General features: G+C 41.4%; 29 protein-coding genes and 1 long non-coding RNA gene across 76 annotated transcripts; 13 read left to right on the forward strand and 17 right to left on the reverse strand.

The window, feature by feature from the left end:
• Positions 1–64,992: 64,992 nt before the first annotated feature.
• Positions 64,993–139,369, reverse strand: ccser2b (coiled-coil serine-rich protein 2b). Of its 6 annotated transcripts, XM_034292200.1 has the most exons (12): positions 120,796–120,930; positions 119,115–120,586; positions 118,819–119,024; positions 91,681–91,783; positions 90,973–91,060; positions 90,620–90,773; positions 85,493–85,579; positions 83,865–83,951; positions 79,814–79,939; positions 75,678–75,765; positions 73,818–73,857; positions 70,497–70,660 (listed from the first exon to the last, which is right to left on the reverse strand). In XM_034292200.1, the coding sequence occupies exons 1-12, from the start codon at positions 120,846–120,848 to the stop codon at positions 70,597–70,599; spliced, it is 2,568 nt and encodes an 855-aa protein (XP_034148091.1). In that variant the 5' UTR covers positions 120,849–120,930; the 3' UTR covers positions 70,497–70,596. The 6 variants fall into 6 exon arrangements, with proteins under 6 accessions (XP_010893950.2, XP_010893952.2, XP_010893951.2 ...); XM_010895648.4 differs by lacking the exons at positions 73,818–73,857; positions 75,678–75,765; positions 120,796–120,930 and adding exons at positions 137,875–137,954; positions 138,623–139,369 and having other exon boundaries at positions 64,993–70,660; XM_034292201.1 differs by lacking the exon at positions 73,818–73,857 and having other exon boundaries at positions 70,474–70,660; positions 120,796–120,929.
• Positions 129,770–132,565, reverse strand: LOC105025149. The gene is made up of 3 exons (XR_829107.3): positions 132,426–132,565; positions 130,694–130,838; positions 129,770–130,549 (listed from the first exon to the last, which is right to left on the reverse strand). It is a non-coding gene; the product is annotated as an uncharacterized LOC105025149 (long non-coding RNA).
• A 3,014-nt stretch (positions 139,370–142,383) lies between the features above and the next one.
• si:ch211-207i20.2 (uncharacterized protein LOC568537 homolog) lies at positions 142,384–146,900 on the reverse strand. Of its 2 annotated transcripts, none has more exons than XM_010895647.3 (5): positions 146,508–146,900; positions 145,193–145,370; positions 145,032–145,087; positions 144,770–144,872; positions 142,384–144,642 (listed from the first exon to the last, which is right to left on the reverse strand). In XM_010895647.3, exons 1-5 carry the CDS (start codon positions 146,697–146,699, stop codon positions 143,597–143,599), a joined length of 1,575 nt encoding a protein of 524 aa, XP_010893949.2. In that variant the 5' UTR covers positions 146,700–146,900; the 3' UTR covers positions 142,384–143,596. The 2 variants fall into 2 exon arrangements, with proteins under 2 accessions (XP_010893949.2, XP_010893948.2); XM_010895646.3 differs by having other exon boundaries at positions 145,032–145,090.
• A 1,381-nt stretch (positions 146,901–148,281) lies between these two features.
• dnajc9 (DnaJ (Hsp40) homolog, subfamily C, member 9) lies at positions 148,282–151,770 on the forward strand. Of its 2 annotated transcripts, none has more exons than XM_010895637.3 (6): positions 148,282–148,485; positions 149,567–149,773; positions 149,870–150,010; positions 150,744–150,998; positions 151,127–151,210; positions 151,338–151,770. In XM_010895637.3, exons 2-6 carry the CDS (start codon positions 149,600–149,602, stop codon positions 151,440–151,442), a joined length of 759 nt encoding a protein of 252 aa, XP_010893939.1. In that variant the 5' UTR covers positions 148,282–148,485; positions 149,567–149,599; the 3' UTR covers positions 151,443–151,770. The 2 variants fall into 2 exon arrangements, with proteins under 2 accessions (XP_010893939.1, XP_010893940.1); XM_010895638.3 differs by having other exon boundaries at positions 149,570–149,773.
• A 53-nt stretch (positions 151,771–151,823) lies between these two features.
• On the reverse strand, positions 151,824–155,746 carry nudt13 (nudix (nucleoside diphosphate linked moiety X)-type motif 13). 6 transcript variants are annotated; one of them, XM_010895641.4, is made up of 9 exons: positions 155,283–155,746; positions 154,666–154,764; positions 154,427–154,569; positions 153,855–153,962; positions 153,640–153,750; positions 153,409–153,551; positions 153,162–153,273; positions 152,813–152,967; positions 151,824–152,508 (listed from the first exon to the last, which is right to left on the reverse strand). In XM_010895641.4, the coding sequence occupies exons 2-9, from the start codon at positions 154,743–154,745 to the stop codon at positions 152,317–152,319; spliced, it is 1,044 nt and encodes a 347-aa protein (XP_010893943.1). In that variant the 5' UTR covers positions 154,746–154,764; positions 155,283–155,746; the 3' UTR covers positions 151,824–152,316. The 6 variants fall into 6 exon arrangements, with proteins under 6 accessions (XP_010893943.1, XP_019902439.1, XP_010893942.1 ...); XM_020046880.2 differs by having other exon boundaries at positions 153,409–153,534; positions 153,644–153,750; positions 154,666–154,808; XM_010895640.4 differs by having other exon boundaries at positions 154,666–154,808.
• A 56-nt stretch (positions 155,747–155,802) lies between these two features.
• Positions 155,803–182,478, reverse strand: LOC105025145 (myoferlin). Of its 5 annotated transcripts, none has more exons than XM_010895635.4 (53): positions 182,278–182,478; positions 181,877–181,932; positions 179,993–180,084; positions 177,174–177,282; positions 176,460–176,553; positions 176,071–176,231; positions 173,735–173,863; positions 173,540–173,602; positions 173,389–173,439; positions 173,235–173,265; positions 173,012–173,127; positions 172,626–172,752; positions 172,391–172,494; positions 172,225–172,293; positions 172,058–172,101; positions 170,716–170,798; positions 170,153–170,191; positions 169,338–169,462; positions 169,120–169,233; positions 168,595–168,772; positions 168,387–168,511; positions 168,189–168,298; positions 167,887–168,079; positions 167,355–167,642; positions 166,755–166,918; positions 166,380–166,494; positions 165,828–165,930; positions 165,492–165,631; positions 164,902–165,069; positions 164,711–164,801; positions 164,518–164,595; positions 164,227–164,408; positions 163,612–163,770; positions 163,404–163,505; positions 163,134–163,295; positions 162,876–163,038; positions 162,679–162,752; positions 161,628–161,639; positions 161,427–161,525; positions 161,187–161,312; positions 160,677–160,832; positions 160,475–160,566; positions 160,219–160,389; positions 159,765–159,913; positions 159,471–159,610; positions 159,295–159,383; positions 159,118–159,213; positions 158,824–158,965; positions 158,395–158,494; positions 158,078–158,271; positions 157,862–157,971; positions 157,568–157,715; positions 155,803–157,446 (listed from the first exon to the last, which is right to left on the reverse strand). In XM_010895635.4, the coding sequence occupies exons 1-53, from the start codon at positions 182,366–182,368 to the stop codon at positions 157,408–157,410; spliced, it is 6,156 nt and encodes a 2,051-aa protein (XP_010893937.2). In that variant the 5' UTR covers positions 182,369–182,478; the 3' UTR covers positions 155,803–157,407. The 5 variants fall into 5 exon arrangements, with proteins under 5 accessions (XP_010893937.2, XP_010893935.2, XP_010893938.2 ...); XM_010895633.4 differs by having other exon boundaries at positions 176,071–176,234; XM_010895636.4 differs by lacking the exon at positions 170,153–170,191 and having other exon boundaries at positions 176,071–176,234.
• Positions 182,479–183,523: 1,045 nt separating this feature from the next.
• Positions 183,524–191,849, forward strand: cep55l (centrosomal protein 55 like). 3 transcript variants are annotated; one of them, XM_010895631.3, is made up of 9 exons: positions 183,524–183,709; positions 184,124–184,323; positions 184,680–184,952; positions 186,633–186,686; positions 186,820–186,961; positions 187,499–187,818; positions 189,251–189,322; positions 189,440–189,571; positions 191,463–191,849. In XM_010895631.3, exons 2-9 carry the CDS (start codon positions 184,138–184,140, stop codon positions 191,658–191,660), a joined length of 1,377 nt encoding a protein of 458 aa, XP_010893933.1. In that variant the 5' UTR covers positions 183,524–183,709; positions 184,124–184,137; the 3' UTR covers positions 191,661–191,849. The 3 variants fall into 3 exon arrangements, with proteins under 3 accessions (XP_010893933.1, XP_019901767.1, XP_010893934.1); XM_020046208.2 differs by having other exon boundaries at positions 183,524–183,653; positions 191,463–191,848; XM_010895632.3 differs by having other exon boundaries at positions 183,524–183,653; positions 184,128–184,323; positions 191,463–191,848.
• Positions 191,850–192,734: 885 nt separating this feature from the next.
• On the reverse strand, positions 192,735–194,348 carry rbp4 (retinol binding protein 4, plasma). Its single transcript, NM_001310950.1, is given in 6 exon segments — positions 192,735–192,974; positions 193,161–193,373; positions 193,534–193,640; positions 193,732–193,868; positions 193,997–194,116; positions 194,327–194,348. Coding segments are annotated over 5 exon segments (579 nt in total). The 5' UTR covers positions 194,099–194,116; positions 194,327–194,348; the 3' UTR covers positions 192,735–192,954.
• Positions 194,349–197,089: 2,741 nt separating this feature from the next.
• pde6c (phosphodiesterase 6C, cGMP-specific, cone, alpha prime) lies at positions 197,090–209,097 on the forward strand. Its single transcript, XM_010895629.3, has 22 exons — positions 197,090–197,729; positions 198,429–198,581; positions 199,036–199,125; positions 200,667–200,807; positions 200,939–201,013; positions 201,132–201,199; positions 201,306–201,372; positions 201,490–201,537; positions 201,786–201,935; positions 202,053–202,196; positions 202,280–202,345; positions 202,524–202,670; positions 203,833–203,940; positions 204,178–204,287; positions 204,887–204,974; positions 205,088–205,188; positions 205,285–205,392; positions 205,523–205,586; positions 205,690–205,764; positions 206,274–206,357; positions 206,597–206,741; positions 207,099–209,097. Exons 1-22 carry the CDS (start codon positions 197,262–197,264, stop codon positions 207,143–207,145), a joined length of 2,547 nt encoding a protein of 848 aa, XP_010893931.1. The 5' UTR covers positions 197,090–197,261; the 3' UTR covers positions 207,146–209,097.
• Positions 209,098–210,131: 1,034 nt separating this feature from the next.
• fra10ac1 (FRA10A associated CGG repeat 1) lies at positions 210,132–220,871 on the reverse strand. 3 transcript variants are annotated; one of them, XM_010895627.4, is made up of 14 exons: positions 220,774–220,871; positions 219,549–219,622; positions 219,325–219,417; positions 219,184–219,229; positions 218,650–218,726; positions 218,449–218,532; positions 218,281–218,365; positions 218,145–218,190; positions 213,674–213,787; positions 212,211–212,253; positions 211,938–212,071; positions 211,626–211,676; positions 210,401–210,485; positions 210,132–210,318 (listed from the first exon to the last, which is right to left on the reverse strand). In XM_010895627.4, the coding sequence occupies exons 1-14, from the start codon at positions 220,801–220,803 to the stop codon at positions 210,276–210,278; spliced, it is 1,005 nt and encodes a 334-aa protein (XP_010893929.1). In that variant the 5' UTR covers positions 220,804–220,871; the 3' UTR covers positions 210,132–210,275. The 3 variants fall into 3 exon arrangements, with proteins under 3 accessions (XP_010893929.1, XP_010893928.1, XP_019902403.1); XM_010895626.4 differs by having other exon boundaries at positions 210,401–210,488; XM_020046844.3 differs by lacking the exon at positions 220,774–220,871 and having other exon boundaries at positions 210,401–210,488; positions 219,515–219,612.
• On the forward strand, positions 219,848–228,072 carry lgi1b (leucine-rich, glioma inactivated 1b). Of its 2 annotated transcripts, XM_020046843.3 has the most exons (9): positions 219,848–219,958; positions 223,016–223,429; positions 223,620–223,691; positions 224,259–224,330; positions 224,427–224,498; positions 225,492–225,563; positions 225,755–225,924; positions 226,151–226,315; positions 226,950–228,072. In XM_020046843.3, exons 2-9 carry the CDS (start codon positions 223,239–223,241, stop codon positions 227,768–227,770), a joined length of 1,635 nt encoding a protein of 544 aa, XP_019902402.1. In that variant the 5' UTR covers positions 219,848–219,958; positions 223,016–223,238; the 3' UTR covers positions 227,771–228,072. The 2 variants fall into 2 exon arrangements, with proteins under 2 accessions (XP_019902402.1, XP_010893926.1); XM_010895624.4 differs by lacking the exon at positions 219,848–219,958 and having other exon boundaries at positions 222,691–223,429.
• A 1,813-nt stretch (positions 228,073–229,885) lies between these two features.
• On the forward strand, positions 229,886–234,436 carry slc35g1 (solute carrier family 35 member G1). 2 transcript variants are annotated; one of them, XM_010895623.4, is made up of 3 exons: positions 229,886–230,272; positions 232,275–232,446; positions 232,532–234,436. In XM_010895623.4, the coding sequence occupies exons 1-3, from the start codon at positions 229,975–229,977 to the stop codon at positions 233,280–233,282; spliced, it is 1,221 nt and encodes a 406-aa protein (XP_010893925.2). In that variant the 5' UTR covers positions 229,886–229,974; the 3' UTR covers positions 233,283–234,436. The 2 variants fall into 2 exon arrangements, with proteins under 2 accessions (XP_010893925.2, XP_019901873.2); XM_020046314.2 differs by having other exon boundaries at positions 232,344–232,446.
• Positions 234,437–235,725: 1,289 nt separating this feature from the next.
• Positions 235,726–302,179, forward strand: plce1 (phospholipase C, epsilon 1). Of its 9 annotated transcripts, none has more exons than XM_020046571.3 (34): positions 235,726–236,325; positions 246,361–247,816; positions 267,150–267,414; positions 277,849–278,165; positions 282,296–282,441; positions 282,621–282,882; positions 284,126–284,337; positions 285,005–285,040; positions 286,964–287,600; positions 287,818–287,967; positions 288,075–288,192; positions 288,569–288,737; positions 288,958–289,068; positions 290,219–290,355; positions 290,511–290,749; positions 290,949–291,010; positions 291,119–291,284; positions 291,493–291,600; positions 291,736–291,852; positions 292,375–292,560; positions 292,720–292,852; positions 294,145–294,269; positions 294,459–294,576; positions 295,471–295,608; positions 296,062–296,355; positions 297,019–297,182; positions 298,019–298,280; positions 298,507–298,625; positions 298,761–298,889; positions 298,981–299,175; positions 299,415–299,585; positions 299,698–299,910; positions 300,292–300,394; positions 301,126–302,179. In XM_020046571.3, the coding sequence occupies exons 2-34, from the start codon at positions 246,647–246,649 to the stop codon at positions 301,296–301,298; spliced, it is 6,945 nt and encodes a 2,314-aa protein (XP_019902130.3). In that variant the 5' UTR covers positions 235,726–236,325; positions 246,361–246,646; the 3' UTR covers positions 301,299–302,179. The 9 variants fall into 9 exon arrangements, with proteins under 9 accessions (XP_019902130.3, XP_019902132.3, XP_019902128.3 ...); XM_020046573.3 differs by having other exon boundaries at positions 288,946–289,068; positions 300,292–300,488; positions 301,126–301,214; XM_020046569.3 differs by having other exon boundaries at positions 235,727–236,325; positions 288,946–289,068.
• A 1,419-nt stretch (positions 302,180–303,598) lies between these two features.
• On the reverse strand, positions 303,599–312,722 carry noc3l (NOC3-like DNA replication regulator). The gene is made up of 20 exons (XM_010895620.4): positions 312,578–312,722; positions 311,794–311,998; positions 311,460–311,583; positions 311,148–311,311; positions 310,986–311,054; positions 310,726–310,856; positions 310,368–310,623; positions 310,007–310,182; positions 308,582–308,710; positions 308,365–308,496; positions 308,200–308,280; positions 307,980–308,080; positions 307,812–307,884; positions 307,665–307,728; positions 307,145–307,216; positions 306,873–307,054; positions 306,308–306,436; positions 306,119–306,216; positions 304,817–304,901; positions 303,599–303,878 (listed from the first exon to the last, which is right to left on the reverse strand). The coding sequence occupies exons 1-20, from the start codon at positions 312,584–312,586 to the stop codon at positions 303,747–303,749; spliced, it is 2,412 nt and encodes an 803-aa protein (XP_010893922.1). The 5' UTR covers positions 312,587–312,722; the 3' UTR covers positions 303,599–303,746.
• Positions 312,723–313,056: 334 nt separating this feature from the next.
• Positions 313,057–328,030, reverse strand: tbc1d12b (TBC1 domain family, member 12b). 3 transcript variants are annotated; one of them, XM_020046902.3, is made up of 15 exons: positions 327,752–328,030; positions 326,469–326,977; positions 325,554–325,677; positions 323,051–323,107; positions 321,713–321,855; positions 321,129–321,211; positions 319,270–319,387; positions 318,822–318,928; positions 318,310–318,390; positions 317,498–317,589; positions 317,181–317,252; positions 316,957–317,085; positions 316,739–316,848; positions 316,224–316,482; positions 313,057–314,970 (listed from the first exon to the last, which is right to left on the reverse strand). In XM_020046902.3, exons 1-15 carry the CDS (start codon positions 327,758–327,760, stop codon positions 314,902–314,904), a joined length of 1,962 nt encoding a protein of 653 aa, XP_019902461.3. In that variant the 5' UTR covers positions 327,761–328,030; the 3' UTR covers positions 313,057–314,901. The 3 variants fall into 3 exon arrangements, with proteins under 3 accessions (XP_019902461.3, XP_034148250.1, XP_034148251.1); XM_034292359.1 differs by having other exon boundaries at positions 326,469–328,030; XM_034292360.1 differs by lacking the exon at positions 323,051–323,107 and having other exon boundaries at positions 326,469–328,030.
• A 1,198-nt stretch (positions 328,031–329,228) lies between these two features.
• On the forward strand, positions 329,229–330,353 carry LOC105025155 (D(5)-like dopamine receptor). The gene has a single exon (XM_013133871.2). The coding sequence runs from the start codon at positions 329,244–329,246 to the stop codon at positions 330,351–330,353; it is 1,110 nt and encodes a 369-aa protein (XP_012989325.2). The 5' UTR covers positions 329,229–329,243.
• Positions 330,354–340,187: 9,834 nt separating this feature from the next.
• Positions 340,188–354,741, reverse strand: LOC105025135 (poly [ADP-ribose] polymerase tankyrase-2). 3 transcript variants are annotated; one of them, XM_020046947.2, is made up of 26 exons: positions 353,953–354,741; positions 353,334–353,558; positions 352,992–353,087; positions 352,782–352,818; positions 352,608–352,683; positions 352,297–352,391; positions 352,097–352,163; positions 351,744–351,930; positions 351,474–351,595; positions 351,236–351,327; positions 350,956–351,034; positions 350,415–350,565; positions 348,390–348,466; positions 348,066–348,211; positions 347,800–347,965; positions 347,228–347,447; positions 346,834–346,943; positions 345,566–345,754; positions 344,637–344,948; positions 344,407–344,527; positions 343,534–343,601; positions 343,354–343,428; positions 343,025–343,130; positions 342,657–342,843; positions 341,746–341,902; positions 340,188–341,549 (listed from the first exon to the last, which is right to left on the reverse strand). In XM_020046947.2, exons 1-26 carry the CDS (start codon positions 354,239–354,241, stop codon positions 341,487–341,489), a joined length of 3,513 nt encoding a protein of 1,170 aa, XP_019902506.2. In that variant the 5' UTR covers positions 354,242–354,741; the 3' UTR covers positions 340,188–341,486. The 3 variants fall into 3 exon arrangements, with proteins under 3 accessions (XP_019902506.2, XP_010893917.2, XP_010893913.2); XM_010895615.4 differs by having other exon boundaries at positions 343,534–343,631; positions 353,953–354,740; XM_010895611.4 differs by lacking the exon at positions 345,566–345,754 and having other exon boundaries at positions 343,534–343,631; positions 353,953–354,738.
• A 3,631-nt stretch (positions 354,742–358,372) lies between these two features.
• On the forward strand, positions 358,373–363,174 carry ppp1r3cb (protein phosphatase 1, regulatory subunit 3Cb). Of its 4 annotated transcripts, none has more exons than XM_020046265.3 (2): positions 358,373–358,531; positions 360,546–363,174. In XM_020046265.3, exon 2 carries the CDS (start codon positions 360,556–360,558, stop codon positions 361,492–361,494), a length of 939 nt encoding a protein of 312 aa, XP_019901824.1. In that variant the 5' UTR covers positions 358,373–358,531; positions 360,546–360,555; the 3' UTR covers positions 361,495–363,174. The 4 variants fall into 4 exon arrangements, with proteins under 4 accessions (XP_019901824.1, XP_010893912.1, XP_010893911.1 ...); XM_010895610.3 differs by lacking the exon at positions 358,373–358,531 and adding an exon at positions 358,552–358,714; XM_010895609.4 differs by lacking the exon at positions 358,373–358,531 and adding an exon at positions 359,479–359,962.
• Positions 363,175–389,270: 26,096 nt separating this feature from the next.
• On the reverse strand, positions 389,271–413,149 carry hectd2 (HECT domain containing 2). The gene is made up of 21 exons (XM_010895606.4): positions 410,749–413,149; positions 410,115–410,232; positions 409,096–409,240; positions 408,899–409,001; positions 407,699–407,788; positions 407,547–407,611; positions 407,123–407,168; positions 405,035–405,144; positions 404,580–404,728; positions 404,165–404,288; positions 403,741–403,837; positions 403,215–403,322; positions 402,735–402,867; positions 402,196–402,284; positions 398,689–398,847; positions 397,297–397,371; positions 397,098–397,185; positions 396,301–396,407; positions 391,398–391,513; positions 390,770–390,913; positions 389,271–390,620 (listed from the first exon to the last, which is right to left on the reverse strand). The coding sequence occupies exons 1-21, from the start codon at positions 410,839–410,841 to the stop codon at positions 390,500–390,502; spliced, it is 2,280 nt and encodes a 759-aa protein (XP_010893908.1). The 5' UTR covers positions 410,842–413,149; the 3' UTR covers positions 389,271–390,499.
• An 11,729-nt stretch (positions 413,150–424,878) lies between these two features.
• pcgf5b (polycomb group ring finger 5b) lies at positions 424,879–437,568 on the reverse strand. 4 transcript variants are annotated; one of them, XR_002196819.2, is made up of 10 exons: positions 437,466–437,568; positions 435,604–435,924; positions 433,972–434,068; positions 433,203–433,258; positions 433,005–433,064; positions 432,340–432,491; positions 431,712–431,810; positions 430,662–430,751; positions 427,098–427,480; positions 424,879–426,527 (listed from the first exon to the last, which is right to left on the reverse strand). XR_002196819.2 is itself a non-coding variant. In XM_010895604.3 (9 exons), exons 2-9 carry the CDS (start codon positions 435,713–435,715, stop codon positions 427,433–427,435), a joined length of 711 nt encoding a protein of 236 aa, XP_010893906.2. In that variant the 5' UTR covers positions 435,716–435,924; positions 437,466–437,568; the 3' UTR covers positions 424,879–427,432. The 4 variants fall into 4 exon arrangements, 3 of the variants coding, with proteins under 3 accessions (XP_010893906.2, XP_010893907.2, XP_010893905.2); XM_010895604.3 differs by having other exon boundaries at positions 424,879–427,480; positions 432,340–432,488; XM_010895605.3 differs by having other exon boundaries at positions 424,879–427,480; positions 432,361–432,491.
• A 104-nt stretch (positions 437,569–437,672) lies between these two features.
• Positions 437,673–446,054, forward strand: LOC105025154 (ankyrin repeat domain-containing protein 1). Of its 2 annotated transcripts, XM_010895657.3 has the most exons (10): positions 437,673–438,387; positions 439,636–439,711; positions 442,358–442,507; positions 443,021–443,149; positions 443,283–443,390; positions 443,482–443,580; positions 443,679–443,777; positions 445,325–445,423; positions 445,550–445,648; positions 445,915–446,054. In XM_010895657.3, exons 1-10 carry the CDS (start codon positions 438,374–438,376, stop codon positions 446,026–446,028), a joined length of 987 nt encoding a protein of 328 aa, XP_010893959.2. In that variant the 5' UTR covers positions 437,673–438,373; the 3' UTR covers positions 446,029–446,054. The 2 variants fall into 2 exon arrangements, with proteins under 2 accessions (XP_010893959.2, XP_019902287.2); XM_020046728.2 differs by lacking the exon at positions 443,021–443,149.
• rpp30 (ribonuclease P/MRP 30 subunit) lies at positions 446,016–449,349 on the reverse strand. Its single transcript, XM_010895602.4, has 11 exons — positions 449,180–449,349; positions 448,915–448,970; positions 448,754–448,810; positions 448,576–448,641; positions 448,417–448,485; positions 448,229–448,318; positions 447,478–447,594; positions 447,355–447,384; positions 447,226–447,263; positions 447,023–447,102; positions 446,016–446,419 (listed from the first exon to the last, which is right to left on the reverse strand). Exons 1-11 carry the CDS (start codon positions 449,298–449,300, stop codon positions 446,301–446,303), a joined length of 843 nt encoding a protein of 280 aa, XP_010893904.2. The 5' UTR covers positions 449,301–449,349; the 3' UTR covers positions 446,016–446,300.
• A 97-nt stretch (positions 449,350–449,446) lies between these two features.
• kif20bb (kinesin family member 20Bb) lies at positions 449,447–464,853 on the forward strand. Its single transcript, XM_034292391.1, is given in 26 exon segments — positions 449,447–449,609; positions 449,715–449,829; positions 449,935–450,021; positions 450,312–450,449; positions 450,539–450,677; positions 450,913–451,164; positions 451,383–451,592; positions 454,056–454,239; positions 454,323–454,376; positions 454,378–454,467; positions 455,288–455,450; positions 455,531–455,695; positions 455,698–455,814; positions 455,898–456,037; positions 456,118–456,247; positions 456,374–456,578; positions 456,660–456,721; positions 456,797–456,901; positions 457,924–458,073; positions 458,223–459,452; positions 459,795–459,959; positions 460,931–461,119; positions 461,506–461,571; positions 461,957–462,071; positions 462,154–462,287; positions 464,271–464,853. Coding segments are annotated over 25 exon segments (4,488 nt in total). The 5' UTR covers positions 449,447–449,609; position 449,715; the 3' UTR covers positions 464,355–464,853.
• Positions 464,854–484,769: 19,916 nt separating this feature from the next.
• On the reverse strand, positions 484,770–486,851 carry LOC105025152 (5-hydroxytryptamine receptor 7). Of its 2 annotated transcripts, XM_020046414.1 has the most exons (3): positions 486,481–486,851; positions 486,150–486,297; positions 484,770–485,764 (listed from the first exon to the last, which is right to left on the reverse strand). In XM_020046414.1, the coding sequence occupies exons 1-3, from the start codon at positions 486,629–486,631 to the stop codon at positions 485,008–485,010; spliced, it is 1,056 nt and encodes a 351-aa protein (XP_019901973.1). In that variant the 5' UTR covers positions 486,632–486,851; the 3' UTR covers positions 484,770–485,007. The 2 variants fall into 2 exon arrangements, with proteins under 2 accessions (XP_019901973.1, XP_010893957.2); XM_010895655.2 differs by having other exon boundaries at positions 486,150–486,851.
• Positions 486,852–487,605: 754 nt separating this feature from the next.
• pank1b (pantothenate kinase 1b) lies at positions 487,606–498,910 on the forward strand. Of its 3 annotated transcripts, XM_020046885.3 has the most exons (8): positions 488,199–489,149; positions 490,770–490,866; positions 491,224–491,576; positions 491,788–492,047; positions 492,575–492,751; positions 492,862–492,985; positions 495,599–495,724; positions 495,999–498,910. In XM_020046885.3, the coding sequence occupies exons 3-8, from the start codon at positions 491,241–491,243 to the stop codon at positions 496,056–496,058; spliced, it is 1,083 nt and encodes a 360-aa protein (XP_019902444.1). In that variant the 5' UTR covers positions 488,199–489,149; positions 490,770–490,866; positions 491,224–491,240; the 3' UTR covers positions 496,059–498,910. The 3 variants fall into 3 exon arrangements, with proteins under 3 accessions (XP_010893902.2, XP_010893903.1, XP_019902444.1); XM_010895600.5 differs by lacking the exons at positions 488,199–489,149; positions 490,770–490,866 and adding an exon at positions 487,606–488,165; XM_010895601.5 differs by lacking the exon at positions 490,770–490,866 and having other exon boundaries at positions 488,198–489,149.
• Positions 498,911–504,610: 5,700 nt separating this feature from the next.
• Positions 504,611–520,750, forward strand: slc16a12b (solute carrier family 16 member 12b). Of its 3 annotated transcripts, XM_020046938.2 has the most exons (8): positions 504,612–504,789; positions 507,218–507,458; positions 508,368–508,426; positions 515,483–515,586; positions 517,485–517,628; positions 517,823–518,408; positions 518,710–518,969; positions 519,288–520,750. In XM_020046938.2, the coding sequence occupies exons 4-8, from the start codon at positions 515,514–515,516 to the stop codon at positions 519,488–519,490; spliced, it is 1,266 nt and encodes a 421-aa protein (XP_019902497.1). In that variant the 5' UTR covers positions 504,612–504,789; positions 507,218–507,458; positions 508,368–508,426; positions 515,483–515,513; the 3' UTR covers positions 519,491–520,750. The 3 variants fall into 3 exon arrangements, with proteins under 3 accessions (XP_010893900.1, XP_019902497.1, XP_010893899.1); XM_010895598.3 differs by lacking the exon at positions 508,368–508,426 and having other exon boundaries at positions 504,611–504,789; XM_010895597.3 differs by lacking the exons at positions 504,612–504,789; positions 508,368–508,426 and adding an exon at positions 506,939–507,111.
• A 74-nt stretch (positions 520,751–520,824) lies between these two features.
• Positions 520,825–524,281, reverse strand: ifit10 (interferon-induced protein with tetratricopeptide repeats 10). Its single transcript, XM_010895593.3, has 2 exons — positions 524,017–524,281; positions 520,825–522,543 (listed from the first exon to the last, which is right to left on the reverse strand). The coding sequence occupies exons 1-2, from the start codon at positions 524,019–524,021 to the stop codon at positions 521,103–521,105; spliced, it is 1,446 nt and encodes a 481-aa protein (XP_010893895.2). The 5' UTR covers positions 524,022–524,281; the 3' UTR covers positions 520,825–521,102.
• A 3,458-nt stretch (positions 524,282–527,739) lies between these two features.
• Positions 527,740–531,291, reverse strand: LOC114839352 (interferon-induced protein with tetratricopeptide repeats 5). Its single transcript, XM_029120033.2, has 2 exons — positions 531,058–531,291; positions 527,740–529,886 (listed from the first exon to the last, which is right to left on the reverse strand). The coding sequence occupies exons 1-2, from the start codon at positions 531,060–531,062 to the stop codon at positions 528,452–528,454; spliced, it is 1,440 nt and encodes a 479-aa protein (XP_028975866.2). The 5' UTR covers positions 531,063–531,291; the 3' UTR covers positions 527,740–528,451.
• Positions 531,292–532,017: 726 nt separating this feature from the next.
• Positions 532,018–533,609, forward strand: LOC114839369 (cholesterol 25-hydroxylase-like protein). The gene has a single exon (XM_034292037.1). It carries the CDS (start codon positions 532,033–532,035, stop codon positions 532,789–532,791), a length of 759 nt encoding a protein of 252 aa, XP_034147928.1. The 5' UTR covers positions 532,018–532,032; the 3' UTR covers positions 532,792–533,609.
• Positions 533,610–537,874: 4,265 nt separating this feature from the next.
• LOC114839353 (interferon-induced protein with tetratricopeptide repeats 5-like) lies at positions 537,875–541,391 on the reverse strand. The gene is made up of 2 exons (XM_029120035.2): positions 541,380–541,391; positions 537,875–540,229 (listed from the first exon to the last, which is right to left on the reverse strand). Exons 1-2 carry the CDS (start codon positions 541,382–541,384, stop codon positions 538,795–538,797), a joined length of 1,440 nt encoding a protein of 479 aa, XP_028975868.2. The 5' UTR covers positions 541,385–541,391; the 3' UTR covers positions 537,875–538,794.
• Positions 541,392–542,724: the final 1,333 nt, after the last annotated feature.

Here is a 542,724-nt window from a genome sequence, read left to right on the forward strand (position 1 = left end):
GTTCATGGATGTAAATAACCTCCAACTAAAGCTGACAGTCTGCACTTTAACCTCTCAGTCATTATGTCCTTTAAAACGCAATGAACTGGAATGCAGAGCGTAAACTAAATATTAATGGACTGCACTGTGTGAGTATTGTTTTTAGTTAATTAGTAATGTATCTTTGCAGATTTGTGCTGATTTACCCATGTATTCATAATTTTTTAAAATATTTCTTTAAGAATATGTACTGGGTGTGAAATTTTTCAGCCATTCTATTGTACTTTCTAGATAGGCATTCAAACATAGTATTTATTTGCAAAGAATAGAGGATGGCACCATATTAGAAAATAACTATCTAGGCTAGGGGTGGGCAAGTTAAGGCCCGTGGGGAGTTAACAGCCTGTGTGGCAATTCCATCCAGCCTCCAATAGGTAATAAAATAAGGGGGGAGCAAAACATAACTCACCAGCCCATTCTTATACATCTGAATCTACATTTCTATTATTTAGACATTATAATGTGACCTACTGCATGAGTGTTTTAAGTATTGCCCTTTTCTGACCTGCAAGTCATTTATGATTAACAAATTCTAAAACAAATGTGGCTCTCCATTTAATTTAAAAATCCTGATCAGGTCCTTGCTCTAGACCTACCTTAGTTGGGTTTGAGATTTGGGGGCTTTGTAATAAAGTATGCCGAAATTTCAATATTTAATATTAAACAGTAGGCCTACTTCGTGATCATGGTGATTGTTTATATTTTTTGTGGGTTTTATTTGATGGCTTGATACAGTATATACATTACTAAATTATTTGAATGTTATTTTGAATGATTTTACCCAATTCCTTAAAATGGCTGCCCACGTTGACTGACAGGCTGGTTAAAATCTTTAACATGTTCCTTAGATATCTACTATTAGGGTACCTAATGGGATCCTATCATCAGTGTATGATTATTTTATTTATCCTCTGCACTGTTAATGAGTATTGCACAATCATGGCACCGCCACAATGGGTTTCATAGTCCTTCTTGCCTGCAGTGCAGTTAGAAAGATTGTCCCTTATGATGAGGTGATGTTATAGAGCAAGTTCAAAGGGACAAAGATTTTTATTTTTTTCTTCACAACAACACCTTGGATGACAACAGCCGTCTGTCTGTCTGTCTGAAACAGTGTGTTTAGTGTTTATTGGAACTGAACTTCAAAAGCCTTTAAAATGACCTTGGACCTCTGATACAGATCACAAAGCCTGGCAGATCAAACAGAAGGCTGTAGCTAAGATCTCGCAATCTCCCTGTTGCTAAGAGCACCAACCCAACCACGTCAGCAATGCTTATTCTAATCATAATTGATATTCCGGAATGGTGACGTGTTAAGAACTGGCTATATAGAGGGAGACATATTCACTGGTGGATCAGGGTCTCTGTCTAAACCTTGCTGGCAACACCAGGTACTTGCATGGCACCTCTGTCTCAAGAGATGTTTGTTGAATGCCTTTCCATTAGTCTTCCAACTCGCTATGCATAATCAAGTTGTCACTTTGACTGCTTTTCAGTGTGTCCTATAAACATGATTTGGCACCAAACGGAGGCAGGTATAAGGAGCTAGCCAAATAGGCTTCAGGAACGGGCATGCTGACAGGAAAAGTAGAAGTACTTCATCCTAGAAGGTGAACATTACCGGCTAATGCTGATGTTTTTTTACATCCCACATTCTGTCTAACATCTTGTTGAGACTGTTTTGCATTGACCTCTTAATGTGCACATTCGTATTGTATACAGTGTATATAGAATTATTTCCCATTCTTTGGGTCAAATGTTTTGCTGTGGATCATACAACTCACATTTGTTACATCTTTTCCTCCATTATGTTCTGGCGGATTGTGTCAGTCAATGCTTATACACTACCGTTCAAACGTTTGGGTTCACTTTGATATTTCTTTATTTTTGAAAGAAAAGCTAATATTTTGTCCATTTAAAATTACATCAAATTGATATATAGTGTAGACATTGTTAATGTTGTAAATGACTGTTGTAGCTGGAATTGGCGGATTTTCAATGGAATATCTACTTGTTATCTACAGGTTAAGGTTTTTATTTAAAATGTTTCCCCCTTGAAGATTTCAGTTGTTTTTCAATTGAATTGTTCACATTATAGGTCACATTAAAAGTGGAAAAAGTTCTGACTTGATTTATCTTTGTCTCATTTATTTTACTTCACAAAAACATGGCATTTTAACAGGGGTGTGTAGACTTTTTATATCCACTGAACATAGGTATACAGAGGCCCATTATCAGAAACCATCGCTTCTGTGTTAAAATGGCACATTGTGTTTGCTAATCCATGTTTATCATTTTAAAAGGGTAATTGATCATTTGAAAACCCTTTTGCAATTATGTTAGCACTGCTGAAAACTGTTGTGCTGCAATGAAACTGGCCTTCTTCTGACGAGTTCAGTATCTTCATAAGCGTTTGTGGGTTTCAATTATACGGACTCAAAATGGTCAGAAACTTTCTTCTGAAACTCGTCAGTCTATTATTGTTTTGAAAAAATGAAAGCTATTCCATGCAAGAAATTGCCAAGAAATTAAAGATCTCATACAAGGATGTGTACTACTCCCTTCACAGAACAGCACAAACTGGCTCTAGAATAGAAAGCAAAGTGGGAGGCCCCGGTGCACAATTGAGCAAGAGGGCAAAACACATTTTTCTTGTTTGAGAAACAGACGTCTCCCAGGTCCTCAACTGGCAGCTTCATTAAATAGTACACGCACAACACCAGTGTCAACTTCAAGAGTGAAAAGGCGACTCTGGGAAGCTGGCAGATTTGCAAAGAAAAAGCCATATCTCAGACTGGCCAATAAAAAGAAAAGTTTAAGATGGGCAAAAGAACACAGACACTGGATAGAGGAAGAACATATGGGTTAGGTTTCAGGTCAAGGTTAGGCATTAGGACTAAAGGCATAAAGGTGAGATTATTGAGGTTAAATTTAGGATAGGGAGTGGGGTTATGAGGCCTATAGGAGATTGCGATCATAGATTTCGAGGTTAAAGGTATCCATAAGATAGAAAACGTGTGTAATCCACATCTGTAGTTAAACCTAAAAATGATTTCGTCAGGTCCACAGTATGAAAGTTCTGGTTAAATTGTAACATAAAAGTTGAGGTGGGTGCACTCATGCCTACTGTACACATCCTCATCCCTGATTGGAGATTCTTAGCGTCTATGCTTTGCTTGTGCAAATGCGTTTATTCTGACCATCAAAACTCCACAGATCAATTCATATTTTTTGCCAAATATAGTGCCACTGTGTGGCTTGTGCACACAACTGGAATGTGAAATATATCTTAGAAATGTGTGTGGCTGATGCTTTAACACTAAAATCAAATGGAAAATGTGGTATAGCATGCTAAAACCTAAAATGTTCCTATACAACCCATAGAATACAAGTAATTAAGGGTTCTAGATACTTTCTGAAGGCACTGTACAGTTCTAAACACAAGTTCTTCTGAATAAGGAAAGAAAAGGCAAAAAGAAACAATAGGGCTTCACTGATGATATCATTTCACATCAAACTTATTTACATCTGTGACAATGCCTCAACACACTACAGCTGCTGCTGACTTTTGTGCACCGACCTGTGTGAAGCCAGCACCTGATTGAGAGGGAGTTTCATACAGATGCATGCCAGTATTCATAAAATTTAAACAGGTGCAATGACCTGTACTTTTTGTATTAGCTAGGAATAATCTTCATTAACAGTTTGGGCACTCTGCATTCAAGATACTTGCTTTCATGATTATGTTTACCAGCCATCTACATAGATTTACTGCACACAACTTATCTCATCAGAATGCGTCCACTAATAGCTTTAGGAATCGTTAGGGTCCAAGCCCTAACAATTCCTTGTTATCCACACTGTGAAAGAGCCTAATGACTTATTAGATTCTTGTGCCAACTACAAATCCCTAACCAAAACAAACTATTGACCTTTTAATGTTCATGTTAGCTAAACATTAATGGAACTTTCAAAATGTAGCTTTTAGGCCACCATCACCAGAGGTGGTCAAGTACCAGGTGATTTTAAAGCATTATCTGTATGCCCCTGCCAGGAGGTGAAAACTCAGTTGTCATTGAATCTTCCAGCAGGACAATGATCCAAAACATTCCTCCATATCAACACAAACATTTCTCATTGCCTACAAGTCAAGATTCTGCAATGGCCATCCCAGTCCCCTGAGATAAACCCCACTGAAAATGTGTGGGGTTACATGGAGAGAAGAGTCCACAAGCGTGTGACGTGACATTCCACTTGAATGAATCCCTTGCTAAGTGTTTTCCCACCGGAGCAAACATAAGTGCTACCTGAATGGCTCGACAAAATTTTACAATTAGCTTTGATATTAAATGCTGATTCCATTGAACTTCCTGCCTTTCAAGTTGTATTTTTAGAAGTGAATCTAAACTGTTTGCTGACAACCTTTCACTGTAGAAGTCACCATGGTTACAGTGACTGACCAGATTTGTTTATTACTACTAATTTATGGCATTTTCTTTTGTTTAATCTGAGAACCAGATATAGAGGGATAAACATTCATTTCAACACCCAAAAGCCACGAAAGGTAAGTAATCCGGGTGAAATCACACAATGCTTATACTAATTGTGATGTTTATACTGTTTGTCTGTGAATTCAGTGATCATGCTGTGCTGTACAGTAGGGTTAAAACTGTTAATTGTAATGTTTCTAAAAAGCCTGGTTTGAATGGAATCTCTCCTTCTCTGTTATTAAAACTAACCCAGGCTGTGATTCAAATTCCAGACAGGTATGCCACTTTAATTCCACCTTTTTTTCCCCCTACTGCTGTGTTTCTGCTAGATTCGTGATGATATGTGTGGAGGAATGAGCGAATGAAGCCAAACCCTGACCAGGCAGGTTGCCCTGTGTAATTGCCATCTATCTTCTCAATGCACAGTGTCATCTGAGAAGTGTAGTCTCCCCACATTAGGTGCGGGACCTTAATCGAGCCAGACAGACAGGGAGGAGCCACTAAAACACCCAGGGACTCTATGGGTCTCGCAGGGCTCTAGAGGGACAGCAGGTCAATAGGAAGGCTGAGGCTTGAGTCGACCTCCAGTCTCCAGTAAGCAGTATGGACAGGGTCCTTAATGAAGATGCTGTGGGGATTTGCGCCAATGTCATACTGCTCTTGTTACCTGGTAAACCTTGTGAGACAGCTAGGGTGAGCCACAGGTACTCCTGGCGGTGACAGTTTGTCCCCGAGACCTGGCTGGATCTCATCTGCCAAGCTCCTGATTGGACGTCTGAGTGCTGGAAATCAGCTTTGGCAGGTTTCAAACTTGCTATACACCCCCACAAAGGTTAAACCTACTGGTTTGCATTTTGTCTGTCCTGGTAGTGGTGGGAGAGGATTTTAGCGGGGAAGAAATCAACTGGATTAGCCAACATAATTAGAAAAAAAACAATTACACTGTGCCAGTGAAAATGATCAATCAATTAATGACTATATGCAAAGATAATTTCACATTAAGAAGGATAAATAATAACAAGAAATATTGACTAAAAAAAGGAGAAAAATCTACTTCACCATTCAACCTCAGGAAGATGGCTGCTTTAAGTGTGACTCTTAAGCCTATAATGCACGATCTGAGATGTTGTCTTTCACCGTTTTGATGAGGCTGTTTTTACCGCTTGTCTTTTAGCTTCTGATATATAAAACCACCTGGCACTCTAATACATAGACAAGAAATGCAGTGTTGTCATGCTAAATACTGAATTTAATGCATAGTGTGTATCATTAAAAGGCTTGGTTTTGTTAATACTGGGGCACATACAGAGTACAGTTCCGGAAAAAATTAAGAGACCACTGCACCTTTTTCTTTCCTTTCCAAAAAAGTTGAAAAGGAACATTTTGAGTGAGGAGCAGAAGCGTTCAATTTGCAGTGGTCCCTTAATTTTAACCCTTCTGTTACTCACTCAAAACCTTCCTTTTAGACTTTTTTTGGAAAGGAAAGAAAAAGGTCTCGTAATTCTTTGTGGAGCTTTATGTACATTTCTCTCACTACATGATGTGAAGTCATGCATCTTCCCCAAAGCAGTACTATATATCAGTGTCAATAGAGAAAAGCAAACACTTGGGGGGTAAATGGAAAACAAGATATTTTCGCTAACTGATTGCAGAAACTGAGGCGGAACTGCTGGTAACATCATAACAGACGGCTCCTTTTCCAGACATTGTTTTTGCTAGATTTCTCCCCGCACACTTTTATCATAGCTTTTCAGGCATACTCCAGCAGTATTACTATCCTGCAGCTCATCCTAGCCAGGCTCATCAAACCATCCTCCCATTCAGCTCTTCCTTTGATACTCTCTGTTGCTGAAATTTAAACACATTCCTACAGTCTCTGTTTCGCCATATCCAGCACCCATTCTGCTCATAATACTGTACACAGTACATTCTACGGAACTCAAATATTTCTTTAATGGATTTATTGCTTGAAATGAAGCTTTTATAATAGTATGTTACATATGATGAAGAGAGTGGCTGTATAAACAAGAATGTCCCCCTTTGTGAGGTGTTAATTTATTTGGCTTAAGCATAACTGGACTTTCATTGAGCAAAAATCTATCTGAAATGATGCCTTAGGCATTTCAGTGTTACACAACAATAAATATTAACAGAAAACAAGAAATAGCATACCAACTGCAGTTGGATTGAGTCCAGCTGTTAGCTAATTCATTTAAAGCCACTGGTACTTTTATCGTCAATCACATGACATAATGAGCTTTTCGCAATGCCTGCCACTAATAGAAAATGTGACAAAGACTAAATACGATCACTCTGTTCAATTAATTAGCTATGGTATTTGCAGTAGAGATGCATTGTCAAAGACAGAGTTCTATCCTATGTCTCATTTCTTGAGATGATGGTAGAAAAACATTAACTTGACAGAATTAACAGGTCTTGAAATTAAAATGTAAACTTAAAATATCTTTATATTTAATCGAGGAAAAGGTCAACTGTTTGCCAGCCCCACTGTATATTGCTTGAGAAATATACACAATACTGGCTACAAAAGCTTGCATACAATTTGACGCTACAAAGTCTTGTCAACTGCTGGCTTTGCTGTGTTAACCTCTTTTGAGCATTATTCATGAAGCTGTTTTTGAAGTCTATAACACCTGAAGAACGTGTATGCAAGTGTACTTCGTACTTGTTCAAATCACATACACATATTCCTGCTGTTTAAGTCAACTTCCCTGTTTCCCTGAAAAATCCTTTTTGAGGCTAAGTGTTTCTTCAGTCATTCTTTATGCATTGCTAAAGTGAAAACATATAGATTTTTCAACCTATGCAATATGTGCTTTTTATGTTAAGACAGAATACATGTTGAAAGGGAATGCTTCTATTTAAAATAAATCTCATGGGAAAGCCAAAAGTTCTTCTGGCATTTCCAAGCAAATAATGCATTGTATTTCCTCTTCTTCAACAGTATTTTGTCACTGTTGTGGCATACTGTGAATTGCATCCAACTTTCTAAGCCGAGCTGACCCTTTCAGCATCTGTACTTCATCTATTTCAGCACCACTGCCTGCTCTCATCATCCCTGTGATTTTTCTCCTGCAACATTGGCTGTCATCCACACTGTCTTCACTTAACTGGTATAGGTCAATGTTGTGGCCACCTGACCTAAAAGAAGATACCACAAAATCTCTGATTAGTGTGTTGCTCTTCCACTTTTATACTTCTCATCCACACTAATTAGCCTGGCCCAGGACTGGGGTTTAGGTGATAGGTTCATCAGTGGGTTCCTCAAGTGGTCTTAATCAGTATGTTCTGTGGAGCAGGGAGCAGGGTGTGCGATTTGCTGCTCAAACCATGGGCTAAACAGGGATAAAAGTATCCCCTTCTCATTGCATCTGAAGAACTTGCCTTTGAAGATGTGCAGCTTGAAAGACAGAGAAAGAATGTGAAAGATGCGCAGAAGGGGAGAGAGAGATCAGAAAGAGAATGCTGCTGGTGTGTCTTTCAATTAAACAAACCATCTGAAACAAAACTGATAATAGTTATGACTTCATCCAAATAATATAAAGTCCTAACTTAAAATAGCAGTCAAGTGGGAGTTTTTAAGGTTGTGTCAAGCTATCCTCATAGACATCCATGCCAAGATATTTTTGCTTTGTTCCACACTGGTTTTACAACCGGAGGTCATGTGGGTCTTATTAAGGTTTTCTGGTGCCCAATTAGCCTAAAGGAGTCACTGGAGCAGTTTCCACAAAGATTATGACATTCACCAATGTTTTTCATATTTGGGAAAGTACGGAATATAAACACACTCAAGAGCACACTTGCACACATTTGAGTGCTGACATGGTTGTGGTAAATAATTAGTTATTGAGTTTTCTTCAATTCTAGTTTGATACTACTTCGTCATAAAATTGCATCTGTACACTGTAAATCCTAATGTATTTCTTACTCAAATGTTTCTACTTAGGGTAACTCAAAGTCAGAGATATGTTCCCAATTACTCAAAATGTTTATGTTATACTGACTTTTACAACATTTTTATAAGTTTAAAATGAAAATGTTCCCAGAATGCTCTGATTCAGGTTAATAACTTGGAATTGTTTTATTATCCTTTTTTTGCAAGGACATTGAATGATTGATTCATCTTAGCTACACAAACATCAAACACACACATTTGTCTAAAGTAATCCAATCATTTAGTCAAACATATATTTTGCACCCACTACTGAAATGATTGTCACAATTATATAGAAAATATTCCTGTCAAAACATGTGCTGGAAAGGAATTTTGCATTCCTTCGCAAGCCAGTGCCTTGTGGGTAGCTTTGCAAAATTCTGGTTAAGTTCTCAGGTTCTCCAGAAATGTTTGAAAAAAACTGCACTGTATATTTTGAGGACATTTTAAATGAACAGTCCATCAACTAGGTGAGTTGCAATTCAAAATAAGGATTTATGGCATATGTTTCACAGTTGACTATTTCATAACAGTCAATATAAGTTATAACTTATATGTGTTCAATAACCATGTCTCTGTCATTAACTAATACAGTCATGGGTGGTAACTCTAGAGTTCACTTGAAAGGGCAATGCATTTTGGGAAATAATTGTCTTCTATATTTTTATGTACAGTAATTACTTCCTTAATGTACTCAGTTTCCACAAAAGTTGTGAGTATTCTGAACTTATTCGGTTTTACAGTGTACATTTGTACATTTTTGGGCATTAACATCACGCCAAGTTTGAATAATCTAGCTAGACACATTAAGCATTGTTAAAATTAGTAACGTTTCTTATGAAGTTTACTTCTACCACAAATAGCATCTATGAACTGTATGGCTTTGCCACTCGCTGTTTTAATAGCCTACTACTTGGAATAGTCATAAGAATTGAGCCCATGCTAGTGAGACTGAAGACAAACTGCCAAAGCTATTTCCTAACCCAACAATGTGAATGATTGATGCAATAACATAACCATAAATATAAGTGACAATAACTGACTTTCGTCAAGTGAAAAGACGAGAATCGTGGAAACCCCTCCTCTTTTATTGCACAAGGGGTTTTTGACTATATTACCCCAAAAAGCATGCACAGATGCATACATCGAAAATCCACCAGAAATAGAAGACCATCCGGGACCTATTGGCATACTATTTCCAGCGTACTCTTGTTTGGGACATACTAATCTTCTCGCATACTAATCTGGCATACTACAAAATAGTACAATAAACAATATACTACAATGAAAGTATGCGATTTGATGTGTGTGATTTCTGTGTGTGCACATGACCCTGCAGAATCATTCCCATTTTTGTGGATTGGCGGGGTGTTTACCTTTGATAATTAGGAACAACTGGCACGCACTTTCAATTTACAAGGACAATGGGATTCATCATCATAAGAACATAGGTGCGAACAATTCTGAGGTTTAAGAACATGTCATGAATCTGATGTAGACTTTTCTTTAGACCTTTCTCAAGAAACAATTTAAGAAAAAGCATACGCAGATATTGGTGAATGAGACCCATTGAGACCAGGAAATCGCTGCTGTTTCTCTGCTCCCCAGGCGATGCATGGGAAATTTTAATTCTCATGACCTTCCTGGACCACTAGTGATGTAGCGTCATAGTCAAAGCTCAGTTAAACTAAATTTTGAAGGTCTCAATTTTTATCTTTAGATGCCAATGCTGTCATCAAATTTTGAACAAATTATCTGCTGATAAGATTGCTATTGTTAAGGTTTGGATAAAGGTTAGGGTAAAGGTTAATATGTAGTTAAAATATTACTGATAGTTGGAAGCTAATATGTAGAACACTTACTGAAGCACTTTTGGGATTCTCCAAAATAAAGTGTTACCTAAGCCTCAAATATGTTTTTCCTTCTATCCTAAATACAACTGTATTACGAATCCCTGGTTCATTTCTTGTCGCTGTACTTCTCACTTTCTGTGAATTTGTGTTTAGTTCCCATATTTTCCCACTCTAAACAAGCAAATCCTTCTGGCATCATTACCCAGATCAAAAGGATAGTTAAAGCTGTGTGATATCAGACTGGCGTCGTTGGCACATCTTTAATGTTGGAAGCACAAGAGGACCCAGCGGGCGACACAGTTCTCATTCAAGCAGCGTGAGGTCCTCTTTACAAACACAAATTAACCTGTATAATTACCCACAAACAATACAAATTAAATAGGAATGAGTAAAGAAATCACACTGACAACACTTTGTTTATAGTGTACCTCAAGATAATGTCTGTACCCATTTCAATATTTTACTAAGTCCAGAATTATACAGCCACATCAAACATTATTTGGTACAAGTGATGCAAAAGTATATTATTTTATACTAATACAGTTAGTGTAATAACAAAATTACAAGTCTTTTTTTTTTCATTGTAATTTGACAAATGTTTCTGTAATCTACTACCAAGGGGAAAGGCAAACTCACACATTTAAGTAGATAAGCAGAAATTCATTCCTTTTGTCAAATATAGTGTTGGATTTTTGATCCCCTGCTCTTCCCCTGCTCTTGGGGCCCTTGTTAAGATCAGCGGCAGCATCAACTTTAATAAACACCGGGAGATTTTCGCCAAACCCATGGTTGCCCCTACCAGGAGGCTGGTTCCAACAAGACAACGACCAGAAGCACAAATCAAAATCCACATGGTTAATAGAGCTCCAGTCTCTGGACTCAAATCCCATTGAAAATGTGTGGTTGCAGGGGGACAGTCTGTAATCAAAGACCAAAAGATCTCAAGGATCTGAAAATATTGTGTATGAAGAAATTGTCTTTAACACCTTTCAGTGTTTGCTCCACTCTCATGAATATAGTTCAATTTCATTATCCTGAGAAAAGACTGAAAACATGGGTGACAATCAATTTGACACTACTGCATTTATCTGACAAATGTTTTTGTTTGAGAAATTGTATCTTTTCTCTTGGAATCGCGAATAAAATACAATATATTCCACATATTAGAAAATTACAATACAGCTAATTACCAATGTTTTTCATATTGCTGTATTGCTCATTTTTATCAAGAGTGCTAATAATTTGAGTTGTCTGGTATAAATGTGGAAGCTGACTAATTATTTTCTGTTCACATTCAGATAATTGTTGGATTTAGGAAACGAAATACCAACAGGGCCACATTAATTCTCTTCTCTGGCTACTTGAAAAAATTTGATAACACTTAAAAAACAAACAAATGGATCTTAAGCACACCAAATTTTTATCAAATATTGGATGTGTAACTTATCTTACAAAACTGATAAATAAATAAATAGAATACCCCTTTTAGACAGGGTGTGTTACCAAGGATCTGGAAGTCAACCATGCAGACATGAGAAACAGGGCCAGAGTTGGATTAAATATTTGTGACAGGGCGACTAATAACCTACCTCAACAATAGTCCCTTAACATTACAACCCTAGCACTTTGGCTTCCGAGAAAACCACTCCATATAAAGGGCCAACAGCTTTTTTTGTACAAAATGGTCAATTTATGTACCTTCAATATTAAATGTTATACGGTAATTTCAAAAGGGAATTCTGAAGTTTGAATTAAGTAGGTCTACTGGTAGTATGTATGCAGGGATGTTGACAGACCTAGGATTCAGGGCTTTAGCCAAGGACGATTTTTGCTCCGCTATCTCCCCCTATATTCAAGTGAGGCTTTTGATAATACATTTTTTCTGACTGTAACCAACCAATCACGATATACACAGAGTGAAATACACACTCCTGCAGTGGCAAGTCAAAACATAAGCAACCCTATATCAACTCTTAGCTATTTATGACACATCAACTTTCAGTAGATGATGGACAGGGAAAGCCCTGTCAGGTCCCACTCGTGACAGGTTTGCTGGTTTCGGTCCGCTAGGGAAGGGGGCTTTGAGAGGTCCAGTGGTTTGTGGTGGACAAGTATTGCTGCAATGTGAGTTTGAATCTGGCCCAATTCTATTCCTCAGAAACTGTTCCATACATTTTTTTCCCACTCTCTGTAGCTATTAAAAAGCCCCCAATAAAATTCAGAAAATGTATGTTTGGGGGAAAACAAAATGATAAAGGTTGCACTGAAAACGTACACTTTTTACATAGTGTTCTTAAACATGTTGCAGATCTTGGCAAGGTGACCCAAAAATGACCCGACAAACTTATATGCAGATTTTTTCCCCCAAAACCAAATGCTCAGTAATTAATTAATGAAGCCTATTGTCTTAATTAAATGTCCTCTCAAGCCATGTCCTGTCTGTTGCATCATTGCCATTAACAGATTGGCAGTTTATAAGTACTTAAATTAAGTGTGATGATAATTTAAATCATTACATTGGCTCAGTATCCATTCCATTCGAAGCATTTCCTCATGGGCTGTTGATTTGAGATGTGGAACGTCTTCTAAAAGCAGACATTTGGCAACCATCTCCTCTCTCATTCCCACAGATTGATTAGACTGCCTACTCAGTCACATTAGATCCTGATTAGCCCCAGCTTATTGTCCCTTTATGTCCAGCGAGTGGCATTGGCTGCCTATCTGTCAGCATAGATCGTTTTAATAGTTGTAGAGGAAAGACTTGCTGGACAAGAGTCTCATCATACCACTTCATTGATGGGTGAACAAGCAACATTTGGGCAATTGGAGCAAATAGAATAGCTCACACTGGTCAATAAGCCTGAATGACCGTAGTCTGATGACCGCAATCTAAACCTGGTTGACCGCCATCTGATTTATCAACAAATCTACAGAATATAAATTATACAATTATCCATCTCTTTCTAACGCTCTCTTTTAATTTCCCTTGTATTCCCAATCTCTCTCTCACACACACACACACACACACACACCCACACATCCTGTCACATGAACAACAAACAATTCTATGTTCTACAACTAATCGTCTTTACCACGATGACCTAATGTTTGTTGCGACAGTAAAACAAACCATTTCCACTGGGACACCGTGACTTTCCATTAGGCTTCCACACTGACTTGACTCTTCCTTCACGTCCTTTTGATCATAAGCTGTGAATCTAACCAGCGCTGGAACGTAATTAGAGGGAGATCAACAGCTGTGAATCACTTCTGCGGTGCACTAATCAACCGGTAGAGGATTAGTAGAGTAAGAGGAGAGCCCAGCTTTAGGGCTACAGCGAGGAGTCTACAGCTTACCACACAAATTATGCTTAACACTGACTGTGTCTGCTGTGTTTCTTTCTCAGAAAGATAGTACAGAGTCAATGGGTTTAATGCTGAAATCCCATTATAGGTTAACAGGGAGAGAAAATAGGAGATTAGCCTTTTCCATGACACAGAGCGTCACAAAGGAAACGATTGGTGCTGCTGATTAATGCTGAGGGTGTTTAGATCATTTGTGAGGTGACTACTGTCGTTCCCTTTGATATTACAGGATTGTCTGTGGAATTGTACAGTTGGATTCGGAAGGAAGGCAATTCCAGGAACAGCTGTTGTCATAGCTACTGTTTTACTCCATGAGGGGAGGAATAAATACAAAGCAGGCCAGTAACCCGGCACAGAGGATACATAAATGACTTTGGATATTCCAGGGAAACGTGTGAACAGAAAACAAATAGAATCTTCCTAATCAGAGAAGGCTCGAGTGAAGCCCCTCAGGCGTCATTGCGTTGGTGGGACCGACACAGCTGCCGCCTGGTATGCCTGCAAAAGGCCGTAAAATTGTCACTGCAAGCCTCTTAAAAGTGTCAGCTCCTTTTATTGCTGCCACGATTTTTATGATGACAGTGATGGCGGCACGGTGGATTGAGATTCCCCTCCCGTTCCACATTCCCACCCCCTACCGTAGAGGCCGAGCCCCCCCCCCATCCTCTGACAGCCCTCATCATGCCGTCCAACACCCTTGAGTGTCTCTCCATTTACTCTGTCTGCATTCTAAGACTCCCGCCTGCAGTGGCTTCTACTCCGCTCTGTGCTGCCATAGTCAACAGGAATTCAATAGATATAGCTAGCTGCCACAAGTCTTCAGAAAGCCAGTTGTGGCAGGAGAATCTGGCCTCGTTCATTTTTTATCAGTCAACCTTCTCACCCCTCTGTTTTGCCGTGCCTTCCTTTGTGTGAAACAGTGTTTTCTCTCTCTGTCTTCCTGCCCTGCCCCCAGGGTTTGTGGGAAGCCCTCTGTCTGCTTGGCTGGGTCTGAGCTCAAACAATATAGATGTCTTTAACCTTCAAAGTAGCAAAATATTTTACCACACAGTTTGCCAACTGGGCTGGTAGATATGATTAAAAAAGGAACAAGAATTCAAGCATATCACCTCAATTATTTTGAAAACATCATTATCTGAAATAAACAGTTATCAAAACAAACAAAATTTGTTACCTAAATACAAAAATATATATAACAAAAAAATATACATATTTTTTTTTGTCCATTAAAATAACATCAAATTGATCAGAAATACAGTGTAGACATTGTAAATGTTGTAAATGACTAATGTAGCTGGAAATGGCGTACGTAGGTGTACAGAGGCCATTATCAGCAACCGTCCCTCTTGTTTTCCAGTGGCAGGTTGTGTTTGCTAATCCAAGTTTATAATTTTAAAAGGCAAATTGATCATTAGAATACGTTTGTGATTTAGTACATTAAGCACCGCTGAAAACTGTTGTTCTGATTAAAGAAGCAATAAAACTGTCCTTTTGACTAGTTCAGTATCTTCATCAGCGTTTGTGGGTTTGTTAACAGGCAAAGAATTGCCAGAAACATAGAACTTTCTTCTGAAACTCGTCAATATATTCTTGTTCTGAGAAAAAATGAAGGCTATTGTGAGAAATGTGAGAAATTACCAAGAAACTGTATGATTAAAAAAGGAACAAGCTTTGAAGTATATCACTTTAATTTTTTTGAAAACATCATACACTCTTAAAAAGTTTATCTGAAATAAACATTATCCTTGCAAAATTAGTTGCCTACATAACAAAAAAGAGAAATGGCAATTTTATGTCCATAAAAAAATTAAATAAATTATGGACATCGAACAATCAATTTGAAAACTAGAATTGTACAACAATATATAGTACTCCATTCACAGAACAGCGGAAACTGGCTCTAACCAGAATAGAAAGAGGAGTGGGAGGCCCCGATGCACAAGAGGACAAATACATTAGTGTCCAGACAGAGAAAGGGGTCCTCTGGGATGCTGGCCTTCTAGGCAGAGTTCTTCTCCTGTCCAGTGTCTGTGTTCTTTTGCCCATCTTATTCTTTTCTTTTTATTGGCCATTCTGAGATATGGATTTTTCTTAGCAATTTTGTCTAGAATGGCTTCTTTTGCATTGCGTATTTTTTCTCTCTGTACAGTAATGGCACATCAGACGTCTTATGTTTACACGTTCATCAAAATTCACAACACCCTTCTGTTATTAGGATAAGCCCACACATTCCTACATAGAAAAAAATGCTTTTTAAAGTAAAGAAAATATTGAGAATGTTAATCCTTAATTGAAACAATTTCTCTCATAATATAAGTATTTGAAGTAATTTAAATTAGATAATTTTCAACACGAATATGGAGCTATTGGCCAGTTGTTAAGTAAAACAATATTTCCTAGAGAAGTATTTGAAAAAGGATTCTATAGGAGAGGATCCTTAGATCCACAGACTCCAATGGTTCAAAGGGAGCCCCACACAGTGCATTCATAAGCAGAGCCAAAGTCCCAGGTGGGCACTAGGTTTAGAAACCAGCCTAAGGCGGCATGTGCCCTTAACTAAATGCAGCTCCAGGGGATGTTCCCCTGTGGTTGCAGCATCAATTCCCACATGACATGCTCAAAGGACCAGAGGCAGCAGTTTAAACCACTAGACCAACATAAACTAGGGTGTCCCCTCATAATGACTTCTTCACTGACTGACAGAAGAAAACCATTGGCCCACGGAGTACCTCTCATCGGTCAAGCCCATTGGTTTCAACCTCCTAGCCCTGGATGCCAAACCTGCCATTGCACCTAAGTCAGTGAGAGGGGACTTCAAGTTACAACACCTCCATCCAACAATTCAGCATAGGGACCATTAACAATGAAGACCCTGTTGAGTGCAGCCAGTGACTGTGTTTTGACAGACATGCAGCCGACTGATAGCGTTGAGGGACAGTGTTGGCATGATACATTTCCTTCAGCTAGTCTGCTGACAACATACATTGGCAGCGAGAGAGGGACTAGGATTTACTCTCTTGTCCCAGGTGCCAGGTAGCTTGTTTACCATACACGTGAGAAATTTTGACCACATCCTCCATGCACTTCAGCTTTGTACAGGTTATACGTATTGAAGAATACAATATTTTGTAATGTAAACTTTTTAAGATCGTTCTCTCAAACTGCTGCCTTCCAAGGTAGAGTGCACTACATTTCAAAGGAGTGAATAAATTAATCAATCAATCAAATGTATTTATAAAGCCCTTTTTACATCAGCAGTTGTCACAAAGTGCTTTTACAAAACACCCGGCCTCAAACCCCAAGGAGCAAACAAAAGTATTGTTGAATTTCAGTGGCTAGGATAAACTCCCTAAGATGGCCGAAATGTAGGAAGAAACCTAGAGAGGACCCAGGCTCAGAGGGGTGACCAGTCCTCTTCTGGCTGTGTCGGGTGAACATGTTAAGAGTACAAATTGTAATAATTAATAAATGCATGTGGGCCAGAGTCTATTTAAACTTAGTCCAGGTCGGAAGCATGACCAGATGAACAAGGACAGGGACAACACAGTGGAGGTGTCAGCACAGTGGCAGCTGAAATCGTCAGGTATCGTCTTGATCTGCAACACCAACAGGAGGACTTTGGGCAGGAGACAGGGAACATTATTGAAAATGCATTTCTTAGATCTTAGATGAATGCTTAAAGTTACGTAAGGTGGAGGAAGAAAACAGTAAATACTGTTTGGAAATTATTCGGCCATTCCAGCTTACTGCACAAGCCTACAGTCAGAGCCATCTTGGGAGATGTTAGAAAAAGGTAAAACCCACAACTGAACTTAGACAAATTGTCAGTACTTGTCATTATTCCCCTTTAGGCCACTCGATTGTGGCTTTGGCTCTATGTTTGGTGTCATTGCACTGCTGGACGATGGACCTTCTCCCACGTCTGTTTCGGACTTAAGTGGATTTTCTTACAGGATTTTGCTACATCCATTTTGTCCTCGATCATCACAAGCTAACATGATGCTGTCATCACCATGCTTCATGGTAGGGATGGTGTTCTCAGGATGATGTGCAGTGGTAAGCTTGCGCCAACACAGTACTTATCAATGAGGTAAAAACATCAACTTTGGTCTGATCAGACCATAGAATCTTCTTCTGCCTCTCAGTCTCCCACATGCCGTCTGGCAAACTCTAGATTTGGTGAGGTTATTTTCTTTTCCAACAATGGGTTTCACTCTCTCCTTTCTTTTTGCCACTTTTGTGAACTGCCCGGCATATTGTTGCAGTATGCAGTGTTTTCCAGTTCAGCCGTGGCCTCTTTCTTGTTGGCCTCCCTGACTAGTGCCTTTCTTGTCCGGATACTACATTTTTGAGAACGGCTGTTAAAAAACAGATTCACAGTTGTAATATATTCTCTCCATTTCTTAGTAATTGACTTTACTGTGCTCCAGGGGATATTCACAGCCTTGGAAATTGTTTTTATATCCAACCCGATTGGTGCTTTTGAAGAACCTTATTCTGGATTTGCTTTGAATGTTTATTTGTCTTCATGATGTTGTTTTTGTTTAGGAATGGTACTAAAGAAATGTGGGGTCTCCCAGAGACAGGTGTATTTAATCTGAAATTGTGAAACACATTGCACATAGGTGGACTCCTTTTAACTAATTATGTGACTTCAGAGAAAACTGGTTGCACCACAACTCATTCAGGTTTGTCAAGGGGTTAAATACTTAATTATTTTCCACCCCGTAAACTAGATACATGTTTAAAACCGATCTACCAGGCCTGTAGAGCAAAAACACAACATTACAAAATTATTTCATTCTGTTCACTGGATGTAATAAGGCAGTAAGCCCCAATCTTGACAATACAAAAACCTAAAAATGCAGTAGTTTTACTTCCCATTGTAAGCACAACACAATTTACAATGCAACACTGTCTGTCTTGCATGGTCACACTATGATCATTGACCGCTAAAAGCAAGCCAGCTGCAAAAACATAACTGTGACACTTACCAGATAATAGTTTGAAATATTGTTGAAACATTTGTTGAAAGTGAATATTCTAAAAGGCAAATGTCAACAAATTTGCCAAAATTATTGTTCAAGACACCTGCTCGAGCCATTTCGAAAGTCAGTCCAGCCAAAGGCTCTTAGCTAGCGACTTGTTGCTTGGCCTTCTAGAACGTGTCATTTGTCCCAACCATTGCAAGTCAAATTGTGATTGGTTGATTCTACTGTCATTTCAGAATGCAGGTATTATCGAGTTGAATTGGAATACCTTCAAATGGCAGGTCTGTATTCTTAAATTCAACAAGTTGAATCAATGTTTCATAATCTATTAAATCAAAAATAAGAAATACAACACTAAGCATCAGTAGCCTAGAAATTTCAATTCAAATTTTAAATGTCAGTAATATCACAAAACAATAATTTATTTAACATTTTATAGGTATTTAATTATTATTCCATTAGCCAAAATGAATTTCATTCATTATACAAAGCCTATTAACGCATGACTAATTCTTTTTCAGACATTATGTTCATGTTATGGCCAAATCTAAACTGCTTCCACTAACCACTGAATTAGGCTATATATTGTGGCCAAACCGTGGTCAAATGGGAAACAGTTCTTGCAAAAAACCAAATGGCTATTATCAGGCATTATGGTGAGAAGACAGTTCAGCTTATTCATTCCTAAGCACAAATTATTTCATTATTCATTCATAAGTACAGATTCTTTCATTATTATTCCAAAATTCAAAAGCAGTCCTGGTTCTCCAATCTTTCCGTTTCTTGTCCCCTACCTACTAGCTCAAATGTTGAAATTATTTAAACGGTCTTCCAGCCCAGTCTGCCTGTATTCTATAGCTTTGGCTTACAACTCTGCTCTTAGTTAGCTTAACTTAGCAAAGTGTGTGGCCAGACAGCCATGTTTTCTTCCACTTCAGTAACCAGTATATAATTTCAGATTATGAGCATATTGCTCTCTGCCCTCTGTAATTTGATGCTGCAGCTTGTATGATGCAGATGTACTGTTGGTCTTGTCCCTGTGGTGTCACCATGATTACAGTGACTAAGTGACTATATTGTTTGCTCTCTCGGATCATCTAGACATAACCGGAGAACTAACTTCAAGAATACATAGTCAAGCACTGTTCATTTCAACGCCCCAAAGTGGTTCATTAACACTGGGTTGTACAGGTAATGTGATGACATCCCTAGTATCTCATTGTTGCATATCAGTTGCCTCCTACATAGGCAAGCAACCGATATGCATTTTTAACAATATATATATATATATATATTTATTTATTTTTATTTTTACATTTACCACACTTTTATTCAAATGTGTAACATTATCCATAACATAAGTAAATATATTTTGTTAAAAATAAATAAATATGACTATATGTATTCACTCACTGACACACTGATCATCAACAGTGGTGGATGATCGTAGGATCCTTTCCATGGTAAAGAAAAACCCCTTCACAACACCCAGCCAAGTGAAGAACACTCTCCAGGAGGTAGGCATATCAATCAATCAATCAAATGTATTTATAAAGCCCTATTTAAAACAGCAGTTGTCACAAAGTGCTTTTACAGAGACACTCGGCCTTAAACCCCAATGGGCAAACAACAGTAGTGTTGAATTTCAGTGGCTAGGAAAAACTCCCTAAGAAAGCTGAATTTTAGGAAGAAACCTAGAGAGGACCCAGTCTCAGAGGGGTGACCAGTCCTCTTCTGGCTGTGCCGGGTGAGATATTAAGAGTCCAATTGGAATAATTAATAAATTCATCTGGGCTAAATCCAGAGTCTATTTAAGTTTAGACTAGGTCAGAAGTATGACCAGATGGACAAGGAGAGGGACAGCAACGGGCCTCCCAAACCAGGTACTCCGCAGGTGTGGACCAGGACCTCATGTCCTCCTAAAGTTTAAAACGGGAGGAGACTGGGAAAATTCAGAAAATGCATTCCTCATATCAACAACGATTTATAGTGGAGAAGGAGAACTTAGTGGGGAAGGAGAAGTGACCCAATCCCCCAGCACAGTATTATAGCAGCGTAAGACCTTGGAACTGAGATGGGGGGGCATATCATTATCCAAGTCTACCATAAAGAGAAGACTTCACAAAAGCAAATGCAGAGGGTTCACCACCAGGTGTAAACCATTCATAAGCCTCAAGAATTGAAACACCGGATTAGACTTTGCCAAAAAACATCAAAAAAAACCTGCCCAATTTTGGAACAACATTTTCTGGACAGATGACACTAAGATCAACCTGTAACAGAAAATGATGGAGAAGGCTTGGAAGGGCTCATGATCTGAAGCATACCACACCTGTAAACCACGGTGGAGGCGGTGTGATGGCATTGGCATTCATAGCTTCCAGTGGCACTGGGTCACTAGTGTTTATTGATGATGTGACAGAAGACAGAAGCAGCCAGATGAATTCTGAAGTGTATCGAGATGGTCTGCTCAGATTAATCTATATTCAGTGAAATTGCTTGGACGGCGCTTCACTTTACTGATGGACAATGACCCAAAACATACTGTGAAAGCAACCCAGGAGTTTTTTATGGCAAAGAAGTGGAATATTCTGCAATGGCCGAGTCAGTCACCTGATCTCAACCAGATCCAGCATGCATTTCACTTGCTGAAGACAAAACTTAAGGCAGAAATACCCACAAACAAACAACTGATGACAGCTGCAGTAAAGGCCTGGCAAAGCATCACAAAGGAGGAAACATAGCTTGTGGTGATGTCCATTTGTTCCAGATTTCAAGCAGTCTTTGCCTGCAAAGTATTCTTTACAAAGTATTAAAAATGAACATTTTATTAATGATTGTGTTAATTTGTCCAATTATATTTGATCCCCTGAAATAAGGGGTCTGTATATGAAAATGGTTGCAATTCCTAAAGGATTCATACAATATTTTTGTTAAACTATAGCTCAATTATTATATATTCTTTCAACTATAGCTCAATTACAGCTGCAAGTCTGCACTTCTCAATTGCTTCTCGGGTTGTTTCATTTCAAATCCATTGTGGTGGCGTACAGAGACAAAATTATGAAAGTTGTGTCACTGTTGAAATATTTCCAGACCTCACTGTATATGTATGTATACATACATACATAAAAATATATATTAGAGGAGAAACCAGTAAGGTGTTGGGTTCTTTGAGCCACCAGAAAAGCTTAAATGCACCTTGGCATGGTGAACACTCTTATAAGTTTGTAATGATTTGCAATGACCCTTCCCTCTATGGTGACATGTAGACCCAAACCATGCCAGGAAAATACCCCCCACAGTATACAAAAATAACCCCACAGCACTTTCGACCACAATTTTCAACCCTTTATATGTATCCCATACTGTAGATCTAGAGCCATTGTGCCTACTGAAACACTAGCCAGTGGAGCAATCTTTGTGACTGAAGCTTCTGCCATCCATTCCCCAATTAATCCTCTTTCATAATCACTTAGATCCGTTCCTCTTGCCATCTTGATCCAAAATTGAGATCAACTGAGACTGCTAAGCATTTTTGTACATGCCACAGAGTAAGATGTTAATTGCCTTTTTGTATCATGCAGTACACCTCTATGGAACCATCTGCATTCTATTATGCTCTACTCATTTGTTCATGTTTTTCATTTAATTTGTGACCAGTCTGTGTATATACAGTTTGTTTTATATATACAGTGCCCTCCACAAAGGGTTGAAAAAAATAATCATCTTGTCACACTCAAAAGAATAAGTCAATTTATTCTGGGAAAAAAATCTGTCATTAATAAATAATTATTTCCAACAAAACCATGTGCGCCACAATTATTGGCACCCCTGAATGTAATACATTGTACAACCTCCCTTTGCCAATACAACAGCACTGAGTCTTCTTCTGTAACATCTAATTAGGTTGAAGAATACATAGCAAGATATCTGAGACCTTTCCTCTTTACAGAGTCTCTCCAGATCATCTAGGGTCCTTGGTCCTCTCTTATGCACTCTCCACTTCAGCTCAGCCCACAGGTTTTCAATGGGGTTTAGGTCAGGGGACTTAGATGGCCATGGCAGAAGCTTGATTTTGTGTTCAGTGAACCATTTTTGTGTTGATTTGGACGAGTTTAGGATCATTGTCCTGCTGGAAGAACCAATGACAACCCAGTTTTAGTTTCCTGGCCGAGGCAGCCAGATTCAGATAACATTTTTCCTGGTATGTCATGGAGTTCATGATGCCATGTACCCTTAAAAGGTTCCCAGGGCCTTTGGATAAAAATCAAACCCACAAAATCATGGCACCTCCCCCATACTTAACAGTGGGGATCACATTATTTTTGGTATAGCCAATGTTCTGTTTAAGCCAAATCTACCTTTTTGTTTCCAAAAAGCTACATTTTTGTTTCATCTGACCACAGCGCTCGGTTCCAGTCAAAATTCCAGTAGCATTTAGCATACTCCAGGTGCTTATGTTTGTGCCAAAATGAAAAGGCTTTTTTCTGTAATTATTTGCTGTGCGCCCTGCCACACTGCAAACATTGTTCGGGAATGGTTTGAGGAACATGATGAAGAGTTCCCTTGCCTTGAAATTCCCCAGATCCCAATCCGATTGAGCATCTGTGGGATGTGTTGGACCAACATGTCTGATTCACAGTGGCTCCACCTCACAACTTACAGAAAGGATCGGCTGCTAACGTCTTGGTGCCAGACACAACAGGACACCTTCAAGGATCCTCTAGGGCCCATGCCTCGGCGTGAAAGTGCTGTTTTGGCGGCACTTGGAGGACCAACATCATTTTAGGCAAGTGGTCATAATGTTTTTGCGCATCAGTGTGTGTATATATATATATATATATATATATATATATATATATATATATATATATATATATATACTTTGTTTTATTCTATAAACTACTGACAACTTTAATACCAAATTCCAAATAAAAATATTGTCATTTAGAGTATTTATTTCTAGAAAATAACAACTGGTCAAAATAACCAAAAAAATATGTTTTCAGACATCAAATGATGCTAATAAAACAAAATTCAATTTCAGAAATCAATATTTGGTGGAATAACCCTGATTTTTAATCGCTGCTTTCATGGGTCTTGGCATGCTCTCCACCAGTCTGTCACATTGCTGTTGGGTGACTTTATGCCACTCCTGGCACAATCATTCAATTAGCTCGGCTTTGAAGGGTTGTGCCCATCCATCTTCCTCTTGATCAAATTCCAGAGGTTTTCAATGGGGTTCAGGTCTGGAGATTGTGCTGGTCATGACAGGGTCTTGATCTGGTGGTCCTTCATCCACACCTTGATTGACCTGGCTGTATGGCATGGAGCATTGTCCTGCTGGAAAAAACTATTCTCAGAGTTGGGGAACATTGTCAGAGCAGAAGGAAGCAGGTGTTGTTCCAGGATAACCTTGTACTTTGCTTGATTCATGCGTCCTTCACAAAGACAAATATACCTGATTCCAGCCTTGCTGAAGCATCCCAAGATCATCACCAATCCTCCAAATTTCAGTGTGTGTGAGACACTGTGGCTTATAGGCCTCTCCGGGTCTCCATCTAACCATTAGACGACCAGGTGCTGGGTAAAGCTGAAAATGTGAATTGTCAGAGAAGATGACCTTACTCCATTCCTCTACGGTCCAATCCTTACGGTCTTTTACAAACTTCAGCCTGGCTCTTTTTTGCTTCTCAGAAAATGAAGGGCTTTATTCTAGCTTTGCACGACTTCAGCCCTGCCCCTAGGAACCGTCCTCGCCGTGCACTTCACCCCAGCTGCTGTTGGCCATTCTTTTTGCAGGTCACTTGATGTCACCCTACGGTTGTTGAGTGACATTCAAATGAGTTTACGGTCATCTCGGTCAGTGGACAGTCGTTTTCACCCTCTGCCAGTCTGTAGCTTTGTTGTCCCCAATGTATGTTGCTTGACCTTGTTGTTATGAACCGCCGTCTTTGGAAATTTCAGGATGGAAGCAACCTGACGCTCACTGTATTCCTCTGCCAGCAAAGCCAGAATTTAACTCTTCTTCTTTTCCTCACTCAAAGCATTTCTTTTCAACTAATTTGTCATGCAGATTTTTTTTTCAAAATATCTTTGAGGTACAGTGAGGACATTTTTTTTATCCCCTGCTTATTTGTATGTTTGTCCACTGACAAAGATATCAGTCTATAATTTTAATGGTAGGTTTATTTGAACAGTGAGAATAACAAAAAAATCTGAAAAACGGGTGTCATAAATGTTATAAATTGATTTGCATTTTAATTAGTGAAATAACTATTTGATCCCCTCTCAGTCATTTCTGTCTCCCAGGTGTCTTTTATACAGGTAACAAGCTGAGAATAGGAGCACACTCTTAAAGGGAGTGCTCCAAATCTCTGCTTGTTACCAGTATAAAAGACACCTGTCCACAGAAGCAATCAATCAATCAGATTCCAAACACTCCACCATGGCCAAGACCAAAGAGCTGTCCAAGGATGTCAGGGACAAGATTGTAGACCTACACAAGGCTGGAATTGTCACGGTCCCTCCCCCGTGATTGTGTGTGTGGATGTCAGTTTACTTCTGTTTCTGTGTCTCTGTCTTGGTCGTCCTGGCAACCTATTAGGGGGCGTGGTGTCAACTCCTGGGTGATGCCGGTGTCAGCTGTTTCCCCTTGGTAATCACACACCTGTTCCCGATTCCAACACTTACCGGCAGCACTTAAGCGGAGCCCTGACATCTCGTCCCTGCTGGATCGTTAAGTCGTACTTTGTATGTCTTGCTCATCCAGCTTAGCCTAAGGTTTCGCTTAGTCCCACTTACCTGCTTGTTTTGTGTTTTGTCTCACCCTGTTCTACGTTCCGTCAAAGGATTCCGCATTTCTCCGAACTCTTACCTGGAGTTTGCCTCCACAACCGGATCAGCTACCACGCCCTAACCTGCATTCACCTTCCTGTCTACCTGGACACCTGCAACCATCTGCACGCCATTCTCCCTGCCAGCACTCCGTCCATACTCACCTCATACGCTTTTCTGTTTGACCATTAAACCACCCTTCTCTGTCACTTCTTGTCCTTGTCTGCTTTTGGGTTCCGCTCAGGCTCTGACAGGAATGGGCTAGAAGACCATCGCCAAGCAGCTTGGTGAGAAGGTGACAACAGTTGGTGTGATTATTTGCAAATGGAAGGAACACAAAAGAACTGTCAATCACCCTCGGTCTGGGGCTCCATGCCTCGTGGAGTTGTAATGATCATGAGAACGGTGAGGAATCAGCCCAGAACTACATGGGAGGATCTTGTCAATGATTTCAAGGCAGCTGGGACCATAGTCACCAAGAAAACAGTTGGTAACACACTACGGCATGAAGGACTGAAATCCTGCAGCGCCCGCAAGGTCCCCCTGCTCAAGAAAGCACACGTACAGCCCATCTGAAGTTTGTTAATGAACATCTGAATGATTCAGGGGAGAACTGGGTGAAAGTGTTGTGGTCAGATGAGACCAAAATCAAGCTCTTTGGCACAAACTCAACTTGCTGTGTTTGGAGCAGGAGGAATGCTGCCTATGACCCCAAAAACCTCATCCCCACCATCAAACATGGAAGTGGGAACATTATGCTTTGGGGGTGTTTTTCTGCTAAGGGGACAGGACAACTTCACAGCATCAAAGGGACGATGGATGTACCGTCAAATCTTGGGTGAAAACCTCCTTCCCTCAGCCAGCGCATTGAAAATGGGTCATGGTGGGTATTCCAGCATGACAATTACCCAAAACGCACGGCCATGGCAACAAAGGAGTGGCTCAAGACGAAGCACATTATGGTCCTGGAGTGACCTAGCTAGTCTCTAGACCTTAATCCCGTAGAAAATCTGTGGAGGGAGCTGAAGGTTTGAGTGGCCAAACGTCAGCCTTGAAACCTTAATGACTTGGAGAAGATCTGCAAAGAGGAGTGGGACAAAATACCTCCTGAGATGTGTGCAAACCTGGTGGCCAACTACAAGAAGCATCTGACCTCTGTGATTGCCAACAAGGGTTTTGCCACCAAGTACTAAGTCATGTTTTGCAGAGGGGTCAAATACTTATTTCACTCTTTAAAATGCAAATACATTTATATAATTTTTGACATGCGTTTTTCTGGATTTTTTTTATTGTTATTCTGTCTCTCACTGTTCAAATAAACCTACCATTAAAATGATAGACTGATTATTTCTTTGTCAGTGGGCAAACATAAAAATCTGCACGGAATAAAAAAAGAAATCCCTCACGGTTTTTGCCATCCAGCTGGTACTATTGCAAGAGGATAGTGATGACCACAGCATACTTTTCCCACCAAACCATATTCTGGAAGTGGAATTAACATCGAACTTCCATGCTGTGCATATATTACAGATACCCCTGATCAATTGTTTGTGTATAAACATCTTTAGCCATCTTGCTTACCTTATTGTCAGGTCCTGAATATAGGGATGCCCCTAGCCATCACTATGTTGGTCTGGGGGTGATAGTCAGGGCCTGGCAGAAGGGATGTCTCTTCGTGGTCCCCAAGTAGAGGTAGCTGCCCTGCGTTGTCTCTATTTGGGAATCCTATTTGTTTAGTTTGTCCACACCACTGTGTGGAACTTTGTGCCATATGTTTGCTCTCCTTTGTTGTTTTGAAGTGAACCAAATAAAGGAATGATCTGTAGCTCTGCTCCTCGTAGTCCTGATTCTCCTCAACCGTGACACATATACATTTGGTAGCCAAAATGATTTAATAAAGACAACTATTTGATTGTAACGTGGATCAAAGCACACCCAGCAGCTCTCCAGGTATAGGGGTTGATAGGTGTTTCATACACTAGGCTTACATAGCAGTTATTGTAATAGGTGCCTTGATTAGGAGCAAATTTGTAGGACATGGTAGAACTATGGGATCAGAGACTAATAACTTTCTATTTAGAACAATCTGTTAATTCACACCTGATATTTACACTATAATTGCAACCAAATTAAACACACTCTTCCTCTGCTATTCACAGTAATATATATTTTTTAATTTTAATCATGTGTTGCGAAATATTTTCACTCTGTGAGTACCTGTTTGTAGTGTGCGCTGTCCACTCGAATGCTTTATCGTGCATACTGAATGGATATGTCGGTGCCTCGAGTTTTACTGCTGTGTAGCGAATTTGGATTCCATGGCGGCAGCTTAAAAATATTACAACTGATAGCTGATCGCTTAGAAGAGAATGAATTAAAAACATCTCCCATCGAAAACAACTGTTGATCTTATAAAATATATTAAGTTAATGTCAGCCTACATTACACTCTTTTAATTTGACAATGTCGCTAAGCTTTTTGTTCCCGGGGCCTGTTGCATCTATTGAACAAATATCACGTTTGAAATAGGTGAAATCATCTACCAAGCCACATTAGTGAATGTGTTAATAGAGGAAGGTTATCATTGTAATCAGTGGTTCACGAGTGGAGAATAATGTTCTTCTATTTGGCCGCATTGCTGAAAGGTTATTTTTTTTTATATGAATCATAGAGAATTGGTCTTGCTTTAGAAGAGACAAATTAAAAGAATGAGGCTTTTTGCACACGGCTGAATGTGACAAACTGTCTCATCCTTTCTGCTTTATTGTGCTACTCCTCTCGTCTAATCCTCTCTTGTGGATGCATGCCTCCAATTTGAAAATGAGCATTTTCACATGCCTCTGTTGAAGTCAATAAAATCAAGGTTTCATTGAAAACGTATAAATCTGTATAACCTGAATAGAATGCAGACCGGTACACATTTTGTAGTATAGCATGGTTGCTATGGTACCTTATGAAAATGTGGTCAGTGTCAGAAATACAACTCTCTGTTTCCACCTGGTGTTGGTTGGCCTAAACTGCAGGATCACTACTGACGTACGGCATTGTTTCCCAACCACAGTCCTTGGGTACCCTTGTGAGTACACATTTTATTTGCTTTACTAGTTTTCACATCTTTGAAGAGTTTAATCAGGTGTTTGATCAGGGCAACAAAAAGGGTAGTTGGCAAACACAGAGGCTATTTTTTCACAGGCAAGCTTCCCCCACTTGTAAAGTTAGTAAATGTCATTGGCTTTACAATTAGCTCAACAGGCCTGGGCGGTTTCAATGGCAACTCAGTTGTTGATTACAAGTTTTCTCCTCAAGGGAAGCAAAAGCAAAGCCGGAAACCCAGGGATTATTGACACAGTTAAAACAAAGTAGTTATGGCTAGGTTCAAACAGATTAACAAAAGCCTAGCCAAATATTAGGTAAAAGTAATTTTCTAGTATATCAATTTGAAATGCACAAACGTTGCATTGATGTTAGAGACTTGCATGAAATCAAAAGCTAATTTACAAGAAGTTAAACAGGCAGATCTCAAATTAATATTTGTCCCATAATGACCATTCCATTCTGTTATTGTTTGAACAATATTCATCTAATTAAAAGTCAAGTTAATGAATAACAGCAAATATGAATTATATACTAGAAGTTGATGGGTCCTTCTTTAACACTAAAAAGACAAAGTTTGCAATTTTGATGTAGAGACTAGAGAGTGTTGGTGTATTTGGTTATTATATTATACATAATTATACAATTTAGTAGTCATAACTGATAAACAATTTTAAGAAATGTAAGTTAAATAACCTAAACAAGAGTGTACATACTTGCATATTTTGAAGTGGGCTAACACCATCCTTAGTCTAGTCCTAGCTAGCCCTGCTCTGGAGCAGGGTTAGCACCGACTTTTCAGGGCTAAGTCCAGACACACGGTGACAAAACAACCAGTGTGAAACGGGGTCAAGAATAACACCATAGAACGTTTATTGTCCAAACACAAATCCTGCCCTTTCACTTAATCTACATATGCTCTAGATGCGCGCCGTTACCAACAGCTACATATTTATTTTTCAGTCCTTTCACTCTGCAAACTTTTGTCGTTTCATTAATACTTGCTAAATCTTAGCGGAGTAGTTATTTCAACTTCCTTTGGATGTAAATCTAGCAAATATGTCGAAAGAATGAAGGTTGATTAACGTTTTTCTCTTTCTTTGCGTTGTTTTAACAAGTTGTCAAAGCAAATACCAACAGGGTGGGCATCTTGACCAACCAATGTCATGAAGTCATTAACTGAATCATGGTAGCGTAACATTAATCGCGGGTCAGTGATCTAGGCTATGGTAACATTATTCGCATGCCAGAGAGACTTAACATTAGCCCGTTAGCCCAGGGCTTAAGAATACAAGTGTGAATCCTTAGCCTAGGTTAAAACCTTAGCCCAGGGTTAACAAACTCTTGTGTGAACACAGGCTAAGCTAACCCAGGGCGAATCTTAGCCTGGGGACAAGATAGCCAAAGGCTTAGAACAATGCAATGTGAAAAGGCCCTAAATTGATTTGGTCTCCATAGCTGGACCAGTTCAGTGGAAACTATTTAGGGTTCATTAATTCTTATTATGCACATTTATGCAAATGCCGATGAATATTTGGTCTATCTAGCTTAAAAGGTTCAAGAGATACTGTTTAAGGGTTATTTATCGCTAATTAAGTAAATATATGGTAATTTAAATGGTCATAGTCCATACATGTTTAAGCGTTTTAAGTTGGGACCTCATAAACATGTGAAACAAAATTCTAGCTTGAATGGTTCAAGAAATACTGTTGGTTCATTAACAGAAATTTTGCAAATGTAAATTGTCTTACTCAATACACTTTTAGGTATTTTAAATGGGCACTTCACCATGTAAAATGTACACCATGAAATGTATAATGTTTAAAACATTTCTAAGGCAGTGAGATTTGTTGTTTCACACAATTGGCAAGGATGATTTTTGGTTTCTAGGCACCATACCATGTAAGTCACAGTGTGTAGTGAAAAATAAATGTAGTGATTTGTTAAGTTAAGTTATTTTGTGTGTAGTCACGGTTATACTTGTTTGATAGAGACCTTGTATGTCTGTCAGTGATTTTCCTATCCACTGATGTATTGAAAATGTTTCAAAGTTACAGTATTTTTCCATAATCTAAAAGACTCTGCAGAGGGGTGGAGCTTCCTGCTCAGGCCTAGTCACACCCCTACCACTACCATCGCAAAAACAATTTTGCTTTTACCCTAGGTAGATAGCTAACTAACTATATTTTTACTCAGCACAATGGCTTCTCATCGAAACTGAAGTTGGAGGAATACTTAGTCAGGTGTGATGTTAAATGTTTTTATTGCACAATACATGTTTGACCCATAGTAGGCCTAACAAAGAGGATTTGAGAAAAAGTAGGAGCCTGACATTTTAAATGTATTGCCTAGCTTCTCCTGCCTATTCCCTGGTAAAATGTATTGAAATACGGATTGAATAATGTTTTTATTGATTGCATTTGCTTTATCAGGGCCAAGATGGCAAATAAGTTAATTCTATTTTATTGTGTGATTTGTTATGTAATATACCAATAACTATACATTATTTAGGTCCTCTTTTGTTAGATTTTGTTAACCAAAATTGTAAGTTTAAGGTACTACAACAAGTTATTTGTGCAGATAATCTTGTGTTAATGTTGATGTTTAAGTTAACGTAAAGGGAAATGTATATTGTATTATCTGATCACCATTATGTTAGGGAGGCAATATCTAAGTTCAAACAAACTTTTGAAGTCAATAATTTTCTTCTGGAAAATTGTATATTCAGTTGCAACTTACCAAAGGTGAGATAATTATCCCAATAAATGTTGATCACCTAACTAATCTCATTATTTCAAATTCAGTAGAAAAGTGCCAATCATTTTGTCCACGCTTATGCAAAAATCTGCTACTTCAATTTTGAACAAACTTTTTATGTTCAAACTTATCAAGTAAGCATCAAGAATCCAATAGCCTAAGCATCCTAAATATAGGATCGGTTTTAGGTTTTCTGCATTTTCCAAGTCCCCCCTGGAATATTCCCAGGTAGCACAGCAGTCCCAGTTGCTCTTTCATTTCAACATGCTGAATGTGGTTATGTTTTCATATAATTATGTTCCAATCAGGTAGCCAGACACATCCAACGGCAGGATTACTTGAGATGTTTTTCTTGCAAAGCATGTACATTCTTTAATAATCACAAAATCTGACAATCCACAATGATGGCATTGTTGTGTACGAGTAAACGTACCCACTGACACGCATGCTTCTCTTCAGACCAGCCCCTGTATGTTAGCCATAGGGGTTGCCTGGCAACAGCACACAGCACTTGGGGAAAACAGTTGGTTTGTGTGCTGCATGGCTCAGAGACCAAGTTAGAGATTTAAACTTGACTTACCCACAGTTGGCTCCACAGAGCTCCTGTCCAATCAGTGACCATGTTGGGGACTGAAGGATTGGACTGAGGACTGAACCCCGCTGACACCGTAACTAAACCTTGACTTCTGAGTGAATGAGACAGAAAAAAGCAATCTAAAACAACCTTGTACTAATGCGTAATGCATTGATGTTGCAGCAATGGGATGGATATCCTGGTGAAATGTAGTCCTTTGGACGTATTTTTCAGATATCCAAATGTTCTTCCCTTTTGGTTTTGAATTTTAATTAATTCCCTTTTGGTTTTGAATGACTCATTTTCTGCATGTTGAAAACACATCTTTGTTTGGTCATTGATTATATGGCCCATTTCAACTGCATGTCATTTTTAAATCCATTTAATACACTAATGAGTATTCTATTCTTTATTGAACACATCAAAAGATGTGGTTTGATTTCAGTTATTTCCCCCCCCCCAGAAATAAATAGGAAAAGGACGTACAAAGGTGGAAATTCATGAAAAAAAGGAGAATTGCTTGTCTGAATTCAGAGGCTCAAAATCCTATGGAACACGTAGTACTGAGAGACACTGCAATCCAAGACTTGTCTGTGTCCATCAGCTGTAGCTCTTTTTCATTGCTATGGACGACACTGACACACTGTTATTTTGCCAGACGGTCGACACACTGCATGTTATAATTATTTATTTCCATCTTGTTTTCCAACCCCACACACCAGGAGGAAGGTGATGCTGAACTGGTCTCCTGGCATGCAATTACTTTTTTTTGTCTTTAACCCACCAAGCAATGGCAATACCGGTCAGGAGTGTCTTTCCTGCTCCATGTCCATCTCACACGCCACCTGCGAAAATAAGGCATGTGCACTTCTTTATTACTGATTATTATAGGTTCACAGATGATGCCGGAGAAACGCATATGTCAAGGAGAGGTTTTGTGCAGGAGGTACCCTGGCGGTAGACCATCTGACCAGTAACTGAAAGGTTGCTTGATCAAACCCTGAGCCAAGGTGAAAAATATGTTCTGTCTTTGAGCACACAGCTAATCCACATTTCTCTCAGGTGGTTGCTGTATGTACACAGTCAAGTTACCCGGTAAACAAATGCACACTGTATAAATAAAAGATAACTAAAGCATCGATTTTTAACTATTTTCTAATTTGGATCACAGAAAGTAGAGGCCATGAGTCAGAGGCTTTTAGGTGATGCTGTTAAGAGCAGTGTAACTTAAATCCACCTCCTATTTTTACCTAAAGACTTCAAATTTGTATGTAAGCTTCTTTTTTCATTCTAAACAAATTTGCTTCAAGAACCCATGGAGGTTCATCTGGATAAAATTTCATACATCTTGGTCATTTTGGAAATTGTTCCACAAGTTCAAATAATACCAGATATAGGTCCAAAGTACATCCCTTAGCAAAATATAAAAGGAGTTCAGGAGATTTCTGAGATCAGTCTAGGAAAAGATTTCAATTCTAATCAATCCACTTCACTATAGCATTAAAACTTGTTAAGGAATGATCATGACAAAACATGTTTTCTTAAAAAAATACTTAATAATGTAATGCTTAAAAATAACATTCAAACATATTCCTATGGATTAAAAGTCAGATTCATTCCACATTTTTTGGACTACATGACTGCATCATTCAACCAGAAACAGGGTGTGCTGAAATATAACCACAGATTTATATAGGTTGGATGAGTTAGCTTTGTTTTCCAACTTTGATTTGCGGTCAGTTATGTTGAATGCAATGTTTGTTTTTCAGCAGGCGAAACAAGACATGTTGTCAGTAGGAGAAATGTACATGTAGGAGTCAATTTCAGTCTGTGGAAGAGCTCAGAGGCTGTGCAAAGTATAATACATTTTTCTACAATGAAAGTGCTAGGTGCATAATCTGTGGATGAATGCTAAAGGTTGTTGTTCGATGAGTGGGAAGATTGTCAAGGACGGCGTGGTGGGTTAAAGGTCACAGCACAGGAAGGAAACTGTTCAGGTGGCGGGAGGTTGTGATTCCTGATTGACATTAACTGTTTGCCTTGGGGGGGTCGTTGTACCCCCGGGTGAAAGGGTCAGCAGCCATCTTTCGTGCAGTGCACAGTTATGGGAGCTGTAACCACGGTGCCATGATAGAGACCCAGGCCCAAGCAGCTTTAAGCTGGAACATCTGGCTCTAATATGAACAGACACATTCTTATAGAAACAGACAGGGCCAGGGAGTCTGATAGGACACGAGTGCACATTAGTCGGGCGAAGGCTGACATTCTGGATAGAACCCTCCCTCGCCGTCATGTCCAGGATGTTCAGGCTTTAGAAGAGCAACATTCTAGGACTGACACAGACGACAGTCCTCCTCCCCCTGACCCAGCCAGACAGATGGCAGGGCCTCAATTGACAAATCTGATCGTGGACTCGGTGGGCTGAAGTCTGTTTATTTGAATTTTGTTGAGTGGGGCTCCGCTTACACTCACAGTTAATGAACATGGTGGACATTTACGTGATTACTGTTTGCACAGCTAGTAATGAAATGGTCATTTGCCTCTCATGTCACCTTTTACAGGGACAATGAAAAACTTAAGAACTTTAGGCAATCTACATTTCTTGATGTATTGCTTCAGCTGTAGATTGCAGGGTCGGGTGAAATCCAATTGCTGTGTATTCTGCAAATCAGCAAAAATAGGTTGTCCGATGTAACATTTTTGTTTCCGCTCCACAGATTAATTAATGCCAAAGGCCAATCAAAGGAAATTATATATTACTAAACACTTTTAAACATATGCAAGCAATTATTATAATTATGGGTTTCAGTTATAGGATTGGCAACTGGGAAGCAGTAGACCATACAAACTCACCAGGCATAGGAATGTGTTTGTACTGAGGTGTGACGTATTGTGCATTATGGTACAGTCAGGATGAGAGGGAGCAGCTCTGATATTACCAGGTTATATTACAAAGAATCCATCTCATTTACAGCAACAAACAAAGAGCAATTAAATCAAGACTCAGTCACTGAGCATATTTTAATTGGTTGGTCCCAGTGGAAATTACCAAATTCTATAGGAGTAATCTTACTGAGGTATTTGTCATCGTTTGATGTAAGCGAATCAAAATATATTGAGGCAAGGTTTCAAATGGAGCGGTATTTCAAAGTTTCTAGGTTTCTTCTGAAGTTCTGATGGACTCCAAATGACGAGTCTGTAGCATGTAAAATGACTGAACATTTCACAAAGAAATGACTATTTAGTTTAAACTGTACATATAATAAATACATTTTAGACCTGGGATGCCAGGTGGGTGCAATTAATGAAGGTGTAGAACAATTTGAATACACCTGGTGTGGGTATATTGTCTGGTCTACAGTGTGCAAATTATTTGACACTGAACGAAAGTGTAGACAAAACATGTAAACTGTTATTCCCATATTTCCTGAGCTGAAATGAAAGATCCCAGATATTTTCCACATGCACAAAAAATACAGCTCCGGAAAAGATTACAAGGCCACTGCAACTTTTTCTTTCCTTTCCAAAAAAGTCGAAAAAGGAAGGTTTTGAGTGAGGAACAGAAGGGTTAAAATTAAGAGACCACAGCAAATTGAACGCTTCTGTTCCTCACTCGAAACCTTCCTTTTCAACTTTTTTGGAAAGGAAAGAAAAAGGTGCAGTGGGCTCTTAATTTTTTCCGGAGCTGTATATTTTTCCGATATGTTTTGCGCAATTATGTTTACATCCTAGTTAATGAGCAATTCTCCTTTGCTGAGATTATCTACTGGTATAAAGAGGGTAGAGTAGATGATTGTCTACAGCAGGGTAGGAATTTCACGCCCCTCGCCCCTGTGAAGCCCTGAAAAGAAGAAGTCGGGTTGTTTGTTCTTCAGTTTGGGTGTAAAGTGTCCTAAACCAAACTTAAAAGTTACATCGTAGTTCACCAATGACGATTTCCCCATTTCACCAATCAATGTCAATATCTGATGATTTTGGAAGCAGCGTCATACATCGCATCATTTAAAGCCACTAGGAGGAGCGCAACTGAGAACAACCACAGGAACCGACTGCATGCAGGTTAGCAAGCTAGTTATCGATCGATAGATAGCTGACTTATTTAGTGCCTAACTGAATCAAAGCTCTCTGTTTTGGAAGGTGCGTTCATGAGCAACTTAGAGGTGAGAAAGTTCCGACCTCAGAGTGGGAGAATACCGGAGAATAGACCTGAACGCTTTTTGAGGGCTCCATAACATTTAGTTTGACATCACTCGACAATAGGGATGGGAATCAGAGGCTTTCTGAACCATTGAAGGTTTTTTCGAAAAAAACAGCTAATTTTTAATCATGTATCGTTGTAGTGTGCTCCTTGAAACAATCACACTGTCTTTTTCCAGAGCAGCCTGTATTTCTCTTGTGGGTTACCTGTGGGTCTTTCTTTGTGTCCCAAACTTCTTCTCTATTCTTCTGGCAGTTTTAGCTGAAATCTTTCTAGATCAACCTGACCTTGGCTTGGTATAAAGAGATCCCCTTATTTTCCACTTCTTAATAATTAATTGAACAGTAATGACTGGCAAGGCTTTGGATATCTTTATGAATTTCCATTACCTTGTTGTGCATGTGTTTTGACAGTTATTTTCTGCTCCCCATGGCTCAGTATCTAGCCTGTTCAGTGCATCCACATGAGCACTAATAATCTCATTGACTATTTATACACAGGCACTCATTGCAATTTAAAATGCCACATGTGTGGAAATTCACCTTTAATTGTCATTTTCACCTGTGTGTCACCTTGTGTGTAACAAGACCAAACATTGAAGGGTATGAAGGCCATTTGGGTGATTTCGGTTATCATTATGATTTAAAAAGGAGCCAAACAACTGTGATAATAAATGGCTTCACATGATCACTATCCTTAAATAAAATACTTTTTTTTTGCATGATCAGTCATATTTTCAAAGAAATTGCAGAAATTTCACAACTTCTGCCATGGTAGTCAAACTTATGAGCACAACAATATTACTGTTCTATGACTACTATTAAATAACTATCTCTATAACTCTCTTGACTAACTTGCTCTTTCACATTCTCTCTAATTTCCATTTGAATGCGTGTCTCAAACTCCTATTGCCAACCCTCGAAGTGATTGGATTTCATTAAACTTTTATGCACACAGTTTAAAAACAGCCATTCTGAAAACGACACTTGTTGGGCTCGGTTGGAACTCAAAGGTGATTTTGTGACGTCCGAAGCTTCGAACATCATTGGTCATGTGGTGTTGTACTTTGAAACCAGCGTTTGGTACACTGCATCGAAACAGTATAGCTCAGAAACCAACAGGTGCTTCGTGTTCATTCGTCCTATCCCAACTCGACATGGCAGCGTTTGTGGCGGAACAAAAATGACTTTCTCCACGTACAAATAAGTCACTATGCTTGTTTATTTAAGTGGTACTCATTAGCGTGATGTTAAAGGATTCTTCGCGGTTTACCTTTATGTGGCTGGGGAAATGTAAGCTCCAAATCCTCTTATTTCACTCAATGACCTTTGTGCCCTGGCATGTGGCCTTGGAGCCCTAAACATTTTTGGGACACTGAAGGCCAAATGGCCTGGCACATTCCAAGCCTGGTCTACAGGAACCTTTACTGTTGGAGATGCAACAAGCGATTATGCCCAGCTGGTAAAGAATGTACAGGACCAGTCAATAGTTTGGATACATACGTATTCAAGGGCATTTCTTTACTTTCCACACCTGTTTTCCACATTGTAGAATCAAAGTGAAGGCATTAAAACGATGAAATAAAACATGGAATCATGTAGTAACCAACAAAATTTACATTTTAGATTCTTCAAAGTGTAGCCAGCGTCACATCGAAAAATATCAACGACTGAGCTTCAAGGACTGCCCTCTTGAGTCAATCATTCAAATTTCTTTCTTCCAACACCTGAAGAAAACTGTGTCCTGTACACGAGAAAGTCCTTTTCATTAACATAAAACCTATTTAAGCTGCAAGACGGGTCCTTTAAAGTCTAGGGGTACCATAAGCCTTCCTGTCATACTTTCTCTGACTGGCGTGACCTGTGCCCTGATTGGTCACAAGTTGTCCGAGCACCATGTTACTCTTCAGCCCGTCACATACTCTTCCCCCTCATGCAGTAACAGAGAGAGCAGAAAGCATATCTCTCTCCGAATCTTAACTCTAACACTCTGGGAAGGTGTGCATGTTGTTATAGGTAATTCTACTGCCTTTGTTGTGTGGCCTCTGTAATTGCTCTGTTCTGTAATAAATTTATTTCATTGTTATCCACACTGTATAGTGAATTCATTTTTTATTTTTATTTTTTTTCACAGAACCACAACCATCTCCATTCCCAAGTACCTTATATTCGTGTGTGTGAATAAAGTTTCCCTTGTGATAACTTTCTGGCTAACCTTTTCTGTTCTAACTGGGGGGCCGCGTCAGCTGGTTAAAGACTAGCGAGAACACTAGAGTCTTTCTCTTTCAATAATGAAAGCCAAGTTTGACGGATTGTTGCAACACATTTGAGTGGAATTGTCTGGGAACAAGATTAGAAACCTTGTGACTCACTCCCATTATCATACACCATCTGTTGGTCTACATTACCCATGAGCACCCAATGTTGTCCCCTGTTAATTTAGAGACAACTCATTTAGAGTCCACACAGAAACTACAGGTCTTCCGTCTAGATTTTGGTTTTCTTCTAACACTCACAGTTTGCCTTATCGTGAAAGTTCATTCTCCAGAGTTTTTTGGGAAGTTTTAGGACAATAATAATCCAGAATTTACTGTTGTTAACCACAAAATGTTGTCCTGCCTTACAAACGTGACAGGGTCTGAACACTATTGCCGGTACCTAGCTGCCATTCACACACATTTGGATGCTTAATGCCAAAAGAGGCCCATTAACGCAGTGCTTCTGTGGTAGCAAATTACAACAGACAGGGAGGGCGGGTGTTAACTGAGAAGAGGAGGATGAAAGAATTTGGAAGCCGGCCGGTGATGATTATAGCCCTCTCTGAACCTAGACACCCAAGGTGGAGGAGCAGATGTCAATTTAAAAAGTAGTGAGAGAGCCAGTCTGGAGGTATTCAAGAGTAAGCAAGCCAACCTAGCTGGGGTAGGTACACACCTGGACTTCGGCACTGCAGTGGCAGGTGGAGGATGTTGAATGTTGGTTAGAGCAACAGTAACCTGTGGTCTCTGAAAACTGGGCCAGCTGCCGGCCAAACGATTACCTTTGGTGGGAAAACTAAGAGCCTGTGGAGGCTTGTGATTTGACAAGCTCCTTGCCCTGTGACCAGTGATACTTGGTTAATGGGGCGGCGCGGGGTGTTCTCCCTCTTGTTTGTCGCTTTTCGTAATTAGAAAACTGGAAAAGCTGTGAGGTTTTGTCACAGAATGTACATTTACATCCCAAAACATGTTATAGAAATAAATAATTATTAAAAACAAAAAGAAAATAATGAAATGTTCTGTAAGAGTTTGGACTTGATTTGTCACAGAGCAGGTGTGAAACGACCGAAACAGCTGGACTTAAAGCCTCACGAGGGAAGACAAACCGTCAATTTCACACCTTGGAAACAGGGTGTTCTTATCACCGCTCAGTGAGATAGAGGCTCTCATCTCATTTAAATTAAGAAACCTTGGTTATTGAAAGCATAATTAGTCAATCATAGCCTCCACACAGTGAAATAGCAATTTGCAACATTAAAAGATAATGGAGTATTTAATTACTCAGAATCAATAGCTTGCCAGTTTTTATGTACCAGCTTGCTGACGGAACAACAAAACGTTGTTGTGCAGATGTATGTACTTTAGGTTTACAAAGGTCACTGTAACAACATGTGATAACCTTGATTGAATATTTATACAGTGGATATAAAAATTCTACACACCCCTGTGAAAATGCCAGGTTTGTGTGATGTGAAAGGATGAGACAAAGATAAATCATGTCAGAACTTTTTTCCACTTTTAATGTGATTTATAATGTGAACAATTCAATTGAAAAACTAACTGAAATCTTCGAGGGGGAAAAATAAAAACCTTACTATAACCTGGTTGCATCTTATAACTGGGGATGTGGCTGTGTTCAGAATTAACCAATCACATTCAAACTCATGTTATATAGAAGTCATTACACACCTGTCATCATTTAAAGTGACTCTGATTAATCACAAATAAAGTTCAGCTGTTCTATTAGGATTTTCCTGACATTTTTTTAGTTGCATCTCAGAGCAAAAGCCATGGTCCGCAGAGAGGTTCCAAAGCATCACAGGGATCTCATTGTTGAAAGATATCAGTCAAATAGCAGTCAAAATAATTTCCAAAGCATTAGATATACCATGGAACACAGTGAAGACAGTCATCATCAAGTGGACAACATATGTCACAACAGAGACATTACCAAGAACTGGACGTCCCTCCAAAATTGATGAAAAGACGAGAAGAAAACTGGTCAGGGAGGCTTCCAAGAGGACTACATGTGACAACAATCTCCCGTATTCTTCATATGAATGGGCTATGGGGTAGGATGTCAAGACGGAAGCCTTTTCTTAAAAAAAGGAAAACATCCAAGACCAGCTGAAGTTTACAAAAACAAGTCCCCCAAAAGCATGTGGGAAAATGTGTTATGGTCTGATGAAACCAAGGTTGAACTTTTTGGCCATAATTTCAATAGGTATTTTTGGTGCAAAAACAACACTACTCATCACCCAAAGAACACCATACCCACAGTGAAGCATGGTGGTGGCAGCATCATGCTTTGGGGCTGTTTTTCTTCATCTGGAACCGGGGCCTTAGTCAGGGTGGAGGGAATTATGAACAGTTCCAAATACCAGGCAATTTTGGCACAAAACCATCAGGCATCCATTAGAAAGCATTTTTGTAAATATTTGATTATCTCTTATCATGTGACAACACTGAAAAAAAAAACACTTTGCTACAATGTAAAGTAGTGAGTATACAGCTTGTGTAACAGTGTACATTTGCTGTCCCCTCAAAATAACACTACATACAGCCATTAATGTCTAAACCGCTGGTATCAAAAGTGAGTACACATTTCACTAAGTGAAATCAAATATTTGTGAGGGGTGTACTTTTGTGAGGTACTGTAAGCAGTGAAAGTTGATGTTTAATCAAAGGACATATTTCCATCCTAAGACTCTCACCCTCTATATACACTATAGATTTTAATTGACCCATGTAATTAAGAAGTAAGTGACTAGACACTCATGGTTAGATTTGGTATCCCCTTCCTGTGCCGATTTAAAATCATCCTGGGACTTTCTGTGGCCCCGGTATTTGTTGTCTATGTGTTAGTGGAAATTGTTTAGCATTGTCCTGGCACAGGTTTATTTATAGCCCTCAATTCCTGGCTCCATCTGCCGGGAGGGGGGCAGCACAGAGGGTCAGGAAGAGTAGAGGATCCCTCTCTGCTCACACTTCCTCTTCCCAACGGAACTGTGAAGTAAACTCAGAAAGGTTGATTAAGAAAAAAAACATTCATTTTCTCATTGTATTTAAAGTAACTGCCCAGTGCTTCAAGATTTAAATGAAATATGACATTACTCTATGTAATTAAATATCGAACATAAGTAATTACATGTTAAAAGCAACTTTACTTCGTAGGAGTAGTGTGGTCATATCCAAAGAGCGGGATGTTGTGGGCGTATACCAGTCATAGAGAATATGGAGGTGAATATATTGCTGATTGGCCAATACAGAGCACCTCAGGGGGATGAAGTCATTCTTCTGTGTGTCTTTCAAATGCTCTTTTTGAGACTGAAGTTTGAGATGGTGGTGTAATTTTGTGGGTTTAATCTTTTCTCCAGTTTTAGTTGGAACAAGTATTGGACCAGTAAACTACATTTATTTATGACTTACTGGAATACTATCTTTAAAAAGCAAGATTTTACATGATAGTCATTTTAAATATTGTCTTCAAGAATGGATTACAGTCGTTTGCATCAAAATATATATTTAAATGGCTGCTACTGAGATTGTCAGGCATCCCTCCTCTCGAATGTTGCACCTTAAGATTGATTTCTACAGTGATGCATGTTGGTTCCATATGAATAGTTTGAATGCACTGTGTTGTGGCTCTACATTGCTTCATGGCTAAGACAAACTCTTAACTGTGCAATATTGGCCATATACCACTGCTTCTCTGGCTTTACTGCTTAATTAACAGTCCAATAAATCAAAGGGAACTGAAGACTTTTGGAAATAAAATGAAAGAGCACCCTAGAATATTCATTCAGCAATATCATTTATTATATTCATTTCTGTTATATTTTTTTAGAAGATAACAAAAGCCAACTACTAAATCAAACAAAAATCTAATAAACTTCATGACACTTTGATTACTAGTCCCTCTCCTAATTTGAAGCTGACAAAAATGGATTGACTAGTCCCCTCTGTGAATCTCTGGGCTCTTTTTACTAGAAGGTGCTCTCTGATTAGGTTTGTGCCTCTCTTTTATGGTTCTCAGAAATACTGAGTAGTTAAAGTATCGTTTTCAGTCTATCTTCTTTATGGGGTACAAGATAGGAAGATAAGAGAAAATAGCTGCATTCTTGTTTCATTCCTTAGAATCTGTTTTTAAACATTGGCTACAGCATTCCACTCCCTCCACTGGCTTGTTGTCTTCCCACAGTACATCCTGGTGCCATCACTTCCACAGGTAAACGGTTCACACATACACAGCTGTCCATGTGATGTAAACCAAAATGTAATTCATCAGACCAGGCAAACTTCTTCCATTGCTTCAAGGTCCAGTTACGATGCTTACGTGCCCAATTCCATATGTGTGTGTGTGTGTGTGTGTATGTGTACACCAATCAGCCATAACATTATGACAACCTGCCTAATATTGTGTAGGTCCCACTTTTGCCGCCAAAACAGCCCTGACCTGTCAAGGCATGACTCCACTAGACCTCTGAAGGTGTGCTCTGGTATCTGGCACCAAGACATTAGCAGGAGATCCTTTAATAAGTCATTAAGTTGCAAGGCCTCCATGGATCGGATTTGTTTGTCCAGCACATCCAACAGATGCTCAATTGGATTGAGACCTTGAACTCCTTGTTATGTTCCTCAAACCATTCCTGAACTGTTTTTGCTTTGTGGAAGGGCGCATAATTCTGCTGAAAAAGGCCAATGCCATCAGGGAATACCGTTACCATGAAAGGGTGCACATGGTCTGCAACAACACTCATGTAGTTGGTATGTGTCAAAGTAACATCCACATGAATGTCAGGACCCAAGGTTTCCCAGCAGAACATTGTTGGTACAGGGGTCAGCATGGGCACCCTGACTGGTCTGTGGCTACGCAGCCCCATACGCAACAAACTGTGATGCACTGTGTGTTCTGAAACCTTTTCTATCAGTACCAGCATTAACTTTTCAGCAATTTGAGCTACAGTAGCTCATCTGTTGGAAAGGGCCAGCCTTCACTACCCCCCGTGCATCAATGAGCCCTGGCTGCCCAGGACCCTGTTGGTTCACCGCTTTTCCTTCCTTGGATCACTTTTGATAGGTACTGTGGAATTTGAGCATTAACAGTTACAATGTGAATGTACGTTTCATTGTAGGTGAATGTGCCTAGATAATGAGAACAACAGAAACCTCTCTGTTTAGATTATCTCTGTAGGTTGCGCTCTACTAACCCCATGAATGTTACATTGACCATTTGGCATGTAACCCCTACTGTCTTGGAAACCTAATATTTGCTAGGTAGACACACCCTTCAATGTATATATCAGCTAACCAACATTACAGTGAGAAGAGATTGAGTGAGAAGAGATTGAGGTTGTGTAAGGAAGACAAGGTCCGTAACCTCATGAACAAGACTTTCTAATGCTGCAATAAATAATATAAATTCTCTCTCCCTTGACAAACGGATATGCGATAATTATTACAACCACTATACGAAACGGCTGATTTCTAACATGATGCTGCCGCGACCCGATGGATATGTTTTAATGATTCTGCTGAACTTCGACTGGATAGCTTAGGGGATCGATTTGCAATCGCAAGGAAGAAGTTGTTTTTCCCGGTTACTGGTTGCTGAAAACAACTGAACAGTGAGTCGTAAAACTACGCCATAGAATGAACTGTCAAGATTGCAAAAAGCGTTAGTTTGTCAAACAAGCCCTATGATGACCCGACTAGTCCGTGATTTTTATCGTGTGGAATGGTACTGACCACTGCAGACCGGGAACATTAAACAAGAGCTGCCGTTTTGGAGATGCTCTGACCCAATCGTCTAGCCATCACAATTTGGCCCTTGTCAAAGTTGCACAGATCCTTACACTTGCCCATTTGTCCTGCTTCTAACACACCAACTTTGAGGACAGTGTGTTCACTTGCTGCCTAATATATCCCACCCACTGATAGGTGCCATCATAACAAGGTTGTCATTGTTATTCCCTTCACCTGTCAGTGGTCATAATGTTATAGCTGATCAGTGTATATACAGCTCTAGAAGAAATTAAGAGACCACTAAAAAATAATCAGTTACTCTGGTTTTACTATTTATAGGTATGTGTTTGTGTAAAATGAACAGTTTTTTTAATTCTATAAACTACTGACAACATTACTCCCAAATTCCAAATAAAAATATTGTCATTTAGAGTATTAATTTGTAGAAAAGTACAAATGGTCAAAATAACCAAAGAAATATGCATTGTTTTCAGACCTCAAATCAAGCAAATAAAACTAATTCATATTAATTTTTCAACAACAAAATACTAATATTTTAACTTAGGAAGAGTTCATAAATCAATATTTAGTGGAATAACCCTGATTTTTAATCACAGCTTTCATGCTTCTTGGCATGCTCTTCACCAGTCTGTCACATTGCTGTTGTGTGACTTTATGCCACTCAAGGCACAAAAATTCAAGTAGCTCGGCTTTGTTTAATGGCTTGTGACCATCCATCTTCCTCTTGATCAAATTCCAGAGGTTTTCAGTGGGGTACAGATCTGGAGATGGGGCTGGCCATGACATGGTCTTGATCTGGTGGTCCTCCATCCAGACCTTGATTGACCTGGCTGTCTGGCATGGAGCATTGTCCTGCTGGAAAAACCAATACTCAGAGTTGGGGAACATTGTCAGAGCAGAAGGAAACAGGTATTGTTCCAGGAAAATATTGTACTTGGCTTGATTCATGCGTCCTTCACAAAGACAAATCTGCCCAATTCCAGCCTTCCCCAGATCATCAGGCCACTCCAGGTCTCCGTCTAACCATTAGATGACCAGGTGTTGGGCAAAGCAGAAAATTTGACTCGTCAGAGTTCGTCTACATTCCAGTCCTTATGGTCTTTTGCAAACTTCAGCCTGGCTCTTCTTTGCTTCTCATTGATGAAGGGCTTTTTTCTAGCTTTGAACGACTTCAGCCCTGCCCCTTTGGAGCCTGTTTCAAAGCGTCCTCACAGTGCACTTCATCCCAGCTGCTGTTTTTTGTAGGTCACTTGATGTCATCCTACGGTTGTTGAGTGACATTCAAATTAGTTGACGGTCATCTCGGTCAGTGGACAGTCGTTTTCGCTCTCTGCCAGTCTGTAGCTTTGTTGTCCCCAATGTCTGTTGCTTGACCTTGTTCTTTAGAAATTTTCAGGAAGGAAGCAACCTGACGCTCACTGTATCACTCTGCCAGTAAAGCCAGAATTGAACCCTTCTTTTCCCCACTCAAAGCTTTTCTTGTCATACTGAATAGTATTTTTTTTTAATTCAAAACGACCTTTGAGGTACTACTTGCACTGTTTTTGCCATTCAGCTGGTCCTATTGCAAGACGATAGTAAGGACAATAGCAGTGGTTTTTATTCTTTTCATTGTTAAATTTGATTTGGTTCAGGTAATCACCTAATCAGTACCTCATTAAGTAAAATGATGTGCGCCTGTGTTGGAATTTAACAGATACTGGAATGGAATGGCTGCCATACATGTAGAGATGTTGATTTAAAAAAAAAAAATTGTGTGGTCTTAAATTTTTTCCAGAGCTGTATTTGTGTGTGTGTGTGTGTGTGTGTGTGTGTGTGTGTATGTATATGCAAGTGTAATAAGAAATCATGTTCTAGAGTTTTAAGTATTATTTTAATCTAAATATAATGTCTTCCACAACTGGAAAATTAAGATTTTACAAAAAATTATTTTAAAATGGTTTCTCATCTCATTCACAGCTTTGATTTTCTACAGTGTAATTGTCTCTCATCTCGTGATCCTTTCATTAAGCTGAACTGAAGTGTGGCTTAACTTGATTAGAATTTCAGATAAATGTGCAGCAGGCAACAGTCACTTATTTGCAAAAGTGAAGGGCCCATTTCATGCTTAAGAAGTGAGCAGCTTGGTTTATGAAAACTGTGAAGGCTTTGCTATTTAATGCAACAGTAAACTTGAATTTTCTGTAGCCCTGATAAAAACACACTTGTAATAAAAAAAGTATAATCCAAAGACCTACCAATACATCTTAAAATCAGATACTGTACTCATCTTATTTCTACCGATAACCTTTGTAACTCTGTAATTAAAATACTAGCATTTTTCTTTTATTATTAACTTAGGTTAGTTTCCCATTTTTTATTGGTACAGTACTGAGTGATAAGAACCTTGCCGTAACCTTACCACGGTTTATCAGGGAGAGTTGGATCAGCAAAAACAAATTTCCAATACAGATTCATTTTATAAAAAGGTTCTGAGATATACCTGCAATCTTATTCACTTAAATTGAGTTCGAAGCCTTCCACAATTCCCAGTTATCTGCATTGTAGTTCAGTAACCATCACTCACTGAAGTAGTACCTGACATCAAACTATAAACACGCCAACCCCTAGCCTTGCTTCGTTCTGCAACTAAAAGTAGAGGTAGATATATGCTATCATTTAGTTGCGAAAGCTTTTGGTTCACAGAAAAATGTCTCATCTACAACGGCGTGCACGTGCACAGGCAGGGGCGAAGTGGGACGATGGCCCCTGCCCCTCTGCTCTGCCATTGACGAAGTGCCCTCCTGTTTTTTCTAAACACTGCCAAAGAGTACGCAGTAATTTCTTCTAAATGATTTTGCCTAACTTCATACTTCATAAGCCCCTTGTGTTTAATGCCCTGCCCATTGGCTGGTTAGCTCGTTATTCGAGCGCCTTGTCAAACTCTATTGCAGCTATGTGATATTATATTGGTTATCAGTATACAGTATGAGCAGCCAGCTAGCTGGTTTATTAGTGAGTGTGTGAATTCATTCTTGCTGCTGTTTTCACCTCACCTGTCTGACAAAGTCTAAGGTTCATCCTTTAACAACTGAAATAGATATTAATATTTCAAAAGATTGCTGGCTACCTACAGTACCTAGTTATCTTCTGCTTTAGTTGTGCTAGCTTGGAATGTATTGCTCAGAGGCAATTGTTCATTGCTACAGTAGCTATAATTAACACATCTGCAATGTTGCTAGGCTCAGCTCGATCATTTCCTCTTGGTTGGCAGACATGTTTGTATTTAGAAATGAATATACTATCAGTTAATTGATTTATCTGATCAGGAGGTCTGTTCATCCTTTTTACAGTCACATTAGAAGACAGAAAACAGGCTAATATACTGATTATGGCTGCTGATCATATTATGGCATATATATTTGCAAATGTAATTATAAATAAATAAAAATACTATATGGATGCAATTGGGTGTATGTTCAGTGTCTGAAATATTTGAAAGTTTGCCCAAGGTTAAGGTGCTGTGGATTTCCAGATTCACAGGCACATTGTGTATAAAAGGAATACTTATTATTCTTGTGCATTCAAAAGTTATATTTCTCCTGCGAGTGTAGGTATTTATTTTATATATTATTTAAAAATCAAATATGTGGGGAGTGGCCTTTTTAGGGTTTGGTCCCTGCCCCTCCTGAGGTCTTTGCACAGACTACTTATCATCCAGGGATTTGAATTTGTTCATTGCTGTCACCCATGTTTTCCCAAGCCTATTATAACTAGCAAACGTTAGTAGGCGCATGCACATTTCGGGAACAAATGAATAATGTAGCTACATGACCAGGTGATTAGATTAGCTAGGTATGACTACAGATGGGCTACCATCTTGTTATAGTTCATTCATACTTTCATCATTCACTTTTAACCACTGCCAACCACATTTAGAAGGTTTAACTCGAAACTAATAATAATTAGGTCAGGAAACGGGGGATGCAGCATAACAACCTCAATGCAATTGGTCAACTGCTTTAGATGGAAGCGTTCCTTCATTCATTGACCAAATATTTTCTTCAATCTTGCCTAGTTGTAGATGGTACATTTCAATTAAATTGAAACGGCAGTTTAAGACTTTCACATTCCGATATGAGCTTTGTTTTGTAATATGTTTTTGAACAACCTAGGTAGTCACTGGGTAAATTTTTTAACATTTTGCCAGCGCCTGACTAAAGAGAACATTGCAGTGTGGGTTTTGTAGTCCATATGAGCTAGATTTGTTCATTTCAATTCTTGGTTGCTACCATTTTCAAGTATTTGCATTATATAGTTTAACTATACATACCATAAAAATGTGTACATTTCTGTGGATAACTCTCTTAAGTAAAGAACGCACTTGACTAATATGCAATAGATCGGGTGCTGAACCCTCATATATAATCCAAATAACAAGGTAAGAGCACTCGGAATAAAGATACATGCTGTATATAAGTTGCAGATCTAAGCCTTTCTACAGTGGGCCGACAAGACAATGGCAGTGTCAAAGCAACAGGCCGCACACAGATGGGCATAATTATAAATGGTCAGGCAATCAGTATTTGCACTATCAAAAGATCACAATAGACGAGCTTTCAGGGGAACATAAAAAATATACAGATTATAATATCTTAATCTAAATATCAATGTGTCAAAAGGGTTTGTTTGTCTTAACTGCGATTAACACAGATATGATAGGGAACATTTCTATTAGAAAATGCAATACCTTTTTACTCCCTCTGCATCTTTCAAATCCACCTATGTTTCCACGTTTCAAAGTGGATCAAGTAAGAGGTTTATTGACACTGGCATATACTACATTTGCAAAAATTTTGCATTTTTGATTTAAGATATCTTCCAACTCTACAAGATTACTAAAAAAGGTATTGCATTTCTTGTCTAACATTCCTGACAGAAATGTTTCTTGTGTTCAATCCAGTGCCCTGACCAAAGGGAACTTTCTGATCCATCCCCATTCAGGTAAGAAGATAAAGATTTGACGTAGAATAACCTTAGGAGAGCCTATTTTGAGTCAATTTGGAGCATGTTGGGGGGCTGGTGACACCATACCCTAAAATTAAATGTATAATATGTAAAACACCGAAGCAGCACAAACGAAGTACAAACAAACAAGACTTTTATAGTTGAATTTGAGGGGCTGAGTGACCTCGGATATATCTATAAAATATTATTTAGGGCTAATATCTAAAGAATGACAGCAGCACAACTAAGACCCAACAATGCAGAAGAGCTGAAGCCCACTATCAGAGCAACCTGGGCTCTCATAACACCTGAGCAGTGCCACAGACTGATCAACTCCATGCCACGCCGCATTGCTGCAGTAATTCAGCCAGAAGGAGCCCCAACTAAGTATTGAGTGCTGTACAAGCTTGTACTTTTCATGTTCATACTTTTCAGTTGGCCAACATTTCTAAAAATCCTTTTTTGTATTGGTCTTAAGTAATATTCAAATTTTCAGAGTTACTGAATTTGGGATTTTCATTAGTTGTCAGTTATAATCATTCATTCATTCATTCATCATTCATACAGTCTGTGTGTAATGAATGAATGTAATAAACAAGTTTCACTTTTTGAATGGAATTACTGAAATAAAGAAACTTTTTGATGATATTCTAATTTTATGACCAGCACCTGTATACTGGAATGTAGGTTATGTACCAAAAACTGTAGCAGCACAAACAAACCTTTTACCGGCACAAACGGAGAACAAACGATTGAGTGATGTCATCGCCTATAATTAAATGTATAATATTAAAAACTCACCTCAGAGTGACCTAAACTATTTTATTTAATATCTAAAAAAAATACAGCAGCACAAAAGAACCCTTTAACAGCACAATCCAGCACAAACGAAGCACAAACGAATGAACCTATTTTGACTCAAGTTGGAGCATGTTGGGGGGCGAAGTGACATCATCACCAATAATTGTCTAATATATAAAATACCGAAGCAGCACAAACAAAAATGTTAACGGCACAAAGGAAGCACAAACAAATGAGACTATTTAGGTTGTTTTTGGAAGATGTTGGGGGCTGAGTGACCTCAGAATGAAGTTTTAATATCTATAAAATCATAGCAGCACAAACAACAGCTTTTTATGGCAAAACCAGCACAAACGGAGTACAAATGGAGCACAAACGATTGAACCTATTTTGCTGTAGTTTTGCGTTGGGTGGGGGTCCAACTTCACGCAGGTCCGGGACCATTCACATTGACTATTCATATTGGACCTTGTCTTTTTCTAATAACTTCTCTCGGTTATTGATGTTATTCATGTCACCTATAAACAGTCATGTCACCTATAGACAGTTCATGTCACCTATAGATTGGCAGTGTAATTTTCATTTTGTACATTTGTAGGGCCTAATAAACAAATGAAAATACTATAGCCTGTATCTTTGACATAATCGTTCTATGTATTCTTTTTTAGAATTTATTTCATGTGATAAGACCTTCAGTACAAACAGGTGCTTGTATTATTTCAAATTAATTAACCATTTAGAACAAACACATTCTGTAGTTCATAATTTTTTAGACTATTCTATATAGTTTGATGATGACCTAGTAGATGAACTGATGCTCTGGCTGGATGGTGATGCTGCGGAGGAGAAAGTGTATGCTAATTGGGCCGATTCATATGTTAATAACAACAAACGGCGTTCGGCTCATTCTGTTAATGTTCGTCTGAAAGGCTTGGCGGTTCTACTTTTAAAAACAGATATATAGTATTTGATAGAAGACCTTGTACTAGCAGGTCCCAATGAGGAAGGATAATTTTCTTGCTTTTTGTTATTCCACCCTGAAATAAAATATTGTGTATTTTGTCAGATGCTCAATTACTAAAACAGGAACAAAAAGCACCACTCCTCTCTTGAGATTGAGATTTTAGATTTGTCCAAGGCACCGGAACTAATGCCGCTTGTTAGCTCACTCAAACTGTAGTTTAATGACCGATCTACGGGGCTGTTTATGTAATCAGTCAACAAAAGATTACAGTCGCATTCACCGCTGTGCCGTGGTCAAAGGGAAGTTACTGATCCATTCCCATTTGGGTGTATGGAGAAAGGTTGAAGGTAGAATTACCTGTAGTCTCACAATTGCCCTGATTCATTCTAACTGTAAGGAAATCACTGGAATTCAGGAACCAGTTTAATACCATTCATTTATTTTCACAGTCATGCAAAAGAAAAGAGAAAAGCATGCAGGCCACTGAAGCAGTTGGCCCATTTTGGCCCTTTTCTCTACCCTTCCTTGATTTCGTCAACTTCAATATGATCTACGGATAGCACAGACAGATTTGGGAGAAGTGAAGATCACTGCCAGCTTTTCACGTAGGCATCTGTGCCTCACCATGTTGCTTTTCTCACACGTGTCCAAGCAAGAATGACATGGCTTGATGCGTGTGAGGGCCCACTTCCTCACCCGATAACCTGAGTTAGCTTTGGCCCCTCCTGCCTGATGGAGTGGTCGAAGCACAACAAGACCCAGAAATCTCTGCTGGTGTTACCTCCACCTTCCCAATTGATAGATTTCCACTGTCCATGGGGTCTCCCTGCCAAGTGTCAGCTATGGGCACAGTCAAGGAACAATCACATCTTGAACTTGGTCAGCTTGGTTATATAAACAAATGCCTTAGACCACTGCAAATACGTTTCTTAAAAGAAGCCTCGGAAATACATCCTAATAATGATTGGTTCTTTAACGTGTGAACAGTGCAGGCTGAATACGTTTGCCATATGGCTGTGCAGCATAGATGATGCGTTAAAACTCAAAAGGTATTCTGTCATAATATAGGTTATTCATCCACCCAAGGACATAATTTCAGCGCTGCTTTCCAAAGGGAACCGTGCCGAGTCTATCACCTGGCAATTGTTGGGTTCAGTTGAGTTTTAAATAAATCCCAGAGTTTCCATGCCGATCCAGAACTCCTGTCACACCATTCAGTGCATTGACAATGTTCCAATTTTACACTTTACAGGACCTTGTGAACAACTGATTGAAGTGTATTGAAGTGTTTGTAGCTGCAAGGAATAAGAAGCACCTGAGTTAACTTCATGGCCTGTGAGGCTTAAAGCACTGAATTTACAAGATACATTTTTTGTGATGCTGAATTAAGTCCTGTGTTTTAGCAAATGCAGATGGAAATACTTTTTTGGGGAATGAAGGTCTGAAGAGGGAGTTTTATATCTATATTTTCAAGTTGATCACCATCCAGTACACTGCCATCTGCATCATTAAGCTCTTATTAGTAAGAGGACCCAGTAAATAAGAGCTGTGGCATTTGTTGTAACCACAGTGAATGGCATATGTGTGGATTTTAATGAAAATCATCTATTCTTAGTGACAACAAAAATACCAAAAACAATTGGGTCCAATAACATACGGATAAGTTGTCCATGGTTCTGATTTCAGTGATTCTGGTATAATAAAAACATGGGGAAGAGAAGTCCCCACAAACAGAGGCATCCTGCTGCATCCCCGTAGACCCACCTACACCACCTCACGCTAAACTCCTTCTATTTGTCAATTTCCTTTTTATTTTTGGTTGTGCACATCTTTTAGTTGTGTAAACACTGAACAGGTTCTTTCCTTCCTGTATTTGAGCATGCAGACAGCCATCATTGCTGATAAGAGTTCCTTTGGTTGATGCCTGGCAATGTGGGTGGATTGATTTCCTGCCTGTTGGGCCCTGTCCGGGGCCTCCCCCGGGTAGGGCCACAGTGTCGCCCACAGTGGCCTGTTGCTGTCCCTGTCCTTGTCCATCTGGTCATATTTCTGACCTAGTCTAAATTTAAATAGACTCTGGATTTAGCCCACATGCATTTATTAATTATTCCAATTGGACTCTTAATATCTCAGCCAGAAGAGGACTGGTCACCCCTCTGAGCCTGGGTCCTCTCTAAGTTTCTTCCAAAGTCTCTGCCTTCTTAGGGAGTTTTTCCTAGCCACTGAAATTCAACACTACTGTTGTTTGCTCCTTGGGGTTTAAGGCCGGGTGTTTCTGTAAAAGCCCTTTGTGACGACTACTGTTGTAAAAAGGGCTTTATAAATACATTTGATTGATTGATTGAACACAATTAAATTTTTGCTGGATTTATTGATAATGTCAGCATTTACATGGCCAACACTTTCCAGATATCAGGATATCAGGCTATAGCTATCACTTGTAACATTGTTGGTTCTCAAGTTATCTGGTTATCTGTCTTCTCTAAAACAGGATCTATGATGTTAGCTAGCTAGATAGCAACGGGTTCATGTTTGGTTGGTGCAAAAGTATTGTCTTAGAACCTTTTAAATATCCGATATATAATATCAGATATTAACTTTTTGTATTTTTATTGTGAACCATTCATTCCATCTGCACTTAATTGAGGCCAAAACTTCTCTTATTAAGCTTATTGTAATGATTCCCCTTCTGGTCTTGATTTAGGTATGGTGAATGTGAAGATGATGTCCCAGGTTGTAATGGAGGAGACCTGTGTGCCATTGGAAATTTGATTTGCAGAAAGCGCAATGGCCGATAAAGTTGGTTTGGTCTAGCTAGAAAATAACATCAGGTGTGTTACAAAACATGAAACAACGTTTGTTTGTTATTTGAAGTCTGTTTCAACTGTTTTAGGCATGATTCATGCAAATCTATGCAAATATATATATATAGTAATTGTTCTAACACATAAACAATTGTGAATTGGGATGGCAAAACATGGAACAAAGTTAAATGAAGATGTGCTTTTACAGGGTTAATGAGTGCTAATTATGCAATTAGCATAATTAACAAAAATGTATGCATTTGGATTGTCATAGACAATACGTGTGTTGACATGTTTAAGCCTATTTCTGGGGATTGTGTGAACATGAGAAAGTTGTGTAGTTTTTTGTAGCTTGAACAGTTATAGGATTATGAGATATATACTGTTTTACCATTAGTTAATGCAAGTTATGTAGGAATATTTACATTATGAATAGTAACGTGTTTTAAGAATTGTAAATTGGGATGGAATTTATATGGAAAATTAATATGATCTTGTCTTTTATCAATTGGGATGGAATAAACATGAAAAACAACGTTTGTAGGTTAAATTACTTAGAGAAAATAGAGTTTTAGGGATAGATGGTCGGGAAGTGTCAAAGCAGACATTACGTAATTGGTTTAGTGATATGTGGTGTTTAGTGAGTGTTGGGTCTGTGGGTCTGCAGCTGGATACTATTGCACAAACTGGGCTGGAACTTAGCTGTCACTCCCAGTGGTAGTAGGTATAGCCAGGGCCTCTCTACCATGAGTAAAATCTTACCATCTGCTGCTCATCAACTTTAATAACTGACTCTATGCCCCTTTGGTCACAAAATTAATGTTGTATGTTGAGATGCTTATATCTCGTCACTATGAAGAAATAAGTAAAGCCAACCAGTCCAAATCCCCATCTCAATTCATAGCTAATTCAGAAATGTGCAAATTGACAATAATAGAATGAGATGCACATTGTTTCGGTCGACTACGTTTTACTTCTGATATGATTGCTGTGTTGACACACCCAAAAAGGCTGTTTTCTGATGGTTCTTCTACATCAGGAAAGCCCACAGGGGAGGCCATTTCAATGCTGATTGAATTATTTCGTTTTAATACTCACTGGCAAAGGCCAAATACTCACTTGCATCAACCAATCAAATGACAAAAGTTAAGAATGTGCTTTTTGGGCCACGGTTTCCCTTTTGTTGATACCATGAGAATCTTAGTGAAATGTTGAAAACAGAGAGAATTTTTCTAAATTTCTTTCTTTATTGGTAACATTGTTTTGGGAGCCTGGCTTCTTTTGGCATCCATATTGTACACACCACTGAACAAGAGAAGGACATTTTCTCTCCTTTCCCTCCTACTCAACAGCACAATGAAGTAATTAGTGCTACATGCATTGCCATGTGTTCCAGTTTACGAGCCTCTACTACATGTTCATTTGATTCCTTATGGCTTCATTCCCTATGGAATTCCTTATGGATCTCAATCTTGCTGTCATTAGCGCCGGTGCAGTTATACACTTCTTTGTCTGATCATACAGCACTGCAGGCTGTGTAATTACATTCCCTAATTACATTTCATAAGCGTCAATGGTATCCACCTGAACTATGAATACGTTCATGTGACCCCAGAGAAAAAACATTTCTCCCAATGTCATGATGCCTGTTAGTAGCTGCAACCTTGTGTTATCACAGTTAATGTATTGGGAGATCTGAAGATCAGAAGATGCATCCTCCCAAACATACCCCCTGAAGCCATCCTTCTTGATACCACATTGCTCACTCAACCAGGAAGTTAGGCAGGACCAACTCTTTTAGAGGATAAATTTGCTGTCTAGACCACAATTAGATTGAAGGCTCCTAAACTCTCTAAAGTTGTAGCTAAAGCGCAATGGTTCAATTAATAATTTCCTGGCCCTTGCCTCCAAGAGGTGCAGACAGGGTGCTATTCACCTCCCTTGTTAAGTTTGTTTTTCAAAAAAATTACATTGGTTCCACCTGAGTGAAGTAATTAAATGTATTGGATGGTTTTTGTTCTCATCTAATGAAAGTAAACAAATCCCCTTAATACGTTTGGGTCATCCAAAGGTTAGGCTTTTGTATATTATTTTGGACAGGTAACCATTAAGGGATTGTATTTCATAGGCATGTCCAGTATACACTGCGTAAAGAAATGAAGGGAACACTTAAATCACACATCGGGTCTCGAACTAAATACAGTTGTGCTCAAAAGTTTGCATACCCTTGGAGAATTGGTAATATTTGTACCATTTGTAAAGAAAACATGAGTGAGCAGGCAAAACACATCTTTTATTTCTCATGGGATTCACATTCAATTGTAGGTCATAACCGAATGGCACCATCATAAAACAAAACATGGCAACAAAGAAAAACATTTACTGACCCATGTTCAAAAGTCTGCATACCCCGTAGTTCTTATTGCCCCCTTTAGCATCAATGACTGCGTTCAGTCTTTTGTAATAGTTGTCTATGAGGCTTTGAATTATTTCAGGTGGTATAGCTGCCCATTCCTCTAGGCAAAATGCCTCCAGGTCATGCAAAGTCTTTGGTTGTCTTGCATGAACTGCACGTTTGAGATCTCCCCAAACTGGCTCGATGATATTAAGGTCAAGAGACTCTGATGGCCACTCCAGAACCTTCACCTTTTTCTGCTGTAACCACTGGAGGGTCAACTTGGGTCATTGTCGTGCTGTAAAGTCCAAGAGCGCCCCATGCGCAGCTTTCATGCAGAAAAATGCAAATTGTCTGCCAGTATTTTCTGATAACATGCTGCATTCATCTTGCCATAAATTTTCACAAGATTCCCCGTGACTTTAGACCTCACACTCCCCCAAACCATCAGTGAGCCACCACCATGCTTCACAGTGGTATTCTGTTCACTATAGGCCTTGTTGACCCCTCTCCAAACATAACACTTCTGGTTGTGACCATACAGCTTTATTTTGGTCTTGTCACTCCAAATTAAAGTGTGCCAGAAGCTGTGAGGCGTGTCAAGGTGTTGTCGGGCATATTGTAACTGGGCTTTTTTGTGGCATTGGTGCAGTAAAGGCTTCTTTCTGGCAACTCGACCATGCTGCTAATTTTTGTATAGTGCTCCTTGTAACAATCACACCGTCTTTTTCCAGAGCAGCCTGAATTTCTCCTGAGGTTACCTGTGGGTTTTTCTTTGTATCCCGAACAATTCTTCTGGCAGTTTTGGCTGAAATCTTTCTGGGTCTACCTGTCCAAGGTCTTTTGAAAGTTATTTTCTGTTCCCCATGGCTCAGTATCTAACCTGTTCAGTACATCCATGTGAGAGCTAACAAACTCATTGACTATTTATAAACAGACACTAAATGCCATTTAAAAAGCTACAGGTGTGGGAAATTCACCTTTAATTGCCATTTTCACCTGTGTGTGTCAACTGTGTGTGTCTGTAACAAGGCCAAACATTCAAGGGTATGTCAACTTTTGATCAGGCCCATTTGGGTGATATCTGTTATCATTATTATTTAAAAAGGAACCAAACAACTATGTGACAATGAATGACTTCATATGATCACTATCTTTTAATAAAAATAATGTAAAAGAAATTGTGATCAGTCATATTTTCAAACAATTCACAATTTCTGCCAGGGTATGAAAACTTATGAGCACAGCTGTATATTAATAAAGATCAAAATCTTTATTGTACATTGTGTAATTTGTTGAGAACAAAATTACATAACAACGGTCAATGGAAACCAAATTTACAAACCGAATGAGGGCTGTAGTGAAACAAAATCAAAGTAAACAATTGAAATCAAAGGCTGTTCTAACTTGCGTGAATATCATCGAGGCAACTCATAATGTGACCCAGTAGTGTGTATGGCCCCCACGTCCTTGTATGCACTCCCAAAAAAGTCTGGGCATGCTCCTGATGAGACGGCGTATGGTGTCCTGCAGGATTGCCTGGGGGATCTCCTTTTTAAATGTAATTTTCAAAAATGTTTGATGTAGTAGGTTATACTATATACTTTTACAGATATAAATATATTCATACTATATATGTTATATTTTTATATATACAGTGTTGAGATCTCAACAACAGTTTAGGTTCAACGATTAAAAACAAACAGAAAAAACACAGAACAGTCAAAACAAGATGCTCATAGATAGCATAAGACAAAGTACATAGCTTTCAACACCTGTGTCATTCCCTCAGTGACCTCAGGTTTTTAGTGGATATTGGGCCTGGCGAGGTCTACGATGTCCATTTAGGTGTAGTGAACTAAAAAAATGCAGCACACTTGTCTTCACACAGTGGAAAAACAGTATAGGAACTATACATGTACATATCTCTCACAAACTCATGACACCTCTGAAAATACAAATAAATACAGCTTTATAAACAAGCTAACTAACATGTGTTTATACCTTACATTGCGTTATTCCCGCCATTGTACCCATCCATACCTTCTACATGGTTACAAATAGCCTATTAACGCCATGTTTTTCATTCATTCATGTCATGTGGCTGCAGCAGGCAGTAATCCATCTACAATGAAGTGAAAGGCTGGCGCTGCAGATATGCAAGTTTTCTTAAAGGTGACATTGGAAAGTTCCTCCCTCTAGCATCTGCAAGAGGAATAGCTGAAACAATATATTTTCAACTCTAGATAGTTAACATCTATCTAGCTAACATCTATCTAGCTACAATGTTTGTTTTATAGCCTGTCCTGAAGGCGTAAAATGCCATGATGGTTCCACACTGAGTTTAGTTCCCCAAAATAAACAAGACTATTTCCTCTTCAAATGGCAGGAAACGAAGATCGATATAGCATTTAAAGTGTTAAGTGGAGCAGAAAAGATTTGGGTCCGAATTCACCAGTGGGTTCCCAAACTCTCTGGAACTGTGGGGCTCAATCAGAGAGAACAGAGATTACTTGTTCCCATGATTCCTTACGACATATGAAACATCAGGTGTGATTGCAAGCATTGGCTTGCAAGGGTCTCGTCTTCTCATTTCTCACTTTGATCTCGTCATAATTGTTCATGTAATGGGCTTGGCCGTGGGTGCTGGATCTCTATAGTACACAACAGCCACCACCCAACAGATACAGAGTCATGCGCTCATTACACAGTGTTTCTGAACTCCGGCAGCCACCAAACAGCAGCTCCACCGTGGCGCCTCTGACGCATTACTGCATGTAGGTGATCAATTATTCAATGCCGACAACCAATAATAACCTCTTTTAAACATTTAATGAAATTAATGACTATTCAGAGAGATAATCCGAGGGGGCGGGGGGTAAATTACTCATTAACTAAACAGACAGGCTTGATGCTTTTGTAATGCAGACCCGGTTAGAATAAGTGACCATTAACGACTTGGGAGAGAGTTCCCTATTTGGATTACTGCTCCGTCCTTTTCCCCACACTGTGCACGTGATATAGAACTCGGGAATATTTATACCTTACAATTTTTACTATCGGTCGTATTTTAGGTTTCGTTTATTGCTGGATCCAGGGTCTTAATGCTTTTCCTGCTGAGCTGAGGCCAATTATACCCAATCAAGCTTATGAGATGAGAATAGAAAGCATCATTAACAAGGTTCACCATTAGTGCAGGGTGCAGCGTGCCAGGCTGGCAGAGAGGTGCAGAGACACTAGGTATGAATCAGTATGGCGTTGAACAGTTGGGTGTCTGGGTCTCTGCAGAGGGTTTAGTGTGGACTGGTATAGTGTGCGGCAGAGACAGTAAAGTGTGTGTGTGTTTGTGTGTGTGGGTGTCCAGACCTTGAGATGAGTGATCAGCTCCACAGATCAGTGACCTGCAGGCTTTCAGTCCAGCATCAGAGCCAGGGGCAGGGTGAGGACCTGAGACTCAGCTGATGCATCTGAGAACACCATAGCTGTCACAGACTCAGTGTAGAGCAAAGTGGGAATGCCAAGAACAGCCTGCCGGCCACTTCACCAGGCATGGCCGGAATAACTCATCAGTAATTACAGACCTTCTTAAGGGGCACATTTTACACTATGCACGTAACACCCGTGCACATATGAAATGTTAAGGCCTATAACCACTAATCCTGGCTGCATGTGAGGGTGCACACATACTGTTCACGCTGTAAATACTGTTATACTGTTCACTCTGTAAGTACTGTTCACATTAAATATTATTCACTCTGTAAATACTGTTATACTGTTCACTCTGTAAGTACTGTTCACATTAAATATTATTCACTCTGTAAATACTGTTATACTGTTCACTCTGTAAGTACTGTTCACATTAAATATTATTCACTCTGTAAATACTGTTATACTGTTCACTCTGTAAGTACTGTTCACATTAAATATTATTCACTCTGTAAATACTGTTCACACTAAATATTATTCAAACTGTAAATACTGTTCACACTAAATATTATTCACACTGTAAATACAGTTCCCACTGATTCTGAATGAATGAGTGGGAGCAAAAGGGAAACGGGAACATCTCACAGTATGTTGCTGTGTCTATGGATAGACGACAACAAAAAAAGCTTGATGGCCTCCGAAGGTTTCACTGTGTTAACGAGCATTGTTCCCGCTAAGCTACGTGTTCCGACTAACGTGTATACCACCAATGTTAAGCTCGTTTGAAGGACGTTCCAATTCCGTCGGTTAGATGTTCAGCCGAGAGACATTTGACATAGCGCTTTAAGTTTGCATAATATGTTCTCTCTCTGTCTTTGTGGGTGACTGTTGGCCGTGAGGCAAGACAGGTGTAATTAAAACGATTGTTCATTGTACCATACTGTATCTAACACATTCACGCCTATTTCCCATGGTTGTGGGTGGATGAGGGGGCCAGTTGTACAATACTTCAGTGTACAGAAACAGCCAGATGCTTAATATTGCAATGTGATTCTCCATCTCCCAGTATGATTACGTGACAGAAAGTTTCCACCGCCAGCCTTCTCACACAACACTGCTCCCCTAAACAGCATCTCCCAACCAAGCACCCCTCCATCCTTAGGATAGTTAGATGGTAAAAACTGCAAAAGTTGCAGAAAAAGCAAACAAGGAAATGTTGAAATTACGAGAAGAGAGACGTAGAGAGGGGCGAGAGGAGGGGGTTGTCTGCCAGTTGTATCTTGGGAGACGATTGCAGACGTGTTGTTCTGCTCAGCGCTACTCAGGGCTTGCCTGCAGCCCCCTGAATATTTGAAAGTACAGCCGGAAGGTAGTTCTGTGGATCTGGGGGTCCATTCCAATGGTGTCGGGTTATCCTGTAGACACCGCCGGTAATGCAGATACTCACTGAAAAAAAAAGCCAAAATAGAGGTGGCTGCCAAGGTGGGTGTGGGTGTAAATGAGCAGCTGCCATGTTGTGGGAGTGGTTCGAAAACTTTTTGGAGATTTGTTTCCAGTGACACTGATGTTTTCACACCACATTGTCAGGGGCAACAGCCAGACAGGGCACCAAGGCACTAAACCATTGTTATTGAAATCCTAATCTGTCACAGCAAAACTTAGATGTCAGGTGAGGTATTAGCGACATCATGAGCTGTACCTTATTGTTTGTTGTCTAGACAGAGGTTTTCAGAGTATCTGAAAAGGCGTGGGTTGTTTTGTGTGAGCCCCTGACCTCTTTCTCTCTCATAGTTCCACACTGAAAGCATAACTGCCGTAACTGCTGTGTATTCAGTGTATTAGTAGAGATTGCCGGAGTGGCTTCCAAAACCAGAACACCCATTTTCTTGTTATATGTTGTGATTATCTTCTCTTACCTAACAAGGGAGACAAACTCTCCAACCTTTCGGTTTCTCCAGGGACGCCAACAATATTGAGAGTTTGATTATAGTTATATAGGACCAGCCCCCCCCACCCATGTATACATAGAGCAGTCCCTATGTATACATCTAAAGATCCACGGGAGGTACCAGTGCCCTCTGGGGCCCCCTAAAACCAGTGTGGAGGAGAGCAGCGGCAGGGGGAGACAGACAGAGAGGCCCACTCTCAGTACTGCTGTCAATCCCGTGCCCGTGCCGTCAGCATCAGCACCAGGACATCTCAATCTCCTCGTCGCCTCTCTCGGCTGGGCATAGCAGTCATTAGACTGGATGTCGGGCTGCGCAGTGGCAGCGATCAATAGCCATCCCCTAGGGGGAGGGGGACGGTGTGGAGGGATGAAGAACAAATAGGGGGCTTTGTAAGTGCTCATGTCAAAAGCTTTGAAACCAAAGGGAGACTAATCGACGGGTGGCTGAGGAATGCTTAATATGAAAGTGGGGTGGATGACTTATCATCGCTGGTGTCGTTCGGTGGTATGTGAAGAATGTGAGTGTGAGAGGGGATCATTTGGTTCCCCCGAAAACAGAGATGACCAGTAAACGGGCAGACCAATTACCATGTGTCGAAAAAAATCCATAACAAAAATCCATATTACAGTAAATTGCATGAATTTGAGCATAATGGCAATGTTTAAAACCATTTTAAAATATGTATTTTGGAGGATTTTTATGCTTTATTGACAGGGGAGTGAAAGTGTAGAAGCGTATGGAGGAGTGTGCTGAAGTCGAAGTCATGCTGCTGTGCTTTATGAGGCAGTGTCTTTGACTGCAGGACCATGTTAGGCCACAAAATTTACAATTTAAACTACAACTAGCGTGATTGAATTGGCATACATTTTTTTAATTTTATCACACAGATTAGCTAAATGATTTTTGGCCAAATGGCTAATTTCTCCAGTATAGTGCGCTTTTAAACATTTGATATATACTCACCTAAAGGATTATTAGGAACACCATACTAATACTGTGTTTGACCCCCTTTCGCCTTCAGAACTGCCTTAATTCTATGTGGCATTGATTCAACAAGGTGCTGAAAGCATTCTTTAGAAATGTTGGCCCATATTGATAGGATAGCGTCTTGCAGTTGATGGAGATTTGTGGGATGCACATCCAGGGCACAAAGCTCCCGTTCCACCACATCCCAAAGATGCTCTATTGGGTTGAGATCTGGTGACTGCGGGGGCCATTTCAGTACAGTGAACTCATTGTCATGTTCAAGAAACCAATTTGAAATGATTCGAGCTTTGTGACATGGTGCATTATCCTGCTGGAAGTAGCCATCAGAGGATGGGTACATGGTGGTCATAAAGGGATGGACATGGTCAGAAACAATGCTCAGGTAGGCCGTGGCATTTAAACGATGCCCAATTGGCACTAAGGGGCCTAAAGTGTGCCAAGAAAACATCCCCCACACCATTACACCACCACCACCAGCCTGCACAGTGGTAACAAGGCATGATGGATCCATGTTCTCATTCAGTTTACACCACATTCTGACTCTACCATCTGAATGTCTCAACAGAAATCGAGACTCATCAGACCAGGCAACATTCTTCCAGTCTTCAACTGTCCAATTTTGGTGAGCTCGTGCAAATTGTAGCCTCTTTTTCCTATTTGTAGTGGAGATGAGTGGTACCCGGTGGGGTCTTCTGCTGTTGTAGTCCATCCGCCTCAAGGTTGTGCATGTTGTGGCTTCACAAATGCTTTGCTGCATACCTCGGTTGTAACGAGTGGTTATTTTAGTCAAAGTTGCTCTTCTATCAGCTTGAATCAGTCTGCCCATTCTCCTCTGACCTCTAGCATCAACAAGGCATTTTCACCCACAGGACTGCCGCATACTGGGTGTTTTTCCCTTTTCACGCCTTTGTAAACCCTAGAAATGGTTGTGCGTGAAAATCCCAGTAACTGAGCAGATTGTGAAATACTCAGACCGGCCCATCTGGCACCAACAACCATGCCACACTCCAAATTGCTTAAATCACCTTTGTTTCCCATTCTGACATTCAGTTTGGGGTTCAGAAGATTGTCTTGACCAGGACCACACCCCTAAACGGATTGAAGCAACTGCCATGTGATTGGTTGATTAGATAATTGCATTAATGAGAAATTGAACAGGTGTTCCTAATAATCCTTTAGGTGAGTGTATAAGCATAATACCCGAGAGAAGTTGTCGATATGGTCAGCGTTGATCACTTACGGTTCTTCCTCCCTGCTCTACTGCAATGTGTGCTTTGTAAAATCAAAACTGTTAAATCATTTAAATCCATTTTTAGCTTATCTTGGAAATTGGCAGTGTGGTAAGGCCTAGAATTTTGATGTAAATGATCGGTGTTTGTCAAGTCCCTGTCAGGCTGCTGAAAGAGCAGGAGACTATACCCATTGGCCTCCCTGAAACATATGATTTTCTGCAATCATAGAAATGCTGTAGTTTAATGGCTCCACATAAATGCATTAATTCAGGTTCTGGGTTAGGATTGTCTTGTTCTGGGAATTCATATTTGATATTTCCAGAATGGACTTGAAGCATAACCCGAAAACAACCTGACTGTGCTCACATTACAGCAAAATGAAATGGAGGCGTCATGTAGCAGCACTCATTCGTGACACTTTTAATAGGGTGCCCACAGCTCTCGATCAAAACATTCTCCACCACTTCTCCCATTTACTGAGTCTTTAAAAACATGAAATCCAAGTAAAATTCTGAAATCTGTGCGAGGTTCAAGCAGGAAAAGCAAATGGTATCTTCGTGTGTCAATCTAATTAACAGTTCTGAGGAGAGTGGGAGACGGAGCAGTAGTGTTGGTTCTTAGGGCTTTAGTGCAAGCCCAGTACAGTCATTGGCGTTCCTGTTAAAAAGCTGATGGAGTGTTCAACAGCACTAAGGTGATTAGATTGTGACGCCAGTCAGTACCATCCTGGCAACATGACCAGACACTCTCCTAATTACTGTCCAAATACACATACTTGCTTTCTAAATTGTATGCAAAGGTTTCATAGATGTTGATATTGTGAAAATGTACAATCATTTTGGCTTATTACACTCATACCCAAACCCATCCATTACTGTTCCACCCAACAATGTCTCAGTGTCACTCTCCCCTTATATAGGAATTTTATACCATTAGTCTCCCATCTCCATCCCAATCACCACTGCATCCCCCTTAGGCTACTACCCTCCCATGCCAAACCCAGAGGCCTAACGCGCACGCGCAACTATTACTGTATGGACCCCCAAACAATATTCCCATTCCCAATATTCCCAATCGTGAATGTTACCCCAAATCAAACCCCTGAGACAAACGTTTTTTCCTATGGGGGTACTGTCCTCAAAACCATATTTTACAATCCTTGTAAGAACACACACACTCATTAATTAATGAATTGAGTGTTCAGACATACTGTAGCCAGAAAGATCAGAGCAAAAAATGGCAGAGACAGATTTAAAAAAAACACAGTAGTTCAACATGTTTTAAAGTTCATTAATTCATATTCAAAGTCTCTCAACACAGTCATTTAAAGTGCATTTCAGATTGAGATGTTTTCTTTTTTTGGACTAGCTAACAATAATTCAGTGACAGATACACACATATACAGATATTGTATATCATATACATATAAATAATTAGCATTGTATACAACAGTATGTCTCCAATCGTTATCGTATTGCACAAATTAAATAACAGTATGTTGCAAATGTGGAATTACAACAGAATTGGCAGGAAGATCTAACATGAACACATCAGGCAAATACAACCTGTCCTCCCAGCACACTCCTTCCTGTCATAATGCAAGGAACATGTGTTACACGGTACAAAGTACAGTCAATGACATGATGAACAGACAAGTGGAAGATGTGGACAGCACAGTACAGTAACTCTGCCATACGGCAATACAGTGTGTAGTTCAGGCTAACTAATCCTCATGGGTTGAACATTTACGGCAGCTAAATCAGACAACGACGACAAAGCAGGAGATTATGGACCTGAAGCTGAACCCGGCCCACCCGGTCCCCCTGGTCCGTATGTGGTTAAATAGCCAGCTGTTCCTCTATGAGTGCCAATTATAGGTGTCCCAGGGGGGTCTCATACCCCAGAATGAGAGAGCAGTCCCACTCTTGGAGAATGTAACTCAAAATGTTTTTTGTTTAAAATGCAGTGGCAAATGTCTTTAAGTGGTAAAAATGAACATTTAGACCATTTATATTTATATAGATGGTCCCCTCTAACAAGCCAGGAGAGTTGCTTCTGTATTGGAGTCTGACAACAGGCACATGCTTGGTTCCATTCCAGTTCCCTCCCTGCGACTCTTTTGGTTTAGGTGCTGGAATTTGGAGGGGATAAATGGAGGTGTGGAAGTGGTCTACTTTTTTGAGGTTGTCTGACATTCAGCAGGATGGGTTGTGTGCATGCCACGTTAAAAGGTAACATGTCTTTACCACTAAGCCCACAGAAGGACCTGAACATCACATCGTGATTCGCATTGTGGAAGTAATGATGAGGCAGGTGTTTTCCGGATCCCCACATAGTGGGCTGACCGGGTATGCAGCTTTTAATGTATTCTGCTTCAGCATGTTGTTGTGGAAGAGTATCACCTTTTCAGAGCAAAAAAAATAAATCAGCTAAGGGGCCAGCTGTATGTATATAAATGGATGCCGAGAAACACGGCTATTTTCCTGACGCATTATGCTCAGGGAATCCCTGAGGCTGGTCAGAGGTCCGAACGCTAAACTGAGGTTGTTTGTCGAAAGGAGATTGACCTACTAATGACTCCCCCAACTCTGGTTTATCTAGCGGAGGGAGAAAAGAAGGAGAATGGCCAGGCAGGTCATGTCTCAGAACATGTATATCCTGATCTTTTACTCTCCTAAAACAACTGGGTATAATTGGATGACATTAATTTGGGGAGAAAAGGGGGTCATTTTAGTAAGTTGGAAGCAAAACACAGATTCTCCCCCCCCCCCCCCCCCCCCACTTGCTCTTATTCCCTACATAGTTGTAATAATTTTTAACAGAAACCATAAGACTAGTGAGCTCTGTTTAGTGAATTGTGAGCCATGTTGGGCTCTCATACTGATTCAGCTGATAAAATGGTCAGGTAAAATTCCAGACATTCCAACATCTGCGACATACTGACCAACATCAAGTCGGAGTCCTGCTACCCCAGTTGAAGAGCAGCGCAGAGGGTGAGAAACATCTGCAAACCAAATGGCACCCTATTCCTCATAAAGCTCTGGTCAAACGTAGTGCACTAAGAAAGCATTTGGGAGACAGGCGGTGGTGAGATAATGAAGACTATTAAACAATAACTGAACAGACCGTAATGAGCACCCAAGCTTCCCACTGTTCACAGTGTTATTTCAGAAATTAAACTACTGTTTCAGCATTTCCAAAAAAGTCAAAGTAAAATAAGCTTTAAAACTGAGATTTGTTCTGAAGTCGGGAACAGTGGCAAATCTCCAGGCTGCACACACGGACCAGGAGGCACACAAGAGTAAAGAAAGCAGCAAGGCAAATGTGAACTTCAAAAACATCAGAGCGGACACAACACTGGAAGCAGAGTGTGGCCTGCTTTTCTTTTGCAGCATAAGACTATTGAACAAATAACTGCTTGATTGTCCTTCAGAATGTGTTATGTGAGAGTCTATGACAGTGACTACATTAACATTCGTCAGTTAGCTGACACTCTCATCCGGAGTGACTTGCATACATTATTGATAGCATACATTTAGTAACAGAGTATGTTGTTGTTATTATTATGTTGTTGTTATTATTTGCTGCTGGGGTAGGAGAGGAATTAAATGAGCCAATTGAAAGCTGAGGATGGTTAGGTGGTCATGATGGTATGAGGTTGGACATTTTACCAGGACTCCCTATATCCATCAGGGCCCATGTTAATCAAAGAGATGGAGACCAGACCAAATAATTGAGGACAACAGATTGGATGTCACAAAAGCAGGCACTTTTGTAATACACAACAGACAGTGCTACACATGGCAGGTGCTACATGATTCCGTTCCACTAACTGTACAGTTGTTTCGCATGTAAAGTTTTCATTTGACATTTGTTTGATCTGCATACCATATTCTGATAAGCCAAGCAAAGCTAGACGACTGGAAAATAATAATGCATGACAAACAAATCCCAAACCTTTTTTCTCAAACTTTCGGTTACACCGACTTTGTGGGTATTGGTTGAGAACTTATTAGAGTTAAATATGTTGAGCTTCTGTTAAAATCTTGTTAATCTGAAAATATTCCCTCCCTTGAACATTCTAAATCCTTTAAGTCAAGGACTCTCACTGTCAAACAGGAATTGATTAAATTCATCTCTTTTGCAACCCAACAGGAACCACAAATAGTTTGTTTATTGTTTGTTCATCATTGAAGCGATTTCACGCATAAAAGGCCTTTTGTTCTTATCTGGTGGGATTGGTAAGAGAAGCAGCATTGCATTCCAAATAGCGGAGTTTATTTGGGGATAATTGTCAGGTTCTGAAACTGAGAATCTGATCAGTGTGCTGTTTAATGCATGCTTCGTAAGGATTGTGGCAAAAACCACTACTAAACACTTGACAAATACAACACAAGAGACAAGTTGTGGCCTCTCGATGGCCCCTTATGGGGCATGGCTTCCAATGACTTAGAAATGGGAAAGCAAACACTTCAGGAGCTTTGTGGCAGCAGAACAAGGGCTTTGGATACGGAGTACGCATCTCACATGCGATCATCCTAACCACAGGGGGCCGTGGGGACGACCAGACCATTGCCAGTGACTATGCACCACTGCTACATGTCGTCGTCGAGGAGGTCACAACTGTGTTGCATAGGAAAGCGTGAAGCTGCAGTGGGAGAGAACGACCAATGGATAATACATCTCCGGGCTCAAAGGTCAAGCTGTGACATCACACGTGAAATAAGGACCTAAAAAGGCTAAGGGTATAAACGGCGCCTGTTAGCCTACTCCTGAAAGCTTGTTAGGATTAAACATGGCATGGATCAGGAAGTAGTGTAGACAGGAAGGCTCTGAGGAAGAGGAATAAGAGGCTTGGTGTCCCTCTCCACCCTCCTTGGCACTGGCTCGCAGGGATGCGCTCATTGTTAGCGTCTCCCCCTTTTGGGGGGGGGTGGGGGGGGGTGAAACGACTGAACCACAGGGTGGTAGACAAGGAGTGTTAAGCCCAGGTGGGTCTCCTACTGCAGGAACACGCAGGGCCCTGCACTGAGCATGCACGTCGCCCACGTGACATCCTCATACCACTCTCTCATTCCACTCGCCCAAGCCACGTAACCATGCCAACCGGATCCCAGTCGACCCAGAACCAATACAGAATGGACACCAGCCTCAGCACCACACCAGCAATGGTTTCAGGCTGGACCATTCTTCTATTCACCGGCCCGGCGTGGGGCCGTTCTTCTCAACGGCATCCTCATTAAGGTACCATGTAGGAGGCTTCTACCTACCGACCACACCGGACCTGCTTATAATGACGGCACAAAAGAACAAAGACAGCCCTTTCAGAGCAACAATTGCTCAAAAGGACTCATAAGATCTCTGTTAGCGCTGTGTTTTAATCCGACCGCAACACCACAAAGACAGGATGATAGACAGTCGGGGAAGAAAGAATAAAGGTGTTTCAAAACCAGAGGGATGTAATACTGAAAGGACTGTGTGGCAAGGGGATCTTTACAACATCACAGTGCTTTTAGAAACCCCAGTTCAGCCCGAGCAACCATATTCAGGGTTACTATATTCTCTCGTCTGTATATCCAAAATCTCTGCATTTCTGAAAGTAGTTCCCCTCAGGTGAAAATAAACATCAGAACAGGCTTAATCCCTCTACAACACTGTTCACAGAAATTACGTCTGGATACAATCTCCTCTATAGAGGATTCATAGTAGAAACTAGTGGTTATGTAGTTGTTCGTTTAGTCAGAGGCAACACTTCAAATGAAGTATGTTTTCGGAAACCCAAAATGTTATATTGAGGACAGGTGCTTTTGAAACTGCGCCATCATTACAGAATAAAATACAGAAGTAAAAATACAGAATGTATGCAAAACTATCAGGTGGTACTCTGTGGCCAAAAGGTAAATCTAGGGTGTTGGTGCTGAAGGGAATATAAATTAAGTTTCGAACATCGTGCAAGTTCTGACTCTGAAATAAAATGTTTAACAAACAATAACAATAAATACAGAGCACTTAACTGATCTAGACAGCACTGCCCAGACAGACTGTGATAAAGCACTTTTTTTGGGGGGGGGAGGGGGCACGTCGTGTTATTCTTTGTCTAGGACTTATACCGAGTGTACTTGAAACAACTTTATTTCTGACCTTGAGCAAGTGGAGGAGCGGCAGGCTAGGTACAATATCCGACGTTGAAACGGGGCATTGCTGAAGGGAGCCGTCAGAAGTCTGAGTGGGTCGGGGGTGATGCTGAGTGGCCTGGATAACAGGGCAGTGTTGGAGACTTGAGAGGTACCAGTCACTGGCTCTTTGGCTTGGGGAGTCGTAAAAGGCTAGGAGGACCGCTGGCCTTGAGCCCACCACTCTCTGGTTGTCTAAAGCCTGCAATCTGTCTGGGTGCTTTAGTCTGGGGGAAGGCAGGCAGGGTAGGGGCCTGGAAGGAGGCAGAGCTGTAGCAGGGCAAACCTCTGGAGGGAGGTAGGAGCTGCCTCAGCCTGGACTGTGGAGCCACCAGGCCCACACTGAGGCCGCCCCTGCCCTGGATTCCTCTCACCACCCTGGGGAAGCCCGCCGTGGCCGCGCGGATGTTGGTGGCGGAGGTGGGGCCTTGCTGTGGTCTATTAGGTATGGAGGTTTTCTTCAGAGAGCCGGGGGACTGTGAGAGTCGAGGTGAAGAGACCATTTTTGCAGAGAACAAACGGTCTCCCGGACCCTGAGAGTCACTGATCTTCTGCTGGGATCTGAGCAGTAGGCCAGGGACACAACCAGCAGGAGGGGTGGGGCTAGAGAGGGAGCTGGGCTGGGCCCTGCTGTCCCCCCAACCACAGCCAGGCCTGGAGCAGGGCGTCTCACTGGGGGCCGCGCTGCGGACTGAGCTTGTTAATCTTTCCTGGGGCTGCTGCACACTGGTGGGCCATAGTCTGGGAGGCTGTAGTACCTGAGGCTGGGGGAGGGGAGAGAGACAACACATTAACCTTTTAAAACCGGATAAACAAACTACACCGAGGACCTCGGTATAACTCCACTGTAACATTCCCGTTCCTCTGCTTTCAAAACAAAACCTGTGTTGTACAGTCTTTTGCCTAAGCAATGTTTACCCAAAACAGAAGTGTCAGTCTCTTGACAGCCGCACAACCGGTCGCACAGTTCCCACGAGGCCGGGCTCCTCACTCTACCACAGCGCCCCTTCCCTGTTAACCAAGGCAGACCCAGAAACAAACCGGCGCGCCTCGACACATGAAACGCTGCGGGAGACGGAGCTTTGATTCGGCAGACTCTTTGGAGTGTGCAGACCGCGGCAGGGGCTTGTCACAGCGGTGGAGTACACGCCTTCGCTCCAGTCACGTATTAGCGCCGCCGCACAACCACAGAGGCCGGGTGGGAGAGGTCACTAGCACCATCAAGAGAGCCCCTCCTCCTGCTAGTCGACTCCACCGCGACAAACCGCGCGTCGCTTCCACTGCTGACAAATAAGGTAGACACGCAGGAGGATGACACGTGCTCTCCCGGGCCACGTCTGGCCGCCGGGAGCCGGCATAACAAGGTGCCCAGCGTGGCGCCGTGCCAGTGCTTCCTCATTTAGTGAAAAGGTTAGTGTGCGCGCCGGGGCACCGGGGCCACTCGCCACCCTGCTTATTAACATTTAAAGCTGCCTGTTAGTTAGGTGGGCAACAGAGGCCGTCCGGTCTCATACATACCAGCCTGTCAGTCACTCCAGGAAACAATGAAATGGAGACCGGCGAGAGGGAGATGGTGCAGTGGAGAAACCAAGGCCGGCAGACTCAAAGAGAATTATTCTGTCAGATGGTCGGAGGTGTGGAGCTGCTTGGATTAGGAGGCCGATGCTTATTTTTGCAAAAATACCCAAACCACATAGAGGAAAGGTGAGGACTTCATTTCCATTTCGGAGGTGTATATCAGATTGTCAAACTACACCGTCCCCAGTCATACAGGCGCATTGGAAGTTGTTACTGGGTTTTCCCAGCTGCAGCCTATCAAAGATCTGGTCTGGCTGGAGAGAAAATGTTGGAAGGTGCAGCTGCCTTTTGATCGTCTCCACACAGATCTATGTACATGGTCATTTAATCGGCTGTAGCTTTGAGCTTCCACATCAGCAGATCAGACTCCTAACGCTTTGCCAGATCGGTTTTGCTCTTATCGCCACCATTCATTAACCATGGAAGCATATTTCACTAGTCCGCACTCCCCAGCCCCCCCCCCCCCCCCCCCCCCCCATCCGGCCTAAAGCCCATACCCAGACACCATTCCACCCCCCCGTTGTCTATTGGGCTGCACTACGCCTTTAATGTCAATGCTGCTCCGTTGGCCCTGGGGCTATTTCAACAGGAAAAACATCCCTTTCCTCCAGAGTCCGGACAGTCATACAGCAGGGTCAGAGGACTGCCAGGAAAGGAGGAAAGAGGAGGGCCATCTCAGCACAGGTGTAGCGTCCCCCCGGACTCTCTATTAGTCTGTGGGCTGGCTGGCCGGGCTCTTCTGGGAACTTTTCAAAGTTTGGAGGAGATGACGCCTCAGGGGTGGGAACTGCTTCTGGCCTCCGGACGAGGCTTCATAAATAATGGATGACAACTCGCTGGGGATTAGGGAGCGGTAGCTAACGAAAGGTGACACAGCTTTCTGGAGCCAAGCGCAGCGCAGGAGAGGAGGAGGAGGAGAGGAAAGCATGGTTTAGAAAGCCCAGCAGGTGTTTCAAGGAGGGATTCACCTTGCCTCCCCCCTTCCCCGAAACCAGACAGAGACACTGAAGCGCATGCGTGGAGGGACGAAGCATACCTCGACTGCCAAATGTAGAGACTTCACCTGCCCGCCCCTCACGCGTCCCTAACCTGCACCAAATGGCCATCCAGCCCACCCACCCCCACACACACTCTCTCTCTCTCCTGGTGCTCCAGATACGGCTCAGCTCTGCTAAATTCATTTTAATTCTAACATGTCTGAATTTACTCCAAACACATTTGAATAACGACAATGGATACCCACAAGCAATTTCCAAAGTGCACACAGGAGTACTCATTAAAATAATAACACAAAGGAGAGGGGGAAAACACCCATTTAGAGAGCGTAATAGAGGTTTTGACAGATGAGGAGACATGGGGGAAATGATGTACAGCTGTGGAACAGTTCCATCTGTCATTGACAAGGAGACCTGCATTCACCATATCAAAAAAAGTTACAGAACCGTGCCAAAATGGAGACCAAATATCCGTGCAATTTTGTTGCTGCATCGATATTTGTTGAGAATTTCAGGAAATGGTTCAGATATTCTGTTATCAGGAGAGTTCCAGCTTAGTGGTTGAATGTGGATTATCTGTCAGGTATTTAGTCAACCAGATGACTACCCATCGAATGAGACTGGATTATAAAATTATTCTTGAAAGAAGCAGCTGCTGAACAACTACGATTCAAAATGTATACGTGTGGGCGACGCAAATCCAGACCAGTGACGTGAAAGGTTTGAGGGAATCGGAGGACTAAGGAAGAAAAGGAGGTGGGAGCGATGAGAAAAGAAAGGTGAGGGACAAAGGTCATGGAGTAAGAGCACAGAGTCGTTATCTGTCCACCCAAACTCCTTTCACTGTCTGAAAGCTAGGCCACACCCATGTAAATCATCTGCTCCGGATCGGAGTAACCCTCGGATGATTTCCGACGCATACCCCCATAAACACATACTAACACATCTGATCAGTGGGTAAAGCAACTCCAAAATGTGCAACTGGTTTTGATTGCCCTGGTTAAAAAAAGTTCAATTGTAGTCTCGGGCTGAAATTTGAAGCAAACGTTAGAGCAGTGGAACAATTCAGAGGTCAGGCATGAGGAGGCAGTGGAGGATGAGGAGAGTAGGTGGAAGAACATATGATTTATAGTCTGCGTGTGGGTGACGCAGGGAGGGCTGAGAAAACCAGCAGAAAAGCCCTGTCAAACACAGATGAACTGTTCCGAGGCACACTGCACCAGGACAAACAGCAAAAGCAGACAGGATGCATCTTCAGACCAGGACAGGGCATTGTTCATCATGCAGACTGGACGGAGGGAACGGAGAACAGGAAGGAGGGATGGGAGAAATCTGAAGGGTACTGTACCACGCCGTATCTCTGAAGTAATGCACTAGCTGCTCCACTCCTTGCCAAGGGCAGTGTGGGAGAGGCAGAGGGAGAAAAACAACAACACACAGAGAGAGAGGAGGAGGAGGGATTCAGGTTAGAGTAATGGACCGACCAGAATGGATGGAGTCACCAGTCCATTTTGAAGCCATTGATTTTCACAGATCTGTTCGCATGCTCTATGTTCTATAAAATGAGATTCTGTTTTCCATAATACACACTTAAGCAGGGTTCAGTGCCTGTGTACCGTTCAGAAATAGACATGTTTTGTGCTGTTGACAATCTCTTGTGGACAGGCACAGGAAACTGAATAGTCTTGTAGAGTCTGTCAACAGGCTGTCGGAGGCCAAGACTAACAAGAAACTCCATCACTGATCATTGGGACAAATCTATTTCGCAGGTGTTCAAACAGGGGTGGAACAATATGGGCCTGCTTTGGCTGAGAGATTACATTTGGGCTATTCAACTCCTGGAGGGCACAAACACCTCTTTTTTATTTATTTTTTTACCTGGTAATGAATTGTGTTCACCTGGTGTCACAGGTCTGAATCAGCCTTATTAGAAAGGGGGAATGGAAATCAGAAGTGCTCCAGATATCCCGGACCAGGTGAATTGCCCTAGTATTATTAAAGGGTGTTGACTCCCCTAGTGTTGTTTCTTATAACAGGGGTTCCCAGAGAATGAGCTGCACTATACAGTTCATCCATCCATTCATCCATTTTGGGCTTAAAAACCCTTTCAGTGTAAACTGAAACTTAATGAAAACAAATAAAATCATACAGGCTACATACTAGACTGTATATAATCACAGTTGAACAATCAGAGTGCCATTGCTATTGATCATAAGAACACAGCATTAGCAATGTACCGATGTATTGAACGGCTGGATATTTGCTTTGAATGATATTTGCTCTGTGTTAAGATGGGGATGTCAAATGGCTTTAGTCACATACACTTCCAGCACAAACAACTGGAACACAAAACAACATGGATACATCAGCAGTTATATCCTCTTCGGGTACGGTCTCATTCTCTAGTTCCCCCTTAAAAAGATCTTTCATCACTCCGCCAGTGCCGGATGAAAAAGAAATACATTAAAAAACATTTTAGTTCAATTACTGAGGGAGCTCTTCGGCGATTAGCAGACGTGTGTGGAGTGTCTCTTGATTGAAATGTGTGGGTTCATGGCCCCACCACTCAGTCAAACCTGAGGGGGACGGGGGGGGGGCACAGCTGATTGGGGGGGGCAGGGTCGGGGGACGGGGGTGAAATAAAGGCTCGGGAGGTTTTGGGGTCTTCTTTGAGGGATACCGTCTGGTAGATTTAGGCGAAGGCGTTTAACCAGTCCCACGGAGAGAGAGATATCAAAGGGCAAACAGGGAATAAATTAAAGGTTCTCTCTTGCCGTTTCATGGTTAGCTTTTCCCTCTGCTGCTGAATCTTTACATTCGGTTTGGTCTTGAAGTGTTTTTCATCGTGCGGTGGGTGTAACTGTGCTCCCACGGCTTGGAAAGGGTTTAGTGAGGAGCCTGAAACACCTTCACGTGTCAGCCAGCTCAGAAACCACAAGAACGGCTTGTGGAGTCACGATCGTCTGCTCAACAGCACTGACCAGCTGAGGGCAGCCAAATGAGAGCTAACTGGACAGGACAGAAAACTGACCGTCAGAAGGAAGAGCTTTCCATGGGCTTGACTGTCTGGGCTAGTGTGGTCAGCCAGCATGATGCTGGCGCTCTTAAGATTCTAGGAACTAAAGCGGAGCGGAGTGAGGATGGCATGAAGGCACTGCTGCAATGGTTTCTAAGGCGTGAAGGGACGGGGCACTTGTTAGAGACTCACTCTGTCTGCCGTGGTGGGGCATGCTCGCCCGCGGGGTCCCCTGGTACGAGCTCTGCCAGGGAGAGAGGTAGGGAGCACGGAGAACACCCTGTACAGAGAGAAGACAGACACCACACAGGAGGTGACACACACCGGAGAACAGGGCCAGAGGAGGCAGAGAGAACAGAGAACAGAGCCGGGCCCAGCAGCCCTCTGTGGAGCTGGGGTACTGGGGGATTAGGGTCCATTCTCCCACACACAAAGAGACGGGGCGCGGCATGTCAATGACAAGGGAGATATCTGAGGATCACAGATATGGAACAGGATCGTGGATGGTTAGGTATCCGCCTTTGGCATATTCAGGGGGCTTATACTGGTGCTTCTCCAAAGATACAGAGTACATGTGTGTGTGTGTGTGTGTGTGTGTGTGTGTGTGGTAGACATCTAGTCACTCTTTTTACATGACATTCAACGGTTTGTCTTTGCCAAAGAGACTAGCACTTACTCAGACTGCAGCAAGATTTATGGCAGACATGCTCACTGGTTGTTTGGAATAAAATTAAAATTTTTCATGACAATATATAGAGCCTGAAAGATATATATAATTATATATCATTTTAAAGTCAAAAACAAACATTCACTTGTCAGCTAGGCAAGTTGTTGTTTTTACACTTAACATTCAAGCTAAGATGTTTTGTGGTTGGAAATGCAATATGTATTTAGTTGGAGAATTTAGATGTGAGCTAACAACTTGACAGGCTGGTTTCACTTGGAAAAACTAAAATCTGTTGCTTAGCAACAAGATAGCAACATATCTCTGCATAATTGTTGAGATTGGAGACCCTGACAGTTATATACCCCAATCAGGATAAAATTGTCTGTTCATTAACTTTTTTTAAACTTGATGTTGGATGGTCTCATACACTGAAAATCAGTCTTAGGGCCAATATAACTGCACAATGGATTACAGTTTTTCTTTAAACAGCCATTACAGTCTTCAGATAACTTCAGCCACCACTAGAGTTAAAAATCAATAGAAGTAATCAGGCCGTGTGAGAATGTTTTTGATGTTCAACTAACAGCTGATTTCAGTTGATTTGGAGATATATTTTTAAACATACTCACATACCCTTATTACTTCAATTGAAGTTTAGCAGCTACCTGTGGCTAAAACTTTTTAATAAACTTTTAATTGCGGTTTTAATTAAAATAATTGCAGGATTAGTTTCTCTTGGCATGTAGACTCCTGTCAACATCTTTTCCTGTCAACATCTTTTGATGTTAGATTGTTGAAGAACAATCTAACATAAAAAATCAAAAAGTGAAATGATCCTTTAATGAATGAACCTTCATTTGTGAAGACTGAAGTTAAAGGAATGGAACGTAAGATGGAGACTGGCGCTGAGGTGAGTTGATTACTGGCACTGAGGTGAGTTGATTACTGGCGCTGTGGTGAGTTGATTACTGACGCTGAGGTGAGTTGATTACTGACGCTGAGGTGAGTTGATTACTGGCGCTGAGGTGAGTTGATTACTGGCGCTGAGGTGAGTTGATTACTGGCGCTGAGGTGAGTTGATTACTGGCGCTGAGGTGAGTTGACTCACGTCTATTCAAAGCCCGGACAACCAATGGTCCAACGGGATTGTCCGTCTTAATTAATCCCGGCACCTTACATTTCTCCAGTGTCTCAAATTGATAAAGGAATGTGCTGGGTAAGATCGCAGCTCTGGTACAAGACCAGCCCACTCCATGCCTCCCAGGAGTCGTCAGCCCATCTCCCCGATGCTACACCCACGCTCTGCAGCGCCACTCTGTCTTAGTCTATTCCCAGCCAGGGTGTCTGAGATGTCTCCCTGTACAACACAATTACAGTCACCCTCCTCCGGTTGAAACGCACCTGCCAGGGAGCCATTTGACATGAGGGACGACGATAAGAAATGAAGATTAGGGAGCCCTGTAGACTCATAGCTGCCTGACGTGACAGCGGCAGGCGCCATTACGGGAAGTGTGGGTGGCTCGGGGCGAGTGGCGCGGCCGGGTGCTGAGTTTACCTTTGCTTTGGGTGGGCTGAAATGGTTTGTATACAGCTCTCGAAGATCAATTTATTACGGTGGTTACCAGTTTCCCTGCCCTGTGTAGACGGCATCATTTCCCAAGCTCACTACAACTTCACATCTCTTTCATCCCTTTGTAATTCCTCTCTCTCCCTCACACATCTGTCTCTACCTCCGTCCCTCCATCTGTATCTGTCCGTCAAGACACAGTTGCTGGTTCCAATGATCAGCATTGATTCGTGGGGCTACGGTTCGATTCGTCCACCGGGGTGCTTTTCTTTGAGCGGGAGGGGCTAACATTTTTGCACAAGAAACCGTTAGCGTGGTACACACACACACACACACACACGCACGCACGGACGGATGCAGTGACCGCGAGGCATGAGTCTCCCCAGAGAATGCGGTTGTCCAACACCAACACCAGACTTCTCGGTGACATCACACAGTGTAAAGACAATCTCAGGTACGCACCGCTCCGATTCCAACAGCCCGTTGTGCCCAGCACACGAGGAGATGAAAGGGACAGAGGGCAACCGAAAGATGGAAAAACAAACTGCCATTGGAGCACTAAAAGACAGCCTGGGTGGGGAATGCTGCGCCTCGGAGACGGAGACGCTCTCGAACCCCCCCTCATCAGGCCTTGTGTGTCGACGCCGGCACGCCACACTTTCTTCCCTTATCTTGATACAGTGGGGAGAAGGTTCTCACAGATTTCCACATAAATGAAAAATGAAATGTCAGAGCTATTACACGCTATGTTTCCCCTTCAAATGAAACCACGCAGTTTGCTTTACAGGGAAGAAAGTCGGGGAGCGGGGAGGGGGGGGAATGAAGAGGACGGAAAAAGCTTTCATTTCAGCGACACCCGACTTATCTGCGAGCGCCACCGGGCACTTGTGTGTCTGAACGCTGGCGAATTCAATTAGACCAGCATGGCACAAGGTGTGTGCCTTGGGCTTGGTGAGCACAGCGGAAGCCTTGCTGGTCCTCTTATCTCTCCCTGCACCCCTTGTAGGAGCGCGCGCTGCCTTAGTCTAAGCACCAGACAGACCCTTCATCACCCACCACCCCGCTGCCCACTCCCTGCACACATGGAACCACTTGCCTATTACCTTGTTCAGATGAAGCACAAACCCGAGCTGTAAATTTGAACCCAACCAACTCCCCACCCCCTTATTCCCCCACACACCTTATTCTAAAACCGCGACACAGGAGGGGGGGGGATAAATCCAATCATGACAGGACACAAGTGGCCCAAAGTACGGCTCCACCAAGTGTGGGCGTCTATGATTGAACAGCACTTCTTCACCCACAGCGGGGGGGGTGGGGGGCACATCGTACCGCTTGCCTGGGTCCTTTGGCCAGGTGTAGAAATAAGACCCCTGCCCCCTGTTATTGCAGCACATATTTCAAGCGGAGCTTTCTTTCTTTTCTTTTTTTTATCTAATCAGGCTTGTGCCACTGCCTGGCACAACAAAACCTGTCCGTCACAGCTTGTGGCAGCTTGTGGCATGCCAAGGCAATTTCTAGGTTATTGCCATAGGAGCGTTTAACTCTCATTGGTTGGTCTGCACCGATCCTGGAAGCCTGGTTAATCTGGGCCGGCCAAAAAGCAGCCGGCCAGCCCCCTTCGAGATCTGTTAATGTTCATGTCATTAGTGATTGGCGCGCCACACACCGCCCTGTTACTTAGTAACTTAGGGAGACTGGGACAAGGTGGGCGCACATGGGGTCCAGTCATTTCACTGCCCGGACTACGCCCAGCTCCAACAAGCCGCCGGGCTGCAGAAACACGCCGTCTGGCCATAATGTGGCAGAGGCTAGAGAGGCAAACACTCTGGAAAGCACCGGCAACAACTCGAGCAGAGTGGGGAAGGAGAACACTTACCCGGTAGCCAGTTCATTCTATGAAGTGTTCGTCTGCAGCTTCAGTATGGAGTTACAAAAAAGCTATAGAGATTTATAACCGCCAACAATGTTTCACCTCCTCCTAGATGGAAAACTACTTGGAATAGGTAACACTTTGGGGAAAGCAGTCAAAATGAAAAAGCCCTGTATGAAGTAGACAGGTAATCTGTGTGTGTCTCAGGAAGCAGCACTCACAGCGTGTCCCCTCCACGGAGGAGTCTGGGTGGCCTTGTCATGGTAGGTCACCGTCACCCTCTCCCGGGTCCTCCCGTTTGGGCTGTGCTGCTGGCAATGGCATCTCACAGGCTCCACGGGAACGGCCTGGTCAAGAGAAAGACACGGCATTCAGCTGAAAAAGCACGCGATGGCCATTCACTTCAGTAATGTCTTAGTTAGTCTAAGTGATTTATTTTTGCACAGGGGGGTTGCAGTTGCAGGGCAAGTTCTGTGTTGGCAGCAGTTGGAATGGATTCTTATTCATCTTTATTAATAGTTATTAATCTGTCAGACCAACATGATGATAAGCAAGACCCAATCAGCGCCAACATACAATAAAAGACGAGCAGACCACTTAAAAACGAAGGTCATAATTTGCATTTAGCAAAAAGAATGTGGAAGGACAGAACCTTATATGTGGAAGGACAGAACCTCATATGTGGAAGGACAGAACCACAATATTTCAAGTAGAAGCGTAACAACTCCATAAACAGTGTATTGTCATAGGAAGCCTTTCTCGAGTCCTCTGTCTCAGCCAGGGACACTGAGTAGCCATGATGAACAGTACGAGTGCTTCTGGAATGACCACTGGCCCCACTTGAAACAGACGGTAAAAACAGCGCTTTTATTTCCCAAAGAAAACACCCAGAACCCAGAAGACTAATTAAATCCTGCAAGGTTCATCTTACAGCCTCAAGAGGGAAAACCAAGGGTGGTTTTTCAGCTGTGGCCAATGACACACAACCACACCAGCAATTAAGTACCATTAAGATATCCTAAACTTAGCCCTAACCGAACCCTAAACATAACCTCAATAACCAAACCTTAATGTCTAAACTTAACCCTTAATGCTTAAACTTAACAGTAAGCTTACATTTAACTTAACCCCACATTGGACTGATTTTCCTTGTTTTACAATCAAAATAGTAAAACAGTACCACATGTGCGTGCGCACACAGACACACACCATAGAGAGGTCTAAGGCACAGCCTCTCTGTACTGTATGTAGCGATACAGTTTGAGAGTTCTCTGTATTAGGACTCATTTCTCATTACCTATACTACGACCAGGCAATGTACACACAAAGGACAGCTTTGTGTTAAGTGGGCTTTCATGCATCCTTCAAAACCCCAGGGCTTTTTTAAACACAGGACATTTCATCCCCCTACTTCAATCTCTTCAGTCTGATTACACATGCAAACAATTACTTGTGCAAACCATCATAGGCCTCAAAGGGGCCTATAGACAGAATCAATGACATACAGTCTATAGATTAAAAGGAAATCCAAGTACAGACTGAAACTGATTAACTCCACTCCATGCAGTGTCACCGAGGATCTGCAGGCTGACTTGACTGATCAATTATGATATATAACATAATAAACAGAGTGGGAAGGAGAGTGTACAAACTAGACTACTACCATATTACTAACTAGCAGACACCACTACCATATTACTAACTAGCAGACACTACTACTAACTACACCACATTACTAACTAGCAGACACCACTACCACATTACTAACTAGCAGACACTACTACTACTAACTACACCACATTACTAACTAGCAGACACTACTGCTACTACTTACACCATATTACTAACTAGCAGACACTACTACTAACTACACCATATTACTAACTAGCAGACACTACTACTAACTACACCATATTACTAACTAGCAGACACTACTACTACTACTTACACCATATTACTAACTAGCAGACACTACTACTACTACTTACACCATATTACTAACTAGCAGACACTACTACTACTACTTACACCATATTACTAACTAGCAGACACTACTACTACTACTTACACCATATTACTAACTAGCAGACACTACTACTACAACTTACACCATATTACTAACTAGCAGACACTACTACTAACTACACCATATTACTAACTAGCAGACACTACTACTAACTACACCATATTACTAACTAGCAGACACTACTACTAACTACACCACATTACTAACTAGCAGACACTACTACTAACTACACCACATTACTAACTAGCAGACACTACTACTAACTACACCACATTACTAACTAGCAGACACTACTACTAACTACACCATATTACTAACTAGTCACTGGCTAGTAACTAGTAACTGGCACATACTACTACTAAGAAATGTTGTCACTGTTGATCAATACACTAGTTGATATTCAAAAGGGATAGTAGCAGAAGAGAGAGGCGTTTTCCTCGGGGGAAGGAATAGTCCTGAATATCCCAGCTACCTGCCCGGGTCCTCTGGCCTTGGATCATGCATCCGGGCTGATTCCAGTAATAAAGGAGATCAGCTAAGACACGCTGAAAATACAGCAACAGGAGGAGGATGGCTCTCTGAAATAAACAGTCCTCCGTTGATCAATATGCCAGTTCCACTTCAAAGGTAATATTAGCAGCAGAGAAATGCGTAATGAATCCCCCATCCGCTGGCCCTGAATCAGCTACCCAGCCAGATTCCAGACATTAAGAAACCTTAAATCATGTATCAGTACACGCTCTGTGAAATAGGAAGTGGTTGCTATGGCTTGAAGAGGTTTAAAGACTGACACTAATTTCACCAAAGTCGGCTAAAGAAATGTCAGCTGTGCCATATGAATGGTAGATTTCAGGGAATTTGGAACTAGTTGACCAATTACATCAATTAATTGGAATCCTCCATCTGATTGGATACATTATACGGGACACAACAGAAGGAAACTACAGGATAGAATAGAAAATCAATATTTGGAAACGATTTGCACACCGCCCATCATGTGTTGTCAAAAACATTTGACAAATGACACGGTGCATCAAAAACATCCGCGTGTAATGAACACCACACTGTTGGGTAAAAAGCTGTGGTTGAAAGAGAACAAAATAAAAGTATCCTTTCAACACGTTGGAGGAGAGGAATTCAGCAAAGTGGTAAGCCTCAATCAATAACACATATGGACACATCCTTTCTCCCTCAGCTTTCTCACACTTCTCACCACCCACCCTGCCACTGGGCCCAAGACAGGAAGCAGGACCGGCTCATCCAGGTAAGGAAACACAAAACAGCCACTTCCCAACAAGGGCCCAGAAGAACATGAGATGCTTCTCCCACAGTTTTCACCACAGCACGACCAGTCTCATGTCCAGCCCCTGTCCAGAGATATACACACCACGACCAGTCTCATGTCCAGCCCCTGTCCAGAGATATACACAGCACGACCAGTCTCATGTCCAGCCCCTGTCCAGAGATATACACACCACGACCAGTCTCATGTCCAGCCCCTGTCCAGAGATATACACACCACGACCAGTCTCATGTCCAGCCCCTGTCCAGAGATATACACAGCACGACCAGTCTCATGTCCAGCCCCTGTCCAGAGATATACACAGCACGACCAGTCTCATGTCCAGCCCCTGTCCAGAGATATACACAGCACGACCAGTCTCATGTTCAGCCCCTGTCCAGAGATATACACAGCACGACCAGTCTCATGTCCAGCCCCTGTCCAGAGATATACACAGCACGACCAGTCTCATGTCCAGCCCCTGTCCAGAGATATACACAGCACGACCAGTCTCATGTCCAGCCCCTGTCCAGAGATATACACAGCACGACCAGTCTCATGTCCAGCCCCTGTCCAGAGATATACACAGCACGACCAGTCTCATGTCCAGCCCCTGTCCAGAGATATACACAGCACGACCAGTCTCATGTCCAGCCCCTGTCCAGAGATATACACAGCACGACCAGTCTCATGTCCAGTCCCTGTCCAGAGATATACACAGCCCATAGTTACTGCAAGTTCCCCACAGAGAGTGGATGGCAGAGGAGAGGCTTATCGACTAACTGGAGGTGACATGTCACTATGTGGCTATATCTATAAGTGGCTGTGGTTATGGGAGACGCTAATCAAGTCCTGGGGTTTGACAGCGGCCATTGCGGATGGGTCACAGTGGTAGCAACGGCGGGAGAAAGGTTGGATGTTTGGAGCCTAGGGAGTGAACTTTGTCACACTAGTAAGCACAAACCATCTGCTGGGTAAGTTGAGCAATGATCTGGTCTTTACTCCTCAGCTCCTCTTTCAGCTCCTGCACCTCTCTTAACAGCTCCTCCACCTGTAACACACACACACAAACACACAAAAAGAAGAATGTTTAGTTCAGTCACAGATATTTGACCCCCTCCGGGCTTTTAAACAAACACATTTTACTCCAGACTAATCTTCAACCATTCCATGTAGGTCTGCCAAAACCTGAGACGGAATGCAATTGATTAATTCTACTGAAGATGTCAGGGAACAAAGTAGCCTCAAAATGCGATCAGCAAAATCATAGGTCAGAGTCACAAACCACGAATCTGGCTGTGAGTCTGGGATGCCTCGTGGCAGGGGGATGGAGAGAGAGAGAGAAAAAGAGACAATGACAGAGGAAAAAGAGGGACGCAAGCATGTGTGGAAAGCCAGACGAAGATGAGAGGGCGAAGCTCGGGAATGAGAACCTAACCCCTGTCAGTAGGGGGGAGGATGGAGCGCTCAGTCTGGATCAGCACCACAGCGGGTCCTGCCTATGCAGGTCTGATCTGCCTGAGTCAAACACGGAGGGGGAACCTAAGGGCCAGGCGGCACTCTCATGTGCCCCCAGTCAGGCCCCCTCTGGCCAGGCCAACACCTGCTGCAGACTCCCTTCCCTGGCACCGACACGCACTTCAGCCCTGCCAGACAAACACACTGAACTAGTACACGCGCCTCTAAACAGGATGTATTTATAGTATGCATTACGAATGCCTTCTGGCTCTTGCTCCACCCTCAGTGAAAGTGTAGGCTAGAGAATACTTAGGGACAGCCGTGGTTTGGAGCCTCCTCCACCCATGTCAATGGGCATACAGGCAGAGCCTGGGCTATGCTAAAGCAGCTCTCTGCCAGCTCCCAAGGTGGGGGATAAGAGGTGTGGCTTGGGGTTCTGCCAGCTTGTTAGGGTCCTCAATATTTTTCTGGTTCAGGGTGGTTAATCTCACTTGTCGCCGGTGGCGTCTTCAGTCCCACTCCTGCACCCCATCCCTCTCTCCCTCCCTCCCTCACCCCCCTCTCATTCTGACTCCCTCTCCACCGTTCCGGCGGCTTATCACTCCCCCTGCCGGCCCCAGACAGACAGACACGCTGGGAGGGCAAGGCTAGCTGGCAGAGCTGGAGTACATTGGCCCAGCGAGGTACAGATCTGTAATGCAGACAGGTCAGAAGGGGGCTGAGACTCGGATGGCCAAGGCCCTTGTAATGTAGAGAGGACAAGTAATAGAACACACTGCTTGAAACCTTAAAAAAGGAGATAAAAAGAAGCAAGTGCCCCGGTCATGCAGACAATTGGAAAAATGTACAATATACTGTACATAGAAAATGTTACTCGCCCAGAGAACAAGCAGATACACAAACAACACAGCATTGACAAAGTGAAAACGATAATCTGAAATTGGACAATGTACCATTTTCCACAGTGGACATAAACAAGGTACGTACACAAACAATCAACCAGCCATCAACAACTCGAACCACTCAGGCAAGCCGTACACAGGTAGAAAACAGGAACAGGTGATACATGACTTGGGTCTAATCCATTCTCTACATGGAGCTGTGAGTGTGTGTGAGTTAAACAGTAGATCTCACCTGTGGAGATTGAATGGGGTCCTCTCGGGATACTGGACTCAAGGTATCCAGAGTCAGAGTGTTGTCCATCTCACTACCATCTTCCATCTAAACAAGAACACAGAAACACACCGTTCTAAAGAGTCAAACAGAACATTTGCCAACTGACTGGATTGACTTGTCATTTTTACCAACCACATTTTTACTTTAGCCTCTCTTCTCTGGTTCGAAAAGCTGCTCTTTGGCAGTGGCTGGGTTGATAACCCAATATTAAAGACTGGTGTTCCAACAATAAGGCTTTACTGTGGGTGAAAACACATAAAAAGGACTTTAAAGTGTAACTGATCAATGCTCCATCATACCATGTCAGTTGGCCATTTCTCACAGAGCTCTACAGCTCCCATCCAGAAAATAGTAGTGAAAAGGATGTATACAAATACTGGGGGGGGGGGTCAGGGGCTTGTCTGGATACTTCAGCAACTCAGATACTACTCAGCGGAGGAGTCTGACAGGTTTTCATACTCCAAAAGCTGGCCTTTAAGAGACCTAACCCAACATGATGATAGCTGCCTTAGATATGTTTGTGACTCTTTCCCACAAAGCTGAATCAACTCCACCGAGTCCCATCCCACCCCCTGGTCAGGCTTGGGGCTAACCACGCCAGGAGTGGTTTTAGCACGTCGAGCTAACAAAAGCACTCAATAGTGCTCCCACACTGCTCAGTGAGCCAGTGAGAGCCAGCAGTTTGAAGGCATTAAGTACAATTTATGTAAACACAGTGACAGGGGCCATTTTCAGAGAACACCCTCAGTTTGATAGAACCTATGTAAGAAAAGCCTTGGAGATGAAGAGAACAAGAGAAAAGGAGATTGATTTCCATTACCAAAAGTCGGGCCTGTTTCGAGCAAAAGTCGCTTTTTTTCCTAGAACCCTCTTCATTATTCCAATAGATCTTCCTACGCGACAGTTGACAGTTAATAGCACAGTTCACACTTCTATTATTCTCTTACTGAGGTTGCGGACAAATGGCCTGTACGGACCAGGTTAAATGAATATGGACAGGGTTAAATGAATATGGACAGGGTTAAATGAATATGGACAGGGTTAAATTAATATGGACAGGGTTAATTGAATAAATACATTTAAAAATATGCACAACAACGGTAGCAATTAAAAGAAAGCCGTTTGGAGACAATGGGGAAATAATTCAAGATGAAGAGCTCACCCCATCATATAATGGGTTGAAGAGAAAAATCTGAAAATATTCAGGTCTGAGTGACACCTCTTATTGGTGTTCCAAGTGGTCAAACATATCTACAAAGTGTACACAGTTCCATAGTCATTTCATGCACTTCTAATGACTCAACAACAAGGAGCTTTTGTTTCGCTCGGTCCTTTTGTAGTCGTTCTCTGGGAAACTGGGGCAGACACACTACCGCACTGTAGTAGTGTTGTTTGTAGTTACCGTTGCCATTTAAGAAATCCAATACAATCTTACAGTGCTAGGCTTTAACAAGGCAATTAAGAGAAGCACATCATAATTATCTGTGTAGAACTGAATCACGGGTGAATTCAGGAGTGTTCAGCTGTGAATTATCTTCCCAATATGATGAACATTAGCCAGTTCTGTTTAGAACAACACTGGGCGTGATGTCTTTGTCTTCTAACTGCACATCAAACACAGGAACGGCAGGTAGCCCAGCGGTCAGAGAATCTAATCAGTAACTGGCAACCCGGCATGGTGATATATCTGTCCTCTGTCCCTGAGCAGGCCAGTTAACACTAATTGCTCCCAGGGTACTTTGTTTCATAAGTGTTCGTGAACACTGACACAGAGTTCTGTGATGTGGAAATAGGAAGTTCACATTTGGACTCACGGGTGTTTAACTTGCTTGAATGACATCAAAGAGAATGTATTATAATCCTCAATGTCTCATGTTCCCTATTCATTTACAGCATTTTCATAACAAAAGATGAACAGAAGTGTCCTAATTAGCCAGAGGGATGTAGCGGACTGTGTTCACAGTCCAGAATCCTGTCAGTCAAGAGGAGAACGTACGCTCTAAGGTCATTCACGGCATATTACTGCACAACCAGTCTTCCAATTAAGGGGCTTATCGGTGCCCAAATCTGTTATGTTCAGGCTGTAAACAGATCTGCGTATAAGGGGATATAGACAACATGTTTCAACTAATACAGAGAGAAACAGTAACGACATGGGCTAGAGCCACTACATGAGAAGTGATCCTTTAGTGTCAATCAAGCATTCAATAAATAAACATCAGAACAAGCCACCAGGGCTGCCGTGTGATCATGGGATGACGGAGTGCTCCCTACAGAGCTGTGGAGAAGAGGATGAAGACTGATCCCTCTGTCCCCCCCTCTCCTCTACCATCTCATCCTCTCAAATCCCTGTCGTCTCACTGCCTAGGAGGAGTCTGTAAGCTCCTCTTTAGTTTGGATACACACTGCCCTATGCCCATCAATGGAGCTCAGGACGCTCAGAGGATGTGAATCTGAGATGATCTGAACAACATTACAATCCTGACACAAAACCTATAGACAAGGATTTACTTATTGCAGACATGAAACCCCATAATAATTATAATTTGGTTATAATTGTGACATAATTTGCCATGTAGGGAGAAGTGAAGGGAGACTAGGGGATCATCTGACAAGTCAACAAGCATCTATTGGTTTTCTGTCTACTGGCGCGGGGCTTTGGCCCATGTCCCCAAGGCTTTTATGGAATTACTTTGTACACAAGATCAAAGATCCCAATAAAGAAGACATCAAATCCACATGAGTGTTTGTCCAGTCAATGGGTCCTTTCCAGCTCCCTTCAGAGCGAGGTTGTGTGTCTATCCCTTCAGCAGAGCACCACTTCCTGTGCACTATATCGAGCATGCTAATTGGAACGCACTCTCTGTTTCCTTTCTGGCTCCTCCCAAGCGGATGAAACAGTAGGATGGATACAGCATTTGCACACCTCCCATCACCACCAACGTTTAGCCCCCCATCGCTCGCAGAGAGACACACAGCCTTTAGCGTGACCCATCACAGCAGGCGCATTGAGGATTCACACACTCATCATTGATCGTGTCAGATTGGCACACAGAGATGATAATTGTCTGTGGGACGTGGATAGGGGCGGGGCGAGTGTTGACAGCAGCCCTATGGAACTAGGGTGGGATGCGGATGGGGGCGGGACGAGCGTTGACAGTGGCCCTATGGGACTAGGGTGGGATGCGGATGGGGGCGGGACGAGCGTTGACAGTGGCCCAATGGGACTAGGGTGGGATGCGGATGGGGGCGGGACGAGCGTTGACAGTAGCCCTATGGGACTACGGTGGGATGCGGATGGGGGCGGGACGAGCGTTGACAGTAGGCCCTATGGGACTAGGTTGGGATGCGGATGGGGGCGGGACGAGCGTTGACAGTAGGCCTATGGGACTAGGGTGGGATGTCACTGTCGGGATGCAAAGACATATCAACGGTTGTACAAACGCAGCACTCCGACCGTTGTCTTTCATCTCAAATGAACCATTAAGCTCTGGTCACAGCCAGTTAGACGATAACCCGGCTGATTAATTCCATATGGAAATGTTGGTTCCGATGTCTATGCAGAACAAAAAATAAGCATAGACAACATACAGTCCACTGAAAGAAAATGCAGGTGACTAGAGCACAGCGATTAACCAGCACACTATATGCACGATTGACGTTCGTACACTCTGAACTACAGCGTCACCCGAAGGCCAGCCGGCACATCCACATGGTGGATGGTTTGAACATTCAGAAGCCTGGGGTCCACTGGAACAACATTTGCTTGGCTTAATGACTTCAGGACCCTGGCGGACTAGAAGGTTGTAGAAGCTCAAACTCCTGGTATATAATGAGTCTATCATTCCCTTGAGACCCTGAGGGCCCTTCTGTCCTAAATGCCCCCCAGACCCATCCGCTCGAAAGTCCCACTTGGTTCGTTCCCAAGCACTGATATTTAGCGCGGCAACGATCGCAGAGGCGGCCAAACATTTTTGGAGGAATTCCTCGTTTCCCAAAAGCAGGCCAATGTCTGATTGCAAAATCATGGGTTATCAAAAGAGCATGCCGCGAGACAATAATAAACACAAAACATCCAGTCAACGGCTGTCCTGTGGACGACAAGGGCTCGTTGTGAGAAGTGGACGGACGACGGCAATAATCGGGCACGCTCACGGGGAGGGGGGCACCAACAGGCAAACAACGACACAGTGCAACAGATGGGCACCTCAAAACAGCCCTTGTCATGGACGGGTTATTGCAGCAGATGACCTCACTGCATTCCTGTCAGACGGAAACAACACGAACACTGCACAGTCAACAGTAGTGCACAGTTGAGTAGTGCCTGGTCAACTGAGTTAGGTTTGTGGTGACATAGTCAGGATTTGGTGCTAATCAGAGCGAGGCCACGAACCCCTTTTGCCTTTCGTCAAGGACGCAGGATGATGGTGATGTTATGGCCTGGGGGAGGGCTTTCCTGGCAGACATTAGCTCCCTCGTTACAAGTCTTGTTTTTCATTAGGTTTGCTGCCCAGTCGTCTTTGAAAACGCTACAGAAGATCTTAGAAGTTTCTATTTTGACTCTGACCGATTTTAAATCACAGACTAGAAGGCTGCTGAACAACTCTTTTGCAGGGCACACGCTGGTTCTTGAAAAAGTGATGGAAATGTCAGTGTGATATCTGTAGTTAAACTGCCTGCGCGATCCCCGGACCAGAACCAAATGGAGCGTCTTCCAGATGAAATGGAAAAGGCGTTTCTCGGCATGCACGTACTGCTGTCAAATCTGCATTGATGGTTTCACATCAGCAGGGATAAACATCCCTGTGGATCGTTTCCTACAGCTTGTAGAATCCATGCCCTGGAATGATTTGGGCTGTTACAGACGATTTGCCTTGTTAAGAGACAGAACAACAGATCTTTCTCCTTGCCGGGTCAGGGATTTGACCCAGCAACCTTTAGATTACAGGCCAGACACTCTAACCACTGGGTTCACGGTTGTCCCTAAATCTCCCTACCCAGAGGTGTGTTGTCTGTGGTATTGATTTAATTGTTTGCATTAAAGGCCATGGGGGTTTAACACAGAGTGAGCACAGTGTTTGTAACCTGCAGCAGTAGCTTCAGGTGTTCTAGCTGGGCCTTGACCGAGCAGCAATCCTCCGCCATGTTTTTCAGGGTCAGCTCGTCCACAGCCTGGTGAGGGCTGTCCAAGCCTGTGTCCAGACCCGGGTAACCATCGTACGTCTCGAACCCAACTTCACTACAGGACAGGGGAAAGAGGAAGGGAGCAGACGGTCAGTGCAAGTGGAGCCGGGGTGAAAGGGCTGGGGGGGGGGGGGGTGGTGGGGGGGGGGGGGGGAATCCTGGGACAGGTGAATGACAGGCTGGATGACCAACAGTTTATGAGGTCTCTCTTGGTAACCCACATTTCCCAATCAAGGCGGGGTTTAATGTATCACCTGTTATCGTTGTTCTGGAGGTGGTCTTCTGCTGTCCAACAGAGCTGTCTCCTCCTCCAGTGAGCCAGATGGGACATCCCATTGCTGTCTAAAATACAAGAGGACCGACAAAGGAAGAATCCAATTTCAATCATTCAGGGGTCAGACAGAGCTGTGTCTGTAGTAAGAAAACAGAAACCACTGTTCAGTGCAGCTGAATGTTGCGCCCAATGGAGATAATTGACATAACCCCAGTTGTATGAACGGAGCAACTCATTTCTCTCCCACCCCCATTTGTTTGGGAATCACTGAAATCCCACATAATCTACCATGACAGCAAAGTACCTTGTCATTCAAAGATATAGCTCAACATGAACAAACAATCTCTCGATTTGTATGGTGGAAAGTCAGACAATATTAGCATTTCTGAATGCAACCCTTGACAGATAGAAAAGGCTGTTTTGTTTGAATGTACTTGTGTGGGAAGGACTTTCATTGTCACAAACGGAGTAAGTAGCATGTTTCCAGTGTTTACCCAGAGATCGCATTTCAATAAATGTTTGAATAAAATAACAGCCTTTTCTCTGTTTCGGCTGTTCAATAGACACAATTGCAGTTTTGGAAAATGTAAATGTGTTTCTTCAAGACAAATAGCCATTCCTGGTTTGCAAACTACGCATTTCTTTGCACCGCATCAAAACCTTGAACATTTTCCCGTTTCATACTCACCACTGTGCAAGGATCCATCGTCAGGGAGGTCATCCTCCAGCATTAGGTCATCATCATCCAGGTCACAGCCAGACTCTAGGTTGTCCAGGTTGTTGAGTATGTCCTGGGGGGGGCAATTATCATCATTTTACACCAAAAATAAGGAGAGCATGAATCATTTTGAAAGGGAATATCTTTTCCGAAACGGGCCTTACTGAGACCCAGTTAAACAGGGTTTCTTTTTTCTTCAGACCGCTTTAGTTTGGAAAACACTGAAATAACTTTAGCAATCGTGGAGAACGGTGATCTACGCCCAGTCAAACTCTAATTAAAAAAAGTACAGATCACCTGTTTGTTACACAGTGGGGCAAGAAGTTTCGCAACTCTTTAAAATGTGTTTATTTGAAAGAATCTGTTCCCAAGTACTCACAAAAAAATTATAAAAATAAAAGGGAAAATACAATCTCAGGTCGAGCTTAGTTGGTTACTTTGCAGTCTATTACATTTAAATTATTATTTGCTACAAACAAGAGGTAATAATGATGCTTTGTTTTCTTTGTTTTATGAGGCCTTATATATATTTGTTCATTTGTTTAATTGTTTGGTGCGAAATTATTATGCAGGAAAAATATTTTATAAACTGCAGGAAAGAACTTCAAGATGAGCAGAGATATGATATGGTGGGGGGGGGAACTACAACCAATCATTGGCCATGAGCAACAATATGCCTGCCTATATATAGAACGTGGTTATCTCTTCGCCCATTCCCCCTTTGGTCTTGCCCCCTGCCTTCGCTTAGAGTGGGCTTAGTCACAGCGCAGTGCTCCTGGGGAAATGACATTTCCCCATGGCAGATGCCCATCCATCCATTGCAGGACATTACAGCCTAATCTCTTGCTAGAAAAAACAACAACACGGGAGATCAATGGCTAAGGTCTTAAGTTAACTACATTCTTAGACTTAGGAATCTCAGACCCCCTAAGCAGCCCTTTCGTCAGTGGACTGCTCACTTGCCATCAGAGCTAGAAACAGACACTCTATGTGGAACAGCCTGGGAACTGGGGGGGCGCTCCCTCACAGCCCTCTACATAAAATCTCACTAACATCCCTCAAATTAACTCCCAACGTACTGTGCTGGCCACACTTCATAATTGGTTTTGGTCTGAATGCTAAAGGATCACCCAAGCCTGAGCTCTGAATATCAATGGAGTGTTTTACCTTTAGGATTTCACACTTGCACCCATGAAATGGATCTACAGAACCACTCCCACCTGGAGGGGCTTTTCGTGGAACTCCACTGCAACCTTTGACAATCCCTGTCCTTTGAAAAGTTTGGACCTTTGAGCCGGATCAAATCCTATTGTATTTCTCACATGGTGTGTGCGCGCGCGCACATTTCCTTAAGTTATTTGCACCCTTAAATAAGATCAGCAAAGTAAGGCGGCTGTATAAAGGCAGTAAGGCTGTATAAAATATACACAACACAAGACATTAAAACCAAACTTTTTAATAACAAGATTTTAAAAAAAGGTTTGTGAAAATACTGGCAAGTAAAACTAATGTAATCTTTGTCATCCTTCTACCTATTTTTTATTTTATCAAAGAATGAAGGGGAAAATGTGTAGATTTTTTGCATTGGGACAAGAACATTTTCGTAACATATCTGCGGTGATAATGGTAGTGTTTCACAACATCAACTCACTAGAAATTGTGTGCCTAGAGTGCCTACAGAAGCACAAGCGAAAATGCAGAATTTAGATTGGCCAACAGACGATGCACATTGTCTTCTATTGTAAAATGGAAAAAAGGCTTCCTCCCTATCCTCTATAGGCACGACTAACGCTTCTCAAACAAGAAATGCCAGACAGACAAGTAAATCCCTCAGTCATATCGTGGTTGCAGAAATTCAAAACACTTTGTTTCTGTTCAAGGGAGAGAACAAGACCTGAATAGTGAAGGGAATTATTTATGCCATCTAAATTGCTTTTAGTTTGCTTTTTGATATCCAAAAATATTGTTATACAGCTTCTGTAAGCAAGCAGGTCAACCAAAAGTGAAATTACAACTTGCAGAGTGGAAGAGTTAGTTTGAACGCGTAGCTTTTGTGATTCAGTCAAGTCATACAAGGTGGGAAAAACGATGCATGTCATTTAACACTAGGACCGTCAAATGCCTACGGGAATTGGGGGTTTGTAATTATAATAAAACATCCACCCTCCTCCATCCATGACTCGTCTTAAATGGGCATATATTACATTGTTCCGTTGTCAGAATTCTACACACAAACTATTTAGAGGCTATTTACCTGGTTTGTTTCTTTACCCTATTTTCCAACTTAAATCGGCCAACAGCCCTTGGCACTTTATGTTGGTACCCAGGCAGGCCGCTAATGTTACACAAATGGCTCTAATCACCCCTCACTGAATGCATGACGTCAATGGATGAATGTGCGGTACTCCCAGGTGAATGGTAGAGTCTCGGTTGAATTTGAATTACAAATGAAGAACAAGATTTCCATGACCATTCAACAATTTAATTAGGCTGTTATTGAAACATAATACAAACGATATAGGCTACTTGACAATTCAACATGTATCACGTTACTGTTTTCTTTAGGAGATTCAGCTTCTCGTGTAGGCTAATTCATCAAATATAAATCTAAAATGTACATCTAAATATTTCAAAAAACAAAATACCAGACATTCTTTACTAATAGCCAACTACCAATTCAACGAAGGTATTCCATGTTACTGTTTATATATTAGAAGAGAAAGAAAAACAAAATTGTATACACATCTAACTACCATCTCTCTTTAAACTTTCCCTGCTTATTTTACTGAAGATTAAGATTCTACAAATGTATCCCACTAAACAATTATTCAAAAAACAAAATACCAATTACCAATTCAGCAAATCCACTACACATCACTGTTTTTCAAGTTATCCTTTGATCATCCTTTTACTCGGCTCATCGAATGTATAATTTTTAAACGTAATTCTTCCCGGTGTTGCAGGACGAACAGTGAAACAAGGTTCACTACACAAGGCCAGTTACAGGCAGTAGTCGTTAGGGTCCGGTGGGCGTAATGTCAGGGCTGATGTGATGAAGAACAGCTGTGCGTAGCGGAGAGGCCGGGGTGTTTCCGTGAAATGCGGTGGTCGTAGCGGGAAGAATGGACAGTGGCGGCTAACAGGCCGGCGATGGGGAGCAATGTAGTCGAGCTTCCGAGGGAGGGAGGTGTGATCACGGGAGGCGCCGTGGCGGTGTAGGCTACTGTAAATCCTCCTCTGGTCATCGTTTTACTCTGATAATCACACTTACAAATAAAATTCATTGGATAATACACTGCAATGTTTTTACTTGGAGAGGCTACATATCCTTGGATCTATCAATTTCATTTCTATGAATAGGCTGTAGTCTAAGTGTTGCTCATTGTTTGAAATGTATGGTGTTTATCAAGCTTTAGGCCTACTGTATGTACAGCTATTCATGTGGATGTCCTCTGACCATCGCAAACTGGTCGATGATGTCTGTTATTATACCTGGTACATCACCAAAATTAGATCAAAATCAAAACGAAATTCTAATGGATTCTAAGTTGTGTAATTTTCATTTTGTACATTTGTAGTGCTGAATAAACTAATGAAAATACTATAGCCTGTGTTCTTAGTTCATCATTTTTTAGACTATTCTATATAGTTTGATGGTGACCCACAGTAGATGAACTGATGCTCTGGCTGGATGGTGATGCTGCAGAGGAGAAAGTGTATGCTAATAAGGCCAATTCATATGCATACCACGACAAACGACAAATCTGGCTGATAATGCTGGTAACGTTTGTCTGAAAGGCTATTTTTCAGCCCCATGGAGGGCAGTCCATCTGCAGACTGGAGGATCTCGAAAATCTAGAAAGGATCTCCATTAGGGAGAGATGGTCTAAGATCTCTTCAAACAGGTTTCCTTTTATCCAAGCAAGTGCCACATTCAGAAAATACTGTAAACAAGGATGATTGGGTGGGAAAGAAATGTGTACTTTGAGAAATATGTATTTTTTGTTGACTACCTTCAATCGTACATATTTATTTGTGGTTTTTTATTTGTTTATTTTATGCAGTCATGATCTTAGAAGAGACTATATTATGTGCACATATGGGTTTGAGATTGCTCTAAATAGACGGAAACATCGGTATTCTCGGGGTCTCAGGTATGGGTATCTCTCAAAGCACTTTGTGACAACTTCTGATGTAAAAAGGGCTTTAGAAAATAAATTATATTTGATATTGGTTTCAACACAGAACTGAAATATTAGAAAATAATTTTGGTTCCAACCTTACGGTGTAACGTGAAAACGTGCCTGGCCCTGTCGTGCCCGGCAAAGGGTATGTATGTATATGTATTAAATCTTAATCAAAAGTATACATACCCTTGAATGTCTGGCTTGTTACAGACACACAAGGTGACACATACAGGTAAAAATGGCAATTTTTTATTTGTTTATTTTTTTGTCGTGCCCGGCCCGGTCGTGCCCGGCCCTGTCTGTATTGCTTGCTGTGAAGTAGCAGAGGGAACGGAGTATGGTATAGGTGACCTATGTGATGTTTTGTGTCCTGTATCCTGCCCACTTCAACTCTACAGATAACCTTCCTCAACTGTCCCTGCTCGTTGAGCACTGCACTGACCTCGCTAACATTGAAGAACAACATGCCACTTTACTACACCCCTCCCAATGTTGTTATTAGTACATCCGTGATTTCAAAAGGTGCCTACAGCATGGTTTGGAGAAAAAGCCTTGTTATTTCCTCTTCAGTTCCTCATTGGCTGTCAGACCACGCTACCTTCCTCTCTCTGTGTCGTGGCCTTTTTACAAACATTCATTTCATACTGCAGGCTTCACTTCTATCCTCACAATGGAGTTCTCCTCCGACCGGCGGGCAAAGTACAATGCCTGAGCAGAGTTCCACACATGCAATCTGTGAAGACCTTGTAACCGAGAAATTCTCTTTCATACAGAAGCACTTCAATGAGAATACTTCTCAATGGGCAGATATGAGCTTGCTTATTTTCTACACAAAGATCTCAAACTTTTCAACTGAACTGATAACTAGAGTGAATGGAATTCAACTATTACTATACTTGACAATATGCATAACTATTGCCATAGCAGTATGAATAATGTATACAATAGAATATTTGTGGGTCTATCAGAAGACACCTCCCAACAACTGACCTAACCTTGTCCTGATATACAAGTATCAGTGACATCTGGACAAAACTGGTCACACTTGTAAACTTTTTGGTGATCACAAAATAAATAATAGAAAGGGGAAGGGAGGGGGGGGCATCTTTAATTGTTACACATATTCACACATGCCATGCCCTTCCAAATTGTTATAGCTGCCCAGTCATGAAAATCCCACAGGGATATTCAGAACAGATGCTGATGGGAGTTGAAGTCCGGAGCTAGTTTGAATCTATTTCACGCCTCCTCAATCTGGACTTCATTTACCAACAGCCTGTAAAAGCTACTTTCATGTTTTGCTTGATGAACACAGATGTCATAGTGAAACGACCCCAAAGTTTGATACACAGAAAATATATATATACAGTTGTGCTCATAAGTTTGCAGAAATTGGCAGAAATTGTGAAAATTTGGCATTGATTTTGAAAATAGGACTGAACATGCAAAAAAAAACAGTTTTAAAGGATAATGATCATATGAAGCAATTTATCATCACATAGTTGTTTGGCTCCATTTTAAATCTTAATCAAAAGTATACATACCCTTGAATGTCTGGCTTGTTACAGACACACAAGGTGACACACACAGGTAAAAATGGCAATTAAAGGTGAATTTCCCACACCTGAGGCTTCTACAATTGCAATTAGTGTCTGTTCATAAATAGTCAATGAGTTTGTTAGCTCTCACGTGGATGCACTGAGCAGGCTAGATACTGAGCCATAGAGAGCAGAAAAGAACAATCAAAAGACCTGCATAACAAGGTAATGGAACTTATTAAAGATTGAAAAGGACATAAAAAGATATCCAAAGCCTTGCAAATGCCAGTCAGTACTGTTCAATCACTTATTTAGAAATGGAAAATATGGGGATCTCTTGACACCAAGCCAAGGTCAGGTAGACCCAGAATGATTTCACCCAAAACTGCTAGAAGAATTGTTCAGGATACAAAGAAAAACCCACAGGTAACCTCAGGAGAAATACTCGCTGATCTGGAAAGACGGTGTGGTTGTTTGAAAAAGTCCCCCCCCCTTCCCACACACACACACACACACACACACACACACACACACACACACACACACACACACGAAATCCACAACCTTAAGTGCTCATTGGACTGTCAGAGGTAAAGAGCACACTTTTCCCCTCATCAATAATTGCTTTAATTGATAAACACAGCCGTCAATGAGAAACCAAACCAAATGAGAAACCACCACAAATAACGAGACACAAACATGCTTAAAAGTAGTTACTGGAAAAAGCACATTTCTCAATGTCTCAATATTGCTAATGACACAGGGCAGTTTTTTAAAAGGCAAGGAAATATGGAGGTTAGAAGACACCACAGCACATCCGACAGTGATGGGTGAGAGAGAGACATAGAGATACTCTACTTAAAGGATTGATGTCAGGTGGAGTGATCGCATTAACATTCAGAATACCTTTCCCAGTCATGCGCCATGTAAGAGACAAAGTGACAACTTAATGGGCAATGTAACCTCAAGGCTCCGCAAACCTTTGATATGTTGATGGAGTAGCTCTGTTTGAGTCCATTGGGCTATAGGGCTAAGTCAAACTGAACTTCGCAAGACCCCATTAAAAGCAAGAGTCCTACAAAGTGGTGTTACTCCTGTCAACATCACGGACTCATCCGGGCCCTTTTAATTCGATTTTTTTGATGTGGGGGTTTTTCTCCAGTTGCACTGACTGTGTCCGGAGGTTGTGCACGGTGCTGGCTCAGGCCATGATTGCTCTATATCGCTATGATACTGAGATATGCAAGAGAGCCGCTCGCCAGCCAAAAGTATTTCTCACTCGCACATCCTGTCTCAGGGCTGCAGTCTCACTAGGGTACAGAAGGGTTGGTTATAAGACCAGAGCCAAACCAGGCCAAGATGGCAAATATATACAACCGTGTTTCCCAAAACATTGAGACGCGGCATAAAATGAAAATAAAAACAGTATGCAATGATGTGCAAGTCATCTATACCTATATTTAATTTCAAATAGTACAAACACAACATATCAAATTTTGAAAGAGAAATTGTATAATTTTTTTTAAACAGTACGTGACCATTTTGAATTTGATGCCAGCAACATGTTTTATAAAAGTTGGGACAGGGGCATTTTTCCCACTGTGTTGCATCACCTCTTCTTTTAACAATACTCTGTAAGTGTTTGGGAACAGAGGATACCAATTGCTGTAGTTTTGAAAGTGAAATGTTTTCCCATTCTTGCTTGATATAGGATTTCAGCTGCTCAAAATGTCAGGGTCTCCTTTGTTGTGTTGGCCATAATGTGCCAAATGTTTTCAATGAGTGACAGGTCTGGACTGCAGGGCCATGCTGCTGTAATACGTGCAGAATGTGGTTCTGAAAAAGACTGGATGGCAGCATATGTTGCTCGAAAACCTGTATATATTGTTCAGCATTAATGGCGCCTTCACAGATGTGCAAATCACCCATGCCATGTGCATTAATGCACCCTCATACCATCACGGATGCCAGCATTTGAACTGGGCAGTGATAAAAAGATGGATGGCCCCTCTTCTCTTTAGTCCAGAAGTCGCAGAGTCCATGATTCCCAAAACTAATTTAAAATGTTGATTGGTCAAACCACAAGACAGTTTTCCACTTAGCCTCAGTCCATCTTATATGAGCTGGGGCCCAGAGAAGGCAGTGGTGTTTCTGGATCTTGTTTATGTATGGTTTCTTCTTTGCGTGGTAGAGTTTTAACTTGCATTTGCAATTGCAGCGAAATACTGTTTTCACAGACAATAGTTTTCAGAAGTGTTCTTGAGCCCATGCAGTGATTTCCATGACAGAATCGTGTCTGGTATAAATGCAGTGCCGTCTGAGGGCCCAAAGATCACTGCCATCCAATATTGCTTTTCGGCCTTGTCCCTTGCGTAGAGAGATTTCTCCAGATTTTCCAAAACTTTTAATTATATTATGAACCATAGATGAGATCCCCAAACACACTGCAATTTTATGTATTAATAAAATTGTTGCACTATTTGCCTGTGCAGTCTTTCAAAGAGTGGTGAACCCCTCACCATCTATACTTTTGAAAGACTCATACTCTTTGGGATGCTCTTTTTATACTCAATCATGCAACTGACCTGTTGCCAATTAAACTACTTAGTTGTGAGATGATCTACCGGGATTTTTTTAGTATTTCACACGTTTTTCCTTTGTCTTTTGTTGCTCCTGTCCCAGCTTTATAAACTTTTTATTTGTAAAAAAATGTTTTCAAGTGTTCCTGACATCAAATTCACAATATATAAGTGGGCATATATTTTTCAAGAAAAAAATGTCTCAGTTTCAACATTTGATGTTGTCTTTGTACTATTTTCTGTTTAAATGATTTGCACATCATTGCATTCTGTCTTTACATTTTTACATCCCAGCTTTTTTGGAAAGGGGGTCGTAGATTGAACAGGCTTTTGTTGCCATATATTAACAAACAATGCCTCATAACGACAAAGCAAATAAATCTCTAATTTACATACATTTTCAGACCCTTTGCCACAACAAACCAAGTAGATCTTAGATCTAAAAAGTCCTGCATCCTTTCATCACCCTAGAAATGTCTCTAGAACTTGATTGGTGGCAACACCTGTGGCAAGTTCAATGGATGGACATGATTGAGAAAGGCCCACAAGTGTCCATATAGAGTAATCATTGTGAAATGGAAGAAGTTTGAAACCACCAAGACTCTTCTTAGAGCTGGCCATCCAGACAAATTAAGTAAACAGCCCAGAAAGGCCTTGGTCAGGGATGTAACCAGGAACCCAATCCCCACGGTAACAGAGCTTCTCTGCAGATTATGAGAGAACCTGCCAAAAGACAACAATCACTGCAGCTCTCTATCATCCAGGCCTTATTGGTAGAGTGGCTAGGTGTAAGCCACTCCTGAGTAAAAGGCATATGCCATCTAAGAGAATGAAGAAAAATAATAATAAAACAAACTACCTTAAATCCAGGAGTGCAAAGCTGGTAAAGGCATTCTGAAGAAGACTGGAAGCTGTAAACGCTGCTAAAGGCCATTCTACAAAGTACTGAATAAAGGGACTGAACAATGATGTACATTAAATATTTCAGTTTATTTATGTTCTATACATTATCATACATTTCTTTTGTTTGCTTTGTCGTTATGGGGTATTGTGTTTAGATTGATGGCAAAATATTTTTTTTTAGTTATGATGTCCATAACATCAAATGTGGAGAAAGTGAAGGGGTCTGAATACTTTCTGAAGGCACTGTGCATTATTTAGTAAAAATATTTGTATATGCCTTAAACAAACTGGATCCATTTAGGAGTTAAAACCTTACCATGTTCAACTCAATTTGATAGAGATTGCAATTCTAGCTCAAAGCTGCGTGAATCTGGTTGCTATGGCAATGTACAACAAGCTGTTGGGGAGATGCGGTTTGCAGCTTTGTGTCATGTTAGTTGATGGAAGAAAGGACATTATTCTGATAACACACACTGTACTAAAAATATAAAACGTGTGACATTCATGTAAAAAAGTATGTGGCAACACTAGGAACATCGCTAAGCATTTAAATGACAGTCACCCAAACCTCTATAAAAAGTTTTTAAAGAGCTAAAAGGTGTGTGTTGTGTGATACAAATCCCATTGCAAATAGTCATAAACGAATCCAGGAATGAAATAATGAATTAAATTAGACAGAAATATGTATTTTTTGCTAAATGATATATTCATAAAATCGTTCAATGTTCAAATTCTGTGTTCATAGTAGTGCTTTCTTTTGTGCAAAATATCTTTTATTTTCAGTTTTATATTTTTAAGTATTTGTCTATTTAAAGCGCATTTTATTTATGCTTACATTTCTATACACATTGTAAAAAGTTCCAATTGAAAATAAAAGACTAAACCACAGACAAAATTACTCCATTTCAATTAAATCATTAGTATAATTTCAGTATCAAGTATTGCGATACTATCAGTATCCAAGTCCAAATTTTGGTATCATGACAACACTAGATGATACAGATTGTATCTATGGACAATAGATTTGAAATAAGGTAACTAAATTATTGGAACAATACGAAAAGGCTAATATATCTGGCCTAACCTTCCAAACAGAATTTCAAAAGCCCTTTGATAAAGACCAACTAGATCTATACATAAATATCTGAACAATTTACATTTTATGGGGTATAAAACAAGGATGCCCACTGTCCCCATATTTATTCATTATTAATTAATCAACTCAAATGCTAGCTACAAAAACAGAACAAATCCGAAATCCTGAGTCTGAAAACAAAGACTCAAGTTCTCCAAATAGTCCAAAAAGGGAATCACTGTGCTTTCTCATTGAGGACCTAGATAACTTTTCCAATCTCTCTGGCCTAAAACTCAATTATGATATTACTTATTGGATGATTAAAAGGAACACGCTTTAAATAGGTCTTCCTGTCAAAAGGGCTGATGAAGTGGATCTCCTTGGTATACACATACCGCAAATGTTTACAGCTCTCACCTCTAGTTACTTTGATAGGATAACTGCTCCAATTATAAGTGGTGAAGTTGCCTTGGTCAACTCCCTGGTGATCCCACAATTCATTTATTTATTCATGGCACAAGGTACACCAAGTTTTTCTCAAGTCATGTGGAGAAAAAAAAATAGTATTTTAGTTTAATGGGAATGGTAATTCAAAGTAAAACAAGCATATTTAAATAAATATGATTTGGGAGCTGTTAAATTATTGAATATTAGGGCTTTACATCAATATCTGAACACCTCTATTATACCTCAACATATGTAGGGCTCCATGGTACAGATTTAAATGTATCATTTTAAATAGATAGATGATGGAACACTTAAAACACATACCTTTTTAAATGAATCCATATAGAGTTGGTTACAGTTAGTTCCATCTTCAAGACCCAGATAAGATATTAGTGCAAATAATGTCTAAACAAATATATTACTAAAAGGTAAGCCAATTTCCGATGCAAAAAATTATAAAAAAGTTATAATGTTTGTTAAGACATAATTAGTACAGAGGGTAAAATGCTTTCTTATAAGCAACTCGTTGAGGTATGTGGAGAATTATGTTCAGTTTGAAAGTATAATCAGATCATAGCAGCCCTGTCACTAGAGTGAAACAGGTTATGGAAAGGTATGAATGTAAGTGCATGGCGAAAAAGACTAAAAACAGATAGTTGAAAATGTTGCAAAAGGCCTAAGGACATTCACTACAATGAGAGCTCAAACCAGACAGCAGCAGATGGGTGGAGGAGAGAACACTGAAAAACGTGTCATGTACACACCTCAATGTACACTACCGTTCAGAAGTTTGGGGTCATTTAGAAATGTCCTTGATATTCATGATCGTATATACATGAAATGAGTTTGAATAGAAAATATAGCAAAATGAATATGAAATATAATAAATAAGGTCAGGAAATAATTGTGCCCTTCAAACTCGGCTTTCGTCATTACAGCCTTGCAGACCTTGGGCATTCTAGTTGTCAATTTGTTGAGGTAATCTGAAGAAATTTCACCCAACAGTTCCTGAAGCACCTCCCACAAGTTTAATTGGCTTGATAGGCACTTCTTATGGATATGGATAAGCTGCTCCTACGGTCAACCAGCTCAATGGGGTTGAGTTCCAGTGACTGTGCTGGCCACTCCATTATAGACAGAATACCAGCTGACTGCTTCTTTCCTCAACAGTTCTTGCAGTTTAGAGCTGTGCTTTGGGTCATTGTCCTGTTGTAGGAGGAAATTGGCTCCAATCAAGCGGCGTCCACAGGGTAAAATAGAGTTATAGCCTTCCTTCTTCAAGATCCCTTTTCCCCTCTACAAATCTACCACTTCACCATCACAAAAGCACATCCAGACCATCACATTGCTGACACCATGCTTGACAGGTGGCATCAAGCACTCCTCCAGCATCGTTTCATTTGGTCTGTGTCTCACAAATGTTCTGTGTGATCCGAACACCTCACACTTAGATTAGACTGTCCATAACACTTTTTTTCCAATCTTCCTCTGTCCGGTGTCTTTTGCCCATCTTAATCTTTTCTCTTTACGGGCCAGTCATATGGCTTTTTCTTTGCAACTCTGCCTAAAAGGCCAGAATCCCAGAGTCACCTCTTCATTGTTGATGTTGAGACTGGTGTTTTGTGGGTATTATTTAAGGAAGCTGCAAGTTCACAGGACCTGTGAGGCATCTGTTTCTCAAACTAGACACTTTTATGCATTTCTCCTCTTGCTCTGTTGTGCACAAAGGCCTCCAACTCCTCTTTCTATTCTGTGAAGGGAGTAATAGACCACGTTATACAAGCTCTTCAGTCTGTAGGCAATATCTCACATGGAACAGCCTTCAATAGACAAAAAACTAGCTTTCCATTGAAAAACAGACAATTTTAAGTGACCCCAAATGAATATTTTTACACTTGTGAGACTCGACATACAAGAACAGTTTATAAGTTTAGCATTCCAAAAAAAAATTAAAATACCCATCTAACTCAAGTTGTTTATAAACCTTACATAGCTAGTTGATTAAATACTGTCTTGAAAAAGACCCCTCAGAACTGGCACCACTGAGATAATTTGACAACATTCATTTGTAATGAGCTTTATCCTAAATTATTTTTTAAAAAGTGACAGAAAGGAGGCATCTCAATGGTTTGACACTATAGGCCACTTCTCTCTGACTGGCAGCAGTATACTGTAGTAGCACTGGTCGGGAGAAGGCCAGCTGGGTCAGGGTTCTTGAAAGCTCTTGGTGTGGGGACGTTCTTAAGCCCAAATCGGACGACTAGCGTACTCGTACATGTGCGCGTATACAATGCAGAGAGAATGCATGGGAATGACTGAAAGAGTACAGATGGGCCACAAGCATCAAGACCTCAACAGCATCAGAGTGCTTAAAAGACCAAGCCTATTTTTTCCACGTCTACAAGCGCATCTCTTGCTCAAAACAGCAAATTAGTAAATTAGCGCTTGTGTGCAAGCATCAGCTAGCTTGATAGTAGTAGCTATTTCAAGTAGAACATATAGATGTGTAAATCCAATCAGAACAATAGGCTGTAGTTGAACTGTTAAATAGTAGACAATTTAGTTAACAATTACCCCAGTTAAAAGCTAACTAATCATCAAGTTATATTTGTATTCCAAATAGGCGAACACTCACTTACCCACAGTCCTTCACATAAGTGGCGGAATGGACAAATCGCACATTGGAACATGTTAATGAAAACGTATGTGTGTTAATACGGCACGTCCTAAAAAAAGAATTGGTACGCTGTTAGCCTAAAATTAGAAGGACCAAGTCAACCACAGCTTACCCATGATAAAAAAAGAACAATGTTTGCAGTAGTGGTGTCTCTAACGTGAACGGACCATTTCAAACTGACACGTGCAATAATGACACCGCTGACGTTCAACTGCCGTGTGATTTGGGCTTTCATGGGACATTAGATCGGACAGGTCAGTGGGTCTGACGCCATGTCGGGATTTGGAGACCAGGAGGAGAATTACAAAGTAATTTATTTGAGGGACAGTCAACGTATAGGGGTTAGCAACAATGGGGGTGATGTGGGCAGACTTACAAAATTCTTGGCGTCAAGCACCGTTCTGATTAAGCTGTAATTTTAATTGAAGTTGCAGGCAGTCTACCAAGTAATGCATTCCCACAATAGATCCTGGAGAAAACAAAGGCATGGATAAGCTTTTCTGCAACAGAAGTGGTGGAGGGTCTCAGGCAAGAGTAGGGAAGCACGATTAATCGAATTATAATCGAAATTGCAATGCTGACATGTGCAATATCCAAATCGCCAACTTCAGTGATTTTCAGCTCCAGAATAAGATGAATGAGGTGTGCTTCACGTGAGGAAACGGGCACACATCGTACTTCCGTAATAGTTTTTCTTGCTGTAGGTATTTCTGTTGATTACTTAAATACCTGGACCCATTTTGTTCAAAAACATGATGGTAGCTGCAGCGTAGACGTCTGCTTCAAGTTAGCGAGTGGCACCAAGATATTGTCCCACATACACATCAGCATGATTTTTAGGGCTTGATATTGGCACCCGCCCACCCCACAAATGTGGGTAGAATTTGGCTGTGGCGTGTAACGCAGTCACTCTTACTAGCCACTTTGGCGGGTGGCATTCTATACTATATCCATACACAGGGTTTTTCCTGAAATTCAAAACTCAAAGGCAACAGCCTTCCCAAAATCTTGCACCGCCTCTGTGTGTTGGCTTGGTAAAACATGATTTTGCGCTCATATACAAAATACCAGCGAAACACTGCACCTAAAATGATGGTAGGAGGAAACTTTTTCCATACTGAGTGTTGCCAGGTGGGGTATGTTTCCTACATAATTGGGGTATTTTTCATGGGCTCGTTTTTTTTTCTGGGTTCTGCAGCAAAATACAGTTTATGGTCAATGAAATCTGGCAACCTTGCATGCAGGACCACACGGGTCCAGACATCGCGGGGATGAGTAAAAACAGGTGGATCCTAGATCTTTTACACCCAAGCATGTCAAAATATTCCATTAAAACCTAATAACCCAAACTACATCTAATCTGCATAACCTTTTTAAAAAACTAAATTACAGATTTGTTTTTAAAGAGAGATCGCCAGACAAACGAAGATGACAGGTGAAAAGACCATCAGATTAGGGTATATACTATCACCAAAAACCTTAGGCTATATATGCAATATATAGAGTAAAAAATATAGAATTAACATATTTAACTAATATAGACTTTTTTTTATGCAAGTCTATATTAACAAGAACATAGCATAACAAAAATACACAATAAGATTGACTGCGATTAATTATAGAGCTGATGTGTGATTTCACATTTATTTTTGTTAATAGTAAATAGTATGTTAATAGTTCTAGGTTATGTTAAGAATAAATATATTGCTTGCATATTTTGGTTGATATTAGGGAGGACATTGTAGTGTTTATTAGCTGCTTCAGTGGACATGGACAACAGGTCAGATTTAACACTATAATAGTCTTTTTCTAGTGTGTAGCCACATTATATAAAGCATTTCACAGAGAGGTGTCTGGTAGAGTGGGGTACCACCTTTGCCTAATAGTGACTGAACCAGTGAACAAGACAGGCTAAGATGTAGCACACCATAGTCATTTTATCAAATAAAACGTAAATCCCCAACGACAAAATGGTGGCTAGTGGAAATGCTGAGTGGCTAGTAACTTTGGAAAACCACTAGCCACAGTGTTAATGTCAAGCGCTGATTGTTATTATGGTTATAAGTTTCAGCATCAACCTCTGAGCCTACAAAGATACTTAATACAGGAGAAAATATACCGAAAGGGCTGAGAAATGTTCCCTAACTAGCTATGGCAACAGCACAAGTATAGCAAACGCAGAAAGCGCCACTGCACATTATGTATGCTATGATCTCTATTTTTGTGTAGTAGTGGCATTATCTACACTTTACATCCATGTATAAAAATCGCAGATCATAACCGTAATTGCAATGTTTGTCAAAGAAATTGCAACCCAAATCGTGCAGCCCTAGGCAAGAGATTATGTTTTAAAGACATGACAAATAAGTGCATTATAAGAGAGAGCCAGGTCGATTTTCACACACAGTTGGTTATAACTGAGATTGAGATATTGAAGGAGGAGATATTGAAGAAGTCTGCAGTCGGGGGACGATCAGCAATACCTTATTCTTACTGGTGTGGAGGTGGAGGAAGTGGCTTTGAATCCAATATTTTACAACATGCCAATAGTTGGACAAGGATGGCCAAGCAGAAGTTATGTCTGGTTCTCATGTACACTTGTATGTTGTCTGTGTAGCAGTGAAATTGTCTATAGATCTGGCAAAGTGGTAGTGTATACATAGCTGCAAGCAAACAGGTCTGTTTTGCTGACCCTTGAGGGATGCCACAGGTTATGATTGACTCTAATCTTGACTAACTAAGGAGGATTATTTTTATTAGTTCCACTGTGACTGACAGAAAACTGATAAACAGATTCAGTGAACATAGGCTTGCCACAAAAATTGGTTGTCAAAAGCAAGTCTGGCTACCGAAACAGGACAGGTTGTGCTCACTGCCCCAAGCCAGAACCGCATTTAACCTTTACTAGAGAGGCAGAGACAGAGATATTGAGAGAGAAAGGCCGAGACACAGACACATGGAGAGACCAAGACAGACCGAGAAAGACAGAGAGAACACAAGCACAAAGCAAAATGCAGTGCTATCTGGCCCTAAACAGACAGTACACCATGGAAAACTATATGACTGTGGTGACTGATCAAAACCTCAGAAAAACCTTGACTAAAGTACAGGCTCAGTGAGAAGGGAAGGCACAGAAAGACCTGGCTCCCGGTAGGGGGAAAGCGGTGGGATCACTGCACCATAGCTGAACCAGAGACAGAGCTGCACTTCCTAGCACAATGTAAAAAATACCAAACAATCAGAGACAATCATTTCCACAATTGTGTTAATTTAAGGATCTTTCTGATGAGGAAAGGCAGCCTATCGTTTTTGTGTTTTATACTGCGTGTTCAACTGCCTTATTTTCAACGTATTTATTGATTATCTTTCTCAAAAAATTGGTTATATGTTGTTAAAACATTGGGATTGCACACTGGCAATATGTGCACATGAGCGAGGTGCCAATGAAGGGAACTGAAGTGAGAGTGAGAGAGAGAGTGAGAGTAAAATAGAGAGAGTGAGAGAGAGACGGGAAGAGAGCAAGCGAGAGATAGAGAGAGAGAGAGAGAGAGAGAGAGAGAAAGGTAATGAAATTGTCAAGCAGCATCAGTAAAGTGGAGGAAAAAGGTCAGGCCCATCACGGTGTGATTAAATTGCCGCTCCACTCGCACACTGACTAAATCCTGCATGTCATGTCAGAGCATCCTAGCACCCCAACAGGCTGCAGTTTTGTCTTTGCCCTAGCACTCACAATTATTCAACTAATCAACTCGCCATCCAGCATTTCACTTGATTCCAGTATTTATAAAAATAAATAAAAATGTTGACCCCTTCAGAATGACAGGCAAAGATCTGGGAAATACTGCTTTAGGGTCCAGGAGGGGGATGGTTTAACTTTGTTTAAATAATGTCCTCTCCAGGAGAGAACATTATATCCCACCGTTCACCCAAAATATTCTAGTGGGGGCTGTTCTTTCCTTTCTACCATTAAACAAAGCGTGAGTGACTGCTCTTCGCCGTTAGAGTCCACACACTGAAATAAGGGACGACGTGTTAAAAATAGAGTGTGTTAAAGAGTGGGTTCCATTCAGTGACGGGATAGATTGTATGTTGTAGGTTTTAGTATAGCTTTTTTATTCACACAGTTCATCCAGGTCCCTAATGCACAGTAAACATTACCTCTTTGGCACCGATACAATGGCTGACTGAGCCTGAGCTTAGCCTAATGACTAAAACAAAGACAAACAAAGAGGCCTAGAGAGGCTGCCACCTCTATCAGCTAATGAAGAGGCCTTTCTGAACATTAGCACACTGTGTGCACGCCCCGATAGCAAACAGTTTTAAATGACGACCCTAAGACAGACACACAGGGCTTTGATGGGAGAATCAGTGCAGGGATTAAAAGGCCGACTTCTGGAGTTCTCGCTCTCTGGTGATATGTTCTCAGCGAGCAGGAATAAAGAAAGGAAGAGGACACGGAGTGAAGTAGAGCCACTGAGAGGGATGGAGGGTGGATGTCTGGGTCATCTGAACTATTAGAGGAGGGGAATATCTTGGGGGCTGGGGGCCACTGCCACTGCTCTACATACTATTCATAATTAGATACCTTCTGTCCGCGGACTGCAACTTATACAACAGCATAAGTGTGATCATTCTGGCAACAGTTGCAGTTTGAATGTGGCCATGATACTGAAGAGGGGGGAAAGAATGACATTTGTGATCACATTCTGACTGTGTTTTACACAGCAGTATTTCCCAGCACTGCCAGGGCTATTCAACTTGGTGGCTTTATTTATGCAGATTGAGATAATAGAGTCCAAGGAACACCAGACAGTGTGAACTGAAGCAACGCAGAGAAAAACAATGAGTCTCCCCAGGCACACTTGAGTTAGCTCCGTTGTTCTAGGCATAATGTGCTCCGCCCGCATTCGCTGCATTAACAGTGGAGATGATTATGGATGAGCAAAAGTGTGTGTGACAGAGAGAGAGAGGAAGAGCAAAAACACAGAGACCGCAGATGCAGGCAGGCAGACCGACCGACCGAGGCAGGCAGGCAGGCCGACCGAGGCAGGCAGGCAGGCAGACCGACCGACCGACCGACCGACCGACCGAGGCAGGCAGGCAGACCGACCGAGGCAGGCAGGCAGGCCGACCGAGGCAGGCAGGCAGGCAGACCGACCGACCGACCGACCGACCGACCGAGGCAGGCAGGCAGACCGACCGAGGCAGGCAGGCAGACCGACCGAGGCAGGCAGGCAGGCAGGCAGGCCGACCGAGGCAGGCAGGCAGGCAGACCGACCGAGGCAGGCAGGCAGACCGACCGTGACAGAGAGGCAGGCAGGCAGACCGACCGTGACAGAGAGGCAGGCAGACCGACCGTTACAGAGAGGCAGGCAGACCGACCGTTACAGAGAGGCAGGCAGGCAGACAGACCGACCGTTACAGAGAGGCAGGCAGGCAGGCAGGCAGACCGAGACAGAGAGGCAGGCAGGCAGGCAGGCAGACCGAGACAGAGAGGCAGGCAGGCAGGCAGGCAGACCGAGACAGAGAGGCAGGCAGGCAGACCGAGACAGACAGGCAGGCAGGCAGACCGAGACAGACAGGCAGGCAGGCAGACCGAGACAGACAGGCAGGCAGGCAGACCGAGACAGACAGGCAGGCAGGCAGACCGAGACAGACAGGCAGGCAGGCAGACCGAGACAGACAGGCAGGCAGACCGAGACAGACAGGCAGGCAGACCGAGACAGACAGATCGATAGATCGCTTGGAGACAGACTAACAGAAAGAGACAGAGGGACAAAAAGAGACACAAGAGACAGGCAAGAGAGACAAACAAGAGAGATCTTAGCTGAGCAGAGACACACGAATGAGGGCGTTGGTTAATAACCCAGGCTACAGGCCTGTAGACCTTCACGAGCGATCACAACCAGCTTGGACCAACACTGCCACCTGGTGGACTGTTTGCACCCAAACAGTTTAATGTACTGCACCTGTGTATAAATACTAAGAACTGTATATGCAACTCATTGTTGCCATTTTGTGGTGTCTCTATATTTAGCAATTTATTTATTTTTATTAGTAAGAGTGCTGACAAATTCAGCTACTTTTTAGGCTGGCATTACGGAGCAGTTTGTTTGGTATTGATTGCTTTCTGCGAGATTTCCCACTCAATTCTGCTGCAATCGAGAGTGGGGGAAGCTTTCTGTGAGACAGGTCAAAGGCATGGAGACACAACGGAGAGGAGGCAAAACACCACGCAGTGTGCCAAGGGCGCTTGGAAAGGTAGGTTGTCTTGCCTTCAGTGATCACGCCACAGGTCCGCATATGATGAATTGCCTTTCAAATCACGACCGGACGTGACGCCACCTAACGCGACCCATGACCCAGGACATGCAAACTCATCCACTGAAAGGAACCACAGCGAATCGAACCACCCTCACATCCACGCGCACAATAAAAAAAGTCCATACATTTCTGTCTAGCGAAGCGGGCGCTGTCCCTGTCGAGGCCGGTCCGTGGCGGCGGAGGCGGCTGACGTGTCTGGCGGCGGCGCTTGGCTGAGGAGATGAGTGCAGACAGACAGGACAGCCAGGCTCAGTGGGGCTGACACAGCCGCTCAGAATCAGCGGTGACGCCTGAGCATAACGGATGTTCCCACATGGAGAGTGACAGAGCAGAAGCGGGGACAGACACCGGCGTGGGAAGCAGACCGCCACGCGAGGCCCGTGAGGCGGGCGCACCGTCACATCCCCGTCTTGACACTCCTCCGGCTTCGGGAGTGAAAAACATCCAATTTATTCATCTCCGTCCGTCCCCGCCTGTCTGTCTGCTCGTTTCGCCGCCTTTTCAGGACCAAAATACTTGGGTGTCCCGACCTTACATGGAAACATGACACATTGTGGAAAGTCCTGACGTTTTCCATGTTCCACTGACTTTTCAATGTTTTAGAAGGCTTTTGGGTTCGGGTTTGGAGTTAGCATATGGAGCTAAGGTAAGGGTTAGATTTTGAAGTTAAGGTTAGGGTTATATTTAGGCTGGACAATGTGGTAATTTGGGTTAGTTAGTCAGTAGATTGTATAGGTGGTTGCAATGCCTTGTCAATATGCCCCTAAACTATGTTTTATGTTGAAGACTTAAAACAACTAAAATTGGTTGAATTGTTTTTTTGGTCAATCTACAGTCAATATAGTATAATGACAAGGCAAAAAAAAAAAAGTGAAAATGTATTCAAAAAATTATAATAATAATAATAATGTTGCATTTAAATATGTATTTACTCTAAATAGCTCAGGTACATCTTGTTTCTATTGATCATCCTTGAGATGTTTCTACAACTTAATGTCCACCTGTGGTAAATTTAACTGATAGGACATAATTTGTCAAGGCACACGCCTGTATAAATAACATCCTACAGTTGAATGTCAAAGTAAAAGCCACGCACTGAGGTTAAAGGAATTGTCCACAGAGCTGTCCAGAGCTGTCCAGAGCTGTCTACAGAGCGGCTTAGAGCCTTCTAGGTGCTGTTTGACAAACTCCAAGCGAGCAGTCACCCTTCTTCAAAGCTTCATCATCTTCCCCAATATTTGGAACAAAGGCTTAATCCACCCCCACAATCCAGAAAAAAATAACCTGCACAAATTACTTGGATCCCTCAGTGCCGCGGTTGAGACATGGATGCAGTTTGAACCCCACTCATTCAAATGTTGATATCAATGAATTGGCAAGGTCGCTAAAAGACACAGAAATCAAATGGCTTTTGTTTGAAGACTGGTGCTTCTGTTCCCAACCAGGGAGGACCCAGAACAGCACCTAGACCGCGACCCTGACAGCGACTCTCAGGAACACAAAAATAATTATCTCCCCAAATAAGGTCCAGGTGCCAGAACCAAGAGGATTACAGAGAGAAAACCTTTGCTCTAAGGCAAACAAAGAAGTACACCTACCTCGACCTAAACATCAATTTCACAGGCTGTGAATGATCTCAGTGACATGTTCAGGTAAGAAGGGCCGTCTCAGGCATCAAAAAGAGCATAAACCTTTACATCCCAATCAGGATGTGGCTAAATAAAAAACTCCAATCTGTTATAGAACCCATTGCACTCTATGTTCAGGAGGTCAGAAGTCAACCATCCAACCAAGAAATCTCAAAATAGGATAAATCCAATTGAGACTCTGCATTTGGAATTCTGCAAAGATATCCTTGGAGTACTACACAAAACCCAGAATAATTAATGCACATCAGAATTAGGAGAATTAGGAATATGCCCATTAATTATGAAAATCCAGAAAATAGCAGTTACATTTCACACCAACCTAAAGGAAAGCGATTCTAAAACCATCCATAGCAAATCCCTCATCTAAAGAGAGATGAACCAAGAGAAAAGCCTGGTAAGCCATCTGGATTTGGGGCTCTGTTCACAAACCCAAACTGATCCCACAGAGTCCTAGGAGAATATAGACCCAACCAAAACACGAGAAAAATAAAATATTCCTCACAAAATCTAAAAATATTTGATACACTGGAAAGACTTAACCTAAAAACAAAGCAAACGAAAATGTTACCTTGCCCTAAATGGAGAGAACACAATGGCAGAATACCTGACTACTGTAACTGACACAAGAAAAACATACAGATTTATGTACAGATTGGCAGACCTGGCTCTTGAGAGAAGACATTTAAACTTGAAGCCATTTGTACATTGGTTCAACCCTTAATTTTGAGTTTGGGTGTTCACTTCTGTCATTTACTTATTTACAGTACCTTCTGGAAGCATTCAGACCACTTCCACCATATGTTGTTGTGTTATACTCTATTTATTACTCATTTCATTATATTTTTTGCCATCAATCTAAAACAATAACGCAAACAAAAGCATGTTTTTAGCAATGTGTGCCAATTCACGGGAAAATTTTAACGGATATATCACACGTGCATAAGTATTCAGACCCTTTGACATGACACTCCATATGGAGCTCAGATAAATAAGGCGCACACGTGTCGGTATAAAATGTCAGAGCAAACAAGCCATGAAGTCCATGAATTGTGTAGACCTCCGAAATACAATTGTGTTGAGGCATAGATCTGTGGAAGGCTGACAGAAGCACAGTAGAACTGTGAAATGGAAGATATCTGGAACAACCAATACATTTCTTAGAGCTGGACATGGAGCCAAACTAAGACACTAGACAAAGGGGGTGCCCAAGAACAAAAAGGCCACTCCAATAGATCCTTTCTGCAGCACTCCAATCAGATCTTTATGGTGGGAGAATCAGGCAATGAGGACGCTTCTCAGCAGCAGAAACCAGGAGACTAGTCAGGATTGAGTCTCCTGGGTTTTGTGGGGTTTTATTTGAGTAAATTGCCATTTTTGTCATTTAAGCCGTTTTACGGGGAATTGTGTGAAGACTGTTGGTGGAAAAAAAGCCTGTAATCAATTCTAAAAAAAAGACCATAACACCACAAAATTTGGATAACGTAAAGACATCCAAATCAGAGCGTCTGATCAGAACATTCCCGCTGGACAATGTGACTGGCAGCATTTTATTTTCCTGGACGTTTGAAAAACAAAGACATTTATGGTAACGTCCTCCCAAAGACAATCGCTTGATGCCATCTATATCCGGTTTTGGAGAGAGAATCTCCACTCTGCAGGCACACTGTCTATCTGGATAACTAAGGGAATCTTTGGAAGTTTTGCCCAGTTAGGGTACACTTCTCTAAAGTTGATTATGAGGACATCGTGAGCAGTTTGGAAGTTTTGGAGACTGCAATAAAAGAAATATACCGCACAATTTGTCAGGCAGCCAATAATTTTACCTGCTTTTTATGTCAAAAGCTATAGTGCCTGTATTTTCTCCACCCATCGTTGTTCCACATAAAAATTCCCTTGGAAACCACAAAAGAAAGAAGGATAAGATATCTAATGTACTAACTAAAGATTTATATTCACTTTGTACATACATTAATCATTTAATATATTAACTATTTTGTTATGGAATAACCTTATAAAGGTTAAACCTGACCAGGCATGAGGCTTCATAAAGCACAATGTTTTTGGTAAGTACATTTCTGAAGAGTTTTGAGTCGACCTTAGGCAGCTAACAGAAGCCGTGATCTGAATACTTTCTGAAGCCACTGTATACCTTGGTTTGGCAAAGTAAATGATGGTTTCCAATGCCAATTAAGTCTTTAAATACAACAGAATTTTTGTTAGGGGTAGGTTAGGACAAAAGTAGGGTAAAGAGAGAGGTCCTAAAAAGAGGCCTTTCTCCAGTCTTTGGAATCAGGGCATGACCAAGACAAAATTGACCTGGATTTGACCCAAACAAATACCAGCGAAACCAGCATGTGCGCATGTGCAAGCATCACCATGAGTCAGCAGTCACGTGAATGCTGTTGGGTGAACGCCTTTGGCGCAGGCCGACATGAAGCAATGGAAGATCAAATCCGATACCTCAGCCTCACTCGCACACACATCCACATAGTTCCAAACTATTCTAGGAGGGATTCTTTTCCTGCCAGCAGTCGTCGTATTATGACCGCAGGCTCCCTGCACTGTCTGCAGTGGCGAGGAAGGCAATCAAATAGCTCCGGATGAATTAGTCACGCTTCCGGGGCCCAGCCCCTCTAACCATCACACGCTCAGCACACTCCTCTGGCTGTCTCCGGCAATGTGGCACCGCCCTTTCAGTCCTCGTTTAAAGAGAACAGCACAGAGGCCGTCATTTTTCAACAGCTAATCACAGGCGTCTGAAGAGAGCTTGGCAGCCACCGCCACCAGGGAGGAGTGCGTTACGGGGCCCCTGTCAACGTCACAAACACGGGCGTAATTAAACTCGGTTGACTCCAATATGCCAGCAGATACTGGTAACAAATCACATTTCGGTCAGGTAGGCAACGCCTTGGGCGTGATGGGGGGGGGGGGGGGGGGGGCGCGGACACGACAGATTTAGAGGTGGGCAGCGTTGGCTTAGTCCTGTGTTAGTGCATTAGCACCTCCACCCAACACCACCTCACACAGTCCTACGGGGAGGACTAGTCTGCTTGATGGCTCACGGGGGGCGGGGGGAGGTCTTGTCTGTCCGTCCGGTCGGTATCTCGGGCCTGTCTGCCAGTAACCTCAAACTCTAGTCTCTCGCTCTCGCTTCATTCGTTATCTGAACCCTTCCTACCACTTAGTACCATTTATTCTCCCCCACCCTCTTTCAGCTGGTCCTATTGTTGCCTGCTCCCGTTCCATCTCTGTCTCTCCCACTCCTTTGTCTCTCCCGCTGCCCATCGGTCCCTAAGTCTTCCCGTCTTTCTCCTATAGGCTTTCTACCACTTAGGCCTATTCACTTGTTAACTGCAGCTCGACTCAGCTCTCATCCAGCCTATCTCACTCTCTGGTTTATTCCCTCCCCTGTCGCTCTGTCTTTATAATGAGCTTACTGCTACTATTTTTTAGGTCTGAATTTCTTTAAGAGTGGCCATGCATGTACTAATCCAAGACTCCCTATAGTGGTTCTGGGGTGGAAATTTGGAAAAACCTTTGTCTCTCCTCTGATTTAATTTGCAGTGATGTTCGGTATATAGTATACGTTACACCAGTATCCCACCAGTGTTACAGCCAAATATAAACAAACATCTAATCTATTCGGCACACAATCACAGTAATATTTTTTTTTTTTAAAAGCCTTAATAGCTAAGATCATTCTGTATTGGAAGGCTTTCTGTTGATAGGGGTGTTCCCTGTGTTCTTGTCTCTGGTAATGTCAGCTGTGTTCTGTGAATCCCACTGTTTAGTTCAGTCCCTTTATATATATAGAAACATATGCAGTGAACCCCAGAAGTATTTGGACATAGTCCTGGAATACAGAGCCAAAAATGGGTCAATGGTGTTAAAGTGCAAACAGCTTTAAATCGGACAGTATATTAAATCTGTATCAGTAGAATTGCAGCACGTTTCTACAGTGCATAGTTTGCCAAAGGTATTTGAACATATTACGTAAAATAACGTCTGCCTCTGAACTTGCTGATCAATGCTACCCTCTGGCGGGATTCTTCTGCACTGCAAAGAGACAATATGAGGCAACAGCCAACTGTACATCCAGTGTCCAGTAGAGGTCGCCCAAGTACTACTTTAAACATACCAAGTGATGCATTTACAACAGCATCCAAGATAATCAGTTGCAGTCAAATATGAAAAAATATAAAATATCATAAAATAATTTTAATTATTGCATTACCTATAACCCATATTCAGAGTGGATTTTCTTTTGTAGGTTAATGTTCTTTGATGATGTGGGTCTGTATTATGTGACTCAAAATGATTACAGTTGTGGCCAAATTGACATGGCATGATTTGTGCAGTCCAAAGGGGCTCATATAGCCTAGCCCAGACCATAGTGAAACAAGAAACCCTTTAAGTGAAGGAAAGAGGCCATAGCTGTGAACCCTGTACAGGTTTGGAGAACAGTGGTTCATAAGCAGTCCTAGGTCATTTTCTAATGGAGAAGCAAACGATAAGCAAACGGAGGTCTTATACACGACCGGGCTAAAACAAACGGATTGAAGGGCAAAGCTTCAGTGTGCGTCTGAGCTTGTCTTGTAACGCTGGCCCAACCAGGCGCCAATGATTCAGCACTTTTTAGATAAGTGCTTTGTGTCCTGTAGTTGGAAGGCTGACTTCACGAATGGGAACCACTCACTGTCTGAGTCACTTATCACAAGCTTCCAAGAACAGTCATACTTTCTGTCCCCAATCTCCATAAAAGGGGAGTGGCTGGGTTATTGGTTTCCTAGGTGACAGGAGGAGGGTGATGTTCAGTTCTGCGGGCCACGTCACGGGCCCGCTAGAAGCACTACCCCATCCTCCCCCTGCTCGCTTCTAGCCCTGTGGCTGCGCCCTTCGCGTTGGCCACGCGATTGGCTGAAGGGAAATCACCCGGGGCAACAGCCAATGGGTGTCCTGGAAGCAAAAACCATTCCACCTATTCTTTGGATCTTCTTTCCGTCTGCAGGCCAGATTAAGGCCCCCCGTCTCCGTCCCACCTCGGTGCAACACACCTGACTACACTGGTCAAAGAAACATTAGCACTGGGGAAGGCCTGTCAGACAGGTCAATGCCCTGAGGAGTGAAGTTAAACCGGGGACACTGATGCTGTTGCCTTACAACCCACATAGGTAGGGCCAGGCAGTGAGCTCATTCAGGTCAAAACTGGCGGAACAACCTCAGCCCCGCTAATAGAAATCACCCGGGATATTCCACAGAATAGAAGTTGTGTGAACAAGGGAAAGGTAAAACAGTGAATATAAAAAAAAAGCAAACAAAAGTAAAAGATAACAGGACAAGGGTTGAAACACATTATGACAGGTAGCTAAGACTCGGCAATCCCTGAAACAGAAACACATCCTACACGTGCAGCAGAGACCAAAGTACAGGTGAAGATTGATGTCTCCCACACCCATGAGAGAATAAAACCTAATTCAATCAGTTGAGAGTTGTCAAAACCATAGCATTATGTATTCTTTGTGGTCAAATTAGTACGGCTGTTCAACACTGTCATTTTCAATACCTAAATAAAACTAACTAGACTAACTTAGAGACTGTGCAGTGGAGCAGAGAAACACGGCCAACCACGCTCTAAAACATCTCAGGACAAAGGTTGTGACGACAGGAAATGGGTCAAAGAAAAAGCGCTCACATTAGATTACATTCTAATGCACAGCATCCAGACTCACCATGCTGTTGAGCTCTGAGTCGTAGCTCCCACAAGGGTGCGTGGAGGACCCCAGCGGCTCCAGACCCTCCTCGTCCCACATATAGGTCCCCCCTGAGCCAGAGTCGGAGGGGGAGAGGTCCAGAGACGAGCCGTGGGCGTAGTCCGCGCCCCCGGACAGGGCCTGGCTGGCACGTCGAGACAACACCCGCAGGTGGTTCCTATCCCCTGAAAAGGGAGGAAAGGCGCGTCACTCGCCGGCTGCACAAGTCCCAGAGGCCCCGGTGAAGCATTGGTCTGACGCGTGTGGAATCTTACCGGTGATGCCCATCGCGGCCCAGTCTACACTGTCAGACAGGAAGCTGTGCAGGCCCGTCATGGACGCTCCCCCACAACGCCGGTTGGCGTCGGTGTTGTCCTCATCGGCCAAGATAGGGCGTCCTTCATCAGGAGCCGGTAGAAGCAGAATCCCGTCGCCTCCATTCCCCAGGTTGTCAAAGTCGTCCATGTACTCCTCGCTGTTGTCATTGCGCTCCAGGGAGGAGGTGGAGGAGAGGGACATGTCCTCGAGGCCCTCCCCGAGGGAAGGCACCGCGCTCGGGGTCGCAGGCTCCTCAAGCAGGCCCTCTGTCACACCCTCCGGGGTGCTCCCAGGGCTGTCCGTGGTGCTGGATGGGTCTGGGGTGACAGGCGGCGTCTCCACAGAGTTCCTCCTCCCCTTGCTTTCCTCACCGTCGCCCTGGACCTGCTCTGCAGGGGCGGGCAGGACGGGGCGAGGCTGCTTGATGAGGGAGGGGCGTGAGAGCTTGTAGCCGAGGGCCGAGGGTTTGGTGGTGTTAGAAGCCGGGCCGGGTAGTAAGGATTTCCTCAGCGCGGCGGGGGGCAAGACGCCGCTCGCTGTCCCCACCCCGGCCTTGACTGGCGCCAGCCCCAGTACACCCTTATTAAGGTGTAGGCCGCTCCCTCTTCCCCCACCGCTCAGCACGGGACTCGGCCGGGCCAGCAGGGAGGCCTTGACCGGTTGAGACTTGGCCATGGGTTTAGGCAGCTCCTTGGCCAGCTCTGAGGCGCGGTTGAAGGAGTAGGAGCGGATGATGGGCGGCTCGGAGGGGGAGGGGATCCTCTTGACATGGGTGAGGCTCTGGGATCGCACCATGTTCTCCTCCGAGCCGGATTCCAGGCTGCCACTGGACTGGGAGAAGGAGAAGCTGCTGGTCAGGGTGCCAACGGGGGACACAAGGCTGTGCCTGGCGGATGAGGCCCTGGGCCGCCCCCCCCCACCACCACCACCTGCCGTCTGCCTGCTGATACCGGCTTTGCCGTTGCAGAGACCCTGTCCAGAAGAAGCCTGTTTGGGGGCGGCCGCACGAGAGACCGTTTTGGAGGAGGCACTCCCCCGTACCTTAACCACCACAGGCTTCCTGATCTCCGGTACCACCGCTGGCAACCGCTGCAGTTGTCGGGGGTGATGCCCAGCTTCAATTACGCCCTCCTCCCCTGAGCCTCCCTTCTCCTCTGGGTCTCCTTTCTCCTTCTTCCACTTTAGAGAGGAAGAAGAGGAGGCTGGCATCCGGACCGACCCGTTCTGCCTGGCGGTGGATATCCCTTTGCCCATGGTGCCGGAGGCAAGGTAGTGGGTCCCGTTGGTGAGTGGGGCGGTGCCAGCCACAGCCGTGGGCAGAGCGGACCGTGAGCCAAACTTGGGCAGCCTGGAGACCATGGTGGGTACGTTGGGAACCGGATCTTCCATTAGCTGCCTGCTGGACCATGGGTATGCAGGACTGGCTGAGCTGTAGAGGGAAAGAGAGAGAGAGACCGGGATGAGGAGGAAAAGGAAGGAAGAAAAGGAGAATGGGGACAAGAGTGAATGTTAGCTGAGAACATGCTAAGACTATAGTGCCTCTAACACTGAGGCACACTTCAAGGCTATCAAATGCATTAAAGACTGTTACTTTAATTCAACATGCATTAAAGACTGGAATATCTAATTCAACCTTACAAGGAACAGAGACAAAGCTTTAGTGAACAGTAGCTATAGAAGACGAATAACATCTGGGAGAACCTTCAGTAATATACCATGTCATGTTCTGAAACGCCCTTCAAAGTGCCCTACCACTCCAAAAGACTGGGGTGTGAACAAGTAGTTAGCTGGGAAAGACAAGCACTAAGTCAGGGCTTGTTGAAGCAAAACCACATCACACACACACACACACACACACACACACGCCGTACCAGATGGCACACCCCTAAAAATCACAATGCTACTCCGCCAAATCTTGACATTTAAAGCCACACCCAGAAGGCTACATCAGAAGCCTGTCAATCTTTCCCCAGAACGGACACGTGGTGGACGGAGAAAGAGCTGACACGTATTAAGTCGAGCCGTGTTTTTCCCCTCTCTTGAGGACCAGGTAGAGCCGCCTGAAGCTGTGGAGGCAGACGTACAGAGACAACCTGGAAGACAGGAGCTACAAACCAAATAGCTGACACCCTATTGGCAATATGGTCAGGACAAAACAAATCCACTCTGTCAGGAACAGGGTTCTTCTTATTAGGGAGACATGTCTATGGAGACCGACGATAGATAACTCCCAGCAGACGACAACAGGATCACATGGGTGATGCCCAGCAGGCACGAGGGTTGATATTCTGGTGTGGGTTCATGGGCATCACTAAAGACGGGCCTGCGTTATTTAAGACCCCCCCCCTCCCCCTGCCCCCCCCCCCCCCACTCCCGAAAAACCACGAGATGACAGCGTGGCCATGGATATGCCTACAGACACAACCTTACCAGGGTAAACCATTCCCAAGAGGTTCGAAGAACAAAGTATCAATTCAGAGAATAGAGACAACCCGTCAGAAAATGTTCTGAAGATAAAAATACAGAAACAGTACAGAAGGACCTCGAAGGCAACAATCAAGCGGACTCAGGAGCTAGTCAGGTGTTGACGTTTACTTAACTCAAAAGACATACATAGTCAAGCTTGGGTTCCCCATACAGGCCTAGTAGCTGCCCTGACCCCCACTGCAGATCAACGACTTAAATCCCAGAGAGATGGAAGACTGGCTGTTCCTAGACGGTGTTTACCCAGGTGTCTGTCACATTGGTTCTGCAACTAGCCCTGTTTACATAAACAGATAGGGATTCAGCAACAGGAACTGGTACTACTATAACTATACCCCATCTCTGCTTCCTCCAATAGGCCAACACGGTCAATTGAAATAGGTGAAGTGCTTGAGCTACACAATAAAACATAATATTTGTGTTAAGCTCTGGGTAGCAGCAGGAAAGTAGAGAGATGACTGGGCAAATCCACTGTGGAGGCTCCACTCAGTGTAGGCTGGTGCTGGCTCAAAGCCATCGACCCCTTCTCATTAACAGAGGACAGGGGTGAATGACAGAGCAAAAGGGAGAAGAGGAAGAGAAAGGATGAGAGAGAGAGGAGGGAGGTGAAGTGTGTGTGTGTGTGTTTTAATAGACTAAGTTATGTTGTATACTGCAGAAGTATGTGTGTGCGCGTGTGTGTGTGTTAATAGACTCCGTTATGGTGTATACTGCAGAAGTATGTGTGTGTGTGTGTGTGTGTGTGTGTGTGTGTTAATAGACTCCATTATGTTGTATACTGCAGAAGTATGTTTTTGTGTGTGTCTGTGTGTGTGTTAATAGACTCCGTTATGGTGTATGCTGCAGAAGTATGTGTGTGTTAATAGACTCCATTATGTTGTATACTGCAGATGTGTGTGTGTGTTTTAATATACTAAGTTATGTTGTATACTGCAGATGTGTGTGTGTGTGTGTGTTAAGACTCCATTATGTTGTAAACTGCAGAAGTATATGTGTGTGTGTTAAAAGAGTAAGTTATGTTGTATATTGCAGATGTGTGTGTGTGCGTTAATAGACTAAGTTATGTTGTATACTGCAGATGTGTGTGTGTTAATAGACTCCGTTATGTTGTATACTGCAGATGTGTGTGTGTGTGTGTGTGTGTGTGTGTGTGTGTGTGTGTGTGTGTGTGTGTGTGTGTGTGTGAATAGACTCCATTATGTTGTATACGGCAGATGTGTGTGTGTGTGTTTGTTTTTGTGACTTGTCAGGACATCCCCACAAGTCACATTGTTCAGGTTTTAGTATAGTTATGGGGACACATAACTATACTAAAACCTGAACAATGTGACTTGTGGGGACATTTTTCATGTCCCCACATTTCAAAAGTCATTTTCTGGCTCATGGTTTAGTTTTAGGGGTCAAACTTACAATTAACTTTAGAGTTAGAATTGGGGTTTCTTTAAGGTCCAGGTGTTGTTGGTTAAGTTTAGGGTTAAGGTTAGGCATTACATCTAGGTAAAGTTTAGCCATAAATTTTACTTTATTGAGGTTAAGGTTAGGGTTAGGTTAAGGTTAGGGTTAGGTTAAGGTTAGGGTTAGGGTTAAGGTTAGGGAGCATGGAATTCTGTTTTTCATGTCCCCACATTTCACAAAAAACAGTCTGTGTGTGTGTGTGTGTGTGTGTGTGTGTGTGTGTGTGTGTGTGTGTGTGTGTGTGTTAATAGACTCCATTATGTTGTATACTCCAGAAGTATGTGTGTGTGTGTGTGTGTGTGTTAATAGACTGTTATGTTGTATCCTGCAGATGTGTGTGTGTGTGTGTGTGTGTTAATAGACTGTTATGTTGTATCCTGCAGATGTGTGTGTGTGTGTGTGTGTGTGTGTGCTAATAGACTCTGTAATGCTGTATACTGCAGATGTGTGTGTGTTAATACACTGTTATGTTGTATACTGCAGATGTGTGTGTGTGTGTGTGTGTGTGTGCGCGCATGTTAATACACTGCGTTAGGTTGTATACTGCAGATGTGTGTGTGTGTGTGTGTGCGTTAATACACTGCGTTAGGTTGTATACTGCAGATGTGTGTGTGTGTGTGTGTGTGTTAATACACTGTGTTATGTTGTATACTGCAGATGTGTGTGTGTGTGTTAATAGACTCCATTATGTTGTATACTGCAGAAGTAAGTATGTATGTATGTCAATCAATCAATCAATCAATCAATGTATTTATAAAGCCCTTTCTACATCAGCAGTTGTCACAAAGTGCTTTTACAAAAACACCCGGCCTTAAACTCCAAGGATCAAACAACAGAGAGGTGTTGAAACCTAGAGAGGACCCAAGCTCCGAGGATTGACCAGTACTCTTCTGGCTGTGCCGGATGAAATATTAAGAGTCCAATTGGAACAATGAATAAATGCATGTGGGCTAAATGTATATGTCTGTGTGTTAATAGATGAAAAGTCATGTTGTATACTGCAGAAGTAAGTGTGTGTGTGTGTGTGTATGTTAATAGACTAAGTCATGTTGTATACTGCAGAAGAAAGTGTGTGTGTGTGTGTGTGTGTGTGTATGTTAATAGACTAAGTCATGTTGTATACTGCAGAAGTAAGTGTGTGTGTGTGTGTGTTGCAGTGTGGCGTTGCAAGGTTGGTCAAGGACAGGAAATGCTTGCAGATGAATGGGTTTGCACAGCGTGTTAATGAGCTTTGGCCTTGCTCCTCTACTGGGGACCTGGCTGCAAGCAAACCACTTTCCCCCCCCTCTGCCTGCCTCTGCCTCCCCCCCCCCCCCCTCTGCCTGCCTCTGCCTCTCTCTCTCCCCCTCCCTCCCCCTCCCCCACTCACTCCCTCTGCCTCCCACTCACTCCCTCTGCCTCCCACTCACTCCCTCTGCCTCCCACTCACTCCCTCTGCCTCCCACTCACTCCCTCTGCCTGCCTCTGCCTCCCTCCGCCTGCCTCTGCCTCTCTCCGCCTCCCTCTGCCTCTCTCCGCCTCCCTCCTTCTCTCGCTCGCTCAGTTCCAAGGCCAAAGCAAACAGATATAAGCAGTAGTCCATCTACAGTTCACCTGTTTAAGGGGCCCTCTGTTACTGTGCTGTTACAGACTATGCTACTCCCGTCCATGTAAAACAGTGACCGGGTTGCATACACATACAGTCTCCACGCCCCTGTTAAAATGCCAGGTGTCTTGTGATGTAGAAGAATGTGGAAAAGATAAATCATGTCAGAACTTTTTCCACCTTTAATGTGACCTGTAATGTGAACAACTCAATTGAAAAACAAACTAATCTTTGAGGGGGAAAATAAATAAATTAAAAACTCACAATAACAATCTAAGAAACTGTATATGGTCACATTTTCACAGGCAGCCCAAATCGGATGTTTTCTCCCCTAATTGATCTTTTGACTAATCACATCTGATTTTTCTACATCTGATTTTCTTGCTGGCAAAGTTACTGATTAAAGAAAAAAACTCATCTGAACTGGTCTGTGTTTCTAAAAGGCCACTTATAGCAGCCAGTCTAAGAGACATTCACATAGCCAGGAGCCGTTCCCTTCTAACCCATTATTAGTGCCACCCAGTTGACTAATTCATTAGACAGAGGTAGGATTTCAGAGGTCAGTTCAACTCTCTTTCCAATACCTGTTACAGTCATATAGAGTAAAACCCTTTCTATTGGTACACTTTTTACTTACCATTTACTGGCCATTATCGTTACTTGGCCACCGACCCGACCTGGCCCGTGACCAGGCCCACTCTAGTGACACATACTGACACACATTGACCCCCCCTCACGCGCCTGTTCCTTATGAGCTAAGATTCAAAGGGTCCAATGTAAGGTCCAACACACCCCGCCAAGCCCGCTGCGTAATCCTGCACTCCAGCGGTGAGTCAGTCTAAACCAAGGTCAGACAGACGGGCCAGCCAAGGCCTCATTAAGAGAATTCCCAGGCGACATCAAACTTTGATAGGAATCTGCGTCAATATTCTCACAATTATTGGCCAACCATGGGCAAAATAAATTAATAGGTTGAATAAATTACGTCAACAACTACTGGAAGAATGAGCAGCAGACTGAAAGAGGGGGTTTGGTAACGAGTGTTGGCTGGCTGCCATTTATAGAAAAAGTTGAAGAGCCCTAAAAAAAGTTCTGTCTCTCTGGTCTTCTACGCTCATCGCCCAGGTTAATGACTGCGAAGCAGAAGTCACAGAAGGGCACTCACACAGGCAGGGAAGCACAAACAACCATATTCGTTTACAGTGAATTTGGCAGTAGACGTTCAACCCCCATTCATTTTCAACAAGGGGAAGAAGCAGCAGAAAAGGGTCGAAAACTCCCAAGTCAGGGAACGCAGCTAGGCTACAGCAAGGCAAATTAGTGCTGTGATGTTGTTGTGGCAATAGATAAATGCAATGTCAAATCAAGCACGCAACTGACTCTCAATAAATTGTTGGCAACACTTCATATTAGCTCCCACTGGAAGACGCCAGTGAAACAGTTAACAAAAGATGCATATTTTGTAATTGAAGCCACTGGCAGCCAAACCACAGAAAAACATAACCCACCAAGACTATCCGTCCCCATCCTAGAGGTAGCCTATATCCGGATTCAGCTGAGATATAGGGTGGAAATAAGTCTGAAATGTCTAGTTGAGATGAATAGGCACTGAGCACAAGACAGTTGGCTTGCTTGAGCCCTATGACTCCCACTGGCTCTATTGTCAGCTTAGCCTTGAAACAGCACAGAAGCAGCAGATCCTGCATCCGGGCTGAGTACATGGCTATCGACCAACGCCTTTTCATAAACCGAACGGCTGCTTTTAAAAGGCATTTTAAGAGCACGCTCCTCCAGCCTGGACGACACAGAATCAAAGTGTTACTGACACACTCACACAACACTGAAAAGAAAATCGAAAGGGAGTTTGTTCAAAACCAGATTACCTAGCGTCAAGGTTCCCAGGCCAAAGGTCAGAAACGCTTAGACGTAGGCCCCTTTGTAAACCACTCTCAGAGTTCAGCCGACACAGCAGAGGATTTGGGCCACTTGGAGAGGTACTGGAAAAAGGTATGAACTGTAAACAGATGAGCTTCAAATTCGACATCCTGTCTATTGGAGATGACTTGGACAACTGTAAATGTAGTAACCTTTCTACATGTAGTAACTTTTAAACGTGTAACATTATAAGCCTGGCTGATCTTATGAAACCTGGGGTGTATGAAGTTCAAGCGCTGTTATACCCTGGTCTACAGGCTCCACCAATCAATGACATAGTTTGAGGCTTGGTAGAAGCCTGCCTACTTTATAGTGGCAGATTGTTGGGTGCGGCCCTTTCAGGACTCCTCCTTGTCAAAAATCAAAACATGGAAAAGTGTTTGGTATGCTATCATTGATTGTTACCCTCAGGGAAGGCAGACAACAGCAGTGACAAATTAAGTTCATCGTAATGACTTGCAAAAACACTAGGGTTCCCTAAATGATAGCGGAGGAATTTGGCTCTAATTACATCCAATGTAAATTAAGACAATACAGAAGCATGGTTCAACAGTATTGCTCTATACCTCATGTCATGCTATACTGAGTAGCGACAATTAAGCCTAACCATCCATCACTGCAGGCTAATCCTGTGTTCACGCAAGACCATTAGGCTAACCTCAACCTAGGAGGGGTAACCTGGGGGCAAATCATCCTCCTCTAGTCCAGAGAGGGAGAAGGGGGTCACTCAGAGGACACAAGTTAAAAGGCCCACCCAGAGACCCCCTGCAGTGGTACTCTGTTAGCCTGTAAAGTAGCAGGACAGCAGAGCAACCCCCCCCCCCACCCCCCCACCACCACCGAGCATAATGACTCTGAGACAACGCATAGGATACAGGAGATGTAAAATAATTGAAAAGCCCTGAAACGCTTGTGGACGGACGGAGGGACGGACACACACACACACACACAGAGCTGAGTCACCTCACAGCAAAAGAACACAGGGAAATTCGGACTTACATTTAGCGAACACTGCTCCACAGGCTGTTTGACGGTTCAACAATTTAAAGGGACGACAGACAAAATCATTACATGGTAGACATACCAGTCTACTTTCAGTAAAACTACTTACATCAAGCTCAATTCTCTTGAGATGGTTTAAAGGTAAGAGGCATTTTCTCCTTTGTTTGAAATCCCACATTTCAGTTTACCATTTTCATCAAACAGGCCACAGTCAACACCAGCAACAAAAATCCACATCACTCAGTACTTTTTGATTTCCGATGAAGAGCTAAAAGAAAACGCAGACAGATGCTTTGCAGAATCTCCCAAATGCAATCACTGATCAATTATTCAAATGCTCAAGTCAGTCGCTCTGCTTGAGTATCTGCTAAATGACCAAAATGTACATGTATCATGTAAAGTGTGCGGCCAAACAGTGGAACAGCAGTATCATGTGAGAATGATAAAGAACACCCAGCTGCTACGCCGAAGAGGAAGAGTCTGATAATGATGTAAGGAAATACTTATTGTAACCAGTTTATGAGCCACTCTCAGTAATGGGGCCCTTCAGCCGCCCAGAAAGACACTGCCTCCTACTCTCCTTCTACCCATACACAATGACTGGGTAATGAGGGGCGCAGGAACCCATACTGTCCTCCCACCACAACTCTATCCTAAACGGCTTCTGACTGCTGTGTTCTCAGCCACCCAAAGAGACATACTGTACAGAAGCATGCTGGCAGATAACTGCTGATGCTGAGATTCTATCTGTAATTTAATAAGATCCACTTGATGTATCTGCTCATTAAAGTTGAGTTAAAGTGGAAATGGGGCGATAATGTGAATCTGTCCGCTGTGTTTTCTATAACACGGCCCACTGAAAATGTAACTTGAACACTACAGTAGTTCTAAAAGAGAAGCATTACCCCATCTTCTGTTAAAACTGAAACGTTGCCTGGCTAGCCACACTCCATGCTCCGACCAAACACAAGGCGAGGCCCCACCACGCCCACAGACCACAAAATGTCGAGCAGCGGAAGGTTTCAATTTGAAACATCAGTCAAATAAAAACATGCCTTGGCGTGGCAAACAACTCTGAAAATAAGTTAACCGATCTTCTCAGTTCAGTGGCATAAGCCTGGACTTAAACGGTTATGAATGATGGATGTCTCATCTCAGTCAGCCTCCCGAGTCGTCCCGGTCTGTGCCTGGGAGAATGGACTCCCAACATGAAGCTATGGAAAATAGGTGCTTCAATATTTTATGATGGAGCTTGTCTGTTTGGACAGGCCCCACCCAGGCTGAGGAGAATTAGACAAAGAGGGTTGTTCTGCTAGTCATGATGACAGGATTATAACCAGTAGGTTCCATTAAAGTCCTGGCTGGGTTCAAAGGCTATCGATGTTACTACTTTTCCAAGGCATATACCAGTATATATTTGTATACTTTTAATTGAGGAAAATTCAAACAATTGGAATGTTTCTTATTACAGCTGTGGTTGTGGAAAGAGGTCCCCCCCCCCCTAGTTCTCGCTTTACCACATCATATTTCACCTTAACTCATATTCTGAACAATTAAAATAGAAGTTGGCAACAATTAGACCAAACATTCCAGGGCTATTTCTAACCCAAAGTTGTCTGTACGTGGAGATTGAACAGGCAAGACAGGCAACACACCCTGCATTTGAAAAATATTAATTGTGTTCATATAATTAGTTACTCTGCATACAGCTTTAGTTGCAAGAATTGTTTACTCCCAATAGCTAATACATACACATTAAAAGGCAATTGATTGTCGGTTGTCTTGTTCATTTGATATTTCGTGTAGGTTCCCCTCAAAAGAAAATCCCTTTTTTTACCTGTGGTTTCAGGCTTATTTTGGCAAGATTGTTCTGTCTTTCAAGCGCCAGGAGAGATACACTCATCTTGGAGACTCAAAGGAAAAAGTGGCTGCTAACATAACTGGCAAATGCATAGTAATCTTTATGTCAATAGCAAACAAAACTTGGGATTCCGGAAACTCCAGAACAGCAGCCACTGTTGTGGATACACACTTGGAAAGTACTGTGGAAATACTCAAATAAACTGACATATTTATACAGGTCAATGATGAGGGGTCAAACAAAGAAATGCAATAAAACCTTTTTAATTTTTTTATTTTAGAAATGGTTTGGCTTATATTGCAATTATGGCCTCAGCTTGCTGCATCGTCCCCTCAGCAGGTTCTAGAGAGTTGAAGACCTGTCCTCCAAATCAAAAAGAAATTGTTCTGTGGTTTCATCACACGGCTGGTTTGAAATAAAACAACATTATAATTGTTTCTCAAGGATTGTATCATAAAGAGGTCACATATTCAACATTATAGGAGAGATTGAAAATGTTTGTGCTGCCTGAGTATTCTTCAGAAAAATTCTGGCCAGAAAGCACTCTGTTATATAATATCTGTTATAATGAATGACAGATTTGGTTTTGTACATATTTCCAATATTTGAAGCAAAATTCCTAAACAGTTAAATAAAGTTGTGTATTGGGCAATTGGAAATTTTAGGAGCACTGTTGCATTTTGATTTTATTTGCGGACAGTTACTTGGAAATGTACATCATTGACAATGTTTAGCATACAGCTAAATAATAACAGAAAACATGGCATCTTGGAGGGAACAGTAGCTGGGCAGTGCTGCCGGTCTGAGGAACAGATGGTCAGAAGAACCCCAGATTGGGTCCGCCTGGGCGGTGCATGACTGACCAGTGAACCCAGATCTGTGGTCACCAGTGTGTCATCTAACAGGGCTGGAAGGCATGGGCATGATATCACAATACGCATCTCCATCATCAGCATACAGTTTGGTCCAAAACATGAACCAATCTTCACGGTTCTCCATCCTCATTACTGAGGCCAGCAGCTTTGGGTGGCAGACCAACGTTTCTGCCTCGTCGGTCGAAGATCTAAATGCTATAATACAACCATCAAAAAAACAAGTACAGGATAACTTTACATACTCATGTATGGAACAATAGCAACCTAATATAGCAACAGGAAGAAATAATTGATCCACTCTTTGACCTGCTTAAAAAGTATAGATTCAAGACCACTAACTTAAGAATGAAGTTGAGATCTGACTTCTTAACTACAACCAGTGGATAACACTCCCAACAATTGCCCTCCTCAGAGCAGGGCAGGTATGAGCAGGGAAGTTTTACATTTGGGGTCCTGTGTAGCTTACTAGGTAAGATCATGGTGCCTGCAATCCAAGAGATTGTGGTTAGTATGGAGTCAGATTAGTGCCGAATGTACATGCACAGAATGGCTCGCGGGAGCAAGAACCTACAAATCAGCAAGGGAGCCAAAGACTAGACTTGCAAACCGAGATCCAAGGTTGTGTGCAGGAATTAGGCTTGAAAGCTTAGCAGGTCTGACATGCATCAAGCTGAAAATCATTGTTGCGCACACTAAATCAGACCAGACAAAAAGCCTTGCTGACACACAGAATTATTTTCTTATTTTCATTTCACTCTCAATATCCATCTCAGCTTTGCCACATTAAGCTAAAAATGTATAGCACAATGACCAGTCAAAATCTCTAAAATATTTGCCACAATATATAACGTGGCACATCTGCCACTCCAAGAGGTCGGGGGGGGGGGGGGGTTTTGGAGGGTCTTAAGAGAAATTTTCATTTCTAAGGGAAATATATTCATACCTAATGTAAAGATTGAGTGGTCTTCGTTATTTATTACATTTTTCTCATGACAATGTGAACAAAATGTTTCCCATGCTAACAAAGCCCATTAAATTTAAATGGAATATTCAGAGTGAAATGGAAATGTGTATGGGGGAAGAATAGGTTAAATTAGTATGCGGAACAAAGATTTTCAGCTTGCACAAGTTTAATTACAGCACGCAACAATGGCAGGCTCAAAGTACTTCATGTGCACTTTACTGGACCTCTGCTTGCTCGCCAAGGTATAAAAAAATATGCTGTTCAAGTGCAACATCTGCCACCAATCAGATGCTACAGTTGGTGGTGGCGCTGGAATGAACGACAATATGCACTATGCAATAGAAATGGCCGGCATATTCCACATGTAGTATTCAATGGTGTATAGTACAGCCCCAGAGCAGTTATACTGAACAGGAACACCAACATGAGCAGGTGAGATGATGTTTTGGCCCAAGACGTTTTTACTGGCTCCATCCCAATGGCGCAACATTAAGGACTGACCCTGCAATAATTAACCACATGAGATAGATGAAGTGTTGCTTGCACAATGTAAACTAGTTTATTGGTTGTTTAGCCTCATGTCTAAAAGGCTACTGTGACATGAAAGCTACTTCTGAACTACAAACGTGGGCGGGCACGGGCTGTTCAATTATGATCACGGGCTGTTCAATTATGATCCCGGACGAGCCCCGATCTGTTACGCCCCACCTCCAAGGGTATGGCTCGTTTGGGAGTGGTGGGGTAACTGCCGGTACCCGATCGCTCACGGGTGAGAAAGTGATGTGTTTCAGCAAGCTGAAAACGAGCCCATACCAGGAATTTTACTACATACTGTACATAGCACAACACCCAACAACATACCAAGGGTAGACAGTGGACAAGCGGACACAGGGAATAAAGGAGAAGGGCTGGGCAAACTTGGTCCAATCAAAGAAATAAGGAAAACCAAGGCCCTAAGCTTTCCTGCACCTCTGTCCCTGCCTACACACTCTAACCCCTATCCAGCTGCGACAAACAAAAATTCAAGGGTGACACCCGCTCACATCTAACCTGGGGTGTTTAACAGAGGGTCATCTACGGGCGAATGTATACACCAGGGTTTCATACCTATCTTTTCTCCCCGGAAAAAGGTAAGTGGATGGAAACAGCAGGAAGGGATAGCAGGCAGACAAGACAAAGGCAACCAAAACAAACTCCAGAACAGCTCTCTCTCTCTACTGGAAATAAAATCTCTCGTGCTGCACCAACACAAGTTGCTCATATACTGCCAGGTTTGATTGAGAACAGGACTACAGAGGACAGGCCACGCCCACCCTCATCACCAGCAATTCACCACACCTGCGAAAGACAGACAGACAAGCCACCCGGACACAGACACAAAAACAACCCCAACTACGCAACGGGGATGGAGAGAAGCAATACGTCATACGTAACAATGTCAACCGAATATGCTGTTAGCGCAATTCATTCCAACTGTTAACGTGACGCAAAGTCATCACGTAGAAGACGAGGTCAGGTGTGCACCGTGGGAAAAAAAACATTCAACTGCTTGAGGTTGCTAAGCTAAGCCCTTGTTGCATAACAATGTTTGTTTATTGTGTGAGAGAAAGGAAATAGTCACTGGCATGTGTCAAAGCAGAAATACAACATAACCGGGCTTTCCACTGTACATAACCGGGCTTTCCACTGTACATAACCGGGCTTTCCACTGTACATAACCGGGCTTTCCACTGTACATAACCAGGCTTTCCACTGTACATAACCTGGCTTTCCACTGTACATAACCAGGCTTTCCACTGTACATAACCAGGCTTTCCACTGTACTACCTTCTATTGTTGGTCCGGACAGACATTCAGAAATTGTCATCGCATGGCACAAATCAGGTGAATACAGTCCAGTTGCAGGCTTGTTTAGAAAAACATTCCCAGCAGATGCTGACATGAATCCACTCCCACAGAGCCGTAGATTATAGTCCACTCCCCACCTTCTGTGTGCTCTCATTCCTCCATGCCTCCACGCCATGACAACAGAGTACAAAGCTCCTTCCTGTAAGGCCACAGGATGCCTTGAAACAGTTCTGCCCGCTCATTCCATACTCAGATCCCTGAGTCCCTAAGCCAGTTCAAGTTCCCTTATCATCTTAATGGAGCAAAATGTTAGCAACGCTATGATGGATTTAACCTAAATGGCCACTGAGACGGAAAAGGTAACCCACATGTTGTACTGCTAGAGGTATGCTAGAGTGGGGATGGGTAGAAAGGGATAGACCAGTGCCCCAGTTCAGGTCAGCTGGTCTGTCTGTCCATTATATCTGGCTGCTGAACACCCTCGTCCACCCTGATGATGAGCACGGCTGGATTTAATGCTCATATTGGTTACTAAAAGCTGTTGGGACCGATACACACACACTGAATGATCTGCCTGGTGGAACCAGACCACATCAATAGTCGTGATGATCATTTTCTTTCAATAGCATAAAGATAACAGTTTAATAGAATTTTTGATTCACACCCGATACGAAGAACTCTTGGAACACACTGGTGATCTCGCTTTACAAATGTCACTGTAGCCATTAGTAGTAACCATAAAACACTAGAATAATGCAAAGACTCACCACTAAATCAAAAACAAGGTGACTGCAAATGAACTCACTGTCTGTGACAAGATGTCAGAGCCAATTTAAAACCATTTTATACACCTGATATTTGTTTGCTATACCTCAGAACCGCAATTGGTTAACAGAGGTGGCGTTAACTTAGTTTTTTTGGGTTTTTTTACCCAGAAATGTTTCTTGCATCCTGAAAACGCAGGTGTATTTAACAATTTTCAACATGTTATGGTTGAATAGAGTTACCAGAAAACCCCTCTCTTCTCTAACTCCCTGCACAGTGCAGGGGATGTGTTGTGGGAGACGCGTTCATTTCCATCTTTGTTGAAAGGTTTAATGTCCATGTCATTAATCGCTTCTGTCCCTACTGACTCTCTTGTAACTTTTCTGTATTGCCTACACTGCCTCGCTTCAATTGAGGAAAGGTTCAGGAGAGTATCATGTGCTGCCTCTGTAGATAGGTCTATCTGAGGGTATCCTCCCATAACCTTCAGTGAATTTCTCAAAGTGTGTATAGGCCCAAGAAGTACTATCGACACTAAGACCTGCTAATGACCTGCTCACATTTCTTTGCTGTTCACAGCTTCACAATAGTTGTAACCGGACAAAGTCCCTTGTGTTGGGGATGTGCTCCCTCGGCTTATGCATATACTTCCCTTCAGTGGGCACACACAAAGGAGCCCATTCTCTGAGCTGTCACTCCAGGGCTCCGGGTTCCCACAAATACAGCTTTTCGTGTACTGCCCACTTACAGGAATGGTGTGTCAAACCAAGGACTTTTCAGGTAGTCTTCTCATACAGTCACCTCCAAAATTATTGGCACCCTTGATGAGGAGCAAAAACCTCTGTATAAAATACACACAAATAGTAAGCTACATATTATGCTAATAATGGGGAAACCATGCAGAGTAGCAGTCAAAGGTTTGGACACACGCTTTCATTTTAACTGCATTTTTAAACTAATAAAATTGCTGGTCAATTGAACACAAGTTCAACATTTGTCAATGGCCAACCTCAGTCTCCGGAATTTGAATCCCGTCTGTGGTTTAATTGAACAGTGTAGTTCATAAGACCTAAGCTTAAGGATCTCAATAACCTGGAAAGTCTCTGAATGGAGGAATTTTCCAATTCCTTTTCACGACCTATGGACTGTGGCACATGGGAAGTGGTTCTGTTATGGCACCGCAGTAGCAAATACCTGTAAGGGCAAACTAAGACCACCCCAACAGAGACACAGAATCTTCTCTGGAGATTTTTGAGTCACCACTGTGCCGCCATTTCCGTTGTCATCAAAGAAACACTGCACCTGAAGCGGGATAAATGTCCAACACTAGGCAACCACAACAAATAACCCTGTGCTGCATTGGCCCAATCTACCGACCGCTGCCTGGGTGCAGACCACGCTCCTCTTAAGTACATTACAGTTTATTTACACCATGACTTAAGATATTTAGGAGGTATAAAAAGCCTCCCTACCACTAAAAATTAATTAATTAAAAAGGCACACAGTACATCAATCTGCTACATTTACAGTTGTCCGTTGCTGCTATTGACATTACTGCAGTGGAATTCCATGTTTGTAAAAGGTATAAGATCCCTTCTAATTAGTTACCCAGTCTCATGAATTACAGGAAAAGCCCCAGTGCCATTATCCTTGTGCATTAAACTTGTGAGGTAGGGTCAATTGCCTGGCACAAAGGCCTTGCAGACCTGGGGGAATCGACCCCTTCACCTTTATGTTACTGGCCCAACACTCTTAACCACTAGATGAACTTGTGGCCAACATTGACACAGAGTTGAATACAAATTGATGTGGTCTGTATTCTACGGAGATGGTTACTATACAAACCAATGAATAGCCTAATGTCTACCGAAAGGTATTTCAATGCATTGGTAGACATTACATCTACTAGTGGTAGACAGTACCCACAGAAGCAATGCCCGCATTCAATAGCGGCCCAGCTGCCCTGAACAGACGCATGACAATGTGCTCATCAGGGCTCACACAAAACACAAGCACCAGTTGTGACAACACAGACAGAGAACAAACAGGATAAAGGACCCATTTGAATTCAAAAAACATAAAAACAACATGTTCATTCACAATTGAGATGGGACTGTTAAGTTTGACAGTCATGAAAAAGAGCATGATTTGTGAACATCAACTAAGCAAGCTAATGTCGGCTAATCTAGCTCACACATCTTAGCGATCCAGTCAAACTTGATATGAAACTAAGGAGAGTATGTTGAATACGTTTCCCCAAAACCTAAGCAAGTCGATTGTCTCAGAAACGGTTTACTTAACTAGCTAAATAACTAGCTAGTTCAGTTACTGTCAACATAAAAACAACATATAAGCTGACTTGAATCTTACTCTACCAACTAATTATAGAACAAGGCGTCTCATGTGTCTTTGCATTCCTATGTTATCATTATCATGTTATCAGATCAACTCAAACTGTGAAGTTTGGGCGTCAAATGACAGACACGTAGATACAAAGAAATTATAGAATGAATAGACCCTGAGATTAGTGTTTTGAAAAGCAAGCCAAGATATCTGGTGCTTCCTACTGATGATAACACAGGGTTAAATGTCTTGTTTTCGCTTTACAGACAGATACAGAAGTCAACAACAGCAAACATACCATTTCTTATCATACTGGCCTATAAATTACTGGCTAAACTGCTGTGTTCATTTCTTTTCAGAATTTTCCTGCTGAAAGGCTCACAACTGGGTAGGTAATACCAGGCTGTGTCCTGCCCAAGCTTCAGCAATGCCAAACAGATCAAGGTTAGGCAACAGAGACTGATACAGCCAAGATGCCGGTACAGAGGCCAATAACATTAATTATCTATTGGTATCAGATATCAGGCTCACAGATATCAGGTCCACAGGGAAAAGATAGGAGAGGTGGAGCAGAGGAGAGAAGCATCAAAATGGCGCAACCTTTGTGTTCTTTTTTCCCCTGTCCCGGCACTTGACATGCTGCTATTCTTTAACCGACATGCAATCAAAAAGGTGTGGGGGGGGGAATGTGAACACTCTTTTCAAGGGGATTACCGTAGCCTAGCCTGCTCTCTCAGAGAACAGCTGAGGGCACTTAGGTTGACAGGTAATATCTCAGACGTCAGTTTCAACGATTTAAGGCAAGATGAATAACTGCAGATCCACTGTATCTGGCCCGTAACTACGCTCTCAACACTAGTGGGACATTATACAGCAGGATCAGCAAGAGCACTAGCCAATTATTAATCTTGTTAACGAGTGCAGAAAGTGCTTTAATCCCATCCTCTAAAAGATTAAAGACATAGTGAAATGTTCATAAAGCTGCAGACCAAAAATGTGTAGGCTAATGTATTACAGCTAGAGCTCACGTGAGCCATCAACAAAGAACTTGATTCAACATGATATCTAGGCTATTTCTGTGCAGGTTCTACAACAAAGGAGTATATTTTCCTTGCAAAACATTTCTTTACTAGAAGCAAAACAGATGGAAAGAACAAAACATTGAGGGACAAAACTGAATTTTGAACAATAGCAAATCTGTTTGATGAAACGATTCTTCCCTGTTTCGTTCGGTTTGCAATTCTACCCCAGGGGCATTACACCCTACGATGTCCAGAGACTGATGATTTTCCATCCTAACAGGTGACGGCAAGTCATGCACAAGCAAAAGACAAGCATCTGTGTCAGAGACACAGACATACATTTTGTAGTTATGCAGTAACTACAACATCAAGGAAACACTGAGTCACAAATGGTCAACACAGCGGACATCCACCAATAAATATCGGCAAAACCACTTGGGATCCATGCAGTAGCCGAACTAGTACAGGCTGGGGGGTTATTGGGTCACTGCAGCTCCTCTGCGTCAGTACATGCATGCAGATATCCCTGGGCCGGTGCTCTGGCATGCAAGTCTACCGGGAGACTGACATTAGCCTACCTCTGGGTGATGGGGCTCCACTGGAGCTCATTGACCTCCATAACACCATGCAAGGCCTTATATCTCGCTAATGGTTTATTCTTTCAGAGGAGAGAGAGAGAAAAATAGATCAGGGTAACCAGATCTTATATTTTATTTTTATGGAGTACATTCCCTATATTGAATTCAGACAATGTGTTCAGCTACCTAGACCTCTAAACACAGAAAGTGATTTTAAGAGGACGGTGGCTTTGGTGGTCCTTTAAAAAAATTATTGAATCCATCAGTTTCCATTTGCTGACCTGTCAGAGACTCTGTGGGGGACTTTACAGTGACATGTTCAGAACAATGGCACATCAACCAGTCAGTAAGTTGCATTTGGCTTCATTTCCAATTAAACTATGTATGTAATTCTGTTTTGGGTATTAACACAATTCATTATTACCTCTGGACTCGTGCAAGTTTAGAAACCTGTAATACAGATATCTCTCACTGTATATGATCAAGTTGAGTTTAGTCAACTACCCCAGAATGACATAAACCTCTATGCAAAGGACAACAAGGCACCAACACCAGTTTGTGTCTAAATCATATGTACAAGTTGTTACAATTATTACAGCGTCTGAGGCTCAGTACTGGAAATGAGGAAAATCACTACCAGTAGGTGTCTCTTGTGCTGGAAAAGCTTTAATGGGAATGATTCCGTTAACAAAACGGGAAAACATGACTTCTAAACTGACACACACAAATGACTCAAACTAGGACTTACCTATCGATTCTGATGATGATGCATCAACATGCGGGACCGCAATTTCCAGAATTGAGAATTGAAGAAGCAGGATGATTGTACAAGTGCTGGTCAAATTGCTAACGATGGCTAGAAGCTAAGTTGTCTAGCTAGCAAGTCCAAACTCGCTAAATTCTAAATATTTCGTAAATGGCCTGACAACAACGCTTTTTGAACGAAGTCCATCCATTAATTAGCAACGCATTGCACCATACGACTAGCTACAAGTCAAATCCACAATAGTACATTTGCTAGCTATCTACCTCAGAAGGCTAACGCGTTAGCTAGTTAACGTTAGCTGTCTAGCAACACTCCCGACAGATGGGTGGGGAAGAGGTTAAGCCAGAACTATGGTCCACCAGATGTTCTCTTTGCCTCTCTACTAGTGTTCATTTGTTCATTCCCATTTCTTGTCAAAGATAGCTATATGTTTTGCTTGTTCAGTGTCGACAGCTCCTTGCGTCTGTCACCGCTGTTTGGCTCTGCGCTGTCAGCGGCAAGAACTCTGTTGCTTTGCTTGCTCTCCTCATTCCACTCACCTAGTCAATTACACGCTCGCCGCTTTCTCACAGCTGACACCGACGTCAGAAATATAAACATATGATGAAAAAAAATGCGTTTATGCTGGCCCGGTCTCCTCCTCGGCTTCTCAAACCCTATTGGAGGAGGTCAGACAGAAGGGACCACTGACTTTCTCATCCAATGGATTTTGAGGAGGTGGGAGAGAGGACGAGAAGAGTCGGGACCGGTCCGGTCGGGTCAAGCAAATAACATTTTGAATAATCTGTTTGTTTTGTAAGTCAAACCACCAGAGGGCGATGAAATCATACTTTTTCGAAGACATATGGTTTATTTTTGCACATAGATTTTGACGTGGCCTCCTATGAAAGGTACCCTATCCTCTACCGACCCCGGGGTGTTACATCTATTAGTCTCACGGAAACTTAAGAGGCATGTTTAATTTATGGTGCCACTGTATCTGGGCTGCCAGTTTGGGATATATATATATATACTACCACGCTGTCTGTCAGTTTGCTGAAACGTTTTTACTCTTCAAAAGCCTTTGATTAACCATCTCTCATGCTCCGCAGCCAAAGCACAGTGTGTATTATCTTCAGTCGGGAACCGTCAGGGCCCTCAGAGAGGGCCTAAGGATAGATACACATCTGGATATATTTTAATATATTATCATTTGCAATTTTGTTTTCACTGATTTAGTCTTTTTTTTTTTGTCTTAATTGTAATGATCTTCCTATTAAATTTTTTCAGTTTGTGTTGAAAACAGAAGGGTTAATATCCAAGAGAAAAAAATATCCTAAAATATACAGTATCTTGGTACAAATTCTCTAGCTGTGCTCAATGCTTATCGGCTGGGCCCTCTGGTTTGGAACAGAAGGCCCCAGCCAACATCATTGACATTCACTTCAACCAATCACAGATTGTCTTGTAATAGGTGGGACAATTGCATGATGCCTCGAGGCCCTCTTGAGGGCCTAAGTCTACATCACTAATTCAGAACCAATTGCAAGTCTTATCTTGTTTAATGTCGGTGGTCTTGAAACAATGTTAGTAGTTGTGTGGTTAAATTTATTCCACCACAATTTGAGTGAATGTTTTGGCAAATGTTTATTTGAAACGACACATCCGTTAACATGGTTCCTGCTATCGATATTTGCAACCGTTGTGTACGTTTGCTGCTTATGTGAGCCACAGCCGAGGCGCGGCTGAGGACCATTTGACTCTGTCATCAAAGAATTGCTTCTCCTACAAAGGTTTGCAAAAGAAAGGTCTCAAGTCAGGCACCCGAGTTCTCTATCTATATGTGACATCAGATCCACTACTGAGGGCCTGGTCACGGTTCGCCACTGATTATCTTAGAACAGGAAATATTTTTTGTGGTTATATTTTTTGTCATGATATTTTTTTTCAAGGGAGGTGGGATGACCATCTATTGAAAAGAGAATCTCCCTAAGCTCCTTTTCACTTGGTTTCCCTAAGTAAACTTATTGGCCCTGTTTTTAATTAACCTAAATTGGGATTTGCTCATCCTAAAAATGTTTTAATTTGTCCCAACATTCAGAATGTTGGGACAAATTAGAATCAACATTATACTCTCTTGTAAGGATGCATAGCACTATTTAAAAAAATTATGTCTTTAAAGTCATTATTAATATATTTGTTTAAATCTTTGGCCGAATCTACAGCTGTTGATCAAGGTTTGAACGCTATTCTCTTTATTTGTTAATAATGTTGCACTTTCTGGTGCTAACTTCCATATCCACCTCACTGCTATCAACACTGTCCTGTATACAACTGGCCCTTTAATGAGCAATGTACTGACCACCCTGCAGCACATCTTTTATAAGATTTGTGCAGGCATTACAGAGCTGTCAATATCTAATCTTCATTCTAGGCTATGAATTTAAATTCAGATTCTGCTTTTGGTGTTTGCACAAATGAGTACCAGAGAGGTGAAAGTGAAGTCAAGGACGCCAATATGAGGCAGAAATTATCTTAAGCTTACCAAAAACAACATTTTGGAATCTCACTGAATAAAAGGAATGCACTGTTGAGCTAAACAATCACAAACAGGCTAGTAGGCCAAGGAAGACCTCTACAGGTATGACCAAAGAATGCTCAACATAAGGAGGAAAATGTCAGGCAGATCAGGATCAAACGTCATGAGGTAAACAATAGATTTCCTACATTTCTTAACATTTTATATCAAACTTTTATTTAACCAGGTAAGACGATTGAGAACCAATTCGCATTTACAATTACGACCTTTTCAAAGGCATAACAATTGCAAGACAAAACAGTAAATTAGACATGAAAATATTTAAAACAATCAAGGACAGTCATAGCATGGAATGCCGTTTGGGTCTTTGTTTTTTATAATTTTTTTAGCGTTCATTTTGTCATGCAAAGACCCAAACCGAGTTCCATAGACATGAAAACTATATACAATGGAGTAAGCAAGAGGTCAATAAGTTATACCAAATGTGGTGATGCATATTTACAGATGAATAAGGTGCGTAGATCACAATATAAGGTGATCCTTAAAAACACTACTGGAACATGGTGCAAAGTTGCTCACCTAATGAAGTGATAAAAAATACAGTTAAGTACACTGATTTTTTTTTATTGGAGGGTCATTTACAGGTTCTTCACATTGAAAGTCTGGGGGAGCTCCTAAACATTCTTCCAAAAACCAAAAAAATATTTTGGAGCAAGTACTGTAGGTAGTTATATGGTTCAATAAGTAACCAGCATAAATAGCTCTTATAATTAACCTTTGACATTTTTCTTGAAGATGTTCCCCCAGAGTTTCAAACTAAAGGATATTCCAACTTAATTTTTATTTTTTATTTAGGCTGATATTGAGAAGCGAGCTGAAGTAAAGAGGGGATTTCTCAATAGTGGATAGGTGAGTCACACAAGGCATTGTAGGTGCAGAGGGCCAATTTAGTCGAGTGTAAAGATTAAAATGTAGAGAGCACAGGTGACAACGCAGATAGAGGTGAGGAGTGCCACATTATTGATGTATACAGTGAATAAGGTCAGCCAGAGAGATTATCCTGCAAGGTGGACATTACTAGTTGGCCTCAAGAAACAAGATTGCCCAAATAATTACCCGAAAACAGCCTGCAGCTCTGAAAAAAATGTACTCTTAACAAATCACACTAAGAATCACATGAACAAGAGTGATGCTAAGCAGGAAGTGTATCCACACAATCAGACAACAGAGTTTACACTTTAATCAGATGTTCTTAAGAGTGCACCAACAAAGCAGCATATTTACCCATTTCTGACATTATATAGTGTAATTTGCATTCGTAAAGAATGTTCATTTGTACATTATTTATGATGTCCCATCTTGTAATTGCACTTATTGGCCAGATAAGAAATGGTTCTCAATTGACCTGGTTAAATACTGTAATGGTGAAATACCCATCTGAACAGATCAAATGTCCAACTCTTCTAAACAGCCAGCACTATTCTATATGTGTTTTGTCCCCTTCATAACATACATTTAACAGAAAAGGAACTAGAAACAATAAAATGTGACAAAAACTAATAAATCAAAACAAATAGCATCCATAAGTTTAAAAGCAAAACAACTTTCAACTGAGTTAACCATTTATTTATAAATAGCCAGTGATTTGGGCAAATAAGGCAACATGGTAGTATTATTTCCATTTGAATGTAAACCATAAAGTTTACAGATGTTAAATCCCAACCTTGCAACATTGCATGTTTCTATTGATTACATTCCAGTAATTAACTTATTGTTTTGAACCAATTTGTTCCCCCTTACTAATGATACTAATTAGCAATTTTAATTTAGATAAAGTATCTTAAATAAAAAAAGGCTTTAAAAAAAGAAATTGTCAATTGAATATTCAGGTCTCTGGAAAAACAACTTTATGAAACGTGTACAAATTGTGATCTATACATTAAAGACAAATAAGTTGAAAGAACAGACTAAACAGCCAAGTACTTTGTTATAACAAGACATAACTGTAATTGTTTAAAGCCCAACTTCAGCCAGATTCAGTTCATGGGCTGTTTACAAATGAGAGCAATACATTGGAGGCTGCAAAATGCTAGCTTTCACCTAATTTGAATTGAAATATATTTAACAAAGTTGTATTATATACAGAATACACTAATATTACAACAATATAAATAGCCATTTGGTTTATGTGTTTACAATTTCACAATTGTAAAAAGGGAAGAAAAATAGGAAAAATAGCTCAAGTGCCAAACTCCTATTCCACAGTAAACCATTCACTTTGCTCAGGCAAAAATTAAGTTAAAGGGGTATCCCTAGAAAAGCCAGTCTTGAAGGACCTCCATCAGAACCATGTCTGGTGAACAGACAAACAGGCATAAAAATTGCAAAGCAAAGAACAACAGCCTCTCACAGATAGAAACAGTTTCCCAATCACTGTGTTAGGTTGAGGCATAAACACATTTGTGCATCTTAAGATTCCGTTTGTCTGAATACCTCTTTCCACATTTATCACAGATATACTGTTTCCCTCCTGCATGGACATGCCTCTTGTGTGTTCGGAGATGACTGCCCTGACTGAAGGTCTTCCCACAGATTTCACAGCTGTATGGCTTCTCCCCTGTGTGGATTCTCTGGTGCAGCTTCAAACTGTTTGCGTTGTTAAACCTTTTCTCACAGAAGCTACACTCGAAAGGCTTCTCATTAGAGTGGGTGCGTCCATGGGAGATCAGACTACTCTGCTGACTGAAGGTTTTACCGCACTCCGTGCAGCTGAACGGCCTTTCTCCAGTGTGGATGCGCTTGTGTATTTTCAGATTCACCGACTGACGGAATGTCTTCCCGCACAAGTCACAGCTAAACGGCCTTACACCTGTATGAATCCGCTGGTGGTTCTTAAGATTGACAGCGTGACGGAAACTCTTCTCGCACTGACTGCATTTGAAAGGCTTCTGTCCAGTGTGAATAAGCTGATGGGTTTTGAGTGTTACAGCGCGCGTGAAACCTTTGCCACAGAGCAAACAGGTGAAGATCTTCTCACCGGTGTGTATCTGCTGATGTCTGGACAGGTTTTGAGCCAGGTTGAAGCTCTTGCCACAAACACCACAGCTGTAGGGCTTTTCCCCCGTGTGGATAATTGAATGGGTCTTCAGGTGAGCCTGCTTGCCGAAGCATTTCCCACACACACTACATATGAAGGGCTTCTCGCCGGTGTGGCTGCGGATGTGATCATTACAACTCTGTTTGTGGGCAAAGGCTTTGTTGCAGAACATGCACACGAACGGCTTTTCGCCCGTGTGAAGACGCTGGTGGGATTTGAGGTTGCTCTGCGTAGAGAAACTTTTCCCACACTCCGTGCAAATGAAGAGCTTCTTTTGGGTGAACAAAGTCTCCAATAGGGCGTCGGTAGGATTTTCCTGGGGGTGGTCGCTACTCATGCCGTACTGATGTTCTGAGGATCTTCCTGCAAAAGCATCATCCACAGCTCCTGTAAAACAAGCATAAAACATACATTTAAAATGGAGGAACGAGGAAAGATATCAACTTAGGTGGCAGTTAACACTACGATATGGACCAATATTGTGTAGTCGAGAGTCTATTGGCTTTAAACTTACTCTCTGCAATGGCCCCGAGGTCTATTTGCCCATGCTCGTCTTTAACAGAGACAGCCAAAACGAGGGGATATTCTGGTGTGTCCACTTCCTTCAAATCTGTCGACTGCCAGCACAAATATTTAAGTGTGGTGTGAACTTTAGGAACATAATTGAATCACATTATAGAAATGGCACAGATTGAACACGGACTAGCCTACATGATTTTAAGCATTTGGTTAACTGAATGCAGCAAGTGATTGCAGAAAAAATGACAATAAGTTACCTCCATTGAAAGAGTTTGTGTTGCAGTTTTACCAGTTCCACCATAAGAATGTTCCTCTGCTGCACCAAAGAAAAAAGGAATTAGGGATATAAATATGTACTAGTAATTGTAGGTAATAATCCAACACAACAAAACATTAAAAACAAAACAGTGCTACATACCCATTCCTCCAACTGAGAGAATATTTAAGATGCTTGCTTGTGGATTGGCTTTTTTCCCTCTATGACCTTTGAGAGGTCTGGGTTTAAAGTCGACCCAAAATTTTGTATCATCCACAATTTTCATAATTTTACCCAATGCTTCATTGCCCAGTACCTCCATGATTGCAGCAAAGTGTGTCTGCAAATGAAACAGAGATCAACAAGGCATTATTTAAAATCATAAAGAATTATTTCTCCATATGAAGCAAATGCAGCATTCTGTGTCTATAAAGTCTACGCTCATAGGATTGTGGCTCTTGAATCAATGTATGCCCCTTTCCGTGGTATCTGACTCCTGTAAATGCTTTGAACATTTGTTTCTGAACATTTACAGGAGTCAGACTACAGGTCAGCTGATCTACGATATGGGCAAATAGCTAGTTAGCTTGGTACAGTAACACATGCGGCTGCAGCTAGGGCCTATATTATGAAAAGGGTGCAACCACACTGAGCCATTACAAATGAAAAACAAATGACGAGACGCATTTTGGTCACGTGCAAGTGGAGTTCATTACGACGCATGTACTATCTTAATTCGCTACTACATAGAGTATAGCAATCATTTCTCAAACAGGTGTGTAACTTAGGCAAAACATATTCACAAGCCTATTTTTTGTTATCCTTCGTTAACTACTGCAAAAGGAGTACTACATGTAACCTACATGAGTCATGGCATGGAAAGACTATGAGACAATGGTCTTTGAACCATTTTAGATTTCAGAAAATCGTGCAAGAATACAGTAATAGTGTGATTTTATAAGAAGCCACCAGAAAATGTTCAACTAGCCTCCATGAAGTAATCCAAAAATGTGCATATCTCCATCGTGTCTATTTCAAACCTCTTATTGATTTAGAAATAGCCTAAGTGTTCTTATGACATGAGGTCGTGTCTATCTTTAAAGGTGGACCCCACATGTCTCCATAGAGGTTTGAAATGGATAAGACGTCTGTGTACAATACACACACACACACAATATATATACCTTTGTTCAATTACTTCATGGAGCATAAGGTGTATTTTTTTTAATATAGCATTTTCTAAATTCTAAATACCACTTCAAACTCTTGGCGTCTACTCTTATACAGTAGGCTACTATACGATACTGCAAATTCTTATACTAATATTATAATACTAAATTCAAATGGGCGTTTACATTAAAATTGTTGTCATTAACAGACGCTCGTAACCAGAGTAGTGAGTGCATGTGACTAGTAGTTAACTAATCCAGCTGCTAGGCTGGGCCTTTCTTGTCTTTTTCCACTTACTGAAACTTACCATCTTAGTCTGACTTTCTGTCTGCAGTTTTTCCGATAATTCGCCTTCCGCGCTATGCCCCTGAGTCAGTTCCAGGCTGAATACGAAGACAGAACTGTCCGCTACAAGTTTACCCAGTTCTGCCACCGCCGCGTGAACAAGGGTCTCCATAACCGAGGACAACTGGGTTTGCAGCGCAATGAAATTTGACATTGTATGTTGCTGTTTATTTAAATTGTAGCTAACTGACCGCTTTCAGATTTGCATTGATGAAATTTTCAGATAATACCACATCTAAATGGAGCTAGTACACAAATAACTGTGATTAATTACGAGTACACGCAGACTTCTTTTAATGATCAGAACGTAAATAGTGCATTGCTCAGACGGAAGTATTTTTTGTGAACCCCCCAACTCTAGTTCCTGAATGGAAAGGAAGTGGATTTATTAAAGAGACAACTACATCATAGAAAATGATAGAGGACACATCCATGTAAGTTTCCCATTACACCGTCTGTGAGTGCACCGGCAGTGGAATTGAGGCAACAGTAATTTTTATGTTTTTGCCGTTACATGCAGTGCTGAAGTCCTGAACAAATTGTTGTGCCATTTATGTGTTGTGGACACCTGACAAAGGCAATAAAGATTATATTTATCCACTAGGGAAACCAATTTAAAAACAATGCTCATGGATGAAAAGTAAAGTAATTTTTTTGTTGCTATACTGTAGCCCACACAGTCACTTAATGTATCTTGCAGCAAGTCTACATGTCTGCACTTGTTGTGATGAGATAGCATTGATCCTAGTGCATATATTCTGGTCTATTTCAGTAAGAATGACAAGCAGAGGGAATAGTGGCATATCGGTTCCATTTCTTGCAAGAAATTAACTTGACTTCCATCAGGTGTAACTTGAATGACCTCCAACGTCCATCAGATTTGACTCTGTAAATCATCTGTACAAGTGGAAGGGACTTGCTCTGATTTGAAGAATCATCTTGTTACCATTTTTTTTAAAACAAGCAGTAGGATCAATACCAGTGTGCGTGTGAACAGGTAATTGGGCATATCATTTACTGATTGGGCCATAGCATGTTCTTGCCTACGGCGCTTCCACCTTACCTCCAGGCAACACTCAAACTCTACATCCCTACCCGGGCTCTTCGTTCAGCCACCTCTGTGCTCTTGGCTGTCCCAACACTTTGGGACTGTAACCAGTTCACGTAATCAAAACTCTTCTCTGTCCTGACACCTCAGTGGTGTAACCAGCTTCCCTTGAAGGCTAGGATAGCATTGTCTCTACCTATCTTTAAAAAACACCTGAAAAACCACATGGTCACAGAGTACTTAAAATAGCTCCACTGCCACCACCTTCTATGTTTTATGTCTGTATAACAAGCTCCTTTCCAGCACTGACCTTTGCCAATAACCAATTTATTGAGTGGAATGCACTTACTACTAAATGTGGCTGTTTCACCTAGCTCATTTCCAATGTATGCACTTACTGTAAGTCACTGATAAGACTAAAATGTCAATTTAAAATGTATGGTTTACAAATCCAGTGCCTTGCCATTCACACCTTACTCATAGACCTGGCAGAAGAGATGAGACTCCAGTAAACACTAATAGGTTGAGACACATTCCTCAATAATGGAACTCTGTTGGAGAAAACCTTCCTACAGGTGTCTGCTGTTTGGTGCTTGTAACCGGCCCCTAATCCTTGGACCGCCGCGGCATCTCTTACCCTCTCTATGGTTGAGGTTATCCTAAACTGTGATTGGCAAGTCTGTGGCGCGCATAATATTTGTCACGCTAATAGCGCGCCTTCGCTGCGGAGTAGCTTGCTGACAACTCTAGCAATAGTGCAATTGTAACTAGTATCTAGACGCGCATAGTACAGTAGTAACCGTTGGAGCAAAAAAGGTAGCTAGTTGGCCAACAATAGCTGGACGGTATCACACTAGTAACCTGTCATTCAATCAAAGCATATAGAGAACTGGTAAGTTCAGAGGCATTATTATTACCGTGTAATATATCAAACTTTAGTCGAAACATCTCATTGAGTTAACATAAATTAACTTGCTAGATAGCATCTACACTTCGGAAAAGTTGGCATGAAAAGAAAGCAAAGATAACTGGCTAGTTAACGTTACAAGTACACCAACGTCGCAGTTCTAGGTCTCCCGTAGTGTAGACTACTTTAAAGGCTAGCTTGTCTAGCTACCTAAACACCATTACTCATGCCGAACTATAATGTAGGCATCCGTTTTTGTATTAAGGAGACATTTTGAAGTACTGTATCGAACGACAGTGTGCCACAGAAGTGGCTGGCATGAGTTTGGCTACTAACACGTACATTATAAGAAGCTAGCTACAATAGTGCGACACTAGTGTTTTTCTTGTAGCGCCTCCTAGTATTCCCTTCAAAATAAACATCAATTTAAAGTAATCAAAGTAGATAAAAACATTTAAAACATTACACATTTCGAATAGATAAGGCATTGTATGTATCAATTTGAGCCCCACTTCATATTTGGACACAATTAGGTGTATGAGTATTGAACATAAATATTGGACTCTACAGCTTAACCTAATGATTATGCACCCATGAAAGGAGGTACTGTATCTGCTTAATCAGTGACACGCACAGAATACACCTGTGAAGAGTTTAAACAAATGAAGTCATAGGTCTTTTCATAGGTTTCTGAATAGTTATCCAGAATAAGGTTTTAGCCTATTAAGAGTATTCTACGTTAATATACAGTACCAGTCAAACGTTCGGACACACCTACTCAATCAAGTGTATTTCATTAGTTTCACCAAAGTAAGTAGTAAAAATACAGAAATACACTTTAATGAGTAGGTGTACAAAGCTTTGACTGGTACTGTGTATGTACAGATTTGGGTGTACAGTCCAATATGCATATCCAATACTCATAATAGACAAAATCCAAATTTTGAGAGCTGCCCCATACACTGAACATACTACCATGGACATGACAGTGGCTAGAAGGGGTACAGAAGTGTAGAAGCTGTAGCGCAGCCTTTTCACACCCATAACAACGTCATGTTTTCCTCAGCAGCTAGCGAGTTGCTAGCTACACATCACAGACATGGGTTTACTGGATCAGTGTGAGGAGTTGTTCAAGACGTCAAATCTGTATGATGTCATCGGAGTAACAAAGGATGCGTCAGAGGCAGAGATTCGACGGGGTTACTACAAGGTGTCACTACAAGTCCACCCCGACAGAGCAACTGGTGACGAGCAAGCCACTGCCAAGTTCCAGGTAGGCAAGGCAGCATAGAAAAATGATAATAATAGGTGATATATCAGGAGGAGTGTGTCTCTGATCAGTTTCTATCCTGGTTCGTGGATGTGTTAGGCTCTTGGGAAGGTGTATGCGGTGTTGAGTGATGCGGACCAAAGGGCCATTTATGACGAGCAAGGCGTCATAGACGAAGAGTCTGACTCCGTTGACCGAGATCGGAATTGGGAAGAGTACTGGAGAACAATGTTTCCTAAGGTGAGGCTTTAAATTAAGATTGAAGTCACAAATGGATACATGGTCTAGTGAAAATCCAGTGGGAGTTTATTAGTCATCTGCACTGTCCCAGGCCTTAGAGCAGTGTTTTTCAACCCTGCTCCTGGACGCCCCTCTGCCCTGCATGTTTTAGATCTCTCCCTTCCCTAGTGATGGCCATTCAAGGCTTCATTGGTGTAATTTTAGCAGCAGGATATTATGCTGGCAGCAGGATATTATGCTGGCAGCACTCAGATTTTCTTAATCACAATAAAAGCCATAATTGAACTGTATAAGGCAATGTAGTTAACAATCTAGTCTGTGAAAAAGAACAGACAGGAATACATTGGAACGGACATTGGAACGGACATTGGAACGGACATTGGAACGGACATTAAACATAAAATGTACACACTAGATTAACTATATTACCGTATATATTTCAATGATGGCTTTTATTTTGAAAAAGAAAATCTGTGTTAGCACTTCTGGCATAATATCCTGCTGCTAGAAGAACGGTAATGAAGCCTAGAATAGCCATCACTACATGAAAGACTTGATAATGAGCCGATCATTTGAATCAGGTGTGACAGAGCAGGGAGAGATCTAAAAAATGCAGGGCAGGGTGGGCAGTTCTCCCATTCTGCACACTTACAGTCAAATGTAACAATAAACACTCCCAGGCCGGAACATCACAACCAGTTATGTCACACAAGACATCATTTTCTCTTTGCAGATCACACTTCAAGACATCCTGGACTTTGAGAAGTCCTACAAGGACTCCGAGGAGGAGAAGCACGATCTGATGCGGGCCTACGAGGAGCACAAGGGCGACATGGACAAGATCATGGAGAATGTGTTGTGCGCCACCCAGGAGGATGAGCCACGGATCCGAGCCATCCTCCAGTGTGCCCTCGACTCCAAGGAGCTACCCCCTCACAGGGCCTTCACCAATGAGAGTGCGAAGAAGAAAAGCGTCCGCAAACGCAAGGTGGGAATTCATTTCCGTGGCGTTTTTTTGCTTGTTTTTTAGACACAGTTGGCGGATCACCTGGGTATTTTTGTAGTCGCCAAATGCATTTCACCATTGCAGCTCCTAATGTTTGTTTATTTTTCCAGGCCGATAAAGAGCGCAAAGAGGCAGAGGAGATGCAGAAAGAGATGGGCCTGGACAGCGAGGACAGCCTAGTTGCCATGATCAAGGTGAGAAATGTTTTTGGACAACGTGGTGTGGAGTGACCAAAAACATTACCCACCTCTAACAAAATGCAGTCTGACCTTTCTTCCAAGCTTTCATTGCTGATGCGTCTTTTGTCCTCTTTTATTTCAGAAAAATCAGAAGTCAAAAGAAGCAGGCTTTAACAATTTAATGGATGACCTGGAGGCAAAGTACTGCAAGAAGAAAACCTCCTCAGGAAGGAAAGGAAAGAAGTGACTCATTATAAAACATTCCTGTGGCTTGTAGCTAACAGTTAACTCTGTTCTCAGTTATATGTTATGATTACGGTGGGGTAGTCACTCTGAAATGTAATGTATCTAAATGTATTTTTTTAGATGAGCTTGTAATTCCTTGGGCAATGGTTTATTTATCATACCAGCCTCTGTATCCAGCTGCCTTGATGTTTCTAGTGGTTATGTATATCAAAACTTTATCAATACATGACATCATGTTGGTGATGTGTTTCATGGGTAGCCCGTATGTCTTTTTCCCACATTGCACTTCTGTCATGGTTTTCTTAATTAATATAAAAGCATTGTCCAAAGCTTTCATTGTCTTTCTTAGTTGCAACAGCGAGTAAATCTCTGGCTTAAAAAATATAATTTGAGGACTTTATTAAGTTTATGTTCATACAACACGTATAATATTACTCTACTTGATACACTTAGAACCATTCTCTCTGTATATCATTTTGAGCCTCATTGTAATATTGTGTGAAGATTGCCAGATCGTCCACTTTTAAAGCAAGTGATGAAATAAGGCCATCTTGAATAAGAGAGAAGATTTCAATTACATGATTCTTGCACCCATTCTCCTTGTCTCCTTTTAAATAGTAATTAATGGACAAGGTCAAAGAATGTAAAAAATCTGAACAGTATTTTGGGGCACAAGAAAAATTATTCCATTTAGAGTATATCAAACATGGTCACTTCCCCCAGTAGTGTCTCTCAAGGACCCGTAATTTGCATTTACTTCAACAGTCAAACTTCTTATTTCCAAGCACTTCACACAATAAAGTTTGTCAGCCTGGTCTTAAGCTGATCTTTGTTGCTTCATCAGCTTTTATGCTGTTGAATATTCCTCTATGTTGTCATGATTTGAGCTGTTGTTGGTTGGCCCATTCCTGTATTAGCCGGTTCGCTATGGCGTACCTTGGTGGTACCCAGAAAACAGGGGGCTCTCCTTTATTGTTCCGAGGAGGTGCCTTGATCTTGAGAAGTTCCTGGACTTCCTCAAGGCTGAACCACCGAGCATCCTCCAACTCCACCGTATCCACCCTGATCTGTTAGGAAAAGCGGTTCACATAATCAACATGGAGTTCACTATGGTTTTAACAGTAAATGTTTCAAAATACACTGTTTCACAATGGGAAGATAGGCAGTGCTGGCTAGGTATAAGCGACTGCTAGTGGGCCCCAGACCAATAAGAGAGGGGTCCCCCAAAAAAAATTTGTTTAGAGCCCCCAAAAGGCTAGGGCCGGCACTGTTTGTGCACTCCACTTAGCTTCTTAAAATGAACACATTAAATCATAAGTTGCTATGGATAAGAGCTTTGGTTAAATGACTGAAACTGTAACACTGACTGACCCGTGTGTTGTCCGCGTTGACAGTGGCATGACATGCCACCATCAAGGAGCTCTGTGGAAACGGCCAGTGCTGAGAGCCTGAGTACTGGATAGACTCCACCTCTAGCCCAACTTCTTCAGCAATCTCCCGGCAGAGTGTTTCCTCCATGGTCTCACCTGTTGATGGAAAGAAATGGTTTATAGAAAAATCTGTTATCTGCTCCCCACTATTTTGTTTTCCCCGTTTTATTAAATACAATTAATTGGTACAGTTATAAATGACTTTGCTCTCATGCTGTCTTAATCGAGGTCGCCCTGTAGGAATCCATGTAATAAAAACTAAATTCTCAGCTTGAAATGTGTGGACTCACCCATGTCACAGAAGCCTGCCAGTGCACTGTACATCCCCCGTGGGAAGGTGGACTGCCTCCCCAGCAGACAGCGTTTCCCATCAGACACCAGTGCAATCACCACTGGAGACATCTTTAAAAGAAACGAAATAGACTACAGAACACTGGGCTAGACTACTCTGAAATCATGAACAGAATCCAATGTGATATATACGTTTTCTAATAGCAGAGTGACCTTTTATCTGCTAGATAAGGTCTCCATTCTAACCTTAGGGTAATATGTGATACCACTGCTGTGGCACACACGTTGACTGCCAGACTGATTCCTTTGTGTGGGCTGCCCAGTGGAACTGCAGAAGCCATTTGTCTGGTGCCACCGTAGAAGTGCCTGCCCCTGATGATGAAAATGCACTGGATACAAAATAGAAGTACAAGAGCATGGTTTCGTTCTCATTAGAAAATAATGCAACACAAGTTATGAGAGACTGGACTGAAATACCTACTCTGGCTGCCAATGTTGCTTCAGGTCCTCTGAGTAGGAAGAAAGCTTTTCTCAGGTCTGTGAAGGTTCCTCCACAGAGTTTCTCCACAGCAGCCTGTTCTATAGACCCTACAACACAGAGACAGTTCAAATTCTTTATTCAGTGAGGATGACGAAAGCGGAGAGTAATTATTGTTTCAGTCCATAATGTAGCGTCCAAACTGTTCTCTTACCAACATCTAAGGAAAACTGGGCTTTGTTCCGTTCAGTGCAGTTGATGAGAATAGTTTCCCACAGCATTTCATTGCTTTCTCCAAGGTTTTCAAGAATTCCTTTTACATCTGAAAGGAACAAGCATTCCCATCAAATAGATACTAGAAGTTTTATCGTGCGTTGTCCTTGTTTCAGGTCAAGAAATGCCAATTTCTAGTATAATTTAATCCCATTCTCTGCATTGTTTTGGGGGCAGATGGATGACCAACAGAATATTATGCAGGTGGTCATGTCTTGTCTCATCAGTGTACATAAGTTATGAAGAAACTTATTTGGTGTAAATAATTGCTAAGTTCTTTCCATAACCTTAAACTCCTTCAGTCTGTGTTTATTCCTGCCCTTCTTATTAAAATCTTAGATTTTCAGGGGGATTCAGAAGGCCATTACAGGCCTTCAGGCAAAAAAATCGAATGAAATCCCTTTTTAAACTTGATTTTAAGGCAACAAAATGTGTATAGGAGGTATGTAGACTTTCACCATCCACTTCGGTCTCAGTCTTCCATTCCCTACTGTTTATTTGGCCAAAATGTACCTTCGGCCGGGAAGGCTGGAAACTGGTATGTTCCAATGTCAGTCCGCTGCAGGAGAGGAGCCAGTTGGTGATAAAGGAAAATGTTCCCAGACTGCAATGCTGTTCGACACACCTCGTCATCCTGCTTCATCCTACTGAGGTACCTATCAGACATCTCCTCATTTCAGTTTAAATATGATTCCTTGACATCACAGCTTTTAAGTGTTGCGCGTGTATATCTGAAAGTGACCTGAACTCACCTCATCCTGGAGACATAGTTGGAGCAAGACCTTGACCCTACCCACTTGAGTCTGAAGAGAATATTCCGTGGCTGGAGCATGTCTCAGGTCTGGAAACACCTAGCGTTGTACAATTGGTAGGTTTGTTGTATTGTATGAAACATCTGAAATAATTCATGTAAAGCATGTTGATTCATTACTCTACACTACCAAATAAAAAAATGCAAAGTAGATAAATGCGGGAAGTGTGAATAGCAGCACTGCCCCTGGCTCTACCGGGGAGGGCACTCGTTATGGAGCATCTATAACTTTTCGTTTACAACAGAATCAAATCAATCAAATGAAAGTGGATCAGATTAAATTTAGCGATATTATTTTACTTTAAATGTACCTATCGTCTATTTACACGAATAATCAAATTATCCCATACCGTACCTAGCACAGGCTTAACAGTAGCCAAACTAAAACTCAGGTACCTCAGATCAGGACTTCAAAACAAAATGGAGGTTGTTTTTAAAAAATATATCGCTAAAATATATTGACACATTACTAGGCTTAACTAAACTGAAAAGCTCATAGTGCGTTACAAAGCGAACTAATTCTTAGATCGATAAGTAATTATAAAATAAAGGGTTTACGTCGTCAAGGCCCAGAGACGATCAGCAGAAAGACATCAACGACATCAGGCACACAGAGGGAATAGCTTTGCTGAGTGAGTGATTGTACTATATTTTTATTGAAAAAATGGCATGAGATACAATTGTGCAATTAATCACTATTAGGATTGAGACATTTTATTGATGGACAAATGTTTTTAAATAAACAAAAATGAAACCACGAAAAATGAAGAATAATATATACCATAACGCACAAGGGGGCGTGGTATATGGCCAATGTGCAACGGCCAAGTTTTGCCATTTGGCGTGATATATTAACAGTGAACTACAAAGCCCGTGAGTTGCCTTTTGCTATAATTGTCAGGTCAAGACAATTACAACCCCGTTTTCAAAATGCTTCGACGCTCCGAAAAATGCAAGTAAAAACAGAATGCAATGACTTTTGCTAACATGTATATCTATATTTAATTGAAAATAGTTACAAATACAACATATAAAATGTTGAAACTGAGAAATGTTATTGTTTTTGGAAAAATAAATGACCATTTTGAATAAGATGCCAGCAACACGTGTCAAAAAAGTTGGGTCAGGAGCGGCATCTTTACCACTGTGTTGCAGTACCTCTTCTGCAACACATACCTCAACACTGTAAGCTTTTTGGAACTGAGGAGACCCATTGCTGTAGTTTTGAAAGTGGAATGTTGTCCCATTCTTATTTGATATATGATTTCAACTGCTGAACAGTTGGGGATCTCCTTTGCTGCATATGTCATTTCATAATGCCCCAAATGATTTGAAAGGGTGACAGGTCTAGACTGCAAGCAGGCCAGTTTAGCACCCAGACTCTTTTACTACAGAGCCAGGCTGTTGTGATATGTGCAGAAGGTGCTTTGGTATTGTCCTGCTGAAATAAGCAAGGCCTTCCCTGAAAAAGACATTGTTTGGATTGCAGCATATGATGCTCCAAAACCTTTATGTATTGTTCAGCATATGACATGATTTGCACATTATTGCATTGCACTGTTTTTCTTTACATTTTACACAGCGTCCCAACTTTTTTGGAAAAAGGGTTGTAGAACAGTGAAACTGGCATTTAGTCAGTGGGTATTCAGGGTTTGAATTACTTGGTTTAAGGCATTACAAAGCACAAAACATCCATTATGAATACAATGAAAATTGCATAACATTTAAGGAAGTTTGATAAGATCAAAAATGAAAATATACCTTTATAATAGGCATATTACACAAATACACTTTTTTCTGTAAGGTAATCATCTTTTTTTTTAATCAATATTTGTGTTTAATGAGAAAGCAAATATGATGAATTAACCACATTGGACTAATAAAAAGGGCAAATCTAGGCTAGCAGAATGTACAGTAATTCTGTCCATAAACAAGTAATCTGTTACAGTCATTAATGGGTAATGTATTTCAGTTGCAGTAAATGTAACTTAAATGTAACTTAAATGTAACTTATGCCTATAAACAAATGTTCTCAGTTGATGGGACTATTATGATGCCCATGGGGAGCAATACAAAAACATATTGTAATTGCATAGTCACTATTGTCAGTCTGCATAAGACCATCTCCAAATTAGTGTAAATATAATGGATTTCTACATTCTTTGTATCATATCTGTGTCCGCATTGGTCAATGCATTTCTAGGACTTAAAAGAAAATGTATTAAATTTCTCTAATCAACAAATATTGACTTTTCTGCCACCTGTTTACCACCAAAACTCAGAAAAGGCATACGGACAAGATAAAAATAAATACAATTATATTTCATCCTGAAACCCTGATATTAAAATTTTAATTCAAGATAAGGTTTTACGGCTTTGTCATTTATTTTTTATCTTCTTAAAAGGCCTTGCAGAGGGCCATATATAATTATAGGCAGCTATAACTGTCTGGAGTACCCCAAAGCACCTCTAGAGGTCATATAATAGTTACTGATAGTTTACTATCAAACAGGATGTTAAACATAATAATACCCTACCTTTGCAGTCCGAGTCATACTATTATACTATTCCAATTAACTTCACCAAAAACTAAAATGTAGGAAAAAAACATAGTTGAAACGCACCCCATCCCAACCTTGCATGATGTCTGATCCTCTTGACAAAAGACCCCAGTATGGAATTTTTATTTGAAAGGCTTCACAATTTTCATTGAAATGTAGTTCTGAAATGAGAACAAAATAGCAATTAGACAAACACATTGAAATGCGGAAAGCTTGTTATTTAATGAATGCTAAGTTTATTTAATTTGATTAGCCAATCCGTCCCCTGCTGCCTGTTCTTACCGGCAAGGAGTACAACAGGATCCCTAAGAAAAGCAGGACCAGGATCAATATGATGAGTCCAATGAACATCCACTTGAACCTCCGCCACACAATAAACTTCATTGTCTTGCATGGGTTTGTAAACCAAAAGAAGGAAGTGTCCGGACGCCTGTTTGGGAGAGGAAGTTTAACACGGTATATCGGAAATGAACAGTGTAAAGTTTTTGACAAGGATTTCCACTTAGGGGGCCCCAGAGGTAAACCTTTCTGGAGTATTATGGGTGAATAGATACACAGAAGAGTGAAGATCCTTACTTAGGGAAGTCAAGCTTCGGGTTCATGTTGGGTTCATCTCGGCCCTTTCCAGCAGGTTTTTCATCCACCTCAGTCTCAGATACGATTTCTAGAGTCATCTCAACTTTCCCCTACTCACAACGGATGTTAGTTCAGATTGATTCCACACAATGTTGACTGTTCGTTAATCTTCACAGTTTGATCTTTTTAAATGGATGTTGTCTTCGCTGTACTCACCGCAAGGACTTTCTTCCCATCCTGTTCAGTGGCACAGGGCCACCAGCCTCTGACAGACTTCTGAGCGAACAATGACTTGGCCATGTCTAGTTTGTGGTCCCCTGAATTCGACACCTCCTCCATCATGCCCAGTTTGCACATCTTTGAAGTCTTGGCTGGAGGGGTAAGTTTGCGTAGATCCAGCTCTACCGTGCCTTTAAAACCGCCACAACAACATGAAAAGGTTATGTGATAATATTGCAGTTTATCAGCAAAGCAAAATTAGCATATGATCAAATGTACATTTTAATATTTTCACTGCAAGAGAGGTTCCTTACCCAGGTAATCATCCAATGAGAACTTGTCATTATCCCAAATTTGAACAATCAACTTGGGGGGTATCCGGAACTCTGTTTTGTCCAGACTCCAGAAGTGTTCCTGTTGAAGGTAACCAAAACCGTCCAAAATGCAAATGATATGGTAATTGGTAATTACAACACATGAATGCAGTTTCATGGTTTTTTTCCAGAATTGTGCTGTTTAGGGAAAATTATGGCAAGGGTCAGAATTAGTCTCAGGGTTATGTTTTTGGCGTTATGGGAATGATAAATATGATTTTGAATGGGTCTAACTTTTAATGTCCCAACAAGGATTGAATATCATAAAATATTTGTGCATATGTTTGAAAGTCTAAGAAGATACCAGTAAACAAAAATCATTGTAGCAACATCATTATGTTTCTAACCGTTTCCCAGGTTTTAACACACCTTTTTGGAGACCAGACAGAGCTGTTCGGCGGGCAGATATTCAAAGCCAAAGACGAACCTCCAGTTGAAGTTACCGTCTCCATCTAGGGACCTGTAGTGGACATCAGTCTTCTGCTTGTCCTCCTCCATCCCTGGCATCCAGCTGGACCCAACCCAGACTAACTGGTTAATTCATTTAGATTCTAATGTGTTCCAACAAACCACTTGTGGGTTACATACATGGCTGCCAGAGGAATAGATCAATGCATTTTCAAAAGATGACATTTCTTAAAATAGATGTTTTCACGCCGATACCCTTTGACGTAGATATCACTCATGCGCTCCCCAGTGATGCTAGTCTCGTCCAAAATGACATCAGTAGTGTTCCAAACAACGACTCGAAGGAAATACCTAAATGGATATGAATGGTGTGAGTATAAAGGACGTTCATGAAAACACTTTGAAATACTAAATATGAAGCGTGGCTGTTACTTTTTGGCTTTCCGTGGTGCAATGTTAAAGGGTGGTCCGGGAAGGCCCAAGCTTTTAGGGAAAATGTCTACCCACATTTGAAGGCGTCCCTATGAAGTGAAATAAAATACAGTTAGTCTCCAATACATTAAGGTATCGGGAGTCATACTGACGGTAAAGATGACATGAGCGGTGACCTGAGAGAGTTGGGGCTGGAAGGAGCTGTACAGTGTCCTGGTCTCCACATGCTCTGGGACCAGTCCTTGTGTTCTGAGGACATGCAGAGATATCCGTTCATTCGCAGGGCCCAGATGCTGGTGGATCTCTTTGTTGGCCTCTAAATATAGAAGGTAAAAGAGAGCAGAGTATGTCTAGGGTCCATAAAAAGAAATACAAAACTAAACTCGTCACCTTAAACGTATTGCGCATGATCTTAAAATACAGGTTGGAATTTTAGCTAACACTATGAGAAAACGTGGTTTGACACTTACCAAATTCTTCCAGGGTAAACTGTTTTCCATTGAATGACAGGGTTTCGCCATTGTCCTCTGTCCTTGGTGGTGGGACCCCTTTGAGTCGAGCCAAGTTCTGAAGTATCTGGGAAGGCTTCAGCTGGTCGCGCCACTGGTTAATCCCAGAGCTGTTTCCGGGGAGATCAACTGAGACTCTCAAAGTTTCCCATAATTATTATGGGCAAAATTCCATTACAGTGGCTATCTTTCACATTCACTTTGGGTTGAGAGGTCTAGCTGGAATCTGGATCAACTCATCTGATTGCACAGGACAACGAGTCATCTCCGCATCAATTTGTTTTTTTGAGTTCCGAAAGTGAGTGTGAAAAGATTTGTATTTGAGCTCCAAAAGTGTCTGACACATTTTTTGTCACATCAATGATTTGTCACTGATTTTGTTTCACATTAAGACAGATAGGTGAAGTGTGCTCACATGCAGTATGTCTGAGGTAGTCCACAGTAGGAGCCGAAGCGAGACAGGAGACGGTTCTCTAGGTCAATCACCGTCTCTCCCACCTTCTCATCGCGGGTCAGCATATCAAAGTCATACACTGAGATCTTCAGGTCTTTGTCTTGAGGCAGGAAACATGTCATCTCAAACATTCTACCGAAAGAGAGACATGGCGTAAACGTGGCATCCCATATTATCCATACCAAAATCTGTTGTTCAACGAATGTTGTGACTTTACCTTCCAAACAGAGGGTTAGTAGTATTTGGTAAGTAGTGATCTCGATCCTCAATCGACTTCTTCCCCAGGGCGATCTTTATATAGGGATCACACTGTAGAGAAAAGGCAGAACTAAACATGTCAAGAGATCAAATGCATCCAGGAAGTTGAGGTACGACCTGGCGTGAAGGGCAGCTACCAGGAAATGGACAGTCCCTCTCACCTGGCCATTGTTGTCCTTGGGCTGCAGGTCAATGCCTCTAACCACATAGATCCTGACCAGGCACTCTTGAGGACCGCTTTCAGGTAGCTCACAAAACTGGCGAGGTGGAGGAGTTACACCCGGGTCGTCGGATAAAGGGTACACCTTAAAAGAGCCCTGGAAACATAGTCAACAGCCATCAGTGACTCGTAGCAATGTATCAACTCCACCACTAGAGGGCAGTAATAGCCCGCCATGTGACAGGCAGTTCACCTATATCAGTGTCTCCCAACCTTTTTCAGTTACTGTACCCCCAAAATGTTTTTGCACTGCTTTCAGTACCCCTGAAGTACCCCCTCATGTTAATTTCACTAGTAAGTCTATGGTGTCATGAGTGATTTCAAGTACCCCCTGTGGAGAGGCCAAGTACCCCCAGGGGTCCTAGTACCCCTGGTTGGGAACCACTGACCTATATGTCCAACTGAGCACTGTGTATGGAATTTGTAAAGCAAAAAAGTAACTGTGTTCCACCTTGAATTCTCCAACGAGGGACGGATCATCTTCCTCTTCATTCTTGCCTCTCTGCAATTTGAAGGTTCTGCAGAAATCGGTGAGTTGTTTGTACTCAGGAACGTCTTCCAGGGCCATATCATACACCTGGAAAGGCACACACCAGGTCGTACAGTATTGGAATCCATGGAAATGAATTAGTGCGTTTGCTTCAGAGGTACACACAACAGGTGTATTCTGTGTCAGACATCAAGACTTCACCTTCAATGTGTCATATCCTTTCTGAATGTAAGGACGGCACTTCTCTTGATCTCCAGTTGAAGCGTAGAATTTACTCCACCAATCAACTGTCTCCTTTTCCTAATGTGAAAGTTGAAAATATGATTAAATTCAAGTCTTTATGTCATAGTGGGCTTTTAATGTTCTATGAAGTTACGCAAGACCTAGTGAGTTATATCTCACCTTTTCTGCTTGCTGTGAAGGAAATTTGAAATGAAAGGATGAACAAGGAAACAATGTGTCAGAGAAGAAATTAATATCTGTGAATTAGTGTCAGATGAATCATAAATCAAATAATGCTCAATCATGCGAATCAGGGATTTTGTGTCACATGCAGGATCAGTCTGGTAGTTTTGATTAACGCTACAGTGGAGGTAAGGAAAGCAATTGCATATTGATTTGATACAATGATTAAACAGTTTGATGCAATGATCATTGAAGGCAATTACATTTTATGATTGAAAATGTGTTTTTTGCATTGTCAAAGCATGAGTGAACATTCTCTAAAAAGCTGAACATTATTTACAACGGTAGTGATATAATTCGGCGATGAGGCCCTAGGGGGTGTAATATATGGCTAATATACCACGGGTAAGGACTATTCTTCGGCATGACCAAATGAACAGTACCCGTATTGGCTATATATTGACCAAATCCCTGAGATGCATTATTGCTAAAATGATTAACATAATAAAAAGAGTAATAAAATTGTGTTGAGTCATACTTGTAATTATATGTTATATGTTACAATCTGGTAAAAACCCTGATTGCTGATTGCCTGAAATTCCACAGGTACTGTATGACAAAAAATATGTTTCATAGTTCTAATATCGTGGCCAAAAGCAACATTTATAATCACAATAAGGCACCTCTTGGTTTGTGGAAAATGTTTTACTCAATGGGCCTGGATAATCCATTTACTTCTGATAAATGACACATTTTGACAGATGCTCATACTCTGCATCTGTCATTTCATTCCCATAATGTAACATGAATCACATGTTTGAGTGTCCCCCTAAACCCTGCCATGTCCAGCCAACTAATAAGGACCATACATACAAGATGAGAAGTAGCGGTGGCCATTTTGTTGACTGCTGCTGACATACTGTATATAAACTGCAAGTTAGAGCATTTGCTATGAATGTTAGATACGATTGATCGCCAAGGCTGTCATTAGAGAGTGATTTCATTCAACAACCTAGGGCAAAGGTGACAGGGATTCAAATTTCAATACCTGAGCTTCAAGCAGAGGCCTTTTGTCTTCCATGTGAATTTTGACGTCCCGAGGAGAAGCAGCCATCAGAGCCACTAACAAAGACAGGTAAAGACAACATCTTGTGTACGTCTCATATTTGTGGGGACATTATTTCATTGGCCCCCAGGGTGGCAGTATGTTCTGTAATTCTAATATGAGCTGCAAAGAATAATTACTTTTGGATGACATGGATGTCTTATGGATAACATAGGGGTCACAGCGAAACCCGTCCAAACTGTCTATGGTGCACTGTCCCACCACTGGTTTCCTGCCAAACGGCCTGTGGTCGATCACCTTCAGCACGATGGGAGGAGAGTACATCTCCTCTTTGGGAAGAAGCTGGCGATAAACACACGACCACACCGATCCAGTGAGCAGTGGAATGAGAGGACAGTGGCACAGCGAAAGAATGGAGCAAAGCAGAAAACCCATACCACTTTGAGGAAGAGGACGGATCCAGGAAAGTTGGGGCTCTTCTTCATGTTTCTGATGACAGCAGACTCGACCCTCTCCCCACCACACTCCACCACCAGGCTGGGGGACGACACTGTGGCTAACTGGTAGGGCTTCATGTTGCGGAGCCCCCAGGCCAGAATCTGGAACGTAGAGACACGTTGGGTAACAAATACACAGTGTGGGAACTGGTTAGCGGTCTACTTTCTGTGGGATGTTGTGACCAAGGTACAACGGTAGGGTAGATTCACCTCAATGGCTGTGAGCTGCACCACCGGTCGTATTCCCTGCGGCACCATGAACAGATTACCCGACCGTTTGGGCGGGACTAGAGGGAGCTCCGTCTCTTTGCCCTGGGGACGGAGAGACCGAGGTAACACAAAATACACCACCCATTCCCGATAGATCTATGCCCTAACCGACACTGCTACCCCACAACATCCTACCCTGGTACCACACCTTGTACATCAGTATGAGCTCAGCAGCCACCAGCACCTCCCCGGCCGGCTGGCCCTTGTGTGTGACGGGGAACCACAGCAGTTTGGGGGTCTGGTCCATGTCTGGGCCCAGTTTCACCAGGGGGACGCACACGCTCCGGCCCAGCACTTCATCCTTCCCCTGCGGCAGAGAGCAGCATGTTAATAACCAACCTCACCTAGATCCTGTGTTGATAAGGTCCTGTGTGGATTACTGACAGGGTACTGTATCAACAGGGTACTGTATCGACAGCGTATTACATCGACAGGGTCTTGTATCAACATGGTCTTGTATCGACAGGGTCTTGTTTCGACAGGGTCTTGTTTCGACAGGTTCTTGTATCGACAGGGTCTTGTTTCGACAGGGTCTTGTATCGACAGGGTCTTGTTTCGACAGGGTCTTGTATCGACAGGGTCTTGTTTCGACAGGGTCTTGTATCGACAGGGTCTTGTTTCGACAGGGTCTTGTTTCGACAGGGTCTTGTATCGACAGGGTCTTGTATCGACAGGGTCTTGTTTCGACAGGGTCTTGTTTCGACAGGGTCCTGTATTATTAACTATTAACCCAAGAGACAGAAGGGAGTTTGATAACACCCACCACTTGGTCGTAATCATAGATCTCCAGCACCACGTCCGGGGGATCCATGGCAATGTTTTTGGGGTCACCGTGGATCTCAATATTATTGAAGATCAGGGTCTGGTCCCAGGTGGGGTTCAGCGTACCCTTTATGGTCTCTGTGGTCTTACTCATGTGCAGGAAAGACACGTGGGCATATGGATCTAAGGTGAGATTAAGAAAAATCCGTTAGATAATACATTGGCATTTCCTTCAGCTGCCACGTGCCAGCTTCTACAAATTCAAAACAGGATTCAGACAAGATGTCCAGACCAGAGAAGCTGTCTTTGTCCATGGCGGCAAGGTTCTTGGCCTGGTAGACGTAGACCCGGAGGTGGTAGACATATTCCCCTGCAGAGTGGAAGCGGATATATTTTAAGCCAGTATCAAAGACTGAGCACAACCATGTAAGCCAAAAGCCCCCCACCCCGTCAAAAGACAAATGACGCAGATCTTAAGCACTCACTGTCAAAGGAACAACAGACACTGGGGGTACTGGCACCAAAGAGCTTGGAGGCATCAACTGGCTCATCTTTCTTCTCATCTGTATCAATCCCCTGCAATTCAGAATATATCATACTCTACAACACTGCCCGAGGAGAAGAAACAACCAGTGAGAGCTACACCAACAAGGACCAGTGTTGTCAAGCCTCTCACCAGTGCCGTGCCCTCCAGTTTGAATATGGCAGATGCCCCAAGTTGATCAGAAGGGGCCATCTTCCTCCTCCATCGCCTCCGTCGGAACGTGTCAGCCGAACGTTCCTTCTTGTGGAACTTCCAGCCAATTAGAGAGGAGAACTCCCACCCATCTGGGTTTTCATTTTTCTGTAGGGAGAAATAGATGTATAGGCATTCATACACATGGATAAGTAAACACCGCAGCAACATGAGTACTAAAGGCATACACAGTCCGGTTGCAACTCACTGCTCTGAAGCGGGCCATACATTTAAAATACAACGTCCGGCCAGAGGAAGAGCACGACTGCTCATGAGCACCTCCCAAACCTAGTTTAATGATGCTCTCCCTTAAAACACCTGTACTAGGAAACCCAGTGAGCCAGTGAACTGTGTAGGATGTGTGTGTCATATCCAGTAACCCAAGAAAATGTCTGTTGAATTCAAACTTGGTCAGTTTGAAGAGGGGAAAATAAACCCCATGCATACTGTATATGCCATTGTATTTTCTATTTGGTACACATTTGGTGACTATCAAAACAAACTGTTTCCCATTGTCTCACCGCGCTAACCTCAACGGTGGTAGCAGCTGCTGAAGTTCTCTTCCTTGGCCTGATCATTCTTCTCCGTCTGTGGACATGGTACATTTTCTCTGCTGGCACCCAGGACTTGGGTTTATCATCTGGAGGGATGGTGATTCCATACTCCCAGCCTGCATTCCCATGAACACAGAATATACATATAATGTTTAAAACCACTACAGGTCATTTTTCCATCAGTAGATTATTCAAGATAGTGAGACTGTTTTTTACTTTATGACAGGAAACATTACAGTCCCAATTTTGCCTCAAGCTGAAAGGTGAGATAACAAAAGGCCAGATAATATTGTGGGGATGAATGTTAAAGACCTTTCTCGTCCACCGCCCTGTTCTCATCCACAAACCACTCATCCTGCCAGATCCATCCTGCAGGACACTCCATCTCCACTGGGTTTTGCATCTTTTCTCCATTCTGCAAACAAAACCAACAACACCTCAGCAAGCTGAACAACTTCTACCCTGCCAGAGTTATAGAAAGCCTAAACTAATACAGTTATTTTTGAAAGAGTAAACTAATACAGTTCTTTACGGAAGTGTGAAATAATACAGTTCTTTATAGAAGTGTAAACTGATACAGTTCTTTATGGAAGAGTAAAATAATACAGTTCAAACTAATACAGTTTTTTATTGAAGTGTAAACTAATACAGTTCTTTACGGAAGAGTAAACTAATACAGTTCGAACTAACAGTTCTTTATTGGAGTGTAAACAAATACAGTTCTTTATGGAAGTGTAACCTAATACCGTTTTTTATGGAGGTGTAAACTAATACAATCATGTTCTTGTGTAAGTGCCAGTGCTTAAGTGTATGCACACGGCCCTGTGTGTGTGTGTGTGTGTGTGTGTGTGTATGTTCCCTAACCACATCAGTGTATGGCTCGGCAGCAGGCTTCCATTCTCCCCCAGGGAAGCGTGTCTCATTCTGGTAGCATTCATCTAAGAACTCACTGTGTCCCGCATCTGCCTCTGTCAGCAGACTGGTAAAGAAACACAGAAGACAAGAGAAAGCTGGTGGCTCAATCATGTTCATTAGGCACCAATGGGAGGAAAGCAGACTGAAACAGGGAGGGCCGACATAAACATGCCCACTAAGAAACCTACTAAACACGACTATGGTCTCTCTAGGGAGAATGAGGCAGAACCTGCCCATTTCCTTCAATTGTGAAAAATGTGGCATATTACTGGAATTCCACCAGACTAGCACTGTATGAAAACAAACACTTGAACTGAGGCTTACCCTTTCTCTGGGTCTATGAACCAATCTCCATCCCACTCCCAGCCTCGCGGTGGCATGAAGTACTCCTGTTTCAGTTTCATTTTGCCAGTCACGTCAGAGTACTTGTGGTGTATACCCAGGCCCGCTGTACCCCACTTTCCCATCAGGTAGGCCTGGTTCTCATACTAACAAAGGGGAAAGCACCGGTCATTTCATGGGCCAACCAATCAAATGGCAACGTATTTATTGCATTGCTTCCGTGACTACAAGTAGAGACCAACAGTGCATTGTTTACTTATGGGAAGTTAAAAAAATCTGGAATAAATGCAACATATGATTTCACTAATAATAATTTACAGGCAATGATAATCATTTGTCAGTATTGTTTAATAGTTTTGTGCCTTGGGCGTAGAAGAAATGCGAGGTCGGTTGCAGACTTGAAGCACTGGTACCATATGCCATATCTGCATATCATATATGTCATGTGGTGGTGTAGAGAATGGTCTATGGATGGCGTGGCTGTGGAGTCAATGACTTTATACTTTATTGATTACATTATAAAACGCTCTTCTCCGTTAATTTGAAATTGAACTCTCAAAAGGTATTTGAGTAGCGACATACCAATTCTGCAAACACACTGAACATCCCCTCAGAGAAAGAGTTGAACTTCTTCTCGTGTGCCGACAGACCCAGCCACATGTTGATTCTGATCTGAGCCGGGACCTTCAGACCCTTGTTTTTATCCATAGGGTACTGCATATAAACAGTCTGGGTCCTGCCACAGAACTGCCCGCAGGCCTGCTCGCTGTGTGTGGAGTAGAGGAGCTGGTGCGCTGGGATGCGACTGTACGCTACTCTCTTTTCCCCTCTCAGCATCCAGATGATCACGTCAGGCATGCTGTTCTGGGGCTGGACAGGAACACACACAATGTCTGTAAATTCCCTGATCTCTCACAGCACCACCCAACTGTACCACTGTCTTCAAGGGAAATATAGAAGGACATTGCACATGAAAACACGTACACCTACTTTATTTTTTGTGGCGAAATGAAGCTACAGTCACAGCATTCAGCTAATATTGCTCGTGTTGATTCACGGCAGATAACTGAGAGTATGTGTCAGCCCTAGACACTTAGCTCAGTCTTTTACCCACCTCCTCAGCAACCTGGTGCAGTTTCTCCAGCCAGCCCTCGATATCGGCCAGAGTGTCCCTGATCTCTGTGGCCTCGTCTCTCATGCGCTTGGCCGCCTCTACGATGGTTAGTAAGGCGCTGTCACGCAGCTTCTTGATCTGCATGTCAAGTGTGGTCAGGTTGGATTGGCCCACCAGCTCTGGGAATTTTAAACTGATATAATAGATTTGATACACAGGTTACAAGTTAAGAGTTATTCTTTGAAAATAATTAGATATCCTAACGTTTGCTTACAAAATCAGTCTGACAAAGAAACCTTTACCTGGTGATGTCATCGATCACCTGATTGACAAGCCTCAACCAGATCTCTGCAAGCTGGTTGTCAGAGGCTTTAGCCAAGATGGCTGTCTTCATTGCTGTGATGTTAGATTGCTGAAAAGACCGATAAATTACACTGGTAAACTGCATTCACACAATGTAGGCATTCCCGCTTTGTAAATTGGTGAATGACTCCGCTTACCAGGCGTTTAGCTATGTACAGGATTATGTTGACTGCATCCAAACGGTGACTGATGTCCTCCCAAAACGACGGGATTACAACCACCGGTTTGGTGTTGGCCCAGGGCAGGAAGTAGTAGTGGTTACCTGTTCCAAATAAACCAAGTCAGCCCTGGAAGACGTGTCAAACAGCAGATGAGTTGGATGTCTGCGGCGTATTAGGGCCCTACCATCGAACACCGCACAGCTGTACTGGGTAGTGGAGGCCAGGGGTTTGCAGGTGGAGTCCAGTTTGTTGCCATAGTTGCCGATGCTGACCTCAAATTGGATTGGTTCCCCAGGCTCCTGGATCATGTTGGCACTGTAAAATACCGCACACAGGCAGTACTTCCTCCGACGCTGGTATTTCTGATCAGATGACAAAACTCTGGTTTGGTTTAGCGGTTAAAAAAAGCTTCATTTATTTACATGTGTTTCTTTTTGTAGAGACCACTGCACCTTTTTCTTTCCTTTCCAATAAAGTTGAAAAGGAATGTTTTGAGTGAGGAACACAAGCGTTCATTCTGCAGTGGTCTCTTAATTTGAACCCTTCTGTTCCTCACTCTTCTGTTCCTTCCTTTCAAAATGTTTTTGGAAAGGAATGAAAAAGGTGCAGTGGTCTCTTCATTCTTTCCAGAGCTCCATGTCTTTTGGCCATTTACATTTAAAGAGGATATACCTGTAGAAAGGTATAAACAGGGAAGATGTTACATTACCTGGACCACCAAGATGTCATCATTAGGGATGGTATCAATGGCCTTATCTGCCTTGCCTTCCAGTTTAGTAGACAGCTCAATCAGGAGCCTTCCTCGATACGCCGCTCCTTCGCCCTGTAAAAAACAAAATATATTATCATTTTCAATGTCAACATTCGCTCAAGTCAAGATGTAGAGAGTTTACAGATGGACAGATTCCTTCCCCTTGTACGGCTCACCTTGCCATAGTTAAGGTCTTCATAAGGGTCAGGAAGCCCCGTGAACTCCCTGGGACTCCCGTACAAGTTGACATAGCAGGGCCCAAAGGCTGGCAAGAAGCCCACCTCAGACTCCCCAGTCGTCCCTGTGGACAAAATGATGCCTTTTATTAAATTGTCTGAATGAACAGAAGCAAAGCTGCGGGGTTAGTTCTACATGTTAGCAGACAATTTCTTAGCTGGGGAATGGTGCGCGCAGCATAGTGCTAGTAGATCTAGGTCTGTTAGGGAATATGCTCGGGCAGCCTCACACAGGACATCATAAATACGACACATGCAAATAAACACAGCCAAGGAGTAGCCTTAGAGGTTTAGCAAAAAAAAGGACAACATGAAGCTTTGTAACAGCATAAAGAAAGCAACCAAATGTTATTCAAATCACACAAGGCTATGAATGTATAGAAGGGTTTGAGGGTATTATAACATTTTGAGTACAGAGGAAAAACCACTCTGAACTGATACGTGTTCACTTTAAACAAATATTAGCTGTTATACTCAAAGCACTACAGAAATGAGTGGACTGAGCCCAACCCATGGGAGTCCCACATTCTTAAAGTACCTCCAGTACATTAATCATAGTCTGGGGTTTACAAGGGATCTTTTAAGGCAATTCCAAATTCTTGGACATGTAACGTTGGAAGGTTTTAAAGGGATTTATTCAGTTCTGCACATTTCAGCATCCGTGACATTACTTGTTAATAGTACAGAGCGAAAAGAAGATTGTTGCACTGGAAGATACTTTGAAAAATGATCACACATTAATGAATCTATTAAACCTTCATTTGTTGAAGACAACCCTTGTCCTGCATGTTTTTCTATACCAAGAGAAGAAGAAAAATGCATGTTCTGAATATTATACAGTTACATAGACAGGAAGAGCTGATCGTATCATTTAACAAGCAAGGTGAATGGACAAAGTGTAATTACAGACAACATGATTTTTTTAATAGCTACAATGACAATGCCATATAAATCATCAGTTGAGCTATACAGATTGTGATATGGAGAAATATAGTTAAGGTGATCAGACATTCACATATTTGGTGGCCTGTGTTGGGCTAGAAATTTCCCCATAACATGTACCCAGTAACGAAAAACAACACAGATGGCATTTCATTAATCTTTTTTAGTCTTTTTGCCATATCCCTGTATAAAACCCGAATGCTTTCACCTTTTATGAGCAAGATCGTTCAATGATAAATTACCCATGGCTAGATAGTGATGCATATTGCATCTGTTATCCTAAATGTAGTCACATTGCTTGGTTTTCACTTCAGAAATCAGGTCACCTTAAATATAATATGGTGTAATGTAATACAAGACCTGAATTGAGCCGTACCTTCAATTTCGCCACCAGAGGATGCTATTTGGGACAGATTCAAGTACGTGGTGCCAATGGAGTCGTTTTTAGTCAGGCGATCCCTGAATGAAGGGAATAATATCACAACATTACGTTCACACCCACCTAGCTGAACTTCCCATTCATGGGACACACTGTGTTCCTAACCTTTGACCTGCCCTGATTTCCCAGTATCCCTCTTTTTCCCAAATGGCAGCAGGCTGATGCTAGTGTTGTTTTCCTGCCAACAGGATCCAAGCTTGGAACAGGGAGTGGTGAGTAAAGCCTGACTGCTGGTCTGACTCATGCTGTTGTGCTGCCGGGTTCCTCCCAGGCCAAATAGTAACTGGCTGACCGCACTCTGGCGCCTTAGTCACAGCATGCAGGCACTTAGCTACTAGACTGACAGGGTACATTCAACTGAAACTGGTGTAACTGTGCAGGTTTGACACACCGCAATGGTTTGTGTAACGACACGGTTGCATGAGCACATGTCTAATTCCCGAAGGCGTGTGTTACTTGTTGCTTGGCAGTGCCCAGAAAAGTATCACGTGAAGTTGTTTGACAACATCACCATTCCTTCAAATCCAAACCTAACATGGAATACCTGTTGTGTTTTCTTTATAGCTCGCACCTGGGTTTCACACCTGTCTGCCTAGCTAACTAGCCTCACAATCGGATGTCACGCTGCATGTAGAAACACAAGCTGTAGAAACAAGAATGTATGTGTCAACATTGACACGCTGTTGGGTTTTGATCTTAAGCCACTTCTTGGCTTCGCAAGCGATGTCCGATCTCTACCTACTGTACCATCTCTGTCTCGGAATACTGGCCCATCTCTGTCTCTTTATATTGTACCATCTCTATGTACTGTACCATCTCTGTCTCGGAATACTGGCCCATCTCTCTTTATACTGTACCATCTCTATGTACTGTACCATCTCTGTCTCGGAATACTGGCCCATCTCTCTTTATACTGTACCATCTCTATGTACTGTACCATCTCTATCTCGGTATACTGGCCCATCTCTGTCTCTTTATATTGTACCATCTCTATGTACTGTACCATCTCTGTCTCGGAATACTGGCCCATCTATCTTTATACTGTACCATCTCTATGTACTGTACCATCTCTGTCTCAGAATACTGGCCCATCTCTTTATACTGTACCATCTCTGTCTAGAAGCTGGGAAAGCGAGGCACTCTGACATATATATCGGGTGTTCCTGAGGTATTTCTGACCCATGTCAGGACCTTTAGAAAGTAACTATGCATTTGAATACACAGAGCTCCAAGTAATTTATGTACAATCAGAATTGTTCTGTAGAGGCTATTAACTCACCAATCAAAGACGGTCAGTTTGATTCGTTCACACATGGAGGGGAACTGCAAACATATTTTGTAGGATTAACTTTTAGAATACTGGTTTAACAAAGCAGAAATCTACTTTTTAACTAATTTATAGATATATATATTTATAGATAAAAAATAATCAATATTTATTTTTACCTTGACCTGAAGATTCAGCATTTGGTTCCATTCTGGGTTGGCATTCTTCTCAATGACTTGGGTGCACAGCTACAAACAAACATTCACATGTCAACTTAATTGAGCAACTATTTCCATAACAAACAAATTCTGCCATTGAGTTTTCTATGGAAGGAATCGTAAATACCTTTTTGCCAGCGAAGCGAGCTTCGACAAAAGGGTCCACTAGATTCTTCTTGGACCCATCGCCACCAAATAGCCCCTTCACTGACTGGACAAAGGCATCATCCACTATAAGGAAAACACTGGTTAAGTCATTAATTTATTTGCATTCTACAGTGTGAAGGTAGATACCTAATGGATAGGTCAGATTACAGTCTTTAGCATTAGATATAGTGTATGATATAGTATTAGCGGCTTACTCTGGGGAATGTCCTCAGCCCGGAAAACTTTGAGAGACAGTGTGACCCATCGTAGAGTCACCCCAGCTGGCAGCAGTAAGTTACTCTCTATGTCATCCTGGTCATCGTTCATGTCCCTCTTCTCTACCTGCAGAGGCCAAAACACACACACAGACACACACACAGACACACATGCAGACACACACACACACACACACAGACACACACCTCACATTAGAGGGGACAGGCATTCTGTTCACGTGCGGCACATGTGACCTGACTAGGAGATTAGTTTAGCTCCACTGAGCAATACTACAGGAGTTTATCCAGATTATGTGGACATCCAGTTCGAGAGGATGCGAACGGGGAGGGGTGAGAGGTCAACACAGACGGCCATATTACACTACCGGTGGTTCATCTCCCGATCCCACTACGAACATGCTGACTTTGAGGTATCCCCTGGCCCCAGAGCTGGAGTCATCGGGATCGTTCAGAAGGAGCCACTTCCTCATGACCGCGTGATCTACGAGGCAGGCGCACAAACACAAATTTTCACCTCTACCGGGCACATGGAGAGTCGACAGGTTTCGTGCTAATCCAGCGAGAGTTGCTGAACATCCATAAACATACCTGGTTCGTCGTAGACAAACCCAACGTCAACCTGTGATGAGAAAAAGAGAGATGGTGAAACACATCTCGGACTGATAACGTGAATCAGTCAGGAGTAATTGCATTTTTCTTTTGTGTTGTGTTTTAATAGTCGGCGGGGGGGGGGTTGTAATACCTTGTACTCCCCCATGAGACTGTCAGCTCTCAAAGAGAAGGAGTTGTACACCTATAGGAGAAGTGTACTGTTTATACGTGAGAATAGAGTGCGATGCATATTAGTTTGTTCATCAGTTAGAGCCAAATAACTAACCATGAGTTCAACATACCCGAAAGCTGATGTTTTGATCGAAAAGTTCGGAGGGTAACATGTTGATGTTGTAAAAGAATATCTGTAAAGAGAAAACGGAATCTAGGTGGTTTATTCAGAAATGCCAAACTGCATAAATCATCAGGACACTCATAGCCAACATTTCTCATGCACTCTCGTGGAATTCAAGGTGTATCAACATGCTTGCTTTTACCTCATCAAAGAATGGATTGTTACCCGCTTTGATCCTGGTTCTGTGTGTCTGTCCACATACATTCACCTTTATGACAGGTTTGATGTTATTCCCAGTGAGCTGTCGTCCTTCTATTATCCTGACACGGACCTGAGATGTGGAAAAGTTTTTTGACACCATAAAGCGGAATTATATAATTATAACTCTGCTTTATGACAACCATGATTAAGCAAGTGTCCGATCTGCCACAAGGAGTCGTTAGAGGGTTACGCTGGAAGTTCTCCCCATCTGATCTTCCCTGCCACCAACCTGGATGTTGCTAATACATTTGTCTTGCAAATAATAATAATGACCCGCAAATATTCTGGTTCCTTTGCAATGTTTTCTTTTTTTTGCCTTGAAATTATATTATCCTGGCTTGCAAAGTAATGTTTAATTATTGTAACCCAGCCTGAAAGAAATATCCAACAATGTAATATTATATCAGAAAATTATATCTGAATGACTGCCAGGTTTAGAAAAGTAAAAAAATATATACACCAATACTTTTAATTCAATGTAATTTCAACAAACGATGACACCCAAAATTCTTTCTGTAGTTAGAAATAGATACAATTATTATTCCTAATACTATTTTATTTCCTGAAATACTATTTAATTTCTGGAGAAAAAGAATTTGATTCACAAAATGCCAAAAAAATATAGTAACCCAAACTCCAAATTGGACTTAACTCCTTCCTGTTCTTTAAGTAAAAAACAGGTATCCAATGACCTGGTCAAAAGCCACTCACAGACCTTCACACCAATCCCACCCCAACAACCATTACGCAGTACATTATCTAATTTTTGACAAGTAGCATGAAACTGCAGGCTGGAGAATAGCTTATTAAACATATGTAATGTGTTCTCAGTGACACTTCGTTATTGAGGTTGATACTACTCACTCTGCATTTAAATCTTACTTTCTTTTCTTTCTCTCTGAGCATCTTCTACTACGGTGATGTAGCTACATCCCAAATATACTGGTGACAAGTGGCAAATTGTCGTTGCCTTAACAATGCACATTATGCTTGTTTTTGTTAAATACCATATGGCCTCCTTTCTGATTGGCCAAGAAAATGATCTTGTTAGTTACAATGAGGTATTTCACCTTTATATTCATGTTGTAATCTTCCACTGCATCTGTGATTCCAATTTTGTAATGATCATTATAGTAGTGAACTAGAAATCAGATGTACATTCACCATTGTACACTAATCTATGAATTCCCCAACTAACAAGTCAAACACAACTGCATAATCGGTGTCACTTTTGAGTTGTTCTTTAAGGGAGAGGAAAGTGTGAGGTTCCTGGCAGAGATCTTGTGGCAGCATATCATCTGATCACTGGCTGATTTTCCATGGAAAATCTTTCTTATTCTGGAAAATGTTACATTTTTACTGTACTATCCAGCAGTGCAATTACTACAAAAGCAAAGGCAACAGGCCCATTCGTTCAAAGACACTTCTAGATATAGTCTGTAATGGTTATCATTGAAAAGGTCATCAGAAATAAAAGTCTTCACCGATCTGGTAATTTAATTCATAGTACAGTACAACTGGATGGTGGGGAACACGACTGGGTCCACCTCAGTCATCAAAGAAAACCATGACACTGCTTAAATACTGAACTTGAGCCTTTTTGCAATGTAGGAATGGCAGCAAGGGAATACAAAACACTGCAAGAAAATAATAGACAGATCACGTCCTTGCTTCTAATCCTGATCTATCAACAATTTTACCTTGGGACCAACTTAAAAAATGTTATTTAGTGTTACAGCAACTGCAGCTATTGTTTGCGTTGTGATATTTCTATCTACTATTACATTTTACGCATGCAATTGTAAGGATTCGCAAGAGTTGTAAATTGCAGAAAGACGTCTTCTCAATGTTCTTTGCTCAGTGGGAAACTCTCCCCCGTATACATCCGTGCCAAGCCATTCTGCTTTTTTCCGTACTGCTCTTCCAACCAGGAAGTCACGTGGGAAAGCATTCTGACTCATCTGGCATGGCAGGCAGAACCATGAGGGAGACGCCAGAACATGGTCAGGTCAGGAAATCCCTGCAGACTGACAGCTCCCCAGAAACTTTTGGCCAATGCAGTACACCCGTGGCACTTCCCAGCCAGTAGCACAGTCAAGGCTCCAACATATGTTGGAGCTGAAACTATGTTGGTCAGCTTGGTATTTCGAAAAGAGCAACTTTAACCATTGCTCCCCCAGGGAGGCCCCAGAACCAGAATTTAACAGCACTACATAAATCAATAACAAACGCAGCCAATCATTTCACAGTATGCAAATACACTGAGAGAGAACCAACCTGAAAGTCCTGAGGCTTATTGGATAGAGGACGATTCCGTTTCCTGTTATTCCTGACCGATGTTTGGTTAGGGTTCCCAGGCTGACCAGGGGAGGAGACAACCCCTGCAGAACCACTCTGTCCTCCATCGAGGTGCTCTTCCCCTTCTTGGCCTCCACCTTCTGCTGCGTATTTGGTGTGCACAAACACACAATTCACACAAACAATTTACGGACCTTTTAATGATTTCTGACCTTCAATCAGTTGCTGATGGTAAACCAGAGCAAAAGCTATTTTTAAATCCAAAATGTTTACTTTCTAATTTGATAAAGAAAAGCACACCAAAACCAGACATCTCTTTTTGACCAAAAAGTGTTTATGACACTCACAGTAGAGCCCACATGACATACCAGAATCCGCTGCCGGATTTCCATCCGATTGGTCGTTTGGGTTCGGAGTGGCGTTTGCTGGAGGTTCATAGTGAATCACAACGCTCACAGTTGCCTGGAAGATGAATAAATCAATGCTCCCAATAAAATGTATAGACAGGGATTGCAAGCATTGTGGGGGAAAACAGGTGTTTCAATTTCAAAGGATTGCATGAGCCATCCTTTTTACATTTTAAGTCATTTAGTAGACACTTATTCAGAGCAACTAGCGATGGCATATATTTTCTTCATCTCTTTTAGTCCATCCATATGTTAGTACTATGTTAATACATTTTTACACGCTGTTTCAGATGTTTATGAAACTACAGTGAATTTAGCATTTTGGATTTGCTTTGACATTTACCAAATGACACTGACTGGCCAAAGAGGCACTGTAGTATATCACTGAAAATACAAAACTTTGAATCTCCTGTCCTGTTTGAGCCACAGTACAGGTATTCAGTTGTACATACATGCAACAGCTTTCCCAAAAAGAACTTTAAATAGTGTTTTTCACAAATAAAATGCTGTTCCTATATCTTTTTAACAGTCTCAGTAATCTACACAACCTATATTCATATAACTGTCACTAAGCTTCGTACGAGGTCAGGTTGGTTTACAGTTGTCTCATTTTGCCCACACCTTGGTAGCAGATGTCTAGCTTCACCCTCCATGAGTAAATAGCAAAAGACTTACCCCAATAGCCTGCCCCTTTTCATTGACAAGAGCCACATCTTTAGCTGGGTATGACTTGACTTGACCAGTTGCAAGGTCTCTAAGTGAGATTTTTGCAGAGCCTAGGAACCTACAAAACAATGAAAAACTTCAGATATGATACGGCCACGAGTAAAAACCAAAATAGCATTCATGTTTTACAAAAGTGAGTTGAACATGAGGACATTACTTATGATAATGTGTTAGTTTGATTTAATCTTTGATTAAACATTATAGTGTTTTGAAATAAACAAATATTACAGTAATATCAGTAGAGTTCCTAGAGTTTTTGAAAGCAGTTTTTTATTAGCCGCTATTCAAATAAAACCATTGTGAGAAGGCTGACTGAAATATACAACATGTAAAATATAAACGTATGAGGATTATAATCAGGGTCGTAGCTGACGCCGGGATTGATTCACAGGGCCCATGGCATATATCTATATGTGAGGGGTCCCCAGCATATATCAGTAAGTGAGGGGGCCCAGGCAAATCTTTTTTCAGGGGGCCCTGGATTCCTGGCTACAGTCCTGATTATGATTCATCAGCCTACTGACTTCCTTGTTTGAGAACAAATATCACATCCAGCCACAAGTGTAGTCAGTAGCCAATGATGTCACTGCGCACAGGAAAAGTCTTCTGTGTAGTTGGCAAAGTCATCGTGATAAAAGGTGTAGTCGAGGTCTCCACCCAGAGTTAACAAACCCTCCCAGTCAAACACACTCACAAAGGACAGGATTCAAATAAAACGTTTAAATTATATATATATATACACCTTGCCTTCCTACACCTGCTATGTATGAAAAAAATAACCCTTCCATTGGAAAAACCCATGTCCCACAGGTCATTAATGTTTATACTGACAAAGGAGTATTTCAATTCTAATTAGATTTTTTTTAAATAATGTCCCTTTTCTTTTCACATGTTACAATGTCCATATGTTTACTAATCACTCTGCTCATATTACATTTCCTTGGCAGTGTTATACAGATCTTTGGTGTCACAAAAACACAAATTCTGTGTGACACAATCCACCTGGAATACAGGATAATAACCTTTACCCTGTATTCCAGTATAGAAGTCGTTCTATTCTTTACGTGTGACAATAGTCAAGTTTCTGTGATTTTTGCTAAACAATAATTCAAGCCTCCCATGCAAAACGTTCAAACAAAAAAGGAGGGGCATTTGAGTCACTGACAGTTTATTTAGTGAGTCTACAGAAGAATGTGTTGGTTCTTGCAAGTAGGTTAGGCAGAAATAACATGATACTACTATGGCAAATCTGACTAGGGTGTGTTTTTGTCTTGATTACAAATGCCAGCCTTAAAATCATCCCTGAGCTTTCACAAACCAATCTGCTTTTACAGAAGTGTGGAGCCATTCTACTCACTTTCCATAATTTCCATCTGAAGCACTCAGACTGTATGACACCAAAGTAGAAATGTGTATATGTCCAAGTTGGATCTATGTCACTTAATCTGCAGCCAGACATGAGTCATCTGGTATGTCAATAATTCTCCAATCCCAATCAGCTGTGCTAGTTGAGAACATTAGGAACAAAATTACAATTTACACTCTGTAGTGACAAACCAAAAAGATTAGGGTAAACTGGTCAAGGACAGTGCCAAATATGTTTTTTTTTACCTTGCCAGCTTGAGTAGTAGATAAGATTATCTAACCACTATCTTCCACTCTATGACAAAGCTCTATCATTAGTGTCTGACTCTTGTAGTCTAGCATAACATCTTGGGGTTAATTTCATGAATTCCTACCCAAATTTAATAAGTCAAGAACCACAAGTATAGACATTTATTTCCTAAGTTGCTAGGGTTACAAAGTATCATAACAGACCTTGGAAAACTTTGTTTGAAACTATGTAAGAGGAGTAAGTACATTACTCCCCCTCAGATTGTGTCTGACTAGAATAACTCAAAGGAAAGCTCAACTCATATCACATGGTCTACACTGCTGCATGCTCACAAACCTGGAAAAGATGATGCTGAGTTAAAGATTACTGCAGCTTATATATATTACATACACATAATTAACAGTTGACCATTACTGAATACATTTTTACTAAAACAATCATTCGGGCATGAAGTATGTGTGTTAGTCTTCACAACATTCAATGCTCTGATGATTTTAATGGGCAAATCCTCTGAAACTTCCTCTGTGGTAACGTCACCAAATTGTTACCATGTGTCTTTCCCTGAGTGAATGGAAAATACTAGACATGAACCACAATGTCACTTTGATAGATACACAGGGCTTTAGCTGCAACATCTCAGCGCTGTTGTCCTAACTTAATACAATACTTTCCCCATGTATACACACTGTTCAGCCCACTCCAACAGAAAAAAACATTCATTGTTGCCTAAGACAGATGACCTCTCCTACTCGTGGCAAGTCTGAGCATGGCATGTAGGGTGTGGGAGCTCCATTCTGAGCCAACAATGAGGCCTGACAATGTTATAGGCCCTGATCTGTTTATGTCATTATGCAGCTCTGTGGAATGTTTCAGTAGTTCACTATTTCCCTTTGGGGGTTGACTTGCAGGAGGTTTGACTAATAATGCACCTTCAGTAAAAAATTAACAGAAAACTGAGAGATCTAAAAAGCTAGGTCTGTCACCTCTTGTAATCACACTGCCAATTAGGAAGATATTTTTTAATTAGACAGCAACATTACTAAACAAGGAGCAAACGCAAAAGTATTTTTCTCTCTCTGACATTAGTCAGTCGATCAGTACTGACTTGTTAGGATGTGCTGTCTGTGTGTGTGTGTGTGTGTGTGCCACTTACTTGTCTTTCCCAATAGTTTCGTAGTCTTTTACAATCACATCAATGAAAGATGAGGAATCAAGTGCAGAGCCCTTCAAATCAAACTCAACAACCTGTAATCAGAAAATGGGTTTTCTTGATCAGTCAGGTACATTTCAACTGTCAGGCATTTTAAAGGACTAGCTAACTATTTTGCAACTTCATCTGGGTTGGTTCCTCGTCTTCAATGAGGGAGTTGTTTTAAGGCACTGTATGTACCCTGGCTGTCTAGGAAGCAAATTAGGGTAAAATGACTTGATTAGAGACAGAACCACAGATTTTTTATCTTGCCAGTGTTGCGGAAATCACCACAAATGAAAAAGAGACGTCTGAACACCCAATTTGAACATTTATTAATACTGCATATATGCAGGAAGCAACCGTCGCAATCGAATGCTACTGGCTACTATCTAAAAGTTCTTCCCGTGGTTAAATAGGGTCCCTGGGAGGGGAGTCATGTCCTTTGTCAATTATCTTTCAAGACAGAGGAGCTGCATGATTGCATCTTAAAAAGACAGATACATTGTCATTAATCAGGTCAAACCAATATCTCTTTAGCTTATTAACAGAGTCCCATTGACCCAGTTACTCAGTTGCATCAACCGAGGCCTGTTTATACTGGTTATACTCATCAGTACATGTAGCTCTGGGATTCAATCTAGCAACCTTTCGATGTGTCCAGATGCTCAAACTGTTAGGCCACCTGTCCCCTCCAAATGCATACATAGTAATGATTACATTTTGTTTACATGCAGAAGGGACTGCCTCCCTGTAAAACATAGTTTGAAGATGTGCATATATTTTATGGAGAATGTTCTTTACAAAGGATCAGACTTTACAGTGGAATTCCTCTCATTGTTGTCTTCAAGAAATGTTATTACATTATCGATCATCCATAAATCCGAGTGCCAGAACATTTCTAACATTATCTTAGTTTCATTAGTGTACTTGTATATAGACATTTATATGAGGACTTCACCTCGATAAAAAGCTGGTTTATCAACTAAAACGTCTCCCTGTTACAAACGGATGTGATGGTATGTGAGAATGTTGTGGCAATGGCCAGATACTCAAACCAAATATGGAGTTGATTTCAACATCCTTTTCTGATCATGCTCACATGCCTTCATCACTTACGAAGATTAAAGTTTAGCTAGCAATGGTTAAAGACAGATAAAGCTGAATGGCCATATGAAGTATAATTCTAGGGATGGTTACAGCTTAACATTGTTCGTTTTTGTTATGGCCCCTAGTTGCAGTATCAGTTTCAAATGCCTGATTCCTTATGAAAACAGGAACATAAAACACAAACTTTCCCCATTTTGATAGACGACTGAGTTTGGCATATTTCATCCCAAAGTGAGGCAGCAGGGTAGCCTGGTTATCAAGTTGGGCCAGTAAACTATACATTTTCTGATTCTAATTCCTAGTTGACAGGGTGAAAAAAACGGATACGTCCAAAGATATTAGAAAGCTATATATCTATGGTTCTGTCCCCGAGCAAAACTGTTACTCTAAAGTATTCACCTCCATGGGACTTTTGCACATTTTGTGTTACAATGTGAAATCAAAATTCATACATTTAGGAGTTTTTGCCAACACAAGATTTCCATGACGTTAAAGTGAAAAATAAAATCTGCAAATTTTTCTAAATTAATCACAAATATTAAACAGAAAATAAAACAGAAATAAAAGTATTCACCCCCTTTGGAATGACACGCCTGAATGATCAGTTGTGCAAATAATTGTCTTTAGAGATCATGTAATTAGTTTAATGGAGTTTACAAACTAAAACAACTTAAAAATATAATACAATATATCAACACAACTTTCCTAAAGACACATCATATAAAAAAATACACTTACTTCATTCCAAACTGGATTTACTTCATGGTCAATTGTTTTGGTTTTCTTCTTTTCATCTGGAAGTAATATGTGTTTTTACTTTAACTATTCACTTATTTTACAGCTACTGTGAATATATTACAATCTTATAAACTTTTTAGGTCAATGCCAATGCAGTTCATATAAAGTAATGCTGAAGAGATAAATCCATAGCATTTTGGCTATGATAATTCAATCATTCACGGTTAACACAATCCTCTCTCTCTGCATCTGCCAATAAGTCATTTATAAATGAATCCAAAAATAAATAAAAAAGAACACGTTATTATAACTTTCCTATGAATTGGTGATGCAGAAGTAGCTCGAGATGAACAATTATACCTATGTTAAAAACAAACAAAAGGTAGGTGCAAGTTGCTTACCTTTAAAAATAATAGATGCCACGGGATCCGGAGTTGCTCCAAGTTTCTTCTTAGGCAGACCTTTAGCAGATTCTACCACAACACGAAACATAATGAATATCACTCAGTAAAACCTGTATTTTTGGGGAAATAACTATAAGAAGTAAATCGCGTGCAGCATCATCATCGCCCCATCACTGAAGCCAACAGCGCAATTTGAGGAAATAGCTACAGTGTTTAATTTAAGAAAATTGTGGGGCGGGAGGGAATTTCTTTGGGAATTGTGTTGTGCATGGTGCTGCCATCCTGTGTACAGTTTTGACAGAGCTGGACATTTTTGGTTTAGTGAATTAGATAGCTGTGTAGGACTGTAGAAAGTTGACCATATACCCTTAAATGTTGCCAATACTTAAATCGCGTTAATAGGATGTAAATCAGGGTTATTACATGTTATATTTTGTCATTATATTATATGTTTTGTCCATTCAGTGGCTCCGTTATTGAAATCTGTTGTGAATTCTATGATCTAAAGGTACTCCATCTAGTGGTGATGGATTAAAACAATAGTTCCCCGTTAAATGACACCTCGGTTTACCACCTTTCTTCTACTACCATTTCTCGACTTAAAAAGTAAAAACATTTTGACATACACTTTTTACACTTTGTTTTGAATTGCGCACTATATATTCCTCCAACCTATTCCAGAAACTAATACAATGCGTACAGTAAAATAATAGATATATTAAGGATTCTGTTTTAGTTTTTTCATGTACTGACATAAACCGTTAGGAACAGCGTTCATTACGTTGTTAAATTATCTGTAAGTGGTGATGAATTTATCCTCAAGAAACTGTTCGTAGGAGATTAAAGAACCATTAACATGACCATTAACACAAAAATATATTTTTAATAATTAATAATTCCTCTATCAACCCAGTTCGATTTTTTCCCAATAGTGATATTCTGTTTATTCCAAATTATTGTTTTGTGAGGATATAGTTGTGTGTGTAACACAATTTCCATGCTAGTTGAGCGCTAACTCAAAATTACGAAGAAGCACAACTTCAGAAATATTCCTAGATCTGAGATATGTGAACTATTCTTTGTAATGCAGTATTGTTTAATCAATTCATACCAATGCTTTCTACAAGTGATTTTGGGACGATTAGTTCAGCAACCGCGTGACGCAGCATGACAATTTGAACGCTATTTGGTGCGGGAGAGTTTTTGGTTCTATGGCTATGACATTGATATCTTCTTTCGAAAATTTCTCAGACGAAGTCTGACACCCGGATATGACGCTAGACGCGCTGTATTCAAACTTCCAAGCAAGGAAGTGTGTCCGTTTTCATTGAAACTACTCTCTTAGCTTGTTGTTTTAAACATATTCCAGCATTGTGAGTAATATTTTCGTAAATATTTTAAAAAGCACACGTTTTCTTAAAAAGAAAAGGTATGGGTTGAACGAACGAAAATTGTGTATTTCTAGCTAGCTAAAGTAAGGCGTTGCGGTTCTGTTATTAACCTGTCACTTGTTACTGTTAGCTATAGAGCCGTTGCTTGCTATCTAGCATTAGCCAACAAATTCTATAATATTTGCTAAGATACTTTCTTGTAGTTTAACTAACTAGTTAACCCATCGCGTTTTGAGTTGTTTTTTTTTTTGTGTTAGCTACCAAGGCATTTTGTTCTGTTGATTTATGCTTGATTGTTGGTACAGTAGATGGCTAATTTCAGTTTACTAGCCACAAAAATATTCCCTGTTATTTTAACTATCCACTACAAGCTGCGAAATTCAGTGTAATAAACATTTAATGAGGTGAATCATGTAATTCAAATGCTATACATTGATGTCAATATTCTATAGACAGCACTTCAAAGATGACATCAAAAGGAACCAAGGAGACTATTGTCAACAAGCTGGGGTTTAAATCCAGTGGCTCAAAGCAGGCTGAAGTGGAAATGGAAAAACTCAGGAAGGAGAACGCTCAACTGAAGAAGAAGATAGATGAAATATCAAAACGGTCTGCCAAGCCACCTGACTCCGACAAAAGCAAACTGCTAGAGGTATCAAAATGGAAACGCATTTTGTAGCTTGTGCATAAAGAAACAAAATTTTCTGGGTAACCAGTATTAACAGACTAATGTTTATTATATAGTCCATATTTAATTGTGGAAATGTAGTGATTATACAGGCTACATTTTAAGTAGGCAGGATTTCAAGCCACAACCATTGCAAGCAACATTCTTTTCACGACCATCAATCATTTTCACAATGTGGCTTTTAGTGGCAGCCAGTGGGTGTGGCCTCTTGTAAGCGGCTTATGATTGTGATTCCTGTATTATGAGGAATCATATATTTGAGTGTTTTTGTGCCTTACAAAATTGAAAATAATTCATTTAAATGGTGCAATTGTTTGCAGAGGATTCTATCTCTGGAGACATTGAGGGAGAAGAACACTCAGCAGTTACTGGCTAGGGAGAAGGAGGTGGAGACGTTAAAACAGCAGCTGCGTTCCAGTGGTGGCGAGGTAGTCGCCTCTCTTCAGGCTCAGCTGGACCAAGTGAGGAGAGAGGCAGAGCACAGAGAGAAACTTTTCCAGTCCCTCTCTGAGGAGACAGGGAACCTGAAGAACAAGTTGGTGGCAGTGTCTGCAAGGTGTCAGACATTGGAAAAACAGGATCCTGATTTACAGGTTGGTGAGCGGGGTCTTTAGGCTGTTGAGGAGGCCTGTTCCAAAATCAGTTCTTCTAGAGAGAATGCCTGTTTCAAGGATACTCTGCAGTTCACGCCCCCTCACATTCAAATGTCACAGTTCACGCCCCCTCACATTCAAATGTCACCGTTTTCTGTATGAATGTGTGGTTAGTTTAGGTTTAGGTGAACTTCTCTTTTTACACACTAGATGGTAGCCTTTGCTCTTCGATTTGATCCTTCTCATCTACCTTTTGTTCCACTGGGGACATTTTGTTGCAGTGTCATGTAAACTTTTTGTAAAGACATTTTAAGAATATGACTAGACTAATACAAATGGATGGGGAATACAAAATTCTTGACCGTTTTTACCTTGCAGACTAAATTTAAATTGCCAAGTTTCTGTTCATTTCATTTTCTGTTTGCAAGGTAGGAATACAATATCACACATTATTTTGCCTAAACTTTGGTTGAATATAGCAGAAACACAAGGTTTGATTAAACAGCATATTTACTGTAATTAGTTTAACTCGCAAATTAGGTTACACGGATTTAATTTAGACTATTCTCAAATTACTTTTAGATGGAACTCCATTATGACGACAGGTTCCTTTGATGGTTGATATTATAGGAAGACAATATAAAACAATATGCAATTCAGAATTGTATCAGTTCAGCCATTGCAGTGATTAATGATGACCCGACACAAGAGGATAAAGGGGAAAATGTGTTTGGCCATAATGTGACATTTGGAGCTGCATCTTCTGTCGCTTTTTCTTCTGTCTACGTTGTTACTTGCATTAAGTTTATAATCTATAATGTGTTGAATGTGACTGTGGGGAGTCGGCCATTTGGCATGTTGTTCTGCTGGCCATTCACTGTGCTGCACTGTTGTGTACCAAGTTAAAATAGTACTTTGCTTTTTGACATTTTTATGTCATCACCATCACCATTGACAGCTTTGTAATATTATTAGCTTTCTGCGATCGTTTAATGGTGATAATCATTTTTTGCGCATTTCATATCCATCAAAAGTGTGTCATATTTCTGAGACGGAAATAACAAGAAGATTTTTGTAGGAGAACCGACCGTCACAATTTTTTTCAAAATCTTTAACTCCTTATTTCTGTTCGTAGGAGATTAGAGTGTGAATGGTTGTGAATGGTTACTATTGTTTTTCTAAATTAAAAGTAAGAAAGTTGACAGTGTATAGATCCATAGCCCTCTGCTCTTTAGGTGAAGTTAAGTGCAGCTACTGTACAGTTCCATTAGACCAGATTTAGCAGTTTTCTGAAACATACAAGGGGATCAGACATCAACCTGTGGTCAGCTGTAACATTAATGCAATGGATCTGGCATTGCCCTCATGGGATTGCAAAGAGAGGTTTTCCTTCTGTGGGTGGATGTCTGGCTGGAATGTCCTTGGGTTATGGATATCTTTTCCTGGGTAACTGCCAGGTTACAGGACACTAGGTATTCCATTACTGAACAGAGTACATAACTAAAGGATGCTTTGGGTTATGCTCCACTTACTGACCTTTTTATGGTTTGACTATGAAGACCCAGCAAACAAGTTGCCTCCTACAGACCCGCATACGATGTTGATTTCAAAATGTGTACTCTTCAGTGTGGTTGTTTGTTTGCATGCATGATAATATACCTGCTCATTTCCACTTAATAGAATGGCCGTGTCCCCTCTGCTGAGGTGGCAGTACTTCAGGAACACCTGACAGATGTGAGTTCAACAACTTGTCAATGTTAACATTTTCACTGTTCGGTTCTTTGTTCAAAGATGGTATTGCATTGAGTGTTAAGGGATAGTGTATATTCTAACCTTAAAACCTGTGTTTTTTTCTGGGTTTCGAAAGGCTTTGGAAAAGAATCAACAGTGGCTGGTTTATGATCAACAACGAGAGGCCTATGTAAAGGCAGTCCTGGCCAGGACCCTGGAGATGGAGCAGCAGCTAAATCAAGCCAACCGACAACAACACAAAGAAGGCAATTCAGATGGTAAGAAAACGGGGGCTCTGAGCCTTTCGGGCAGTGTGGGATTTGGCATAGTTTGCTATTGAGACTAAATGAACCACAAAAAAAATCAGCACATCCCAAAATGTTTTCTGCATTATAATAGCTGTTTTCACACTAGACATATTTTTCCCATTTGGTTAAAGTAATTATAGTCCAGGCCAGTTTTTCACCAACAAATCCGCCTGATTCAGCTCATTTGAAGGCTTGACAAGTTGAGTCAGGGTGAGCTTCTCCAGGGCATCAGAAACAATTTGTACATTTGGAGGTATTCAAGGACAGGAGTTGGGAAACACTGCTCTAGGCCAACTTTCTTTTGCCTGCACGATAACTTGCCAAAATAAAATAGATCAACTCGCTATTCACTCCTTTCAATAAGCGCTGATTAACTATTCCAATGGTGAAGCAAAGTGAACTTCACTAACAGTATATCCCGGTGACCTTTTCATACCTTTGCATGAAGGATCTAATATATATGAAGGATATAACGATGTAACCCTCGTTAATCTCCCACCGCACCAGAGAAGTGTTCGCACCAGCTGCAGGACAAAGACAACCAGCAGCTGCGACTGCAGGCCGAGATGAACCTGGCGGCCCAGAGAGAGGCGGCGGCGCGGGCCCAGGGGGAGCTGGCGGAGCTCCAGAAGAGGTATGATGAGCGCTGCAGGGAGGGTGTAGAGCTCCGTCAACAGCTCCAGGCTGAACGCCTCAGCAGCAGAGAGTCAGTCAGCCAGGAGAGGAAGTGCTCGGCAGACCACGCAGCCAGGTTGAGGTCCGAGCTGGAAAGCATGGATGCCAGGCTGGAGGAGGAGAGGAAGAGGTCCGCTGAGCTGTTGGGGCAGGTACTGGTACACGGGAGATGCGGTCCAGGTGTGCTGTCTGTTATGCAGCTTTGAGGGGATGTGTTGTCCAGGTTTTTGTGCTTTTTTTGGACAGTAAAGTGATGGAAGAGCGACCTAGGCCACCGGCATCTGTTGAATTACTTGCACATAAACTGTACAGATGGCAAACCGCTACGGTATTTTACCCCCAGGACCCACTGAAATGTTATGGTTACAGTTTAATAGCCATGATAGGAGAGAACTAAGGATGGATTGGCAACATTATAGGTCCTCCAGAATACTAACCTAAATAGCAGAGTTCAAATAAACAAGTCTGTACAAAGAAACATTTTCAGAACGTGTTTGCAACAAGAACATTAATGCGGCAGAGAAAGGAATTCCTTCTGTAATGATTCCAGAACACGTTTGGGCCAAATACCATCCAACACTGAGTACCACCCCTTCATGTGTCTACAGTGGTGGCTGCATCATGTAATGGCTTGTCTGGTTAGGCCCTAGGGAGGTCTTTAGGGTATACAGATTGAGCTGCAAAATCCTAAATGGGAACCTCGTACAGGCACTGGATGATAAATGAATCTCTCAGCAGGACAGAAACCTCTCCGCTGGAGCTTGTTACCAAGATGACGCTGAATGTTTCTGAGTGGCCTGGTTACAGTTTTGGCTTCAGAAACAATGGCAATGATGGACTTGAAAATGGCTGTCTAGCAGTGGTCAACAACCGATCTGACAGAGGCTGAGGAGTTTTTGAAAAGAACGATGGGCAAATATTGTACAGTCTAGGTGTCCAAGTCTCTTGGAGACCGTAACCTTAATTGCTGCCAAAGGGTTTTCTAACGTGTGTTGGCTCAGGGGTTATTCGTTTTAGATTATTATTTTGGAAAGATTTTAAGATTTACCCACTTTATCATTGCGAAGTGTTTAGGGTTGATAGCTAACCAAGGATTATATGCATTTTAAGGGTGCACTGAAGTCTCTTTCCAGCTGAACAAAAAGTTTCACCTTGCAAACAAATCAGTGTTTTAGGACACAAAATGAGTGACATTCAGTTGTAGTCTTTTAAAACCGAGCAAGTAGGGCATCACCCCATGCAAGTGCCCTGCTACTTACCTGAAACGTTTTTTATTGTGACTGGTGGCGAGCCAAGACTTTTAGGTTTCTAAACCAAGACTTGGCAGTATTAATGTGGTGACCATGTGACCTGTGTTCACTTTCAATTCCACATTGCTTTGTAATTACATGTAGCAAAAGGAGCTTGAATACTTTTACAAATGTACTGTACACCCCCTGGTAAAAGGGTTAGAATCTGCCTGTTTTCCATCTGTGCTTCTACTTTCCATCTGTGTCCCTTTTACACATCTGTTCTGTCAATACAAATAGCATTGTTTGCAGATTGGCTTCCAAAACCCGCAAAGAAATATCTTTCTCTTCAAAGGTGAATTTACTCCAGAAGTCTTTGTTGAACCAAAACGAGGAGCAGAGGAGAGTTGCTGTTCTTGAGCAGCAGGTATGTATTGGCCACAAACATATGCTTACTACATGGAAACCCACTTCAGTACCTGAAATAATAACATCCAGGAACTCCCCAGTCCTCTCTTAATTAGCTTTTGTCTAATTTCCCTAGATCCAGCTGTCTGCTAAAGACTTTGAGAATGAGAAGCTTGATCGACAGAGTTTACAGCATCAGTTGCACAAGGTCCTAAAAGAGCTGCGCAAAGCTCAGGACCAAATCACAAAACTGGAATCCAGCCATCAAGTAAGCTTCTTTGAAATGTTGATTCATGCTTAAATTGTTTTGACAGTTGTGGTTTTCAAATGTGTCGTGAAAATCCTAAATATCTTCAGGTGAGCAACTGTGGGCCAATTGGGCCCCTAAGTGGCGCTTTGGTCTGTGTCTCATTGAACAGCTGCATCCTGGTCTCAGCATGGTGATCGATCCTGAACACCCTGCGTCAGTGTCCAGGGTGGGGGGATTGGTGGGGTGTCAGAAAGGGCTCCTTCAAATGTTGCTCGCAAGCAAATCCTTGAGGTGGTTTGGGTGCCTAGGCCGGAGGACACCTCCTGATCTTCAGCTCTCTGGAACCTGGCGTGTAGTTGTTGCGGTGGCCATGATCCCCAGTTGGACATGACCATGATTGGAGAAAAATGGGATGAAAATAAACATAATGGTAATGAGTTATTTTGAGTATTAGACAGTGAGTGGTTGGTAATTTGAGGGTCCCAGAATGAAAAGTGAGCTGATAGGGTAAGCCGTTATATTAAAGAATGAAATGCATGTAATAGTATTTGCTTATTGGCATTGATCAGTACAGGAGGTGCTTGTATACTTATCACTTTGATTCAAGAATGTTTGAAAGTCAGTGGTTTTAATGACAAAGGGCAATTTAAGCCTAATTGATTGCACTGGAAGTTCTTTAAAGCACCACTAGGTGTTTTCATCATATGTAAGAAATCAGGAGAATACCGAAGGGTTTTGGAGCGCGATACCAGACCAAGAGTCAGAAAGCTGGCTCTCTGTTGAAGGTCATGAGCCTTCCAGCAGGACAATGATCCTGAACACACTTCAGAAAGCACCCAGGGATTGTTCAGAAATTGTCTGGAATGAGTCCAGACCTAAATACCTGTAAATCTGTGAGAACTGGAGCAGATTGCACAAGAAAAGTGGTTCAAACTGACAGTACAGTGTTGCAAGAAGTTCATCCATGGCTATAGTTATGGGATATATTGGGTAATATTCTGTAATATTAACAGTGAAATAAAGAATTTGAGTCAAAGTACTTGGTTCAATTTCAACTTATTTTTAGACACAATCGTGAATTCTTTGAAGTGTGGCAATACTTTTCACCACAATTGTATCAGTCTGTCAGAATACTAGTTTGACCCTAGTGGTTATTATTTTCAGCACAGCTGTCAGGATGTCAGGACTTAAACCACCAGATTCATTATTCACAATATGCTATGGTTATTATTGGCCCTAAACGTGTGTGTTTGACAAAAATGATCAGCAAAGCACTTTTTGAAAGTTATTCTTAATATTTTTCAAGGTAAAAACTCAGTTTACCTTTAAGACAATACCACAATGTGCTCTGTATTTCAAAGGAAAAATAATTGCCCCAGAGGGATTAAAATTAAAGTGGTGAAAAATTCTGAAGTATTGCTTATCATGTGTCTAATGGTGATATAGTTAATTTGTCTGTCAGAACTCACCATTGGATTTGTGAATTTGAGAATGTTTTTTTTTTTGTGTGGCTTTTATCTAACTGTTTTTATCGTCTGAACGGATGTAAGATGTCGGGGGGCACAAAAAATCAAGTCAGGAATGATAATTCTTCCAGTTATACCAGAAAAACAGCACTGCAACATTTGCATGCCAGACATCTTGGTGTAAATCTGTCTCATGGGGAAATTAGTATCTACTTGATGTACACAGTGAAGGATGCACAGCCATTCCCTTTTCAATTTGCTACATTTTGCCAACAATTACTTTAGAATGTTTGACATTTTGATTTTAAAGTAATGTTTCATATGAAAGACATTCAATTGCAGCTGACTTTTAAAACAACTTAGGACTTTTAATGCTATTAATCTAAACAAATCATCTCATTGTCTGATAGCCCTACTTTTTGTGTATTATTTTTGAATTTCAGAAGCAGTCTCGTTTCTCTGAGCCCAGTTCTTACAACAAGCTGGAGTTTCAGAAGCTGTCCATTGAGGAACCCATCCCCATGTCCCCCTCAAAACATCTCCTGGATGAGAGTTTCCTGGAATGTCCAAAGTGCAGAGCCCTTTACACAACCAGTCAGCACAGAGAACTGCTGGCCCACCTTGACTACTGTTTTGCTTAAACAGCCTGTAAGGAATTAACAAGCAAGTACATCTGTCCAGTGTCTGCCTTTCTTTTGGCTTTAGGATATACATTTTTTATATATATAATTATACAAGAAGAATTTGTTTTTATGCTCTTATATATTACAAATGCTTTATTTTGTGATGTGTTTAAGTGAAATCTACTGTATAATCCTGATTGTTTGTTTACAAGAGGTTTATTTTAAAATAAATGAGTGACTGTTTTAAAAATAATAAACGTGGTCTTTCTGTAAAGGGTCTGTATACATTTTCTTTGTGGAATGTAATTTTTTGTTTTGATTGAAATGCAGCTACCTAAACATGATCACATCATGATTCAGCTGTTCACCGATTTAGTTTTCAGTGTTTTAAAGTGACCCCCCCCCCCAGAACACCCAGAGAATTCTAGGAAAAATTCTGCTTGGGTATATTTTGTTGTTAATAAATATTGCTGTTTGACCGTTTTAATAGTGAAGTTACATAGAAATATTTTGATTTGGCGACCCTTTGCATGGTAAATAGCCAATGGCGAATGTGAGCATAAGTCTCACTTCCGCCTACACAACAGATCTAAAGCTTGACTGAGATTGCATGAGTAAGTCCTTGCCTTAAACTATTTAAGACCCAGGATTAGCACGGCTTCTCTGGATAGGGGAAAAGAGGTTAAGGTGTCTAAATTCAAGGACTGTGACAACTGAGACTCTGCTCTAAGGGTGCTCCTTCAGAAGAATTATTGGACCCAAAGCAGTGTGTTATGAGTCACTGACAGGATGATGCCACCCTTTCATTTATTTACAACTGGTTGTTGTCACATGTTACCTTTTTTAGACCATTGGGTGTGTTGCGATGGATCCAAGCTGTCTTTGTTAACGCTGTACAAAAATGTGCAATAAAGATGATAGCCATTGTTGTATGAACATGAGCAGTCTGTCACAGTTGAGTGGAAACGATGTAGGACAATGCCTTTAAATAAATGGTACGCAAACCTCTTGAGAGCACAAGGTACGACAGAAACCATTGTCACTAATAAGAACTAAAGTAGTATAATGAGTTTATTTCAAAAAGTGGTTGAAGACAACATACAATGACAATCAGTGAAGTATCCAATACTCTAATACATTCAGATACACAGACATCGTTTGCTTTGGTTCCCTTAACAGCAAAGTGCCCCAACTGCTGGAAGGGCTAGACAGTGCTGGTTGGTGTGTTGTAGGTCATGGTTTATATTTACAGTCATTTTGCTATGTGGAATTATTCATCCTATGAACAATTGTCCCTCTGGGTAGTTCCAGATCAGCTGCTTTCACAGAAACCTGCAACGGGTTAATAAAACACGCTCTCACATACTGCATACGATGACCTTAGGAATCACATTTGGATTACGTTAAAGTTCATATTAGACACTCAATCTGAAAATATTTGACCAAAAGTTACTTTTAAACGTTTTTTCTATTAAAGCCTTACTTTCCACTTCCAAATAAATAAATACAAACTCTTACCAGTGTGTGAAACACGTCTGTATTTGCCCAGGAGGCAGATCTCCTTTTTCTTGTCCGTCACTATCTTCTGGTCCTCGGGCCTCAGGCCGGTGGGGTGACGAGAGAAGATGAAGGAGTACCCGTCCAGGCAAGTGCCGTCCATGTCCACCTCTCTGCAGGAGTAGTGGATGGCATAGTTGTCGTAGTCCGTGTCAATGACCCAGTGTTCGTCGTCTATATGGAGAGAAGAGAGGAAAAAGCCGCCGCTAGATTGAATCAGTTTGCATGCCATTATGTACAGATGAGTAGTCCGGCGGTTCAACGGGTTGGCGCTGTGTATGTTCTGCAGGACAAGCTATTTCGGTCTTCGGTTTTAGTATGTTGTCTTTCTTACTTCCAGACTGAAGGTATGAAGCAGCGCCCCAGTATGTCATCTTGAACTTGGCAGGGTCTGGAGTGTCCTCAAAAGTGGCAAACATGTTGGCACACATTTCCCAGTTGCTAAAGAGAGGGAAAAAGGGGGGGGGGGTAAATGTGTAAATTCGGTGGAAGTGAATGCATGATAAAGTTGAGCTTTGAGAACCAAACTCACTTTAAGATGATTACTCTGCCATAAGCATTTGCTGTCATTTTGCCGCTTTCATCGATTACATAGGTAGCAGCAACGTTGTCCAGGAGGAATAGACCAACGGGATCTTTTTTGGCAACGGCATACCATTTTCCAGCAAACTGCAAAACAAAATGAGAGCTCTGTCCATCGCCCTATACTATAAAATGGCATTCCAATGCACAAAACGGAACATTCCAAAGCCACGTACGTATTGGAATGTGACATGAAACAGAAATTGTGTTCTCACCCGACTCTTGTCGAAGTTCTGCATGACGGGAATGTTTGCAACCTGACAGTCCTGTGCCCAGCACGTAGCCAGGACAAAGAGGGCCACACAGATTCTCAGCATGTCGCCTTGTTGACGGATCTGTGGAAAACAGGCCAGTCAGAGAGTATTGCAACATACCAGCGGTGCATCCCGTCAGCAGAAGAGTCATATGCCACTCCATTACAGCTTCCCTCTGAGTGGATGCAAACTATATAAAAAAGATGATGAGGTGGTTTCAAAAAACTATCTTCGGGAAAAACTAAGGCGTTACACGTAAACCCAAACTATCCCTTCCCAAGAAATACATACCTAGTTCCAAGAAAAGTGCTTCAAAAGGTGCCTTTTCTCTCCAAACAGGGTTTTTATAGTTTGTGTTGCGCAAGATGAAATTCTGATTTGAGACAGCCCCCAACCAAGCACCTCCCTACAATTGGGCAAACAATTTATGTAACACCATCCAATGCTTGTTTTCTTCCTGATGTGTTCTGTGCCTTTGACCCCACTCCCATGAATCTGTTTTTCCTGCCTTATGAAAGAGCTGTTGTGGTTAAAGCCAAGAGCACATCTGGAATACTATACATGGCTAACATCAATCTCTGACCATGACATGTTTTGCTTTACCAGTACGAGAGTCCAGTGTAAATGTCCATGTCCAGACTTTTAAAAGGCATGTTTCCACATGCTATTCCCTCTGAAAAAGCTCCACTGTGTTTTCCCCCACTGGAAAACAATGTCACATCATTATATTACATATTTCATTGCTCAATGTCAAATCTCTAAAGGTTATTATCCCTAAATAGGACAGCCTGTGTAGAAAAAAAACATTGACTTTGAGTTGGCAATGCAATCAATATAAAAGAGAAAAAAAACACTTGTAGTTTAACCCAAAGTCCAGATCCTCTTGGATTCACACCACTCAATCAATGCTGATGTGATTACTGTGAAGGGGTCTGTTTGTGTTTTAACTGAAATCTCAACTCATCATTTGGAACTTGGAACAGAGAAAGCCTGATACTATTCCAGCACATTCCATGAGCCACACTCCTATTATGCTCCCACACCTTATAAAGCATTATACCTACTGGCCTTATTGTAGTGTCATAAAACTGGAACATTACATTGAGATGTGTGCAATCTTTGGGCCACAAAACCTTATTCAAACTGCCAAGAACACAGAAAAGCCAAATGTGCATGGTGTGTAACTTGGCACAACTGATTGCAGAGAACCTAAATGTGTTGCCTTGAAGAATGTCTGGTCCAGTGCTAGCCAGGAAAAAGTCTTCACTTTTATCTAATATTTGCCATAACATTCTAGTATTGGGGCAAAATACACTGAGAATGTTTTGTAACATAGTAAGGTATTTTGTAACATTATGAGGTATCCTGTAACATTATTTAAGTACACTCCAGTATCCATTATTTAGGTACACTACACTACAATCCATCAGGCTGGTTACAGTCACCTGCGAAGCTTGTTTACAGCCAATCACAACCATTTGGGCCAGCCGGCATCATTTCAGGGATCTGCGGTGTCGGAATGTGATGATAGGGGAGAGCGGATTAATCGCACAAAACTCCGCCCCTTCACACTTCTACGTAGCCTGGCAGCCCCATGACGAACTATACTGCAGCTAGCAGATGGTGCCGGAGGGAGTCCTCCACGTGTCGTGCACTGACGTGTTGTGCACTGGCGTGTTGTGCACTGACGTGTTGTGCACTGACGTGTTGTGCACTGGCGTGTTGTGCACTGACGTGTTGTGCACTGGCGTGTCGTGCACTGACGTGTTGTGCACTGACGCAGATTGTCTGGCTGGTGTGGCGGGGCACCCCCCGTGTTATGGTGCTGGTCACGGGACACCTTTTCTTGACACAGTGCTGCTTGTTTTTTCGCCTGGAGGCTGGGGACCGATAAGAGCAGATAAAAACGGATGGTTCACACGCTACGTCAGTCCGGGATGGGATCGTTTCTTGAACACGCCCAGTCCATATTGACAGCAGATGTTAGGTGTCTTGTCTGACTGTTTGCTGTTTATCCTTCATTCTCCTTCGTCATCATACCATTGTTGTTTTTTTCATGTGGCTGCCAGCCAAGTTAGAACCTCATGGCTTTCTCCATAGATAACCTGCTAGATAGGGTGTCCATGGGAATAATCCATTCCATGGGCCAGTCCCTGTCTCTTTCTGTTTAGGGAGGACATCCCACTAATCACTTTTACTTAATCTGGGATTTACACTGCCAAGTCCCAGTGAGGCAGGGCTTTTATTGGCCTGCTGTCTGACTTTGATTCAGTGTCTTACTGTCTTGGCTGGGAGAAAGACCCTTTGTACCCCATAAGCACATCATGAGCTATTCTTAATCCCTCTTGTGAAAATAGAAGAGAGTTGCACTGCCTGTCCTGCTTTACCAGACAGCGTTATAAGGCAACACTGAGATCATCATTCTCAGAAACCTTTTCATTTGGCAAGGCTTCAAGAATGAGTATAGTAAAATAAAGATGAATAGGATATCATAAAATAGATCTCTTTACATTGCAAATTAATGCAGTATGATTATCAAAGTTTGTTCATATGTATCCTTAAAAACACTTCTGCCAGGTGTCTTTTGCAGTATGTTTATCACACCAGAACCGCCATGAGACTAAAATGAACCAAACATTACAAAGGGAACTGTTCAAATTGTGCTCCTTTTTTAATTTCACTTTGACTGTAAATATAGCCAAGAGTATGATGTGCACAGAAATCACTGGAAGAGTTCTGTGTCTGGCAAAACTTTACTTGCATGGCCCTTCCACCAAACTTTCTCAAATGTCATCTTGAAACCTCAGTGGGGAACTGAAGCACTGTTTTTCAAGGTAAACAGTCAAACAATTGGTATTTTGTGTGATCCTACTGTTGATACCACATCAGCAGTAGGAACAACTTTCAACAATTTGCCTCACTTGTCTGGGACTAGATTGTCCAATATAAAATGATCTGCATTGGGATTTGCAGGTTAAGAAAGCTTAGGGCTTTAATGTCATGACGTCACATTAATTAGCGGCTGCTTTGATCCTTTCAGCCTCTAAGCCACTACGGTCTGTCAGTTTGTAAAGAAGTACAGGGCATTTTGGTGATTTGTCCGGCATCACGGCAGAGTATGCACCTCGGCGCAAACTGAGGCCATTAACTACCCACCTTTACTCTTCCCTTTTGATTTTCCCGGGTGATGCGTTTGTAAGAGGGAGGAAAACGCGAACAATTCAAAATGGTAGACAAGGATAGTGTGGAGAAGTACCTGGAGAACAATCCTCAGTTCGCCAAAGAGTATTTTGACAAAAAGGTGCTCCCAGAAGTAATCTCTACAGCGTTTACAGAAAACCTCGAGATCAAAGATCCGACCTCGTACAAAGATGTCTCCCTAATTCAAGAGGCCAACATCATCTTTGACATGGTCAAAGAAATGTACACGACAGCGACTGTGGAAAAAGCGATCCACAAGGTCCTGCAGAGAGTTTGCATGATTTTGAACGCAGACCGATGCAGTTACTTTGTGTGCCGATCTAGAAACGGAATACCCGAGCTTGCAACGTTGCTCTTTAACATCACTCCTACGTCCAAATATGAGGATAACCTGGTCAACCCCAATACTGAGATTGTTTTTCCAACTGATATGGGTGTCGTTGGATGGACAGCGCACTCAAAAAAGATGCAAAACGTTCCGGATGTTACGAAGGTGAGTGCTGTCAGCATGTGTCCAAGCGCCTAAGCGCGCGTTAAATGGGTACGCGAGCCGTATTAACAATTAGATAACACTCTTATCCAGGCAACATTGTATTTTAAGCATATATGTTCTTGTTGGTTGTATAAAAACGGTCAATTTAATGAAATCGTTTCAAATTTTAGAAGGTTATTAAGTACATCGAATATTATTGATACAACCATTTATCTTGACTTATTGATTGATTGTTATCTGTGTCTGCAATTTAACATTCTCTGCCATGGATTTCTTGAAGGTAGCGCCCAACTTTGCCTAGCCTTGATTATTACACTTAGTCCTAACGTCTTACCAACTCCTTTTCTGAGAGTGGATAGTCAATTGACTTTGCCCAAGCTAATTACATGAATTAGAAATCATTCAAAATGTTAATATTGACCACTTAGTTTGTAGAATAAAATATGATTTTAATGTCTGTCATATATGTCCCCAGTTAGCTGGAGATTAGCCTGATTACTCTTGTGCATGGAAATTGAATTGTGACATTTACTTGGCATACATAAAATGCAGGCTCCAAAAATCATGGCAGAGGTTGTTTTTAGTCTAGTAACTTATTGTACTCCGAATGTCTTTTTATGCTGTATTCTCCTAGCACAAGACCAAAAAGGCCATAAGTGCTAGAGTCTTAATCCAATACTTTCTTTTTTTCACCTCCAGAATAACCGCTTCAGTGACTTTGTTGACAAGCAGACAGGATACAAAACCAAAAACATGCTATCATTCCCCTTAGTGGCTGAAAAAGAACCCATTGGTGTTTGCATGGCACTAAACAAAATTGGAGCCGAAGAATTCACAAAAGCTGATGAGGATGTAAGTCTTGACCTTAAAAGCAGAATGCCAGTTGTAGAAATGTTTCTCAGTATTAGTCAAATATGGGAATAACTTATAAATACAAATTCATAACAGCACAGCAAATACATAACAGCACAGCAAATACATAACAGCACAGTAAATCACATGGAACATGACAGATACTGTACATGCCCTATACCTTCTCAATATTCATGTGCTGCACTGATGCTGCCTCAAAACCGTTATTGACTCTTTAAACCAGTGTTTCACTGTACCTTTTACAGTTACTGCCCCACCAATATTTTTTTCCCAGGAGGCCTGTGGTCTCACAAGTTTTTTACATGCCCCCTGTATATAGGCCAACAACCACTGCTCTGGAGGCAATACTGGATAGGCAATGTGAGCATTGCGTGAGTGCTGAATAACGTCAGTAAGTCAAATCAGATAAATGTCTGTTGGGTTTTGCTTTCAGCTCTGGACCAAGTACATGGTCTTTGCACAGGTCATTGCCCTGCAGCACCACACTCTTTACATGTTCAACGTGGAATCCAGAAGGAGTCAGGTACGAAAACGGTGAAATCCATTGTTCACCCTATTTACCCTTTGAATGACCAGCTACCCCCCAAGTCTGTGTTTTTTAAGTGAATTAAGTTATAATGCCAATAGAAACATTCTTGAACCTTTCCAAATATTCAGTTATAGGACTTCAGAGTAGATTTAAAATTTAAAAAAATATATTTATGCACTATAATCCACACTTTCAAGTGGATTCTCTGTTTATTGTGAAATAAAATATAATGTAAAAAATACCAAAATGATTCAGAATTGGGTAGGTTTCCACCAACGCTGCACACATATTTGTGAATATTAGACTATTCTTCATAACAGTTCTGTTTAAAGTGTTGTGTCTCGTGAAACATTGATTGAAAGCAATCAAATTACGCTACATATTTTGGATTGTGTTTAGGTGCAATTACGTTTTTATTTCTTTGCTACTCCGCGGTAGGTTTGCCTGTGTGCCTTGGGTCGTTGTCATGCTGAAAGGGGAACTTCCATCCCAGTTTTAGCTTTCTCGCAGAAGGCAGCAGGTTTTCCTTAAGGACTTTGCTGTCCTTTGCTCCATTCATTTTTCCTTCTGTCCTGGCAAGTTCCCCAGTCCCTGGCGATAAGAAACATCCCCATAGCCTGATGCTGCCAACACCATGCCTAAAAGCAGGGATTATTTTTTTTTGGTTATGTGCGGTATTGGGTTTACATCAAATGTGAACCATTAGCATTTATGGCCAGAAATGAAATTGAATTAGGTCAGAAAATGTTTATTTTTGTGGCAGATTTCGGACAGGATTCAAGGTGGTCTTGTTTCTTGCAACCCTATCGGACAGGCCAGCTTTCTAGTGTGTTTGAAATATTGTTGTCACATGACCATTCTTTGCTATAAAAGCTTGTAGCTCTGTCCAAGTTGCTTGGTACTCTTTCTGATCAGTTCCCTACTAACTCTGTCATCCAGTTTTGAGGAACAGCCTGATCTAGGCAGGTCTTGGTGGTGCCATACAAATGGAGCTTATTATCTTCACCATGCCCCAAGGGATATTCAAGGCTTTTGAAATATTTTTAAACCCAACCTGATTCATCTGTTTTCACAAATTTATTTCTTAGTTTTTTTTTGTCATTGGTGTTCATTGTTGAGAATTTGCTTTACAGTTTTTTAGTTCCTTGGTGTTCATTGTTGAGAATTTGCTTTATAGTTTACTACCCAGTGAATCACTGCAATTGAACACACCAGTTAACTGGTGTGGGATTTTGAAGCAGATTTTTTTATCATCCTCCCTTTGAACAGCTTGTGATTTAGTTCTAGAAAGCCTTGATATTATGAATGGCCAAAGATTGTCTTTAATAAAAAATAGCAATTAAGCTATTAATAATAAATAGCTAATAAGTATGAAATAAGATTGAGTGGTATAATATCAGTAATAAGTCGATGATCAACATAGTATATTATTATATTAAATAATGAGTCCTGTAAAGCATTGTGTTATCCTTGACTCAAACACTAATACGCTATATAAAGAACAGGTATACAGTATATTATCCTTGTTTCAATAGGTCCTTCTATGGTCTGCCAGCAAAGTATTTGAGGAGCTGACAGACATTGAGAGACAGTTCCACAAAGCTCTGTACACTGTGAGAACCTACCTCAACTGTGAAAGATACTCTGTGGGACTGCTGGACATGACCAAAGAGAAGGTTTGTTACTATTGCATAATATGCTAAGTTTTAATATGGGAACCATTTTGAATCTGCTCCCTCTGGGGTTGCCCCAGAATGCCTTCTCCCCTTTTGTTGTCCTAATGGATCTCGTCTCTCTCTTCATGCAGGAGTTCTATGATGAGTGGCCAATCAAACTGGGAGATGTAGAGCCATACAAGGGACCAAAGACCCCTGATGGAAGGGTAAGTAACCCTATTCCTCATGTATGATCCTCGCCAAGCATTCTGCTTTGCTGTTCTGCCACCTAGTCTAAACATGGACACAGTCACCCCCAGTGAACGTTGTTTTACACACCTGCAGGAAGTCATCTTTTACAAGATCATTGACTATCTCTTAGAAGGACCCAAAGAGGAAATCAAAGTCATTCCGTAAGTATCCGTGACGTGTTGTCTCAAGTCCCTCATTAGTTTCCCGTCAAGATATATAAGAAAGTATCCCAAGTACCAAAACCCAGCGGCCTCTGTCCTACTGCAGGGGCCCTCCGGCGGATCACTGGGCCCTAGTCAGTGGGCTCCCGACCTACGTGTCTGAAAACGGCTTCGTAAGTTGATGTGATTCGTCAACACTGACTGTGTGCTACCCTCAAACACGCAGGGCCTACTGCACATTAAAGACTTTTAATGTCATTTGAATGAAGTTTCTTTTTCTTCCCCTTCAGATTTGTAACATGATGAATGTAGCCGCTGATGATTACTTCACCTTCCAGGTGAGGACTGAGGGCTTCAATTGGATGGATAGTATTTACTATAGGACGATAATATGATGATTATAACGTTACTGGAGCACAAATAACAACCAAATTATTTTAACAGAACAAGAATTCTTAATCTACAAATCCACAGCCTCTGCCTAGAATATATTGAGACATCTGGGCTATTTGCTTTTGTTTTTCTAAAATGCTGCATACATTCTTAAATATTTTATTGATCAGCTTCATTCTGTTTGGTCTTTCAGAAAGAACCTGTCGACGATACAGGCTTTGTCATCAAGAATGTTTTGTCCCTTCCCATTGTCAACAAAAAGGAAGAGATTGTGGGTATTGCCACTTTTTACAACAGGAAAGATGGAAAACCATTTGATGAACATGACGAACAAATCACTGAGGTGAGTGCGTAGTCTTCCCTCTGTCGGTCTCTATTAGTCACATCAACCAATTCACTGTTTATTTCTGTCATAAGTCAGATGTAAGAAGTTTGTAAAAACCTTTCTGCAATGTTCTAGGCCCTCACCCAGTTCCTGGGGTGGTCGGTGCTAAACTGCGACACGTATGACAGACTGAACAGGATGGAGTGGAGAAAGGATATCGCCCAGGAGATGCTAATGTGCCAGTCCAGATGCACGAATGTAGAAATGCAAAGCATACTGGTGAGACCTGAGACATATTGGACCTCAGGTCTTATTGACAGTGGAAATTCACAGAGGTTTAATATGGTTTTCTCTTTCCACAGAACACAAAGGAGAAGTTTGATGCCGATCCAGAAGACTGTGACCAGAAGGAGATGTACAAACTCTTGGTAGGACCATAGTACATTGATAATGTGCACAGAGTAGCGTGTAAGTAATCAACTTGAACAATGACATGATACCAAATGTAGATCGGGTAACGAGAAGGCTACTAATACTGTAATAAGGCCATACTGAGACCGATTAAATTAATAAATGTATGGAATTTCTTTCTTTGCCATTGTGTAGCGATCAAATTGCCCTACTGCTGAGTCAGTGGAACTACTGAAATTCTCCTTCAGTGACTTCCCTGTGACCGAGCACGGCCTCATCATGTGTGGAATTCGCTGCTTCTTTGAGCTGAACGTGGTGGAGAAGTTCAAAGTGCCCGCTGAGGTAAAATAGTTATTTTTATCGTTTTATTTCCTATATTTTTACACTGAACAAAATTATAAATGCAACACTTTTGTTTTTCCCCCATTTATCATGAGCTGAACTCAAAGATCTAAGACTTTCTCTATGTACACAAAAGGCCTATTTCACAAATCTGTCTAAATCTGTGTTAGTGAGCACTTCTCCTTATTATTGTAGAGAAATGAACATTGAATACACAGGCAACTGCTCTGGTGGACATTTCATGCCAATTGCACGCTCCCTCAAAACTTGCGACACCTGTGGCCTTGTGCTGTGTGATGGAACTGCACGTTTTAGAGTGGCCTTTTATTGTGGCCAGCCTAAGGCACACCTGTGCAATAATCATGCTGTCTAATCAGCATCTTGATATGCCACATCTGTGAGGTGGATGGATTATCTCGGCAAAGGAGAAGTGCTCACTAACACAGATTTAGACAGATTTGTGAACAATATTTGAGAGAAATAGGCCTTTTGTGTACATAGAGAAAGTCTTAGAACTTTGAGTTCAGCTCATGATAAATGGGGACAAAAAGTGTTGCATTTATCATTTTGTTCAGTGTATGTAACCCCAGCATTACACAGTGCATGTGCCCAGAATGAATGCAACATACTCTACATGAGTCTGTCCATTTAAGGGACAGAGGTTTTGGTTGATTTCAGCCTCTAGTATTGAAAGTAGTACCCATGAGATAACATGGTGCACCAAAGTTGGAAGTGTGGCTAGCCTACTGTATAGCCCTGAAAGTAGGAGAATAGCTTTACCAAATCTCTCATTTGCTTTCATGCTTTTCAAACATGAGTTTGTCCAGGCTGTCAAGCTCGAAGATCGCTGTGTCCCATTTGACTGCTGATATTGGTTCTCCAGAATTTGACTTAGCAAAGGATCCATTTTAAGATTTAATGTTCCATCTTGAAAAAGATGGTTTACTTTTTCAATTTGTATATGTTGAAAATCTAGCTTTTACAATATGTTAAAATAAGTTTGTGCTTAAGCTTGTCAACTGCTTCTTTAATAAGTTTGTCTCTTTCTGTATCTAATTTGTTGTGTTGCGTGTAATACTAGGTCATGTCCTGTTTTGGTCTTACAGATAATTGGTCAAATGTCCTCTGTGTGATATTGTTCCCTATTCTCATGTATAATCAGACTTTGACCCGATGGATGTACACTGTCCGGAAAGGTTACCGTGACATTACCTACCACAACTGGAGACATGGCTTCAATGTGGGCCAGACCATGTTCTGTCTTCTCCAGGTGAAACCTTTCACTCCCTCTACCAATCCTATCAATTGATACCCACACGACAGATTATACAAAATGCATGAAGTAACCAATAAACATTATGGATGGTTTAGAGAAACATGGAAGCTGCCCATAATTCTAGTTCAGGGAGCTGGGCCAATTTAGACAATAGGCCAATTGTCTTTGATATGAATCCTTCATTCCACATCCACATTTTGTTTGATAACGGATGAGACCTTTGTTCCATAGACTGGCAAGTTGAGAAAATATTACTCTGACCTGGATGCCTTTGCCATGGTGGCTGCTGCATTCTGCCATGATATCGACCACAGAGGGACCAACAACTTATACCAGACAAAGTTAGACTATTTCCTTTTGCCTAGAAGCACTCACAGCAATCCCCAAATCATTCATGTTGAGTGTTCTGTCAGTGGTTAGAAATGGGTTGTTTGGGGTCTAATGATGTGTGCTGTTACCCCTTCGCAATTGTGTTGGTACCTCTCTGATTGTGTTGTCACCCCTTGTGATTGTGTTGTTACCCCTTCATGATTTTGTTACACCTCTCTGATTGTGTTGCTACGCCCCTCTGATTTTGTTACAACTCTCTGATTGTGTTGCTACGCCTCTGATTGTGTTGCCACACCCCTCTGATTTTGTTACACCTCTCTGATTGTGTTGTTATATCACTCTGATCGTGTTACTACACACCTCTGATTTTGTTACACCTCTCTGATTGTGTTGTTATATCTCTCAGATTGTGTTGTTATGCCCCTCTGATTTTGTTACACCCCTCTGATTGTGTTATGCTTCTGTGTTTTTACGCCCCTCGGATTGTGTTGTTACCCTCTGATTTTTTACCTCTCTGATTGTGTTGCTACACCTTTCTGATTGTATTGTTACACCTCTGGTTGTGTTGTTATGACTCTCTGATTGTGTTGTTATGACTCTCTGATTGCAGGAGTGGTTCGCCTTTAGCCAAACTGCATGGTTCCTCTATTATGGAGAGACACCATCTGGAATACAGCAAGACTCTTATGGGCGAGGAGGTTAGAGACTTTGATTCCTGTTACTGTGGGCAAAACTATTCCCTATTCCCCATTGCCTCAATCCATTTGGCAGATTGTGGGAGTTAAAATGTACTTCTTTTCTCCCTCTTCAGAGCCTGAACATCTTTGTGAATCTCCAGAAGCGGCAGTTTGAGACTGTACAACATTTGTTTGATGTCTGCATCATTGCCACTGATCTGGCCTTGTACTTCAAGTGGGTCTTTAGAATACTTATTATCTTTGATATTTTTTTTTTGTGTGAGGCAGTGCCCTAACATGAACCTAACTGGACCGTTGGTCTGATCCCCAGAAAAAGAACAATGTTCCAGAACATTGTCAATGCCACTGAGCCAATGGAAACTGAGAAGGAGAAAATTGAACATATTTCCAACAACGCCATCAGGAAGGAAATCATCATGTAAGTAGGAATGTTCTTTTGTTTACAAAAGTTGAGGCAGATGTCCACTTGTCATGGTTTTCTGTTGCTCGCGTAATATTATGATTCTTACATGATGTTGGAATATTTCCTCAAACAATACTTGTATCAGGGCCATGATGATGACAGGTTGTGACTTGTCTGCCATCACCAAACCATGGGAGGTCCAGAGCAAGGTAGGCCCTTCCACCATGGGAAAACACTCCCTCCAAACTAGTTAGATTTTTTAGGTTTTCATTAGTCCTGATATGTTTTTTTTGCTGTGAATTTACATCTTAGGTGGCTCTCATGGTAGCAGCTGAGTTCTGGGAGCAAGGTGACTTGGAAAGGACCGTTCTTGATCAGCAACCCATTGTGAGAAAAACTTATGTTTCTTTATTGGGGTTGTAAAAGAATGAAAACAAATTGTCATCCAGAAATTATTTTATAAAAAAAAATGGGTAACAATTATTGGCACCCCTAATTCAAATTTTAGTCTTATACAATAATTATTTCTTAATTATAATCTCTTTTTATTTTTTATTAAATTAAAGGTTAGATTCATATATTTTGTGTGAGATCAAGCTGATAAAAACATTAACATTTATTCACAGCCTTTTTAGTTAATGTCTTTCTAGTGTGCCAATAATTAATTCTGTTTGAATACTTTAAAAAGGGTTATTCATGTTTAAATTACCAAAGTTCTAATAGATCATCATACATTTTACATTCCAAAAGTACAGAAAATTCTGTTAACTTTGGTACATTATCGGTAGCATTGCCACCTGTTTTCTTTTCTTTCTTTTTAAAGCAGGTGCTTAATAGAGTAATCACTAACTTATAGTTCTCTGATTTGATATGACACGTCTTTCATTTCTCCTCAGCCAATGATGGACAGGAACTGTGCAGCAGAATTACCAAAGATGCAGTGCGGTTTCATTAACTTCGTCTGCGCGTTCGTATACAAGGTAACTGTGCAGATTTTCGGCTAACCATAAATCTCACTTTCGGTGAGGTTCTCCAGTTCAACAACCCTTAATGACTTTTTACATGTTATTTTCTATAATGTTCTGGCAAGACGGTTTCCATTTACAAGTTTGCGCCTGCCGAACTCCTCTGCAGGAATGTTTGCATGATAAAGACTGTCAGACAATTGGCAGTCAAGGGCAAGTAAATGCTTGCAGTAATGGGGCGTACTTGTGTGCAGGAATTCTCAAGGTTCCATGTAGAAATCACCCCCATGTATGATGGGCTAAATGAAAACCTAAGGAACTGGAAAGAACTGGCAGACATTCATGCTGCCAAGATAGCGGCCATTGAGGAGGAGAAAAAGAAGCTTGAATCACCTCCAGGTAAAACATTAAATACAATTACCAACCAAAAAATCTATCTTTTTTTTTTAACTGAAGTAACATTTTGAACATATTTTACCTGAAAGAAATAATTTTATACAATCTCTTGTGAGATAACCACACAGTGCATACAGTATACTGTAGCCATGCATACAGTCACTGTGCCCCGAGAAGTCCATCAGACCATTAAGCCACCTAAACTTAATATTAAGCCATAGACAAACTAAAGCAGTGCTCTAACTCTCTTTACTTTGCCGCTTGCTGTCTCCCTATCAAATCAATCCACATGTTTGATTTGTCTTGTAATCTGTGTTTTCGCTGCTTGCTGCCCTGTGGTCTCCCTTGCTGTTCAAACAGCCGAAGTGGCTGAGGGGGGAAAGTCCAAGACCTGCACTATTGCCTAGCCCACCGGAATATGCCCCAGAAGGCCGTGTGGCGGAGGATCCCTGGAGGCAGCAAGCAGTCGGTGAAGGGACAGCAGGACGTTGTGTCCGGGAGTGGACCGGCTTGATCGTTCCCCCTCATTCTCAGATTCCCAGTCTTGATAGATGAACACTCATCACAGGTGAACCACCAGCTGGAGTATATGTTGACAACAGAGTTAAAGTAGAGCATGTCTTTCACAGATAACTAACTGTAGGCACTACATAATAAAATAAAAAACGTAATCCAATTAATGAAACAGACATTGCAACTTAACACCAGCCAAGTGGCATACTGTATTTGAATACTATATATTTAGATATGCTTTGGATAGAGAGAAAAAAGACCTGTAACTTTTTTTATCCATGATCTGATGGTCCCTACATGACTTTGACATTTCAGTGGGCAAACAATTATGAGTGAGCTGTTTTATGGGAAACAAATTATTGGATAATATTTGAAAACTCATCTCAGGAATTTTAAGTTCACATATGAGGAATCAACGGATTCCTCACAAATACGAATTAAGTAGAAACAAAATAGACCCTTTTAATGAACTGTACCGTAAGAGCTCAAGCCCCTTATCCTAACCCTAACCCATATCTCAATTCTAACAGACAAACCTGATATTTTAGTAAGTGACAATTAACTTTATGGAGTGCTAAAATAGTAGCAAAGCTCAACATTTGTACACTGTTTTGAGCCTTGTGGGGTATATTTATGTTAATATGCAAAGTATATATTTTTTGATTGTTTGTCAAGATTTTCTACTTAATGTATTTTAACAGTGGAGCTGAGTCTGTTATAAGTCTTAGATTGTATGAACTGATGATATGGTTCAAAGTAACATTTGAGCATCCAAATATATTGTAAATGTTGTTCACAACTTTAAGCTATACAACATTTTGTCAATAACTTGACAGTGTAACATACACATTGTATTTAAACATACAGTATATGTATGATAAATTGCAATATAATAGTATTTCAAAAATGGAGTACAAAAATACTGTTGTAAGTTCCAAAGAAATGTAGTTCATCAAATAGTAAATTATATGAAAAATTAAACCTACATTTGAAATGAAAAACATTTGGGTGAAATTAGGAGGCAAGCCTCAGAAATGCTCTGTCAGTGCTGGTCTTCAATTTCCCCGACCATAAGACACTTTGTTGGGATTGAGTTTGATTGTCAACCAGCTTTCAAGATCTGCACAGCTTAAAACCTGAAATGTCCTACTTACTGTAGAAGCAGCAGGTTACCAAAGCAATATCTGTTATGAGTGAGGGCTATGTTTGTTTGGTGGAATTGAGCCGAAACATGTGGTCTCCATCAGGCCTAAGTCCCTCTTCTGTTTGTTTTACCATTCTGGACTTATTTCAGGACCTATGTAAAATCTATTTATGCAACAGCGAGGAAGTGAAATGACTAATCTAGTGGTATTGCACTGATGTTTCCATAATAATACTGCTTAGAAATCCTCCCTAGTCATCTGCTTTAGCTCTACTGTAACGGGTGACGTTCCTGAGTAGAACTAAGCAGGGCAGGCAAAGTTTGACTTGTGTACTTATGCAACACATGCCCTCTCACTAAATGAACGGAAAATCAAGAGCAGTAATCCAATAACGGTAGCTTTGACAGACAAGTGCATCTTCAATAGCTCCAATGTATCTCTGTTCCTTGAGCTTCCAGGGCAGAAAGTTTGGACCAGGGCTCCACAAAGGGGATAAGCCATACAGTAGGAGAGAAGTATGGGAAAGTGAGTTCATCTATTTCACACGTACATTTAAAGGTCACAATTGATGTCTACTAATTCTGTCGAGTTATCATTGAGGGAGCTTAGAATTTGACATTTTGATGTCTGATTAAACCAACTACTGTATGTACGTGTCATAAGATGTAACGTTAACAAAATAAAGACATTGATCAAAGTCAGTGGGATTCTTGTTCCATTCTTTACACTTGAGTTACTTTACCCATTACAGTCTCTTTGAAATGATTTGTTAGTATGCAGTCAAGAAACGGGTTGAACTTGAAGAACCTTAGGTAACAGTCCTCATGACTCGTGGATGTGGACTTACTCTACAAAGCTGGATTAGCCCTGGGAAAAGAAGATGAGCCGATTGGCCTGCTGCTGAGGCCAAAGCACTTTGAGGAAGCACCTTGAATAATGTCTGTCTGCATGACAAGTTTCCAGAGCCTCAACATCCCAGGTCATCCAATACGTCCTGCAGGACTTGTTTTACAGAACACTCCATTTACTTTAGGACACAGATGGAGGACTTTCAGAATGGACATTTTTCAATCAAGAGTAAGAGATAGTTAAGCAAAAGATAATTAAGTCAATGCAACCATAGGTTTGGGACACTCAGAACCAGGCCAACCGTGTCGTAATAGGAAAAACCAACATTATTTTAAGAGACACTTAAACGGGGTAGTAAAACATTGATCGGAAAGGCCATTTGGTACAGAGAAACGTCAATGAAAGCAATAGCTACTGGACTACTACTGGATACTATGACTGACTACCTCTTTACACCTGCATGGGCAAGTATCAGGTGTGAACTGTGTATTTGAACTCTCCTTCCGGGAATAGTAATTGCTGGTGGTTAAAGCCAATGTGTATAATTCCTGTGCCAGTGACACACATCTGAATGTCTTGGAAAAAACAACTCACCTTAAAAATTCTTTATCCTACAGCATCTGAGGTCACATTGATTCATATGGTCTGGACATGTACATTATAACCCTATTGACAGAACCCAGGTTTGTTTAAACATTGATTTATTAGTACATTGCAGTGATGCAGGTTCTCTTATACTGTACTACTGTTCAATGTTTTTCCTCAAATTTTTTTACTAGACTTAACTTTATTTCGCGTTCTTGGTGGTAGTTTTCTTAACACAATGCATATTCAACTCTTTATTAAAGTAATAATCAAATGTCAGAGGCTGAATAAGACGCTCAGGTTAAAAAAAAAAAAAACAACAGCAAATTTATTTAGCATCAGACAAACTCCAACTTTCAACCAGGACAATGTCCAATACAAAAATGTATCAAATCAATATCCGACCATGTGTAGTCTTGCCAGCAGAAATCCCAGTACAGGGTGTTTAAAGAAACATGTCCTCAAAGTACTCATCGAATTCCTCCTCCCTGAAAGACAAAAAGTAGTCAAATCAAAGTAAAATTAGCCTGAACAGGGACTGGGAAGGGTGAGCTAGCTTGTTGAGCTTACCGCGACTTCTCTTCCATGGTTGGGGCGGGGCCTTTCCAGTGGTCTGCCTCCGACAGACCCTTGGCATCATCATTGGGTTCTCCTTCTGCTGTGGGTCACCAGAGACATTTACATATCCAATATATATATATATATATATATATATATATATATACACACACACACACACATAACCATAGTTAGTGCTTGACTTGAGCGGGAGCTGTCACGTTCATTTCCAAAAGTATATGGGTAGCTTTACTTGGCATTTGACTTGTGCTGGAGTGGTCGAGAGTGCTTCACATTAGCTTTACTCAATATAACCATGTAGAGTAGCCTACGCATTCATGTGGTGAATCGTGTTTACTCGCCACTTGAATCATGCCGTTAAATGGAACGCTGACGCTTTCAACAGCGGCATGCCGTTTGTGTGTGAACGGAGACGTAACAGCATGTTAGTAATGCTACGTTAGAACAGGGTCTGCGTTGTCCCAAGTAGGAAATTGAAATATCTACAAGAACAACAGCTGTGCCTCTCCTCTGACCCTTTTCTGCCTAAACAAGACATCAATTTCATCGCTGTTTCCACTAAAACGTATTATAATGGCATAACTCGCCACTATGTTGCAACTATGTTGAGCATAAATAAATTACGTATCTGGTCCTGATTAAAGTTGGTGGATAAACATCTCTGGCTACCTTGCCTACCTTATGCCTTTGCCAATTTAAGTAATCTACCTTATAGCATTTGGAAATAATTTAATAAAGACACATTTATGGCTGTGGCCTAACACCTATCAAAAAAGCCCTGACCTGAACCCCATTCCAACCCCATTTTAGCCTAATAATCAAAGTACAATACCTAGAAAAGCAATGGTGCGATTCAGTGTTGGATAACATGCCTGCAGCTTTCCAGATAGATGGGTGATGGATGTTTTAAACAGAATCTTAACATTATTATTATTATTGTACTTGGTGCCTTGATCAAGACCACAATGGTAGAAGATGGTAGAACTATTGGTACTTCAAGTACCACTGACAGAGTGAACCGTGCCAACCCACCAAGAACATGAATGTTGTCTAACTCAATGCAAAGATTACATCCATAAGGCTATAGAAACAAGCTTGCCCATGGGTTTTTAAAGGGGATGTTATTTATTTGGACATTATAAACTGTCCATTCCTGAGAGTGTAAGAAAATAAAGCTCGACTTGTTAGGAAGGTGGGGAATGATAATGAAGTGTACCTTTCTCTGACTCCTGGGAGTCGTCTTCTGAGTAACTGGAGGAGGACTGGTCTGCACAGTGAGAATGAGAAGTTAGTTCAGTTCAGACAACCATCTATGCCCCGCTGACAACAAGACACAATCAAAAGAAAACAGCTGTTGAAGAGTTAATAAACAAGCCAAACCCAGAAGAGATTCAATACAAAATGGTCAGCTTTTACCTTATATTATGGCATTGTATTAGGTCTATAAAAAAATGTATTGGATGTTAATAGATCTATGTTTTATTCCACCATGAATACATCAATAGATCTGTGTGTGTTGAAGTCTTGCCTGTTTTCCGCCTCTTATGTCTGTCATTGCGTTTGTTTTTCTTGGAGCCCCTTTTGGATCTTTTAGACTGTGGCTCAACTTGATTAGCCTCCGTCGACTTCCGTATTTTCTTTATGGCGAGGACCTCTTTTCTCCTGGAAAAAAAAATATTTGTTTAATTTCTTCCAATCGTCAAACATTGAGACATTTTTATAGTGGATAAATGGGCTACAGACCTATTAGTACTTAATAAATTATGATAAACTAACATGAAAACAACTGGAGTAAACATACTTATGATGACAGTTGAGTTTGAAGGAGCACTCAGGGCAGAGTCCTAGAAATACAAAACTTCTGTTAGTTTAGCAAACCATTGTGGATAAACAATAGCGGAAATCATCATGACATCAATACAGTGGCTCTCAAAAGTATTCACCCCCTTCGATTTTTCCACATTTTCATAGTGTTACTACATGAAATCAAAATGGATTTAAATCAAGAGAGTTTTTTCCACAGATCAATACAAAAAAGTCCTTAATGTCAAAGTGAAAAATAGAATCTTCAAATTGTTCCAAATTAATGAAAAATATGAAGTATTCACCCCATGAAGACAAAGGAACATTTAATGCAGAATAACGTTTTTCCAAAGCACCAATCCAGGGTAGAATATATCTAAGATCACAGTAAAGTCCTTTATTAAGAACTGGAGAGAATATTGCACAACAACTACTGTGAATCTGTCTACAACAGGCCTCAAAAACTGAGTAGCCGGAAGAAAGGGGCACTTTAAGGGAGGCCACCAAGAGGCCCGTGTCAACTCTAAAAGAGTTCCAGTCTTGTACGAATGAGCTGGGACACTGTTCATACTGCAATAACCAAAAAGTGGCCTTCTTGGGAGTGGCAAAAATAAATCGATTGTCAAAAAAAATAAGTACATAAAATCTCAGCTAATTTGTCAGAAGACATGTAGGATACTCTGAAACGAAGTGAAAGAAGATTATAGGACTCATTGAGAAGCGCTACCTTTGGCGCAAATTAAACACCAGACACAATCCTCTATTGTGAAGCCTGGTGATGGCAGCATCATGCTATTGGGATCCTTCTCTGCATCAGGGCCTCGTGAAGATTGAGGGCAGAATGGATGCAGTAAAGTACAGAGAAACTGATCCAGTAGAACAATGACTCCAAATGTAAAGCCAAAGCTACAAAAAGATACAAAAAGGTACAAAATTGCTGTTGACCAAAGGTCCCCCAAACAACTTGACGGTGCTTGAGCAGTTTTGCAAATAAGAGTGGACAAAAATGTCTGTCTGGATGTACAAAGCTGGTAGAAATCCAAATAGACTCATGGCTGTAAGTGCTGCCAAGGTACTACATTTTGCCTAAAGGAGGTGAATACTTCTGCAATTAACTATGTTCTGTTTTGTATTTGTAATTAATTTAGAACAATTTGTAGATTTTATATTTCACTTTATGGACTTTATTGACCAGTGACCACAATTCCTTATTAACTCCATTCTGATTTCCTTTTGTAACAATAACATGTGAAAAGGTACAAGGGGGTGAATACTATTGAGCCACTCTAAGTAACTTTAAGTATACTTTGCATATCTGTGTTTAATCATGGATAACAATGAGAAAATTGAGATGTACTTCAGGTTTGACTAATGCAATTAGCTTCACCATGATACAAGAGCGAGGACTAAAAGACCTGCCATGGATTAAAACAGCCTGTAAACAACTGAGCAGTATCTTACTGAGTTTGACCAGCGCATTTCTCTTCTCTCCCTGCTCCACATAGGCAAAGTTCACCTCCCAGCTCTTCAGGCCCTCCTCCACCTCACAACGCTTGTTCCCACACACAAACTGGCCTGCAAAACACAGGGTCAATACAATAGGGACAGCATTCAACTGCATCGCCTTAAAATACAGCTTAGCGTCATAGATAGATACAGCACTTAACTTAATCAAAACAATGTACTCTTACAACTGCCCCTACATTCTGCATGCTTCGTTGAAGGATCAGACGGAACATTACATTTTTTTGAACCAAATGTTATTTTATTATTTTATCTATTTTGACACTGTCTGAATACAATGCTGTTGTTTCCTGTGTGAAACCCAAACATGGTGGGTTCCCCTATACAGCTTATCTTCACATTATTCACTCCTAATCAAGCCAAGTCAGCCGACACTGTGAGAGAAGAAAGAATACACCGCCCGTCCTTCGAAGGGTGTGGGTTTCCGACCGTGGTTCCTTCTGCTGCAGGAAACAGGAAGGACAGGGGTGGCCAATGGCCTGGACTTCCCCCCGGCCAGCCACCAACAACTAGGCCTAACGATCGATCCTCCAGATTGCCCAGGAAGAATAGTGCGTCATTAGCCGCGTGGACTCATGAGCGTCAGACCAGGTCTTTCTTTCTTTAGTCACCCTGCTTTTCAGGGGGCCTCATCTGACCCAGGCTACTGCAGGTGGCAACATGCCACAATCTGCCTTGTTCACGTGCAGGCTAGCTGACCCCTTATCTGCCAAAAGCAGAGCATTCTCTCTAGTGCCGACAGCTGGGATTATTCCTACCAACGGATTAGGAAAATCAGCCGGGGGTCTAGAAAGAGAATATCAATGTGACTTCAGGCTGCTGGAGATGGCTACACGCCATGAGGTGAACTGGCAGGCTAATTAAAACCTGCCAGAGGAGAGTGCATTTTCTATGATGTTGGAAGTTAGGACACTCCTATCAAGTTTGGACACGCTGCAGAGTTTGGACACGCTGCAGAGTTTGGACACGCTGCAGAGTTTGGACACGCTGCAGAGTTTGGACACGCTGCAGAGTTTGGACACGCTGCAGAGTTTGGACACGCTGCAGAGTTTGGACACGCTGCAGAGTTTACTATTCAAAGGTTTGGTGTCACTTCAAATTTCCTTTTTCTTTTTAAATAAAATTTTTTGGCCTTGTAATAACACCAGATTGATCAAAAATACAGACATTGTTAGTTGGCCAATAAGAAGAAAAAATTAAGATAGACAAAAGAACAGACACTGGACAGAGGAAGATAGGAACAATTGTTATGGACAGACGAATCTAAGTTTGAGGTGTTCGTAACATTTGTGAGACACAGACCAAATGAAAAGATACTGGAGTGCTTGACGTCATCTGTCAAGCATGGTGGAGACATTGTGATGGTCTGAGGGTGCTTTGGTGGTGGTAAAGTGGGAGATTTGTACAAATCAGAGCCAATTTCCTACTACAACAGGACAATGGCCCAAAGCACAGCTCTAAACTATGCAAGAACTAGTAGGGAAGAAGCAGTCAGCTGGTATTCTGTCTATAATGGAGTGGCCAGCAAAGTCATCGGACCTCAATCCCTACTTAGCTGTTGTGGGAGCAGCTTGACTGTATGGTCCATCAGAAGTGCCCATCAAGCCAATCCAACTTGTGGGAGGTGCTTCAGGAAGCACGGGGTCAAATCTCTTCAGGCAAATTGACAACTAGAATGCCAAAGACCTGCAAGGCTGTAATTGCTGCAAATTGAGGATTCTTTCATGAAAGCAAAGTTGCAATTGAAAATCATTGTTTCAAACCTTGACAATGACAATATTTCCTCTTCTGATTTCATGTACGTTTTCATGGAAAACAAGGAAATTTCTAAGTGACCCCAAACTTCTGAATGGTAGTGTATGTGTCAAGTAGTGAACACTGCCACATGCTAACATCGGCAGACAGACGACTGCCAATAGGGACCGATAGACTAGATGGTATTAGCTAAGCCCACGTGTTTGATTCAGAAGAGGTAGGAAGACAGATGGCATGTTAACCACATGCTAAGGCTCAGAGAGATGGTTAGATGGCCAGGGGCCATATTACTCTGCATCCATCAGAGAAAAGGCAGGCATACGGCTGAAAAGAGACAATCCTTATTCCAAGAGAAGACGAGAGGGTGGGTAAAGGCTCATTTCACCAAGCAACAGAATGCAAAATACTTATAAAGCTTATGAAGTATATGAAAACACTCTATGATATAAAAATAGGTGAATCTCTTCCTGTTTAGCCAGTTAACTAACGTTTATTACGCATTATTACAAATGGTTAGATTGAAACTAATAGCGTTAGTTGACCTCACCTAAAGCAACGTTACCTGTGACAAAGATAATATGAAGAGTATCAATCTGCTACAACATGGACATGAGTCAGACAAAGAACACGACTGGCCTCTGACCTAATTTGATTTCAGGTCACAGATTGGTCATCGTATCCCATCGAGAAGTAAATGACAACACAGACCACCTCAGAATTTTGGTTTGAGTCAGTCTTTTGAAATCATGTGTGTCTTCTACAGAACTGCAGTGAATGAACATTCAGGGAGGGATTAGCTAAACTGATTTAATCTGGTACAGCATATTGGCTAATACAGCTTTCTCAGAGTGGAAACAATACATAATTTAGTTTAGTATATTACTTAAAGTATATCAGTGCTCTCACCTTGTAGCACAATTAACCTATTGTATTTAGACTCTATCATCCACACAGCTGATGTATACTGACCTACGTGGTAACCTGCTTAATTACCTACAAGTGGATAATTGAATTGCCACTCTATTTGTGTACAAATACTATCCAAAGAAGAGCAAGCTTTATTTGGAAGCATCAATGACAGACAGTGGAAGTTAAGGCTGTGATTTGAGACGAGGAATCTTTAAACCATTCCCTCGTGGATGGACGCAAGTAACACAGCATTACGTCAATTATCTTTAGGCAAATAACTATTTTTCAGGTATTATTTTTTTTTTTTTAAGAATTGGACGGGACATTTAGTCATAATGTTAACCCTAAATGGTCAACACTGATTTCAGAGTACAGTAACACAGGGTTTTGTTCTAAGCAGGTAGCACAATTTAGAAAAAATCTATTATCCAACAAAGCCCACTAATTAATGTCAGTGGTTGGCTACATTTTAGCCTCCATCTTTTGCCAGGTGAAATCTAATAATTTGAACTGAAACCCAGGAAACAAAGTCTTTTTAGGCTTAGTCATAGTTAAAAACACCAATTCTGATCTTCTATGTGACAGTTCATTGCAGAGGTTTTATATTTTGGTCGTTTAGTAGCAGTTAATTATTACCTTAACAGGTAAATCAGATTTGTGACAAAGGCACCAAATAAAGATGCTCCATTTACACCTCAAGTGAAAGATGAACCTCTTTCTAGATGGGAGGCCCCTCCTCGAGTCTGACTACCAAAGGTGACAGTATGCAAATTTGCCTGTGGGAGGATCACAGCTGAGCTCAGATGAATGACACAGGTGTGTTGCTAAATCATCCAAAAGCAGGTGTAAAAAGTAGCTGAATATGTCTTTTAATAGCAATTCCTTCAACCAGTCATAATGGTTCCAACCAGTCATGTTGGTTTCAACCAGTCATTTTGGTTTCAACCAGTCATTTTGGTTTCAACCAGTCATTTTGGTTTCAACCAGTCATTTTGGTTCCAACCAGTCATATTGGTTCCAACCAGTCATGTTGGTTCCAACCAGTAATTTTGGTTTCAACCAGTCATTTTGGTTTCAACCAGTCATTTTGGTTCTAACCAGTCATATTGGTTCCAACCAGTCATATTGGTTCCAACCAGTCATGTTGGTTCCAACCAGTCATGTTGGTTCCAACCAGTCATGTTGGTTCCAAACAGTCATGTAGGTTTCATCCAGTCATATTGGTTCCAAGCAGTCAAGTTGTTTTTCACCTAGAGATTAGCCAGAAATAAATTAAGCTTATATATCCTCCACCCATCCTCAACTATTCACATAAATCCATATATTCTTTTGAGTGTAAACTTCCTACAGGGAAGAAAATGCTGGAGGATACCTCTAAGAAATATTGACATTTATCGCCATCTAGTGGTGGAATTCAGACATTAACTAACTAACTATGCTCACTTGCAGGGTTGATATCACCCACAATTCAATGCAAACTGTAGTCATGTGTCTAATGCCAGTGGCTGTGAAGTGTCATGTTTTATCAACAAGACTACATTTATAGGTCAGACCTCATTATTGCTGGGGAACTACACTTGCAATTACAATAACGTGACGATGTAAAACTGAATTCATGGGCTGAGTGTGTAGGGTTTAGGTGTGGACTACTGGGCCTGTACAAGCATGTAACTGCTAAACTGTTTAATCAATCAACTAAAGAAATTTTTTTTATCATAAACAAGAAATGTAAAAATGACTGCACCTTTTCCAGAAACAACTTCCTTTTCAATGCGCCATCGGAACCCAAACTGGAGTCAAAACACAAACATCCTTATTAATTATTATAATGCAATTACAAAACAATGAATGAATATTTTCACATAAAGAATTTCACATACCTTGTTTTCTTTATATCTGCTGAGGTCAGCAATACAGTATTCTTTGAAGAGCTTATCATAGTACTTCTTTGCTAGTTCTTTCTCCCTGATATTGAAAAGTAACAGCTATTGGAGAACAAAACATTCAAAGGCGGCAAATGAAGCGTATTTTGTTTAACAGAAACGAACCACGTCATTTGTTCTTCATCCTCATCCCTCCACAGGAAACGATGGTTTTCACGCACCACATCCAGGTCTGACTTATCATTGGCCCTTATGTTCAACGTGACCAAACACACGTGTTAGTATTTCTTTTAAATATTGCACAGAGATGTATCTTAACGAACAAAACTAAATAAGCAACACTGAAAACTAAAAAACTAAACTTACGTGGAACGTCTGAGATCCTCTACCTTTCCTCCATAATACAATATGTAGTCACTGACAAACTTTTTATGTCTCTCATACTGAATTTAAAATTGTTATGGAATTTTTTATTAATTTATTAATTTTGCACCCTGGACAAAACCCCACCTACAAAAGATTGTGGCTGGGTGACATTCCATGCATTTTTATGTTAGATGATACTGGTTTAATCCACACTGACCAAATGAGTACACACATCTTTTAAAAAATAACCATAATGTTGTAAAATAACTCCACTATGATTTCATAGTTGTTTCTTGTAAATGGCATTTCATTTTCCTGTTTAAAAAGAACCAAACTAAGATTCCAGGGCCATAAGACTCTCAGGGAAATAACTGACAAAGATATTTAGAGCTTATTTTCATAAAATAAACACAGTGACATATTAGACAGTGAGTCATGAGTTCCCAAGACAAAGACAGCATTGTGGTATTAATCGCAACGCACTGTAATTTGCAACAAAGGAAAATACTTTATGTTGTTAACTTAAAAGGATACAGCATTCATTGATATCAGGTGGTGACGTCTGTTTCTGGCTTCTTCCCTGAGTGGGGACACAAAACTCATGAAGTCCCAGAAGAAACAGGAAATATAATTCAAGTCAGGAAACTAACAAGTCAGGAGACACAGATATTATACCTGTCATATTCATGAGCAGCAACATCCCTATGAGCCAACTTTGTGTGCCTTCCTTTCTGAAATGGCTTCCTTAGAATTTCATCATCACGTTTCCTGCATGTGGAAAAAACAAAATAAAAAATATAAAATCATGTGGTATTATGTATTCATTTGTGTTTATCTCAAATTAGCCAAATTATTTTGCTTTTACTTTAAATGGTTTATGGTGGTCATCTGGCCCCAACCTTTTTAGCTGAGAAGTCTCTCCCTGGCCTTCATCATCACTGAAGTCAGAGTCATAACCTCCACCTCCATGGACCTGCGAAATGTGTTATAATAGTTCAGACAGAAAACACCACGTACGAGTTTGACCATTTATTAGATAATGTATGTAAAGCCCTATACATGCATGTCTTGGCATTAAGTTCTGCTCCTTTAGGGTAACTCTGATGTTTATATAGACAGGTTTGCAATCTGACATGTGATAAGAGCAATCCTGCATCAGCTGATGCATAGCTGACCAATGAACATTCAGGTTTCCTGGCTACGCTAATTTTCACGAGGACCTACTACAAATAGTGAGCATATAACCTACTGTTTAGCGACCAAGAACAGCATACATCTACAGAAATAGCAAGTAGTAAATAAGTAATAAGTAAGTATTCATTGGTTTGGACGAAGCCCATAATAACAAATGAGGAAGAATAATGTAAGGGCAGCTTTATTAAATGGCCATCTCAACAGGCCACACCAAAGATGCTTTACAGTGATATCAACATCAGCAGTGTGGTCAGGATTTGCAGTTCAGTTGGTTCGGATGATGTTGTTTTGTCACCCATTATAATAGTATTAACTACACGTCATAATGTAAATAATGTCAACAAGGATTTGAACATTTGAGGGGGGGGGGGAATACAATTTAAAACAAGCATACACTTCACTTTAACTCAGTTCTTGCTAGACGGTTAGCCTGAAGAAAAATACAGCTACTGTACAATTAGCTTCTTTGCTAGCTATGGAATCTTGCTGTTGATCATGGAGATTGCTACTTGGTACAATATTTACTCCTACCATAAATTACCTAGCGTTTTTGCCAATGTTACGCAGTAGCTGAATATGCACCTAGCTACCTTTGTTTGCTATTGAGGTTAGCATGTAGCCTTTTCCCTATTGGCATTTCTCTCCTCTCTTCTCGTCACAACACCGAATAAAAAAGCAAAAGGTCCCTTCCCTTAGACATTATCTTTCAATGGGTTTTCAGACGGTGGTGAGGAACGGAGAGAAGAGGCAATTGAAAACGCATTTAAGAAAAGACCCTAGTCTAGACTACAGTACTAGTGTGTAGCTAAATAGCCACAATTCGCTTGTTAGATATTATTAACTATATTAAATAAATGACCGAAGTATAAAAACACTGTAGACAAGTCACTTGTGACTAACATAAGATAAAGTCGAGATATAGCTAACTACCTTTACGAGACTGTCCATATTTCTTGCCATGTTCACAACTAGCAAAGCATCAACAGATTGTTAACGTCGCATATTTATGACGTTGGTGAGAACGTTAACGATTGGAGGTGTTATTATAAAATACATATTAAAAGTACCTGTGACTAGAGACAAAGGGGCATTTGTTTTTTGCCATTTTACTTTTAGACTCAAGATATAAGCAGATACGAAATCATATTTGTGATGAGTGTTCCTCACTCTGGAGAGACAAACAAGCCCTTAAACTTGAGTTCATCCCTTAAAGATGCCTTACAGGATTCTTGGCCACAGATTATAAAAGTGGCGCTGTCGAGCAATAACTGGTCCCCGAAAATTGGTACTGATGGCCGATCCGAAACCAGCAAAGCAAATGCAGCATAGAGCATGATGGGCTGTAGAGCATGGTGGGATTTTTTCCTACGCTGATGTACACTATGCAGATTTCAGCCACCTCTCAAAGGTAATACAGGGAAACAGAACAACGCAGATGGGCCGTATTGAGGGGTTTGTTGAAAAATATAAAACACGGTTGCATTGGCAGTGAAGAATGCTACTTCTCATTGAGCAAGTTCTAAATACAATTTAAATTTGTACTTTTTCCTTTTACAATTTTTTTTCAATTTGAATACGGGGTGTCTATCAGATTTTGTAGAGCATCGTGAAGAGCATCAAAAGGAGTTGAGATGGTATGAGCCCTTGTACAATCTCATTCTGTTTCTGTATAGAAATGTGAAAGCAAAGAGTAGGATGGAGATCTAAACCATCTATATTATTAATGGTAGACATGTTTGATTCTGCTTTTGAGCCTAGTTCAATAAACATAAAGTAGTGAGGTAAATATACACACCAATCCCAAAGTTTAATATATATTTTAATATCAAAACCACTAACTGAGGAACCCATGGAAATAGAAAGGAGCAATTATAATTATATAGGCTGAATTATATATAGGCTGAACTATAATTTCACATGTTCTTACTGTCTGTTTATGTGCTTTTAGGTGTTCTCCTAAAAGAAACGTGTTTTTCCCATTAAGATGCCACATTAGCAATGACTACATGCATTATGAAGATAATTATTATTATTTATTGCATTTAAAGCATATTTTATTGTAAACGGCAGAGAAACCTCTTGGACAAGAGAGTTGGGCATGTAAATGAAATAATGACATTCTGAGCTAATATCAGCTGGTTTGGAGGGTTGTGACACAATAACATGAATATAAATATTTTTGCATTGCATTATTGAAGTCTATGGCAATGATGATTCAGTAAATGTGTCAATCAATTTTGTCTGTAACTATACTCAAAATACAAAAATTAAAACATTTTTGGGGACAGTTACAAGCACAGCGAAAATACCAAAAGGGTGAACGTCCCCTTTAATCATATCTGATATCCTGACTGTATTTCTGTGGGCTTTTTCCACAGATTCCGTTCTTCTGTTATACCAAATGTGAACAATAGATCTCTTATTCATCTGAATACTGTAGGCCTAATTGAACTCTTCTGAAGATTGTGGGGTGGTATGGGTGAACTTTTCCAGTTTTGAACAGAACGTCCCTGTTATTGAGATTTGAAGGGTTTGATCCCCCATTGAACTTAACAGACACAGAATTTGATTCACAAGGTTCGCTGAGAGCTGAGCACAGAAATGTAGTAACTGGTAAGACAACTGGTATAGCCAACTCCAATGACAACTAGGCTAATTTAAAAAAATATATATTTTGTAATTTTGTACATTTTGTAAAGGCTGTTATGATTTTGATTTGGTTTTTCATCATACTGTTATTAGGCTATATTATTTTTGTTGGGCTTTTACTATGCTATTCTTATTATTATTATATTCAGCAGCAGCACCAATAGGCAATATTAAGCCTATCCTTGAGCGAGACGCAGGTGCTTTTCCAGCTACACTCCTAATGAATAGGCCGTTCCGCATTAACCATTCATGGATTTCATGCGTGCATAAATAATAGCATGCGTCCCTCATAAAATAAGCGCCAGTGCTGCTCTCAGCGCGCTGTCTCCAAGGACCTCACGCTTTCATCTTTTCCTATAAGCTCGAGCCAAATAGATGCCTTCTTAATAAAACACATACAACTAGCCTAGTTTTTACAAAAAATCTATATCAGCCTAAACATGGTATAGCCTATGGATACATTTTCACTTATAGAAAGACAACGGATTTGATCGGCGACCTTTGTCTTATCTTCCCTATCCAGCATTTGCAAATTCTGCGCCTTGCAGAACGAATCGTTTTTTTTTTTTTTTGGATTTGTGCCTGGTCATGGAGATACAGGCTGCATACACCACTGCTTAACTCGACGCAGATAGGCTACAGACATTCAATATTTTGCATTGAAACATTTTAATTTAGGATTTTTACTTGAGGTTCATGTTAAGAAATATTCGACGGACTGGTTGTGGCCAGAGAGATCCAAAAGGATGGGATATGCAAACAAAACCCTGAAAGGATGCATGGTCTTTCTTTGGATTTACACCGTTCTGCTTTTGGCGGAGACCAGAAGAGTGAAGCAACCTAGATGCCCCGCATCTTGTACGTGCACCAAAGATAATGCATTGTGTGAAAATATAAGATCGGTACCACACAGCTTCCCACCAGATGTCGTTTCCTTGTAAGTTGCTGGAATTTAACGATATGATTTAAATATTGGCAATGGAAATATAATGTGGTTGTTGTTTGTTCTCTCTAATTTGAAGATATATTGAATAAATACCAGAACAAATATATATTTAACAAATGCTAATTATCATGAATCTGTGTTCTGCTATAATGTGCCTCTTGTGTACCATGTTTCTGTTCAGGTCTTTTGTCAAGTCTGGATTCACCGAAATCACTCGGGGAAGCTTTTTACACACGCCAGCTTTACAGCTTCTGTGAGTTAGACGATTTTCTCATATCTGCTAACATTAGGGTAAATATACCTACCTTGTGCATCAACAAAGCACTGCCAGCCCCTACAGAGGAAGAGCAGGATTATGTAATAGCACACAGATGGTACACTAACTCAGTTGGGGGCAGGGGGTGGGGGTTCTTAGACGCTGCCCTGACATTAAAATTGCTCGATGAATTAAAACAACAGAACATTTCTTAGGGTACTCGGTTACAGTAAACCCAGACACATCTATTAAATTAAGTTCACCACTTTAAATAATGTATGTGTATGACTGATTGTCCGAGGACCCACCCCCAGCATATCAATGCTGATAACGTACTTAGTTTAATGCACATAATCGCCTAAATCTGTTATTCATTATTCTCTCATTTCAGGACTACATGTATCTTGGCATGGTTTCTTTTATCTCTAATGATGCCAAATGAGTCAGAGGTTCTGGGAAATATTCAGGCTGTGCTGTAACAAGTTGTGTTGGGACCACCTATGTCATGTTAGAGGCTTGATCAAGCTGGAAATTATGGAATGCAAACTCTTACTTTCTTAACAGCTTATTCACTGCCAACACCTTCGACTCAATTGATGAGGACGTGTTTCTCGGTCTACCACATCTAGAGTACCTGTAAGTTATGTACTCAGATAGAAGTGCAATAATCAGATTTCCATTACAGGAGTATTTCTATCTTTATCTCAAAACGTGTTATTACATCATTCACAGGTTTATTGAAAACAACAAAATTGCATCAATATCACCACATGCATTCCGGGGATTAAAAGCACTGATACACCTGTAAGTATAAGAATGTTGTCTTTTATTTTCCATATACATGGCCATATACATTAAAAGACTTAGCATATATTTTAAAATACATGATTGTACATGTTAATTACACATTTCAATCTGACATATATAAAAACGGCCAATTCATGTATATGTGACGTATATGTACAGGACATATGTGTTGATCAAACCGAATATAGGTTTACTACATATATGCTCATATAAGACATGTAAGTTACATACATATATTGCCATATATTACATTTCCGTATGGGCTCATACTGTAGGTCCACTAAAACAACTAAATGGACTCCCATTGGTGTCCACTTCATCATTGTCAAAACTGCATAGGAAGCAAATCCTGTTCCAGTGATATTTAAAGAGGTTAGCCTCCCTGACCTCTGATAGATCACGTTGCTAAATGTGGATCTAGTATCATACCTAACCTAGGTGACCGCTCTGACTGAAAATAATTCCAGTTTTACCAACACCCTTGCCAGGCACGGCGCCAGGATTTTTTTCTCTCCTGGGGCTAAGAGGGATCTGGACCGATACATCAGGGTGGGGGCAGGAGAACTAGTCCATTTTCATGACTTCAGAGTTATAAGGAAGTTCTCATTTTTTAAATACTAAAATGCTTTAGGGGGCTGAAATGGGGCTATGTAGATTTGTGTGGCGTGGCTATTGCCCCCCCAGCCCCAGTATAGCACTGTACCTGACCCTTACCAACATTCTGAATGCATATGTACTATTTTCTACTTAAAATAAGGACAGAGTAGACATCATGTATTTAATAAATTGTTTTTGTAAGGGTAAAATCTAATTATAACCTAGAACTATATGACCTAGAAGACAAAGACAAATATATGATCTATTCTGTAACCTTAAACTTACCTGGACCAGCCTAATGACAGGGAAACAGATAGATTGGTTTCTAAGATCTTCACTTTTTGGTATTCCCCATTTTGGTCCAAAACTCACATTTTTATCCATTATCATCAGGAGTTTGGCCTATAATAACCTGGAGACTTTACCCAAAGATGTATTCAAGGGCATGGATGCTTTGGCTAAAGTGTGAGTAGATTTTCTTCTTTACATAATCAGTGGACATGTGGGTAAAATCAATATCTAGAATGTTCCAAATATCTTCATATATACTCACTTTTGTAAACGCACTTGTGTATTTCCTTACTACAAAAGTCAATTTTTTCATGCATTCAGAATATTTAGGATTTGATGTATACTTTGCTAACCTGTTTCACCAGGGATCTGAGAGGGAACAACTTGGAATGTGACTGTAAAATAAAATGGCTGGTGGAGTGGATGCATAGCACAAATGCAACGGTTGACCAGATCTACTGCAGTGGACCCCAATTGTTCCAAGGGAAACTGATTAATGATCTTGTACCCGGGTCATTTGATTGCATAACAGCAGGTAATTCATAAAATGTTTCACCTTGACATTTTTGGTTTTTTAACCACTGATGCATCTTGCTATTCACATTTATGTCCATCTTAATTCAATCCAGTAAATTCCGATACTATAAAGACCATTTAATTGTACACTTCAAAGAACAACAAATCAGTAATCAAAGATATATACCATTATCAGTACCATTTTCTGGTAGTGATGTTAATTATGTTTTTTATGTTTATTGCAGAATTTGCCTCGTATCAGCCCCTAACGTTTGAGTCCATTTCTGTGGAATCATTTACCTTCGGCATGGATCAGTTTGTTGTGTTTGCCCAGCCCTTTACTGGAACGTGCAGCTTCCTGGAATGGGATCATGTTGAAATGGTTTTCAGAACCTATGACAGCATTCAAAGTGAGAGCAATTTGTATTTCATGTCACATTGTGGAAATGGTTCGTAACCACTGCAGCATACAGCGTAGAACATTTCCTGTTGGGAAATGAATAAATTAGTGGAGGGACATAACAAATGAAGACGCTATCATACAGTTGTACTGCACAATAGAATAGAAAAATGTTCATCCAATCATGCTCTGTGGGATAAGCAGAGCAAAAATGATGAGCAGACCCAGTTAACCTCGGTTTTGGATCAGAAGAGTCAGAGGAAAGGTTCTAAGTGTCTTGGAAAGAGGGTTCATTATTGAGTCTGTTCCAGGTTAACCATGCCCCATGCACGAGGGGTTACATGTTTCGACACCATCATCAAAACATCAAATGAGGGAATATCTTCTGAAAGAATGGTGTTCCATCTCTCCATTAGAGTTCCAGAGACTTGTAGAATCTATGTAGAATCCAAGGCACATTGAAGCTGTCCTGGCGGCTCGTGGTGACCCAGCACCTAACTGAGACAATTTATTTAGTTTTTTCCTTAAATTTGTCACCCGTCTGTGTAACTTGTGTATCCTTACGTGTTGTAGTTGCATTAATTTTTTTCTCAAAAATATCCTTTTGACGTTCTAATACTTTATTTTTGGTTCTTGTTTAACAGGTACATCCACGGTGGTATGCAAACCCATGGTGATTGATAATCAGCTGTTCATCATTGTAGCCCAGCTCTTTAGTGGCTCTCACATTTACAAGCGGGATATCTCTGCCAACAAATTCATCAAAATCCAGGACATCGACATCCTGAAAATCAGGAAACCTAATGACATTGAGACTTTCCTCATAGACGGTGAGTCCTTTTTTGTGATCGCAGACAGCTCCAAAGCTGGTTCCACCACAGTGTACAAGTGGAACGGCAATGGATTCTACTCTCATCAGTCGCTCCATCCCTGGTACCGTGACACGGACGTGGAATACCTGGAGATATCTGGTAAGCCGCATCTTATCCTAGCCAGCAGTTCCCAGAGACCAGTCGTCTACCAATGGAGCAAAAGCCTGAAGCAGTTCGACAGGCGCACAGACATCCCGGAAATGGAGGATGTTTTTTCCGTCAAGCACTTCAAGGTGAAGAATGAACTGTTCATCTGCCTAACGCGTTTCATTGGGGACTCCAAGGTGATGAGGTGGGATGGCTCTATGTTCAAAGAGGTACAGACAATGCCTTCACGGGGCTCTATGGTGTTCCAGCCTGTCTCTATCGGCAACTGGCAGTATGCCATCCTCGGCAGCGATTACTCCCTGACGCAAGTCTATCAGTGGGACATGAAGAGGGGCCAATTTATTCACTTCCAGGACCTGAATATCCAGGCACCAAGGGCATTCTCTTTGGTGTCCATTGACAACAGAGAGTTTCTGCTGGCGTCCAGCTTTAAAGGAAAAACTCAGATATACGAGCACTTAATGATTGACCTGAGTAATAACTAAAAATGAACACAAAAGGATAGTTCACCCAAATTACAATGGCACATTGGTGCCCCTGTGTGATATGAATCCAGGCTTTGGTTAAGGTTCCACATTTTCCAGAGACCACTGGTAGACTTGGATGGGACTTGGATGAGACTTTGCTACAATTGCTGAAATGTTGGCATTTAGAAACGCTATCAAGGAAATTAAACCAAAGCATGGATTCCTGTCAAACCTTGTCTACAGACTGCTTATAGATTAAGGACTCTGTTAAATTGAAAATGTTTTAACCGAATCAATTAAAACACAGCTTTTTTGGGAAAGTGCCCATTGGTCTGCATCATCATCAGTGCAGAAATGCAGAAAATAAAAAGCTGTCGCAGCAGAGTATATAAACGGTCTAATAATTCTACACGCGTCATTACATTTCTAATCATTAGTACAGGAAGGAAACAAACTACTTGACTACAGATCAGACTCTCAGTGATACAAGGCTGGCGCCTTATTCTCTATCTCTAGTTCTCTGTCTCCCAAATAATTCTGAGGCCAGCAGACAGTTCTGAAGGCCAGCCATGAACAGTATATCAACGTTACAGTCTTAGTGATCAGTACTAATACTTAAATATCTTACATTTTTCTCTCATTAAACATTAGCATTTGCATTTCATGTCTATTGTGCATAATGTTAATTCATGGGTGACGTCAAAGGAAGTTCCTAACTTGAGAAGTTCAAAATAGGTTCTATTAACACCAATGTGACATTTTATTTTGGTGAACTATCCATTTATCTAATAGGTAGTTGACAAATGCAGTAGCACAGAACACTGTGAAGGGAATGACTATATATTACGGCTCTATGCATGATATAGTCCACTAATAAGAACTGCTGATGAATGCTTAACTAGAAACATCTACTGTAGCCCTGTCTTTCACAGCACTCTTTCATCTTTTCTTCTTCGTAGACAATGCCATTGTTGACTCAGAGCAACTAAGCCCTACACTGTGTGGTACTACCTGTGCTATAAGATAAACTTAAGAGGTAAAGCTAATAATGAGAATTCATTAATTGTGCTTGTAAAGTAGGCTACTCATTAACATTTGACTGACAGACAGTTTGCCAAATAAAATGTTTACGTTTTTACAATGAGTGAATTGATTTATACGGATCAGCATTTGTATGTAGAGGAGATTACTCCAGTCATGTAATATCTTTCATATTGATAGTTTTAGATTTTGGAATAGCATTTTTTATTGAACTTAATGTAGGCCTGAAGCTGTGTAACTACAATAATACAAAAACAATCACATGTTCAAATGTTCTGTGTCTTTCATTTTTCCATTTTCATGAATCAATTTCATAATTACATAAATGCAGTGTCTTCATGTCCTTGCTTATCAAACCACACAATAGAATTAGCCTACACGTGTAGAATTTGTTTTAATGTATTTTTAAGTGGATCACATTAGAAATATTAAAAATAAAATAATAAAAACGCTTTTTTCTGTGTCAATGATTTTAATGTGCATGAATCTTGATGTCTGGTTGTATTGTTTTAAAACTGCCAAAGATATTGAATAACTATCATATTAATTTTATAACAATAACGCCTATATTTCACTCTTTATATCACAATTTTCACTCTTTATTTTAGGTGAAGGTTAGACCCTTGGTGAACTACATATTAACTTATGGTAATGTTTTGGTTGGCCAACTATGTTGCCCTCTGCTGGTATAAGCGAGGCTAAAACGCCAGTGCCATGGGTAACAATGGGTACATTGTTTGCTTGAGACATAGAGAAGGATAGAAGCCAATGAAAGATAGAAGGCCCCACAGACTCCATAATGGGAACTAGAAAGTGGGGGTGCTTTGTCCAATTATCTCTATAAGAATAACATTTAACATTTTTATTAATTTACTAGCGCTCTAAAGCGACTTACAGTTAGTGTATTCCTATTAAGAACCCAGAAATAGCGAGCAAACCTGACCCAAATTAAGTCTATCAGCAAAAAAAGCGCAATCTGACGTAAGATTAGAGGTCTCTATCATTTGCTATGCTTCTTTAATACCTCAATGGAGAGCTGCCCCCCGTGGTTAAAGTAAATATTGCATGCTACAGTGGCCACCAAGGTTACATATTAAACCGGTTTGAGAACTCCCTCACTCAGGCAGAGAAAGGAATAAGCTAAGTCCTGTCAAAGGCATGCTCACCTGTTGCATCTTACAATGGGGGATTTTACGGACTGTAATAGTATAGACAGCCAAGTTTTATCGGTCGTTCCCAGTAGAGAGGAGGACATCAAAGTTGTATTTCACAAAGTTAGCGGTGACGACGACAACGAGGAACACACTACTGGGAGGATTTATTTACAAAGTAATTGTCATGAGGAGCGGGGTAATAGTGAGGCAAGGACTAGAGCACTGGATAACAGTGCGAAGGAAATATTCTGCCCTCTCATGTGTAGTACATTTGGCGGTGGCGGGGATCCCATCTCAACGGACACAGGAGGCACAGTTGCCAAAGGTAGCCGTAAAGCTAAAAAAAACTATTATATAACGCAACTAACGTTACTTGCCACACTTGACTTTATTAAAATAGTCCCGAATAGGATTGTTCCGACTTCCATATTTTGAGATTGAACTTTAAGATTGGATGAAAAAATATAGAATTAATAAGCAATGGAATAGCCAATGACGACCTCCGTACCGGCACGTTATGTAACTGACGTAATCGCTGTTCGCTAATAAAATTGTAATAAATATTGGCGCCGGCGCCCTTACAGATGCAAGTAGATAAAAACAATCAACCTTGTCGCCGCTTTACTTCTTAGTCATCAGTTTTATGAATTATTGAAGGGTAAATCCAATTTATAATTTTCCTCAACGGGAATGAATGACGAAGCATTTTCCTACAAGGAACAATTACAGTGGATTGCATATACGTGTTCACCCACATCGGACTTTCATAATCTATTTCGTTTGAATGAGTGATAAATATATCTAATTGTGTTTTTTGTCTCCACGATTTACTTTATGGTAAAAGTGGAAGAAATTGTACATATATAACACACACACACACACGTGTATAAATATATATTTATATATAGTGGGGGGGGGGGGGGGCTACTACCCTCTGAGTCAATACCTGTTTGAAACACATTTGGCAGTAATTACATCTGAGTGTTCTTGAGGAAATCCCTAAAAGCTTTGCACACATGGATTGAGCACAATGTTTTAGGTATTTTTCCCCGAAAATAGTTTAGGCTGCGATCGTGCCCTGGGCTTTTCTGCATTCAGTGTCTTTTTCTCTGAACAAACTCCAGTTTTTGCAGCCGCCCTACACACTTAAAAATAATGAAAAACATTTTTATATGCTGTTTTGGATTTGTCCCAAATTGTAAGCTTTGCATTTTAGGCAAAAAAGGATTGTCCTCTTAACCAGTTTCATGAGGTAGTCACCTGGAATGCATTCCAATTAACAGGTGTTAAAAGTACATTTGTGGAATTTCTTTTTGTGGGTATACAGAAGACCATAGTATGACTGTACTCTAGCAGACCATATTATGCCAAGAAATATTCAAAAAGTAAAGAGAAACAACAGTCCATCATTACTTAAGACATGAAGGTCAGTCAATGAAAGTTTTTTCAAGTGCAGTTGGAAAAACTATAAAGCACTATGATTAAACTGGCGCTCATGAAGACTGCCACCAAAAAGGAAAACCCAGAGTTACCTCTGTTAAGTTCATTAGATTTACCAGCCTAGGAAATCGGCAATTAACTGCACCTCAGATTGAAGCCCAAATGAATGCTTCACAGAGTTCAAGTAAGACACATTTCAACATCAACTGGTCAGAGGAGACTACGTGAATCAGACCTTTATGGTCCAATTGCTGCCAAGAAACCCCTACTATAGGAAACCAGTAATAAGAAGACACAACACGAGAAATGGACATTAGACCGGTGGACATCTGTCCTTTGTTCTAATGAGTTCAGGTATTGCTGATCTGTAGGCAAGCCATTGGAGTGTGCAGAGGAGAGGGGTGACCTGGGAGAGCTTGGGAAGGTTCCTCATCAAGGGGGGTGTGAATACTTATGATATCCACTGTACGTGCAGTTCTAAACATCCTGGATTATGGTCCCAGTTTTACACCAGAAAGTACTTTTTTTTTTTTTTTTACTTTCATTAATTAAGAAAACTATTAGCATTTAGCCCCTGGCCAGAGGGTGTGAATTAAACAAAAGCACATTTAATAGTGCCTGTTTTCCATAAGGCTAGTGTAGTACAATTGTACTGGAGGTTTGTGTGTGCGTATGTTCTTGATATGTACTAGTCAGAAACCATACCTGTGTACCATAATTTTACTTTTAGTACAGTCCGTAAGCTGTATGCTTCTGCAGGGATTCCAAATGTGGCATTCTATATCACATGTTAATTCTATATCTCCCCATTTAAACAATTCAGACAAAGAAAGGAAAGTCTAATTTAGCTGTTTTAACCAGTTCATGTGTCCTCCTCCTGTCCTCAGAGAAGAAGCGTTGTCCGGGACTGGGCCTTTTCTATGGCCTGCTGGCAACTGTTTTCTTCTCTGTTATAGCCCTTCTGGTGAAAACAATAGATGGGGTCCATGCTGTAGAAATCAGTGCCATTCGTTGCTTCTTCCAAATGCTGTTTGTGATGCCTATGCTGATCTACTACAAGTGAGTTCTCACAAGACAATAGGAAGTTCCTCCAAATGCTGTCTGTGACAATGAAATATTTCACACATTAATTTCCTATTTTCAGGACGGGCTTCCTCGGACCAAGAGACAAGCGGGTCTATTTGGTGATGAGAGGGTTTGTTGGTTCCAACGCCATGATCCTATTGTTCTATGCAGTGCAGCAGATGCCTCTGGCTGATGCAACAGTAATCATGTTCAGCAACCCAGTGTTTACCGCCCTGCTAGCCTGGATCTTCCTCAAAGAGAAATGCACAATCTGGGACTGTGTGTTCACTGTCTTCACCCTGGCTGGTGTCATAATGATAGCCAGGCCTCCCTTCATATTTGGTGCTCGTGTAGAGGGAATCGAGGGAGACTACACTAGTCATCTGAAGGGGACCATTGCGGCATTCGGTGGAGCGGTAGGAGCAGCCTGCACTTTTGTTATACTCAGGAAAATGGGCAAAAGCGTCCACTACTTTTTGTCTGTATGGTACTACGCAGTCATTGGTTTCATTGAATGTGTCATCACTTTGTTCATACTCGGTGAATGGACCATTCCGTTCTGTGGGAGAGACAGGTGGATCCTTATGCTGATTGCAATCCTGGGCATTGCTGGCCAAACGTTCCTCACCAAAGCACTTCAGATCGAGAAGGCTGGCCCGGTTGCCTTGATGAGGACCATTGACGTGGTCCTGGCCTTCATTTTCCAGTTCATTTTCTTTAACCAGAAGCCCACCCTGTGGAGTCTGGGTGGGGCGTGTTGTGTGGTCATCAGCACCTGTGGCGTGGCTCTAAGGAAGTGGTACATCAGCACACACAAAATGAAGACCTAAGATTCATGCAATACCAAATACATTGGGTATTGTTTTGCTACAATCAATTAAAGCTTGTCGTTAATGTTCAGCTACTGTGTGTTACAGTGCATCCAAGAAAAGCAATATTACATCCAAATGTTACAGTGAAAGGTCAGTGAGGTTATCTGCAAAATGTTATATTAGTGTATTTTTGTATTCAAAATGAGCTGATATTCTTCGTTTTATTCCACTGCTGGTAAGAATTGATTTGTTGTGGAAATTAAAAAAAAGTGTGACAGGGTGAAATTATTATTCTTTTTAAATCAAAGATGTTTAAAATATTTGTTTTGCACTTTCAGTCATGTATCACCAAAATATCTGGATATCTATAATGTTCTTTCTGGATAGCAATAATGCTTACATTCAGATGACATTTATCCTGCCTAGTTCAGTTGTATAAATTGCTATATGAAAGTATACCACAGAAAACATGTTGCCTTCCTTTTGAAAATGTCATTAGTAATTTGTAACTAAGCACTTGAGTTTGCACATTTGTGTTACATGAAATGTCAGTTATGTATAGGTTTTATAGTCATAGAAACTACTGATTGTCTTGCAACTATGCTGTTTTATATTATGTAATTGAAATCAAATGCAAACGCTTATCCTTTTTTAAAGCACTTTCTCAGATATGAATTGACTTTAAAAATGTCATAAAATGAAATATCCAGAAGTGTTGAAAATGTTTATTAACATTACTGGGTAAAATTATTTTCAGGTAGGTCTACACAAAATAGTGACACTATGAACTATTTAAACAAACCATTCAATTATTCAATGTACTTCTTTGTATATTGTCCTCTTTTCTTTTTTACAATGTTTACAGAATCTGATAGTGTTTCTATAACTTCATGTGACTAACTTTATGGGACCATATTTCACAATATGTTTCTCCTCAATGTGTACACTGAGATATACAGTTTAATTTAACCTTTGAGTGTTTCATGTTTGCTTTTATTTGATTGATAACGATTTGGACATAGATTTCAACTTCATTTTTAACTTGAATCGAATGTTACTACCTATATGCCTTAGTAAACCGTTACTCATATGTAGTTATAATACTGCATTATCTATATTACTATTTCAGATATTTTATTAGAATGACAATTCTTCTGAAAGCTGTATATTTATACCCAATGAAGTATATTTTGTATTTAAATAAATAAAAAGCAAATACATATATATCTTAATTTCTTGTACTAAAGAAATGAGAGGTTTTCCCATACTGTATATCCCCATGGCTTCAATTGCCGTTGTTATTTATCAGATCTGACAGAATCATGTTTACTCCACTGTTACACACAGGACATCCAACCTGGCTAAATGTAGTCTTTTCTGAACAGTGGTAGAAACAAGACCACCCTGTAGGTTTTCAAAAAGCACTGAGTCAGAGCCTTTTAAAGCAGTACCTCTATTAAGGCGAACCATTGTCAGGTTACCCTGTGTTGGATGTTTTACACTTTGAAATGACCTTTCGGTGGTCTCCTTTTAACCCTTCATTGAACAAAAAAGCTTCTGTATTGTTGTTTTGCAGGGTATTGTACGTGGGACACATGGCGTATTATTTTGTGTATAACAGATGTATAAAATGTGTAGCCAGCAGAGGGCATGAGCCGCTTTAAAATCATCCAATGTGCTCAGAAGATGCAACAAATTGCAGTGTCATGATTGGCTTTCTCAAACCAGTTATTCAAATTAGGGTAACACATTAGCTGTTACTACCTGGATCACAACAATAATTACAACACCTATAAAATGGGAATCATTGAAAATATGTCTCACTTATGCGGCACAATTTACAGTAGATTAAAGAATCAGGATGGATTACCTATAGTTCAGATATACTGTATGGTGCAAAAAACTAACATTGTGGAATTGTCCTCAAAATGCGTCCCCACACACCTATACACAAACATACACACACGCTAACTTAAATGGGGAAACCAAATTGCCCTTAAAATTCCACTTTCACTAATCAAAACCATAACACTAAACCTTACCCTAACCTTAATTGTAACTGCAACCTAATTGTAAATGTAACCTCAACCTAACATTTACGCCTAAACTTAACGCAAGCCTAACGCCTAAACCTTTAACTTTAATTAAATTCTCAGTTGTACCTTTTGCTCAAAACATAACATTTAAGACAGAAAGGGGGGGCAGGAAAATAGTCTCCATTAGTCAACTTTTTCCTTTTTGTCCCTGTTTTATAAGTTAGAAACACACACACACACACGTTCAGTTTGTAGCGTTAAAGACATGTCTCCCCTACCGTTCGCACTGTTCCTATACAACATGGAACGTTGACATAGAATGCTTTGTCGAACTTTTTGTTTTCGTAATTAATACACCCTGGTATTGTAGTACAGTATCGTTTGCATTTAATTGAACGTTGAACAAGGTTTTGTCATTACTGAACGTAGCACAGGAGTTAAGGTGGTATTAATTACGCTAACACTGGGATTCATTCTACAACTGTAATGCAAGTTTTAACCAACATTGAAATGTACAAACTGGAGTAGACATTATCGGTAAAAATGAAACAACGTACACAGCCTATCAGAACTACAGCCAGGCAACATTTTCCACCACCATTCTTCATGTTACGTTTCTTTTAAATTGCAAGCAACGTTGTTATAATATGAGCTCGTACTCTATCCGAGTGACAAAATGACACGTTATACGGCAACAAGTCGACAGAGCAAAACAGAACAACATTCTTTTATGGGACACTGCCTGTAACTAATGGGCTCGTCAAACACCGTTGCCTCAGACATTCCAATGTAGTGACAGTGCTCAGAGCTTTGAATCTACTTATCGTAACTACCCGACGGTTATTGTCCTCACTGCAGCTAGCCGCCTACCAACACAATGCAGCCGGGTGGTTGCGTTTGGCTCAGCTCCCCATCTCACTCAGCAACTTTCACGGTTTCGTGACTCGAGAGGGACAGAACTTTTGAAGTCCTTCGAGAATATCTGACGGGACGTTGATTTGCCACTACATTTGGCCAAATATTTGGTAAGTTGTATTTTTTGGGGGAGATAATTTATGTCAAATCTTTGCTAAGCGTAAATGAGTAGAAATCAAATTGGAGGTCTGGATGCCAATGCACGTGCCACCTTGGCAAAACAGAGCTTTATTGAAATTCTACTGCTTGTGTGGCGAATTTCATTGCATTTTGTTTCACTTTGCCGCTATCGATTTACTCACTGTAGTTAGAGACTTGATCTGGTCTGTTCTTGTGTACGTCATCGTGATGATTGAAGCCCCTTAATTGAAATTAGATAAAAAGCTATATAAGGCTCAATCAAAAAAGTTCAACCGCCTAAATCGATAGTTTTTAAGGACTATGTGTCATTGCGAAGGCTATGAAATAACTTAGTCCTCGAATTTATGAAAAGATGAAAGTGATGGGTATAGTCGAGAGGATAGCGTCGTATCTACCTCAAAGGTACTGTCTTGAGGGAAGGTGTGTATTGTTTAGGCAGTATAGGACTATTCCAAACTTTAAACAATTTTTATGTGGTTATAGTCTGGTCACTGTCTACTCTGACGAGCTTGCCAAATATTTTTTTAACCTGTATTTAAACAGTTATATCTTTTTACATTAATGTTCTTATGTTTACAGTAAAAAAATGTTACTCTTCATAATAGAATAAAACATTCTGATGAATGATTAAGTTCCATGCATAATAATAAAAATAGCAGCACTCAGAGAATGTAGCTGAAAAGCTATTTCTTGACAGTGCTGCTTGCCCAATCCCAAATCGACCGGTCAACCCTTCACCCTATGCACTGCCAGATCTAAGAGGGTTTGAAAAGGGTAAGCAATATGGTCATATCGCAGTCTTTCCTATGGATAGGCTAGCTGGAAGATCTAACAAAACAGTCAAACCACTAAAATTGTCTCAGTTCAAAAGTGCATAAGGTGTTGGTTGACTCTATTGCTGCGATGCATTGGCTGCCCTTTGTACAAATAGCTGAAGTCATTGTATGGTTGGAGAGCAATACATTAGAAGACAAGTCCACTGCATTTACTGTTAGTCAATGATTTCTGTCTCCAAATCCGGGGGTCGACCCTCTTGAACCAGCACTCACTCTGTTATGTCGCACAGGGTTTCTCATTTTACTCTAATCCATGCTGCCATGTTTTCTAATCAATTCCAGATGTTCCCAGCCCAGGTCTTGCTCATAAAACGTATTCTGTTTGGTTCAGTTTTTAGGATTTCAAGTTTCAAGTTTTGGACCTTAAACAATAATGATGAATAGTTTTTGTCATTGCAGAAAACCATCAACCAACATACAAAATAATGTTTTGTAATGCATTTTCTACTTTCATCACAATTTCTTTGGGAGTTGTGTTCCACTTTAATTTTTGAAGTTCCGTTAACTAAATCTTCTAGGATGAAAGAATTCCACGGCATTGTTGTCACATGACATGTCTTTTGGGACTCCTAAGAGGGGGGAATCATTCCACCTTGGCTCAGGCAGCTGCGCTCTAATTCTCACCCTGTGTGAGTTTTGGTTAATCACTTTCCCAGTGAGTCATCACTTGAATGTGTTCAGAAATAATCCCCAATTATTAAGCCCAACGATTGTGTTCGGTTTTAGGATTCCTAAAAAATAAGCAAAGCAGTACCACATTCATTGACATTTTTAGTAATGTTAGTAATGGTATTGCAGCCTGGGAATATAAATGTATTCTGATTATTTCCAGTGATACACAACAACCTGAAATAGATTTAGATTATTTGTTAGAAATAATTAGATTTTTACGGTCATAATATTTTAAATGGCTACCACACTTCATCCTACAGCTAGTAGATACTATAAGGCTAAATGTGTCTGTTTCCGGTGTCCTGTACAGTGCATCCACATTCGGTCAATCATTTTTTGTCCCAAGTTGAGAAAGTATGTAAATTGATATATTGACAAAAATGTCTATATACATATTTCAGATACAGAGCTATATTTATGCAGTAAAACTATTTATGCAGATATACTATTATGTAAAATTTGCTCGGAGAGTATTATTTTTAAACAATTTATTAGATAAGAAAATATGGACGTACTGTACAGTAGCACTGAGCTGTTCTGAACTGAATCTTAGACAGTTTCTCCACACAGTATCCTTATAAATGCATTGTGTTCTTTGTCTGCGCTGTGTTTTCCCTCCTCAATTCAAACCTCAGCTTTTCAAAGGGTTTCAAGACAGGAGATGGTGATGACACTTTGTTCATTTGGTGGCCAGTTAACCGCTCTTTGTGGATTTGGATGTGTGCTTGGGGTCTCTTGCTGAATGATCCATTTTCAGAGGCCACCTTGTTTTTGCCTAACAGTGCCTGGTACTAGGTACATTTCATGATGCCGTTGACCTTAAAAATGTGCCTTCATAGGACCTATGAAAGTCAAATAGTCACATAACTAATGAAACCATAACGAATGTAACCAGTTCTTCAAGTCATGCATTCTCTTTTCTACCACTGAAAAGTGTGGCCAAAGAGCAAGGCTGTATTCTATTAGTCTAGTAAGTCTGTTATCATTGGATCATAACTTGTGTTCAGCCATGATGGTCTATCTTTAAATGCTGTGTCAAGTCCCTTGACTTTGCCATCATCTTAAAAGCGGGCAATTACTTTATTGTTATCTGTAAATTGTTTGTAATGGAATGGGCATTGTTTGCATCACTGGACAAATTAGTATGCAATCTAATTGTTTGATGTGACCGACCACTTCGGAATCAAAACCAAACATGGAAATCCATGGTTTATAGTCCAAATTGGTCTGTTTTTAACACCCTTTAGTCTAATACAGGAGCCTCACAATTAAGAAGTGCTGCTTGGGATGGGAAGTAGAATGCAGAGTGTATGCCCATGACATCTGGAGTGTGTATGCCCATGACATCTGGAGTGTGTTTGCCCATGACATCTGGAGTGTGTATGCCCATGACATCTGGAGTGTGTATGCCCATGACATCTGGAGTGTGTATGCCCATGACATCTGGAGTGTGTATGCATTATGACATTTTGATTATTGTTTGATCATTTCTTGGTGATGGAAATTATACCTTTTTTTTTAATCATAACCCTGCACCTATTAACAGGTGTGCCAAGTTAATTTGTGGAATTTCTTTCCTTCTTGATGTTTTTGAGTCTGTCAGTTGTGTTGTGATAAGGTAGGGACAACCAATGTGTTGTTCCAAGTTGTCGAAAATTAGAATATCTCCTTACTTCCCCCATCACATCTCCTTCCAAAAATCTATTGAATGGGAAGGCCAGTGGTGCCTCCCGTAACTCTCACTCTGCAACTCAACCTGAGTGTGCACAAATCCACACTTTGCTTGTACTGTAGCATGGTAAGTTGTCATTATTTAATGCTGATGCCTAACATGGCAGTTATTGTATTTGGTGTCTTGATCAAGAGTACAATGGTAGGAGATGGTAGAACTATGTGATCAGAGAACAGCAAACATGTATTTAGAGTTGCATTGACTTCAAATAGACATTTCCAGTTATTGTGGTCATTTGGGGGCTTTCTTAAGGGCTGTGACACCCCGGGCTAATGGCCTGCCTAGGAAAAAGACACCTTAACTTATTTAATTCCAAGTCAAGCACTGTCTGTTGCTCATAGTAAAACAAAGTGTGTATTTAACATAACTCACTACATTTAAAATGGAAAAGTGTTTATTTAGGGGCAGATTTGAGTAGATTCTAAAATTGTCATTAACTAAAGAAGATTAGGCGATTATTTGAAATTAATCATTTAAATTGTTTGACTGCATTTGATTAAAGTGCAAGATGATGCTTGATGCTCCTTTGCAATAAATATTTAGTGTCTTTTTGGCACATGAATCAAGACCAGTGTGAATGCATTTGCTACTTATTTTTGGTTTACAATAAAATGAATGGACTGCTCCTTATAAGCTAAAGGTTTAGTGGAAACATATTACTGGTGGGTAAATGTGAATTTTTTAATTAAAAAATTGCATCAAAACCTGTCTATAGTTGGTTGTAATCCCAGCTACAGATAAATCCTGGCATTAGTGTAAGACATGACTTATCGCAATCTCTGCGTCAATGTAAGGAGTGTCATCTTTCTGGCAGGATGTTCAGAGTTTCTGGTTTGGTGACTTGGGAGGTGCGTTGCCTAAGGTTCAATTTCACAACACCGATACTGACAGTGTCCGACCAACAAAGACATCATCACAGGCTTAGACTAAGGCCATGTCTATATACTTTATATTTATATTTTTCTACATTTACCAAATTCTATTATCTACATTGGCTTACATTGTATGTTCATCTTAAAACACCTTGTTGGGACAACCACACAAACTAGCAATAGTAAACACATTTTAGTCTATAAATAAAATCAGCAAAGCTAATACTAAAAAGTAAAACATTATCTCACAAACTTCCCCAAAAAGGTATACTTTTAGATATTTGGGGATATTGGTCAGGGACTCTGCTGTCTTTAACATCTACCATAAAAAAGTAAAGACTGTTGCTAACTAATCAACATTTATGTTTTGGTATGGAGAAATTATTTGGCTTGTGTTAGTACAAGATGTTGATATTTCCTACTCTATTATCATTCTCTTACAAAACCACATGGAAATATTAAAGATGAAATAATCCCATGAGGAGGTTAAATGATTAAATGTAACAACTAAAGGTAGACATAGTAATTAGTTAGTGTTTTCTACTGATAAAAAATGTTTTTAATGTAGTGAACAAAAATATAAATTCAGCATGAAACAAATTAGGAGACTTTCCAGTGGCCATTGAAGGTGAGGATGTTAATCCTTTTTTATTTTACCTTTATATTACAGAGCAAGTCAATTGAGAATACATTTATATTTACAATAGAAGGGCCTGGCAGAAGGCAAAGTACGGAATGGGAATAGGATTTAATAGGAAACAGACAACAGCACATGGCAACAGCACAGGAATAGCAAAGAGACACCACTAAACTATGAAAGAAAAACGCAGAAAACAGAGCACGACAAAACATGATAAAACATCGACCTGGCAGCACTACATTTTAAAACAATACAGTGGGACAAAAACATGTTTGCAAAAGACAACAACAGGACAATGTGGCAGAACTTCAATGAACAGGCACATCACATGAAGCAGTTACAGGTATCAGTTAGTGACTGATTCTTTACAAGTGCCATTGGTGACCGAAGAAGATTTTTGTAGTTCATTCCGATTGCTTGGTGCAACAACCTGAAAGGAGCACTGTCAAACTGATGTCATCGCAAGACCATGGTGAATTCAGATGTGCTTTCCTGAGACAATTTCTGACAGTTTGTACAGAAATTTCTTGGTTTTGCAAACCCACCATTTCATCAGCTGTCCAGGTGTCTGGTCTCAGACAATCTTGCAGTTGAATAAATGGGATTTGCAAATCCATGGCTGGTGCGGTTAAACCCAGTCTGCGGTTGTGAGGCTCTTTGTACTGCCAAATTATCTAAAATGACGTATGGTAACAATAATTTATTTGGCAAGACCTATATGGGACTTTCCTGCATTCAGCAGGCCAGTGGTACGCACCCTCAAAAACTTGTTTAATCTGTTTCTTAATACTCTTAGCAAAGGAGAAATGCTACCAGAAATGTAAACAGATTTGCCCCCAAAATGTGAGAGAAATAAAATATTTGTGCATATGGACATTTTTGGGAATATTTTTTCAGCGCATGATGTTGCGTTTATATTTCAGGGCTTTTTCTGGATCAACAAGCGCCTTAGGTGGTGGGCTTTGCCAAGTGTGTTTCAGGGGGTGTGGCCAGGGGAGTGGCAATAGGAAACATTGGCCCATCATCCCACAGAATTTACACATATTAGAGGCTCCTCCTTATCTAGACAATTTCTTTAAATTCTACATATTTCTTAAAGGTACCAATACAAAAGTCTGTAAATTTAAAGCAAATTTTCTGCAATTCTAAACCTTTTACATGGAGATGTTGAATGCTAACATCGCACTGCAAACATTCCTCACATGCTCAGCATTTTAGAAGTAGCTTTTCTATGTAATTGTTGTTCTTACAAAAGGCCATCTGAATCACATGTCACTCTTTTTTGGATATTATGCGGATGTCCATGTCATATGTTATCATTTAGGTGATTTTTAGGTGACACTCTCCAGAGCATCTTGTTGATAAATAGATGGATGAGTTGATTTCAAGCATTGGCCAATTCAAGTATATTGAAATATATGCTAATCAAAATGGCTATAACGTCATAAGTGTAAAATATGAAAATATGCAGCGGGTATACCAGGTGATATTCAAAACTATTTTGACTAGCAATTATTCAAGCTGTTATTGCAAGAAGAACACAAAATTGTGTCTGAGAGCGAGTTAGAGTGCAGCAGCTGACAGAACCACTTGGCAAAGGTGCACCCATTTCCCACTGCATATCAAAGCAGTAGTTTGTTTTGCTAGATTGTTATCGATTCATTTGAAATTATGCAAAGCTTGGTAGTCGCATATTAAATGCGCTATTCGTCCAGTTGATTGTTGAGCTCTTGTCTATATGTTAGCTCTGGACCTAATTAGCAACTGTAGCTAGGGCTAGCCTACTAGGCAACTGGTCACAGAATTTACAAAAAATGCGGAGGCCATTTCAGTAAATTCATAACTAAAGAAATGCTATGCTTATTTCACTACCAATTGCAAGGTAGTAGTTAATTGTTCGTAATGAGTTGGCTATTTTAGTCAAACAAGAGTTACCTTAAACAAGTGATGCCTTAAACAACAGGAATGCACATCACCCTTAGCTAATACCATTAGATCGTTCTGCCTAATTGATTATGTGTGTTCCAGTTCAGCTGGGGAGATTATTATATTCTATGAAATGTTTGGGTAATTTCTTACGGCGTAATGCTTTTCTTTGTAAAGCCCTGCTTTAATGTAGTTTGTCATTTTTTTAATTAGGTGGCCCGAAAGACATTTAAGCGGCCTGCCTTAGAGTTTCTATGGCAGAAAAAAAAGTAGGCCTATTTTGGTTCAGTGTAAATACATTTTATGAACATTTGTGCGGATTTTAATCATTAAGTTAAAAATGTTTATTTGTTTGCCCTACATTTAAAACTGAAACATCTGTCATTCTGTCAGCATGGAATAGCCCTTCAATTTTACTTTGTGTGAAGAAACGTCATAGACAGTCAAATAATATCTTTCTGTTGTAAATGCATTGTGACACATTCTTTTGGATGAAATGAGGCATAATGCACATTGTTTTGGTTGATTAATTCAGAAGGCTGCAGCACAGATTCACTCTGCCGATAGACCTGTGACATGCTGAAATTTGTCAAACACTAACGCACTGGAATTGACATGTTTTCCTATGTAACCTTTTTAGACAGTTTAAAATGGTTATAGCTAAAAATTTAAAACGTGTGTCAAACAGCTTTATACAAGTTCAGATGTATCTTTGTTTTTTGTATTTTATTTTGAATGGCAACTGTCAAAGACTGGTTACAGTCCAAACTTGTACCATGTTAGCCTGTGACAATTGAAACAATTGTGTAGCTTTTGCTGGACCGCCGACCAAGAAGAGAGAATGTCTCTTACTGACTGACTACCCCTTTTTAAATAGCGTAGTGGTTAGCGATGCGGACTATCAACCAACAGGTTCCTCGTTCAACCCTCGGCACAGTCAAAACAAATGATGCATTAGGATTTGTTCAGGATAGACAAAAACGTTGCTGGCTAGAACCTCCAATTGCTGCGTTGTAGTAAGCCTAAACTAAAACTGTTTATGGTCTAGTGAAATATTCAAATGGGATGGTGGGATGTTAATTAGTGACAAAATGCGTGATCTTGTGTCGAGATGGTATATCGACACTCGATTGCTTATAGCTCCGTTGCGTAGTGGTTAATGACAGCCTCTCATGTGGGAGGCCCGGATTCGAGTTGAGCATTGGCAAATGTCACAGAAAGAAATGTCAATACACAAATACCCTAAAATAATTAACATTTCTAAAAGAGCAAAGACTCTAGTATCACTGGTGAATATGCAGAAAGTGTTTTTTTTTTTATATTAGAAAATAGATAATTCAAGCCATTTATTTTGAATTATTATTCTAAACAGAAACAATTACTTGCTTTTTTCACAGTGGTTTTCAATTTATATTTAGTGACTTGGTGGGATGGGCTTCCTCAATGTATGACAACAGAAGCCCTTTATTATATATATATATTTTTTTTTTTACAAAGCATTCCTGCAGAAACCTCCAGCATATCTCACATCACTTAAGTTAAAACAAAGATAAAACAATGAATTATGGCCTGAGAACTCAGAATGAGTTAGTACTTGATACAACAAGGGTAGCTTCTGAAGTTGACCTGCCCTCACTTTTCTTGCAGCAGACTGATACACCTTGTGCCTTTGAGTACATTTAGAGCCCTGCTGGAGGTTTTGCTTGAATAATGGCCAGTGATGTATGTCTTTTGACTGCTATATAAGTATGCACGTTTCATCTTATAAGAATATGATGTCTTTCTTGTACAGGCTATTTACTGTAAATTATATTTAGAAATTATGAATCACAATAGTTCTTAACAATTAGCTTTACAAAAAGATTTTGTGCTTTATGTAACAGCTTAATAATTGCACATTTGTATTTGTCATGTGAACTCCATGTGTCTTTCTTCTTCGTAACTTTATCTGGGAGAACACTTTTTATAGAGGCAAAGGCCATATAAACAAGTTCTACAGCTGCTTTGATTGGCTGATGTCTTGTTCTGACTGCCCAATCACTCAGTCGTCCATTCAGATGTCATAATGAGTTGGTTTCTTACAGCAGAGCACTCAGTCCTTAATACCACATGACAGAGAAAGGTTTTGCTCTTGAGACACTGGATATAAAATAGTTCACTCATTCTTCTGAACAGAAACCTAGTCTTTTCCAAGACCTGATAGGCTGTCAGGTAAGGACTGACATAAACTAATTATGTAGGAAGTGTGTAAATGTTTGTCTCTGTTGTCTCTGGACTGTCTTTGCTTACACTGCCAGAAGCTTTGATTTGCCATACAATAGTTTTTGTTTTCGTCGTCGTTATTGCTGACCTCAAACTCCACAGAGATATCAGAATTTCACACATTAGTTTGTGACAACAAAGATTACACCGAAAAGTCTGATTGCGAAGGACACTCTTTTTCTGTCATCTCTGGAACATCAAAGGTTTTCATTAAAGACCACAGAAAGCCAGGCAGCCAACTGCATCAAAAATGCTGCAAACTAACAAGCTAATATATTAGCAGATTGCCTTTCTAGTGGCTAAAGCAATATATGCAATATGACATTGAGCCTGGAAAAGAAGCAGCTTGCTCTTCAGACACCTTGTTTTACTGTGTATCTGCTGTGTGGGTGTGGGAAGTTGGCAGTCGTCTAGGACTTTGCCTACTAAATAAATTGCCCCAGGATCAATGAACACAATTATCCAACATAATCTTAACAGGACAGGTCCTCCCACACGGAGGCCTCACATTCCGACTACCCACGCCCTATTCAGTGGGATTTACTGCTTGGTGAGATTTCAAAAGCTGTGTGGTTTTCTGAGAGGTGACCATTTATTTTCTGGACATTGTCCAGGTAGAACAAAGATGAAAGATTGGAGTGTCTCTGACAAAAAAGGCCTTCATTCAGGGAAGGCTGCATCTCTCCCCTAGTAATCCAGACCACTGGTGTTAATGTGAAACACCAATGAAGTTTGAAACCCAAATAGTAGCTGCAGAGACACAACAGGACTAGGATGTGATAGCTGACATTCCATTGCATGATGACAGTCTCAACAAAGTTTCTGCACAATATGAACATTATGAGCTGCACTTGATCCTAATGGCCTGATACATTTGAATAGTTTGGCCTAGTTTGCATTGTTTTCCCAGATAAAACAGCCTATATCTTATATCCACCTCAGTTATTTTTTGGGGAAGAGGAAGTGAGAGCAAAGTCAAAGGAATGTTGCTTATGGTATGTTAATGTCCGTCGTGTTGCTAATACTAATGTGTGTGTCCCTTGTGTGTTCTCTTGCTTTCTCAGGTCCATAAAACATCAATGTCATCTAGACTGGGGAGCAGCAAGCCAAGGTGTCAGTGACTGCCTTGCTGTCACACACACACACACACACACACACACACACACACACACACACACTCTGAATAAGAATATGTAAGCTCTTATCAGGATATTGTTCAGTTTCCAAGGCTGACCTTTTTCACCAGGTTGGTTTGTACAGCTGGAAAAGCTTCTGTTTCCATAACAGTCTGGGGGAGCATGACTGGCTGTGTGTCTTCCTGAGCCCGGCCATCCCGTCCTCCACCTCTACATGCTCTGCCACCTGAAGCTGTCTGCCGGAAAGGGACAAATGGACATTGGGGATATTCTGAGCGCCACTATGGCGTCTGAGGACATAGGATCCGCTGTGGGTCATGGGACAGCGTTGTCGTCCACTCTGTCAGCCGAGACCATAAACAATGGGGACTACAGCATGCCTGCGAGCCTTGCACGTCCAGTTTCTCACCAGCCAGAGGTTAGCAATCAGGGCTGCCGTTCAAACCAACGTCTGTATCAGAATTTAGGCTATGACAGTGGGGAGGGGACGTTTCTCGATGCCGGATACAAATGCTGGGATTACACTCTCGCTAAAAGAGCTAGTGCCACAGCTAAGCTTGTTGACACATCTCGCGGGGAGTGGGCGACAGCGGGGTTGGATTTGGAGTTTTGTCCAGCGAGCAGTGTGTCAGCCTGCCGGGAGGCGGACTCTGTCTGTGGAAGTGATGGGATCAGGGCTGAGATGGCGGAGGGGTTTTCTCCCGTGACTCCCCGGTCTGGCGCTCTGCCAAAGGTGAGCCACTCAGAGGGATCACCCTGCCAGCTGGAGTTCACCACAGCTGGCACGAAAGGCCTCTGCCCAGACCCGAAGCTCTCCCAGTGCGGCCATAGGAGGAGCAGCCTGCCAGTGGCATCTTTGTGCCAACTCTCTTGCTCTTCCACGAGGCAGGCAGGAACGCAGGGGACACCAGTAAGGACTGTCGGCGCCTGCAGGCACTACCTCAGAGATGGCTACTCCAGCCTAGAGAGGCTCAACAGGAGACCCAAAACCAAGGTCTCCGTGGAGAGCTTATTTAGCAGGGCCACGCCAGAGGGCACGCTCTGCTCCAAGCAGTCCACCATCCCTCAGAAGAGCGACAGCGACTCTGGCCCGTCGGACAGTGAATTCATACGTGACAGGAAAGAGCGCTCCACCGTGTTGGTAAGGAGGTACTACAAAGGTGATCGCACGGTCAAGAAGTCCGTATGCACTGGCACCAAGGCCATCGTGAGGTCCATGCTCTCGGGACACATAGCAGAGAGGGCTTGGGAGGCTGTTCTGCACAGGTGTCCCTCCGATGAGGGTACCGTCCGATCAATCAGAGGGCACAGTGCCGAGCCTCTGACCCTCAGCCTGCGAGTCTGCAGAAGGCTTCTCGGCTTCCGAAGGGTCAGACTTTCTGAGGTAAGCACATTTGTTCTTCACACCCAGGCTGTAGACTTCCTGAAAGCACCGTCTGTAATCAGAGCTCCGCGCGGCTGCAGTAGGCCTCTCATATGCAGGTGTTGGTTTAACTTCCACATGCAAAAATTCAACCCCATAAAATAGAAATGCAATCTTGTGTCATTCTTTACATTTTTATGTATATTTTTGTTGTTGTTTAACTCTCTCTGAAATGAAACTCTAATCATTGGTCCCCCCCAAAAAAGTATCTTTTTTTTTGAATAGTTTCTCATCTGTTTGATTTAAAAGTTCTGTCTGTTTCGTTCTGCAGGAAGATTAACAGTCAGAACCACAGTCACACTGTCTCTTTGTCCACAGTAATCAGCAGCATAGGAAAACTGACACCGTACGTGCAGTTAGTTCTTGTTACAGTAATACTTAAAGCCTGAGCTGCAATTGCATTTAAGTCATATCCAGAGAACCCAGGGAGAGAAAGAGGGACAGAGAGGGAGAAGGAGGCCCAGTTCAGTGTTATGGTTCATTATGGAACACTAACACGTGCCAAATGCTGTTTGAGATTTTGTGGTGCCAAGAGAATCTGTCACAGAGCGTTTAGAAGAATAGTGCTGGAGAAAATGCAGTCATCTGGCTTCATATTTGCTTGTTGAGTGAACCACTGCCCTGGACGTTTATCGTGCCCTGTGCACCGATCTGCTCCACTGTGTGCATACGCTTACCGCCGCAACAGAGCAACCTCTGTGTCAAGAGAGGCTTGGGCGACGGACCCGGTCGCCACAGTGGTTAGAAACACAGGGTTTTTCTGACTCCTTTGTGGTGCAGAAATATGGGCTGCATCCTGGCTAATACTGTGGCCAGGGAAGAGGGTCAAATTCAAGGCGCCTGTCAAAACACAATCTGTGCTAACCTTACAGTGTTACCATAGGAACCAAACTGAATGGTCACTGATTCTTATAATTGCCCTCCAACCCCCCAGAGATTTTGATTGTACAGTAATTGTGTGGAGTTTTCTGTGAGAAAGTCTATGGTGTAAAATGCGCCTCTGTTTATTTTCACGCCAAATGAGCTGAAAGGAGAAAGGGCAAATTGCGACTTTGTAACAGTGAACTCAGTAGGAGAAAGGGGAAATTAGTGAGAGAAAGTGAGAGACCAAGCCTCATTCACTTCACTGAGTAGGTTTACGAAAGCGTGGAATCTACTTTGTGGTTACTAGTTGGTAGCTCATCTTTGTAACAAGTCGGGATAATAGTTGAAACGGAATTGTGTTTATGCTGATTTTGCTTAAATGACACCTTCTCTTAAACAGCTTTATTTGTTTCTGTGATATAATCAGAGTAAACCCGATTTTTTTATTATGTAGATTGTAAAATCCTATCAGGGCCTTGTCTTGCAAAGTACCGCATTGTTTGTCTGAGGAGACAAGAAGGCCGCTGCCCTGAGCAGGCCAAAGGTTAATCACCACCAATGTGTTTACCTGTAAAACACAACGCCTAGCTCACCTGCTCTCTTAATCAAACAACTTTTAGTTGTTGCTTTTGCGGGTCCTGCTATATACTAGACTCAGAAAAGCAGTTTGTCATGTAAACCCTCAATATCTCTCTGTAAGTTTACACATACATATATCCTCATGAGGACTGGTGTTTTACATTTGACTAAAGGCAATGGCAAACAAAGCGGTTTGGTTCTCTAAGTATCCCGTTAAATACTTTTTTTAATAGCTTTGGTGTTATGCATGTTAACATGATGGAAATACAACTCTGAGTAGCCCTCCAGCAGCATGACCCACTGCCCTGTGTAATCTATTTGGATAATTCTCCCTAAGGAGACCCTGTGTCAGGAATTTCCACTAGCCACTGTGAGAGTAAACATGATCATTAGGGGTTTGCAGAAGTCTGTCTCAAAGAGCTACAGTAAGTTGAGCGTATGTTTGAAGTCGGCAAAGGGCTAAGATCTGGGAATGAACAGCGGAGTGAAACTTTCCCAGCCGCACCAAGGAAATAGAAAGCTTTATATTGTTATATGTTGTAGTTTGCAGCTTTAAGTGGCTTGTATTGAGGGGGATTACCATCAGGCTAATATAGGGGATGATGTTATTGAAATCTGAACATTGACATGATGCTGTAAGTAAACATGATTTAATCATCTTGGCTCAGTTAAACTCCCCTTAACTACAGGAACTCAGCCTGCAGTTTGATTCCCAAAAGCAACAGTCCTGTCTGTGTAGAAGACTGTCACCTAAGCCCTGTCTGGTGGTCAAGGCTTGAAGGGATGCAACTTAAGTGATAATACACTCATGCCAGAGTTTATAGCTATTCTGCTAGGAAAGAATCAGGAGAGCATAGGAAAGAATTAGGAGAGTGTTCAAATGATTATTCTATTTTAGTTTTTTACTAAATTGCAGACATTGTTGCTGTATTTGTAGATTTTTTTAGCAACAAGTTGATACAGCTACCGAGTGGAAAGCAACTCACTGTTGGCAAGGACCTCCATACAAAACATGAGCTCTGGTCATTCAAACCGACATGTTGTGAGCTAAGATAGAATAGGGATTTTTCTCAGAAGGAACTTGTAAATTAGTTAGTACCAGGGAGAATTTTGGTGGCTCCCAGCGGACTTGGGACTGTTGAGGTTGAGATATGTGTCTCATGAAACGCATCTAATGCTGTTCGAATTGTTGTAATGCTGCTAGCTGAACCAGGAAGTCCACACCGGAATCCATATACCCTGGAAGAAACACACTCTCTGGCCATCCTACCTCGACTGAGCCGCAACAAGTGCCACGAGGCAACTAGCACGCTTAACCAGGACGGTGCTGGCTTATTGGTTTTCAGCATTGGTCTTATAGTGATACAGCTAACTGCAAGGCAGTGACTTTTACTGCAGCACCTTACAGGGGTCCCAAATGTGAGAGTGAGTCAGCCAGGGTGTAAAGATCACTGTGATTTAAGGGGCCTGTTGACAGTGCTTCAGCCAAACCAATAAAAACAGCCACATACTACTGCCATCTGTTTTAAGCGGATATGTTGTTGTTAAGGACCTTAAGGTATATGATTCACCCATGGCCAGCTCTGAAGTCTGAACTACAGAGAAAACAATGTTGGACTCAAGATTTGCGGGTTAACTCTTGACTCTGCATTCAAAAACGTTGGACGTGCAAGGCTGGTCTAAGATGGGTGTACAACACTCAAGGCCTATAGCTTTTCATCCTCCTAGAAAAGAGGAATGACAGCAGCATCTTTCTAATCATATGGGATGTTCTTACTCTACTATTGTTAGTGGAGATTGTATTTTCTGTGGTTAGGAAAGTGTTTGTGGTCAGAACCATTTACTGCGAATTTATGTCGACAAAAGTCTTCATCTGCTTTCCTAATTGTGAGCTCTGATTCCTTACATCCTTGGAGTGTGGCCTATGGGAGCTTTTTGTGTCCATAATAGGGACACAGTTTTTCTCTCAGCACACCACTGTCTCTAACTAAGCTTCTTCATAGGCGGGAGAAAGGGAGAGTGTCAGTTAGAAACTAGAGATAGGGACATTCTGTTCTCCAGAGGTCAGTGCCCTCCAGGAAGCTGTTCCAACAAATATGGACAAGCTGTTTATTTTAGATAATCATTAAGTGAAGGGAAGAGATAATAGGGGTAAGTGCTTTAATGAAATGTCCTGATTATACTAAAACCACCACTTTATCTCCACACAATCGCATTATACTCAACAACACAGTGCAATACACAAGCCAGCAATACCTTACAAACATACAGTAGCTTTTGAAAGTATTTCCAAATCCTTTGCTTTCTGCAAATTTGGTTGTGTCATAATTCATTTTGCCGTCGGTCTCCACAATACCCCATAATGACACGACCAAAAATGTGTGCAAGTTTATTGAAAATAAAAACAGAATATTCGCATGCACATAAGCATTCAGACCAGATACTCAGTACTTTGTAGAAGCACTTTGGAAGTGATCACAGCTTCAATTCGTCTTGGGTTTATATCTACTAGTTTTACGCAGCTGGATTTTGACAGTTTCTCCCATTCGTGTAAATCTTAAGCTCTGTTAGATTGGATAGGAAGCATCTATGAACTCTGATCTTCAGGTCTCCCCACAGATGTTCAATTCTGGGCTTTGACTGGGCCACTCAAAGGATGCCCATAAACCACACAAGTGTTGTCTTGGCTAAAAGATTCATCTTCACCTTAGACTGAGGTCCTGTGAACTGGATCAGGATTTCTTAAAGGATCTTTATGTTTTTTCCCCTCAATCCTGAACACTCTCCCAGTCCCTGTCATTGAGAAGCATTCCCATAGCATGATACTCCCACCACCATGCTTCCCTTTAGGGATGTTATCAGCCAGGTTATGAGTAGTACCTTTTTTCGCCGGATGTAGCACTTGGCATTCTTGCCTTATATTTTGATTTTGGTCTTATCAGACCAGACAATTGTTTCCTTCATGCTCTCAGATTCCTTTAAGTGCTTTTTGGCACTCCAGGCTGCATTTTATATGCCTTTTACTTAGCAGTGGCTTCTGTCTAGCTACTCTACAATGAAGGCCTCATTGATGGAGTGCTGCAGAGATGGATATCCTTCTGGCAGGTTCTCACACCTCTGCAGAGAAACTATGAAGCTCTGTTAGAGTGGCCATCGGTTTCTAGCAACTCAGTTTGGCTGGAAGGCCAATGAAAATACTTCCTAACTTCCATTTCATAATGATGGAGCCCACTCAACTCCTTGGAACTTTCAATGCTTCAGCAACTTTTTTAGAACCATCCCCAGAGGTCTATGGTGAGTTCCTGAGGCTTTGACATTCACTTTCATCCACCTGCTTCAAAATGTTTTGAAAACGATATTCAGGGATTTTTGGATATTTTAAAGATATATTTGTTATTTTGTGTACAAAGTCATATAATGACTCCATACACTAACCCGTGCTTGTTTCCTCACATGATCATGAATTGGATAAACTTATTGCACCAGTCTTTACACCATTGTGTTTGGGCAGGAGATACTTATTATATCTCTTACTGACACCAGTGTTCGAGAGAGAGGCTGCACCTTTTTCAACCAAACAAGAGAAAAGATTCTGACAACCAAACCAAAATGGCACGCCTTTTCCAGTGGGGAACTCCATGAGTTGTGTCATACTTACAATCTGCTTTGCACTATCCAAAACAATCTGAGTGAAACAGATCAAGACGTAGAAACGTGCCAGTTCTAGCACCACTGCCCCCCCCCCCCCAAACTCAACGCTTCACCTCAACGGCAGTGAGTTTTAACCCTCTAATCTGAGACACCACGTAGGTGGAGTTAATGACGAAGTGTACACATTTACAAATATCCTTGATAACACTCGGTAGTGTAAAAATAATTTGTTAGTGTATAAAATACATATTTTTACGTATATGTCAGACAGTACCATGTGAATGTTTGTCCACTGATGTGGATTTTGTGTAGGCTAGATGTCTATGTTGAGACATCCATTACTGAAATGTTGAGAGCGTGAGAGTGTTTCCTTTTTATGACTGTCACACTGATGCAATCCTGACATGTGATCGGCAGTAATACGGTCGCTGTGAAAGCCCTAGTTGTGTGTAGTGAAATCTTTTATTTGTTAGTTGTTAGGTTGTTAGTTTTGTGTAGTCAGCCTGGTAACTCCCGGTCTCCTGTCATTAGCTTTCAGTAAGGACAGGGTGCTGGGTCTGTGATGATCACTATACCACTGCCGGGGTGACTGAGAGCAGTTGGTGGAGGCCTTCTCCATTCTTTCCCTGCTCCATAGGACTGGGTCGTGCCATTACAGTGGAATGTGCCGAGGCGGCGTGTTTTCGTCCCAGTCGGAGGATGTAGCTTAGGCAGAGATTATGGGGCTGGAACACCATTCTGTTTGGCCAGATGCTCTCCTACACAGAGTAGGGTGGGAAGTAAACACTGCTTCCCTATGTGAATTATCTGGCTGTTTCTCTAGGACTCCCATTGGCCGGGTGTTAATCAAGGACATTCAGCTATGTCTAAGTGGAGTATGCAGTAGTCTGATGCCCTGTAGTCGTGTTGCCTAATTTAAAATATTGATGGTACTGATCATTCCATCCACCTCTCTAGCCTGATCAATCTGTCCTCCTCTTTAGCCCGATCATTCAGTCCTCCTCTTTAGCCCAATCATTCAATCCTCCACTTTAACCAGATCAATCTGTCCTTCTCTTTAGCCTGATCATTCAGTCCTCCTCTTTAGCCCCGATCATTCAGTCCTCCTCTTTAGCTCGATCATTCAGTCTTCCTCTTTATTCTGATCATTCAGTCGTCCTTTTTATTCTGATGATTCAGTCGTCCTTTTTATTCTCATCATTTAGTCCTCCTCTTTAGCCTGATCATTCTGTCCTCCTCATTCACCATATTCTTAGATGACATTCTGAAAAGGCATTCTCATTGAGGCCCCATGATGTATGGTACTTCACACCACATGTGAAAAATACCCAAACAAGTGTTAATTCATGATCAGCAATCTATTAGGCATATTGATTTCTAACCTCTAGAACTCAAACCCTGTTTGTGCTGGCCAGTTGCAACTTTCTATGCGAGACACCTGGGCTAATCCGCAAATAGGATTCGAACCCTGCTTTCCAGTAAAGTTACCATTATTTTATTTATTATGGTGTGTGACCTCTGGTCTGGTCAATGTCTCTAATGATGCATGCAAAACATCTCATTAACTGGAGTCTCCTTCAAGAGCAATGAGTTTCTCATTCATCACTCACTTGGGACATTCTGTAGGCTACACCAGAAACAGATATGTTTTTGCTAGAGACTGTGAAATTCAAATTCATTAGGTTATTATTAGTCCAGTAGAGTCATTCAGGCCTTTTTAAAATCTTGCTTGTTTACATGAGCACAGAAAGCCAGCTTTTACAAACTGGTTGGTCCTGCCATCTACTGACCAAAGGCAGTATTTCTGGAGGACTTGCTGTGATTTGAAAACATAGATTTCTTAAGAACTGGTCCAAGCTACATTTTTTGGTCGCACTGCAACTGGGATGCCTGGTTCAGTGTCATCTATCAGCTATTTCCTGTTCTTCTGCGCCTTGTCTGAAAGTGGTGTGTGTGTGCGTTCTTGTGTGTGTGTGCGTTCTTGTGTGTGTGTGCGTTCTTGTGTGTGTGTGCGTTCTTGTGTGTGTGTGCGTTCTTGTGTGTGTGTGTGTGCGTTCTTGTGTGTGTGTGTGTGCGTTCTTGTGTGTGTGTGTGTGCGTTCTTGTGTGTGTGTGTGTGCGTTCTTGTGTGTGTGTGTGCGTTCTTGTGTGTGTGTGTGCGTTCTTGTGTGTGTGTGTGCGTTCTTGTGTGTGTGTGCGTTCTTGCGTGTGCGCGTGCGTGTGTGTGTGCGCGTGCGTGTGTGTGTGCGCGTGCGTGTGTGAACAATGAACACATTCATGGTGAGGGTGTAGACTGGAAGTATGGCTTCATCCTGATAGTAACTAGGTTTCTTGTACCCTGTCAGGTTACAATACCAGAAGATGAATGCACCTTCATTCAACACTCAACTAGTTGCTAAGTGTACCTCTATGACTTGCCACATGGTGGCAGTATTAATCATCTTAACCAGTACCTTTGTCCCCTCACTGGCTCATTGGAAGCTAAAGGAATACCCCCATCTCCCTCCTGAAACAGCACCACAAAGGGGACAAAGCATTAAAGGTATTGAAGCTATTGTACCTAATTCAATTACTTTAATGCAGTTTATTTAATTTTATTTAAAAGGTCTTGATGGGTAAGCAAGTGCCTTAGGCTCTGTCCTTCACTTTGATCTTTAAAAGGCATGTAGTGGATTAATTCTCCCACTTGAATTAAATGGATTGAATATGGTCTGTGTTAGGTCTTTACCTCCTGCCAAACAGGTGGTGGTGTTGCAGGACCAAAACAAGACAACGCTGCAGTGTTCACTCGGATTCAGGGTTAGTATAGGCTCTTGAGTTCAGAAGGTGTTTTATTCGAACATAAAACCGAAAATGCAAGGGCGGACAGTGGACATTGGGTGACACTGTGCGTTGCAGTGTGCCTCAGGTGGCCAAAAGATCTTCAAGAGGGAAGAAAGGCTGAAATACTGACAGCTTTTTTTCTAAGTGGTTCGCATGGCAACGGCAGGCAGAGCTGGATAATGACCAAGATCAAGTGGTCTGCCATCCCAGGTGACATGTTCATCTGCTCCCACAGCCTCTGAGGACATGGGCGGGCAGCCATTGCGGAGGCTCAGATGATTCGCCCACACACTAATTATCAGAGGTTTGATTTGCCCAAACACTAATTATCAGAGGTTTGATTCGCCCACACACTAATTATCAGAGGTTTGATTCGCTCACAGACTTATTAGACATGCCAGTTAAGTTAGTGAATAAACATCACAGAAAGACTGTTAACTTTGTGTCAAACGCTTATCTCTGCGATTTTCAGGAGGTTGTGTATCTAATGTCAGGTTTAATAGAGCCTAGCTTTCTGTAGCCTGAGGGAATAAGAATAAGTCTTTATACTCTTAGTGGCCAGCTTGAATTCAAAACACATTATTTTCCCCATGTCAGTGTGATCCACAGTAGATGGTTAATTAATGTTTACCCCCTTTGCATTTTTAGAAGCCTATCAGTTTTATTAAGATCAAAACCAGATTGGTCTAATACATTTTAATAGAGGACTACCATTATGCTTTTGAATCATGTCACTGAATGAAGCTATTTCTCCACATTCGATTGGTTGCATACTTTCTCTCCTCATAAAAACCGAGGAGATCTCAAGTCATTAAATGTTTAAAGAATGATAGTTGCCTTAAACGAATCAACCAACTATCATACTATCAAACTGATGGGGGAAGTTAATGTAATTGGAAGCTCATCTAGTCTCTGCCATTGTATCTTATTATGGATGGGCCTCATAGCCAAATAAGGGGTGCCCTCATCCCTCCTTAAGGCAAAGCTCACTGAGAGGTTGCTCCTGCATTTTCCAGGGTAGATCGCCCTTGCTCTCTCTCTTCCTCAATTCAATTACTCTGGGATCTCCCACTGACTGGAAGGATTTTCATCAGTTTGAGCTTTTGCTGTCACATTTTCTCCTCCACAGTCTTTATTGACAGCCTGAATCACAGTAAGTAGACAAAGCACTAATGTTTTAACTTGGTCTGTTGTTCTCTGTTATTTCTTTAGAAGCTTTCAAGTTAATTTACACCTATAGTGGGTTTTGAGGGCTACATTTCACATACGTATTCCAGATACACAGTAAGATGCTTGTGTTGTCCATATGAGAAGAGAGAGAGAAACTGAACATTCAGTACATTAGTTTGAGAGTTCTAGTTAACTTTGAAGGTTTGGGTCAATTTAGTTTCACCTATTCAATTCAGGAAAAATACAAACATTCTGATTCGGTTCAGTATTTTCAAATAAGGAAACATTTTAACTTATTTCACTTTCTGAATTGACTGGAACTAAGCCCAACCATGGAAAATGGCATACTATTAAAGACAAGAACCTATAAAAAACTATACATTGATGTTTTTAATGTTTAGCTACTTTCTCTTGAACGCTATTCATTATGAAATACATTTAAGGACAAGTAGCTTACTGTATATGTACTGGATATGCATGTGAAATGTTGCAGGGGGCCATCTACATGTATATCTGATGAAGAGTTGTTAACAATTTTGTGCTGGGAGTCCCCGTGAGATCTCTCTGCCTGCATGTTAATGGGTTCCAGGTTGGCTCTTGACTCTGGAGGGACTTGCCCTCAGCTCTCACTCCTCCTACACTACTATCAACATAGTACTACTATCAACATAGAACTCCTACACTACTATCAACACAGTACTACTATCAACCCAGTACTCATACATTACTATCAACACAGTACTCCTACATTACAATCAATACAATACTCCTACACCACTCTCAACATAGCACTCCCCCCTCACTATTCTCAATACAATACACCTACACTACTCTCATCATAGTACTCCCCCTCACTACTCTCAATACAATACTCCTACATTACTCTCAACATAGTACTCCCCCCTCACTACTCTCAATACAATACTCCTACACTACTCTCAACATAGTACTCCTACGATACTGATGTGAGATTCATTTCAGTGTTACACTACTGGTACAATACAATGTGCTGTATACTATGCATGCACTGTTTTGGGATTACAACTGTAGCTTTCAGACCTTTCCCTCTCACTCTCTCGCTTTCTCTCTCACTGACTCACTCTCTCACTCTCTCAACCTGGACACACCAATTAAGGCGAGGCTTGTTAAAGTGTGTACAGCGGTGTTGAGAGGGGAGGGTCTGGCCCTGTGAAATTCAACGGGAGATTATGATCTGTGTGTCCCCCCTCCTGCCCCCCCACACCCTCCTCCTCTTCACCCCTCCTCCCCCACGCTCCCTCTCCCTCTGCTCCCTACAGCTGGCCAGTCTCAGAGCTTACAGACAGCATCTTAGCCATCAAGTCCGTCTTTGGCCCCAGTTAAACAAGCTGCAGTTCTATCAGTACTGTCCTGGCAAACCTTCTAGATCTTTCATATTCTCTGGCCTGTGCCTAGGTTGGATTGCCCTCAGTTTCATTAGCTCTATAAGAATTATGTTGTTATTACTGGATGATCTGCATCTGGTGTATGACTCATAAGAGACATAAGTATAGGCTTTTAAATGTATAGAAGTATAGGCTTTAGGGTTGTTTTCGGAGTTCCGAGATTATAAGTTCAAAGAACTTATAGTTCTATGCTGTTCAAAGATCTATGCTGTACTTCATGTTGACCTTTCTGAAGGATCAGGGAGTTGCTAGGCCAGACTATCAGCAATTATTGTTAGTGTTCACCAAACAGATTTACGGCCCCTCAGAGGACCTGTTGAATTGTGGGAATGATTTCCATTATTGTTAGAGCTACAAAATGAGACTTGTAGTTAGGGTGCTGACTGCTATCCCTGATGACCTTTTCCTGTGTCTGAGGCAAACATTACAGAATAGTCCAGAACAGTTAAACTGAAAGTTCAGTAAGTAGCCAACAGCCACGACAAAGATGTTGAAGCTACATCTCCCTTAGGGTTACTGTAAGTTGTTCCATGACGTTAAGCTGGATGAACCTAGATCATTCCATGGAATGTTAGAAATCCACGAAGGCCACACTACTATTGGAAAAGTGCTACTAGAACCAGGCAATATATCGTGACAAGGACTTAGGCCTTGAGGATGAGGAGTGCAAATTTTTCATATTCATAGTTTCCATTTAATTTCTGTGAGCCGATTGTCCAGGATCTTTCACGTAACTTAAAGTTGTTTTTAAGGAACTTCATTCCATTGCTATGAAAGCTATTCAGATACCAGCCTTTCTAAACAGCATTAATTGCTGGATAAGATGACAAGGCCTGGCCTGGACACAAACTATTTAGGCAACGCTGAAAAAGTCCAGACATCCAGTAAGGCATGGGTAAATGTTACTATTTGAAGACACAGGAAGAGCAGAAGACAGGGGTTTTGGAGAGGCTGTGCCTGTCCCTGTGAAATACATGTTATTACAAATCCGCCGTGTCATTTATTGACTTCAGTGGCGGAGTGCACAGTGTTCTGGCCGATTGTCTCCATGTTCATACATTAGGTGCAAGCTGATTGTTATGTTCTTGTCTCTGGAGCAGTTGGTTGTTTTTTTCTAGGGGTCTCCAACAGGCTTATTGTGAGCTACTGGTAGCTTGCAGGCCATTAATGAGTAGTTTTTTTTTAAACTTTTCAGAAGTACATGCTGTTTTCACTGTTCAAACAAAGAAATCTTTATCAGATCCTGCAGGCTTCCAGCTACTCTCTAATCAATGCAGAATTCACATTACGCCATCCCTGCTTAGACGTCATTGGCTTAAAAAGCTCAAACTATTTTCCAGCATCGGTCTGTGTGGTGCATTCGTGTTGATGATCCCTCACTTGCTAATACTGCGTAATAACTGTGTCTTGGTGGAAACATATTTGGAACTTTCCCCAGAACATTCTCACAACAGCCAAGTAGGCCTACCTGAGATATATTATGAGTAGGTACATCATTTCTACATATTATTTAGTATTTTCATCAAGTAAAAGCAGCAGTAGGCTACATTAATTCCTAACCGGCACATTGTTCTTTATTTCTAGATGCACAATGTTTTCTATAAGAATAATGTTGCAGAGGAGATGAGAAGATTTGGCCTTATTAAAACAGCCAAAATACATCCAGCACCTTGCAGCACGTTTGATTTGGTGGAAGTAGCTCCCATGTTGAAAGGGGTTAATTGTGCTAATGCTGAAATACTCTTTTTGACCAGCTGTGCAGAGCGGGTTGATTCTTAAGGGTGGCCTGAACTGCGAAAGAGTGACATGAGAACCCTGTCACTTGATATCAGAGCAATCTCAAGAGGCACTGTCTCTTTAACCCTTCTTTAAAGAGTTTTCTGGGATGCGATCTGAGACCGGAACATCCAACAAAGTCTATTTCAACTCAAAGAGTTATGAACTACACAAGCATAGCGATACAGCAGTATATCTGACCTATTGCAAAACACAGAGCCTGGCGAATAGTATATAGATCTATGCGGAATGAGACAGAAATGGATCTCAGTCCCTCTGTTAGTTTAGTTTCTAGATCCCGTCATCCTGGAACTTCGCTATTGTAGAGTAGTGTAGTGAAAATACTGACTAGGTTGACTTCTTTTGGCTTCTAGGTTTCAAACCCTTTAACATATCATGCACCAACATTTGACACGGTTGATGTTCCCCTCCTCCCTTTCCCCTCGCAGCCGTAACACTGGAGCCAGGCAGCACAGAGTTAACACCCGTTGGGGACAGCTGCATTCTGCTTGGGTCACGTGACAGTTGGACAGAGGGATTCAGAATGCTGGATAGATGGTCAGGTCTCTTCTATCAAATAGAGAGGTCATGGCCCACGCACGGCTATGCTGACTCAGACTGTTACAGCACTACCACGGCCCCCCTGCCAATCACTGCCCAGAATGACTGGCTCACAGGCTGGTTGCCAGGCAGAGAAATCGGCTGGGCCCCGATAGCATCGCATTGTATAGTTTACTGCTGCCGTTTGGGTTGAGTATTGGATAGTTGAGAGATTTCATGACACTGAGGCGCACGATGAAGGGGCAATACTGTATTTGATTGCTGCTTAAAATTTCTGACCATTTTCTAAATTATTCATTTATACCCATTGATTATTGGTGATTTTTTAGTCGTATGAGCAGTCATATCCCATCAGAAGCCTGAAGGATTTTTTTTACTGTTTGTATGCAGAGTTATTGTAAATAAACTGTATAGCTTCAAACCATGGTTACAGCTATAATGTTTAGACCATGGGTGGCTTACTGTATATCACAGGTTTTCTTTGTAAGTCACGTGTGTTCACTTTCTGTCTGAAAACACAGTTGCTCTTCCATGAATACCTATGAGTGATGAGATTATTCAGGGATATCCCTGCTTTCCTTCAGAAACATGATAAAATTATTTACCTCTTTTTGACAACACTGTTTATGTTGTTTTTGTGTGTGTCTGACGTGTGTGTGCATGTTTTGTGTGTGTATGTGTTTCGTGTGACTGACGTGTGTGTTTCATATGTGACTGACATGTGTGTGTATTTGTTTGTTTCGTGTGTATGTTAATGAGTGATTTGACTGGTGAGGTGTTGATGTGTGTGACTGCGTTCCGTAAGCACCTGCTGTGTGTCCATCAGGCTGGGCCCATTCCCAAATCTCCTCCATCTGCTGAGCCCGGCCCGGCCGGGCACGTCTCAAATACAGGGCAGTTAAGGTTTCCATCCGACCCACAGAGCCTCTGCCAGTTATCACAAACACATTGCATCTCCCAAGAGGCATGAAGGACACACAAACCCAAACAGGTGCGCACACACACACACACACACGCACACACTTGCCAGCTCAAGACTCAAATGGGCGGCCAGTAAATAGAAGCTGTCTCTAGGTGTTTATGGACTGTGGGGAGCTTTTATCCCAGCCATTCGTCTTTTATTCCCAACACAGTCTTTTGTAAAGTCTGTCAGGTATTTCAGTTACTTCTGAACCTTAATTATGAAGAGTCTTAACTTATTAGTCGTATTCCAGTTGTTACGGTTGAGGAAGCCCAACAGTTTACGTAGGGCCTTTACATGAGAATGGCATGATGATGACCTAAGGCTGTTGCCAGGAAGAGACTGAGGAGAGACATGTTAAGTCATATTAATCCCTCAGTGCTGGCCAGGTTCTGAGTGGGACATTGTGTTCAGAGGAATAAGTGGCATCTATTGTGCTGGAGCCATCTGTGTCTGTTTCCTGCTCGACAATTTCGTAACTGGTGACTCCATTTCTGTTGTAATGTGACCCAGACAAGAGGCCGGCAGACATCAGAAGGCCATAACCCCGACTGTAGTTGACCTTGGTTTGTTTCATATATCTACTGTTGGAATGCAGCCAGCCATGAGGCCATGAGCGCTTTGCAACTGGTCAGTTTTGTGACCGTTGGTTACAGTTACCGCTTTGGCCTAATTTACTGAACGTGCATTTTAGAGCCCAAGAGGCCAGTTTAAAATCTGACAACAGCGAACCGTGTTTTCAGACAGGAAGCCCATCCCATGAGCAAAGCGTTTATCTGGGATGGTGCCGCAGGCTCCGTGATTTTGGGCAGCTTTCATGTAAACAGGACGTTATTTTGCCCTTTTACTTTCAACATTATGTCTATTATGGTTGGACTTGGCTTCAAATGCTTTTTAAAACTGGAACAGGAAAGCGCAATTGAGCACAATGTCTTCGGAAAGTATCCAGAACCACTTTTTCCAAAGTTTTGTTTTTAAAAATAATTGATTAATTCCTTTTGCTGTCAATCAACACAATAGACTTAATTAGAAAGTGAACATGTTTAGAAATTTGTGCCAATTTATTGAAAATGAAAAACATCTCTCATACATATCAATTCAGACCCTTTGCCATGACACTCCAAATTGAGCTCCGATGCATCCTGTGTCCTTTGATCTTCCTTGAGATGTCTATAAAACTTGTTTGGAGTCCACCTGTGGCAAATTCCATAGATTGAACATGATTTGGAAAGGGAAATACCTATCCTACTATTCACAATGTCAAAAGCCATGAAGTCCTAGGAAATCTCTGCAGACCTCTGAGAATTGTCTAGGCATAGATCTGGTGAACTTTATTTAAAAGAAATCCTATAACCTTAAATGTTCCCAGAACATGAATTGTGATTCATTTTTATGAAATGGAAGAAGTTTGACCCAAAACACACGGCCAAGGCAACGCTGGAGTGGCTGTAAATGTCCTTGAGTGGCCCAGCCAAAGCCTGGACTTGAACTTGATTGAACATCTGTGGGGAGACCTGAAGATCTCAATTCACAGACATTACCATTCAGTCCAACAGAGCTTGAGATGATCTAAAGAGACGAATTGAAGAAACTGCCTAAATCCAAGTGTTCAAAGCTAGTAGTGGCATACCGAAGAAGACGCAAAGCTCTGAATTTCAGAAATGCTTTTACAAAGTAATAAAGGGTCTGAATAAATAAGAATTCAGTTTTTATTTTTCAATAAATTCACACTAAAATCTTGTTTTTCGCTTTGTTTTTATGGGACACTGATGTAGATTGATGGGGAAAAAAATATAACTTCTATATAACACAAGGTGGAGAAAGTAAAGGGTTCAGAATACTTTCCGAAGGCACTGTACATTATATTTCATTCATATTTGTAGGCATATTTACCCAACAACCAGTTAGGTCCGGAAATATTGGGACACTGACAGAATTGTAATAATTCTTGCTTTGTACACTGCCACAATGGATTTGAAATGAAACAACCGAAATGCATTTGAAGTGCAGACTTTCAGCTTTAATTCAAAGGGTTGAACAAAAAAATGTATGGAACTTTTAGGAATTGCAACCATTTTCATGCATAGTCTCCTTATTTCAGGGGTTCAAATGTAATTGGACAAATTAACACAATCTTGAATTAAATGTTTTTTAATAAAATTATTTTTAATACTTTGTGGAGAATCCTTTGCAGGCAATAGCGGCTTGAAGTCTTGAACGCATGGACATAACTAAATGCTGCGTTTCCTCCTTTGTGATGCTTGGCCAGGCCTTTACTGCAGCTGTCTTCCGTTGTAGTTTGTTCGTGGGTCTTTCTGCCTTAGGTTTTGTCTTCAGCAAGTGAAATGCATGCTGAATCAGTTTGAGATCAGGTGATTGAGTCTGCCATTGCACAATATTCTATTTCTTTGCCTTAAAAAACGAATTGGTTGCTTTTGCATTATGTTTGGGTTATTGTCCATCTGTAAAGTGAAGTGCTGTCCAATCAACTTTGCTGAATCTGGGGAGACAATATGTCCCTAACTGTATGTACATGTAATTCAGAGTCTGAGAATCGACCTAGAACTGCAGTGTTACAGTCGATATAAATCCCAGATTGCGAGGACATCACCTGTGCACAGCCCTCTTCAGATCACCCCACAGATGTTCAATTGGATTCAGGTCTGGGCTCTGGCTGGGCCATTCCAAAACGTTAATCTTCTTCTGGTGAAGCCATGCTTTTTGTGGATTTAGATGTGTGCTTTGGGTCGTTGTCGTGCTGAAAGGTGAACTTCATCTTCAGGTTTCTAACAGACGCCTGAAGGTTTTGTCCCAAAATTGCCTGGTATTTGGAACTGTTCATTAAGTCAAGGTGGAACCCTCCACCTTGACTTAATTGCCGGTTCCAGCTGAAGAAAAACATCCCCAAAGCATAATGCTGCCACCACCATGCTTCATTGTGGGTATGGTGTTCTTTGGGTGATGTGCAGTGTTGTTTTTGCGCCAAACACCTTTTGGAATTATGGCCAAAAGGTTCAACCTTGGTTTCGTCAGACCATAACACATTTTCCCACATGCTTTTGGGAGACTTAATGTTTGTTTTTGCCAACTTCAGCCAGGCTTGGATGTTTTTCTTTGTAAAAAAAGGCTTCAGTTTTGCAACCCTACCCCATAGCCCATTCATATGAAGAATATGGGAGATTGTTGTCACATGTAGCACACAGCCAGTACTTGCCAGAAATTCCTGCAGTTCATTTAATGTTGCTGTAGACCTCTCTGGAAGCCTCCCTGACCAGTTTTCTTATCGTCTTTTCATCAATTTTGGAGGGACGTCCAGTTTTTGGTCTCTATTGTGCCATCTTTTCTTCACTTGATGATGACTGTCTTCACTGTGTTCCATGGTATATATAATGCTTTGGAAATTATTTTGTACCCTTCTCCTGACTGATATCTTTCAACAATGAGATCCCTCTGATACTTAGGAAGCTCTCTGCGGACTATGGCTTTTGCTCTGAGATGCAACTAAGAAAATGTCAGGAAAATCCTACTTGAACAACTGAACTTTATTTGTGATTAATCAGAGTCACTTTAAATGATGGCAGGTGTGTAATGACTTCTATTTAATGAGTTTTAATGTGATTGGTTAATTCTGAACACATCCCCACACAGCCACATCCCCAGTTATAAGAGGGTGTGCACACTTATGCAACCTAGTTATTGTTGTAAGGTTTTTATTTTTCATTTTTCCCTCTCAAAGATTTCAGTTTGTTTTGAATTGTTCACATTATAGGTCACATTAAAAGTGGAAAAGGTTCTGACATGATTTATCTTTGTCTCATTCTTTTACATCACAAAAACCTGGCATTTTAACAGGGGTGTGTAGACTTTATATCCACTGTACATTCTTGTGTAGCTGTCTGCAGGTACTGTAGGGCCTAGAAATCCCAATTTGGACATCACAACATTGCAAAGTAACAATTTGGTTGACCTGACATGTTTTATTACGAATCAAAGGACCTACTATGATCCCTGAACATGCTGTACTTGTATTCTGAAATGCTCTAGACATATTTTAGAAGTCTGTGAACTGACCTAGGAGAGCACAGTGTTCCATTCCCTCATGGCATAATGTCACCAGAGATGACAGCCTCTAAACTAGTCTGGCAGTAGTGCAGAATGCAGATATATGACTGTACTGGACCGGGCTCCTGATCACGTTCTCCACTCAAACCACTGGATCCAGTCCAACTTATTTCCTATACGTCTGCCATCTCAGTACCTCAGTACCTAAGGGAACAATAATAGAGTATGATGATACGCAAAATGTTCTTCTCTAAAAGGAATCCCCATTCATGCTTGCTGGTGATATTATGGTGAGTTTAGCTAGCCGTACGCTAGCTAATATTGAAAGGTGCAGAATTTTGATACTGTTATTGACTTGCAAAACCCCAGTCTGGTCTTTTGAGTCAGCTTTGCAATTCCCAGAAGTATCACAGTATTGTGAATCTGGGTTTTAAACCTCTGTGCTGTAGGTCTAGTAAAGAGCAGGAACAAAGTGGCAGGGTCATAAGGTCAAAAATGTGCTAGGAAATGGTTTTACTTTAACCGCCTCACAAAATCACCTTCCGGGCTCAGTAAATCAAACCCATTGTCCTGGCATTGCAAATTTGGTGCTCTAAATGTTTTCTTTCTTTTTAAGATGAAATTTTGCACTTGAAGTTTACAGTTGGAGAGTTTTACACCGTACTTTTGTCCAAGCCTTTATCAGACAATACATTTTGCCTCACATTTTGTGTATATAGTGTAACATGCACTACACTAAATAATTATTTATTTGTTTTGCTCTGTTGTTGCTTTCTTGGCTAGTAAGAAACCCTTGCTAAAGAGAGACCCGTTAGGACATTTTTATTGTATTTAGCTCTGGGAAATATATTGTCTTTAAGTGAGTATTCAGCAATCACTAATAGAACTCCCACCCACAACAGCTCCATCATGTAGCCTATACAAATACCATCATAGGGGTTCTGCATGTTCCACCTGCCACCTTTATATAAAGCAGTTCCTTTATACATATCACCAGTGATTTTACTTTAGGCCAGAATAATTTAACAATGAATACTTAATGTGGATTCGTATCATTACTAATTCAATAACGTGGTGAATTTACATGAAACATTGTAGACTGTTAAGAAACGTTGCATGAAACATGCAATAAAAAAAGCAATGAAATTGATTGTAGTCGTTTAATTCACAAATTTCAAAAATCTATTTTCCACATGAGCTTTTATACGTTTCAGAAGCAGCTCCATTCTACCACATGGCACTGTGTGTATACATGGTCATGGCGAGTACATTTACAGATGTTCCCAAGCAATCGCTCATACAGAGTTTCCACACACAAATGTGGCTACGCATGCTTGATCAATGAGCCCCCAGGTCTTTATTTCTGGTGCTATTTGACTGGCGAATTCTGGATTTGTGATGAATGAGTTGTCATCTGTTCCTAGGTCCACCATGCACTGAGCGTTGAAGACAACCTGCTCCATCCGTGCAGGAAGCTCCTAGCATTGCCTGGGTGTGTGTGTCTAAGGGCGGCATGGCTACCCGACCCCTGCCCGGCTCAGCTTAGGTACGGGTACCGTGCCAGCTCCCAAAGGACCTCGGTGTGCGCCCGTCTGAACGGGGCCTTCCTGGAGGCCACCACTGGCCTCTGGCCCCGCAGTGCTCTGCCCGGTGTGACCGGGGGCTCCACTGGCAAAGCCATGCTCAAAGGTAAGAGGCAGTGTTTTCTTTTTTTTTTATAGCAGTGTGGGTGGTCTTCTTTTTCTATCCTCATGGGGAACTAAACATTCCACAGTGTCCCCACACTCATAGTAAAACAAGGGACGCTTGCACTTATAGGAACAGTTCAAAAGTCCAAAGGACAAATGCTGTTTTAGGGTTAGGCTTACAAATTAGATTACGGTTAGGGTCAGTAAAATAGGACTTTGAATTGCAGTCATTTGTAGGTTCCCATAAGGTAGCAAGGAGCTGTGTGTGTGTGTGTGTGTGTGTGTGTGTGTGTAGTGTGTGTTTGTGTGTGACAATAGGTTAGGCTGTGACTGTTTTATCTGGAAAGTGTTTCTTCGGAGAATCCACTTTGTGGTTGTTACTCTCATCAGAATACAGTGAAGCGATTGTTACAACTATAATTGAATAATGTTGAATATGCATTATTTATCAATCCCATTTTACTGCAGCTTAACAGGAAATGGTTTGAACTTCAGCCTAATTTGTATTGTGTAGTATTGTCATTCCACTTCCACATCTCAATGCTTTTTCCAAAAGGAAAAGTCTGTGTTCCTGTGGGTGTTCCTGATATTTGAACTGCAGTTTAATATAATAGAAAAGGTTCTCATTAGATTAGTATTCCCCTGGGGTCATCTCTTTATTTTCCCACATGTTGGCTAGCACAGGACTGTTCACATTGGGCCATGTGAGAGTAGGGAGCCTATGGTTTTCATCTCAACTCCCCCATCCAGTGACTGGCTGTCTAACTAGACTAGGCGCTCAGGATGTTGGGCGCTGTGATCACATACTTTGTTGTTTTAGACTTTCACAGCTTTCACAAGTATTGGGTATCAGAAGAAAAAAAACGACACATTGATTAAATTATTTAGAGGACCTTAAATGGGTATTTTGGTTTTTAGCATGTTAGACCATCTGAAACTACACCACAGTTTCATGTCTTTGAGGTCTATAAAGGCACATCAATGCAATAAACACTTAAACACTTAGCCATTTGGACTGTTATGATCATAAATGTATATCATTCACACTGTTTGCTTCCTACTTTTACCCTTGTATCGGAACTCATCTCTAAATCTGTGCATTGCAGGTCTTGGGTAGCCATGTACACCTCCAAAATTCCACTACTGATTGTCCAGGCACTGTTGACACAACTTCATTATTTCAGTATGTGTAACCATGCAGCCTGTGTGAACAAGCTGGACTGCTCATTTTGTCAGTGAGGGGAATGACACTGAATGTACCTCTGCGAAAATAAGAGTTCCTTTTCTTCAAATGCACATTTGTTATCCGCAGACAAAGAACAATATCCAATATTCCGAAGGGACACCAGAAAACATGTTTGTCTTCTGGACATTATATGGAAATCGTTTAGAAGACATTTTGGGGATGAGTCCGACCACTGGTGTAAATGGCTCACACATGCAATTAGACAGCCAAATAAATCTCAGGATTTTAACTAAGGCCAAAATGACTGCCTGGATGATGCTTCAACTGGAAAATGAGGTTATACAAATGCCGAAAACAAGCTAAATATGACTTTAACGCCATAACTTCTGCCCTGATTTCAGAACTCTTGATATTTCATTTGTTGGTGTGGGTGACCTAAAGAAGATTGCTTAAAACATCACCATGACTACACCTTTTGGTTTCCCTACCTCCTTACTCTGAGGTATTAGATGTCAATCCTCGTGTTGATGAGATGTATAGTGAAGCCTGTGACAGTCTATTCACTCTCCATAGTTTAGCTAATTGGCCTGCAGTGAGTCACACAGCAATTCATCTCTGCACCTCAACACAACCAAATCAGAGAAACCGTGAAATTTCAAAACCCAATATGCACTTCAAAGATGGCCGCCGCAGTCCTTTGGCAAACGGGCGCCCCCGCCTCCCCTGCCTCGATTGTCTCTTAATCTAATCTGATGTTGGCTGCCTCCTGCCTTCAATTTCTGGCTGGCCCAAGTACTCTCTCTCCCTCTCTTTCTTTCACTCTCTCCTTTGTCTCACATTGTACAATGATGATTGAAGTCTCCAGTGGGTTTGTTTAGGTCGATGATGTAAAACACACACACACAGCTGTAAATGTATCCCCACTCTGGCCCTGCTGAAAGTCCTGCTGGACTGAGGCCAGGTGACAGGCCGTCTGTGATACGGCTTTGAAACATTGAGTCACTGGACCCCTGGCCCTCTCTGGCATCCACATATTCATTGCTAGAGCATTCCTTTGTTATAGAATCCGGAGGAGCTGTAGGGCACACACTCTGAAACCAGAATTTGAAGGCTGATGCAGCCCTTTGTCGAAGTTGACTTGAGATGCCAGTAGCTGTCATGCGAAGTTGGATTGAGAAAACGGGGGAAAATCTGGCCCATGATGTCAGGTTACGAGTTACATTCTATAGACCTCAGAATGAATTCACCCAGCTGTTTGGACACTGAAGCAGTGGACTATTTGTACAGTTTGTTCTACAGGAAAGGTATTGAAAGCTTACAGAATACATACAAATTCCACCTGCCTCAGTCACACCCATAGCGTCTTTCTTTGATCAGATGGATTGATGATGATCTATGGTCAGTAGAGGTTTTCTTCTGTGGAAGTCTTTTCATCTGCCCAGTGCATCAGTCAGGGTTGTTTTCCCTAAATTTCCAATATGCATTTACAGTTGCTTTAAAAATGTAATAAAATAATAATGAATAAATCTGATATTAAGTTGATGTAAAATTTTTCACTGTGCCTTCCTTCTCCTTCACCAGCTTGATCTTAGGGCTACATCTCTAGTTGCTGGGGGACTTTCTTAGTGCTGTTCTCTTCAGTGCATGATCGTTGACTTTAACAAGCTTGAGTCATTTTCCAGTGAAGTGCAACATGATTTCATATCTAACTACTACTCATGAAGAACCGAGTTATGTGAAGTTTGCTGTTCAGATAGAAGAGCTGTATTATTGTTTTGTGACTATTGACATTTGGGATGACTAATTCATTTTTTAAAGACATTTCTAGCCAAAATCAGAAGCTTTCCTGTGATTTACCATATGTACCGTTTTAATTCTAAGGCACGTGAGCTTGGGATTGTGTTCTAAGGCACTCGGGTGAAACTGACTAAGAAATGGCAGGGTTGTGGATCCACAACGATTGACCCAGTCTTCTGAATTGCTTTGAGACCCAGGGATGACATACTGGCAGCTGCAAACCCAAATAACTTTGGAAAGACGCTGACCGGAATAGCCAGGTCAAGATCAGGTCACGGTACCCGCGAGACCCACCAGCATACCCTGAATGAAAAGACATTGTTTTTGTTTTGTGGGAAACGTCAGTGGTGCAGACCCACATGGTGAGAGCGTACAGAGCTGCACAGCGTCTGCCCGGGTGGTGTCAGCCAGCCCTGATGTTCTGCGATACTGCTGCTCGGTGACCGCGCTTGGCCACTGACCAGGTTGTCAGACAGCTTGTGGAGAAATAGCAGGTGTGGGAAAACAATGAAGCCTTTCCTCCTCTTTTGAGTAGTTCTGTTACGAAAAGCCTCGTTCACCGTTTTGGTTGTGTTTTGAATAGGATGAAGTTCAGATTGTTTTGTTGTACACATTGCTTGCTCTAAATGACTTATTGGCTTCCTCCTAACAGGCTGTTGATATTGTACATTGTGTGTTGGAACGACAATTTGGTGACATGAAACAGATTGCGGAAGCTTAGAGGAAGTCTCAAGTTATTAATGGCAGGCAATGGTGTTTGACCTTATGTCGACTTGTTCCTGTATACTTTGGACCGGGCTGGAATCCCGATATTGATCTGAGCCCCATTTTACATCCACACATCCGTAAACCTTCACTTGCAATGAGTCATTGAGATTTATGCTCGGTGTTCGCGTTACATGTTCTGATGGCTGATTGAACCTGTTCGGTAGAGACACAGCCTTCATTATGTGGCTCAACTAATCTCACGCAGAGCTGCGGCGAGGAGCCGGGATGAGAGGAGGAGGGAGCGCAGGGGCTAATTGTCTCTGTGCGAGGGGTGGGGGGTGTTAGCTCTGGCGGGTGAAGGAGGGGAGGGTAGGGGCTGTGAGCTGGCTGCCGGTGTTGCTGGCGCATGGCTGGGAGGTATGTAGCGTGTCAGCTTGGGGAGCAGCAGAGCAGCTGCTACCCCTGGTCCGTTCAAATGTGGACAAGTGCTCCACGTCGGTGCCGTGTGAAGAACCCCGGAGCTAACCGTAAGGACGGCACGGCTCCACCCGGCCGTGGCTCGGCCATGAAGCACTCCAACGGGATGGACTTCAAGCTGATCAGTAAGTGAGCTTCAGAAAACCTGACCAACTGTGGATTCAGTGCTCAAGCTATAGAGAAGGGACTGTGCTATTGAGAATAGTGGGCTGGGTGGATTATTCTGTGTGGCTCCCGTGGCACTTCTGTATGGCTTGCCTAACTTTCTACACCTTTTAGCAGCCTGTATGTGAGACACATTTCTTTAGTTTCAGTAGCCTACTCCCGGGGGCTGTCATTTGTCTATCTGCCTCTAGTCTCCCAAGTCTTATGCCCGTCTCCATTGTTGTCACTGACTGAGTGCTGACCCTGCTGTCAGTCTGTCCAGAGCTAGTGTTGGTCTACCAGGAATGGCAGGTCACATTCTGTCCCGTTAGTTTTTTTTTTTTATTATTAGGTCATGGGATTTTTTATTTTTAGGCGAAAGTCTGTTGATGCAATGTTGTTTTGAAAGATGTGGATTTGTTGATTTTTGGTTATGTTTCCTGTCGAAAATAGTTCTGTTGTTTAAATGTTAGGTTGGAGCTCTGGTCAGGTGAAATGATGGTCTGCCTCTGTTGTTGTACTGAGTCACCCCCTGATTTAGATCACAGCAGCAGTGGGTAATGTCAGGCTTAACTTTCAAGGTTCAGAAGTCTGCTCCGTGAAAATTGGTGATTCATTGTGGCTCATGATTGAGTAATTCAAAGATTTTCTTGATCTGCCTTTGTAATAGTTCAAATGGATATTTTGCTTCGCCAAACCAACTAGCATCCCCTGATGGTCTTCTGACTCTATTTTACAGATGATACCAAAGAAGGGCCAAGAGAGAGCTTGACTCTGAGTTTGGTGTCTGGCTTTAAAGCACCATTAGTACAGCTCTGAAGTCTACTGGCACAGACTGTGACACTCCGCTCCATTTAATCAACCTCCACAGTGACTCATCGTGATCGATTTCCCTCTTCACAAGGAGGAACACAATCTCACGATCCCTGGCTTCTGTGTACTAGTGTTCATCCACTGGCTCACATATAGACCCACTGGCTTTATTTATACAGGCAACCCAATTCTGAGTTGTTTCACAATTTTTGGCTAAAGGGACTGATCTGATCAGTGAAAAGACCAATTAAGTGGGAGAAGATAAGAGTCTGTGTGGCTGTGTAAACGGAGCTTCAGACAGACATCCCAGGTCAGTGTGTGATCACAGAGGAGCTACAGCCTGCTCCCTGGCCAACGGTAGTTCTCTGGTGCCATATGAGGCCATTACGGACGCTACCAAGATCTATGGATCTTGCAGAATGTCAGCCCCATAAACCCTGGTTGCTTTTATGTCAGGCACCAGCAACATTCTCGGTAGAGTATCATAAATAAAGATTAGGGAGACACCGAACCCTGGAGTATTAAACTACAGAATCAAATGTTTATTTATGTACTTCCACTTCACAATGTTGCTCATAAAAAATTAAAAAGAACAGATGTTACAGATGAATGTTAAGAGGTCATTGATTTGTTAAAATGATTTCCAGGACCGTATTCGGCAAAGCTTTTAATTCTTTAATACAAGATTTTAGTTATATGATATTATTTTGATATCAAGTCAATTATTTATTGACTTAAAGCATTGTATTAAAAAAAAAAGTATATAAAAGCTTTTTTAATGCTGCAATCCTCAAAGCTGGAAACAATAACAAAGCATTCTCCCAGACCTTCTTTCTGTAAAAAGCCAAGGCTGGAAAAATGTAACCTGACATCTGAAATTCACAGAGAGAGCGCTATGGATTCAAGGACTGACCGTCCATGATATATCAAATGTATAGTTTGATAAGGAATAAAACCAGCTGATACTTTGGGGTTTGATTGGTTACACCCATTAAATTAAGCTCAGGAGGCATTTATAACTTTTCAAATAACAATAGGGTGTAATTTATAAATGATGTACTATGTAGCAACTCCACATTGCCCTTCTTACAATGAAACTGCCATGTTAATGCAAACAACAATTAATGTTATTGAATTGAGCTCCATTATCCTGGAAATAAATAAAATGTCAAGTTTCTTAATAAAAAAAAATATTAATAAAAAATATATAAAAAGGTTTCTGTCTATGCTGGTCCATGACCTCTGTCAACCACTACAGTAACTGGTGCTGAAGAAATCTTCAAGTCATGAACCGTTGTAAACCACAATTCCAAGATCTGCCTAAAGGAGGTTATGTTAAGTTAGACTCAACTTTAGGCCACAGCAGGATAGATGGACTGGATCTCACAATGTGGGTAATAACTCGCTGCTCACACTCCTTTCATTAACGAGTGCAGCGAAGACCACTATCAGGTTATTTGCCTTGCTGAGGGTTTTTCCATTTTCTTTGTTTTTTATTCATTTTTTTTTGGGTGTTACCCTGTGTTTGTACCAATGTCTTAAAACAATATGCCTAAAAATAATTAACAATGGTTTGCTTGGTTTATTGTTTCAATTAAACATAATAAACGGAGATTGTGTCAAACGCACCAATAAAAACAGGCAATTTTTTTCTCTTTCTGCCAGTTACTGCAGTAGCCATGGTTACCTGTCACATGTCTCCAGGGTTACCTAGGACGTTCAGCGGTGGTGTGCTGTAATAGCTGAAGGCTGACGATGTCCAGAAGAGCATCTAATTCCCTGTATTTATTGTATTTCTCCACCATCCCCCAGGGCACCAGACCAACAGACCATGCAGCCATTCATCCCTATGAACAGAGAGCAGAGCTATGATGTGTGTTCTTAGGCTGTGTAAGCACAAATGACATGGGACTAATGGCTTCTATACAGAAACCAAACACACACTGGACCTTAAGTGTTCAGTCTGCTCACTCCTGCCACTCAGCTGTAGTACAGAACACCAAGTGAATTTTCACTCACCCCTGATGCCTAGAAAAAGTCTGCTAACCCACAGGTACACGGTCCTTAGATTTTTCAGCCTTAAATACAAAAGTGATTAATTAGATTTTTTTGGAGGAAGAAGTCAAAAAAGTTTGGACACCTACTGTGTTGAACTGATCACATACACTTATATACATATTGTTGGACCACAGAGTGAAGGAAAAGCAGACAAAAAGCGCTCTGCATATTTGGGAATTTCTTCAAGACTGTTGGAAAAGTATTCCAGGTAACTACCTCATGAAGCTGGTTGAGAGAATGCAAATATTGTTCAGTATTATTCTGTAATGTGGAAAATTATAAGAAAGATAAAAATCCTAAATTTGACAGACTGTATACCTCTGGAATTCACAGCAATACCATATGTTAATCATTCTGAATGAGATGTTGCACATCTCTTACTGCTACATCAACCCATTGTTTTGTCAAGATTTCTCAAGCTTTATAACAATATTTGATCGCAACAGTCAACCACATGCGTTCCAATTTGAAAGCTAATGTAAACACATGCACGTTTTTCCGGGGGCTTTCCCCTCTTGATCTCTGGAGTATGCTGATGACATCATAAATTGCCATCACGCAAACTCATTGAAGGACCTCCTCCTTGAGGTTTGCATGCATCAAATGAACTACCATTGCTTTTAATTTAATTAAAGTCGAAGCCCGTTACGACCGTATTGGTTGAAATTCTCCCAGCGAATCTGGTGCCTCTTGCCTGGTCTAGTTCATTCAACTCCTATGACACAAGCAAACCACAAGCCAATCACTCAAGTGTCCCTGAAACACGTGGCGTTACTTCTCAACAAAATGCTAGTAGCGGGAAACCGCTACGATACTGCGCATCACGTGCTTGCTGTTGCTAACGACAGATGACAATTCTTATAGTTTACAATGTAGATTAAATCTACCAATTGCTTCAATAAAATGTGTCAACGGTTGGTCGTCATGGACGTGTTAGGTAGTGTTTGTATTAATATTTTAAATATACTGCAATGGTTTTCTTTCTCTTGTCTTCCTGTTTCAAATGTGACTTATGTATGTATATGATATTATTGGCTTAGGTTATATTGATTTCGTCTTATCAGACACGTTTTACATTCGTCTATACAAAAATAATATTATGGTTTAAGGAGGGGTTTTAGTACCTGGCAAAGGGGCGATGTCTGTCTGCATGAGAGTGCTTTTTTATTGATTGGTCCCTTGAGGAGGGTCGGTGTGCGAGTTTGACTTAGCTCTTTGAAGGTCCATTCAGCGACATAGTGATTCCTCGTTCTATAACATTTTCAGTAATATAGGCTATAATATTTCAGTAAGCTATATTTTTCGCTCATGCCCACCGCGTGCACCATGAGATTGAGGTTTCCTTCCTGATATTCGGACGATATAAACGCGACGGTACTTTTGAAAGACCGAAATATAAACCAAGAGAACACAGGAGGTTTAATTCAAACTTGAATGTACGTTTCATGTTCGGACTAGGCTCCAAAAGCGAGGTAAGACTGCTGTAGGTAATGTGTGATGCGCAACAGCCGCTTCGCTTTCTCTCAGCGCTTGTGACGTTTTGATCTGATTGAGTATCCACTGAGGGAAACTTATTAAGCATTTACACCGATTAAAGCTTAACAATTTGTCTGTGGGGCAATTTTTTTCACGAGCTGTTGGGGATCACATTGGTAAAAAATACTATTACTTCGTGGGGTGATGGCTTTACAATTAGTTGGTTCTGAGTGTTTTGAGCTGATTTTGGTACAAAAACTATTGCAGAAATTGTTAATTTGACTGTATGTATTGAATTATTGATATGCCACGTTTTCATGGCTTTTTAACAGCAGATGTAAATAGAAAACCAGTGGAAGTTTTGAAGATTTGTGTAGATCTAATTGTCAATAGATAATAACACAATGTGGTCCCTAGGGCAGGGTCAGCTTGAGGCTACTGGGAGCTTTCAGCAAGATTTGTTTTAAGTGCCCCACCTTGAAAATAAATATTGTTTGTTGATAAGGAAAATGTCTTACAAATCACTATGTTTTGCCATGGGGATATCTTTTTTTTTTTAAAGCAAGTTCTCTGCAACTGTAGACATTATGCCATGGTGAAGGCATGTCTGGCTAGAGAGTGTTTGGCCCTAATTACCAATACTGCTTCTAATTTATCTAATTGAGTGATAACAATCTGCTCATACACAAGCGCAATACATAGGTTATTCTACCATTGAACTCTGTAAGACCCCAACTGTGTCCCAAAAAGCAATCTCTTACCTGGAGCCGGCCCTGACCCAAGGCCACACATTCAGAATACTGACGTAGTTCCAGTGCTGTGTGAGAATCTTAAAGGTAATGTGTGTATATGCTATACCACCCACTGCAGGTAAGGGGTCAGTTGTTCCATGTGTTACTATTTGTCTTCTGAGAAAAATACGACATCTATGGTCCTCAACTACACCAATCAAAATACCTCCTCATTCTTAGAAACAACGCACGATTAAATACATGGGGAATGATCCAGAGGCCAATAATTAAAAAAAATGAAGGTAGCAAGAGTTTTAACTTTAGGCCTCAACACCCATTTGTTTTCCTTTAATAAAACAGACTGTAATGTATGGCTACTCCTGAAACTTCTCAGGTCTGTAAAGACAATAACCGAGTTTCAGCACATTGAATAACAGGAATTAAGAGACTAACCAAGCATTAATCTTACTTTTAGCCGAGGCCTCCTCTAAGCTAGATGTGAATGTCTTGAATAGCTTGATTTTAATCAGTCGTCTGAATAACAATAATAAGCTTATCAGCACCTGGTCCATCAGCAGGACATTATAACAATTCATAATTCATCAAATCTCTGAATATTATAAAAGGCTGATTGGCCAACAGTGGTGCAAGGTTTCTTTGAAGTTTGCCATTCTGGCCATGTACCAGATACCCCCAGGGTGACGTATTGCTATTATAAACCCATTAACTAGACAATTTAATAATCACAATGATACAGCTTACCTAGCTATGTTAACAACAGTTGATGACAGTTTGACGAGTTTTCGATTTTACTTGGAAAAATGAGAAATAGGTTGTTTACATCTGGGGGAATGTCCACGTTTTAGACCTTTCCAATGCACTGTAAATGTGGGACGCTGAAACGTGTGACGTCCGAGCTGAAGAGTTTGAGACGTGTCTGTGTCGTCAGCGCAGCCTCGCTGTCCTACCACATATAATATGACCTGGGAATTGACACAGGAGGGTACTGTTTAGTTGACCGCGTTGTTTTGCCTGTCTCTCTCAGAGCGTCAGCTGTACAGCAACATGACGTCTTCCAGCCCCCTCCAGCCCAATGTGACGGGCATCAGCAAGGAGCTGGCGGAGCTGCGCCACCTCATTCAGTTCCCGGAGGAGATCGCCAGCGTCCTGACGGAGCAGGAACAGCAGCTGTACCGACGCATTTTCCCCCTGGACTACCTGTGCTTTCTCACCAGGGACCTGGCCGGCCCCGACTGCACCCGGCGACTGCACCCCAGTCTCAAGGCCTCACTGTCAGCCCCGGCCATGGCCACGCAGACCCAGAGAAACACAGTGGAGGACCTGGTCACACGATTCAATGAGGTGATGCTGGTGTTCACAGGACGCTCACTATAGTCCCAAAATACATTCTAGATGGAATTCAAATAAGGAATTGGTGAGTGGAGTTAGGTGTGTTAGCGCTGTGCTAGAAGAAAACCCAGCACACTTTTTGTCCCCAGGACCAGTATTGGAGGTCACTGCTTTTTTTTTGATTGAAGATCTGTGGTGATAGTTATTTAATGCCTTGTAGAACTGACTACCTCATGATGTACTGTAGTTGATTCTATCATGGCATCGAATGGTGTCACGTTATGCTCATGAACAGAGCCCTTTGAACTGTCTTCTACACTGATTGACTTGAGTAAACAATTTAAGCAAAACATCTTGGCCGCATTGTAATGAGTTCAGTCCCAAGCGCAGAGCAGAGCAACGGAGGAGAATGAAAATGATGTCATCTACATGCCATAACTTCGGCTGGTTTTCATTAAGTGAGAGTATCAGACAAAGGTAGAGTGAGCTTGAGCATGAGAGAGAGAAAGCAGAAAAAAACAACTAAAGAGTGTGTATTTCCCAAAAAGTACCTGCTGACCATTTTCGGGCATGTGGCGGAGCTAGAACCAAATGAGCGTATCTTCCCAACAGAGACAGTCTGAACCTGACACATCCTCCAGTCTGATGGAGATTGGCTCCGTGTGCATGGTTGTTACCTGCTGTGCCCTAGTTCCCCAAACCAGGGCAGAGAAAATAGGAAGGTCGTTGTGCTGTTGGAGCCTTAATGGCTGTCTGGAGCAGTTAACTCTGACAAAAGCAATAAGCTTGTAGGGTGTGTTTGTAATAACTCTCTCAGTCATGATTATGGAGTAGTTCCATCATCGGAAACCTAGACCTTCATAGTGCTAGTACTGAAAGTACATTGAGTGTTTCATTAATGGTTAGATTGTGTTATTGACATTCACACCCAAACGAACAACTTCTTATTCCTGGAATTCCATTGTTATTGTGTAGCCTATTTGATTGACAGCATATCAACTTAGAGTCAGGGACCTGTGCTGCTCGCTTTTGCAAGTGAGTGTGGTTTGTCATTCGGATGTACCCCTATGTGTTATTAATGGGGCAAGTGGGTGTGGTTTGACTTTCTTATGTACGCCTGAGTGTTGTTATCAAAGGGGCTGGTGGGTGTAGTTTGTCATTCTGATGTACCCCTGTGTGTTGTCATTAAAGGGGCAGGTGGGTGGGGTTTGTTATTCTGATGTACCCCTAAGTGTTGTTATTAAAGGGGCAGGTGGGTGGGGTTTGTTATTCTGATGTACCCCTAAGTGTTGTTATTAAAGGGGCAGGTGAGTGTGGTTTGTCATTCTGATATACCCCTGTGTGTTGTCATCAAAGGGGCGCCACATAACAGGTAACGCATATTTGAGATTACTATCAACTGATCTCCTACCATTAATATTGACTCATCTATGGGAGGATGGGAGTTGTGCTATCTAGAATATCAACTGCTCTGCCAAGAATGTGCCTGTCTTTAATCTACATGGCCTACCAGTGCTTTCATGTCCATGGCCGGCAATGTTTATAATGCTGAGAGACATAACTGCAATGTAATACAGTCTGTTTGGATTCAAGAAGTCATGTACTGGAGAGGGAGAAGAGGAATGTCATGTTTTCCCTTCTCTCTCTGTGACTTTGATGCCGCCTTTCAGTGACCATAGTTCCCGGAAACAAGGGTGGAGGATGAATGATATCCGTGCTTGTGCCTGTGATAGTTCTGCAACGTGTCTCTGACGTTTTCAAAATGCAATCCACCACTCTCCCTTCAGTAGGTAGACCCTGGGGGCTGTTTTTTTAAGTCTGGCTTTTCTCTGGGTGTGTAACTCGAGACAGCGGAGCGGTGGCGACAAGAGGAACACAGGCAGGACCTGAGAGAGTCTGACTGACCTGGTTCTGATGACCAGTCCTCAGATAGGAACACAATTGACCTTACTGACAGGCTACAGTGTCAGGAGCCTGCCTGTGGGACGACTTATGTAACCCTCACTGTTTTAGGAGAGGTGGAAGTGTGGGATGGGATTAGCAACAACATGACAATGGAGAAAGATGTGCTCCAACTGATATGTTCAGTCCAGGGTTTCTGTCTTGGATAAAGCTGATGGCTTTGGCCTTGTTCCTTCTATTTTTGTTGGATTTATATATAACATATAAGACCTGCTGCATTTATGTTTTTTGACTTGTTCCGGAGCCAGCTACCAGCATCTTTTAGTTTTAATTTGGAAATGGTTGTATGACTGATAAACATACGTTAAAATAATTCTGTTTCAATGATATCCCCAAGGATAATAATAAATCATGGTGATGTCAGAACTTGGGTATTTCACTACTAGGGGATCTCCATAATGGGACCACGTTCTGTAGTCTATACAGACTGTCTTAAGAAAGTAGTACACTTTATAGGGACCTGCGTGCCATCTAAAATGCAGCCTGGCTGTTTCAGATCATTGGCCGATCATCTAGCATGTCAAATAGTATGTTTCTAAAAAAGTTGGGACGTTGCGTAAAATGTAAATAAAAACAGAATGCAATGATGTGCAAATTATTTAAACCCTATATTCAATAGAAAATAGTACAAAGAAAACATAGAATTTTGAAACTGAGACATTTTATTGTTTCTTGAAAAATATATGCCCACTTTGAATTTGATGCCAGCAACATGTTTCAAAAAAGTTGTGACACAGGCAACAAAAGACTGGACAATTTGTGTAATGCTAAAAAACTAAACCTGGAGTAACATTAACAATTAGGTCAATTGGCAACAGGTCAGTAACATGATTGGATATTAAAAGAACATTCCAGAGAGGGTTAGGTTAGTAAAGATGTGGAGGAGTTCACTACTCTGTGAAAGTCTGGGCAGGCAAATAGTGCAGCAATTTAAGATTAACATTTCACAATGTAAAATTGCAAGAGTTTGGGGATCTCGTCATCTACAGTACATTATCACTAAAAGATTCAGGGAATCCAAAGAAGTCTCTTTATGTAAAGGGACAATGCCAAAAAACAATATTGGATGGCCGTGACCTTTGGGCCCTCAGGCAGCACTGCATTTAAAAACAGACATGATTCTGTAGTGGAAATAACTGCATGGGCTCAGGAACACTTCTGAAAACCATTGTCTGTGAACAAAGGAGAAACCATATAAACAAGATCCAGAACGGATGTTGCATTTTCTGGGCCCATTTTAATTTAAGATGGACTAAGGCTGAGTGGAAAACTGTCCTGTGGTCTGACAAATCAAAATGTGACATTATTTTTGGGAATCATGGACACTGCGTCCTCCAAGTTAAAGAGGGACCATCTTTAACTTGGGGACCATCTTTAACTTGGGGACCATCCGGCTCGTTATCAGCACACAGTTCAAAAGCCAGCATCCATGATGGTATGGGGGTGCATTTGTGCACATGGCATTGGTTCACTTGCACATCTGTGAAGGCACCATTAATGCTGAAAAATATATACAGATTTTGGAGCAATATATTCTGCCATCCAGACATAGTCTTTTTTAAGGAAGGCATTGATTATTTCAGCAAGACAGTGGCAAACCACATTCTGCATGTATTACAACAGCATTGCTCCGTAGTAAAAGAGTCCAGGTGACCAGTTTAGACTGGTCGCCCATTCAAATTATTTGGCACATTATGAAACAAAAAATTTCAACAAAGGTGTCCCTGAACTGTTGAGCAGCTGGAATCCTAAATCAAGCATGAATGAGAATACTTTTCATTTTCAAAACATCAGCAATTGGTCTCCTCAGTTCCCAAACGCTTACAGAGTATTTTCAAAAAAGAGGTGATGCAACACCGTTGTTAACATGCCCCGTCCCAACTTTTTTGAAACATGTTGCTGGCATCAAAATCGAAATGGGCATGTATTTTTCCAAAAACAATATCACTTCTCAGTTTCAACAGGTTATGTTGTCTTTGTTCTATATTCAATTAAATATAGGGATAAATAATTTGCACATCATTGCATTCTGTTTTTATTAGCATTTTATGCAGCATCCCAACTTGTTTGGAAACGGCATTGTATATTCTCTGATCGTTGGTCCCTCTAACAATATGTTTTTTTTTTGTTAGTCTAGTCAGTTGACAATATGTGACATAGCATTTGATTTAATTTAACAGGTGAGCTCATGGGTGACCTGGTTGATCCTGACTGCAGGTTCCATGGAGGAGAAGAGGGAGGTGTTCTCCTACCTGGTCCATGTGGCCAAGTGCTGCTGGAACATGGGCAACTACAACGCTGTCATGGAGTTCCTGGCTGGACTGCGGTATTTATGACTGCATTTAGTACAGACACGTTTATTACATGCCTTTTTTTCCTGTAGTGTCTGTACATTTCTATGTTCACACATGTCGACATATAACTTATTCGTTGTGAAAGTGTGTTTTATATGACAGAACTGGTTAGATGTGTAATATGTTGACACAGAATCAATGTGTACCCCAGGTCTCGTAAAGTCCTGAAGATGTGGCAGTTTATGGACCAGTCAGACATTGAGATTATACGCAGCCTGAAAGATGCTATGGCGCAGCATGAGTCTTCGTCAGAGTACAAGAAGGTGGTGAGCCGTGCCCTAAACATCCCAGGGTGTAAGGTGGTGCCATTTTGTGGCGTCTTCCTCAAAGAGCTGAGTGAGGCGCTTGATGGGGCTGCCAGCATAATCAGTCTGCGCCACTCGCCACACAACTCTCCAGAGGCCTCGCTAGAGGTAAGGAAGTGGACCAGGCCCAGCTTGACAAAGTGTATAGACACAACCTGTTACTAATGATTATTTTGTTAATCAAGTACTCTATTGGCCATTCTGGCATAAGTTATTCAGATATAGAAACACAAAACATTGCTTTTTAAAACGCAGAATAGGATAGCATTTTAAATATTGCTGTGGTTAGTATTGTGATTTTTTTTTTTGTGTTTTTATCTTTCCAATAAAAGTACACACTGTCATCTTTTGAAACCACTCATCCTCCCCTGTAGAAATTGGACACCTCTGTAAATATTAGTAAAGTGAACATGCCCCAGCGTTATGTATTGTCCATGACACTGGTTTACTGAGAAAGTTAACCACATTATTAGAAAGATCTAGCTTTATTTACTGTTGTGAAAACATAGGCCTTATTTAACTTATTCAGTTCACATTTGGTTGGAATCTTTCTGTAAGGATAATGATTTTCTTTAAGCATAAATATTTATTAAAACTGCTTTTTATGCATTATAACATTTTCAGTTTATTTTCAATTGCAGTTTATTTTCCTAATTAAACCTCAGTGAACTCGGTATTTAGATAAGAATATTTGCCCTTAGTTCAAACTAGGACTTTACCTGCTGGAGCAAGGTTGTTTCTAGATATGGGCATGTGAGCAAATCCCCTATCTAGGTCAGCACAGAGACATGTTGTTGTAAAACATTATTGCATATTTTATCATATCGCATATGCATACATCATTGCTCAATATAAACCTTTTCACCAAACATAATAAAAACTAAAATATTTAGTACTAGCAAGTCCGATCCAGAAGCTATTATAACATCTCCTTTCTGATGGGAGAATGCATTATCAAGTCTGCAGAACTCACATGGCTAACATCAACAGAAACCTCGCCTTGCTGTGCTAGCTACTCAGCTGTGCTAGCTAACGTTACATCCCTTGCCATTCTGACTGGACGAGGCTGCGAACTTGCATGGCTAACATAAACAGAAACCTCGCCAGGCCAGAGTCTGGTGACTACTTTGCAACAGTTGCTGACGTGCTGTTATGAAATGCAAGTTCAGACTGCTACCAAACTTGGGACATTTGTTTTGAATGATTTTCTGGCACCACCAGGATCAAGGATTTTTTTGTAATGACATTATTCGAGTTACTCGGTGAATCATGACAGCGTAATGTCACCCAAAAAAGTGTCTGTTATACCTTTAGCAACACAAATGACTCCAGAAACACTCTTTCTGTTTAGTTTGTGACGGACTACAGTGGGCAGCAGAACTTTCTGCAGAGGGCGGGTCCAGATGGGTTGCACAGCCAGGAAAAGGAGGCCACTGTCAGCAACATCCTGCAGATCATCCGCTCCTGCAACCGCAGTCTGGAGATTGACGAGGGAGAGGAGGGTCACCATGAAGGCTCCTGCACCTCCAGAAAAAACTCATTCAAGGACAGGAACAGGAATCAGTAAGTGACAGGAACAGGAACCAGTAAAGTGACAGGAACAGGAACCAGTAAAGTGACAGGAACAGGAACCAGTAAAGTGACAGGAACAGGAACCAAAACCAGTGAGTGGCAGGAACCAAAACCAGTGAGTGGCAGGAACCAAAACCAGTGAGTGGCAGGAACCAAAACCAGTGAGTGGCAGGAACCGGAACCAGTGAGTGACAGGAACCATTGAGTGACAGGAACCATTGAGTGACAGGAACCATTGAGTGACAGGAACCAGTGAGTGACAGGAACCAGTGAGTGACAGGAACCAGTGAGTGACAGGAACTTTTCAAAATGTAGAAGGCTCACTGCCAATTCTAAAGTGTCTGTAGGAATTTTTACTCTGATATGTCTGTCTGTCCTCAGACTGGTTTATTTCTAAGACTGGGAGGAAAAGGCCTCGGCATCCTGTCCAATTTCTAGTGATTTTCTGTAAAGTCCTCTTACAAGTGATTTTCTGTAAAGTCCTCTTACAAGTGATTGGAAAGTCAACTTACAGGAGATTGTCTGTAGGAAAGGGAAATATCACACAAACTCTTTTCACCTCTTTTCTAGTTGATTTGTTACATGGAAACTATTTGTGGCTAGATACTTCCTGACCTTTTCTTTCTATTCTTCCTCGCTCATTCTCCCTCCACTCTAGCTCTTTCAGGAGCAGGTCTGATTTGAACCGTGTCTTGTAAGTTGTTATCAGACTGCTGTTTGAGGTTTTCTATAATCTGACTTAATATATATACACACAGAGTTTGGTCTGGAGATATTTGGACACTGACACAATTTACATACTTTTTGCTCTGTATGCCACTACAATGGATTTGAAATGAAACAACCGAGATGTAATTGAAGTGCAGACTTTCAGCTTTAATTAAAGGGGTTTAACAAAAATATAACTGGAAACATTTAGGAATTGCAACCATTTTCATACACAGTCTCCTTATTTCAGGGGCTCAAATGTAATTGGACAAATTAGCACAATCATAAATAAAATGTGAAATTGTAATACTTTGTCAAGAATCTTTTGCAGGCAATAACTGCTTAAAGTCTGAAATGAATGGACATCACCAAAGTTGTTTCCCCTCCTTTGTGATTCTTTGGCAGGCCTTTACTGAAGCTGTCTTCAGTTGTTGTTTGTTCCTGGGTCTTTCAGCCTTGAGTTTTATCTTCAGCAAGTGAAATGCTTGCTGGATCAGGTTGAGATCAGATGATTGACTCGGCCATTGCAGAATATTCCACTTCTTTGCCTTAAACTCCTGGATTGCTTTCGCAGTATGTTTTGGGTCATTGTCCATCTGTAAAGTGAAGCGCCATCCAGACAACTTAGCTGAATTTGGCTGAATCTGAGCAGACAATATATCCCTATACACTTCAGAATTCATCTGGCTGCTTCTGTCTTCTGTCACATCATCAATAAACACTAGTGACCCAGTGCCATTGGAAGCCATGCATGGCCATGCCATCACACTGTCTCCACAGTGTTTTACAGATGATGTGATATGCTTCGGATCATGAGCCGTTCCAAGCCTTCTCCATACTTTTTTCTTCCCATCATTTTGGTACAGGTTGATCTTAGTTTCATCTGTCCAAATAATGTTTTCTGGCAAAGTCTAATCAGGCCTTTCTATTCCTGAGGCTTATGAATGGTTTGCACCTTGTGGTGAACCCTCTGTATTTACTCTTGTGAAGACTTCTGTTTATGGTAGACTTGGATAATGATATGCCTACCTCCTGGAGAGTGTTCTTCACTTGGCTGGATGATGTGAAGGTTTTTTTTCCCCGATGGGATGGATCCTACGATCATCCACCACTGTTGTCTTCCTTGGATGTCCAGGCCTTTTTGTGTTGCAGAGCTCACCAATGCGTTCTTTTTTTCTCTGAATGTACCAAACTGTTGATTTGGCCACTCCGTAATGTTCCTGCTATCTCTCTGATGGATTTTATTTGCAGCCTAAGGATGGCCTGTTTCCCTTGCTTTGAGAGCTCCTTTGACCACATGTTGTGGGTTCACAGCAACGGCTTCAAAATGCAAATGCCACACCTGGAATCAACTACAGACCTTTTACCTGCTAAATTGATGAAAACGTAACAAAGGAATAGCCTACACCTGTCCATGAAACAGCTTTTGAGTCAATTGTCTAATTACTTTTGGTCCCTTGAAAAAGAGGGGACTTTGTATTAAAGAGCTGTAATTCCTAAACCCTTCCCATTTTGAATAACCTTAAATTAAAGCTGAGAGACTGCACTTTAAGCCCATATTCATTATTTAACTGTAACTTGAATATATTTTGGTAAACAGCCAAAATTACAGAAACAGTGTCCAATAATTTCCGGGCCTAAATGTACATAAAGAAAGAAACATGCATACATGCAGAATTTTCTTTTACAAATGCATGATGCTTGTTTGCTTGCTCTACTGCGCTATACTCGAAACATGTTTTACCACGTGAGATTCACTTCTTGTGCCACCCTCAAAATGTTGTTCTTTCGGTAGACAAGATGTTACGCCAGTCGAATGGATGTAGAGACCGTCATCTCCACTCTGTGTCTTAGAGCACAGAGCGTTGTTCTGGAACAACCCGTGACCTCCTCTCCTCCGCCCCAACAGGTTCGTTGTGGGAGACCTGTCGGACTCGGAGGGGGAGCTGTCTGAGATGGCTAAGGAAGCGCAGTTCCAGGGCACCGAGGAGACCCACCGGGCCTTTGGCCACGGTACAGAGCTCATCCCCTGGTACGTGGTGACCCTCCAGCCTGACGTCCACCAGTTCCTGCTGCAGGGAGCCACCGTCATCCACTACGACCAGGAGAGCCACCTCAGCGCCCGCTGTCTCCTCCGCCTACAACCCGACAACTGCACCCTGACATGGGCCAACCCGCGTAGTGGCAGCCTGCCCCCTGCCGATCCCCCAGGCCTGGGTCAGGCCGTAGCGAGCGGCCTGGCTGAGGGATTGCTGGACCTGTCTGTGGTCAAGGCCGTGTTCCTGGGCCACAGCGGGCTGGACGTGAATGCGGTGTGCCTGCAGAACAAGCTGTGTAACACCATGAGGGCCGAGGAGAACGGAGTCAGCCTGCTGTACGGCCTCCACACCACAGACAACAGGCTGCTGCACTTTGTGGCCCCCAAACACACGGCCCACGTCCTGTACGAGGGCCTGGCGGAGCTGGTCAGTGCCATGAGGAAGCTGAAGAAGTTCCCTGATCAGAGACTGCACTGGCTTAGGAGGCAGTATGTCAGCCTCTATCAGGTAAAACAATCCCTAAATCATGTTGTGTAGTGGTTGACATGGAATGACAGGTGTAATGGATCTGTCTACAGTATACACAGATAAAATAACTTGGTGTCTCTAATGTCTTGTGAATATCCTGAGGACAGATGTTATGTTATTTTGACTTGCTTAATGTCAGTAAATCTTCAGTGAGTGATCTCAACACAGTTTTTGTGTCGTCTCCCATCTACAATAGGAGGATGGCCGGTATGAGGGACCAACCTTGGCTCAGGCCATTGAGCTTTTTGGGGGTCGGCGCTGGAACATAAGCACAGGGGCCACAGAGAAGCCCAGCGGGCAGAAGAACAACTACAACACCAAGAAGAAGAAGAAGGCTCTCGTCAGGGTTAGGAGAGATATGCATAGATATTTGTTGGAGAAATGCAGTCTTCGTTTAGTTTGTCTGTGTTGGGAAGGTTTGATCCACTAACAAGTGTTTCATAAACCACACAGAAAGACAGTGGTGATGCTACTGACGACGAGCCAGTCCAACGGAAAACCAAAAGCTACAAGGACACCAGTAACAGGAATGGGATGGAGCTACGTGACAGCATGGACCAAGAGGAGCTGGGTAACTAACTGTTACAACACAGCACCTCACAGTTACTCAGAGACAACTAGCTGGTCTGTTTTAGTTTACAGGAAATAAAAAAAACATTTGTCTTTTTTATTTTTTTTTATTTAAAACAGTCAGTTTTTGTTTATCATTCCTACATTACATGTAACACAGGGTTTGATCATTCCTACATTACCTGTAACACAGGGTTTTATCATTCCTACATTACCTGTAACATGGAGTTTGATCATTCCTACATTACCTGTAACACAGTGTTTTATCATTCCTACATTACCTGTAACACAGTGTTTTATCATTCCTACATTACCTGTAACACAGTGTTTGATAATTTCTACATTACCTGTAACACAGTGTTTTATCAAATCCATAGAGGAGGGCTTATCTGGACCCTTCACTCCGTTGAGCAGTAGGATCCCTGGCTCCCTGGCCTCCTCATCCTCCTCTTCTTCCTCCTCCTCCTCCTCCAACATGGGCAGCTCCACCCCTTCCCGTCCTCTCTCCTCCCCCGTCCTTTCGGGTGCCACAAAGGCCCATCCGGGGTAAGACCTGAAACCTGACCCCCGACCTGTCCCTAACAGAAAACACTGTATACCTAGCGTACTTGAGAACACACTTGTATATTTGCCCAGGCTTTCCACCCGACACCAAAACCTACACATCCTTATCTGCAATATGAAACAGGCACGAGAGGATGAGTCAAGTGTTTTGACCTTAAACAACAGACCAGTCCCTCTTGTGCTCATACAGAGCGTGGAGCAGTAGAAGCTGGCACGGCCGAGGGAAAGGCAGCTTCAAGGGCTTCCAGAACCTCATGATTTCCTACAGCACCATGAGCTTCATTGAGTTCGTCGAGCTCTTCAAGTCTTTCAGGTGCTTCATTCAACTTCCTATCTCTTTTGTTTGTAGCACACTGCAGGGGTTGGCGATGAGTTTTGGCCTCAGGCCAAATTTGTTCTGAGCTAACATTCTGCTGGCCAGAATATGAATAACGCTGCAAATGAAAGCCTGAACTACACATTTGTATCACAAATCAGTACCCAGTAAAATCAGTGACGGTAAACACTTTCACATCGGTATTGCGAGATTGTTGTTGTTGTGTTCCTTCTGAAAAGTATTGGGTGATGTTTTTATATGGAAATGTCTCCTCCTATGTTTGCTTCATGCTCAATTTATAGTTTTACATTATATACATTTTGGAATGTTTTTTCTGTGTTCCAGAAACAAATTCATGTTTTGACTATGTCAACTTGTGGTAGATAAACAGGTGCTTCTTAAATTGTCATCACAGTTTCATGTTTACGGCCTGGTTCTCTAGGGGGTGTTCTCCCTTCAATGGGAGTGGAGAAATGCAATTGCAGTATTATAAACCGATTTTAACTATCAAATACCCTGCATTCATCTCATTTTATTTAGGCCTCCCCGTATCACTTCATTTGTTTAAAGTATAATTTAACAAATGACGCATCTGCTTTTGTGATTATGTAGGCCATCATTTAGTTTTCAATTAGGCTATCTAAGCAAAACTCATCACAGAGAGCTACCACTTGCTCAAGCCAGATTCTGTTCACTTCGCTCCCCGCTCCATTCCATATCCACTCTGGCAGTGACACGTTGTTCAGTCGGCCCGTCTGTATGAGTGCCCAAGTGTACAGTTGTCATATCCATAAAAGGGCTACATTCTTTTTAGTATATTATAATTTCAAAATCGCTGTTCTACCTGGGTGGGCCAGTCTCTCCAGTCGGTGGGCCAGTGACCATCTTCTAGGCCCACTCGTCCCTAGGTGCCACATGTGGAAACTCTTATCGTTACCTTCAAAGTTTTCCAAAAATGTGAGCACAGTCCCCATAATGCAGCGCGGCCTGAAATGTCTGCTTAAGTTACATGTCGACACATGCTGTATTTGGAATAATGAGGTAATAATGAAACATAGCGTTTTAACTTCAGTTGTCTGAGAGGTGGCAGAATGTTTTGCTCCCATGTCAGGTGAATGTAAACGGCCTGTTCTGCGTTGCTGTGCAGCATCCGGAGCCGCAAAGACCTGAAGGAGTTGTTTGACACCTACGCCGTTCCCTGCACGCTCTCCAGCCCAGAATCTGCCCCGCTTTACACCAGCCTGAGGATAGATGACAAGGACAGTGAACTACAGCCTGAACTAGGTTTGTCTGAAACTGTATGAATGGTTTGTGTTGACTAAATGTTATGTCAAACATTGATTAGAATGTATATAACAAAACTCTAAACTCTAAAGCCCTACTGTGGTATGGTTTTGGATGTTAATGTCTTACTTTGCAGTTTTCCGGTCTTCCTTCAGACTTGCTGACCCGTAATGGTTCAGACTTGGGCCTCTTCATCCGGACACACCAGCAGATGTCGGACAACCAGAAGCAGATCTCGGACGCCATTGCAGCTGCCAGCATAGTGACCAACGGGACAGGTGTGGAGAACGCCTCCCTGGGGGTGCTGGGCCTGGCAATCCCACAACTCAATGACTTCCTGGTCAACTGCCAGCGGGAACACTTGACCTACGACCAGATCCTCAGCATCATCCAGGTGTGTCTCATGACCCGGGCTTCAGTTGAATTTAAAGGGATGTCGTTCACGGTCTAAATTGGATTTTGGTCACCATTTGGAGTTGTCCCTTTTATTAGGCAGACGTGATGCAATGCATTGTGGTATCCCGTTCAGTACACATGCTAGATATAGAAGGACTGGAGTGTCATATGGCTGTTTTTGTTTCTTCTGTCCTCAGAAGTTTGAGCCTTGTGTAAGCATGCGTCAGATGGGTTGGATGTCCTTCGAAGGATTTGCGAGGTACGTTCATTTTCATTACTTTAATCGACTCAGACTCATTTAAGGAATTCTAAAATGACATGTACCACCAGTTTAATTGAAGTGACCGTCTGCTTGTATCTTCCCCAGGTTTTTGATGGACAAGGAGAACTTTGCGTCTAAGAATGAAGAGTCTATGGTGAACATGGAGGAGCTTCAGTACCCCATATCTTACTACTATATAGAGTCCTCTCACAACACGTACCTCACTGGACACCAGCTCAAAGGAGAGTCGTCTGTGGAGCTCTACAGCCAGGTAAGATCATCCAATCAGCCTTTAGATGACTATGAGACATTAAATTCACATTTTATATCAACCAAAATCAATCTGCTATGTGCCGAGACCAGTAATTGTTTTGTGACCTGACCAGGAACATTTCTGCAGGGCTGTACTTTTACTATAAGATGTATTAGGTTTTGGTGGGACTAGCTTGCTTATTATTATGGGATGTTCTGTTCTCTAGGTACTGCTGCAGGGCTGCCGGAGTGTGGAGCTGGACTGTTGGGATGGAGACGATGGATCTCCCATAATTTACCATGGACACACACTGACCACCAAAATCCCTTTCAAGGTTAGTCTATAGCCTTGCCACAGCCCTGCCAAGAAACCTGCCATAATACTGAATCTTAATACTTAGTGTTGTATAATTGAGTAAACAAACCTATAATGGTATATAGCTCACAGACTGTAACACTTGTGTTTCTAGGATGTGGTGGAGGCAGTCAGTCGCACAGCTTTTGTCAACTCAGACATGCCGGTCATCATGTCCATTGAGAACCACTGTTCTCTACCACAGCAACGCAAAATGGCTGAAATCTTCAAGGTATTTCCTTTTGGCTCCAGTGGACTGATCTGTGGTGATTGCTGCCAGTGTCTACCAAAATATGAGTTGATCCTGGAATGCTCAAAAATCCTTTGTTCAAAAAACATCTCAAAGTAATTAAGGCCATCTACTAGTGGATTATAATTTTTCACGGCTTGAACAACAGCTTTTGTCAGGGTGACAACCTTATGGAGCTGTAACGCAACGGTGTAATTTTTTCCACATGAGGGCCTGGATTTCTTTTAGAAGTGTTTTTGCTGGAAGTTGTCAACTTTCCAGCATCAACTCATTTCTGTCATATAGTATTTCATCCCAGAATCAAAGAACACCTCATGTTGTACATGTTCCACAGAATAAACACTCCACTCCTTTTTGCCTTTACATGTTTCATCATTAAGAATCTTGTTACTCCGTCCCTTCTTCTCTCCCAGATAACTCAGTGCTTGATAGATTGCCTTTGATTTTAGCTTGTCTGTGAGGATTCCTTGGGCCAGCATTTAATTAGTTTGTTTGTGTTTGCAGGCGGTGTTCGGAGACAAGCTGGTGACCAAATTCCTGTTTGAGAGTGATTTCTCAGATGACCCGCTGCTTCCTTCTCCGCTGCAACTGAAGGGAAAGATCCTCCTCAAGAATAAGAAACTGAAAGCACACCAGGCTCCTGTGGACATTCTCAAACAGAAGGTCAGATGTCAAACCCACACACACAAAGTAGGTGGTCCCTTGCAGGTGTTTTATCTGCAGAGGAGACGGACAAGCTCTCGCGGACAGATAACATTCCTATTTTAAAAATCAGCTCACGGGTATTTCATAGGTAGTTGACAGGGGTCAATGGCTACAGGGTGACTCATGGTGCCGTGTGTCTGACAGGCTCACCAGCTGGCCCACATGCAGGCCCAGGTCAGCAACTGGACCCCCGCAGGAAGCTCATCCGGTAACAACCACGACGACGATGAGGACGACGAAGACGAGTACGACGACGACTATGAATCCCTGTCAGACGGTGAGAGAGCTTTAACTGTGTATGAATACTCCATGGCGGTGTACACAGTGAAGACACTCTGACCAGAGGTCTGGTTCAGTCTTTACTGTTCACTAATATTACTCTGTCACTCCCTCAGTCCCGATGGCTGGGACAGGATGTTGTTGTTACTGAAGTTAATGATGCTGGGGAGTTGGGTGTTGTATTTTCTCTCCTCTTTTTAACATCTTGCTTGATTCTGTCTGTTAACACGCTTGACGCCTCTAGTTCAGTTCCACTAGCTGTACCTGGAGGTGTGTTGGTCTGTCTGCTCCACTGTTTCCTCCTTTCGCTCTGTCCCTGACTGCTCCTCTGTTCTATAGCTGACGCCCTTACTGCTTCCACGGCGTCATGTAGCGTTGAAGGTAAACTGAACACATCCCTGCACTCACCAGATTGACTGCGTGGCTCCTTCTGAGCGCTTTGCATGTCTGTTGCTCCTGGCTAGCTGGGTTGAAGCTTTTACAGTAAGAAAGGGGTGTGTTAGAGGTTGCCACTGTGATTGGGGATATTTTTAGTGCTAAACTGTAGAGGGAATGGTGTTCAGGTCCATCGATGGGTTTGGTTCCTTGTCTTCACACAGGACCAGTACCGTGTAAATCCCCTACCCCCATCCACACTGCTTTGTTTTGATTCGTACATCCTGACCCCGCTAGTGGCAACGGCTCGTCTGCGAGAGAAAACAAAGACATCTGGTTTCTCAGGCCCCTTTTGCGCCATGTCAAACGGGGAGCAGTGGGGGAGAAGTCCTAGCCCTCTCCACTACTGTTAGGACCTCTGGGGACAGGTTATGATCTCATCAGTCACCCAGTGATGGACAGACAGCACCACCCAGCACTGCAACCGTACCAAAACGCTTCCGATTCCAGCTGTAAAATAGCCGTCCTGATGACTTTGGTGAACGTCACCTTTAAGAACTTTGGATATGTGATACATTGCCTACAGTTGATTGTTTATAGTCTCGTATCCTACTGTGTGGGCAAGAGAGATTTAAGAAGCTCAACCCCCACTCTTTTTGTTTACAAAAAGTGCATTGCATTTTGGGAATCAGGAAGGGACACTATTTTCCTTAAAATGGCATTTCCCCTGTTCCCAGCATTGCAAGCAAGCTGACGGGAATTTATTGGTTGAAATTATCTCAGTTTACCGGTACTGGTTTTGACAAGGGAGATTAAAAGTGAAACTAGTTACATTACATTGCAAGGAGTCTGATGAGTAACTCAAGCTGTTTCTGTCTGACTCCCTCACTTAACGACAGTGATTGCGTTTTGCAGATAACATGCTAGAAGACAAACTAGAAGGGAAGATTTCAGGTGACAAGGAGGACCAGTTAGTCATTGAAGAGACACACAAGAGGATGAAAAAATGGGATAATGCTGTAATCCCTAGCAAAGGAAAGGTTGGTTTCACCTCTGACCTTTAAATATTTGAGCCAAGAAAAAGCCTAAACTGGTGTTGGTGATTAACCAAAAGAGCTGTCTCTGTGAGAGGCACCAGAAGCATATAAACACTTGACAAATTAATCCTTAATGTCTTCATTCCGAGCAGTAATCAGAGATTTAAATCATTGACTCGGCTCCTACCCCAGGTATTTGACATGGAGCTGGGAGAAGAGTTCTATCTCCCCCAGAACAAGAAGGAGAGTCGACAGATTGCTCAGGAGCTCTCAGACCTGATCATCTACTGCCAGGCAGTTAAGTTCCCAGGTAGGAGTACTTCACCTCACTGGACCCTCATTTCCTTTAAAAAGCTGTGTTTTGGACCCTGACACGCACCTATGACTGCTAACAGTTCCCCCTGAAGAAATGATCACTGAGCCCCCCATAAGAATTTCATGTTGCTATAATCTTTTGTGTTCATTCACTCACATGGCTTCAACTTCAAGCCTGGCATTTTGTGTGGTACTGCAGGGGTTAATTGAAGCCGGGCTGCGTAGGATTAGTTTAACTTTGACTCCCCCATCGTTGGGCTGCTGTGAGGGAACGGAGTGCACTGTGCAGACAAGACCAGACTACCTTTCTACTGAGCCAGGCAAAATAACACATTACATGTTGTTGTTATTATCACCATCAATAGATCCAAGTAAATGCCAATAGAAGAAACAAACGGAGAGAAAAGACAAATTAGAATGCAACTAGTCTCTGGTCCTTAAACATCCTTTCATTGACTATTACACATGCCAACACAAAAATAATTTATGTTTAAATGTAGTCTATTTACTATTGCTAGTGTTTTTATTTGGCCTGGTAATTTTCCAGTCCTGAGAGATAACGATTGAAGTTCACAATGGAATAAAACCAGGGCTATAAATTGATGTTAAATTAGAATCAGGTGCACATCTGCTAGCGGCAAGATTCCCAAAGAGCGCAGCCAGAACAAACAAGCAACATTAAGCGGGCAAGTAGAGGAGGGGAGAGACAGGAGAACGATTCAACCGTGGCCCTTCAGCCGTGGCCTTTTCTTACACTCTGGTCTCTCTCTCTCTCTGGTTCCATCCCTGACTCGATCTCTCGCTATGACTCCCTGACACTTTCTCTGACTCTGTGTGTGTGTGTGTGTGTGTGTGTGTGTGTGTGTGTGTGTGTGTGTGTGGGAAACAGGCCTCTCCACCCTCTCTCCATTGGCTTCTGGCAGAGGAAAAGACAGAAAGAGCAGGAAGTCAATCTTTGGCACGACCTCTGCTCGAAGCGGAGGCAGCCCCGGGGAATCGGTGACGCTAGGCCGGACCCCAGGGAAGGGTACGTATGACCGGGTCTTTCCACATGACCCAGACCCCTAAACCTGAAGCTGGGGAGGGGATGTGAAGGGACACACAGACCCCCATGGGAGCCAGGCGGTTTTCCATACTTAAAATGGCCCTCATAAAGTGGATGCTACAATTGAGAACATAGTGAGAGATGTTGAGAGGAGCTGTCAGGCTTTTTTAAAGGTTTGTAAAATGTTTCAGTGGGATTGCAAGAGACAGGGATTCTTGAAAGCTTGGCAGAGAGACTTTGAGTTGTAGTCTGGGTAATGCACCTTTCATGATCAATCAGAACATTTCAAACGTTCCTGTTTGCATTATCTAAAGGTCCTACTCAGAGACATGTTAGTGGGCTTTTCTGGTTTAAGTCTGAAATATTCCCCTGGCTTTACGCTGGAACTTAGCGTGTCTGCTAAATGACTGGACTCTAAATGGGGTTTCCGTCCAGGTGGCGTGGAGGGTGTGCGTCCGACCTTGGAGGAGCATGCAGTGTCCACGCTCAGCCCCAGCGCCTCGCTTAGCGCCATCATACGCACCCCCAAGTGCTACCACATCTCCTCGGTCAACGAGAACGCCGCCAAGCGCCTGTGCCGCCGCTACTCCCAGACCTTGATCCAACACACCGCCTGCCAGCTGCTCAGGACCTACCCAGCCGCCACGCGCATCGACTCGTCCAACCCCAACCCTCTGCCCTTCTGGCTCCACGGCATGCAGCTGGTGGCCCTCAACTATCAGACAGACGGTAAGGCTGCAGGGACGGGTGCCGCCCGAATGGTTGGTCCACATTGGTGCCTGGAAGGGACTAGGCTCAATGGAGGTTATTACAAGTCATGGATGTTTGACTTAGTCCAGAACCAGGAGTCTAAGTATATAACCCATGTAGCACATAACTAGGGCCCAAGAGTTTTTCCCAGGTCGGAGGACACTGACAAGAAAAACCCAGGGCCGTACTTAGAGTTGTAGAACTCAACTTCATTTCAGGGTGTGTTAATGTGACCTGGCCTGGCCGGGGGATGGGGGGGCCTGGGCGGGGTACAAATGGCCTCTGTGGAGATGTTGGGGAGACACTGACTGGGCTGTGTTGTCTTACAATGGGGGCTCTGACCTGGGCAGCACCCAGTCAACTCAATACACTGCAGATGGTTCTGCTGGTGATGGACTTGGTGTGTTTTATGGGCCTTGTCTGTTTTACAAACACATTTATAAAGCTTGGATGGAGCTTTGCAAGCCGATGTGATTTTCCACTCACCTGTGCCAATTTGGCATTTCCAAACAAAAATGAAGATAAGTGATGCTTGGGAAACAATGTACATTTAGAGTGGGTAGTGCCATTGTCTGTGTTTTCTCACTCTCCCCCTCAACCCCTTCACTCTCTCTGTCTATTTATCCTGTGCCCCCCCCCCAGACCTGCCCATGCAGTTGAACACAGCTCTGTTTGAGGCTAACGGGCATTGTGGCTATGTCCTGAAACCTCCCGCGCTGTGGGATCGTTGCTGCCCCATGCACCAGCAGCTCTGCCCCCTGGAGAGAGACGTGGAGGGCATGAGCCCAGCGCTGTACTCCCTGACCGTGAGGACACACACACACACACACACACACACCACTCCCGTATGGATTTAGATTTTCTGTTTTCTTAGTGACCCTATGCTTAAAGATATTGGATTTGAGATCAGATGTTTTATATGAAGCACAGTATCTATAATTTTGTGGGTATTTTTCTTAAAAAATAATTTTTTTACGGTTTATAAAGGAAAGCACTTTTTATAATTGAAGCAGGCTGTATTTATGCAAGAAAGCCCTCAAACATGAAACCATTGAAGCAGCTCCGTAAGAAATATAGGGCAAGAAAAAAAGTGATTTATGCCAAAGGGGACAACCGTTGTTGAAGCCAACGATGTACGTTCCCCTGCAAGGAAGTATTTCTTTAGACTTTTGGGATGCAGGTGCAGTTTGTTTTTAAAGTAAACTTTGTCCAGTATGAACTGAATCGACATTAACATGTGTAGGGAAGAGTCCATGTACACCCAGATAATAATATACACACAGACGAACTGATGCAGAATTTCTCTCGGTCTAGGGATACGCTGTGTGTAGATAAACCCACTTCAGTATGACCTAGTGTGTCTCTGTAGTTACTACCCTCCTGGGTGTTAGCACTCCTCAGCCTCTTCAACGTGGCTCCGATGGCTTTAGTGGAGCTCCACATAGATAGTGGACTGCTCTTTTTGCCAAACTCCGGGACAGCACCTAATAAATCTTGCGCAAAAAGTGACTGGGATTCAAACAGTTCGGTGAAATAGATTAAGTACCTCAACGATTAATGTAATTACACATACCTGCAATAGATAATGAAGTTGAGTTAATCGGGTTGATGTGATGAAGGATGTCCTTTCCTGCTCTGTCAGATTGTGTCCGGGCAGAACGTGTGCCCAGCCAACAGCGCCGGGAGCCCCTGTGTGGAGGTGGAGGTGCTGGGCATACCGGCAGACTGCTGCCACTTCCGCACCAAGCCCATCCACCGCAACACTCTCAACCCAATGTGGTCCGAGAACTTCCTGTTCCGAGTGCACTTTGAGGACTTCTGCTTCCTGCGCATCACTGTGGTTGAGAACAACAGCTCCCAGACCACCGCTCAGCGGACCCTACCCCTACGAGCCCTCAAACCAGGTGAGGGACGTGACGAGGGGTTCCATAGGAGGAAGGACAAAGTGGAAAAACTCTAACTGGACTTACACCGTAACTTTTATTAGCCGGCTTTCACGGCGTTCGGACGTCCTTTTCGGTCGTTTAGCCACATGCCTCGTAGGGAAGTGACCAGCTGCGGTAGGAGTGTGCCCAGTGTAATCCACCTGCGCTGCGGCCTGTTAACGTCTTGGGTCTGTTGTTGTTCCAGGCTACCGGCACGTCCAGCTGAGGACGCTGCACAACGAGCCCCTAGAGGTGTCCAGTCTGTTCATCTACAGCCACAGACTGGAGGAGAGTCCCACTGGAACAGCCCAGCCCGCTGCCATGGTGACACACAAACACACACACACCTAGCCAAGAGCCAGGGATTAGCTTTAGGAAGAGGATGTGATGACCGACCTAAGGACTGTGTGAAGACTGCCGTGTATCCATCAGGTATGTAACCGTGTCTCTGCCCTGCAGCTGTTCAGCTCTGAGGAACGGAGGGCAGCCCAGAAGCACAAGGTCACCGTCCACGGCGTCCCTGGACCCGAGCCTTTCACTGTAGTGTCTGTGTCGGAGCAGACCACAGCCAGAGAGCTGCTGGGCATGGTCAGTCCACGGCCCAAGAGCACCTGACTGACACATAGCCAACCGCTCTGAGTTCACAGGGGCTTATCTATTTGTTGTCTCCCTGCTTTAGTTGCTGACGTCCACAGATAGTGCCTCTGAGTCCTTCCTGTGTGAAGTGAAGGTGCCCCTGGCGAAGGAGCGCAGTGACAGCAAGAGGTGTCCTCAGCGCCGCCTAGCCCCAGAGGAGGAGATCATCCGGGTGATCAGCAGCTGGCAGCCAGAGGAGGGATGTGTGGGCAGAATCTGCCTTAAAACCAGGGAGGAGGTAGTAGCTCATCTTCCACAGATGTTTCCCATGACTGGGGTAGAGTCAAGCTGATAAGTCAAGCAAATGCCTTTCAAAAGAAATATTTTCTTTTTTTTAAATTATTTTTCTTTTTTTGCTTGAAAGAATTGTCAGAGTAGCAGAGTGCCCACTTGTGGCCACATTCTGAATTACACAAGACTTTCACAAAGGAGGTCTCAGTAACGACATTCGGCAATGTCTGAATGATGTGTTGACAGAACCCAAACGACAGCAGCGTGGTGAAGGAGGGGGAGGTTGAGGCGGAGGCGAGCGTGGTCACGGCGGAGGACGACACCTTCTTCGTCCAGGTGCACGACGTGTCCCCAGAACAGCCTCACACAGTCATCCGTGCGCCTCGATACAGCACCGCACAGGACATCATCCAACAGGTGAGGAGGGGGAAATGCACGGAAATGCACCCTAATCTCAGGACACTGGTAATATTATACGGACCTCCACAGGATACTCCACTCAACCAGTTCTTTCACCCCCTCCCCACAGACGCTGAGCAAAGCCAAGTACTCCCTGAGCATCCTGAGTAACCCTAACCCCAGTGACTATGTGCTCCTGGAGGAGGTGGCTAAGGAGGCCAGCAGCAAGAAGTCTTCCCAGACTAAGCCCAGCCAGAGGGTCCTCCCCAGCGATGAGTGTGTGTTCCAGGCCCAGAGTCGCTGGAAGGGCGCCGGGAAGTTCGTCCTCAAGCTTAAAGAACAGGTACCCAGGTTGAGACCGAAGGAGTCACGCAGGGACGTCACTAAAGGATTGGATGGATTATTTGGAAATGTGTTGTTTTGGATTCACCTTTTATTTCATTAGGAGTATAATATGTTTGCTTTGGCGTTAATGTGTAGCTGATTACTGGAGCAATGTTTCTGTCCAGTTACATGGACAGTTACAATTAGACTAAATATACAATGTAGGAGGAATACTTGTAAAAGGGCTGAATCTGAACCTGACCTTCAGCATGTCATTCCTCAAGGTTTTTTGGTTTTCCATGCAATCATGGGAATTTTTCAGTTACTCATGGATTGGCTGGAGTTTTCACTGATCAGTTATACCCCTGACTGGCTCTTGGGTGTGCGTGTGTGAACTCAGATGGTCCGTGAGGACAAGAGGAAGGGCATCTCGTTTGCCAGCGAGCTGAAGAAGCTGACCAGTCGCAGCCGGAGCATCGCGGCCCCACAGGAGAGCAGCCACAGTAAGGATGACAGCGTCCGGGCAGCATGCAGTGTGACTGACCCCCAGGAGTGAGACTGGCTTGGTCTGCAGTGTGTGCATGGAGTCCCCAGAAGGTACGGAGGCCTGTTGTCTGTTGTAAAGCCTCTCTTCTGGTTTTTTGTCCGGTTCTGAATTCTGGCTTTCGGTCTTTTTTGAAGTTATTCCTGTGACTCTTTGGCAGCTCAAATACACAGTTTAATCATGTGAGTGTTTAACAGATTAACAGTGGTCTATTATAATAATTTGAGTAATGCAATAATGTTAGAACACCTCTTGAATATTCCCTATGAAATGAGCTGCTGTAAAGCAGCTTAACAGTGGCAAAAAATTATTCTGTTGTGGTGTCAACAAATTACATTTCTGCTGTCATTGGACATCACAGTAGGTTTTGATTCAGAAACACAGAAGCAGGAATTTTCACCTAACAACACCTATTTAGGCACAACTCTGTACTGTATCTATGACTCTGCTTATGTTGTGGGATGATGGGCTGACAGTGTTCAGCCACTGTTCTTTCCTTCACTGGAACGCTGTAACGCGCCTCTCCTATCTGGCCTCACATACCTCTGCCGTTTTTCAGGCATGCATCTTGTGTTGGCATTTCCTTTTAATTCGACGTGGGTATTTCTGTGTCTTACATATACCCTATACCGTCCTGCTGTCAATGTCTGTAACCCCTGAGCCCCCCCCTTCCCCGCCCCCCCCGTCCAGGCTCTCTCTCTGCAGGACTCAAGGCCTCGGTGGTGGAGGACCAGAAGGAGGCAGACAGCCTCCCCCTCCCAGGCGGTGGGCATCCGTTCCCCAGGGGCAGGGCCCTCACTGGCTCTGTGACACCCCCCACCTGGACCCTCCCTCTGCTGAGGAACTGGAAGATCCACAAATGAAGCCAGGACCCCCCCCACCACCCAAGAGTGTTCCTGAAACACCCCATGAGTTGAGTGATTCCCTCCTCCCGGGAGTGAAGAGGTTCCCACAGGAAGTCCGATCCCGGCTGGCTGGTTGATTTGGATGGCGGCTCCAGGAGGAAGTCCTGAGTGTGACGGAAGGCCCGGTCATCGGGTCATTCTCTGATCACCTCCACCTGGGTTGTATTCATTAGAGGAACCATTGTAAAACCTATTGCAACAGAAAACAAGCACAAAATTGTTCAATGGAATTGTGCAGGTTGTTGTTTTGTTTCGTTTTATTTGGTGCCTAATGAAAACCGTCTTGGAGTGAGGCCCAGGGAGGAGGTGTTGGTGAGGCGGTTGCTGGATGCCGAAGCCGGGCTGAACCGGTTCAGCCGCTTCGAGGATGAATAGAGGCTTGATTCTTGGTCAAGCTGTATCTTCTATCCACAGCCGAGTCATAGTCCATTGCCTACCGTTGGCTGGTGTTGAATGGCTGCATTGAATCCAGTGTAGTTGAGGTGGAAGTGACAGCAACGACTGCTCCTCTCAGCCTTTTTCCTTCTAAACATGGCAACATTGTGAAGGTAGTCAACAAGCTGGCTTGTTGTGTCGCGTTCATTCTTGTCAAATTTAGTGCTGGGGTTTTTAACTCTGCAGTTTTGTAATTGACAATGTTCAGTGTTTTGCACAGAGTTTTGCCGTTCTTTTATATTTTTTCATAACTTTTTCAATGGTGAATCTAAAACGTAGGAAAACCTTCTATCAAAGCTGGTCAAAGCCTATTAGCACTTAACCACCATCACCTCTTCATGTCAGAAGCATGGATCCCCAGATAATTTAAATAGAAATTATTTTATGTAATGTTTCTTTCTGTTGAAGCACACATTTATTTGCATAACAATGTCAAATCGTTAGAGATGGTGATATTATTGTAGGTTTCTTGATTTAATGGTGTTTTCATTGTGCAGACCCTCAGCCGTACCTAGAAACATTGTAATGTATTGCTGTACTTGATGATAGTATGATATTATAGTCTACTAGGGGTTTTAACCTATGCCCATTTTAGTCAGTAGTAAGAAAGTTGTTTGAATTGGGGCCATTTTATTTCTGTTCCATTTAGACTGTGGATAAAGGTGCCAGAGACTATATAAGTAAATTATTGTCTGGAGTGATTTTGCACAGTGTATTTTAATGGAAAATGACTACGAACACTTGGCATTTCTAATCCTTTTTAATATCCTTCTTTGTCAGTACCAACTATGATCAAACATTGTCAACATCTTCGGTCCACAGGAGACAATAATGGGCATTAATGCAGCCATTCATGTACAGATATTACACAACTAAAAATTATCCCAGTGACTAAAACCAATCAACTACAATTCTCCACAACAGTTATGAAACACTGGCAGGAGTCTGCACTAACCTTTGTTTTTATTTTATGCCCAGCTATTTTTTTGGAATGTCCTGATAAAACTCAAAGGACTGCTGTATTTAAAACTGACACATTGTTTTAATTTGACTTGGTCTCTACAGCCACTTACTGTATTTGAAGTCCTCAATTCCAAACAGTAACTTTACCTTAAGAGGAATGTAAGCTGATGCTGATGTGATTGACTAATTAACTACAAGCAACCATTTCTTGTTTGCTTTGGAAGTGGTGCATCTTTTCTTTTAACATTTAAACCTCAGTTTTGAAGTAACATTTGATCTTTTTGTGATGATTTATGGAAGTACTATGTACCTTATTTATATTGTAGCCCTGGTTGGCTCAATCCTTCTTCAATTTCTGAAGTTTTTCTTGCAAGTAGAAAATGTATTTGCTCTTAATTTATTTGGAGTGTAGGGAAAATCCTTTCACTGCCATAAACTTTGTATTTGTTTTGGAAATGTACTTTTAATATGTACCTATAGAATTAATATTGATATAGCTGGTAAGTGATTCTGCTGTACACTTAGGCATTATAATGCTTTTTGTGTAATGTCATTTTATTAATGTCATCCATTCTGATAATTTCTAATATTAGTCAAAGTAGAGGGGATACCATTATGGTTTATTCATTTGTGACTAAATTAGTACATATACCAGAAGGTTTAATATGGAATTACATTTTTGCACCTGCATATTTGCTATTATGTTCACCTGGTGACATGGCTGTCTGTAGACTACTATTTACTTGAACTATTGGAAGTTGTTAATTGTTCTATATTATGATGACCAATATGGTAGTTACATTATTTCATGTCTAAGTGACTCATGTGAATTTGCATGACAAATAAAAAAAATAAAAAGCTAATGGTTCACTTCTTTATTTTTCTTTAACCAAAATACATTGACACATGGCTACAATGTCTGAACAAAATAATTATTTAAGAATACCTACATCATAAGTTATTTTACATTTGATGTCATTACAAAATACGGCAAGTGAACAGGAATTCTCATGTGTTCCTAGTCTGGTGTAGAATTGCAGAGAAATCAAGCGATGCTTCTTCTGTCTCAGCTGACAGAACGCGGTCAATCTGCGTCTTCAATTGATCATCCAACAGGGCGTTACCCATCGTGAAATAATCCTGCAATATAATGAATATTTAGGAGAAAGCTAACAAGTGGTTATAGCATTCAGGATTATACAGTAATGTAGTAAAGCCAATAAACCTTGAGTCAGGTCACAAGTCCCTATGGCTAAATCATAGTTGAGGAAAGTCAAAAGACAATGGTTGCGTAAAACAGAGCCAGGGGAAGCCTAAAATAAACAGACATTATTTGAAGTAAATCTAAAATTCCATATGGCATAAATAAATGATGAAAAACCAGTCAACGATGTCTGTAATGTGGATATAAGAGAAAGAAGGTGCAGGTTTTCCATTGGACAACAGAAGATTAATCAGCTTCTGTAGACCAATATAATTTCAGCATTTTAGGATGTGCTTTTGTATCCAATCAAAATGATTTCTGTTGAGTAAATGTTGTGGAACTCTCATTCCACTATTACTGAAGAAATGTTCATTACAATGCAGAAATTCTACATATTGACCCTCTAAGCAATAAATTAAACACAGTCTGCTTTTCATTCAATCAAATTTATAAAGCCCTTTTTATAACAGCAGTTGTCACAGGGATTTTACAGAGACACCCGGCCTTAAACCCAAAGGAGCAAACAACAGTAGTGTTGAATTTCATTGAGAGGCAAACATAGGTATAATTGATATTGACCACTATTAAACTACGTGTGATTGGTTTTAGTTTCATAAAACAGCTGGTGATTCTTAAAATTGGTCAAACCAGAAGGCCGGTGACTGGTTAACTATGGTGCTCGGCAATGTGTATGATCAAAGGCAGAGACAGCTGATGTAGGCTGTGTGTGGTCAAACAATATTTATTCTCCTAATGATAAATAATATAACAAATCCATGTCACCAAGGGTCAAGTCACAAGCCATGGAAACCGGGACTACGGTACGAATCATAAATGCCGGTATGTAGACTGAAAGGGCATGGATATAGCTTACCTTTTTCTTTGTGGAAGGTGCTGCCACTGGAGGATTGAATGTCATGTCTTTAGCACTGTAGTCCTCAAACAGCTCGACTGGGTGTCTGTGTGGGGTGAGACCATAATACACTCAGGACTGGTCTTTGTAAACAGTGGATATTCATCTTTAATACATATCTTCTATGTAGCTTATGTTACCTCACGTAGAATGCTATGTATGTAAAGACCAGCTCTGACACTGTTACAGTGTGAAATGGATTTATACATGACAAGACAAACAGCAAGGGCAATTCAATAAATCCTATTAAATACAAAGCAAAAATAGACACTCTTGTCAAGAGCCATTGTTGATAAGTCGATGAATTGGCATATGCTCAGAGTAAACACATCCATCATTGACATGCTGATTAAAACAGATGTCACAAGTGCACAATTTTAAAATATGGAGTAGATTGATCAGGTGATCTACATTACAAAACAACCTTTTCAGCTGTCAATGCCTCTCCAGATTAGCCTACCCACAGAGTCATTCCAAAAGGCTACTGATTGAGAGAGAAAATAACCAGGTCTGAATGCTAGCTGTCACATCTAATCAATATCTCAGTCTAGAAAAACTATTACTCATTACTGTCGAGATTAAAAGCTAAATTGGCAGAGTGGGATGTGATCATTTGGCACCTGGCTAGTATTCTGAATTATTTGCAAGCCTACAAACTCTCTGCTTATCTCACAACCGCCTGCTAGTTAGTAGTGATTAATCAATTGTAATGGGAGGGCTTTTTTAGTTAGGATTCACAAGCAATTACTGTATTCTATCGAATATGTTCATAATTTCTGATTGAGCAATGATTTTATTTGTAATGCCCCAGCTTTAATGCAATTATTCACTTTTTCTTATTAGGTGGGCCGAAGAAATGTTTAGGCAACCAGCCTAAGACTTTCTATGGCAACAGAAACACTGCAATTATTCTAGGGGAAATGTACATAATGATTTAGTTATCATGTAATTGCATGCAATTACTTAGCCAAGTCATGCCTCCATCACAGCTTAAACTCAAATTAAGTACTGGAAGACATACTTTAAATTAATTAGCCTAACACATGGCAATTAAGTAATAAAAACTGCAGCAACATTTCAAAATGTATGTATCATACCAAAACAAGCAGTTCATTTGGGTTCTTCAGAACTTCCAATTTAAAAGAAATTGGCATAATTTGATGGTGACATTTAAATCAGTAGTCACGTCTACATTGTCCTTTAAATAGTATTTTTTGTACGAGCTGGAGCAGCAGCAAAGGGTCTGGATCGTCTTGTTCTCACCTTCTAGCAAGTTGAACGTTCAGTGCCCCAGATCCTTCACTGGGAGCGCCTGCACAGAGGTGAGTGGCAAACCTTCGGACCACTGGGTGGTAGTGTTTCTGCAAAACAACACCACCATCAGGGATTCACACGGCGTGTTCTGTGTTAAAGTGTGTGTGTGTGTGTGTGTGAGAGAATGAGTGTGTTTACCTTTAGTGTGTGTAGCTCCCACATGGCCGTGTTCTGAGGGCAGCAGTACTCAGGCTCGTCCAGCTCCGGTAGGTACACCCCACTGCCCTGCGCCTCATTGTCCAGGAGGATGTCACACTTCGGGAAGGTCTGCAGAGAGATGGGAGAGCACAGCTGGTGTCATCACACACTCTTGACTGAATCACACACACGTTTGTATGGCTATCCTCATGGGGACCAGAAGAGAGAAATTTCATGCCCTAATCTTAACCCTAAACCTTATCTTAACCCTAATCTAAACCTAACCTTAACCTCAATGAAGTAACATTTATGCCTAAACATTACCTAGATGTAATATCTAACCTTAACCCTAAACTTAACCAACAACGCCTGGACCTTAAAGAAACCCCATTTCTAACTCTAAAATTAATTGTAAGTTTGACCCTAAACCTAAACAGGAAATTGACTTTTGCCTCATGTGGACCGGCAAAAGGTCCCCATAAGTCAAATCTTTTCTGGTTTTTCTATACTCATGGGGACATTTGGTCACCACGAGTATAGTTAGACCTAAAACACACACACTTACATGCATCAAGGTCCTGTTGGATGCCAGGATGCCCACGGTGGCGTTGGGCAGCGTGTGCAGACTGAGCGTGCTCAACCGCTTCACAAAGGCCAGGGCGCGCTGCAGTGTCACCTGCTTCCTGCGCTTGGTCAGCATCACGTCCAGACACCGCAGCACGATGCTGATGTCGTCATTTGACGCTCCTGTGGGGAGGGGGGGGGGGGTGACAGATTTAGCGCGCAACGTCTTCAACAAAACCAGCTAACGTGATCTGCAGAGTGAGTGGCTCTTACCCGCATTGAGTTTGAGCAGGGTCTTGTACAGGTGGGTGTAGAACTTCAGTGGGTCGATGTTGAGGACATCACCTGTATGCAAAAGAGGAAAATTAAGTCATTACTATTTTTTTCTACTGACATAGATAATAATGAGGTCTATTTAAACACAGCATCCGTTAAAAGCTCTACATCCCATCAACCAGTGTGTTGTTTATGGCGGAAATGTCATTAAAAAGTTTTTTCATCCTTTACAAGCAACAGATTTTGACTAACTTGCCGTTTCTTCAATGGCCCAATTAACACATTCTAAACTGTGGATTAATCACGATTGACTCGAGAATTATTTAACATATTTAATCGTTTGACTTCCCTATCAAGAACACATTTTAAAATCAAACCTATTTTAGATCAGTGAGCCCTGCAAAGGTGCACATATTTAACTGCACCAGCACAGAATGCAATATACACAAAATTCAATGTGGTTTTATAATAGTTATAAAGGTGCATTATTAAAATCATCACATTGAGCATTCCTGACCTTGACCAGAGAGAATGTTGAAGGCTGTCTGAATGCAGTGAAGACTTTCCCGATAGGTAAGATCCTAAAAGGGAGAAAAGCACTTAGCCATTTTTACAAGACAACGTAAAGAACGTTTGATATGATTGGCAGAAGATGTTCACTCACTCCTGATTGGATATGATGTTGGAGAACGTTCAACAAGTCATCAAAGAATTCAAGGTTGATTAGATGGGCAAACCTTAGGAGAAGAGATTTGACAGTCTGCATATTTTATCAAATGCAAAAAAAATGTCAGCAATTGACTCATGTCTTTGAGAATAGATTGTGTCTTACTTTGCTAGACCTTCTAAAACGGAAGAAAGCAGGATGGACTTTTCAGCTTTCTTCAGTATTCTGAAGTATATCAAGAACACAATGTTCAAGGTCTCTGTGTGCTGAGAGGGAGAACCATTGGAGTGATTGTTAAACATAATGGAAGACAACCAAAAACCTTTTCCCATAAAAAACTAACATTTGTAGATCCATTGCGAGGATTTGGAGAAGAAACACTCACTAGTTTGATCTTCTTGTCTTTGCTCTCTGACGCATCTGCCTCTAACAGCTCTTTCTCCAGTTTCTCCTCAGCCTTCTTCCACTGTAAGATGACAGGACAGTTACAGAATAGGCACGCACCAATTTATCATTAACCACAAGGCAGGGGGACACCAAAACGACTAACCTTCCTTTGCATCCTGGACAGAGTCTTCTGTTTGTCTTTATATTTCATGACCTTTTTTTTGGGAGCGGTGTCGTCTGTGTCTTTCTTCAGCTCAGCTTCCTTTATTCTCAGGCAGAGGAGAACCTTCAGTACCTGTAGGTTAAGTGTGTGTGATGAGATGAGAGCCTGAGCACCAAAAGGTTTTCTAACACACCTTTTTTAAATCTGCAAACTGTACCTCAGGTCTGACGTCATAGTTCCTGCTCTTGACAAAGCCAGAGATGACCTTGACAGTCCCCAGTGATGCCTGGCCCGGTTTGTCCTGTTTCAACAGCTTCTTAACAGCCTCACAGCACATATCCGAAACCTGCACAACCAAGGCAATCCCAGTCAACAGAGTCAGGAATGAAGCACAGCCCTAATCTCTTGGGGATAGACACCTAACTGGTATTATAGTGTCTGTCAACAGACTTTGCGACATAACAACTAACAAAGAGCTTTGTTTTCCGTTGGGCAAAACATTGTCATTGACCCTTCTAACAAATCATAATTTTACAGGTGCACACATCATTAATCTGACCTATGGACATGCCTGATACACTAATGCCTTGTTTCCACTGGTGTTTTAGCCGAAAGTCCAGACTATGTTCAGTTTCCATTGACACGGATCGGTGCCAGTCGGCCAGAAGGCCGTGGCCGAGTAGCCTGGCTCTCACTTGGTGTACAGGTAAGTCTTACAAAGGAAAGGAGTTGGAATGACCAAAGGTGGTACGACGCCATTGACTCAATAGAAGTACGGAGCGCTGAGACTCCATATTATAAACAAACTGAGCATGGTGTTATTGTTGATTTTATTTTACTACCAGAACATGCCTGATACACTAATGCCTTGTTTCCACTGGTGTTTTAGCCGAAAGTCCAGACTATGTTCAGTTTCCATTGACACGGATCGGTGCCAGTCGGCCAGAAGGCCGTGGCCGAGTAGCCTGGCTCTCACTTGGTGTACAGGTAAGTCTTACAAAGGAAAGGAGTTGGAATGACCAAAGGTGGTACGACGCCATTGACTCAATAGAAGTACGGAGCGCTGAGACTCCATATTATAAACAAACTGAGCATGGTGTTATTGTTGATTTTATTTTACTACCAGAACAAAATTATCCTTTTGTTTTTCGTAACCAGAAAGCCAAATCATGTTGATAGCCCACTCTTCACTCCCATCTGAGCGCCTCAGGTCTTTGGTACCAAAATGAATAGTTGAAACAGGAAAGTCTAGAGCCAACATTAGCATGAATCACCGGTGTAGCCCTGGTACCAGGGTAAAGCACCAGTGGAAATCCAGCAATAGAGATTCAGTTCATGTAAGATGGAGACTTCATAGTTTCTCTCAACATAGAATTTAAATCAAGCATCTGCTGCAACAAAGCAAGATTTTCATTACAGGTTTCTAAGATGACCAAAACCCTCATAAAGACCAGATATAAATCTCAAACATGTAACATCACTAGATCATACATGTTCAATTTCATAAGTCTTATGAACACTGCATAACCAATTCAACTATTGGTATGAACTTACAAAATTACATTACAGTCAACATCACATGCAAGACACTCAAGCCCCTGACACGGGGTCACAGGGACCCCACCCTCGCCCCCTAACTCACCCTCTTGATGGAGTCGTTCATTAAGGGCACCACCATGACGATGATGTTGTTGTGGAAGTTGAAGTGTGGCAGGGCGACCAGCAGTTCGCAGATGCAGCGGATGGCCACCTCAGCCAGACCCTTATAGGACTGGAGGGACACGGACTCTCTCCGCTTTCTCTTCTTCTGCTTCCAGTCTACAGGACAGGGAGTAGACAGGCAATCACAAGGAAACATCAGCCTTCAGTATGGACCAGTCAAAATCACTCATTAATAGAAACCAGCCAGGCTGGGTGCTGTAACTGATTAAATGGTTTCTGATTTTTAACCAGTCACCAACATATAAAAAGGTCCAACGGGTGTGTGTGAAGTGTGTCGGTACCTTTGACTGTCTGCTCCAGGTTCTCCAGGTAAAACTTGTACTGGCTCACCAAGCCCTCCTCAAACTCCCTAAGCTGTTGGGTCTCTTTCTTCACCTTCGAGGCCTTTTCTGTCTCCGTCAGGGGTCTAATCCTGTAGGAGGGTACGATGTCCTTGAAGACCTCCATCAGAGAGACCATGACCAACTTTCTGACTGTCACGGCCACACACGGGTCTGTCTCCATCAGCATGGCTCGCAGCTCTTTCAGCTTCTTGATCTGAACACAGAACGTTCATACTTCAGACACTGGTTTTGTACAGAAAAATAATAATAATACAGCTAAAACAAATGACCCAAGCCCTCTTCTTTACATTCTTACATTGGTGGTAGGTTCTGAGAGGATGTCTGATCCTAGACTGGCGATGCGGAGTTTCCGGTCGATCAGCTTCTGTGTTCGGACCTTCAGCTGCTCCTGAGCGGTTAGGGCCGGCCTGGCCTCAGCCTCATCCTCTGTGGACACAACAGCAACATGAGGCCTTCAACTAATGGACAGGACTAACCTACCAATACCTGATCCAACAGCTTCTCCACAGGGAGGATGGCTGACTCAGATCAAAAAGGAGTGGATGATGCTGATACCGTTTTCAAACTGCTCAAAGCCAGTCAGGGCATCTGCTTCATCCTCCTCTTCATTTTCTTTTGGTACAACTAAAAATAAATAAGAAAGAACAATGACATTGGCATCAACAGAACTCTACATTCCAAAATGTCAAGCTGTCCAGGTCACATGACTCATCCTACCAGGTTTCTCCATGCTTTGAGGGATTAGACCTCTAATCTTGTCTTTGATCGGCAGGAGGTGAATAACCTCCTTCTCCTCTGTCTGATGCATTTTCCTGGGCATCTTCTCATAATTTTCCAGCCCCTGCTGCTCCGACTTACGCTTCTTGGCATGCACAGGACCACTGCGGGTATTGATGGAGAAGAGGTGGTTAGGGGACTCTCTATGATAACACAATGAATGGTCAAAAGCAGGGTTGAGGAAGATAAGATGAATAGAATATTAACATGACATGAATCCAACCAGCTACGTGGGTCAGCACTTGTCATTACCTAGATGAAAGGTCTCTTGTGAGGAAGGAGGCTTTCTGAGCCATGGCCTTGATCTGCTCCAGGTCATCTTCATCCATCATGTCCATTGGCAGGGACTCCACAAACTCCTCCTCCTCTTCATCCTCTGTAACATGGAATCAGCGCTATCAAACAGGACTTAGCAATACGGGTCAGGGAACTCTTAATGTGTCTTACACAGTGTGTCCACGGAGTGCGTAAACCAAACCACACTACTCACTACAGTAACAGACATCCATCATGAACCAACACCTGTATTTAAGGGGCATGCATGTCAGGCATTACTGCTGAATGGGAGGGTAGTCAAGGTGCAAACCTGGCCTCTTCTTGTAACGCTCCATTGGGAGGGGGGTTTTCAAGGCGGCATCTTTGAGTGCTGCGCGGAGCTTCTTCTGCTCCTTGCGGTGTTTCTTGTCAGTGCTCTCCTTCTTGAACTGCCGATTTTTCAGCTTGTTTTCAAGCTTCACGTTACTTGTCTTGAGCAGCCTGCGAAAGCTCGGCTTCCTCTTCTTACTCCTTGGCTGTTGTTGAGAAAAGGCATTAGTGCTCCTTTGTATGCATAAGGACACAGGTGATTTGAATAGTCACTACTTAATTCTTAAGACTTGAGTGACTCGTGTGAAATAAATACAAGTAATGTTGGCGACCAATGCATAGCAATCACACTGTCAAAACAGATGATTAGATGATTGCTCGTTATAGATTAAGCTTATTCAGTAAAAGCGATGATGAGTGATTGTTCACAATACCCTCATTTTGGAATAACGGTGATGTGGACTGCGGATATTATGATAGTGTCATCACTCATTACTCTGGTGGATAACAACACACTACTGCAGTACAGTGATTAATAAACAAACGTTGCACGTAAATTATACTCGTGGCATTGACTAAAATGGAAAGAGCAGACTTTCTAAATACCGTAGATAGCGAACATTTGCTACCTAATATTAGCTTAGCTAAAGAGCTGTACAAGGTAGTTGGTATACACAGGATGGCGATTAGGTGCATTGGTTAACGTTGCGTTAGCTAGGTAGCTAGGTCAAGCTGATAAATGTGTTACTAGCAATCTACTTAAGATAGCTACAATATGTACTTACCGGAGACATCGTAAAAGAAAACGCGCGTGTTTGAATCGTCAACAACTATGAAGTATGTAGGCTAGCTACTAGTATAACATAAACCGTAAAACGCTCGCACACGTGTGTTTCTGTCCTTTCCCGGAAGTATTTTTTCTGATGGATGAATACTGAGGAAGAGGCGGGGCGAGAGGCGTAACACACAATGAAGTGTCCACGCAAAAAAATATAATACTTCGAAGGGCCCTACTGGCCGGGGCACTTAAAATTATTTGTGAAACTCTTGGCTGGTCTGCCCCGGTAGGTTATAACTGATCAATACGGATCTCACATCATATCCAAATCTCTGGAGAAAACCAGAGAAAACATGGCACGAGGTCTAACAGTAATGTGTTCAGAATCTTTCTGTTCACAGCCAACTTGTGATTGGGCAGACTGGTTTCCCTTCGTGTGTACAGTGAGTCAGTCAGGAAAAACCATGAACATGGGAATAAACAGAGTTTTTCTGGAATTCTGCTCTTTTATTTTTTTTCGCATAACTTCTGGTCTGATACAATATCACAGAGGTACGTTTCAATTAATTTCAAACATATTTACAATTGTTCTTAGTAGTATGAAAACTGTACAAGAGAGCATAAAAATGCAGAAGAAACAATATACAACCTTTTAACATCCGATATATAGAATCAGATTTAAAAAAAAAACTGTAGTACTTACTGTAGAACCATGAACTACACCATGGATGAGACATTATGTTGCATCTTAACATAATGGTTTGGTCAAATTCAAATGAAGAATTTTCAAGAACAACATCACAATCAAGAACACGTTGTTAATATCAGTCATCTTTTATCAATTGGTGCTTTGTAATCTGTGAATTATACACGAAACAAGCCCTGAATGTGAAAACCTTAAGTGCCACACATTTCTTTTGGAAATTCGCATCATAATGGAAATGATAGCTGGTAGTTAAGTATAGCAGAAATAATTTTGTGTTAAGCCAGATGAAAGTTAAAAATGCAATCTGGGACTTTTTTTTTTAAATACATATGTATATTCTAGAATTACAATCATCTTCATACCTCAGTTAGCCATGAAATTCCACGTTCGAAGACATGGGGGGGCAAATCGGCACAGACATATTACACCATTTTTGGGGACCCTTTTGGCTTTATGACACCACTTTTACAACCAGTGGCTTAAAATCACAGAATGCATCTTTAAAGGGGATTTATGTAGAATTGTTCCATTGGAATATCAGAAAATACCCATTATATATTTGCAGTAATAGGGGAATGATAGTGTTTCACAAAATGTAGTCATCAGAAATGATTTAGGCGCATACAAAAGTGCATTCTAAAACAGACTTTCTATTGGCCAACACAAGGTCCTTCAGTTGGAAACATTGCACCCTCTCCACTCCATTGATCATCTGTCCTTGATCCCACCAATAAACATTTGCAAATGTCAGCATAGTGTAGGGAGACATTCTACCATCTGAATGGTTGTTTTTACTTACATATCTTTTTATATATTCCTAAATATTAGTTTTACATTTTTTGTTAACCGCTACACCAAAAGTTAAAGTGAGTATAGCGAGTGCGCTAAAAGGGAGCAGCTGGTTTGAATCCTAAGTGTTGTTTCCACAGTTCACCTAGCTTCCAAATGGAGGATACATTCTACAGATGGCCCCTTAAGGAATTGGAGTAATTTGTCTCTGTTCAATGTTGTAGTCTTGACCCTTTAAGTCACAAATGCATCCAATGTTTGGAGGTGCACTTTCTCCGACTAGACCGACTTAAATCATTAAAGGTCATCATATATTAATAATATACTACCATGACGAACTACCATGTACTGCATATTCTTCAAACAATAAAACTGTACATTTTGTCAGAGGATTCCATCGAGTATGATGTCATTCTTTAAAAGCTGAACACAAAATATCTTCAAACTCTATAACCGATTAATGCATCATCATCATCATACAACATAATTTAATGCTTAAAAAAACTAAACGGAACAATAAGATATTTGGTTACCGAAGTGCTGCTTCTTACTGACCTCTACAGCTTCCATCCATCCTGGATGGAAAATCTTGTGAAAAGGACATATACAAATACTGAGGGAGTGAGTGGGTCAGTCAACACACCCCTACCCTGGATACTATTGCAGTTTATTATTGATGAGTCCATGGATTCCCAAAGGCACGCCTGTGGTCTGTTTTTAAATTGAGGAGGCAGAGGTTAACATTTTTTCCTGTTACCTTGGTGAATCTAAGATAAACAAAGCTTCTCAATTAAAGAGAAGAACATGATTGTTTTAATTGTTTCACAGATGAATGATTAACTCTTCAGCGCTGGGCTGCAATTCTTGTCCAGGTCCTTTGTGTCCTTTATCAATGCATTAAACACCTGGAACGGAGAGAGGACAGAAACAATCTCAGAAGATATGAAGTTAAAAAGTCAATATGTCATTTTAGTTGACGATTTATTGTCCCACAAATAATTGCAATTAACTATTTAATTGTTTATATTGTAAATTGTATGCCACTATAATAGTATAAGCCAAATAATATTGGAACTACCACTAAATCAATGTTGTTAATGACTGCTCTTTACAAAACGGAACTGCAAAGCGATGACAGTTACATTTTCCTGCGCATCGTGATGTTTCACCTCTCGCTCTCCTGCACATATTATAGCCTAGTTATTTGAAATAGCCTTCCTCACGTAGCAAAACGTGTTTCCACGCTCAGTTAATTAATTCTGTTAAAAATGTACAAGGACGATTCATTTTCTTTTGAAATGTTAATATGCAATGTGACAACAGATATTTCTATCCATGCATTTAAATGTGCATTTTCTAATTAGGAAAACGAAAATGACACAAGTCGACTTACAATATTAGTAAAAATATTTTACACACGCTTCAGTGTTTTCATTCATTGGTCGATCAGAGTCGATGCGACAAATAAGCGACTGAAACGCGTTTGTCTATTAAATAAAAATATTGCAAAATTTCATAACAGTGTATTGGTCCAATGCAATTCTAAACTATGTTTAAACATATTGAAATTAAGAAGCAAATAGGTTTCAGTAAATTATTATAATTGTCCACAGAGATGTCTGCACCCCTGCTCTAGACATCATAACTGAAGGAAACTAATGCGACTAAGACCGGGCCCCATCGGCCACAGGAGTAGTCTTAATATAAAAATGCAACCGACACACAATTAATACCTTTAGGTGGAACTGTAATGGGATCATTAATTACCAATTAAAAATATGGAATTACAAGTGTCTAAAGATGCAACAGTACTCAGCAGAAATACATCACTGATTTTCATACCTGTTGTTTTCTTGGGTACTCAATCTGACGTACAGTACATTCACTGGAAAAGGTGCTTTAGTGTATGAACTGAATGACTCAACAATTTCAGAGTGTTTTATATGGAAGTGTCTGAGTGACCTGTCATTCCCAAACTGCTCTCAGCCACACTGCTGTCACGTGTGACTGGCAGACCAGGGACGGGGTACAATTACAGGGGATTCTGAAAGGTACGTCCCAATTCACACGGGCATACATTCACCTATGTTTGTTGTCACTCTGTGGAAACATTTCCCATTCATCACTTCCTTGTCTCCCAATGTTTTGAGGAACTGACCTGGGACCACTTCCGGTTTCCATTGAGCATGGGTGTGGCTGCAATGCAGGCAAACAGCCTATCAGAGGCAATATCCTCGGGGAGGCGTGTTAGAAACTGGGCACTGTGGATGAAATCCATCTGTAGAAGCACGTCCTCGTACAGACGCAGGATTCCTAGACCTGTCCGGAACAGGAACTCCTCCCCGTCCCGGCAGAAGACATCCCACACGCGACACGCCACGTCCAAAGGCAATGATTTACTGTACAGAGTGAAAATCCTGTACGCAAAAGCAGAAACGCACACAAGAAAGCATGCAGGCAGACACCAACACACATACACACACACACAGGCAGTAAGCAGTATGGGAGAGCAGATAAGTTAATCTACAGCATACAAACGTTGTGCCATGATGACTGTGAATGTTGACCTGACTTCATTGTTCGAGCTGCGAGATAACGGCTTGAAGGCCACACTTACAGACGGCTGCGACATGCTTTCACATTTTAAATAAATCCCATATTTCCAGTAGTTACCAGTCTATGAGATAGAGATCTGGGGTCAGGTTGGACTTCTGGAAGTGGTTATACAGTTTTGGGAGGTTCTCTTCAAAGAACACCTCGAACGCAGCAAAGTATTTCAGCATCTAGAGAAGTTAAAGGATTCAAAGACAACAAACTTAGTACTGTTTAAGTCTTTCTCTAAAGGAATATGTCATTGGGAATATGTCATCGCTGTTGGAAGTGGGCCTCACCAAATCGTGGTCCACCCTGAAGAAGGCCAGCTGACAGGGCTTGTTGAGCAGGTTAGCGAACGCAATGAAGGCATCAGCTTCCTCCAGATTGAGGATTAACACTGCAGCTATGAAGGACATTCCCTGGACCTGAGAGGGCAGAGAACCGCCATTTTAGGTCAAGCCCACTTGCATGGACAGCATGGTGGAAGTCAAGGAGCCTGCAGTTTGGAGGTGCAACTCACATATCCTACGTCGGGCCTGTAGCAGGTGTAGGCTCCCAGGACGCTGTGGAGCAGGTCGTGATACGGCCCACCCTGTGGAGGGGAACAACCAGAGGATGGGAGCTGACACACGCAACAACCTTCTTCTGTCCTTGTGGTGACCGGAAACCTAGACAACCATGTTGGCTATCCCTTAACCCTAAACCTCATCTAACCCTTAACCTTGACCTCAAAAACCTATCCTAAAGTTAATCTAGGACATCTGGTCCCCACATGCACAGGCAGATCTAGATCATACACACACACACACACACGATATGTATGGATATCTACTCTACCTTCTGGAAGATAAAAAGTGGAGGGAATGTGCGGGATATGTCCAGCTTGATGAGTTCCAGACTAGACTCTCTGTCTGCCAGCGATGCCCCATCTAGTACACAAGCAAACAGACGATATAAAGACAAAAATACATTCATCATGAATGGACAAACTGTATAATTTCTGTTGTATAATAATTCAAATGTATACCCAGCCCTTTTGACCTTTCTGAAATGTTTGTGCTTGAGAGTAACTCGGGCAATGATAAAAGCGTTACATAGCGGTAATATTTTGTAACACTATAACAATGGCAACAGGAGACATCCTGCAAACCTCTCTGTGCATCTCCATTAAGTCCATCTCCTGTGGCTCTCCTTGGCAAAAACACAGTGTTTCTGATGAGCTACAGATGTTGAGGAGGGAATGTGTCACCAACAGCCCTCAGCACTTGACCAATGGGCAATCAGTCTGACGTGAGGGTAGAATCTGAAGCTGTGCAGATCACTGGAAGACTGAAACGTATGCAAGCAGCCACTCCAGTCTCCCTCAGCTTACTGCCAAGTGCCGGGACTTGAGACGTCCACACCACACATTGTGTGCCGCCTGCGGTGATCATGACACCCAGAAGTGAAGCAGCAAGAGGAGAAAGTGTTTTCCCAGAGGAGGCCACGAGGACAAATGAATAAGGGACTGCCTGGCTCCACCAAGTCCTAAATACTGTATGTTGTGTGGTCGTCTAAGGCACGAAGGCCTCACCTTCCCTAACACACACACGTACACACACACAAGTATACACACACAAACACATACCACCCTCGCCAAAAAAACCTACCATCTGCCTCAGTGTCTGAGCCCATCTCACTGAAACTCCTCCATCTCTCCTTTGCTCTGGAGAGGAAGATTTCATAAAGCTCTGTAGAGAGAGAAGGAAAGTAAAAGGGGGAAATGAAAGAAGATATCCAGTCAGGCGGTGAGTCCTCCAGCAGAGATGTCTAGTGTGCAGTTTTCTGTTAACCACAAAGGAACTTCCACTGGCAGTAAAGGAACTTGGCCGTATAATTCTTGCATTCCTTCCACTACCAACACACAACAGCCTGTTACATTAACTCCAGCTCAAAGTGATGAAAGTGGTTCCTTTGTTAGAAAACGAACAATACCACAGCAACACATTTGTAGATACAGTACATACGACGATTTCAATACATTTCAAAGCTATTACTGCCACAAACCCTTTTCAGTTTTTATAATATTCTGAAAGGCAGACCGTGATCTCTTTTTTCCCCTCAGATGGGACTATAATGCATTGTCTTGCCAGTCCTATCAGTGATGATGGATAATACATACCAGGGGTGATGTTGAGCTCATTGCCTATAGCCAGGCTCCAGACCTTTCCTCTAACATTAGGGGGCAAGCCCTGCCACCACAGCTCCCTGGCCCGACGACTGTTCCGCCTAGAGGGACGCGGGCAGACAGGCATGGGACCATTGCAGAAGGGGCTTCAGACGTACTGTAAGCCTGACTGACTGAATTGCCTGACTGATTGACTTACTGAATACAGTACTGACTGATTGACTTACTGAATACAGTACTGACTGATTGACTTACTGAATACAGTACTGACTGATTGACTTACTGAATACAGTACTGACTGACTGATTGACTATGTATTTCACAATCAGTATAATGCTGAATGTCTTACTGACTGAATAAAAACGGACCAAATACTGACTGACTATATAACGTACATGGGTAGTGAGTTGTTTAGCAGGAAGTGGATGGATAGTTAGCTCACGTGTTTTCCCAGTTTGGCAGGATGTCGTTATTCCAGACCACCATGGCGTTGGCAATGCTGTCCTCCTGCTTAAACCTCTCCTTCATCTCTTTCCTCTTCCTCTGGGCCTCCTTCAACTCTGTGGGTGAGGGGCAGACATTATTTGGTTGCACTTTATAACTACACCAGTGAAGAAGCCATTATAATTAAGCAATACACCATGGGATGTTTGGTGACGAGTGTGGTCAATATAGCATGGCTAAGGTCTGTTCTTTGGCACAAAGCATCGACAACATACCACAAACAACTGAGGGTTTGCTATTATAGACCAGTCATCATCAGCATTTGAACTGAGACATGTTTTGTCATACCTGTGCTGTACATACTCATATCTCTGGCTTTTAGCCAATCAGCAGTCAGGGTTTAAAGGTAAAGGACAGTTTATATACACTCAGTGGCCTGTTTGTTTCGCTCCTCGCCACTGTGGTCACGACACGCAATATAAAGAAAGCAGTCAGATACTGAGGCACTCGGCTGCATTCCAATCAAACAATGGAATGTAAAAAATTGTGAAACTTTTCTAGCATTGTATGACTGTACTGAGAAATGTCGTTTGAGAAATGTCAGAGAATATTGTGCCAAACAGAAAATGTCCAGTCAGTAGCAGTCGTGTGGGCAGAAACTCATTGATGAGAGAAGCCAAAAGAGATTGGGAAGAACGTTGCTTCTGAAAGGCATCCCTTGGAGGGTGTATTAGAGCACAAAACCACACCGGTTCCACTACTCTCAGCTAAAAACAAGACTTCAGCGGGGATGCACTCAGTAACACTTGAAAAGCGAGAAGAGAAAAAACTATGTTTTTTCCAAATAATGCCAGTAGAGTTTACTTGAGTGGCAAGCACATTCAGGTAACAAAATGCCTATTATTTTTTTTTTTTTATCTTTTATGCCAACAAAACTCTACATTAGGTCAGAAAGCGTGTATCTTGCATCAGCTGATTTCACAATTCTGTTCATATGTTGGCGGCCTTTTGAAGTGATCATTGATCATTGACTTTTAAGTAGTTTTTGTCTTATTGTTGTTCTATGTTTGCTGTGTTTATGTTAGGCTCCCATGAGTGTAAAACAAATTCCCCCACGGGGCAATAAAAGGTTTTCATTTTTTTCAAGTGGTACATTTGATGTCTGGCAATACACTCAGTTTCAGTGACATTTTACATGCCTGTCTGATTTTTCTAGCCACCATCCCTGTCAGGGGGGATTGATATGAAATATTGAGCAGCTTACTAACTAGTTATTCCATTATCGTAATGACAGCCACTTGTACAGAATGTGACTGGTCTGATATTAGTAGCCTAACAGACAGATTGAAGTAACATCTGGAGGTCTGTACAATGGACCGACCAGATGCTTCTAAACTTCATTACACAGCACAGAGGAAACAGATGGGTAAGGGTAGAAGTGAGACAGAGAGAGTGAAAGGTTGAGACAGAGAGAAAATGGTAAGACTGAAAGCGGAAAGGTTGAGACAGAGAGTGGAAAAGGTGAGACAGGGAGTGGAAAGGGGGAGACAGAGAGTGGAAATGGGGAGACAGAGAGTGGAAAGGGGGAGACAGAGAGTGGAAAGGGGGAGACAGAGAGTGGAAAGGGGGAGACAGAGAGTGGAAAAGGTGAGACAGAAAGTGGAAAAGGTGAGACAGAAAGTGGAAACGGTGAGACAGAAAGTGGAAACGGTGAGACAGACTGGAAGGGGTGAGACAGACTGGAAGGGGTGAGACAGACTGGAAGGGGTGAGACAGACTGGAAGGGGTGAGACAGACTGGAAGGGGTGAGACAGACTGGAAGGGGTGAGACAAACTTAAGTGAAGGGTTAACAGTACCTCTCTTCTTAGCCTCAGCCACCATCTCGTCATACTCCTGGCGGTGGCGCAGTGCCTCCTCCACAGACTTGGCTGGAAGGTTCCTGCAGAGTGAGCAGAGGAGGGGGACGCGGTGTTTGTTGTTAGTTTCACCGCAATCCGGTCGTATCACAGCAACCAAGACACAAAATGGCTACATTTAGACAAGTTTAAGAGAAAATAAGACCTTGAAAAGAGAAAGACCTTGCCTTGTAGCCAGAGTGTTTGCCATTATTCAGGCAAAACACTCAGATTTCATACATCCACTGTATTCTTAATGAGGGCCAGAGGTTTTGGATCATAGAGCAGCTGTGGTGACACACTGAAAAACAACACCTTTTGTCTCTGGACGCTGCGTGTTTCCTACTGTGTTTAGAATGACCACACCTTGGCCTGAGCCTTGGTTGAAAAAATTTAATGTGTGCGATATTTCTGCCGGTCTCACTAGATCAGGTCTGAACTTTCTCAAAACAGCTTTGTGCCCTTTAACAGTGCCAGGCCTGGAGGCCACAATCAACCAGAGCAGAGAGACAGAGAGAGAGTGAGAAAAGACTGGGTGGACTTACGCAGGCCTGTCCTCCAGGATAAGAGCTGTAGTGGACAGTGGCTCAAATTCCAGGTTCTTCCTCCTGGTCTGTTGAGGCTGTGTGGGGGAAGTACCAGCGGATGTTGCCCCAGGCCCCGCCTTGCCCACCCTGGCCTCATACTCCTGCAGACAACGTGACAAGAGCCTGAGTCATCAGAGGCAGAGCTCACATACATGCCAACCGGCCTCTTGGATTTACATTGGGGGTGGGGGGGGGGGGTATAACAGCTTTAGCCTATGGGGTGACAGGATCAGCTGACAGACTTGTGGAGATCACAAGGCCCATGCAGACACACAGGCGGGCAGCAGCCTAGAGAGTCTGAAGACAGAGGCAGAGAGGGATGGAGAAAGAGATGGAGATCATGGGGGGGGGGGGTAGTGGGGGGGGACTGAGGAGGGTGTGATGGTTATTGATGACTGTGCAGAGAGATTGAGCCTCCTGAGTGAATGAGTCCAGGCTGTGTAGCACATGACACTGGCGATTTTTCACATGGGTCTCATGCAAGCCGGTGCTTTGGTTATCTAGCAGACTAAGTGATTAGCTGTCTACCCACAGATCCCTCTTGTTCCACTACTCAGTAAAAGGCTTACCATTGACCTTTCACAATGCATTAAACTGCTCCTGTATGGATGTCAATGGCTACATTGTCCTGCGTTATGGCTGGTGCTCCTTTGAGACATTCATGGGTGCAGTAACAAAAGAGGCTATGAGAGGAAATGTCTGGTGGGGACAGACAAGGGGAGGGCCATCTGAGGAGAGTACTAACACCAGTCGAGAATAAAAGCCACCATTGTAAAAACTGAGAAATAGGCACAGGTCTTCTCTTCATTTAATTGCTGCGGTCCTACAGTGCTACGAAAGGTCCAAGATGAATTGTGTTTAACCAAAACCATTGAATTTCTAGGTAACCAAGGGTTATATCATTAAAAGGAATTATGTCGGTAAAGAGCTCTGGGATCAGGTGTAATGTGCAATTGTATATAAAATTGTGTATAATTGCTGCGTCTGAACATTCCCAGATAAGAAATGTCAACAATATCAAATAGATATACAGAAAAATGTGTAGTAAACTGAACATATATCTTAGGAGAGCTGGAAAAAGAAAGTTGAGCCGGAGCTACGTCAATAGCCTCAGTGACAACTTTGGGACTGTTGGATTCTTTCAAAGATTTCTTATTTCCTAGCATGCATTTTCCCTTTCCTGTCAGAGCTAGGATGTTCATGGAAATGGTTGGATGGTCAATGGAAATGGTTGTTTGGCAGCCCCATGCAGATAGGAGATTGAGAGGATGACTGAACTGAATCTGGAGAGCATACCCCTGCGCTTAAGAGATTTGGTGTGGACACGGACGTGAGACCACCTGGAATACTTTCCTGATGAAAGAAGAACAAAGTTTGCACTCAGGGTTAAATAGTTCAATCCCTCCAAACACACGTCCCAACTGTCCGGCAAACAAACCAAACAATGTATAGTACCTCAGTGCATTTCTAATCCACATTAGCATTTTCCCCCTTCGACCATGGTATGGAAGCCAGTCAACATTATCGAAAAGGCCTCAGTTAAAAATGCCAATTGACAACCACGCCTGCACGTCGGACAAACGCATTTCGGATCATTCCATCATCTGAACGTCTACATGACACATTTCTGGGACGTGTAGATCCTTGCTCTGGCCTCTGTAGCTCACTGAGGCCCATAATCTCTCTAGAACAGTAGTGAGGCTCTGAAACGCTCTACAATATCCGTCTTCAGTCCAAGTGTACTAGAGCTGAGAGTATTACTAATCCAGCTAGGGTAAATGTAATTGGCTTTAGTGTCCGTTTCCATCCAGGGGTTAAAACATGCATTAGTATCTCCCACGGTGCAGAGAAACAATGGGGGCTGAGGACAGGAGACAAGCCTCACGGACAATGCCAGGAGACGGACACTGTTAAGGCTCAGAAGACGGCTCAACGCAGAGGCAGCAGGGGGAAGCGATGGGGACATTGAGTATGACCCACTCCTGCGACCAAGATGAACTTAGACCTACTTCTGGGTCTCGTCGGTGGTGGGGAAGAAGTAAGCCGGCCTCAGTCGGTGCATCCAGGACGACGTCAGCATTACAACAACTCTGTGTCGTGGCCCTCAGTACAAACAATATCTTATGTTAAAGAGTTGAGCTGTAAGAGTCAGATGATATCAGTTGGCTACCTGGCCAGACAGGTTTAGGTGTGCTCTGTTGGGAACAGGCCTAGGGATAGACTGTTCTGCCGTGCCATTGGTTAATGCACAAGCCTGTCATTTGTAGATGATTGCTAAAAGAGTTCAACGGAGGGCAAATGACGAGATTACAGGTTGAAGATTACATTTACTTTCTTATCAAAGCTTCAATCAGAGGTGCTCTCTGCAGTCGTGACATCCCTTTTAAGTTACTTTGGATAAAAGCTTCTGCTGAATGATTCAAATGTAATATATTTATGGGTATATTATTGGACAAATGGATACAACTTCTAAATCTATAATCATGAGCCGAAGTCAATTATCATACCCACTCAAAACACGAAATATAGCTGGTCTGATTCCAACTGTATCAACTTAAAGGCAAACAAACAGTTAAGCTCCTGTTTAAACTCCCCAGCCCCATCCCTTACACTTTTCTTATAGAAACAACTGGTGTTTGCCACTTAAAGCTACTAACTGATAACCAATTGAGGTGAGGTGTGTAAGGCTGAGATAACTCAGATGAATAGGGATTAGGTCCTGAGTAGCGCGCAGGAACAATGATCTGAGCTAAATATTGAGTTCATAGCATCCACCTAGACATTCCTTTGTGACTCAGTGGCTGTATTCAATAAAAGCATGGTCAGCTTGGTTTCTGTCCCATATAAAAGGTCCAGTACAGGAAGTTAACAACTCAGTGAATAACTACTTCTGCAACAAAGTATCATTGGTTGTCCTGAAACCAACACAAATTGCTTTTTTACAAATCTGTTGCATGTACATGACAAAATGCTTTTTTTTTCCATATACAGGTCAGGGTTTCTGCAGATTTGCTCAAAGGACAAAATGTAATGTGACACTTGTGAAATGGTTAAGTTTCAATATTAGTGTTGGATAAGGGTTAGGATTGTGTAATGGTTAAGATTAGGGTAGAGGTTAGGCTTCAAGGCAGGGACAGACACTAACTCTTGTCAAATGTCCTCTCAGAGCACTCAGCCTGTTTGAAATGTAAGCTCAGACTTCTCCCTGTTTGAAATGCAAGTTGGATCAACCAATCACATATTTTTTAAAGGACAGTGGACAATCATTCATCTTATTTGTATTGCTTTGCAAGGATGTTACTGACAATAGGGAGACAGGTGAAGTGGGGGCAGGTATTGAACTCTAGGTCCCCAGACAGGAGACATATATAATCGACCCGGGATCATTCCCACTTTTCCACAGAGATGCACAATCACAAACACTTGTGTATGAACTCCCAACATCTCAAGAAAGCCGAGTCCTGGGTGCACGAGCAATACATTTTCTGTGTGCCAGTCAAGAAATTCTACCAAGCAATTTGCGTCAATTTCACAACAACCTTTGATGCTACACTGACTGAAGATCACAGTCAGATCAGGGCCTGCATCAGAAAAGCTTCTTGAAGTAGGAGCGCGGGTCTACTATAACGTTTCTCTTTTAAATTTAAATATGATGATATGGACAGAAGTGACCTAATCCTGAATCAGCGCTCCAATGCTGAGGTGCTTTGTTCATACGGGCACATTATTTCCACTAAACTGCTCCTAGACCAGCACTCCTAATCTGACACGATTTCTAAATACTGCCCAGGGCACCAACCTGTTGTATGGTCCTGGGGTCCTTGGGAGGGCTCTCCCTGGCAGGGACTTTTCCGAACAGCTTCCACCCAGGGACATTCTGGGAGGGACCTTTTGGCTCTCTCTGCTTCTTGGAAAATAAACTCCTGACCAGACACAGAAGAGCCAGGGAAATGAATGGACAAGTATTAATGATGACACTTTTCTTTCATTCCTCCAAGTCAGCGAAATTATTTTGATGAGTCGACCTTCTGAGCGATTAGAATGTCTCTGAATAACATCCTGGTTTAGACATGATGTCATACTGCTATGTTCATATGACTGTAAGTGACTGACACACTGCCCCTCTCATTTAATTAAGAACATTTGACCTGATTTTACACTGTACTGTAAACCTAGGGACTAACACTGTAGATTAAAGTATTCAGCAAAGGCTTTATAAATGAGATGAGTATTTATTATGGATTTATAAACAATCCATGAACTATTAATAAACATTTCTAATGAATGTGTAGCCTATGTCAACAGTGTAACCACCCACAGGACGTCCGGGCATGGGAACAGCATTGCTAGAGCTTTCAACGTAGCTAGCTCTGTTTCCAGCAGGTCTCGGCCACCTGCTCTAAATGTTGAATGAGATGGAGGCCTAGATCTAGTTCTGTCTTTGTCCGCTGTGTCCTGGTGTGCTGTTACAGTACGAAGACACAGCTTTGTTGGGAGAACAAGGCAAACGTTAGTGACCTGTGTTATGAAGGGTTTGTGTGCAAGTCGCTCTGTATGAGAGCGTCCGCTGAGCGACTTCATGGAAATGTTTGCAACGCAGCAATAGTGCAAACGCAAACAGAATGTAGGGAAAAGCCACCAGACTGCGACGACGCTCACCCGTCTTCTTACCCTGCAAATGATTTCAATCCACAAATACAAAAATCTGGTTTACCTGCCAAAGTACTCAGCGATGCCGGGTCTTTTAGACTGCAGGGCCAGTGCTGAGGTTTCCACCGTGGGGACGCTCAGGCCTTCTGGTATGTGTCCTGGGGCTGACTGACGCCTGCTGGATTCAAAGGTGTTCCTGGAGCTCAGGCTCACGTCCATGAACCTGAGGTCACTGTGGCCCTTGGCCACTAATTCCTCCTCCTCGTCCTGTTCACCTGGGCCGAGAGCGGCGGAGGAGTCGTAGCTCCGACTGTCGGTCATAGTCCTGGTTCTGACGGCCGGGGGAGGGGGACTGGAGGACAGATCATCTCCGAATTGACCAGCCGGGGTCGGTTCATCAGCTGCTGCTGGCCTTAATGGTAAACCCTGCTTGGGAGTTGCATCGTCCGACAAATCTCCTGCCACATTAGCGCGTGCTCTAGGCTGAGCGCCGGCTCCGTCAGGTTCCTCTCTGACAATGTAGCATGTATGCTTGTCCTCCCCTGCAGCTGTAGATGAGGAAGGTTTTTCACACTGTGAATTAGAAAGACAGGTGGCAGTTCCATCAGAAATGATTGTTACAACTGTCTCTGTGTGTAACATTACACTGCTGTGTCCAGTCAATAATCCGCCATTTACAATTTTGGCCTCCTTGTCAGTGGTCGTGCTCCGGTTAATCTGTGAGCCAATAACAGTGTCACTGCTGAGGGAACTCTGTATGACATAGTCTGTGACCCCATTTGAAAGCCCATCAGGACGAGTTCGCAAGGCTGCTGTGAAGCTCTGTTCAAACTGTCTATTACAGGAGTGTGACTCCACAGGTTCAGCTGCTGTCAAGTAGTTTAGTGGTTGATAACAAGTTTCTAATCCTTTTGCAGAGAAATCATGGTTCTTCTCAGCCAGTGAAAGCCCCTGGAGAGCATTTTCGTCCATTTCCTCTTGATTTACTGCATTGATAGCAGAGCTCTCTAGCTTTGAGGCTACCACTATCGACCTAGTAAACATATTTGTAGCGGAGTCGGTACATGGATTGGGAATGACACAATTGCTTACAGTGCCACCGGATGGGCCATCAGTAACTAAATCGAGCATTTTCATACTTCCGACATTCACTGTGTAACTGCGAATATTCTCTGTTGTACCCGACTCCCGGCTGTCCCTCAAAGCCGCGTCTTTCCTGTTGACATTAGACAGAGGAGCTGCTGTGTCTGCGGTAACCTCAGATTGTGGATGGATGTGAAATGTGCTGCTTGTCCCGTTTTTATTCACATCATTAGACAAAAACGGTGGAGAAGATCCATTCCTTGCCTTTTCCATGTCAATCACATTCCTCTCACCATCGCCCCACAACAAGAACGCTGTGGTTGCTGGATCAGCTCCGCTTGCTCATTCCCCGTTGTTTCTTGCACTCCTATCATGACTTCAGAGTACATCCAGAGTATCATTACATAACGACGCATTTAAAATAAGGTTGCTATTTGAAAAGACAGCGAAAGTAAAAGGGAGAATGTCAGTCGTCTGGTCGTGTATCATTAATGTTATTGGAGAAATCGCCAGCCACCCCCGCTCGGACAGTGAGCAGGAGCCATTTTGAGATTCCAATGACGTAGGGAGGAGAGCAGTCACCCAGCACGCAGATGGAAAATCTTTGGATGATGTGACATCTGCTGTTCGTAAGGAGCTATTACATGTCTGGTTTATCCCACCAAAATGTTTACTTCCATAATGCGCAGGTATTCAGGATTTGTTCAGCATATGTTTTGGATTAAGTATACAGTAGGCCTTTTGGTGACTCACAACAATCTGGTGGTCAAACAGTTTATCTAATTTTGTTCGCTTCATATATTCACACACCACCTGTGAAGCAGAGCGCAATTTCAGTACCATGGACAGTGAGAAATAAAATTTGGCCACTGATTTATTTGTTTAGATGAACGCTATGCCAAACTGTGTGCAGATTATTTGTACATTCATTAAATCGAAAAAAAATCTATTATAATAGATTATCTTTAGATTTTAATGTATCAATATCTATAGTAATTGATTCGTATGCCTTGCCTGATTTGCAAATGTCTGAAATTTGCAAATGTATGAAATTGCTTTACTGAGAATATTGCAACTACGGGGCATCTAAACTGCATTTTCTACTTTGGGTTGGTATGATTAGAAAAGATTAAAATGTTTTCGTCATATCTGAATATTAAGAGGAGGGGTCTTCAATGCCATCATCAAGCATCAATAGTGAGCGACCATGCACGGTGGTTCATGTGCAGACAGTACATCTATTCACGACAATGGACTATGTTTTACTGGATCACAGGAATAAAATACCTGAGTGTCTAGCATCTGAACGTCTAAAACTGACTGATGCCTTTCCAGTTAATCAGGTTGTTATGTTAGAAATTGAAGACACGGAATGAATTGCAACTGATGCAATAGCCACCGAGCGTGGGTGCGCAAATCCGCAAAAGGATCTACATAACGAAGTGGAAGACATGACGAATAACGAGAGTGCTGAAAGTCAAGTGTTAAACTCACAAAGTTTTAAAGAGAAGAGGTGAGAAATTCGTTGTCAATGGAGAAATCTGACAACGAAACTGTGGGTCCTGAAACGGACAGCTCCGAGCGCAGCGTCCGCGCGCTCACCGGGTGCGTCCTTTTCATTCTGATCGTTTCCACACTTCTTGGTAATACGCTGGTGTGCGCCGCAGTGATTAAATTTCGACATCTTAGATCTAAAGTGACAAACTTTTTTGTTATCTCCTTGGCGGTGTCAGATCTATTCGTTGCAGTTCTTGTGATGCCGTGGAAGGCTATGTCAGAGGTGGCCGGCAGCTGGATCTTCGGCAGCTTCTGTGACACCTGGATAGCTTTTGACATCATGTGCTCCACCGCGTCTATTCTCAATCTTTGTATAATAAGTATGGACAGATATTGGGCAATTTCGAGCCCTTTCCGATATGAGCGTAAAATGACCCAAAGATTTGCTTTCGTTATGATTGGGGTGGCATGGACTTTGTCCATTTTGATCTCTTTTATTCCCGTTCAGCTCAATTGGCACAAAGCAGAGGAGGAAAATGCAACAATGAACGATACTAATCAAATAGAAGACTGTAACGCAAGCCTGAATAGCACGTATGCCATATCTTCCTCCTTGATAAGTTTTTACATACCAGTCGTCATTATGGTTGGCACTTATACACGGATCTATCGTATCGCGCAAACCCAGATCCGGAGAATCTCATCATTGGAGAGAGCCGTAGAACACGCACAGAACAACCAGCAAACAACAGAGCAAACAAACTCGTTAAAAACAACATTTAAGAAGGAAACGAAAGTTTTAAAGACCCTCTCTATCATTATGGGAGTGTTTGTATTTTGCTGGTTGCCTTTTTTCGTGGTCAACTGTATAGTACCTTTTTGCGACATTAACAATCTCGATGATCCCCTCTGCGTTAGTAACACCACGTTTAACATTTTTGTGTGGTTTGGATGGGCCAACTCATCGTTGAACCCAGTCATATACGCATTTAATGCTGATTTCAGAAAAGCGTTCTCCACTATTCTGGGCTGCAATAGATACTGTTCTAATTCTACCGTCGAAGCTGTCAATTTCAGCAACGAGTTGGTATCATACCACCACGACACTACACTCCAGAAAGACGCAACCATCACTGCCTCTGTGCAGTGTGCGCAACGCCTGCCCATGGTCTCACAGGATGAAGATTTGGACTTACCATTTGACAAAGTATCAGTTATCTCTGATACTTCACGTAACCAAAGAAACCTTCTCCTGCCTGCAATACTGAATTTTGAATGTGAAGCAGAAATATCATTAGATATGATTCCTTTCCCCTCAGCAGGGCCCAGTGAGTGTTATGTGATTCCAGGTCAAATTGAGGATTTGTGAAACTACTCACTGGCAAGTCACATTTGGATCACTTTTTGTCTCTTTTATGTACTATAAAAATAGTTATAATGAATTGTTTCTGATATCTGCATGGTTTTATTGCAAAATTCCCAAATATCTGTGTAAATAAAAGCAATGATAAAATCCAGGGTTATTGAATAGCTAAAATAAACATACTTCACTGAGTAATAAATTGCTTTTTAAATGTATTTATTATAATTTACAGTATACAACAACGTTTAATTATGCTCTTACAATAGATTGTCAACTAGAATAATGTGTCATGAAAAGAGACATGACCCTCAACCATCAAGTCTTGGTGAGTTAGTCTTTGATATGATAAGACACAGAAACCAAGCATTATACAGTAATTACAGATAATTGCAGTGGCAATTATGTGGTCGTTATATTTGGAATGCTGCAGGTTTTACTACAATATGAAAGCATACCCACTCAAGGGAAGAGGTTGAGTGAAGCACAGGTTTGAAAAACATGTAAGTGGCATAAAAACAACCATAGAATAAAACCCAACAAACCAATTATGGGTAGGTTCCCCAGACAATGAACAATATGCTTTTTAGTACAGGACCAGGCTTAATATGATCCTGGGATAGTTAAGTACATCAACTCGTGTTTTGTCTAAGTTGAGGAATGATCAATAACAGTGGGATTTGCTTGCAAAAAAATTAAATATATTCATATATATATATATATATATATATATATATATATATATATATATATATAATATATATATATATTCTGACAATGCTTACCTGTGCTTATTGTATTTTTGTCCTGAAAAAACACATTTGTTCAGTTTCCAGCCATGCATTATTAAAAACAAATTAAATAACTTTTAGCAAATACAACCACCAACTTCATCAATAGGAACTCTGCATGTCTAGGAGCATCTCTCTTTCAAATTGTAGTATCAAACACAATTTACATTCAAGGTCATGTCAACCAATCAAATTCTACAGGTCATCATAGGTTGATGGGCTTAGTTAAGCAATGAAACAATGAAAATGTCAGTGGATGTATTCAATAAACATTTATGAATGCTTTGAATGTCTGCAGTACAAGACCAACATCAGTAGAACCCCATTTCCAAACAAGTTGTGACGCTGTGTAAAATGTACAGAAAGAAAACAGAATGCAATGATTTGCAAATCATTTCAACCATATATGCAATAGAAAATATATCAAATGTTGAAACTGAGAAATGTAATTTTGTCTTGAAAAAGATATGCCCACTTCGAATTTGATGCCAGCAACACGTTTCAAAAAAGATGGGACGGGGCGTCAGAAGACAGGAAATGTTGTGTAATACAAAACATTTACCTGGTGGAAAATCTCACAAGTTATTAGGTTAATTGTCAATAACATGATTGGGAATTTAAAAAAAGCATCCCAGAAATGATTAAACTTCCAGAAGTAAAGATGGGGAGGTGTTCACCACTCTGTGAAAGACTGCGCAGGCAAATAGTGCAACACTGTAAAAATAAAGTTTCTTAACATAAAATGTCAAAGAGTTTGGGGATCATATCATCTAAAGTATATAATATCATTAAGATGGACTGAGGCGAAGTGGATAACTGTTCCTGTGGTCTGACAAATCACAATTGGAAATTATTTTTGGGAATCGTGGAGACTGTGTCCTCCAGACTAAAGAGGAGAGGGACCCTCCAGTTTGTTACCAGCCACAGTTTAAAACCCAGCATCTGTGATGGCATGGGGGGTGCATTAGTGCACGTGGAATGGGTGACTAGCACATCTTTGAAGGCACCATTAATGAAAAAAAATATACAACAAAGGACTGAACTGTTGAGCAGCTGAAATCCTATATCAAGCAAGAATGGGAATACTGTAAATTTCACCTTCAAAACTACAGCAATTGGTCTATTCAGTTCCCAAACACAAAGTATTGTTAAAAGAAGAATGCTCTTCATTTTGCATTTTGCTTACAGTACCAAATGTATTTCCTGAATCTTAAATAAACATATTGGTATTCCTCAAGCTTTTATCATATACCCTTCCACATGTTTGAAGATGGCTTTTCAACAGTATCTCTTCACTGCATTATCACCTATCCGTGCATTTTGGAAGTGCTGGACTCGATTGAACAGTAACATCATAGAAGTATGAAGCACAGAAAAGTCATAGGGGCCAAGATGATCCTCACAAACTATTTTAAAATGCCACCAGATTTCCATCTGTTGTGTATTGCAACATAATTATGATTCTGAGCCCATGCCAAGTCTGACAGCCAATCAGATCCCTTACTATTGTATTTGTTTTTATTTGACATTGTTGTTCTGGCTCAGAAAACCTTTGAAGATTTTCTGGACTCTCAGACGTACAGAAAACCGTCAGGGTGTCAGGTAAGAGCGTGCATTTCAAGACTTAGAACAAACAAAACTGGCCTTAAAAGCTATTTTATGCTTTTCATCTCTAGGGAACAAAGCACAGAGACACAAGCTGCTTTGGTTTTCTGAAATGGGGACTGTCTGAAAGCTTCTCTGTCTCTGTGTCAGGTAGTTGTGCTGGGATGTAGTGAGTGAAATTACAGGGATTAAGATGAGTGCCTACATATACCTGTGGGAGTGAACTTAGAAACAAATTCAGCGCAAAATCGAAGGGATAATAAAGAAATAAAAAGCTGTTTGATTCACAAGCATTTTCTTGTTGGCACCTGGTGGCCCAAAGATTGGATTTGTGTTCTGGCTTCTTGCTCAAAATTTACAGAGTTACAGAGAGAATTATAATTTGGGGAAGTAACTTCCTGGCCAGTCAAGTATGACCAGTCAAACTATATATGGTGGTTTTATAAGCAACACTTTTCATTCAGTTAAGTGGCTCTTGTTGTTACCATGGTGGCTTAGAGAGTCAGAACGTTATGATATCAGTAACAGCGCTTTATACAGTCGAGGGAGGTGAATTTAAAACCTTTTCATCTCAGATGGAGGAAACACAATTTGGTATATGAACGTTCAGTTGTTATTTCATTACAGTTAAAAGATGCCCCACAAGCGTACGTTTCGGAGACATATCGACTTATGTGAAACAATATTTAACATGAAAAATGTTGCAGTTATCTGTTGATATTCACAAGAGAAACATCCACTCAAGGTTGGATACTTCGCCAAAGGTGATGTTTAATTTCCCCATGCCAGCTTAAGTAAGACATTGTGTGTAACCTGGTCATTGTAAGGGGAAGGAATGTATATCACATAACACACTGACTTAGTAGCATCTTCAAACACAGAAGTGTTACCCGATCGAACCAACATTACAAATCCAGAGCATTTGTTGCTCTAACACACATATAAATACTCTGCATACAGTATTTCCATCATGTTACATGATGTGTTAAACCAAAATACATTCCAGGTGGTAAGCATTTTCTCTCTCTTTTAACCGATCAGATTCACTTTTCTGGGGATGAGTTACTTCCATTTCACTCCGCACTGTACCCTATTTTCTACCTAAAGATAATAACTGGCAGACGTTTTCAACTGCCCACACACAGCTGAGATTATTATTTAGAAAATGCTGTTCTCAAGTCCTCTAATGTAAACCGGAGACTCAAAGCCTGTGGCTCAATACCTATTGTGTTCTGACATACAGGAATCCATTCACATGGAGTATACAACAAGGTCCCATCACAGATACTTTATCAAACTGCTTTTTTACATTAAAGTATCGTCTTGTGTCGTGGTCAGAATGCCAATCAAAAATTTACATTCCTCTCCAATTGCAGCAATTACATTTTCTCTAAAGTTATTGCTGTATTTTAAGTGGAGTATTTTTTAAGTGAACCTGTTTCAACGGGGTGTTGTGCTCTCCGAATAGTTTGACAGAATACGTTTCTTTTCATATATTTAAAAAGGTTTAATGGAAAACTCAAGGGCAAATCTTTTTACGAATGCAGTATCTGTATTTTTTTCTATTGTACAGTGTTATGCTGTTGGTTATTTAATTCCTCTCATTCTTTTGCTGGTTTTGTTTGGAGGTTATCCAGATACGTTTGACAGTAGCACACTCTTAAAGTCGTGTCCTGATTTTCTATGCAAACTGATGTATTCTACAACGACCGCAGAAGTAGCCTGGACATGACAGTGCTTTATTTTTTCAGCAAAAGGTGATGCACCGCTTGTTCAGCTTCAGTCTTTTTAAAGCAAAAGAGCAATCCACCCAGAGGACTCCACATTGGCCAAGGGGCTCTCAGGGCAACAGTACATCACAGTGCACATATATCGCTGCGACCCCGGCCTTCATCATGGTCGTGGAACACCGATATGCTTCGGACGGCTGTTGGTAGTTGCTGCAACCAAAGCAGTATTTTTCATGCTAATTCATTTCAGGACATTGCAAGTAACCTATGTGAATTCCTGCTCTTAGGAAATAAAGAAATTACAGTTTATAAACATTTTAACCCCAATTTTTTGAGGTGTTGAATCAGCGTCAATGCTTTAAAGATTTGGGATCTATGTTCCCACAACTGGCCCAGAGTGTTTTTTCCCTCTTGCACAGAACAAGCTGTAAAAGCACAGAGTGGAAAATTGGAGGAAAAAATAAGGCATCAGGATAAAACGCACAGTTTGAGTCAGAGGTAGTAATGCAAAAGGGTGTATTTTACGTGAAAATACGCCATGAACACCCTCTGGAAGCCATCAGTCAAAAGCTGCGGTTTAAATGAGCTGAAAGGATTGATTGAGTGACAGGCTCCCCGTTTATCAAAACCCCACCGGCATCACAATCCATAAACTACTATAACCTTGAATTATCAAAGGAGATAATCTTCCGGAAGTGGAGAGCAGAGATGGGAGACGATCGAGACGAGACGAGACCAAAGAGAGAAGAGGAGAAAAATGCGATTAGAGGAGTGAGGCAGGAGGCGGAAAAGCCTTCTCCTCAGTATCAGATGTCTGAGGAGGTACAGAGTGATGAAACACTGACGACTGACAGCTCTCCCCCTGTGGGCTCCACCAGGATCTCTAAATGCATCTCAGTACCTGTATCTGTCATTGCTGCTCCACTTGCTGGTTAGATCCTACAGACATCCTGCAGAGAGGACAACACCGTGGCCTCCTACACAGCAAATCTGCGACAAGAATTACAGCGCCCACATTGTTAAATACAACACACTTTTTGAGAGATAACGGACAACCCGCTGGAATGTTGTTACTACAACTTTTCCGCGGGTTCATAAAGTAACACACCAAGAGGTTTTCTAACACCAGGGGCTGCAAATGCTTTTCAATTGAAGTAACACGTTTATTAAAGTTGATGCTTGACAGTTTGTAACGGTTTGGGGAATAAGGGAATAGGCCTTGTGTGGTTACGTTATGGGAAGGAGCGGTTCTACAGTAACAACGCCTCAGCCCTGATGCAGACTCACAGATAACGTAAGGAGAGCAGAAAAACTAAGGTATGAAGTGAAGCCCCGGCCTGGAAGACACAGCAATCAAAGTCGTGGCATCACAACCTCTGGTCTGGACCGGATCAATAGGCAGCAGGCGGAAGTTGTGGTTCTGACAGGGCAGGCAGAGTAAACGGTAGCCCAGGCCACGGTAAGCACTGAGCCGACTGAGACCCCAAATACAGTCCTGCTGTATGTTGCATAGTGTCCTGACATCCTGGTGGGCAGCCTCGCTCAGACAGCAGGAAAGTGCACTCTGGTCTTGATGTTATTTATTCATTGGAGTTCCATACTCATTACATACTCATTGGTAGGCAGCTGTTGATTTGTTTTTTTTAAAGGGGCAAAATTTGATATCACCGCCAAACAGCTACAAAGTCACAGATAGACACATTAGACACAGTCTGCTGTATGACAAACACAGATCTATCAATGTAAAGGTGAACAGGGTACACACGTGTCAAAAGACAAGGGTTATTAATGTATGTTTCATAGAAGTAATGTAAATCTTACTTGAAGATATAGATGTATAGTATAGATAAAGTATAGACATGCTAAAATAAAAACCCATCTAACCCATCTAATTAAAGCACACGGTCTCCTCTTTCTTTCCCACTGTCTCTATAATCAAATAAGTAATAGAATGACAAGAATCAACACTTTTTTTTTTGGAGTACCTATTATTATCTGTTGAAATTTGAATTTGAATAGTGACTAATAAAACCTTAATTGTTAGAATTAACTGAGTACATATTTTACTATAAAATCGTCCATTAAAATAAAATATGAAAATAATATTTCGTACTATGCCTCATTGGTTCCAGGAAATACAGTGCCTTCAGAAAATAACGCAGAACCCTTCACTTTTGTCTCGTGTTGTGCGTCTAATATTTATTAAACATTTCTAAAAAAGGTTTGCCTTGTGATCATGGGGTAATGGGTGTCGATGAATGTTTTCAAATACATTATAAATGAACACAACGAAGTGTGGAGAAAATAAATCTTGAGGTAATACTGACATACACACACATGGGCACAAGGGTATTCATGTTGGAACACTTAAGACTCAACACTGTTTATGCAATAATATTTACATCGACTAAAATGTAAATACATATTCATCAGAGGGAAGATTTCTTTAGGCATGAGTTTTTTACAATATGATTTGACTATTGTCATCGAGGATTAAGAAGTTAAATAAATTATCAGAAATATACATTTTTGAATAAATGATCAGTAAATTATTACTCACAGAATGATATTGATTGGCCCGAGGGTGTTGGTTCATCAATTGTGTGGGACAGGATGCTTATTGTGGCCTTGATTCTTTTTGTAGAAGTTGGCTATTGCATATATACACCAATCAGCCATTACATTATGACCACTAATTTTGTAGGTTTTCCTATTTACAAAGCATGTAGAGGTCTGTCATTTTTATCATAGGAACACTTCAACTGTGTACCAATGTTAAATTAATTTGCATTTTATTGCATGACATAGGTATTTGATCACCGACCAACCAGTAAGAATTCCGGCTCTCACAGACCTGTTCGTTTTTCTTTAAGAAGCCCTCCTGTTCTCCACTCATTACCTGTATTAACTGCACCTGTTTGAACTCGTTACCTGTATAAAAGACACCTGTCCACACACTCAATCAAACAGACTCCAACCTCTCCACAATGGCCAAGACCAGAGAGCTGTGTAAGGACATCAGGGATAAAATTGTAGTAAGAGCATTGAAGATGGGTTGTGGCTGGGTCTTCCAGCATGACAATGACCCAAAACACACAGCCAGGGCAACTAAGGAGTCGCTCCGTAAGAAGCATCTCAAGGTCCTGGAGTGGCCTAGCCAGTCTCCAGACCTGCACCTAATGGAAAATCTTTGGAGGGAGCTGAAAGTCCGTATTGCCCAGCGACAGCCCCGAAACCTGAAGGATCTGGAGAAGGTCTGTATGGAGGAGTGGGCCAAAATCCCTGCTGCAGTGTGTACAAACCTGGTCAAGAACTACAGGAAACGTATGATCTCTGTAATTGCAAACATAGGTTTCTGTACCAAATATTAAGTTCTGTTTTTCTGATGTATCAAATACTTATGTCATGCAATAAAATGCAAATTCATTACATAAAAATCATACAACGTGATTTTCTGGAATTTTTTATTAGATTCCGTCACTCACATTTCTTCTACATGCTTTGTAAGTGGGAAAACCTGCAAAATCAGCAGTGTATCAAATCCTTGTTCTCCCCACTGTATTAGGAAGCATGTGAACATTCTGTTCCCAAAGTTGGGCAAAATTGTGCCAAATTGTGATGGCTAGATGACTGGGTCAGAGCATCTCTAAAACTGTAACCTTGTGGGGTGTTCCCGGTCTGCAGGGGTCAGTACCTATCAGAAGTGGTCCAAGGAAGTAAAGCGGTGAACCGGGTCATGGGCAGCCAGGGCTCATTGATGCATGTGGGGAATAAAGGCTGGCCCATGTGGTCCGATACAACAGACGAGCTACTGTAGCTCAAATTGCTGAAAAAGTTAATGCTGGTACTGATAGGTGTCAAAAAACGCAGTGCATCGCAGTTTATTGCGTATAGGGCTGCGTAACCGCAGACAAGTCAGGGTGCCCATGCTGACCCATGTCCATCACTGAAAGCGCCTACAATGGGCATGTGAGCATCAGAACTGGACCACGGAGCAATGGAAGGTGGCCAGCTCGGATTAATCAGATTTTCTTTTATATCCCGTGGATGGCCGGGTGTGTGTTTTGCTTACCTGGAGAACATATGGGACCAGGATGCATTATGGGAAGTAGGTAATCCGGCGGAGGCAGTGTGATGATTTGGGCAATTTTCTGCTGGGAAACCTTTGGTCCTGCCATTCATCTGGATGTTACTTTGACATGTACCACCTACCTAAGCATTGTTGCAGACCATGTGCACCCTTTCATGGCAACGGTATTACCTGATGGCATTGGCCTCTTTCAGCAGGATAATGCCCACTGCCACAAAGCAAAAATGTGTTCAGGAATGATTTGATGAACACAACAATGAGTTCAAGGTGTTGCCCTGGCCTCCAATTCCACAGATATCAATCCAATGAGCATCTTTGGGATGTGCTAGACAAACATGTCCGATACATGGAGGCCTCATCCTCGCAACCTACAGGATTTAAAGGATCTGCTGCTAATGTCTTTGTGCTAGCACACCTTCAGAGATCTAGTGGAGTCCATACCTCGATGGGTCAGGGCTGTTTTGGTGGCAAAAGGGGGACCCACACAATATTAGGCAGGTGGTCATAATGTTATGGCTGATCGGTGTAGGTACAATAACAACAGGCAGGTTTTTTTGGCAGCGTATCAAACAAAACAGACAAGCTGCATACTAAATGGGGATTTTATGTTTTCCATGGAAAACATTGCCACAAATTAGTGGGGAAGAGTATGTGAGAAGAGACATCTGTGTTTTCTTCATGTCATCAGATTAATGAGACCAAAGAAACTGATTACAGATTGCTGCGTTTAGATTGATGCCTAAGATCAGCTGGTGTCACACCTAGACTGGATGAGTGATAATTATGTATTTTCTGCCTCACAGTAACAAACACAAAATTTGGAACCCAAATAAGAAACGTACACTCACAAGCCCACACAGATTTCTTCAAGGTCAGAAGCGGATTGGTCAGGGGTAAACGCTTCCAGTGCTCAATCTGTGAATCATGATGAATGGCGCTCAATGGATGTTCTTGATTGCAGAAGCACCCACCGCTCGGTGATTATGACTTTCTAGGGGTTTGGGGGTTCAGAAGGACTCTAGCAGAGGAATCACACTCATTCAGCACCCTGTATATATCAAAAATTTCATTATTAGTTCCGTCTTGAATGACTAAATATTTTTTATTGAAATTCAGTACAAGGCTTAAAACAACAGTGGCTGAATTTCACAACATATTAACATCCACAAAGAAACAATCCTGTTAAACATGTTATTGTGCATTTATTTATTTTACCTCTTTGGTATCAGGCCAGATTACTGTAAAAGCTCTTTGTGGCAGCTGCCAATGTACAAAGGCTTGAATAGATTTTATTGAAAAAGGTTCTGCAATAAAATTTGAAGGCTGAATGAAAAGATGGGAAACGGTACATTTAGAGACTTGTGAATATTCTGTTAAGTACAAGTTAATAAATGCAGGACTTCCACCAGAATAATGCCCCAAATAATTTGAGTGAACAATAAATTCCAATTGGACATTAGCTTCCACTACATTAAACTCTTCATAAGCCCACTCAGATGTCTTCTTTAACATGTTAGAATCTCTTGAGCTGAAGTGACACAGCGCCATCTATTGGATACTCAACAGCTAAAGACAAAACACAGCATAAGGACATCTGTAGGTGGGAACAAAGAAAATCCACAAAGTGAAACATTTAGTTAACAAGATTTATTTTTCTACCCCCCAAAAAAGGAGATATCAGATACAGCGGTGAGGGCATTATTGATCAGTGCCACAACAAATTATTAGGAATAAGGCAAACAACAAATTGTTAACCTGGGATTCACAAATATGTCGTTTATTTTGATGTGGCTGGTTGTAGAAGTGATTCCCCCCAGGTCCAGCCATGACACGCAATGTATATTTAGCCACATAGTACTAAACAAACACTGCTAACACAATGAAGTACAGGTCTGTTATGAGAGTTAACAAAACAGGAATACTAAGAGAAACCCAATGCTGTGAGAACTACACAACTACAGCTTTTTACTCTCAGTTCACACATTATTTGGACTGACAGGAGGGTTTACACTAGGGCATCCAAACCATGCAAGGCAAAGGAAAATATACATTAGCTACATGTGTTGTTTCTCTATGCATTGCATCGCTTTCATCACCTTTGAGAAGTATTTAACAAACCACTTTCAAAGCAACACAAACGTTCATTATACTTCTCTGTAGAACGGTTTGAGATAATGACAATTTAGGAATCAATATGGAAGGCCTTTACAGACAGTGACAAAATTGTATTGTGAATTGCTGATGCCACCGTTACAGATTGAAAGTACACTAATCCAGATGTTTTGATGGTCACTGTGGAGACCAAATTATTTAACGCAGTTAGAGATTCTAAACTGCATCCAGTGGCTGGTAAATAAGCCAGATGTGTTCATGAGGCAATAGGCACCAGATGGAAGTAAACAGAAGAACAGGGAGTGGCCAACTAGGCTTCACAAACAAGAAATGCACATTTGTATTTCCTACTCCAAAAGATTTGATATGTTTCATGATGAGTCCTGACTTGGCTGACAACAGATTGTGTCAGCATGGTTCTGCTGAAATAATTATTTTATTAATGTACAATAACTTGGGCATAGGAGTCAAAGAAATGTCAATAAATTAACATGCCAGTACAAAACATATACAAGGTCTTCATAAAATAAGTACTTCAAAGTTTTTGCAATTTGCTTTAACGTAACATAATTTTTGAAAACAGTGTTAGACTTTAACTTGTTGTACACCACAACTAGCTAGTGTACAACTAAAAGAAAAATGCTCATGTCCAACTCCACCCACTGTTAATAAAGTGCTTTAAATGAAAAGTAAAACAACTATAAAATAATAGTTTGTGCACGCATTTAGTAAAGCTGTTGCTGCACAAAACATAAAAGAAACTTGCTCAGAGGATCTTCGGTCGAATTCGCTAGTCGTTCTTCTCTCTTTTGTTCTATCCATCCACAGAAGCGTCAGGCCTTAAGATCTGATAGGTGATCAAATACTCTGGATAAGCCTGGAGAAGAGTGAATTACAGATCCGTTAAGATCAAAGCAATCTGAACTACTTGGTAGTCCTATTGGCATGCAACCAACCAATTAACACATTACACATCCACAAGGAGCAGAATATATATATTTTTTAAATGCAGCGTGAGGGCGGTGAAATATTTACAGTCCAGGGACAGATTCCAAAGCCAGTGATCACCATACCTGCTCCCCTCTGTAGATGACATACTCTGCCAAAGCCAGTCCATTAACACTGGGCCTCCCTGTGACAGAGTGGTGTCCTGGAGGGGAGTGGGCCATCTTCATGGCACTGAACTGCAGGAAGGACTTCCCCAGGGTCACCCTGCAGTACAGCAGGTGCCTGGAGACAGAGAACCAAATCACAGACATCAGGCATCGTGCCATGATTGGAACTGGTACCCTTGATTCAGTCCACGCCATACATTTGAGCCATTCTTCACTAAAAAGTCTAACTGTGTCCTGGCAAAGGTTTAGTTGACCTGTGTGACCAAGACCTCAGCGGTGCTACGGTTCAGTGTAGTGCACATGTTGGGTCAACTCCTACAGGCTTCCAATTGTTCCCAGTGAATATTTCTCTCTCCTTCATGTAAACATTTTTATTGTTCATAACCTGACTGTTATAAATGTATTATATCACAAATTCCTTTAGCCTGTAACACCACCAAATGATTTTCTTGCTCTCAGTTCCGGCCACGTGCTCTTTTTACCTCATAATCGGTTCTACAGCTTTCTAAGTTCATATTACATTGTGAATGACTCCTTTTACCTCCTTGTATATACATCAACCGGCCCGCAAACTAATTCATGAACCCTTTCTGTGTATCTACACCCGATGCATGTTCTCCCCTCTCCTTCTAGACAACCTCCACCAACCGAGGAGCTTTACAAGTCACACCTCTTACCTACCCTGTCCATCCCTGCTTCACTTTGCCTAAATAACCTGGTTCATTTCTGGTACGCTCATGTCATTCTGACCGACGCCACTTGGCGGCAGCCAAGCCCTGTGCCAACCAGTCTAACAGGAAGTAGCGCCTCGCGGCCATTCCTTTGGTTTACTAGTAGAGAAACATCAGACGATCGGATGGCCGGTCTACCTCTGGCACACGTAGCAGGACCGGTCTTTGTGCAGAGGACAGCCTGTTCCTCCACCAATCCCATAGACATACTGGTTGCTTTTAGACGAGTTCTCAGCAAAGTAGATGCCGGCTCCAAACATGCCTCCAATGTAAGCGTGCCTCTCATCGAAACCTTTGTGGATTATAGCACTGACAAACGGCGAACCTTGTAGGGTCAAGAGTGAAGGGGTTATTGATTGAGGATGACTGAAAAATAACACTTCTAGGTGTAAAAAAAAAAAAAAAAGAATCCAAAAAAAAAAAAGAACAATATGACATGATGGATTAAGGGTTGACGAGTTCTCATTGGACAGTGGTCAGTGTAATTGGGTGCTTTGTTTTCTCACCGTGAAACAACATTCGCTCGTTGGAGTGAAGGTGATTCTCCTCAGAGACCTCCTCTCTTCGATGGGTGTACCTCTCCCAAAGCTTCTTGTTGTACACTTTCTGGATCTGCAGTTAATGAGGGAAAAGGGGAGCTTCAACCATCAAAACGCAGGAATAGGAGTCAGTGGTGTTTAATGATGCTGGAATAACTTGAACTGTAATATAATATACATTTCTTTTAAGGTGGATTTAAATGATGGCTTCTATTAACTGGACTTCAATTGAATTGGTCTAGAACTGAAATAGATTTAAAGTGGACAAAATGAAGCAGAACTTGAAAATACAGTACCTTGACAATGTTATATCGGTTAAAAAACCCTCCTGCATGACCTCCATCTCTGTGCTCTCGAATTGTACTTTGCAACTGTTCAAACACAAAAAAACAGATTTTGCTGTTCTAACTTTTTTCTTCTTACTTGTCTCCTAAACAATTTGACCACGAGTGATGAGTAATAACTGCTGGAAGTACCTCCTCCTCCACCGACTGAAATTCCTTGTCCTCAGACACCAGATCAATCAGCATGGTCTCGCTGCTCGCTATGTTTAATGAAATGTATGGGTTCAAACCTGCATCACACTTTCAGTTAGTATGGCAGTAGCTCTGATTATAATTCAGGATATGAACTTCAGTCTACTCAACAAAAAAATAAACAGCTGTCATCTCATACTTGAAATTCAAGTGAAAACAAAAACAAAACAGACGGTTGAACTCACAGACCTTCAAACAGTCTGAAAAGCCTAAACAAATAAACATATATTTGAGGTTGAATTAGGTGATACCCCGTGTCACGTTAAGGGACACCCCGTGTCGCGTTAAGGGACACCCCGTGTCGCGTTAAGGGACACCCCGTGTCGCGTTAAGGTACACCCCGTGTCGCGTTAAGGGACACCCCGTGTCGCGTTAAGGGACACCCCGTGTCGCGTTAAGGGATACCCCGTGTCGCGTTAAGGGATACCCCGTGTCGCGTTAAGGGACACCCCGTGTCGCGTTAAGGGACACCCCGGGTCGCGTTAAGGGACACCCCGGGTCACGTTAAGGGATACCCGGTGTCACGTTAAGGGATACCCGGTGTCACGTTAAGGGATACCCGGTGTCACGTTAAGGGACACCCCGGGTCACGTTAAGGGACACCCCGGGTCACGTTAAGGGACACCCCGGGTCACGTTAAGGGATACCCCGGGTCACGTTAAGGGATACCCCGGGTCACGTTAAGGGATACCCCGGGTCACGTTAAGGGATACCCGGTGTCACGTTAAGGGATACCACGTGTCATGTTAAGGGATACCCGGTGTCATGTTAAGGGATACCCGGTGTCATGGATGACAGGATGAGTGAACATACGTTGAGGTCTGCTGATAAGTCTCTCCACTCCTTTGATAATTTTGTGTCGGTGTCCGTAGGCGGTAACGCCGATCTCCTTCAGCTCTTTGTGTCCCATTTCTATCAGGACATCCAGAGTTATCTTCAAAAGGGGAAGACGAGGGACTTTAATGCCAGATGTTACCCAGACCATCTCAGGTCATACCTCACAATGAGGAACGTCAAACACTGACTATTCCTGTTCAGCTTACCTGTTCTCTGTCAAAGATCTCAAGTAGATGCTCCAGTCCCAGGTTGTTGAGGAATTCGCCAATACTTAGGTGCACACGCTCCTTGTCTAGGCCCACAGCTCCACCAGACGGGCCTAGGAGAGCAGGTAGCTCAGGGAAGGCAGTGAAGGTGGTGTCCTGGTAGGAGGCCAGAGTGGACCGGGGCGTGGAGCTGGCTGAGCGGCTGGGGGGGACCCCAACACGGGCTTTCATAATAATGACCTGAGGTTTATAGCAACCAGGCAGGGCTGATGGCTGCATGGCTGACGTCAACAAGGCACGAACATTGTCCGCCTGGTAAAAAATAAAAAATAATAGAATGACAAAACGCTGAAAACATTACGTCTGAGTAGGACAACACAAAGAGAATGAATTAGTGACAACAAAAATCACCCAGAAGTATGAATAAGGCTACACGCCTCGGGCAAACCAAATCACATGCACACAGTCCATTCCAGTCATGTAGCAATAGGCGGTGAAGGACAGAGATCTTTCCAGGCATTTCTTCACCAACAGTGAGAGACAGATCCTCTCTTCCATTCAGAAAGACATCATGACCACTGTGGGTGTTGATGGCGGTGAAGGTCAGGCCATGAGATATACGGGGTCACCTCAAGAACTGCAAAGACGGGGAAGAACCGCAAAGACGTCCAGCATGCTGTAACCCAGAATCACAAACACAACGTACGGCATATAGGACGATGCGTGGTTGGGAATGAGGGCGGTTGGATGGACCCGAGCGCTGTGGACACGACAGGCAGGTGAGCGCGGTGAATCGGTGATGATGACGGACTGTGTTAAGCCCCTCCCGCATACTCCCGCGTGGAGGAGGAGTCGTGAGCTCGAGCGACAGGACGGCGTGTGCGTGCATGCGTGCGTGCGTGCGTGCGTGCGTGCGCGTGGTCGAATACCGTGACGAGGTCCAGCGGAGAGTGGCCTTCCTGGTTGCGGAGGGCGGGGTCGGCCCCGTGGGCCATTAGCAGGGCACACAGTTGGCTCCTCCCTTTCTGCGCTGCCTCATGCAGTGGAGTAAAGGCCCACTTATCAGTGGCGTTCACACATGCGTCGTACTGGATGAGCAAAGCGGCCACATCTACATGCTGAAAATAAGACGACATTGGACCATCCACTGGGCTCTGGGTTTGTCACTTCGCAAAATGTCCTGCTCTTTCGGTCAATTTGTGTCTGACTCTTTCTTTCATGGTTTGGATTGAAACACGACCCAGGGGCTTAAACAAACAAAGATAGAAAACATCTCTTGGGATACAATGGGTTATTGGGGCATTTGTTTGAGGAAAGCTCAGCACCCTGCACCACAAACCAATCAAACCCCACGCTGCTTTCTCTTAGCACAGCGTTCATCTGCACTGCAATGGTAGATGCTTGAGCTCAAAATCACGGCGATTTGAATGCAAAGCAGGAGTCTGTCCCGAAAAAAAAAAAAAAGAGAGACCAATCTGAGCATGGCTGGAGCCAGCATCAGGTGGTTGTGGTGGGGGCAGTGCTGAGATACGCTCCTTGTATTCTCAAGGGTCTGTGGAGAGGAGACTGATCAAAGCAGTCTAATGGCCTTTCGTAGTCAACAGGGTTTTGTGTCCGAGAGAGACATAAGTGCTAATCATTTGGCCAATACACATACTTCACCCCTTGCCTCATCACTGAAACCAATCCACGAATACATTCCTTTTAAACAGAGCTCGTTTTAGAAGCCGCGGAAGACACCTTTTTTTCCCCTCTACCAAGTCATCTCAGAAACCCAGTCATGATTACGTTCTTTAAAGAAGCCTCTTCACAACAGACCTGGTGAGCGTTTGGCGACAGGATGGGCGACCGAGGAGATAAATCCCTGGAGCACCAGGGCACGCTGCAGCCGATCTTTGTGTCTCAGAGAGAACACACTGCACAGACACAGGGAGATGGACACTTGTGGATTGGGATTATCCGGCGGGTGGCCAGATTAGGATTAACTGCCTGGATTAGGGAGCCGCCTGTGCTGTAAAGGGGATTTATTAAATGTTTTATTTAACCAGGTTAGTCTGGTTGGGTCTCTCAAGAGAGACATGGATAACAACAGCGTTACCAGTACACACAGATGATGCCAACCGGAAGGATCCATCCATAATAAGCTACAAGGAGGACAGTACCGAGGGCTAATAGAAAACGTAGGACTGGCACTCACCCCGTAGGAGGCAGCGTTGTGCAGGGGGATGAGCCCTCCCTTGTCCTGGGAGTTGACCTCAGCTCCATGCTCCAGCAGGTACTGCGCTACCCCCAGGTTGTTGTAGCCAGCTGATGCAACAGACACACAACACATTTATGATCAGAAACGGTCGTCGTCCTAAAAATCACTGGTGCATTCCTAATCCTGACGATCAGGATGGAGTTTAAGCGCATGTCCCGTGGCCTAGCACAAAAAAAAATGTACGCTGCAGCTAAACAAAGTCTTAATTACAGATTAGTTGCATGCGTTCAAAGTGTTTATGGGTTGGGACAAGGTCTCCTGTGCCCTGAAATTCTCCACAGCCGAGGTTAAAGACCACCGTAAAAAGGAAAAAGCCAGTGTGCCGACTGACCCGCCAAATGTAGCGGTGTAGAGTGGCGTCCACCTGTGTCCCTACAGTTGACATTATCTGGGCTGCAGAGCTTCTTGACCCGGGCCAGACAGCCCTTCTTGGCTGCGTCCAACAGGGCAGCATCTCCTCTCAGCAGGTCCTGGATGTCCTTGTCCCCATCCTTCACCAGGTCCAGGGGGGTGTTCCCGTCTCGGTTCTTTTTGATCGGGTCCGCACCATGCTGGGGAGATGGAGGATGTTAGAACAGGTATTATTTGGCAGTGCACAGGATGAGGATGTATCTGCTTTGTGTTGGAATGGAAACGGAACCGTTTCCAGGGAGATGTGGGTGACATTTTGAAGCGTTTAAATCCATGTGCCACTTCAGACGGTCCAACACAGTGGAGATGAAAATAGGCGAGTTAGCACTGTTTTCTTTCCCTAGCTATGGCAACGGAGTAATGAGACACTTTTAGTGACAATTCGTATTATTGGTCATAATTCAATTTGTATTATTGGTCATAATTCAACTGTATCTATGGGTTCGGTAAAAACACATTTTAAAATGACAAGAAACTGCCACTACTCCTTACCTGCAGCAGCAGTTTGCAGATGTCGTATTTGCCCTTGGCGGCTGCCTCGTGTAGCGGTGTGAACTTCCACAGGTCCGCTACGTTGACCACAGCGCCGTGGATGACCAGCAGCTCGGCCACCTCAAAGTGGCCGTACGAGCAGGCGTTGTGTAGAGGGACCAGGCCACTGCATGACATGAAAACACACAAATCACCCGGTTGTGTGACAACTCTTGATTGTCTCATTGGGGGAGAAGCAGAACCTGATGAAAGGTTGAACTCCTCACCCTTTGTCTTTGGCGTGGACGTCCGCCCCATGCAGGAGAAGATACCGCACCACCGACACGCGGTTGTAACCCGCCGCAAAGTGGAGCGGGGTGGACTGACGGCCTTCGACGTCCCTGCAGTTGACATTCTGCATGGTGCATAACTTCTGCAGACACAAGGAAGGCAGCATGTTACCAGAAACACTACGTTACCAGGGAGACAGCATGTTACCAGGACTACCACTGTTAGCATCTGAAATAAATGCCTAGTAATATTAGTGCTATAACATTATGGCATTGGTTGGTTGGATTATACTAAATGTACTGAAAAAAAAATTACTGTACCTTGACAATCTCCAAATCTCCAGACTTTGATGCTTCTAGTAACCTAAGGTCCACGTAGGTTTTTCCGAACAAACGTCCTATTGAAAAAGAGAATTATTACGTTCCTTTCTACTCAACAGTAAATCAAATAAAAAATCTGCACATTGGTTAAGCGTGTTTGGGATAATAAAAAAAAACAGAACGTTATGACATAGTACAAATGAAAGGCGACCCTACATGAGACCAGTATAGATAAGAGGCAGCAGGCGACCCTACAAGAGACCAGTATAGATAAGAGACAGCAGGCGACCCTACATGAGACCAGTATAGATAAGAGCCAGCAGGTGACCCTACATGAGACCAGTATAGATAAGAGCCAGCAGATGACCCTACATGAGACCAGTATAGATAAGAGGCAGCAGGCGACCCTACATGAGACCAGTGAAGATAAGAGGCAGCAGGCGACCCTACATGAGACCAGTAAAGATTAGAGGCAGCAGGCGACCCTACATGAGACCAGTATAGATTAGAGGCAGAAGGCGACCCTACATGAGACCAGTATAGATAAGAGCCAGCAGGTGACCCTACATGAGACCAGTATAGATAAGAGGCAGCAGGCGACCCTACACAAGACCAGTAAAGATGAGAGGCAGCAGGCGACCCTACATGAGACCAGTATAGATTAGAGAAAGCTGGCGACCCTACATGAGACCAGTATAGATAAGAGGCAGCAGGCGACCCTACAAGAGACCAGTATAGATAAGAGGCAGCAGGCGACCCTACATGAGACCAGTATAGATAAGAGCCAGCAGGTGACCCTACATGAGACCAGTATAGATAAGAGCCAGCAGATGACCCTACATGAGACCAGTATAGATAAGAGGCAGCAGGCGACCCTACATGAGACCAGTGAAGATAAGAGGCAGCAGGCGACCCTACATGAGACCAGTAAAGATTAGAGGCAGCAGGCGACCCTACATGAGACCAGTATAGATTAGAGGCAGAAGGCGACCCTACATGAGACCAGTATAGATAAGAGCCAGCAGGTGACCCTACATGAGACCAGTATAGATAAGAGGCAGCAGGCGACCCTACACAAGACCAGTAAAGATGAGAGGCAGCAGGCGACCCTACATGAGACCAGTATAGATTAGAGAAAGCTGGCGACCCTACATGAGACCAGTATAGATTAGAGAAAGCTGGCGACCCTACATGAGACCAGTATAGATAAGAGGCAGCAGGCGACCCTACATGAGACCAGTATAGATAAGAGGCAGCAGGCGACCCTACATGAGACCAGTATAGATTAGAGGCAGCAGGCGACCCTACATGAGACCAGTATAGATAAGAGGAAGTAGGCGACCCTCTTCTTTGGACAAATGGTCAAAAAGTACATTTGTGTAATATAATCCGCTACAGTGTATGGACCAAGCTCATCTGATACTTCAGAACACTGTTTGATTTAATAATTAAGACATACAAATGACTCAAGAGGAAGAAGATCAAAACCTATTCTTGAGCTGACCCCACCCAGCCCTCCTCTTCCCACTGCTCATGGCCAGTCGATATCCTCGCTTATAAACCGTGTCATTGGCGCAGTGGAAAATAGATCAGACTAAAATGGAACGAGTCGATAAAAAAAAAAAACTCCTGACTCAGTAGTCATCCAAAAAGAAACAATCAATTGCGAAATGCACATCACTAACCAACGGCCTATCGACCAAACAATTAAAGAGTCGTGAAAATGGTGTCAGTTCCAAAAGCTTTTTTACGTAACTTTTTTTACTTATTGTAGCAACTCATCCGTAATCATTTAACCAGAACTTGATATTCATTGGTAATGAGCATCCAGCCAATCACTTTTCAGTCATGAGTTTTACTTCAATATGATGGCAATACGATCAACACCCACACTAAAAAAGTACGCAGCATGACTTCACTTGCTGAAAAACTGCGGATGGAAAAACAGTTGACACTCGAAAGACGACCATGATTCAACTCCGGCAGGTTTGATTGGCCCTTTACATGATAACGGCGTCTACCTACCATGTAGTCTCTCCTGGAAGCTCTCACTGCCCATCCGGGAGGTGATGAGTGGGTCGCAGCCGGAGTTCAGGAGCAGACGGCAGGTCTGGAGGTGGCCACGGTGGGCTGCGCGGTGCAGGGCGGTCTGGCCCAGCTTGTCCAAGGCATTGACCTACAGGAGAACAGGAAGGAACGTCCATAAGTACGGCACGGACGCACACAAAACGCATTATTAACGCACCGAAAACTGGCGATGTTTCAATCCGACTAGGATCTTTGTCAGGCCATAGAGACATAGTCAGCAGATTTTTTATGACAGGGAGAGTTCAGATTAAAACATGAATAATATATATATTTTTTTTATCTTAACGGTGAAGCAAAACATCCATGGCCAAAACCATTAATCTTGGGGGAGGCAGAGATGAAGATATTTGAGTAGATATTGTGTATTCTGTCTCTATAGGTCATCTACCACAGTCAGCATAATTACGCTGATTAACATTCAGAGTATCCGTGAATGCACTTAGTGAACAAAAGTGATGTTAATAACACTCAAACGTACCTCTGCTTCATGTTTCACCAACACCTCGATTATGTCATTGTGGGATTCCTCAGACGCCAGATGCAAAGGCGTGAGGGAGCTGAGAATACACAACACCACAACCATCATCACATATTTCTACGGGCCGCACAATGGAACCAATACCAACCTTTAGTTAATCTCACCGGAGCGTTCAGACTCACCCACTAACATTTGTAAAGTCAATAATGATAAGCGCATAAGTTACTGTTAACCGCCTGTGGGACAAGGTTCATGAACATAAACCCTCTGCAGTACTCACTCTTTACTGGTCTCATTCACACTGGCCCCTTTCCTCAGCAGTAACTCGCACACCTGCTTTCTCTTGGGGTAGGGAGAAGTCGCTGCACAGTGCTGTGGAAACAAAATATTCTTGAAAGTGCAGCTTAGATGAAAGCGCAGATTGACAGACAAATGGAACATGGAATGTGACACACTGACTAGACAATCGGCAGCAGCCGTGTGACTATGCATGGCGTCTCCGGATACAGGCCTCTTACCAGCGCGGTCTCATGGGTTAAAGGATGCTTGAACGTGATGGTATCCAGTGACAGGTGCTTCTTAAGACGAGCCATATCGGCCTCGCGAGCCGCCTGAAGCAAGGCATGACCTCTGTACTCATCTGCAAGACAATATTTCAACTGTTGCATGGGGGGAAAAAAGGGAATCACGCCTAGCTGTTGCCACTGGTTAAAGTTTATTAAAACTGGACTTTTCATAAAAATATTTCAGGCGACAATAAGCAATAGGAATAAACAAGTGCGACTTACACGCCAGCTGTTGTTTGAGCTGGGAGGTGGCGGACAGGTCAATGGCACTCTTGTTGTGGCAATTCAGGAAAGTGGGGTCGGCGCCATAGCTGAGGAGAAGAGAGCACACATCCACCCGGTTCTTGGAGGCCGCCTCGTGCAGGGGAGTGTACTGCCACAGATCCACGGCATTCACACAAGCACCGTGCTGCATTGCCAAGGGGTCGGGGGCAATCCAAAGGCAGGGGGACAAACATTTCCTCAGGGGTCATTTCAATACTCAACGGGCCTCCGGGTTAAGAAATGCTGATTCCATGCATGATGATCCAGGAATGAGTTAGCTACGTAATAGGGACAACGTATTTCAGACATACCTTTACCAAAAGCTCAGTGACTTCATAATGTCCATAGGAACAGGCGTTGTGAAGAGGCACCAGATCACTGAAATGTCAAAGACAGTCATGCATCACAAATATTGCAGGCACAGCATTGAAAAGTACAATGCCTGCCCTGTTACATACAACGGCAGCAATGACATAACAGGGATGATGAGAGCACACAGGCCCAGTCTTACCCTTTGTCTTTAGCATGAACGTCAGCCCCTCGCTGTAACAGCAGCTTCACTGTCTTCACGCGGTTGTAGCCGGCAGCCAGATGCAGAGGGGTGGACTGAGACACAACACAGAGGACCATCCGCTACAAATTTGTTTGTTTGACCAAACTTAAGCACTCCATATTGATAATACATTTCCGGGAAATAATATTTCCCATCGTTCTACATGGGTTTCGTCATCAGTTCAGAGAATTTGGAATTTTAACAAAATTATGAAAAAGAAAATGAATATTCTGTTTTTCGAATAGCTTGGGAGAGAGCATGTGATCTACCTTCCGACCATCACTGGCATGACAGTTCACATTCAATGGTGTGAGCAAGCCCAGAAGCTTGGCTTCATTCCCAGTCCTAAGAAAGCATGGCATAAGAAGATGTAGAGCACCATAATGACCACAGTTCATAACAAGGCATTGGAATGGCTGTCAGTTAAATTGGAGATACGGCACCTTGCACTTTCAAGCAGGTCATCTTTTCTATATTCACCTACGTTAAAGGAAATGAAAAAGATCAGGCCATTTATTGCGAGAAAATAATGAAGCATAATAGTTGACCACATGATCCTGTCCCCATGCCCATAATAGATGCATTAAGTACAAACTAACTCATGCAGTCACTGTTTATAAAAGGTTTTCAATGAACAAGGTCCTCGCACTTACCAGTCAGCACTGCTTTGGTGGATGCCTCAGCCAGGTCGAGCGCTGTCCTTCCGTCTGTGGTACGAATTGTCGATTCTGCTCCATTTTGTAGCAGCACTAAAATAACAAATTCACCCCCATCATAAACGTACAATACACCGGGAGACAACCTACGTAACACACAAACAATAATCTGACGACCGTACCTGACTGACACAATAGTGAGCTTTACAGACACAATTACAGACAGGTGCATTTACAACTGAGTGTTCTGGAGATGTGACCAGAGTTCTTGAAGACATTTGAGAACCATCTTGAAAAATATATATATATATATTTTCCCAAGGGAGGGTAGAACAGTACCTATGCAGACATCAATCTTCCCCTTCATGGCGGCCTCGTGGAGGGGCGTGTAGTTCCAGTTGTCCCTGGAGTTCGGATCAGCCCCGTGGTACAGGAGCAGGCTGACCACCTCAATGTGGCCAAAGGAGCAGGCGTTGTGCAGGGATACGAGGCCTCCGTCATCCCGGGCATGCACATTGGCTCCATTCTGTAGTAGATAGTCAACCACATCCCTGCGGCCAAATCCTGAGGGAAAAGATGTTATGGATTTTTGCACTCCTGGCCCAAAAATACCAAGGCCTTACAGAGGTTTGAGTCACATTCCAAATGAGTAGTTACTGTTGGTCCTAGGGCTACTGTAGACTAAGAAATGTAGATACATAAAATTTCAAATGTAATATACTATAATATAAAAATGAATCAATATCAGTACATCCTTATGGATCAAGAGGATCCGTTTATCCCCAGCTGATGTCAGCAGGGAAAATGTAGCTGCACTAGGCAACAAGCATCTTGGGTTACTGTTACAATAAGACCAAATGTCCAAGGTTTATTACATTCTGTAAAGTTTCTGGCATATTCGCAGTGTGAAACATTGTCTCAAGCGAATGGCAAACAGTGCAAACATAAATGTACATACCAGCGGCGAAATGAAGCGGTGTCGATTTCCTACCCGCGGTGTCTCTACTGTTTACATCCTCTGCTTTGACAAGTCTTTTCACCCGCTCCAAATCTCCGTTTCTGCAGGCCTGGAAAAGCTCTCTGCTTGGCTCACCGGCCCTTGGTTTATTTACTACCGGGGAGGCAACACTACTCAAGCCCGATAACCCTGAAGACTGTCGGGTGTTCATCAGTGGTGTGACATTTTCGTAAGGATACGGCTTGGAATGTGCGTATGCAGACCCCCAAAAACGTGTTACGGAAGCCATAAAAACTGATTGTTTCTGCGAATTTATCGCATGTGCATGTCGTTGCGAAACATGTAAAATGCGGATAATTCCCTGATATCGTCAGTATATGACAGTCAGTCTGAAAGCATTTCTGGCAACGATAATATGGGCGCTGTCAATAATAAGCATCCTATCAAGTCCACATAAAATTCGACACAATGTTTTGGATTACGGCTTCTGTCATGTTGCAGAGATCCTCAAAAAAAACGCCCAAAATATCGATTAACTTCGTACGCCATAATTGCTCAAAGCAAAAAGGTCGACATTTTCAAAGCTCCACCACTGGTGATTCCCAGCACCTACCTGTTCGCCAAAAACAGACCGAGGTATTTTCACGCACTACGTGCTGGGATGTTGCAAATCAAGACGAGCAGATGACAATTATTTTGACTCCTTTTTATGGTGACTCCACTAATTAAGGATTAACAAACATTGCTCACACTGACTTAACATATTGTTTTGTTATGAGGAATATGTATTTAAATGTCTGTACACTGCTGCAGTCCTCTTCACTTCACTACCGTAGGTGGTGCTAACGCACACATTGTAGCCTGCTTTTTCTGTTTATAACTCTACATAAAACGAAATAGCAAATTATGGTTGGTTCATGTAGCTACTTTTGATGACTGCATTTAAATGTGTTTTGTTACCTGTGCAAAAGTATTAAGTTAAAAACATTAAATAAATAATATTGAGCATCAATTGGAATTCAATATCAGTGCCAATTGATAGGCCTATTAAAGTATATTAGATGTTAATATATGCTCAACAAACTAGCTATTGAACTAAAAACGACTTTTATTAGACTACATCTTGAACTTTTATTATATTTCAGCAAATTTTTTATAATTTTGTTACATTTTACCAATAAATTCTCGGGGGTAAAATCCCACTGGGGCATTTTGCCCCCAAAAAAGGGGGGCATTTAGCACGAAACATGATCACCACAAAAAACATAAAAAGGTATTATCATTTTTTTCTCTGAAACAAGTGGATTATTTAGCCTAAGGCCTTCCTATTGACAAATAGAAAATCAGTTTAGAGGTCTAACTTTATTATGTCACATGACAGTGTTTTCTAAATGACAAAAAAAGAGATCAGCTTATATCAAAATCGTTTTTGTCTAATTGCTTGCTCAGTTGATATTCAACAACATTTTCCAGATGAACAAGAATAGTGGCAACCAAGGAATGTGTTGAAATCAAATGTGCCGTCGTTTGGTTGTTTGTTGGAGAATTACGGGGGGCATTTAACCCAGGGAGGTTAAATGCCTGAGGCCTCTTACAGTGAGTAAGAGGCCTCAGGCATTAGTGGAAAGTATTTTTCCGTTTTGTGCAAATAGTTAACTTGACTTTGATCAGATGTTCATTCAAATTACCTTAAATAACCTAGTCTCATTAATGTCGGTAAATCAACTCAAGCAAGTGCAGATGTCTTGCTTTTGAGCAACTTCCTCATATCTGATGCAAATTGTACCAGTGAACACCTGATCAGTGTATTCAGAGAGCAAGGCTCACACTGGGTAGTTCTACAATCTGACCTACCGATACAGAATATACACCAATTCACCATTCTTAATAATCCACCACTTGCAGGGATTTCAGCAAGTAGGTATTGTCACTTAAAATGTCTCTTTAGTTTGCCCAGATGTGATATTGGTCCATTGTTCAAACCTTAGTCAGGCTATTAGAGGAATTATCCATTATAGCAATTGAAAAGCTTTGGTTATAAACAGAAATCACATTATGTCATGAATATACCAGAACCATACAATATTTTCTTGGGCTAGTGCCTTTGGCAAAGGGAAATATAAAGATTTGGATCAGTAAAGTTTCCCACCCAGTATTGTTCTTTGTCCCTGAGAAAAGTGATTCACTTTACTGGCTCTTATGAAACAAGTAACTTGAAGAATTCCAATGACAATACTGTGGAAGAGAAAACAGGTGAAATGTGCACTTGGAATGCCATTGAATTATGTGAAAACCAAGCCTCAATTAGGTCCTGAAATAGTAAAAGCTCCACACAGGTTATTTTAGGCTGCACTTTAACCTTAGATTATATTGTATTTAGAGAGTCACTTTCATTGTTTGTTTGTCTATGCAGTGAGTTAGTGCCTCCAAAAAACATTCAGATCACTTTCTCCACATTTGTTGTTTTATAGACTTTAGTAGATTAATTTTATGTTTTGTGCAATCAATCTAGACACAATACTCCATAATGACAAAGCGAAAATATGTTTTTAGAAAGTACTTTTATTGAAAATAAATACCAGAAATATCTCATATAAATTAGGATTCAGGGCCTTTGCATTGGCACGACAGATACATCATATGTCATTTGATGATATCATCCTTGAGATATCTCTAGAACTTCATTGCAGTACACCTGTGGCAAATAAAAAGGATTGAACTTGATTTAGAAAGACATACACGTCTATTTAGTCTCACACTTCACAGTGAATGTCAGACCAAAGACCATGCCATGAAGTCCAGGGAACTCTCCATTGACCAGATAGACTTTGTCGAGGCATAGCTCTGGAGAAGATTATAAAACATTGCAAAAGCATTGGAAGTTCCCAGGAGCACAGTGGGTTCCATCACTGTGAAATGAAATAAGTTTGGAACCACCAAGATACATACTAGAACTGGCTGTCTGGCAAAACCAATCACACAAGAAGGGCCTTGGTCAGGGAGGTGACTAAGAAACCAATGGCAACTCTAATAGAGCCTTGGAGTTTCTCTGCAGAGATGGGAGAACCTGTCAAAAGGACAACAATCTCCTGGAGCCCTCAAGGCTGAAAAAGCTAGAAAGGGTTTTAAAAAAAAATCTATGGAAACATCACCAAAGAATTAGGCTAAACAAAAACAGAAGTGTGAAATAATTATTTTAAAAAACAAGAAAATCTAAGATTAACTCAGCTGTTGCAAAACCATGTGGTTGGCCAAGTCAGACCTCTACAGTAGATGACAAAAAAAGTTATAATTAACAACAAAAAAAAACGAATATCTGACAGATATCAGGAACTCTCCAGAAAGAAGGTGTTAATGTGTCAGCCAAAACCAACTGCAGAAAACCAGCAGGGCTACAGATGGTACACTGCTAGGTGCAGACCACTACTTTGCCTCACAAATGGAATAGCCAGGTTACAGTACCTAAAATAAACTCCAGAGTTCTTGAGAAAGATAATGTGGACATATGAGGCAAAGCTGAACATGTATCTCAATGTTGGCAAGAGGAAATTGTGGAGAAAATGGTCTCTAGCATACCACCTGATCTGTGAGATAAGGTGATAGGGCTGTTATGGTTTGGTATATATGATTGCTGACTGTAGCATTACAATTAATTCAGAAATATACATATACATTTTGTCTACTAAAGTACAAGCAAATGCCTACAAACTATCTTGCAGCCAGACAAAAACCTCAAACATACAGCTACAAGGGGGTTTTTCAGGCCCAAAAAGTGGAAAGCTATTGACTGGCCAAATCAGAGTTAAAGAGTTAAAGCAAACCAATATACAAAACAATATTGGTTGCAGTACAAGCCTGTCAAGAGCATCACAAGAAAAGCTACCAGGTGTCTTGTGGTGTTAATAAGTTGCAGACTTCAGTTCGGCTGTTATTGGATGCAAAATATATACTCAACAAATACTAAACATGAGAGCTTAATTTGTATTTTAGATTTGGTGCCCTGAACTAAGTATACTATGTAAAAAAAAATAACGTTTGAATGGTGTAACCAACATGTACACACATTTACTGAAATACATTCTAAGAAACTAATTTCTGCTAACTTTTGGAGTGTACCAATACCAATAGTCACTTAGAGCCTAATTTCCTAAAATATTTTTTGGCTGTAGGGTGGCATTTCTAAAAAATAGTTTTCTTTTTAGAAGTGGGGGAAGTATTCATCCAATTCACATGAATCTGAATCACCATTTTTGCTAGGAATATTGTTGCTATTTACACTATTTGATTTGCTAAATACAGGCGGACAGTATGGATTCTTTTAAACGAGTCATGTTGAGTAGTTCAATGATTCGTGCAATTCATTTAACTACTCAATGATTTCTTGTCAGTCTTGGTGATTCAAATAATGGGAATCATATGAATTCAATAGTGAGAAGGAAACTTGAGGCAATAGCCTTCGTTCTAAGTTGCGTTGCTGCAAAATGTTTTTTTGTCGATAGGCGAGGTTGAATTGTACACTGAATAAATAGGACGTTCAAAATAAGTAGGTGCTGTACTAACCCAAGTAAACACGTCTAAGGTAAGATAAAAGCCTATGCTATCTGGGCTATTTAAATCCGCACAGTGGAAGCGAGGGGAACTGATCTTTTTAGTCGATAGCTTTAACAGTATTTCTGTTTCCAACATCTTCCCAATAAAACGTTAAGTGCAGCGTATGCATACCCTGCAACAGGACGACAACGCGTGATGATTTCTCAGTCGGGTGGGTGGATATTTGTTTAACGAATTCTGCTAAAAATGAAGGAACTATGCAGAAACACGGCTGGTCAGGTTTCTTACGAACTCGGTGTGTTCATTTCCTGAAGACTTTGCGAGCGCTTTCTTTTGTCTGAAAATACGTGTTAGTTGGGAATGTGTCATGCTACATATATAATTACACTTCAGTATTAGTTTAAGGCAGTTGATTATAATAATTCGTATGATTGGTGTTGATATATGAACACATACGTATTTTGAATATATCTCTTTCTCAACACCTGTCATTCAGGATGTAAAACTGGTACCCTGATGGGGACTGAAACCCTGGTCCGGGTGACTGATATTTAAAAAGAAAACATGCTGTTTACTGTCGATCCCGCTATTAACCATGTTAACATAAGTGTTTGCCTTTCACACCAGCAATCCGGTTTAACTTCCTTCACCACGCCGTCAGCCACAATTGCAATAAGCAAACATTTCACAATAAAAACTGTAAAACGTATGGTCAAGTTTCTAGGTGTTCTTTAATTTTGATGTTAATACGTAGTTTTTTTGCTCTTTCGCCTTACTTTTTAGAAAATCTGTTAAACCGTTGACGGAATGCGTGTGCCCAAATCATGGAATATGATGCAATGCCTCAGGCTTATCCTCTTCATTATGAAATATGTTATTTTAAAATAAATAGTTATGTCTAAAGTAATAATATATATTTCAAACAGTATATGTTATGTACTGTACATGCATGTACTGTAGTGGTGAAACACAAAAAAGCAACCAGTAGAGGTCTATCACGACCCTAAAATCGAAAGTACTACCATCTGCACTTTTGAGCCAGCAACGTCGCCTGTAAGTACCTTGGGCGGGACGGTAGACGAGCAACACTGAGCTGGTCGCTGATTGCTTGAGCGTTCCTGGTTTCGGCTTCTCCATTGGCTGTCAAAACGTGTTCTTGTGAAGCTGTATGCAAATTGCCCCATGTACGGATGGAGACTGTGGAGCGCTTTGGTCACTGTCAGCAGAGCTTGACTGAAGGGAGGAAGGGGGCGTGCCACTCAGCGGTCAGGATACTCAACCATATTTCATTGCAATGGCTTAGAAACACATTTTCTATAATTTTTTTAAAGTGAAGTTGGTCCGTATTCGTCTGCAACAATTGCGTGTTTTGCCGTTTCCACTCTGTCCAATGAATTGCACAAGGTAAGCTCACAGAGCGTGAGACGAAGCGCTTCGATGGAACGAACTAAGCTTAGAGGTAGAATACTGCATTATTTTTTAACTGCGCAATGAATGAAAACAAAGTTTTTGAATCCCTAGTGACATTTCTCCTCTGGTAAAATTATTATAACGCCATCCCCTGAATCGTTCTCTTTTACTTAGGGTATTTTGATTGGTATTGAATGGCCATTATTGTAGCCAAGAACTCAATTTAGATAAAAGGTCATCTATTAATACCCTACTGTACTCATTGTCGATATGAAGTCGAGAATGCTGTCGACTGTTGCTGACGGTATTATGGTGTGAGGAATGACACAAAAGTTGAATAACATTCTATCTTCTGGAGTTTTGAAGGTTGTTGCTTATTACCTTCTTCAAGAAATAAACAGTATAAGAAGAATGGCAGGTCAAAATTATTTTGTATACATTATTGAATTAAAGTTGAATTCGAGTAGGCCTAAAAGGTTATTACTTTTTACCCAGCATGTCCTGTGCGCAAGATTAGTTGAATAACTTTGTTTCACCACGTCCTACATCGGCTGACTGTTGCCCGTTTCACCTAAACAAATAGCCTTTCTACTCATAACGTTGCTAAACTTTGGTGCTTGCTTTTTCAACAGAGTCCTACACATGCTTAACCCTAGGCCGATGCCAGGTCCTATCATGCCAGTAGATGTAGCCATGAGGATCTGCCTGGCGAGCTCGCCACCCCTCCGTAGCTTCCTGAGCACGTACGAGGACTGCCGGTCACGAAACCTGGTCAACCGCTACAAACCTCTGAGGCCATGCATTAGTTCTAAGCAGGAGGTGGAGGCTTCTAGTCTGGGATGGAAGAGTCCAAGGGCCAAGGGAAAGAAGCGGGTGGTTTTTGCCGATTCAAAAGGCATGTCCCTAACGGCCATTCACATATTCAAGGAGTTTGAGGAGGACCCATTGTCTGACCTGCAGTTTGACCTGTCTGACCTGGCCAATGCCACCAGCAGCCTCAAGGTTTCCACAGAGAAAAGTTTTACTCTGGACTTTCCTCAGCCAGCTGCAGACTACCTTGATTTCAGGAACAGGCTTAAGAAGAACCAAGTGTGTCTGGAAAACTGCACATTTCAGGAACGTTCTCTCACCGGTACCGTAAAAGTCAGGAACATCAGCTTTGAGAAGTCGGTCTCCATCCGGATAACATTTGACTCATGGAAAACCCACACGGACGTTGCTTGTACCTACCTGAACAATGTGTACGGTTGTTCGGACACCGACACCTTTGCTTTCACCGTTGACATGCCAAGTTCTGTGCCTTTACATGAGCGTGTAGAGTTTTGCATATGCTACACCTCCCAGGGTCAGATGTTCTGGGACAACAATGATGAGAAGAACTACAAGTTGCTCCACAACGATACTGACACAGACCAGAACAGCAACCCCTTAATTCAAACCATCACAGCCGTTGAATTCAAGAGAGACGGGAAGAAGCCAGAGATGGAGTTTGACCAGTTTGGGAGCCCGAGGACATCCAGTGGGTTCTTTCCTGAGTGGCAGAGCTGGGGACACATAGAGAGCACAGCCCCATACTGGTAAAGCAACAAGGTCCTTTATAAGAGAAATCTACAAGAGGCTTCGAACATCTTATAATCTATTTGCTTGAAGTTCACGGAGCAGGTGACAAACTCAAGTGTGATGATGAGGGCTGTCCGAGAATGAAGAGTTAACTACAGTAAGAACAATTATGAATTTAAGCAAGTGTGACTCAACAGTTGAGGTTGTTCTCGGGGCCCTAAAATTGACAGTCCTTTTGTCACTACAACGGAAAGGTTCAGAATGGTTGGAAGACACACATCTGTAAGCAACTGTGTGAGCCTGTTGTGATTACCTAGTTAATCCCCTTATCGCTGTGACCAGTTCACAACATAAAGCATTGTGGTAAAATTAAATCATAGGCACACAAATATTATGATTGAAATTGCCTACAATGAACAACAAATTGCAATGGGAATTCAAAGTGCATCGATGTCTACAACATGGTTTAGGGTTTAATAGTGGGCTACATTTTTACAGTTGATTAAAATATTTTATAGACTTGAAATTTGTTAAATCCTTAATCGTTTTTTGTAACATGGCTGCCTTTCTTTGTAAAATCACTTTGATTGTCCGCTATTTGTAATAGAATGGCACTAGTTTACCCTCTGTATACACAGTAATGCTTTTCCAAATACAGGTAGATGGTTCCAGATTTTGGAGCCTGCACTTTAGTTCATATTTTCAAAAGAGGTTGTGCATTTTAAATGTAAATGGAGATCTGTTTGGTGTGGCTATATCAACAGAATTAGTTTTACCTTACCTTTCATAGCTTGGCTAGATGTACAGTAAGGATGTCAGTGTCATGTTAATTCACCCAGATGTTGCCAGACATGATGTACGATTTCAGGGCAGATTTGCACTGACTGAATACAGTATGCCTTTTAAATTGGGAGAAAGTGAAAGAAATAAGAAGTTAAATGTGATGATTTGGTACAAGGTTGATGTACTTCATATTGAAGTTGTGTCAAATGCCATGATTGCTATTTGATATAATACCTTCAGGGGAAACATAAAAAAGCAATACAGGTAAATATGCATGGTGATACCCCAGAATATGAATAGCAATTACTGTAGGTGTTGGCCTTAAAGGAGCACCTCCCTTTATTGCACAGTTTTCTGACATCTATTATATTTTTGCAAGGCCTTCACATGCAAACACATAAAATGTGCTCTTCCTAATCTTCTCTTGTAAATGTGTGCTGCTACTGTACGTATGGTATGTTTTACCTACAATGTGTTCACGGACCCACGGTATGGGAACTGTCTGCAGTGTGAATGAGTGAGGGAGTGGGAATGTAATTATTTAAGGAATGCAATGGTATGTAAGGGAAGGACTTTTAAGGAGGTCAGTATTAGAGGGTTATGCATTGGGACTGACACTTCACAATTTCCTAGGAAGTGGTGAACTTGGTTAGCTACTTTGTTTCTGACGTGTACATAAGCATGAGGCTGAATGTAAAGGGCTACGACACAAGCCATGGTGTCAAAACACCGTTATCTATTTCGTGTGCAAGGAAAGGTTTTTCTGTGTAAAAAAACAAACTGTTTTCTGTGTTCCTTTGAGTAATAAAAACAAAAAAAAACAAATGTTTAGTAGTGTGAAAGACTTCTGACTTTCAATTCTGGACTTCCAACTGACATTACAGTCTATGCATTGTTATGAAGAGAAAAGCAGACGTGCAGGCATGGTTAGTATGGTTAGACAAAGCGAACATACAGTATGATGCTGTTTTAGGGTAACAGGTGTGAAATGACAAGTCAGCTGGCGGTCGGTACTGATAGCATTTCATACGGATGTCAATTGCTCTGTGATTTTCAAGTGGTTGTTTCCCTTGGTCACCTGGCATACCTGGTTAAATAACGGTGAAAGAAGAAAAATGTACACTAGTGTATTGTAGGAAATTATCATCTTGTCCCTGCTGGTAAAACTTTCTTCGGTTTGACCAGTCCAAATGCCGTCTCTACGGGTTGTTGATTCCGTAGGTATGACAGTGGGTTGATCTTTTGTATTATTATCTGCTTGTTAAGGGCAAAGGAAATTTAGAAAATGGAAAGTATTTTATAGTTATGTTACGATAGATGAACAGCAACGGACATGACATCATAAAAAGTGATGGACCACATCTTGAAGTACGCTGCAGTCTCACCCAGGAAGAGCAGCTTAGAGTGTGGGCAACAAAACATACTGGGTAGGCTATTTCTCTCTCCCAACTAATCTGCCTGTTAGAACGCTGTGAAGCAATAAGTTATCTAAGTGAAACACTAACAACAAAAATATAGTATGTTGACTGACAAACGTAGGATCTGTTTAGATATGTTTCCCACCACCAATGTTCTGAGTGTTGTATACAGTTTGCATGTTACTCCACTCTACACTCCATTGTGGCTTAAGGAAGCAGTCTCTGGACTGTGAGTTCACTGCCAGCCTAGTCTATGCTATTGTGGTTATCTATTTGCCTGACGGAGTGCAGTTTATGTTGTGATGGACAAACTGCAACCAACATGTCTACACCATAAAAGTTCACTGAGGTGTTGGACCGTGTGTGTTGAAATGCTGCTCTCTCACTCAGGAAGAGCAGGTTAGAGTGAGGGCATAGTGCCCTCTCCCAACTAATGCCCTTGATAGAACTTTGTGAAGAAATACATTAACTAAAAAAAAATAAGAACAAAAATATATATTATGTTCATTATGTAGTAGAGACAATTAGTCTATTCGCTTCTGTTTCTCTTTTGTCTATAAGTTAAACTGTTTTAATAGAATAAGTGAATATAGTCACCTGAAACCAAATCATTTTGAAAATTGAAAATAACTATTTGATGGTTATTGCTTTCATCATAGTTACTGTAAAACTATTAGCTAGAAATCTACAGGAAATGATTACTGATTTGACACGTACAGTTTTGATACGCAAATGGCATACCATACACTAGGTTTCGGATTAGTACAGGAACAGAGTATTGGCCACTTCTCACAACCAAGCTGGCTTTGGCCCTTTGTTCACCACAATCACTTCTACTCGCGGCCCGGCCGAACTAGGCTTGCCTAATTTTTCTTTCTTGTTTTTACATATTTGGACACATGGACACCTGAGCTAATTTCCACCATTACATGAAATGTCTACAGCCCAAACTGTGTGTATACTCACCTTTTTTTTGAATGATTGCAAAACATATAATCTTTTTTAAAATTATGTTACCTTTAACTGTCAGTAGTGTTGAGGTGAAGATTAAATATCCATATGTTCAAATATGTAAGAAAATAAAACTTTCAAGGAGGTGTACCTGTACAACTACAAAGTCCATCACAATGGACGAAGCCAGGCACTGTGATGAATAAAGATTCATCACACATTTCTCATTTGCCTATATTACTGAAATGTTTTAATTCTTGACGGGAACGGTGCTGGGACACAATAAGAGCACAATGAAAACATAAAAGACACTAGAACACTTCATCCCAACTTCCCATCCAACTCATCTGACCCATCAAGTCAGCCAACAGGGATTGAGTGATCAGTTAAATTAACAAAACTCACACATTTTATTTATTTAAACTTTTAATGTACTTACTTAGCTATCACATTATATGAATTATAATAGGTAAAAATAGAAGAGGAGAGTTTTGCATGATTGGTCCAAGTTAAGATAATGGTCACTCAGTCTATACAGAATTATTTCTGAATGTAACATATCCAGGTGTCTGGGTGCGTTAGGTATGAACAACCTTTTTGAAGTCAAAAGGTCAAAGTACATCAGGCAGCAACTCTGGGTGCTACTAACTGCCCAGTCACTTCGCCACCAGACATGTCATATCACACCAACAGGGCAATGCCCTTTAATGTCTATGTCCCTGAATTCGTATTTTAATAGCAGCATATGAATGAGCCCAGCGGCCTGGCTGATGCATGTTAACTTTGGTTAGCCATCAGGTACGGTACAGATGAATCAGGAGGGAGGTTAGGTTTCTAAAGACTTTACAGAGGAAATGATATATCATTTCATTCCAATCAAATAAAAAAAAAATTCAGACACAGAATACAGCTTTCAGTTTTGTCAGTGATTCAATAACTATAATCTGCTGGCCAAATCAGTTTTGACATGACAGAGGCTTGAACAATGAGGGAGAAAGTAAACATTCTTCTCTGTAACCACAGAAACAGGATGTTTCATCATTGAGTTTAGTCATATTTCTGTTGCAAAACATTGTTATAGTAGTCAGGAATAGTATGTCTCAATAAATTTTTACTGGATCACACCATTAGGACTGACTTGTCTGTCAGGTTCACGTCACTCCTCACAGGGGACCGGCACACCTCCTAGACCTCAACCTTCCACTCCACCTGAGCGCATCACTCTTCCCGCCTCACAATGACCTGAATACTGATCACCTGTGTCAATTACCTGTTCCTTTGTTTTCTACCAGTATTTAGTTATTCCACACCCAGCGTTCCAACTGTGAGGTATTGATTGTTTGTTCGCTGCATCATCACTAAGCCCTTTTCGGATTAGCTACCATTTTGGGATTTTTGTATACCAACCTGTTTCTGCCTGATCTACCTTTGAAGCTGATTCCCGGTCTAGCCCCTATCTGTACTTTTTGCCTGTCAGTTGGACTACTGTGTTTTGACCTTCTGCCTGCCTGTGACCTGGAGACCTGCCAAGCCCTCTTGTGCCTCAGTGTGTATCTGTGCCTTCCTGTGTATGACCCCAGCCTGTACTTCTGACCAAGTTGGACCCCATTATCAAATAAAGCGGTGCACACCACAACTGGAGCCACTACACCTGCCTCCGTCTGGTACCGTTACATTGTTGCCATGTTATTTTTCTCTTTTTCCATGTACTGTGTGTACAGCCCTGTGCAAAAGTATTATGCCACCAGAAAAATATCATGTATCATTAGAACAAATAAACATTAATACCGTAAAACATACTTGCACAGCATTTGTTATTGGCATTATTAACACTATGACCATCAGAAGAAGTATTTCAACAAAAGCCCTTGTAGGGCATGTTGCAGCTGTGGAAAGGCAACTAGCGGAAGGGATTGCAAGAATGTTTTCTTCAACACGCCCTGCAAGGCCGTTTCTTGTAAGGCGTCTCACAAGAAATGGTCAAAACAAGCACTTTGGTGCCAGATGACTCTGCCAGCTTCTGAACAAGCACATCACTGGATTTCCACTGTCACTCAAGGAAGATACATTTAAGAACAGTTCATTGGATGCAGGCAGATTTTTGGGGATGCATTTTCTGTCCGATATCTTTTAGACAAAACAATGAATTCATCTTACTATGGTATTAATGTTCATTTGTACTGATTGTCATTTTATACTGAATAGTGTTTTGACAAGCAAATAAGCACTTCTATTTCATGTAGAGGTCAGAGAGGTAAACAAATATTTTAGGCATTTTCATGTTTTATTTACAGACACAGTGGGTGAAGATGGAGAGGGCACTTATTTTGCTGAAAGGGCACTTTGCTGGACTTGAATCCAGACCTCAGCAGCACCGGGGGCCGTGACCCAGATTGCTTGACCATCCTAGGGCATGAGGTCAAACAGAAGAATGCTCTCTAAATTTCAACTTCCTATCAAGTTCTTAATCTTTTAGTGATTAGTCATATCCGCCTTGTGTAACATTACATTTTGGGCTTTCTGTTGTTTCACTTGTCTAGTTTCCTTCCTTTATACGCGTCATGTTAAAATGTTTCAAAAGGTTCATCAAAGCCATTTCATCACCTTGGAATGAACTGCCATTTGCCTAAATGCTGATTTACTTAATGTGCTTTTGATACTCTATTTTGATATGAAAACATTTCAGCTGTTATAGTCTAATGAGACATGGCATATTGGCAGACAAAGATATGATTAAAATTCCATCCATTATCTTGTAATTATCAGATTTTCCACTGCAGTGTTTAGAGTAGACACTTGTCTCTTCATTTGATAGAGCACCAATTTACAAAAATAGGTTACAAACAGTTTTATACTGTCGTTTTCATCTCTGGATTGTGGATCCAAGGAAATCCCAGACAAGACTTGAGAGATTGCTCTGTTGTTTGTCTTCACCTAGAGAAACTAGTGACATGAGTGACATGTTTAGTCACTTGTTTAAGAACATACCCCCAGTATACCCACAAAATAACGACAGGGATGTTTTTATGTCAATCAAAAAAAATCCCTTTCTCTTAAGCACTCGTAATCATAATCTCCAGATATTATGAAACATTTCCTATCAGTCATCAACTGTAGATGTCTATATGGATAATCCCCCCCCCCAATCTGCTTGGACAGATTAACTTTATGTACAATGAGGTAGTCGACGAAGGCCATCCTTGAGGATGCTATGCCAGGCAAGTTCAGTGTGTTCCTGTTTCGAGGGCTTTTTTGCCTGTAGTCTTCAGGATGTGGAAGCCGTGCTCAATTGTATTCAGCGTTTTCAAATCCAAAACAAAGCCAAAAACATTAAATATGTGGCTCTCATAATGTTTAGAGTTAAATGTGTCTAACTGGGGATGAGGGTGACATTGAACTGGTGAGTATGCCCTGACCACTCTAAGCTGTAACCATAAAAGATTGCTCCTGCTCCCCAGCAAGTACCTGGACTAACTTCAGAGACTGCCCAAGCAGAAGTCCCAGCTGATGCCCGTTACATCGTCTTCCAAAAAACAGGCAAATGTCTGTGATTTCAGTTTCTGCACCAACTCTGCCTCTAGATATTCATTCCGGTACGTTGAAGAAAGTTGTTTCTTCATCGTATGGAATCCTGTGTCCCCAGTCAAACACTCTCCAGTTTGGAAGTAAAACTGTCTTTGCACTGTTGAAAGGGTTTTGGAAAGTGTACTTATTTTACAATCCTGTTTCCAAAAATTTGGGACGCTGCGTAAAATGCAGATAAAAACAGAATGCAAAATAGTACAAAGACAGCATATCATAAATATATTTATATATACCCATTTTGAATTTGAGGCTTGCAACAGTTGGGACAGTTTATTTCTGTGTTGCATCACCTTTACTTTTAACAACACACTGTAAGCATTTGGGAACTGAGGAGACCAGTTGCTGTAGTTTTGAAAGTGAAATATTTTCCCGTTCTTGCTTGATATAGAATTTCAGGTGCTCAACAGTTCGAAGTCTTTTTGGTCATATTTTTTGTTTCATAATGCCGGTTTTTCAATGGGTGACAGGCAGGCCATTTTAGCACCCAGACTCTTTAACCATCACGGATGTTGGCTATTGAACTAGATGGTCCCTTTCCTTTTTAGCCCAGAGGATGCGGCGTCCATGATTTCCAAAAATCATTTCACATTTTGATATGTCAGACCACAGGACAGTTTACCACTTCGCCTCAGTCCATCTTAAATGAGCTTGGGCCCAGAGAATCTGGCGGAATTTCTGGATCTTGTTTATATCCGGTTTCTTCTTTGCATTGTAGAGTTTTAACTTGCATTTGTGGATGAAGCAATGTACTGTGTTCACAGACAATGGTTTTTGGAAGTGTTCCTGAGCCCATGCAGTGATTTCCATTACAGAATCATGTCTGTTTTTAATGTAGTGCCCCCTAAGGGCCCAAAGATCACCGCCATCCAGTATTGGTTTTTGGCCTTGTCCCTTGCATACAGAGATTTCTCCAGATTCTCAGAATCTTTCAATTATAATATGTACCATAGATGATGAGATCCCTAAACTTTGCAATTTTACATTGAGAAACATTATTCTTAATAAGAATGACAGACTCATCCTCTCTGGGATGCACTTTTTATACCCAGTCATGTTACTGACCTGTTCCCAATTAACCTAATTAGTTGTGAGATGTTCCACCAGGTTCTTTTTTGTATTACAAAACTTATTTTGTTGCCCCTGTCCCAGCTTTTTTGAAACACTTTGCTGGCATCAAATTCAAAGTGGGCATGTATTTATTTAGCTGAAGTGCATCAAGGCAAGGCATATTTGATTAGAACCCCCCCCTCCCCCGAACCTGGACAGAGCGGGCCAATTGCCCTTAACAGGACACCCGGTCTAATCCATATAGCAATGTCTAAAAAACAGAGTGGAACCAAACCCTGTATTGAAAGCAAATCTTTAATTCATGAGAAATTCTCCAGAATGTTGGCCCAGTTCAATCTACCCAACCACTGGGCTTCTGCTCCCATTTAAAATGATTACTATTTTTATCATCTGCAATGTATATCGCTGTTGTGCTTTGACATTTTTATTTCAAAGTATTGACTATACTGTCACTTAAGTGTAGCTTTTTTACTATTGCAGAGGTCATAAACTAGAAGTTCAAAGCCTAAAACTATAGAACACTAGCTATCAGAACACCCAAAGCATCTTGCACTCTTGCAGAGCTACATCTGTTCAGTCCAGGGGGATTCTGGAATGTGGAAAACCATGAGGAAATAGAAAATAAACAAACAATATAATGTTAAGCATGCTGTAGTCACAGAGCTCTTGGGTAAGAATGCAGTTTTATTGTTTAAAAGGAATAATGGAGACAGAGAAGTATGAACAAAAAATCTACAAAAAATCCATGACATTTCTGCATGCATCTATTGCCAGGTTTTCACGTGAACGATTGAGCTAAGATTTCAACATTTACATTTCACAATCTCATTTCCATCATCTTCAGACAAGTGTCATTTTGTTGATGCGCTTGTCTGAAGAAACAAACAGACTACATTATTAATTGCATATAGCATGTTAAGTAACTATAGTTCTTTACAGTGTGTTTTTGTTTCTGGGCAGGGTTTGCAAAGTGGAGAAAGTTGAGAAAGAATGATTGAAAATCGGTTTAGAATGAGGTCTCAGAGTTATGGGCAAAAAAGATTCATTGCACCTGTATTACAGTTCACATGTCTACCCAACAACATCACATGTAAAAATAAAATTCACTTAGTACCATCTTTTAGGGTCTTGTAAACATAGTCATAAAAGTATTGCATTGACGGTCTGAAAGTCTGGACAGTTTTTTTTTCAAGCTCTATTTAAAATGTATCTCACTGACATTGTGGCTCTGGCCCAAACAGGAAGACTGGCCACACAGGAAGTTTTATAAACATATCTGGATATCTCATGAGGCACTTAATGTGACAATGTAAAACCTAGGACCATAGGAATTATTTGCTACAATTAAAATGCTGTTATGGATAAACACTGGCCACAGATACGTAACTTAATTATCTGCATAGTATATATTTTATTGTATAATGCACTACAAAATGTGAATATTCGAAAGACATAAGTGGGGTCCGGAGATAATTAGGCTCTAACAAAGGTTTTGTAATTATGTCTGTTAACAAAAACATATTCAAGTTATAGTTAAATAATGAATATGGGCTTAAAGTGCAGTCTCTCAGCTTTAATTTAAGGGTATTCACATCCAAATTGGAGAATGGGTATAGGAATTCTTTAATATGCAGCCCCTCTTTTTCAAGGGACCAAAAGTAATTGAACAATTGACTCAAAAGCTGTTTCATGGACAGGTGTTTTTCTTCATTAATTAAACAGGGTAAGGTCTGGAGTTGATTCCAGGTGTGGCATTCGCATTTTGATGCTCAAAAGTGATTTCAATGCAAGTGAAACAGGCCATCCTTAGGCTGCCCACAAAAATCCTTCAGAGAGACAACATGAACATTAGGAGTGACCAAATCAACAGTTTGGTAAATTCTGAGAAAAAAAGAATGCACTGGTGAGCTCTGCAACACAAAAAGGCCTAGACGTCCACGGAAGACAAAAGTGGAGGATGATCGTAGGATACATTCCATGGTAAAGAAAAACCCCTTCACAACATCCAGCCAAGTGAAGAACACTCTCCAGGAGATAGGAATATCATTATTCAAGTGTACCATAAAGAGAAGACTTCACAAGAGCAAATACAAAGGGTTCACAAGTTGCATGAGCCTCAAGAATTGAAAGGCCAGATTAGACTTTGCCAAAAAACATCTAAAGCTAGCTCAATTCTGGAACAACATTCTTTGGACAGATGGAACAAAGATCAACCTGTACCAGAATGATGGGAAGAAAGAAGTATGGAGAAGGCTTGGAACAGCTCAGGATCCGAAGCATACCACATAATCTGTAAAACACGGTGGAGGCAGTGTGATGGCATGGCCATGCATGGCTTCCAATGGCACTGGGTCACTAGTGTTTATTGATGATGTGACAGGAGACAGTAGCAGCTGGACGAAACAACTGAAGACTGCAGTAAAGGCCTGGCAAAGCATCACCAAGGAGGAAACCGATGCGTTCCAGACTTCAAGCAGTCATTGCCTGCAAAGGATTCTCAACAAAGTATTAAAATTGAACAGTTTATTTATGATGGTGTTGATTTGTCCAATTACATTTTAGCCCCTGAAATGAAGGGACTGTGAATGAAAATGGTTGCAATTCCTAAACGCTTGATACAATATTTTTGTTCAGCACCTTTAATTAATGCTGAAAGTCAGCTCTTTAATTGCATCTTGGTTGTTTCATTTCAAATGCATTGGAGTGGTGTTCAGATGCCAAATTGTGAAAATTGTGTCAGTGTCCTAATATTTTTGGACGTAACTGTGTGCTTATACAGCTGATATTTAACACTCTTTTTCCAATATCAGAATCAAAGCCATGAGAAAATCACAAGGTTCCATCTGGCATAAACCTAGTTTGTAATACAGCCCCATTTCCAAAAAAGTTGGGACACTGCATAAAATGTTAATAAAAACTGAATGCAATGATGTGCAAACCATTTCATCCATATATTTAATTTAAAATAATACAAAGACAAATTGTAGAGAAATGTTATGGGTTTTGGAAAAATATATGCTCATTTTGAATTTGATGCCAGCAACACATTTCAGAAATGTTGGGACAGGGGCTTGTTTATTACTGTGTTGCATCACATCTTCTTTTAACAACACTCTGTATGTTTATGGGAACTGAGGAGACCGGTTGCCCAAGTTTTGAAAGTGAAATGTTTTCCCATTCTTGCTTGATATAAGATTTCATAATGCGCCAAATGTTTTCCATAGGTGACAGGTCTGGACTGCAGACAGGCCAGTTTAGCACCTGGACTCTTTTACTACAGTACCATGCTGTTGTAAAATGCGCAGAACATGGTTTGGCATTCCCTGAAAAAGACATTGTCTGGATGGCAGCATATGTTGCTCCAAAACCTGTATATATTGTTCAGCATTAATGGTGTCTTCACATATATTCAAGTCACCAATGCCATGTGCACTAATGCACCCCCATACCATCACGGATGCTGACTTTTAAACTGATGCGCTGATAACAAGCCGGATGGTCCCTCTCCTTTTTAGATCGAAGGACATAATGTCCATGATTCCCAAATATAATTTGGATTTGTCAGACCACAGGACAGTTTTCCACTTTGCCTCAGTCCATCTTTAATGAGCTCGGGCCCAGAGAAGGTGACGGCAGTTCTGGATCTTGTTTAGACTTTGGAAACAGGAATATAAACCTGTAGGTTAATAGATTTCATTTCAGCGTGATATAACAGACAGAATATTCTCTAAATATTAAAAACACACAGCCTCTTCAAATAAGTACCGTGATACCCAGTTCATCAAATAAAAATGCAGCTATGGGAACATACTATGTAATATTGTTTAAATGAAAATGCCTCAAGGTCCTCTCTTGAAGACTTCAAATTCACATTTGATGCACACTAATCTTGACCTGGTTCAACTGGTCAAATGTTCATTGAAGAGGTTGTCACATGATAGCTATAGTACTCTCATTTCAATAACTAGGTGTGTTTGAATGCGCTCAGACCCTTGAGCCTTTGGCAGCAAAGATGACAGGGGATCCTTTAAAACAGGCGGAAATTGAAAATGTACTTTCAAAGACTTGACTTATTCCAGCGCAGCCCGTTGGCACGCTTCACCCAGGCCTTATGAAATCTTCCAGGGATTTTCTGGTAATGAAAACATCAAGGCATAACAATCCCAGTCTACCCCTCCATCCCTCCATCCTCCAAACTGCTTGACCAGGAGCTCTGCTACTGTAATTCACAAAATAACAACATTCTTCATCCTCTCAAATGCTTTACAATATAGCATTATATTTACTTAACCTTTTTCTTCCTAAGGGATGGATTGTCAGCTGTGAAAGCCAATGTACCTCAGTAAGAAATGACAGGACAGTACCTCAAAAAAACCTGTTTGATTCTACGCTGTTTTTCACTAGCTTGTCTTATCTGATTAACATTAGAACTCAGGTGCAATGGGGTCTTAAGCTGGTCTTAAGCTCTTCCTGACCTGGGTGACCTGAAGGCCAGGGATATACCCTGTATGCTTATCAAAGTAGTGGGGGGTTCAGGATAGAGCTATTTATGGAATAAAAATAAAAATGTTTAGAATAAAATATATACATATAATATGTATACAAAAGCAAAACAAAATCAAGTCAAAAGAGAAATAAATACAAAAATTGACAACTTAGTGCAAACTGTAAATTATTCATGCTGTCTTTTTTTTCAAATGTTTTGTTCAGACAGATTGACCTTCAAGACAAAGCTAAATTTGAATTTTATCTTAAACCTTTATTTCAACAATGAACACAGACTGATACCAAAATCTCCATGCATATATATGTTTACACATACAGTTTAGGAATGTTGAACCAATAAGATTCAAAACAACTTTCAAACCATCCCACTGTGAGTAATGACAGGAAATTCAAACACAATGGAGAAAGGTTTATAATGGGACGCCCATGTGTCAAGGTCTGTGCAACAGTGCCAAACAACCCATGTTTCCAAAAGACAAGTTTTGGCAGCCATTAAGCCCAGAGAGGCACCACTAGCTTTCCTAGAAAAAACTCCAAATACGGCCTATTAAATTTAGTGTGCTCTCGTTTGCATTCAAATAGGGAGTTCTACATTCCACCAAAGTTTTCAACAAGACCTCCAAGCCACAACTGGGTCAATGAGGAAGAGAAGGTTAAGGCCCGTTCCTGTTTTATCTGCACCTATTAGGATCTCTCTGCTTTCATTTCTGTTCCTTTTCTTTTTCACATAGCCTACTTTACAGGGTAATGATTTACTTTATAGCCTGTTCATGTTAGTATTTAGTTTTTATGTACATGGTAGCATATGTAAATATGTTGGTACAATTTTGTCTAAAGTAATGACTATATTTTAAATCAAACACTAAGTACTATTAATAATGACCACCTCATTAAAGTGTAAACAGGATGTAATATAGAAGAAAAGCTAATCAATGTAAGTGTCACTTTTTACATTTTTGGAAGTTTATGTCCAATGTGTAAGAAGCTATTTAAACTTTAAACTACTAAATGTACTTCATAATTTTTAAACCATCTGTCCCCTCCAGGAACAGGGTTGGAGTTAAACCCCAAGGACAATAGCTCTCCACGACAATGGGCAGCCCTAATGTATTGTTTCATGAATCTTAGCTCTTAATATCTGACATATGGTTTTAAGACACTCATACCATGGATTAACAATTAGATTTAGAGTTTAAAGACCTATGTAGAAAACAAAAATTGTTACCAATGAAATGTTTTCATTTGACCATGAAATAGGCCTTCGCTACTATGACGCATAGAAACGCATTTGTGTATTTGTTTCATAGCTCAACAAAGTGAAAATGAAATCATTCAGAAAACTTTGTGAAGCGTATCTTCAATGTTTAAAAGTATTTTCATTTTGAGAAATATTTCACCACCTTACCTATGCCATGTTTATTGTGAAAAGAGCATTTGCCACTGTTACAGCAACAGTACTGAGGTTACCGTTATATAGATTCAGAAATGTAGAGTTCAAATTCCAATTTCAAATTTTTTTTTCTCCAAAAGTTTCAATTGTGCTGGCTTGTGTTTACTACCCCCCTCCCCTCCAGAGTGTTCTGAGAAGACTTACTGAATATGCTGGCGTCATCCAAGCTGTGTTACGTCATTATGTGGGTGTTGATGTTGTAGATGAAAACAAACGGATGTGGTTGCAGAGAGCTGGTAGTTTCAGAATTGACTAGTCATTACTGTAAGTAGTTTTGTAAGTATATTTGTCAGGGCAATAACTGTGGTATGTTTCTTCTCAGTGCCATGTCTGTTGTATAGCTCAGGTCAGTGCCATATTTGTAGTATGTTTCAGGTCAGGGCCATATCTGTGGTATGTTTCAGGTCAGTGCCATATTTGTGGTATGTCTCAGGTCAGGGCCATACCTGTAGTATGTTTCAGGTCAGGGCCATACCTGTAGTATGTTTCAGGTCAGGGCCATATCTGTGGTATGTTTCAGGTCAGTGCCATATCTGTGGTATGTTTCAGGTCAGGGCCATATCTGTGGTATGTTTCAGGTCAGGGCCATATCTGTGGTATGTTTCAGGTCAGGGCCATATCTGTAGTATATTTCACGTCAGGGCCATATCTTTGGTATGGGCCATATTTAAGGGCCATATTTAAATGCTTGATGTTGTCAGGTGATAGCATTATTTATTGTTGTAAATGTGACCTGGCACATATAAAGTATGCTTACATTACCAGACTCTTTTCCTAAAATTGGTCAACTATGTATACATGCTTCAGCATCTGTTTTCAAATGTCTGGACTCAATTCAAATGTCTGTTTTCAAAAGTCTATCATGCAACATAACGTTTTATTACCAGTGCAAGCTTTTGTACACAACTTTGTGTTTCATATACTATTGTTGATTGGGATCCTGTAACATTTTGGGTAAGCAGGACGCCAGGTGCAGAGTTAAAGGACAACAAAATGGTTTAATAACGAAACTGAGACTTACACAAAGATCAACAACAACAAACCATCAGGAATAGGGCAGGCAGGCAGAAACACAGAATGGCAGGCAAGACACACAATAACGCAACCAAGGGCTGAAAGAACTGGGCAAACTACTATTGGGCAAACTAACGAGGGCTAACAACAAACAGGTGAAAACAATCAGAACAAAAAGGACAGGCCACATTTAAGAACAAAGGAAATCAAAACAGAACCAGACAGATACCTTGTCTTTCAGAAAGGCCAGGCACTGGTTTATGTTTGTTTATATGACCACCCTAACAGATACATAGGAGAAATGGCATCTATCAATATCTATACATTTGCAAGACTGGCTAGTACTAGAGATACCTTGACGAATTTAATTTGCAAATATGCAAATGTTCCCTCTTATTAATGATTTATTGTTTGTTTTGTTTATTTTTTGCATTCACTTTTGTATTGGCATTAATAGTGCCAATATGTCTTAAGTTGACTGTAATCAAATGTTGTTTCTGCTTTTGTGTAGTGGAAATATTACAAATGGCTAATTGAATGTAACAATGCTAGGAGTATGGAACTAAATCCCCAAAATTAAGACTACTTTAATATTTGTTAAAATACTTTTTGATCCCAAAAATGAGTAGACCATCATAGGCAGCATGTAAGTATAAAAATGTTTTGTCAATAAGGATGAAATTACTTACAAATTAAAATGGACAGTGTGGATTTTGACCTCAGATATTGTGTCTACGTGCCGGAGTACAGAGCTTAATCAACAAAATATGTGACACTGATCAAATACTGTTGAACTTCAATGTGTGTACAAGAGATGTTGGATTACAGTTTTTAAGTAAATATACTGTATATGGAAAAAGTAGCTGTACTTTACTTGTTAAGTTATATTTAAAAAAGTGGTTAAGTTATACATTTGTTTTTGAATGTTTGCCTTTTGTTAGATGTTTGCGTATTGTCCCGTTTGTGGTTTACTTGGTACAAGTTGGTGCATGAAATGCCAGGAAAGAGGGTTGGATTCTCAGGATTACCCTTATGTATATGTATATAGCTATGAATATGGTGTCCAAAACTCCATTGTGTCTGTGTTTGAAAAGAACCCACTTCATTGTACAGCTCTCCAACCCCTACTTATTCTGTCAGTGGAAACAGGGTGCAGCGTAAGATCACAAGAATATTAGCTTTTGCCTGTATGACATGGTGAGTAATGACAAGGCAACTACACGACAGTTCAAGGTGTAGGTATCCAGGAGGATATGTGTTTGCAGATATTTTGTGGTAACTACACGTAAGCAGATATAAATTCATTGAACAGGTCTGTTACAATGAACACAAATGGCGGCTAAAGGTGAAGAATATAAACGAACAAGTAAATACCAATAGTTCATACATTTAGTAATACATGGTTAATACATGTTATGACATCCTATTTTTCGTGGTAATAATACGCTGGTTAATACATTGAAGTGTGACCATGACCTTTTTGGAGTCAATGTTTTCCATTGTTAGTAAATCAACAAAGTGTTATGAATGTATTTTCATAATAGTTAACAGTTATTTAGTTGTAATTAAAGTATTTAATTTTTATTGATGAATTAAATATTTAGTATTTAATTTCTTCAAACTTAGTAAATATAGATCTAAATGTTCAACTAATTTGTTACTCAGGATTGCAATTAAACACTAAATACTTGTAAAATAAAAGGTTACCCACTACAGTAAATTACTTAAATGCCTGTTGCAGCTCTGTTTTGACATTCAATGTATATGATAAATAGTTCAATGGAATATTTATTTTGGGTACAGTACATGTAAAACTACAAACCAAGCTTTTTCAACATAGCAAAAAGAAAACCTACATAGTCTAACTAACCTGTAACTGAGTTTTCATACCATAACAGTTATGGACTATAAAATACATTTTATTTTGTGCAGTACCAAAGGTCATCACCTTGTTACAGAGACACAAAATAACTTTTCCACAGTGTTGCTTACATATCAAGAGCTTCCTGATTAAATAAACACAGCAACTGGGTAATGGTCTGAGAGAAATCCTCCTCTATGGCTGGGCCGGATGGAGAGTCAAGAATGGGAAGATAGGAATTCGACTGGGTGAGAACTGGTTGTGGGTTAAACAGGATATATCTCTATTCTAAACAGAGATTGTTTGGACGGAGATGGCATGGGTATTATGTTTTTGTAGATGCAGACAAGTTAGAGCTTGTGTACATAAAGGCTAAGGGGCAAATCAGGACACTGCGGTTGTTCTACCTTGACCTAACTCTTTGCGCTTTTGGACACACAACAGCGCATTCATCTGTTAAGACAGAAGTTGAGACACACAAAAAACAGAGACTAACACAGACACACACAGACACACACACACACAGACTGGGGTAGACCAGCCTTTCTGTGCTGAATCTGAGCGCACTTCCCACTCTGCACCCTCGGGCCTGCTCAGCACTGAGAGGGATGTGCAGAGAGAACACAGTGTTGAGTGCCCTGTGTCTGCCTGACTGAGTCCTGTGGCTCTATCTATTGTGACCATGACCCAGAGACGGATGGATGCTGGGTGACAGACAGGGCTGAGAGACATTCCCATTTTAAAAAGAAGCATTCTGTGGAGCACCAACTTTCAATTTTCCACCACAAAATAAGTGTCTTAACTGCTTGATAGCCATGTTTAGACATACACATAACTCAAGATGTGAATACTGACAATACCTAAACATACCAGCACCAAACAAGCCAACAGCAAACAATGCTGTCTCCCATGGGCTTTTGGACAAAACACTGATGCATGATAAGGGTCTAGGGATTTTATTTTGAATGATGAATCCCACCTTTTTTAGACAGATAAGAAACAGAGAACGGATCAAAGTGGGACAGGCAGAAGTAGGAATTCAACAATCAACTCCCATGGAAGAGTAAGATAATACATTTAATTGGGGAATGATCAGAATGTAACCCACTCAACCACACAGCTACACTGTAAAAATAAAATGTAGTTAAAATGTTATCAAGCAGACCACCTTACAACACGTAATAAAAACATCAGTATAGACAAATGTTAACGAGAGGAAATGGCAACAGATGTATAATACTGAGAAAAACAGATTTGAAAAAAATTGCTTTGGGTATTTTCCAATAGTGCTGGCAGTTTAAGTGGTGTTACAAAACATGTCAGGATCAAATGCTTCTCTACACCAGCAAAGTTAATCATGCCACCTCTCTCTCCATATACAGTGGCAAAGTGTTCAAGTATTTGATACACTGCTGATTTTGCAGGTTTTCCCACTAACAAAGCATGTAGAGGTTTGTCATTTTTATCATAGGTACTCTTCCACTGTGAGTGACGGAATACATTTTTTTTTCCAGAAAATCACATTGTATGATTTTTAAGTAATTGATTTGCATTTTATTGCATGACATAAGTATTTGATACGTCAGAAAAGCAGAACTTAATATTTGATACAGAAACCTATGTTTGCAATTACAGAGATCATACGTTTCCTGTAGTTCTTGACCAGGTTTGCACACACTGCAGCAGGGCCCACTCCTCCATACAGACCTTCTCCAGATCCTTCAGGTTTCGGGGCTGTTGCTGGGCAATACAGACTTTCAGCTCCCTCCAAAAATGTTCTATTGGGTTCAGGTCTGGAGACTAGCTAGGCCACTCCAGGACCTTGAGATGCTTCTTACGGAGCCACTCCTTAGTTGCTCTGGCTGTGTGTTTCGGGTTGTTGTCATGCTGGAAGACCCAGCCACAACCCATCTTCAATGCTCTTACTGAGGGAAAGAGGTTGTTGGCCAAGATCTCGCGAAACATGGCCCCATCCATCCTCCCCTCAATACGGTGCAGTTGTCCTGTCCCCTTCGCAGAAAAGCATCCCCAAAGAATGATGTTTCCACCTCCATGCTTCTCGGTTGGGATGGTGTTCTTGGGGTTGTACTCATCCTTCTTCTTCCTCCAAACACGGCAAGAGTTTAGACCAAAAAGCTCTATTAGTGTGTTACTAATGGTTTTCTTTGAGACTGTTGTCCCAGCTCTCTTCAGGTCATTGACCAGGTCCTGCCGTGTAGTTCTGGGCTGATCCCTCACCTTCCTCATGATCATTGATGCTACACAAGGTGAGATCTTGCATGGAGCCCCAGACCATTATCTTGAACTTCTTCCATTTTCTAATAATTGTGCCAACAGATGTTGCCTTCTCATCAAGCTGCTTGCCTATTGTCTTGTAGCCCATCCCAGCCTTGTGCAGGTCTACAATTGTATCCCTGATGTCCTTACACAGCTCTCTGGTCTTGGCCATTGTGGAGAGGTTGGAGTCTGTTTGATTGAGTGTGTGGACAGGTGTCTTTTATACAGGTAACGAGTTCAAACAGGTGCAGTTAATACAGGTAATGAGTGGAGAACAGGAGGGCTTCTTAAAGAAAAACTAACAGGTCTGTGAGAGCCGGAATTCTTGTTGGTAGGTGATCAAATACTTATGTCATGCAATAAAATGCAAATTAATTACTTAAAAATCATACAATGTGATTTTCTGGATTATTTTTTTTAAATTCCGTCTCTCACAGTTGAAGTGTACCTATGATAAAAATTACAGACCTCTACATGCTTTGTAAGTAGGAAAAACTGCAAAATCAGCAGTGTATCAAATACTTGTTCTACCCACTGTGTATACAGGTGCTGGTCATATAATTAGAATATCATCAAAAAGTTGATTTATTTCAGTAATTCCATTAAAAAAGTGAAACTTGTATAATGTATACATTATACATAGAGCTCTGTGTCCAAGCACATTAATAGAGAGGCAAAGGGAAGGAAAAGATGTGGTAGAAAAAAGTGTACAAGCAATAGGGATAACCGCACCCTGGAGAGGATGGTGAAACAAAATCCATTCAAAAATGTGGGGGAGATTCACAAAGAGTGGACTGCAGCTGGACTCAGTGCTTCAAGAACCACCACACACAGACTTATGCAAGATTTCAGCTGTCGCATTCCTTGTGTCAAGCCACTCTTGAACAAGACACAGCTTCAGAAGCGTCTCACCTGGGCTAAAGACAAAAAGGACTGGACTGCTGCTGAGTGGTCTAAAGCTATGTTCTCTGATGAAAGTAAATTTTGCATTTCCTTTGGAAATCAATGTCCCAGAGTCTCGAGGAAGAGAGGAGAGGCACAGAATCCACGTTGCTTGATGTTCAGTGTAAAGTTTCCATAGTCAGTGATGGTTTGGGGTGCCATGTCATCTGCTGGTGTTGGTCCACTCTGTTTTCTGAGGTCCAAGGTCAACGCAGCCGTCCACCAGGAGGTTTTAGAGCACTTCATGCTTCCTGCTGCTGACCAACTTTATGGAGATGCAAATTTCATTTTCTAACAGGACTTGGCACCTGCACACATTGCCAAAGCTACCAGTACCTGGTTTAAGGACCATGGTATCCCTGTTCTTAATTGGCCAGCAAACTCGCCTGACCATAACCCTATAGAAAATCTATGGGGTATTGTGAAAAGGAAGATGTGATACGCCAGACCCAACAATGCAGAAGAGCTGAAGGCCACTATCAGAGCAACCTGGGCTCTCATAACACCTGAGCAGTGATTCAGGCAAAAGGAATTCAGGCAAAAGGAACCCCAACTAAGTATTGAGTGCTGTACATGCTCATACTTTTCATGTTCATACTTTTCAGTTGGCCAACATTTCTAAAAATCTTTTTTTTGTGTTGGTCTTCAGTAATATCAAAATTTTTGGAGATACTGAATTTGGGATTTTCATTAGTTGTCAGTTATAATCATCACAATTAAAAGAAATAAACACTTGAAATATATCAGTCTGTGTGGAACGAATTAATATAATATACAAGTTTCACTTTTTGAATGGAATTACTGACATAAATGAACTTTCTGATGATATTCTAATTATATGACCAGCACCTGTATATATCAATTATAAATATATATATTTATTGCTGCTCAGTTGCCACTAGATCTGGTGTTTCAAAGACCTTAGATTTGACAGGGTACAGCACCCTTTTCACTTCCCTGTGAGCCATGTCAAGGGCAGCAGAGTTTGGCTGGGGACTCCATTTTGAAACCTGTCGACTGACTTCTGCATTTCCTCAGGAGCATTTACTAATCACATACATGTGGAAAGGCTCACACTACATGACAGATCAAGATGTAGAGATTTGTGTTTGTAGATATTTTCACTCTCTGCATGAAAAGTAGACTTGGAACTCCTTCCCCCAAAGGGGGTTTACATAACAACTGGCTATAAATAGGTCTCAAGCTTATCATACTCTTCTCTGGCCACTGGGATGGGAGATTGTATATATATATATATTTTTTTATCTGATTATGATCCCTCGACCAACCAGATGTGAGGATACTATTCCTCCCGTTTTAAATAGAAAGAGGTTGAATGTGTGCACCAAGGCTTACATGCTTTCCACCATAGGCATGTATAGTACCGGTTCCAACACTCATACTGTACCGTGGATATAAAAACCCTACACACCCCTGTTAAAATGCCAGGTTCTTGTGATGTAAAAGAATGAGACAAAGATAAATCATGTCAGAACTTTTTCCACTTTTAATTTGACTTATAATGTGAACAATTCAATTGAAAAACAAACTGAAATCTTCGAGGGGGGAAAAATGAAAAATAAAAACCTTACAATAACCTGATACCTTAATAAACCTGTTGTATGCTTCCATGTAAATTATACGATTATCTGCATCCATGAGCTATGTGCAAACCTGTTTAAATTCCCTTGGAAAAGAGGTCTCTTCTCCCTCCTACTCTCTTTTCTCTCATACCATCCACTCTGGCAGAAATGGCCCTGCAGTAGAATCTAATTGTCTACCATGATTCAGGCTAACCTAGCCAAGACTATGGGGTAGATTGGCATAGTACAGATGGATATCTCAGTAAGGATTAAATATTACAGATCCGAATGCATTAAGTAATATTTTATCATTGGTATTTGTTTTACATTTCATCTTTGTAACTGTGAGAATCTGTTCAGTGTATTTTCCGGTTAGCAGTGGTGAGTAGGTCTAACAACTGACACTGGTCCGAGGAGAGACAAACCACAAACCAGCGACAGGGTGTTGGACCCCCAAGACTCATCAATGAGAGAGGGTAATAAAGATTATCCCGTCTGGTTCGAACTGACTGAGTCTGTGGCACAGAAAATGTTAATGATGGTTATGTGAGGAATGTGTCACAACTTGCAGTGCATCACGCCCTGCTGCGTATTGGGCTGTCTACCCACAGAATGTCCATAATGACCCCTGTCCACCGCCGAAAGCGCCAAGTGCCGCGAGCATTGAAAACTGGACCTTTGAGCAGTGGAATAAGGTCGCCTGGTCCGATGAGTCGTTTTATTTTGCATCACGTGGACGGCCGTGTATGTTTGTGCCGTTTACCTGGGGGAGGGATGGTACCAGGATGCACTGGGAAGACAACAAGCCGGGGGAGGGAGTTTGATGCTCTGGGCAATGGTCTGCTGGGAAAACCTGTCTGGGCATTCACGTGGATGTCAATTTGACACGTGCCACCTACCTAAACATCATTAGAAACCAGGTACACCCCTTCATGGCGATTGTATTCCCTGATGGAAGTGGCCTCTTTCAACAGGATTATGTGCCCTGCCACGCTGCACACATCGGGAATGGATTGAGGATCATGATGTAGAGTTCAAGATCGCCAAATTACCCAGATCTCAATCCAACTGAGCATCTGCGGGATGTGCTGGACCAACAAGTCCAATCCACGGCGGCTCCGCATGGAGGACCAACAGCATGTTAGGCAGGTGGTCAGAATGTTTTGGCTCATATTAATTTGACAGGTAATAAATTGCCCATTCATCAGCACAGCAATTGTAAGCTAATAGTTAAAGAAATCAGGAACAATCCGCTACTGTCAGCTGGTGATATATTTCATTGTGGAATGCAGTGTTTGATCGGAGTAAGAAATCTGGGGGTATGGAGTGGCATTGTCAGTGGAGATTCTTCATCACATTCTTGCTAGTACCTCAGATGGCGTAGGTGCTTGCAACTGGTGATGACCATTCGAGTCTTCATTACCGTTCTTCTAGCAGCAGGATATTATGCTAGCAGTGCAACTCAGATTTTCTTTTTCAAAATAAAAGCCATCATTTAAATATATAAGATAATATAGTTAACTATCTAGTCTGTACATTTTATGTTTACTGCCCTTTCCAATGTTATTATTGTCTGTTCTTTTCACAGACTAAATTGTTAACTATATTGCCTTATACATTTCAATTATGGCTTTTATTGTGATAAAGAAAATCTGAGTGCTGCCTGCTGCTAAAATAACGCTAATGAAGTCTCGAATGGCCATCACTACTTGCAACAGTTAACTGAGGTCATCAGTGTTTTCCTGGTGTGCCCTGATATAATAGTCTAGTGATGGGTCGTTCGCAAACTTGTCGGCTCTAAGAGCCAGCTCTTGTAGGTTAAACGCTGGGAGCCGGCTCGCATATCAGAAGAGCTGAATCTATTAACACAAATATTATTTAATTTGTTTTTATTAATCTAAATAATCAAATGATTTAAATGGATAGAGTTAACTAATTCAAAGAACAAAAAAAAATAATAATAATATAGGCCTAAATTCTCAAGCACACACATTCGTTCTATCTGCTCACACTACCGTAATTCCACGTTTATAGCCGCACCATGTATAAACCGCACCAATGCGCAACTTAAGAGAGGGCCGTGAAAACACCTTTCATCGTATCTATTTTGACGTATGTTTTAGCATCACGGACGAAGAATGAGGTTTCATTTTATTAGTAATTTGTTCACAGAAAATAAAGAAATGCATTGGATTACATGCTAATATTTGGTAGGTAATCAAGGGATGTTCAAAACAGCAAAACAAAAGTGACATTTGGCCCAAAATAGTCAAAGTAGTTTAAAAGTACCAAGGCCAGGCCACGCAGGCTGATATCAGTCTTCAATAACGTTTGAATTAATTTGTTACCGTAAATAACACCTACAATCACGGACATCATTTGTACAGGCTGTTGGACAATTAAAGCAGCTGGGTAAAATACTTCCATAACCAATTACACACCGTGGAAAATCATGGAAGAAAGAACAAGTTCACTCACCGACACTCATTTTCACTGATGGGTTTGTTATTAATCAGCGGTCTATTTTATTCTTATAGATAAATAGGCCTGAATGAGTGCATATTGTGCATACAGTAGAATGTAATAAAATATGCAAAAATTTCAATTTCAATAAGTGCTCCCTAAAGTCCAAGTTCTATGGAACACCTAGTCACACAATTCACAGGTCCAAAAGCCTTCGAATAATGCTGTTCAGATTGTATTCGTTTTGAATGGTTAGATTTATATGCATTGTTTATATACATAAAAGAAATGCATTATTTTTCATAACAAACCAATGCATTTTAAATACATTGTGGTTACGGTAGTTTATGATTTCATTTAATAATTTAATTAGAATTGTTTTAACACTAATCATAGTCAAACTATCGCAAACTGTTTGACTTCAAAAAATGCAAAACATATTTTTTTAAAGAGCCATTTGGGAGCCAAAAGAGCCGGCTCTTTTTGGTGAGCTGAGCTGAACGAGCCGGCTCACTGAAAAGAGCCAAAATGCCCATCACTACAGACTTTTACTCCCATATAAACAAGGCACAATGGCTTGGCACAGATGACTAGAAGGAAGATATGCCACCGTCTTCAACACTCTTCAATTACATTCTGAATTGCTGTGACCAATATAATATCATGAAATTGGTTGGGGTGGAATAAAGTTAATAAAAACCTATTTAAAATCGAACAAAAAAGTGTACACAAACACGTATAAATGTAGTGCCACCATCTGGCCAGTGAGTGTAATATAGAAAATGCTGGCTGAGCTATTCATAGCTCAGTTAGAATCAGGTCGGTGGTGTCTGAGATAACGCACGTACACATGTGAATAGGCTCCTCCCCTGTTTTCTACCTATTCCAGAATGCTGTTACAACATGCATATTGGCAAAGGTGTGGTTTTGTAGGGTTGCCAAGATGTGCATGAGTCCCAGTGAGCCACAGCTGAGGAATTCAAAGAGCTTTCATGATGAAACACCCTACCTAGACCTTAAGTAGCTGCCATATTATGACCTACCTTACTGTTGCTGGTACTGTGTGTTTTCAACCGGGTCATACCCATATCAGTTGGGGAATTTTCAATAGTGCCACTCTCATAGTGTGCGTAGAGATTAAGAAACCAGTCTATTTTGTCACCAACATCCTGCCAAAACCCGTCCGGCTAAACTTGAGTTGTCATAAAACAAAATACTCATCAAAATACTGTAGGCTGTAGTCTGCCTTCTTTCAAGGTGGTTTGTAGTTGGTTGGTGTGCCTTTGGTGGCTTGGCAAAAGGGGTGGAGTTATTTCCTGTCTGGTTGGGCATTTCCGGGGTTATCTTAGGACGGGGCCAGTGTCGCCAGTCCTTAGTTTTACCCTGCAATAATGTTTGCCGGCGGGCAGAGTTAGTCTGTCCTATCTCAGCTCCCACTTGGCCCACTCAAAACATTTCTCTCTTCTTGCACCCTAATGGTGGGACCAGTTGATGAAATGTTAAAAAACTAGAGTTTCTTTTAATACGTACTGTGTCTTGGCTAACAGAAAATACATCAAGGGCTTGAAACCGATTTCTGTAGGACAATTAACATAAACCTCGAATGGCTTTCTGCTGCTGAAATACCTGATGACTCAATCATGTTCAATCATGACTCAATCATGTGAGTTGAGAAAAGCCAGTGCCTTTTAAGCAGTGCACACATCCACCAACTTACAATCTGAGAGGACAGTCAGCATTTTGAAACATTTTGGTAATAGTTAATCAACATTTTAAGCTAAACTAAGAAGAATAAATGATATAGTAAAACCTGTCACACAAAACAAGGAACAAGCAAAGCAAAAACATTTGTTTAACAGCTTTCCCTATTCCTGACCTGTCCCCAGCCCCCAGTAAATGCCCCAGGCAATACAAATGTATTTTTTTTCCAATTTCCATCCAAACTATGGATGTACATTGACCCTTCAGAAACCAGACAGTTGATGACATGATAAATAGCAGGAGCCTTTATAATGTATTTTGAACACGCTGAATGCTGTGAGGTGTTGTAAGACCCTAATCAGTGAGAGATGAATGTGACCACCCGCTATCGTGTTCTAAGGTGTACCTTTGACTTGATTCCCTACCTGAACAGACCTTGAGGTGTGCGAGTGTGGAGGGCTGCCCGTCCCTCTGGGCCAGAGTGGACCCTTACAGTAGTCTTTTTGATGAAGGGTCTTATGTTATTTCTTAATTCAGGTTCTCAATAGCACTTTTAAATAGTCCAGATTGTGATTTTTTTTTATTTTTATTTGCATTAAAATGTTTGGAACTAGGCTAACACAAATGTTTGTTTACCCTAGCTGGCCACTGAAATATGTTTTCTGCATAAGTATGATATCCTGCACTATAGAAAAAAGACCAGTTATGTGAACTCATTGTGACCTGTTGGTCAGAAACATCTGGAGAAGCCTTTTAGGGTAGTTAAATGCAGACTAAAACAAGCATTTCTAAAATCAGCAACATGACAAGCTTGCTGCCAAAAACGTAGACAATACAACATGATTCGTTTATGTTTTAAAGGAGTACGTGCTGAACAGTGGCCAAGCTTGTAAAAAATATACTCCGCCCCACTAACACAATGTAGGTGCCAAATCTACAACTGGCTCTCCATTTCAATGTACAGTTCTCTTTTGTGGCCTAAAGCCCCTCTAAAACAGAACCAATGCATAAATGTATGTAGCATGTCTACAATATTGTCATGTAGCCAGCTGAGAATGTACTCCTACCAAAAAGGCCGGTCGATTTGTCCGTAGAACATTCTTCGTGGAGTCTTGACGAGTATTTCCAGGTGCATTTTGGCATGCTCCTGTTATCTTTCGAACAACACGCGTTCCATTATGTCTGTTGAAAATCAGTATGGTAATGGGATGGTTTTGGGGATCATTTTCTCCATAAGGACCTGGAAGACTTGTCACTGAAGGAACCATACATAGGTGATCCACCCATGAGGTGAAACTGAAGGGCACCTGGGTCAGGCTGCAAACTAATAATCCAAAAAGCACAATCAGTCTGATAATGGCTGAAAATCAATACGTTTAAAGGTTCGGAATGGCAGAACCTTGTCTAAGGCCACAATTAAACCTAGTATAGATGTTATGACATGACCTGAAAAGAGGAATTCATGCTCAAAAACCTTCAAATGTCACTGACCTAATGCATTTTAGCATGGAAAAGTGGGTTCCCAAAACCTCCACAGTGATGTGAGAGATCCAGAAGGACAGGAAAGTGTTGTTGTTGCTGTGCAGTTGTTGTGTCAGGGAGGATGTATTGAGTTTGCTTAACTGCGTAAATGAAATGAAATTATAAATGTAGAAATCATATGTTATTTCCTAATTTAGAGTCCTTTTATTAAATTTTAGGTTTTGGTTGACGATCAGAAAAAGTTGTAAAAGCAGAGAAAATCAGGAAAGAGAAAAAACCTATATACTACCGTACATTATGAATTAGCAAAAAATTATTTGTCCTCACCTACTTACTTGACTAAATGAAAAAATGTAAACTGTATTTATTTTTTAAAGGGGGTCTTAGACTAGCCAATGAAATGAACGCTCCCAGTCTGGATAGAAGACCTGGGACTCAGCTACTGAAATGCCAGACTTAAATACATTTAAATAACCTGTACATTTCTCCTTCAACTAAATATTGTTACTCATCCCTTAGTTCTTAGGGAAGTTATCAAATGCATTCATTTCCATACGACTACATTGTGCAACAGCGAAACTGCAATTGAAGTAAGGCCTGGAAGTCACAGGCAATTATCATAACGTATCATAACATCATGTATCCTGTAAAGTAAGGGAAGAGGAGGAGTCAAGCTATGTTGTTGTTTAAATTCAGTCTTGTTAACATTACAGGCAGGATTCTACACAGTGACAAAAACAAAGAAACATTTTATTGCATGGTTTTATCGTAATTTATGCAGTAGACTACCCCGTTTAACAAATATTTTATTATTAAGGTAATGTTTGAACAATCATACAGTACATGAAATGTGGACATCCTGAGAGTTAGCTAAATATACATTACAACACTAGATGTGTCACTTTAGAACAAATATCAATTTACAACCACAATAAATGACAAAAGACAATTCAAAATACTGCAAATGGCATGCACCCGTTTCATAATTCCAACCTGTACATGGGTGAGTTCCACAGAACTCATATTGGCCTTGTTATCAATCACAATCTCATTGGTATTTTTCTCATACCTTTCAAACCTCTCCATACTATGTCAGCTGTACAAAGACTATCAAGATACATCTTCTTTACTGAGAGGCCTCACCAACAAAGCAAGCAAAAGAGATATATTAGTTTCCCACATCAATGACAGTCATATACCAGTACTACTGCATGATAAAAGTACTAAAGCTTAATGGGGTCGTCCAAACACTGCTAACAAACAACATGGCGAAATGTTTCACAATCTCTGAGACTTTTGAAGACAAAATATATTAGTATAAGTACGAACAAGATAACCTCTGTGTTCATAATTAATTTAACATCAGACTTTCTAATTAGTTCAATTTTAGGCCTGAAAAAGCCTTTGTCAAAGACAGACAATGTCCTGAAAAACAAATAAAGACCTTGATTCAACATACATGTTGTAAGGCAGCAAGTTGCAATAAGAGTTTGAGTTTCAGTAAGCTCCAAAGAGAAAGTGTAAGTTGAAGCATTATTCAAATTGTTTCTACAGTGTACAGGTACTCCGTTCAGGAGGGCACTTCCACTTTAAGAACTTATTCAACAGCACAGACAGACAGACTGTTTGTCCAGCCATTTTATCACAGCCCAATCTATGTCTGCTCTGACCTACTTTAACTCTTACGTTAATGACTCAGTTGTTACTGAGCAAGATAACTTTATATTTCAACTTGAAAAAAGGCAATGGTATTTAGAGTACAAAATTGTGCACTTAAGGCTGATCTTGTGATGTGATTCACTTGTGTTTTTAATAGATGATTGGTTAGGCTGAGTGCTAGTCAAGAAGCTGAGGAATTACTGGTATACCAATAGCATGTATAAGCATGAACACACCCGACTGATAAATGGCGGTCTCAACATAGTTATTTGCGGTTTAGAGTTTACTCCAGTCCAAACCCTTCTGCGTTTGAAATGGCAATGGTTAACTTCTGCTTCAGTTCTTTTTTGTTTTTGTATGGTGGCAGGCAGATCTGGTTGAAACATGTATGAGATAAAGGCAACCTGCAAAGCAGGAAAAGGTCAATTCATGTTTGTTCGCTGTTCTATATAAATAAATATCAACTAAATAAAAGAGGACAGCATTCAAATATTTTAACGTTAGCCAGTTTTGTTTTAGTCATAAGAAAGTGCAAAGATGTGCATTTTCTCACCAGTCAGTGGAGGCGTCAATCTTGGAGATCTTGAAGTTGAGGTCGGCCATTCCTCCCACTGGGACACGGTCACTTCCTGTTGTGAAATGGAGCAGTTTCTTTTGGAGCACGAGGGGGAAGGCCAGCACCACGTCCCAGAATGCCCTGACCACAGAGACGGACATTTGTACTGATTCGGTTAATTACTTTAAGGCAGAGGTGTAAAAAGTACAAAGTTAAAGTACTCAACTGGGTTCAGCGGTGTTCACCACTTTTGGGAAGTATCTAATTAAGATCTAAATAACCAGGTAAAGGGAGTTCAAAACTAACTAGTGATCAATTAAATAAAGAGGAAGAGTGTAAATTATCAATTAAGGACACTGATGAGTTATGAAATCTGTTTACATGGTCATTTAACCCTTCTTTAGGAACTTCCCAAAACTGGTGAACACAGCCGAGTACTTCTACTTTGTACTTTTTACACCCCTGCTTTAAAGTTAGGGTCAGACACAACAAGAGTGACTTTAAATACACCACCTGCGATTTTACCTGCTGTTCAGTGATCATTCAGCCACTTGGGATTGTGGCTTCACTGATCTAGGAAGAGGCAGGCCTGTAAACACAATGAAGGATATGATGATGGGTGTACCTGATGGTGGGGTCTGTCTTGCTGTATCCCTCGTACTGGGCGGCCTTTTGCAGAGTGCTCATGTCTAAGTTTGGACTTCCACACACGAGGATCTCCACCTCTTCGGGCCTAAGCAGCTACAAATGGGACAAAGCAGTGAGTCATGGAAGTCAGATGGATGTGGGAAAACTACAGGATGTTACGCGTCTAGACACACAGTTTCACAAGACAACCAGTCACCAACAGGTGCTCTAACACCAGTTCATTGTATAAGCCCATACTGCAGTCAGGTGGTACTGTGGCACAGTATTACAGTAAGGACCAATGTTGCACGGTTAGAATGCCATGTTGCTAGGAACAAATACGCACGGAGCACCTTGCTACAGACTTTCTAAAACCTTAATTGGTGTATATTGTTAATCCTTTCCATTTTGGCTTCCCATTCTACATCTACATTCTATTCAGTACAGTGCATCTGGTATTTTCTCAGTGTCATTCTGCCCTTGAGCACACTTGACTCCCACGCACTCTTATCACATCCGGGACTTCCACACAGGCATGCCAGGCAGGGCACGGTCATTCCAACTGCCCCACTGCCGTGCAGTTTCAGCTTGGTGCCAGAGTGCAAAACAGAACTGCGACCTGATGTCGAGCTCGAGCAAGCCAAGCCAATGACAAGGTCCAGCTGGGATATAAAGTTACGTAAGAATCCAGGACAGTTGAAACCTCGGTCCACCCGCCACGCCCCCACCATTCCGGCTCTTCCCTCACCCCACCAGTCAGCCGAGGAGTTATTACGGTCACGGCAGTGTTGCATAACCAGTCAAAGCCCAGACAACGGTTGCATAACAGTATCAAAGATCTGTTTTGAAAGCTGATTGCTTTTGCTGCGGTGAAGCCGTGTGCGGGCGGTAAATCTGACTAGACTACATGAATGTGCTTCCCTTCCACTGACATCCACCGATGTGATGGTGATAGCGTGGTCCTGTTCATTGAGAATGGGCCTGTTCAGATACAGTTGGATCCGGAAATAATTGGACTCTGACACAAGTTTTATTATTTTGTCTGTTTGACAACATATCTTAAAGTTACAGTTAGATAATGACTATGTCCTTAAAGGGCCGTCTCTCAGCTTTAATTTGAGGGTATTCACATGCAAATTGGAGGAAGGGTTTAGGAATGACAGCTCTTCATTATGTAGCCCCCTATTTTTCAAGGGAACAAAGGTAATTGGACAATTGACTCAAAAGTTTCATGGACAGGTGCAGGCTATTCCTTTGTTATTTCTTCATCAATTAAGCAGGTAAAAGGTCTGGAGTTGATTCCAAGTGTGGCATTCGCATTTGCAAGCTGTTGCTGTGAACCCACAACATGCTGTCAAAGGAGCTCTCAATGTATATATATATGTATATTAATTTTTTTGGTGCAAATGAAAGTGACAACAGGTGCACTGAAGAGGCAACAGCAAGAAATCCCACGAAAAGGGAATGGTTTTGCAGGTGGTGGCCACAGACAATTGCTCTCTCCTTATCCTTCCTGACTGATTCTTCTCTGATTTTAAAGTTTTGCTAGTGTCCTTGTCACTGCTGGTAGCAGCTTCTCCAGGATGGCACATCCATATGTGCTGTCACAAGAAGGTTTGCTGTGTCGCCCAGTACACTCTCAAGAGCATGGAGGAGATACCAGGAGACGTGTTGTTACATGAGGAGAGCTGGACAGGGCCGTAGAAGGGCATCAACCTAGCAGGAGATCCCCCAGAACATCATCCTCCGTCTCATCAGGGGCATGCCCAGATGATGTCGGGAGTGCATACAGGCATGTGGGGGCCATACACACTACTGAGTCACATTATGAGTTGCTGTGATGAAATTCACGCAAGCTGGAACAGCCCGTGATTTCAATTGTTGATTTTCAGTGAGGTTGAATCTAGCCCTGAATCAGTCTATAATTTTAATGGTAGGTTTATTGGACAGTGAGAGACAGAATAACAAAAAAAGAAATCCCGAAAAACGCATGTCAAAAATGTTATGAATTGATTTGCATTTTAATGAGTGAGATGAGTATTCAACCCCTCTGCAAAACATGACTTAGTACTAGGTGACAAAACCCTTGTTGGCAATCACAAAGGTCAGATGCTTCTTGTAGTTGGCCACCAGTTTTGCTCACATCTCAGGAGGGATTTTGTCCCACTCCTCTTTACAGATCTTCTCCAAGTCATTAAGGTTTCGAGGCTGACGTTTGGCAACTCGAACCTTCAGCTCCCTCCACAGATTTTCTACGGGATTAAGGTCTGGAGACTAGCTAGGTCACTCCAGGACCTTAATGTGCTTCTTCTTGAGCCACTCCTTTGTTGCCTTGACCGTGTGTTTTAGGGCATTGTCATGCTGGAATACCCATCCATGAACCATTTTCAATGCCCGGGCCGAGGGAAGGAGATTCTCACCCAAGATTTGACGGTACATGGCCCCGTCTATCGTCCCTTTGATGCAGTTGTCCTGTCCCCTTAGCAGAAAAACACCCCCAAAGCATAATGTTTCCACTTCCATGTTTGACGGTGGGGATGATGTTTTTGGGGTCATATGCAGCATTCCTCCTCCTCCAAGCACGGCAAGTTGAGGCCAAAGAGTTTGATTTTGGTCTAATCTGACCACAACACTTTCACCCAGTTCTCCTCTGAATCATTCAGATGTTCATTGGCAAACTTCAGATGGGCTGTACGTGTGCTTTCTTGAGCAGGGGGACCTTGCGGGCGCTGCAGGATTTCAGTCCTTCATGCCGTAGTGTGTTACCAACTGTTTTCTTGGTGACTATGGTCCCAGCTGCCTTGAGATCACTGACAAGATCCTCCTGTGTAGTTCTGGGCTGATTCCTCACCGTTCTCATGATTGCAACTCCACGAGGTGAGATATTGCATGGAGCCCCAGATCGAGGGTGATTACAGTTCTTTTGTGTTTCTTCCATTTGCGAATAATCACACCAGCTGTTGTCACCTTTACACCAAGCTGCTTGGCGATGGTCTTGTAGCCCATTCCAGCCTTGTGTAGGTCTACAATCTTGTCTCTGACATCCTTGGACAGCTCTTCGGTCTCAGCCATGGTGGAGAGTTTGGAATCAGATTGATTGATTGCTTCTGTTGACAGGTGTCTTTTATACAGGTAACAAGCTGAGATTAGGAGCACTCCATTTAAGAGTGTTCTCCTAATCTCAGCCCGTTACTTTTATAAAAGACACCTGGGAGACAGAAATCTTTCTGATTGAGAGGGGTCGAATACTTTTTTCACTCATTAAAATGCAGTTTTTAATACAAGTTTTTTTTACATATTCTGTCTCTCAATGTTCAAATAAACCTACCATTAAAATTATAGACTGATAATTTCTTTGTCAGTGGGCAAACGTACAAAATCAGCAGGGGATCAAATAATTGTTTCCCTCACTGTAGACATGGACTACCATAAGAATCACATCTCAGAAACCTCTCTTGACCTGCAAGAACTGAGAACATTAGAAACTAAACTAAAATAACTATAAATAGAACCAGTACTGTAATTAACTGCAATTATCTAAGTGCAGATAAGATTTGATGTTGGTGCTGAGGAAACAGAAACTGAGAATACCATTAGGTAGCAAGTCCTTAATTACTTTCCAAAATAAAAAGCTCAGGCAAGTTTATAATCCTTCGTCGTGTTATTCCAGACTCTGTGGAGTATAATCAGCTAGCTCAGATAAGTGCATAATATTGTTACAAAGTTATAAGTACATTTTGGATAGTTCAGCATGCTACCTTCGCTGAAAATAAAAAAACACATTGCAAAATGAACATGTAACTGTGTTTTGTGGATTTAGTGGTGGGGTTAGTGGTGGGGTTTTGGCATGGCATTCTGGCATTCACTGACACTTGCATAACACAAAACAAATAATTGAACAGTCAAATATTTCAGTTTGCAGGTCAAGCAAAATTCTTGTACAGGTGGACAGTAATGAGCTGTCCACTCATTTGACAATTCACTACCTTCAATTAATATTAGTCCACTGGTCTAACCTTTTTTTATTATTATTATTATAATCTTGGCGTACTCGGATATTCAGTGACAAACATCTTGGTAGATACTGTCATTTCTCAGTAACACAACACAAGCACTTGTAATGAAATTAAACGGTTCACACTTATTGACAAGAGGAAATGTTGCAAGTTCATTTCTGACAACTCCACACCTTTTGCAAAGTGGTAGGATTCACACATCATTTAAGTGACTCAGAATAGAACAAGAAAACCAAATAAAGGTCATGGTTCATTTGGCTGTCATCAATTGAGGATGGTTGGAAACACGCTATAATGTAAAATGATTGACATAGGATACAACTGGATGTTGTGGTAAACTCACAGCGGGGGATCTGTTTTGACTTGAGCGCACCAGTTTGAAAACTACTAGCTGAATGTCTACAAAAGCTCTGGTGCATCTATAATTAGTTCATGTGAAACAAACTGACAATGAATGCAGAGATCCCGCTCTCGCCCTGTCAAGCCACGCAAATATAACCCCGAAGACCAACCTAGTACTTCACGAATGCAGCACCTTTGTGTCGTCTTACTGGTATTCATTAAATGACAGTGCCCTAGCCTTTAACCGTGCTTCTTTATGTATCCTTTCTATAGACTACTCATGCAAGCCTCCCTCTTTGGCCCAAACAGCCATGGTTATTGAGTGGAGACAGAGCACACAATCCCTGTCAGGAGGCCTATGCCAAGAGAGGGGGCGGGGAGCCACAGTGAACACATTAAGCAGGAACAGTACTCCACTCACATACAAGCATGCACTCACACTAGTTAACGGCCGTTGGAATTCACACGCTTTCCACAGTTGGTCACACCAACCGGAGTTCGTGTGTTCACTCGTTTTGACATTTCTGACCTGGTTAGTCTTACCATCAAAGCGTCAGAGGTGCACACGCTGTGGAAACCATAGTAGAAGGCCGCAAACTGTCTGTATATGGACTTGTTTAGGAGGAAGTCAACGTACAGCTGGACATACTCTGCAAAAACAAATATAGTCAAACACATCGCACAACTATAAGGACACAAACAAATGACCCGCAACTGAATGGCAGTGTTCAGTCTACTGGTAGATATCAGGACAGTGGTCTGTGTTGATATCACATGCTACTGCAGGACAGTGGTCTGTGTTGATATCACATGCCACTGCAGGACAGTGGTCTGTGTTGATATCACATGCCACTGCAGGACAGTGGTGTGTTTAGATATCACATGCTACTGCAGGACAGTGGTGTGTTTAGATATCACATGCCACTGCAGGACAGTGGTGTGTTTAGATATCACATGCCACTGCAGGACAGTGATGTGTTTAGATATCACATGCTACTGCAGGAAAGTGGTCTGTGTTGATATCACATGCTACTGCAGGACAGTGGTCTGTGTTGATATCACATGCTACTGCAGGACAGTGGTGTGTTTAGATATCACATGCCACTGCAGTACAGTGGTCTGTGTTGATATCACATGCCACTGCAGGACAGTGGTCTGTGTTGATATCACATGCCACTGCAGGACAGTGGTGTGTTTGGATATCACATGCTACTGCAGGACAGTGGTCTGTGTTGGTATCACATGCCACTGCAGGACAGTGGTCTGTGTTGATATCACATGCCACTGCAGGACAGTGGTCTATTATCTGGCTTTTGGCAGTTGGTGTTGTCCTCACTTACCCTTCCTGTTCTGGTTGGTGACAGGAATCTTATCCCCTCCTGGTTTCAGATTGTAGGACTTGATCACACCCAGTTCTTCCTGTGACACCTGAAATGATCATCACATTAGTCAAGAGCTTCTCGTGTGCTCTAACAATACATAACATAGAGACGTCCTAGATATTGTGTTACATAAGTGATATTTTGAGTTTTTACCAACCTGAAAAGTAGTGCAGAAGTCCTCCTCTACATTGCCTTCATAGCTGAGAAGTTCTGCCAGCCCATGAGCAAGATCCTAAAACACAATATCTCATTTAGAATGCACAGCTGTATATAAAGTAGACTGAAAACATTCTGTTCTTCTGAATCAACATAGGAAGAAAAACAACGTGCCACGTCGGTAATGTCTGCTCTATACAGCACATTGCCAGTACACCATTAAGAAAATGAGGAGACAAAAGGAGCATTGTCTAGGTGTTGAACATGACTGTAATCATGGTTTTCCAAACCATTCCTCTAAACATAAAATGAAGCACATTTTATAACACGAATTGAAGAACAATTATGTTTTTGACGTCAGTGCTGGCCACTGCTTGCCTAGGTCTTTCTAAAGAACTTTCAGTAGCTTTTTCCCAATCCTCTTCCAATTTAGGAAAAAGTATTCAACAGGGAGCAAAAAACGCCCAGAGGCCGTTATGTAAGCAAAGCGAAGGCCAACTCTGCCCAGAAACAAACCCCAACATCTGGCCTTTGCATAGCTGACACAGCAAAGCACAATGAGATGCATACTTTATAAAAAGCTTCGGGATTACACCAGAAAGCAGGTAAATACTAGTCTTAGTAAAGTATATCATTAAGATACTGTAGGCTTTCATTTCATTTTTGTTTAGAGCTTTGCAATTGTCAAACATTATGTGGCGATGTGCAAAACTGAGGATTGAGAGCCCTCTGCTGGTCTGTTTTGCAACATTTGTATATTTAACCTACCAACCACTTTAACCTAGCAACGTAAAAATCTACCTACATTTCACGTTTAAGATGCCATTTCTGCAAGATAATTTTGGCAGGAAGTATTTATTTTGTACAACTGCTTCCCCCAAAAGATTATCTAGGTGTGACACAGACATGCCTTAATGTCTCATAATTTGACAAGTGAAAGTACAGGAAATTTGATATCAACAACGCAAGCATTACTTAGAAGGCAATCACAGAATATTAAATCATCTCAGTTTACAGTTCATCAAAAAAGAATAAACTACAGCTGGTTTCCTGAACCCCCCTGTTCAGTAAGTATTGTTCACTGAAAAAATGTTAACATGAGCTTCCACTTACAGAAAATCTACACGGTTACCTACATAAACAATGTGACCATTCTAAAACAGGGCAGCCTGCTAAATGAGCTCAGGCAACACAACCAGTAATGTGACTGTACCAACATCATCCTTAAAACGTGGAGTCGTTTGCAAGCGGATCCAATGTACATTTCCAGTGTGTTCTGAGCATGGCGTTGGATGTTGTTTTACATACTATCCGGAGGAGATGGCTGCAGTGTAACACAGGGACGAATGCCAGCGAGAGAGACAAAAGGCAGAGACGCAGCTTGTGTACATACAGGCGTGACCTGTTGCAGGTCGTCCAGAGAGAGGGTCGCCACGCCAACAGGGGCATCGGGGTCACACGGCAACAGAGGCGGGGTCAGGAGTTTCTTGTAGACACAGGGGGGGAAGCGGATGTCCAGGGTGATGCTGTTGTACACCGCCAGTCCCATGAGCTGATGCAGTTAAGGCTACAAGCATGGACCGTGAGACACCAATTACAGTTCTCTGACAATAGAAAGCAATTACCTTTGACATCAAATGACACCAGGTTAGAATTATGAGCACTCATGTACAGCGCTGGAATCGTAAATCCAATCTGGTAAGTTGCATTAATTTGACGCAGCATCACGTGCGAATAAATCGGCATCATCAAGAGAATCTGCTTCGGTTTTCATCGTGTTTTATAAGAATTACATAATTCCTATATCGGCTTTGCAGACCCTGCGGGGTGTGCTTATCATTACTGTATTATCACAGCATTTTGCCTTGTATATTGGCTTGTCGCAGATCTGAGGAGGTAATATCAGCAGCAGGTGTATTATTATGCATTTAGAATAAAATTGGAGGGAGTCTGAAATCCAAAAGTGCAACCAGCTGTGTTTCTGGCAGCGCTCAGTCCATATGTTGTCCATATGGAACTTCTGTGGGAGAGGCTGAGTCGCAGAGCCCTGTCTCTCTACCCGCTTCCCTAGCTTGCTAAATAGATGGGAGTTGGAAAAATGCTTAAAGTTATATTGGCACAGGCTTGGGGAAAATTCCACGGGAACTGAGAGGCGGAGGATGAAACGCAGACCGCTGCAGCCCAGACCTGCAGCCCCGCAAAACAGGACACAACAAAACCTGTTTCTGCTGCAACTCTCTCCTCCTCAAGCTTCATTGTGACATGGCACTTTTCATCATGCCACCGCCTCCAATGTGGTATTGGTGCCCAGTTTCAGACACAGAGCCACTTCAGTGGGCTGTTACTCCAGCCAAACGGCAATGAGACTGTTGGGGTGGAGGGGGTGCGGTAGCAGGGATATGAGGACTGGCTCAGGGATAGTCAGGAGGACTGGCTCAGGGATAGTTATGAGGACTGGCTCAGGGATAGTTATGAGGACTGGCTCAGGGATAGTTAGGAAGACTGGCTCAGGGATAGTTATGAGGACTGGCTCAGGGATAGTTATGAGGACTGGCTCAGGGATAGTCAGGAGGGCTGGCTCAGGGATAGTTATGAGGACTGGCTCAAGGATAGTTATGAGGACTGACTCAGGGATAGTTAGGAGGACTGGCTCAGGGATAGTTATGAGGACTGGCTCAGGGATAGTTATGAGGACTGGCTCAGGGATAGTTATGAGGACTGGCTCAGGGATAGTTATGAGGACTGGCTCAGGGACAGTTATGAGGACTGGCTCAGGGACAGTTATGAGGACTGGCTCAGGGACAGTTATGAGGACTGACTCAGGGATAGTTATGAGGACTGGCTCAGGGATAGTCAGGAGGACTGGCTCACGGATAGTTATGAGGACTGGCTCAGGGATAGTCAGGAGGACTGGCTCAGGGATAGTTAGGAGGACTGGCTCAGGGATAGTTATGAGGACTGGCTCAGGGATAGTTAGGAGGACTGGCTCAGGGATAGTTATGAGGACTGGCTCAGGCATAGTTATGAGGACTGACTCAGGGATAGTTAGGAGGACTGGCTCAGGGATAGTTATGAGGACTGGCTCAGGGATAGTTATGAGGACTGGCTCAGGGATAGTTATGAGGACTGGCTCAGGCATAGTTATGAGGACTGACTCAGGGATAGTCAGGAGGACTGACTCAGGGATAGTTAGGAGGACTGGCTCAGGGATAGTTATGAGGACTGGCTCAGGGATAGTTAGGAGGACTGGCTCACGGATAGTTATGAGGACTGGCTCAGGGATAGTCAGGAGGACTGGCTCAGGGACAGTTATGAGGACTGGCTCAGGGATAGTTATGAGGACTGGCTCAGGGACAGTTATGAGGACTGGCTCAGGGATAGTTATGAGGACTGGCTCAGGGATAGTTATGAGGACTGGCTCAGGGACAGTTATGAGGACTGGCTCAGGGATAGTTATGAGGACTGGCTCAGGGATAGTTATGAGGACTGGCTCAGGGATAGTTATGAGGACTGGCTCAGGGATAGTCAGGAGGACTGGCTCACGGATAGTTATGAGGACTGGCTCACGGATAGTTATGAGGACTGGCTCAGGCATAGTTATGAGGACTGACTCAGGGATAGTTAGGAGGACTGGCTCAGGAATAGTTATGAGGACTGGCTCAGGGATAGTTATGAGGACTGGCTCAGGGATAGTTATGAGGACTGGCTCAGGGATAGTGAGGAGGACTGGCTCACGGATAGTTATGAGGACTGGCTCAGGGATAGTCAGGAGGACTGGCTCAGGGATAGTTATGAGGACTGGCTCAGGGATAGTTATGAGGACTGGCTCAGGGATAGTTATGAGGACTGGCTCAGGGATAGTGAGGAGGACTGGCTCACGGATAGTTATGAGGACTGGCTCAGGGATAGTCAGGAGGACTGGCTCAGGGATAGTTATGAGGACTGGCTCAGGGATAGTTATGAGGACTGGCTCAGGGACAGTTATGAGGACTGGCTCAGGGATAGTTATGAGGACTGGCTCAGGGATAGTTATGAGGACTGGCTCAGAGATAGTTAGGAGGACTGGCTCAGGGATAGTTATGAGGACTGGCTCAGGGATAGTTATGAGGACTGGCTCAGGGATAGTTAGGAGGACTGGCTCAGGGATAGTTATGAGGACTGGCTCAGGCTGGCTAAATGTGCCTCAGGCAGAGACAGCAGAGACGGGAGATATGTAAGGCCAGGACACAGCCCTGGCTGCCTCTGTGTCTACATCATTACTTTTGATTGTGCAGCGTGGCGAGATCCGTGTTGGCCATTCCCAAAGCGAGAGCCACGTGCACTCGTCATGCTTGACAGCTAGCGCTCATGGTGAAACACTGACTGTCTTCTCAGCAGAACATTGGGAAAGTGCTGAATAGGGAAAGTGCTGAACATTTTGTGTAATGCAATTTTAACCAAATTAAATATTTATTAAAACACATTTTGACATGATGTCACAAAAAAGAACATTTCCAGCATGATAAAAACCATGTTTTTCAGAAGCTTACATGAGGAAACAAGGACTATACAAATAGAACAGCAGTCTCCTCTGATTGGTTTGGATGTTTAGATGACAAACTGATGAATCCCCACCCATTTCTTTTCTAAAAATAAAGCTGTGATCAACAAAGCAGCAATTAAACAGTTCCACAGGAGCGTGTAAAGAACCTCAAATCTTAAGAGCAAAGATTTCCTTATTCAGGTTCTATATACATTGCCTTTAGTTTGAAAGAATTGTATGTACCCCATCAGAACCCAAAGCTACAATGAAAAATGTTTTGGCCAAGGGTACAACAACAGGACTAAGCTGTACAGTTACAGTCCTTTTACATCTCAGGCAAGACGCTACCAGAAACCCCTCTACGTTAGAAAAGGATACGGCTCCAACCAGGCGGAACTCAGAGTAGTTGTCACACTTCCAGCTGCTGAACCAGTGACAGTGGGAATCCTTGAAGAATGTAAACATGCCTTCAGAGATGAGACAAAAATACACTCTGGTCAGACCAAACTCCACCCGGCCATGACACTGGTCTCCCGTTAAAGAGAGATAACAAACTGTGAGAATAGTGCTCAGTACATGGGAGCTTCCTTTTTGTGCAACTAGGTCCAATACCATATGGGAGTTACTGTAAATAGACTGGTCATATAGTATCGCGATGTCAGACTATGGACCAGAACACTGACATCATGCAAATCCTTTTTTTCTCTGTTCATGTCTAGGCCAACATTCTTTCCCTGGGTACTTGTTGACTCTTCAGAATGAGATATGGTTGGCCAGGGCACAAGGACAAATACATCCCATGAACATATATGGTTATCTGAGGAGAAAACCTTATTGTTGCAACAAAGAACATCACCTTTGTTTGGCTCGGCATGATTCATATGGTATGTCAGATCAGTTTGGTCCATGTGTCTTACCGTAGTCTGTGTGAAAGATCTGTCGGATGAGAAGGAGAAACCACTCCTTGGTCAAACCACCCATGTCTAAACCAGCTTCCCCTACAAACGTCACTTTCAGCTTCTTCTTCAAGTCCGCTCGGTTTCTAGTCAGCTGAATGAGAAAGGCTTATCAGACCTGGGCACAGTGCCAGTCCATACTTGTGCATATCTCAGGTCTTTTTCAGTTTAGCACTTGAAGGCAATAAAATAAGATCAATATTAATTGGGTCTTTACCAATCCTTCAGAAACAATACAGCGCTCTGCTTAAACATGACTGAAGACACAGGAATCATTACAAAATGTGTCAGTGTTGTCTAGGACGCATCATTGCCCAAGGTTTATAGGACATAACAGAAATAGCTGTCAGGGCCCTAGTGCAGGGCTGGGCTGTGTCATTTAGTCATGTGTTTGTGTGTCGGCGTGCACAGCGCAGAGATTTAGATGGGAGATGGTATTACCTCATCCAGTGAGTCACTGACCAGCTGCAACCGCCGGACTTTGATGTTGAGAAAGAGCAGGCTCATGTCCACTCGTTGCCTGCGAGACACTTTGTCCACCAGGCTTTGCTGCGATAAATAACAGCTTTATTTGCAGATGTTCCCAACCAACGTGCTGTTTTCAACTCTCACAGAGGGAGAGCGTGTGTTTTCAGTCTGAAGCGCTGTGATACGGCACACGCTGCACATATTGTACGTTTACCTCTGGGTTTTTACAAGAGCCTGCAGGGAGGAACTCTGGGCCCATTGCTGTATTCTTAAATATCATCATGATGTTATAATGCATTCCCTGCTCATCAACACTAGGAGGTCTAGAGTTTCTTGACTTATGTCCATGTTTTACTGACTTAAGTCCATATTTGGTCCACTTACTGTATTCCAGGTCTAAACCAGGTCCTATACCACTGAGTCTGTGCTGTTGTCCATCACAATGCTAATGTCATAGATGGATGAAAAGGCCCCTTTGGAATAGTGACCTCTCTCTCACCCTGGCCATGCTGATCATCTGCTGCTCCGAGTCCTTCTGAATGATGGCCTTCTTTACCACAGGGGACAGAATGAAAGGGAACTGGCAGAATGTAAACCTGGGGACAGGGAGGAATGGCAACTTTGGTTATCATACGGAAAGAATGTTTTGGCCTCATCTTGGTCTGCTGCACTCATTGAAGACTGAATCGTCGGATGTTATGACAGGGGTGGGGTTAACTGTAAATGAAATACCACATTCCTGATGACGCAATGTGATATCATAAACCATACCTCTGTTTTTACAATGCTGACAGCTGACACAAGAGGGAGCTACATTTTGTATACCCCCAATGGGAACACAGGAATCATACGGACAAAAGGCTGTTGGCAGAATCATTTAACGGCAGCGGGCAACATTTTGCTGAGAGGTTGTCCTGCTTCACCTTGTGGAGTTTCCCTGAGACTGCCATGTGTGATAGTCCACCATGAAGTCTGTGTGCTCCAGTGTGAGGTTGTAGAAGTCAACGAAGGGTGTGATTGGGGTGCTAGAAATGCTATTGGCTGCATCTACAGTGGAGATAAAATAGAAACAGAAAAATGGTCTAAGGAGCGTCATCGAGACTAATGTATTTTTTCCCCCCAACCTCACCTGACCATCAAACAACCTATCCCAGACAAGGATGGACTGAGGGGACTGCGAGAATAAGGACAGGAGAATTAAACATTAGCAGAAAGTTAAATCCTTTACAAGGGATGAAATGAATACTCCCCATTTACCTCAATCTCCACACTACGTGTCACGGCTGACCTTAATTCTAGCCCCTAGTCTCAGCTCGCTGTGGGGCTGGACATACTCACTGAGGAGAGAGAGGACCTTGGTGGCAGAGGGGATCCACCAAGAGCACTTGGCCATTGGGGGCAGCTCTTCAGGCTTGGCTGGAAACAGACGGGTGGAGATGAAGAGGTGCAGCCGCTCTACCAGCAGTTTGAACCGCTTCTGGGACAGCCTAGAGGAAGAGGACACACGCTGGAAAATCACCATCCGAAACAGAAGCCTTGTCGTCATCACCTTCATCACCGTGTACATCACTAAAAACACTCTATGGCGTGAGGACAAAAAAACACTGTAACGGTCAAAACAGATGGTAGAATTCCAGTCCCTACTAACCGCTCCTCAAAAACATAAAAAAATATTTCACTTTCCTGGAAAGGGAATAATGACTTTGTAGTGTGTTCACTGTGTGGATTAGGAACTATAAGGGCCTGGAAAGGCTTGGAAATGCGTAACACATAGGAATAACTCAGACTCTTACTTCTTAAACCAGTGCATCAGGAAATAGTGGTCTGCTTCAGCAAGGGTGGCCATTTGCCTTAGTAAGTGTGCGTAGATGACATATGTGGCTGGGCTGGTGCACTGGGGGTTCTGCAACAAAGAGGCGCTTTTTCAGCAGTGGCAGTGAACTTTGAAAAGGAAATATAGCTTTTCATTCAGAGTAGCAGCAGATGAAGTCTGGCTTCTAATTAAGACTGGCATTACAGAGGAAACCAGACTTTTCCAGTCCAAAACATGACATCATCTGTTCCCTTGGCATAGAGAAAGAGACAGAGAGCAAGAAAGAGACAGAGAGAGACATGCAGTATATGGAGAAAAACAGAGAAGTCAGAGACCCTGTCAACAGCCTAACGTAAATAAAATATAGGTCAAAGACTCCATCAACAGCCTAACACGGCAATGGGCATGGCTCATTCTCAACTATTTATATCCTGTGTTTGTGGAGTGAAAAATCCACACGCAGTTTAAATCGTTTTACTTTTGACTGTTTCCCAGAATTGCTTGTGCACTTTTTACTATCACTGTTTCAACCATGGAAACATTAGTAATGAAATGTCAAACTCACCTCGGTAATGGCTGAAATGAGCTTAGTGGAATACAAAGCTTTTTCTGTTGAATCTATATAAACTCAAGTGCTTGGTCAGAATTGGACTCTCAGGCATTTAGAAAGAGATCAAATACATCTTAATTTTGATGGATTTGACATTCAGGGCAATAGAAAAGGCTTATACTGTTTGGTGCTGAAATGAAGCGTCTTCTAAAAATCGCTGATATTTTATTCTATTTAATAAAGCCCTTTTCACGTCAGCTTTTTTCACAAAGCGCTTATTCAGAAGCCCAGCCTAACGACTCCCAAAAGCAAGTGACAACAAGGAATTGTCCAGGAACAACTCCCTTGTAGGGTTGAAAACTAGGAAGAAACCAAGAGAGGAGATCAACACTAGATCTCGCAAACCATGTAGAGTATAAACAGATGTTTGCAATCAAGAGCCCAGCTTGTCAATTGTTTAATCGGGTGGGTGCCGTTTTTTGTCGATACACATGGTGAATTATGCAGGGGAAAATGACACAACAGCAAATAATATGGCAGTCCAGACAGTGCTACTCAGTGCAGGATAGACAGAGCAAGTTTTTGGTGGTATTCATGTCTGTTAATTGACCCAGTATGCATACTCATATGAAACAGAGAATTGTCTTTATCAGAAAGTTTCAAAGAAATAAAGAAATAAATATTTACAAAAGGTATATAAGAGTTCATTTTAGGAGGACAATTTGACATTTTACATGAAATAGAATACAATGCATTCCTCTTTTCTCTGTGCCAGCACAATGTTTCAGGGGCTCTAATTCAGTAGACATGAAGTTGTTGGTAATTAAGGGACAGGAGATGTTTTTCAATGTTCTGGCCTGTAGCCCCTTTACACATTTGACACAATAATAAAACCCTAAATGGGTTAATTACTTAGAGTCTCGGTTTTTAGCTGACAGAAATCCTCCCAATTCTATTCAGCCATTTCCTAGTCTGTCTCCCAAGTCTTTCCCAGACTCAGTGTCTAATGCTCATGTCCATACTTGGCTGGCGCCAAGCCTGCCTCTTTTGCTCATGTGTGAAGTAAACACTCTGCTCTCATTATATCCAGAGGCTGCCTGAGACTGCCTGGGCAATGACTGGAGTCAATGGGCCATGTGGTGATTGAACAGATCAAGAGTTTCCTTATGCTTCTGATTTGCCTACAGACTTAGGGCTGCTGTGTTTAACATACATGTACATAGGGCCCAGAAAACAAAGGCATTCTGTGACATTGCTATGGAGGACGTTCACGGTGTGGGTATCTGTGTGTTTATGTGTGTCGTGCGTATTTTTTTGCATGCATAAACTGTGTAATTTCTAATGGGGAAATTGCTGTTGTTCCTGGAAAGTACACTGAGTTCCCTTGCTACATTAAATAAGTGAGTTATTTATAGCATGGAATTAAGTATTAGTGGTCGAAGGAGCACCTCCTGTATGCCAAATCTGAATGTGATTCGTGCCAGTACTGACTACAGGCATATAATGGATATTACTTACTTGAACTAGAATGAAATACGCTCTTAGGTCATCCTTCGTCCGTCGACTGCAAAACAAGGCAGACAATAGGAAGGTGATATTATTTCTGATCCAGTAAGACATTTGCATCAATATTCAAATGATGAAGTATAGTGCTTCTTTACCATATACAGAGGCAAGTATTAGATATGGGAGACAAGTATTAGATATGGGAGACAAGTATTAGATATGGGCGACAAGTATTAGATATGGGAGACAAGTATTAGATATGGGAGACAAGTATTAGATATGGGCAACAAGTATAAGATATGGGCAACAAGTATTAGATATGGGAGACAAGTATTAGATATGGGAGACAAGTATTAGATATGGGAGACAAGTATTAAATATGGGAGACAAGTATTAGATATGGGAGACAAGTATTAAATATGGGAGTGCCACTCACCCCTTCCATTCTCTTAACAAGCTGTTAATAATCCCCTTAAGCACTGCTTTCTGGGTATCAGGAGGCTGTTTTAACAACGATGTATCAATGTTAGAGTGATTTACATTTCAATAACCTGATGGCTATTCATTTGCTCTGTTCGTTCGACATACCGTGAGTAATATTGCGTCATAGACAGCATTGAGAAATTTGGTATTAATTCCTGAGTCTTCAGTTGTGTCAAACGGAGCACTTGCTTCTTTCTGAAACAAGAAACGACACATATATCTGAAACATATCTGAAACATGACCTCATTAATTACAGTGTGAGTGAAATAGTTTCACTCACACTGTAAGAGAAACTGTAAACGTAAATATATAAATAACCATCATGTAATTAAAGGCTAGGAGCAATGGTGGTGCGCCTGATAAATCCCTGAGGCTCCACAAAGCCCTGAGATTGTCAGGAAGGGAGTTCCAAAGGCGTGGTGCCTGAGAGGAGACATATAAATAATATACACACCATTGTGTACCAGTCATTAAACATATTGATTTGAGTAGACTACTAATTGGCCAGCTTGTTATATGCAGGAGAGGTCTCCTTCAGACAGAATGTACAGTGTTTTTTTTTTGTAGTCTATTTTTTCCTCCATTTTATGCTACACACATAACTATGAGTATAGAAGTCCCCAACATTGTTTAGGAATGATTTAAAATATAATAGTACTGTTAAAAGTGGGATTTTCACTGGGAAGTTAAAATAGACAAATGGGCAGGTTTAGTCTACGTTATTGTTATGGGTGACTTGCTCGGTCTGGTTCACTTTGAGGGTAGGCTAATAGTCTATTTTAGACTATGTTATGACATATCCTAGACCACTCTGCTTCTATAAAGCTCCATCATCTCTAAGAAACCAAGCAAACTGGCCATCACATGGGCTATAAATGTACACAACTACTCCATGCCATTTATGATCATATGTTCTCTTATAGGTTCTGTTTCCATGAATAACACTCTCCATGGAAACCAGGCACAGGTGTCCTTTCTTCACAACCCTCTGAATGACTTCATTCATTCATTTACAGACTCAAAAACTACTCTCCAAATTTCCCTTTTCCTGGCTCCAAGAAAGACCCCATTCACCAACTATAAACACCAAAACAATGGTCACATTTTCTTTGCATTGATCAGTCACATTTTCAAATGATAGGTGTTGCTTTAGCAATTTTAACCGTCACACTTCTCCATATAAATCAATGCACATTAAGAAATAATTCATCATAAATCATGCTGCATAAATATCACTGGCTTAACTGACAATACAAATATGAAACCAAAGGTCTAAATAGAGAACAGACCAAAGTAATACCCACCTTAAAGGCAGCATTCACTTCCAAAAAAGAGCCAAACGTAGTCAAGTAGAAATCATGGACATGTTTCCAATCTCCTGACACTGTTGCTCTCTCAATGTCCTCCCTAAAAGGTTTTAACATAAGCTTTTTATTCCAAAGTACAGCACTTATGACAATGACGACACAGGTGCGTGTCTGCCTGAGTGTACAGCACTTACTGAAACTCTCTGGTGGTTTTGGTGCGGAGGGGGGCAACAGGTTCGTAGGCCAAGCGACCCTTGACCTCAGGGGGCAGAAGGTCAATGGTGATGCGGTGCTGGTGCTTCGGTCTGACATCAGGAACGATGGGGGGAAGATCTCTGCCTGCCGGGGAAACACGACACATTTCATATCCATTTCATGTTAGCATTAAGGCAATTGATGACACTGATTTGTAATCCACAGCATTAATGTTTAGCAATCTCATTGAAACTGTTCATTCAATAACAACATGGCTATTCTTATGCGGAGTGTTTTAGGTGAAATGTTTTCTCTCATATCACGACAATAGTCAGCATGAGTTAATTAACCCTCCACATTTACAAGTGTAACTGACAACAACATATTAAGATGTGGTATTTGGAAAACACTACATTAAGCAGCCTACAGAGCAAAACGGCTTTCCTCATAACACCAAGAACAGGTTCTGCTTGAAAAGGCAGAATTGCTCTGAATGACCCTATGCCTCTCTCATCTAAATGAAGCATTGATCCTCAGTTCTCCTCAAAAGTCTTTGATCTCAAGAACAGGAAGCCACAACAACACATCTGCCTGGAGTATTGTTCATATATTTAAAGCAGCCGATATGGGTCACTTTGATATTGAAACCAGGCTTCTTTTGTGAGCTCCGTGAAACGTCTTTCCTTGGAAGCCTCTCAGTAATATAATTAATTGTAAATGAGTTCCTCCTGGGAGGTGCAGTCTGTCCAAGGAGATCACTGTATATAGACAAAACTGATATCACAGACAATATCAGAACGTTTTTTTGTTAGATATCTTCTACCTGAAAACAACAATATAAATATGTGTATTGGGTAGTCATGCTGATTGCTCATGATGTATTATGGGAACTTGTATACTTTTTAAAGCTTCTTGCCTGCACGTTGAGATTTATACTATGAACTTCAGTATCTAAGAACACAAGAAACAGCGGGTTACTACTCAAGCTGTACATTAGTGTTTCCATGATGGGCCTTACCATGCCGTATGCCAGGAAGGATAAACTGGGAAGAGAGGCTCTGGCTACCAGACTCCTTTTTGTGGTTTGAGATGAAACTGTGGGATGGATATGGCAGCTTTGGCCCACGATCAAGACCCTGCAATAAAAAACAGAATTAATGTGAGATCCTTTGACATCAAAACATTTCATTAAAATTGAAATAGTTTAGATTAGAACTGAGATATTATGGGATGCTGTCAATTAACAGTGAGTGTTGTAGCTCCTAGGAAATAAAAGTGTCACACACTAACAAAATAGAATAATGTTCAGGAATTATTTCAGTGATTTTATGTCATTCATATTAGCACTGATTACTCACAGAGTTGCTATGCTGTTTTATAGCCTAGCCTAACAGGGTTAGGAAAAGCTGGCCAAAAGGTCCCACCCTTGGTTTTAACTTGAATACTGTTCCAAAAGGACAAACTATGGGTTTCTGAAATTATTGAAATGCTAACACTGGAAAATATTTGTATCCTATATATATATATATATATATATATATATATATATATATATATATATATATATATATATATATATAATTTATATGGTTTAATGAAAATACTTCTTTCTTCATCGTATTTGGAATGAAACCAAAAACAATTATACTCACAGAGGTGGAATTACTAGAAATTGGAGGGAGTCTATCTCTCTCTCTTTCCCCTTGATGTAGTGTGTTGTTTTCTCTCATAATGTTGAGAAGCATTTCTTCATCCGTTGAAAAGTCTGGTTGAGGTCGCCGTTACATAGTGTTTTTATTTTTTCTCAACAAAAAAATACTCACAATGCCCGCATACACGATACGCCGTAATAAAACATGAATTCATCCGAAATAGTTGCCAACGCATAAACGCATAAAGAATGAACGGTTCAGGACCTTAAAGGCTCTCTCGTCTTCGTATTAAGCAGGTGAGCTCACGCTAAGTTGTCAAAGCGCGCAGAGAGTGATGCTGTTGTCAAAGCTTCTGTATCCGATAAGTAATGACACCAAGTTTAGGTTCTAGGTCAGCGGTCCGCATAAATTACTTCTTTCCCACCTAACTAGATGAATCGTCTGTATTTGCAGCGCAGCTGAGCACACGCGCCATGTTGTTTAAGAGGAGGTTCATAGTTACGAGCTTGGATACCATGGATGTCCTTATGTAAGTGTGCGGGGTTGCTGTGCGCACTGCCCAGTTCTGCCTGATTTACTACTCCAAGGGTCTGTTTAGACTTCGATGAAACGGCTCTAGAGAATCATTTATAACCAAGCAGCTACAGTTCAGTTGCCTGAACTACATATTAGTTTTTTCTCTTTGAAAAGATGTAGTCTATACGCTGACCTACTTCACAGACTCAACACATAATGATGTTATTAAACATGATGATTCAACATTTTGTCGCATCACCTCACATTTGCCTTAAATCTGAATATACTGCTACAAAAAGTGAATGGTGATAATAGTGACACCTTTCAGCAGCTCAGCAGTGCAAATTCCACTCTTGAGATAATGACCAGAGCAGAGAAGCCTCTACACCCCTTACCACAGCTCTGTCATTAATGCCTACTCAAACTTCAGATGAGCACCAGTCACACCATGAATGTGTACCAGGCCATAAGTCATCTGGCGGATGAGCACTGAGGCATATAATGACTCTTCAGCCCTGTGTGATGCAAGCAAAGTACTACTATGTTATCGCCAACATTGAAGGATCTTCACAGCTTCGTCAGTGAGCCCTGCGTCATTTGCAGCTATAGCTACTCTTCCATGCACATGTTTGAGACACCTTATAGAAGATTCTGGAGTGTTCTTCTACACAACCAGATATGGGGCCAGAGCCAAAGGACAGCCACGGAAAGAATGATCAGCGCCACTCAGTGTTGAAGAGCATAAGGGTCCGGGCAGAGTAATCAACTGATGTGACTGGAGAAGGACTATGCCAGAAGATTATTGATTGCATTACTGATGCATATTGTACCACATTCTCCACAGGGAGAAACATGAATATTTCTTTTTAAAATGTTGAATGAAAAGACAGTTTGAGATAGCCGTTTGTTTATCAGTTCTAATAAATGTGTCTAATCAGTCAAATCATACAGGCTGAGCTGCCAGGCTTTTCTTTGCCTTACAGATTGTTTCCCTCTAGCTGAATATCCAGAAGCTACTGCGCATGTATGGAACTGCCAGATACTTTCAGTTATGATGTAAGCATCTGACTCTACCACTAGGTGGTGGGAGCAATCTGTATGCGAATCGTTCTTGTCCTACTGCATTTTACCTACTGGACTTAGGGTTATTTTGTGTGCTACTGCATTATGCATTCCTTCATTTTTATCCACTGAACATTTCTTCTGTACAAAGACATGGAGAGCAAAACCCTCACATCTTAATCCTCCTCTTTATTTAGTACTGACTCGTCCAGATAATATATCTTCCAATCCAAATGCTCCTCAGGCAGAGAGATGCACTCACTGTCCAGCCAAGGGATAGATCATTTACTCTAAGCCAACCTGCTGAAATGCAAAATGGAAAACCAGACTAATCTTCCGTATTATTACACATGAAACCGCAAATCCAGATTTCCGTATATGGACTACAGGAAATAAATCTCATAAATCTATGAGGTCGCTCAGCCATTACAAAATGAAGCAGTCATTTATTGTATACTTTGTATAACCTCACTATATCCATCTCTTAATTACTGTCAAATGTAATTATTTGTGGGGAATAACACACATGATTCAGTCTACTATAACTGTATATCAATTACATCTGCTTACCAACTGCTTCTTCCCCCCACACCAGGCAAAAACCCATTTTCCGTAAAAAGGTGTGCATATGTTCACACAATAAGAACATTGGGCCAGTAAACAAAAGGTCGCTGGTTGTAAATCCCGGTGAAAAACCCAGGTTGCTGCCATAAATAAGGATCTGTTCTTGATGTACTCACCTGGTAAAAAAACTGTATAAAAATAACAACAAAACACTGTTGAAATAATAATGCCCCTTTAGTGTAGAACTTGTATAAACACCTGGCATTTCGGCTTGTTTGGGCGGGATGGTACTTTGGCCATGATGTCACAAACCATGACCAATCGTCTGGGTGAATGGAAATGAGTGGGCTTAGACCATCAGCCAATCAGGTCTATTTAGGTAAGTAACTTCACATTAGTTTCCTAACACCCACACGATTAGACTTTCAAAGGCCAAAGCAGAGTCAGATAAATTACTTAGAAAACTCCACCTGCTACGAGAGCATGATGTCTTTTTTCTGCTTTTTTATGCACATCCTGCATTAAACTAACACTTTGCTGGATCCCACACTCAAAATGATAAAAAAAAGGTGGTACGTCATTATCTATCATTTGACGTTCCTCCTAAAGACTTCCTAACACACAATGTCCCTGCATGCCTTGAATGAGAGCAACACATACATGCATGATGCTCAGACAACTGCTGTAAACTGTAAAGAGTGTTTCATGTGCGCTCCACATTAATGCCAATCTGTGGAAGACCAATCAGTCCGACAATTCCAGGGGTAACATGGCTGAGTTTCTACATGGCCTGGACGCTAGCTGCTCACTAGAACTGCTCCTGTGGCCAAAGTGGAGTGTGGTTCGGAGGGCACTAGCACCTTTTCACAGCTTTTTGGGGAATTCTCTCCACTGCCTATCCATAATGTCCTAAAACAGTACTTAATGGTTTGATATATTTATAAATTTAATTGACAGCATCCCATCCCATTATATATTTATATTTATTAATAGTTTTTTGCATTTTTAGGCACTTGGACTCTGAAACTATCAGCAATGTCAGCACTAGAAGGAAGAAACACTACTGAATAAAGGTTTTTTATTTATAATGTTTTTGGAAAATGGACAGGGACTCTGCTGTCCTAGCTTTGAGGAAAAGCTGGTTCCACTTCTGAAGTGCCTGGGGAGAGTAGAGCTTTGGCTGAGGGGGAGCTGCACTCCCACAGGGGTGGGACAGCCAAGAGACGACAGGTGACAAAACAAATGGCTTAGTGGTGATGTAAGGTTCAAGCCCAACCTGAAATTAGGAAAGGAAAGATCCCATTTCTGCTCAATATGCAAGAACCATGGCGAAGATGTGAGCTTCAACTGGATTCCAGTGGAGTGTGTGAAGTGGGGTGACATGCGAGATCTTGAGAAGGTTGAAAACCAGGCGGACTATCAGCTTGTCCTGCTCTTTTAAAATGAACAGTAAGACCTCAATGTTTTTGGCGCAGCTGAAATTGTAATTAAGTTCTAGCTGTAGCAATAACATGGTAAGCTTTTATGAAGGGCTGACTAATCAGAGCCGAGTTGGAAAAGACACCTGGAACTCAAGCCATTCTGAGGCTTTATGGCTGACTAAGGAACTTCCAATCTGTTTTCAGTAAACACGTTCATACCGCGCACACCTTTCAAGCTGTAGCCCACAGGAAACATGACAACTCATGACTGTGACAACACCAAAGGGACTTTAGTGTGATTGAGGGGGTTTACCTTTTAAACTGGCACTAAGCTGCTGAGTTGCCCTGAGACCGGAAGGAAATCCACATCGAAGAAGGGATGTGCTATCACTGCACAAGAGTCAAAACAATTTCCAGGACAAAGACAACAAATGAGATGTCCCCCTTGAGGCATTTTCAAATCCCAACGTTTTGTTCTTCTCATTCCAAATGAGCATTTTCAAGCCTCCTCTCTCGCTCCCACCAAGGCCCTCTATAGCCTATATATAACTTAGAAATCTGGAACTAAAAGCTGAAGGTGTAGTCTCATAGCAACAGGAAGTCTGTTCAAATTTACCTCTAGGGTTTGAGTTTTTCTAATTGGTATGTGTCAGGTTTGCTGTCACTGTAAAAAAAAGTGTGGTTATAGAGCAGGAACCACTCTGGGCCAGAGTGGAGGTGTTTTGTTAGGGATAGGATCTGACCTGATACATATATTATAGAGGCCACTGTCTACCACGATGAAGAACACTGAACATTGACCTTGTCGTAATTATTACAAATATTATTAGTCATAAAATTATCATGAGCCATAATAATATAATTTTGTTTTCATACCTCTTTATTCTGCCTCCTGTCCATACGCACATCCCTGATGCTTGGCAACAGCTTTGGAACACCACATGAGTTATGTATCATTCTCAGTGCCTCCAAGAGGTGTGTTAATCTTGCCACCTGCTTTTCGCAGCACTTCGCTTCAACCTACGATATTTATTCATTTTCAACTGCGCTGTACTTGAAACTGTCTCCCACAATACAGAGATCTACCAGACTTTTAATCGTCATAATGTCATATAGATTTAGCTAGCTAGACAGCCTGTATTTGATGTCTGTGAGCGACTGCATCCATTATTGAAAGCTAGAGCGTCTGGGATGACGTCTACTGAACCTGTGCACGGGGCACACAGATGCACATCAGCTTCTCCAGAGGGGTACAGGCTTGGCCACATCTACGGTAAAGGCTTTATTTCCATCTGCCGTTAAGCCAGAGCAGTTGCTTGCGGTGTCAACCTATTTCAATCATATTTGTTCTTGCCGGAAACATCTCCATGGTTCTGTCCTCTTTAAACCGTGGAACCTGGCCATTGCATAGTAAACTAATTTTAGGTAAGGCGGGCAAACAATCTAGGTATGTAATAGGGGCGTGTGATGATGTTTTTCTTTAATGAACAAATCAGGTTTTAGTGACATCTAAAACGGAGTTCATTTGGGGTGATTTTGAGTTTGCTAACATTGCCGTGATTGTTTTGTAAAAAAAATCTAAAGAACCCTTTGAGAATGTCAGAGTCTGGTTCATTTAGCGGTTAATCTCCCTTTCCAGAGCACTTCCTGAAACTGACTACTGTCTTCACATTTCTATTCAATATGACCAATAATAAATTATATTATGAGGAAAAGTCAATGAACCTCAGGGGTAAAATATGGATTTGGGAATGTGGGGAGCCCTACTTTCATGGGTTTTTGGTGGGGGTGGGGGGCGGTTAATCTGTAACCCTGATCACAGGTCAGCGAAAAGAGCCCTTGGCTGTATCTAAAATGTTAAACTGCTGGCCAGTGGATGTACGGAAACTAATCTCCCCCCTGATTTCTTTTCAACCATATGTGCAGGAGCTCAACTCCCGCTGACCAATTTATCCCCTGGTGACGATTACCATTTCATAAAAAAGAAACACTGCTCAGTAGGAAATACTGATGCTATTATGAAGCTGTTTCAAGAACAATCCATTGGATGTTTTTTCTTATCTCGGTCATTCATTAGCCAAGGAGTGTATGGAATAAAGGACTCCACATGGTCTACTTTTAAGGCTTTTGCAATCATGATTTTACATTATTTACAATTCACATCGACCTAACTTCACTGTACAGTCCATTTGGCTTGTTTCCATTCCCGTTTACAGAACAAAGTGCGCCTCTTGTCCGGTTGCCAAAGCTGCACAACTCCAAGCGTATTCAAATGATTCACTCCCACAACGCCATATCAGTGAGAGGCCTCAGTTATGTCTGGCCAATTAAGAACATGCCTCCCACATACAAAGCTCTTTATGAAAGCCTGGTATTTTTTGTTTGTGGAGAAATGCAATGTGAAAAGTCTAGTAGGCGCAAAGCTTATTTGTTGACAAACACCCAATGTTTGAATTACATATAGGCCTGTTATTTGTTATTTCATAAACTGTAATATCCATCCACACTGTACTAACATTAGAATATGTTGTGCTACCTGGGGAATGGAAGTAGATGGCAGCACAATGATTGACAATACCCCACCGATTGTGATGGAGCCCTGTGATATAAGTAATTATATTGACTGACTGGCCAGTAAGGGGACAAGTCCTTGTCACACCAACAAAGTACACAGGACATTCATCAAATAGTAGAAATATTTCCGACGCAACCCTTGGATTTATAGCTTAACCACCCAGTGCTAAGATGAACTACTGCCAGTAAAGCAGTCACAGTGACCGTTGTGGGTCAGTGAGTGTAAATGATGGTTAGAACTTGATCAGCTTCACAGTCTGAGTCAGCGCCACGTGAGGAATATTGTCACCATCTTGGACATGTTGTGTCATCCATTCAGACGGCGGTCACACCTTAGTCATGCTCGGACATGTTTCACCAGGACGGCCAGGAATAGGCAGCAGTAGTAGCACGCAGTAGTGATGGGCACAAGGTGAGCCTGTATGCAAATAGATTGGCAATGGATTCTTAAGCTTATGATCATCATTTAATATAATATTTAATAGTTTTTAAAGGGTCATAGCAGAAATGGGAATGGGAGGTGTGAAGGCCTACAGCCGTTATCAGCAAAGTTAAACAACGATCAGCTGTTTTACCTAATCAATATGACTTGTTCGTATGGACGGCTCACTCTCTAAGCCCTTCGCTATGCTTGATTTAGGGAAACTCCAAACCACATACTCACAGTCACATACTTTTGTGAAATTAGCCTGACTGTTTTGAAGAACAAATATAGTCTCCATGGCAAAATCCTAATTGACTAAAACGGTGTAACGTTCTTAAATCCCTGTTAAATATAGTGTGTGCTACAGACCCTCAACACTTCACTCCTGACAGAACGTTTATCTTTGTTGCACTATAAAGAAGCCTTTGAAGACCCAGTCGGTCCCATTGTTGCCAGAATCGTGTGTTTGTGTTCATGCACACACGTATGTGTGTGTGTGTGTGTGTATTTGTGTCAATTTTCATAGGAAAAAGGGAAAAGAGAAAGAAAGCCCATCTGTGCCTGTTGTGTGTGTGTGTGTGTGTGTGTGTGTCCATGTGTGTTTCCATGTGTGTACACACGTTTATGTGTCTGCACGTGCGTGTGCGTGGTGAGGGCAGAGGCACAAAGCTTTTTCTTTTCCTTGGCTGGCTCTCACACTGCTGAGAGCAGCTGAAAGGGAGGCAGAACAGAACTCTTTGACCAGTGGTATGGCCCAGACCCAATGGCTTCATTTATGCCCTTTCCGTTTTTCTGCCTTGTTCTTGAACAAAGAGTGATTGAGACAAAGTTTCACAGATTGGCCTCAATCCGGTTAGTGACAATGGTATGGACAGTGAAAAGGGCACAAGCACCTTTTTGATTCTATAATGTTTTTTACTTGGAATTCACACCAAAGTTACAGACTGGCACATTGAAGTGAAGGAGAAATGATGACCAGTGACTCCATTGTCATTGTCAAAAAAGTTCTATCACAATGAAACTGCTGTCCAGAAATCTGGGGAATAAAAATGGGTTTCAGGAAGACAATATTTTGACACCTCACCCGAGTGTAGAAAGTAGATGGTACACCCAAAGATATCAGTCTATTGACCTTGTGGAGAAAAGGAATCTTTCAGCAAAACCATAATCTGTCTGAATTTGTGATTGATCTGACAGTGGCCTGAACACTCCATTGAAAACTACGTGAATGTCTGTTACTTCAGAGCGAGACCTAGACAGTGAGTTTGCGCTAAATACTAGCGTGTGCAGCTTGAGTTGAGCTGCTGGAACGCTCCATTGCAGTAAATCTAATGGGGACCCTAACCACCAAACAGACCAAAATACCTGTGCAAGACAATGTTAGGCTCTTGTCAAGCTGCTATGAAACCCTCTATGGGACTGTTGTTCAACATCCTAAGATCATTGACCTTCATTTCCTGAAGATGCTCTTGTGGGTCCATCTTGTGGGTCCAAGATGTCTTCATCTTGATAAAAAAAAAATTAAAAACTTGGTTTTATTTCTTAAATGTAGTAGAAATCTCAATGGTTGAAATGTTTCCAAATTGTTAAAAGAGGTCCAAACTGGGTTTACAAGAGAACTTCTATTTAGGACTTTTGAAAACAGGAAGGTGGGACTTGCCTGACTAGACAATAAATCATTACTCAGGTGCCATCAAGGAAGAAGCCTGGATCTTTTTATTAATAGACTGAGTTATCATTTCATTATTAACAGATCTTTGTACACACTCTATTCAGCAGTTGAGTGTAATTTGAAACCTCGGGTCCATTGCTTCGGCATCCATACATCATTGATGAAAGAGAGTCAAGCAACACATGATAACCTATTCAGCCAGCAGAAATAGTCACGGTCAAACAGAGCAGAACAGTTTGTACTTGTCTCATATTTTTTATCTTGTCTAAGTCCATGTAGTAGTATGTTTGTTTAGAGATGGGCATGTTCCCTCCTGAATTGCAAATGTCCTTTGGCTTTCAAACCTGAAACTCCAATCTATATTCAAAAGGCTATATGTTAAATACAAGCACTATTATTACCGACTGGAGTGGGCTTTCATTTTTCACCCTGATGCACTTATTAGATAATATCACAAGGCATCTCGCAGAGACGTAATTCCTTTCTATTTTGATATTCGACCAGCTATTGCCCAGAGTGGAGAGAAAAAGCACTGTTTTTTGTCAGTAAGAAACCACCTCAGTTATTCAATATAACAAAGGGAAGGCAAATAAATCATCTAAATGAATCAGAAGGAATGAGAATGCGTGAAGGCCTGGACCAGGTGTCAGCAACTCTCAAGCATCATCTCTTTAACCACACCCCCTGGTGGCTACCTGCCACTACATTGGACAATGCATTTGTTCAGTTCAGAGGTGGACTATGGCGTCAGAAGAGGTACAGTGTCCGGCGACATCCCATAAAACTACACTGTTTTAACCCTGTTACCAAACTAATGAATAAGCCAGTTCATTTACAATTTCAAATTTGATTGTACAATGTTAGGTCCCCTATCCACTGAGGTCATTGAAGCTACAGATAATAGCCAAGATAGCCAAGATAATAGCTTGGAGTCCTTAGTCACATTTTCTTTGTTTTTGTAATTATAAAATTAAAGAAACAAGCTATAATTTTTTTTTTTACTTAAAGCTTTTTTATTTCAAACTTTAGGATTTGATCTCTCGCGATCCCTTAGAGATAGGGTGAGAAGCTCGGTCACCCGGGAGGAGCTCAGAGTAGAGCCGCTGCTCCTCTACATCGAGAGGGGTCAGCTGAGGTGGCTTGGGCATCTGTTTCGGATGCCTCCGGAATGCCTTCCTGGGAAGGTGTTCCGGTCCCGTCCCACCGGGAGGAGACCCCGGGGAAGACCTAGGACACGCTGTTGGGACTATGTCTCCCGGCTGGCCTGGGAACGCCTCGGTGTCCCCCCGGAAGAGCTAGAGGAAGTGTCTGGGGAGAGGGAAGTCTGGGCATCCCTGCTTAGACTGCTGCCACCGCGACCCGGCCCCGGATAAGTGGAAGAAGATGGATGGATGGATGGATGGATGGATTTGATTAGAATACTTGAGTAATTATATTTCTTTCAGGGATTTGAATGTAATGTTCACAAGATTGGATTGTCAACAGACTGGGTGTTCAGTCCACTGTCCATGACCCTAAAAATCAAGGTTCTAATTAATTTCTTGTGGATCCCTCAATAATACCATACAGGGACGTTTTTTGTCAACCTTTCTATCACATTTAAACTTCTAATAAATTGTATTGAATCGTGTTTGTTTTGCAGCATGTTCGGTTGAGTTTGATGGTTTGAAAGTAACTCCCTCATCTGAAGTGAGTTGTCTTCTGTAAATAGTAGCTAATGTTTCTAGTGGTTGGAGAAGTAAATCCTCTCAAGTTCAAAATGTAATAGCACTAGAACGTTTTGCTAATCAATATAACATTTCAGCTAGCCCACCACCATTTTATATAGAAATGTATGGAGGTTAAAAATTTTTTTGGAGATCGTACAAATGTCATGTATGGACATTTTTAGACAAATTGCAGTTCCTGAAATTCGACATGTGCGACAGACCAGACGTCATGTAATATCAAAGTGATCAGTCTTTTTCTTTTTTTACCAGAAGGCAGCAAATGTAGATACAATTTTCAAGAAGACACTTCAGAGAAGACTAAGATCTGTCATTTGTAATAAAAATTCCAAATAAATGAAAATGTAATTCAACAAAATAGTAAGGTGGCCACTAATATATAGTAAGCTTAATCCCCCATCCATGATTTTCTAGTGACGTCCCTGATACCATATACAGTAGGAATAAGAGACACAACAGGTACTGGCCTTTTCCAAACCTATTTTAGGATAGTAAGGATGTCACAAATGCATCTTTGACCGTTAAGCTGGACATTCAATAATCAATGTCCACAGATTGCTTACAAAATCCACCTGTACCTTCTATCAGGCTACTGCTGTCCTTGTCAGCCTTAGTTGGTGCAATTTTAGTTACACTTGAGACACGGCTTGTGTTAATGCAAAGTTGAAATTCCACATGTATGTTTCTGCCTGTCCCAAGTTTGTTTAGTCAGGACTACAGGCAAAGGCAGGTAAGAAATGGACTGGTACTGTACCATGGCACTTTCTCAATCAGTGTGTGGTGAATCTGGCTGGTTGGGTTTTCCCCTGGGCCACCTCATTTTCTGTGACGCAGTCATCACAATTTGTTGGCTTATGCTGCAGAAGAGGCAGAGCATCTGTAGATGTACTTGCAAATCTGGCCATAAGTTAATATTTCAAAAGTTGGTATCCTAAGTTTATAGAAATACCACAATGTGTCAATTGTGCCTTTCTGTCTGAGTTTACATTGTAGAAACCAGAGGTATAAATATTACAAAGTACTTCCCCAGTGTTCACCAGTACTTGGCTGTGTTCACCACAGCTGGGAAATTCCTAATTAAGACCTAAATGAATGCTCCTTACCTGGTTATTTTTGTCTTAACAAGAAACTTCCCCTCAACTGACAAACATAGTCAAATACTTTTGCTTTTGAATTAGGGTTTCAGCAGCATGGACATTTTCTTTAAAATACCTAAATCTCCAATCCTCTAGGAGGGAATGACCGATCAGCTCGAAACTTTGCGTGAGCGTATTGACAAGTTTCAAACAACTCTATATTTTACAGAATACACAATCAACAAAAGTGGCCACTACTGACCAATTCATTTTCATTTAGGGGAGGATTCTAACACATAAATGCTCCTAATTCAGGCAGAGATATTCTGATCGTAATAAAAGTTGGTGAACACGCTCTAAATAAGGCTAAGACATCATGTGATTCATTGTAATAGTGTTCCATTGTAATAAATACATGAATGAGCAGTGAAGTCTAGATGGCTTGTTATGTTAACATTTAATGTGGTAAACCTCTCCCACCTCAGAATGTCAGTCTACAATGATGGCTATATCAGCAATATGTGCAGGCAGACAAGAACGTCCATAAACATTGGCAAATTATTTTTTAGGAAGAAATGTTGCAAATCCTATGTGAAGGTATACGACAATTGGAACATTTAATTAGTTGATTATTTTAGTAATAAAACTACAAAAATTATCTAATCTGGAACTGCCTAATTAATGGGTGCAGTACTAAATCCAACTATTAACAGATTAGATTAAGCCAATGGAAAACTCTAAGATTGAAACTGTTCTGATAATGAATCTGAAATGGAGCACGTAATTTTAATGGTAGTGGTTTTATATGTTTTTGAGACTTTTTAATATTACTTGACTAGTATTTTCAAAAGTGGACCCCACACAAGAACAACAAATGTAGTGAAATAAAACGTAGCATTCGTTAGAATTAATATTGCGAATGGTTGCCTAGAAAGGTTTACTTATTTCAAGTCCACTCTACTCACAGACCCGGTCGCGGGACCCTGGTCTAGAGGCCTTTATACTTGGTTTCCTTTCTCTCTTTGTCAACATTCTTTCAAACCACAACGGGCATGATCCTGAGGGTGGTGTGATAACATAACTGACTCATTAGTCAGCATAATTGTATGATAAAATGTTAACGCCCTTTCTGCTGCTACCGAAGTATGTTTGTACAGCATTAGCAAACAAGCTGTCAATCTTAATTTTTGGCAAGACATTTTTAAAATAATTCTGCTATATTGCTCTCGGCCTCACATTGTGTTCACTTGAAGAACTGCCCAAAATTCTCCAGTGTCCCTTTGGTGGTCTGGTGCATGGCTAAGTGGGTGGAACTATTTCTTGCCTGGTTGGTCCTTTCCAGAGCGGTCTTCGGGACAGGGCCACAGTGTCTCCGGGGCCCCCCCAGTCTCAGTCCCTAGTTTCACACTGCAATGATGAGTGACAAAGAACTAGAGTTAGTCTGTCCTATTTGTTTTTATTTTACATTGCATTTGTTTATGTGACAGGGGACTGGGGTCAATCTGAATTATATGCTGAGGTTCTCTGGGGTTCTGTTGAACCTTAGGAGAACCTGATCCCTTGGACCACTCCTCAGTCCTGTGGTGATGACTAGTTGTCCCTGTTTAAAGTCGTCCGGGATGTGTTGCAGATCCAGTTTCTGCCTGATGATTCCTGCCGCCGCTGCCCAAAGCCCACCTGGTCACGTCTGTTCTTGTCCACCTGCAGTGGACCTGGATTCTGCCTACACGCTCCGGATTTCGGCCCATCTGAATTCACTGACCTGTTGGTATGTATGAGTGCAATAGAAAGCACTCTGTATGCGGCAACAGCTAAACAACAGACGCCGCAGGGCATTCCTCCACGAACCAGCACGAGATCATGGTCCAGGGTTTGAGGAACACGGGCCTACCAGCTGGGGCCTTTGGGCTCCCGCCCTGGGAGGCATGTGCCTTAAAACTCCAAGTGTTCGTAGTGTGTGTCTGTACGTAAGCGCAACACCCCGGTAGTAAATATGACCTGTACGATGTGAAAACATATGTAAATGTTTGCAGCTGAGTAAATACTCCTCCAATTATAGCCAGTCAGTTGAGGAGCCAGCTGCTTGCAGACAGAGACAATAGTGAAAGAATGGACCCGAAAAGCATTGGGCTTAATTTAAACCCAGCTGGTGCAGCTGAGCTACCGCTTCTCTCAGCACAGATAAGAATGCCACAGCTTGCAAAACTTAAGCCTGGTTACAGCAACTCCCTATTGTCCAGGAGGATAAACTTAACTCAGGTCAGGCACGTTTTTTTTTTCTCTGGCCCCACAATCACAGCCATTTAGTAGTGGAAGTCTCCAGAGAGAAGAAAGGGGGACTGTGGAAAATGTGACAGTTTGGCTAAGGGGCTGAATGGAAATCCAGAGACAATATTTTCGGCCAATAAAAAGAAAGCAATGAGTTTTTCATAGGGATCAGGTTTGAGACAGTTGGTTACCAGAAGGATGGTCCCTTTAGGAGGATGCATTTAAACAGCAACACTGATGGCAGAGTTAGCATGTTCGTCTGGCAGTCAACAGCTTTTGTTCGGTTTGTTGTGTTTGTGAGTCTCTATGTGTCTGTGTGTTTGTTTGTGAGAGGGTGTGTGTAAACAACCTTCACTACAGTTGACAAATAAATGCTAGAGCTAGCCTGGACAGCTGTGGTTCGAGACAGGGGTGCCCCCCTCTCTTTACCCCACTCCGAAACAGCAGTGGCACTTCTTACACAGATCCTTGAAGGGTTTTCTCCTGCCAAAAGTCAAGGCAGACGCATTCAAAAGCCTGATTAGTTCTAATACAGGAGAAACCTTATCCTTGGCAGATAAAGCATGAAATCATGGTGAAAGTATGAGACCCTGTTGGAGGGCCTCTTCACACAGGGTGGGGCCCTGAGGAACCGACATCCTTGTCCAGGAAAGGCAGAGCGTTTAGGTTGCTCTTTTTAGCCATTGGAAGAGACCAGGACAGCGTTGGGGCTCCTTGGAATAAGGAGTGAATAAGAAATATTAACTATGCCTCCATAAAAAGCATATAGTATTTGGAATAACAATAAGTAACTGGTCAAATATGAAATGACAGAAATTGAACTGACTGAGTTTGGTATTTTTGTAATCATATCACATACATAGAGCAGCTATTACATATGTACAGTTCTAATGTCTCTATGAATCCTTATCAGGCACATTTACATTTAAAAATAGAATAGATTATTCTAAGCAGCATTTTACATTTGTTAAATATACAACATAAAATTTCATTTTTAAAGATAAAATATCTACAAGTGATTCTTGTTACAAAAATACATATTGTTCATTGCAGCACAGGGACATTTCAAGGATTATTCGGCCTAAACATTTATTTTTCTAACATTTAAAACCACTGTAGCATGTTTTTTAGGGAAAGTAAGAGATACCATTGCAAACATGTAAAGCATGTATGAAGTAGACCAGAATGGTAGGAAGGCTTGTACTAAAAGTTTTGCTTGTGGAGATTTCTAAAGTTGTGTACATTTCGGCCCAGATAGAAATGTATGTCTTATTTATGAATTTTCCTACCAAGATTTCTGTACTCTCACAGATTTAGATTATTAAAAACCTTTCCCCTCAACGTGTTAGGATTACTATATCAATCTTGAACATCTTAAATGCAACAATTGTTGCCTCTTTCTGCTCTTATTATTCTTTGGTGTTTTGAGGAGAGTATGAAGAAATGGTTTGAGTGATTCTTCAGTTCTTGGATTTCCATGCAAATAAATCCATTGAGCGGTCAAATCGACCCACGCATTTGAGGGCACGCTCACTAATCTGACAACCTGAGCAAGTGCCCAAAAATGCTGGCGTCACCACAGTGGGAAGACACCAGTAAACCCACACTGACAATGCCTCTCCACTTCCTAGGCCATACTGGCCCATTTCCCAGCCACTCATTATCTAGTGGCAAAATCAAGGTACAAACCTAGACTGTGGTGGTCAGCTTGGTGCTTTTAAAAGATCACCTTAGATTTAAATAAGCTTTACATTTTTATCATTGCACATCCTGCAAAACACCAGCAAAATGTTCTATAGCAAGGATGCCACTACTAAACTTCAATATGCTTGTAGAACATATTATGTTCAACAATACATAGATTATGCCAAATAAGTGTTCTTTTTTCAGATTTGTTTGTACATTCTAATATTATGAATAAATGTTAAACCAATGTTACTGAAATACAATTAATACTTATTCCAAAGAGGCAACAAGGGTTCATTTGACATCCTTTCTTGTTTCACAGCACCTACAGATGAAACATTATGAGTCTTAAAGGGGCCTGGACTATGATACAATATTTCACAATTTTGCTTTTATAAATAAATGTAATGTACATGTCGACAAACCCTGCCTGCAAAGGACAGTTATGTGGACTTCGATTTGTGACTCTTGGGGAAAATGTAAGAAATCTTCGAGTAAACCCTCATATGCGAAGTCACAAATAGCACTTGGAGCATTTGTATAATGACTCATTCATTCAGCAACGACCATCCATTCCTTTTAAGCCATTCAGCAGGTCTGACATACAATTTAGTAGTAAAATGTCTATACAAATCTCCACTATGCAAGTCAAGCTCACCGGCCAATACGTTGTACATGATGCACAGACAGCTACACAAATCAAACAGTGTAGGCAACAATCTGCTGTTTCCAACCTTCTTCCAGCAAATGTAGTCTTGCAGAACTTAAATTGCATGTGGGTAATAACAACTGAAGGGGATGGAATGGACAAATATAGGTTATTTAGGAAGGGTTATGGAACTTATATATATATAAACAGTTTTTTGTATCATTTTAACTCTACTCTTAACCAAGGGAATTCATACAAAGAGCAGTTTGGATTTTGGAGGGTATTAAAAGAGAGGCAAGTGAGGAAAGGCACTACTTTAGTTAATTGTTTAAAAGCAGGAGTAAGGAATCCCAGAAAACGGTCAGTTCTGGCCCATATCAGTACATCATTGGCCAGTGTTGGTGCTCAAGATAACGGCCGGATGTTCGCCCCGATTTGGGCCGTGGGCCAATGCATAAGGTTCCAGAAAAAAAACTAAGTATGTGGCCCCTTATCTTGAGTATCTGGCACAGTTCTGGCCCACATGCACCAGCACTGGCCGATGATGTAAAGATATGTCCCAGAACTGACCGTTATCTGGGAAGGGAGACATGTAAGACACTAAATCCAGCATAGATAAGGTAAATTATAATGGACCATCTGCCAGTGTTCACGTTTGTCTCGGGATATCATTCTTGTGTGGCGTAGCAGTGGAATACTAGTAATCACACCTCCTATTATTATGAACACGCCAAAGTGCTGAGGACCAAGGGCATGTCGTCACACGTTCGTCCATGACATCTCGGTACATCTTTGAGAATTAATACTTCAGGATATCAGGCCTGGTCTTCGAGCCTTGTGGGGTTTTTGAACAATGAAACGAAAAACAATGAAGCTGGAAGACAGCATACGGGGAACAGAATGAGATTACAAGCAATAACGGATTACTGCATGCAGATGATGCGTGAAGACGCGTGGTGGTCCTTGTCTCAAGCCAGGGACATCCATTCATTGTATAGTCTGTCAATGGGCCGTTAGTGCAGGACCTGCCCAACATCTCCTTCAGTCAACCAAAGTCTATCCGTGGGCGATATTCTAGAACCATTGGGTAGGCCTGAAAGAGAGGGGTGACAGTCACATTTAAATTGAATCAGACAAAATACAAGAGACATTGGAACATCCAATATTCTGTTCGCTTGGAGTCAGTTGGTAGGGTACTAAAACGACTTCATATTTAATGGGTACGTTAATACACAGCGATCACAGGTTCACAGTCAGGATATGCCGCAGTAAGTGCAGAACCTAACGCAGGTGAGTGCCGAGCGTTATGAGGAGAGAGTCAGAGACAGATGCCAGAGCAGGTGATAGTGAAACACACAGACACTGGCTGATGCTGCTGCCTATTTTTAGACAGCAAGGCGGACAGCAACAGTAGGCAGGAGACACTCATGTACACTCCCAAGGAGAGGGGAAATGAGTCGGGCCACAATGACCCAGTTCCTGGTCATTTGGTCCAGAAATGGAGAGGAAACAAAGAGCTTTCACCTATTCTGCAGAGACAGGAGAATGCCTTAGTGACCAATCTGACCAACCCCCACTTGTCAAATACCAAATAGAAACTATCTGCTCTGTTCACCAGTAATACTGTCTTCTGATTTGTTGTTTGTTTCAATGATCATCTGGTTCTTCTAAGCTGAAGAGCTTAACTGATTCCTCACTTGGATTATTGACATGGGAACATTCAGCGTAAGGACTGATTAAGGGCTGATTAGTGACAACCAGGGTATTCTGAGCAGAGTATCATGTAAAACAGGGGAATAGTTGGTGGTTATGGTGGGTTAGTATAGTAGGTGATTATAGTGGGCTGTTATAGCAGGTGGGTACTGTGGGCTGGTATAGTAGGTGTGTACAGCGGACTGGTATAGTAGTTGGTTATAGTGGGCTGGTATAGTAGTTGGTTATAGTGGGCTGGTATAGTAGTTGGTTATAGTGGGCTGGTATAGTAGCTGGTTATAGTGGGCTGGTATAGTAGCTGGTTATAGTGGGCTGGTATAGTAGTTGGTTATAGTGGGCTGGTATAGTAGTTGGTTATAGTGGGCTGGTATAGTAGTTGGTTATAGTGGGCTGGTATAGTAGTTGGTTATAGTGGGCTGGTATAGTAGTTGGTTATAGTGGGCTGGTATAGTAGTTGGTTATAGTGGGCTGGTATAGTAGCTGTTTATAGTGGGCAGTTTTAGTACAAAACTGGTCAAGCTGAAGAGGAACCCTGACCTATGTCTTTCCACAACTTTGTTGCTTAGCTGTTTTCAAAGCTCCTTGGTGCCCATAGTTGTGTTTGCTTTATTATTAACTTCCCAAAAGAAAGAACCTACAGACAATGCTGAATTATCCTGAAATCACTTCAATATAACATAGGTTGAGACAAATGACACTGTTTACAATGCGTACAATGTTGAATTTGATTGGTTGCATCAATTTAGAATCAGTATTAAAAGAGAGTGGCCATTTATCCCGATAAAATATTAATATTTTTTATATCCAAGTAATTTCATTTAACAAAATTACAACAAAAAAAATAAAAAATCCATCCTAAATCTGGGGGGTATAGTGGGTAAATAAGTGAAAATAAATACTAGATTAATAAAACCCTGAAAATCAAGCAGCGGGAGTACAGACTTTCAGGAATACAATTGAACAAACTGGTTAATTTGCTAAAATGCATTTGAATGTATTCAAATGTGATAAAGATTTTTTGTAAATTATATACAGCTCCAGAAAAAATTTAAGACCACTGCACCTTTATCTTTCCTTTCCAAAAAAGTTGAAAAGGAAGGTTTTGAGTGAGGAACAGAAGGGTTAAAATTAAGAGACCACTGCAAATGTCCAACTTTTTTTGAAAGGAAAGAAAAAGCAGCAGTGGTCTCTTAATCTTATCTGGAGCTGTAAATACAGCTCTGGAATTGATTTAGAGACCACTGCAAAATTACCAGTTTCTCTGGTTTTATTATTCATAGGTATGTGTTTGAGTCAAATGAACAGTTTTGTTTTATTCTATAAACTACTGACAACATTACTCCCAAATAAAAATATTTTAATTTTGAGTATTTATTTGTAGAAAATAACAACTGGTCAAAATAACCAAAAGAATATCCATTGTATTCAGACCTCAAATAATGCTAAGAAAACAAATTAATATACAACAAAATACTAATGTTTTAACTTAGGAAGATTTTTAATCACAGCTTTCATGCGTCTTGGCATGCTCACCACCAGTCGGTCACATTGCTGTTGGGTGACTTTATGCCACTTCTCGCAAAAACATTCAAGCTTTGCACGACTTCAGCCCTGCCCCTAGGAGCCTGTTTAAAACAGTCCTCGCCATGAGGCATGGAGGTGGAAACATCATTCTTTGGGGATGCTTTTCTGCAAAGGGGACAGGAAGACTGCACCGTATTGAAGATGGGTCGTGGCTGGGTCTTCCAGCATGACAACGACCCGAAACCCACAGCCAGGGCAACTAAGGAGTGGCTCCGTAAGAAGCATCTCAAGGTCCTGGAGTGGCCTAGCCAGTCTCCAGACCTGAACCCAATAGAAAATCTTTGGAGGGAGCCGAAAGTTCGTATTGCTCCGCGACAGCCCCGAAACCTGAAGGATCTGGAGAAGGTCTGTATGGAGGAGTGGGCCAAAATCCCTGCTGCAGTGTGTGCAAACCTAGTCAAGAACTACAGGAAACGTATGATCTCTGTAATTGCTAACAAAGGTTTCTGTACCAAATATTAAGTTCTGATGTATCAAATACTTATGTCATGCAATAAAATGAAAAATTAATTACATAAAAATCATACAATGTGATTTTGTGGATTTTTGTTTTAGGTACTCTTCAACTGTCACTCACAGTTGAAGAGTACCTATGATAAAAATTACAGACTTCTACATGCTTTGTAAGTGGGAAAACCTGCAAAATTGGCAGTGTATCAAATACTTGTTCTTCCCACTGTATAGCACCAGTCAGACCTTATAGCAGGCCTGTAATAAGCTCTTTTAACCATACCACTGGCATGCTGTGGAACATCACAGTGGAGAGCACACAAGTGTGGGGTTGGCAATTCCGATGGCTAACCAGCTAATCGGCTTACAGCAAAGCAAGCAGTGTCTGTCATATGGACTAGTAAAACTCTAGCACCTTCATTCAGTACCCGCAGCTTATCCCCTGGCGAGAATGCACAGGGCTTAGCATCTTTCAAATTGGGGGTTAGTAGGGGGGTGGGCTTTGAGATCATGGGGAGTTCACTTACGTTTTCACCGCGAAGTCTCCACCGTGTCATGTAGATGAATTCCATGGTGTGGTCTTTACCCATGATCTCCCCGTTGCATAGGACATCTAGCTGTGAGGGGACACAGATGCGTGTGACTTACTGGGTTTACCAATCCCCATTAAGTGGAGCCATGGCTGGGGCTAGTCTACCTGGGGTCCGACACATTCCAGAAATGTCTTTACAGGCAGCCAGAAATGTACCATATACAGACCTTTAATGAAATGTCTCCATATAGACATTACAGACAAGCGAATGTATACAAAGTAAAAATGGCCGCAACTACAGAAACGTAAAAGAAATGTGACTTTTTGAATGTCAGCGTGAGTGCGGAGTTAGAACGTGTCGTTTAGAGACCGGTTAAGTGTGTGTCCTTACAGTTCCCACGATATAATTGACACACTGTCACCTTTTGCTTTTTAGAAATGTGTGGGAAAAGTGAATTTTTCATCCACAGGGCACCATTTTTCAGATGTGCACTGAAGGAAGAAATGTGTAGAGGACACCATTTTATTCAGATATACCTTGACGGAAGAAACTATGGTCAGCGTTAGATAAGGATAAGGTTAGGGTGAGGTTAGGATTTAAAGTAAGAAGAGTCTAATGTTCTCGCTAGCCTGTTTGCAATGCAAGCTCTGTCCTCTTCCTGGTTGAAACTTCCAAGTCCAGAAGAAAATCATGTACTGCACACAGGAAAATGCCTTTTTCGTATGTATGTCACAAATTGATACTGTGCTAGTACTGAACGGTAGACTGATTCAGTGACAGAATAGGTGGCTTCAGCAGAACACAAAGAGGATCCATAGAGTAGATCCATTGAGCTACCTTTCTTACAATAATCAAACAAGCAAAAAACTAAGGACAAACCCAACAAAGGCCCTCAACACACAATACCAATAAACAGGATAAACTCTGCATGAAAAAACTACTTCACGTGAGGACAACACAAAACAAACATTAAACATTCAATAGCATACAATATATAGCATCTGTTATATGGGTATAGAGCACATACATAGCTTAGTTTGTTACCTCATAAGAACTTGGTAGCTTTAACTTCAAACTGAGAAACTTCTTGATTGTTCCGACTGTCACCCGAGTTGAGCAGCGTATAAATTTCTTCATTAAGCCCTAGTGTGGACGTTCGAAAGATGACATTTTACAGTTATTCATAATTAGGTGAAGTGCAGACAAATACATATTTTCAAAGGGACATTCTCTGGTGTAAATAAAAAAAAACAGAAATACAAAAACATGAAATTAATACTTAATTAAGTTAGTTCATTGAAAACAAACAGCAAAATTATACAATCCTTTCCTGCAATTCTACAATCCTGTCAATGCATATTCACCATTCTGCCAAAACTAATTCTAAAGAACAACACCAGTGTTACAACAAGAGCAACGACATAAAAACAGGAGTGACCTGCTTCGAATGACAGCTCAGGAAATGAAAGAAAACCACAGCATCATCTCCTGTCTACATTCTGATGTGTTAAAACACTTTGAGGAACATGATGGTGTATACTTGACAGCAACCCGTTCACCCAATTGGCCAGAAACAGGAGGATTTATGAAGGTAAGGGGGCAGGGAAGAGGGTGAACATGAAGACCAGAGGAGATCAGTAGGGAAGAGACAGGGCACACCCCAGCCACCGACCCTGACAATGTTCTCTCCCACCAGGCTGTTGCTGCGTAGACAGTCCAGACAGATGGCTATCTGAGGGTCACTCCTGTGGTAGTCTCCATCCCCGCCATCATCATCATCATCATCGTCATCCAGCCTGGACCTCTTAGAACGGGAGCCATCTTCTAACACAAGAAAATTGGCGTTTGATTTTCGGGGAATTGATATTAAGTCGTGAAAATATAGCAAAGGCACTCTACAGTGACATGGCTTATATGCAACTGCACCTGAAAATAGAAATTCCATTAAAGATCTTTGGAACAAATTGTTGATCATCACACTGTCACTGGGATGGCATTTGTGTCTGACGGAACGATCCATTTTTTCAAATAGGGGTGATCTCGTCAACACCATGTGTACTGTGCTGTCAAAACACTTTCCCTTTCAATCTCTCAGCCTCTTATGACTCACTGCCACCTACAGTCTTGCACCACAGCAATAATGGAACCTGAGTCATAACTAGTTCTGTCTCTCGGTCTCCTCACTGTTCAATTGCCCACATACAACCTCCTTACATTCCAACACAATAGCCAATGATAGCCCACCTCTGCCCACCCAAGCCCTCCTGAGTGGGTTCATTCTGGTCCCCTCTGAGGAGGTTCTTGCGGCTCATGGATACACTAATCCAAATCATTTACCTTCTCCATTCTCTTTCGACTTTCGACTCCGCCAGAACTCAATCTCCTGCTGTTGTTCCTCTAGACAAAATATATATGATTATATATGATTATATATGATTTAGGATGAATGGGAAACAGCGTGTGTAACCTTCTGCCCTATATCAAAAGACAACATTTATATAGGATGCTGGTGGATGCTTAAATTACATCACTCACTTTCTCTGAGCCCCGGCACTAGTTTGAAAATGATTTCCTCCAAAGTGTTGTCCAACCTGGAGATCAAATGAGATGTAAGGGAAGAAAAAAAAAAAAGAAAACACAGTTGCATTTAGGTTTTACAAGGGGACGTACGGGAACTTACAAAGAATTACGGGAATATTTAAAATCCTATGCATCATGACCATTAACACTCACCCAAATACCCAACCTTAAACTGAACCACTAATTCTAACCACAGAACAACTGCAATGTTTATTATTACCCCAACTCCAAAGCCAGAAACACCCTTTTTCCATATGTGCACCAATGAAAAGTAATGTCCTAAAATGTACCTTGTTTTACTATTCTTGTTGGGATTTCGGTCCTCACAGGTATAGTATAACAAGGACACACTCACTTACTCCCACCCAGCCATTTTCCAGACATTGCCTCGGTGGGCTGGGTTGCAGGGTGGCTGGGCACTGGGTGAGGTCTTCAGCTGACGCCCTGGCTCCGGAATGGTGTCCAGCTGTTTCCTGGATCTTACCCCAGCCAAGCTCAAGTTCACTCCATCCTCCCCCAGCCCAGCCACACAAGTGGACAACTGAAGGTTGTAAACCCCAGATCTGCCAAATTCCGGCTAAAGCCAGATCAGTGGTGCAAAGGACGGCGTCTTTTTTAAATTATGTTTTTGATGTATGAATCTATTCAGTAGTGTTCATTGTGGGATTTTAAAATAAAAAATATGAATGAAGAAAGATTGTAACGACATAAAGTGAGGTATTACCTTAGCATCTCCAGAGGGTTGGTTTCATGGACTTGGATGCCACATTCGGGGCAGTCGTTACTATCATCAAAGTGTTGGACAATGCAGCTTTTACAAACTGTTGACAGAAAAGGGAAGTGAACAGGAAGGTATTTTTTCAAAATACAGAGCTAGAATACACACGGCAACAAAATCCCAAAACTACCGTCATTCTGATTTTGGCGTGAAAATAAAGTTTAACCAAAAATAATAGCATTCTAATAACATATTTCTACAGTTTTGACCGACTATACATCCAAGCCTTAAAGCATGACTAAAAGCTCCAGCCTGCAGTTGAAATTGAAACTGTGGACTGGCAGGTAGATAAGGAAATGGTGGGTATTGCCTGGCCGGTTCTTAGTGCCTCTATTGCACTCTAGCCAAGCATGGCAACTGCAGCCAAAACACAGATAGACACACACACACCATCAATGAGGTGATATAACGTACAGCCATATCTATAATTTGAGGACACAGACTGATTCTGTACATTACTAAGCTCACGATTAGGCCTATATCGTCAGAACAATATCTGCCACAAGAAACGGAGATATAGGGCACGGTCTGGCCTCTAGCCATTACCATGTCAATACCACACATACTTTATGCACTATGCATAGACCTTCAGCCTAGATCACAATCCTCATATACATACAGTAGTGAGCCGCTGTCATACTCAATCAATCACAACTGCTGTGGGAAATATTATATCAAAGCAAAACCTTCCAAGTTATTTCAATAGCCAGCACCACCTTCTACCCATTAAGACATGAAGGATAGACCTCCCAGCACACAATACACCATACAGTACACCTTTTACTGTATATTCAGCACTTTCAGTGCAATCTGACTGTATATTCCTTTACTGTAGATGTTACAGGGAAAACACTATTGACTAATGTGAAGCATTTATTTTGCTGGGGTGGGGATCTCCGAAATATACCGACATACAAAAAGAATCATACAGCAGCAAGTGTGGTGTGCTAGATATTTGTTTTTATCGTGATTTTGTCTAGGAAACAACGGAACTTCCTTAACATGATACCACTTTGCCCTGAAACAAACAAACTGAACCCCAAACAGCTTGTCATGTGTGGAGGATATTTGTTGTCATGGTGACTGAACCCAGAGATGACTGTGTTTCACCCTCATCACTTGAGATGTGTCATTCCTAGGAGTGAGAGTTTGCATCTGCCATGGTTCAGATGGAGAGGGCAGAAATGTAGAAAGAGACAATGTAATATGATATGTTAATCATGAAGGATCTGATGTTGATGAGATTGACAAAGCACTCTCTCTAAACACATAGCTCTGTGAGCTAGCAAGGCTGTGGTATGAAACCACAAATAACGCAGCCAACTGATTCTGTGAGCTTTAAATCCCAGCTTCTCTGGGACATTTTAGTGATGCGATAGATGCACACAAAAAAAAAGCCAAATAGCACAAAAGAGCCTGAAGACATTGTGTTAAAGAAGATTTCTATTAGAAGTAAGGTTGAATTAATATACATTCTAATATTAAAATAAATATGCCAGAGGTATATTTTTCTGGTAAAGCCAGCTACAATTTCCCATGATGGATGAGGCCCATGGGGGGGGGGGGGGGGGGGCTTACAGGTGTGCAGGCACTCTGTCACTGTGGTGGGCTTGATCAGGTATCCTTTACACACGTGGCATGTGATAAAGCGGTTGAAATCCTTGACCAGGTGCTTTCTCTGCGAGGTCATCTTGGACCAGAGCAGGGTGACGATTGGGAGGGTTAGGTCAAAGGAGGAATGGAATGATGGCGGATGGGGCCTGAAGGTCAGAGTTCACAGCACTTTCCGGAATGCTCCACACTGCTGGGTTTCCCCCTTTAGTCGCTTCATCTTAATTCAAGCTTCCCCACTGGCGAGATATCAAGTGTGCAGCATTTTCTCAGTGGCACTGTGGGTGTCTGTGAATGAAAGAAGGAAACAGTGTCATTTGGGTACTTCCCCTGTTACAGGTATGACATAGTTATTATGTGACAAATAGAGAGTGTTTCTGTTATATTCATAGCTTCTGGCTATAAACATTTTTGACCCAATTTCTGAAAGCTAAGACTATAAGTCTTCTGCTTCCCTCCGTGATAATGTTCTGTGTTTGGTCAGAGTGGAATGGTCCAGGCTCCATAACATTATAATTTTCTGTGATCATGTTCTGTACTTGATCAGAGTGGAATGGTCCAGGCTTCATAACATTATCATTAGAAGTGTTGGTGAACTTCTCTTACACAGAAGACCACATACTATTACTGCCTCATGGTCTTCCAACCTTCCCAATAACTTTCAGATGCAATTTAGTCACTTGAAGCCATACTGTCTGACTGATCTGTGATATACTGCCATAGTACCAACAAAAAAAACCAAACATCATCCTATTAACATAGTGAGTGAGTTGTACTAAAAGGGCAACATGTGTGTGTATGTGGGGGGAGAACAAAATCCAAAAATAAAGTTTCGGGATTCCAGAGCTACAGGTTAAAGCCTAATGTTTTTAAAGAGAAATCCTATTTCATATGTGCGAACATAATATAATGTTCCTTCATTATAGAGTGAAATTAAATTTAAAAAGTCACCAGAACAGACAGTTGATTTCTTCTCAGTCATTCTATTAAAACAAATATCTAGGAGGAGTTACATCTACATATATATATATATTTAAAAAATCCGAGGAAAAACATTGATATTGACCATAGACACAGGTATATGTAACGCTTAACCTTTATGCCCCGCCCCCTTTATTTGCTAAGAATCGAAAGCAACTTTAGTTACAACGATTGTTATGACATAATATTCCTTTACTCCATTGTCACAATAATATTACGTACATATCCTTCGTTTTACAGACGCTTGAACGAAACGGTCTATCTAGAACTACTCTACACTGAACCATATGTATTTTGCAACATCGTTGCAGTTGCTGTACACATATGTTCACTTACATGATCCCAAAGTTAGGGACACTAACGGTCCAAATAACCTATATACTCTGTCTAGGATCTTCCATGAGGAAATGTCTCCATTTAAGTGTCACAGATTTTATTGGAGAAAAAAAAACATTAAATGCATCAAATAAATAAATAGATTCTGGTAGTAAAGCCCTCTCATCATCACCAAGAAATCATACGCGCAAACATGCGTCATATGATATTGTTAGACAAACATTGCATAGTCATATGTAGCCTACCCGGGCGTAAAAACGAGTTGAAATTCTTGCTGCCATGTAGCCTAATCGTACATACTGCTTATTCGACCACAATGTGAGAACCTAAACAAGCGCCATGGCACACACTTGACTATGACCGCAAAACGCACATGTCCAGAACTTGATATCCCGTATGACACATGATCGCATTCCGAGCCAATCCCAAACTTTAGTATTAGCCTGCAGTGCCTGTGGAAAGGGGATATGCACTAGCATTTGCTCGGTTTAGCGAGTAAACGCGTCCCTTACCTTCCAGTTCAATGCTCCATGGTCGAGACGGTACGATGTACGCGCCGATGAAAGTAGCGCCGAATACGGAACTGGTTTCAGATGATAGGAGAGAGGGGCGGAGGAGGATCCAGCGTTTGTTTACGCATTGCTGCTTTATTCATTTCACTCAGATACGCTCTGATTGGACACAAACTAGGGCGCAGTCTTCAATTACCCTATACTGTACGTCTTGTTCAGTAACGTGCAATCTGATGAACTTAAAGCTCCCGGAAACCTTTTAATAATCAACTGGACTGAGGCATGGTATTGATTAATGGACCTGTTGACCTATGGATCTGAAATAGACTACATAAACAGTAGATATTAAGACAATATTAACCAGCATACAAAACAGGTTAAGTCAACATATACAGTTTTTTTTCATAAATTCAAATAGTGTTCGTGTGTCACCCAGTTTATAATCCATGTTGTTGGGATACAGCTTTAATTAGTCCACATCCAGAGCAATATACAGGAGCAATGCAGGTGAACTTTCTTGCTCTAGAACAAAAATATCTTTCACCTTGCCGGATAAGGGATTCCAAGTAGCAACTTTTCAGACACTGGTCAGATGCCATAGCCGCTAGTCTATCTGTCTCCCCAGATGACCAGGACTCTAAATCACTTATTGACAGGTCGCAAGACAGATGGAGACTGCAGCAAGTTCAAGTCAAAGCTGTAGCTAATGTCAAGGCAAAAAAAGGGGCTGGCCTTTACAATCTGTGTGTTGAAGTTAATTGGACAGTTAGGCCGTACATGTTACCCTGGTCACTGAGGATGGCCTAGTGTTGTCCACTGTGGGTAGCGACCGCAAAGTGTACTTTAAGAGGAACATTAAATTACCATTATCCACGGAGGTGAAGCAAACTTTGTGAAGAATAGCCGCAATGGAAAAGCAAAGGTGAGATGATAAAAATTAAAACACACATTTTTCATTTTTATTTAACATTTTACCTACTAATAATAGGAAATGTATGACATTATTTGGTGCAAACCAGGATATAAATCAAGGGTGCAAATGGTGTCATGAAGACCCTCAGAGAGCCTTAGTGAAATGGTGATGGTTTTACGTTCTGGGTTTTGAGCTAAGCCAGCTGCACAATAGGGTGTGATTGCCATCTAGGTTTCAGATATGGGTAGCCTACCTAAGGCTAATTCACTATACATCCAACAAAAAAAGAACTATAAAATAATATATATGGCCAATCAATGACAATATAATGAAAGGGTTTAAAATATGTTATTATTGTGTTACTCCATATAGAGTATCATATTATGAAACTACTAATTAATATATTTAGACAAGGACTGTATTAATTTTACTGATACTTGGTAATATTCCTTTATTGGAATTAAGTTCCTTAACGGAGTCCATATTGACCTAATAGGAGCTCTTTATTCTTTCCAGCTGTATTGGCAGAACTTTCATTATGACACATGCCTAACATTTCTGTTCTGTCTTTTTTGATTAGATTAGATTCAACTTTATTGTCAATGAACAGTACAAGTACAGTACAACGAAATGCAGTAAGCATTTAACCAGAATTTCAAATAGAGGGCAGAAAATGTACAAGTATTTACAATTATTAAGTACAGCTCTGGGGAAAAAATAAGACCACTGCACCTTTTTCTTTCTTTTCCAACATTTTTGAAAAGGAAGATTTTGAGTGAGGAACAGAAGGATTAAAATTAAGAGACCACTGCAAATTGAACGCTTCTGTTCCTCAATCAAAACTTTCCTTTTTAACTTTTTTGAAATGGAAAGAAAAAGGTGCAGTGGTCTCTTTTTTCCAGAGCTGTATATGCCAATCCATATACTTTTTTCCACTGCACAAATTTGCCACTGCACATATAGCAGCCAGGGTATGTCGTTGATAGTAGAATTAATGTCAGACAGTAGATTACAAAAAAACTCTCTGTCATGATGTATTATGAAATATAGTCCATGACCAGTATACAGTATGCAACAGGACATTGATCAGGGGGAGGCCAGCAACTTATGTGAGGTTTTGTGTTGTTATAAGGTAATGGGCTAGCGTCAATGGCAATGTTTCGGACAAATACAAAACGGTCACCTGGAAAATTTCCTCCTCCCGAGGATTCCTGACAATAATCTAGATTTGAATGGGTTCTGTGGTCCTTCATCTAGGTGTGACGTGGCTGTGACTCTGTCCCTGTGTGATGATGAGGAGGACCAGATTCAGGAGGAGAATGGTTCTTTTATGGTAAGATATGTTTTACAGTACTACAATCAGTATCAGACGTCCTAAGTTCCCAGAACCCTAGGAATCACCTTGAAAACCCAGTAGGGGCAGCAGTGAGCACAACCTTAAATATCATTAAATAGGCTGTTGTGGATGTGGTGGGATGATACATTTTATTACTGCTCCAGTCATTAGCCACTGCAAAATAAGTGAATTGTGACTGGTTTAACCTCAGAGGTTGGTTGCGGACAGAGGGTGTTATGTAGTTGGACTGACAGTGTCAAATTGTGTTTTGGTTTCACTTTTGCGTATTTGTTCTTGCGTTGTCTTTGTCAGAAAGAGACGTTTATCACCACTGCATAGAGAACAGCTGCAAATGTGTTTTAGCTGGTCATGTTTAACCCTTCATCAGTAAATCATTTTTCACCATGCAACTACACCTCTTTTTAGACTTTTTTACTGCACCCACTTAACCTTTGACCCCATCCCCATCTGACATATCAATGTGACGTTACTGGGAGTCCTTTTAACTCTCTCAGACCTGGTAATGTATCCAGCATGCTCTGCGTGTTTCCTGTGAATTCTTCTGACTTGTAACACACAGAACAGCCGTGCGTACAGCACCTGTGTTGTCTTGTCATCTAAATCTTACTCATTATCATTTACACAATACGCTACTTTGCGCAGCATGCTTTGTGCAACACAACTCCATGACATAATCGAAGAAGATTAACATCTCATTCCAAATGAATGCTGTGCCTCAGACCACAAACGATGTGAGGCATTTCACCGTGTGATTCTCACGGCTTTCCTGTGCGAGGTAAGGTATGACCTCACAGTCTGTGGGTTAATACGATGATGAGGTATGCCCAGGTGTAGCTGAGAAGGGTTGGTTGTACATGTCTGGACTGTTTCTTCACTTTGGGATATTTGTTATATTTCAGCTGTAATCAAAGATTGGTGCTGCTAGTTATAATAACCTTGGCACTCACTTCAAAGCATGTCAGTGTTGAAGGTTTGATATTTGTCTTTCAGTGTTTTGCTATGCGTTGTTCAAACTAGTCTGATAAAAATATGTATATATATTGGTCAATGCCACATTAAGACTGGTCTAACCAGGCTTGTATTTGTCCTCAGAATTACACTAAAAAATAATTTTCCAGTTTCCAATTGTTTAGAAATAACCTGCTTTGTGTACATAAAAATAATTAGTTCCTCCCTGAGCATTTGTTAATGGAATGGTCTTGAATGAACAGAAAAAACTAACATTAGTAATGCAATTGCTTTGTCCTCTATATTACAAATATGACTTTGTAAATGATGGTAGAATTAAATGAGACTGACAGATCTGCAATAATGTAGACTGACTACTCTGTGAACAAACATACATTATGGTTTTACATCCACAAGATAGACTATTGAAGTTCAAATCAAGTTATTCAGCAGTCACTAAATTTCAAAATAGAACAGATAGTGTGTATAATATAGTGTGTGTTGTGCGTACTATTAAGCACTAAAGTTAAATGTGTGATAGATAAAAATCAACAGCTGACAAATACGTAGCCCGCCCATTTGACTTGGAAAAAATACAATTTATCAATGGCACCATTAAAAATAGTAATGGTTTTAGTGCACCATGTGAGCAATGCATGCGACCGAAAACAAAACAGAAAAAAAACAAGACAGCCAATTAAATAAGTCAAGTGAGCACCGCCACTGAATCGACATTTGGATGCTGTAAGCCTACTTCCTGTCTGTGTTAAAGCTGAGGGATGTAGTCATGTTTTACTGGGCCCTGGGCCAACTGTCGGGATGTGTGGGTGAGGGTGATTACATATCTGGAGCCTTAGGTCAATGTTCATGGCGACTTGGGGTCGACAGAGTTAGTGACACTCGCGTTTCACCTCCATTCCTGCTACTGACTGAATGAGAGGTGTTAGCGGTCCAAGGCATCTCATTCACTTCCGTGGATTTCTGAGCTCACCCCTCCTCCCAAACGTGCCAGCCAGGCCGTGACGGGAAACATCGAATGGTGGTGGGGACAGACTGAGCGACCCAGGTTTGAACATGATCTCATTCCTTGCTGGCTCCAAACACATATAAGACGTTGTTTACTGAGGCCTGCAACCATAGACCCATTTTTAACACCGGCCATTGACTTGGAAATATGAGCTGCCACAAATACCTCACAAATATCCATGGCTCTTCAACCAGTACAATATTTTTCTAAATCTAGAGGCTTTAATTGAGATTTTTTTCCCCAGTTTGGCTTCACTTTAGACTGTTCTCTGATAGGCACGATATGCGGTACCAGTGTCTGAAGTCTGCAACTGACAGTGTGCCTCATAGCTTCTACCTGGAAGCCATACGGCTTGTTTAGCACGACCGCCAAATTGTTATCTAACGCCTACTATTAGTATTGACACATGGTCTGACAATGTACTTAGCGAAGATTGTCTACTTGCAGGGTTTTGAGAAACGTATGCTACGTCTTTGAAACCGGGCCCTGTTTGAGATGAATAATCCCAAAAAGGCTGAAATTCTCTGTGAAAATCCTTAACACATCTGCTGCTACTACTCTTTATCACAGATGCCAACGGGCACGGGACACAGGATAGGCTCAGTGGCTCAAATGTTTGTAATATGTTATTGTCTTTCCTATTCAAGGTTGAAGACAAAAAATGTGAGGGCAAAAAACACGGAGACTTGGAGAATACAGAGGAAGAATGTGAGATATCAATCAACCAGGAGAAACGAGATGTTCTGATATCTCACAAGGACAGCCTGGCTGACTTTGAAGTCCCCCTGAATTTAAATGTAAGTGAAATATTATCATTGTGTTTTAATTACAATGCTACCAACCCTGTTGACAGGTTCAGGCCTCAGGTAATGGTTTCAGGGGCTCCTGAAGGGCAAATCCTGCATTCCGGCAGTTTTGTAATGTGTATTTTACCAGGTACGTTGACTGACATGCTATCTATTGGGGTATTGCAAATTCGCTCTGTTTGGGGATTATGGCCAGGATGTCAGACAACTTTGCAATTTAATGTGCTCTGGCAACCTCCTGTGGTTGGTTGGGTGACTGCATTCTCAGTGGTGGTTGTTGGCCGGTGAATGCATTCTCCAGGAACTGGTTACTGACAATTACATTCTGGTCGGATTTGAATTTGAGCGGTGTGATAACAGGCGGACGGCCGTGGCAGGACATGTCTCTGAATAGCCTGCTGGGAGTCGCTGTGATGAGGCATGGCCTTAGGCCTTAATCGCGAAGTGGACTGTGGGTGTGGAAAGAACAGGGAGAATTCTCAATAAAAATATTTGATTGTGCAGGTAGACAAGTCTGGACATCTGAGGCTAGAGACAATAGAGGATTTTCAGAATGTTCTACAACTGAGAAAGTTGAAGAAGAGAGCAAGAAAAGAACAAGTTTGCAAGCCAACACCCCCAGCAGACATTGTGGTAAGACAGGGGAAATTGCAGACTAATCATAAATATCTAATTTGAGTCATAGTAATAGAGGCAACATACAACAACACTTCAGCCTTCACAAGACAGAAACATCTAAGTAACTGTTACATTCTGCTGAAACCAGCCTTACTATGTGGATGAGGAGGACTTCTTCAAGGCCTGCGAATTGGACAAACTGCCATTGATTGAGAGATATCTGGAAAAATTTGGAGATGTCAACGCTTGTGACAAAGTGAGTGTCAAGCCCAAACTGAGATGTGACAATACTCCTCTGCTCAGCCGTCATATGTAGAGTTGTAACGTCCTTCTTCCTTCCTTTACAGTTCAGACGTACAGGCCTGCACAGAGCTTGCACACATGGGCATGTCAATGTTGTCAAGAGGCTACTGGAAGCCGGAGCTCTAATTGAGAACAAAGACAAGGTATTTTATTGGAGAAATAACACACACAATTCAAGAGAGATGGAAACCGAGACTTTTGGTGGATTTTTGAATGTGTAATTCCTGGCTACCTTTTTTAGCTTGATGCTACCTCTGTCCACGCTGCCTGCCGAGGTGGCAGTATGCCTGTGTTAGAACTGCTGCTGGACTACAATGGCAGCTTCTCTGACAGAGATAAGGTAAAACTACAGAACTAACTGCCAGAGATAGTCATGTGAAAGTACTCTGAAAAGTTTGAACATGTGGAAATGTATAGATATGTAAATCTACAGTATGTAATCATTATAGACAGATAATGGTAACCTTATTCAACGACACTAAAAGATTATATTTTGCAATCATTTTATATTATTATCTTCTTTACAGTACTGTTTCAACTGTTTCATGTTCAAGGGCTTTCTTACATGCATGTCCTGCTTCAAGTGCCCCCCCCCCCCAGCATTTAGAAAGGATTGAGATTATGGGCGTTGACTCGGCCATAAACCTAAAAGGATTGAGATTACGGGCGTTGACTCTGCCATTCCATAATCCTAAAAGGATTGAGATTACGGGCGTTGACTCTGCCATTCCATAATCCTAAAAGGATTGAGATTACGGGCGTTGACTCTGCCATTCCATAATCCTAAAAGGATTGAGATTACGGGCGTTGACTCTGCCATTCCATAATCCTAAAAGGATTGAGATTACAGGCGTTGACTCCGCTATTCCATAATCCTAAAAGGATTGAGATTACGGGCGTTGACTCTGCCATTCCATAATCCTAAAAGGATTGAGATTACGGGCGTTGACTCTGCCATTCCATAATCCTAAAAGGATTGAGATTACGGGCGTTGACTCTGCCATTCCATAATCCTAAAAGGATTGAGATTACGGGCGTTGACTCTGCCATTCCATAATCCTAAAAGGATTGAGATTATGGGCGTTGACTCTGCCATTCCATAATCCTAAAAGGATTGAGATTATGGGCGTTGACTCTGCCATTCCATAATCCTAAAAGGCTTGAGATTAGGGGCGTTGACTCGGCCATCCCATAACCATAAATTGCTTCTTTTAGAGCCATTCTGTTGTAGCCTTGCTTGTATGTTTTTGATCATTTTCCTGTTGCAAGGTCCATGTTTGGCTCAGCGTCTCCTTTTTGACTGATTGCACAACTTGGCATACATGAGAGGCTGTCTCTTTCTGACATATGACTCATGCACTTTGACATCGATTGTGGCCAAATAGAGGCCTGTAGATCCCTTGATGTTATCCTGGGTTTTTTAGAAACTTCTGTGATCATCACCTGAATATGGTGTGACGAGCTATTTAGATTGCCAGCGGTCGGGAATTTCCTTCATTTTTAGATTATCCGTCTGACATTGGAATTATGTACTACAAATTGCTTGGCTTGGTAACCCCTCCCAGACTAATGGGCACCAAAAACCTCAGATAAGTCATTTGATCTTGGCAAGATGTGTCACCAGACAACAATATTTAAAAGTTTTTAATTCTCATGGAAGGTTGGACCCTCCCAAGTTGCACCTCTTTGTAAAAGTTTAAGTATAATTTTTCCATGTAAGGGAATTGCATTTGTTTACTTTAATTGCATAAATGGTTTGAAAATGCATTGGGTTACCCTGAATGCTTACACACAATGCATCAGGGCCAATTTAATCTCTTACTGTATACTTGGATCTGACATTATGTTCAATGTGACTTATCCTATGATGTTTCTGTTATCCAATAGCTGCTCAGCACTCCCCTTCATGTTGCAGTGAGAACTGGACACTTTGAATGTGCTGAACATCTGGTCCACTGTGGAGCAGATGTCAATGCCAAAGACAGGGTGGGCTTGAAATCAAACCTTTGCTCTCATATAATATAAACTTTAAATAAATATATAATGTTGAATATAATCACAAATATGAAACAGCAATGTATCTTTGTATATTAATTCGAATATTTTACCCAGGAAGGAGACACTCCCATGCATGATGCAGTGAGACTGAACAGATTCAAAATGATCCAACTACTACTGCTTCATGGAGCCTATCCAAAACTCAAGAATTGTGTAAGTACATTCAGATAATCAAACAGGTTATAGCAATAGGTCACAGGATTTCTCCAGTACCACAGAGCCATCTTGTGGTGATGCACAAGATATTGTTATTGACACAACAACAAAGCCATAAACCCTATAAAAAGTGTTCACATTTAGGTTATTTAGCAAATACTCTTTAAAGAGTTTCTTAACTAAACACCATAAGGTCAAATGTTATAAATGTATGGTAACTGTAACAAAAACTAGAGATAATAAATGTCCCCCCCCCAACACAGGATGGGAAGTCACCATTGGATTGCACTCTGGAGTGGCAGAGTGGGGCCAAGTCCATACTCAGCAACTGCAAGGATGATGCAAAAACTCCAGTCAAGTCCAGTTCAATTAAGTAGCACTTTATACTGGTGTCTGAACCTCAGGATACATAGACACTGATGTAGTCCAAGTGGAGCACAGCATAATTACTATTGCCTTCTGTACATGGTGCTTTTTCATTTTACAATATTAAATAAACAGCACTGCTATGATAATTTCTTTGCTTTTTTCAGTGCTAAACCAGGACTTAAACAATGATTTCTGACAGTTGTCAGAAAACTCAAATACCAATATTTATAAAATGTTGTTAAACAGTATCACAATCGATGAGAAAAGTTGTGCATTTCAACTATGACAACTCAATCTTAGGCCTCTTTGAAGGAGGATCATCCACCTCCCTCTGTCCCTCAGACAACGGCTGGTCTTTCTTCATAGTGTGTATGATACCCAAGGCCGTCTTTCTGGTTTCTGGAATAACATCAGTGTGAGTGCATTCACATGCTGTCTTGTAGCACAAACGCAATTTTATACAGTGGGGAGAACAAGTATTTGATAAGAGTTCAAACAGGTGCAGTTATTACAGGTAATGAGTGGAGAACAGGAGGGCTTCCTAAAATAAACTAACAGGTCTGTGAAAGCTGGAATTCTTACTGGTTGGTAGGTGATCAAATACAGTGCTAATTAATTATTTTAAAAAAAATCATACAATGTGATTTTCTGGATTCCATCTCTCAGTTGTAGTGTACCTAGGATAAAAATTACAGACCTTTACATGCTTTGTAAGTAGGAAAACCTGCAAAATCGGCAGTGTATCAAATACTTGTTCTCCCCACTGTAACTGACACCCAAGTAACACATGTAGAGCACAATTCTAAATGTTTTCACTAGTTGTTGGACCACATCAGACCCTTTCCCCGAAATTGTGTTTCAAAAACATAACATTCACATTCCTCAGAAGATACTGGGGGGGGGGGGGGGGGGGGGGGGGGTTCTGGTCCAAACAAGCCATATGACACAAACACTATTCAATCAATCCACAAAGGTGTGGGGGGGAAAACATTTCTTGTTTACCTCCATGTAAGTGGACAGCTCGACAGTTGGTGGAGACTGCAGCTTTGCCGTCTTGTTCTGACAGGCCAAAAAGTAGGCCTCTGGACTTCATTCAGGATAACAGTTGTCATAGACATTTTGAACATTCACCCCAAAATATAGTCTGCACCACATTCTAGTAGCCTACATGAGATACTGTGGGTAGGTCACATGTAAAAGGATACAAGTTGGCAATGTCATAGGGTCCTCTCAACTCCAGCGGCTAACAAATCAAAAGACACTTTGGTGAGGCTCAGGAAGACGGTAACAGGTATTGGTGTCTACGAGGGCAATACATATCATTCGTAGCTCACCCTTTCTGCCCCACTGGTCACAATTACATTCTATTTGAAAGAAAACACTGGTGTTAGACACGCTATAAGCAGTTGGTGGATTAACAGTTGAACAGTGAACCACTATGGGCTGATATACCTTACCTTTCCTTTACACGTCTCCATGAGACTGACAGCATTGGCGATGGTGTATCTTCTCATGGTGGAGTCTCGAATAGCAGGTGTGTAACTTAACTCAAAGAACACCCCTCTTTCAATTGCCTGACAAGCACAAGTAATCCCACAATATGGAAAACATTCACTCCAACCAAACAAAAGCAAAAGTGTAGGCAAGTCTAAAAATCACTAAGTACAGACACCTCCAAAACGATTCACAACCTTGATAAAGATGAACACTAAGGGCTGTATAAAACAAAACGAGCTATAATGTCATTTCCCAACATGTGGTACATATTGTTAATCCTGGATAATTGAAGGGAATCAACCATAATTGTACCTGACAGGCGCCTGTGGCCAGGATGGAACATGCACTGTATCCAGAACACTTCTCTCTCAGCAAAAAAAAAAATATTTCCAAACTTTCTTGTCCGATAAAGCAATTTGTCTAAAATGTATATTTAAAACACCAAAGAACCACCGGATTTCAAAGTCGGTATGAGGTTTTTTTGTCCGCTCAAGCCTTTTTCGTACAGAGCCAACCCTACCGTGGGTGCACGTGGCCAAAGGGCTGCATGTTCGCATCGTCTGACCGTTGCTGCAGGTTCCAGTTCAAGGGCCAATGTAATTAAGCAACAGGCACCGGTGTCCCCTGCCAGGTTATAGACTTTTTGGGGTTCCAATCTCATTGGACGGGAATGTACGATGTTAATTCTAATACTGACACGTTGATACTCACCCCATTTACTGGAGATCTTTTGAAATAGAAGGGTAGTTTCTCTGACACTGCTACACAAATGATGTCAACGTCAAAAGTCATACAGGCTGCCTATTGAAATAAACAGACATTACATGGTCATGTTACCATACACTGCCAGCGGGGAGTGATAATATACATGGATGACGACGCTGAACAAAGGTACTTACATGAAACAACTTCTCAGTTTTAGGAAAGACAGCCACTAAGTCATAGGCTTTGTATACAGCAGTTGGTCTCTGCGAAGGGATGGATGGAGTTATTTAAGAAATTATACAGTATGAATACTGTCAGACCACATTCAAACTTCTATTGTATATTGAACTCACAAAGTGTGATGGGTCTGTGGCCACTATGGTGAGTCGATTTAACACCTTGATTGGTCTAGATTTACCCTGTGCAAAAGGAGAGGAACATATTCACTTAAAGAAATGCACAGAGACATTTCATTTAACTGGCAACAATATATTGTATTATATTATAAACACAACAACTATAACGTTTTACCTGCACTATGGGAAATGTATCAAATAACTCCGAGACACATTTTGGTTTGTCAATTTCCTGTAAACATAAGCAAACATGTTAAGAGGTGACTGTCAATATGGGATATGATCAGTACAACCCATTTGACATAAAAAGTGAAAAAGGAAACACTCAGCACCTACCTGTTTCTTTTGTTGCATATCAACAACATAGTTGATGGCAACTATGGAGTATCCAACTGAAAGATGAATTAAAAATGGATAAGCATGCTAACAAAACTATACATATATTTCAGCTAGTTTTGGCCCATCGTGCAACAATTAATAGCTGCACCAGCAAAGAGACAATTCAAGCGAAAAAGTAATCAACCATTGTTTTCAAAATATCTCTAAAGTTATTACAAGCGAATCAACTTTACATATGAAAAACAACACAAAATATAGTTACGGTGAGCTGCTTTTTCAATTAGACCCTGAAGTCGTTTCTTGTCGGTTGTGTAGCTAACATTCAAATCCATGAACATAGCCATGTTTCTATCAACGTTTCCATGTGTTGAAGGTGCGTTCATGTGACTTATCCGAAATGCTTTGTGGGATGTCGTTTTTATTTTTCACAACAAGCTCAAGGGTTTTCCGCATCCGGTTGCTGGATACAACGGGTTGTCTGATTGGTTCAGTTTGAAAATTCGACCGCGTCCAGCTAGTTCGTAAGCAAATAGATTACTCAATGTTCAGATTAATAAAAACACATCTAAAAGTTCAACGTTTTTTTCTTTTTACTAATAAACCAAATATATATGCATAACAATTTTATTCAGTTCAAGCTGAAGCGTTGTGGCTTATTTTCTGTTTAGACAACGTGGAGTAGCAGCAAGCTGGTTAGTTACCGTTAGCTAACTAGCCTGTTAGCTTTTTAACGGATAGCTTGTAACTTCAGATAAGTGAAGGACATGATACCAATCTGATCTCTCTGTCTCTTCCAGAATGATGGATACTTGTTTGGACCAGAAACCAGAACGAGTAGGACATATTGTTGTTGAGGATTTGAAAAAGGACTTGTTTGCAGATTTCTCTGCAATTCCAACTACTCTCCCGCAGGTTGTTTATGTTTGTGAAAAGCTTATTGCGCATGTATCTTTTTTATCATATGTTTGTAATGAATACATTTAAAAATATTTATTTTAAATGCTTATTTCCCTACAGGCCCCTATATTGGAGAAAGAGCATCTGCAGGTCTTCCTGAGGATACGTCCCTTTTCTACAACTGAGGATGAAAGTGGTGAATCTCAGGTATTTACTCATGACACAAGTACAGTACACTGTCAGGAAAATGGAACATAATGATTGTCCTGCCCCAAACTATTAACTTTATTTAAAGTTAATGTATGTATAATATCCAATAATTAGGCAAGTAAAATGAAAAATAGCCCAGGTAATTGGATGAATACATCTTGAATCATGAATACAATCCTCAAAATTGATCAGTCCATCAAAACACTTCATACAGTAGAATGGTCAGTGGTCCTCTGCTGATCATTGTGCATTGGTTAATATGCCCCTTGTTCTTTGTTTGAATTCAGGAATGTGTCTCAATTGAGCCGCCAGATACAGTTTTTCTCAGAGCTCCTAGAAGCTCTTTATCAACCAGACGGCAAACCACTCACTCAGATGGTGACAAACCAGTCACTCAGATTGCCCAAAGATTTCAGTTCACTCAGGTAAGGCCAGCCCCAGGTCGCTTGTTCATATTTATAAAGACTGTGAGGTGGCAATGTTTCTTTTACTGTTTATTGACACCCGTCCCCAGGTTTATGGCCCTGATACTACACAGAGGCAGATATTTGGAGGCACAGTGAAACGTCTCGTCAGAGATGTTCTTGAAGGAGGAAATTCTCTTGTCTTCACATATGGAGTCACCAATGCTGGAAAGACCTTCACATTCCTTGGTCAGAATCTTTTTTTCAGTTTGCATCTTCTTCTTTTTTTAATGTTATAACGTGATACATAATTCTTTATAAGCTGTCATATGTTTTCGACACGGTTTTATGTGCGGACATATTCTCTCTTTCATATCATGTGCTTTTCTCTAATTTCAGATGATCACCACAATAAAACAATTCTAGGACTGCTACAAGTTCATGTTAAACACACTTTTCCCCCTTTGTATATTTTTACTTTCAGGCCGTGAGAGTGACGGTGGAATTCTGCCCAGATCTTTAAATGTAATTTTCAAAAGCATCGAAGGCAGAGTCTACGCACACAACAACATCAAACCTCATCGATGCAGGGACTTCACTAGACTGACAAAGGACCAGCAGGATGAAGAGACTACTAATAAACGAAATCTCATGAGACTGTCAAAAGAGGTGAGATTTAAGTTATTCCTGCCCCACCCCCGGCTGTTTCTCACAAAAATGAGTGTTAAAAATGAGTGTTATCTTACTCCCCATCTCACTTTCTTTTCAGAGTGTTTTTTCAGAAAAAGCTCAATCAGCTCCACTTTCCAGTCAACAATACTAGAAGGTATAAAAAAAAAAATATTAAAGCTTGCAGTTTTTTATAACAGTAGTCAATTTCTTGATAAGGTGTTCAACATAACAGTGTAGTTGTTCTTTGTTAAGTCAACGTAAGGTTTGTAATTTGATTGACAGGTTCCTCATTGAGTGACATCAGTGATCAGGGCGAAGAAGACAGTTTCTGTCTTGATGTGGAGTCTCACATTAAATACTCTGTGTGGGTTTCCTTCTGTGAAATCTACAATGAGAATATCCATGACCTACTGGAGCCTGTTCCTAATGGCTCACATAGGAGAGCCGTCCTTCGGCTGTCTCAAGACATCAAAGGCAATACATTTGTCAAAGGTAATTTTAGTGTGATTTAAAGGGGCTATATGTAAGATTTTTTCTGTACTGCTAGTATATATACTTTCATAAATAACTAGAGTACAGTCAATGTTTTAAGTACATTTTTGATAATTTTTTTGCTTGTGATATTCCCCATTTAAACATTCTTTCTTGTCCATCTAACTGTTTGCGTTGACTTGTAGTTTCTTCATACTCGCTTTAGACACTAGCAGTACTTTCACCCCCCTTAATATATCAGTTTGGTCCCTAGAAAAACATGAGTGAACAGGCAAAACACATTTATTTTATTGTTTATGGGATTCATTTTCAGCTGAAGGTTATAACAGAATTGCACAATAAATAAAAAAACATGGCAACAAAGAAGATAATGAAATCACACCTGTTCAGTAGTCTGCATACACTTAGTTCTTAATACTGTGTATTGCCCCCTTTAGCATCAATGACAGCGTGCAGTCTTTTGTAATAGTTGTCTTTGAGGCCCCGAATTCTTGCAGGTAGTATAGCTGCTCATTCTTTTTGGCAAAATTGCTCCAGGTCATGCAAAGTCTTTGGTCGTCTTACATAAACCGCGCGTTTGAGATCTCCCCAGAGTGGCTCAACGATATTAAGGTCAGGAGACTGTGATGACCACTCCAGAACCGTTACCGTTTTCTGCTGTAACCACTGGAGGGTCAACTTGGCCTTGTGCTTAGGGTCATTGTCATGCTGGAAAGTCCAAGAGTGTCCCATACGCAGCTTTCGTGCAGAAGAATGCAAATTATCTGCCAGTATTTTCTGATAACACGCTGCATTCATCTTGCCATCAATTTTCACATGATTCCTCGTGCCTTTAGAGCTAACACACCCCCAAAACATCAGTGCGCCACCACCATGCTTCACAGTGGGGATGGTATTCTTTTCACTAGAATGTGGCCCTATCCGAGAGTAACCATGGACAGGCCCAACAGTCAGGAAGTCACTCTGGCCGCTAAACCAAGACTTTACCTTCTCACAGAGCCTCTTCACGCTGCCCAAGCAAACCTTCTGTCCTCATCTTCCTAGGTGTATCTGCTGTCTTCAACACTGGAGCATCAGATCCTCTGCCCCTGTCAGGGCTGGGAGTCTCAGTCTGTTGAGTTAAATCTTAAATCTTGCATGCTGCTCCTACCAGAACACACAGAAAGAATCCTATTGTGCCCTGTGGGCTATCACTAATGGTGTCCCCTACGGCTCAGTTCTTGGTTCTTTACTCTCTATACAACAAGTCACTTGGCTCAAGTCACTTGTCTTATTGTGACATGGTGTTTCATGTCATTACTATGTGAATGACACCATCCTCCTGACATCCACGTATCTGTGTCTGGCTGACACCTCTGCTTAGGTGTTTGCACACCGCCTGAAGCTTTCATTAACCTCAACCAAACAGAGTTGCTCTTCCTCAGGGAAAGGCCTCTCTGCTCCCAGATCAGTACGGTTGACACATTCATGGTTCATACTCGACATTCAAAGACTATGAATTTACCTCACACAGGAAGTGGCACAGTTACTAATACATAAATGTGTAATTTCACGCCTGGATTAAAACAACTCAATGTTTTTTGGACTGCCTACATGTGCAACCACAGACTCCTGCAGTTTATCCAGAATTTCGTGGCATACATGATGTGCAAACGTCCTAAGTTCACCCATGTCATCTGGCACTTCTGCACTCCACAGGGTTCCAGTTAAAGCTTGAATTCATTGCAATACTATGGTGCTAGCCTTTACTTGGCCTCGCTACAGTACCTTCAGGCAATGCTCAAACCCTACATCCTTACCAACGTTCTTTGTTCTGGAACTTCTGGTCTCTTGGCTGTCCATCCCGCACCTCAGGGTAGCTGCTCCTCAACCCAGTCAAAGCTTGCCTCTGTGCTGGCACCCCTAAGTTTGGAACCTGTTTCCCCTTGAAGCTAGATGAGGAACCTACCTTTCCACCAAATAATAGCAGTTTGTAGTATAATAATTTTTTCTTTTAACTCTTTCTTTGCTCATAGCTAGTCGTATGTTCTTACTACTACTTAGTTGCTTGGTGTTTCCACATAGCTATTTTGCAATGTATGCACTAACTGTAAGCCATTCTGGATAAGGGGATTTGCAAAATGGTTAAAATGTTCATACGTTTTTGACCCAGCTGTGGAGTGGTTTCCCCAGTGCCGAGTTTGGAAAATGCTGAAACATTATGTATTAGTCTAGATTTATTTTCAAACCTGTCCTTGTGGACCACCTGCAATTTAATATATGTTGTCTATTACAGTGCTTGCACACGACTCCCAACACGAAATATTTGTAGAGCCACACAAATTGGGTGTGCTAAGGCAGGGCTGAAACAAAAATGGGAACAAAATTCTGGTGGTCCCACAGGAAGTGTTAGAAAATCACTGGCCTAGATACTGTGTGAGTTCAGTTGGCACAGAACATTTATGCACATGATTTCTCCCATAGATCTGAAGTGGGTTCAGGTCAGCAATACAGAGGAGGCATACAAAGTCATGAAAATTGGAAAGAAGAACCAGAGTTTCTCCTGCACAAAGCTCAACAATGTCTCCAGCAGAAGTCATAGCATTTTCTCCATCCGAATCTTGCGGATTGAAGATTGTGGTGTACCCAGGGTCCAAACCATTAGCGAGTAAGTACCAAGATGATTATTGTAAATTCTGCTACTTTGCGATAACCCTGTTTTGATATCTGTTTATAATCTTTTTGTCTTAGGTTGTCGTTATGTGATCTCGCTGGATCTGAACGAGTGCAAAGACTCAGAATAAAGGAGTGCTGCTAAAGAGGCTGGCAACATCAATACCTCATTGCTCATTCTGGGCAAATGCATCAACGCTCTGAGGCTCAACCAACAAGCCAAGTCAGTATTTGACCAGTACAGGAATTAGCTTTTCTACACACTGACTGCACGTCATTTTGCCAGGCTGCGTATGCAGTTCCGGTCAAGAAAAGCGAAATGTCACTGACTGATTACCAATTGTTAAATAGCATAGGGTTGCAGGAACTAAGTCTTGACCACTTTTCACAACAAAGATGGCCTTGGCCCATAAATAAATGCTCTTCAGGCCCCCTCCCTGGCTCACCACAGTCACATCTACCCACCTGCTGGTTGAAGTAGGCTTGCCTACTCGAGGGGTTTCCACGATTCTCTTTTGACGAAAAAGTCAGTTATTGTCACCTATATTAATAGTTATTGTGTCAGTGTCATTCATGAATGAAAATAATGCATTGTTGTGACATGAAATGGCTTTGGAAGTGTACAGTTAATCTTCAGTCTCACTAGCAATTGCTCAATTCTTATGACTATTCCAAGTAGTAAGTTAGTAGATACTAGTAAACCTATTACTGACTAATAAGCTTTTAAAACGGCCAGTGGAAAAATGATTAGTTAGTTTAACACAATGCTTAATGGTGTCTAGCGTAATATTCAAACTTGGCGTGATGTTAATGTGTGACAAATTGATCTAATGTCGAGACGCTATACCGACACTCATACATACATCTAGCTTTGTGGCGTACTGGTTAAAGACACAGCCTCTCACATGGGAGACCCAGGTTAGAATCCATTGAGGGCAACAACATGTATCCCCTCTAATCACGGGCCGGCTGAACTAGGCTTGCCCTAGCTCCTTTTCTTCCAATAAATCAATATAATGCTTTTGTTCTGCAATTTCGTCCAGGTTTCAACAGCATGTGCCCTTTAGAGAGAGCAAGCTTACCCACTACCTTCAGGGCTTTTTCTGTGGTCGAGGTAAAGCCTGCATGATTGTCAACATCAACCAGTGTGCCTCAATGTACGACGAGACACTCAACGTCCTCAAGTTCTCCGCTGTTGCCCAGAAGGTCAGTCAGTGGAACTTGTAAACACAGATAAGCTTCTGGTTGGTCACATGCACATTTATGATTACTATGTGATTCATCAGGTGGTGGTCCTCAACATCAAACCAGTCCCTGCCATTGCACCAAAGAGATCTGCCCGAGAGGTGTCCCTGATCATCAACAACGCTGACCGCAAGAACCTTTGGAGTAGGAGGAAAAGCTCCATGGTGGCATGGGAAACCACTCTGGAGGATGTTCAGGAGGATGAGGCATGGACGATGAGGAGGATTATGAAGATGAGGAAAGTGGTGAAGAGAGCATGGCAGAGGAGACCATTTTGGAGTTAGGAGAAGAGGACAAGACGGCGCTCGAGGAGGAGTTCAATAATGTATGTTACGATTGCTTTCAATGTGTTGATCTGCTGGTTCATGTTTATGGACGGTTTTAAAGATGCATTTCATTGTCTTTTAGGACCAGTTTGCACTGGTGGAGGAACTCCGGGAGAAGCTTCTGAAGGAGGAAGCTGAAAAATTGGCTTTGGAGTCGTGCATTCGTGAAGAGGTCACCGCTGAATTCATGGAGCTATTCTCCAAAATGGAAAGTGATTACAAGTAAGTAATCTACACTGTACCCCCACTTTGAAAGGAGTGGTCAGTCTTAACCATTGATTGAACAATGTATTTCCTTGCAGTGAGCGCCTATCCAAAGAAAGAGAGATCATTGAGGACCGAGCAGAAAAAAGGTTGGAGATCCTGAAGAATTTAGTCAGCAAGAGTGTCAGTGAGTGTGCAGGTGTCAGCGGCGACGAGGACATTACAACGGTAACACACCTGTTGAGATCCCAGGCCAAATTGCATCATATTCAGGAAATACAACATCACTGACCTGTGCTTTCTGAAACATCATGATAAGTGCTTTTAACCTGATGGGTTTGTTTGGCATTGCAGAAGGATAAGGCAGTGCTTTTAGAGGAGATCATTGCCGCTATGCGAGATGACCTGGCTGGCATCAGGAGGGACGCGGAGACAGCTCAGACATCCCTTGTCAACCTTCCTGTATCTCCTAGCATTGTGGCTGGCCTGAGGAAGCAAGTAGATGACCTATCAGAGGAGCTCTTGATGACTCAGCAGCAACTCAACCTCAAAACCGCTGGTATGTATAGTATGCCTCTACTGTTATAGTTGGTGCCATGTCTAATATACCTTGAAAAAAATGTTTTTTCTCTGTTAACAGAAATGGATGCAATGAGGATGGAAATGAAACAACTGAGCCGACAACTAGATGAAGCGAAGGGAGTAAGTCTGATTTTATATCAGAATTGAATGAAAGGGTGATTTTCAATTGATGATTCTTTATATTTTAAATCTCAGACGCAGAAGTTTGAGGCTTTAATGGAAATCTGTCATGAGAAAGATGATGTGATATCCAAGCTGCAGGAAGCATTGGACCAGAATAGTGAGGCTGCAACTAGGGATGTAAGTACATTTCTTGAATGAATTTCATGCTTGCATTTAAAATATTTACCTTTTTATATTGTGGGTTGGTTATTTTCAGCTAGTAGAAATCTTCACCAAAAATGCATTTGAAAATATTGTCCTGATCTAGATTAAAGGCAACATTACTGGCCTTAGATGGCAATGTTGTCATTATCTAGATAGAAGTGGTTGTGAAAAGGTTAGCAATGTATTTTGTCTTAAAGAGGGAGTGTGCATTGGTTGAACATAGTCTGGTCTTATGACAATTAGCCGCTGTTATCCAACATCTTCACAGACAAGGTGTTTTAAATATATTAAGTAGTACACAGCAATGTGAAGAAGTAATTTGCCCCTTCTCAGATTTTTTCTAACATAACCCCCCCCCATCCACCACAAATTACATCTTAGGCTGATGCAGAGTTTAAATCCAGCCCTGAATCGGTTGATGATTTTGGTTTCCATTGATTCTTGTTACATAATTTTGTTCTCAACAAATTACACAATGTCCAGTTAACATTTTGATATTAAATCAAATTAAATCTCAGAATTATAGGAAGCGTTTCTATCTGTGGTTTTCTGTGTCAGACTGTGTCTTTGACCATTACGCTATTTAAACAGCAGGAATCCACCACATTTAGTCTATCCTGAACAAACCCTAATGCCTAATTTGTTTGGTCCGTGGTGATGTACAAACCTCGGTCGCCTGCCTGACAGTCCACGTCTCTAACTACTATGCTGTTTAACAATGTGTACTCAGTTAGTCAGGCACTCACTCATCAAAGACAGTCACTCTTCTTGGCTGGCTCCGCTAAAGCGGTCCAGCAAAAATATTAGTAATGTTATTTTTTCACTATGGTTCTCTTATCTGATATTATGATTTGGTTGAGGAGATGATAACGTTCGGTTATCATGATCTAAACATCAGGAAAATCTGAGAGGAGGCAAATACCTTCATTACATCTGTAATCCTTCAAACAACATCTGTATATAATATGCATTCATGTTACTGTTTTTGTCAATAGAGGGCTTTGGTTGACTCCATCAAGGAAGAGATTCTGGAGTTGAAGCAGAATTGTAAGTGTGTGGTCCAGGACAGTCCCAGTTCTGAAGGGGGCAGAAAACGTAGTGCTGCAGTCCTGGAAGACTGTGATGATCCACCTGCCTTGAGAAAGGTAGTCGCTCACAATCTGGATGCTTCTTGTGTTGAGATAGTAATCCTTAGGTTTCCACTTCAACAACTGTGTGTCTTTTTCTGGGTTTCTTATTTTGTGTCCTTTATCCTCTCCAGGGTGTCTTGAGGATGAGCATGTCGTTCTAGTAGACAAGTTGGAAAAAACTTCGGGTGGAATGTCAAAAGAAAGACATAATCATTTTGCAGTTCAAAGAAGAACATGAGGCAATGGTTCAGAAGATGGAGATGGTCAACAATGAGATAAAAAGAAAGTCTGAAGATGCTGAAGAGATGAAACGTGAGCGGGTTTCATTTGAACAGACCATACAGAATCTCACCACTGATCTGGAGGTGCAAACCGATGACTGTGAAGCTGCAATGGCCTCACTAGAGAGAGAGCAGAAAGAGACAGCCAGGCTCTCCAAAGACAACAAAGCACTGGTAAATGGAATCTTTCAGCTCCAGCAGACATCACAGAAAGTAGAGACTTCTTTGAAAACTCTCCAAACAGAAATTGCCGAAAAGACTGTGAGGTCTGCCGAGCTGTTAGAGGAGCTAGATGCAGCCAGAGCACTTCTGAAGGATCTTGAAGACAAATCCAATGAAAAATCCCAAACCATTGAATCCTTGACTTTGGAAACAGAACGACTCAGGAAGGAAGTGGAGGAACTAAATGTCTCTTCTGAACCAAGCAGCAGCTCCAAGTTCCTTGACATCATAGATGCCATGAAGAAAGAATGTGAGAGTGTGGTGGAGAAGTCTCTGCAGAAGAGCCAGCTAATAGCTGACCTAGAGCTGGAGCTCAGCCAAGTTAGAGAGCAGCTGTCTGGACAGGAGGAAATCTGTAGCCAGCTGAGGAATGAGCTAGAGGCCCAGTTTAACCTACGGGGCAGTGAAATTGAAAAGGGGTACTCTGACTTAAAACAATCTGCAACCCACTTGAAGGAGCAAATTGTGGACTTGGAGGCACAGCTGCTGGTCTCGGAAAGCAGCTCTGAGAGAGTTGTGGAGTTGCAGAAGCAGCTTGCTGAGAGGAACACCTATTGCAGTGCTCTGCAAAGTAAACTGGAGGCGGCTCAACAGAATCTGGCCCAGGTGGAGGAGACTCACAAAAATATGTCCAAGACAAAGTTGATTGAAGACATGTGTCTTGTACCGACAGAGCAGGCGAAAACACAGGCCAAACAGGAACAGATTTTGGCGGTCAAGGGGAAAGAAATGGATGCTTTAAGTGAAGGTATTTCAGATCTGACGAGTCTGAAAGAGAGCATCTTACAAAACAATCCAAACTCTATGAAGAGCTCTCCAGTCACCATTGATTGTGCTGGGGAGTGCAGGCCAGTGGAGGAGGGTCGACTGCAGAATGAACAGCGCTTAAAGGTAATTTAACGTTTTTTAGAACACTTTCCCGTTTCAAAATCCATCTTCAGTTAATGTCTTCACATGTTCTTTAAGTATACAATGTTGAATTCATGCTTGACACACATCTGGTTGCAGAATATGACATTTGGCATTTTGTCCAACCCACCTCACTATTTTACTTGACTTCCCAGAGCACAACCTTTTTATTGTAATGTTTTCTGGGGAACCTCGGGCTTTCTTTAAGTTGGCACATGCATTTTGACCAATTGTTGCGTTGAAAGCAGGTCTGCTTAAGACGGGAGCAGTTGTCAGTATCCTCACCATAAGGACTGTGACTAATGCTAACATATATGCTTACAGAAGACCTTGTCAAAGCTGCCTTCAGAGAAAGATGTTGGCAGGGAGGAGAGTGTCTCTCTTGTCGATGAGCTCAAGTTAGAGATGCAGAAACTCCAGGAGAGGAATACCGAGAAAAAACAAAATCCCAGAAAGCTCAAGGAGCACTCCAACATCCATACACCAGAGGTCAGTGTAGTTTATATAATGATTTTGCTAGTTCATTTTCAGTGTGTTTCTGTTGTTTTTCTGTTGTTCTCAAAATCTACATTTTTTGACAAGTGGCGTTAAATAGGTTATTGAATTAGCCTATCTGTTGTTACATTTGCAAGAAAAATCACAACTTTGTTTCACAGAATTAACAATCCTTTAGTGTTTCTTGGGGGAGGTACTCCCAACAAAGTATTAACATATATCAAAATAAAGCTTTACCAGTTGAATGTAGACAAAAGCAAATGTATTTGTAATTAGTTTTTTGAAAATCATTGTTAGAAAGTATGCACATTTGACTTAATGTGCCTCCACTGCCAGTATTTTTTCTGGACATTTGGACTTTAATTACAACACCATTTTTATAAAAGAATGCGTCCGTAAGGCAACCCAGCACACAATGTCTTTAATGGGAACGCTTCTGAATATAAGATGTACGTTATTATCCATCACATCCTCAACCATTATTGATGTTACAGCCCTACAAAAACAAGGGCCAATGCGAGAGAGACACTAATTATAGATCCGTTAAAACCTGATGAAATGTTGCTTTTCAGGGAAAGTTGTGATCCCACGTAAGGTTTATTGTCCAAATACTCTAACTCAAGACTTTATGGATATCACACTGGTTGTAACATCGCCGGACTCAGTCATCCTTTTAAAAGTACCAAAAAATGTACATTAAAAAATCCACTTATCTTCCAAACACTGTATTATTGCTGTGAACAGGAACAAACTCTAAACCCTTTCTAAAAGCCATTTTTCAGTGCCTACTGAAAAGCATTTTTTGAGTCTTGGCCTTCTGTAATGCCCAGAATTTATGCAGTTGTCTTCTCATGGAGATAAAATGTGAGTGCACTGGTGGAGCGCTGCGTAGAATCGGCCAAATGCTGGTGTGTTGATGTTCTGTATATTTCAGTCTGTGTCTGTAATGTTGGCCTGACCGGCAGGTACTAGACTCTTCAGATGTGTCCACGGACGGCAGGCGAGAACGTCGCTTTCCCAAACCTGAGCTGGAAATTCAGTTCACCCCTCTGCATCCCAACAAGATAAATGTCCGGAGGCCAGGTGAAAATGAACCTGTGACGGTCAGAATGACCCGCACTGCCAAGAAGAGGAAAAGCAATGAGATGGAGAAGGTGTGTGTTGGGTTACAGCCCTACAGTCACTGGTGAAAGCCTAGGGCTCCAACTAACCCATGAATACATCCCACACGGTTCCCTGGCTGCCTGCCACGGGAAGGCATTAATAGAGGAAGTATACACATTTGTTCCCCTAACTTTTAAGGAAAAACCTTATTTTTAACAAAATATATCAATAGTTTTCATATAGCTGTTAATATGTTTGACCTACAATGTGGCTCAGTCATTTAATTGTTTTTGGTAATTTTTGGTGTTTATCATCAGTGTACAAATGTTTTCATTCGATTGCAAGAAATCCTTGTTATGCTATATATTCGACAGTATGGGGTACATTTTCCTCACCTGTGTTTGTGTGAAATCCTAATGGTTTCTCTGTTCCTCAGGACCCTGTGGGAAGTGAGAACAAAAAGAATATCAAGTTAAGGGGGAACACTCGAGTGAACATACAGGTGTGAAGAGAACATACAACACGGGTTTCCAACATGTCGATCTCCAAATACCATGCTATGATTCATTTTCTAGTGCCCTTGTTTTTTGGTTGTGTAAATGTAGTGCAGTTCTTTCTGTTGTACACTAATGACTTGGAAAAGTCGCAGGTGAAATGAGAACTAATTATTTCAGATACATCTAAATGAAACAATTAGTTGCTTGCATTTGCATGTGTTTTTGTTTTTTAAGTAGCACTCATGCAAAGAAAGATCGGACTCCCTTGATCTAGAATCTAGACTTTCAATATGTTACAGTTACAACATCACTACAACACATACAGTATTTGCTATAATTAATTTGAATGCCACTTGTCATGTGAACCTTGTATTTATGTCATGTGAACAGTCACCGGCAGACCAGAAGAAGCAAGGGACACCACGTCTGAAGGGCAAGAAGGATGGAACCCTCCAGAAGATAGAAGATTTTATCCAGAGTTCCCCAACTCTGCTCGGGAGCAAAGGTTAGCATGGCATGGATGTTCAGCTTTGCTTCAGTCACATATACTCAGTCGGGTGTGTAACACAGCTCTGTCTATCCAACAGCTAAGACAATTATGGGGATTATAAGTGGAAAATCTACTGATGGAGAGAGAGCCACAGTAGTGAAACCGAAAAAGACCAAGAGGAAACTGTACAAGACGGACATCTCCTCTCCAATGGACATTCGGTCTCCTCCGGTGAGTAGCAGCATGGTGGGGTTTGGCCTCTGAAACCCTGACAATGTGGAGCCACGGAGAGGGTGTGTTATAAATGCATCTCTCTCACACGCCAGCTGATGTGTGCGCTTTCATTTATTTGTTGAATAGGATATTGCTTGGGCGCGAATTAGTCCTACCTGGCCTGTGTACATGTGTAGGGCTATAAAGGTGTGTGTGGGGTGTCTGATAGTAGGCTGGTAATTAAAATGAACGTCCCTCAAGTGTTACGGTGCTTCTATTTTATCACAGCAGACACAAAGTCAACAGTGTTTTAGGCTATTCATTGCAATGGGGAATGATGTAATGAATAAACTTGTTTTCCAATAGATTTACAACAGTGCTAGTCTAACCACTACACTTCAGCCTACAAAAAAGCTTCTGATCACGTCTCCACTTCCCGCTATATGCAAATACCTGTCCATTTCATTACAGTGGAAAATACCCTTGTTGGAACAATGAAGGCTAGAGCTCAAACAAACCAATGATATTTGTCCTAGAAGACATTCAGCTACGAGAGGTGCATGCAGAATAAACCCGTTAACCAACTGCAAATTGTAGAAAATATGTATAATCATTTATATCCTATTATTCATATCTCTTTCGATTTTCTGCTTATAATTTTTTGTTTACATTGTAATTGTTAACGCTTTCCTACTGAAAGTGACAAATAGAATATAATTTTCTCGGGCCAAAATAAAATTTACTGTCTGCATGATCTGCACAATACATGATGCGCACAACATAAGAAACCTTTTTTGTTATTGGGGTTGTTATACATTTTTATTAATTAATTTTATTAAATCATAATTTTGGCCCGGGATAATCGTGGCATGAAGTTCTCATATCGTCCCACCCCTGCATGAGTCATGCTCATCAAACCATTTAGCGACCACTCATTCCATCATCGTTCTGAAAGAGACCACTTCCAACAGTATAGAAGGACATCAGTTAGTTGAAGGTGATCATTCAGAATGACTCTGTAAATATTGGCATTAACGTTTCCATATAAGGGGTTGGGTAGTTCTTTACCACCCGGAAATGGCACCCCAGTCCATAACACATTTACTCAAGTGTTTCTCTTATCTGTTCCTTTAGCAGAAATAAAAACATGATAAAGGCGACTTAAAACACAGCTTGAAAAGAGACTACCTCATGAAGCTGTTTGAGAGAATGCCAAGAGTGTGCAAAGCGGTCATCAAGGCAAAGGATTGCCTCTTTAAAGAATCTAAAATGTCAATGAATTTTGATTTAGTACCTTTTTTGGTTACCACATGATTCCAGATGTGTTATTTCATAGTCTTTACTACTATTCTACAATGTGGAAAATAATGTGGAAAAAATATATATAATAATTTCCTGAATGCGTGGGTGTGTCCAAACGTTTGACTTCTATTGTACCTCTCCTGAAGGGAAACGGAATCAAATGCACAATACCGTTCTGAAGTTCCAATAGTCTAGTCAACAAGATGAGATTTGGAAGAAAGGACGCAAGACTAGTTGGGACTTCTGAATCAGTGTGTTTATATGCACAACAATAATTATTTTTCAAGGTCAAAATTGAAGTAAGCCTATGCCGATTTAAAACATTTGGTTTTCTGAACGATCTTTGAGTTTACTGGTATAGGTAAACACATGAATCAGCACTGATCAGCATTTTGTTAGCCCCAGCCAAGCATTCCTGCTTTAGCAGGAGTTTGGAAACTACTTAGGATATGGCATGTGTCTTAGAAGTACACAACCTTCAAATGACTGAATTCTGAACCAAAGAATCTTTGTCAAAATATCCTTGCAGATTTTTCTGCATGTTCCTTTTGTTAGCTTGATATTAGATGCGTCCATGTAAACAGGGTTTTTGAAGAAATTGTTTTTCTTACAGAAAAATTATGTGAATATAAATTCAACAGACTAGATCATTTCAAATCTACATCTACAAGCTAATATTGGATTGTTTTTATGTTGCAGGTCTTTGTTCTTGACCAAGATGAGAAAGAAAGTGACCATCTCATCATAAAGAGGCAGCTAAGGTCAAGAACCGCAAGAAAATGACTCATCTCAGTATTGCCCCTGAGTTAACGTTGGGATTTTCTGTTTTAGCCATTTTGTGAATACTTGTCCCTTTAAGTACAGTATCCATGTAAATATTGTAATTTTTGTTTCTCCAAATATTTTGTTACACTTTGAAAATTTAGCGTGTTTATCAATACACATTACAGGAATCATGGCACGTTCAGCTTTGTAAATATACATTTTCTTTTGGGAGAGTTGTATACAGTGCCCACATTGGAGTGTAGTGTACATCTCGTTTCCTGCGGCTCCACTGGAGGCTAGTATATAATGTCATGGTCATTTATTCTGTGGCTGCCATCAGGAGTAAGTCATACTTTTCATCTGTCACTGGGACCCCCCTTTCCCTGGTGGGCCTCTGACAGGTTCCGCTCACACTCAGGTTTAGTCTCGGGTGGGAAATTTAATGGGACAATCGCTTGCGTTTGTTTCCATTGTCATTGAAAATAGGTCGCTATTAAAATGGCTTTTGTTCTCTGGATTTCTTTGCTGTTGTTTTTTTGTGAGTAATAGAGTGTGTTCATTATGCCTACCATAGCAGTAGTTCTCAAAATAGGTTCCAAGGCCAGATCATTTTTAAAAAATCATATAATTTTATATTAAAATGTTTATGAAATTAATTTAGGATGAGATACAGTGTCACATTGTACATTGACACAGATAGTGGTGTTCATAGCACTCCACCAATCACGTTTGTAATTTAAGCTTTAAATTGGCAGTGCTTTCGCTCTGCCTCATGGTAAAATGTGTAGAAATACACAATATTTGCTTGAAAGCTGCAACAACAAAAATCTGCTGAACTGCAGGATATTTTCTTAAACTGCAATGTGGACTCTTTGTAGCCAAGATGTGGACTTCAAAAATTTTAATTCCCAGGGACTGAAATTTTGTGATTTCTTTCTAAGCCAGTGGTGCGAAGATCCAATTAGATCTTCTCAAGTTAGGAACTTCCTGTGATGTCACCCAAGACTGTAGTACTGCATTGTACGTGGCTGACCTTCAGTGATATGGGCTGATGACTATCTAGTGGCCTCCAGGTATTAGTTGTTTGGGCGAAGAGGCGCCAGACATAACAAGGTCGTCAGCCTTGTATCAGGGAGGGTCTGGTCTGTTATAAGATACAAGATGGCCTCACCTTCTGTTTAACGATCGGACCATGAAATGTAATGACGTGTGTAGAATGGTTAGATCAATTTTATATAATCGGGTTGTAACACTTATTTGTTGTTTAATGTGATTGAACAGACCTGTTAACTTGCCTAGTAAAACGGATTTGGCATTTCCCACTAGCGGATTTCAATTGATTCGCTTTGGTACTGTGCAATTTTGGTATTCAAAGTTGTGTACAGGCAGCATTTTTGAGAAAGATCATTTGAAAAACGTGTAATATAGTGTATCGCCTTGAGTTCACTTCCATTGCTCGAGGGCCACAATGTAGAGACAACAGTAAGCCAGTAAATCCACCCCTGAATGGCATTGGTGAAAGGGAATCCCGGTGAAGATGAGAGTCCGCCTGACATGACAGCAAGGGTGGACAGTATCAAGCCTTACCGTTCACCTTTACACCCCTGGGCAAGACTGCAGTTAGTCATAGACCATGCTGAAGAGATGAGTCTTTAGTAGACACTTGAAGGTTTGCACTGAGTCTGTATCTCTAACCTTAATGTGCTGTTCATTTCTCAGTAATGGAGCTCTATGGGAGAAAGCCCTGCCTCTCCCTGTTTAGACATTTTAGGTACAATTAGAAGGCCTGCATCTTGGGATCTTAGGTTATGTGTAGGCATGTATGGCTGGATCGTTTCTGCAAGGTGAGTCAGAGCAAGTCCATGTATTGCTTTATAGGTTAACGATAAAACCTTAAAAAGTATAAAGAGGCTAATACTGGTGTAATGTGTCCACATTTTTTAGTTCTTGTTAAGATTCTAGCAGGCGTGTTCAGCACTGATTGAAGTTGATATATTGCTTTATCAGGGTAACTGGAGAGAAGCACATTGCAGCAATCTTTGGTTACATTGCAGTAAAGTTGGGTTCTGATTATGAGTGGGTGCCTGAGGAATTTGCTTGGTCAAAAGACATCCCTGTCCCCTCAACTCTGCCTAGAAGGTTCTGCAAGATAATTGCGTTTTCTAGTTTACGACCATCAACACTTTAAAAGCTGTCAGGCACAGATAGCGCTAAGACTTACTAAATAATGCATTAAGTATATTGTAACAGGTTTTATTGTCCTCCCTGAACTCTGAGTTAATGATTAATTCAGGACTTAGTTGTCCTTTCAGTTTGCCCCTTTCTCTAGATGATTGATTGATTGATTGACAGCTTATTTCAGACATTGCTGTTAGTCATCCTGCTTTGCTGTACAGTTGATGGCGAAGGCAGGAACAAGAGCACCTCAACATCACCGAACAGGTGCAACTTTAGAAACATCTTATTCCAAAAGATTTTTGCCAACTAACGTTTTAGTTAGGCCAGATACGTTATTGCATTATCAGCACCAGTTCAGACAGGAAACCCGAGTGGTCATTGTTCAGCGATGTATCAGCTGTAGTAGTGCGAAGGAAGACATACAATACCAGTCAAAAGTTTGAACACACCCATTCTGTTTTGGACCTACCCAGGTCCAAAACAGAATGCTTCTGCCGATATTAGTTTTTACCATAGATTGAAGCTTTTTATTACTAACTCTTTTATTTCTAGCGCAGTGATCATGTGCTGCTTTTAGTTTGGGTGTGTGTCTGTTTTTAACCCTATTCTATAACTATTTTCTCATAACATTTTCTGATTGGTTTCATACTAATTGCGTAAGTGATTGTTTTATTGTTCATTGTTTTAGATATTTCTAAATTTTCTCTGTCAATGGTTTTGACATGCAAGATAAAACATGCAAGTGTTTATTTTACTGAATTTTTTTACAAATACGTCAATTGCACTGCATGTTCGTGTTTGTTTATTGTTAAGAACCAACAGATGTTTTCTTTTCCTACTGAAAACTTGACATCTATCACTGCGAGGTTGCAACCATAGGTGATAGCCTGAGGACCTTGTTGTCGTGTGTGGATAAGCACCTAAAGGTGAGTGTTTTTCACCTGGCGAGTTTGTCTATAAGTGCTCTTAAAATGCCACCACTCAACACTGAATACATTCAAATGCATCTGCCACATCAGGGAGTTCAACATTATTCAAGGTCTTTCTCAAAAGCTGAAAGAAGGACTTCAATTTCTATCGCACTCTGTCCCATCCAATTATCAGAAGGAAATAAATGGGTTTCATGAAGCAACTGGTTTGGTTCACGGAGTGCGAAATACCTGAGGCACAGACTGTTTAATGTAGTTTCTGCTGAAAGACGAGATGACAGGAAATGGAGGACATCATTTGTGCCATCCAGGGGTATAAGGGGACACCTTTTTCTTTTTCAGATATCTGAATATGACAGAAAATCTAACATTATCCCACAGCTGTTTGGCTTTTAGGGAGCGTTGGTGGAAAGGACTGAACAATCTCAGTCATTTCTGTTGTGCCTTTGTTGGTGACTGAGTTATTGAGACATTAAATATTGAAATCAGTCATTCACCATGTCAGCTTGGATTTCCTACTCTGTTTGTCCCCAACTGAATTCCAGTTTGAAGGTGTCACAGCACATTGCTGCCGTGTTGGGACTGACTGCTCACCATTTTGTCATGCGTGTTCTGTAGGTAAATACCCGGATGAAGGTAAGACTCCTCCGTGTTGAAAACACATGAGCAATGATCAAATAAATACATCAGCAAGTGTTGTGGTCAATCTGTAGTCAACTCTGAAGGGACGTAATGGAAAAGCTTTGTAGTTCACGAAAGTGAGGATATGTGGATTCTTATCAAGGACCTGTTTCTCTACAGATGCAGCCATGTAAACACTCCTCATGGCTTCATGACTGTATGAAGCCCAGTGGAAATCAATAGTCAGATCTACCCAAGCAGAGGACATTGATTTAACCTCCCCTAGAAACAGCTCAATTTAGTTTGTGATTAATTTCCTAGGGGTTTCAAGACTGGCTGTGAGAAATGACACACTGGGTTGTTTGTTGATCTGCAGTCTTAGCAGGATGATGAGTGATTTATCCCGCCGCCCCCCCCACCCCCCCACCAGTTTTAATACACAATGAAAGATAATACTTTTTTTGTGTCTCATTCTCTGGTCCTTAAAGTGCATGAGTTTTGTATGACTGCTTTTCAGCGTTAGAATAATTGTGGTAGCAAGGGCTTTCAATGTTCAGAGGGTTTGTTCACTTCTTTCCCTTTGGTGTTATTGATATTTTTTCCACTCGTGCGAGTATTATGTCGGATCGGCTGTTCCCATCCCTTCTACCAATATGATGTTTTATGAATAGCCAAACATTTGTAAAACCTTAAAATCTTTGTGGTATTATGTTACGTATAATATGTTATGTCGTCTTAGTGAAGATGTTGCAATCCCAGGGTAAATGTAACAACAGGCCTGGTTTCCAATCAGTTGCAATAGCTGGCATAACCTGTCTGTCATCCAAGAAATACATTGGTGCTACATACTGTACTGGTTGACAGGCATGCAGTGTTCAGGAGTCATGTTCTCATTCCTACGTGAGTCCAATCTTCCCACTCATTCCATTTTGTAACTGAAAATACATAGATTTCTTTATTTTTTTTCTCATTTCAAAAAGCAGACAACATGTTTGTTGATGCAGTTTAAATTGAGTTGTGAAAGATTTAAGAATATTTTTATGGAGAGCTAAATTGGAACATGGAGAATAGGATGTGCTGCTAAACTTGTCATTTACATGATGGCCCTCTGCGAAGACACTGTATTACCCTACTCTGTTATTCCGAATGACCTCAGTAGTAGTCGATTTGATTTAAAGTCACTTTAATGACTTTATAGCTACAGTGCAAGGCTGCTTTTATAAAGAAGTATAGTTCAGCTATGAAACAGAGCAAGGTTTCCTGATTGTAAATCAATCGAATCCTATCAGCCAACTCTAGTTTGTCCTCTGTGCGACATTGCAGGTCTCCTCATTCTTACTTATTGCATTACAGTTTGACTACAGCAGGTTTGCCAAAGGTAGAAGTTGTAGTGGTAATGGTTTATGGGGTTCTGAACAATACAGGGCTGTTGATACCCTCCCCGGGTCACGCCAGTACCATGCCAATGAATGTTCCTCCTCAGCCTGATTCGGAGCATCAGACACGTCATCTGCATTAAACAGTCCCAACCGATGACAAACCTGATGGTCTGAACGTGTCTTCTGAGATGGTATCAAGATTTCAGTTTGCTCCTGCGAACCACGTGTGTTCAAACAATCAGAACACCGGCTGTCTCGCTGAAAGGCATGCACGGAGTGGATGCTTTATAGAAATGTCCTGTTTACAAATCAATGTTGTCAGCTGTAATCCTCAACATGAAAACCTGTCGCCTGTGTCAGTCTGCAGAGTCTTTGGTGAACTCTGGGAGTAGGTAAACAAGAGCTCCTCTCCAGTGGAGCTTAGCTACATGGCTACAAGTAGGGCAATGCACAGCCCTTTGTGGTTGAATCATTTGATATCACCCCTCTACATTACCGAGAGGGCAGGTGTTTGATGTCTAGCTACACTATAGTGCAAGACCCACCTTTCTTTTTCTTTGTTGATGTAGTCTTTAATTGTGTTGTACCGACTCAGTGTTTATAGATTGAAAATAATATTTGAATTCAGCCATGCAGACTATTTATTGACAGCGTAACCCTAGCCCTGCAAATGCATTTTGGGTCCAAATTAGGTCAGTTGAGAGTCAGACCGATCTTGAAGTCACAGGTGCAGCAGCGCAGATGCTCCAGCACGCTGATTTGTATTTTTGTTGAAGAGTTGAATCTGTGTTAGTGGGTCAGTGGTTACAGAGCCATGGGAAAGTATTCAGACCGCTTCACTTTCTCGAAATGTTCTTGTGTTGCGGAGCAATTATAGATTATAACTGATCATGTACATTTTTGTTGCCATCAGTCTGCACACAGTACCTCATAATTAGAAAGCAAACACTTTTTTTTACATGCCTGCCAATTTATTGAAACTGAAATACAAACATTTATCATATACATAAGTATTCAGATACTACTCTATTAGCTATGCAGACCAGGATTTAGGCAGTTTTGAAAATGTTTCCTTGTAGATGCACTCAAGCACTGTGGGATTGGGTGATGAGACTTAAGGAACTGAGATCTTCAGGTCTATCCACAGATATTCGACTGGGTTCAATTCCCTGACTTTTACTAGGCCACTCAGGAACATTCACAAACTTGTCCTGAAGCCACAAACACTGTCTTGACTGTGGGTTTGTTTTTTTGTGTTGAAAGGTTAATCTTTCAACACAAAGAACCCCAGTTAGAGAACCCCCAGCTTTTCTTCAATGACCTATTTTCTTCCAATTATTCTTCCCTCAGTCCTGACCAGTCTCCCAATCTCTGCTACCGAGAAGCATCTCCATAGCATGACGCTTCACCGTAGGGACGGTATTAGCCAGGTGATTGCCTTGTTTTTGCCAGACGGAAATTCAAATTGAATCTGACCATAAATGATTTTTCCTCCCGCAGTGCTCCAACTGGAACGTCATGCATTTTTGCCAGACCGCGTAAGCGGAGTCGGCCTAGAAGAGCGAATGTCTCTTACTGGGTGAGTGACCGACTGACTACCCCTTGTTAAATGGCGTAGTGGTTAGAGACATGGGCTACAGAACAGCAGGTCCCGCCTTTGACTCCTGTCACAGCCAAAACAAATTATGCCTTAGGATTTGTTCAGGACAGACAAAAGTTTTGCTGGCTGCCACCTTCAGTAGATATAGCCTAAAATAAAACAGTTCTGATGGATTTTCGAATTATTCAGGATAAACAAAAAACAGATTCTCTCGACTTTATAGGTCAGTTATAGTCACCTGTGCGGGCAACAAGATTCATCACTTTCAATTGCGGGCCGGCTGAACACGGCTTGCTTGGTTCCTCTTCTGGTATTCAGGAACTAGCCCTTCAACCGTGAAGGTGTGATTGGTGGAGTGCTGCAGAGATGGTTGGCCTTCAAGCAGGTTCTCCCATCTCTGCAGAGAAACTGAATCTGTGTTAGAGATGCCATTGGGTTCTTGAGCACCTCACTGACCAAGTCCCTTCTTGCCCAGTTGATCAGTTAGGCCGGACCGCTGACTGTATGAAGAGACTTTGGTTGTTCCAAACCTTTTCCATTATTGGTATCTAACTGTGCTTCTGAAAACATCCAATGATGTAACAATATTTTATAACCTTCACCAAATCTGTGCCTCAACACAACCTTGGAGGTCTTAAGAGATTTACTTGGAATTCATGGTTGTTGCTCTGACATACACTGTGAATTGTGGGACCAAATATAGACAGGTTCTGTTCCTTTCAAAATCCTGTCCTAGCAATTTAATTTCCCACTGGTGGTCTCCAAGTTCTAAACACCTCCAGGATGATCAAAGGGCCCAGGATTCATCTGAGCTCAATTTGGAGTGTGGTGTCAAAGGGTCTCAATGCTTAGGTACATGAGGCATTTTACTTTTTTCTTTTCAATAAATTGGAACAAATATCTAAAACAAATTGTCATTGTGTCATTATGGGACACTGTGTATTGATTGAAAGCAAAAACTTTTTTTTAAATACATTTTAAATGATGGCTATAACACAACAAAATGTGCGGAAAGAGAATACTTTTCAAAGGCATTGTATGGGTTCATGATCTGAACAACATAGTCATGCTGGCTGGCCTGAGGTCTGCAGCATCCTTGTTGCTTTAATTAGGATTCAACCAGTTGTGTAAAACAACAGGCTGTGTGAATGCCCCCCTACATTTGCTCCAGTTTGCTCTGACCCCATTAAAATGATACACTAGATATTAAAACGTTTATGTAATTTAATGCATTTACTGTACACATTGCTATGTGCTATGTACATTTCACTGGCAATGTTTTTAAAGAATGTATCTTCTTTGCAATGATATAAGAAATATAGGACAACTAGAGCTCTTAATCTACAGCATATCAGAAAGTCAGACAGGATCTTTTTAAAATTTTTTATTAATCACACTGTCACAGATTTAGTCGTATGTCTCAGGCAGTCTGCCGGGATGGGACACTAATGACAAGACCGCTCAGGCCGGAGGACAGAAATGTGGGTGGAACTGGACAGATGGACAGTCACAGGGAGGTATGGGAGGAGCCAGCAATTTTGTCTCATTAAGAAGATTAGGTCTTGTCACTCCCCTCCCAACCTCATCAAAATGCACGTATGCACTATAAACACACATTTTAGCACTGCCGTCATCAAGAGGAGTTTGAATAGTTTCAGCAGGTACAGGTTGCAAGGGTTGCATAGGGAGGATGTCTTACCGCACAGCTCAATGACTTTATATGCATCTGGACCTTTGCCATTTAGGGAATTTGTGAGCATTTGTGCGAATTTAAACCAGTACCAGTTGTCTAGGCACTTGGACGCAGAATAGCCTTCTACATAAGGATTGTTGCTTGCAAATAACGAGTGCCGCTTCTGTTTGGATGATTTCCCTCCAGTTATTTGCCGGTGAGTCGTATTTCTCAAAGGCCGAGCATGATCCCTGCGGTGCGTGTTGCCCATGGTTCACAGAAGGTTCTGCGGCTGGTGGTGACGATGACCATGATGGAAAGCCTGTACGCCCTCTGTCTGACAATCCCCGTACCCGGAGTCACCTTCTCCGAAACCAAACGTCTCCACCCACATCAGAATGTGTCGTGAGCTTCGGTGAGCTCCCGTGTCCAATTTGTGTCAGAACGCCGCTAGCGGTGGTCTATTAATACAGAGGCCGGCTTCTCTTGGTGCACGGGGGGGGTTATTTCACAGGACTGTTCGGTTTATTAGAACGGAGACTCCTTTGTCTCTGAACACTACGGGGCTGCCCATGTTTAGCTCACCAACCCTGGGTTGATCCACAGAAGTGACCGTGCGCCTCACGTCCTCCGGCGGCTTCTCCCCCCTCCCCCGAAGCCTCGGCACTTCCCCTCAGTTTTCTTGGCAGCTTTTCATCAGGTACTTAATTAGAATTACGTCTGATTCATTGTGATGCCCATTAGATTGAGAAATCGGAGTGGAAAAGCATCTACCCGTAGGATTTTGTGATGTTGCCCCGTGGACATTCCCGGGTCTGTCTGACGAACAGGGCTGTCTTAAGGTATTGTGGGGCCCTGAACAGGTCCCGCTCGCGAGACGCAGTTCCGATGGTCCTTCCCAGAAGTTAGTGACAGCCCTGTTGCTATTTGAAGTGAAAGGGTAAATAAGAGAGAAGAGGGTATTTCAGGATGCAGACACTAATGCTGTTTCATGGGGTGCTGTTTGTCCAACACAATATGTAACATGTGCTCAGACCCCCTGATACATTTTCCACCAAAACATTCTGATTATTTTCATGCTAAACCAGAAAGCAGCCACCACCACTACCCTACACAGGAAGCTGTTAATAATTGACTTTAAACGACATGCCTTTGATGAATATACGGTACAGATTGGTTTTGTCTGTGGTGGATTATTCAGTAGGTAGAGCATGGCCACCACTTTACAGTAAATCACTACCTGGAGGCCAACACCTAGACACTCACTGTTCAATTCGTTCCTTGACATTTTTTCAAGGTCTTCCGGAGAAGGTTGTTTTCACATGGGCTTGTAAGGCACAAGGATCGGATTTCATATTTCGTGGCAAGAGCAGTTCTTTGGATGTATTGACTGTATTATTAGAACTATATAAGTAACTTTGATTTTATGATTCTATAGTCTGTTTTATATATGTGTCTGTTCATGTTTGTTCATACATTGAAGGTATTACATTCCTTTCAGAAAAGACAAATAATGTGCCTTTATAGTAGCTGCTATTTGAGAGGATACATTTAAATGCAATCGATTTATGGGCAGCCTATTGAGTCTACATCAACAGCAATTCTCAATGAGCTCACAAAGGATCACAAAGGAAATAAAGCTCTGAAATGTACTCCGGGGAGCAATACATAAATAAAGCACTTTGGTAATAAAACGTTCATGGCTTTTCTAGGCAACTTGATAAACTGACAGTGAGGACAATGGACCTCCATGAATTCAATATTAAGGGCTCTTTAAAAGTCTTCAATATTAGAATAGTTGTTGGCAGAAGTTGAAAACCTAAGGATCCACCAAGGAGCACAACTTCTCAAGAATGTCATGTCCATCCCGCACTCAACCCACTCACTATTATAATGATCACAGACCCTCAAACAAGCATACCCTTTATTCTCAGCTCAATTATCTGACTTTCTTTCTCTCTCTAGTTCCTGTCAACTTTAGGTTGTTGAAAAGGACAAATCATTTAAAAGCACAAATCCCTCTGCTTGCAGGACTAATTTAAAGAGGTGTCTGAATCTAAGCTTTATGGTCTCTGTGTTCTGTCACATAGAATGCTATCTAGGAAAATGATGGACAACAAACTCAAGGTCACTGTTTGTATGCTTTGGTTCCACTATCCTCAATGTTTCAGCAATGCCACTGTCTTGGCTGCCAGGGAAATATTTCATTTACTCAGAGGACACACTCCCCTATGTCTGCTTTGGCAATACAAGTTTGGAGTGAGTACAAAGCCTGCTTATTGTGAGAAACAGAGTCACTGTAGTGGCTCCAAATACCATTCAACCTGTATTACTGTATTATTGTTCATCCTCATACAATCCCATTGAATGTAATTGAAGGATATTATTATTTCTGCTGTGTGGTTTGTTGCAGTAATATTGTATGTTAGCTCCACTGTCCTTGTTTTTTAAGGTCATAATATTGTCAATCTCAGCCTAAGAGAATGAAGCTGTCTAAAATCATTGTCTCATACAGAAGATTTGTCTAAATCCAAATGGCTTTTTATTATTGCTGATCCTGAGGATGCACAATATAGTTATTTCGTTTTAGATGTAATCAAAAAATGCTGCAAGCTAAGCTGTTCATCTAATTACCTGAAAGCAAATAAAACTTAAAGACATCCATTTAGAAGCAATGATCCATGCAAATCCATCTCGATTACAGCAATTGAATAGAGAACATTTCATGGAGATATGATGAATAGAATGTGTCCCCTTTCAAGTAAATTACATATATCTTCTTTTCATGATATTTCTACATATTTAGTCCTAACTGATCTGGGTAAATCTTTTGTGAAAAAAAAGCCTTGGGGTTGAGTCGGATTCTGTTATCTTCTGTTTTGCTATCCAGGATAAAATTCTGAGATTGATCTGTATATTTTTGTGAATATTTATTTCAGGAGAAATTCAGATACCATAATACTTGTACATTTTCTCAGACTCTGACATTGCTTTGCCAAGTCTGATGAGGATGTTCTCAGCTGCTATCCCTGCATTTCAGTTGCACATCCACATTCAATTAGCCTTCACTGCACTGCCATTTGTACTTGCCTTCATTCCACATTTATACATCCCACTTGTACATATATTATACTTAATACTTGTAAATGTTCTGCCTTCTTCTATTTGCACTTCTGGTTAGATGCTAACTGCATTTCATTGTACTGTACTTGCAACGGTCCCAGCCGGAAGGGACTGTTCTGCGTCGTGTTCTCTCTGTGTCCTTGGTTTGTCATGTCCTTGTCGGTCTTTGTGTTGTTAGTGTCACGTTTCGTGTTCCTGGCTCCTTGTTATATTTTGTGGTGCACAGCACTCGTTTTTCCTTGTGTTTATATTAAAAGCTCAGTTTCTTCTACGCTCCGTTTTTCTCCATCTCCCTAAATAGTTACACTGTTCAATGACCATAAAGTTGAATCTAATCTAATGTCAAATGTTGAAACTGAGATCTTTTATTGTTTTTGGAAAAACACATGCCCATTTAGAATTTGATGCCAGCAACACGTTTAGAAAAATCTGGGACAGGGCATGTTTATCAATGTGTTGCATCACCTCTTCTTTTAACAATGTTCTGTAAGCATCTGGGAACTGAGGAGACCAGTTGCTGTAGTTTTGAAAGTGAAATGTTTTCCCATTCTTGCTTGATATAGGATTTCAGGTGCTCAACAGTGTCATATTTATCACTTCATAATGCGCCAAATGATTTCAATAAGGGACAAGTCTGGACAGCAAACAGGCAAGTTTAGCACCTGGACTCTTTTACTACATAGCCATGCTGTTGTAATACATGCAGAATGTGGTTTGACATTGTGTTGCTGAAATAAGCAAGGCCTTACATGAAACATTTTTTGTCTGGATACAGCGTCGATATACACTCACCTAAAGGATTATTAGGAACACCATACTAATACTGTGTTTGACCCCCTTTCGCCTTCAGAACTGCCTTAATTCTACGTGGCATTGATTCAACAAGGGGCTGAAAGCATTCTTTAGAAATGTTGGCCCATATTGATAGGATAGCATCTTGCAGTTGATGGAGATTTGTGGGATGCACATCCAGGGCATCCCGTTCCACCACATCCCAAAGATGCTCTATTGGGTTGAGATCTGGTGACTGTGGGGGTCATTTCAGTACAGTGAACTCATTGTCATGTTCAAGAAACCAATTTGAAATGATTCAAGCTTTGTGACATGGTGCATTATCCTGCTGGAAGTAGCCATCAGAGGATGGGTACATGGTGGTCATAAAGGGATGGACACGGTCAGAAACAATGCTCAGCTAGGCCGTGGCATTTCAACGATGCCCAATTGGCACTAAGGGGCCTAAAGTGTGCCAAGAAAACATTCCCCACACCATTACACCACCACCACCAGCAGCTTGCACAGTGGTAACAAGGCATGATGGATCCATGTTCTCATTCTGTTTACGCAGAAATTCTGACTCTACCATCTGAATGTCTCAACAGAAATCGAGACTCATCAGACCAGGCAACATTCTTCCAGGCTTCAACTGTCCAATTTTGGTGAGCTTGTGCAAATTGTAGCCTCTTTTCCCTATTTGTAGTGGAGATGAGTGGTACCCAGTGGAATCGTCTGCTGTTGTAGCCCATCCGCCTCAAGGTTGTGCATGTTGTGTCTTCACAAATGCTTTGCTGCATAGCTCGGTTGTAAAAAATGGTTATTTCAGTCAATGTTGCTCTTCTATCAGCTTGAATCAGTCGGCCCATTCTCCTCTGACCTCTAGCATCAACAAGGCATTTTCGCCCACAGGACTGCCGCATACTGGATGTTTTTCCCTTTTCACACCATTCTTTGTAAACCCCTAGAAATGGTTGTGTGTGAAAATCCCAGTAACTGAGCAGATTGTGAAATACTCAGACCGGTCCGTCTGGCACCAACAACCATGCCACGCTCAAAATTGCTTAAATCACCTTTCTTTCCCATTCTGACATTCAGTTTGGAGTTCAGGAGATTGTCTTGACCAGGACCACACCCCTAAATGCATTGAAGCAACTGCCATGTGATTGGTTGATTAGATAATTGCATTAATGAGAAATTGAACAGGTGTTCCTAATAATCCTTTAGGTGAGTGTATTGTTCAGTATTAGTGATGCCTTCCCAGATTTGCAAGTCACCCATGCCATGTGCACTATTGCACCCCCATACCATAATGGATGCTGGCTTCTGAACTGTGCGCTGATAACATGCCGGATGGCCCCTTTCCTCTTTAGCCCAGAGGACCTGGCGTCCATGGCGTCCAAATTATTTTGATTTGTTAGGCCACAGGACAGTTTTCCACTTCGCCAAATTAACTCAGGCCCAGAGAAGGTGGCCACGTTTCTGGATCTTGTTTATATCTGGTTTCTTCTTTGTATGGTAGGGTTCCCTTTGTGGATTCAGTGATGTACTACGTTCACAGACAATGGTTTTTGGAAGTGTTCCTCAGCCCGTGTAGTGATGTCTACTACAGAATCGTGAATCTGTTTTTAATGCAATGGCGCCTGATGGCCCGAAGACTAAGGCCATACAATACTTTTTTGGGCTTGTCCCTTGCATACAGACATTTCTCCGGAATCTTTTAATGATATTACGTACCATAGATGATGAGATCCCGAAAATCTTTCCAATTTTAAATTGTTATTCTTAAATTGTTGCACTATTTGCCTGCGCAGTCTGTCACAGTGTGGTGAACACCTCCCCATCTTTACTTCTGAAAGACTCATCCGGTCTGGGATGCTCTTTTTATACCCAGTCATGTTACGGACCTGTTGCCAATTAACCTAATTAGTTGTGAGATGTTCCACCAGGTTTTTTTTGCATTACACAACTTTTACAGTCTTTTGTAAGACTGTCTCAGCTTTTTTAAAATGTATTGCTGGCATCAAATTTAAAGTGGGCATATATTTCTCAAGGAACAATAACATTTCTCAGTTTCAATATTTGATATGCTGTCTTTGTACTATTTTCTGTTGAATATAGGGTTTTAATGATGTGCGCATCATTGCATTCTGTTTTTCTTCACATTTTACCCACCATCCCACACTTTTTTGGAAACAGGGTTGTGCTATGGAATAACAAAATGTTCACCGCATTGTGCTAATGTAATCAGGTAACTTAAGAAATGTTTTATTAAATGATTGCTCCTCAATCAGTCTCATTGTACATTCAGTGGTCAGAAATGAATATACCTCGCCTCGAAACCCTGTGTGACAAAGGGCACAAATATTCTTTGAATTCTGTGCCGTGCCAGAGAAAGTGGTCACGTCTTAACGTTACAGTCAGCACGACTGCTGCCTTTTGATTTACGGGCTGCCATGTGTTGTTGTGCCTGACGACTGGAATAAAAGGCACCTGTGTAGTCTGACACCAGTCTGTGCCCCCCTCCTGCATTCATCCCAGCAAGACAATGAATGCCTTGGTTCTATTAACAATACTTATCTCCTCTGGAGAGGCCAGGCCAGCACGTTTCCACATTAATGCCTGTGATCAGCAGTCCTGTCAGATGGTTTGGTGAAGGAACAAGAGGAACATGCTGATCAGCTGTGGGAAATAGCAATTGTCCTATAGTGTCTTTTAGTACATTGTGCTCCTTTCAATTCTTAAATACAGTGATTGACTGAGCTTTGGCCTGAAGCACTTATGCTGCAATTACACAGGCAGGCTAATTCTGGTCTTTTGCCCACTTATTGGCATAAAGATTTGATTTGATTTGTCAAAAGCCTAGATAGAAGAAAAAGATCCAGTGATGAGTCTAACATGTCACCGTAAAAAGAACAAAATGTATAGTGTATTAATTTAGTGTATTGACTTAAACTATGAACTAATATAAATTGCAAGATTTAGTGTAACAAAAAAGTCAAGGACCACTTCGGAGACTGATATTGTAATTAATACTTTTCATGTACTATCTTCTGGGAACATTGTGCATATTGTTGTATGTCTTTTATCCACATAAAAGGCAAACACCACTACAAGAAATACTAATCAAAACATAACCCTAATTCATTCATTCTGTATAATATGTTTTATATTTCTTGTTTACACAAAAGTCACTCAAATCCAACACCTTGAGTAAAAGAAAATGAAAAAATATTCAAACATTTATGTATGATTATCCACTTTGGTCTACCTATGCCAATACCACTCCCATGAACATAAGGTTTTTATCTACGATACACAAAAGCTCACAAATGTATGTAGGCTATGTCAACTCTAATATGATTAAATATTATAATTGATTGACCTCTTTAATATTTCTAGAATATGTACTATAAAACATGTGGTAGCAGGATTAATCCCAGTTCTGATCAAAGCCAGTAATGCCTAAAACTTCTTTTCAAATCTTATCAGGTACAGTCACCTCCACAATGAGTTTCATCTTTTGATAAAAAATTGCAAAAAAGGCTGAATAAAATAAATCACTGAACTACTGAGATATATAACATAGTGAATTATTTTACAAATATTAATTAAAATGAATGTTTTTTAACAAGTAATTATTTCATATACAAAAGATAGTTGTAAACAAATTCTTAAAGATTAAATCAAACATTCCATTAACGCTGCATTTTTTTGGCTTCCTGTTTTACTGGAGATTCTGAAATAAGTTAATATTTATACATATTTTGTAAATCATCACCATTGTGAAAGGCAAATAATTTATCACCGAAGAGAGACATGGTGGTTAAATGTTATACATCAAGCATTGGGTACAGAAACAGGTAAAAAAATACACTAATAACCACTCCAACAGTGATAAACGTGCCTAAGGTAAGCTGGTTTGTAAAGCATAAGAAAAGTCAAAGGGACATGGTTGTACAACTAAATAACTAGATGGCGTAGTCTCCATAACTTCAATTAGATACCACCCCATGTCAACAGGCTACCAAGAAGGGTTGCGTTAGAAAGCGTTTTCTTGAGAACAACCGACAAATGTAAACAGATGTGCTACGGCATTATCACCTCAAATGGAAGCAGATGTGCTACGGCATTATCACCTCAAATGGAAGCAGGTGTGCTACGGCATTATCACCTCAAATGGAAGCAGGTGTTATAGTTGGACGAGACGAACACCGAGCTGTATGGCAATCTTGTGGGATAGCAAAAAATTATGCAGAAAAAGCAATACTGTGTATGATGTGTAACATTGATGTTCTTGAGCTATTTTTCTTCCACAGTTCCTGTGACAGTGTGTTACGATTAGTGACAGGTACTCTACCAGGAACCAGGACACTGGATAAAAGTCTGATTGCCTCTTCTAGGAGTCTGACACTTGCCCACAAATGCACCTTTCAGCAAAACAATGATTGAGATAACCTGTGTTTTGAAATGAAGAGTGCAGTCCATAAGCACAAACCAAAAAAGATATAAAGAATCTGCAAAACGTCTGTATAGGAATGATCTAAGATCTCTAGTAATGTGTTCTCCAATTCCATAAAACATTCCAGATAGAGGCATTATCCCAGCACAATGTATAGTGATGTTTTTGACATCTGGCATTTTGGGATACATTACTTTTTCTTCTTCTTTCTAAATATTTTTTATTGCATATACACAATAGCTTAGAGTTAGTATAATAGCTGCTATACAATAATTATAGCTCATCTTTGTGAAAGGTGCCAATAATATGGAAGTGATTGTATGTCCATATGACCAACTATTCAGATGTGCTACGAAGATGTGGTGCATGACAATTTTGTCAACATTTTTATTTCAATGTCACACATGGTTTTAAAGACAGTTCACTGAACACAGCATGAAATTAATAATTAATATGTAACTCAGTATACTGTATATATAACTGGAATGATGATTCACCATCTGTGCTGGAAATTGATGAACTTTAACATTTCTATTGAGTATTATTTTCAATTTCAAGCACCAAATGTGTATGACTGCATAACTTTATCACAGTCGCCAGTTAATATTTGTACTTGTAATCAAATACAATAGTGTGCTATGCTGCAGTATCTTCAAAATGTGTCTGCTTTTCAGTGTGACTTAAAATTTGATTTCAGTGTGCTTTAAAATGCAGCTCCCATTCAAAGTGCTTATTAGAATACACTGGTGAAATAAATAGAATTAGGGACTTTTGTGTTCTAATGCTTTGAATCTGTCCTTGCCAAGATGTGGAGCAGATGTGCTTGTGTGTGCCAGTTGAGAACAATAACATGTCATTTCTACACATTCATACATTGTAGCCTTCTTTACTCAGGAAATGAATATGAGTATTAATAGTATTCATAATCATATACAACCCTGTTTCCAAAAAAGTTGGGACGCTGCGTAAAATCCAAATTAAAAACAGAATGCAATGATGTGCAAATTATGTATACCTGTATTAAATTGAAAATAGTACAAAGACAACATATCAAATGTTGAAACTGAGAAATGTTAATGTTTGTGGAAAAATGCATGCCCATTTTGAATATGATGGCAGCAACACGTTTAAAAAAACATTGGGACAGAGACATGTTTACCCGTGTTGCATCACCTATTCTTTTAACAACACTCTGTAACCATTTGGGAAATGAGGAGACAAATTGCTGTAGTTTTGAAAGTTAAATGTATTCCCATGCTTGCTTGATAAAGGATATTGATATAGAAAATATTTTCAGTGGATGACAGGTCTGCACTGCAGGCAGGTCATTTTGCACCTGGACTCCAGAAACTTTACTACAGAAATAAGCCAGGCTTTCCCTGAAAAGACGTAATCTGGATGGCAGCATGTGTTGCTCCAAAACCTGTATATACAGGTGCTGGTCATAAAATTAGAATATCATCAAAAAGTTGATTTATTTCAGTCATTCCATTCAAAAAGTGAAACTTGTATATTATATTCATTCATTACACACATACTGATATATTTCAAATGTTTATTTCTTTTAATAGTGATGATTATAACTGACAACTAATGAAAATCCCTAATTCAGTATCTCAGAAAATTAGAATATTACTTAAGACCAATACAAAAAAAATATTTGTAGAAATGTTGGCCAACTGAAAAGTATGAACATGAAAAGTTTGAGCATGTACAGCACTCAATACTTAGTTGGGACTCCTTTTGCCTGAATTACTGCAGCAATGTGGCGTGGCATGGAGTCGATCAGTCTGTGGCACTACTCAGGTGTTTTGAGAGCCCAGGTTGCTCTGATAGTGACCTTCAGCTCTTCTGCATTGTTGGGTCTGGCATATCGCATCTTCCTCTTCACAATACCCCATAGATTTTCTATAGGGTTAAGGTCAGGCAAGTTTGCTGGCCAATTAAGAACAGGGATACCATGGTCCTTAAACCAGGTACTGGTAGCTTTGGCACTGTGTGCAGGTGCCAAGTCCTGTTGGAAAATAAAATGTGCATCTCCATAAAGTTGGTCAGCAGCAGGAAGCATTAAGTGCTCTAAAACTTCCTGGTAGATGGCTGCGTTGACTTTGGACCTCAGAAAACAGAGTGGACCAACACCAGAAAGATGACATGGCACCCCAAACCATCACTGACTGTGGAAACTTCACACTGGACTTCAAGCAACGTGGATTATGTGCCTCTCCTCTCTTCCTCCTGACTCTGGGACCTTGATTTCCAAAGGAAATGCAAGATTTACTTTCATCAGAGAACATAACTCAGCAGCAGTCCAGTCCTTTTTGTCTTTAGCCCAGGCGAGACGCTTCTGACGCTGTGGCTTGACACAAGGAATTCGACAGCTGAAACCCATGTCTTGCATACGTCTGTGCGTGGTGGTTCTTGAAGCACTGACTCCAGCTGCAGTCCACTCCCCCACATTTTTGAATGGGTTTTGTTTCACAATCCTCTCCAGGGTGCGGTTATCCCTATTGCTTGTACACTTTTTTTCTACCACATCTTTTCCTTCCCTTCACCTCTCTATTAATGTGCTTGGACACAGAGCTCTGTGGACAGCCAGCCTCTTTAGCTATGACTTTTGTGTCTTGCCCTCCTTGTGCAAGGTGTCAATGGTCGTCTTTTGGACAGCTGTCAAGTCAGCAGTCTTTTCCATGATTGTGTTGCCTACAGAACTATTTAAAGGCCTTTGCAGGTGTTTTGGGTTAATTCGCTGATTAGTGTGTGGCACCAGGTGACTTCAATATTGAACCTTTTCACAATATTCTAATTTTCTGAGATACTGAATTTGGGGTTTTCATTAGTTGTCAGTTATAATCATAAAAATTTAAAGAAATAAACACTTGAAATATATCAGTCTGTGTGGAATGAATGTTAAACAAGTTTCACTTTTTGAATGGAATGACTGAAATAAAAAAACTTTTTGATTATATTCTAATTTTATGACCAGCACCTGTATTGTGTAGGATTAATGGTACCTTCACATATGTTCAAGTCACCCATGCCATGTGCACTAATGCACCCCCATACCATCACGGATGCTGGCTTTTGAACTGTGTGCTGATAACAAGCAGGATGGTTTCTCTCTTCTTTAGTCCAGAGGACGTGGCGTCCCAAAAAAATTCTGATTTTGATTCTTCAGACAAGAGCATGGTTTTCTTAAAAGAGTTTGGGGGCAGAAAATGCAATAGAGTTTCTGGATCTTGTTTATATATGGTTTCTTCTTTGCGTGGTACAGTTTTAACTTGCATTTGTGGATGCAGCGATGTACTGGGTTCACAGATAATGGTTTTCTGATGTGTTCCTGAGCCCATGCAATGATAAATTGTTGCACTATTTCCTTGCGCAGTCTTTCACAGTGTGGTGAAGCCCTCCCCATCTTTACTACAGAATGACTCATCATCTCTGGGATGCTCTTTTGATACCCAATATTTTTTTTGATTTGTTGCCAATTAACCTTCAGCATTATACAACTTTGCCCATGTTCCAACTTTGTTGCTGGCATCAAATTCAAAGTGGGCATATATTTTTCAGGAAACAATAAAAAGTCTCAGTTTCAACATTTGGTATGTTATCTTTGTACTATTTTCTATTGAATATAGGGTTTAAATGATTTGCACATCATTGAATTCTGTTTTTCTTCACATTTTATGCAGCGTCCCAAATTTATTTGGAAACAGGTTGTAGTAATAGTATTCCTTTGTGGTATATGTGGTATTTGTGATAATAGTATGAAGAGTATAATATTTACCCTCAACCAAACACATATTTTGGCATAAGTGGAGCGTTCCGCGTTCTTACAAGGTACAAAAAACAAATCCTCTACAATCCATCCTTTTTCCCCACAGATTCTTGACACCCCTGTCGGACCCTGTGTTAATTTTTTTTGGAGAACTTCTCCAGCTAGATCACTGGATCTGGCCTCTCAGCCAGTCTAAGGGCCTCGTGCATGCTGGCGGCGGACAGTTTGCGGTTGATGTTCCTGTACCTACACAGGAGGATGTTGCGGTAGGTGGTCCTCAGGTCCCTGTTGAAGAAAGCATAGATGAAGGGGTTAATGAGAGAGTTGGCGTAGCCCAGCCAGAGAAGAAGCCGCTCCACCCAGAGGGGAACACAGCTACACTCCACCCCACATATGAAGGGCCTGGCCGTGGACAGCAGGAAGAAGGGCAGCCAGCAGATGGAGAAGGCCCCCACAACAATCCCTAAGGTGGCGGCCGCCTTTTGCTCCCGCTTAAAGATGGAAATATTCTTTCTGTCGGTTTTCAGCAGGCGAGAAAAACTGGCGCACTCCTCCACTTCCTTCTGGAGCTTCAGGGCAGCGGCCGCGCAGTCCACACCGCTGCCCTCGTACTCCACCTTGGGGAACCCTTGGATGGTGTGCTTGGCGGCGCTCACCTTGGCCGCTCGATAGATGCGGTAGTACATCATCAGCATCACGGACACGGGGATGTAGAACGCGACGGCGGTGGAGTAGATGGTGTAGCCCACGTCCTGGCTGATCAGACACACCTTGTCATCGTTGACGTTCTGGGCCCAGCCGAACAGCGGGGGCAGGGTGATGGAGGCGGACAGTAGCCACACAAGCAGAACAGTTTTGGCCATGCATCTCCCACTCTGTCGCACCGGATAGGTCAAAGGTTTAGTTATGCCCAGGTACCTGTGACAGCAAAGAGACTGATTTTGAATCATGCAAAGCCATGAACCGAAAACACATACCTGATCGTATAGATTGTGGCATGTTCCGCCGTTTAACTGACTTTTGCTCAAGCCCTGTGCTGACACACATAATTCTGCTAATCAAGTTCCTTACGTTGGTTAGAAGAGGGTGTAAAGTCAGTGCTCCAGTGATAACCTGGTATAGCGTTGACAGGATGGGTTATAAATATATAATCATTCATAGAATAAATGAAACAAATACTGTATCATTTGTGTTAAGCACTGTACACATTGTCTCTGTTGTAAATGTCCCATAAATGAGATTCTCCTTCATGCATAATGGTTCGAGGGGCAAAAATAAAATCATATTTGTAATCACGACTCACCTGTCTACGCTGATTACACACAGGGTCATTATGGAAGCAGTGCAACACATCACATCCATGGCAATGAAAACGTTGCAGAACACCTGTCCAAAGATCCACTGCCCTCCGATGAGATCCGTAATGCTGACAAAGGGCATCACCGCCACCGCTATAGACAGGTCAGCCACGGCCAGTGAGACAATCAGATAATTAGAGGGTTGCTTCAACTTCTTCACAAAGCACACGGATATCACTACAAGTAAGTTTCCACCAATTGTGAGGAAAGTGAGCACAGTGAGAACTCCACCGATAAGAACCTTCTCCACAATCCCATGGCTGAGAATCTGCTCACCGCAACTAGAGTCATTCTCTGAGGTGCTCAGATTTGGGAAAGCTGAGGTTGTTGCTTGTTGCTCCCTCAACAGACGCGGCAGATCCATCTCCGTAGTCATGCTTGTCCCGGCAAGTCCTTTCATCAGGTCTTTTGTCAAATATGATCTCATAAAATGCTAATTAGTTGATGCCCATTGCTTAACAATGATAATTTCTCCCCAACTTAATTGATTCCATATGTCTTTTCCACAACTTCCACAACACCACATTAGGCTAATTGTCCCGTTACACATCCACCGACGCGAAGCCAGCAGGTTAATAGGTAAATAAGATGGTATGTAACCTCATATTTTGTGAAAGATGCAATGCGAGTCATATGGTGACCGTCATGCGTGTGGCTACCGCAGCAAAGAACTCAGTGAGGAAATGTTGGAAAGGGTATAAGGAATGACGACAGAAGAACAGGCTCCCGCAGATATAATTATATATATAGTCTACTTGGACAATTTTCTATCAAAAGAAAGCATTTGCATCTAACAGAAGTTTAGGCTACAATTGATTTGGGGGTTTATAAAGAAGGAACACGTTTGGCAGTACCTTATTATACATATTTGTATGTATGTGTGTGTGTGTGTGTGTGTGTGTGTGTCCGTGTATGCGTGCGTGCGTGCGTGTGCGTGTGGGAGAGAGGTAGGGAGAGACCACAAACGCGTAGGGTTCGGGTAGATTCATTTCGAAGCGTATCCTTTGGCGCCACCCTGTGGCTTTATTACATAACAATTTAACAATATGTATGTATTTTTCTTTACTCATACCCCAAAATAGGGTCTACCGGTATTTATATTTAGGATTAGCCTGACCAATTTCAGGGCAAAGCACAACCTGGGAAGGCTAAAGTACTTGGCAACTTTAAAGACTTAAACTAAAATATGATGTTGATAATCTTCGCTAATCACTACACATGCTAAATATATTTATTTCGCTTAGTCAGTCCAAGAACGTCATACGTGATACATTAGGACATTAAATAATTTGGATCAAAGAACAAGGCAAAAATATTGTCTACTGTCTTTTTTTTTTTTATCCCCAAGGAGAAATTTAGGGGGTGTAGGCTACAATTATTACGTAGTCGGTCGGCTTTAACTCGGAAGTTGCCGCAAGAGTGAAGCATGAAGAAGCAAGATGAACGGCAGTGACCTCAGCCTACCTCCTAGCGATCGTTACATTGTTTCACTGTCCACTTCGACGCAACAACGTTTTTTTCTTTCGCAATCGATCGTTACCAAATAGCCTGACATCTTTTTGAAGGAACATCGTGTATGAAAACAGTGTTATTTTCCCTTTGTGACACGGCCAGTTTGTGCTTTCCTGCGCAAAAAATGGATAATGGCAAAGCATCGGATATGATAAGAACAGGCATTTGCCAAGAGAATGGCTTGACTAATGGATTCCATCCTCCAGAAACTGACATTGGGAGCTGCAATGCATTAGGTCTAAATGGAACATGTAACAATGCTTGTGGAAACTGTAGTAGTAGTAGTGGTGGTGGTGGTAGTAGTAGTAGTAGTAGTGGTGGTGGTGGTGGTAGCCATAATGGAATAGAAAATTTCCACCATCTTCAGGAGGATGTCCATAATAATGGGTCGCCTCCAAAGCGGTGCAGACTTAGGAGAAGAATGGATTCTGGCAAAAAGAACAGACCGCGTAAGTTAGTACAATATTGAAACAACGTATTAGTCTAATGCTGTCATGCCGGCTGTCAAAAACCCGTACTTGTGGATGCTTTATGTAAATAAGTCGACGTTCGAGGTACACATTCTGCCCTATACAATTTCTGTACGAGACAGCAGGGGTTTCGATCAAAGCACTGTTTGCATTCTTGGTGTCCAAGTCCGGTCGTCTGGATTTTATATTATGCCATTCGGACACTTTTTGCATGAAACAATGAATCAGTTAGACATGGTCCTGCAGGAAAGAATACCTCTTTGTGGTGTGATTCTTTGTCAAAAATGTCAATAACCAAGCAGTCCCGCAATTCCCCATTTGATAGCCTACTGTTTGTGAAAAAGACTGGGCCTGTGAACGTATTTGTTATTGTATTATTTTATATTTAAACTACATTACATAATTAATTAACAATTATTATATCCAAGCAATTATAGTCAATAATTATACATTGTTATCTGTTATCATAAATAGTTCACACTATTATTTGTCAATTTTGGAATGAGTTTATATGACAAACACATTTTTCTCCAAAACGTAGGATAACCCTCCGGGTAATAGAACATGACATATATACTTTATCTCCTCCCCTTTGTTATTGTGAGACCTTTGATGTTGCCCGAAGACTCATTTCATTGGTCGTTCAAGAGTCAGAAGGTCTGCTGAAATCGCTGCTGATATGAGGGCCAGTTCATTTCGGCCAATCAGCCGTCTGAAGAAACTGATAGAGCCAGCCAGCCCTATATACAACACTGGATTTTTGTTTCCACTGTAACACAGTAAAACACATTTTATATCACCATGCCCGGGGAGTGTTATCTGCTTTATTGCTCTGAAGACATTGGACCACAATTCAGTAGAACTAAGTGATACAACCTATAGCCTAAATCTTGGATTTAAGTTTGTTTGATCATAAGCACCTTGACCTGAGGATAACAATGAAGCTTATAGTAAAAAAGCCAGGTAAGAGTTTATATAAAATATACTCATAGAATAAATGTCTGGAATCTTGAACTTTGGAATACTGAACTATTTGTCTGGTAAGAAGCAGCATTTAACCGGCTTGAGGCTCTTGAATGAACGCAGGCCAGCTATTTATCCAAGGACTTGCTACAACCCTACGCTGGCTTGTCTGCATTCCTCTGGGCACTGTGCAAATATGTCTGGAATCCTAACAGACCACTTCTATTATATAATTCAGTAGTACTGATTATGCACACAGCTGCAAGTTCCTGACAACACTGGGCATAAAGACAAATACCTATATTTTTTTCACATGTCATCATTTGAATACTCCACAGTAAATGGAGCACAGCCAATCTGCTTTAACTGTGAAATGTCTGGCGTCAAGCTGAAATCATTCCCATTGACTTGATCTTTGGTCCTTAGTTGCACAGGCGAGTTTGAGTGACCACTGTGCAGCTCTATTCTGACTGAGTGCTTTGCTCCCTGGACCTTGTGGTAAGAGAGTAAACAAACCTTTCACCTATAAACGCTGCCAGTCACAGTGCCCTGGGTCCCATGGCTTCCGGTTAAAGACCTGCTGCTCCCTGTTGTCTGTTTTATGTATTTTACTCAGTCCACTAAGACAGGGTTAAGATCTTACCTGAGGAGTTGCAGATACTGAAACATTTGGAATATACTGTAAGAATATAGTAAAAACTGCTAGACAACAGTGAATCGGTCAGCCCCCGATTTGTTAAATTACAATATTAATGGGCCAATTACTGTGATTTTGATAATGTCAGATCTCTCAGATCAGATCTCTCTGACAAGATGCATCGTTCTCTCGGGTTTCATCAAAATTGTGTCTTTGGTGTCTACCACTACACCACTAATATACTTGTGCAATCCGCTATGAGGAAATATGGTACATTTACAACCTAAGCCAGACCTATAACAAGAAGGCTAGAACAAAAAAGCAAAAGTAAGCATGTCCTCCCTCAGGGATGTTGGATCTCTATGACAAGAAAAATCATTCACCCATGTCACAAGAATTTTACTGTTCAGAATGACGCTTCATTTGTCACCAGAGGAGAAATGTAATATTTTTTAAACTTTATTGAAAAAGGTGTAAAAGCTGTCATGGCAGACTTTATGCATTCTTTAGGTAAATATGTTCCATTTTAGGTGCGGGACGTATCTACTGAATTTCATGATTATAGGTCAAAATGGGTGAGTGGTGTGACCTTGGAAAGTTAACATTTTCTAACACGTATTACAGTGCCACCATCTGATCAATCAGTGTAATTTTGTAAATCCCCCATCTTTATGCCAAACACATCATTCACCAGTTTCAAAAGTGGCCAGGAAATGTGTCTCAGATACCGGGTGTGACATGAGGATGCAGGGCTGTCCGGACAGAAACAATCCAGATTTCCCTCCTTGATAATGTATTTTGGTAACTTCTATTCAGTAGCTTCACACAGAGGAATGTAGAACCAGACAACTCTGGTTTGTGGAAAGAGCTTTAAGCGACTATACACCACTATGACAAATAAACTGCTATTAAACTGAAAAGCCAGGAGGAAGAAACCAGCATGCCTGCCTATGTATTGACTACATATTCATTGTGCTGTACAGGGTTGGGCTGGATCTCCAGGCAATCTTCTCTCCATGCTGGTATTTCCATGGCAACAAAGCTCAGCTTTTGTTGTAGAATGAACAGACTGCTGTGAATGTGAGAGGACCCTCCTTCTTCTATCTCCCTCTGTTCCCCTCCAAAAAAAGAGAGAGAATGTCTCTGGATGAACAACTAATAAGAAGACCTTCTGTATGATGTGTGCATTATTTCAAGGGTTTAGTCTTAAATTAATTTAGAAAATGCAACATAGGTCTGAGGGTTTGCACCATTTAATGGTAGGCCTGTTTAGAATTATCTTACAGTAGCTGTGACAGACAGACTTTTGTTTTCGAGAGCTTGATAATCCATTTCCCTAGAACATTTCAGATTAGGTAAACAGTAATTTCTACAAGCAATGACCAAGCTCTTTCTGAATGTAGGAACTTGTCTATGAAAATTCCCTTTGTCTTGCAGCCTTCCCCTGGTTTGGAATGGACATTGGTGGCACGCTGGTTAAGCTGGTCTACTTTGAGCCCAAGGACATAACGGCAGAGGAGGAACAGGAGGAGGTGGAGAGCCTGAAGAGCATCCGACGATACCTGACCTCCAACGTGGCCTACGGCGACACTGGCATCCGCGATGTCCACCTGGAGCTGAAGAACCTGACCATGTGTGGTCGAAAGGGCAACTTGCACTTCATCCGCTTCCCCACCCATGACATGCTGGGATTCATCCAGATGGGCAGGGATAAGAATTTCTCCAGTCTTCATACCACGCTCTGTGCCACTGGTGGGGGGGCCTACAAGTTTGAGGATGACTTCAGGACGGTGCGTGTTGTCAGTTAGTGTGCCACGATCATTGCCGAAAACAGGGTCTCTCATGTAATTGGACGTGTTTAGATGTGGATGGCTCATCCTAGCCTGCTTTAGGGTTGTTACTGACCGCTCTGTAATTTGGAACAGTTACAGTTGCTTCAAAACCACTCCTAGTCTCTCTTTCTGTCCCAGTCTTATGCATCTTCTGCTTTCCATCTCCCAGGTTGCAAACCTGGAACTACAGAAACTGGATGAGCTGGACTGTCTCATCCAGGGTCTTCTGTATGTGGACTCGGTGGGGTTCAACGGCCGTCCTGAGTGCTTCTTTTTCGAGAACCCCTCTGAACCCGAGAGTGAGAACTGTGTTAAGAGAACGTGTTGCCTTGACAACCCATTCCCCATGTTGCTGGTGAACATTGGCTCGGGGGTCAGCGTCCTGGCCGTCTATTCCAAGGACAACTATAAACGGATCACAGGGACCAGGTGTGTACGTCTTTATTGTAGCTATTTGAGTTCAGGCAAACATACACCATATTATGTCCTGCCATACTCAATGTCATGATATATGCATTTATTTGGTCTGTTATTGGCACATGGTTCCATTTCCATAGGATCACAGATAATAACTTATGTCCCTGTTAAGGTTTACATAAAATTTCGAAAACCAGTGCATGAGTATTGCTATTACCGTGAATAAACCAAAAATGTTAATTAATTGGTTCAGTGAAATACGGACAATTGGCTATTGATAACTGTTGCCGCGACACCGTGCTCGCTTCCTTGGATATTTGTTGTATTCAAGTTTAAGAATCAAGATAGTTGTCATCATGTCCGCAAGGCAACAACATTTTCAAATTTGACTTTGTTTCCTGCAAGCTAATCTCTGAAACAAATGAAACTTCTCAATTTGGTCAGCTGAGTGGAATTTGACAATGGACAATAACCTGCAAGCTGAACAGTTGGCACAGTCTGCTGAGTAGTAGTTCACATAATGGCCTGCCTCCCCGCAGTTTGGGAGGTGGTACATTCCTAGGCCTCTGCTGCTTGCTGACTGGCTGTGAGACATTTGAGGAGGCCCTGGAAATGGCAGCGAAGGGGGACAGCAGCAACGTGGACAAGCTGGTGAAGGACATCTACGGAGGAGACTACGAACGCTTTGGTCTTCAGGGTTCGGCGGTTGCTTCAAGGTGACGTCCCTTCAAGGCCCGATGTGTTTCACCCTCTAGACATCCAGCAACAGTTATGCTTTGAAAACACAAGTACTAATTAAACTAACCCATTTACATTTTCATTGCAGTTTTGGTCATATGATGAGCAAGGAGAAGCGTGACAGCATCAGTAAGGAGGACCTAGCGCGAGCCACTCTTGTTACCATCACCAACAACATTGGTTCTATTGCTCGTATGTGTGCTGTGAATGAGGTATGAGGTAGATCATTAGCTTTTTGAGTGTTAACCAAGTTCACATTTAAAACCACATGTGGCAGGTGTCTTTTATTTTGTTTCATTGCAAGTCATGCTTCAATGAGTTGTTGTTCTAGGTTTAACAGTGAAAATATACAAAACTGGGGTGCGGCAAAAAGGTCAAATTTGTCACGGTGCTGCACAGTACCTTCACAATAAAACCAAAGTGTTTAAGGTGAATTCCGCAGCCAGTGTGATGGATGAAGGGAATGGACTCTGTGTGCTTTCAGCTTCTTTACAGTGTTGCCTTGTGGCATGGAGATCAAGCAGCATTGTACAGGGCTATCAAAGCACACAGAACAACAGCATGAAGCTTTCTCACCAATAAAATGTGAAGATTGTCCCCCTTGAGCAATCCTATTGTAATGTTTTGAGCATGACGTACACATTTGCAGAGCTTTCTTGACTATCTCAGTATCCACATGGTAGTGTTTGAATTTAGGGAAGTCTTAAAACATACTCACAAAGCACAGATGATGCACTAATGTGCCCATTCAAATGAAAAATTGTTGGTTTCTTCCATTCTTAGTATTCAATGCAAGTGATTATTCATCCATTACATATCCACTTTACCATTCTACATTGCTATAGAATTTCCACAATTGCCCATGGAGTGCATTTGAACAGACACCGATAAACATACAGCCATAAAATTATAACTACTGACATGTGAAGTGAATAACACTGATAATCTCGTTATCATGGCACCTGTCAGTGGGAGGGATTTATTAGGCACCAAGTGAACATTCTGTCCTCAAAGTTGATGTTTTAAAAGCAGGAAAAATGGGCAAGCGTAAGGATCTGAGCGACTTTGACAAGGGCCCAAATTGTGATGGCTAGACTACTGGGTCAGAGCATCTCCAAAACTGCAGCCCCTGTGGGGTGTTCCCGGTTTGCAGTGGTCAGTACCTATCAAACGTGGTCCAAGGAAGGAAAAGCAGTGAACCGGCGACAGGTTCATGGGCGGCCAAGGCTCATTGATGCATGTGGGGATCAAAGGCTGGCCCGTGTGGTCCGATCCAACTGGCGAGCTACTGTAGCTCTAATTGCTGAACAAGTGAATGCTGGTACTGATAGAAAGGTGTCAAAACACACAGTGCATTGCAGTTTGTTGCGTATGGGGCATGCGTAGCCGCAGACCAGTCAGGGTGCACATGCTGATTACTGTCCACTGCTGAAAGCGCCTACAATTGGCACGTGAGCATCAGAACTGGACCATGGAGCAATGGAAGAAGGTGGCCTGGTCTGATGAATCACGTTTCCTTTTACATCACGTGGATGGCCGGGTGCGTGTGCGTCGCTTACCTGGAGAACACATGGCACCAGGATGCACTATGGGAAGAAGGCAAGCTGACGGAGGCAATGTGATGCTTTGGCCAATGTTCTGCTGGGAAACCTTTGGTCCTGCCATTCATGTGGATGTACCACATACCTGAGCATTGTTGCAAACCATGTGCTCCCTTTCAAGGCAACGGTATTCCCTGATGACATTGGCCTCTTTCAGCAGGATAATGCACCCTGACACAAAGCAAACATGGTTCAGGAATGATGTGAGGAACACAACAACGAGTTCAAGGTGTTGCCCTGCCCTCCAAATTCCCCAGATCTCAATCCAATTGAGCGTCTTTGGGATGTGCTGGACAAACTGGTCCGATCCATGGAGGCCCCACCTTGCAACTTACAGGACTTAAAGGATCTTCTGCTAACGTCTTGGTGCCAGATACCACCGCACACCTTCAGAGGTCCATGCCTCGACGGGCCAGGGCAGTTTTGGCGGCAAAGGGGGGACCTACCCAAGGCAGGTGGTCATAATGTTATGGCTGATCTGTGTATTTTAATAAGATTTTATTTTTTTATGGTTTCATTTGTTGATAAAAACTTATGAAGTTATGTATGATTGCCATAACAAGAAGTTAAGTTCTTAGAATCGGTCTTGACATCGCAATCACAAAGAAGAACTTTTCTTTTTTTGTTGGTGAATTATTTTCTCTTGAATCAACAGGCCTGTTAATCTGGCACCCCTGCAACTATTTCATTCACAGGAGTTGAGTCTTTTTTTGGCTCTTGCTCAACGCAACTCTCACTTAATACCAAGTCACTGAAGCTCGAGACAGTTCCTCTTACTGTTGTAACTTCAGGTTCTCTCCCCTAGATGGCAGCCAGACATTTCAATCAAATTACCTTGATTCATTATGTACATACCAGGCTCCAGCAGATGTAAATATGTGCACCTCTCTTAAAAGTTATGTTAAAATAATATAGTAATAATAATAATAGTCAAGTTAAAATAACCAGTAGAAGACCGTAGTATGTGTAGTCGCATAGTTATTAAACTGGTTAGTACACAATAGGAGATTAAATGCATTATGAATGCCTTATGTTTGTCCAAACACAATTAACTAGTATATATTGTGAATTTGCGTTAGTCTGAGAGAGCAGACTTATGCTCTTGAGACAAATCTTTTTTTTTTAAACACAATTCCATTTTTATTTTAATTCTGTCTTACTTTGTGAAACAGTCTGGGTAGCTATAAAATGTCAGTTTACCAAAGGTTCAATGTTGTCTTTCAGAAAATTGAAAGAGTTGTGTTTGTTGGAAATTTCCTGAGAATCAATACTGTGTCAACGAAGCTGCTTGCATATGCCATGGACTTCTGGTCCAAAGGACAATTAAAAGCTCTCTTCTTGGAGCATGAGGTAAGTCATTAGCAAAATGGTCACATGATGGAATGCATTGATCACAGGGCAGTGTCTTGCAGTGCAGTTTAATGTGTAATGTTAGAGACGATTCTTTGTCCTAACAGCACACTGTACATTTTGCCTCTTAGTTGTACCATAAAATATGTAAACACAACTGCCTATATTTGGATTGGTTAAAGTTGAGCGCTGAGTAGAAGAATCAAGGTTGCTAATGATAACCTAGTCAAATACATGATCCGATAATGAGCTGACCTAAGCCCTCTTTTTTTAGGGTTATTTTGGGGCCGTCGGTGCCTTCCTGGAACTACTGAAGATGACAGACGACCTTTGAGACAGAGTCATGGACAGAGACCGCTCCCACCACAAGATATTGCTGCTCTGTGGTTTCAGAAGGGGCTATTTGAATAATTTAACTGTTTTAAGAGGTTTTACTAATTACCCTCCTTGTCTGCTGATGTTTTAGAAACATGATTTTTAACATTATGAATGCAGGCGAGAGGAGACGTGGTTTGTGTTTTATTTGCTGAAAAGCAACCTTCCTGGTACTTATTGTTTCTAAAAACACTAAACTGTATATAGTGTGTGCTTAAGCCAAATGCTACTGATCCCTGATCCTGTGTTTTTGCTTTTTTTACTTGTTTGTGATTCTGAGGGGGGGGGGGCATGATAACTTATTGATTCCTTATTTTTTTCTTTTTATATTAAGTACTTACAAGATGTTTAACTGATCTTTAATTTAGAAGCATTTGCTTTCAGCTAGCCTTTGCACTTTTTTCAATCAACCCAATGTTCTGTGATATGATTTGAGATGTAATCAAATGTATTATCTGACTCTACATGTGAACAGTAAGCAGTTGCTGTCAACTGCTTCTGTCAACCCTGTTATCTGCGCTTTAGCCAATTTGTTAAATATTGACCATTAAGCAGTAGCTACATTAGATTGGGTTGATTTTGCATAATGCCACACTGCAATACCTCCTAAAACATTTTCATTAATGGTTATGTTCGATCAGCAACACAATGACCAGTGTCCTCCCTTGTTATTCACGGTTGTCCAGTACTGTCTATAGGGATCTGTTGGACCAGTATTGTCTATAGGGATCTGTTGGACCAGTATTGTCTATAGGGATCTGTTGGACCAGTATTGTCTATAGGGATCGGTTGTACCAGTACTGTCTATAGGGATCTGTTGGACCAGTATTGTCTATAGGGATCGGTTGGACCAGTACTGTCTATAGGGATCTGTTGGACCAGTATTGTCTATAGGGATCTGTTGGACCAGTGCTGTCTATATTGATCTCTTGGACCAGTCCTGCCTGTAGAGATCTGTTGTCCAGTAGCAGTGGAATGACCAGTGCCCACCATTCACCTTCCGTATTCATTGTAGTCTAGTTCTGTCGTTTCATATTCCACGCCTTATAATTCAGACGTTGTTTATCCGACACCAATAACTATGGGACCAAGCCTTCTGTACTAAATCACAGTAGCGCAATGTGTTTATTGTGAATCATACGTTTCCAAACATCTTTATGTGAAACTACTTCTACATGTATTCATTCTCTTTAAAGACGCAGTCCATGTGTACCTGCTTCTGTAATCATCAGTATGTTTTATGAACGTAACTAACAGTAATGCGTGTTTTGGAGGTACTGCGCTGAGTACTCTCAACACTGTTCCAAAGGAGATTTGACTCCTGTTGTGTCTTGGTTACATTTCATGACATTTCATGATGGCATTTGGTTTCAAGTGAAACTGCATAGCTGGCCTTAGTGCTGAGAGCTGCATCCCCTTCTGCCTTCCTGCCACCAAACCCTCATCTGAACAATATACCCAGGCTGCTTCTGAAACGGCGCCCTGTACTGTCAAACTGTGATCTTGCTATTGCCTACTTTGACCAGCTAGTGTTCATTTGGGAAGAAAAACTTGACATATTTTTAGTCCAGGGGTCAAGCCTGTTCTTGGAGAGCTACTGTCCTGGTTGTTTTCACTGCATTTCTTTTTACTCAAACTATGACTAAAATCAGTCTAAAAAAACTGGACCAGCGTGCATGGCCCGACTATGCTAGTGCACTGCATTATATAGGGTGCCATCTTGGACTATTTCAGACTGGATGAGCTAACATACTATCTGAGCATACTATGTAACATACTATACAATCTTGATTTGAGAAGCAATCGGTGTTAGTAGGATTTGCTAGCAACAATTTTGTGTTACCGACACCTGGAAAATGGTAATTCTGAAAACGCTAATGTGTACTCACGTTTGTCCTGTACAACTCCTTCAGGGGTTTCTCCAGTTCATGCTTTTTTTCTTAATTACAACCGCAGACCCTTTCCTCAATAGCGTCTCATTTACCCAAGGTGTCGACCAATCATCATTTTGGAAAATTGCGACTTTAACTGACTATACAAGCTGAGACTCAATTCAGCAAAAAAGGTTGGTGGTGGTATTCCTGGAAGGTTTATGAAAGTATAAATTAGTACTCTGTCATTGTGGTCAAGAGTTTGAATCCTGGTCATGTTTCAAAGCCACGGAGCATGGGTCGATGTTGGACAGGTTTGCCATGTATGTCCTTATAGTGCTTTGTAGACTCCTAGTGGTAGTTCGGCCACCTGTAAGCTCAATTGTAGTTGTTGGCTGAGGAATGTGCTCTGCCCCAGTGTGTATGTGCTTGTAATTACGTCCTGGTTGATAGAGTAGTGTAATTAAAAGTACACTACTCTATCAACTGGAGAAAATATCTCTATATCCAAATCTCCCAACCTGCTGTAGAGTTTTAGTAATGAGGCAAAGCCATAATTGAGAATTTGGCTTGAAATTGGGAGGAGAAAAATCTCCCTTGGAGGAGAGTAATTGTGCGGGACAAGGTACAGTTTAGTTGAATTTTTAGCTGTTGCTAGCAAATCACTCTAATGCCAATCTCTAGATGTAGAAACTAAAAGGAAAATGAAAACAAGTTAGGTGTGCTCAGCTAACATCAAAGTGATTGTTATTAATCCTAATACATCCTGAATGAGATTCCACCTGCATGTTGATTTGATTTGTGCATTACACGTTTTAAATTACTGTATATGATTAGTCATGGCAAATTATGTTACTCTGAACCTGATTTTACTGGAATACTAAACTGGGCCTTGTAGCTTCAGCCATACTTAATTGTCATCATTAAAACTGTTCTTTAAGTTGTGTTTTTCAGGCATTTCAGGCTTTATTATATAGAGGATTGTGTTTCTGTTGAAATAGCTGTGGGCCTCAAGGTGCCGCAGAACATTAATATATACAGACGTGTGACAAATCAAAAGGAAAAACAAAATGAACGAAAAAAACCAAGAGCCAGAAGAACAGCTTAAATGCTACTTGGCATAGATTCCACTCGTCTCTGGAACTCTACTGAAACACCATTCTTCCCCCCAAAAAATGTTTTGGTGTGTTGATGATGGTGGTGGAGAGCGCTGTCTAACATTTTGGTCCAAAATGCTCCATAGCTGTTCAACTGAGTTACATAATTTTCATAGTAAAACATTAAACACTTATTCATTAAACAATTCAGTGATTTTTTTGGAAGAGACCAAACAGACCACTCCCAACAGGATAGAAATGTTTCACCTTCGGATAAAGGTGATGGCTCAGAATAATTTTGTTATGATTTGCTGTGACCTGTCCCTCTAAGGGGTTAAGTGGACTCATACCCAGCCCAGAAAATGCCCCTAACAGGAATATTTTCCCACTATAATAACCATCAGTGTAGTTTTCATTGGACGGTTCTTGTTGACACAGTTTGATCACATCCTTTGTTAACATTCTCAGTCACATGGGAAAGAGTTCCTTGTTTTTTCCTTACATATAGCAGTTCTAGAGATTTAAGAACAACCTCCATCTCTGTAAGGTCTTTTAGTTAGATAAGGAATTTACCTCCACCAATGACCTTCATGAGCAGGTCTAGGTTAAATGTTTAGAAAGGCTTAGCCAGGGTAAGCCAAGAAATTATTTAGGGAGTACTAGTTACTGAGAAACTGGGCAGTTTGTCTGAATCAAACTAGATTTTGTGGTTCTCAAACATCTCTGGGACCACTAGATGTTTCACAGATTCTGTTCTCACAATTAATTTAATCAAGGGATTGATGATTTGTTCCAAATCCTGGAATGGGTCTAAAAGGAACCAGATTATCACTGCAACTAAGTAACTTTGTCTTTGACCTCATTGTATTATTTTCTGTTTCAGATTTGTTAAACTTTATTAGCAGCATCAACGTTATCCCACTTCATTTGCCTTGGAACAGAATGGAGCATTTGTTGATTTATGTTTTGCATACACAAGTTAAAAAAAGAACAAAGAATCTCAGAAAAACTGAAACAGTTTTTACTATAAATAAAAAAAAGTCAACAGATGACAAAAGAAGATCAAGAAAAAAGTGTTTCAAAAAAAGTCATCCAAAAGGCTTTGAGCTTCTGTTTAGTGCCTCTGTCCGAAACTCCCAGGAAAATCAGCAGTGGATCCATCTCAAATCAGGTCATCAGGATGTCCATCTGGTTCCAGGAGGAGGCAACTAGTGGGGTAGCGTGCCCTCTGCAGTTTGATATTTGTCACATAAGGGAGTGGTGTGAGGGAGGATTCAACCACACTTAAGGCCAAAAGTATGAGTTATTGAGTTCAAGTGTTTCAGCCACACCCATTGCTCACAGGTGTAGAAAATCTAGCACACAGCCGTGAAATCTCCACAGACAAACATTAGTTGTACAATTCGTCGTACCGAGGGGTTCAGTTATTTTAAACATGGCACTGTCAAAGGAAGTCAGTTCATGAAATTTCGGCCTTACTAGATCTGCCTCTAGTCAACTGTAAGAGCTATAAATGTGAAATGGAAGCATCTAGGAGCAACAACAGCCCAGCCATGTAGTGGTAGACCACAAAAACACACAGAGCAAGTGCTGAAGCGAGTGGCGCATAGAAATTGCCTTTCACAGAGATCCAAACTGCCTCTTAGTGCTACAGGATACAAAGACATTTTACACAGTTAGGTACTTCCAACTTTGTGGCAACAGTTTGGGGAAGGACCTTTCCAGTTCCAGCATGACAGTGCTCCTGTGCACAAAAAGCGGGGTCCACAAAGACATGGTTAGACAAGGTTAGTGTTGAGGAACTTGAGTGGTCTACACAAAACCCTGACCTTAACCACACTGAACACCTTTGGGATTAATTGGAACTGTGAATGCAAGCCAGGCCTTCTCATCCAACATCAGTGCCTGACCTCACATGCTCTTTTGGCTGAATGGGCACAAATTCCCACAGAGACACTCCAAAATATTTTGTAAAGAGTGGAGAGAGCTAACTCTATATTAATGCCCATGGTTTTGGAATAGGATGTCCAACAAACTCAAAAAAGTGTGATGGTCAGTTGTCCACAAACATTTGGCCATACAGTTAAATCTTTAGGTTAACTGTTGGTTAATATTTAAATGGTGTAATATTTGTTATACCCAGTTTGTGATTAAAGCCCTGCCTTATGCCCTGTCTCATCACAGCAACTCCCAGCAGACTTGGGACAGTTCATGTTCAGATATGTCTTGCAAAGCACACCCGATTCCGTTCTGTTTCTTATGATGCTAGTCACTCATCCAGAAAGTGTAGGTGCTTTCTACCTCAATTGTGCTCATAGGCACAAGTCGCCACATGTGGTCGCTAGAGAGCAAAGAGACTTGTCAAACATATGCTGTTACTACCCCCCAAACCCAAAGGGTGCTGGCTGATGGAACCACCTTCTGCAAAATGGCCAATGTGGTGGTTAACTATGGGACAGTGACTTTACCACTGGGCCATTCAGGGGCCACTAATATTCTTGAATTGTGTTGTCCTGAATTCTGCTGTCCTGAATCAATTTTAATTCACTGCAAACCTTAAAATTCATCCTGCCATTTGTGGTCAGTCATTTTGTCTGAACCTCCATAAGTCTGCGATACCATAGCTCAACCACAACTGGCTGACCAGATAATTGAGGTAGAACATCCAAATTATACATTGACCATCATAGGTTTTGTTTTTAGCATACAAATAATTGAGGTAGAACATCCACATTATACATTGACCATCATAGGTTTTGTTTTTAGCATACAGATAATTGAGGTAGAAAATCTACATTATACATTGACCATCATAGGTTTTGTTTTTAGCATACAGATAATTGAGGTAGAACATCCACATTATACATTGACCATCACAGGTTTTATTTTTAGCATACAGATAATTGAGGTAGAACATCCACATTATACATTGACCCTCATAGGTTTTGTTTGTAGCATACAAGCCTTAAAGGTGCACTGTGAGGAATCCTTCCTCTAACATTGACTGAATTTCAAACAATGTCACTACTTGTCTCCTCTTATAATTTACCACAGAATGTAATTCGTACCAGTCAACAAAAACTGTACATTGTGAGCTTCACAATGCTGGAATTCATTGCAGGGCTGCCATTTGGAAACCGTGGAAGTCATTGGGTCCGGTGACTGCTCGGCATGGTCGTATAATAGCCAAGGAAAATGTAGCTCAAACACTGTGCCCTTATGATGTTCCAATTTTTCAGGATTATAATTCCCCCATACACAAAGCTAAATCCCTTAAAGAGGTAACACAAGGATGTTGTCAAACACCTTTCACAGCCTCCCCAATCACCAGATCTTAACATCATTGAACCTTTATGGGAGGTTTTGAACAGGAAGAACAGGAAGCTTTTCTTCTTGAAGAATGGAGCTATATCACAATACACACAGTTCAGGACTTGTATGACAGCATTCCAAGAAGGATTGGAGCTGTTTTGAAGGCAAAGGGTGGCCCTACTCCTTATTAGGTCCTTGATGTGAATATATTGTTAGGTCTGTTATTTTGTCGACACCCTGTAACCCTCTTCAGAGGGGCCAGGAAAAAGTTCAAATCAGGAGTTAGGTTAGAAAAAAAAAAAAAGTTTGGAAAGGTATTAGGCAGATACAGTTCCGGAAGAACTTTAGAGACCACTGCACCTTTTTCTTTCCTTTCCAAAAAAGTCAAAAAGGAAGGTTTTGAGTGAGGAACAGAAGAGAAAAATTTTTAAGAGAACACTGCAAATTGAGCGCTTCTGTTCCTCATTCAGAACTTTATTTTTCAACTTTTTTGGTGCAGTGGTCTCTTAATTTTTTCCGGAGCTGTAATTAACTAATATTTCAATAACTCTATCAATTGCTGCTATGTCTCACTCTTATGTACATTACTGCCATACATGCCTTATCTAAATGTTCAATAATACTACCCAGATTGCTGCTCTATCAAAATACTACTTTTAAATTGCTGCTAGTGTACAGTGGTATGTATTTTGTTGCTTTATTTTATTATTTTCTGTCTAGATATATTTTTGCTTATGTACTTTTGTTCCTAACTCTAACTACGTTGTTTGTTGGGTGCCATGTCATAAGAATTTCATAGTACAGGGTGACGCTGTGTTGTTCGGCGCATTTGACAAATTAACCTTGAAAACTTGAAACTTGAAAACTAAACCCCAAGTTATGGACCCAGTTATGCAAAAACAAGCTAAACAAGTTTTACTGCGTAATTGACTCTCAAAGGGCCAAACAACAGGCAAACTAAACCCCCACTCTCCCCTCTCACAAAGCAATGCACAGTTTCAACCTCTTTCAAATCCTCCAGCACTGTTCTAGTTCCCCAAAAATCTGCCTGAACGATTACAATTACTTGTGGCACTCACCTCATCATCACGAAATGATGAACAATCTACTGCAAAGGAAAATCCACTGCTAGACACTATTTTGTGTGTATTTTTTTTCTCCGTAGATAATGATGAGTGATAGAGCTGTTTCACACATAAAAATGCACTACAGCATTTTTTGTTTACATTATGTGGCAGGAGACAATGTTCCTATTAGCCAGATGACTACATTTTCTTGGACTGACTGGAGCCCCACTTCCTTGTCAAATTATATTCCTACTCTTGAAGAAGAGTCCATTACTTTTGATTCCGCAGTTTCCTGGAAACAGTTCTTGACATTTTCCATATTAACTGACCTTCATGTCTTGAAGTAATGATGGACTTTAATTTCACTTTGCATATTTGAGCTGTTCTAATATGGGCAACTACATAATATGGAGTACTACCGTATAGACATAATGATGGTCTTCTGTATAACCAAACTACCTTGTCGTCCTCTGTATACTGATCCTAATGCATGAAGAAGGAAAGAAATCACACTAATTCACATTTAATAAGGCATACCTGTTAAATGAAATGCATTCCAGATGATTACCTCATGAAGTTGGTTGAGAGAATGTAAAGAATGTGCAAAGCTTTCATCATGGCAAATGTTGGCTACTTTAAAGAAACTACAATATGAAATGTATTTTGATCTGTTCAAGATTCCATGTGTTATTTTGTAGTTTTGATGTCTACAGTGTGTTTCCAAACTTGACTGGTACATATATGTAAAGGTGTAACATATGCACATGATTTAAATAATAAAATGTAACCACTTTAATGTTTACATTTCCAAAAGTCGTCAGGAGTATGTTGATACTGTTTCTTGCATGTACTATGACTGGTGAATGACAAAATGGAGTAATAGTTGTAAATTGCAAAAGCTTACTGACAAAGTCGTTACTTTGCTGTCACGACTGGAGAGTGCACTATCAAAGCCTTAGAAATTGTCTTACAGTATGACCGAGATATTGATCAATATTAACATTTAATTTAAAGAACGGAACATGGCGTGTTTGGAAAATAACATTGCATAATTTAGTTTCACGTGTTGAGGGGGCTACAGAAGGGGGGGGGGGGGGCTAACAACTTCCTCCTCTTTCTACCACTCGTGTCTGGGACTGGGTCTGTCCCAATCCTTTTCAGTCATCCCTAAAACGTTCTGGTGCCAGAACACATGCAGAATCAGAGGTTCCGTCGTGAAAGTAGAGGTCACGTATGTGTCATTACTAACAGATAGCATACTTAGTGTTGACTGATGAACAGGTCCTTGCAAACGGTTTTACTGACTTCAACTGAACAACAGCTGGCTGTGAGTGTCTAGAAAGGTAGGAATGTTAATGTACCTTAAATGTGTAACGGGTTTGACTTTGTAGCGTATTAAATACCATTGATGGTTTTTGGAATGTTTTTTTTTTACTAGCCAATAGCCTTTGATGTTAAAGTAGTGCTTTGACCCGATGCTGATGAGAACGAAACGCAGGCCTATTCAATTGGCACATCATTTTACAAAGTCGCCCAAATGATTTGTCCTGTTTAATCATTGCATCCTGATTCAAACGTTTTGGTTTGATATAAACAGTTGGTTCTAACGCTAAGATAGAAAGAGTAAGAAGCTTTAGAAAAGTTATCCTAAGTAGGCTATATCTTACAGTATGTTTTCTAGGCTACACATGTTTCACCGCTGCACGCTTGTGATGTTGGTATGTCCTCAGAAAAAAAATATGGGAAAGATTTTCTAATATCACTCGCAGATGCGGGCCTGGAAAGGCTATTGTAGTCAAGACAATGTGCAATTCGCAAGACACGAAAGTATCCAAACATTCAAAATGTGAAATATAATAGACCCATGCACATTGTCGATATTTCAGCCGCGTGACATGTCGATCCACTGTGATATTTCTATTGGACACATTTTTTGATGTCCTTGCGCGATACTGTATTTTGCCGTCTGTACAATGTCGTTCTGAAAAATCATCATATTTAACATTTTGCTGATTTTGTCAAATGTGTAATTTGAAAAAGAAACAATAATTAACAAACAGGACATTAATACATCTTACTTGTTTACGAATCAGCTGCATTTAGACTATGGCTTGTATAGTTATATTTTGGGTTAAACTGACTCGATAAGGATATTCAGCAGATTTTCCTCTCCCTGCTGTGTAATAATGTGGCCGAGGCCTTGTTGAACCAGGCATGCGGTTGCCATGGGCTGAGCAGCTTGAGCAATGAAACTATGCATTTCGCTTTTTGGAGTCAGACAGGTTTAACCAACCAGAAGAGTATGCAACTTTATTTACTTATCCGTGGTCTTCAACCTTTTCTGTCATGAGAGATATAGTTTTTATGAAACATTTCACAAGCCAATTGTTTTGGATTTCAATAAGGCACATTCTTTTCTACTCCCTGCAACCTTTTTCTCGGTACCTGTCTACTTGGCAAAACGTGTTCTTTAAATCTACCAGTTAAAATATGACTTGTTTCCTGAAATGATGTTAAACACTTTCCAAAGTAATGTTTTCTCTGTTTCCCATTTTTGGAGTCCATGTTAATGATTAAATCACTTAAGAAGACAAAATTATACTATGGAAGAAACGTTTTCTAGCAAAACAGGAATGTGAGTTTGTTGTTTTGTCATACAAATATCAATGTACTTATACCTTTGCCAGGGGAGGCTACTTTTGAGTTTTTTTCTGTTAACCCACAAGTCATATATCATCAACAACTGAGTGATCAAATACACACACCACCCAGGCAAGTGCAACCTTCTGGTAATGAATGGTCAGATAATATGTTGGAGCCCCCTGCATTAAAGTCTGTATATATGTAAGGAACAAGGCACGAGGGGGTGTGGTATATGGCCAATACACCACAGCTAAGAGTTGTTCTTAGGAATGATGCATTTCAGAGTGCCTGGACACAGCGCTTAGCAGTGGTATATTAGCAGTATACCATAAACACCTGAAATGCCTTATTGCTCTCATAATCTGGTTACCAACATAATTACAGCAGTAAAAAGGGATGTCATACCCATGGTATACAGTCTCATATAACACAGCTATCAGCCAATCAGCATTTAGGATTCAAACCACCTGGTTTATTAATATATTTATTTATAAGACATATTGCTAGTGTGTTTGGTATCATATTGACAGTACTGATATTAGACTTTAATCAATAAATCAGGATTTCATTTTGTTGCTACAAGCTTGAGTACATATCTGAGAATTTTTACTAAATGAACGGAGGGCAGCTAAGACGAGTGGTCGGTGGCTATCTTGGGAACCCAAGCTGCAGATATGATTGCAGATTTTAAGTGTGTTAGGGCTTCACATACCGCAGGTTTTCAACAGGGTCAGAGGGGTCACGCCAGCAGACGGCAGCTAGGATCTGAAGTTAATATTGTAACCGCCCCCGAGTTAGCTCTGACACTCTGTCAGTAAACACCTCCTCTCATGGACTACTACGTCATTATCCTGTCACTTCACCGAGCTGCATGTGCTGACCGGCAGATTCAAGTATTTCAACATGCACATCAGCAGTGATTAGCCTTGTTTTTCTAGGCAAACTCCTCAGCAAATGCTGAATGTGCTGGGCACATTCTAAACGAAGACCCAGAGAAGATGTCTGAAGGCTTTTAGTTTATGGTTAATACATCCCAACTATATCTGTTAATGATTCTGAGCCCCCCCCCCCCCCCCCCCCCGTGATTCATAGTCTTTGCTTCTTCTTGTGTTCTGCGTTCAATTGAAGGGTCTCTTCAAAGATCAGCACAGTTCCATGCTGGTTGCAACTGCGTTCGCCGGTCAGTCTGCGCGGGGACCCGGGGGGCTTCTTGGCTGAGAACAGGAGACAAGCGAGGGAACATGGTTCACGCTGCGGCTATGGCCCAGGGAAAGAAGAGACCAGCTGTCCCTCCTCCCGACGGGGGCTGGGGCTGGATGATCGTGGCTGGCTGCTTCATGGTCACCGTCTGTACACGTGCCGTCACTAGGTAAGCACTTTCCCTGGGACCAGACCCGACTCTGGGAACTCTGGAGTGATGTGCATGCGTGTTCGTTTTTTTACGGTATTAGTGGGCGTCCTGTATCAAATCAGCCCGCGGGACCTCATGGGAATTCAACAAAACTCTACTGTTGTTACAACTGCTCATCGCGAGTTGTCTGTCCACACCGGTGAGCAATGTACTAGACAATGTGTGTGAGTTGAGGGTATTCAAAAATACTTCTTATCATCTCACACAGAAACGTTACTGCTGCACTTCCTGATGTCCTTTCGAATAGAGCAGAACATTGTTTTATAACAATAGCGAGGTACTGGTATAATTACATGTTTATCGTATTTAAAAAGGGTCAATTCTATATTTAGCGCAGCTTGAACTTGAATGGCTGAGAACAAGATTCCAGTTTATTGAAGTGACATGAGGTATCTTGTGTTCCTGCCATCACTCTTTCGGTTCAGGTTACACTGAGTTCTTGGTAAACAACATGTATGTCAGGAAGAGGCCTTTACTGTAGGACTAAGGCGAGGTCCTGTAGAACCACCCCTGAGGACGCTTGTTTTTCCACATCTCCTCAGCAATGTTCGTTTTCAAGGTTTCTCACTGTTTCATGCTTTGTTACCCGGTTAAAGGACTTTAAAGGCACGTGTGCCTGTGGTGTGTTTTGAAATCTTCAGATAACAGAAATCAGTTTGACCGTTTCAAAACAATACAAACACAAATGTATACAGAGCATTTTGAATGATTCACAGGGACTACATAAATACATGAAAGCAAAGTATACAGAGGTTTTAAGGTGAAGTCCAAAGACTGCATCTTGGCAATAGGGAGGGCACCGTCATATACAATATGTACAATAAATGACCATGTAACGGCCATTAATGTTATTGTACTTTCTTCTAGCCTCTTCTGTTTTATTGTGTTACGGGAAAAACAAGTTCAGTCAGGTGAAGAGCTGTTGGGTGAGTTACTCTACCTTAAAGCTTAAAGTATCACATATCCCTCAGTCAATCGTTTGTGTAGAATATCATTTTAAAACAATAAAACAAGCAAAAGCATGTTGGAAGATCCCTCCGGCATCATTACTGTAATATTTATAACCAACAGTGGTTATAAACTGATAATGCATGCACAGATTGTCACCATGTACCTTTACCCCATTGCACATTGTGACTCTGACAGAGATAATCTAAAGTAGCATGTGGCTGGAGCCGGGTGGATCCGTTGGGAGTAACCAAAGGTAACGGGTCTTTGTCGATATGCATCCCGAGGTTCTCTGAGGCCTAGTATGTTGGTTTCAATTAGTAAAGCAGCTGTAGTGGCATGTGGATACATGTATGTGAGGCCAGCCCTGTACCTCCCCCCACCCCCAGCCCACCCCACACACACATACACACACACACACACACACTGGATTCTCCGGAAAGTGCAGGAAAGGACATAAAGTTCAGGATGGCTGTCGCATTCACTCTAAGTGATCTGTCCCTTATCGCCTGCCTGGGTGCTAGCCCAATGTTTGTACAGGTGCAGCCTAGATGCAGACTGGGACGAAGGAGCTCGTGGCTCATTACCCCACTGGCAGGCATTCTTCCCACACGTCCTAGGCTATTCACAGCCCTCCCCTCAGGCCCAGTCATTATGATTGCATCACTCCCTCTGTCTACACTTGTCATCACCATGCCTATCTGGTGAACAGTGAATTATACATGGAATTCCAAAATCCTCTTTGTGTTGGTGTAATGTGTCATTTTCTATGTTGTGCATGTCTGTGTGTGTGCACTAGTCTGACACATTAGCAGAGGTATGAAGTAACTGACAACAATGTTTTGTTGTTGGTCATTGACAGGACTTTATATTTTATAATTGATTCAATTAAAAATGTTGCCATGAATCTACACGCAATATCCCATAATGACGGTGTGAACCAGTTTTTATGAATTTGTAACAATTTATCGAAAGTAATAAATGGAAATGTCTCTTGTGCTAAAGCACTCAGACTGTTTATTCAGGGATCCCAGTTTGAGTCTTTTTGGTTATGTTTCTGGTAGCTTTGCACACATGGATTTCGTCAGTTTCTCCCGTTCTTCCTTGCATATCCTCACAAATCTGTCAGATTGTATGTTTAGATTGTATTGTTAGTGAACTGTGATTTTCAGGTCTCCCCACAGATGTTCAATGGGTTTCAGGTCCGGGCTTTGACTCAAGGACATTCACAGACTTGTCCCAAACCCACTCCAGTGTTGTCTTGGCTGTGTGCTTTCGGCGGTTGTGGTGCTGAAAGTGGGATTTTCTGTCTGAGGTCCTGTGCTCTGGGTCAGATTTTCTTCAAGGACTTCTCTGTATTTTGTCTCATTCATCCTTCCAATTTTGACCATTCTCCAAGTCCCAGGCCACTTAGAAGCACCGATAACATGATCATCCCACCTCCATTCTTCTAGGGATGAAGTTTTCATGGTAATTAGTGGACATAGTTTTTGCCAGACATAGTTCTTGGCATTGCCAGACGTAACGGTTTGATTTTGGTCTTATGAGATCAAACAATCTTTTTCCTCATGCTCTCAGAGTGCCATTTGGCAAACGCTTGTAATATTCCTTTTATTCAGGAGAGGTTCAATGTGGAAGGTCATGGCAAACGGTCTGAATAATCATGTACATGAGATGTATCAGTTTATTTTATTTATATTAATTAGCACATATTTAAAAAAAAAAAGTTTTCTTTTTCATTATAGTTTGTTGTGTGTAGATTGCTGGGCAAAAAAAGTAATTTAAAAACAGAATACTTAGCCAAGCCAACGTATTTGGATTCACTTCTGATCTTGAACCAATGAAGCTGACATCACTAAAACAACTTAAATACATGCACACAGGTACAGACACTGGAGAAAAATGTGATACTCAACAAAATTAGGAAGAGACATTGCATATCATATAAATGTTTCAACCTGGAAAATGTGCGTATAAAGTCATAGGCTTGGCTGGGAAATGTTGGGTTTCTCTCTTTAAACATAACAGGTAGACACATCAAAACCAGCTTAGACACTGTATGTTATAGACTAAGTCAACTTAGTCCATAACATACAGTACATGTTGCTTTTCAAAAGGTTGTTGGGGCATAAGATTGGTTGAAACGCTATCTAAGCAGCGGTAAAAAAAAAATTAGCATGCATGTGACGGAAAATGTGTTTGCTGTTCTATCTGAAACATCGTTGTACCATTACCTTAGTAGAGAAAGATGATATAATCCAGACCACAGAGTCATATTACTGTCAACACTGCCTGGCTGACTGCCCATGGCAATTCCAATGGACAACCAGTCAATCAATATGCAAAATGTGCTTTCATTTCAAATACAGAGTTTATAATCAAAACATTTGTCACTTTCAAAAAACCATTGGAGTTATTTTAGTTATTGTATGTTTTCCAGTCAAGGCAGTTGTGAGCTCTGTCTTTATTCAGGAATGAGTCGGAACATCACCTAGTCTGAGTTTCCTGGTGGGTGTGGCTGGCAGTGTAGCATGCCACTTTAATATGGCTATAAACATGGTCCTGGAATGCACATGTCGTGTGGGGCTCTTGCCATTTGCAAGCTCGTGTTTAAGACCTTGTCAGGTTAAAATCTCCCATTATGATCAATATTGATCGATTCATACCTTAAGCTGTAGTGCTGTGCTGGTGTGGGCAGCCAAAATGACAGAGCAGAAATTGTGTGGGGAATAATAAGATTTAAGATGAATGTAAACAGATCACAGGTCTGGAGACCAGAATTTAGACATTATAGTGAAGATGCTGCATGAACGTTGACTGACATAAAAACACACCACCCTTGGATTCTGTTGCCAAATGAGCAAATAACAGAAAAGATACAGGAATGCTGAACGGGAAGCCTGTGTTCTGAAATGAACCAGAGCCCTGGAACACCTGCCCGTTTGTGTCTGCCTTCCAGTCAGAGACGCAGATTGAAATTGAACTTTCCAGTCCTGGGAAGGTGTTCCGGTCCCATCCCACCGGGAGGAGACCCCGGGGAAGACCTAGGACATGCTGGAGGGACTATGTCTCCCGGCTGGCCTGGGAACGCCTCGGTGTCCCCCCGGAAGAGGTGGAGGAAGTGTCTGGGGAGAGGGAAGTCTGGGCATCTCTGCTTAGACTGCTGCCCCCGCGACCCGGCCCCGGATGAAGCGGAAAAAGGTTGAATGAATGAATGGCCAACTGAAAAGTATGTGCATGAAAAGTTTGAGCATGTACAGCACTCAATACTTAGTTGGGGCTCCTTTTGCCTGAATTACTGCAGCAATGCAGCGTGGCATGGAGTCGATCAGTCTGTGGCACTGCTCAGGTGTTATGAGAGCCCAGGTTGCTCTGATAGTGGCCTTCAGCTCTTCTGCATTGTTGGGTCTGGCGTATCGCATCTTCCTCTTCACAATACCCCATAGATTTTCTATGGGGTATTGGGCGAGTTTGCTGGCCAATTAAGAACAGGGATACCATGGTCCTTAAACCAGGTACTGGTAGCTTTGGCACTGTGTGCAGGTCCTGTTGGAAAAGGAAATCTGCATCTCCATAAAGTTGGTCAGCAGCAGGAAGCATTAAGTGCTCTAAAACTTCCTGGTAGACGGCTGCTTTGACTTTGGACCTCAGAAAACACAGTGGACCAACACCAGCAGATGACATGGCACCCCAAACCATCACTGACTGTGGAAACTTCACACTGGACTTCAAACAACGTGGATTCTGTGCCTCTCCTCTCGTCCTACAGACTCTGCGACCTTGATTTCCAAATGAAATGCAAAATTGACTTTCATCAGAGAACATAACTTTGGACCACTCAGCAGCAGTCCAGTCCTTTTTGTCTTTAGCCCAGGTGAGACGCTTCTGATGCTGTGTCTTGTTCAAGAGTGGCTTGACGCAAGGAATGCGACAGCTGAAACCCATGTCTTGCATACGTCTGTGGGTGGTGGTTCTTGAAGCACTGAGTCCAGCTGCAGTCCACTCTTTGTGAATCTCCCCCACATTTTTGAATGGGTTTTGTCTCACAATCCTCTCCAGGGTGCGGTTATCCCTATTGCTTATACACTTTTTTCTACCACATCTTTTCCTTCCCTTCGCCTCTCTATTAATGTGCTTGGACACAGAGCTCTGTGAACAGCCAGCCTCTTTAGCAATGATCTTTTGTGTCTTGCCCTCCTTGTGCAAGGTGTCAATGGTCGTCTTTTGGACAGCTGTCAAGTCAGCAGTCTTGCCCATGATTGTGTAGCCTACAGAACTAGACTGAGAGACCATTTAAAGGCCTTTGCAGGTGTTTTGAGTTAATTAGCTGATTAGAGTGTGGCACCAGGTGTCTTCAATATTGAACCTTTTCACAATATTAAAATTTTCTGAGATACTGAATTTGGGGTTTTCATTAGTTGTCAGTTATAATCATCAAAATTAAAAGAAATAAACACTTGAAATATATCAGTCTGTGTGGAATGAATATATACATTATACAAGTTTCACTTTTTGAATGGAATTACTGAAATCAACTTTTTTATGATATTCTAATTATATGACCAGCACCTGTATAGTGAATGAGTTTGTTAGCTCTCACGTGGATGCACTGGGCAGGATAGTTACTGAGCCATGGGGAGCAGAACATAACTGTCAAAAGACCTGCGGAACAAGATAATGGAAGATAATGGAAAAGGATATAAAAAGATATCCAGAGCCTCGCAAATGCCAGTCAGTACTGTTCAATCACTTATTAAGAAGAGGAAGATTCAGGGATCTCTTGATACCAAGCCAAGGTCAGGTAGACCAAGAAAGAGTGCCAGAGGAATTGTTCAGGATTCAAAGAAAAAAGCCACAGGTAACCTCAGGAGAAATACAGGCTGCTCTGGAAAAAGACAGTGTGGTTGTTTCAAGGAGCACAATACGATGATACTTGGGTACGTTTATACAAAAATGAGCAGCATGGTCGAGTTGCCAGAAAGATGCCTTTACTGTGCCAATGCCACAAAAAAGCCCGGTCGCAATATGCCCGACAACATTCCTCACAGCTTCTGGCACACTGTAATTTGGAATGACGAGACCAAAATAAAGCTTTATGGACACAACCATAAGTGCTATATTTGGAAAGGGGTCAACAAGGCCTATAGTGAACAGAATACCATCCCCACTGTGAAGCATGGTGGTGGCTCACTGATGTTTTGGGGGTGTGTGAGCTCTAAAGGCACGGGAATCTTGTAAAAATGTATGGCAAGATGAATGCAGCATGGTATCAGAAAATACTGGCAGACAATTTGCATTCAGCTGTATGAAAGTTGGCACTCCTGTGGTTACATCAGAAAAAGGTGAAGGTTCTGGAGTGGCCATCACAGTCCCCTGACCTTAATATCATCGAGCCACTCTGGGGAGATCGTGTGGTTCATGCAAGACGACCAAACACCTGGAGACATTTTGCCAAGGCGTCTATACCACCTGCAAGAATTTGTGGCCTCATGGACAACTATTACAAAGACTGCACGCTGTCATTGATGCTAAAGGGGGAAATGCACAGTATTAAGAACTAAGGGTATGCTGACTTTTGAACAGGGGTCAGTTCATTCTTTTCTTTGTTGCCATGTTTTGTTTTATGATTGTGCAATTTTTCATGACCTACAGTTGAATGTGAATCCAATAAGAAATAAAAGACGTGTTTTGTAGTTATTTGTCATTAGCAATTAGGATGGGCATTGATCATTTTAGCATTTTAGGTTTGAGGCAGTTCACTTGGGTAACTCATTGAGGGAGTTGGTATTCAGATGTGGAAGTTCTGAGGAAAGGCTGATGTAACCCAAGTACACCCCTACCTTATCTAAGAAAGAGAGGTTCGCCTTTCAACAGGCTTTTTATTAATTTGATTTATTCAGGGAAAACCAGCTGAGACCGAGGTCTCATTTATAGTGGTGCCCTGTATTGCAACAAACAACAACAAACAATTAAAACATTTACTTTCTGTGCTGATATGTTGATATTAGTTTGAATATACTGATTTGTTAAAGGATCATTGTCTTCTGTAACGCGAGCTCTGTGTAAATAAGTCCATCACCCACTTAGACTTCTACCTAGTGATGGCCATTTGAGGCTTCATTAGCGTTGCTTTAGCAGCAAGATATTATGCTCGCAGGACTCAGATTTTCTTTTTCAGAGTAAAAGCCATTATTGAAATGTATAAGGCAATATAGTTAACAATCTAGTCTGTGAAAAAGAACAGACAAGAATAAAATTAGAACGGACAAGAAATATAAAATGTACAGACGAGATTGTTAACTATATTACCTTATATATTTCAATGATGGCTTTTATTTAGAAAAATAAATTCTGAGTTAGCACGGCTAGCATAATATCCTGCTGCTAGAAGAACGGTAATGAAGTGGCCATCACTGCTTCTACCTGCCTGCCTCCTGCTGCATGTTTTGTCATAATGACTGCTTCAAGACCTCTGTGCTACACCTGCCTTTACACTAAGTTGAAGATCAGCACAGGTCAGTCACACAAACAGTCATATGACTTTGTTGGTGTCACTTCCCTGGTTTAGATGAAAACATCTGGTCGAGCTAATCTCTCACTGCTCATCAGCCCTACTAGGTCCGTCTGCTTTTGGAACTATTTTGCTTCCTCTAGTCCTGGGTCAACTGCATCATGAACTTTAACCAGAATCAGGACCAAAACCTGGTTGCCTCTGCATGACATTCTGCTTCAAGTGAAGTTATACTATATTATAACAAATAATTTCTTTCAGTCTAACAGTTAATTGGTTTGAGGAACTGCATCAATGGCTTTTCTTCCTAACTTTGTGAAACAACTGCTGTTTTGACCACTTTGAACTATGTAGACTAAAAGCTATGAATATGAAATCTACCTCTGTGCTTTTTTAAATGTAATGTCAGAAAATGTGTTGCACTTCCATAAATGTCTTCCACTACCAAGTTCCAGAAACGTCACCTAAAATATAGTTCTTGTCCAGATATCTCTTCATCTTGAATCTTTATCTTCGATCCTAGGTGCATCTCGATCTTCTTTGTGGAGTTCCAGATGCATTTCGGACGGGACTACTCCGGGACAGCATGGATCCACAGTTTGGTGGACTGTACAACTATGCTGTGTGGTAAGTGATCCTGCCTCTACACACATGCTGCTGAATCAAGGGGGACGTGGCTTCACTCTTGCTTGTATACTTGTGGTCCCAGACATGTTGCTCAATGCCCTGGGTGGATTTGGGTCAGAGGGTGTAAACAGCGGTACAGACTGAAGATAAGTTACACTCACATTTCCTAGTTGGTGCATCATTTTGTTTCCATATAGTGCACATGATATGGACAGTGACAGAGCTTTTTATACCAGACATCAGAGTTGATAGCCACAGGGCACTTGTTAATTGGCGATGTACTGTTGCAACTTACCCAAGCATTGGTTTTTGGAGCTGTGCCACTGCTTAATGAGATGTGAAGCTGCTCTTAGTTTGCAAAGTTCCCTGGCCTGTGTGACCCCTTACATAGAAATGTAGTGAAGTCTGAGGGTACTGACGACCCTACAGGGAAGACTGCGTCCTCTAATCTGCCATGGATAATATCTTCATATCCGATTTTTTAAATTGGCTGAACAAGTATATCTTCTGTGACTCCTTTGGACAAGTTGATTAACTAAAAAAACAAAAAAAATGTTGAGATAGCGTCGGATTGTATGTCGTTAGTTTGTTCACAATATTGCAACAATATTTAAGAATAAAGTATTAAAATGTCTAACTAAATTAGACAGTAGAGATAGAGGAGTTTCCTCCTCCTGTTTATTTAGCTCTCAAGAGAACAAAGTCAGCAACACACAGAGAACATCTTGAAACACTAAAACAGTGTCACAACACTATGACCGGACACGGAGGGAGTTCTGTTTCTTTTGCTTGCTCCAATTGAAAGTTGACACCATGATAGACTCCTTTGAATAACCATGTAAAAATAGACCCATATGTGGACTCACAGCAGACCACTCAATGGCAAAGCTGGCCTAGGTAAAGTGTTAAGGCAGACCACTCAGTGAAGGCTGGTCTAGGTAAAGTGTAAAGGCAGACCACTCAGTCAAGGCTGGCTTAGGTAAAGTGTTAAGGCAGACCAATCAGTCAAGGCTGGCCTAAGTAAAGTGTTAAGGCATACCACTCAGTGAAGGCTGGCCTAGGTAGTGTTAAAGCAGACCACTCAGTCAAGGCTAGCCTAAGTAAAGTGTTAAGGCAGACCACTCAGTCAAGGCTAGCCTTAGTCAAGTGTTAAGGCAGACTCATGCCAACACCAGTCAGCATGGATCTGCTGCAGATGCACAAACCCCTTGTAGGGTTAAGACACCTCACGTTTAGAGAGAAAGAGAAGTATGCAGAGCAACCATTTACCTACATTTCTTAAGGTCTGTAAGCCTCTCTCTTGTATGTCTAATTCTATGTTATGGCTTCAGTTCGCTTATCTTCTGGCTTGTTGTCTGGGGCTTTGTGCGTCTGCCCTTTAGCCTGAGCACTGGTGGACTGGGTAGATAAGGGGAGGGACTGGGGGGAGGGACTGGGGGGAGGGGTGGGGGGAGAGGGGGTAAACACTTTAAGGGGGTATTATTTTAGAAGGCGCGGCATGTCCAGCAGAAAGGGAGTTTAATAGGATCTTTCTGTTTTGTTTTTCTTTGTTTTTCTTTTTGGTCATGAATGTTTCTTCTCCAGTTTATTCAGCAGAAAGAGACACTGGCCTGTGTTCAATAAAAAAAGAAAACAACCCCGTCCTTGATTCATGTTTCGCAACTTGGTCTTTAAATTGTGACTTTCTATTACATTTGTAAGCTGGCTATCTGTGTTCTGAAATGGTACCCGCCTTTTATCCCCTGATGGTGTGAGAATGAGAACTGATTTGCCATCGCGCAGTATTCCCCTGGGCTCCAGACCATTCCTGTGTTCCAGGGTAACAGCACATCTGTTGGTAGAAGCTGTATAGCTGTGTAGACCTCCTACTAAGGTGTGTACTGTGCTGTGATTCACAGCTCCTCTGGGCAGTTTCATTGGGAACCGTCTGTCGTGTCGCGTCGCCGTCATCCTGGGAGGCTTCCTGTCTTCCATCGGCCTGGTCCTCAGCTCCTTCGCCACCAGCCTGGAGTACCTCTACCTCACCCTCGGGGTTCTCACAGGTGGGTCCCCCTCCAACCACGTTACAGTACATACATTGTGCCCGTGCCAAATTGTTCGTCTTGTTGAATGACAGCAAAGACTCTGATTTGAAGAACTCTGTCCACAAAGTTCCTGCATACACACGCCGCGCGTTTGTACGCGAACAGCTATTCATAGAATACCACCAACCCCCCTGTCCTCTTTTCATTTGCAGGTGTTGGATTTGCTCTCTGTTACACCCCTGCCATAGCCATGGTGGGCTCGTATTTCTGTGAGAGGAAAGCCATGGCGTACGGGATCGCCATGTCAGGCAGTGGCATTGGGACCTTCATCCTGGCCCCTGTAGTCCAGCTGCTTATAGAGCAGTACTCCTGGCGCGGGGCTTTGCTCATCCTGGGGGGCGTGGTCTCAAACCTGTGTGTCTGTGGGGCCCTACTGCGCCCCATCACGCTCACAGAGGAGGAGGAAGCCGGCGGTTTGGCGCCGTTGGACAGCGAATGTGGATACGGGGTCAAAAGTCAGGCGACGAGCACGTTAGAGGAACCGCTGCCGATCAGCGGCCAGGGCCGACGCTGCTTCCAGTCCATGCGGGAGTACCGCTTCCTCCTCATGCCCGACTTCTTGATGCTTGCTGTGAGCTTCTTGTTCCTAGCCAGCGGCTGCAGCCTGCCCTTCGTCTACCTGGTGCCCTACGCGCTTGACGTGGGCGTCAGCCACCACCAGGCTGCCTTCCTCATGTCCATCCTGGGGGTCATCGACATTGTGGGGAACATCACCTTCGGGTGGCTGGTAGACAGGAGGTAGGCCTAGCGTTGGAACAGCGTTTTGTTTTCACGAGTAGTGCACTTCGACAGGCATTATTTGGACTGGAAGACCGGTCCAAAACGGCTGTAGCGGTTGCGTTATATCTTTGTGTTCAGGCCCAAGTCGTCCGTTTGTGTGTAACTCAACGTGTCGTCTTGTTTGTCTCACCATCAAGTGAACTGTCAACCCAAGGTGAAAGAGCTGGGTTTGTTTGAACAGCTGAGCCACCAGTAATGCAAACGATCAATATGGGAAACTGATTGTATCCACTGTTGTTGTCGTCCCCCCCCCCCACAGGTACCTGAAGAAATATCGTAATGTCTGCTACATGATTGCGGTGGGCATGGAGGGCCTGTGCTGCCTCTTCATCCCTCTCCTGCGAACGTTCGCCCTGCTAGTGCCCTTTTCTGTGCTATATGGGTACTTTGATGGCGCTTATGTGGCCCTCATACCTGTGGTGACCTCTGACATTGTGGGGACGACTAACCTCTCCTCCGCTCTGGGGATCGTGTATTTCCTACATGCCATTCCCTACCTGCTCAGCCCCCCAATAGGAGGTAAGTGCCTTTGTGTTGAAAGGACATTATGCCCATTGTTGCTTATATGCTGTTTTTACGCTCCTATCTGTGTGTGACAAACATATAAGACCAACACCACCAAATAGTGACAAGGTCCCAATAAACACACGTTTTACCCCACCTGGTGGCCAAGTGATGTAAATTCTTAACCAGAAATCTGTGAACACCATAGCTAGCCACCTCTGGTCTTTTGGCTGTCACAAACCCGAGACCTGGTCTTGACGTGTAATTGATTCCTTACAATTAATTCATTAAGGGAATGTCCACACCTCCCCTTATCCCCCCCCCCCTCTGCAGGCTGGCTGGTTGACACCACAGGAACCTACACAGCCACGTTCTTCCTCAGTGGCTTCGCTCTCATCTCCAGCTCCCTGGTCATCAGCACGGTGACAGGGATACGCCACTGTCGCAGAACGCAGAAGCACAGACAAAACAATAAAGACACAGGTCCTAAACAGGAGACTTGCCAGACTTCTACACAGCCTCAAGTGAAGAGGTGAACACTTCAGTGAACACAGTTAATAGTTGGCATTGGACAAATGTGCAGTTTTGAATTTTTGTTTTGTTGGAATACCAAAGAACACTGGAGATGATGTGTAATAATGATAATTTGGTATATCTAATCTAGTGTACTGGGTCAGGAGTGGGGATCACTTTATAATGCCATTATAAACTGTCAGTAAATAGAATGTAAATAATTGTGCTTGAATCAGATCAGCTTCAGCCAAACTAAGGACTTTTCCTTACTATCACTCATTAGCAAATGTGATGCTATTGTACATTTTATGTGCCTTCATATTTCAGGGTTGCCATGTCGCTCAACGAAAATGTATCTAAAGAAGTGGATCAGTGTAATTATCAGTAAAGATTCAGTCAGGGTGATTGTACTATATGGACCGAAGATGATTGCCCAGGGGTACTGTAACACCAGACAGTGCCAGGAGAGGGCAGTTATGATCCAAATGGATTGGCTCCTTCGTGATGGAAACTTACCTTGAAACTATGTTGTACTGAGAAAATTATGTTTTAGCCTTAAGTTATAATTGTGGTGTTACACATTTTTATACCAAATTCCTATACAGTAATTGATGCTGTTAAAGACAGGGTTGCTGTATATACAGTATGTATACTAAATCCATAGTAATTGTATAGAAAACTGATTATTAAATGTCCATGTTAACGAATAACATGACACTACAGTTACACCAGAGGCCTGGGGGGGCATTATATTGTTCTATATTAGAATAAACCTTGTTGCCCCGGTCTGAGCTTGACATTGAAGACATTTGTAGTATTGCAGTGTTGTATTGTGGAGTCCATCGTTAATGCATTTGGGTGAAAGGGGAGTCTTCCTGGCTTTCTTGGCAGTTCCACTGCATTAGCACCTGTGTCTTTGATCATTTTCATCTACACTGCAATGGCCTGAAAACTGTAATACCTTCAAGAACACTCAGAATAACATTAGGAATTGTGATGTTGTAATATTTTCTAAATAAAATGTTATCATGCAGTTTTCAAAAAACAATGTTTAAATAATGCATATGGTACATACAAATGCATTAAATGCATAGAAACCCAAAAACAGAATCACTTGTGAAAAGCAATCATATATATTTGAATAATATATACTGTATGAGCCATAGTACAAGAAAAATGGTATTGACTTAATTAATAGCATTGTTTATGTGTATATCGATGAACACTAAAATGTATATTCATATAAATTTGGACACTCATTTAGTAAGAAAGGAGTCGATGGAGCAACACAGTTTTTACCGTATGAAAACAGTCCCTTTGCATTTTCTTTATTTTCCAAGTAAACAGTCAAACAAAGAACCTTGTAGAGACGTTTTTATTCGCATCAGACTCATTGCTTCAAATACACAACTGTGGTTGCATTTGTTCAAGAATGCAGTGCCACTATATATACCTTTGACAAGAACCATATGTTAAGGCACATAATCAATTCATAATGCAGAATAATAAGTGAAATTGCTTAATAAAGTCACCTGCTATTATAGAACATTATCTCAAATGTAATGAATACACAAATGCCTTTTTTACTAAATGACATATTCCACAGATCACTCGGTAATGTTTTTCTTAAGTGTATTATTGCTGTAGCGAGAGGCGAAGTTCACAGAGCGCAGAGAGGTATTTGTCATTGTCCATATCACAAACCAGTGCCTTATCATAAAACTCTACGGCCTTCTGTTTCTCCCCCTTCATTTTATACACAAACCCTAGAATACCACAGGCCTCGCTGTCCTCTGGGTCTTGGGAGGCACGCTTCTCTGCAATCGCTTGCAGTTGCTGGACACACCTCTTCCCTTCAGCAGTGTCTTTCTGAAGCTCCGCCCCTTCTGTGTAGTGCTTGATAGCCAGAGGCTCACATTTGTTGCAGTGCTGCTGGAACTGGCCGTAGTAAAGTTGTAACACCTGCAGACTGTCATTCTTAAGTTTTGCTCTCTCAAAGGTTTCCTTGAAAAGCTTCTCTGCCTTGGTGATTTCATTATCCTCTCCATAGAGCAATGCCAACTCAGCTAAGGCATAGAAGAAGGAAGGCTTCAGTGAAGTAGCCTTCTCCAGATGATAAATGCACTGGCGCTTTAGCTGCTGGATCTCAGCCTGCCTATCACAGAAGCTCCCTCTCTTGTATAGCGAGTTCTTTTTCCTCTTGTAGCAGAGAGCCAACTGATGGTGTATTATGGGAGACTGGCTCGTACGCTTGAGTGCTCGTTTCAGCATATCAATGGACTTGTCCAGGTGCCCCTGTTTTCGGAGAAACTTCCCTACATACCGTGTCACGTGAGGACAGTCCGGTGAAATCTCCAGCGCGTCCTCCACTAACTTCTCCGCCTCACCAAATCTTTTATAGTCAGCCAGTTTCAGGCCCAGTAGGACCATGAGGACTGCGTCTTGTGGGTTGATCTCTATAGCTCGTCGGAGCTGTTTAATAGCTGCCGAGTCATCAACACTAGAGAGTTCTGTTTCTGTACGATATAACGTGATCGCGTAACCTGCATTCAACTCACTGTCATTAGGCTCCATTTCCACAGCTTTCTTGAAGCATTCCAGCGCTTTGTCGTAGTGTTTATACGAGTACTTGAGGAAGGTCCAACCCTTTTCACCGTATATTTCGGGGCGGAGGAGAGATGTGGAAGCAGTTGGAAACTTGTCCTTAATCTTGGCTAGTTTGTCTAAGTAACTTTGGCTTTTGATGTAATCACCTACATGGTATTGCAACCAGGCAAGATCTCCATAAATGACCATAAGATGTTTCTCAAAGTCTTCCCCACAGTGCAGTCTGGTGAGCTCTTCGGCTTTTAACAAGTCAGCCATTGCCTCCTCTGGGTAACCTTTAAGGTATTTGATGTAGGCCAAAAAGCTGAATGTCCGTGCAGCCCCCACCTCTTTCCCTATACCTAACTCAAGCTGGTCATTGAGCCTGGTCTGTAGATTATCAATATCTGTGTCGTCTTTCGTCAAATCCCAGGTGAAGCGACACTCAATCTGAAGGAGTTTTGTTTTCAAGGCACTGTTTTGAAAGGAGCTGTAAATTACATATATATATACTGAGTTAGTAGGTCTACATGAAGATGTTTTACATTATAATATCAGATATGGCCATAATACACTGCTTAAACAAAATAAGGGAACACTGACATCACACATTGGGTCTTCATGAATGAAATATATTAAGGATCCAAATCTTTACTCAACATTGTGTAATTAGTGGAGAACAAAAGGACGTAACAACAGTCAATGAGCTCCTAGAAAGTCTCTGGTGCCAATTGGCTGTGTCAGACACGCTGATACATAATGTCCCAGAGGTTCTCAATTGGATTCAGGTCTGGGGAAATTTAGGGCCAGTCAATTGCATCAATGCTTTCGTCATCCAGGAACGGCCTACACACTCTGGCCACATGAGGCATTGTCCTGCACCAGGAGGAACCCAGGGCCCCACTGCACCAGCATAAGGTCTGACGATGGGTCTGAGAATTTCATCCCAGTACCTAACCATTCCAGTACCTGACAATATTTGCACTTCTGGTTAGGTGCTAACTGTATTTTGTTTACTTGAACTGTTCAATAACAAAGTGTGACTGACTGACTCTTGTTAAATGGTATGGCGTAGTGGTTAGAGACACAGACTACAAAACAACAGGTACCCTGTTCAAATTCTGTCACAGTCAGAACAAATTATGCCTTAGGATTTGTTCTGGACAGACTATTCTGGTTAGAATAACCAAAAACAATGGTTTTGAAGCTTTATCTAAGCTTTTGTAAATTGAGAAACAAGCAGTGAATAGTGTAGGGAAACATTGTAAGATCGAACAAGAAAAGGAACCAGGCAAGCCAAGTTTGGCTGGTCCACAATTAAAATGAATAAATGATGATTCCCTCTCTGGATTCAAACCAGGGCCTCCAATGTGGTTTTTAACCATCAGGCAACTAAGCTGTACCTGACGTGATGTCGGTATACTTCTTCATTGAAACTAGTTCCCTACATTAGCTAACATCCGAACCCACAACAGGTTTAACAGGGTCGCTGCACTACATTCAATGCGTTAAATTAGAAAGGGTTACTGTAGATGGCTAGCTAATAGCTATACAGTAATGAAAACATTGACTCCAATCAATTCATGGCTGGTTTGTTGCTTTTAAAAACAATGACAGTTGAACAGCCAACCACTACGCTATGTGAACTACTATTTAAATCGAAAAGAATGGTTGAATCCTATTTCACGGATGATGGTGAAGTACGTACTGTTTAATACACCAGTTTTGGGATCGGTTGGGAAATACTACCTTGTCATAAAAGTATGTCGCAACATTAGATCATTTTGTCACACAGTAATATCTCGCCACCCTTGGCCGGCTCCGATTACGCGATCCGTCATGAATATTTTTTATATTGCATGTCACATAAATGCCATTGAGAATGATGTATGCACTCAATTCCTCCTTTTCATTTACAGACATCTCGATGGCTTTGACCAAAATGGAACGTTGATAAACTTACCTCATAGTAATGTTATAGTGTATATTAAAAATAAATGAACTAGTCCAGTAGCCTAGGCAATCCTCCGGTCCCACTTATTACCGCGTTCGCACACTGCGCTTGTAGGCTACAATCATTGTACACGAAGTAGCCTGTGGAAGTTGATACATTTATAGTGACAAGTAGACCTATCAATTCACAAATTTTTATATTAAGCCAAAAAAGCACCACACCTCAGATGGAGACATGTAGCCTATCCACACATTTCTAGAACGAATCAGCGTCATCAGCTTATCAGCGTCTTGTAAGCAACATTAAAGAAACACTTCCGGGTCACGAGAATCTGGAATTCTTCAAAATAAAGGAGACCAATGAATTACTTATAAACTGAGATAAATTGAGTTTCTTAATTGTTTGAGAACATGTACCTCTCAAAACATTGACAACAATTCAAATATGATAATGTTTAAGTGTAATTTCGATAAAAAGGGTAAAATTCAGACAATGCCAATGACAGAATATGGAATACATATTGCCTCATAGCTCATGAACAATTGAATATTCCACAGATAAAGCAGTGTAGGAAATGTCCAGGAGAATGTGTAGAGTAAGACAAACCTGTCTAATCATGGGGAACGGTGTGCTACATCTAGCAACACAATATTTGCACACCCTCTTTTTCCACAATGTAACTTAATGGATATGAAATACATATTGACTCATACAGAAAAAACTATTCTATACGCTGCAGTGAATGTATTGTAGGAAATGTTTAGGAGACTATATAGAGTGCTTATGTGCAAAAGAATTAAGGGGCACTGTGTATTTGCAATTCTTGCTGGTGTTTTACTCCACCCACCCCATTGGCCACAATGTAACTCAATGGATATTAAATACATATTGCCATTTTTTCTGTATGAGTCAAAATTTATTTCATATCCACTGAGTTACATTGTGGCCAATTGAATGGGCAGAGTAAAATGCCAACAAAAATTGCAAGTGCACAGTGCCCCTTGATTTCTTTGCATATAATCACTCTATAGAGTCTCCTGAAAATGTCCTAAAATACACTAAACAATATGCACTAAGCTAAGGGTCAAAATCGATACATTTAATATTTTGAAGGCAAAATCCGAAAACCGTAAATCTTATTGTTGATACGTAATCTCTAATGTTGCCAGCATGACCTAACTACAAACAAGACATTAGTTCCGTTTCTCCTCAATCAGTGACGCAGGGTCACAGATAACGCACGCGTCCTGGACGTATTGGAACAACGTATTTTGCTTTACAATTATTATGGAGTTAGATATCTGCCAAATGGTGTACGGATTACTAGGATTGTAAGAAAATGCATTTGTAAATTGGTATGATCGTAAAAACAGTCATACGTAAAACATGAAACGCTTGAGTGAAATTAAATATGTGAACGTACACACACCCTTTTACGACTTTCTACACGTTACATTCTTACTTTACGTCTCCATTCATTTGTTTGTGAATCGTTTTTTCTATTTACAAACTTTTGTCAGTAATCTGGCATCTTTAGGTATGACCCGAACGCAGCTCTTTGAAACTGTGACGCTAGCAACAATAAGTTGGAACGCTAGGCCAGTGCCCTACCATAGCGTAATGATTCCTGATTTTATCGTATGCACAAATAAAGAACAGTTATGGATTAAGCGCATGAAAATCTGTTTTCACTATGCATGCATGAAGAAGATACTTTTAAATTGAAATATTGCAGGATACATATTTCCGGTTTCCCTGAGTTTCTGTTGTTCACACTAGCAATCCTCCCGGAAAGTTTCGGTTACGTTTTTGGGAACATGAAACCAAGAATCGAAACGCTGTACTTGAGCACTGGACTAGCTTGCAACTTATTGTTGCTAGCTTCATAGTTTCGAAGATCTACGTTCAGGTCATAATTTGGCAGATTGCCAGATTACTGACAAGTTTGGACATTGAAAACGATTAATAAACAAATAAATGGAGTCGTAAAGTAAGAATTTAACCTGTAAAAAGTCGCCCTTTTAAAATAATGTATATACACCAACCTGAGAGAACTTCGCACTGCAAACACTCCACTAAAAGCGATAATAGTTCAATGAATTTGCACATTCTTGCTGCATACCCCGAAACAATTTGCGTCCTTCGCTGACACTGCTAGGCTATATCTTCCCACATCTCCGCCATGACCGGGGCTATGCGTTCTGGTACTTCTCTGCCCACGGGATATTTTCAGCTATGACAATCTTTTAGAAGCTTGGTCAAAATCATCAATGATATACTAGGCCATGTAACGAATTATATCAGTCATGCCAGGAGACAGTGTCCCCTAATGTACGAGTTTAATTGATTCATCTTTATTTTTGTTCTGAAATTTCAGGGCTTGACGGCCCATAACCTCAGAGTTGTCAGGACGAAGAATAACTTCTCCTGCTGATTGATGTCTTGACATTACTTCATTCTCCTATCCCTGATTATGCCCTCCAACCTGTACAGGACTACGGTATAACCCACATGAGGAAATCATTGTGGCTCCCCCTCAAGTGCTTTCCGTAAGCTTTCTCTTACCCTCTTCTAACGGTTACCCAATCTTTAGAAACCTCCAAGATCTTTCACACATATTGAAGGTTAGCAGCCGTGTTTCGTAAAGGTTCTTGTAATGGCCCTTTCCAAAGCATGCACATCCACATTGTCCATGTTCCAAATGTGTTAGTGAACCCATGCAAAATGAATATATGTTTCCAGTAACTCTGTTTCATCCCACCTGTCTTTACATCCTCTCTTAAACTTGCACAGTCAAGAGCACTGGTATTGCTTTCCTGTAGATGGAAAACAGAGTTTAGTTGAAATATGTGGAATGGTTTGGAGAGCTAAACCTCATCCTGCATTTAGGTGTTTTTCCTGGAAGGCTTTGCTGTTCCTTGATGTCAGCAGCCTTTTCTGTTCCGCATGTAAAGTGACCCAAGAATTTACAGATCCAAGTACATCCAGGTCTGCTTTCACAGAGGCACTGTTATTATTATTATTATTAGTAGCCCATACTCTTATCAGTCTTCATCGTCCTTAACTTCATCACAAGAACGTTAATGGTATGTGTGTATATTTATTCTATCAAACTGCAATTGGTTTAGAATTCTTTTGTAGCTCATTTGGCAGACAATTGCTCTTGCAACGACAAGGCTGAGGGGATATTGAATATCTTTAATATCTGTGATCAAAAATATAAATTTTGTTAAAGGCCCAGTGCAGTAAAAAACGAATAATTCCCTTCTGGCATTCCTTAACTTGTTTCATTTATTGTAAAGTTGATGGCACTGGAAAACCATCTGTCGATCATAATATTTCTCTGTGATTGTTACTTCTCAGCCAGAGTTGCAGGAACAAAAATAAGACAACTTTGTGTTTGCTGTACTAGTTAGCAGCATCACTATGGCCTTTTGTTTCATGTTCTGTATAACCAGCTGGCTCATCTATTTTGGCTAATTGAACAAATTATGCTAGCATTCATTACATGTAAAACTAAAAACAAAAACAAATGCAAATTGATGCACAAATTGATAGACTGTTAGATAGGCTGTTGAATGTTCAGTGGTGCCACCAATATCAGTAAAAATGCATGCATGAAAACACTAAAATACACAAAAGAGTATGTATTTCCTGTTGCTCGCCTTAAAGCAGTGTTGGCTTTTGTAACCAAGCAGTAAGAACCAGTGATATAAACAAGCCAACAGTTAATCCAATTGTTGGTAATGTTTTATTATACCTTCACAATGTTAATGTCAATTTGAGCGAGAAAAGTTAAATGGAAGATATTGAACTTTCCAAATGGGTACACATTCAAAGACATAAAACATGTTTCCTAAATTTATACATTCTAACTCTAATAGCAATTTATTGTTTGATAAATAACTTGAAACTTGCAGAAAACTTTTAATTATTGTTTCACTTTACAACAAAAAACATAAAAATGCATTAAGCTAAAGCAGCATTCCTAAATATGACCAATTGTAGTGTTACAATAGCAAATACTATATCTCTTCACAATGTTAATGTCAGTTTGACCAACATAAGCTGGAATTAGTGAAGATACCTAATGAACTTTCCTGAAAGGGTGACACATCCAAACTCATAATAACATGTTTCTGAAAAATATACTTTTTAACGAAAATGTACTTGGAATATTTTACAGAAAATCCAATGTAATAAACAGATCTGTTTTTATACATATAGCGACATACACAGGCTTTTAAGGGTGCTAGAGTCAATCCCATGTTTGTGTGATGAGTACTATCAGGTCAAGTTGTTAATTTTGACTATGAGTTTTCATTTGCCTCACAGTATCCTAAAATGACTGAATTTAAGAATAAACTACTTGGTTTGTGAATTTGATCTTCCATCCTAAACATTTGTTTATTGATAATCAATTTACATAATTAAAATAATAATATTAATTGAGTTTCATGCCTTTTCGTAGGCTATCTGAAAGGTCATCTGTTTGTGAAGAGTGCACCATGACTCTCTTTGGTTCTTCACAATTTCCCTCCTTCATGTCTTCAGTGGTGAGGAATGCCAGAATTTCAGAGGCCTCAACTATTTTCTTCTTGTTAGCCTTCCACCTCTCTGCTATCTGCTTCAGTTTCGTCCCAGCCTCTTTCCTGTCCCTACTCTCAATGTGGATCTGGTAGGCATTTTTAAACTCTGCCACAGCTCTGGGCTCGTCTTTCTTCTTGTAGAACAGAAACACGCCAAAGCTGGTGTAGCAGTGCTGCTTTTCAGAGTCACTGATGGATTTATCTTTTAGGAGGCTGATGAAAATTCTCATTGCGTCCTCCAGCTGGTAGTTGTTCCCGTAAGCCTCCGCCAGGTCCACCTTTGCGTGGATGTTTGATGGCTTCAATTCCACTGCTCTGGAAAAGTGACGAATGCAGGCCTCCACCTTTGCTTTTATCTGCCCCCCACTTCCCCCTTTGGTCTTTTGTTTGAACATTTGGTAAAGTTGCTGTTTGTGACACAGGCCGATTTGGTGATGGAGGAAGTGGGAGTTTGGAGACACCTCCAGAGCTTTTCCCAAAAGATGTAGAGACTCATTAATGGAGTCCTCATATCTGAAGAATTTTGCTGCGTAACGTATGACATGAGGAACATCAGGAGACAGTCTGAGGGCCTTTGTGATGAGTTTCATAGATTCCTCTTTATTTTTGTGCTGAAGCTTCAGTGCCAATAGGACCATGACCTCAGAGTTATCAGGATCCAAAGACAAGGCTTTCTTCAGCTGATTGGTGGCTTGACTTTCCGCTGACCTCGCTTTTCTTTCCCTGACCATGCCCTCCAGCCTGTACAGGACTATGGCATAACCCACATTGAAGGAAACATTGTCTGGCTCCCCCTTTAGTGCTTTCTGAAAGCTCTCTTTTGCCCTCTGGTAAAAGAAGCCCCCAAGCCTGATAAGGCTCCAGCCTTTCTCACCATGTACTGAAGGCAAGCTGCCTTGAATCTTAGAGGCCTTGGGAATACCCTTATTTATATTTTCCAGCTTTCCAATGTAGACTTCCACGTTATCTCTGTTCCCTGAGTAATGGTGAACCCATGCAAAGTTAGAATAGGTCATCAGTAACTCTGTGTCATCCCGCCTATCTTTCAATGCACTCTCAGCCTTCTGAAGATAATCAAGAGCACTAGTATTGTTTCCATCCAAGTGGCTCAGAAATGCTAGTAAGTTGTAATAGGTGGCGTGGTATTTCAAAGGGCCGTACTTCATGATCCGATCCAAGAGTTTTTCTGGGACGCGGTCCAGGTCCTTGATGTCAGTCTTCTTTATGCTCCATGTAAAGTGGCAATCAAGTGCTTTTAGCTTTTCTTCCATAGCTGCTTTGACAGAGGCACTGTGAAAGAAAACAATAATAAACCAATATTATCACCAAGCCTTTGAAGTGTTGCTACTGGTTATGGATCAACAATTGTGACAAAGGTCATCAGGATGACAAGCCCTTCCTCCTGACTCCTGCTACTGAGATATATGACTCAATACCTAGATCCTGACCAAGCACAAGGTGTCTCATCATTGACTGAACCATTATTTAACCAGGTAAGTCATGTGAGAACTGATTCTCATTGACAATCGGGTTAAATGCATTCAATTGCAAGATTACAAAAAAAACACACAATCACAAATAAAATAAAAACAAAAATATCAATATACACTAAATATGAAATTACACTAAATACAGTGAGGCACATAAAATGCCCATGCTGTTGTGTTTCTACCCATGTTGTATGTTTTCTATTTATTCAAATTGAAAAATATCTAATGTACCTAAGTATTTAGACCCTTTGCCATGAAAATCCAAATTGAGCTCATATGCTTTCTGTGTACTTTGCTCATCCTTGAGAAGACCTGATTTATAAAGGCACACACCTGTCAACAGTGTATACTGTAAGGTCCTGGATTACAGTGCATGTCAAGGATGATCAACCTACACAGAATGCATGTGATGGGGACCATCATTTTGAACGTTTGGAACTGTCTGTCCAGCGAAACTACGTAGTCTGGCAAGAAGGACGTTGTCAGGGAGGTGACCAAGAATCTAATGGCCACTCTAACAGTTTCAAAGTTTCACTGCAGAGATGGCCAGAAGGACAGCTCTGCAGCACCACCAATCAATTTATGGTAGAGCACCAACGTTTTAGCGCCCCTTTACCAGCCAACTAAAACATTTCTCTGTGCTCCGTTCCGGAATCCTTGCCTAACATCCACCAGAATAAATCAGCCATCAAAGTAAGAATGAAAAACGGACAACTAAAAAAGTATATTTAATGAAAATAAATTATTGAACATATTCGGCAAAGTTAGATAAAAAACGAAAACTAAAAAACAGCTCCAAATGAATAAAGTTATTTAATTTAATTGAAGGCAACACATCACATTGTCTACTTATGTAGAAGGATACAAAATAAATACGAAATATCTCACAAATGTTAGCTAACTAGGCAAAAGTTAACGAAAAGACTGCAATGAAAGATCAGGTTTGTTTCATCGATGGTTTTTATTCTTACCTCATCCTGTTGAAAGCAATTACTCAGCCCAATTACTTTTTGTTCAAGTAGCCAGTCGGAAATGATGATGATGAAAAGCAAAAACACTTTCTGGCCTTATATATAGGCCTTTGAGCTTGCATGAGAAACGAAACTGCTCAGTTTCCATTTCCATCCAGATTATCAGCTGACAATAATCCATTACATTTGCGAAAGAAACGAAACCGAAATTAACCATGTTCCCTTCTGCTGAGTGCCCATGCTGTTGGCGTTTCAGTCTTCACTGTACCAGGATTCAACCTAACCACTTGGTGTCGCTGTGTACTACATAACAGTAATGCGCATTCAAACCATCAAGAGTCTTATAACCTTAACGTACAAGAGCAGGCTATACGGCTCCCTAAAGGCTCGTTTAAAAAGCTTAAAAATAACAGTGGTAAAAGTGTAGAAGCGAAAATGTAGTGTAGAATTATGTTGGAGTGTGAAGCTCATGTTAAAATAGGTTACGTCTCACTTGTCCTTTTATTAGGTCGCATGTTTGTTTTTTACTGACATTACCCTAATGGAAAAATATTCGTGCAACAAGAAAACCGTTGTTTGAAGTTTTTTTTGCTTGTACAGTTGCAGTGTACAGCGAATCAAGGATAAAATGAATGTCCGAAAGAGTATCTTGGCAAATGTCCAGGCGAAGCAGAACTTCTCAAGAACGTCGAAATACTTTAGAGTTCATACTCTTAATTGCTTCTAAGCTACACGATAGACCTTACACTAACACACATATTTGGTTTTGAATGTAGGCCTATTTAATGATGAAATACGACATTTATTGCACTTGGCTACAATTCCACTCAAAAATCTTTTGAGAAATTCCCAGGAAGTTCAGGAAGTCTTTATAAGGACTAGTGGGGCGGATACTTGTCAAACAGAGCACATAAAACAACTTTCACTAGAGGTTGCTTAAACACTCATGTTGAGCTTCTCCACAACTTCTACACAATGCTTCTACAGAGCTTATGGGACTTTATTCTGGGATATCATGCGTGGCTTAGATCGCCTTTCTTCCCTGTCCTTTTCTCCCTCAGCATCTACCTTATGTTCTGTATGCCCTTCTTGGTGCTGGACTTTCTCTCGCCCAGGCTGGCCTGGATCAGGAGCTTTAAGATCCAGCAGAAGAGTCATGTATCCTGGACTATGATGTGGAGCTGCCTGGCGCATTCCCTCTACATCCATGTGGTGTATCTCTTCCCTGTTACTGTGCTGCACTGGTATTGGAGACCAGCCAGCTTCATAGCCGAGGCCCCCGGGATGCTGCGCTTCATTTGGGACATTGTTGCCTGCCTCCTGCTCTTCGACTTCCAATACTTTGTCTGGCACCTGCTGCATCATAAGGTGCCCTGGTTATACCGGACATTCCACAAGGTGCACCACAAGCACACGTCTACCTTCGCCCTGACCACTGAATACTTAGGGGCCTGGGAGACGCTGTCTCTGGGCTTCTTCGCTGCGGTCAGCCCCCTGCTGCTGGGCTGCCACCCCCTGACTGAGATGCTCTTCTTTGTGTTAAATATCTGGCTCTCTGTGGAGGATCACTGTGGCTATGACCTACCCTGGTCCACGCATAGACTGGTGCCCTTTGGGCTGTATGGGGGAGCTCCGCACCATGACCTGCACCACCTGAAGTTCAAGTCCAACTTTGCTCCTTACTTTACCCACTGGGACCGGCTTTTTGGAACCCTGCACAAGCCCTCTGACTAAAGAACTGAGGAATATGCAAGTGGACTTATCAATGATCTTTTACGTTAAAAGAATTGGATGCAGAATGAAACTGTTAACTGTCTTCTCAATCAGCGAGTAGAGCATGTTTGACAGTGGATTCATATTTGCATAGTCTCTATTAGAAGAGGTATTGAAGTGTCCTAGGGTGGTCCAGCTGTCTGTAATGCTGCAGGTTTCCTTCAAATTCAGCCTAATTCCCACCTCTCAATTGTTATCTATTTGTACTTTCTCTCTGCGTTTTAGCAAAATGTACTTTTTTATCAGTTTTTTTATTTTTTAGAAAGAAACTGTTAAGGGGTTAAGACACTTTGCGATGTATTTATTTTTTTATATAAATGCTATTTATATTAATATTTATTTCATGATATATGTGATTTAATGTATTTCTGTACAGCCTTTACGTATTCTCTGACTGTTGTCTATGTAACTCTGTTGGTAGAACATGGCATTTACAATTCCAAGATTTTTTGTTCACTTCCCACACTGAGGCCAGTATTAAAACATTTATGAAAAAGAATGCATTACATATGTAGAATATCTAAAAATAAGTCTTACATTTCCAGATTGTGGTATTTGTATGTATGTTGAATGTTTGTAGGTGTTGTAGGTTTGTAGGTGTGATTACATTTACAGTTCATTTTAGTTTACTGATCATTGTCATTATCGTTTCAATCAGGCTGAATGACTGAAGACTATTTTCAATGATTGTATTGCCTGCTCAGTGCTTATGGATCAACATGCTGAAAAAATGCTGATGTTTCAAGCTGAATCAGTATTAAAAAACAAGAAACAATAAAACAAGTAACAAAAATATTTGTGTGACTCACTTTCATGAACTGATATATTGTTGATTTACAATGGCTTCAGACAGTAATTAAACCCCTTCAATTTCTCCATATTTGTGTATAAACTGCTCAGAAAAAGGGAACACTAAAATCACACATCGGTTCTCGATGAACAAAATATATAAAAGTCTAAAATCTTTACTGTACATTGTGTAATTTTTTGAGAACAAAATGACATAACAACAGTCAGTAAAACCAAAATCACCAACAGATTGAGGGCTGGATTCAAACTCACACCGAAAATCAAAGTGTACAATTGAAATCACAGGCTGCATTTCATCCCGGTACATAACCGCACTCCTGTTCCTCCTTGCACAAAGGAGCAGATACCGGTCCTGCTGCTGGGTTGTTGCCTTTCTACGGACCTGCCCAGCTCTCCTCATATAACAACACGTCTCCTGGTATCTCCTCCATGCTCTTGAGAGTGTACTGGGAGACACAGCAAACGGCATGGATGTGCCATCATGGAGGAGTTAGACTACCTGTGCAACCTGAAGTGGCTGCAGGGACCTCCTCATGCTACCAATTGCCAGTGCACCTGTTGTCACTTTCATTTGCCCCAAAACACAATTGCTTATGCTTCCTGACCGGACAGATCGATATCCCTGTGTTTTACTGTGATGATTATGTGTTCCCTTCATTTTTTGAGCAGTGTTAGATTCTGTCCACTTTTAATCCATCAACAAAATGAATGCAACCCGTAGTCAGGGGAGAATCTTCTTTATTTGCATGAGTCCAAGATGTTGATCTTCCATAGTTCTTACATGTTCTCCAATAATTACAAAGTTAACACAGTCTTTAATGCCAGGACACATAGGAGGCTGTCAGTGCTCATAGCCAACCATTACACCGTCCATTATCCTCCACCACATTTCCTATAGTATCTGGCTGTCTTCCAATCACATAAGTGTATTCTACATCCTAATCTTATATGTCCTGGTATAGTGTCCCCTCTTGAGTTCTTGGCAACAAACACTTATCAGGTTGTTTGGGACCCCTCAATAATAAGCACCAGATGTTTGCTATACGATACCTCATATATCACAAAACAGTGAAGTCCCATTCCTCTGTGTTGTGTTCATTAACAAGAGTATGGAACTAAAATACACCTATTTTATCAGGTAAAGACATGCTTTATCACAATGGTATGTTCCAACCTACGGTCCATGGGTCTATTCATAGTCTATGAGAGTCACGTGGACAACTCCTATCAGGAGGTATGGACAGGATGTGTGGGTAGGGTGTGTGGGGCCCATCAGTAACAGGCCCGGCACCACGTCCCATCTATTGGCTTATGTTCAGAGTTGGTCAGCACTTATATGTTGTGTTAAGTTTCTCATGCCCATTATCTATCAGCAGTGTAGTACAAATTCAAAAAAATATTTTGCCATCAGTTTAAACACATTGTTTTTTTAAATGTATGTCAATTTAATGAAAATAAAAACAGGAAATATTAAAGTATTCAGACCCATGACATCTCAAATTGAGCTCAGATGCAGCTATCATCGTTGAGAAAGCTCAAGATCTTGATTGGCTTCCATCTGAGGCAAATTCAGTTGATTGAACATAATTCAGAATGGCACATTTCTGTCAACATAAGGTCCCACACTTCACAGTGCATGTATGTCCAAGTTCAAGGAACTCTCTGTAAACCTCTAAAATGTGAAATGGAAGAAGATTGGAAGCACCAGTATGATTCCTAGAACTTGCCATCCAGCCAAATTACGTAGCCGGTGAGTATGGTGACACTAGAAGGGCAATAATGCACATTTGTGTATTTTTGTTGGGAGCAAAGCTTTAGTCTTCTAAATCAAATATAGTTGTTCTGAACGCAAAAACAATGTGTCATAGTAAAAAAAAAATGCTTTTGAAATCAAATATTTTGTAACAGAGTGCAAAACCTAATGCATTTTATTCAGAACAAATATTGTGAGAACCAAAAACGTATTTGAAAACTATCTTCAATCTATCTTCTTATTGTTCCATATCTGCTTCATGGTAAGTAGATGGTTGAATGTTCAATGGTGCCACCAATATCAGTAAAAATGCATGCATGAAAATATTAAAATACACAGAAAAGTATTTATTGTTGCTCGCCTTAAAGCAGTGTTGGCTTTTGTAACCAAGCAGTAAGAACCAGTGATATAAACAAGCCAACAGTTAATCCAATTGTTGGTGATGTTTTATTATACCTTCACAATGTTAATGTCAATTTGAGCAAGAAAAGTTAAATGGAAGATATCTAACTTTTCAAATGGGTACACATTCAAAGACATTAAGCATGTTTCCTAAAGTTATACATTCTAACTCTAATAGCAGCTTATTGTTTCACAAATAAATCTAAGAAAAGTGCAGGAAACTTTAAATTATTATTTCACTTTACAACAAAAACATTAAAATGCATTAAGCTACAGCAGTATTCCAGATTGCCAGATTACTGACAAGTTTGGACATTGAAAACGATTAATAAACAAATAAATGGAGACGTAAAGTAAGAATTTAACCTGTAAAAAGTCGCCCTTTTAAAATAATGTATATACACCAACCTGAGAGAACTTCGCACTGCAAACACTCCACTAAAAGCGATAATAGTTCAATGAATTTGCACATTCTTGCTGCATACCCCGAAACAATTTGCGTCCTTCGCTGACACTGCTAGGCTATATCTTCCCACATCTCTGCCATGACCGGGGCTATGCGTTCTGGTACTTCTCTGCCCACGGGATATTTTCAGCTATGACAATCTTTTAGAAGCTTGGTCAAAATCATCAATGATATACTAGGCCATGTAACGAATGATATCAGTCATGCCAGGAGAGAGTGTCCCCTAACGTACGAGTTTAATTGATTCATCTTTATTTTTGTTCTGAAATTTCAGGGCTTGACGGCCCATAACCTCAGAGTTGTCAGGACGAAGAATAACTTCTCCAGCTGATTGATGTCTTGACATTACTTCATTCTCCTATCCCTGATTATGCCCTCCAACCTGTACAGGACTACGGTATAACCCACATGAGGACATCATTGTGGCTCCCCCTCAAGTGCTTTCCGTAAGCTTTCTCCCAATCTTTAGAAACCTCCAAGATCTTTCACACATATTGAAGGTTAGCAGCCGTGTTTCCTAGAGGTTCTTGTAATGCCCCATTCCAAAGCATGCACATCCACATTGTCCATGTTCCAAATGTGTTAGTGAACCCATGCAAAATGAATATATGTTTCCAGTAACTCTGTTTCATCCCACCTGTCTTTACATCCTCTCTTAAACTTGCACAGATAGTCAAGAGCACTGGTATTTTTTTCCTGTAGATGGAAAACAGAGTTAAGTTGAAATATGTGGAATGGTTTGGAGAGCTAAACCTCATCCTGCATTCAGGTGTTTTTCCTGGAAGGCTTTGCTGTTCCTTGATGTCAGCAGCCTTTTCTGTTCCGCATGTAAAGTGATCCAAGAATTTACAGATCCAAGTACATCCAGGTCTGCTTTCACAGAGGCACTGTTATTATTATTATTATTGGTAGCCCATACTCTTATCAGTCTTCATCGTCCTTAACTTCATCACAAGAACGTTAATGGTATGTGTGTATGTTTATTCTATCAAACTGCAATTGGTTTAGAATTCTTTTGTAGCTCATTTGGCAGACAATTGCTCTTGCAACGACAAGGCTGAGGGGATATTGAATATCTTTAATATCTCTGTTAAAAAATATAAATTTTGTTAAAGGCCCAGTGCAGTAAAAAACTAATAATTTCCCTTCTGACATTCCTTAACTTGTTTCATTTATTGTAAAGTTGATGGCACTGGAAAACCATCTGTCGATCATAATATTTCTCTGTGATTGTTACTTCTCAGCCAGAGTTGCAGGAACAAAAATAAGACAACTTTGTGTTTGCTGTACTAGTTAGCAGCATCACTATGGCCTTTTGTTTCATGTTCTGTATAACCAGCTGGCTCATCTATTTTGGCTAATTGAACAAATTATGCTAGCATTCATTACATGTAAAACTAAAAACAAAAACAAATGCAAATTGATGCACAAATTGATAGACTGTTAGATAGGCTGTTGAATGTTCAATGGTGCCACCAATATCAGTAAAAATGCATGCATGAAAACACTAAAATACACAAAAGAGTATGTATTTCCTGTTGCTCGCCTTAAAGCAGTGTTGGCTTTTGTAACCAAGCAGTAAGAACCAGTGATATAAACAAGCCAACAGTTAATCCAATTGTTGGTAATGTTTTATTATACCTTCACAATGTTAATGTCAATTTGAGCGAGAAAAGTTAAATGGAAGATATTGAACTTTCCAAATGGGTACACATTCAAAGACATAAAACATGTTTCCTAAATTTATACATTCTAACTCTAATAGCAATTTATTGTTTGATAAATAACTTGAAACTTGCAGAAAACTTTTAATTATTGTTTCACTTTACAACAAAAAACATAAAAATGCATTAAGCTAAAGCAGCATTCCTAAATATGACCAATTGTAGTGTTACAATAGCAAATACTATATCTCTTCACAATGTTAATGTCAGTTTGACCAACATAAGCTGGAATTAGTGAAGATACCTAATGAACTTTCCTGAAAGGGCGACACATCCAAACTCATAATAACATGTTTCTAAAAAATATACTTTTTAACGAGTACTTGGAATATTTTACAGAAAATCCAATGTAATAAACAGATCTGTTTTTATACATATAGCGACATACACAAGCTTTTAAGGCTGCTAGAGTTATGTGGTTGATTTTTAGTTTCCGTCCTCACAATCCCATGTTTCGTGGGTCCGAGATGCCTGGCAACCTGCTCTCCGCCAAACTCAAGAATGTACAGAATGTTCGGTTGCCAGGTGTCATGGTGGTCAGTGGAGTGGCCAGGGGTAGAAGTACAGGGCTGGGCACGCCAAGTATATGTTTTTTCATTGCTCTCTCTTCTCTGTCCTGGATAAGTGTGATGAGTACTATCAGGCTAAGTTGTTAATTTTGACTATGATTTTTCATTTGGTGGAGGCTTTTGCCTCACAGTATCCTAAAATGACTGAATTTAAGAATAAACTACTTGGTTTGTGAATTTGATCTTCCATCCTAAACATTTGTTTATTGATAATCAATTTACATAATTAAAATAATAATATTAATTGAGTTTCATGCCTTTTCGTAGGCTATCTGAAAGGTCATCTGTTTGTGAAGAGTGCACCATGACTCTCTTTGGTTCTTCACAATTTCCCTCCTTCATGTCTTCAGTGGTGAGGAATGCCAGAATTTCAGAGGCCTCAACTATTTTCTTCTTGTTAGCCTTCCACCTCTCTGCTATCTGCTTCAGTTTCGTCCCAGCCTCTTTCCTGTCCCAACTCTCAATGTGGATCTGGTAGGCATTTTTAAACTCTGCCACAGCTCTGGGCTCGTCTTTCTTCTTGTAGAACAGAAACACGCCAAAGCTGGTGTAGCAGTGCTGCTTTTCAGAGTCACTGATGGATTTATCTTTTAGGAGGCTGATGAAAATTCTCATTGCGTCCTCCAGCTGGTAGTTGTTCCCGTAAGCCTCCGCCAGGTCCACCTTTGCGTGGATGTTTGATGGCTTCAATTCCACTGCTCTGGAAAAGTGACGAATGCAGGCCTCCACCTTTGCTTTTATCTGCCCCCCACTTCCCCCTTTGGTCTTTTGTTTGAACATTTGGTAAAGTTGCTGTTTGTGACACAGGCCGATTTGGTGATGGAGGAAGTGGGAGTTTGGAGACACCTCCAGAGCTTTTCCCAAAAGATGTAGAGACTCATTAATGGAGTCCTCATATCTGAAGAATTTTGCTGCGTAACGTATGACATGAGGAACATCAGGAGACAGTCTGAGGGCCTTTGTGATGAGTTTCATAGATTCCTCTTTATTTTTGTGCTGAAGCTTCAGTGCCAATAGGACCATGACCTCAGAGTTATCAGGATCCAAAGACAAGGCTTTCTTCAGCTGATTGGTGGCTTGACTTTCCGCTGACCTCGCTTTTCTTTCCCTGACCATGCCCTCCAGCCTGTACAGGACTATGGCATAACCCACATTGAAGGAAACATTGTCTGGCTCCCCCTTTAGTGCTTTCTGAAAGCTCTCTTTTGCCCTCTGGTAAAAGAAGCCCCCAAGCCTGATAAGGCTCCAGCCTTTCTCACCATGTACTGAAGGCAAGCTGCCTTGAATCTTAGAGGCCTTGGGAATACCCTTATTTATATTTTCCAGCTTTCCAATGTAGACTTCCACGTTATCTCTGTTCCCTGAGTAATGGTGAACCCATGCAAAGTTAGAATAGGTCATCAGTAACTCTGTGTCATCCCGCCTATCTTTCAATGCACTCTCAGCCTTCTGAAGATAATCAAGAGCACTAGTATTGTTTCCATCCAAGTGACTCAGAAATGCTAGTAAGTTGTAATAGGTGGCGTGGTATTTCAAAGGGCCGTACTTCATGATCCGATCCAAGAGTTTTTCTGGGACGCGGTCCAGGTCCTTGATGTCAGTCTTCTTTATGCTCCATGTAAAGTGGCAATCAAGTGCTTTTAGCTTTTCTTCCATAGCTGCTTTGACAGAGGCACTGTGAAAGAAAACAATAATAAACCAATATTATCACCAAGCCTTTGAAGTGTTGCTACTGGTTATGGATCAACAATTGTGACAAAGGTCATCAGGATGACAAGCCCTTCCTCCTGACTCCTGCTACTGAGATATATGACTCAATACCTAGATCCTGACCAAGCACAAGGTGTCTCATCATTGACTGAACCATTATTTAACCAGGTAAGTCATGTGAGAACTGATTCTCATTGACAATCGGGTTAAATGCATTCAATTGCAAGATTACAAAAAAACACACAATCACAAATAAAATAAAAACAAAAATATCAATATACACTAAATATGAAATTACACTAAATACAGTGAGGCACATAAAATGCCCATGCTGTTGTGTTTCTACCCATGTTGTATGTTTTCTATTTATTCAAATTGAAAAATATCTAATGTACCTAAGTATTTAGACCCTTTGCCATGACAATCCAAATTGAGCTCATATGCTTTCTGTGTACTTTGCTCATCCTTGAGAAGACCTGATTTATAAAGGCACACACCTGTCAACAGTGTATACTGTAAGGTCCTGGATTACAGTGCATGTCAAGGATGATCAACCTACACAGAATGCATGTGATGGGGACCATCATTTTGAACGTTTGGAACTGTCTGTCCAGCGAAACTACGTAGTCTGGCAAGAAGGACGTTGTCAGGGAGGTGACCAAGAATCTAATGGCCACTCTAACAGTTTCAAAGTTTCACTGCAGAGATGGCCAGAAGGACAGCTCTGCAGCACCACAAATCAATTTATGGTAGAGCACCAACGTTTTAGCGCCCCTTTACCAGCCAACTAAAACATTTCTCTGTGCTCCGTTCCGGAATCCTTGCCTAACATCCACCAGAATAAATCAGCCATCAAAAACGGACAACTAAAAAAGTATCTTTAGGGAAAATAAATAATTGAACATATTCGGCAAAGTTAGATAAAAATCGAAAACTAAAAAACAGCTCCAAATGAATAAAGTTATTGCATTTCATTGAAGGCAACACATCACAATGTCTACTTATGTCAAGGATACAAAATAAATATCTCACAAATGCTAACTAACTAGGCAAAAGTTTACGAAAAGACTACAATGAAAGATCAGGTTTATTTCATCAATGGTTTTTATTCTTACCTCATCCTGTTGAAAGCAGTTACCCATACTGTTAGCATTTCAGTCTGTACCAGGATTCAACTGAACCACTTGGTGTTGCAGTGTACTACATAACATTGATGGGCATTCCGGTCATCTTGGTTTTGTAACTTTTATAACAGGCTATATGGCTCCCTAAACGCTTGTTTAAAAAGCTTCGAAATAATAGTGATGAAAGTGTTAATGTAGAGGCGAACATGTAACGTACAGTGACGTTTTTATATGTAAAATATTGGTGAGGCACATACCATTTCTGTCAGTTCAAGAACACTAATCAGAGGCTCTGATTCACTAAATATAATTATTTAGAAACTGAACCGAACCCAACGAAACACTAAAAACAGTAAACTGGTCTTAAGCGTTTATTCAGAGAATTCTGATACAATTGAAAAAACACATACATTTTATACTTGTCAGTAGACAAATCTGAATACTTCCTTGTCCTGCCCTGTCCTATTTTACTATTTCCCACCCTGTGCTAAAACAGTTTTAATGTAACACCTGGGGTTGCCCTGTCTCTGACCTTTTTCTACTCAGCAACATACAGTACATGGAAAACAGGAAACACATGTGAATGAAAGAAGAAGAAGTATATGTAACAGCTCTATTATTGTAGACAGTTCATCAGACAGTTCATCAGACAGTTTGTCTGGTCATTCCTATTCTTAGTAACGTTTTTGCTTAAAGCCAGCAAACAATAGGAAACAACAACAGCATTTAGTAAATGTCAGTTCTTGCACAAGTCTTAAGTATGGGTGATGTAACTGTCTGAAGGACAGTGTTTCTGAGATTTCATGCTTAGTCTATATTTTGATAATTTCATTAGTGTTTAAATTCATACAGTAATTAAAAAACATTAAAATAGTGTAATAAGAGTTTAGAAAGGGGTGTTTAATCTAAAATTGTACTAAAATATTTTACCTAATATTTCTTTTTAAAGGTTGTTGTTCTTTATTATGTTGAGGTCAAAGGTGAAATTACCAGAGTTTAGCGAAGGCCAAACCTGTTGCATTGCGGGTAAAAGGAATACTGAGAGAGCCAACGTGGCTGCAGAGAAAAAATGTACGGCCTCAAAACAAATATTTTGCACGGTCCAAGAGGCGCACACGGTAATTGTGCTTTTGTATTTCAGCCTTATCATGTTTGTTGTAATTTCTTTGCATTAAATGCACTTTCTGTACTGTTGTGACGCTAACGTTGTGGGGAACGTCTAGTTAAGAATTGTGCTTAAGAGACTGCAAAATGACTGAAAGAATTATATCAGACTCATTGTATTTTGTGTGTTTTCTTTTTGTAGTTTTCACGGTGTCTTACGAAGAATTTGGAA

This window comes from Esox lucius, chromosome 5, assembly GCF_011004845.1.
Source record: "Esox lucius isolate fEsoLuc1 chromosome 5, fEsoLuc1.pri, whole genome shotgun sequence".
Lineage (NCBI taxonomy): Eukaryota > Metazoa > Chordata > Actinopteri > Esociformes > Esocidae > Esox > Esox lucius.

Coding starts and splice junctions, on each gene's coding strand:
- ccser2b (XM_034292199.1), bottom strand. CDS start 120,848: ATGTTATTCGTCTTCTATAGCTACTGTTCACTAAAGCTTTGTCTCTGT. Junction 91,061..91,680: donor CGATGGATCCTTGCACAGTG/GTGAGTATGAAA, acceptor CTTGTATTTTAG/ACAGCAATGGGATGTCCCAT. Junction 90,774..90,972: donor CTCCAGAACAACGATAACAG/GTGATACATTAA, acceptor CCTGTCCTGTAG/TGAAGTTGGGTTCGAGACGT.
- si:ch211-207i20.2 (XM_010895646.3), bottom strand. CDS start 146,699: ATGTCAAATTTCATTGCGCTGCAAACCCAGTTGTCCTCGGTTATGGAG. Junction 145,371..146,507: donor CAGAAAGTCAGACTAAGATG/GTAAGTTTCAGT, acceptor TTTCATTTGCAG/ACACACTTTGCTGCAATCAT. Junction 144,873..145,031: donor CACAAACTCTTTCAATGGAG/GTAACTTATTGT, acceptor TTGTGCTGGCAG/TCGACAGATTTGAAGGAAGT.
- dnajc9 (XM_010895637.3), top strand. CDS start 149,600: ATGGGTTTACTGGATCAGTGTGAGGAGTTGTTCAAGACGTCAAATCTG. Junction 149,774..149,869: donor AAGCCACTGCCAAGTTCCAG/GTAGGCAAGGCA, acceptor TGGATGTGTTAG/GCTCTTGGGAAGGTGTATGC. Junction 151,211..151,337: donor GCCTAGTTGCCATGATCAAG/GTGAGAAATGTT, acceptor CTTTTATTTCAG/AAAAATCAGAAGTCAAAAGA.
- nudt13 (XM_010895641.4), bottom strand. CDS start 154,745: ATGCTCCAGCCACGGAATATTCTCTTCAGACTCAAGTGGGTAGGGTCA. Junction 153,963..154,426: donor TCCAGCCTTCCCGGCCGAAG/GTACATTTTGGC, acceptor TGTTCCTTTCAG/ATGTAAAAGGAATTCTTGAA. Junction 152,509..152,812: donor TCAACGCGGACAACACACGG/GTCAGTCAGTGT, acceptor TTTTCCTAACAG/ATCAGGGTGGATACGGTGGA.
- LOC105025145 (XM_010895633.4), bottom strand. CDS start 182,368: ATGTTTCGTGTTGTGGTAGAATCTGCTAAAGGTCTGCCTAAGAAGAAA. Junction 166,919..167,354: donor TCAGTGTGTTTGCAGAATTG/GTATGTCGCTAC, acceptor CCCCTTTGTTAG/TATGAGAACCAGGCCTACCT. Junction 164,596..164,710: donor TGTCTGTTGTTCCTTTGACA/GTGAGTGCTTAA, acceptor TCCACTCTGCAG/GGGAATATGTCTACCACCTC.
- cep55l (XM_010895631.3), top strand. CDS start 184,138: ATGACATCAAAAGGAACCAAGGAGACTATTGTCAACAAGCTGGGGTTT. Junction 184,953..186,632: donor AACAGGATCCTGATTTACAG/GTTGGTGAGCGG, acceptor TCCACTTAATAG/AATGGCCGTGTCCCCTCTGC. Junction 189,572..191,462: donor AACTGGAATCCAGCCATCAA/GTAAGCTTCTTT, acceptor TTTGAATTTCAG/AAGCAGTCTCGTTTCTCTGA.
- pde6c (XM_010895629.3), top strand. CDS start 197,262: ATGGTAGACAAGGATAGTGTGGAGAAGTACCTGGAGAACAATCCTCAG. Junction 202,346..202,523: donor AGGAGATGTACAAACTCTTG/GTAGGACCATAG, acceptor GCCATTGTGTAG/CGATCAAATTGCCCTACTGC. Junction 205,393..205,522: donor ATCAGGAAGGAAATCATCAT/GTAAGTAGGAAT, acceptor TACTTGTATCAG/GGCCATGATGATGACAGGTT.
- fra10ac1 (XM_010895626.4), bottom strand. CDS start 220,803: ATGGCAAGAAATATGGACAGTCTCGTAAAG. Junction 219,623..220,773: donor ATATGGACAGTCTCGTAAAG/GTAGTTAGCTAT, acceptor CACATTTCGCAG/GTCCATGGAGGTGGAGGTTA. Junction 219,418..219,548: donor GAGACTTCTCAGCTAAAAAG/GTTGGGGCCAGA, acceptor TTCCACATGCAG/GAAACGTGATGATGAAATTC.
- lgi1b (XM_020046843.3), top strand. CDS start 223,239: ATGGGATATGCAAACAAAACCCTGAAAGGATGCATGGTCTTTCTTTGG. Junction 223,430..223,619: donor CCACCAGATGTCGTTTCCTT/GTAAGTTGCTGG, acceptor GTTTCTGTTCAG/GTCTTTTGTCAAGTCTGGAT. Junction 225,925..226,150: donor ATTTGATTGCATAACAGCAG/GTAATTCATAAA, acceptor TGTTTATTGCAG/AATTTGCCTCGTATCAGCCC.
- slc35g1 (XM_010895623.4), top strand. CDS start 229,975: ATGGGGGATTTTACGGACTGTAATAGTATAGACAGCCAAGTTTTATCG. Junction 230,273..232,274: donor AGGAGGCACAGTTGCCAAAG/GTAGCCGTAAAG, acceptor TCCTGTCCTCAG/AGAAGAAGCGTTGTCCGGGA. Junction 232,447..232,531: donor CCTATGCTGATCTACTACAA/GTGAGTTCTCAC, acceptor TCCTATTTTCAG/GACGGGCTTCCTCGGACCAA.
- plce1 (XM_020046569.3), top strand. CDS start 246,647: ATGCTCTGCCACCTGAAGCTGTCTGCCGGAAAGGGACAAATGGACATT. Junction 290,356..290,510: donor TGAACTACAGCCTGAACTAG/GTTTGTCTGAAA, acceptor GTCTTCCTTCAG/ACTTGCTGACCCGTAATGGT. Junction 299,176..299,414: donor GCCTTAAAACCAGGGAGGAG/GTAGTAGCTCAT, acceptor ATGTGTTGACAG/AACCCAAACGACAGCAGCGT.
- noc3l (XM_010895620.4), bottom strand. Junction 310,857..310,985: donor CTTTGAGCAGTTTGAAAACG/GTATCAGCATCA, acceptor TTGTGTCCACAG/AGGATGAGGCTGAGGCCAGG. Junction 306,217..306,307: donor GGGAGCTACACACACTAAAG/GTAAACACACTC, acceptor GTTGTTTTGCAG/AAACACTACCACCCAGTGGT.
- tbc1d12b (XM_034292359.1), bottom strand. CDS start 327,760: ATGGAAAAGGCAAGGAATGGATCTTCTCCACCGTTTTTGTCTAATGAT. Junction 323,108..325,553: donor ACCCCAGGACCATACAACAG/GTTGGTGCCCTG, acceptor TTCTTTCATCAG/GAAAGTATTCCAGGTGGTCT. Junction 316,849..316,956: donor TCAGGGTGGACCACGATTTG/GTGAGGCCCACT, acceptor TAACTTCTCTAG/ATGCTGAAATACTTTGCTGC.
- LOC105025155 (XM_013133871.2), top strand. CDS start 329,244: ATGCCGTGGAAGGCTATGTCAGAGGTGGCCGGCAGCTGGATCTTCGGC.
- LOC105025135 (XM_010895615.4), bottom strand. CDS start 354,241: ATGGCTTCCGTAACACGTTTTTGGGGGTCTGCATACGCACATTCCAAG. Junction 348,467..350,414: donor CTTCCAGGAGAGACTACATG/GTAGGTAGACGC, acceptor CTTTTTCAATAG/GACGTTTGTTCGGAAAAACC. Junction 343,131..343,353: donor ACCGATATAACATTGTCAAG/GTACTGTATTTT, acceptor CATTAACTGCAG/ATCCAGAAAGTGTACAACAA.
- hectd2 (XM_010895606.4), bottom strand. CDS start 410,841: ATGCTTCTCAACATTATGAGAGAAAACAACACACTACATCAAGGGGAA. Junction 410,233..410,748: donor TTTCTAGTAATTCCACCTCT/GTGAGTATAATT, acceptor TTTTTATTGCAG/GGTCTTGATCGTGGGCCAAA. Junction 397,186..397,296: donor ACTTCTGCACTACTTTTCAG/GTTGGTAAAAAC, acceptor TGATCATTTCAG/GTGTCACAGGAAGAACTGGG.
- pcgf5b (XM_010895603.3), bottom strand. CDS start 435,715: ATGACCTCGCAGAGAAAGCACCTGGTCAAGGATTTCAACCGCTTTATC. Junction 432,492..433,004: donor GTCGAAAGAGAATGGAGAAG/GTAAATGATTTG, acceptor TTCTTGTGTTAG/AAGATGGCTCCCGTTCTAAG. Junction 427,481..430,661: donor GGAGACTTCGCGGTGAAAAC/GTAAGTGAACTC, acceptor CCTCTCTTTCAG/GCCTACCCAATGGTTCTAGA.
- LOC105025154 (XM_010895657.3), top strand. Junction 439,712..442,357: donor AGGAGAATGGTTCTTTTATG/GTAAGATATGTT, acceptor TTCCTATTCAAG/GTTGAAGACAAAAAATGTGA. Junction 445,424..445,549: donor ATGTCAATGCCAAAGACAGG/GTGGGCTTGAAA, acceptor TATTTTACCCAG/GAAGGAGACACTCCCATGCA.
- rpp30 (XM_010895602.4), bottom strand. CDS start 449,300: ATGAACGCACCTTCAACACATGGAAACGTTGATAGAAACATGGCTATG. Junction 447,595..448,228: donor AAAGATCTCCAGTAAATGGG/GTGAGTATCAAC, acceptor TGTGCTTGTCAG/GCAATTGAAAGAGGGGTGTT. Junction 447,103..447,225: donor CCCTATGACATTGCCAACTT/GTATCCTTTTAC, acceptor AATGAAGTCCAG/AGGCCTACTTTTTGGCCTGT.
- LOC105025152 (XM_010895655.2), bottom strand. CDS start 486,631: ATGAGATCATATTTGACAAAAGACCTGATGAAAGGACTTGCCGGGACA. Junction 485,765..486,149: donor TGTGTAATCAGCGTAGACAG/GTGAGTCGTGAT, acceptor TTGCTGTCACAG/GTACCTGGGCATAACTAAAC.
- pank1b (XM_010895600.5), top strand. CDS start 487,781: ATGAAAACAGTGTTATTTTCCCTTTGTGACACGGCCAGTTTGTGCTTT. Junction 492,048..492,574: donor AAACGGATCACAGGGACCAG/GTGTGTACGTCT, acceptor GCCTCCCCGCAG/TTTGGGAGGTGGTACATTCC. Junction 495,725..495,998: donor CTCTCTTCTTGGAGCATGAG/GTAAGTCATTAG, acceptor CTCTTTTTTTAG/GGTTATTTTGGGGCCGTCGG.
- slc16a12b (XM_010895598.3), top strand. CDS start 507,331: ATGGTTCACGCTGCGGCTATGGCCCAGGGAAAGAAGAGACCAGCTGTC. Junction 515,587..517,484: donor CTGTACAACTATGCTGTGTG/GTAAGTGATCCT, acceptor TGTGATTCACAG/CTCCTCTGGGCAGTTTCATT. Junction 518,409..518,709: donor GGGTGGCTGGTAGACAGGAG/GTAGGCCTAGCG, acceptor CCCCCCCCACAG/GTACCTGAAGAAATATCGTA.
- LOC114839369 (XM_034292037.1), top strand. CDS start 532,033: ATGCTTCTACAGAGCTTATGGGACTTTATTCTGGGATATCATGCGTGG.